Raw genomic sequence first — 576,716 nt, 5'->3', positions numbered from 1 at the left:
GACTCCCAAGCTGCTTTTGTGACCACACAATGGTCCAACCACCTTGTACACCCATGCGCATCACTAACAAAGGTATACGTGTTACATACGTGCGATTGCAGTTTTTCCATATCTGCAAAGACCCAGTTTTGATAATTGCAAAAGGTTACAAGTTCGTTCCAAAAAGGCTCGTTCGGATGTGCATTAAAATCCCCTAAAATATAGACTGATTCTACATCATAACTTTCTATTACGGCGTTAATTTCACCCAAACACTGTGTGAATTCCGTCAAATTGTCTGCGCAATCCGTAGGCATGTATACCGAAAACACTATGAACGCGCGCTCTGACGCAGTAACTTTAATTGCAGTAACACGCACACTGTTACAGTTCACTGTGATAACAGACTCGAATGCACTTTTTCTCCATAACAGTGCTACGCCGCCAAAAGGACGACCCCTAAGAAGCCCGGCCGCCGTGTCTATCGCCGATACACCCGTAGATCCAAAGTCCGTATTTATGGTACTTAAGAAAGGCAACTCTTCTGTCGTCAGCCAGGTCTCCTGTAGCGCAATGATATCACTACTCTGACACAAATCTCGTACGCAATTCACTGATCGCTTCACAGATTTACAATTGAAACTAACGAGTTTACACTGGTTACAACTAATCTTGTCGTTTTTATGCATTATTTTTCGTATTTTTTATCACGGTTTATCTCATCCGATTTCCTGTACTTAAATTCCACAAAACGCCTATAAGTGACACCCTCCGGCCACAGCGACTTACTCATAAATACATTTACCTATATATATATTTTATTTTTTTCAAAAAACTATGGTACATTTTACACTTATACTAGGTTCGCCAAACTTACGTTTAACGGCGAAATGATGCACTCATTTTCAACGTTAGTACCTTAATCTAAATTTAATGATTAACTTATATTAGTAAGGTTACATACTTTTACACATTAACACAGATTTTCAAGATTGGTTCCATTTTTGTCATAATCCAGTTCTGATGGTGGGTTCTATGAGCAGTTGAGGGAACTCCTCAAATCTTATATGCATACATATATTTTTGTATGTTCGATTTTAGTATTTTCATCAATAAACCAAGCATTTGCATTCAAAATAGTGCCATTTGATAAAGTGGCTATGGCTAAGTAATAATAAATTTCTTACAAATTGGTATAGTCTATCATTATAGACATTATAGTTTCTCTATTTCAGGCCCACTCTCTATAATAGCGAATGTATCCCACTTATACTTAGGTTTATCCAGTAATCCCCACTTGCTCAGATCGTAATTACCACTATTGTATCGGAGAAAAGTTACAGGATGTGCGGGAAGTTTTCTTTTCCTCGTTTATCTTTCTTAAACACTGAATTGACCTGGGATTCAGTAGATAATTACGCTGCCTATTTGGCACACTCGTATATTTTCTTATCTTTGCCCGTATAAGGCCGATATTATTGTCTTTTTAGGGTTCCGTACCCCAAAAGGAAAAAACGGAACCCTTATAGAATCACTCGTGCGTTTGTCTGTCTATCTGTCCGTCTGCCACAGCCTATTTTCTCCTAAACTACTGGACTATATAGTCAAGTTGAAATTTGGTACACATATGTAAGTTTGTGGCCCAAAGACGGACATGTAAAGTAAATAAAAGAATTTTAAACATGAAAGCCACTTTTGGGGGGTAAATCAGAAAATTAATTTATTATTTTTTTTATAATTTTAGGATACAGTTTTTAGAAGTTATTCAAGAAAAATATGCAAAAAATGACCATTCCCCCCCCTTCATCTCCGAAACTAATGGGTCTAAAATTTTGAAAAAAATACACAAAATAGATCTTTACCTATGGATCACAGGAAAACCTACTAGAAATGTGCAGTCAAGCGTGAGTCGCACTTAATTACTTAGTTTTTGATCCGACCCCTACAGGTTTTTTAAAGACATTTCACTCACGTTGAGAGATGGGCGGATTGGGCGGCGGGTAAATACCCGGGGTAGATATCGGGTATTTACCCAGTCTACCCGGTATTTACGTTTTCTACCCAAATGAGAAGGTATAAATAAAAGTTGGAAACGGAGTAATAAATTGAATTGAGATAATGTAAATAACAGTTTTTTTGAGTCATGTAGTTCTATAAAAAGTACAATATTCGTGTTGACTAAGGAATTCGTCAAATGTATAATATCTTAATATAATTCTTCTGTACGTATGTATGTCACCCTTCTCCTCCTAAACGGCTGGACCGATTGGGATGAAATTTTGTGTGTACATTTCAATGGTTCTGAATGGCTGGGAAAAATAATTGGACTCGGTAGGTGGCGCTGCTCTCGGTATATAACCAAATTCGATTTACTGAAATCCATTTGGATGAAATTTGTTTCTAAATAAATAAAATAAATATATGGGAACAAATCCTTATTTCTATGGGCGATATATTTGGCCACTGTAGCCGTATGTATCTGATGATGAACGACGCAGGCCAATAGCTAAACCGTCTATTTAAGTTACCAAATTGAACAACGTGATGAAACTATTGTTCAATTAAAAAATATCCGCACATGTGAACATATCGATACAGTCAGCGTCAAATAGATAGTGACGGCCAAAGCACAGAATAAGTAAGCGACAACAGATTGACGGCCGTTCGCAGGCCGCTCAGTACTATTTTTAAGCAACTTACTCACACTATGACGCATGCCGCGTGTACAGACGTGCCGTTCACACATAGAAACGCAAGTGATTTTTGATGTAGGTATAGCGTGTCCGCCCTGTGGCCAAAGTAACGAAATATCAGAACACATTATTTCTATGGCAACAAAGTTGTGTTATGATGTATTTGGCCACTGTGGCCGTCACTATCTATATGATGCCGCCTGTACTTTATATAGCGGTATCGACATTGAGATTAGTGTGCATAAGCCCTAATTGTCCTAGTTCGAGATCGCGCCACTAAATAGCGATTTGTGCGTAATCCGGCCGATACCACGGAATCCCATTCGGTTATGTTATACCTTCACACGAACGGCTGAATTAGCACTAACATTGTAATGGTTCTATACGTTGGTTTTCTGCTGTACTTCTATTAGGTATTTATATTCTGACAAAATGTAGGCCCGAAGGATCGATCTCCCATACAAATTTTAATTTCGCGCCTTTTCCTACTGACAAAGCTGGCTTGCTAGACTTCCCTGACTAATATGTAATAACCTCCAGGGGCCCGTTACTCAAAAGCTTGTAACTTGTAATACAAGTGGAAGTCCCTTTCTAACAAAAACTGTGAAAAAGTGACATCCGCTTGTATTACAAGTTACAAGCTTTTGAGAAACGGGCTCAAGAAATTAATATCATTAATAAAATATACCGACAATTCTTCAAAAATATTGTTTGTTGAAACGCGCGTAATATTGACCCACAATACCTTTAAACGGAATTGGAATTAGATGCAATCGCAGTCCGTGGCATCGCTTAAGGGGCAATTAAAGAACGTTTTTCACCAGTCCTCATACTCAAGGTGAATAAAGAAAATGTAACAAATGAAAAAAAAAACAACAGAATTCAATTTTCAATCGGTAATTAAATGAAAATAATGAACGAAGTATTCGAATAAGTGGAAAGATTACAACGCGCAGACTTGGGCAGGATGGGGCAACTTCCTAAGTAGGTAATATTGTTTTAGTTAGTAAAATAGTGCGCGGATGTCTGCCAACCAGTTTTGGCGGCTGCTCCGTGTATGATGTACGTTAATGTCACGTAGGAGATTATTTCTTGGCACTGAAACATGGCGCGCTTATACAATTGTTTCCTTAGCTATTTGCATCCGAGTCGTGTAAGTGTTGTAGACAAACTGCACCTTTGGCACTTTTAGGTTTGCTTAGGCAGTTCGTTTAGACAGTTAAGACGATAGTGGACGACTGGTTCTCCATACAAGTGTAGTCCTCATTTTCCTCCCTGTTGGGAGCTTTTAAAATTTTGTATAGTATTTGTTTTTCGCTCATATTATATTATATGTAATTAAAGAATCGAAAAAAATCAAACGAAGGGGCATAGCTATAGCTAATAAACATCTCATCATCTTCCTCTCGTTGTCACGGCTCATGGGAGCATGGGGTCCGCTTGGCAACTAGTTAAGTTAATAGCTATAGTTAATAAACATCTTATAATTTTTATTTTACATGAAGTCAATATCCAGAGATGATAATGGTGACTACGTTTGTGTTTAGAACCGATCGGGTCCTAACCTTTGGGTCCTAGATTTTTTTAGATCTCTAGGTAGTTTCTCTGTTCGTAAGAGTCCCTCGGGATGGAGAAAAGTCTGGCCCCGCTTTAGAATTGGCTGTTCAAAACCAAGCATTTTGCAATGCGGTGTCTGATTGTCCAAGTTAATCACTTCTGGGATGAACTAGTCCAAGGCGTATTGTGTATTGTATGATTACAATGGAATAAATGATATGATAGGATATATACGTATTGTATTCGGACAAGACCCCTAGGCAATCCTAGAAGTGCCTCAATTCGGGGTTTGCCTTCCACATATGTATTAGGCACTCGACTCGTGCCAGTGCAGGTTTTATCGACCAATACCCCAACAGTCGACACTTAAACACTAGTGAAGTTTTATTGACTGTAAAATTGGAAAATAACTGAAACAATGTGAGCCGCTACGTGCGGTTGCAAAAGAACGCTAGCCGAAATAAAATAAGTACAATGGAGGGAAAACTATTTTATTTACTCCGTAAAGTCAGGTAGATATTCTCCACGAACTCGTCTAAGTGCTACACTAAGAAAAAGAAAACAATTGTGTAAAGTTAAGTTCACGTCTTCCAGCGATTGAATCCGCTAACTTCAAAGTGTGTTATTTCTTTCAGGGGCAACTTTGTTGTTGCGAGGAACTGACACTTACGTAGACTTTATAAAGGACTCGTGCCGCGCGTGACGTTTGCCAGCTCCACCCACTAAAGGAAATCTGTTATTTGCTAAGATCTGAAGTTTACTTACAGACTGGATATCGTTGTTCGAAAACTGGTTTCAGAACAAAAGCAGGTAAGTTTAGCATTGACTGTAGGAGCATTTTCTTGAGATATTAGACATAAAGCCAGTTCGTTACGGTGAACAACGATCGTAAGGGTGAATCGAAAGTTCCTTCATTTAGGAAGTTTCTTCAGGCCGATCGGCGACCGCAGTCATAAACCAAAAACACAAAGGTTTTATGAGGTACATTAGGTTAATGGAAGCGATCAGACGCGCGGCAGCCATGTCTGACAAAGCTTTATTACTGATACACCTCGGAAGTCTAGGGACATGTAGGGAACGTGCATGGTTCAATAATTAATTATATTTTGTCTGACAAGTGGACTATCACTATGCAGTCGTTGTTTTATGTACATAGGGGAGACCGAGGTGAGTTGACATTAAGAAGAGTTGACATAGCGTTCAATATCTCGTCAACTATAGGCGCTAGAAGTATGACCACCAAGAAAAAAGTTGTTTCTAACCAACTCCATACCTATTACATGGCTTGTTAGGCTTCAGGTGAGTAGTTGAGGTATCACAGTGGTTAGGGTCAAAATATTGCTAAAAGTACATAAGTCTCTCGACATTTTTTTATTTCAATTAGCAACGTACTTAAATAAATTAAGAATGACTGGTCTACTATTTAAGATCAGTTTAATTGCTAATTGCTCGTCAAAACAGCTTATAGTATATTATTATATCTATTCTCTTATGTACTAGGCTAGGGTATCCAATATCGGAAGCTATTGAAATTCGATATAGTCCGTGGTGTGCACTTAATTATACGGCAAATGATGATAATAGAATTTCCTATTGCAGAGTTGCTCCTTTTGACTCACAGATTGATTTAACCTTTCGTATGCTTAGGAGCAGATTTGCTCCATATATATTTAGCTTAAACATGAAGTTGTCACGATTGCTATTTATATGCCAATGCCAATCGAATTTTTAATGTAAAGTTTTGACTTAAGCTTTCAACCGCCCTAGACTGATATAAGTATAAGACAAACAAAATCGGGCTCATTTCGCCGCGGTCTAATCAATAAGACGAAAGTTCGTGTAACTTCGTACCGCCGGCGACACAAGTACGCTCGATGAAAAATTCTATGGCGGTTAAAAAGGTTAAGGGGGCCCCCAACCCCGAAATTTGTAAAAAATAAAGTTTTGCTATGTGTTTCGTGTAACTCAAGGATGCTCTATTCATTTTTGATATTTAATTTATACGGTTTCATATAAATAATAAAAAAAAAAAAAAAATATAAATTTGCCATTTAATTTTTTCCGGATAAATGCCTATATTTTTCTTACTTTATTTACACACACAGAAAATAAAAATTTCGTGAAAAAGCCCTACTATTCCTTGTTATAAAAAGTATACACATGGCATATTTATGATATTTATTTTAAAAAACGTGTTAAAAAAATTAAATGTAAACCAACTTTCGGCCAGTAGCTCATTGAACAGGATACAACGATGTGAGCTACAGCTAAGCGATTTACAGCGTTTGATGATGATGAGACCCCTTTTTACATAGTGAGTCCTTAAAACCCTTGGATCCTTTTAGGAAGGGGAGCCACCTTGACTTTTGGTATGGTGGGGATGAAAGGGTTTGTCCCATACAATCATAAATCAATGCAAGCACCTGTTTAGGTTTTTGCATAATAAGTTATAAGTTTGGTGATATTTTTAGAGTAAATCAAAAGGAAGAAATCAATTAGGTAGGTAGTCAATATTTAAATCTTCAAAATACTAAATAATGTATTGCTACGTCCCTTAAATCGAATTACGTTGTACACCGAACATAAGCAATGTTAAAAAGTGTTAATAAATATATAGGTAATAAAATCTTAAAAATACTAAATAATGTAAATATTAGTCCATTTATGTTTTTTTTTCTTTTAATCTACTCGAAAATGATACCAAACTTAATGCTGAAACCTAAACAGGTGCTTTCATAAATTTATGATTGTATGGGACAAATCACTCCCCCTTTTATCCACACCGCACCACAAAACAATGTGGCTCCCCTTCCTAAAACGATCTAAGGAATCTAAGGACTTATTATGCTAAAGGAAATCTCATCATCATCAAACGCTGTAATTCTCTTAGCTGTAACTTACATCGTTGTATCCTATTCAGTGAGCTTGTGGTCGAAAGTAGATATACATTTTTTTGTCCACATTTTTTAAAATAAATATGCCATGTGTAAACTTTTTATAACGAGGAATAGTAGGGCTTTTATATGATTTTTTTGTGCGTATACTAAAATAACTTTAAATTTTTTAGCTTAGCTGTAGCTCACATCGTTGTATCCTGTTCAATGATGATTACCATCAGATGATCCGTCTGCTCGTTTGCCTCCTATTTCATAAAAAAAAGAGCTACTGGCCTGGTTTACATTTTTTTTAACACGTTTTTTAAAATAACAAATACTTTTTATAACAAAGAATAGTAGGGCTATTTCACGAAATTTTAATTTTTTGTGTGTGTAAATAAAGTAAGAAAAATATAGGCATTTATCCGGAAAAAATTAAATTGCAAATTTATATATTTTTTTTTCAAATTATTTATATGAGACCGTATAAATTAAATATCTGAAATACTTAAAACTTGATACTTAAAACAAAAAGCGCATCAGAAAACTCACCTGTACACGGAAACTTTGGCTATGGATCCCTTAATAACCAAGGAAACGATATTTTAAATATTGCTACCGTTTTTGACTTTCCAATTGAAAATACATATTTCCAAAAGAAAGAAGAACACCTTATAACCTACAAGAGTGGAAATTCTGCGACACAAATTGACTATTTTCTGTGCGACAGAGCAATCTTCCGTAGTTTCAAAGATTGCAAAGTCATCCCGGGGGATCCGCTCAGTGCTAACTACCCAACACAGGCTTCTGGTCGCCTGTCTAAATATGCCAAATTGGAACCAGACACAGAGGTATCAAAAAAGTGAACCGCGTATAAAATGGTACAATACAAATAAATCTACCAGCACCCATTTCTTGGAAGAGGTTAACACATACCTAAAGGAGACACTTCATGATAAAAAAAGAAAAAAAGTAACATTCTCTGGAACGATTTCCACACGTTCTGTCTAAAAAGCGCCGTTACTCACTTAGGAGTATCGAAAGGCAAACTGAAGACCAAAAAAGACCCTACATGGTGAAATGAAAATGTGAAGTCCACACTAAAAGAGAAGAAGGACTCTTTTCAGAAATGGCAGGAAACGAAACTGAAAAGCGACCGCCTAAATTATATCCTGCATAAAAAGAAAGCCAGAAAGTGCGTAGCAATATCGAGAGCGACTTCTTTAGACTACTTCTACCAACAGCTACATGCCCAATCTGACGCAGAGATATTTAAGCTGGCTAAACGCCGTAATAACAATACTTAGGATATCAAACGCAACAAGTACATCAAAGACTCTTCCGGAAAGCTGCTGACCACCAGCAAAGACATCAACAATAGGTGGAAAGAATATTAGCAAGTACTCCTCGATGAAGAGTTCCCGCAAGGGCCACTTTCGCCATTACCACCAGTTGAAGAGATTACACAACAAGAGGTCAAAGCAGCTATCTCTAAAATGAAGAATAGGAAAGCAGCAGGACCCGATGAAATCCCATCAGAGCTTTGGAAACACCTAGTGGAGGCCGGTTTAGAATGGTTGACAAATCTGTTTATCATAATCCTAGTGAGTGGTAAAATACCAGATATATGGAGATCGAGCAATCTGATACCTTTTTACAAAAACAAAGGAGATGTTGCCGACTGTGGAAATTACAGAGGTATTAAGTTGACTTCACACACCCTAAAAATTTGAGAGAGCGTCCTTGTTAAAAGGCTCACACGAATAACCCAAATCACCCCAAATCAGTGCGGATTCACTAGCAGAGTGGGTACAACAGACGCCATACACGCCGTAAAAATACTCCTGGAAAAGTACAAAATGTGCAAAAAGGACCTCCATATTGTATTTATAGACCTAGAGAAGGCCTTCGATCGCGTACCACGAAAGCTTACGAGTATCTGGCAGGCGCTTCGAGCTCAATGTATCCCAGAACTCTACACGGAAGTGCTAAAAGATCTGTACCACAACATTACAACCAGTGTCGTCAGCCCAGCAGGAAAAAATGAACGCTTTGAGGTCAAAGTGGGTATCAGTGATAATATTGAGTTATTATATTATGAGTCTATTATTTAGATAGTGATAATTTATCACTATCTTAATAATAAACTAAGTTTTATGACGGGTAAAGTCAACGTACAATATCAAGGGAGACATAGCAAAAAGTCACTCGAATTCAGTATCAGCCGCCGTCAAACCCTCGACGCGAACGGTAAGCATTTAACCGCTTTGTACCAAACACAGATGACCTATCTGTTAGATAGAGCAGAAAGGATGGCTTTAGATTCTGAACAAAGGGTAAAGGTAACTATCTAATTGCGACAGCATTGCAACGCAGCATTGGAAGTAAAACTAACATTCGAACGGCGACTGGAGCAGCGTTAGTGTTGCGGCGTTGCCGTGGACGACATCACTGTCAATTTCCTTGATAAATAGCAGCATTACTGTGGCAACGACCTCGACATAATTTTATTAAGGAAATTGTCAGTGATATCGCCCGCGCCAACGCTGCAGCAGTAAAGCTTAGGTCTCCGGTGGCTATATTATGCTATGCTGCGTACAGCGTAACTTGCATGAAAAAACCTCAACAGTTCTATAGGGCGCGCCGGTACCGATACCAGGCGTGTCACTCCGCGTCGCGCGGCCGTCACTGGATCTGGTGTCGCATAGAAATATGTCTAAAGCAAGTAAACACTGCATCGCAGCTGGTTGCAGGAACAATGACAAAAATGCTGACTACACATAAGTATATATAATATGTCCATGCGGCAACGTTTAAGCCCGTTTTCTATACCTAAACAGGGGTTTTGTTATACCGTGAGCCTTCTACGTAGTACTATTATTTATTCGGTGCCGATCCTCAGCGTACTTAACTGAAGACGATTTCCTGAAGTTATAACAAAAATGCTACTACAGTCGTCATCCGAACGACATCTTTATATGATGCGGAGTCTGTTGAAGGTAGTCTAGGTATAACACCAACAAACCCGTGTTGGATACGTATAGGCCAGGCGGGCCGTTTTATTGGCGTCACTAATGACTTGCTAATTCAATTCCATGGACGCAGGCCGTGACGGCCGCAGCCGCCGGGTGATCTAGCTGTCGGAGCTGAAGGCCTGCCGCGTACATCGAAATTTTGCCCTTGCAGATTCAATAGAGAGGCAAGTAGACGAACGAAACGAAGTAGTTCCCGGTAGGCCCTCTGAATACGTTGTATCACAAATAACGTACATACAAATAACGAATGCTTAGATAATTTAGGTACCTAATACTTATCGTAAATTAGGTAAAAACGCAACAATAAAATGTAAGTATGTAAACCGACAATAAAATTAATGTTTGTAAAATATTTAGATTCTTCTAGAAATCACAGCGGCCCGCTAAAATCCTTCCGCTCAACAAGGCAAAGAAGTTGTGATCCCAATTAAAACTAGATAAGGTGTGTCTCGTACTACCAGCACGAATAGCATCCATTGGAAAATCAGTTTGAATTTGGAATTTGTTGCTCGGGAATACGGTATACAATCGAATGAGTTTTCTAATGGATGTTACGTCAGGCGGGCAGATAGAAGTATGTACGGGAAATATTCGGCGCGGCCCCGAGGGGGTGCGAGGGTAAACTCCTGCGAATTATAGGCACTTAGTTTAAACGATAGCCCGAAACGGAATCGTGTTTCGTTACACCACGTTACACTCTACACTCGACAAATTACACTATTTTAATTAGGTACTATTCGGTTTTTTGTCTCTTGATACAAACTATTGAACCTAAGAGGAGGACGAGGTCGTTCGAGAAATCTAAAGGTGGACAGAAAACCAACGCAAAGGGCCTCGTGTTTATTAGGATGCACTTTCCAACATGCCGTCGAGGAACAAAAGTCGTTTTACATAACCCATTTTAGTACGTGTGCGAGCATAAACCGATTGTTTATTTATTTATATGCATAAATAGCGCTTGCACTAACAAACTTTAACCTTTTCGACGCCGTGTCAAGCACAAAAGCTGTCACTCGGACGCCACGTCACCGAAGTGTCAAAACTGAAATTGAATTTTATGCACATGCACGTAGGTCTATGTTGGCCTGTGGTCTTTGACCGATTAATCCGTCTTTGAAGTTGGACCTGCGTTGCCGATATATCCGTCATTGGCGTCCAAAAGGTTAAAAGAGAGAAAATATTGAACACCTAGGGTCCAATTCAAACTAAAATTTTGATATCTCACTTTGTTATCATTCGCCCCCGTGTGTCTCGATGGGTAAAAGTGTAAGATTTAGCCGTCACAGACCATATTACTGCGATAGATGCAAATGTTTGATATTGGCGTCACATTCCATATTACTGCGATAGATACCAATGTTTTATATTGGTGTCACATACCATACTGGTGAACAGAACAGAACAGAACCCGAGAACCCGAGTACCCGAGAACCCAAGAACCCGGGAACTCGAGAGCTAGAGAACCCGAGAATACGAGAACACTAGAACACTAAAACACAAGAGACAAGACAAGACAAAGTAAATATGTATTTCTTTTTCCTTTGTTTCCCGTTGTTATTTTAATTTGAATACATTATACGTTATGATTTTACCGAAACTAATAAAAATGCGAATATTTTTTCATGTTTAAATTATTTTCTGCGGTTGAATTGACACAACGCAGTGAATCGTCATTAACCCTACATAAAAATGTTCATGTTTCAGCGTATTAATCAAAATTCTTGCTCAGGTGTTGAACAAGTCCAATCAAGGAATATTTATATCCTCGCAAAGAACCGAGTCAAGCGTTAATTTTCTTAATGTATCTTGTTAAGGTCGAGCCGGGATCCCGTTCAGCTTCTGAATAAATTAAGACTACATTAACTGCAGGGACACAGGGCGATTCGGTTTAATAATTTGATATCGTTTTCACCTTATTTTGATACGACTGACCGTAAGCACCAACCAGCGTTAGCGGCTCACGCCGATTGGTGCTAACGTAATGCAGTCAGGAGTATATACCTAGTCTCATAGTATTTCGCTCGGGTCTCTATTGTTTCTCATAATGTTTTAAGTCATAATGTATTGTTTGTTCGAATTTTCGTTGGTCATAATTTGGTTTTCCTCAGAAACGCGTAACTTATACAACAAACTAAAACAAACCTGACCTATCTACAGGATAACCTCACGCAAGTCCTGAAGTGTTAACGGTTTCAGAATTATGATTAATGATAATCTAACAATCATTACATTATGATTTTCAATAATTATTTAAAACAACGGGATCCCATTACGCTCGCACTTATTGGTGCTCGTAACACGATTCCAGACTCGAATCATGGTCGTATCAAAATCAAATTAAAACCATATCATATTGTTGAAACAGAAATGGCCTAACGATTGCTCTCTTAGCTCCACTTAACGAATTTATCCGCACGCATGTACAGATATTACGTTTAACTTATCAAGTTAAGTCAGTAAAGATGCATAATATTCACTTAATTAAGCAGAGTTAAGGCAAATATAAGGTGCGTTTAGCGAAATTTGGAGATGTGAATATACCGGGTGTGGCTGTAACACGAGTAAAAACCTAAGCTGTATGCTGTACTCAAACTAACCAACATTTGTTCAGCAACTTTTTAAAATAACGTGTTGATTTTTAGAACACTTTAATGTTTATTCTAACACGCAATGTATTGCGGATTTTGTTATGTTTAAAGCGTGACAAGCAACGTCAATTACACTGATGATAGCGTATATTGAAGGTAATATTTAATTTGTATGAAAAAACCGGCCAAGTGCGAGTCGGACTCGCGCACCGAGGGTTCTGTACTTTTTAGTATTTGTTGTTATAGCGGCAACAGAAATACATCATCTGTGAAAATCGGGTAGCATGTAAGAACTTCTTGTAATATATAATACCTTTGGTACCTACTACATGTATGCAATTGTGAAAGAATAAAGAATAAATTTCAACTGTCTAGCTATCACGGTTCATGAGATACTGCCTGGTGACAGACAGACGGAAAGACGGACAGACGGACAGACGGACAGCGGAGTCGTAGTAATAGGGTCCCGTTTTTACCCTTTGGGTACGGAACCCTAAAAATAGGAAGTTTAAAGACTTCATAATTTTTAAGTCGCTGAACAAATGTTGGTTAGTTTGAGAAGTACAGCCTACAGTTTAATTTTTTGCTCGTGTTATAGGCCACACCCGGTATAGGTAATACTGAGTACTTAACTTTTACTATGGGACCAACCAACCCGAAAATCGCGAAAATAATTTTAGCTCTCCCATACTGTTGCGAACGCAACCTCTTATTTGTAATGCAGTAGCTAAACGCAGCCGTCGGGCTCGCTTACTATGCGGAGGCTTATTTAAATGCACCAATAGGAGCGCTCCACATAACCTGTATCGCGGCCAATTAGAGGCACCCAAATTTAGACTACCATTTTAACATTCAAAATTAGCTAAATCACTTTCGCATCAGCCTCCATACTATTACCACCACTTCTACACCTTTAACCGTTTTTGTCAACTGTACCTCGTAACCAGCACCTATGTGATTACACGTTTACTTCAAATCGAAGTCTTTTTATTTGTCGTCGAGACCTGCACGGCGGCTACACATACTAAATATATATATATATATATATATATTCCTGCCTAAATCAGGCAGACATTTTTTTTTCTTAGTTTGGCTAAGGATTGAAAAAACCCCGTATTTGATTCCTAGAAGGTTATAACTAACCTTTGGTTCAAAAGTGTAAAAAATACTGTTACTGTGTTGTTGTTCTTAATAGTGGTAAAGTTAGGCAGTTACTACGACTATCTTCTTCTTTAATTTTAGTATTAGAAATCATGTACGCCACCACACATTAAGTGTTATTGCAAATTATTGTATTTGTAGTTCTATGTACCTGTATTATATGTTCTTGCGTTTAAAAAACAAAGCTGCAATAATTCGAATTGAATGCAGCAGAAGGTTCAAATAATAAAATAACGATATATAACAAAAAAGTAATAAATCCTCAAAATGATCAATCACGTTTCGACTTCCACCGTAACGTCCTTATAATCATTAGTATTTGGTTGAGTTAGCAAAAGCAAACACTGACCAAGAAATCATGAATCATCTAAAGCCAGCAATCCGCCCGATGGCCAGTAAAAAGCGAAATGAACGAGATTATTTATGATCGGACGTTACTCAGCGATTCTGTGCAACTTCCGAGATTATGCTTGGAACTAGTGGAACTTGGTATATAGTTCCTAAATCGTTGCACGCATGCGTAGAGCAAACAGACGTGACAATTATTATGTTAACAGACAACTACTAGCAGTTACTAGCACCCAAAAGAAAAGGATGCGTATAGTTTTTTTTGTTCTTGTTTACTGACAATTAGGTTTGACAAACTATAGGTACAATTAGTAAGTAGGTATTTAGTTTATCAAAGAATAAGAGCGCATAAACGAAATATACACGCCTCAATTATTGAGGCATGTTTACTTATAATAAGTTGCCACATATCAATACGTGACTAGTCATGAAAATGTCAGCACATATTTAGAATTATGTATGTAATTATGTATGTAAAATATCATTTCTTCTATTATTCCGTTCCCCTTTTCGCCATTCGTCTAATTACGACACGTGTATAAAGTTTAGTTGGTAGTTTAAAAAAATTGCTAAAACTTAAAAAGCTTGCCTGTTTTACTGCTTGCTATAAAGGAAAATTTATGTCGGAAGTGGATATTAAAAACTATCTTCTAAGCAAATATGACAATGTTCCCAAGACATTTCTAGAAAAATAATGTTTCCGTGACATTGCTGCGACCCAAGTTAATGTTGCGTGTAAAGTTACGGCCCAGTTGCACAACTGCATCCGCTAACTTCGCGGTGGCGGTATGAGCTCCAGAAATTCATGACACGCGGCGTTAACCTACTCTAACACAGACCACTGACTTAGGTATATGTACTACGTACTAGACAGGCGATCGAGAACAAATTCTGTTCGCGAGGTGTCCGCCATTTTCTGCGTTTGACGGCTGTCACTAAGCTGAAGAATAAGCGCAGCTAGCCAGAGGCGAAATTGTTATGACAACTGTTCATATTCTGCCTACATATGCAATGTAAAGAATCGTGATCAATTCTTATTTATTTATTTTCAACTGTGACGGAAAACGTGTATAAAAAAACGTGTGTAAACGGGCGACATAAAAATTAAAAAAATTAAAAATAGTCACAAAACCCTTTCTTTGACTGTCGTAACGATTTTGATTTAATTGCGTTTAAAGAACAAAATACTCTTTAAGTAAAATAAAAAAGTTAAAACACTACAAAAACAAAGAGATAATAGTTATTTGTTATACAAGGGTGCAAAGTTGTATTTTATCCGCGAGTGTGGAATTGAAACACAAGCAAGCGAAAGGATTCTATAGTTGAACCACGAGCGAAGCGAGTGGTTCTAAAATAGAATTCTGAGCGTAGCAAGTCTTTCAACACACGAGAAGTAAAATACATTTGCACCCGTGTGTAACACAAAACTTTTCACCTCACTATAGCGAGGAAAGTGCAACATCCACAGGCGTTAGATCATCTTCACCACTGAAATCACTCATGTTTTACGATATTATAACAAAAAACTCTGGAAATTCTGTATTTTTACGTGAGAAGTTTTTAAGTAAAAATTTTGTTGACAATGTTGACATTTCTGACGTATGAAATGTCAATGATGCGTTTTGAAATTGCATCGACTCAACTTATATTTAACATCATTATTAAAAAACAAACGTTTCTTATGGAACTTTAAGGTTTATGACATAAAATCATTAAATAAAGCTACATTTGGTATTTTTTATTAGATTCTCAAACCATTTGTTTAATGATAATTAATATCAAACGAATCATTATTATGAGCGTTTTACGTTTTGTTATCTGTCAAGCTACTTAAACACGCTCCATCCAAGGTCAAATTACTTTCCCCACTAGTGGATAAAATGAGTTTTTCCCCGCTTGTTTTAAAGGATAAAAGACAACTTTCCGAGCTAGTGAGGGGAAAAGAATTATACTCTGTCAAGCCATTTCCGTCAGAAGAAAAGAGCGGCAAAATTAAAAAATGTAGGCGCGAAGTTATTGTCCCATAGAAAATTTGAATTTTGCACCTTTTTCTACTGACAAACTTGTTTGACCGGCTATATATGTCAATACTTTGACATCTAGAGCAGTTCAAAATCAACTGCATTGTGAAATTTTTGGATGTTTTCTTCTAATTTGTTAGACCAAGTAGTGAAAATTTTATAGTATGTTACATATTTGTAATCTATTCACAAAGCCCTTTCAGGTGGTACCCCAAATGATGTTCAAAAGAAAATAAATAAAAAACAAAGTATATACACAAAAAAATCTGGTCATATGCATATATTGTAAATTTTTTAAATGAATGAGGACTTTCAAGCAGCTCTTTTTTAATTATTTCTATATATCAAACAACATAATAAAAATACAATCATAATATGACGGCAAGTTGTTTGTGAGTTTCAGCATTTCACCGTACCTATATATTTTGTTGAACAGCGTATATATATCCGAGATGACATGAGAGAAAATCTATTTTAGACAAAATACCGACTCACTATAAGGAAGGAAAGAGGTAATGACTGGCTGTGGGAATGTTTCTTTAAGTTAGTTTCGGACTTCCGACAAAAAAGGCATTTGTGCCAACAAAACAATGGCGAACACATTACTCTTTCTTTTTCCGCCCTTTAAGGTTTATGAGTAGGTCTAACTTCACGCCTTGACCGTTAATTGCGGCATGAGAATACTCCCACCTTGCAACGCCCAGAACCCCAGAACTTGCAACGCCAAAAAGACTGAAATAATTAAATTCTATTCAACAAATACACTTAATGAGTTTATTTAATATTAAACTCATCTCATAAACAAAATTTAAGGGAATTGTGAAGCGAAATGTAATAGGCAAATATAAATAGATCCATAATTAGGTACATAAGATTGACCATTCATAAGTGCTTGTTGCTAGGCTTACCTGAATAAAGTATATTTGAACTTTGAAATCTAATGCCTCTACATATATATCAATTTTCGATACATTGAGGAATTTGATCGACTTTGCATTTACTTAGTCGGTAATGTAGCTATCGAAAGGAGCATAGAGTTAAACCAAGAAAAGTCTGCAGATATTTTGACAGCACACGCAGTGTAGGTGTTATTTTAAACGTCAAACTTCTATGAAATTATGACGTATAAATAACACTGGCATTGCGTGTGCTGTCAAAATCTGTGCAGACTTTTCTTGGTCTAACTCTGGGTACGATGACGAACTTGAAGCATTCTGACGCGGAAGAAACTCATCATTGAAATAGGTTTTAGTCGGAGTTACTTGGGACCACAATATAGCTGGAAGCCCGGAGTCGACATTTTTACGTGAACATTGTCACCGTTATAAATACTGGAGAAGGCACTTTCCCGTCCACCCGCTTTTTGTTGATTGCGAAATTTACAGCGCAAACCTCTTTTGGTCCACTTCATTTTGAAGAGAATAACTTTATTTCGTATTCGTATTCGTTTATTGCAGTCATGTACAATGAAATGTCTAGGACTTATTACTATGGTACATGAACCCGGATAGGGCGAAGCAATTTACTACTTATATCTAACACATAATTTACAGTAAGAATAATCAATCATAATACGTCACATAATTCCTAAGTTTTATATTCTATTTGAATCTGCTCTGCACTGCTCATTCAAAGTAAATCGGCCGACTAAACCATTTCGATAGCGGGATTTGAAAAATGCGAAACATTCAATCAAGAATTCATTGAACCATTCTTCCAGATTATCTCGGTTATCGTTCGGATATTTTTAATGCGGCCCGTGGGACGCATAAAGTGAAATATTTAAAGTGTATGACAATATTTTAGGAAGAATAGCTTTATTTTTAAAATGAGACCCGTCATAAATCGCACCCTGCAGCAATAACGCAGGGCGCCGGGATGCAGACTGAATTTAAAACGCGCTGTGTTACAGCGGTTCACTTACTGTTTTTTGGATAACTTATTAATACTGTCGAACCGTCCACTCAGTCTGCCGTGCCACATCATTCAAATTGACTAGTTTTAAACCTTTTCGCCGCCACGTCAATGAAGTAATAAAGTGTCATCAACGCCACGTCAGAAATTGCACGTATACCTACAAACCTGATCAAAACCACGACTTGATATGAAGTCGTGGCGTGTGGGGCACGAAATGTACTGACTTTATATCAAGTCAATGGCGGTGAAAAGGTTAATTACCAAGTTGTATTATAAAAAGCTGGCCAAGTCTCATACCATCACATATTTTTATTGGAACAATGTAGGTACATCCACAACCACCAGAAAATGCCCCATTACATTTACAAAAACGCTGCACCAGGGTGGTTGGCGAATTACTATAAAAATAATAATAATAGTTCAATATAGTTTTTTATCACCAAAATTTTGCTAAACTTCATAGTATTTTTCACCACACTAGCTGGTAAAGGCTCTCTTGATTGTTCAAAAATTGATGAGAAAGTTCCATTTTATCCTCATGTGGGCAAAGAAATCTCATGGAAATTTTGAGTTGTTTCCTTTCGTTGGCTGTTATAATTGACTTTTAAATGATGATTTTGATGAAAAATTTTTAATAACGTTCTTTTAAATTTGATTTGGTTTGATTTTGTATGATATTTTCCAGTTACGAATTTCCTCGTGTTGGTGTGGTGAAAATGTTTGAAAACCCGGTTTAACCCTCGGGCCTTGAAACCCTCGCAACCCTCAAGATTCCACTTTTCGAACCACCTAGTAACCTTTTGCTTGCCTTTACCTTGTAAAACAAATAAATACATATTAATTATCTCTAATGAGCAGCCTGTTTCATACAAAATAAAACTATTCCTTTAACATAAATCCAAGTTTATGAAGCTTGTCGTCACCCCTAACCTCTGTTTCGCCGTACGATAGGTTCGTTAACGCTGACCTTAAGGGGCACACCACAAATGTCACACGGCCTCCCAGCGGGCGGATATAATAATATCCTGTGAAATAGTCTAGACAGTCTATCAACAGGCTTAAGGCAATTAAAACCGGGCAGAGAATCCCATCGTAAAAAGCACAAGATTTGTGGCAGGTAGATATAAAGGCAGATTTATGTTCTAATTAGTCTTTTCTACGAGTGCAGACCCGCGTAAAACGAATTTATGCAACCGCGCTATTTGTCCAAATTGTTTCACATGATTTACACACGACAGGTAACTGCGGATTTCAAATGTAAATACCTATCTATTTGCAAATTAAGAATCGTCATATATTTTTTTGAGTTCCGTTCCCAAAAGGTAAAAACAGGACCCTATTACTAAGACTCCTCTGTCCGTCTGTCTGTCTGTCCGTCTGTCTGTCTGTTACCAGGCTGTTTATCATGAACCCTGATAGCTAGACAGTTGAAATTTTCACAGATGATGTATGTATTTCTATTGCCGCTATAACATCAAATACTAAAAACAGAATAAAATAAATATTTAAGTGGGGCTCCCATACAACAACCGTGATTTTTTTTGCCGTTTTTTTTGCGTAATAGTAAGGAACCCTTCGTGCGCGAGTCTGATTCGCACTTGGCCGGTTTTTTGTAATATAATTTCAATTTCCTTTGTCACCGTTTTTCGCTCGCTCTTTGTAACGCGTGATGCTAACATTTGTTTTCAGTGTACCATGAATAGGTATTGGGATGAATTTGAATGAACAATTACCCTAAATATAGAACTGGTATTTTGTAAAGTCGTATCCTCTCTCGAGATACACAATCGTTTTCAGACCGAGACCCAGGTGCGGGCTACGGACTGCCAGCGCACAAGCCTGCGAGGGCTAAAAAACGTAACAAATACATACAACCATTATCAATTCACACTCTGTGGCTTACAACAAAAGACGCAGTCATGGAAGCGTTTTTACTATCTCCTTTGCGAGCACCCAAACAATGCCCTTCTGTAGTCGCTGACAGCGGACCGTTAACTACACACGTACATAAGAAAATGAAACGATAATATATATTATAAAAATCGTACAAAGTCCTTTTGTCATAAGCATTCTTTTTAGTACTATGCCTTATGGGAAGCGGTCGAAGAGATAATTCAGATCCGGAAATCGCTAAATACCAAGTTTTAGTATGTTGTTGGGCATGGTACTGGGTCTCTAAAACTGCCGGGAGACAGCGGCGCCGGCCATCTACTTCAGCGGAATGACGTCACCAAAATGACTTCCGCTTCGTTGCGAATATTGCATATTGCACCCAAACTATGCATTGCACATACACGTGTAGGACATTAAATGAAAGCCAATTAAATATACTATATTAAATTTATACATTGTGTACCAAAATAAAAAGAGCCATTTACAAAGAAATCAAAATGATGTAAAAATATTCGATTAGTTGGGTTTTACAAGCAAACCATAAGTCGAACGTTAAAGTAATGTACCATAATATTAAAGATAGTGTCTCAAGCCTTTGGGTGCAATATGCAATATTCGCAACGAAGCGGGAGTCATTTTGGTGACGTCATTCCGCTGAAGTAGATGGTCGGCGCAGCTGTATCCCGGTAGTTTTGGAGACCCAATACCATTCCCAACAACATACTAAAAGTGGAAAGCGGTTTCCGGATCTGAACTATATTCCCATAAGGGAGTGGAATATTTAGAGTAAACCTGCGCACCTCTGGCCGTGGCAATTCTTCTGTCTAGGATGCAAATAGTTATAAACTATGGTTCCTCATTTCGCCTAAAATTGGCTAGCCTTGTTTATTAAATTGTGGTGTAAAGTGCGCGAGGTTAAAATGTTAAAAAAGAAAAGTAAGTAGGCAGAGCGCACACTGTTAATACACGTTGCTACATACGCATACGTTACTAACAATTTATTCCGATATGTGACAGTCGTATTATATATGCCCTATGAAAAACTAGCGTTACTGGTTACCTAGTTTGCGTCTGGACCAGCACTATCTTTCAGGAAATTTGGACAAAACACTCATTGTGATTAGTTTTATATATTTTTAGATTAAGGTTTTAAGTTTTGTGGGTTGATTATAAAATTTTGTTAAAAATTACAAGCTTCATTACCTATATTTTTAATTATTATACTTAAATAGTTCTCTTGTGTTATTCACAGCTGTTTATTTATGAGAACATTTCGAGAACATAGGTAACTAAGTTTATTCGAGTTTATCATTTACAAAAAGTTATCATTTTGTTGTCTTGCAATTTGTGGACTTTTGCATTAAATGATAATCTCGTCTGGTGGTCCCAAATCTCATAAAAAGTTATGGCCCCGCTTAGGTATATAAAATAAAGGGCAATTAAAAATAGATTCGGCTGGGTAAGGTCAGTCAGGCGTGTCAGCCCTTACGGTAAAACGACTTCAATATAAATTAACAAGCCGTTTTAGAGATAAAATGTTAATTATATATTTATTCATTCTTGCTTACTTTATTGCCCGTAATGTCAGTTACAGTACGTTAAAAATAAACGTGATGTTACCATAACAAATAGACCCCGGACTTGTCGCAATGATGTCACAATAGGGTAGTTTGGGGAGTAAAAGGAGCGGTGTTAATTAATACGGCTGTGTTAATTAAAATTTAATAATCAGGCATTCACGATATAACGAACGAGACGAAAGTCTTAAGATCTCATCCACATGGAACCCAGTTATCATTAAGTGTAAGCGAAAACACATATTGAAAGTTGAAAAATCGAATATTGTATGTTGTGTGTCGACCCGGTGACATCTCTAAAACGCAAAACGTTCAAGTTATTAAACAAGACCAAGTGCGGGTAGTTCGAGAAACTCGCGCGCCTAGAAGATGTTCATGTCAACTTTAGCCAGTCTTCTCCGAGACAACGGGGACAACGCCGTCCTCGAAACGTCGGAGGTAAATTTAAAACTTATTTTACGCGATTAAATCCCGTCGTTGTGAATGACAATGAGTAAAAATCGTGAAAGTTTAAATCAGTGTGATTCAAGATATAGATTACCTATAAGTCAATTGTCAATTGATTAATTCATTTATCGACGTCGTTCTTTCGTTAACTGACTCTCCGTAACAGATCCACGCTCATCCACCAGTTTAATGAGGTGTGTCCAAATTATATTCATACCTACATCGTTAAAAGCTTGCTATTACTATATTGAAAATTGTAGCTATATTAAAAATGTCCTTGCCGACCTGCTAGACTCGAATCAAACTATTGTAAGAGAATGCAACATTGAAAGATAATTAAATTTCATAAAAAATAATGCGTGTGCTTTTGGAAGGTATAACTAAATTGAAAACACAATCACTAGAGCTTTATTGTCACTGTGGATATAAATCAGAGCGAGCTATTAAAATTAATTCTGCACGAAAGTGGATGCAAAATAATATGAAAAGTTGAGATTTGTATTGAAAAAGGATGTTGGATTTGCCTTGTTGCGTAACATTAACAATTTTAATGCCGGTCAAGAAATACAAATAAATCCAAGCAACCGTTACAAATCCTGATTTGATAACCGCAAGCTTTTCAAATACGCACCAATAACATCTGGTCGAGGTGGAAAGAAAAAAGAATAAGCTTTTCGTAGCCTAACCGCAAGTCACTTAGAACAACTTTTGATTGAGAGTCAGTTAACGAAAGAACAACGTCGATAAATTAATCAATTGACAATTTACTTATAGGTATAATTTATATCATGAATGCCTGATTATTAAATTTTAATTAACACAACCGTATTAAAAACTGTAATAGATGTCATATATTAAAGAAAAAGTGACGAAGCCCTCCAGTGGTGAAGGCCGGATTCGAACCGGCGTCTTTAGCTATCGCGGCTAACGCCATGAACCCCTAGGCCACCCCGCCACGGCGGTGCCCGTCCGAATTTCTCGACTATATGCCATCTTAGTAAGACTAGGCGTCTTTGACCAGCTCTAAGGGCAAGCAGTGCGCACTTGCACCTCCTAAACGAACTCCTTACGGATTTACGTTGTAGCGAGAGAGACTGGTGCTGCCATCTATGAACAAGTTTGAGAACAAATCAAATTATTTTATTAAATATTTTGATTTGTGATTTTTTTTTTAAGTAGTCACACTACTATATATAAATTAAAAACTGTAATAGATGTCATATATTAAAGAAAAAGTGACAAAGCGATTTGTGTTGAAAAAAAAAACAAATCAAAATATTTAATAAAATAATTTGATTTGTTCTCAAACTTGTTCATAGATGGCAGCACCAGTCTCTCTCGCTACAACGTAAATCCGTAAGGAGTTCGTTTAGGAGGTGCAAGCGCGCACTGCTTGCCCTTAGAGCTGGTCAAAGACGCCTAGTCTTACTAAGATGGCATATAGTCGAGAAATTCGGACGGGCACCGCCGTGGCGGGGTGGCCTAGGGGTTCATGGCGTTAGCCGCGATAGCTAAAGACGCCGGTTCGAATCCGGCCTTCACCAGTGGAGGGCTTCGTCACTTTTTCTTTAATATATGACATCTATTACAGTTTTTAATTTATATATAGTAGTGTGACTACTTTAAAAAAAAAAACATCAAAATATTTAATAAAATAATTTGATTTGTTCTCAAACTTGTTCACAACCGTATTAATTAACACCGCTCCATTTACTCCCCAAATTACTATTGTGACGTCATTGCGACAAAAGTCCGGGGTATAATAATATATAAAACAAAAATATTTAACTCAGGAGCTTATACTAATTTGTACTTCTTTTATTATAATTTTACTGATTACTAAGTCAAATTCGCCGAATGTACTTAGGTACACCGAAAACCAGCATAGTACACCTTTGCTGGTAAGTCGTTAATCGCATTACTTATTAGTTTCGTCAACATAGTGCCATAGTATGTTTGTCACACGGGATCTAGATGTGGTTGAATAAATGTTCTCTAGTAGCCAGGAAGCTGTTTTGAAGTTAAATTAGGTACCAAAGTTTGACAAGCGGTCTGCTTCGAACTAGTACTTTCGCCACGTCAGCAATAATTCCGCGACGGGAAGACAATCAGCAGAGGCAAGCTAGTGCAAGCCTTTTTGTTCGACAGAGCATAGGTATGGCCGGGCCGGCAAAACGTCCGTGTTTTCAATTACCTGCGGCTGAAAACGATCTTTGATTGTAATTAATAGTTAAGTAAATACCTATTAACTTGTGCACTTATATGCTGCACTTGTTCATTTCACTCCGCACCACACTAGTCAAAATGCAAGTTATGAAAGTTATGAAATTTTTAGATTATACCTTTTTCACACTAATTAAATATTATTTTCAATGTACGTTGCCATCTGTGTGTTTGACGTTGCTTGTCACCCTTTAAACATTACAAATTTTGCAATACATTGCGTCTTAGAATAAATTTTAGTGTAATAAAAATCAAAAAACAAGTTATTTTTGAAAGTTGCTGAACAAATGCTGGTCAGTAGTCCCGTTCCGACTCATCTCATAAAAAAAAATCTGGTAAGAAAACTGTTTAAAGATACACAAAACAATGTATCACTATTCAGAAACGCAAATAATCATTCTTGAATATAGCGCAAGCCACATACCTACCTTATTTACACTGTTTTCATAGATTAATTTTGTATTTTATGAAAATCGACACGTTTGACCCCGCTCTCTCCTAATACGTGTTTAAGACGTGGTTTTGACATCGTTTTCAATTTTAAAATTATATAATAGCAGATTGTAAAATTGCCAGTGTTTGCAAGCCTGTCACGGCACACCGGACGCGGTGGGCGAGGTATTTGCGGCGAGTCGAGCCGCGCGTCGCCGCCTGCCGGGCACCGCCGCCGCGCCCCGCAGCCCGGCACAGGTGCTCGTCCGAGTCGTCGATTGCTTCCTTCCTCTAATGAAATACTTTTCCCAAGACACTCCACGTGGCTTCTCAAATTGATACTGGAGATTATCCTTAAAGCGGCGATTCGGCCAACCCTTAATTGAACTGCTCGTATTATCTCTAATACAAATCGTTTGAGACCGGTGGAGGCACTCGATTCCCGATTCGTGCCGAGACCCGTTTAGGAGTGTTGCGAATGTGTTACACCTACATCCCCGTCGCGGGACGCAGTATTAATTTCGACCCAAGTTCTCAGGACACCGACAGGCTTATAAGATTAGAATAATTTTCTCATTCCGAGGAGTCCCGCGAGCGCAACCAGCGGTTTAATTAAAACTAACAGTTGTCTCACGCAGTCTTATCCGGCAATTTGCGAGATATTACAGGCCGAACTTTGTCCACAAATTATCTTGACTCCATTTAACAGAACGGTTATGTTAATACGAGGTTGCCGAATATAGAAGAATGTTTCTGGCGCTACGTCAACGAGCTCAGGCAGCGTCAAGCTAGATTTCAAGGGGTTATTAATTTTAAGTTTTTAATAATTCAGTAACTGCTGTAGTAATTTGCAGTTTCATGACGTGCTGGAGAGGCCATCATTAAAACCTGAGCGCGAATGAGCTTTTTATGGCTATAATAACACTTATAAATGTTGGAACGAACTTACACTCGCTTTACAGCTGTTTATGATGGCGTCCCTAAAATTAATGCATCCATCAAATATTTAATTTGCTCCAATGACGGCGCACAACTGGAGCATCTACCGGAGCGTAACTCGAAAATATTTTGCTACATTTTACCTGCTAAATTTATAAACTGAATACCACCTTGATTGTATAAGGAGGTATTAGTTATATTAAAGTGACTGATACTCTACGTCTTTGACATTAATCTTATTACTCGCGAGCCCGCAGTTTGATAATTGAATATAACAACATTAGAGGAGTAAGTAAGAATGACATTTGTATTTTGTAGCTATATGGAAGCTAGTGTTAACTAATCTAAGATGTTCTCGATATACCTATTATTGACATATTTAGTTTTCCTTTTTTTTAATCTTAAACAGCCATATTATCAGCGAAATTATTCGTAGACTAATACATACTTCTGCACATTTTACTTAATTTTTAGTCACTTCGTTTAAAACCAAAGAAAATTACTGTTCCACCTAATCTATTCGCCTTAAACTCCGTCAACTGTGTCCGAATAAAATCTGGCTGTCTTCGTGCATATAAAATTCACTCGGCGCCGCGTGAAATATCATGTGACACAAATCGTAGCGAATGAATCCGGCGGGCTGATGGTAGCCGCTATCCCCCCTGTATCGGCGACGCCCTTTATCTTACTAGAGGTATGAAATAAAGGAAAAGTACCACTTTCTCTGCAATATCTTATGCGTATGAGTGCTTATGAAATATGAATTCTATCTCACAAAACATATTATTTCGTTATAACAGAAAATATTGCTTCACGTTTCAGAGTAATATGGGATATGACTTTCTTTATAAGCGAAAATAAAAACGTGAGGATCACGGCTGTTGTATAGATACGGTTACGAATTCATTGTGCAGTGAACGATGACGGGAGAAATTTGGGAAGAATATACATAATTAGGTATAGAAGATTATATGAGGTAAGAGAAATATAGTTTATTTTGCTCGGGGCAAGAGATACTGTATAAGAATACATACCCTATTACATATAAAACAAAATATGTTATGAAATAATTCATTTATTTAACGAACATATGTACCTATTAACATATATTTTTTTGTAAATGTAAAATGTGACCTGTAAAATTTGCTTTTACCAATAAAGATCTGTATTCTGTATTACAAGTCTTTCTCTTACTCCATCTAACCTTACCTATCTTCTTGGCTCAAACCCCTTCTATTTTGTATTACCAAATACTACGTACCTAAATACTACGTATGAAGTATTTTGTCGTCAGATGTTGAGCGATAACCATTTAGATAATTTAGTTATTGTAAATGAGGTTGTATCGTATTGGTAACTTTATTTAGTTATTTAAGTTATTAAAATGTTATAAGGTAAACGTGCTAAATTTGAGAGCTGATCCAATAGTTAAAAACACGTTTACAAAGTCACTTCTATTGCTCGAAATGTAGATTGAAGGTGGCAACTATTTATTGGGGCAGTGTCCGGCACTGGGACTTCGTATGCTTAGTTTATTTTTAGTTTCAAGTCTTTAACTTATTTTACAGAACTTGAATACAATAAAAGTAATGTTATAACTCAACTGTGTAGATCCGAGAGGATATTTACCTATTCAGAAATTTCTTACGAAAATTTTGATAAAAGCGCATACATTATTGTATAAACCAATTGCTCAGATGTTACTGCATCCTGCGATACCCCGTTAAGTTTGATTTAATGTTAAATATAATGACTGGTAAAATTTTACCACCTACGAGCTATGAAGTTACATTACGAGTATATCTTAAAGTAAACTATATACCTACATATTCTAATAAATGCTGCAATTTATTTGGCACAGTGAAATTTGTCTTTCGATTGAGTATTCTCTAGTTACAAATGTTACAATGTATGTAGTTCTCGGAAGTGCAATAGTCAGATTGGTTGTTCTTGCCAATCCTCGATCTGCTCCGGACCGGTGGCAAGCGTTCCGTGGCGGCGACGACGCGGCGCGACCCGACTCCCGACTCCAGCCGTCGGAACCGCAATAACTATTTACTTACTTACACTAAGTTGGGAGCTTAGGGCTGTTCGAGAAAACGATACTTGTATTGAAATTGTCAGTTTAACGTCCGCTTAACTTCAGTTTAGGGTAACTTGGTCCTTGCTTCTTAATACTGTTTATTGTTTTAAGTATGTAGATTATTTAAGGATAAACTATCTTTGCATTTATTTTGGATATCAAACTAAACGGGCTTAGATCATAATAATATCAAGTGGACTCTAAGGAAAAGTTACACTTTTAATGATGAATATGAATTTTACAGTTAAAGATTAATACTCGTGCTTAGGATGAAGAATGAAAAAATTATGATAGGTGTCTGCTCGTAAGACAATTACTCATCCAACGACACTGCGAAAAATATTCGTAACTATGAGTAATTGTCTAAAGTTTCACTCACGTATTTTTAGTCACTCGCTAAGCTAAGTTCGTATGTCTCACGATAGTTTAAATTCGACTATTGTTTAAAGCTGTTTGAAATACAGGTCACACTTATCTAAATTTTTCCAATTTGGTATATGATTAAATAATTAACGAGGTTATAAAAGTTAAAAGAATAAAAATCAATAAGACGCAATCAGCATTTAAGTTACATATGTTTTATGTCCCGTACCAAAATTGAAATGGCCGCGACGCTCCTCACCAATCTGTCGCGAACAATAAGTCGAGCCAACAAAAGCCGGCCATTTGAACCAGTCGGAAACTTTTGTAAGTTTAGCTCTTGCCGAGCTCTGCCAAGAGCCCGCCGACTCACAATGGGCGAAATAATCGTTAGGGCCAGTCATAAGAAAACCCATTACAAAAACAACGACGCACTTCTTACCCGTATTACTCAACATTGAGACGACGACGACTAATTTTCGGCTTGAGGTTTCAGCGCTACGTTATAATTACGAGATTTATACCATTGTTTACAATGTGCCTTATTGATGTAATCAGATGGCTGGCTCGAGAGCAGGGCTTGTATACATGTTATTATTCGTTTTAATCTCGTGTTTCGTAGCTAGCACGCTAGGGAAGGGTAGCAAACGCAATAACTTACTGAAATAACGCGCGTGGAAATAAATAAAATACGAAAATAATTCGCGTACTGAAATGATTTAACGGCAAAAAGGTAACGCCGGTATTGTTGAGAAGATTCTTGCTTTACTCTAATACACTACACTCCGAAGTCCGAAGGGTGATAGATAGTGAAGTGACTTAACGAAGGAACGCGATCCGGGCGTCAGATCCGGCGGCCGTCACGTAGGAACGACTTCCGGCGCGGCGCCCGCCAGCTAGCCCGCTCTTCCACTTACATTCACTTAGCTGACCTGACCGACCCCCGATAATACACTAAACACACCGAAACTTACTCCAATCGTGCGGAAAAATCAACACAACAAATCAGACTATGTCCATTAAAATAAAATAAGAATGTGTACATGTATACTTTTTGCTTTATCTTGTCCACGTGTAGCAATCAGAATGTAAATACCTAATCCATTTAATATTTTTTGGTTATAATTTAGCGAAAGGAGTATTGTCTATAGTCATATCCCGGTTATTTTCATATGTAGCTTTAATTTCCGCTACGGCAATGTTTTCAGAGGGAAATTCTATTGGAACAAGAGACGCGTCCATGTGAGCCTATGTAATTTCCTTTCATATTCATTTTAATTCTTTCAGGGACGTAAGTTAACCCCACATTTTACAACAGCGCCGTTTTCACAATTTCGTCATACAATGAAAAGGAAAATGTTTTGATTACGGGGAATGATATTTTTCAATTTGTTTGATTTCGCAACATTTTGTTACGTTAATTAACAGAGCGAATAATGAGTGTCAGTCGACTGTCTAAAATGTAGCCCTTAATGAAGTAACGAGTAGGCACCTTTGAGATTCGTTTTCAAGTTTTGCAGCAAAGACAAAGACTAATTGAAACTTAATATTTTTAAATAATGTAACATTATGAGAAATAAAACAATATTAAAATATAAAAGTATATCAGGTAGCAGACCTTGGGCAATGATTGGGTATGTACGAGTATGTTGTGTTATGATGTAAGTGATGTGATGTCTAAATCGGCGGGTGCGTGCCCGGGCGCGACCGGTGCGGCGGCCGCGTCACGCGACTTCGCCTGTCGCGCTATCAACTTACACCCTGTTAAATCTGGCCCAATATTTGTATAACCTATTCATTACCATCGTGCCGCTTTATTTTATCGTTTCTTCTTGTTACGACGTGCGTTCTTTGAGGGCCCATTAAAATTTGTTAGACCAAAATTGATTACAGCTCATGCAAATCTTAAATAGTTTGTATCGGTTAATTGGTGGCTGTATTATTTCCCTGTACTTAATATGAAAGCGGGAATTGTGGTGCAAGGTATTGCGTACTTTTTCAATTAGAGAGAGCTGTAGTATGGATTGAGGATGAGCCTGGATCGGCGTCGGGGCGCGTGGCGCGGCGCGAGGCGGAAACCCGTGAATAGTGGGAGGCACTGAAAGAAAATCTAATTTGGATTTAAGGGATTACATCGGGACTTGTTTCGGCCTACTGCAGAGAGACAAGTTGCCGCCGCCTTGCTGTTCAGAGGGAATTAGAGCCGGCTTCAACGCCGGGCTATTTTGTCGCACTGAATCCTTATGTTCGTGTTGAAGTTAATTTATCTGCGTCTAGACTGAATCGACACCTTTATTAAAGAGTTTAAAGGATTTTTAGGGAGTCAAATAAAGATTTATTAGGTAGGTACCAACGAAATTTTAACGTTAATCAGAAATTAAATAGGTATATTTTGTAAAATACATATATTAATCTAATTGATTTTTAAATAAAATCTTATTTGTGCCTATTAATAAAATTTCATGCATGCGTTTCTAAAATTAGTCTTGCAGTGATGACACTGGGGTCCACAATTACTTCAATAGCCTGCTATAAGTATTCCAAATCAAATGTCTTTTCCGTTAAGTCTGTTTACAGCATAGAGTAACTTATACTAGAGCGGTACTATCATAGTAAATTTTGTAACCCCAGTAAATTCACTGCCATCTGTCGACACTTTAAAACTAAAAATAAATATTTATAAAAATACGATAAAATGTATTTAAATATGGATAAATGATTTTTTTTATTTGCATTAATTATTTTTATGATTTTGACCCATGTTCTTTCACTGATATGCGTTAAAATTATAAATAACAAACGAAACCGTCAACGCCCTCTATACGAGTGTAGGCCAAAACTAGTGGCGCCCTCTGATCGAGAATCAAATTTTCGTGATTTTCGAGGCACGTTTTTTCCACTGTATCCATCTATTACGGAGTTATATCTATCTTTGGTTTATAGTTACTTTATCAAAATTCGTTTATATAAGATTTATGTTTTTTTAATTGCTAGGCGAATTTGCCTCCTGTACCTATATATTTTATGGATATTAGTTATCGAGCTCATCGGAGCCGGGGACGTGCAAGTAATTACAAACATGACTAGGAAAATTGAATGTTACATGTTGGACATTGTCTTCCGCACAATGGGGCCGCGTGGACCGGGACGTGAGGACGTGACTGGGCTACGTGTCCAGTCAAGCGGGTAAACATTTTTCAGTCTCAGTCTGTCAGTACTGTCAGTAGATCCTCCAAGAGGGAATAGACAATAGACAAGTGAAAATCGTTTACGCAAAACGCCAATCGATACTGTCATCATTGTATATTTTTATTTTTACTTTTCGATTGTCTTTTTTCGATCTATGTATGCCATCTTGGATACGGCCCCTAGTATCGTTGTAACAAATGCAACATTTATACATTATTATGTTATGTAAAACATTAGTCTATTTCACCCCGCATAAAAGCCGTAAACTGCAAGGACCGTTTGTTGATGAAAATACAAAAATATAATAGTTGACAGCTACATCAAGTGCGATGTAGCTGTCAACGATTAAATGTAATATAAATCAATAAATAATTCATATAAAAATAATAATGTACCTAATATAATTATTCCTGTGAAATGTGTAAGTAATGTTCTATGTATAAGATAATAATAATGTGTTGACATATAAAATACTTCTATTTTACCAATAAAAGTTTGATTGATTGATTGATTGATGTATAGCGGTATTGAATACTGGTATTTCATTATATAAATAGTGTACGCATAGCAATTAAGACACAATCGTAATGAACTAATGACTATAATACCTTATAATTCGAATATAGGGATTATATTAAAACTGCTATTTGTTTAACAGTTTAAATACAGACATTTATTTAAAACTGCTTGTACGGTCCCTGCCGTAAATGCCATTGCAAAGCCATTGTTCAGGCATCGCATTCTCGCGCACATTCCATGGTTAATCTTGTTTTCAAATCTAGACACAGAACAGTGTGTCAGCCAAGTCAGCAACGCAAAGAAGGAAGTAATATTAGACGAACTAATTCCGGCTACTTTTGATCCCCCATAAAACATCCATTTGACTTACGTACAAGTTGCAATTATAATCTTGTAAGATCAGGAATATCAGGATCACATAATAACCGACGAAACCTCTGACCTGACTAACGAGATTTTGACGTTTGAAAATCAGATAAATATTTTTTGAAGCTCACCAGCTTCTCTGAGCTTCAGCTTATCTGATTTAGTATAGATTTATACGCAATTAAGTATACAGGGTGGGCACAGGGATTCCGACACACTTTAACCATGAATTCTAGTGCCTATTTGGATAAAAAAAAAGTAATATAACAATGCCATAGAAAGCCTAATTTACGAGATATTCAATTATTTAAGTAATTTCGAAGTTAAAAAAACTCAAGGCTAACACGCCCTTATGTGACGTAATCATACATACCAAGACACAAACAATCACACATGCAAAGCAGAAGTGTTAAAAATAGTAAACTTACCTGTCACCTGCTATAAACTAGACTATAAAGTGTCATATTGGTGTCGCATGTTGTCTTTTTCACTCTTTCAAACTAAAGATACGTTCACAAGTTAGTACTATCGTTAATTGATTTATTTTGTTCCAGAAATTAAGTAAATTAATTAGGCAATTTTGGACCCATGTTGATATAACATTTTTCTTTCGTAACACTGCCAGGAATCCACGGTTAAAGTCTGTCGGAATCCCTGTGCCCATCCTGTATAGTACCGTTATAAAGTGACCTCTACCTTAGTTGGTTGGGACTAGAGATGGGTAACTACCCGGGTAAATACTCGAGAGCGGGTATTTTTCTTCTAAATGTAATGTGGTGGTGTGTGAGCTTAAATAAGATTAATTTAACAAGTTTGGGAACAAATCAAATTATTTTATTAAATATTTTGATTTGTGTTTTTTAAAGTAGTCACACTACTATATATAAATTAAAAACTGTAATAGATGTCATATATTAAAGAAAAAGTGACGAAGCCCTCCAGTGGTGAAGGCCGGATTCGAACCGGCGTCTTTAGCTATCGCGGCTAACGCCATGAACCCCTAGGCCACCCCGCCACGAAGACTAATTTAAGTTAATTAATTTAAGTTAATTTTTGTAATGTTACATGTATATTCAAATCAATAACGAAAAGTTTGCTATGAGGTGAAGTTTGATTTTAACATGTCAGTCCAATCGAATTTAAACTATCGTGAGACATATGCTATGCCGCTATGTTAGTTAAGTTACGTCAGTCCAATATATCAGTCCGAAACAGCGTGTGCCTATGTTGCACCAAACCTTAGTTCCACTAGGTACTGCCAGGATTCAGCATCATCTCTATCTTGGGTACTGCTCTCTCAAGTACTCATTAAGACGAGTCGGATGACAAAAACGACGTATATCTATGTTGTACCAAACCTTAGTTCCACTAGGTACTGCCAGGGTTCAGCATCAGCTCTATCATGGGTGCTGCTCTCCCAAGTGCTCATCAAGACGAGTCGGATGACCAAAACAGCGTGTGTCTATGTTGCACCAAACCTGAATTCCACTAGGTAGTAGGCACTGCCAGGGTTCAGGGTCATTTTGCTGTCACATTTTTAAATATAACGAATTTAATTTTATTAAACGTTAATGCAATTGAAAGTAATTTTAATTAATTGTTTGAAATTTTAATGGCCATTGAAGTTAATGGCCATTAACTTCAATAGAGCGCTCTTACAAGAAAAGTGGAAATAATGTAAAATTTATGATATTCTTCGACGAAATTCAGGACTTTACGCTCATTATTAGAAACAAAAAGTACTTGTTGCAGTAAACTCGTCTTCTTATCTTTAGGAATATCGTTTTAATTATTAGAAAAAGGATTAATTAAATTAGTTAAGATTTTTTTTGATGGTCGTTTACGAAAAACCGCGTGAATCACTGAATTGTGAGCTCTTATTTGGAAAATAATAGAAGTTTATTCTGCTAAAGTTAAATATTATGTATTACTAATACCCTGTACTTTAGAAATATCGTTTGATATTTTTCCTACATGCCTTTGAGAAAGAGAAAATCCAAGAATAACGAATTCAATTTTCTCTTCAAAACAAGTGTAAATTCCTACGAAAATCTACCTAATATCGAAGTCATTTTTTGCTCAAGCAATCTGCAACGTTTGCTTATACTGTTGGTATACATAAGTATTTATAAAATTCTACTATAATTTTTATATTTCCGATCCAAACACTTACAAAATACCTCTTCAGCTAATGTGGAAGATAGAGCGAGCGGGGCGTCCGGTTTCCGGGCCCGATTCAATTTGATCCTGCCCGTGAGTCCCGTGACACACTATACCTACATTGATTGTTTCGGTATTCCGATCACACAAACGAACGAACACTGCAGTGTTCACTTACATACAAGTGTGCTTTGTTAGCTAAATATATTTTGAAATTACATTACCTGGGCACTAAGCTGTTTTATGGTTAGCGGAACTACGTTTTTCTACTAAAGTAAACCATAAAAGATCATTAAGCCTCTCATAGTTGATTATTCTATTTCTAATGGTTTTGGAACTATAGATAGAAAATAGTACATTTCGATGCTAGTGCGGAAAGTATGTCATTACTTCACGAGTACCGAGATATCTTGCCACGAGCCGTAGGCGAGTGGCAAGACTAGGGACGAGTGAAGAATGACATTTCCGCACGCGTATCGAACGACGTTTTTTAATACAGTTGCGAAAAAATAAGAAAAGCAACAAGTAAGGAATGGAATTCGAAACTTTTATATTATTAATTCTGTGACATCATTGACATTGACATTATGAAGAAGTGTTTTTCTAGCTTTTATTCGACTAGAATAGATTTTGTTATTATTATTGAACCCACTTCAATGAAAGTTTTTTTTTCAAATGCATGTTCTATAAGACAGAATCAAATTATAAATATTAAAACATTGTACTATTATTACCTAAATATCGTTATTTATGATTATTTGTGTATCGTATATTTATAAAAAACAATATCGAATGTTGCCTTTGGAAACTTAAAACATTCTTGCAGTAAGAAAATACGCCTCTTCTTTGACAGGCGTTCCGTTCCATTCAGACAACTTATTAAGAACGGTTTTTCAACATAAAAAAATAAACGTGTTATAATACTTATAATGATGAAGAGGTAAGTAATAAAATATGAAATATGCATATTTTTCATATTCTTACATTAACAGTAGGTTTTTATGTTGATTACGACGTTTAAAGGAAACTAATATTAACACTCATCAATAAAGTAGTCATGAATTGGAACAAGTAAAAATTTAAAAAAATTGGAAAAGTAAAAAGCACTAGTTCGCGAAAACCAAATTTCCGCACGCAAAACAGCCACGAAAAGTAGCACTTTTTGAGCAACTGTATTAAAAAATATCTTAAGCGTTTTTTTTCAATAGGTAATAATAGTACATTTCGATGCTAGTGCGGAAAGTATGTCATTACTTCACGAGTACCGAGATATGCAAGACTGGACGAGTGAAGAATGACATTTCCGCACGTGTATCGAACGACGTTTTTTAATACAGTTGCGAAATAATAAGAAAAACAACAAGTAAGGAATAAAAACAATATCGAATGTTGCCTTTGGAAACTTAGCTTGCAGTAAGAAAAAACGCCTCTTCTTTGACAGGAGTTTCGGCAGCTATTCCTATTCCTACCTCTACCCATAGATTAGTATATGTTATTACTGTAATAGATAAGAAACTCTCGGACATTTCACGTTCACGTCTCTACTAGTGCTGCCCCTAGCGGTCCTGCTCTCAACTAATGAGACTGTATATGCAGTAAACACGCACACATGTACACACACACACACACACACACACACACACACGTACTTATGGGTTCTTTACCTACATGTAACAACTTTAATATTGGAAACTGATTTATGTAGTAATCTTTGTCGTACCAATTTCCATTTGCTTAGAAAACTACATAAATCAGTTTTTCAGAATAAATAAATGAAAACTTATGTTGAATCAAGTACAATATATTATTTATAAGTACCTACTTATTTACATACGTTCCATTCCAAGTAACTAAGACACATGCAAATACAGCGACGCTTTAAGCGCACTTCCGTGAAAATAACTTAACAGCAAGTATGTAACAATTTATTTCCTGACTATGTTTTAAACAATAATTAGAGGCAACCTAATTCATTTCTTCTTCTTGATCCCAAAATAACTTGGAAAGCTTCAATAGTTTGATCCAACTTTTTTTGATTTAATTTAGATCCATTTTTGTCGCATATTTCATAGTTTTGAGAACATTCAAGCTTTTTATCCACAATTTGTGGTGCGGTGATCTGGGTGTAACAGCGCATTAGATTAGGTAGATTTTCCTTTTTTAGGTTCACTGAAATTGCCATTGCTGACAACATCGAAAAACTTATCGAAGAAAAGCACGATACCTGCCGTGTCGCAACTTTATTCTGAAAGCTTTTTAATACCTGAAAATATATTAACAGTTAAGATGTTATCAAAAGTATAAAAAGGTTATTTTACAGCGAAACAGGACAAGTGTTGAGCATGCATTTTAAGGGTGTGCTATTGTCACATTTAATGTTAGGTAACAAGAAATCAGTGAATCGGGATATTATTCATGTAAAATGTCGACAAAGGTAACGTATTGTGGTTGGATTTTATCAGTAGATGTATGTCTTTCTAATTTTGAGGTTGTAGTTGATTTATCAGATTAAGACCTAGGCACGGAAAATAGTATCTTAATTATGATAATCAGAGCAACGTGTATGACGGGCCTTACGGGCACTAAGAATGGTGCTAGTTCAACGGCTGTTATTTGAAATGTTACAATGTTCCATGTTCCATCGCCAACATTTCATAAATATGCTTTACCCGAAGCCTCTATCAAAGCTTTTGATAAAGATGAAATAATAAATAAATGTTCAGGAGGTATATATATATTATAAACTCGAAAATTTACTTACCTTGCCCTTATACCGATGTACATACAAGAAGGTACACAGATTCGGCGCGGCCCGGCCGGCATTGCTTTTCATCTTGCCTGCGTTGGTTTGGTTGAATGAGTAAGAGCACAACTCAACACAACTTACAAGGTTGGTTGTGATATAAAAAAAACGCTGTTTGTTAATATCTTAACATAAATCTGACCAAAAATATGTTTAAACGGAATTTATATTAAAAAACAACTTAGAAATAATTTCAAAATTTCCCGTCAAACCAAACGTCATTTGGTTTTTTTATTCGTCTAAATACGTCAGTCTGTCATTGTACGGTGTTTGCACTACATATTAAAAAAAACACTTTTACGTTTCAAATTTATTTTGTTTCCTAGTTCATTTGCAACGTAAGGTTAGTAACACTATCAAAACATTTTTTATTAAAATATATTCTTCTAGATTTAATTAAATACGATTAAGTTACCTGCTTAAATATTTGTTTTGGTATATTTTGTTTTCTACTATCTACACACAAGAATGATATCTAGCCACACTCAGCCCTCCTTATGCTAAAGGCGGTATCTCAAAAACGAATGAACTGGAAATGGAACGTTATGATTCAAATTTAAGGTACTTATTTGCATGCAATCTTCAATTGAGATACCGCTTTTTAGCTCAGCAGGGCACCACGGCTGAGGAATATATGTCCAGCATAACCCAGAGATGGCATTATTATCAGCATTACATTACTCCTCTTCAGAGATACTATACCATCCTCTACCTTCCATAGCTATTCCGTTCCATTCAGACAACTTATTAAGAACGGTTTTTCAATCTTCAATATTAAAAAATAAACGTGTTATAATGATGAAGAGGTAAGTTATAAAATATGAAATATATATATTTTTAATAATTAATGGAACGTAGGAGTCATCTGTCCAGTACACAAGAAGGGGTGTAAGAAGAAGTGCTCTAACTACAGAGGAATAGCACTACTCCCAACGGCGTATAAAGTACTTTCGTATGTGCTGCTGGCCCGATTAGAGAAATACGCAGAGCAAATCCTTGGAGACTATCAGTGTGGATTTCGGCGTAATCGGAGCACAGTTGACCAAATCTTCCTCCTCAAACAGCTCATGGAAAAGAAATGGGAATATGCGATGGAAATACACTCTCTCTTCGTGGACTTTGCCAAAGCTTACGACAGTATAGACAGGCAGGCGCTCTTCTCCATACTCCGGAATTTTAAAATCCCAGACAAACTCGTAAGAATGATTGTTGTCGCCACGGGTACAAGTCGAATGCGAGTCAAAGTGGGAGGAGGGTTGACGGACGAGTTTGAAGTCATTACTGGTCTTAAACAAGGAGATGCGCTGTCACCCATACTGTTGAACCTAGTACTTGAATACGTCATCAGGAAGGTAGAAATACTGGACGGCGGAGTGGAGTTAAACGGCCTGCATAAGATCATTGGGTACGCAGATGATCTTGCTCTTCTGGGAGAGGACAGCGTAACCGTCACGGAGAAAGCAAGGGTATTGACGGAGGAAGGTTCGACGGTCGGTCTCAAAATTAGCCAAGAGAAGACGGAATATTTACACATGCGGAGGCGCAGGAACACTTTGGAGCAAAGAGAGAACTTAGTTGTCGATGGTGTCTCGTACAAAGGAGTGAAAAATTTCAAATACCTGGGCTGCATTATTAATGACACACACTGCAGAAAAGAGGACATTGAACTTCGCATCCAAAGTGCCCTCAGATGCGCGGCGGCCCTTCACAAAATATTGGTGTCCAAGATTATGCGACGGAAAACCAAGATTCGTGTCTACAAAACCATTATTAGACCGATCTTGATGTATGGTTGCGAATGTTGGACACTTACTATGAAGGAAGAAAATCAGCTCCTTGTCGCTGAAAGAAAAATATACCGAAAGATCTTGGGGCCAACACAAAGAGAAGATGGTAGCTGGAGAATCCGGAAAAATCAGGAGATAGAAAACCTGGTCTCTGAACCAAACATCATAGGCGAAACCAAGTCAGCAAGACTCCGCTGGCTTGGGCATCTCGAGAGAATGACAGGCGATAGGGCAGCAAAAAGGGCCTACGTTGGACGCCACATAGGTCGACGCCCAGCAGGTCGTCCTAAGTACCGCTGGAGAGACCATGTTGAGAAAGATCTACGCGCCCTGCAAGCAGAAAACTGGGAGGAGATCGCACAAAACAGGGCGTGTTGGCGCCAACTCGTATCGGAGGCCAAGACTCACTTCGGGTCGCTGAGCCAGCGGAGTTAGTTTTTTTTAGTTAGTTAGTTATATTTTTCGTATTCTTACATTAACAGTAGGTTTTTATGTTGATTACGACGTTTAAGGGAAACTAATATTAACACTCATCAATAACCTAGTCATGAATTGGAACAAGTATAAATTTAAAAAAATTGGAAAAGTAAAAAGCACTAGTTCGCGAATACCAACTTTCCGCACGCTAAACAGCTACGTAAAGTAGCATTTTTTGAGCAACTATTTTTAAAAGATATTTACAATGCTAGTGCTACTTTCTCGCACTAGTGCGTAAAAGAGCACTTTTCGTGCATATGTCGAAAGTTTAAAGGACATTATGTACTGTAAAACGTTGTACGATACACGTGTGAATAGGTAATTCTCGTGTCTCGCCACTTTATTCGCCAATTTATCGCCACTCGTTTCGAATTTCCTCTTTTCCGCACTTGTATCCTAAATAACTATTAATAGACACAAAACACACAATACAGAATACATTAAAAACTGACTTGAGTAACAAAATAAAGACATTATTTTATGGGTTTGCTACCACTTCAATATTAAAGTCTGCTCGTATAAATATTATTATGTTTGATAAACTAACTAATTACACCCTATCACTTTTGTCACTTAATCGCCATCAGGTGTAGTGTAGTGACCAAATTTCTTGGCTGTAGTTTGAAACTTGAAGAATTACCGTCCATATTGGACAGCTACAACCTCGAGAAGCCAATCTCTGGGATTGCTTTATTAAGTATAGGTACATATAAGAAATATATTATTGTTAACAGTGGAACAATCAAATCGAAGAGTCCATGTTGTTTTACTATCATTTATTATTGTCGATATATTTAGAACAGTCTCATTGACAGTGAACAGTTATCATGTATCGTTACATCCCCTAGGCTGTCTCAATATGAAGTGCAGCAGTATTTTAAGTTTGCAAAATATTATTTACTTTCTTAGCTAAATAAGAAATTTAATTAATCCTTATAATTAATGATGGTGAAGTGGAAAGTGTTATCCGTGTCAATTAATATGTTCAATGTGTCTTTAGGGTTCCGTACCCAAAGGGTAAAAATGGGACCCTATTACTAAGACTCCGCTGTCCATCCGTCTGGCCGTCTGTCACCAGGCTGTATCTCATGAACCGTGATAGCTAGACAATTGAAATTTTTACAGATGACGTATTTCTGTTGCCGCTATAACAACAAATACTAAAAACAGAATAAAATAAATATTTAAGTGGGCTCCTATACAACAAACGTGATTTTTTGCAGTTTATGCGTAATGGTACAGAACCCTTCGTGCGCGAGTCCGAATCTCACTTGGCCGGATTTTTGTTAAATATACACAGCTACATGTAAGAATATTAGGGTTTTTGAATATTCAATAACAGCAATACAAATAGAAGCATCAAATATGGAAGCATCAAAGATTTATTTTGCAAAATTTGAAAATTATTGCGGCATTTCCACGAAACCAAGTTAGTGTATTGGAGTGTGACAGTTGGAGATTCTCCCGGTCTTTTTATCGGCGCTAGCGATCGAGCTCGCCGCGGCTCACCGCCGCGCCGGCCCTCCTTGTACAAACAACTTGCTAGGATTACCTGAACATTTTACCGGGCACAGCTTAAAATTTGTGCTAACGGGGCAACCAACTTGAGGACGTGTTTTCGGAAATGTTTGTGACATAATACAAGACTGTCTGAAGCTATTGGTAGGTATGTTATATGTATAACACACTTTAAAATCGCGTTTTGTTTACATATTTAATGATGTTAATGGGTCTATTAATTTTTATAATAGGTAAGTACTTACTTATTCGTTTAAATAATAATTCCAAGATTCACGGAAGTTTTCTTTTCAAACTTGCGAATCTGTAGATCTAAATGTCAACCCTTTGCAGTAGCCTACATACTTTTGCTTGAGTTGCAAGTTTATTTTATTTCCGGTGTGAGCTGTTGTCCCCACACATGCTCGCCTTCCGCCGGCGCCGAAGATACAATAGCCAGGCCTCAGTGATATACTTTTATTGTCATGCACCCTCCATTCACTACTCCAAGATTATTCATGAAATTGCGAATAGAATTTGTAACGTAGCGTAGTTGGGTAGAATGAAGGTATTCGTGCTAAATTGGCATTCGTCTACAGGTATGTAAAATAATACGTGCCGATAAAGTTTATAGCTTTACAATATTATTGTAGCAGTGGGCCGAGCATAATAAAACCCTGTCAAATAAAGGGCATGTTTGTCGATATTGCCGCGCAGTATCCGCCAAGGTAATATATGAATTTCGATAACCTTTTAATGGTGCCTTTAAATGGCGGGCGTCCGTGACGTGGGATGGTAAAAGGGTCACAAGGTAACCTTCTCGTGAGTACCGGCGGTCTACCTTGCCCTGTAAAGTGGCCGTGTTGGCTAACTCCGAATACCTAGCAATTTCATAGACGCCACCCCCGTTATTAGGGGCAGTATAAGCCCGACGACCAGTCGGCGTCGGCGGGTTAAACAGGCGGTGAGAACTGTAATGTATGCCTCGCTACCACTGCAGTTGTTTATGTCCAAATAATTGCGGATTTTTTAAATTCTTTCTTCGCTTTCCTGGAACCTTCGAATATTAGTCGAGGAATACAATCTAACTGAACCCCACGGAATAATAAATGTAGTTTAATTAACTTAAGAAGAAAATAAAGTGGAATACCGTGAATTGGAGTAACTGGGGACAGAGGGTTTGGTAATATTAGACAAAGGAGATATTTCAAATTATATGAACGTGGCCAACAGTAGTGTAGTTTTTACAATCTTTGATTCAGAAGCTTGGGGGTAAATTTTTCAACTAGCTAGATTAATTCACAGTAAAAAAATGTCTAATGTTACCCCTGTCCGCAGTTGCTCCACTTGACGGTACTTAAAGAGCCTACTCAAATGGTACTCATGTATCGGACGCCAATAAAAATCGTTCGGTTGAAATCATAAAACGATCTGGTCCGGGATGAATGGTCGGTGTTAACCTAAATCGCGCGAAACGGCACATCGCCGGAGACGCGATCTCCACTGCGACGTGACCGAACGAGCCAATAAAATCTTTGCGAGCTTGCTACTGTCACTCGGTGAAAATTGTGGCACGTGACGAGGACGCCCGTGGACGCCGGACGCCTGTCACCGCAAATAGTTGTAGGCCATTTACTAAATTTATGTAGGAAAGGTACTTAGATGTTTTTTTTTTCTGAGGATCTCAGGTTTTTCTTACTCAAAATCGTAAACGATTACAAATGTATAAATAGCACGACTATGTGCGAATTCATATTTATGTCGCATCGCGATCTATTTCTTCTTGTGTAACATTTTAATCTGGCGACATTATAAGTAGGTACGTTTAATAAGTTTCTTAGAAAATACATACTTAAATCAAAATAATATAATGCTGTCAAAAAAATCTTAGATTTATAAATGAGACAGACGGACTAGAAACTTAAAGTATTGTTGACATTTGTTGAAACCGTATATTTTAATCTTTTGAATTTCTTTAGTACTTCACAGTTTGACTTAATTCACCGATAGATGGCGTTAGTAGTAGCGATTTTGGAAATTTAATATGGTTATTTTTGTTAGCAATTAACACTAAAATATTTGTACTATTATTTTGAATAACTTGTATGTATTATTTGGCATTTAAAGTCACAATTTAGCGATTTGTTGTTAAATAAAATTTATTACGAAATAAATCAAAAAATGGCACTTTGTTCCCAACATGTATGTTCTACAACGCAGTGTTAAGATTTTTCTGGTTTACATATAGGGTCCGAGGAACAATAGGTCGTCAGTTCAAAATCAAATTCAAGCAGTGAGTGTTGTATACAGTGTAGTAGTGTAAATAGTATTCAATTCGCTCGAGGTGCGTAGGAGCAATACACGGTTGATTACGTCCTGCAAGGTGCTCCGAAACTTAATTAACAGCATGGAACTGCACAACATCCTCAACCGCATCATTGTTCCGTCGAACAGATCTCGCCGGCGCCCCTACCTGCAGCTTTCAAACAGCGCAGGCCCGCGTGCTACCGCGGCTCGCCGCCACTCACCCTTGTGCGATATGATCAGCTCGTTGAACGGGTTTCTGAGTAACGATCTACAAGTAGATTTATTTACTGATTCCTGGTCTAAGCTAGCGTCCAGGTGCCTCGCATACTGTGAGAATATGAACGAGTGAATGATGAATAATTTCTGCACTGTTACTTTTGTATAATGGTTGGAGAGCCGGCAGTAAAGTTTCGAACCAACGTGATACCGCGATGAGATGCACAATGGTTTCCCATAAAAGTGATGCTGAGTCCGAATTTGATAGTCTGCCACGGCGGAACTGGCCGAAAGTACGAAAAAGATAGCCACTTCCGGTGCGAAAAAGGGGGGGTCATTTAACCCATCTGATACTGCAATAATAGTTATGGCATCAGTTAGAAATATACTGGTAGATACAGAAAAGCGAAATCTGCCAGTATGATTCCTGCCGGAAGTGCTTGGCATACGCTCTCAAAGGTGACCATCGGGACCCCTAAATTAACCCATCTGATACCAGCATGAAACCAATTCCAGTCGGTAGATATGAACCTTCTATTCAGGAATATATAAGTCTGCCAGGGCGTTTTCAGCCGAAACACCTTGACATACGAGATTTTGTGGCGCAACATCCGTGGTACCCGTATTTCGGAATTGTACATATTACGGACATTTCAAATACTGCAGGCTTATTAATTTATTACTCTATGCTTATATTTGTATATTATTACGTTATTAATAACATATATTTCAAATTTATTAATATACACAATATAATTTGGGCATTAATTTAATACCTGCTTACGGCTTTGTACTTCTTTGTTTGCCTTATAAAGGTGCTAACAAATTAGCTACCGATATCTTTACAGTTGATAGTACTCGGCTCCTGAAGTATATGTAAGTATGAAACATTATAGGTTTTATGATGTTATTTTGAGAAAATTGGAAAACAAATTTGCTTTGTAAAAAAACTCTGTTAATGAGATAATTAAATGAGACCTCATTGAACAGATTCTAAAACCTCTTTTAAATATAAAACGTAACTGGCCACTTCACGTTGATAAAATAAATCAAATGACACGTTGACAATGACATTTAAGACAAACAAGCAGTTAAATACATGATGATTATTTTTTAGATATAATTATAGTTTATTTATTTTGTTCGGTAAATAAAATAAAAATTATGAGAAAATTTCTTAATTTCTGTTAAAAGTTAATTGTTCTAGTGTAAAGTACCATCTCGTAAAATTTCTGTAGCTAATTTGTTAGCACCTTATATATAAATAATAAAATAATTTTAAATTACAATATCCTTTATTTACCAAAATGAACAAAATTATTATTATTACATACTTATTGTAAACGGGTGTGAAAAGACAGGATTTTCAACGTCAAGGACGATTTTTACCAATAATCCAAATATGACATGAAATGTGATATTTTACATTATTTTTAGGGTTCCGTACCCAAAGGGTAAAGACGGGACCCTATTACTAAGACTCCGCTGTCCGTCTGTCCGTCTGTTCCGTCTGTCACCAGGCTGTATCTCATGAACCGTGATAGCTAGACAGTTGAAATTTTCACAGATGATGTATTTCTGTTGTTATTTATAAATATTGGGAGTATTATGGGTACTAGGCGAGGATATACATACATACTTATATAGATAAATATATACTTAAATACATAGATAACAACCATGACTCAGGAATAAATATATGTTTTCATCACACAAATATATGCCCTTATCGGAATTCGAACCCAAGACCATCGGCTTTGCAGGCAGTAAGTAGGCCAGACCGGTCGTCAATAGATTAGTTATCTCAATTTGTAGTGTTATAAAACAACACCCTGAATGTTAAACTACGTCATTTTTGCGTCAACGTCAAGAAATGTAGGGGAGAGGTGGGAATGACGGTATACTTAATGTTTCAAGTCCAATAAAACTAAAAATGCTATTCTTTTTAAGTTTTTGTTATTTTTATTATTATCTTTGGTAATCAGTCTTTCATAATCAACACTTACTAGGAACTCTCTAGTTAGATAATTAAATTAAAAATAAATTAAAATGGCCAAAAGTGCCTACTCTCCATCTTGCCCCCCAGGTATGGTAAGATGGGGGAACCCCTACCGGACAAGATAAGAATGATTCATAGAAGTATTATATTTAGGGCCTAAACAAAACTTCAATTTTTGGATATTGGGTCCATCGTCTAATACCTTCTCACGAACTGTTTTACTTTTATTTCTTAAGTCATCTGAGAGACAGAAAATGTGTTTACAGCTAACATGTACCCCATCTTCCCTTTATAACAGCATCCACCGCTTTTTTCTTGGCCTCTAACCACTCTCCTCTATTTGACTTTCTTTTATACTTTTTCACCGTTCTACAAGAGAAGAATAAATAAATTCAAATCCGCAATTCTTCATCAGTTTATCACTTTAAAACTACGGCCGTCAACCCTATCTTGCCCCATGTGCCTAATGAAATTCGAAAGTAAAAAAAACCGTACTTGAAACCAAACAAGTCCTCAGCTGTTGGCGTGATTGCTGGGCCATATGAATAAATTAACAGTATATATGTGCTGGTGATAATAAGGAAACAAACGCAAACCAAATAAAACACAAAAACCGGTCAAGTGCGAGTCGCGTTCCGTACCATAATACCATTACGCAAAAAACGGCAAAAAGTCATGTTTGTTGTATGGGAACCCCACTTAAATATTTATTTTATTATGTTTTTAGAATCATTTATGCATCAATTGTGCATTACAGGTAATGAATACAGGTGTTATAAACAATTAGTTATAGTTTGTTGTTATAGCGGCAACAGAAATACAACATCTGTGAAAATGTCATCTGTCTAGCTATCACGGTTGATGAGATACAGGCTGGTGACAGACGGACAGACAGACAGACAGCGGAGTCTTAGTTATAGGGTCCCGTTTTTACCCTTTGGGTACGGAACCCTAGAAATAACAAGAAATATGGCAAAAACAGTTTTGTTGCAAATAAATAATTAACGACACCATTTGTCTAGCCGGTCACTGTGCGAACTGATTGCCATGGTGGCGACGCATCGTCATGCACTAACGGGATTCTGATGGTTGGTCAGTCGTGTCGCCATATAAAGCCGCTACCCCGTCTTACTCGTCTTGCTCCTCTCTCCCCTACATAAGAGTGATTAGACACACCAAATAGGTGAAAAAACGCCTCAAGCGTAAAAGAAACCACCAAAAATCATTTTATGTCGCATTTCAAGCCTGATTTAGTTATGAATACTAATACCCCCTTATTCGTAAAACTTTACGAGCCTTAATTAGTTAAATTATGTTTTATCCTTTTCTTACAAATACATAAGTCAAAATGACAGACAAAGACAAACGATTCATATAGCTAATTCAATGACTATCACACATAATAATCACATTATTTAATTTATTTTAACTTAATTTATTATAAATATATGTTATTAATAACGTAATAATATACAAATATAAGCATAGAGTAATAAATTAATAAGCCTGCAGTATTTGAAATGTCCGTAATATGTACAATTCCGAAATACGGGTACCACGGATGTTGCGCCACAAAATCTCGTATGTCAAGGTGTTTCGGCTGAAAACGCCCTGGCAGACTTATATATTCCTGAATAGAAGGTTCATATCTACCGACTGGAATTGGTTTCATGCTGGTATCAGATGGGTTAATTTAGGGGTCCCGATGGTCACCTTTGAGAGCGTATGCCAAGCACTTCCGGCAGGAATCATACTGGCAGATTTCGCTTTTCTGTATCTACCAGTAAATTTCTAACTGATGCCATAGCTATTATTGCAGTATCAGATGGGTTAAATGACCCCCCCTTTTTCGCACCGGAAGTGGCTATCTTTTTCGTACTTTCGGCCAGTTCCGCCGTGGCAGACTATCAAATTCGGACTCAGCATCACTTTTATGGGAAACCATTGTGCATCTCATCGCGGTATCACGTTGGTTCGAAACTTTACTGCCGGCTCTTCTACCATAAGTGTGTTAATATTACGTAAATTGCAAGTGTAATTGGTGTAAACCGTTCTTGTAAATAAATAAAATAATAAATAATAGTAGTAAATAAAGTATTGGTTTTATACAGTGTGGTGCTAATTTTTGGACCTCGTTCAGCAATGGTTATAAGGAAACTGAAAACTTTAAAAATTATATCAGAGAAAGTTTTTGTACAAAAAATTTACGTTCCGCTCATGTTACATTATTATTTATCTACTCGAAATGAATATAGGTTTTTAAAGTTCTAGTCTTTGCCATGACATTGTCGCGTAGTCAACTAAGAACCTTGTACCAACCAAAATGTTGTGCCTATTCAACTAGACAGGGATTATAATTGCAATATCGTCAACCATAAATATACGGAAAAATCAACTAACGAATTTATAATGAATAATATATCCGTAAATAATTTATTCCTCTAAAACTAAATAATTGATACAAAAACTAATAAACATGCCGTACAGTCAAATGCTCGAAACAATACGAACACTAGGGAAAGGCAAATCCGAAAGAAGCTGGCAATAATCGCAGAGCGGTGGATCGAGCGACAGTCGAATGCGGATAACAATAAAACTAAATCATCGGGAAGTTATCTATCTTCGTAGCCGAATGGGCCCGGAAGGCGAACATGTGGACGGGAATGTATTACACGGAAATAAAATGTTAAATGGTGCAATGCTGGGACTTTTGCTAGTACGCAACTACGCAGTGACTAGCGTTTTTTCCTAATATTTTTGTTAAATAATATTACGATTATTTTTTCCATTTAATCACAGATGGCTATAATATAAAAGCTTTTTTTATACTACGTCGGTGGCAAACAAACATATGGCCCGCCTGATGGTAAGCAGTCTTCGTAGCCTATGGACGCCTGCAACTCCAGAGGTGTTTCATGCGCGATACCGACCCTAACACTCCGCACCCTTGTTGAGCTCTGCCAACCTTACTCACAGGCAGGAACACAACTGTGTGCAACACTCAATGTTATTCGGGCAGGGTTAGCAATATGACCAAGGACCTTGCTACTTATCGGGAGCTCGAAAACAATACAAAAGATAATCACGGTCCATATTTCGGTCAATATAAGTCTAGTGAAACTAACCGTGAATCATTCAAAACCATCCTTGCTACTCATGTACTAATACTTTGCATCAAATACTCTTATTAGAATTATATATACTTATTAATTGATTTCACCGTCATAAGGCAATTATTATTATGAAATAAACCTATAAAAACGGATTATATCGATTTGATTCATTATTAGTCAACCTCAGAGAAAAATAGAAATATTAACGTTAATAATTTGTTACACATAAAATTTAAAGTGCTTTTGCCTATTCACAGTAAAATAAATCAAAAATCAAAGCGCGTCTAGACTTCGCGACTGCGAGTATTTATGGCCACTGACATTTCGCAAATTACCGCCCTCATTAATTCTCCATTAGGCAATAATTGGGGTTGGAGTTTTACTACAAAAAAAGCGCTTAATACCGTCTCTAACCCCTGTTACTCACTTAATATTATTCACTTTCATAGTTTATATGAATAGGGTTTTTCAAAGTGTATTTTAATAAATATATGGTGAAAAGTACTAAACATCATGCTCTAGCAAATCTAGCACCAGCTCTGCCCGCCGTAAAAAACATCGGAAAACAATTTGTTAACTTTATTAATATATAATATAGAAACCTTAACAGATTAATAAATCAGAATACCATTAGGATTACCGGACTAGCGTGCCTAACTGCCTACCTACACTAACTAACTAACTAACTTTATTTCATTTAATATAAATAGCGCGTAGTCAATATTGCCCGATTTATCGCGATCGTTTTTAGCAATTGAAAATTCATATTGAAAAATTAATAGTATTCTAAAGATTTTCGTATTTTAATCTCAGTGCGTTTAGCTCGTACGTATTTATTACCAACGCTAGGATTTCACATTCATGTCCTGCTTTTATAATTTGATATAGAAAATGCCTATGTAATGTATGAAAGTGGTGATGTGAGTTTGCATATCGGGTTATATTTATTTGAGAAACAAAATACATACGTTTATAACAATAACCTACATTGTGCAACGAGGGGGGTAAGTGAAATTATGCAGACGAGGTCTTTAGATGCACGACAGCCGCAGGCAGAGTGCATTAAAGACTCGAGTTTACAATATTTACCCCCGAAGTTACACACAATGTTTTTCATTACATTTGCGAAGAAAAGCCTAAATCTTAAACAAAATAATTCTTAAATACGGTGTCATTTCAAACATTCGTCCGCCATATTGTCATTTGTTGACAGGTTAGATATTTAAGGCACAATGGCACATACCAATCCGGCATTCAGCCATGATAGTGAAATATGATTTAAACGGCGAAATTAAACAATTAATTATTTTTAAAAATAAATTAATAATAAATGTATTAATATTGTTAATGTTTAAAAATTAACAAGACAATTAAATTCTAGACTTTAGTATTTTGAAAGTAAAACTCATTTTATACCTTGAATTTTAACAAGTATTTTACTTAGAAGCTACATGGTTCGTATGAGTTGGTGACACATAAAAAATAAGTTATAACTCCCGTGGGAGTAAAATGGACTTTACCTCCAACTGCACATGCGTGAAATAGCACGCTTACCGAGCAAGTGTCTGTCAATCTGTCTTTTATTTTCTGATTGTCGTTTATCAATAAACGATTGTCATCCTGGCTTAACCTGGCTACGGCGTAGGCGCAGCGAAAATGTTTTCTAAATAAATAGTCTATGTGCGCGGCTCTAATACCTTCCTTAGCTCCATACAATCGAAGTTACGCTCTCATTTTAAAACGACATGCTTCACACATTCACTGCCCCCAACGCACATGTGCGTTCACCGTCATACAATCCCTGCCGCTTCTTTTCGCCATCTCCCTACGCGACAACATTACCATCCTCACCACTTAGATGGTTGGCAGTCCTCAACTGTGCGTTTCTCTAGAAACTTCCTGCCTCGCACAGCTAAACTGTGGAATGAACTGTCGCCTGCGGTATTTCCGGACCGATATGACCTTCAAACCTTCAAGAAAAGAGCGTACTCCCATCTTAAAGGCCGGCAACGCACTTACAACCCCTCTGGTGTTGCGGGTGTCCATGGGCGGCGATAATCGCTTACCATCAGGTGATCCGTCTGCTCGTTTGCCTCCTATTTCATAAAAAAAAATACAAGTTTGTTCCTAGGCCACGCCCCCTGGCAGTGAATGCGTTAACACGTCACCGCAGAATAAATAATAGTACTAGATACAGAAGATTGCCTGTTGCTGCTTAGTTTTTTGTTAATTTGCTGTATTTAATCATGTTTCATTGTGCACAATAAAGAATATTATTATTATTATTTATCTGTCTTTCCAGGACCATGGGGTCCCGGACCTTTGGGAGGCGTGCATGGGGCCGAAGCCAACAGCGCAGAGGCCCTTTAAGACAAATTATTCTAAAAGCAAGGGATACACGTGGCGGATACCATCCCCGAACGTACAATATGATACATCCGGAGATGGTCCCCGCCAGATGCAAAGACTATTGCAGTGCAGCACTTTTGTGCTGCGATGGGAACTAAGGTCATAGGCTATTGATTTGTATGTTGGATGGACTGGATATTGGGCTATGGGAGGAGACTATCGGACACCTGCAGTGACAATCAGTCTCAAAATTGTGTAAGACAGACAGTGACTCGCCTACTCATTTAGTGGGCCCTACAACGGCCGCACGCACAGTGCGACAATAGGGCAACACTTAGGAGCGGCTGTGAGGTTGTCGAGAGGTGAGTCTGCGGTAGCCAGATCCCGGTAATCCGTTCAGCAGGCCGTCGGCGTTATGACATTTTACCCTTCCAACCTGGAGCATAGGTCCCGCTCTTGCGACTCCACTCTGGCCGGCCAGTCAAGGCAAGCACAGAGGCGAGGGCCAGATGACAGGGCCCTCTGGAATAGGGGTCCGCGGTGTCGCCACTCACCGTCAGGCTCGTCACAAGCTGCCCCCGCGGGGTTATTATTATTATTCACTCTCGAACAAAACGCGTCTATTACGACAGATATGACCCCTAGGTGGCGCAAGCAAGAACAGGCGTCCGTTCCGTAGCGGTGCGCGGCAATTACTATGGCTAGACCCCAGAATTGGGGGTGGCCGCATGTACTTGTAGCGGCGCGACGAAATCGCGGAGTGAGTCACGCCTGACGTCACTGCCAACGACTCGCTCGGCGGGTTCTCTGTTTGTAGGCGGTTCGCTTTATACGGGTTTTCCCACATCCGCTCGTAGCAAGCGCATAGCCGATAACATGGATACTTGAATGTTCTTGTCAAATTTCATATTATATCAGAATATCGTTTTAAAACGAAAGCGTAACTTTAATTGTATAGCGGCGGCTAGGTTCGCAAGACTGTACATAGGCTATATACAGTATATTTAGGACATTAGTTAGTTGGCAGTTGATAGATTTGTTTCAGTTCAAAAAGTTCCAAATAAATTTAATTAAATTTTAGCGACCATCACTTTTAGTTCCTCTACCACGCCCATCGCACATAGCCAATACGGGCTCCATATTTTAGCAGTTACTATGCACTAATTTATCAACCGATTGACATAAGAAAAAGGTAAGCCGAACTATTTCCACCATCGCGCTAATGGCAGATATAAATGAGCTAGTCAGGTTTAATTATTACCGAAATTAATAGTTAGAAGATAACGGCACGGATACTTTTCCCATAAATAACCTTTCCTTCCGTCGATAAGTTAATTCTATCTCGGCTCCCCTCATCATGTGTATCTACGCTTTGTGCGTTAAGTATTACAAAAAATCTAACTAGACTTTTACCGAAACAAGTAATGCCAGAATAATACTCCATTATTCGGTTTAATTAAGCAGTACGTAGTACTTCCGTGGATAGAATAATACATTCATCTTCGAAAGTAACTGATTCAATTACGCTTCATTATCAGAGATGATGGCAAGAGGCCCGATGGGATGTCCTTGGTTCCTTGGAGCTTGGGACGGATGTTGGTGTGGGATGCTACCTGCGTAGACACACTGGCACCGTCCCACCTCCAACGGACTAATGTAAAAGCGGGCGGAGCGGCGGAAAGCGCCGAAATTTTAAAACGTAATAAATATAAGAGCCTCGGTAGAGAGTATCATTTCGTTCCATTTGGAGTTGAAACTCTAGGTCCATGGGGTCCCAGCGCGCATAAGTTGTTTGCAGAAATCGCGAAGCGTCTGGTTGACGTAACTGGTGACCGAAGAGCTGGCGGCTTTCTCGCACAACGTATCAGCATTGCGATACAGCGGGGAAATGCCGCCAGCATCCTTGGTACAATGCCTTAAGGGCCTATTTTAGATTTAAGCTAGTTATTAATTTCGTTTACGTATTACCACTGTATATATCTTGTATGTAAATAAATGTTGAATGATTACGCTTCAAAATATTTAGGAATTAAAATACTTATGCCATGTAAGGTTGAGGGATGTAATGTTTATCAACTTATGTAATACTATGTTCTTGCAATAAGTTATTGATTGATTGATTGATTGAGGTTGAGGTCCCCTATCGAAACGAGCGAAGCGTTTCTAAACAGAAACAAGCTCAAGCAAGCTAGAGTTCAAGCTTAAACAAGCTTGGTCAAAATGCGTTCGTTTATCCGGCTGTTCTCCTCTACTAGTAGCATTTCTCAATCGATTCTCGTGAATTTGCACGATGATTATATTAAAAAAACACGATTTTTTTAAATGGCGGAGCCATGGCGGTTTGCGAAGTCTGCAGCTCAAAGTCATAGTCATTAGTATCCTAGTGCCAAGTAACACCAGTTCTATGTTTAGTATGTTTTTCAGCAAATTGTAATTTACCGTACAAACCACTAATACCATTTCGGTATCGTTTGACAGAACTGCTTGAATACGAGGAAGCAATTTCCATCGTCTTTGTTCGTCCGTACTTGTAACAGAATCTAGGAATCAAATGAATGCGTTAATGGCAATTGCGTCGGCTGCTTAAATATTCTGTTTTGTAGGAAGAGTGATTTAATTTATTTTATGTACATATATATACTATAGATCTATTTGATAACAAAAAAAACGTTTGGGAAACTATAATTCGACTAGAAAATCGGTTACAAATTAGCCTATGTCACCTGCGCCATAAATACCAATCGATTTTTTCACTACGGTGAAACTACGCATAAAAGCAGTTTTTGTTTAATTCGTTACTTAATAAATCTTTGCAAAGCTAGTTTAGACGCGCTCTACAATCATAATATTCAACAGAAACCTATGATTAATGTACATAATCAGAGCTCAGTTAAGCATCACTGCTGTAAATTTGCCCTTTGGGCTTGATCAACCATACAGTTCAGGTCAATTATCGGCGATCTTACGCCTTGCAAATGAATTTACCTAACCCCCGTGATGATAGTAGGCCGCCACCTTTGCTCCACTTTTTCGACCCGTCCCACCCATAAACTAAAACTGGTCAATTCATATTCTGGAGACCACACGAGGAACACATCCATGCCAGTTTTAGGTATTTAGAAGAGATGTCGACGACTTTTCTCCAAACAGGCCGGTTTCCTCCATTCTACATATTTTGCGGCCTTCGAAGAGTAACATATTATTTCAGGTGACTGTACTATGGGCCTTTGTTGCGTGACAACAAATGATGAAACACATCTTTGGTAACTAAATATTTTCCATAATACCGGTCGGTACACCTATAAAAAGAACTAATTAATTGCATTCAGCAATATCGAATTCCATCGTTTGATTAAGTTTATGGTAATTATTGTGTCTTAGAAGATATAACGAAACGGAGACGCCTTGTCTGTAATCTTCTGTACAAAAAAGTCTGCCGATTTTTGCGGGGGAGGGGAACGTCAAATGTATAGGAGGTAACGTAAAAATAGCCATGTCAGATAAACGGCAGTTCATGTATTGTGTATGACCGTTGGCCGACTATTTTCGACAGAGGGGAACGCCTGTTAATGGCTACCGTTTGGTTATATTCTCTAAGATTTAAGTAAATATTTACATATTATTATATATTTTTGGAATTTTGCCCATCCTGAAGCTCATCATGCTTTTTAAGAATACATGATAATATTCTAAAAGGTGCATTGCTAGATAATTGAATTTTCTTACATAATTACCAGTTTACGATATTTATATCTCCACGGACTCATTCTTCTCAATTTCAAATGTCTTCAAACCGCTTGTGAATGGTGCTTAAAGTGTTTTTTTATTACTCAATGAAAATGAAAACTCTAAGAGTTTGGATTAGGATCTCGTGGTCGGAGGCCGGGACCAAGTCGTAAAGCCCATTTTACACCTCTGTAAATTGACATTGGAATTAAGTCTTAATGCCAATGAATTTAGTACTACATAGTATAATGTTACTAGCTTTTGCCTTCGTTTACGTTGAATGATTTTCATTTTATTTACATGTTTCGCGTAAGTAAGTTCTAATCTGACCCGAGAAGATACCAGTGAAACGGCCGGACTTTTTTGGTTACATTTCAGAATACCGAAAATTGATTTACCTAATGTCGAATCCCCTATGCTCGATTCACCTCGGGCATCTTTCTCTTTTTTTTTTATACGTCGGTGGCAAACAAGCATACGGCCCGCCTGCTTTTACTCCAATTAAGGCGTAATTAGAGCAACAGAGAAAGATGCCCGCAATTTGCGAACTTCGGTGTTCGCGGTAGGCCCTTACTCATACTCATACTCATAATCTTTATTGCATATCACATTGTATCTTAACCTATACTTAACATAGAATTGTGTACAACATGACATCCTGTAGGGCACAGCAAACAGTTTATTCAAGAGGAGAACGAGGTTTTTGTACAAGGTTATATAATGGGTATTTTATTAATTATAATTATTGGTCGTGAAAAAATTCATTTAATGTATAATAGGCTTTTTTAATCAGGTGTTCTGCAAATTTTTTAAAGAATTTATTGTCGGACTTGGTGTTTTTTATTTCGTTACTAATTTTATTGAATATTTTTATTGCTATCGAGTTAGGACTTTTTGAATGTAGTTTTAGTTTCGAGGGTTCAAACCTGCTGGCGTAGCGTCGGGGTATGTCTGAATGTTTGGTATAAAATTGAGGGTATTTTTTTTAACCGACTAAAAATTCAAAAAAATAAACACTTGCTATCCTACTAGTCGATACAGTTAATGTTAATGATAACATTTCTCCAAGAAACATTAGGTCTTACACTCGTCTGTCGTACAAAATATCCATAAAATCAAATATTTAGTACTCACGAATATTTTTAAATAAGCGAAATTGAAGGAAAAAGAAAAATCTCTGAATCCAGTTCCTTTAAGTAAAATGAGCTAACTTAAGGATTTAAGGCACTTTCCCTCTATGGCCCATTAATTTTTTCCACCCTGTATATAACTATATACTTAGTCTTTGATTACATTGACAGAACAATTCCCAGCCAAGCGACGTTAGTTTCCTGCGTCTAAACGAATTAAGCAGGCTCGTGTCTCTATAGCGCATGTTAATAAGGTTTTGTACTTCTGCGCCACAATATATAATTTCCGATTTGGCGTCTTATCGTCTACTTTCCTTAATTGACACTGACGAAGGTGTGCGGTAAGAACAGCTAATAAAGCCTTGTTTTTTCCGCCAAGGAAGGGAAATCTAAAGGTGAAAGGCCGCCTCGAGGATTTCATGCGTAAAGGAAGGGGAATACGCTTTCGCTCTCAAGTATTACAATACGTAATAAAAGCTTTTAGTCTTTATTGCGAATACTAGACGAGCTCAAGCATTTCACAGATTACATTAAAGGCTGTGCTTTAATTTCAAATGGCATTTTGAAGGTAAGGTTTCTATGGCAAGTATTTAATTCGTGCATACCGCTTTCTAATTTTATTTAGGCTTTATACTATAAACGAGTTACGACCGACATCACGGGGTTACGACTTCGGATAGCCTTAATGACAAGCACCCGAAAATAAAACGAGTTTATCGCGCACGCATGCTTTTATGACATCCTTTAATTTTTTACAGAATTGAATTTTTTTCCTTTAGTTATTTGCGAATCGGGCCCAATTCGACTAGAGTAAGTGAAATGGTAACGTGCTTACCATACCGCTACATTTGTGGCGGCGTCATATTTATTTCGAGGCTGTCATATGTAGTATATCGACCCACAAGATACTACTTGTCACATACATAGCGATCATGCCACTTTATACCGCTTTCTCAAGTAAAATTACGCCCTATTTAAAGTGCTTAGTTACTATAACTAAAGTTCTCGTAGCAAAAGTTCACGTAATTAATACGTGGAATCCCGTGATTCATTGTGATTTAATTGTCGCTTCCCACCGTAACAGGCGGGCGGTAAGTATAAGTCACCCCGCTCGAATTTATTGCCTCAATTATAAGCGGTCTCTCGCAGACTACACCTGGAGCAGCCATCTTTTGCTCGCACAGATTACTGTACAACTATCAGATGTACTAATTAATCACAAGCAACAATCCAATAAAAGGACTCGGAACGTGTGCTTCAAATCGATTTTTATGGCTCAGAGAGTGCCCGCAGTAAGTGGACGGAGGATATTGCTCATAGGTTCTTAAGTTTTATTAAACGTACTGTTCAATACTGTTGGAGGATGCATTACTCCACTGCACTGCTGTAGGAAACTACAAAAAGGTCATTTTATCGAGACATTCATATTAAATTTGACGTTTCCTGACGTTTTTTCGTTAAGAAATTCAAAGGGTCGCCATTGTACTTCCTTTTTGGCAGTCGTGGATAATGTGGTAATTATAGCTGCTGCTCCACAGTGGCACTTTGGTGTATGCCACCAGCCATATCTAAACATCTACTTTTTATTTATTTGGCATGCCCATGGTCATCTTCGCTTAGCCATTCTTGCCAGTGTAGCTGCGTTATTCACGTTCGTCCATCTTCAAATGTTGTCAAGCCAGTCGATCCATCTGAACATGAATTTGCCTGATCGGTCGTGGTAAATGAGAAGTCAATTTAATTGGTACCACTCCCATCTCGGAGCCGAAAAGCGAGTTAATAAACCTGTCCTATCAGTCTCTCTCCCTGGTTCTTATGTAGGAAATGATTACCGGAAGTCGGAACGGGAGAAAGTCGACCGAAACCGTTGGATGCGAGCAGCGCAAGAAGATAAGATAAGATAAGATATATTTATTTGCAAAAATGTAGAGACGCTTTGGAGATCCTTATGTGGGGTTTTTTTATCAAGCAGAGGGCATCTTTCAGCTAATGTGATGATGGCGATGAACGCTTGTTGCGCGAAAGTTTTGTTTGAAAGATATAAAAGCCATAAAGTATTAAGGATAGCAAAGGATCTGAAACTTAATGCTTTATGTCTTGCGAAAAATTTAAAATAATAAATGGAGAATATATTTAAAAGAGTTCTTATAGTTATAACCTTCACAATCGACCTTAATTTATGCACTTCTCATATCTTAAAATAGTGTCAGCTTGTTAGAAAATATATACACTATTTAATACTGTCATGTTAAAATGGCTTTTTTGTCAGACGTTTGAGATTCACCCGTGAGACGAGGCACAGGATGCAGAACGTCTGAAGAAATGTTAAGCATTTCAATTATGAGGAAGGCTCGATCGATTATATACCGGCATCGAGAGTTAACTAGCTAATGTTAACGTGCGCAGGTAGAGTCAGGCGCTTGTCAATTTAATAATCTGAGTGGTTGGCGAGGTGTAATCCATTTAGGTATGAACGTGCCGCGAGCTCCCATTTAATGCAGTATACTTGATTTGATTGTCCGGATGGCAAGTGGCAATAAGTTGTGATTTGCTCTGCTCCCTAGGGATTTATCTGTTTAATTGCACACACGTAGAACTTTTCAACATATTAGTAGTTTAATGCAAGGTTCCTAGCCTTTTAAATACTGTTAAACTTTCATTTATTTGAGAAACTGATTTAAGTCCCGGACAGGTCCCGGTAAAACATTAGTCCAAGTAAACAATGACTGTGCAAGCTAAATAATACAATAGTACATTGTGCAACATGGGGCGTAAGTTAAATACCTATTGCAAACGAAAGTACTTATAGTTAAATCGCGACGGCTTGCCGGAGCGATTTATAGACTCGAGTTGGCAATATTATTACGCCCCGAGTTACACAATGTTTTTCATCACACGATACAAAAATGAAGTATAAAGACAAAAAACTGTTAGTGTACACTAGAAACTTCATAACTCCCTAGGAAAAACACTTTTTCTATAGTTCCCGCTAAGCCTGCGTGCAATTCCACATTTTGTACTGAGCGAGTGTGATGAAATATTTATTTGTTTTACGTGGGGGAAAAGTTGTTGTTCAACTCCTCGTACTAAGTTATCCGAGTAAGCGAAAGATTCCAAAAGTGAATCACAAAAGTAGCGAGTGGTCGAAAAGTGGAATCTGGAGCGTTGCGAGGATTGCAAGACTCAAAGCTTAAACAAACTTTGCTACCGAGTGAAACGCAACATTTTTCAGCACACCAACGCGAGGAAAATACTTGTTATACAAGAAATCCAAATGAACGTTATTAAATATTTATTATTTAAAATCATAAATTTAAGTAATTTTCTCCAGTCAACATAAGGAAACAACTCATCAAATTACTTTTCCACTGTTGTGAATAATGCAATTTTCTCATGTTTTTGAGGATATAGACAGCATTTACGAGCCGGTATGGTGAAAACACAGTTTTACTCTCAGAAATCTATCACAGTCAAATACTCAGCATTTATGAAAATTTTCAATAAATACAATATCTTGAACTTTCAATTTAAGTATAAGACTATTTTTACCACAATACAATACAAAGTATTTCTAATTAACATTTTTCACCTAGCAAAAAATACGAAACAACGTTTATTTTACGATGTTTTAAGCATCGCTACAAGTGATGTCGGCAATAAACGATAAAACACAATAGTTACTCGTCCACTGTCCTCGTATGAGTCGTAATATAACTGGATCCATCTGCAGTTAGAATGAAATGACATCGTGAAACACTCGAGGTCATCCGCCATGTAACCGGGATTGTGCTACTTTCGCAGCATCCTGAAATTCCAACCTTCAGCGAAAATGAAGAATAATAACGTCAGCAAAGTGGCGTTCAGCGGAAAAATTACTTCATCTAACAATCTAATGTTGGTCGCACTTGGGTATATAATTCTGTAGGAGTTCGGATATTTATAACAGCGTTGTATTATTTATACCTTATACCTAATTTGCCTTAGGTAGTTTTTTATTTATTTAATAATTGTAAATTATTCCTAATGCAAATGACACGGGAGATATTAAAGCAAAGCTAGAAACACTTGGCCGATAGAGAGAGTTATTTGTATCTGTTTTGTTAAAAACACGACAGTTCTTGTTCTTAATTAGTTTTAGAGCTTGTAATAGGTAAATTATATTTGATCAGTCAGCATCAAAAGTAGTGTATAAGACTATGCGTCAACAGTATCTGCCATTCTCTGATAGTTCTACAAAAAGAGATAAAAATAATATATCTGTATATAGAACAACTAGACTGTTGTACAATGTACATAACTTTAAATTCGAACTGTCGAAATATGTCTCTTTTACTCCTGAGAAATAAAGCTGGACATTATCAAATTAAGTCTCGTAATAAGCTCCTAGAAACTCCTTAGTTCGAGGGGCAGGGTACAACAAGTGAATTAAAAAAATCAGATATGAATGCAGAACTAAATATAACATGTTCCAGGAAGAAGTTGTAAATGTAAAGGTCTCGGGAAAGAGGTAATCCTTATTTTGATCCCACTCATATTGATGCAAACTGGAAAGCGTTTAGCATTCAATTCCAATATTTACTACAATACTACTTCTTCCTCATCATCATATCAGCTGAAAGACGTCCACTGCTGGACATAGGCCTCCCCCAGGGATTTCCACAACGACCAGTCTTGCGCCGCTCTCATCCATTGGCTCCCCACGACCTTAACCAGATCGTCGGACCATCTTGTTGTGGGTCTTTTCCTGCTGCGTTTTCCGGTTCGCGGTCGCCACTCATGAACCTGTCTGCAACATCGGCCATCGGTTCTGCGAGCAATGTGGCCCGCCCACTGCCACTTAAGTCTGGCAATTCTCTGAGCTATATCGGCAACTTTGGTTCTCCTGCGGATCTCCTCATTTCTGATTCGATCACGCAGGGAAACGCTGAGCATAGCTCGCTCCATTGCTCTTTGAGTGACCTTGAGCCTTCTTATGAGGCCCATTGTGAGCGACCACGTCTCTGTTCCGTAAGTCATCAATTTAGCACCTCTGGAGAGACTGTAGCACCGTCCAAATTTCAATCGAATCGAAAGCCTCCTCATAGTCCACAAACGCTAAGCACAGTTGCAGTTGTAAGCACTCTTCGGTCTTCTGTATAACCTGCCGCAGCGCAGTGCACTTTTTATGTGGTCTATGGTGCTGAAGGCCTTGCGGAAACCGGCTTGTCGACCGGCCGGCCGGAAGTCGTCAAACCTGCGTGCGAGACGATTCGTTATGACTCTCGAAAACAGCTTATAGACATGGCTCAAAAGTGAGATAGGCCTAATTCTTTAAAAGGGTCTTATCACCCTTATTAAAGAAGAGTACCACCACGCTTCCATTCATGCCTTTGGTGTTTTGCCTTCGTGTATAACGGAGTTGAATAGCTCCTGAAGAGCTTTCATGATCGGTTTGCCATCCGCTTTCAAAAGCTCTGACGTAACTCGGTCACCCCCAGCCGCTTAACCGTTTTTTAGCTGTTTGAGAGCCATACTAATCTCGTACAGACTGACGTCCGGGATATCTTCTGTATAGTGTCGGGTCAGCCTGGCTCTTGAGTCTCTGGGTACTACTTCTTAGATGGGGAAAAATAATATGAGGAAACCGGACCAATAATAAGATCAAGTTTCCCTTTTGGGTTGAATAGTCAGGAGGCAGCTTTCGGAAAAACAAGTGCTTACGCCCATTATCGGGATTATTTCGCCAAGCGAATCCCGGGACCTTTAATTTACAGGAAAATTGCTAAAGAAAATTTGCTTATGTATTTGTGGCTATAAATCAATTCTAGGCACGATTACAATTTCCTCAATTCATTTAATAAACTCGAATCGGCGTTTGTCTTCAACATCTAAATTTCATTTGAAGTCAGTTTGGAAAAAAGACTAGTTGCGGTTTTATATATAGTGTGTAAATAGAGCTCAACCCTGATACAAATAATGTGTCTCATACCTAAATGTAAATATTCTATTCTTTGTCGTACATACAATAGTCACGTAAAGTACATCTGCCCGTATTCTTTGAGGATGCCTTGAATCCTACAGCTCGCTTGGTGCCAAGATATAATCTGTTATGGTGACATTATCTGACGCGGGTCCCTATTGCCAACAGACGATCTGGCGAAATCTCAAGACAGCGGAATGGTTTCATTTCTTTAATTTTCAGCTTAATATAACTTAGTATAGATTATAAATATAAAACTTTGTTGTGATTTGGTTTAATTAAAATATCACAACACAGGTTTTGTACATATTAATTGGATGAGGACGATTCAAACTCATGGTCAAGTTTAATTACTGGATTACACCATTTACACAACTTAAAGTAATTTCAAAATTAGTAATTTTTTTTTTGCGTTCCTTTAAATTTGACCTCATGGTAGAGTGAGTTCTTTTTTCAACACCCACATTTTAAGTGCCATGCTATTGGTCATCACTTTTATAATATCGCCTGACCGTCTGTAAGACATTTAATCGATTTTTGCCCTTAAGGTGGTTTCCCGGGAATGTCCACGATTGTACCATAATGAATTAATTAAAATTAAATAAACATAGGATAATAAATAAGCTTGAAAATTAACTATACTACAAACTATAAATAAACTTAAAATAAAGGATAAATAAAACAAGTCCTCCAAGTCACTGTCGGATGTACCTATACTTATTACATGCACATGTCCAATATATTATTTAAAGTTCATAAAAGCAATGTTTGATTGAAAATAAAAAAAAGATACAGTTGCTCAGAGATATTTGCAGTTACTGGAACTATATTAAAACAAACCAAATATTAATTTATATGCAGTCTGATGTTGTTTTTGTCTGTTTATGAAGAGTGTGTTATTTTTACCAAATATTCCTGGAGCGCGCGCCCGGGAATAGATTATTTTTAGAATCCTGTCAATCTGTTTTCTTTCTTATTTTGAAGGTTTCATAAATCTTCTAATTGCTACCAATTAGAAGAATTATGAAAACCTACCACCGGGTGCTACCACCGGGGTAATTATTTCAAACACTTTAAAATTATATTTCCAGGTAAATAATACTTAGGGCCTATACTAACTACCCTTAAAACATGTAGTTGTATCAAAAATACACGCTCTATAAAAACAACAGCTGTAATACTTATTTAAATTTAAGATTTTTAGTATGTAATATTGTCTTCGGTTACCGCGACAGTGATACTGTTGCGGATTCCGCCCAACGCGCTGCCAACTCCGGCAATCTCAGGGAGATGTACAAGGCAACGAAGACCTTGGCCGGGAACCGGAACCGGAGGAAGAAGAAGCCCTTGAAGGACAAGAGAGGCCAGTTGATTGTGACATCAGAGGGGCAGCTTCACCGCTGGCGGGAGCACTTTGAGGAGATCTTCCGAGTCCCGAACGACCCCATTATTACAGACACACCTGCCGCCAGCTCGCCCGCACAAAGGCTGGACATTGATGTGTCTCCCCCTACAGGAGAGGAAGTAGTGAAGGCCATCCGATCACTGAAGAACGGGAAAGCCCCAGGAGTCGACCTCATCACAGCGGAAATGCTGAAAGCAGACGTCTCTACCGCTGCGAACGCGCTGACGCCCTACTACGGTACATCTGGTCAGCCGAGGAGTTACCCGACGACTGGAACAAAGGGCTTCTTATCACCGTGCCCAAAAAGGGAGACCTCAGTGAATGTGGCAATTGGAGAGGCATCACTTTGCTCTCCATTCCTTCTAAGGTGCTCTGCAAGATCATCCTGGACAGGTTGTCGAGGGCCGTCGAACCTCTTCTTCGCAAAGAGCAGGCTGGATTCCGACCCAACCGATCGTGTACGGACCAGATCAACACCTTGCGCATAATACTCGAACAAGCATCAGAATGGCAGAGGGAAATGTACTTGACCTTTGTGGATTTCGAAAAAGCCTTCGACACGCTGCGATGGAGCTGTATCTGGGACCGGCTGCGTGAAATTGGAGTCCCCGAGAAGATCACGAACATGATTAAGGCCATCTACAGGAAGTATTCTTGTAGGGTGACTCACGACGGCCTCGTCTCGGAGGACATACCGGTCCATGCGGGTGTTCGTCAGGGGTGTCTCCTTTCACCTCTCCTATTCCTTGTCGTCCTCGATGGCATCATGAATAACACCACCAACAGCAAGCGCCGCGGCATAGAATGGGGACTGTCCAACGTCTTGGAAGATTTGGACTATGCCGATGACCTATGCCTATTGAGCCAAACGCGCGCCGACATGCAAGCCAAACTGGACGACCTACGGCGAGACGCTTTGGAGGTGGGACTAAAGATTAACATCCGGAAGACCCAGGAAATGAGGTGCGGAGCGACGAGCTCGTTGCCGTTGCTCATCGGCACAGAGGGAGTGGAGAAGGTCCACAAGTTTACGTACCTCGGAAGTGTAGTGTCGGAAACAGGAGGGACCAAAGAGGACATCGCTTCGAGAATCGCCAAGGGGAAAGCAACCTTCGCACAGCTCCGTCCGGTATGGCAATCGCGGAAACTGACTAGGAGAGTTAAGCTCAAGATATTCCGGTTCAACGTGAGAACCGTATTGCTGTACGGATGTGAGACGTGGAAGGTCACTAACAACATCTCGCGTCAGCTCCAAGTCCTCATCAACCGCTGTCTTCGCCGTATCCTTGGTGTATACTGGCCCGAGAGAATATCCAACGTAGATCTGTGGGAACGTTGCGGTGAGACTCCGATCGACCAGCAGATCAAACGCCGCAAGTGGAACTGGATCGGCCACACGCTCCGAAGGGACCCGGATCACATCCCGAGGCAAGCCCTAGACTGGAATCCCCAAGGAAAGCGGAAACGTGGTCGCCCTAAGCAATCCTGGCGGCGGACTATCATCGCAGAGGCGGCGACCATTGGCAAGACGTGGAGCGAAATGAAGCGCGAAGCTCAATACCGAACGGGATGGCGGAGCACTGTGGATGCCCTCTGCCCCATCTAGGGGATATAGGACCATAAGTCAATTGTTCATTATTTTAGTATGTAGGTATTTTTGCACTTTGTAATTTTTCCTCAGTCACCCGTTGACCACGAACGCTGTAAAGGGTTCGAAACGTCGGGATGTATTATAAATTCAATATACGCGATATAATCCGTTTTCATAGTTTTATTTCATTTTTAGTATGTGTCAAAATGTTCTATATAATCACACGACCGTTTTCTATTCTACAGCAAAATCTGCATTTGACACTATTTAGTGAGAAATCTCAGGATAATTTCCCCATGGTTAGTGTAAGACTAACTAATAGTCTTTTAATCTTTCTCGTGCAAACTGCCTTTTGTTTGTTAGTTTCATTTTACTTGTGATCAATGGTCTGATCAACTGGAGGTCGATTATGACTTAAAAATTTGGTATGGTTTTCATATTATTTTGACACGACCTTGAGTCAGTCACCAATCAGTGCCAGCGGCACACGCTGATTGGTGCTGACAAAATGCAGTAGTTGTCTCATGATGTATTTTGCTCGCACATATTCCACGGCGCGAGATGATTAACGATACGACACGACTCAGGTCACATCAAAATAAGATGAAATGAAAACCATATCAAATTATTTAAACATAATCGGCATTCCCGTTTTTTTTAATACTTTTATGAAACCTCAATTTTGTAGGTATAAATGTAACCTAGCAACGTTTATCATTAATAATTCAGTTTTAAGTACACTGAACGACTGAATTAAAATTTAAAATTTGTTGTCCTACCCAAAATTTATGAACCGCTGCAGTATCAGCTAATGGATAGGTTGTCTCGGCAACGATGCGAAAGTATTTCCCTAGAGTAGCATTACGGGCCACTTAATGAAGATGTGTGGGTGGGGTCGCGTAGGTCTTGCACGTCTAAGCCATGACCCCAACAACTCAAAATGTGAATGAAGAACATTACGCTAATTTTACGGTTTAACTCACGTGTTTTTCAGTCACTCGCGTGACATGTTTCGAAGAGCCTAAGCCTCCATTATCAGTGCAGCAGAGTCATTCTTGAGTGCAGCTTAATGTTAGTATGTCTCACGACAGTTTAAATTCGGTGAATGAGGATGCTCAGGCATAAAACAGTAGTAGGTAATTTGGGTCCACAGAATTTCCAAATTATTTTATGATCTGAAGAAGAACAAAATCAGCTCATATATAAATAAACATACATATATAAATAAAATGCCCTTACCAGTATTTGAACCCGGGACCATCGGTTTCATAGGCAGGATCACTACCGACTAGGCCAGACAGATCATCGAAATACCTAACTTCCAGCATCTATTCAGGTTTCAGTTGCATTAAGTAAATAACAGACATTTTATTATTTTTTTATTTTTGACAGAGATTTTGGCAGACATTCAGACATACTCTATAAGTAACCACAGTTGAAATGAAACCATACAAAATGTCAACTTGGAAATAAACCCGGAAAAAACCCAAACCCCCGATTAAAGGTAAACTTCAAAGACGAAAAATTCCATCCAACGATAGAACAGGATCCTCATCATCTCCAAGATCAGAGGGTCTTCATTTATTTGAGACAGGATGTATTTCTAAAATAAAAATAACCACACAAAAAATACGCAAAGGGTTGACGGCGGGTTTTAAATAATTATCCAAAGCATATTTTTACAATTCCATCCATATCCGTACCTAAAAAGTTTGTTTAGTCGGTTGTCGGAGATACAATGGCGCGCGACCCGCGGTCGCGTGAGCCTGACAGCTTTGAGTTTACAGGCGTTGTCCGAGCCTCTCAAACTACGTACTCCCGACCCGACATTCAGACCCGCATGCGTCTCAATGGCCTCTCGTGCTTAAACCATAGACATAGCATTACATAGATGAGCTATACGCGTGCGCTCGTAAGGGACAAAACATACGCAATGCGACAATATGATTGGTCGACTAGATTTGTAGCCCACCATAAACCATGCTAAATTTACGGAAGGGAATAAAAAAAATGTGAGACTGTGACAAGGACAAACAATAACAGCGCTTTCTCTGCTACTCCTACTGAAAGATACATAAGACTATCCCGTTCGGTCATTTCCCCCCACCCCTCATGACCGATCCAGTTATACTAGATTCATGGCTTAAACCATTTCTGTGCAAATAATATACAGGATGGAAAAAATTAACGGACTCTTTAGGGAAAGTACCTTAAAACCATAATCATTTTACTTAAAGGAATCATTCTTTTATTTTTAAAAAGAAACAAAAGTGCACTCAAATATTTTTCGTTCTTGTCTAAAAATATTATTGAGTACTAAATATTCGATTTTATGGATATTTGATACGACAGACGAGTGTAAGACCTAATGTTTCTTGGAGAAATGTTATCATTAACATTAACTGTATCGACTAGTAGAATAAAATAGCGAGTTTTTATTTTTTGGAATATTTAGTCGGTTCGACTCCCGGGCGAGAAGCTAATTTAAAAAAATCTTTGAATGCAGTTCTGTTTCTTTTTAAAAATGATGCCTTTAAGTAAAATGAGCTAACTTATGGTTTTAAGGCACTTTCCCTCCAGGGCCCATTAATTTTTTCCACACTGTATACCGACATTTTGAAACCACTTCTTGTGATCGTAACATAGTTTTCTGTATCATCGTCTTCCTAACGATTGTCCCGGAATTTCTGTCGTGGTTCAGTAAGGGACTGCGTGACGTAAGAAGGGACTAAGAAGTAACGATTTAACAAAATATGTATATCAAAGAAATGCGTTTACAGTTCGTATTTTTTTCTGGCCGGAAAAAGCACAACAGCGGGGGTTGTGGAGATCAAGGGGAGAGGCCTTTGCCCAGCAGTGGGACACTTAAACGGGCTATTAAAAAAAACGTATGTATTTTTCTTTCATTTAATTACATACGAAAAGATCCAAGCCGGAGACATAATCGTATTTATTTCAAAACATTACTCGTTATTCATACGAGAAACATAATACGCGATACATTTGTAACAGTAATAACTTGTCGCGAAAATTACCTCTGTGATTTTTTTATTAAAGCACGCACGGTGGCGCCCTATAAATCTAGTGTTGGCGCTCCCACTTTACTGCCGTATCAATTGCTCGGAATTATTTGGGCTTTGCGCGTTTTATGTTTTTGTTTATAGGGGAATAGAGATATGGCTTAGGGTGGTTTTGGTTTAATTAAAATCAGTTTATCCCTTTTTTCTGTTTAACTTTCGTTTAGGCGGCAAAATGAAATATGCAGTGACTATTGAGTTTGGTTAAACTAAATTCAGAAATTTTGCTATTTTGTTTAATTTGGCCAGGGGCGTATTTTACGAATTGAGGTTAATTCAAATAGCGAGTTCTGCTTAAAAAAACCGGCCAAGTGCGAGTCGGACTCGCGCACGAAAGGTTCCGTACCATTACGCAAAAAATGACAAAAACATCACGTTTGCTGTATGAGAGTATTTAATTGTTGTATTTAATTGGGTTAAATATTTATTTTATTCTGCTTTTAGTATTTGTTGTTCTAGCGGCAACAGAAATATATCATCTGTGAAAATTTCAAGTGTATAGCTAGCTATCACGGTTCTTGAGATACAGCCTGGTGACAGACGGACAGACTGACAGACAGACAGACAGCGGAGTCTTAGTAATAGGGTCTTAGGGTCCCGTTTTACCCTTTGGGTACGGAACCCTAAAAATGCAAGATTTATTGCCACTTTATATTAGACGGGATATTATTTTATATAATCTGTGCTCTAAAAGTAATGGGTGATGTACAATTACCTACCTACATATTGTATAGTACGATTGCATATTTACAAAAATCAAATCATTAATTTTACACATACAACCTGTCAACAATTGTTTTACAATCTGTGTATGACCCAATGTTCGTACTGTTTACTCGGCCTACTGTTCATTTGGTTAAAATGTCAAAACTTCAGTAGTACCATTCTGACATTAGGTAGGGTGACTGCTACAGTTATTGGTCACTACATAGTAATTGGCTACTCCTAGCAAATCTAAAAGAAACAAGCCAAAAGAAGTCCTATTGTTAGTAGTGGCCAATAACAATAGCAGTCACCCTATATAAAATCCTAAGTTAGTTCTTCTTTCAACCACTTAACGTAATGCTCTTACTAAAACAACACAGAACGCACCGTTCGCATCGCATCCTTAATGGAAAGTTTTTCTCTTAGGCACTGGAACATGCCACGACATGTTCGCCGACACGCCCCCAGGGTCTCCGTGACATGTTTCAACTGTCTCATCTAAGACATGCGCCATCTATTACAAATTTCTACGTGATTATCCGTCATATGGTGAAGCCACTTTTCTTGGTGTTAGCTATTCATACTCGCTGGGGACGTGACGGACTACTTGTACTTAAACCGCCCTTGTGGCCATGAGAGAATATTATAAGGTAAACGTACCGTACCAGTACATAACATGATAAATAATGCCCGATATTTGAAACCCTGCTGTCACCTATATTGTTAATGACATAAGTTTAAAGATGAGGTATACTGGGACAGTCACGTCACGAGCACTTGGACCTCGGAGCACCGACTTAAAAATTTAAGGCCCAGTAGATTCTTGTTCTTCTCTCACTCTCACTGAGTGTAAGCGTGAGCGAGATGGATGTGCGTGTTCGGGACCGCGGTCTCATGTTTTTGAATTTAATTTTTTTGTGTTTTTATAATTTAAAAAAGTAGGTAATCGCGGAAGTCAAGCGTATTATTGCTCATTTTAAGAAATAATTTGCAAAATTTATTACAATTTTTTTAAGTGCATTTTAGACCTATTCGTGATTTTTTTTCTATTGAGCGAAAGTCAAAAACTCAGCATTCGAGTCCCTGAAGTCTAGAGAAAGGCCTCAAGATTGCTTATAACATTTTTGGCAACCTTATAGTAATCTAAAGCGCTACGCTGTAGAGGTCTTCGCTGATCCATTGAATACGACACGAAGAGCTGATGTGCTTGATTCTCTTAAAACGCAATGATGTGGTAATAAGCACTCACTCGTCTCACGTGCCTCACGTGCCTTATACCATTGTTTAGTCGGCGATATTGTCATATGACCCATTGATAGGTATTCGTGTTTAAATGACTTATTGACTAATTACGAAACTTTTATATAAACTAAATGCTGATGGGGCAAATTAACTATATGATCCATGTGCAATTTACTTGTATAGTTATGTTACACATAGCAACCCAACCGGTTATATGTATTTTATTATTTGCTTATATCCGAACCGAAGTTAAATCCGACTAGAAAGGGTTTATTTGCCCTCTACATAATCTGACCCTAATTTATGGAAAGATACAATTCTGCGCTAATCTGATTGTCAATATCGTAGTTTAAGGATCAGCTTATAATACACGGCTTACACACTCCAATTCTAGTAAGCCCCGGCTAGTGATGTACTGAGGCAACATTCCCGTACCCGGGAGCGTACCAGCGTATATTCCAGGAAATATTATAAAAACGCTTGGATACAATTGTCATTTTTTTATTTACTAGTTTCTGCTCGTGACTTTTTCTGCATAAAATGATGATTTCCAGGATAAATCTAAATCGGTTCAGCAGTTTAAGTGTAAAGATAACCAGATAGACAGATACGGTTTTTTTCGTATATAATATCGGTATTTGTAGGTATTCATTGTCTCCCTTTCGTGTGAAATATAAAATTGAATTGTTTATCTTATGTAGGTACCTACCTATTATTAATAGTTTTATATTTAATAAACTAAGAAGTCGTCACAACCGTTCGCGTACTAATTTCCAACCCACATTTTAATGAATATAACTTTTATTTTATGAAATAGGAGGCAAACGAGCAGACAGATCAAATGATGGTAAGCGATTACCGCCGCCCATGGACACCCACAACACCAGAGGGGTTGTAAGTGCGTTGCCGGCCTTTAAGATGGGAGTACGCTCTTTTCTTGAAGGTTTGAAGGTCATATCGGTCCGGAAATATCGCAGGCGACAGTTCATTCCACAGTGTATTGTTATTATCTTAACAAACAATACACTGTTATATTCATTAATTCAGAACTTGTCAGAAAATCATAATATTTAATTCTGTCTCGATAAAAGAGTAATAATTAATAGATCACAGCGCAGCCGCAGATCGAAATTCGTCAAATTATTGAGAATGGTAAATTACACTGGCTCCGTCCTGTTATCCGCGCGAGAAGAGTTTATCCTCTTAAATAAAGTCGCAAAACACGTATCAAATATTAAATTGGTTTAAACTTAGGGGTCTACTTTGTTGCCACAATTATTTTAATGGAAAATGTCAAGTAAATTAACTAGAAAACGTGATATAGTGTGCCAAGTCAAGTAAGTACATTGTTGGGCATTTATGTAAAGCATTGATGCATTTTAATTTATTAGTGTTTAAATTGACAAATATGTCAATTTATAATTTATATAAGACCTTTTAGTTGTTACTGAAAGAACAATGTAAGTAAAAAAAATGTCTACCTATAATTTAGAGGGGTTGAGGGAACGATAATTTCTGAAAATATTTACTTAATCAGACACGTTTAATCAAAAATAGTTTTTAAATTTGTTTTCAGATTACTCTTCCTAATTCTAGATATCAGTATGAACAGTCAGTTTAATTAAATCTCGCTTTATTTGAGATTTATGGATCTGTCTATGTTCGCAAACATACATACATATTCAATTAAGTAACACTTTTTCGAGGCGGAAGTTCTCAGGCTGCCGGAAATTAAAAACTCTTCCATAGACTCGCCTAGTGTATCTCATATTGGCAATGTGTATGTCGTTTTTGGATTTATGACGGGCTTTTGTTGAATATATTCATGGTTTTGTAGTTTGATACTTTTGGTGATAGGAATAAGAGTTTTTATATCGTTTTTTTTTGTTATAGTACATTAAATTGTGATACAAGTGTGCTACGTTGAGTACGTTGATCATTACACACGAAGCGATATTGTGCGAGCGAGCTGTAAGCGAGCGCGAAATAAGAAAGCCGATGTGTGTAATGACCTATGCACACGCGTTTCATACGACGTTTTTCAACACACTTGCGAGGAAAAAAAGGAAACTTTCATATTAATCAAATTTTAATTGTTGAAACAGTAAAAGTCTTGCATCTGTCATATTGCCTGCCGTGCCTTGACCCTGCCGCTGGCGGGCCGGCCGGGCCCCGGCAGGCGCTCGGCGGGGCGCCGGCGCCCGCCAGTCCATGTTGCCAGTCGGATTATTATTCATTGCCTAACAAGTTCTATAACATAATTAAAAAGCACGCGTGTTTAACATCATAAGGATTATGAGCCTAAAAGCGGTTCAATAACTTGCATGTTACGAGCAAGTGTGTTGAATGCCGAGGTAGTTTGGCGCTCGAACGCAGTGAGAGCGCCAATAGTCCGAGGCTGAAATGATGCCCTTCACCCGAGTTAAACACTATACTTTTCATTTCGAATACTAGGAAAGTAAAATGCATGTGTTTTTTTTAAACATAACTAAGTGTACATTTTTATAGTAGGTTTTTCTTGAGGGTACTTTCAATTAACAATTTAGGCAAAAGTATCGTTATTTATGGAATGGGGAGTTAAATATCAGAATGGAAATTATACAACAAATCCATTTAAACCCAAATTTCAATTGCTTATCTTAAACAATTTTAAAAAACCGTACTAAGAACGTAAAATGCTCTAGTGCAAAAACGTATCATTTTCTGCACACCTTTTAGAACAACAAGGACCCTTTTTCAGAGCATGAGAAATGAAAAATATATTTTATTCAGTTTCCTGTAGGTATATGTATAGAAAAATATCACTATTTGTAAAAGTATCACTGTCTGTAGGCTCAAGCTCAATAAAAAACAGGAGCATCCTGATTGTACCTTCAAATATGGACAATTTGTTTTACAAGGGGGCAAAGTTGTTGTTTAACCCGATACCCGAATACCCGAGCAACCGAAGGAATCCAAAATTGTTCGAAAAGTGGAATCTTGAGCATCGCGAGGATAATATCAAGGCACGGAGGTTAAACAAACTTTACTCAAAAGTTTGTGTTGTTCGCGAGCCAATAGGACGAAATAACTCAAAATTTGCATCACATTACTTTGGCACTCTTGTGGATAAAATACAATTTTCTTATCAGTTTTTGTAGTAGGTACAAAGACATTTCGAATTAACTCCAAAAATACGCACGAAGCGTTTCGCTTCCACATTTCTTATGCGAACTGCCAAGGAGTGAAACGCCCTGCCTGAGTGTGTTTCCGCATTAGTACAATCTGGGGCTCTTCAAGGCAAGAGTTAATAGGTATCTCATAGGTAAGTGTGCTCCACCGTAGACCGCATCATCACTTACCATCAGATGGGATCGTGGTCAAACGCCTGCCTATTCATCATAATAAAAAAAAACCGGCCAAGTGCGAGTCGGACTCGCGCATCGAGGGTTCCGTACATTACACAATTTAAACAATGTATTATTCGTCTCGTTCGTTCGTGTGAAAGGTAAATTGCGGTTTACGATTTATGACGTATTAAAAAAAACTACTTACTAGATCTGGTTCAAACTAACTTTGCATAGTAATGTACATCATATATTTTTTTTAGTTTTATCATTCTCTTATTTTAGAAGTTGCGGGGGGGACACATTTTACCACTTTGAAAGTGTCTCTCGCGCGCAAACTATTCAGTTTAGAAAAAAATTATATTAGAAACCTCAATATCAGTTTTGAAGACCTATCCATAGATACCCCACACGTATGGGTTTGTTGAAAAAAAATTTTTTGAGTTTCAGGTCTAAGTATGGGGAACCCCAAAAATTTATTGTTTTTTTCTATTTTTGTGTGAAAATCTTAATGCGGTTCACAGAATACATCTACTTACCAAGTTTCAACAGTATAGTTCTTATACTTTCGGAAAAAATTGGCCGTGACATACGGACGGACAGACAGACAGACATGACGAATCCATAAGGGTTCCGTTTTTTGCCATTTGGCTACGGAACCCTAAAAATAAACCTTTACGAGCTGGTGTGGTGAAAAAAAAACTCTAAATATGGACACATCACACAAAAATAATAAGGCCAGCAGCCAAAACAAAAGGAATGTGGCTAAGGGTATGCTACATTGTTATCATTACTTCACTAAGAAGGTAGTTAATGTGGTCCGCCGAGGATCCAATTCCGGTTACATTGTTACCCTTGAGATTAGATAGGCGTGATGATTGCCAAAGTTTGATTGAGCTTCGTCTGAACCCTTTCGCAAATTTCCTTGATTATGGATAGGTAATAGGCTGCGGGTCACAGCTCACGAATTCTTATCACACGCCCTTAACAATGAATAATGTTAACGCAGTTCACTTAACTGATTAACAGGCTACATTCGCTCGCAGAAAAGGAATAGTCTTTTGGGAAAGTATTGTTCGCTGGCGTGAATGAGCGCAAGCTGATAAAGTCGCGAGATATCTGCGGAATATACATAAGGTAAGGTAGCGCTCTGAATTCGATTTGAGTATATTACGTCATGATTTATCATACGAATTAAAGCTAGATTTTTCTCCAACATATTTGTACCTTCAAAAAGGTCTACATAGTATGTATATAAAGGTGACTGTCCATTTTCAACCGCAGCTGCGTTACTGCTCCGACACTACTGCAGCGGCCTGAACGCGTCGGTGTTATTGTCAATTTCCATAGTAAAATGAATGACGATATCGACTGCACGTAATATGGTGATTTTAACGTTTTCCCGACCGCAGCTGCACTACTGCTCCGACACGTCGGTGTTATTGTCAATTTCCATAGTAAAATGAATGACAAGACCGACTGCACGTAGCATGGCCATTTTTGCGTATTTGGTGTATTATTGCAACTGCGGCTACAGACCGCACGTCAAATCTGTCACCTGCACTGAATTGTCTTTGATCACAGATATTAGTAGTTTTAAGCAAAGAGGATATAACCACTACGTTCTAAGGAGTTATTACACCCACGGATAAACAACCCCGATGGTACCGTCGCCATATATCGCAGATATATCGGGGCGGCCAAGGAGCTCACAAATATCTGAACACGCCTTTATTGTCAAGGCGCTAGAGTGCATGTTCAGATATATTTAGCACCTCGGTCGCTCCGACATATCTGATGGCGACTGTAGTATTACTGTAAACTTTTTTGCTAATCTATATTGAGCCATACGAGTATCACAGAGCCAGTTAGGAAACTAGAATGATAGGTCCGAAAAAGAGAGTGTCAAATTCGGAAGTTAACTATAGTCTGGCAAACCCTTCGAGCAACACCGGCTTCCGACACGTCGGAAGGGAGGAGCCCAAGCGATATCTTACCGTACAAATCGTTCTGCCATTTTTTTGCGGGGGAAAACGTGCACACAGTCGCACTTCTCACTCACTACTTGCAAAATCCAATCTCTAATTAGGATTGTTCATTTTTTTTTAATGTTCTATTTCGAAAACCATTTCGAGATATTAGGTTTTTAAACAGTTTCCGACATTTGCTGCGATATAATAATCGAGGATTGAAGATATTTCAACAAATATACTGATGACCTTAGTTTGACCTTCTCGCGAGGCAGAATATAATAATGTCATCGTATAGTAAAAGTTATCGAACCATAGTAAATAAATCCGTCACTCACGTAATTGTCAAAGATGTCATTGTCATCAATTGTCATAATATAAAAATTCAGTTAAACCGCTAGTTTCTTACGATTTGATTTATAATTTTTAATACCTAAACAGTAGATTTTGATTGCTTAATATATCAAAAACCATGTTTCCACTTGTGGGAATGATTTACAAAAATTATAGTCCGCGAAGACCTACGTGAAAGACAGTGTTGTCATGAAAATGTGGAATGGAATACTTCAAGTGTTACACACAATATTGCTGTGAGGATCACGTCGATGTAAGTATAAAATTAATATTATTTTACTACGAATATTTAAAAGTCCATTTTGGTGGTCGGGTCACTATTACCTATTTATTTTCTGTGATGATGTGGCCAGAATATCTAAAGACAAACCGTTTAACACAGCTTGTCCGCTACTAGCTCCGTTTTACTGATTTGAAGTTAAATTCAACAAACAGACATACATATATGTAACTTATAACCATCTTGCAAGCAATAAATCATATACATACAAAAATACATAGTTATATTCAAAATACGACATGAAACTGAAAAGATAATTTCTAATTTCCAGGTACCTACAAGTTGCAGTTCAAGGCTCAAGCTGCTGATATCACGGTCATGGCGGACAAAACTAAAGTTAATAAAGAGTTGTGAAAAATAAAACATGTCTTATTTTTTACTTTTTTATTAATTTACGAAAAACCTGTTTCCCAAAAAAGTGTATACATTATATGTTCAACATGTTCTGCACGTAAGCATAGCAATTAAGCAAATATTGACATTGAATTTATTATTGTAATTATTTATACCCCATACATATACAAAAATGTCTCTAACCAATTATTAATAATAGCATGCATGGCCTGTAAATGAAATTTAAATGTAATTTAGTAATAAGCTAGATATAAGACAATTTGTGTGCCCTGACAGGGTGTCATGGAAGCTTCCTGTATAACTTCAATAACATCTCATGTACATGACTTTTACAAATAAACATCTTATCTTATCTAAGGTTGACATTGAGGGCTTTGTTTAGTAGCATTCAGTTGAAGTTGATTTAGGTTCTACTCTTGTTGATCCAGAAAATAATTGTATAGTTTATTATTAAATCTATGCCCACGCCCAGGCACTATTCTTGCTATAACTTTACATTCTCCGCCTTCTCTAGAAATTTGTACATTATATACATCCAATAAAACTAAGGTATATAACTTAAGGCAGATTTGTGGAATCAGCTTTCACAAATTTAGCGTATTTTGAGATTATTGATTTAGGGATTCAAATAATACGACGATATTATTTATAGATTCATTAAATAAACTGTTCTTTTATTTTTTCGTAGTTTTGCGAGGATAGCTATAAGCTCGACAGGGCACGAGCGATAGAGAGGCAAATAGAATACCGAATATCCGGCAAAGTGGCCAAATACCGAATAGTTGCCGAATATTCCTGGCAACTGTAATTGTATTGTAATATATCATATTATATAATGTCGTTTATGGTGACAATTTCTCATTTTGTCATTGCAAAGCCATTCCTGAGCTAAATAAAAGAAGCAATCATTTATTTTTATTACAAGGGGCAAATATGTTATTTAATACCTCATGGTAACATATTGATATCCAAACATACGAAACGATACAAAATTGAACCACGAGAGAAGCGAATGGTTTAAAATTTAGAATATTGACAGTTGCGGAGGTCTCAAGGCATGAGGGTTAAACAAACTGTGTTACAGTGCAACACGTAATTCTTCACACCAACACGAGGAAACCATTTATTATTCAAATTAATTTATTAAAAGTTCTTTCTATCGGCCAAGGCGAGGGAAATATCTTTCTTCATAAAGGATTTCTTGTCTCGCCCGTCAAGTTTTATATGGATGGTGCGGTCATATCATAGAGTGCCGTCGCCCATTCACACCTGCAACTGGACAATATGAAGTGTAAATTATAAATTATTTTATTCATCATACTTCACTGTTTGGTACCTAAGGAAAGTAAAATTGGCTTAATATGGTACTTAGAAAGATAAATCTGTAATATTTTGCTAACACCGAACGACTGCCTGCCCACCATTGGATAATTTTATTCTTACGTGTCGCATCGTCATCTCCAGAACCCACGAATCACTTTGCAGAAATCAATAAAAGGCCTGCTAAAAGAGCCTACCTGGCATGGTTTTGAGGGGACGTTTATTACAGACTTCTAAATCCAGCCGCACTTTTCTGACGGCCGAGTACCTATACGTGATGCAGGTGGATCAAGTGCGCACTCCCCCCGTATATATCACGAACTCCATGAGTCCCGTTTCCGTCGGATTGCTGTGTGCGGTGGTCACGCATTTAGGCAAGAGGATGGGGAAGAAAATTTCACATTGTGAACTTACCTTAATGTTAAGAATAATTTTTCCTCTGCATTAATTTTATTTGAGTAATTTGATTGTATTTCGTCAATTATTAAGTCTCATTCAATGTTGAATTATCTGAATAAAGGATCACCATTAAATATCAGATTTTTTATTAATATTGCGTAGCTGCCTTCGTCGGACTCTGACTATTGTAGAAAGGCAAACTGGTCTTCTTTTTCATGTAGCATGTAGCATTATCGTCACTCGCTTCTTCACGTAAAAATACAAAAGTAAATTAGTATTTTATTTGTACGTCTGACATTATATGACTTGACATTGACAAGCCATCAACGAACGCTGTCGCGACTGCACGCCGCAACAGCCGCAGTCGTGCTGCTACAGTAATGCGGCACCGCGTAACGTCGCAACTGCAGTGCAGCGGCAGTTACAAACGGACAGTCACCTTAACAGTCTAGTTTTCAAGCAGTTGTCAGTTTATCTAAAACAAAATACACTCGCGTCAAACCTCACGCGGTGGCAGGGCTGCAGAGCTGTTGCTTGTAGGCATCTTAAATTGTTAAACAAAACATAATTTCTATAAAAAGAGTCCTTTTACATAATTTAAGATAGGTATAATTACGAAAGGTACCTAAATACCTATTTCGTTACACACTTGGTAGATGTAACTAGTTTCTTAGTTTCGTAGTGTCGGAAATTTTAAAAAGCATTCGTAGATCTAAGGTGCTATGCTACCTCAGGTGCAAAGCGTGCCACTAAAATATCTTTGGTGCAAAACGTAGACGACATTGATAATAATTTGAATAAAATATAAAATGTCCTTATAACCGTGAAGTTTTAGGTCGCACATGCAAATCTGCAAGAATAGAAATCGTGGTTCACGTCATTGAGCACGACAAACGACGCGCGACGCCTGAGGTCTTAGGAAAATTGGCGTAGGGTTATTTAACTTATTTATATGGGGCTGTTTATTTTTCAGTCTAAACTTGAAAACTAATTTTCGATAATTTGCGTCGTGTGAGAAATGTTATTTTGGTCTCATCAGAAAGGACCAATTGGGTTGAGGTGCACTGAGGGTGTTCGTGATTATATGTGTTCATGTGGATTGTATTTTTACTAACAACTGAGGGTCTACCACAAATATCGAAAAATCGAAAATGATTTCTGACGCCTCTTTATCGATCCTGCATATTCGAACGGCAGCGAGGCAGATAAGATTTTTCGGTATTTTCGATGCCGTTACGTATATTAATAACTGTGTTATGTAGGTATATAATGATTATAATAATATTGATTATAAATTAAAGTATTCTTGTATAATGAATTATGGGATCGTAAAAACTTGTTTTATGTTAAAACGGTGCAACTCTATATTAAACAAATCTGAAGCTTTAATTACTTACAAATAATTGTTTCAAAGTTCTTTAGACTTGAATCTGGGTTAAATTGCAAAGTAAATTTCATTAAGTAGGTAGCTCATATATTGTTTGTCTTGTTAGACAAATGAAAGAAGCTGAATAACATGTTGGGGATAAACATCCGTGCTCCCTTACACATCATAATGTTATTCTTATGTTTGCTAGCGCCAACTCCCGGCTTCTTCTGTAGCGCGAGTAGGGTGAACAGCTTGTTTACTTTGTCCAGACGAAAAATAAATGTACAAGTGTTGAGTTTAGGTAGAGTCTGTTCGGAAAGAGAAGAGTCGTGGAATGTATTGGGCCCCATGCATTCCACGACTCTTCTCTTTCCGAGCAGACTAATAAGACTGATAAGTAATAGCTACATGTAGAGTCTGTTCGGAAAGAGAAGAGTCGTGGAATGTGTGTGTGTGAGGCGGTTATGTGTGTGTGGTTGCCTAAGAGCAATAAATAGTGAACAATCACAAATATGTTTAGGAATTTGGCCAGCGAGCTTGTCGAATAAGCTATCATTGCTATTAGTTTAAATCTGTTATTTCATTTCATAGTAATTTTATTGTCATGTAAGCCTGACACTTTGTATTTGGTCCTGAAATAGTGTCGCTACAAACAGCTTACATATTATATGGCAATAATGTGCACCGTACGTCATGAATAATCGGTACAGTATGGATTGGCTTCGTGTTGTTACTTGTATAATGTCCAAACAATGTTTTCATAAAATCGAATCCTTATAATATATTAATTTAATAGAGAGACCATCATCAATAAAGACATCAAAATCTGGTTTCAAATATTCAATTCGTCACATTCTGACTTCGGCGAATTTTGATTTTGATTAGTTTTTGTGTCGCTTTCAGGACCACAAACCTTGATTATACCTTTATTTTTATATGCATTCGTCTTTATTTTTAGGGTTCCGTACCTCAAAAGGAAAAAACGGAACCCTTATAGGATCACTCGTGCGTCTGTCTTTCTGTCTGTCTGTCCGTCTGTCACAGCCTATTTTCTCCGAAACTACTGGACCAATTAAGTTGAAATTTGGTACTCTTATGTAAGTTTGTGACCCAAAGATGGACATGTAACGTAAATAAATTAATTTTACACACGGGGGCCACTTTTGGGGGGTAAATGAGAAAATTAAAAAATAAAGTTTGTCAAACTATATCGTGTTATATATCAAATGAAAGAGCTCATTATTAGAATTTCAAATATATTTCTTTTATAATTTTAAGATAAATAGTTTAGAAGTTATTCAAGAAAATAGGCAAAAAATGACCATTCCCCCCTTTATCTCCGAAACTACTGGGTCAAAAATTTAAAAAAAAATACACAAAATAGATCTTTACCTATAGATCGCCGGAAAACCTATTACAAATGTGGAGTCAAGCGTGAGTCGGACTTAATTACTTAGTTTTTGATCCGATCCCTACGGGTTTTTTAAGAATAAGAATAAGAATGATTTATTGCAGTACTGTGTACATTTGTAGGTGGTAATCATGATACAATTACAATTTGTTTCAACAATAAAACTAAAGCACCAGTGTGTGTGTTTAACTAGTGTGTTTTAAAGACATTTCACATAAAAATACATTGTTTAAATTGTGTAATGTACGGAACCATTGGAACGCGAGTCCGACTCGCACTTGGCCGGTTTTTTTACATGGTCACAAGAAAATAACATCAATTAGGTTTGACCCAAACAACTAACCAGTTAAATACAACCGCACTATAAAATGTCAGTACCGGTTATGTCACTCATGTCAACGATCGATTTCAATACATTGTTTATTAAAATGTCAGTACCGGTCATGTCCCTCATGTTAATGACCAATTTCAATACATTGTTTATTAAAATGTCAGTACCGGTCATGTCCCTCATGTCAATGACTAATTTCAATACATTGTTTATTAAAATGTCAGTACCGGTCAATGTCACTCATGTCAACAATCAATTTCAAGTAAAACCCCCCAACTATAGTCCAATACTGCAACTATGGTCCACAAGTTCATAAGTAATTAAGTATCTATACTAATGTTCTTTTTGGTTATGTATGAGTGTTTATTTCCATTTTTAAAACAATTCTGCCGTACAACTTGCAGAATCAAATAAAAGTTACACCTGAACGAAGATATTCGTATTCGTATTCGTATGCGCGAGGCCATTGAGATTAAGAAATATCCGTAGTGTTGGATGATGCTGGACATTCTGATGTTTTGAAAAGATGTGTCCCGCCGAGTTTGTTGCCGGTCCCATATTGGGATACCCTCCTACAATTTAGGAGGGAATTAAATCTTCTCGGGTCCGTGGTGTAGGGTTGGAGCCGGCATAGTTTTTTTTTTTTTTTTTTTTTTTTTTTTTTTTTTTTTTTTTTTTTTTTTTTTTTTTTTTTTTTTATCGCGTATATATATATATCTTTACTTGAAAAATAATTATAGTGTATAACTAGCCTTATGAACCGATTTTGCATGTACAACCAGCCTTAAAGTTTGTAGTCTATGATTGTTCATTATTTTAGTATGTGGGTATTTTTGCATTTTGTAATTTTTCCTCAGTCACCCGTTGACCACAAACGCTGTAAAGAGTTCGAAACGTCGGGATGTATTATAAATTCAATATACGCGATATAATCCGTTTTCATAGTTTTATTTCAGAAGATATTCGAGTTAAATCTGGACCATAGTTGGGTTTTTGGACTATAGTTAGGAGGTTTTACGGTACATTGTTTATTAAAATGTCTGTACCGGTCATGTCACTCATGTCAACAATCAATTTCAATACATTGTTTATTAAAATGTCAGTACCGATACCGGTCATGTCACTCATGTCAACGATCAATTTCAATACATTGTTTGTTCAAATGTCAGTACCGGTCATGTCACTCATGTGAACAATCAATTTCAATGCATTGTTTGTTAAAATCCTACGCAATCCGTCGTCCTTTTATTGATGTAAATATTTAATTGTATTCAAAATATTTTTTCTTGCATCTTTAGGAATCTTTTTTGGCATTTTTGTTGTAAAATCGTTTAAGTATAATTGCGAAATATTTTATTTTTGTTTACATCGGTGACATTCGATGACATTCGATCAACGTCTGATGTCAAAGAGTACCCGTTGCCAGTTAAATAAATCAGTACCACTAAAAATCCGCAACGTGGCGAGGGCAAATAAAAAGTTGTTGGGCTGTAAGGCTTTTTTGTAATTCCTATTATTTTATGTTATACGACCCGCCTACTGCCCGGCGACCGGCATAGTCAAAAGGATGACTCACGCTAGACCGGCCCGTGTCCGGGCCGAGGCGTCCGACACGTCATTTTCTATGACGGCTGATCAGTGATCACTGGTGCTTTCTTCCGGCCCGGCCCCGGCCCGTTCTAGAGTGAGTCATCCTTAATTTAGTTGGTCTAGTTAATGATTTTACTTAAATAAAAGATTTGCAGTGACATAAAAAATTCGCGTTTAGCAGTGTTAGACACATTCAAAGATACGCTACGCTACGTTAAGTAAGCAACAATATAATCATTACGATCTGCTGTTAAGAGCCTAGGTACTCACAATGATTTTTCAGTACAGCTTAGTTACACTTATTATGGCAAAACGTTGAATACGTCGGTGGCTCAACAGTTTACCCTGCGGCGACCAATGAAAGTCGTTAAAAAAGTATGCATTCTGTGCTATCTGGGCCCGTTTCCGGCAATGAGTCGAAATTGCTTTGTTTTGTCGCCGACAACAGGGCGAGAGGTTACTTGTGTAAATAATATTCCTTAATGCTCTACTCTAGGTACGCTCCTCGTGTCATTGCACGTAGTAGGTACGATCATAATCGCCTTTTACTTTATACTAGCCTTTAGTAAAATAATGTAGGTAAGCATTGTTAGACCAGTGTCTGGCTAGCCAAATATTGTTGACAGATATTTCCTTGTTGTATCACCAGTTGTCAAGGGCCTGACTCTTTGATAGAGAATGACAGTCTTATGCGATTCCTATGAGAGGAAAGAGAAAATAGTGAATGACTATACCAAGTCGAGTGAGGTCCGCAAACTAGTATTTAAGCTCGTAAATAATGCCATTTTCAACCAAAAGGGTACTTATTGTCGCTTGTCAGTAAGGCGCTATTTCCATATAGCTTCAATTAGAAATCAACCTTATCGACAAGCGACAATGTGGTACCTTTTGATTGAAAACGTCACAATTACTTAGTTACGAAATTTACTTTTGATTGTATTCTGTTGTAGGTTCGTAACTATTGGTTATGGTAGTTGTCATATGCAAGCGAAATGGCATTAAGTCCGTCATTTGTACCTTCATGTATTGTCAATAAATAAATAAATGTGTGTTTTAGAGTACCTAGGTACGAGTAAAATCAAATTACTCGGCTGTTCATTGCAGTGCTGTCCCATTTCCACTTGCATTTCTTGCTGAGAATAAACGGAGGTACGGGGTAAGGTACTTATTTATTATAAGTGATAGCGAAATGTCACATAAAGCAGTTATCAATTCCAAGTCTCTTTATTCAAATAAAGATAAATTTATAAATAATACCTATGTATTTATACATGTAGGTTGTCGTTCATAGTTACAAGCAATATGCATTTATATAGCAGTAAACTATCGTGCTACCGTTAAGGTGACTGTCCATTTGTAACTACCGCTGCACTGCAGTTGCGACGTTACGCGGTGCCGCACTACTGTAGCAGCACGACTGCGGCTGTTGCGGCGTGCAGTCGCGACAGCGTTCGTTGATGGCTTGTCAATGTCGTCATATAATGTCAGACGTACAAATAAAATACTAATTTACTTTTGTATTTTTTACGTGAAGAAGCGAGTGACGATAATGCTACATGCTACATGAAAAAGAAGACCAGTTTGCCTTTCTACAATAGTCAGAGTCCGACGAAGGCAGCTACGCAATATTAATAAAAAATCTGATATTTAATGGTGATCCTTTATTCAGATAATATTGCCGATTAAATGAAAAGCAATTCAACATTGAATGAGACTTAATAATTGACGAAATACAATCAAATTACTCAAATAAAATTAATGCAGAGGAAAAATTATTCTTAACATTAAGGTAAGTTCACAATGTGAAATTTTCTTCCCCATCCTCTTGCCTAAATGCGTAACCACCGCACACAGCAATCCGACGGAAACGGGACTCATGGAGTTCGTGATATATACGGGGGGAGTGCGCACTTGATCCACCTGCATCACGTATAGGTACTCGGCCGTCAGAAACGTGCGGCTGGATTTAGAAGTCTGTAATAAACGTCCCCTCAAAACCATGCCAGGTAGGCTCTTTTAGCAGGCCTTTTATTGATTTCTGCAAAGTGATTCGTGGGTTCTGGAGATGACGATGCGACACGTAAGAATAAAATTATCCAATGGTGGGCAGGCAGTCGTTCGGTGTTAGCAAAATATTACAGATTTATCTTTCTAAGTATCCATATTAAGCCAATTTTACTTTCTTTAGGTACCAAACAGTGAAGTATGATGAATAAAATAATTTGTAATTTACACTTCATATTGTCCAGTTGCAGGTGTGAATGGGCGACGGCACTCTATGATATGACCGCACCATCCATATAAAACTTGACGGTCGAGACAAGAAATCCTTTATGAAGAAAGATATTTCCCTCACCTTGGCCGATAGAAAGAACTTTTAATAAATTAATTTGAATAATAAATGGTTTCCTCGTGTTGGTGTGAAGAATTACGTGTTGCACTGTAACACAGTTTGTTTAACCCTCATGCCTTGAGACCTCCGCAACTGTCAATATTCTAAATTTTAAACCATTCGCTTCTCTCGTGGTTCAATTTTGTATCGTTTCGTATGTTTGGATATCAATATGTTACCATGAGGTATTAAATAACATCTTTGCCCCTTGTAATAAAAATAAATAAATAAATCTGCCTTAAGTTATATACCTTAGTTTTATTGGATGTATATAATATACAAATTTCTAGAGAAGGCGGAGAATGTAAAGTTATAGCAAGAATAGTGCCTGGGCGTGAGCATAGATTTAATAATAAACTATACAATTATTTTCTGGATCAACAAGAGTAGAACCTAAATCAACTTCAACTGAATGCTACTAAACAAAGCCCTCAATGTCAACCTTACGTGCAGAACATGTTGAACATATAATGTATACACTTTTTTGGGAAACAGGTTTTTCGTAAATTAATAAAAAAGTAAAAAATAAGACATGTTTTATTTTTCACAACTCTTTATTAACTTTAGTTTTGTCCGCCATGGTCGTGATATCAGCAGCTTGAGCCTTGAACTGCAACTTGTAGGTACCTGGAAATTAGAAATTATCTTTTCTAACTATGTATTTTTGTATGTATATGATTTATTGCTTGCAAGATGGTTATAAGTTACATATATGTATGTCTGTTTGTTGAATTTAACTTCAAATCAGTAAAACGGAGCTAGTAGCGGACAAGCTGTGTTAAACGGTTTGTCTTTAGATATTCTGGCCACATCATCACAGAAAATAAATAGGTAATAGTGACCCGACCACCAAAATGGACTTTTAAATATTCGTAGTAAAATAATATTAATTTTATACTTACATCGACGTGATCCTCACAGCAATATTGTGTGTAACACTTGAAGTATTCCATTCCACATTTACTTCACGACAACACCGTCTTTCACGTAGGTCTTCGCGGACTATAATTTTTGTAAATCATTCCCACAAGTGGAAACAAGGTTTTTGATATATTAAGCAATCAAAATCTACTGTTTAGGTATTAAAAATTATAAATCAAATCGTAAGAAACTAGCGGTTTAACTGAATTTTTTTATTATGACAATTGATGACAATGACATCTTTGACAATTACGTGAGTGACGGATTTATTTACTATGGTTCGATAACTTTTACTATACGATGACATTATTATATTCAGCCTCGCGAGAAGGTCAAACTAAGGTCATCAGTATATTTGTTGAAATATCTTCAATCCTCGATTATTATATCGCAGCAAATGTCGGAAACTGTTTAAAAACCTAATATCTCGAAATGGTTTTCGAAATAGAACATTAAAAAAAAAATGAACAATCCTAATTAGAGATTGGATTTTGCAAGTAGTGAGTGAGAAGTGCGACTGTGTGCACGTTTTCCCCCGCAAAAAATGGCAGAACGATTTGTACGGTAAGATATCGCTTGGGCTCCTCCCTTCCGACGTGTCGGAAGCCGGTGTTGCTCGAAGGGTTTGCCAGACTATAGTTAACTTCCGAATTTGACACTCTCTTTTTCGGACCTATCATTCTAGTTTCCTAACTGGCTTTGTGATACTCGTATGGCTCAATATAGATTAGCAAAAAAGTTTACAGTAGTACTACAGTCGCCATCAGATATGTCGGAGCGACCGAGGTGCTAAATATATCTGAACATGCACTCTAGCGCCTTGACAATAAAGGCGTGTTCAGATATTTGTGAGCTCCTTGGCCGCCCCGATATATCTGCGATATATGGCGACGGTACCATCGGGGTTGTTTATCCGTGGGTGTAATAACTCCTTAGAACGTAGTGGTTATATCCTCTTTGCTTAGAACTACTCATATCTGTGACCCAAAGACATTTCAGTGCAGGTGACAGATTTGACGTGCGGTCTGCAGCCGCAGTTGCAATAATACACTAAATACGCAAAAATGGCCATGCTACGTGCAGTCGGCCTTGTCATTTATTTTACTATAGAAATTGACAATAACACCGACGTGTCGGAGCAGTAGTGCAGCTGCGGTTGGGAAAACGTTAAAATCACCATATTACGTGCAGTCGATATCGTCATTCATTTTACTATGGAAATTGACAATAACACCGACGCGTTCAGGCCGCTGCAGTAGTGTCGGAGCAGTAACGCAGCTGCGGTTGAAAATGGACAGTCACCTTTAAACACTAAAAGTGACTCAAGTGCTTGTAACTCGCAGTAACCGCGCCGCGTTTCCAACTGGTTGTTACCGCACTTGCGTTGTGTCTATAAGCTTCCGCTGTCGCCAAGCCGCAAGCGCACTTTTGATATTGACAGATCGGTATCGTACCTCTGTAACATCTTAAAAGCATTGTTTGAATTGGGCCATACATCTCCGAGGCGTTGCGTTGAGTCGTTTCCGGTTTGTGATTACGTATTGGCTGACGACTAGTTCACGGCGACCGGATGAGTTAGGGCGGCGCTGGTCTTGTGCACATAAATAAAAAAATATATATACGCACAATGTACTTTTTAGGGTTCCGTACCCAAAGGGTAAAAACGGGATCGTAGGTATAACTAAGACTCCACTGTCCGTCTGTTCGTCTGCCTGTCCGTCTGTCTGTCCGTCTATCTGTCCGTCTGTCTGTCTGTCTGTCTATCTGTCCGTCTGTCTGTCCATCTGACTGTCCGTCTGTCTGCCACCGGCTGTATCTCACGAGGCTGTATCTCATTAAGCGCTAGATAGTTGAAATTTCCACAGATGATATATTTCTGTTGCCGCAATGACAACAAATACTAAAAAGTACGGAACCCTCGGTGGGCGTATCCGACTCGCACTAGAGTCGCACTTCTCCGGTTTTTTTGATTAGGTATACGGTGGATTTCCTTGACTAACTACTCCATTACCAACTGCGCGACAATTGTTAAGTCTTAATACACTTGCCGATACCTATTCAACGTTTCAGCCGCAGACATGGCAAACATTAAATTACTCTTTCTGAATAGCAGTAGGTCCACAGTATATTCTGTTTTAATCTATCCTTATGCAAGCACCTTTAGGCCGAATAGAATGGACTGGTACATTTGCATGATGCCCCGCGGCCAACATCTACGCTCGTCAACGCTGCCGCAGCCGCGGGCGATGCAGTTGCACTGCGCTAATTATGCACGATTAAACTGATAGTTAAAAGGTCAGATGAACAGAACCGCGTCGGTAGGGGGGGTGTCGAACATTTAGCCATGGCTAGTCATATTAAAACGTAATATGAATGTCATTTTTGGTGAATAATAAGCTGCAATCATAGCAAAACATACATAAAAGTATGGAAACTAGTTACAACAAATAAACAGATGTTACTATCATGATAATTACTTAGTAATTCGACTTATCATATGTTAGAAACTTGCAATTTTTACGGTTAGAAAATGTTGATTTTTGAGGACAATGAGTAAACATATTTTCGATTTTTTTTTACTTTAAACTTTAACATTTATTCAGATAATGCCACAAGGGCAATTTTACACGTCAACATTGAATTTACATACAAGCAAAAAATATTATTTTTAATAATAATAATACATCAACAATTATAATATTACAACTAACTGCATCTAACAATTCAAACTAACGTATTACAATTACTTAGAGACGTATAAGGTCTCTTAATGTCGAATTACATAATAAAAACTATAATATAAAAAAACAGATACATAACGTTTAATAAATATTATGTACCTATCTTTGTAATTAATAAAATCTGCGTTCTTAAATTTGTGGGGCTTATTATGTTTTAATAATTAAAAACATTTATATTAGTGGTTAAATGTGTACAACTTGGTTACCACTAGAACACCCCCCTTGTTAATAATGTCTTATAGGATGGACACTATTAGCCAAATTCCATTTTTTTTTCTAAAAGCACAATAATGTCAAACCTAGAAGGAAAATGTCCAAATTTGTAGCGCAATAATTTATTTTAATTAAAAATTTGCGAGTAATGACCGCTCGAAAAAGGGGTGGTTAAGTGATGAACTCACCCTACGTTTTAAACTATTTTCTATTAAAACTGCAAACCGTGTTTTTAAAATGCAGATCCATTTTAATTCGAGCAATAATTTAGGCGCACATATAACTACATTTGGATTTATCATATTAATAGTACATACACATAAAAAAACGTATGTGTGTTAAACGTATTTTGTCTTGTCTAAACACTACTTGATTTTTTTCTTTACTGCATTTTTAATAGCAATATTAAAAAAACTGTATTTCATAAAGGGGTTCATAATTTCTCAACTAAGGTACAAGAAAAAAAATGAATATACTTACGTTCATGTCCTCAAAGACTTCAATTGACCTAAATATGAGCGATATTCAAGATGTCACTTTTTTCTCATGTCCGCTTGACGTGAAATACCCCTGGTCAAGGTTTCTTAACAACGGAGGGTCCTATTTACCGTAAATAAGTAGATAATAGAAAAAGTTATCACTGAATCTAAATTGGGTCTCTGGGACCCGATTCATGTGAAAATATGTGTGGGGAGCGGCAGGATTTAAATTGCACGGTCCTGTTACTGAAAATTACTTTCGCTGTAACGACGAAGTTTTCTAACCACGGAAATATACCGGTGACTTTCGCACTCGAACAAAGGCTTAGGAGTAGGACATATAAGATAAAAGTAGTAGTACATAGTAAGTACATATCACAAATTACAGAAAAGAGTTGGTGCATAACTGAATTGACATTCGGAGGTTCCAGGAGTCCCCGCACTAGGCTAGGCCTGTATCGCGGGAGACCAGATGTACATTTTTATGTCATGCGAGTTAACTAGAATAATATTTTTACAATTGAGGACAAAAATGAGATTCAGGTTTATATACCTGGATTAAGAATTTTTACAATTGAGGACAAAAATGAGATTAAGGTTTATATACCTGGAATAAGATAAATACAATTTCTTTTATTAGTTATTACATTATTGCTATTAAATTTGTTTCTAGGTACAACTTTAGTTTAGTTCAATTATATTCGAATTATATTTAGTCTAATCTAGCTAGTTTTATATCTATTACAGTTATGTGTTACACAGTTTTATAAAGTTACGGTATTTTAGTCTAATTTAGTTAGTTTTATATCTATTGCAGTTTTGTGTTAAACAATTTTATAAAGTTACAATATTTTAATCTAATTTAGTTAGTTTTATATCTATTACAGCTTTGTATTAAACAGTTTTATAAAGTTACAATATTTTAGTCTAATTTAGTTAGTTTTGTATTTATTACAGTTTTGTGTTTTGTATATATAATAACAGTGTTTGCCCGCGACTTCGTCTGCTTGCAATGATAATGATGATTAATAAAAACTAATCTATAGCATGAAGAGGTAACAGACAGACAGAGTCACTTTCTTGTACTGTACCCCTTACATTTCATTAAATATGGAAACATTTTCTGGATTAAATTAATTTCATTTATTAATTAATTCATAAGTAGTAATATTACCTATGTAATTGTAATGTATATCGATAAATACATTCATCTTGACGTTATAAATCCTCTTACCACGCGATTCACAGAAGTATTTCCATCTCCATAATGCACTGAAAGTGTTAAAAATACGACATGACATTATTACGTATTACGGCAGTCATACCGTACGTGTGCGCTGAAATATTCGCCGGGCGCAAAATAAGGTGTCACCCGCTAAAAAATGGCGGCAACACGAAGACAAAGATTAGCTATTTCGAGCACAGCGCAGCTCCTACAACCGTCTCACTGTGGCCTGTGGGCTGAAATTCGGCTCTCATTGACAAAGAAACTAAAATTGTTATTTTCAATTTTTTTGATTGAAATAAGTTTTGCCCAGCATTGTTATAGTAACTTTTGAATTTGGGACGATTTGGCATAAAGTGCCTAGTTATGATTTATGACCGCACCCGTTACGGAAATATGAAGCATGCCAAAAAATCACAAATAATTCGTGGTATAAGCATCTGCGAGGATATTACGGTTTGTTTTGCGGTTTTTGAAATAAATTGATTTTTTGTTCTTGTGCTCCATACCTACATTTAATTTAAAAAAAATCATAACTCGACTATTCTTATTTGGCTAGAGAATAGTCGAGTTGTGATTTTTTTAGAGAGATCGTTTCAAATTCATAGTTTAGCACAACAATGATAGGCAAACCCCATTTCAATTACTTAAATAAACTTTAAAATGTCAATTTCGGTTTTTACCACTTTTCCATAAAAACAATTAACGATTTAAAAAAACGCACCCGTGACGGAAATATAATATAATAAGTAGTATGCTAAATAATCACAAATTATTCGTAGTATTACCATCTGCGAGGATATTTCGGTTTGTTTTGCGGTTTATGAAATATGTAAATTGATTTTTTGTTCCTGCTCCATACATTTTTTTCGAGAAAAAAAATCATAACTCTACACTATTTCTGCCAAATCGTCCCAAATTTTAAAGTTCCCATAACAATACTGGGCAAAATCTATTTAAATAAAAAAAAAAGTTTGTTTCCATGTCAATGAGAGCCGAATTTCAGCCCACAGTGCGTCTGTAGTCTGTACGTTGACATGGATCTATACAGAGTGGTCCAGGAGGCGTCAGCAGGAAACTGATTTGTCTTGCAGGAAAAACTGATTTGTAAATATGTATGTATGTAATTAGGAATTATTGATGAGGATACAATTTTGGTTTATTTTATAAGCATCTGTCGTTGCCGCATCCGATATTGGGTATCACGTATCACGTATTGTGATTGAGACCATTTTATTGTTCTGTTAGACTATATGTACATACATGTAAGCAGTTAAATTAAATTTAAGAAAAACCTACGAATTTTTAGTGAGTTTTTAGCAATTGGACATTCTATTTTAACGCGCAAAGCGATAGCATTTTTACAGGTATCAGTGAAATATCAAAAATATTCCAAATTTTCTCTTAAATTTTTGATGATTGGTTTCCGTCGCTCCCCGCTCCCCTCCAGTTTCATCAAACTGTCCCAGTTTAAAAAAGAGAAGTCTAATAAGCTTTCGAGGCCTTTGTAATTATTAGCTTGTGTGTTTTGTGGATGTTTCTTAATTAGCGTTGTTTTTGGCAATTTTACACACCCTGAGATAAGATAAGATAATCTTTATTGGTACAATACAGGTACACGTCAAATACAATTTTGTACAATAAACATAGAGATGACACAATTACAGAGTATTTCGACAGAAATATACACAACTGGACTTATGTTGACCGGGATATAGACCGTGATTACCTTTTGTATTATTTGTGAGCTCCCGATATTTCGACCATGAACATGATGCATGTAACTGCGTCGAAATATCGGGAGCTCACAAATAATACAAAAGGTAATCACGGTCTATATCCCGGTCAATATAAGTCTAGTGAAACTAACCGTGAATCATTCAAAACTCTATATACACAACTGGTTACAATGTTGTCATTTTGAAAGAACTCTTTTTGTTAGGCGTCACGTGAATGATGGCAATTGTAATTAAAATAAGCCGTAATTTATTTGACGGGGGCCAAATGCACAATGCAGTGCTAGTGATTTATTAAATATCGACTAAAGTGTTATCGTTATCGATATAAAGTCTAAATCATATAAATATGACTCATTCTCGAACTAAAATGTATTAATTAAAAGCGTCAGCTCTTTAATTGCCTACTTGCAAACCTTATTCATTTATTTATATTATAACTATAAGTAAATAAATATCCAACATCTGACATTGATTTGAGTCACTCTAATAACAAAAGCTTAAAATTACACTAAATATTAATTCAGTTCACATATTATTGTAATCACGATTAAAACATTTTAGAGTAAGATAAGGTGAGATACTCACAGGCCGTCAGATATCTTTTTCTTTATTTGTATATAGCTACCTACCTATACAGGATGATTTTTTTAATAACCTGCAATATCTTACGACGTGAAACGTCACGATTTTTGACATTCATAAGTGTAGGTATCTTGAAGAATATTATATATTTATGTACTTTCAAAAGAAATGACATGAATCCTTATAATTATGTTTGACAACAAAAACAAGGTGTACACACCCTTCGGGCGTCTCCCGGGGTTCTGTTTCCGGGGTTTGAGAGTAAAGGTGTCTGATACCCGTGCAAACATTTTCCCTTAGATTTTTTTCTGTTGTTTATTTTTTCTCTCAATCCTCGTAATCAAGTTTGTAGTTTGTTTATACTCGTACGTATTAGGTGCGAGTTTAGATAGTGCTCTATAATGAAAGTTAAACATCTATCCTACTCGTTGTTTGAGTGCAGAATACGGCGGCAGCAAAACTTTTGCGGCTGCATTCCCATTGTTATGTATTGGGAAATACTTAATCTATCATCAATATACATCGGGGTTTTTGGTGCGGGAATGATTTCGTGTATATTATAGCTTTGTTTATTGTAAAATAATTACCAAACCATTAATTGAACGTAGGCATTAAGCTACAAATGTGATGATGTCGAAAAGCATTCCCATAATATGTCGAGCCTCGTAATAAGTGTGTCGAAAAGGTCTCCGTTTAGCGTGTCCTTTGCTCTAAACAATCAGTAGGGTGGGGATTCTCGCCTAGTTAGCCTGTCGCGGTCGCATCACACTGGGGTGAATAACAATAAGACCCTTTGTTCCGGCTCGCTTCGGGAGTATTCAATCTGCTCGAGACATAATCAAGACGTTGTATTGTAGGGTTGCCCGGCGACAAGACCGATCTGCCGCGGGAGAAATAGAAGCCATAATCGCGTGGCGTGGCAAAAGCGTGAACTTTCGGGCTGGCATTTTAATTCTGATATCTGTGAACTGTCAATAACTATTCCTATTGCTGAAATTGCGGCACACATCTTAATCTGCTTTAAACCTATTTTAAAGCCTACATTTAGAAAACTTTCGCACAGATAAACTGTGGAATGAACTATCGCCTGCGGTATTTCCGGATCGATACGACCTTCAAGAAAAGAGCTTACTCCCATCTTAATGGCCGGCTACTTACTTATAACACCTTTTGTTTTGCGGATGTCCATGGGCGACGGTAATCGCTTACCATCAGGCAATTCGTCTGCTCGTTTGCCTCCTATATCACAAAATAAAAAACTAAATATTCAAAATCGATCTTCTTAGTATCTCAACAAGCATTGATTGTTTTCATCTGTTAGGTAGTCATTGACAATTAAAGTATCTTAAGCGAATTCGGAGCAATAACGACCAATTTGAGTACCTACCTAGCTAAAAATCTAAATTAGGTGAGAGACAGAGAACCTGTAGGTACTTTAGAACTAGGCATTACTTGTTCCGTGATATTGGTAATGGAAGGAATTTACGACTAGGTGACAATGCTTATCGCAAGTATTGTGGGGGTCGTAAACTGTGCGTAGGGTTGCCAGACCAGAGGTCAGGTTTCCTTTTGTACGTTGTTGTATATATTTTGTGCAATAAATTTTAAATAAATAAAATTCGGAAAAAATAATAATATTGTATTTGCTTGAAGTCAACATACATATATCTATTCGATACAACTGAATTGTAACACTTGTATGTATTTGCTTGTTTGAGGAATTGGAAATCGAGATCAGAAATTAAATTATTATACCGGGTGTGGCCTCTGTAATACCAGCAAAAAATTTAACTGTAGGCTGTACTCATACTGACCAACATTTGTTCAGCGACCTTTAAAAATAACTTGTGTTTTAATTTTTAATACACTTTAAAGTTTATTCTAAAACGCAATGTGGGTATTGCGAATTTTGTTATGTTTAAGGCGTGACAAGCATTGAAGATAATATTTATTTTGTATGAAAAATAGGAAGTCTATTTTTAAAAGTTATATATATATATGTCGCATCCTAGTCATGATACGGATGTTAGAATTTACCTCAATAATACAATTATAAGCAGTGTTTTCTTGATATTGCTAGTTAATATTTCCGAATGCTTACTTCATGAACTGCTAGCGTACACTTAAACTGTGAAGTTAATACATCGAGGTACTGCGCCCTTCGCTTTTTGGCCATCCCGCCGTCATATATATATAGCCGTTTGACGAGTAGAATCTACTTTTCAATTAAGTATTTTCTCGTTTTACAGGCCACGGTATTTATCTTGCATTGCAAAATCTTACTACAGACTTACAAGAAAAAAATCGCTTAGTAATTATGGTGCTGGCGATGGTGGTGTAGGTTTTGATGCTTGGTGATCAAAAATCGGAAGAATGTTCTGTTCCCCAAATTTCGGAGCATGGCCAAAATCAGTACCGTTGGCAATCGAGATATCTCAAAAACTTCAGGACGTCTGGTCACCCTACATGTACATACATAAAGAGAGGCTAGGGCGGACAATGTTAATCACCACATTTACGACTCCTGCGTTGACTAGAAGATGATGTGGTTCATATCGGTTATGAAATAGGTTTTAATAATTGGGTACTTTCATGAATAAATATTGTATGTTATTTCTATGAATCGAAGTGATCCAAAATTCTCGTAAAAGGAGTTTATAATTGTATAATTTAAACTTATACGATTTTTCGCTTATTATTAAAAATGTATATACATATAAGAAGCCTAATCTTCCTTTCGAATTCCTATGATCCTTTTTTGCAGTTGTGCAAGAGCGGGAGCCAGATACCTAGAAACGGACCACGCTAAGTTTTCATGCCAAGTGCTACGTCAAGTATGGAGCTAAAAGGGATCCATGTATGCGTTCTTACTGCCAAGTTTAACTTCCAGCCTAGTTGGTAGTGGAACCTACGAAACAGGAGGAGGTCCCGGGTTCGAATCCTAGTAAGGGCATTTATTTGTGTGTTATCGCAGATATTTGTTCCTGAGTAAACTGGATGTTTTCTATTAAGTATGTATCTATCTATTATATATATCGCTATCTGGTACCCACAACACAAGCCTTATTGAGCTTACTATGGGGCTAGGTTAATTTGTGTAGGATTGTCCCATACCATAATAAACGTAAAAGTCCTGACTGACTGACTCACTTAAATCAACACCCAGCCCAAACCGTTGGACCTAGAGAGCTGAATTTTTCACAATAGGTAGCTTTTATGACGTTAGTATCCACTAAGAAGGGGTTTTTCAAAATTCATCCCCTAAGGTGGTGAAAAAGGGGTTGAAAGTTTGTATCGAGATCATAAATTTTTTTGAGTGCGGGACTTGAAACTTCGTAAAAAGGCATATTGTTAAAATACAAGAAAAGTGATTTCAACGTTCTTAAAAATTCAATCCCTAAAGGGGTTAAAAAGGTGATGTAAGTTTATATGTGGTACAAATTTTATTTTAAGCTAGGAACTTGAAACTTGGTAAAAAGCTAGGGCATTATATCAAAATAGACAAAAACTGATTACTTACACCGTTTTTGAAAAGTTTGTATTAATAGTTTCGGGAGCGATTTTTTTTTAAATAGTGGACTTGTAAATCTTCTAAGAGGGTCGAGGGATTATATCGGGAAATTATTTTTTCAGTTAGGGTCTTGAAACTTCGTAGTTTGTGAAAGACAAATTTCATGCGTTGTATAATTATTAACAAATGATTAACCGTCCTATCTATTATATCTTTTGCTGCATAATGTTCTATACCTATTATGCTCATGGAGAATATATAACCACCAACATACAAATCCACGCGTACGAAGTCGCGGGCAACAGCTAGTACAAAATAAATACAATACAATAGTAATCAATCGACAAAATGTTTGCTTCAAGATTCAATCACGAAATGTTTAGTTACCGAAATTATTGAAATTTGAATCATTTTATTCTAGCAGCCAATCATAAATAGTGCTTAAACCGCTGAGCTATCGACAAATTAATAGTCATCTGCCCAAGACCGCGGCCGTTTTGAAATGATTGGCATCGGCGAGAGTGATCCAAATGGGTGGCTTAAATACTCATTTCATATTCACATTGGCTTCGAACCGTAGGCAAATTGCTGCTCATTTGTCCATATTCAACGTTCTACGGAGCGTAGGGGTGGCCAACAAGTGCAAATGGATTATAGTATTAATTTGTCAAAAGTAACATTGCTACGGGCGTAGCTGATAACAGGGGGTTTCACCGTTTGTAGCGAGAAGCACCTATGAACAGACGGTGTTCATAGAAGCTTTTCGCTTGCGGGTCGAAAAGTGACGAATTTCGCACTTTTTCTTTTACTTTGTGCTACATGGCATATACCAAATTTCGTGATTCTAGGTCAACTGAAAGTCGGCTACAAGCTTTAATTCCATAAGCGGTCTTATCCATCTATAAATTGCGTTTAACTTAGAAGTTTTTTAGGGTTTTTTTAAGTCTCGACAGACGGAGAACAAAGTGATTAAAACGTTGCTAAAAATAGGGTTGGCAACTGTCAAAGGTTTGTTTAGATGGCACCAGCATACGTTTTACCTGTCTCTATAAAAAAAAGTTCGGTTCTATGAGATTTGGCTTAAAGGGCATCCAGGCCATAAAATTCCAAAAAACAAGAATTTAATACTTTTCATAGGACTGACTGGTAAAACCTATGCTGGCGCCATCTGTAAAATTCTTCTACCGGCCAAGCCCATTAAATCGTTGTATAAATTCGTTCTTTTCTGATATTTATATTTGCTAAGTTTGCTAACAAAATTTAGACCTACGTTGATGAAGCCGTGAGTTATCCAGCCAGTAACAACATTACGAGGTCAAACAGTTAGGTAGGGAAACTGTATTAATTTACCTTTAGATACCTGGAATTACATACCTCTTGAAGCAGTGACCTACTTATATTAAGGTCGTAAAGTTAACGTCCATCAAATAATACGAGATTGGCTCAATTTTGTTACCTATACCGACACAAAAACTGGCTTTTACTGGAATAATATCTTTAAAAAATGTATGTTTTGTATGTATAAAATGTAATGTTTTTTACATTAATTTATGTATTTTAGGTAATGAATTATTTTACACCTAGTCTAGTCATAAATTCTGCAACTATATTAATTGTAAATAACAACTACCTATGCAACACAAGCTAACAAGCCAAAACAATGAAGACGCTTCGTTCACGCTTCGCGCTCGCTCGGCTAAAAACGGTACATAAAGCGAATAAAATAGTAAAATCGGCAACATTGCTTTAACATCTTCGTACCCACTTACACGCGACCTTCCCAACTTGTTAATTAAAACTCGTTTAAAGCTTAATTTCAACATTGTTGGTAATTAAGAAGATTCACGATCTGCGAAACCTATTATCTTCGCAAATTAAGTACTTTTACGAATTATTAAGATAGAAAGCAGCGATATTAAAATTACTTTGTAGTCTTTTGTTTTCACTTTGAAATGCTTAATTATAGTGCATAAATTCGATTGAAAGTGAAAACTGTAGCTAGGGGAGGCCCGGGCAAAACGCATATGTTAAGGAAAAGTGATAAAATAAAATTCTATAACTCTTTTTACTTTTAATTTGTATTTTGGTTCATAAACTTTGCAAGCAGCTATAAAAAAACATACAATTTCTCCTATTAAAACGTCTAAAATCAAAAAGTATTACGTTTCTGGATTCAGATTCCATTTCGTTAAAGAGGTAAGGTAATTTTTGTGAGAAGAACAAGTAGGAAAGGTAGGTAGGAGGAATAGGCGCGTTTATCCAAAATTTACTTAGTATAATCTAGCCGACTGAAAGGTACAAAATGACAAATCGTTTGCCCCATTTCTCCGAAAGTTTAAAGCATTTTTTTTACAAAGCAGAATAATCGGGTAGTGAATTGGCCAATTGTAATTTTGAATTAATATTGCATTATAATAACTATATATTGTAATAAATATATCTGACAAAGATTTATGTGTCGGAAAGGTAGTGGGAGTAATTTTTAGGGTTCCGTACCTCAAAAGGAAAAAACGAAACCCTTATAGGATCACTCGTGCGTCTGTCTGTTTGTCTATTTGTACGTCTGCCACAGCCTATTTTCTCCAAAACTACTGGACCAATTAAGTTGAAATTTGGTACACATATGTAAGTTTGTCACCCAAAGATGGACATGTAACGTAAACAAATTAATTTTAAACACGGGGGCCACTTTTGGGGGGTAAATGAGAAAATAAAAAAATAAAGTTTGTCAAACTATATAGTGTTATATATCAAATGAAAGAGCTCATTGTGTGAATTTCAAACATATTTTTTATATAATTTTAGGACAAACTATTTAGAAGTTATTCAAGAAAGTAGGCAAATAATGACCATCCTCCCTTTATCTCCGAAACTACTGGGACAAAAATTTTGAAAAAAATACACAAATTAGATCTTTACCTATAGATCACCGGAAAACCTATTAGAAATGTGAGCCGGACTTAATTACTTAGTTTTTGATCCGACCCCTACGGGTATTTTAAAGACATTTCACTCATGTTTCACATAAAAAATACATTGTTTAAATTGTGTAATGTACGGAACCCTTGGAACGCGAGTCCGACTCGCACTTGGCTGGTTTTTTTATTTTAAGAGATCTATTATAATATCGTTCATCGGAATAAGAGCATGGCTCGTCTCGTACGCCTAATTACGTACATGTCACGCGCACACCCGTGATTGATCGCAACGCTAATATCTGAGACAATCTCCAACAATGGATGATGTGCGACATTGTACTCATTAGCTCTGGGGACCTTCCGGAATAGGATTATTTCTTTTTAAAATTGACTGGTGAAGTTTACTTTGTTTGTCAGAAAATTATAGAATGCTTAGTTTAGGTATGGTAATGAAAGTTATTTGCTAAAATGATTGTGTTGTTGTGTATGTAATGTTTTTTTTTTACCAATAATATGTTGAAGGTCCCATTTTTCGGTTTTTCACATATCTCGGAAACTATGCGTCCTAGCGACATGATAATTTTTTACACAAAACTACGTCGCATAGTGGCGACGTCGCCATCATAGAGGGGTTTTGCACTTAGTAACAATAAAAAAATGTTTTGTTTTTTTAATTAGTATTAACTCTGAAACTAGGCGATCTCCAGAAAAGCTTATAGGACATTTTAGTCTTTAAATATGATCAGTAATACACTGCTGAAATCTTTCGAGTTCATCGTGAGCACCGTGAATATTATTGAAGGAAATTTAATGCAAAATTACAGACTTTCAGAAACGTATATCTCGAAAACTATATAATATATCGAAAAACTTGATAGAATAATACTTGTAGCAAATTTTATCAGCTTTCATTTTGTATAAATAATCATGTAGCTAGGACGCGTAGTTTCCGAGATATAAGAGAAAACCCCAAAAATAGGACCTTCAAACCGGCTACGGCCGGGGTTTTTGATATGTTTACCTCCTAACTAGTCCAAACAGTTACGAAGTCAAAAATTGTGTTCCTAGCATTTCCCTCTAACTGTGTTTGAGCATTACATTTTATTGCCAGGCCTATAGACCGACTTCCCATTATATGTCAGTTGGGTGACAATGACAATGCAATATTATGGCACCATCGAGCTAAATTGAGCTAATCTCATGACGGACACCCGAGGTGGAGTTCTGGTTCAGCGCCCTATCTGCAGAATTAGAATAGAATAGAATAGAGAGCGTTTATTCGCGGAAAAATAAAAAAATAAAACAACACATAACACAACTCTACATATAAGCCAAGAAATGGTCCCGACACAGCATGGTGGTAGCCTGGCTGGGCTGGCGCTGATCTTCTGTTAGGCCATAATCTTGTGCAGCAGGAAGTGTAACACAATATATAAAACAAATAATAAAAGACACGTCCGTATTAGCAAACAAGTTGCAAAATAAATTAGTAACAGTTCGCAACGAATTTATAAAATATACATTAAAAGAATAGTGGCGATAAATCTAAAAATCGTGAACACGACCGACTACAACATAAGTGACAGCTGGCATAATCTGTTGCAGAAATTGAATCACATCATTAAAAACTGTAATAGATGTCATATATTAAAGAAAAAGTGACGAAGCCCTCCAGTGGTGAAGGCCGGATACCACTGGAGGGCTTCTTCACTTTTTCTTTAATATATGACATATATTACAGTTTTTAATTTATATATAGTAGTGTGACTACTTAAAAAAAACACATCAAAATATTTAATAAAATAATTTGATTTGTTCCGAAACTTGTTCACATCATTAAATTCAAAAAGTTAGTAGGTACATAATTTGGTATTAAGCAAAGAGAATATATAGGATAGAGGAGTATCTACTGTCATAGTTAAGCGAGGTTTAGACTAACAAGAACTTGCATGCAATTCTCATTACATTGCGGTTTCCGATAATCATTTTGAATGCAGTTTACCTTAGTAGACGGCAATGTAACGTAAATTGCATGCAAGTTCTTGCTAGTCTAAACCTCGCTTTAAGTTTGTAGCCACAGTAAATTCACTGCCATCTATCGACACACGACAAACTAAAAATGAAGATGGTTAAAAATACCATTATGTATTTTTAAATAATTGCATTTATTATTTTTATATGATTTTGACCCATGTTCTTTCACTGATATGCGTTTAAAATTGTTAAATAACAAACGAAACCGTCAACGCCATCTAGTCGAGAATAGGCCAAAGGTGGTAAAACGTGGTGGCGTCATCTGTTCGAGAATCAAATTTTCTTGATTTTTCCTTAGACTGTATCCATCTTATACGGAGTTATAAATCTAAAACAAAAAAAAATCTTCAAATCTAAATTAAATCTAAATGTTGTAAATCTTTGGTATTAAGCAACTTAATAATAAAGGCATTAAAAAGAATTAGAGACCGTATTACAACAATTTCAAACTTACACATTGAATCTCCTTGAAGTTTGAGTAACCTAATTTCATTTTAATTAAATAATTTGTTTCTCAAAACTGAGCACTGAAATACACCCCTTCATTTACTGGTTAATCTTAAGTCTGCGGATCGTTTTTCTAGTAATATAAATTATTCTCTGTCTGTCTGTTTTCAAATTGTCAGTTAAAATCGGTAGTAACTGCTCGTCGTTTACTGGGGGAGTTATGATTTTGGCAGTCAATTTACAGTCGCCATCAGATATATCGGAACGGTCAAGGTCGGGCATAAGACAGTCCTTTGACAAACTATATATTTTCTTCTTGTCTGTTACCTTCCGTGATACTTCTCACCTGATGATCTCATCGGAAGATCAGCGCTGGAAGTCACCAGCAACATGCTGAGATGAGGCCATTTCGTGGCACTTTAATCTTATGTTTTCTTTTATATTATGTAATGTCTTGTTTGTTTGTGCATATGAATAAAATCTTATTCTATTTTATTATATTCTACTAATATGGAAGAGTAATAGAGAGACACAAAAATATTCGATAGTGAAGCGCAAGCGATTGTCACCTTGGCTAGGCCGCCTGCGTCGAAACGTTAAATTATTAAAATAAAGGTAAACAAAATAAATTTACAAACATTTCTTAAACATTCAATCAAACGGGGAAAGTACGAACGCAGCACGGTTTACTCGTTCTACGTGACTATTGGCCCCTGGCGCGTTATCGACCTCCCTCGTGCATACCATATTCGCCACGTCCCGAAATACGAATGACCGATGCCGATGCACTGCCGACGAATAGCTTTCAGTTTATCACGGAGTTGCCGTTTAACCACATCGCTTTTATACTCTCTTGGTTATGTACCCAGAGCGGCGCAAAAGGAGAATAATGTGTTTAACAGTGTATGTACCTATGTATGCGTATGTTTGTTTCTTCTTTGTGGCACTCTAGAGACCAAACGTGCCAACTAAGTTGTCAGAGTATCATGATCGTAAAAACTAAATAATACTTATGGTTAAAGTCAGACGCTACATTATAAAAAAAGAAAAAAAAACAGCCAAGTGCGAGTCGGACTCGCGCACGAAGGGTTCCGTACCATTGAATTTATATCACTATTTTATCATAGAATAAGAATAAATTTATTGAGAATAATTTTGTATTTAAATTATTCTCAATAAATTTATTCTTATTCTTATTACGCAAAAAACGCCAAAAAAATCACGTTTGTTGTATGGGAGCCCTCTTAAATATTTATTTTATTCTGTTTTTAGTATTTGTTGTTACAGCTTCATCATCTGTGAAGATTTCAACTGTCTACATCTACATCACGGTTCACGAGGTACAGCCTGGTGACAGACGTCTGTCCGTCTGTCTGTCCGTCTGGACAGACAGACGGACAGACGGATAGACAGACGAACAGCGGAGTCTTAGTAATAGGGTCCCGTTTTTACCCTTTTGGGTACGAAACCCTAAAAATCAAATCGACGAAGTCTGTCAAGTGGGGTAGGGTATCATTTTATAGGGATTTAAAAATCTTTAGGTTTATTTGGTCATCTAGGATCTAAGGTGACAGTCCATTTCTGACTGCAGCTGCACGACTGCACCGACACTACTGCAGCGGCCTGAACGAATCGGTGTTATTGTTAATTTCCATAGTAAAATGAATGACGATATCGATTGCACGTAATATGGTGATTTTAACGTTTTCCCGACCGCAGCTGCACTACTGCTCCGACACGTCGGTGTTATTGTCAATTTCAAAGATTGAAATTTGGTTAGCAATCATGAAGGAATTTTGTCGATTTTTATTTATTTTAAAAACGTTACCTTACAATATCGAAATTCGGAAGCTATGAAATTACTATTTAAGTTAAGATTGTTTTTTCTTCTTTTTTGTTTATAGTATCACATAATAAATAACCGAGTAAAGTTTGATTAAAAGTCAGAGTTAGAGGTTACTTTAGGAATTAGTTGTATTGAGCGAAGTGTCATAATACTCATAATTCGTATATCGGGAGCTATGTCATTAAAGATAATATAGTCAAGAACTACATATATTTTTTCCACGTCTACGAATATCAACGCCTCTTAGAAAAACATGATCATATAGGGAGATTTTTCGACATCTGGCTCAGGGAACCGCCTTAAATTTTCCTAATCAATTTGTTATAAGCTGTCGGTTTTTGTTAATTATTAATAATTCAACGCTATATGACGACGATTGCGCATATGATTATTGTTTTTAAAGTAATGTATTAAAAGAATTGTGAGGATCATTATTTTAATGGGTGCACTTAAGCGCATTTTTGTCTGACACGGCACTTGATTAACGGCCTATGCAGAGTATTTCAGATAAATGGTGTCAATTTTGGCGGGGCGGGGGCGGTAACCGCAGACGGCGGTTTGACGTATTATCGTCGCTCCACTCAGGCCTTAGAGGCCTATTCAACAATTAAAATTGTCAAAGGTATGATACAAATGAATATGACGCACAGTGCCTCATGTTCGCGTCCTGTGCGTTTTAATAAAAAAAAAAGTTTTAATAAGATAGATTTTTAATTTTTCTTCGGCTTACTCTTCGGTTTCCAGTTAAATGCTACACGCAGCTTCCAACGTGTATCATGCAACGTCCAAATACACATACAAAAACAGTACAAAATATATAAAAATCATATAAAAACTTTATAGTCTGCATCTTCTCAAATGATTTTTTCGCCAAAGACCCTAATCTGTTCAACAAAAGCCTTTGTTCCTTTTGTGCATACGCGTGCCCATTGTTGGTAGGCTCGTGGCTATTGTTGGTGAGCGCATGCCACTCGCTGATACACAATGCTCACCAACAATGGGCACGCGCACGCACGAAAGTAACAAAGGCTTTTGTTTAACAGATTCTTTTGCGTTCGTCTTTGGCGAATAAATCATTTGAGAAGATGCAGACTATACCTATGCCGCCAGCAGCGGGGCAGAGGGCCTACCGCGAACCACGTTCGACGTGTTGCCTCCCTGTCACACTTTCGTACGAATTTACAGGTGCGACAGAGAGGCAACACGTCGAACGTGGTTCCCGGTAGGCCGTGAGAGCCCAGGCTGCCGTGGTCAGGACGCAGAGAGGAGTGTCCTAATCCTAACGTCTCCATAGATTTAGTGACCTGCTTAGTTGGTTGTGACCGTAGGTAATACCTCCGAAGTAGAAGGTCCTGCGACTCCTGGGTTCGAATTCTGGTTAGGACATAAATTTGTGCCATGAGCATAAATAATTGTTCCTGAGTTATACCTACATATATGTTTTTAATGTAACCTACATAAAAGTATCATGTAGGTATTTAGTTTGATAAATAACTACATAATGTTTATATATTACATATCAAGAACATATAATGTTGTATTTACCTATGCATGCGCCGCCTAGACCAACAATACATGTTTTTGTTTATTTCCGTATGTCATGTATTGTAAGCGTTGTGAGGTGTGCCTGTGCAATAAAGATAATTGCACAAGCATTGTACGCAGCGTACGGCGTTAATTACGATTGTTCTACTAAACAGTGCTAGAAGCCAATAGTTTTATCTTTACTACGTATTAATTACTTTAATTTCCATAAAAAAATTAATTCAAAATTAAAGCCCGTGGCTTCAGCTCGTCTTCAAACTTTGGAGTCCCATTTCAAAATAGCGCCTCCCACGTCACAGTAACCGCAAGTTTTTGTTCGTAAACAAAAAGCAAGACGATCGGGCTATATATCTCACAACTGGTATTCACCGTATACATAAAGCCCGGGATACAAGTATGGAATCTGGCGAATGCCGGCCGTGCGCTCGTACAATATTCATGAAGCTACGGACAGGAGCTCGGACACTATCTCACGTTCGGACGCGCTCCATCAATATAACGAGACTCTGACCTGAATTGTTTTACATCCACATTTATATTGGCTGCGTTTGTTTGTTACGATTGTTACGATTACGGAAAATATTAAGAGGAAAGGAGACGGCCGCTTCTCCATACAAACGTAGTCCCCATTTTCCTCTGGATATTGACATTTTGGAAAATATATTTATATAATCTAATTGTATGCATATAAACCATAGCTATGCCCCTAAGTTTGACTTTTCGTCGATTTTTTGATTATTGTAAAAAATAGAAGCAAAAAACAAATTTCATAGAATTATTTAAATGCACCTAACTCGTATAATAATTAAAAATTCGAAAAAAAAAACTAACGTAGGGTCATAGCTATCGTTATTATGCAACGAACTGTGTCAATATATTTTCCGTATAATGTTTATATGCAGAGAGGAAAATAAGGACTAGGTACGTTTGTATAATAAGGCGGTTTAGCGCTGATCTCTCCACTTTCGTCATAAGAAAATACATGGAGCAAAAATTGTTGTCATTAGAAAGTCTTGAACGAGTATGAATATTTATTGACCGAGCGAGGGCGAAGCGTCTCAGTTTCAGCTTGGCCAAAATCGCTATCGCTACGGCTGTCCGGATCTCCGCTATAGGTTGCGTTTTTCTGCCGATTCTCGTAAACTTGATCGTGAGACGTATTTTTTTTTGTCAAAAACATAAGAACAACTGGGTCGATTTCACCAAACGAGCATTTTTATCTAATTCCAACTGATTCCAATAGTCGAGTTGTTGTGGTTAGTAGTACGTTTGTCCATCTGCTTACGTATAGGTAATAAGGTAGTCACTATTAAGGCAATGTCATGTACTGGGACACTCTATTGCGCAAATGCGCAGTAAGACTGTATGCAAAAAATAATCAGTGTAATTATTTATTAGGTAATATTAATATTAAGAATTTAATGTAATTTTGCATTTCTACTACCTTTTAATTTAATACGGTACAACAGTTTAAACGGCGTAGCGATGTGACGACCCCATCGCCCGCTGGTTTTACCAATGCAGTCAATGCAGGGCTGCGTGTAGCGACCCAACGTACTCAAGGGCTGAACCGAATGGTAGGTGGGTAGCACGGGATCCTCTGCCTCTGGCAAGCCTTTACCAGTTGTACAGAGTGGAGTCGCAAGAGCTGAGTTCTCGAGGGTAGATGTGGAAACGTAAATGGCGAGTTGGCTATATGTTTAAAGTCCAGTGGCACCTCTCTACCGTCAGCCCTCACACCGGTGTTGCCCTTGAGCTATCCTAGATGTCGCTCTTTGTGGGGGCCCATCTTATGAGGTCGAGTGACCATCTGTCGAAAATTGCATACCGTTTTATTAGGCAGGCGTCCGGGTTTTTATCCCGTAGTATTAGTACATTGCTTTCACCCATTAGCCTTGTTCATTTTAGATACCATCAACTCTCAATAGTCCTTACACCCTGGTGACTGCTGCTAAATTTAAATTAAATTTTGACAGTAGTCTGAAGAAGTTTTATACATATAAACTCACAGAAAACGTGGTTTCAGCACAAAATGTGAACCAATTTAAAAATAAATTAGACAAGCATATTGTATCAACAACTCGTTCATGATAACTGTCAAGATGATTGGATTCAGCTATTTTCTCCGCTTAAGGGGAAAAGGGTACCATCCATATGTATGTTTATGTACTTAATTGTTATATTCCATATAATTGATATGGCAGCATATTGGAATAGCGTTGCTGGACGAGTGTAGCCCTGAGTGCGCCAACCCACAAATTTGAAAGTTGGCCAAGTTTCATCGACAGGGGGTGTTTGCGGCTTCCGCTTCCTCGCCACGAGCCGAACACTTAACTCTGCTAAATATACATGTAGCTAGGGAACTAATCAAATTATTTTACGAAATATTTTTTGAGATTTGTTTATAAGTAGACACACTACTATGTACATATATAACCACCACCACCGGAGGGCTTGGTCACTTTTTCTTTAGTACATTTATGACATCTATTACAGCAGATTATATGCTAAATATATCGGCGGTCCCAATTATTGTGAATCGGCCATTTTTGTGTTTTTAGCATCGAAGTTCATAAAATTCCCATTACATACGTTAAAACCACACATTTTCAAAATCAATTTTTTAACATGCAGATACGTCTGCGAGCGATATTCCAAATTTTTATATTAAAGGAAAAAATGGAAAAGAACGGAAGTGTAACTTTTTCCATTTTTTCCTTTAATATAAAAATTTGGAATATCACACATTTTTCAGATTTATTGTTTTGTTTTAGTTTAACAAAAATATTCTATTTATTAATTCAAGATATTCTTGTTGCTAATTCACTGATGTTTTATGTCAATTTGGAAAATAAATTGTGTATTTGTATTAACAGGCCTCTTTCTGTTTGGAAAACTTTGATGGTTTTTCCTGAAAAGAAGCAGTTTTACAGTTCCTACAACATCACTTGGGACCGTCGAATACGAGGAACAGAAAAAAGCGTGAATCCGATACTGTACATCAGGAAACAATAGGAAAATATAAAAAACATTACTCAGAAAAATATATTACAAATATCCATGGAGTAGCAATTGGACCGTGAGCAATGGACGATGAAATATTACAGTTTTTAGGTAGAGTTTACATTTTCCTCTCTGTATATACTCGTATTTCCTAGTTTTATTTGCAAGGAATTAATTCCAGTAGTCTAATTACCCGCTAGATGTCGCTGTACGGAGTGAAAAATCGTAGTCCGCGCTGTTATTTTTTACCGGGAATTTCTGGCCGGTACTCAGTATTGTCTAATTTTATGGTCAATAAGAGTTGTTTTATTTTTGGGCCTTTATAATAAAATAAATAATAAAATTCTTTATTTCAGGCCAGATTGCCCATAGATTGTTAGTTATATACAAACTTATAATATTAGAGTTAGTACATCTTAACCTAGGTATTACAGTTTTATTTTATTTATTTATTTGGGGTCCCGGTAAACAGGACGATGAGCCGACGCCCAGTGGCTAAAAAACGGACAATCCCACCTCTCGGCTATATCTACCAGCAAGCTGTTGGTGCTACCCCGCAGGCGATACATTTGAGAGGCGATTCTTTTTCTCATTATGGCATGAAAATCGTCCATTCGTGCTTGTGCAAACATGCCTGATGCACTGCAAAAGCGTGGTAGCCCCAACAGCATCCTGAAGCCGTTATTGAACTGGACACGCAGAGCACTGTAAGCACGCTTCGTATAATTGATCCACAGGCCGCACGTGTAGAATGATTGGCAATACGACATGAACAATGTTTTCTTGACCTCCACTGTACAACGCGCAAACCTGCGAATCAACATATTAGCTCTTACTGCCAGTGCCCTGCGTTCCCTCTCAACATCCGCATCGTCCTTTAGATCCTCGGTGATTACATGTCCCAGGTATTTAAAACTGGATACTCTGTTCAAGGCCACGCCGCCGAGTGTCACCGGCTCAACTATTGGTAGGGTCTTGTTACCAGCTCGGAAGATGAGTATCTCACTTTTTTTAATATTATAGATGAGCCCGTGAGACTCCGCATACGTGTCACACACCTTTAACAATTTGTTTATAGCACTGATCGACGGGCTCAAAAGCACCATGTCGTCAGCGTAACTTATGTTATTTACCATTTTACCACCGATCGAACAGCCAACCATGGTGCTGCTGAGCTCGACAATCAGCTGGTTAACATAAATGTTAAACAGTAGTGGAGATGTAAGTCCCCCTTGCCTTACTCCACACTGAGCTCTATAACCATCCGATACCGACATCCCCCACCTCACAAAATTATACTGATTGTTGTACCAATATTTTAACAGTCTTATCAGTTCTTGAGGAAGACCCGCCTTCTGCAGCTTCTCCCATAGTTTTTCATATGACACTAGGTCGAAGGCCTTCGAAAGATCGAGAAAAGCAGCGCACACGGGGGTTCTCCTGTCAGTGTGGTACCTGACGGTGTGCTTCAGAACCAGAATAGCACTCAGTAGACAGACCAGCACGAAAACTGAATTGTCTATCATCTAACACTGCGTATCTACTGAGGTGACGCTCAAGCACACCGTCAAGAACCTTCGCTGCAATTGTAGCCAAAGAGATTGGGCTATAATTATCAATGTCAGATACATCGCCGGTTCTATTTTTTACTATCGGTACAACAATCGTTTTCAGAAACTCGTCTGGTAAGTAGGAGTGTCTCAAGCCAAGGGTAAAAAGCATAGCCAACAGTACATGGTCCTGCGAGCCGGAATTTGGCTAGTGAATTCAGTACACTTCGGGTCGTCGAATACCGGTTTCGGCAGTGGATTGCTGCCAGTGGAGTTAAAGTGGAGGGAAAAGAGACTATGTTCCGGAGCAACGTGTGATGTAAGCGATCTATCGTGACATCCGCGATGAGAACTAAAGCAGCAGTATGACCTAAGTATATATTCTACCAAAAAGCACGGCTGCGCCTCAACCCGACCCACTCAGTAGGTATTCTTTGTAGGAAAGTAATGTAAAGGCTGTAAAATACACTTTTATCGGCATCGGAACAGCATCTACTTAACTAAGCACTGCGTTGACAACACGCAGTAACCTGGCCTGGTCGCTTCCAACTGGTTGTCGCAGCACTTGCGTCTCGCGCGGACCGTGGTACTGGTATCCCCTAGGTGCCGCTGTCACACTCGCTGTAAGCGCGCTATCACCTATCGTTGTTAACCAGCCGTAGCCGTAACTACATCTCAAAGGCGTCGTTGAGTCGCTTCCCTTACGTATGGTTAATAGTGCCTGATGAGTTGGGCGGCGTTGGTCTGCGGCAGTTTTTAGTGTGCGCCAACCTGTGCAAGCTGTGCAGGTACGAATATGTACTTCGACTAGAATTTGGAATTTCCAGCGATCATTTGAAAATTGCAAGCCACTTCTCTGCTACTGATAAATGCTGATAGTACTTAGTAGTAGGGACGAAAGCTTATTAATACACACACATACAGAAAATTCAACTTAACTCGAAAACCCGTTTAATTTATTTTAAAAAATCGATCACACCAAATTCCTTAAAGTCAGCTCAGTTTTGAAGCTACGGTGGAACATAATATGACACAAGGGTAGTCGATAAAAATAAATGTGTCAAAGTTAAGAAAATGGTATTCTTTTTACGAATTTAATATCCATCTCAAATATTCTAGCTATGTACAAAGGTGCCTTCATCAGGTAGACACACTTGGCGCCCCTTGCACCATCCCACTAACCCGGGGTTAAGCGGTTAAACCGTTAACCCAGTGTCAAATTGTACTGGTAACCATGGTAATTCCAGGTTTAACTGGTTAACCCCGGGTTAGTGAATGGTGCTTTAGTGTATATAGCCTAAAAATTCTTGAAGTAAATACCTACCTATCAAATCTTTAGCAATTGAATGTTCCCTAGGTATAAAAAGCAGTGTGCTTACGACCTGAGTTGAATTTAGCCGGCGTCTGCGCGCAAGCAAGCGAAGCGACTCCGAACATAGCCCGGGTAATTGAACTAATAAATCTAGCAGTGTAACTGCGAGCGAGCGCTAGGATCAAGGCGAAACCATTAAACCTTCCCTCTGATTTCCTCTGACTCCACTTGCATTTACTCGCACCTAGTAAGATCTCGGCAACAATTCGCCGAAAACGAACAAAGAGCACAGCGCTTTATATATTTCAACACCAAGTTAACATGAGTGGCATTCGACTCGTTCAATTGTTTGCTGTATCCTCTCGCTATAAATTCCCTGATTTTGCAAACGTCATATCTGTTTGTGGGGTACCTATTCAGCTAGCGCACAAAAAGGATGATTAAAAACATGAATGTGACGCTGTTACGTATCCAGTTCGTATTCAATGACGAAAAAGAAAAAAAAGGCAAGTGCTAACCTTATCAGATATAGTTCTTGTGGCAGGACGGATTTGATTTCTTTCATTGCACTGAATAATCGCAGTTTCCATGAATAGCCCGCGTCGACAAAACATCGTGTTAATAATTGTATTTACTTTAAGTTTCGACTTTCAGACCGCCGCGCCAAATGTAGTGCGTATTGAATATATGGTTTTTGATAAATTTCTTTATTCCGTAATAAAAAGTTGAAAATATTTCTAGGAAATCAATCCAGTGCAGTTTTCAGATGAGTTTGTAGATTTTCTACAAAATATGGGATCGCGCGTTTATAAATACCGACAAAAATTCGACGAACCCAGCACAACGGAAAGGGATTGCATATTTCCAAGAGTGGATTCAGTCCTTACGAAGTCAGTAAGTTAATATCCCCTATACCTCATATGCCTCATCTGATATTTAAATAGGTGGGACTTAATCCGCGGCTTCTTCGGCATTAAATTAAACTGATTTCTTAAGTCCTAAGCCAATGAACACCAGAATAAAATACTTTCTGCCTTATATTAGAGGGTCTGCCACGAAAATCGAAAATCGCTCAAATATGTAATATTAGACCGCGAGCCACGAACAGTTTTCCACGACCAATCACCTCCCGGGCGATACGTAGAGTGGTTAACGGCTACGTAAGATGAACCCTCGTGGACGTCAGCTGCCGCTCCGTTGGTGGGTTGAGGAATGGCAGCCACCGACACGTAAAAAAAAATTTAGGCCTCGCCTCCCGTTTGATACTTTGTCAAATGATAGTTTAGATGTTATTGTGAATTAAAAAAAATGTCAGCCGGTTGCATCGCGGTGAAAAGACCGTCAGCTCGTCGCATAAACATGTAAAAAATACGTGCCGTGTCTCGTTATAATAGTACTACCAAAATCATAAAACTGCATGTAGCGTTCCATCAGGCGTTTAAATAAACTCTTGCATTTCCACGTATACTTTGCGGACAGAAATGGCAAGGTATTTTATACATATTCATGCGACCAGCTGACGATCTTTCCTCCGCGATACAACCGGCTGACGGTTTTTTTTAATTCATAATATAGACCTGTACCAATAACTTCTGAGGTTATAAGAATATTAATGTTGCTTATTTTTTATATATAGTTTACAGACCATATACTAAACCTAAAAATAATATTTTGTGTCATCCTAGGTATTTGCTTAGGTAGAAATTTAGGTATTTCTTTTTTCAATCAGCATTCTGTAAAAAAAATATTCGAGACGAAATTCTTTGTTTCCCTGTAAAGGCAAAGTGGCTTCCGACGTACACACGCATTTTGTGTCATTTTCATCCACGGGTATAATGGCATTTAATAAATACCTAATATTGATCCTAAAACGCCTAAAAAAATATTAGAGTCAGTAAGTGAAGTGTTGTACTTTACAGAACATTGTTATATGTTATTCAAACAAATCTGTGTCAAATTCATCCACCGCTTTTATTAAAAAAAAATTTTTTTCTACTTAACACCCTGTATCTGCCACAAAAAAAAATTCATATTATTAAGTTTACGTCTATAATATTATAATACCACATTGAGACATCATTCATAATTTGGGTCATTTTGATCCACGGTTTTTTTACTATCTGGCAAAATAAAACTCAATTGAGCAAGAAGGGCGTGCGCGGGGAAGGGTACCTACGCGGGTGGGGTGCTTATTATACTTGCCGCAATATCAGCTGGCTCCTCCTCCTACCCCCTATCTCCTTTACCCTTGTTAAGTTAAGACCAACCAAGAGATGGCATTATGAGCTGTCTCGCCACTTAGTTTTGCGATACAGTGTATTTATTTCATTCGGAGGCATAATTACATTGTCTTATCAATCTTACCGTAGTAGGTATATAAATATAATTAAAAATAAACTGTAGGCTGCACTCCTCATACTGACCAACATTTGTGACGTTCCTAATCAAAAGGTACCACTTTCTCTGACAGGTTATTTGTATAAAGATATAATCAAATTTCGTCTTTATGGTAAACGACAAAGTGGTACCTACCTTTTGATTGAGAATGTCACATCAGCGACTTAAAAATTACTTTTGTTTCGATTTTTAGTAGACTTTTTAAGTTTATTTTAAGACGCAATTTATTGTGATTTTTGTTATGTTTAAGCGTGGCAAGCAACATTAATTACATTGATGATGATGTTCATTAAATACAATATTTTTTCATACTATACTGAACTGTCACCCTATACATGAGAATGAATAGCGCCCTCTTGACAATGATCATATATTACTGGTCAGGCTTTAATATGTGTCATAATTTAGTAAAGTCCCCTTTGTGGATTCTAAGTTTCCGAGTTACAGCAGTTTAGTGAAAGCGTTTTTTTTTTAAATATAAATTAAGGGTTGAATAAAGAGGAAAGAAAATTTGATTATTTTTGCGCTACGACGCACGGTTTAGGAGATACAGCCCTATAAAGTTTTTTTTATTGTTTTTTTCTTTTTTACATTGTGTTTTTTGTATATTACTTTGGGGTTTCATAAAGGGGAACGAAAATTTAATTATTTTTGCGCTACGACGCATGGTTTAGGAGATCAAGCCCTATAAAAAAAAAATTTTTTTTTTGTATAAATTAATGGTTACATAAAGGGGACCGAAAAGTTGATTATTTTTGCGCTACGACGCACGGTTTAGGAGATACAGCCCTATATAGATTTTTTTCTTTTTCTTTTTTACGTTTTTAAATCTTAATTAAGGGCTTCTTAAGGGGAACGAAAATTTGATTATTTTTCGCTACCATGCACGGTTTAGGAGATACATCCCTAAAGTTTTTTTTTTCTTTTTTTGTCATTGCGTTTATTGTTATTACTTTGGGGTTTCATAAAAGGGAACGAAAATTTTATTATTTTTGCGCTACGACGCACGGTTTAGGAGATACAGCCCTAAAATGATTTTTTTCTCTTTTTCTTTTTTGCGTTTTTAAATCATAATTAGGGGCTTCTTAAAGGGGAACGGATATTGATTATTTTTGCGCTACGATGTACGGTTTAGGAGATACAGCCCTATAAAGTTTATTTGTTATTATTTTTTTCTTTCTTTTTCTTGTGTTTTTGTATATTATTTTGGGGCTTTATAAAGGGGAACGAAAATTTTATTATTTTTGCGCTACGACGCATGGTTTAGGAGATACAGCCCTATAAAGATTTTTTTTTTAAATTTTGCGTTTTTTTAAATATAAATTATGGGTTGCATAAAGGGGAACGAAAATTTTATTGTTTTTGCGGTACCACGCACGGTTTAGGAGATACAGCTCTATAAAGTTTTTTTTCCTGTTTTTTTTTTGTTTTTTTTTAAGTATTAATTACGGGTTTCTTAAAGGGGTTTTTTAAATTATTTTTGCGCTACGACGCATGGTTTAAGAGATACAGCCCTATAATGATTTTTTTTTTAAATTTTGCGTTTTTTTTTTAATATAAATTATGGGTTGCATAAAGGGGAACGAAAATTTTATTATTTTTACGCTACGACGCATGGTTTAGGAGATACAGCCCTATAAAGATTTTTTTTTTAAATTTTGCGTTTTTTTTAAATATAAATTATGGGTTGCATAAAGGGGAACGAAAATTTTATTATTTTTGCGCTACGACGCATGGTTTAGGAGATACAGCCCTATAAAGATTTTTTTTTTTAAATTTTGCGTTTTTTTTAAATATAAATTATGGGTTGCATAAAGGGGAACGAAAATTTTATTGTTTTTGCGGTACCACGCACGGTTTAGGAGATACAGCTCTATAAAGTTTTTTTTCCTGTTTTTTTTTTTGTTTTTTTTAAGTATTAATTACGGGTTTCTTAAAGGGGTTTTTTAAATTATTTTTGCGCTACGACGCATGGTTTAAGAGATACAGCCCTATAATGATTTTTTTTTTTAAATTTTGCGTTTTTTTTTTAATATAAATTATGGGTTGCATAAAGGGGAACGAAAATTTTATTATTTTTGCGCTACGACGCATGGTTTAGGAGATACAGCCCTATAAAGATTTTTTTTTTAAATTTTGCGTTTTTTTTAATATAAATTATGGGTTGCATAAAGGGGAACGAACATTTTATTATTTTTGCGCTACGACGCATGGTTTAGGAGATACAGCCCTATAAAGATTTTATTTTTTAATTTTGCGTTTTTTTTTTCAATATAAATTATGGGTTGCATAAAGGGGAACGAAAATTTTATTATTTTTGCGCTACGACGCACGGTTTAGGAGATACAGCCCTAAAATGATTTTTTTCTCTTTTTCTTTTTTGCGTTTTTAAATCATAATTAGGGGCTTCTTAAAGGGGAACGGATATTGATTATTTTTGCGCTACGATGTACGGTTTAGGAGATACAGCCCTATAAAGTTTTTTTGTTATTATTTTTTTCTTTCTTTTTCTTGTGTTTTTGTATATTATTTTGGGGCTTTATAAAGGGGAACGAAAATTTTATTATTTTTGCGCTACGACGCATGGTTTAGGAGATACAGCCCTATAAAGATTTTTTTTTTTAAATTTTGCGTTTTTTTAAATATAAATTATGGGTTGCATAAAGGGGAACGAAAATTTTATTGTTTTTGCGGTACCACGCACGGTTTAGGAGATACAGCTCTATAAAGTTTTTTTTTCCTGTTTTTTTTTGTTTTTTTTTTAAGTATTAATTACGGGTTTCTTAAAGGGGTTTTTTAAATTATTTTTGCGCTACGACGCATGGTTTAAGAGATACAGCTCTATAATGATTTTTTTTTTAAATTTTGCGTTTTTTTTTAAATATAAATTATGGGTTGCATAAAGGGGAACGAAAATTTTATTATTTTTGCGCTACGCATGGTTTAGGAGATACAGCCCTATAAAGATTTTTTTTTAAATTTTGCGTTTTTTTTAAATATAAATTATGGGTTGCATAAAGGGGAACGAAAATTTTATTATTTTTGCGCTACGACGCATGGTTTAGGAGATACAGCCCTATAAAGATTTTTTTTTAAATTTTGCGTTTTTTTTTAAATATAAATTATGGGTTGCATAAAGGGGAACGAAAATTTTATTGTTTTTGCGGTACCACGCACGGTTTAGGAGATACAGCTCTATAAAGTTTTTTTTCCCTGGTTTTTTTTTGTTTTTTTTTAAAGTATTAATTACGGGTTTCTTAAAGGGGTTTTTTTAAATTATTTTTGCACTACGACGCATGGTTTAAGAGATAATGATGAGATGTTTTTGTTTAATTTTGCGTTTTTTTTTAAATATAAATTATGGGTTGCATAAAGGGGAACGAAAATTTTATTATTTTTGCGCCACCACGCACGGTTTAGGAGATATTATATCTATATATATAGCTGTAATAGTTCTATAAAGTTTTTTTTCCTGTTTTTTTTTAAGTTTTAATTAAGGGTTTCTTAAAGGGGAACGAAAATTTGATTATTTTTGTGCTACGATGCACGGTTTAGGAGATGCAGCCCTATAAAGATTTTTTTGTTGTTTTTTTTTTTCATTGTGTTTTTTGTATATTATTTTGGGGTTCCACAAAGGGGAACGAAAATTTGATTATTTTTGCGCTACGACGGTTTAGGAGATACAGCCCTATAAAGTTTTTTTTGTTTTTTTTTTTCATTGTGTTTTTGTATATTTCTTTGGGGTTCCGTAAAGGGGAACGAAAATTTTATTATTTTTGCGCTACGACGCACGGTTTAGGAGATACAGCCCTAAAATGATTTTTTTTCCTCTTTTTCTTTTTTGCGCTTTTCAATCTTAATTAGGGGTTTCTTAAAGGGATTTTTTTAATTATTTTTGCGCTACGATGCACGGTGTAGGAGATACAGCCCTATAAAGTTTTTTTGTTATTTTTTTTCTTTTTTTTCATTGTGTTTTTAGTATATTACTTTGGGGCTTCATAAAGGGGAACGAAATTTTTATTATTTTTGCGCCACCACGCACGGTTTAGGAGATATTATATCTATATATATAGCTATAATAGCTCTATAAAGTTTTTTCCTGGTTTTTTTTAAAGTTTTAATTAAGGGTTTCTTAAGGGGAGCGAAAATTTGATTATTTTTGCGCTACGATGCACGATATAGGAGATACAGCTAATACAGCCCTATAAAGATTTTGTTTCTTTTTTTTTCATTGTATTTTTCATGTATTACTTTTGGGTTACATAAAGGGGAACGAAAATTTTATTATTTTTGCGCTACGACGCATGGTTTAGGAGATACAGTCCTATATATTTTTTTACAATGCATGTGCTCGAAAAGTGCGTTTCCTACGGAGCCATATCGTGCGGAAAGTACTGCTTTTCCGCACTAGTGCTTTTTGTTTTCAATTTTTTTTTTACAGTACATATGGTGCTACTTTCTCGCACTAGTGCGGAAAAGAGCACTTACCGTGCATATGTCGAAAGTTTAAAGGGCCATATGTACTGTAAAACGTACGATACACGTGCGAATAAATAATTCGGAACTCGTGTCGATTTAAAACACTCCTTTTAATAATTAAACTTATTTGCCATGACATGTTTTTTTATTTACTCGCACAATGCATAGTAAAACATTGTATGATACACGTGCGTAAAGATGACTTCCGCACTTGTTGCATAAATAGCAATTTTGTTTATCAAAGAATGAAAGAAAGTCACGGTATTAATAACCAAATTTTACTTTAGTGGTACCTTTTCCCTATCACTGTCACAAATGTATGTGGCGTTCACGCAAACGCGATATTTTTAAGATTTCCCTGCGCAATGTTGCCAGCTCGCTCGCAAATCAAACATGTACTTACAGTTCTTTTGCATAATGGTGACATTGTACAATATCTATGAGTTTTAAATAGGTAAAAGATAATTCGACGCATTCTTTGCTTGCTTGTTGCTTGTTGTTGTGTTGTTTGCGTAACTTCTTTGAATAAGTTGCGTTAATTTGGCGCAAAGGCGAAGTAAACATGCGTTGCGTACGGCAAGGTCACGCCGCGGCCCCACCCTGCACGGCCTCCGTTGCCCATTCAGACCGACCGCTAGCTTCGTTTGAACGCAAATAATATTTTTGTAATATTTGTTTATGCAGTGGATGCAAGTGACACAAATTCATACATCTTATTTATCTTGCATTTCAAATTAATAAGATGTAAACTCTAATATCTTTAATATTCTTTTGTAACGGTGACAGCCTGTTACAACAAAATCATCAAATATCTTATGAAGCTATGCCTTAATAAGACACAAAATCATTTAATGGACCTATTTAAACGATTAAATTCGACCTGAGTAATTTTTTTTAACTCTAATTTTTTTTTGTGTCATTTAGAATATTATGACATAGTATCAGATTGCAGTGGACGTAATTGACACAAACTATGTTTTCACACTAAAAACACTATCCTAAATGCAACACAGTTACATGTGTTCTCTCGAATATTTTTTTCTCCAAGATAATTCAAAATAAAAAATAATTACCACAAAATAACAAATTACTAGAAAAGCAAATTATATATATGACACAAAACAAAATGTAAGATTTACATCTTAACAAAGTATTCATAAGCGAAAACAGAATTGACTTTAATATTTTTATAACCTAGGGGTCAAAATATAGCCAGCGGTACAGGTCTAATAGCTTCAAAACTATCGCCTGACAAAGTATCAATCGGGAGGCGATTACAAAAAAAAAAAACATTTTTTACATGTTCACGTGACCAGCTGACGGACTTTTCACCACGATACCACCGGCTGACTATTTTTTAAATTCATGATAGCAATGATAGCATCTAAACTATCATGTGACGAAGTATCAACCGGGAGGCGATGACTGACGAAATTTTCGCATGGCCCGCGGACCCTGCGATCTATAAGAGCGATAGAGAGACGGCGAAATTCAGATTTCCGTTTTTCGCGATACGACCTCTGGCGACATGTTAAAACTATAATGTTTTCCTACAGTATATAATGTGAATTTATTAAATTAAACAGTATATTCCAATATACCTACAATTAACCCTACCATGCATGACTTTTTTGTTTTGAGAAATAAAAAATAAATATATATATATATTAATAAATATATTATATGTATGTGATAAATTATATGTGTTTACTTTTAGGGGAAAAAAATATATAGGTATACAAGGCATATTTTGGAAATGAAAGGTTTTTTATTTGTTTTCCACATGTGGAGCTTCATTGCAAATTTGCAAAATGAAGACGAGCGGACCGGCTACAATATGGCAATAAAATTTATTTTTTTCAGTTTTTGCTGGTTGACACATTATTGCTTATCAGCATCCAGGTGTGAAATGGGGTGTGGGGGGAATTCAATTTCTTCGCCGAATCTGATTTCCTGAGGTTCATACTGTTTAAGTTTAGGCTTGAAGTCGTGTTTGGTATCATTTTCAACTAAATTATACCCCACCATCCCAAATTTCATTTAAATCGGTTCAGCGGTTATTGATTCCCCATACAAACTTCCATCCCACTTTTCACTCTCTTAAAAGATGATTTTGGTCATAAAAACTATCCTATGTAATGTCCCGGGACTCAAACTCTCTCTGTACCAAATTTCATGGATATCGGTTCAGCGGTTTAAGCGTGAGGAGGAGTTTAAAAAATGTTTTTTTTTTTTTTAATTTTGTTTTTACTTCGGAATGGTGTCAATGTGATAGCATAAATGAATTTAGCACCCCGGATTTATACAAAAACGATACCAAACACGATCTAGCAGCTTCACTGATGTAGATATCAACATGTATAATTCAAAGCACCGAATAAACTTTCAAGAGCGGATATCTCAAAAACTATACAACTAGAAATTTTGTAAAAAAAAAAAAAAACTCGGATGTATAATCACCACTATTTCTTAGTTATTAGTTATGGTACCATTGGTACCTCAAGCTTGTAAAAACTATAAAAAAAAAAAAAAATGTATTATTTATAAACCTAGGGAAAAGCGGTGCCTCCCAACACAAGCATTGTTTTGCTTACCGGGCGGCTCCATCCCCTGTATCACAAAAATGTAAATTATTATAAAATAAAGAATTTTGTATTTTGTATACAAGATATCGAAAAACTTGAAGAAATAAAACGTGTAACAAATGTATTCACCTTTCATTTTGTAAAAGTTGCCATGTCGCTAAAACGCATAGTTTTCGAGGTATAATCTTAAAACAGAAAAATGGCACCTTCAAACCCCCCTCTCCCTCCGGCTCGAGGGCTACGGCCGGGGACTTTTGATATGTTCACCTCCTAACTAGTCCAAACAAAGTTACGAAGTCAAAAATTGTGTTCCAAGGTTTTCTCTCTATAACTTTTTTGAGCATTCATTTCCTGGCCTAAAATACAAACAAACAGATAAACAACCAAACTAACGTGATCAAAACTAACCTTTGTAGGACATTTTAAAATATTTAGAACACAACGGTCAACCTGACCGGCCTGAAGAAGGACCCCCCACGGGCCCGTAACGTGTCACCAATAGCGACTAAAAATTCAAATGAGTGTAACCGTTGCGTTTTAAACATTTAAAACTAACGTGTTTTCAGACCGTTCGTAAGACACCAAACAGCCTGAACGACATCTTGATGATGAAGCTCGTAGCTTTCTACGAGAACAAGTACACCCTAAACCCCTACATCGGGCCGACGACGACTGAGGTCTCGACGAGCCGAGCCATCCCTACTCACAACGGTGTCGTCAAGCTCCGTGGTATGAAAACGGTAAAGGTAGCTTACCGTTTAATTGAGGTGGATGAAATAAAACAGAAAACGGATTATATCGCGTATATTGAATTTATAATCCTGACGTTTCGAACCCTTTACAGCGTTCGTGGTCAACGGGTGGTCACGCGATATAATCGGTTTTCATAGTTATATTTCATGAGTAACTATCGGGGTAACCGAAGACAATATTATGAGGTGAATGAAGTTCTTATAGAGATAAAAAACAAATAAGAATTGGTGAAAGAGTCCGAGCGAGAGAGAGTAAAGGGGTCCACCCATTACCAGTCCGCCGGACGATATCACCCTGTCAGTTAAAACCTCAGAATAATGACTAAAGCAAAGAAGCCGGGCAAAAATAAAAGCTTGGTAAAAGATATCGTATTCACAACACGTTATTACTTTTTGTCTATGAGTGAGTGAGACAACAATCCGCAAGTTCTTTCGTTTTTTTCAGTATTGTCATAAGATGAACTGAGGGAATGGTCAAATGGTCCTATGTGGTTCTATAATATAATCCAGCCAAATAAAATATATGTTCGTTATTTCACAGGTAGGTGTCAACTGTAACAACTTGACATAGTCGTATTATTTTAGTTGAAATATTTCGGGATGTTTCAGCGGTCATCTTGGTTTATTTTAATTATATTGTTACTATTCCTGAAAGATTGTTGGAAAACGTGTTGAGTTTTTATTTGTAATGGTTTGAAGTTCCCTTTGTGATAATGTCTTGTGTGATCGAGGGCTGTAAATCGCATACAGGAAGAAAAGAAAATACGCACGAACCGAAAACCTTTAATCGGTGAGTTTTGATCAATTTTGAACAAATTAATTTATAGGACCTGACCCTAAACATAGAAATCGATATATTGTTTATGTAATTATTACTTGCATTCAAGTCTATATAGATTTTTGCATAAATTTTCGAACTTTTCTGCTAAGTATGAAAGGTTATATTTTTGGCATAGTGATGTATCGACCTCAGATCAATAACCTATCGACATTTACAGCTTTCTTATAGTTTGGCCCAGGACTGTCTCATTTTAATTGATGAGTACAGTCAAGGGCATAAATATATATACATTCCCAGTCTCAAAAATATGTGTACGCTCAGACAATAAAATCGTGTTCACATATTTTTAAGCCATTTGTCTGGATCGATATTTTTGCCTTCGACTGTACCTATAGTTTGCTTTGTTCTTACTTACTGACAGATTGTGTTTGCCAGACTACAGTTTAATACTAAAAACCGGTCAAGTGCGGGTCGGACGCGCGCACCAAGGGGACCGTACTTTTTAGTATTTGTTGTTATAGCGGCAACAGAAATACATCATCTGTGAAAATTTCAACTGTCTAGCTATCACGGTTCATGAGATACAGCCTGGTGACAGACAGACGGACAGCGAAGTATTACTAATAGGGTCCCGTTTTTACCCTTTGGGTACGGAACCCTAATAAAAAAGATATTAATGATCATTGATGAATGTTCCTTTTATTAATATTGTTGGTCACAAAACTCAACTTTTTATTTCAGATTTCCAAAGGACGAGGAATAGGGGATATTACTGCAATGTTCTGCCACCAGAGTGCAGCACTAGCTTTTTTAGTGCACCGTAGAGTAACTTATTCATACTGTACCTTTAACAGGTTTTTGACAAGTTTTCAGGGGACCTACCGGAAAACTCGAATCCGAAATTTCGTTATCTAGCTGCCTCTTTATCGCTCGAATACGCAAGTGACAGAGATGTTAGATAACGAAAGTTCGATTTTCTTGTTTCGCGATAGACCCTCAGATTGTGATAGTGGCGCCACCTATGCCGAGTTTCGCGTAATATTCCCTATTATTAAATTAAAAAAATATATTAAACGAAAACGTTTTTTTTTCATTTCCTATTTGGTACAGTCAGCTGCAGAGAAAAGGTACCCCACGTCCATACTAATTTACAGAACTTTGTATGCAGGGGGGTGCCTTTTCTCTGCAGCTGACTGTACATGACTAGAAACTATCTAGTCTTTTAGCATTAGAAAAAACGGTAAACCATTTCCACGTGTCTTTTTATTGGCAAGTTTTTTTATAAATATAGCAATATTTTACTTATGAAAGCAAAAGTATGTAAATGATCGTATATTATATTTGTTGTGACTTATTTTCAAAGTGTTTTTCCATAAAACGACACGTTAAGATCGCTCGCCTTCTTTCTAATGATAAAAAAACGAGAGGTATAGTTAGACGGTTCTGAGTGGTAGACTGCAAATGAGATAAAAGCTATATTAGGTACATGCATTAATCCTTATATCAGGCGGCTCTTTGATTCCAAGGATTGCATAATTTTTATACTTTTTAATGATTTTTAGAATATGAAAATTATAAAAAGTATAAAAGTTATGCAATCCTTGTATTCCACGCATTTCATTTCAACGAGCCGCCTGCTACAGATTTCTTGAAATTGCCGCGTTTTTTCAGGTTCAACTTTCATTTTTATTTTATTTTATTTATTTGGGATCACCAACATTATTATCATTAACCAGACTATTATCAATTTGCCAATTTCGTGATTATTCTTTTACACGGCACATAAACTTATGCATAATTTATCGATATAAAAAGTCGACACAGTTACATCCCTAGCAAATTATCAAACTTATGACACCGTACGTAAATGAGAAATAACAAGCATATATGCATCTCTTTTCGGCACATTATCTAATTCGTAAGGAAGTAAAGTACGGGTATACATATTTGCGAAGCATTTTTGCCCGACTTCTATGCTTTAGTCATTATTCTGAGGTTAAAACAAAAATTTGACAGTTCGTTTGACAGAAAAAAATACGTACATATATTGCAAAATTATATTAGGAGTTGGGGTTGTAAAAACCAAATGTAACCAAGAAGCAAATGTCAAAAAACGAGGCACCAACATCGTTTTTTTTAGACTAAAATTAAAATAATAAAAAAATTGGGGATAATCTTACATATATCGACCTAGCCCCAATCTAGAAACAGGTTGCTGCTTGTACATGGGTACTAGACGACGGAATACACACAATAGGTCCATAACTCAGGAACAAATTGATACACAAATAAATTCCTTACCGGGATTCAAACACGGGACCTCCAGCCTCATAGCCAAGGTCATTACCGACTAGGCTGTCTAGGCTAGGACGCTGTATTTATATACATATAATTGATGTATTTTCTTATGCAATAATATTAAGCGTAAAATGTTTTATTTTTGTAAGTTAATACCATAATCTTTTCTTAATATTTCAGAGCCAAGAAAATGGTCCAGAACAATTTTCTGAAATTCAAGAGATAATAGTAATATGAGTTATAGTTTGTCAAGGGACTGTCTCATTTCAAACATAGACAGAGAGAATCATACTATCCTTGTCTGACACTAGTACTAGCACCCAAAAGCAAAGGATGAGTATAGTTTTTTTTGTTCTTATTTACTGCCAATTTGGTTTGACCAACTATATTTATTTATTTTTTACAATTAATATAAATGATATTTGTAAAAAGTTTGTATTTCTAATCATTTTTATCAGTAGAATAGAGAAACACAGGATGTTTTTGACAGGACATCTACATTCTAGATCTGTATATTAATGTACGCAGCCGTAGAGCGCCATCTACATCACCTGTCAAATTCGGATCTTAAATTTTAGACACGTGACAGAATCAATGACAACATAAAAGATATTTATTCATGACGATCACAACACATGTACGAAGATGTACAGACAACAACAGCAAGAAAAGAAGAAATCATTAAGTTTTCTTCACGAAATGGACCATCACCATCACCAACTCAGCATAATGCTGGCTATAAAGCCAGCGCTGGTCTTCCGTAGGGCCCATTCGGTGACGCCACGACATATAACACATAAAGATACATATTAAAACATTACAAAAATATATAACAGGAATAGTTAAAGAAAACAAACATAGCAAAAAAATATGCAGAGAAATCATACAAAAACACATACAAACACATACACAAACACATACAAAAACAAAAAACAAATATACAAGAAAAAAAAGCATTAAGAAAACAAACAAATCAGACAATTTATAATTATGAACGCGACCATACCATGCGTCAACACTAGCTTGCAGCTGCTAGCGCCAGCGGCTACTAGCGAAACTAATACTGCCGGTAAACAAGGTATAACCATGGTATAACCTTGGTATAGTCGCACCATAGGAAAACTTGAACTGTAATGTAAAAAAATGGCCAACACAATATTAAGTAGGAGTAACAATAGTAGATTGTTAACCAAGGTATGAAAGGCACTCATTCCTGCAGAGGTTGTTTGGCGCTCGAACATAGTGAGAGCGCCAAAAGTCCGAGGCTGAAATGATGCTTTTCACCCGAGTTAAACACTCTACTTTTCATTACGAATACGAGGGAAGTAAAATGCATGTTTTTTAAAAACATGACTACTTAAGTATAAATTCTTAGTGTTTCTTGAGCGTACTTTTTCAATTAACAATTTAGGCAAAAGTATCGTTATTTATGGAATGGGGAGTTAAATATCAGAATGGAAATTTTATAACAAATTAATTTAAATCCAAACTTCAATTGCCTATCGTAAAAAAGTAAAAAAAATACGTACTTGGAACGTAAAATGCTCTAGTGCAGATACGTATCATTTTCTGCACACCTTTTAGAACAACAATGACCCTCTTTCAGAGCATGAGAAATGAAAAACTCTTTACTGCGGGTGTCACTAATCCTGTTCAATTGATTTTTTTAATAACTAAAAGAGCAAGTCAAATAAAAGCCCGCAAAAATTTAGAATGCTAATGTGGTCATATGGGCAATAAATAATGGGCACCTAACAAAGTCGAAAGAGTTCGAAATTCAAACAATGTACAAGGTAATTGGACCTTACTGCATTTGTTAGTTATGCGGTATTGCACTATCCCCGACGATATAGCGCCCAACTCCCATAATTTCCGATTATGTGAGCTGTCATAAACAGTCGAACATGGCGAAGCATACAAAAGTACGTAAGTTTTCCGGTTTGGGAATTAAAACTTGTTTTCAGCTTCATTCGTTTTATAACAAATCTGGAGCCCGGCTTTCATTGGCACATGTTCAACGGGGCGCAGCGAAAGGCACTCTCGGGGACAACTCCATCTGCACTTAGTGCCATCTATCAGCGGTATGGCCATTTTTTACATGGATTCCTGCTCTAAATGCACCTCTCGGGATTAAGCATAACAAACATTAAAAGTTATGTATAAAAATGTCGGGCTCATTGGTCTCTCACTAAATAAATATTCGGAGAAAATCTTACAGAAATCGGCCTAGCCCCATCCTAAGCAACTCTTCTACTAATATAACAAAACAATGCAAATGATTGCAATGTCAACAACAAAATGATCTTTTCCGACAGCAAGATGTTCATATTATATCAGTATTATTATTTTATATAGAGACATCATGTCAAACAATGAGTGTCGCAATTTAAAAGTGGAAAAACCAATATGACTTGGAACTCCGGTGGCTATTTAAGAAGTATAACGCTCTTACGGTAGACGTCGCTAGGGTCCCCTAAACCCATATAGTGGGAAGATTTGCTGACTATGGCTGAGGTCTTGGTGGCTCAGTTGGCAGCTTAGAGCGCTGGAGTATCGATCATTCAAAATTTCAAGTCTCACCTAAGGCAGTATTTTTCCGCTTTTAAATTTATACTAAGCTTAACAACGAAGTGCAGAATAGAAAGACCTCAGCGAACTCGGTGCCGTCGACTGGACTGAAACGGCTTTGGACAGAGTAGCATGGCGGTCTTTGGTGTCGGAGGCAAAGATCCACTTCGAGTCGTCGCGCCACAGCAGTAAGTAAGTAATAACTATCCTTTCAGAAACCTTTCCTTTCTCTAGAAATGTTTCACCGTGTATATATTGGTTTGCAAAGTATGATAGATCGGCCACGAGCCACGACATCGAGTCAAAAAACTGTCGTGATACCACAGGTAAAAATATTCCACGGTTTCAAAAACCCGAAAACACTTATTAGTTTGAACCTCTACTCTAGTAGGTATCGTCTTAAGACGAAAGTGGAGGACCCGCGCGAAATCGCCTTTTCATTCAAACGTAGTCCTCATTTTCCTCTCTGGATAATATTTTGACATATTTGTTGTATATCAAACACAGCTAACCAAAGCAACGTTTGATTTTTTTCGAATTTTTAATTATTAAATATAAATAGATGATTATGATTATGATTAAGAGGAGCATTTCAAAATTTGCATGAAATCTGTTTAAATCGCTCCTAATTTTTACAATAATCAAAAATTCTAAAAAAATCTAACGCATAGCTATGGTTAATATACATCAAATTATGTACGAATATTTTCCATAATGTCAATATCCAGAGAGGAAAATGGGGACTACGTTTGTATGGAGAAACGGCCGTCCCCTTTCCTCTTAGCACAAACGACCGCGCTTCCCTGATTATGGTAATTGGCAAGAATAATTTTCCCATTTCTTGATGACGTAGGAGATCTGGCAACACCGACAGTTTAATTAAATCCAGCAGTTGTAGCAACACCCTCTAACCGTTACACGTACAACTTTGTCCACAAATTATGTTTACACCATTCAAATGGACGGTCTTGCGTAAATACTTTTGTAACTTAGTCCATTAAAGAAACTCTACGGGAATTATTACCATAACACAAGAATAAACCATTCCATTTAATGTTTGCTTTGTGTAAATCGAGAATTATTTGTTTAAACATGAGTATTGGAACTTAGCGATATTATCATGGAACTTATTCCTGTTATATACAGGTTGGATTGAGTAACGGTGTAATTTTGATCCTTACAAAAATACTTTACCAGTTCACTGTAACACTGTAAGTAGGTTACAAAATCATTACGTATTTATTAAATCATCATAAATATCGAAAAAAAAAACACAAATCGACACATGCTTAAACGCTTTGGGCATAACTTTAGCTGTATTTTATTTTATTTTATTTTCATAATATGGGAAACAAAATGCGCGCTACGTCAGTATTTTAAAGCAACAACTAATTTAGTATGAGATATTATGTTATTATGTTCCTTATTAAGAGGAAAGGAGACGTCCGCTTCTGCATACAAACGTAGTCCCCATTTTCCTCTCTGGATATTGACATTATGGAAAATATTTATTCATAATTTGATGTATATTAACCATAGCTATGCCCCTACGTTAGATTTTTTTAGAATTTTTGATTATTGGGCATGGCTGTAGTTGATATACAACAAATTGTATCAAAATATTTTCAATAATGTTAATATCCAGTGGAAAATGCGGACTACGTTTGTATGAAAAGGCGATTTCGCACGGGTCCTCCACTTTCGTCTTAACATACGATACCGATTATGCCCTTAAACGAATCCCCACTATTTTAAGAACTATTATATAATCTGTGGTTACGTGTTTTTTTTTCCTGTCTAGTTTAAATAATTGAATACATACAGTAAATAAGCATAAAATCCGTGGTTTCTCCAGCACGCTGTCTAACTTTTAGTACCAATTTAAAGTTTTCTTCTATGCCATATACCCTTTATTTCAGTCGGGGCAGTAAACCCTGCGTGAGCTCCATAAACGTAACAGTCGCGTGTTTGACCAAGAGGTCATCGTAAAATGCATCATAAACTTTACATATAAATTTGTAAAATCGACATTTAGAATTTGATTCTTTGCTGTGATAAATTTAAATGTTGGTTTTGTTTTCCTAAGAATAAGAATACTTAGTGCAAGACCGTGCTGGATGTTAATTGAGGACAATAGGATATAGGATAGTTTTTGTGACATAAATCTTCATTTTACGTAGACGAAGTTGCGGGCATTCCTAAATAGGTCCCAACAAAAAAGACAAAGGCGGGATATATGCGCGCAGCAATGGAGTAACTAGCAATGGCTTTTAAAAACCCTTTCACAGATAAATGGATATAAAATGTAATATCTGGATTCTGACCCTCCTGATACTTTGTCCCAATCGCATTTCCCTTTGGAACGATCTCACGGCGGAAATTGATCTATCCGGCAAATGAATGGACTGCGCTGCACTTGTGCGTGGGGCTGCATTTTGTTTTCGACGTATTTTTGATAAAATCAAATGGATGTCGCGTCTGCTTATTGTCACGTATATGCGCTTCGTTGAACGTTAAAACTATTATGTTTTTATAACATGTGACATGTGGAATAAAATTTGGACAAAGTTTTGAATATGAAAAAGGTTGAAAGGAATTGAAACTCAGATTATATCTGTAGTGTATGAAATGAAATGTATTTATTTGTCAGAATATGGTACATTGATGTGATCTTAAGTTGGAATTAATGCAAGTTCCATCATATTCTACCGTGAAGTCGGTGTACAAATATTTTTACTTATATAGTGTTGTTTATTAATGTTTATTATTGAAAAAAAAACATTATACCTACTCTGCCCTAGCGGGCAATTGTCAGTACTTATGTAAGAACATAAGTACTGACAATTCCTGCAACAAAGTTGCAGCAGCATCTAACACTGGTGCAGTGTCATTTCGAATATTAAAATTTCGAATACATGTGCACACAACACATTTATCGTTCTACCAGATCAATCGTTCTTTCTAGCATAGCAAAATTACTGCATAGCAAAAACTTTCGCAAAATGTTTGAATTTGCAGTGGAACTTGCAATATTTGTACGCTGCATTAGTGAGATTACCAATCTCGTCCGTGGAGCTAATGCTGCTAGTCCGGTAGCCGAAAATTAATCAGTCAGACAAGGGGCGCCTCAATGCCAATTCGCACTATGGAAATCTAAATTTAATATGTTATTGATATCTCTGCATTTCGTACAGACAGACCGTCCTGGCGCCTTAAAACGAGGAGAGCCGATCCCAAATAATGGGAAGTGGCAAAGAAAAAGAAGAAGGCGTATGATGGATGTAGGTGAAAGTGACCGCTTTGTCACGTCACTAACAAATCGAGCGCCACTGTTTAACTCGGATGTTGTCGCGCCGATAAGCCTGACAATTCTACCCATGCTTTTGAAAGTCTAGGTCTCGGAACAGCTAACTCTGCACTGACATAGCGATAACAGAGTGTGAAAGTGCCACCATGAACATCAAATTCCTTCCCTTCCTTCCCACACTTTCAGGGCCAAACCGGTTCACATCTATTCCAGTATCATTTCAGTCCAATGATCAAAACTCAAAACCAGTGGCTGGACTAGATCATATCGTTTACATTATTCGAGATATTTAAGAGCTATTATCAAACCGTATACGTGTACGTACGATACGTATACGTGTTCACTATGTAACGTACTGGATTGGCTGTCTACACTATTTCAGTGGCGCTGGATTGGGCGAGCTGGAATAAAAAAGTAGACCGTCAATCCAGTCACCAGACTGGGATGCTCACTGCAATGAGTATATTTATTCCAGTGCCGGTTCACATTATTCCAGTGGCATTTCAGTGCTGGTTTCGATGACTGGACTGAACCGGGCATTACACGAATTCTATTTGTGTATTCACTTATATTAAAGGAAGGAAGGAGAATCGGACTGGTGTTGCGATTTGGTCGCGAGTTCATTTTTCACTTGTACTTACACGTATTTCCGATTATTGCGGTTTGTAGCTAAATAGATAAGTTTTACTGAGCAGTTTTTACTATGGAAGCAACATCAAAATCGCTAAAAAACTAGGCCTTCGTATATTTCGGCGGATTCCAACCACTCCATTAATTTTTAAGATCTGAGTATGAGCACGTTAGTAAAGTTATAAAACCACAGGGCAAAGCAAAAGTTAGAAATACCTATTTTAATATTCTGTGTAGACTAGTCGATCAAATATTCATACCTCAAATGGAATCTAACAACATGGAAGCTAATAGGACAACAGATAACAACGACAGCCGTGATTAAAGCATATTATTTCACACAAACAATCCGGAATGAAATGATAGCTCACAGTAGTTACTGATGCGTAAGTTAAACAGAAGCTGTGCGATTCGATGCGGTATCAATACCCCGGTGAAAGAAGATATTTCATAATATTGATTTGAAGTTTCATACATTGAAACCAGAGGCTAGTGGGTATAGAAAAAAAACCGGCCAAGTGCGAGTCGGACTCGCGCACCGATGGTTCCGTACTTTTTAGTATTTGTTGTTATAGCGGCAACAGAAATATGTCATCTGTGAAAATTTCAACTATCACGGTTCATGAGATACAGCCTGGTGACAGACGGACGGACAGACGGACAGCGGAGTCTTAGTAATGGGGTCCCGTTTTTACCCTTTGGGTACGGAACCCTAAAAACCAACAATTCCTAAGAACATATCAAATCACATTTATAATCGGGTCTATCGCGAATTTATTTTGTTAACTTTATTTACCGACGTTTCGACACAGGTTTCACTGGTCGTGTGGTCGACCACTGCCAACACCGCGTTCGTACTGTTGCTAAAAAAAAGTAAGTTAGGTAAGTTTAAATAAATAACATAATATTTAATGTCACGTTTATAGGTCTTTTTGAGTATATTTTAAACTATATTTGCATGTATTTATACGTGAAAAGCAAATAAATGTTCTGATTCTGATAAGAATATTCATCATCTTCATCTTCGTCGCGTTATCCCGGCATTTTGCCACGGCTCATGCGAGCCTGGGGTCCGCTTGACAACTAGTCATAGGTAGAAATAAACAAAAAGCATCCTCGAACAAGTTTGAGAACAAATCAAATTATTTTATTAAATATTTTGATTTGTGTTTTTTAAGTAGTCACACTACTATATATAAATTAAAAACTGTAATAGATGTCTTATATTAAAGAAAAAGTGACGAAGCCCTCCAGTGGGCGTTGGCGGGGTGTTAGCCTAGGGGTTCATGGCGTTAGCCGCGATAGCTAAAGACGCCGGTTCGAATCCGGCCTTCACCACTGGAGGACTTCGTCACTTTTTCTTTGATATATGATATCTATTACAGTTTTTAAAAAGCATCCTCATCGATCGGGGTACTGCATCGCTACTAAATCATGGACTCATTTGTTCCCATTCAGTTAACGAGCAATCCTCATGATGTCCCATTGCATGAGCGATGGATACAAACTGCTAACTGGAATTTTAATCCACATTATTGCCGGTTTAACGCCCACATTTGACTGGTGTAGGAAAATTTAGCTTACCGAATCACGATAATGGTGCAGTACTAAAAATATATTTAACTAATGGATGAGTTTAATTTATCAACAGCGCAGGTAAATGGATAGTCATAATAAGTAGGAACAGACAGATCGCTTGATAGTATAGTCCATGGTAGTAGACGTGGGCGGCAATCCTTGATGTTTGTTTAAGTTCACTTTATTAAATAATTATGATTAGATTTATCATTTAAAATTGGGAGTGGAATAAACATAAAATCATTTTAATTAAATTGAGCTTTTATTATAATTGTTATATAGGTAATTCATAGAATGTTTCAATTCAAGTAATTACGAGATTACTAATTTCAATTTCGAGGAAAAATCACAAATCGGGGGTTATGTATGACTAGACTAATTCTCCGAAGCATGTCGCGCGATTGCCTAAAATACAACAACAAACAATCTTCATTTATTAAAATTAAACCATGAGTGAATAAGCGCTACCAATAGCACCATGAGTTTTATTTCGAACCCTTTCGTTATTTACAATCTTGTTAGTCGTCAGTCAATACTTTACTGGCCGAAAGGGGTCGTGTTTCGGCGGTTCCGGGGCAAACTGCCGAAACTGTCCCCGTCAGCAGACTAACTATTCAAATCGGCCACGTCGCTTCATCACCTAAATAGAGTTTGACCGGTCAATTCGAACACCGTGATAATTACTGGATACGAGAACAATACGAGATCTAATAGATACGTTATAGTTTAGTTCTTAACTAGTTATCTTTTGCAGTTAGATTCGAGAAACCAGTTGTCATTTCACGCTACAATTAGACAAAACGCCACAAAACGTCACAAGACGTTTTGGAATATCCATTAGATATCCATTGGATGTCAAAGTAATATCTTAAGCTAACCTTAAAGAGATCGTTCCAGAGGACATTCGGAATCGCGGAAATGTCAAATTTGACATGATTTTCTTAAATATCTCGTTATCGTTTCTGTTTCATATCTAGTGGATATCTAGTGGATATCTAGATCATTGTTCGAATTGGTCCGTGAGTCCTCGGCAAGCTCGGTTCTCCATACAAACGTGGTTATTCTCTCATTTTAAAACGACTAGCTAGATTACTCTGAAACTTTGTACTTACAATAAGATAAGGTCTAGTCTGTATAATTAGTTTATGTAGCTTCAGATACCATGGTAAAAAAAATACAGCGAATTTAATTTTTTCATACAAAACTTGTTTTTGCTCTTTTTCGTTTGTTTTAAAAACTAGAGCTATATAAACTAATTACAGACCTAAATAAAATAAGGTATCATTTCATTGTATATGCAATGTTTCGTTACAATCCAACACGTACTTTTAAAATGAGAACGACACTCCGTTTGTATGGGAAGGTGAAATTCGGCCGAGCTTGCCGGGGACTTAATTATTTATAATTTTATAATTGTATAGGAAGGTATGTTAGTTTATAAGATAATTGTAGAATGGGCCCTGTTTCTTTAATCATAACTTATTTTTTATTCTCAATAATTTTTGTATCTCATTGCGTTGAATTATCACCTGTACAGGATGTCATGATCAAACAAAGGCCAATGGTTGGAGGATCTTCTCCGAAATCTTTCATTTTCGCTTTACAAACAACATTGTCCTCTGTCTTTGGGTTTCATTTGATCCATACTAGTCGTGTATATTGGTGCAATAGGGACAGAATTATATTAATATGAGATCAATATAATCTTTCTCAAATTCGAATAAGTTTCGGGCCGTATGAAGACGTCAGTCCCTAGTTTTTAATTACCACGTAATCCTTCACAACTCGGCAATAAAGTCCGGTCATAATCCAAGTCCCCAATTATTTCTGTCGCAGTAATTAAACAGCATAAAGTGCCCGTCCGTAATCCGACCACTTCTGTGATATTTAAACGAGTTCTATTACGCTTCGCTTATAAAAGCGCTATTAGGAGAAATGGACTGGAAGCAACGCGCTTGACTTGCAATGACCGTAATGTTAAAAATAAATATCACCTGCGAGCCTATACTAAACAAAGATTAGATTAGATTAGATATATTTATTTCACAACATATGATTACAGTACAAATTACATTAATGTCAATTTATAAGAATCTACATTGTGATCGTCAGAAATAAATTTAAATAATAGCAAAACAATCCAATATTAATTTCATTAATTATACATTATATGGAAAATTTGCCCTGAGAAGGATCGTCAAATAGTAACAATAATAAACAAGGAAAATGTCAAAAATGGTATGCGATTATAAATTATACAGTTATGTCAAAAAAATTCACTTATTGAATATAATGGGTTGTCTAGTAAAAAGTTTCTCAATCGACGCTTGAATGTTGTATCGGATGGTTCCGTCCTTATTTTTTGCAAATGCAGACATAATGCTAGTGGCCGCTATGTGCACGCTGCTGATGCTACTCTTGCAACCCCTCCAAAAACCTCAGTCGTAGGAAGCTTACCAAAACGAGTATCAAAATCTACCTGCACGTATTTTTCGTATAATCGCTAATATTGTAGTTGGCATATGCTTTAACGAGCGATGTCTTTTTTATGTGTCGATTACCAGATTCCACAGAGACGACATCCCCTATTCTGGTTTACACTCGAATTTCTTTTCTGTTATAGAAAAGCACATTTAGGCACATTTTACGATACCTTGGTAATAAAATACACTTCATTTCTCATGCTCTGAAAGGGGGTCGTTGTTGTTCTAAAAAGTGTGGTGAAAATGATACGTTTCTGCACCAAAGCATTTTACTTTCCAAGTACGTTTTTTACGATAAACAATTAAAACTTAGTTTTAAATGAATATTTATTTTACAATTGTCAATCAGATATTTAACTCCCCATTCCATAAATAACGATACTTTTACCTAAATTGTTAATTAAAAGGTCCCTCAAAAAATACTATAAAAGTTTATATTTAGGTAGTCATGTTTCTTTAATACACGTGTGTACTTTCCTTGTATTCGAAATGAAAAGTAGTGTTAAACGGGTGATAGGTACCATTTGAGTCTCGGACTATTGGCGCTCGAACGCAACCTCGACAGAAATGGGTGCCTCTCATCCCTCGGTTAACAATCTACTATTTAAATAATTTTAGACGGTCAATATAGAAGTTATATCTATCGTATCTGTGGGTCACCCCGATAAGTCCACACGCGGTTTCATGATGGGGCATTAGCTCGACAATAATCATAAATATTTTTGCGTCGCTCGTTGGCCTGCTCACCGAGTAATTAAATTCCATAGAGGCGCACAAATCTTCGCCCTACGCCCCTACCGGTGGAAATTCAAAACAATACAAATGCACAGTGGGGGCCAAATTTATATAATGATTTGATTTGATTATTACCTAATTTTGTGAGCATTTAACTTTGAATTTTATTTAGGGAATGGGTATACAAGAAAAAAATACATATTAATTTGAATACAGGTTCAAATTTCACTTGCGATAGCAAAGCATTGCTACCGACCGTATCGCTGCAGGAAATTTGAAAATCAATGTCGATGTACTATCCAGGATAACTTACATTTCCTCCAAAAACGCAGTCAGCACCAATGCTGACGCAATTAAAATATGCTTGTAACCTTTATACATAAAGAAAAGGTAGGTAATGTTGACGAAATATGAAGTGAGCCGATCTTTCAAACAAGTTTGAACAAGTTCGGCTCACTTTATATTTCGTCAACTTTACTTTACCAAGAGCAAGGGGATGAGACTTATAAAGTCAGACAATGCTAACTGCATGGCATTTGCAATGACAAAGTGTGGCAATGTCATCACTAATGCCAAATTTCTATGAAAATATGACGTACTTATAAATGACACTCCCTCAATTTGTTATGGCTCCTCTACACGATGGCCCAGCGTAGACCAGTCCAAGAGACGCATTTATGCGTTAGAAGGAGCAAGTGATATTGCTATCTCATTCCACCGCATAGCTGCGTCCCTTGAACTGGCCTACGCTGGGCCATCGTGTAAAGAAGTCATTATATTCAAGTCGGTGCAAAATTAGCTTAGACGGACTCTACCGACTATAAAAAAAACCGGACAAGTGCGAGTCGGACTCGCCTACCGAGGGTTCCGTACTTTGAATGATTTATTTGCATATGAATATTGGGTTACATTAGTAGATGTTGGGTACAATATTTTGAATTTGTTTCACCAAGATTTCTTTTTAGTATTTGTTGTTATAGCTATAGCGGCAACAGAAATACATCATCTGTGAATATTTCAACTGTCTAGCTATCACGGTTCATGAGATACAGCCTGCGGTGTCAGCATGGTTGCATTTTTATCACCTGTCACTATGCCTGTCACTTTCTCACTTACCTACTTGTTAGAACGTGACAGGCATGGTGACAGGCGATAAAAATGCTACCGTGCTAAGCCCGCTGGTGATAGACAGACAGACAGACGGACAGACATGTCTTAGTAATAGCATAGAGTAACTTATACTAGAGCGGTACTGTCATAGTAAATTTTGTAACCCCAGTAAATTCACTGCCATCTGTCGACACACTTTAAAACTAAAAATAAATATTTATAAAAATACGATAAAATGTATTTAAATATGGATAAATGATTTTTTTATTTGCATTAATTATTTTTATATGATTTTGACCCATGTTCTTTCACTGGTATGCGTTAAAATTATAAATAACAAACGAAACAGTCAACGCCCTCTATACGAGTGTAGGCCAAAACTAGTGGCGCCATCTGATCGAGAATCAAATTTTCGTGATTTTCGAGGCACGTTTTTTCCTTAGACTGTATCCATCTATTACGGAGTTATATCTATCTTTGGTAATAGGGTCCCGTTTTTACCCTTTGGGTACGGAACCCTAAAAATTAAATTAAATTACGTTTAGGGGCCCCTTTCCCCCACACGGATCTTTTCTAAAAGTTACCATCCCCATCTCGTTAGCGCGGTCCTTCTTATTACTTCCTCGGCGACTGTAATCAGGCCTTCAGCTACTTGAAACGACTTGTTCTTTTTCTTATGTGTAATTGAAATATATTGCCGTAATATCCGTCCGACGGGCGCTGTACCTCTCGAGCGCATCAGCCTGAGTTTTCATTACTTGGCGAAGTGATTTTTTCATGGGACAGAATAATAACTCATTTTGGTGCCCTCCGCGACGAAAACGCTTGGGAAATTGTAAGCTAAGAATGAGTTGAGGACGTGATTAGTTAAAAGTTCAAGTGCGCTTGGTACGTGATGCCGCCGTTCAATGGGCCTCCCCATTTTCGCGTGTTTTATGGCGAACGATGTTTGAGCGTATTTCGCGGGATGTTATTTATTTAAATGTATAAGTCGTGGGCAAGCGTATCGCCGAGGCCCAGTCGCGGACCGCATCTCCGTTTTAACTCTTTTCCCACTCGGACTGATTTATTGCGGAAAGCGGTACCAATGACTAACATTTGCCTTTACCACTGGAAATGCTGGCTTCTTTACGACCAACCCTATATTTTATTGCAGATCGATATCGTTAACTTGCCAAGTTTTGTATAGATTGCCACATAATTTCGGGTTGAATTATCGTGTGTAAATTAAACATTACCACATTTTTAAGGTTCCGTACCCAAAGGGTAAAACGGGACCCTATTACTAAGACTCCGCTGTCCGTCCGTCTGTCTGTCTGTCTGTCCGTCTGTCACCAGGCTGTATCTCTTGAACCGTGATAGTTAGACAGTTGAAATTTTCACAGATGTGTTAGATCCGGGCGTAAAGGAAACTATGAGATCACACGAATATATATATTGTCAAGAAAATAAGCACTGATACAAATTTACAGTATTCAGCAGCAAAGTCGAAAATAATGTGACGGCATCACGCACGCGAACAAAAGCTGTAGGTATATTATTCAAACTTGTTCCACGCGCGTTTATGCAGTTACCTATTAAACAAGATTCTTTCAGTTTACGAAGACACATTCTAACAGTATTTCTGTTGCAGCTATAACAACAAATACTAACAAAATAAGATAAATATTTAAGGGGGCTCCCATACAACAAACGTGATTTTTATGCCGTTTTTATAGATAATGGCACGGAACCCTTCGTGCGCGAGTCCAACTCACACTTGGCCGATTTTTATTTTTAGTGGGCTTTAGCTTAGACAAAAATCGGGTAATTTTAAATAACAGCTTCATTTTTATTGCTCAGGTTACATGCTACATTTTTGCCAGAACTTTAAAAATTCGGACGGATATACGAAAAAAATCCGTAGTCAAAATAATTGTTTCTATTGTCTGCGAAACAAAAACCTACTGTACTCTACTACTCACTTTCACTCGCAATATCATTTATGACAATAAAAGATAAATGTTACAGTTTTAAAATAAAATCCAATAGAACAAAAAGCTCCGTGTACCTATTTCTTATTTCGTGAGTCCGTATGTTGCATTAGGTAAGTAATTACAGTAAAAACCATTTTAAATAAAAGCAATTTCAGTGATTGTGTGCTGTTATAATAGGTAGTATAGTAGTAAAGGTAATGGCAGGGTAGAACACAGTGTAGCCGGCTGGTTATTGGCAGTTATCCACAGCACGGAACATCACGTGACCATGTCGCTGTGCTGACCGCTCCGCATTACTTATTTTATGGTACTTCCCAACCACCGGGCAAATTAAAATACTCATTTGAGAGCAGAACGTATTCAGAATCCATTGGCTAGTTGTCTAGTGTTCGTTTAGCACAAGAATCCGTAGCCACCGAAATCACGCTCTTATTGTAAAACGAAATTCTGAAATTACAGGAGATTTATACATGAACATTCAAGTAATATAATTATTTATTACTTATATTTATATCAGGTAGGTACTACTTTTCTTTGCTAAGAAATTGTAATACAAATAAATTAGATTCCTCTAGGTAATACCACGTTCTTACACTTGTCATATAAATATTTGTATGCCTAGAGCTTTAAAAACAGGACATACAATCATTTATAACTAACTCCTACATCTATCACATTTCAAATTTTCTTTATATAGGAAGAGATGGGGAGGCAAAATTAATCATTAAGCTAAAAATTTAAAAGAGAGTTTCTGTTTTTGAACCAACAAACAATGATAAAGCAACTATTTCCTGCGATTAATCCATTAGATGCCATTTCCTAACAAATAAAAAAAAAAGGCTGAAATATCGATCCACTAGGCGAAAACCCACAAACCGGCAAACGTATTTTAGGGTAAACATTTTGGTGAACTTGCAAATTTGCAAGTCTGTTTATTGTTCAATAAATTCCCGCATTGGATTCGCAGACGACGGCTCGTCAGCAGCGGGGCCAAAGTGCTGCGTCAAAACACTATTCGAGCCAAATATTTGACGGATTCTGTTTCTGTAGATCTGTTGCAATAAACACGAAGGTATTGGTGTCATGAAACGTGAACTTTGAAATTGGACTTAAGGTGACGTTCTGATGCCAACTGTAGTTGTATTATTGCTGAGGCGGGCGCTGTCATTGTCTGTTTCCTTAATAAAATGAGTTAGACCAGACATCTCTAGAACTGTGTCGTACCTATTGCATAATTATTAGATCGCAATTTGACTCCTGATCCTTGTTGTGGTGGTCCTAGTCATCAGATGTGGCTAGGATAAATTGGTGCCGTTATCCTCACCAGACGCTGCATTTCCCCCCTTACAATTCTCATATATTTGCCGTTGAAAACTTTACCCCTATTTCACAAATCGGACTTAAGTGATTCTAGCTCTTAGCGTAATTAATATTGGTATTATGTAATATTAATTACATAACTTTAAATTTGTTCTATTTTGTATTCATACAAACTATTACTTTTTTTTCAAGTAGTTTGAAAAAGTTACGAAAGTAATTGTTTGGGTCGCGTGTCATGCTCATTTGCCGTAATAGTAGTGCAATTGCAGTTGCCGTCGAAATTAGGCGTGGCTCACTCCACGATTTCGCCGTGCCGCTACAAGTACATGCGGCCCACACCAATTTTGGTGTCTGGCAGTGGGTGCCGCGCACCGCTACGGTACGGATAATTTTTGATACATTTTTATATAGCCAAATTTGATACAATTTGTATTAGGTAAATAACCTATATATTTGAGTTTCCTGCAGTAATGCAGTCTACTGCAGCAGTATTGCAGCACCACAATACTGTCGACTGCATAACTTTCGCAAATGTCAAAAATCTGGGCAGCGATATCGATTTTGATCTCGCGGCAGTAATGCAGTCGGCACTATTGTCGTGCTGCAATACTGCTGCAGTCGAATGCATTATTACTGCAGAAAACTTCAAAATCTGTTAAACTAGTACGTTAAACATAACATAAAAATAGGTGACGGTACTCGGTTCGGACGGTGCCAACCCTAGTGGTAGCCACGCCCATGCCTTTCGATAGAGCTCGGTCCAATTAGCAACGTTTAGGCACGTTCGGTATACCTAAACAGGGGTTTTGTTATACAGTGAACCTTCTGTACGTAGTACTATTATATATTTATTTTGTGTCGAAATTCCCAAAATCGGCGTCGAAATACATACTTGTAAAGAAGTGACTTTTACGAGAAAATGGTACATGTACCTTTTTACCTCGGGTTATTATAAACAAAAGTTGTCTATTCAGTTGCCTACAGAATATAGATAGTTGGAGTACTTGGAGTCTTATTTCTGTTTATGTCTGTTTATCGCTTATATTTTCTAAAATCGGTCTCGAAATAGTTTTAGTCTGTACCAAAATAGAAAACGTTTGTTTTTAGGGTTCCGCACCCAAAGGGTAAAAACGGGAACCTATTACTAAGACTCCGCTGTTCAATCGTCTGTCCGTCTGTCTGTCTGTCACTGTGATAGCTAGACAGCTGAAATTTTCACAGATGATCACACATGAAATTTTGACAGATATATTTCTGTTGCCGCTATAACAACAAATACTAAAAAGTACGGAACTCTCGGTGGGCGAGTCCAACTCGCACTTATCCGGGTTTTTTTAATTTAAAAGTGTTCCTATTGTACACCAGAGGTCCAAAACGTGAAACGTGTCGACCGTTAATATAAATTTTAGACTGTAGCGGACAAACAATGGGTCATTTAACAAAACAAAAAACCCACTCTCCGGAGCTATTGTCTTAATTCTGAAAACATTTTATTTCTTTTAGGTATTTTATTATTAGAACACCTCTGTTGTATAATGGACCTTCAAAAAGTTGAGCACCGAGTTAATAAGAAAGTGTGGTTTTTTTCGATGTTCAGGCTTCTCAACTTCAATGGGGTTATGCGTGCGTGCTTATTTATCTAAATACAGTTCCATTTCGATTAAATACCGACAGACATCGCACAGCCTAAACCGTTAAAATTATAAAGTATTCTTTAAGTCATCAAAAGAGCTTCGAAAAAAGTTAAAAAGTTAAAAAAACAATTACAAACCTATCTTTGCCACCCATTCGCAACTTCGCCTTCGCCAAATCCTAATTGTTGAATCCCATGATACAAATTGATTGTGGAGTTATGATTTAATGCTAGTTACGGCGGAGTTGTGTACTAAAGGCGAATCTTGGGTGTATATTTTTTATTTTTTTTTATTTAACTGTAACATTGATAATGGGGTTTGAATATAAGCAAATCGTTCCTATTCCTAAACTGTAAGTTTTGTACAATAGTAAAACGATGACTTAAAGTAAAAGTATACCCATTCCGATTTTTTTGTATGTTAGATTTCTATTGAGACAAACGAACTTTGTACAAACGTGTAATTATTTAATAATGTCTAGGGCAGAAGTATCAGAACCTCGTTACAAATTAATTCAAAATAAACGTTACAAAATGATTATTATAATAGGCAAAGGGTATTTCAGTTCACTCGATTAAAACAACCCGATTGAACCGAAAATACCAAGTGACAAACGTTTTGTAGAAAAAGCCAAATAAAACTTACATAATTAATGGAAATGATCACGTCATACATTGTCATCATGATGAGTGAGTGTGAGAGTGTTATAAAGAAGTATAAATGTAATTTAGCTAGTCGCTAGGTCCAGTTTAAGTAAGTTATTTTAAATTTGAGTTTTGAATTAATATAGGTAACGATTTGTTTTTTATAACATTTAAAACTTTCGCGTTTTGATATATATATAAAATAAATAAATAATAAATAAAATTTATAGGAGACATTCTTACACAGATTGACTAAGTCCCACGGTAAGCCCAAGGAGGCTTGTGTTATGGGTACTCAGACAACGATATATATAATATATAAATACTTAAATACATAAAAAACACCCATGACTTAGGAACAAACATTTGTGCTCATCACACAAATAAATGCCCTTACCGGGATTCGAACCCAGGACCATCGGCTTCACAGGCAGGGTCACTACCCACTAGGCCAGACCGGTCGTCCTACCCACTAGGCCAGACCAGGATATACATATATATACATTCGCGTTATACGAGTATTTTCTGGGATGTCAGTTAGCCGCGACCACGACCAGTGATACCTGTGTCGAAACGTCGGTAAATAAAGGTAACAAAATAAATTCGATCGCGATAGACCCGATTGTAAATGTGATTTGATTTTTTTATTGTCATGTTACATCTCATTATTATTTACTCTAATAGGACCATATCGCGTAGGTATACCACGTATTAAAACCACGGGGACAATGTCTTTCTCGAAACGTCGGAGGTAATTTTAAAGCTAGGTATCTATCTATGCATCTATTATGATGTCCTGTAAATTATCGGTCGCCAATCGAAAAAAAAATGTATCGGGATATCAATCAGGATGGCAAATACGGACGAAGGGTCAAGCTAGGTCTTCAGCTTGGGTGGCAACAATTTTTTTTTATTTTATTTTTAGCATTGTACGCAACATGACAAGCCAAAAAAAACGTTATCAGTGAAGTCTGAGATGTTTTTACACGTTGGTCGAAAGGGTTGATGGATGGGGTTGGTGACAGCCCCAAACTGGCCGTGACACGCATCCTTAATGCTGACGGAGACATATAGTTCGGCGCGAACCCGATCTCTCTGTCTCAATCTCGATGTTGTACTTATCCAATTTCTGTTGATTGTGTCTTGGGTAGTGAGGTGTATCTGTATGAGTTTAATTAAATTAAACACCAATCCATGATCATCATTCAAGCGTTTTTTTTTTTAAGTCAAATTCAAAATTATTCTTTATTTAAGTAGTCCTAGCAACAAATGCTTTCAAATCGTCATTTAAAAATATTATCTTAATCTAATTATCAGAGCAAGTCATTGATGCAAATATTATTGTTCTTAAAACATATTGGATTGTTATAGAGATGTATACCTACCTACCAAACCAATCCAACCACCACCAATTTGTTAACCTGTGGTACCTACTTAATAATAAGAATTTCACAATAAAGATACCTACAATAGTATGAATTTTCTCAAATGACTTATAGGCCTCAGACCCTAATCCGTTAAACAAAGTCGCGTGTCAAAGCAACCATGTCGTTAAACAGCAGCTATCGTGATAGGATTAAGGTTCAAATTTATGTAACAGCTTATTCTGAGATAACGAGTTTGGGTAATGAAGGACTGTTTTTTTTTGTACAATAAAGTGATTTACTACTACTACTACTACTGTTACATAAATTTGAACCATATGAATAGGACGGTAAAATTTCTTTTTTAACGAGTTTGTTCCCGTTGAGTCAGTAGCGGTAGCATTGGTAATCGCTGAACAAAAGAAACAAAGGCTTTTGCTTAACAGATTAGGGTGTGAGGCGTAAAAATCATTTCAGAAAATTCATATTATATTCTTTTATTACGTTCTATCGTAGTACACTAATAAAGTCTAAATTCTAAATAGTATAATTAACTACTCATTTATTTTTGGATTCCTTACTGTCAAAAAAATATACTTAAAAATAATAATTAATAAATTAATCATCTACAAATGCCAACCTACAAATTACTGGTGTGCGTAGGTACTCCGCCATCTTCTATTGTTAGACTAACTGCGACTATAACTGCTCGGGAGCAGGATTCTGATTTTACAATTTGTTAAAGTTATGAATGTTATGATACAGTGCAACCTCGATAACTCGAAAAAAAATAGAGGTACTGTTTTTTAATACCTCTATATTTATAAATTATATACTTACTAACAAACCTCTGTAACTAAGAAAATAATAAGACTATGCCTACGTGTATGTACAAATAAGTACCTCTTTAATACGAAGTTTTCAGTTAAGTTATTTCTATAATCCGAAACCTTTTATGAAACGAGCAATTAACTATAGGTATGTAGAACCTCTCAAAGTACATACCTAACCTCTATAAGACGAAAACTCTTTAACACGAACATTTTGGTGTATCCCTTAAGATGTGCTATCGAGGTTTTACTGTATCATCATTATTATTATTATTTATTTATTTCCAAAAAATGTCCGGCTCACAGCGGAGGCCAAACGCCATGACATGGAAAGATCATTTTATACACGACACAAGACAAGTAAACAAACACATGACTCGATCATATCAATCATATGACTTTGACATCACTTGCAATCTCGCGGGCATATCGCGCTCACCAATATCAGTATTAAATATCATATCAATGTCAAAACCTTAACAAATTTTAAAATCAGAATACCGTTTTGCTCCGGGTTCAGAAACAATTCATGTCTGACGTGCAGGTATTTAATTAGTTATGATTTACACGCTACCTTAGACTTGGTTTATTCCACTATGGAGTGCATCCTGTAACGCGAGCATTATCAGCTATATCGTCATCTTCCTCGCATTGTCCCGGCATTTTTGCCACAGCTCATGGGAGCCTGGGGTCCGCTTGGCATTACCAGCTATTGTGATTTTGCAAGTAATTGAGGGGTATTCCAGAATATTGCCAGGTAAGGGACGCATATTTTTAACACTTCCGATATAAGACGTTAATGGTATGATAACGTTTGATAACATCGATACCTTTGGGTTCAATTGGCGTAAAGAACAAAATGCTAGTTTTCAAGAGACGCGAAAAACAGCGTTTTTTTTAAATGTTATATTTTTGTTGTTTATCGAGCTATATTTTTGATGTGTATTAGAAAAGTACTCAAAATGTTAGTCTCTTTAACCTGAATTAGCAATAATAAAAATAATATTATAAATTAAATACTAAAGAAGTTCATGTCCTTTACAATTGGCCATAAACACTATGAATGTCTTTTACGCCCATAAAATTTTTGATAATTTAGTGTATATTAGTAGGGTGTTGTAAGTGACGTACTCAGACTATTTTGTTCCAAATTCGGGGTGTATTAGTTACCAGCCACGGTACATATGTTAACTGTTTTCAGCATGAAATAAAACTATGAAAACGGATTATATCGTGTATATTGTATTTGTAATTTTTCCTCAGTCACCCGTTGACCACGAACGCTGTAAAGAGTTCGAAACGTCGGGATGTATTATAAATTCAATATACGTGATATAATCCGTTTTCATAGTTTTATTTCATGAGTAACTATCGCGGTAACCGAATACAATATTATGTTTTCAGCATATTTTACGGTTACGAAGCTTAAAAGTTTACAAACATTACATTTTAGTAATAAAGGACCCATCAAACTATTTATTTATTTGGCATTATATAAATACTTAAATACATAGAAAACAACCATGACTCAGGAACAAATATCTGTGTCATCGCACAAATAAATGCCCTTACCGGGATTCGAACCCGGGACCATCGGCTTCATAGGCAGGGTCACTACCAGAAGTTTGACATTTGAAAAAATCGCTGCAGAGTTAACTTGGCCTGACTCTACCATGATGATTTTAATCATTTACCAAACTTGTAATTTTTAGATACATTACTTTTTGATCATTATTTTAAATAATAATGATAAAATTATTACACAATTTCAATAAATCGGTGCATTTAGAATCATCTTTGGATCTGGATATGGTCGAAGGCACCCGAATATGAATATTTGCTAAGCGCCATCTGATATAATAAAACACATATTTTAGAGGGTTTACTAATGTATTGCCAAAAATCGTTTCCCAAAGTATTACTTGCCAAACTATTTTACGCAAATTATCATTTGGCAAAAATTTCATTTCGCAAATTTTCATAATCCAACCTAACCTAACCCAACCTAGTACGTCATTTTGGGGTTGGGAAATGAAATGGTTGCGAAGTAAAAAACATGCTAAAATTTCATTTGGGAAATGAAACTGATGCCATAAGTTTGTTGGGAAGTGAAATTTGGCGAAAAATATTTCGGCTAAACGGCGGTATCCCATTTTACGGCATAGGTACGGCACTTCCAAAATTAGTTCTGTAAAAGTCGTTTCTTAAACTGACTCTAGGTGCTTGTAATTATTTTAGAGCTCCTCAACAGTTCATCTTTTATTTGTTGCAATTTCACAAACGAAAAAACAAAACGGAATCAGCAACTAAATAAAAAGTACAATTCGGAGTTCTCTCAACTTGAAAAGTAAATTTCCCGAACAAATTCAACACTAAATCTGGGGCTTATCAGGGGGCTCGACAGAGATCCTTAAATTGAGAAGAAGCTATCTAGATGCGGCGGGAGTGATGGCGTCGACCCCTTGTTCTTGGGGCCTAGCTAAGATGCCAATCGTTTGCGCCGTAGCGAACGAAACGCTAATCTCTCTCTGTCGCACTAATATGGAAGAGTGATAGAGAGACATTACGGTTTCGTCCGCTACAAACGATTGGCATCTTGGCTAGGCCCTCTAAAGGCTGACCACTGACGCACCTACCACCGGGATTTCGTCGCGTCGCTACAAGTACCTGCGGCCGCCTCAATTTTGAGGTTTTGCCATAGTAATTGCCGCACACCGGGGTGCGTACGCGTCAGGCCCAGGCCAGTAATGCTCCCACCAATCGGGCACTCTCACTCCTAAACGAGTTGTCAATAGAAAGACCTGATGTCGATGTTTTTTATGACTCACCAGGCTCGTTTTCCACAGCTCTATATATGTTTTTAAGTGATGTACAGTCGCCATCAGATATGTCAAGGCGTTAGAGTGCGTGTTCAGATATTGTGAACACCTCGGGCGCTCCGATATATCTGATGGTGACTGTACCTCGTTTGTAATGTTTAGTTTTTTGTGTATATTGTAAATACTTGTTGAATCTTATTGTGTAGCATGTGAGCGCTTTGGTATGTAAACTGTAAGCTTGTGTGTTGTATTAATAAACAATAAACACCGCTATGGAACGGACGCCTGCACGCTGCGCTTGCGCCGCCTTGCGCGTAGTAGTCGCGTTTTGTTAGGGAGTGAATCTTCTGTACCTAGTACTATTATATATTCTGTGCCGCTGTAGAAACATTAATGTGACGTTCGGATAATATATCAACTATAGCTGCATTAATTACCGTTACAGGTTGCGATCTCGTTGTTGTTGCCGCTGGATATAAAAAATCCTTGATAAAATAAGTTTTTGGCAAATATTTCATTTTTGGTACAAACTTTTATCGCTGACTGCACTTTTTTTCCACAGGCAACTAATATTCATCGAGACAATTCTAAATACCCCAAACACAGGTTGCGTTGTTTTATCACAGAGTACCTATGACCGCCTCCTGTCTTCATCATCAGATCAGCTCGATGGTACCATAATATTGCATTGTCACCCAACTTACACGCGTATGCAAATTTTCAGCTTCATCGGAAACCGGGAAGATGGTTAAATTAGTTTCCTTAAATTCCATTACATAGTTACATACTGTTCGACCTAATAAAAGCGTGTTAATGAGTGATGGTCGCTGCCCCATAATTGCCGCGATTATATGTATATAACACTCGTTTTATAATATATACGATAAGTTCTACGTCTATACCTACCTAGTACCTATGTACTTATGATTAAAAAGCCAGCCAAGTGCTATATTACCTACCGCTCGCGCTCGCAGGATTACGAATGTTCCACATTTCTATTGCAATCTGATTTATGGAGTTAGAACACTAGCTGTAACTCACTTAATTGATTTTTGTGAAAAGGATTAAAGTTATACTGGAAGCTTTCGAGTAGGTGTCTCGAAAGCTTCCAGTATAACGCAAAAAGTCGGGTGTTACAAGTTTTACCGCTATGTGTGTGTGTATGTCTATCTGTGGCACAGTAGCTCTTGAACGGCTGAATCAATTTGGTAGAGGTTTTTGAAAAGAAAAACAAACGCACATATTTTGTCAAGCTTACGAAGAATATTATTAATTAATGACGTGGTTGGATATATTTATGTTTACTCCTTTAATTTTAAAGGGATGTGAAATGATAACATGATTTAAGATAGAAAGAGAAAGGGGCACAGTAGGTTAGGCTGAGCATTTCCCCAGAATCCGATTATTAACAGTTATTGAGCTTAGCGGCTTAATACCGGATTAAATCTGTGCTAATTTGCATTTTATTATGATGACAGCCCTTGAGCGCTACAATTAGAGCGAGCGGGGTGGTTTGTGATTCCGTTCCGTTGTAGTTTGATGGCCGCTTCTCTATTAGGTACATTAGTACACAACATTCTATAGTTTCCTATCTGGATATTGACATTATAGAATTTTTTTTTTACTTACAATTTAATGTCTATTAACTGTCTATTGTTTGACTTTTTTTATTTATAGAGTTCCGTAATCAACTAAACCCTTATAGTTTCGCCATGTCCGTCTGCCTGTCCGTCTGTCCGTCCACGGCTTTACTCCGTTATCGTTAGTGCTAGAAATTGCGTGAAATTTAGCATGGATTATATAAATCAGTCACGCCGATAAAGAAGTTAAATAATAACTAGAAAAAAGGTACCCCCTTTAGCTTGTTAGGTAGGGTAATGTACAGGATACCCATCAATATCCCCTGTTCAAGGCAGCCTATTGTGACGGACGGCTATCTACGAAACCTATCCTAACTTTGTAAAAAAAACCGGAAAAGAGTATGTCGGATTATGCTCAGTGTAGGAGCATAATCCGACATACTCTTTTCCGGTTTTTTACGAAGTTATAGGAGCTTCCAATTTATAGGTACGTTGTTCGCAATTTTTTTGCTTATAACACAGTAATTAAAATATCGAATATATAAATCAAAGGAAAGGGCGTTCCTAAGTATAGTTAATATAACAAATAGTTTAGAACCATTTTCCATAATGTCAAAATCTCGTATGGAGAAGCGGTCCACTTCTCTAAACGGGATGTTGACATTTTCGCTCAAAATAACCTGAAATAGCTGCAAAGGAATCTACTTTTACATTTCACTGCCATAAATTAAGGCAGTCTCAGCATAAAAAAGAAAACAAAACTTTCAACGAATGTAATCGGTAATTTACGCGGCTCGTTGGACAGCGAACAAGGCAAAATAAGAACATTTAAATGGAAACACATGTGCCGATGATTCAGTATTCTAGTTCTGCACGATTTGAGCTGTATTTGAGATTCCGGCGCTTACTTTTCTATGACATGACAGGTGATCACGTGATGCTTTCCATAGAAAACGAAGCGCCGGAAGCTCCGGCCCGGTCTAACGTGAGTCATCCTTTATGTTATTGTAGGTTAATAATGTCTAGCCAGGCCAGTATATTTGGAATTTTTGCACCGGGTATTACGTGTCGTCTCTGGGATTAACGTGAAGGCGTATTAGGTAGTGTTAGGTTTTTGGACAAAGCTTGTTGCGGATTTTATCTTGTACATTATTGACGAAGCCTGTGGCGGTAATCCGAACTGATGTAGATTGGACGAAGTTTGTTGCGGATGCCGTTTAGTACCTACGCTTTTGACGAAACCTGCGATGTGGATTCAGATGATTATGACTTAAGACTTAGTATAATATGATTTAGACTTGTTTATTATATACGTTTAATAAAGGAGATTGTTCTATATATAAATATAATGTCTATAGTAAAAAAAAAACAAGCTTTATTATAATGTAGTTGTAGTGCCTAATGCATTACTATAACTTGGCAAGTTTTTCAGTGAAGCATAGAATTATAGGTACTTTTTTTATCTAGTATCATAACCCCAAAAGGGATGAGAATTGTTAGGGCTCCGTACCTCAAAAGGAAAAAAACGGAACCCTTATAGGATCACAAAAAAAAAAAAAAAAAAAAAAAAAAAAAAAAAAAAAAAAAAAAAAAAAAAAAAAAAAAAAAAAAAAAGTAGTTAAATATACTTTATATACTTCTAAGATAACTGTTAACTAACCGCGTGGAAGAGCGGTGCACTCTTAGCACAAGTGTTTTCTCACTTAAAAAGAGGCACCAGCGCAGATATTGTAATTTGTGTTTTTTAAGCTACCGAATAAAAATATTTTGATTTTTTTGATCACTCGTGCGTCTGTCTGTCCGTCCGTCTGTCACAGCTTATTTTCTCCGAAACTACTGGACCAATTAAGTTGAATCTTGGTATTCATATGTCACTTTATGACCCACAGACGGACGGACGGCGGAAAATAAATTTTCAACATGGGGGCCACTTTTGGGGGGTAAATGAGAAAATTAAAAAACAAAGTTTTTCTAACTATATCGCATACGTGTTACATATCAAATAAAAGAGCTCATTGTGAAAATCTCAATTTTTTTTTTTTTATAATTTTATTATATACAGTAGAAGTTATTCAAGAAAATAGGCAAAAAATTACCGTTCCCCCCCTTTATTTCCGGAACTACTGGGTCTAAAATAGATCTTTACCTATAGATCACAGGAAAACCTATTAGTAATATGCAGTCAAGCGGGAGTCGGACTTAATTACTTAGTTTTTGATCCGACCCCTACGGGTTTTTTTAAAGACATTTCACATAAAAAATACATTGTTTAAATTGTGTAATGTACGGAACCCTTGGAACGCGAGTCCGACTCGCACTTGTCCGGTTTTTTTTATACTAATCTTACTGACAATTCTCTCATCTACTCAAAGGTTAACTGGAAGAGATCCCACAAAGGGATAAGTTCGCCTTACCTTTTCCTAAGTTACAGTTACTTTTAATGTGTTTTTGTATAATAAAAAGATTACTACTGCTACAATAACAACACTCGACTTAAAACACGTGAGTGACCCGTCATTGATATATTTAATACTGCTACAATGTTGGATTATATACATATTTTATTATTTTTGAAGCATTTCATTGTTTTTCGGTAGCTCGATAATTATTGTTTCAAATGTAGGTAAGCGTAACATGCGTTAACATAGCGCTTGTGATCGATCGTGCGCTCCGTGTGCCCGATCCGTGTACCCGCGCCGTTAAAGAGACCCTTCGCTCGCTCCATCGCTCAACTAACTCGTACTCTATTGGCCCATTCCTTAATTCGATTACTCGCAACGAAATCGGGAGCTCGCGGGTGTATCCGAGTACTAAGAACGGAGCTCGAGTGGAAAATCAAAGGATAATTGAAACGTCTCCGAGTCAAATGAAATTATATGCTTTCATCTTTCATATTACTGATCCATAACTAAAAATGTAGGTACTTGCCTAACTTACGCTACTTGTGGCGATAAGTGTGTAATTTAACTACGTAGGTATAATAAACAAGATGGCGTATAGAATATTTACCATCATAAGCATCGCCATAAACAATTGAATGAATATAAATTAGATATCTATTCGTTTTGACGAGAGTTGTAATCTGTTTGCAATGAAGAGCGCAATAGTTAGCATGTCCAAATCATTATGAGGCTCGAACTAGTCTCTACATCTTTTGGGAACTCATTAACTGGCTTTGGCATTGATTTGAAAAAGGCTTAATGGTTTCTCTACACGATGGGACATCATACTGACCCACTAAGATGGGCCAATGTGTATAGAGAGGGTAGTGGTGTCGGATGGCTTATGACGCGGCGGGATGGCGATGGGATGGCCACGGGGTCGGTTTTTCGTCCGCACATCAAAGGTGCGTAATACGCATCTACACATGGCCTATTCCATAGTGCGTGTGTTCTCAATCTCGCCATCTCGCTGATCTAACGCTGGGCCATTGTGTAGCAGAGACGTTAGAGTCGCACCATAATAGGACTTCGGTGTATCCACACCAAAACATATACTCACAACACCGACAGTGCTTAATAAATACGAAATCTATTTAATTGAAACCATTCCCGTTGGTGCTGAATAGCTTTAGGGTTGTGAGAGGGCTTATAGTTAGGCTAGTATAGCTACCATAGGCAGCACTTAGGTAAGTAACACTTAGGCAAGTTAATAGTCCAATCCTCTCTCTATTCGTCCTTGGTGTAGAAATTGTAGAAGTTACGCAACTACTTATAGTCTGTGCCAAACCTGTTCTACATATTTAATAGAATTTATGTTCTTACTTAAGCCCTTATCAACAATAAAGTCTGGCGTTTCAACAATAAACCTATCTTCAATATAAGGTAAGGTAATATACACTAAATTTTTGCAAATAAATGTATCTTATCTTATCTTAATATAAGGTAACCAATGTGAAAGCAATAAATATTATAAAAATGACGTTGGTGAAAATGAAATTTAGGCATATCAACAACTACCAACGATTCTAGGTTGTTTAAATACGATGTAGGTACTACTGAGAGAGCAAATTGCAAAATGGCAACTGCAATTTGCGTGACGTGACGATAGTGACGAGCACTTGCACTACCTTACGGGCAACGCCTATCTCTTATAGCATCTCTACTAATGCGTCAGAAAGTAGCATAATATATGATGCATCACGTGAAGACAACCGCGATAAGCGATCGTAATACTCGTACGCCTGGCGCCTGTCAGTTCCCAAGAGAATTATCGACACGCCCATTCGGACTCTCTGACTCGCCGGCTTACGCAGCTTTCGCTCGATTTTCGAAATGAAATCAGCTGCTATCCGCTTTTGGCATTTAATTGATGAGCGATAGCCGAGCGTCTGCCATTGACGGCACTAGCTAGCCAGGATTTGTATTTTCGAATTTAAACTATCGTGAGACATACTAACTTAGCTAACTTAGCGGTTTCACTCAAGTATTTTTAGTCAATCGCGCGACATGTCTCCATTTTTAAGCACTAACAGTGCCTGAGTGAGTAGCGGTCACGACGAGCGGGCGCACGTACTGCAGCGCGCCGCGTCGGATGAGATAACCGGTTGATAGTAGCTTGTAGCGATGAACAACACGAACTCACTATGTCCACTACTCGTGAAAGAGGTGGTACTAAAGGTGGTGGCCGTAGTATAAATATGATATCTCTCGGGCTAGGCAGTATTGTATAATTGCATGAATAGGTCCATAATATACACATATAGACCGATTAGTTTAATCACACACATATTTACAAGTGTAACATTTCAACAGCCCCTGAAGAGAGACACTCTCGTTGCTAATGTAACTAAAATGCTGCCAAAGCAGTGCGTTATATACCTGACATTAATATTTAATACACATTTCAAATATATTGCTATCTTTCTTCCTTAGAAAATTATTGCCGTCGGAACATCTTACCCCGGTAACTTCTAGCTCCGCTCTTCCCTACTCGTAAATGTATGAGATTTTATGCAGTCCCTTTGCATATGCATAGTTGACATAATATTCACGTGAGACATCCCTAAGAAACAGAACTAATCCCAATACGGCGTAGTTTCCCCCTTTGAAAGGTCAGATGGCAGTTTGTAAAAGCCGGGGCAACAACAGGAAGACGATGATGAGATTTTGAAAGAGAATTTGATTTGATTCCCCAATTAATAAGAAAACTGGTCCCGCGTTGCGTCGAGCATCTATTAATTTAGCCGTAAAGTGTGGCCATTACCGGCTAGCCGCCAATTACTCCGCTCGCCTGGTAATTAAAATCCATGATGCTCGCCAATCTAAGACAGGCGCCGTTTACGATACAACAGCTTCATAGCCCTTTGTTCGTAAAGCGGTTAATATAAAGATGCTTGTAATTTTTTTTATATTACTAAAGGGCGCGTACAGTCAGCTTTAAAAACAGCGGACCACATGGTAGGCGTCAAAAGTATTTAGATATTCTCCATTCTGCGATAGATTAACAAACAACGCATGGCTCATATGTAGAACAGTTAGATTGTGACAGATATATACTTTTGAACGCGCACTATATATATACTATGTATATACGTATATCTCTATTTAGAGCAGTATTCTAGGGTGACAGATACTTTTGGCAAATTGGGTCATCCGCTACTATTGATTGATTAACCCTCGCAACGCTCAAGAATCCACTTTTTAAACCACTCGATACGCTCGTAGTTAAGTTTTCAAATAGCTCGAGGTTAAAAGAACAACTGCCTGCAAGTGGCAGTTGTTCTTTTAACCTCTCGTCGTATTTAATATGTCTGTCTCACGGAAGTTTTGTTATTAAAACATAATACAGTACAAAAAACAAACAAAAGTTAAACATTGGATCAAACAATCTTACGAGCAAATGCGAACGAACAGCTACCGTGCTTAATCGTAAATGGAATTTAGATACCTTAATGAGTTTGTTCACTTTAGTTATTATTTATTTATTTATTATGGTCATATAATATTGATTATTCAGTTTTTGTAAACTGCAATTTGGCGGCAGAGAAGTTGGTGATCGCGTTGTGTCCCGTCTTTGGAGATCAAAAGGTATAAAGGTTCCGTTTTCATCACTTTTCATCCCAATTGCGACTGCGAATCTTAGTGCTGCAGCGTTGCGGATACAGTGTCGCAGCATTGGAAAATAAGAAATGCACTGTTGATTTCCTTGAAATGAGTTGCTGACATCGCCTGTTACGTATCCTTAGCTGGATTGCTGCAATAACAACGCTGCAGCAGTCGCAATCCGAATGTCAAAATTATTCCAGTCATATTGTGGCGGTTAAGTGCCACAGTACAAGCCAGTGTAAGCTCAGTTTACTCCAAACTCAGTCTCTCCGTGGACATTGTTTGCAATCAGTTATTGAAATGACTTTTGAATGGAACTGAAATAATGCCAGGAAACTTACTGTTAGTGCAATGAAACGAGAATTAACAGCAGTTAGGTTCACCTCTGTCCGGAACATACCCAAAGTAAATAATAAACATTTGTACATTTTTCTTTGCTTTTGCATTTAAGTTTAAATAAATAAATACACCTAAAACGTAATTTTCTGATTGGACCTTCATCGGCAATACTTTATGCATATACTCCAATATTAGACTCATTTACTATGAGCCTGTGTGTGATAAAATCATTATAGGTATAGTTAAAGCTATCTCTACTGAGCTCGTTCACTTACGTACTAACAATGGCATTATGTTAAACAAAAGCCATTATGAAATAAAACTATGAAAACGGATTATATCGCGTATATTGAATGTATAATACAACCCGACATTTCGAACCCTTTACAGCGTTCGTGGTCAACGGGTGACACCCGTTGACCACCAGTAACTATCGCGGTAACCGAAGACAATATTAAAAGCCATTATGTCTTTTGTGCCTGAGCGCGTGGCCTTTGTGCCTGAGGCTCCCACACAATAGCCACGTGATCAGGCACAAAGGCCACGCGCTCAGGCACAAAAGAAATAATGGCTTTTGTTTAACAGAATGCCATTGTCAGTACAGGTAAGTGAACGAGCTCAGTAGATAGACCGCATACTATAGTTTAATAGATACTTAAAACAATCTATATACAACTTTTAAACTTATAACGTTGTGTATGACCTACGTACCTAGATGATAAAATATCTGTTTTCTGATTTAACTAAGCATTCACATGAACTTTTAAAGGGTACTAAACATCACAATGAATGAAAAACACATTAGCTCTAAAATAATTTATTTTTCCTTTTGTAAAACAATTGCTTATAATTTACACTCAATTATTTTTTGTAATAACCACATGCCATTACAGCGTTTTTCTACTGAATTTCACAGTTTATATACAACGCAGATACATACATTTATAAAGACAAAACTATTTCATTAGTTCTGTAGGAGCATTTATGGCAAACATCTGCATCAAATCTGTAGTTATACTTGTGCTATAAACTAGTATGCTTATAATTTACATTTTTACCCTTTTATTTTAAGTACGATCAATAATTACAATAACACCGCAAATGATATTTAATAAATGAACGAGTAATACTGACAAATCTTATATCATACTTTTTTTTAATATTGCTTTATTTTGAGAACAAACGAACTACCTAACTTGAACAATAATTGTTAATAAATTCTATTCCTTCTTTCCATAAACCTTACACAAAAATATTAATAAATAGTTTTTTAGGTACTTATAACTTTATTCTGTAGGTAAGCATGCGTCAGAAGGCACTATTCTAGCGAGATTATTTTTATGATGAAACGGAATTAACCAAAAAATCTATTAAATTTAATTCAACCTTTAAATTAGAGCCTAAAATAACTTTAATAACTAAGCCAACCCTGGGCCGCGAACTCGCCGAACGGGGAAGTAAACAAAATGTTCGTAACGTAAGAGCGTTTTCAAATTGTCCGATCCGATATCGGATGTCGGAATGAAGTAAAATTAAATTTATGCATTTAATAAATCATTATAACTAAAAAACGATAAATTACGCAAAAAGCCGGACTTAATGCCAATGGCACCCTCCTGCAGCTGTTTTTGTCATAGGCTCCTTCCGATATCGGATATCGGAAAGGCGCTTCCGATAAAATCACCCATTTTGGAACCCTCCGTCAGCTGTCGGACCGATAATATTTGTTTGTGTGCGTATGTGTAGGCGTAATGCTTGTTGTAGTATGCGTGACCGCTAAAGACGGTGCCCGGGCGCGCCCCCGCGGCCGTACTACGGGGATGTAGGATCCTACATCCGATATCGGATCGGACAACGTGAAAACGCTCTAATTCATATTTAGTTTACTCAACAAGTTCAAAACAGTGAAAAATAGAGATACTACTCCTAAAAACATGTGTGATACCTCATTGGATTCGGAATAACAAAGCGTTTATTTAGCACGCAATAAATTTCAGAATTAATAGACAAAAAAGGCAAAAAAAAAGGTATTTTTTTGGCAATATCTCACAAAGTATTAATATTTAAGAAATCACAATAAAATATTATTAAGGAGGAGGAAATTTCCGGTAAAAAAGTCCCACTTGCAGAACTATAATATCTCCATTATTTATATTTTTTACTCAACGCTGAACACTGCCCTCCGCCAGGCCTGGCTCACTGCGATTTCGCCGTGCCGCTACACGTACATGCGGCCCGCACCAATTGCCGCGCACCGCTACGGAATGGATAATTTTTGATACATTTTTATATAGCCACTTTTTGTATTAGGTAAACAACCTATATATTTGACATTTCCTGCAGTAAATGCAGGGGGATACCGCCGTTTAGCCAAAATATTTTTCGCCAAATTTCACTTCCCAACAAACTTATGGCATCAGTTTCATTTTCAATTTTAGCAAGTTTACTTCGCAACCATTTCATTTCCCAACCCCATATTGTGAAATGAAAATGACGTTGGGTTAGGTTAGGTTGGATTATGAAAATTTGCGAAATGAAATTTTGCCAAATGATAATTTGCGTAAAATAGTTTGGGAAGTAATACTTTGGGAAACGATTTTTGGCAATACATTAGTAAACCAAATGCAGGCGACTGCAGCAGTATTGCAGCACGATAATACTGTCGACTGCATTACTTACGCAAATGTCAAAAATCTGGGCAGCGACATCGATTTTGAGCTCGGTCCAATCAGCAACGTTTAGGCACGTTCGGTATACCCAAACAGGGGTTTTGTTATACGGTGAACCTTCTGTACGTAGTACTATTATTTATTCTGTGCCTGCGCGCCTCATTTCCGCGATACGCGCGCGGCGTGAAAAAGCGAGTACGTAACATTAAATATTATTTTTCACCACACCAGCTGGTAAAGGCTCTCTTGATTGTCAAAAACTGATAAGAAAGTTGCATTTTATTCACATGTGAGCCAAAGGGAATCAAATGAAAATTTTGAGTTGTTTTCTTATGTTTACGGGTAGAATTGACTTTTAAATTATTATTTTGAATGATTCATATTTAATAACATTTATTTCGAATCGATTTGCTGTGATTTTGTTTCACATTTTACAGTCAGTATTTTCCTTGTGTGTTTGTTTAACCCTCGTGCCTTGAAACCCTCGCAACGCTCAAGATTACATTTTTCGAATCACTCGCTACGCTCGTGGTTCAATTTTGAAATCTTTCGCTTCCTCACGTATCAATATTAGCACGAGATGTTAAACAATAACTTTGCCCCTTCATAAAACAAACAACTATTTAACGGTTTTAAATATTCATTTAAAAATTTGAAAAAAATATGGGGTAATTTAAACATGTCAAAGAGTGTACAGTAGTAGTAGTAGTAGTAGTAGTAGTAGTAGTAGTAGTAGTAGTAGTAGTAGTAGTAGTTAACAGTAGTTAAAAAATAATAATTTTACAACGCCAATATACGCGATATAATCCGTTTTCATAGTTTTATTTCATGAGTAACTATCGCGGTAACCGAAGACAATTTTATTTTAATTTCTTAAATATTAATATTTTTTTAGATATTGCCAAAAAAATATCTTCTTTTTACCGCTTTTTTTGTATATTACTTCTGATTTTTTTTTGTGTGCAACAAACGCTGCAAATACATTTTTACATACATCATACAGAATCCAATGAGGTATCGTACGTATTTTTCCGTTTTGAACTTGTCGAGTTGACTAACGACCTGTCATCGACGCGCAACCTCACTATCGCCATTTTAACAAAAACAGTTTTGAATTAAATACTTTAACAACTATATCCAATAACATCTGCATTCAAAAGCTTTTACTGTATATCTTTTACTTACAATTTTTAATTTATTTATATCTATGCTTATAAGCTATGTTGGCGTTCGTAATGCTAGTTTTTTATGAAACTTGCTGTAATGTAAGTAGTTTTATTTATTCTCTTATATTTAGGTAAAGTTACCTATGTTAATTCAACTATAATTATGTAAGAATTACAGATTGAAAAATAAAATACTAAATGCAATAGGAAGTGAATTAACGTTTTATAATTATCTCGCATCCTAAAACCGAAGAAAATGGGGCTTACGAAGTAAATATCAAATATATAAAACTAACTAGTTTTGAGACGCACGAACCAAATACTCTCCTTTTAAGATAAAGCTGATGACCTGCTGTAATCGCTTGTTATCTAAGCCTTTTAAACTGACTTCCACATCATTAAATAGCAATAAAATAGACAACGGGATAGGTGGTTTGAGGATGCCAGATAGACGTCAAGATAAATGAAAGAGAGCGATGTTTATCAGCAGTTTTAGACTCGAGACCACCCAGTCACTTGTTGGGTGTTACTCACATACGGAAACGTAGTTAAACTCTTCCAACTGACCGCACAATAATACAGAACTGATATCACAGCATTTTGTATTGTTGGAACCCTCATTTTTGTGTTAAACATTATTTAACTTACACACTAGATTTATGTTTCAGCAGACTTGGTATAACTGATTGTTGTAGTTAATAAAAATAACTAACCGATGTGTAACCAGTTGCAAAAGTGCATGGCCACTTTATGAATGGATTCCACTGATAATGTGGCCATGTAATTTTCCAGCGGCGGTATCATGGGTGCATTTTTATCACTTGTCATGTCATGCGTCACTTTCGCTCTTACATATTTCCTAGAACGTGACATACATAATGACAGATGATAAAAAACCGACCATCTTAGCCCTACCGCTCGCTATACATATGTAAAAAAAAACAGCTGTTTAAAACTGCTAATTTGAGTCGACTGAACATTAGTACAATTCAACTTTTGTGCGATATAGTTCCTCCATAGCATTGTGCGAAATAAATATACTAGACAAATTAGATATTTACTAGACTGTAATATAACGCATAGTTTTGTGTTAAGGTCGAACCACAGCAGATATCACTTTGATTGCGTTGCTCGTAACTTAGGTAATACTCGTAATTCAAATTTATACGCACGATTAAAGGTACGCAGAGATCAGTTGTTTAACGCACGTTGTGTGGTTCAGCTTAAAATTCTAGCTCAATCACAAAACCTCACAGTTCAATACAATAAATGCTTTCATTTATTAATTCTGTAATATTATTACATAGGCTACATACATAGGTTCTAACAACAAACAATACTTTAACTGTTGCTGAATTGCACATAAACTTTTCGGCATTCGCCCAAAAAGATACCAACAAAGAGAAGGAAAAACCGACATTAACTTTGTTAAACAAGTCAGTCATCCATCAAAGACGCGAAGGGAACAAGCGAGGGAGCTATTTAAACAGACATCATCCCTCTTAGGTTGAATTACATGTTTATTCCGCACTATAACAGCAGAAGTTTTCGCCTTATTTGTGATGTTGTTGAAACTGTAATGACCATTGCTAAAAAAGTTTATTCGAAATTAACTCATCATCATAACATATCATTTTTTTAATGATTCACAGTATCACTAGACTTATATTGACCGGGATATAGACCGTGATTACCTTTTGTATTGTTTTTGAGCTCCCGATATCCGTGTATCCGTGATTAAAGGTAATCACGGTCTATATCCCGGTCAATATAAGTCTAGTGAAACTATCCGTGAGTCATTCAAAACTCTGATTCACAGTATTGTTGTATATTAAATTTGACTGATTTGTAATAATTTATGCACAAATGTTAAAAATATAAAAATTGCTTCTAAAAACGCGCAATTTCATTTTTGAGGGAACTCATTCATCGTCAAGGTGTGATTCGTATGTCAACTGCAGCTGCATTACTGCGATTATGACGTCACAGCTACAGCAGTAGCATCATCATCGCAGCAGTAATGTCGCAACAGTAATGCAGCTGCACTTGAGACTAGAATCTAACCTTAAGTCGTTACTACCTATAAAAAATGCATTTCGAGATCGCCCTTATTGTCAACCTTCATGGTCCAAACAAAGTAATTTAGCTCATACATTTTTAAGCTTCCGTTAACAAGGAGGGTAAATAAAACTTAAATATTTGGAACTAATTGTATTAATCGGAAATAGATCAGATCAGGAACATAATCAAATAAAAAGACGGGAGATTGCTGAGTGAATATCGAATAGAATCCGTCTCAGCTCATTCCACGCCGACATAAACTAATAAATTGTGAAAAAATAATATATTTTATTATAAAAATATTTAGATCAGTACGGTTTCACTCACTATTATTTTTAGTCGCTTTTGGCGACATGTTTCGGATTCTTCGGATAATAGTGAGTGAAACCGTACTGATCTAAATATTTTGAAATATGTCTCACGATAGTTTAATTTCGAAAATTTTTATTTTTTTCATTAGTAAATAATTTCAGAAAATTTAATCCTTAAAATCTATTATTACGATACACGTGCTGGCGTTTAGGACACGTGTTTCTGAGGGCGTTTATTGTAAAGGTTACACTGACTGCGACTGCGACATATGATTTTGATGTTTACCGGGACACTTCCACATTTTCGGCGTTATTCATAAACGCGCTACATGCCTCGTTAATCGTTTGCCTTATTCTGTCATAATGACTTGTGTATTTGTAGGAAAGGATAAAATATTAAATTAACTAATTGAGGCTTGTAAAGCTTTATGAATGACTGGGTTAGTCTACAAAGTCTGTGCAGTAAGCTTATTCCAATTGTAGTTTATGTGAGGCACTGTACGTCATTGGCTAATGCTCTATCACCGCAGCGATGCCACGATCTCGTTGACCAGGCTGTTCTGGCTCGATGACCCGTTCACGTTTTTGGAACATTGCTGGAAATTTAACACATTTTAGACGCTTGGCTTTCCCTTTTGACAACGTTATAGTTTACAAGCATTTTTTTAATCTATGCATACATCTAGAAGTTGATAAGTAATAATTGATTTATCAAAACAAGCGTTTAAAACCTAACAAGCATGCATACAATGAGTTTCTCGAAGCGAAGAAGTTGCACAGAAGTATCTGGACACAACTTTCGTCAACGGGTCAAGGGTGTATAATATGTTTGTATTTTATGTATAGTCGCTCCCTTGTTCCATATTTTTAAGAGGATAGTGGACGATCCCTTCTCTATACAAAGTATCCCACTTTTCTACTACCCCATTTTCCTCTCTGGATTATTTATAACTGTTTTATGTTTCTTATGGGTTACCCTCACCTTGCAGAATATTATTTGTCAGAAATACACTCAACACGTATCGCATAAATTTTTTTAGTCGAATGATACTTTCGCATAAATATATACTTGCCATAATAGTCATTTCGCATAATATTCATTTGGCAGAATTTTCTAAGTTACGTTAGGGTTTTCTGCCAAATAAATAATATTATGAGAAAAGAAATTCTGCAAAAGTATTTCTGCCAAGTAACATTATGCAATACAAAATTCTAATAATAACTTTCTGCAACACAATAAGGAACCGTTTGTTATTCTTACCATGTGCCGAGATTCCCAGGTCTTCATCGCATTTTTATATTTTTCGAACTCGTGGCACCAGTCTGAGTACACTTGCTTGTAGTCTGTAGTCTTGCTTGGTTGAGTACACCTACAATACACACGTCATTGTTACTTACACAAGTTACACATCAGTGATACGCCTACCTAATTTTATTAATTAATTATGTTAATAATTAAGAATTAGGTACCTATTCAGTAATTATAACTAATGATTTGCCTATTAAAAGTAGAAGCTATGTTAAATATTACTATCCACTTGTGATGTACCGACTATCCGATTAGTCGGCCGACTAGTCGGCTAGTCGGCCAAATCCATGAATCATAATTTCTCTTTAAAGTTTACATTCGGGTGGTCACTGCAGTAGTTTTGTCTAAGTTCGGATGCATTTGAAAAATAATTATTTTGCTCCTTGCGTCGCTTTAGCTTTCCGTGCACAATTTTTGTATATATATATATATATATATATATATATATATATATATATATATATTTTTTTATGAAATAGGAGGCAAACGAGCAGACGGATCACCTGATGGTAAGCGATTACCGCCGCCCATGGACACCCGCAACACCAGAGGGGTTGTAAGTGCGTTGCCGGCCTTTAAGATGGGAATACGCTCTTTTCTTGAAGGTTTGAAGGTCATATCGGTCCGGAAATACCGCAGGCGGCAGTTCATTATGTAATATTTAAGCAACTTAATGACAATTTAATAAAGGAAATGCATATGTAACATGATACATATTACAGCAACAAATATCCGAATAAAAAAAATCCGTTCAAAAGCCAATTGCCATTTAAGCATTTCGAGCAAAATATATTTTACAGTATATATGTTACTTTCTCGCACTTTAAGAGCACTTTTCGTACATATGTCGAAAGTTTAAAGGGCCATATGTACTGTAAAACGTTGTACGATACACGTGCGAATAGGTAATTCGCAACTCGTGTCGATATAAAACACTCCCTGCGGTCGTGTTTTAATTTATCGCCACTCGTTTCGAATTTCCTCTTTTCCGCACTTGTATCGTAAATAACTATTCCTTAAGAGACCCGCGTTTTGTGAGGTTGACATCTTAGTGGCTTCTAGGAATTTAATTGAAGACGCCTCAATTAATATAAATAAAAATAAAAATTACCTAGGTACTGTAATACTATAGTTTGTCAAAGGTCTGTCTCATTTCAATCATAGACAGTGAGAATCATACTATCTTCACTAGTACTAGCACCCAAAATAAAAGGATGAGTATAGTTTTTTTTGTTCTTATTTACAGACAAATTGGTTTGACCAACTATATTAATATTGTACAACTGCATAATAGTATTGTACTGTCTGCGACGACATACATACTTTATTGATATTTCGACAATACCTAGCTTGTCATCTCTTTTTTGTGTGTATTGTTCATTTATTTATTCATTATATATTTTTCTTCATAAATTGTTTTTTTTGTTGTTTCAATTTTAAGTTGACGATCTGTTAGTAAAAACATTTTGTTGCTGGTATCCTTTTGTGTAAAGAACTGTGTTTTTCTTTAAGAAAATAAATTAATCTATCTTTATCTACTCCCTACACATAAGTTGAATATAATAATAGGAACAAAAATATTCGTATGAAATAGAAATATAGTATAATATCAGTGCAGTATCGGCAGAATATCAGTGCTCCGCTCAATAGAGTGGAGCGTATAGCTGAGTCGGAACCCTTTTGTTGTTGCTGCAATGCACACAGCGTGCAGCTAACCACTAAAAACTAATATTTCGTGTTTAAGTAAAAAATTTTTTGTTAATTTAATTTAGTACTTAAGTTTTGTTCTGACTGCAATGTACCTACTTATAATTTACACTAAAATTGTGTGTTTTGCAGCATCCAAGTAAACGTTTTATCTATCTATCTATCTATCTATAATTTTATTAATTTGAGTAAAATGGGTAACCATTTGAATAATTATTGCTTTTTATTTGGTTTATAAAAAAAAATTTTTTTTTTTTTGATAATTACAGTCCATACTTATGTCTGGTATGGTTTTCTGTACCTAATAATAGGCCGACTAATCGCCGACTACAAATGTGGCCGGATAGTCGGCTTTCCCGACTAGTCGGTACATCCCTACATCCACTTAAAACGCCTAAGTAGATAGTAATTATACTAATTATCGTTTAAATACCGTTCGTTCCTAAAATATGTGACAATTTGGAAATTACTAATGCCGATTCATAAGTGTCCTAGCGACCTTCAGAATAGATTACACTGATTTTCATAAAATTGGCTACTTTCTTAGCGAGACAAATCTGCATCAACTGATTCTCTGTGAAAGTCAAACCATTAATTTGGTATCGTCATGAGGATCTTAGGGGCGCGAATAACACCGTCGTCACGATACATATAGAGAATGGAAAAATTAATTGGCCCTGGAGGGCCTTAAAATCTTAAGTTAACTCCTTTTACTTAAAGGAAACGTTCTTTTATTTTTAAGCGTTGGCCGAAACGTTAATATGAAACAAAAGTGCATTCATAGATTTTTCATTTTATTAGGGTTCCGTAGCTCAAAAGGAAAAAACGGAACCCTGTCTGTCTGTTTGTCACAGCCCATTTCTCCAAAACTACTGGACCAATTAAGTTGAAATTTGGTATACATATGTAACGTAAACAAATTAATTTTAAACATGGGGGCCATTTTTGGAGGGTAAATAATAAAATTAAAAAATAAAAATTGGTTAAAAGGTTAAAAAATGTTTTTACTAATTTTAAATTTACAAAAGCACAAAATATATGTTAACCTAATTTCTCTTGCAAATTTCAAGCCTGCTATAAATCAATTTAATTTATTAAAACGTTGAAAGCAACGAATTAAAACACAAATTTTACCTTTATCGCGTGGTCTGTTTAAACCATATCTATTTATTATGACTTAAAGTTGCATATGTTTTCATGGAAACTCTCTCAGTTTACTCTTCTTGCGAAAGTAGTTAACTATGTATAATAAACCCTTACCTATGCATATCGATGTCCAAGTTATAAGAAGCAACGAGTGTGGGCCCGTAGTAGCACTCGTACCGGCCCCGATCCGACTCCGTCACGGTCAGCAGCACCAAGCCTCGCTCCGACGTCTGCAACACTCGCTCCCAACTGAGGGAATATCCCACATTACACAAACATTAACCTTCCGTGTATGTGTGTGGTGGTCAAGAATCGTGGGATCAAACCAAGGTTCTGCTGTATAGAGCAGAAAAAAACGTTCTTGAACAAAATGCAAAAAGATAACTCATATTTCGATGTGTCGGGCATTCTTCTTCAGTTTTTGACCACACACCACCACATTCATTTGTGTAATAAAGTATATAAATTCCCTCAATAGAAGTTTTTAGTACTGTGAAGACCATCCATCCAACGTGTTACAAATTTTGTGGCAAACATAAATATGGGCATACTTAAAGTTTAAATATGATGGGTATGCTGGGCGTGAAGTAGTTACTAGACACAAATAGTACACGGTATTCTACCTACCTTTTGGCGATATTTAAGATCAACTTACTTGAAACTTATCCTGTATCTCCCCTTCTCTCTTGAGTGATGGAACCACACGACATGCTGGTCCTTCAAAGCCTCAGGAGTCTTGGCGAAAGCCGCCAGATGGACGCTCTGGCCGTAGCCGGCTCTGACGGTCTTCAGAGGAGCGCTGGCTTCGCATATGGATGGCGTAGAGTTTGTGGCATCGTGTAGAAGACCAGGAGTATACGGACGGCACGCCCCAACCTCTTTGTCCCAGCCGCAGTAGGGATCGAGGACACATCTCGTGCAGCTGTCATACCTAAGAAGAAAATTGTGATTATTATGCATGTTTGGAAAGTGTTTTTATATATGGATATGGACAAAGTAAGGAAGTTTGATCGCGCGCCATAGCTTTGTCTAGTTAATGTACTTACCAACTATGTAGTGTACCAACACGTTAAGCACACCCTCGCAGCGGCAGCTGACGTAGCAGGCTAGGCTTATCGGTGGCGAGGTACAATAAGTACAGAAATGACGAGAGGCTCGTCGCTAGCCACGCGCCACACGCTAGCCACACGACACGAGATACACTAGCACAGCTCTCTTATAAATAATTGGTAGGTACCAACCGATGTGCACACATCCGCAGCGGTAGCTGACGCAGCCTGTTGTCGGTGGCGAGGTACAGCGAGTGGAGCCGCGATGAAAGCGCCAACGCGCGCACCGGCTCGTCACCAGCCGCGCGCCACACGTCCGCCACGCGCGAGTAACCGCCTGCCCACTTCAGTATCTTGTACACGGAGCCCTCACCTGGGCAAACAGTTTATCAGTAATATCAGTCACCAAACAACTATCCCCTCATGAGCAGCTCGCGCCATTAAAACATAATAAAAGTGACAAAATTAAGGAACACTGACTTGCAATCAATCTTACCAACTTACTAAACAACACGTTTAAATTACCTACGTTTTTAAGAAAAGTTTTATTTTTCTGCCGCTTCATAGGTATTTGTCTGTCTTGAAAATGTGTCATCATTTAGTTAGTACACGAAACGAACTTTACATATTTGGTCATGAAGCATTTACAAATTGCTTTGCACATTTCATATAGAAATTAAAGAGAATTGAGTAATAATAAAAACCCGGCCAAGTGCGAGTCGGACTCGCGCACCGAGGGTTCCGTACTTTTTAGTATTTGTTGTTATAGCGGCAACAGAAATACATCATCTGTGAAAATTTAAACTGTCTAGCTATCACGGTTCATGAGATACAGCCTGGGGACAGACAGACAGACGGAAAAAAACCAAACAAAATACCAAAAGCTGAATCTAAATCTACCTGAGATTTAGATTCAGATTTGAAAATAAATTATCCAATATTAATTTATATGGTTGACAATATATTATTTAGATAAGGTGCATTATTTAATAAAGTTATAAAAATAAGGATATAAAATGTCGACCGTCATGTTCTAAAATAGTACACACAAGTAACCACAACAAGTGACTTACTGGTCCCAGCATAGAACACCGTGTAAGTAATATCATCTCCCAGCATATCCACGAACTGAGTGTCCACCACCAGCGTCGTCAGCACCAAGTCGCGTTTGTAGAAGGCGGGCGCGTCGCCCTCGTGTCGGACCGCGGAGTCCATGAGTGGGTGCGACCTGAAAAGTGAATACTGGTCAAATAGATGCAAAAGAAACAGGCCAAGTGCGTGCATCTTACCGTAAACTAGTAGTTCGCCCCGAAATAGTGTAGACTTATAGACAACTATTTAATTTTCGACACAATTGAATAAAAAGAATAAAAATCATTTAAAAACCCATATTTTTCACATTACAAAATATAAAATAAAAATAACAGTGAATAAAAAAGTGGTATTTTTTTTATACTACGTCGGTGGCAAACAAGCATACGGCCCGCCTGATGTTAAGCAGTCTCCGTAGCCTATGTACGCCTGCAACTCCAGAGGAGTTACATGCGCGTTGTCGACCCTAACACTCCTCTCCCTCGAGCTCTGGCAACCTTACTCACCGGCAGGAACACAACACTATTAGTAGGGTCTAGTGTTATTTGGCTGCGGTTTTCTGTAAGGTGGAGGTACCTCCCCAGTTGGCCTCTGCTCTAGATCTGGAATGACATCCGCTGTCCTGTGACCTACCACACAAAGCGAGATGTCATTCACAGTGCCCAGGGTATGTACCCGGGTCCAAGTCAAGATGGTTGCCGTTTTTTTATAATTTCGACTACGAATTTATGTTAAAAGGCCTTTCAGATTCTCAATATTTACATCAATTTTCATTATGATCGGGACAAACTTGTTCTGTCCCGCGCCTTCGAGATGATTGACCACTAGCTTCTTCCAATTATCTAAAATGTCACAGTATGGTATTACTGGTACATTTCACGAAACTATATCATCGTTTTTAAAAAACCGAAAACAGAGCACCTATGTACTTAACTCTAAGGGTCGGTTGCACCAAACGGTCTGTCAACGTTTTACCGTTCGCTAAACTTTATTGTATTCAAAGTGTCACAGTTCTCTGCTGCTCGATGCAACTGGCCCTAAGTCTAATTTGGAATCTACTGGAAATTGTGCGGTCCCTTTGACAGTGACAGTTGTTTGTTTACATTAATTCCGTGAGAATAAATAAGGTAAACTATCCAATGGTCTCTTAATCTCTTTAAAGATTAAAGGAGTCAATCATTATTTTACATTAGTACAAAATTTTTTACTCTAAAGGATTTGCCACACTGGATGCGTTCTGCGGGCAGCGGTCAGGTCAAACCCGCATTATGTATGAACAACATTGACAGCAACCTTTAAAGTTGAAGTTTGACCTGACCGCTGCCCGCAGAACGCATCCAGTGTGGCAAATACCTAATACAATTTTTTGTTATCTAAGAGCTCGTTCCCACTATGTCGGATGTCGGTCCGATTTTTAATCGGGTGTCGTAGCGGCAGAACATTTTATATGAAGCTGTTCACACACGAACGACAACGATTTTGTGTCGGTTCCGACATAAATTATCGTGCGTTTTGTCAGCCCTCCGTCCGGAAAAAAATCGTGTCGGCGGCGCTGTTCACATGATGTCGGATGTCGGACTGCCCGCGCCGCACCCCCTGCGCCTCCCGCGCGTCAAATGAGAACCTCAAATGGCACCAGCTGCGGTCGTGGCCGACAGCCGACTAGTGTGAACAGAGGCACCGACACCCGATTAAAAATCGTCCAGACAGCCGACTAGTGTGAACAGAGGCGCCGACACCCGATTCAAAATCGTCCCGACATCCGACATAGTGGGAACGAGCTCTTATGGAATAGATAAAATGTTGTTAATTTAAATGTTTCCATACGAAGATCTACAATAAAATGAAATCAATTAACGATCTCCGTATTAACCACGTAACATTATCGAGGAGTGCAGCCCTTCATCTTGTCTAGAGGGTAATCCCGAGCCTCCCCGCATTAGTTTCGCGTTCTAATTGGGTCACGTGCTTTAATTGATGGCGCGGTGTGAAATCACACTGATTGTTGGCCTGCGCAGTGTGTGTAGCCTAGCGTATAGCAGGCTATATTAGTTCCAGGAAGGACTCATTAAGATGTTGAATACAACACGCTTTACGCTGACACATGTCTGTTCAGTTATGTAGTTGGGTCGATTCTAGACGTAAAATATAACTTTAAACTGAATCTCACACAAGTTATTTGTCAGCTACTTTCAAGGTATCTTAAAATTATAATATACTTTATTGCCTAATTTCGAGTCACCTGCAGAAAAAAAAAACAAACATAGCCAATTAACCATCGTTCTTTGTTACATACCAATAATCATTGACATATATCTAAGGACGGGCCTTACGGGCAATAATGATGGTGCTTACTAGTTCTGCGGTGTCACAGTCACGAGTTCGAGCCAATAGTGCAGTCTAACGCAACTAGTTACGACCAATCGCGCGCGTGATGCGAACTCATCAACCAATCGCGTTGTGGCGTTAGACTGTACGATTGGCTCAAATTCGTGTACGTGACACCGCTGTAGGTATTGCCCCCATTCTTATTGCCCGTAAGGCGCCTGCTTAGATATATGTCAATGTACACAATTCCATTTTAGAATTCTTTTGAAAACTACATTCATACAATTTTTAGATGATGCCAGTTCAAAATTAATCTATGCAATGCTCGATTTACGGATATTTATTACTTGTACAAGCTTGTATCACACCTGAGTGAAAGACCTGTCCGAGCATGGGGTGGGGTTACCTTATAAAGTTGAGCACGTTGTCGGGTAGGGCCTCGGTGTTGTTGACGCAGGTGCCGGGCCGCGGCTCGGGCACGCGCGCGCGCAGCACGGGCAGCCACGCCGAGCTGGAGGTCGCCTGCAACACACAACTCGTTAAACAAAGTGAAAAGGTTACTTACAGGTTACATTTAACATTTTTGATGGGTTTAATATTGTTATGATAAGATCTTGACGTTCGCTCACGATCAAAACCCTAATATATTTTTAAATCACAATTGGCCTCCAGCAGCGTCACTGTTGCAACGTTGACGCGGGCGATTTTACTGGCAAACTCCTCCGAAAGAGAACCCCAGCCTTTTCTAGTAATACTTGATTACGGGCATGCATAAATGAATTTATTTAAAATATTTCACAATATAGACTGCAGCAAGCAATAATGTACCTACAGAATCATATATGTCACAGTTTAATAGAGCTTGTAGAATATTAAAAGCAATGAGAATTGTTAGGTTAACGATGCGTTCAGGAACGAACGAACGAACGGTTGCATGTTTCCTGAACAATAAGTAATAATTGATACGTTGTTTCGTCCACTAACTAAATAAAAGCCAAATAAAGTAGTTTTAACTTTTTTTAATTTTCACATCAAGTTTTGGCTTTCAAAGGTCTTTGACAAACAGCACCTAGAAAACCTCAAGTCCTCAAGTAGAATTAATTTAATTACATCAGGCGTTTATTTGCAAAACCACTTGAATTCTAGATATTGCTTTGCTATTTCGCTTAATGTGCACGTACAGTTAACTACAAAAAGATGTATCCACTTTGGGACCTCATTCCAAAGCAATAAGTTGAAAATATGGACACATTTTTTTGTAGTTGACTGTACCTAAATAAACGCTTTTGCTTTACATCCAAGTATCACGTGTTTGCTATAGCATAAGTAATGAGAATAAGTAAATTATAGTTATTGACATTAATTGTTCGTTGCTAATCATAAGATTTCAGTTTTTTGCTAAGTTATCCGTTGGTTTAGAGAATATTTCAGAACTCTGGGAGCTAGCTAGTACCTATTTTGAGCATCTCTATTAGACAAGGTGCGATCTACGATCTGAGAATATTTGCTTGTATCTTTCTGTCAAAGCTTCCTTATGACAAGCGACAAAGTGGGACTCTTTGCTTGGAAACGTGTCATAGGTATTTTTGTAGATTTAAGTGACTGGGTCGTTGTTCAGTGTACAGAAGCAGGGAGAGATTGCAGTAATAAAAACAATTATTTATATTAAATGATTACGTTAATATGAATACAAGAATAACCCGTAGGTATAAATGTCTCACGGGAGTTTTACTGTTAAAATACCTACTATTTATTCCTAGTGAAAAAATGTTTACGTCAAATAACGAAACAGTCAACTTCAAGTACCTAAATATACGTCCGAATATCCAATCCCTGTAAATATAATTCAGCAAGAGCATACAAAGATTGACCCCCTTATTCATGAAACTTTACGGACCTGATTTAGTTAAATTATGTTTTATACCTTTCTTACAAATACATAAGTCAAAATGACAGGTAAAGACAAACGATTCATAGCTAAGTCAGGCCAGTAACGCGTTTATATATAACGCCATAGGTGAAGCGCTTAATTGGCTGTCAGTACATTAACAGTTGCTGAGTAACTTATGATTTCTGTTCTGAGTAATTCAATAAGTAATCACTTAGTACCTATTTGCTGAAGTATGGCAGGTAATTAGTTATTTCTGGGCTAATAAAGATTAGAAAGGCAATATTAGAAGTTATAAGAAAAGAGTCCGTATAAGAAAATGTATTTTGGCTTAGTATACAATACAATACAGTGTGCCCTCTCCTCTTAATCTCGGCGTGGAGGCGAGATAGCCAAAAACCTCGGCAAACTCTTACTCAAAATTAGTTTGTGTCTATACATATTTGTATGCCTACTGAATATCATCCATTTTGTAGGTGGAAATAACGAGCAAAATTTCGCTGTGGATACGCGTACCTACGTACATGCTAACCTTGAACCGGCCCGCGGAGGTCTCCATGTCGTCCATATTGTAGGTGCAGATATCTAGCCCCCGAGCCCGCTGTCAATAAACACAACTGACCTGTTCCTTGAACCGGCCCACGACGGCGTCCTCTATGTTGTCCATGTTCTACATGCAGATGGCCGAGCCAAAGAGCCCACTGTAAACAAGCGTATATTGGACACAGCTCACTTTTTTAGTGAACTGGCCCGCGAAAGCCTGCATACCGTCCATGTTGTACGTACAGGTGAGCCCACTCGCCAATTGTGAACACGAACACAACTGACCTGCTCCTTAAACCGGCCCGCGAAGGCCTCCTGTATGTCGTCCATGTTGTACGTGCAGATAGCCGAGCCAACGAGCCCGTCGCTAGCGCCTGTCGTGAACACGGCGTGGAACCGGGGCACCTCGCCCGGCATCATGTATACGCTTTCTGTACACATCAGTATTATATTAATTTTGCATTTGGTGAGTACTAAACTGAGGGTCAGAACTTAATTTGCCAGAATTTGTAATGAAAGTAGGTAGTTCATGTTCATTTTCTATATGCTTTAATAATATTTTCGCTGATTTATTTTTACCTTCATAAAAATACTTAAATTCGAAATCCACCCTTGAAATTAACCTATATCAAATTAATATATTATATTGGAATTGCTATAGGTTTGAAAACCGAATTTTGGTAAAAAAACAAACTAGTTCTTTATTTCTGAAATAGAAAAATAAGTGTTACATTTATGCTGACTCCCACACTAGGCATAAATAAGTATATTCTGATGGCCAGATCGCATATTGTTACTGCTCTCAGGCTGCGTTCCAGACTCGGATTCATGATGGGTACGCACCAGTCACCAATTGAACTGTATCTAATGTGAAGTAAATAAAGAAGTGTTCCATATCTTGGTGGTATGTCCGAAACGAGGCTGAGAGAATAAACTTCATGCAAAAATACAATTGTAATTTATATGACATAGGTGAAGTTAACTTAATTTTAGCCTTCCCGCAAACAAAAAAGGCGATGGAAATGTATGAAATTGTTAACCTAGGTATTAAGCGTAGATAATAAGAGTTGATTTGTCTTGCTATGTCACAATAAAGGATGACTCACGTTAGACCGGGCCGTGACCGGGCCGGAGCTTCCGGCGCTTCGTTTTCTATGGAAAGCATCACGTGATCACCTGTCATGTCATAGAAAAGTAAGCGCCGGAAGCTCCGTGACGGACAAGGCCCGGTCTAACGTGAGTCATCCTTTAGGGTGACATTTTTCAATTGTGAAAAAACCCTTTTTCTAATAAAATTAAAAAAAAATATATTCCGATATAAGGATGTTTCAAGGGTGGGTTAAATTTTTGCAATCATGACACGAAGAGTAAAAGGTTCCTATCATCTGAAGTAATCAGTAAATATCGTCTGAAACAGTAAGCACACGCAAACCAAAATACTCACGTATTTCATCAAAATAGAAAGGAAACTCTCCAGGTATGCTACAGTTGAGCCTGGCCTTCAAATACGTGACCCAGTTCTGGTTGAGTATGTGTTTGCCCCCGGTGTCCTGTTTGCACACCCTGGCCACCCGCGAGTACACCGCTTTGCCGCAGTTCATGAACTCCACAGCCGTTTCTCGAAAAAAGAAAAGCACATACTCGCCCACGTCGAACGATCCCACAAAGTTGGTTTCTGAAACAAGGCAAAACGGGAAATAGGTCAAATTGTAAGTGTTTTATACAAAAGTTTAAATTTTGCTGACATAACTTTCATATTGGGTAGCACACTCGACGAAATTAGCTAGGTAGTTGTTTGCAGTCAAAGATAAAGTAGATAATAATGCCTACTGATTATTTAAGTGGATACCTAACTATACCTTTATTACTGAGACGTGACTGAGACCCATTGATATACTGTCTCATAATTATTTGATTGCATAGGGTTATCTACTAGTCAAATCAGTTTCTTGTTTAGAACTGTCAAAACGATTTGCTAATATGGAATTTAGATTTATAAAAATAACTGCTTTCTATGTTTTCCTAATAATTATTTGGTGCTTTATTTCATGCATTGTGTGAAATAATTTTTAAATACAATGGGGTTGGCAACTGTCAATGATTTGCAGAGATGGCGCCATCATAGCTTGCCCCTTTTTTTATGAGATTTGGCTTAAAGGGCTGGCATCCAGGGCATTAAAAAAACAAAAATTTGACACAATTCTAGGGATTGACAGGGCAAGCTATGCTGGCGCCATCTGCTAATTATTTCGACCGGCCAACCCCATTGTATAACAATAGTGAAAAAATATTAAATTGACTAAGGCCTAATTTTCTTCTGAACCCTAGGCATTTTCAAATCTTGTATAAGTACCTATGTACAATCGAACAAACTGATTTGTGACCCACCTTAGAACATTTTCACAGTGTGTCATAATAATTTTACTTTTTAAATCAACGTAATGCCAGCGACGTAGTAAATCCGAAAAGGTTTAACAGTGGGTCAGGAATCGAGTTGTTTGACTGCACATATCGGAGCGGCGGTCCCATATTGGGATACCCTCCTCCAATTGAGGGGGGATTTAAATCTTCTCGAGGCAGAGGTGTAGTGTTAGAGCCGGCGTAGCTTTATTTGACGTTCATAAGCGCATTGTAATATGCCTACTTGAATAATAAACTATCTTTATCTTTATCAAGGTGCTCCAAAATATCTGAACATACACTCGTCCTTAAAATAGGGATTCAGATAGGTATTTGTGACCACCTTGGCCTCTCCTATATATTTGAGGGCAACTGTACTTCCTAAAACCTGTATGTCCACCGGAAAGTTGCACGAATTTTCCGAATCTAAACATGGATTGATTGAAAACAACACTTACTATCGAGCCATTTGGAGTCATACTTCAGCGTTCTCTTAAAACTGTACTTCTTTTGTCCCGTTCGAAAATCGAACAGGTCGTTCCGGAATATGACGGGGTCGGCCTTGGTGAACTCGGCGTTGGTGCCGGCGTAGAGCGTGGGCAAGCCGCCGGGGTTGCCGCGGCTCACCCACACGGCCGTGCTGTTATCCGCCGGGTCGTAGGGGCACTTGGCCACTCCGAAACCTACGCCCGGCACGTACTCGTGCCGAGGGAGGTGCGTTAAATTTAACTGAAACAACAAGTTCGTTTAGAAGGGACTTTATTGTTGCATTACCGCTTTCCTTCGGTAAATTTACTTTTATTTTCATAGCACATTCTATTCGGTCAAATAATATGAATAGTACTGAGGGCCTACCGTGAACCACGTAAAATGTCAAAACTAGCAATAGCTTGATGAGCACGTTTCAAACAACCTAAAAACTCAAGTCTTAAACATCCCAGCCTGCCATAAGATTTTTAAACTAAGGTCGAAGTGCCAAAAAAAGTTGTCGCGAATATCGCGAATCGTTTAATAGTTGCCAACAGGGTGAGGCCCAGTGTTTACATATCGCTTTCCAGTATCAGTAAAGGCATCAGCCCATTCAATAGGTTCATAAGTATAGTGAGCTTGATGACGAAAGTAGTATATATACTAGTAAAGTTTAGTATATAAGTATACTTACATAGACTACCCAGTCTTTAGGACTGTGTGCGTTGGTACCGCACACATAAAGTCTCTCGCCGTCTCCCAGTGGCTGCAGCACGCGAATGTGGTTGCGGCACTCAAAGGGCTCTGTCTTGCCCTTGCTGACACAGCGGGCCACGTTGTTGGCCTCCAGGATCATTGTGTCGCGCTAAAACAGGACAGCTTTAAGAATCGAGATGACATTGTAAGTATATAAAAACCGGCCAAGTGCGAGTTGGACTCGCGCACTAAGGGTGATTTTTTTGCCGTTTTTTGCGTAATGGTACGGAACCATTACGAAAACAATATGGATGCATACAAAAAACATTTGCGCAGTATTTAAGTTTAAAAAAATTACATTTACTTTTAGAAAAAATGGCAATTGGGAAAATTTGGATTGGAAAAGTTGATGATTTTTAGTAAGTATGTAATTTAGGGGGTTTTTTCAGGCTTTAGAATTATTTATATTTAAAATGTTTATTACAGGTATATTACAAATAGTATAAATTTCTAATGGTAGTAAGATTTTTTATATACCGTTTAACAATAATTATATAAATTTACATAAATTATTATTTATCCTATGTAAATTCTAACACTGGTTTAGTAGTGAAAATCGATGTTTTAATTTTTGTGATTATTTTTCCCAGAATCATTGGGAATCAATCAAATCAATCATTTATTCAATTCAATCATAAACAAGATATATTAATTTCAGGCAAAAAGAAAAACTCATGCATCGATCATGGGTTAAGGATGACTTACTCACACTCACGCTAGAACGGTTCGGGTCCGGGTCGACACCTGTCCACATTTCGTTTTCTATAAAAAACGAAGTGTCGGACGCCTCGGCCCGGACCCGGACCGTTTTAGTGTGAGTCATTCTTTATCCTTAGCTTAGCTAGAACTTGTGGATGTGATAGGTATTTAAAGTCTAAAAGTGACATTCGTTTGGCAACTGCATCTACATTACTGTTGTTGCGACTGACGCCGGTGCTGTTGATAAAATGAGTGATGGGTTGAACGTTCTAATCGAGGCAGTGCGGCCAATACCAATCACTCGTTTGAAATTGACAGTGACAGCGCCCTCGTCAAGGCCGTAGTATAGCCGTAGTAATGCAGCTGCTGGGGACTTCATCAAAGGTGATGTTCCGTCGTTCTTGCAAGTTTTGAGTCTCAGCGCAAAACTTTAAATAGGTACACATGAAATTATTCACCCGTAATAATAATGAAAACGATACTTATTTGCACAAGACGACCCAAGATCTAGTGTTACTAATAATTTTACGAGTACCTAGTACGAAATACCATTACTGAGTTTTTAGTCATTACAATTTAACCTTTTACAACTCACCCTTAATTACTTTTCTGGCGTTTACAAAAAGCAATTAAGCGCTATAAACGCTCATTAACTAAGTAAAGGGCCATTTAATAAAGTGCTTCATCCATATGTGAAGACGGAACACGCTTTGCAGCTAAAGTGTTAATGTAATTATAAAAACAGAAGCGTTTTGAAAGGCTTCGCCTTTCAAAGTGATGATACTTGAGTGTTGTGAATGTAGAAAAATCTTAGTTTAAAATCTGGCAGGCGCCAAAGGGACTGAAGGGCCAGGCTAGTTACTGTGGGTCTCTGAGCTACATTTATCCGACGAATTTTCTTTCTTACTTGTGACGGTTTAAAATTTGTTGATACTCATAATAACATAATATGTATCTATATATTTCATATTTCATTTATTGCACAGTCATGATACATAAAATAAGGTGTTACAAATAAAGTAAGTAAATTCATGACACCCTGTTAGGGCACAACAATGTTTAACTTACTATCTAATACCTATTAAAACATTTCATTATAATATATCTACCGTAATTTGTGTAAAGAAATAAAATAAGATAATAATAATAATAATCATCAAATAATAACATTGTAAAAGTGATAAAATTTAAAAAAAAAAAGATAAAAAAAGATAAAAAGATAAAAAAGATAAAAAAGATAAAAAAGATAGAAAAAAAGATTTAAAAAAATATATAATATAAATAACGGGTCACTGACGTATTTTAAGTCGGAAACGTCGTTTAGGTCGAGTAAGTGTTTTTAAGTTTTATGTAATGTTAAATATGCCTTAATTGGAATGTTATGTGTAAGTTTGCTTTTCGTTCCTCTTGCATTGTTAACCTGTATATTAGTGTGCCACGAATAAACTATTTCTATTTCTATTTCTAAAAACGCTCGACATGTTTCACTCCGTACCGAGGAGTTATTTATATATTTAATATGTCTGTGTCGACTGTGTCTCACGGAAGTTTTGTTATTAATAATATATGTATATCATTTGTGTTTATTGATATTATAATACGACTTAAGGGTGAATAAAAGTTAATGATGATTCAATATTAAATCAAAAAGGGCTTACCTCACAATGTGATTGACTAATATCAGTCATATTTAATTTAAATACTCGATCCCTGAAACAAAAACAGACTATTATTTTTGCATTTAAATGAGTAAAAACCATGGACGAACCAAAACTAGAAGACTGACAACGTCTATACAAAATCGCGTTTCTTCAATCAGGTTATTGCCAGATGGTGTCACTAGCGCAGAAGGTCTCAGTTCCTTAGAGCTTAGACCTCTGATTACGGGTTCAGGTTCCGCAGCGCCATCTATTCAACGGAATGTAGGGTTTTTGGTATTTAACATAGTTTAACTTAATTTGTTTTATAAAAAGAAATGACACTTGGCCAACGGCTCTCAATTGATTTGGAGATCATTGTGATTGTGAATACTGTTATAAGTTGGAACAAGACAAGAAAATAAATGGATAAATATATTTAAGGGTGTTATTTTACAGGAACTTGAGTTATTCTGACCAGAGGTTTAGTTCCACTATTTTGTTCATTGCCCAGACGCCTGGTCCAAATAACTCAACCTCCATTCAATAGAGAACGCGGCTTGGTTTGAAGGGACGTTTTATTTGTTTGTGTGTCAGTCTTCTCGCTGTATTCGTCGATGGTGAAAACAAAACATTGAAATTAAGTACCTACACTATAAGCAACGGAGCAGAGCGGAGCGAAAAGTTTTTGTCGCTAGCATATGTGCAGAATGCGGGCATTTTATTTGTTTTGTCCGCTTTATGGGATTGTTCAACGAGCCGCATAAATTACCACTGAACAGATATTTTCTTTCCCTCTGAGTAAGTCAGTATATATTTCCACTCACACACATACACATCAGCGATATGCTTTTGTCTATTCCATGTCAATAAAACGGATGCATTTTGCTGCAAATAATTTAGTAAGTACGGAAAAATATTTTTTATTAATGTTTTTACTTCTTATGCTTACGCTATGCTTATGCTAGCATGCTGTGTATATAAAAATATATATATATTATATATATAAAAAAACGGAACCCTTATAGGATCACTCGTGCGTCTGTCTGTCTGTCTGTCACAGCCTATTTTCTCCGAGACTACTGGATCAATTAAGTTGAAATTTGGTATACATATGTAAGTTTGTGACCCAAAGACGGACATGTAACGTAAACAAATTAATTTTAAACATGGGGCCACTTTTTGGGGGTAAATGAGAAAATTAAAAAATAAAGTTTTTCAAACTATATCGTGTTACATATCAAATGAAAGAGCTCATTGTGAGAATCTCAAATATATTTTTTTATAATTTTATGTTAAATACTTTAGAAGTTATTCAAGAAAATATGCAAAATATGAGCATTCCCCCTTTATCTCCGAAACTACTGGCTATAAAATTTTGAAAAAAATACACAAAATAGATCTTTACCTATAGATCACAGGAAAACCTATTAGAAAGGTGCAGTCAAGTGTGAGTCGGACTTAATTATTTAGTCTTTGATCCAAACCCTACGGGTTTATTAAGAGCCAACAGGAGCCGAGACCAAACTCAATTTTGAGATTTGAAAGAGAATATCGTCGTCGCGCTGACGGGGGCGGTACCGCGTACCGAGGGACTATCCCAGTGTGTGTGGTGCACGCACACCGACGCGCACGTTATTTGCGCTCCTCGCCGGCCTCACGCCGCTCGCGTTTTTAGTAACTAAATTCAATATCCTTCTACAACCTGCAATCTAATTAACATTTCGAGTTACAGAATAGTAAAAAAACATAACAAAACATGGACATACAAGAAAACATTGTTGTATAAAAACATACAAGATAACGGCTGTTAAATTAATCCAATTAAATATTTTTAAATATGATAAACAAAAATATTAAATTATAGTCGTGAGTATTTTAAAAGTAAAACTCCCTTATACCTTGATTTTAAACAAAGTATTTTACTTATAACTTACTTGGTTCGTATGAATTAGTGACATACCTAATTAAAAAAGAAAGCTATAACTCCCGCGGGAACAATATAGGCCTTTTCCCTTCAGTACACCTGCATGAAATAAGATCTTTTCGAGCAAGCGTCTTGAAAAACAAATTTGCCGCTCTCCGGCTCCGTTGAATAGAAAAAAAGAAAGCCTCAGGTTAGATAAAATTATCATAATAAAGAAACATGTGACATGTGATATTTCTTACTTTGATGTAATTATACAGTTTTATTGATGGTCCGTTTTTTTATTTATGTGTCAGATTTTGATAAAAATAGGTATAAATTGAAGAGCTCCTAATTCTGATCGGAATAAATATGAAACCCAATAAATAAATAAATAATAATAAATATTAAATCAATATTATAGGACATTCTTACACAGATTGACTAAGTCCCACGGTAAGCCCAAGGAGGCTTGTGTTATGGGTACTCAGACAACGATATACATAATATATAAATACTTAAATACAAATAGAAAACACCCATGACTCAGGAACAAATATCTGTGCTCATCATATCATATCATCGAACCCAGGACCATCGGCTTCACAGGCAGGGTCACTACCTCCTAGGCCAGACGACCGGTCGTCGCCCAATATTTTGGGACAATAGTCTAGTCTACAAAAGGTTCAAGGTGGTGAAAAAAATAGTGTAAGCTGTTCGCATAAAAAAACCGCAAATCGATGTACAGGTTAGCCGTTTGGTACACGTATATACTAGTCAAAACAAAAATTTTGACCCGCAGTTCCTAAAAAAAATTCCCTTAGGAGGGGAGTGCTGAAACCTTTTTTTGTATAAAAAAAAACTTTTTTTTTAAACCTATCGTATACTTCTCATCTATCATACGAAAGGGCTTTTTGAAGCGATTCTGAAAATATACCACATCATTGCATTTTAGCCATTTTTAGGGTTCCGTAGCCAAATGGCAAAAAACGGAACCCTTATGGATTCGTCATGTCTGTCTGTCTGTCGTCCGTCCGTATGTCACAGCCACTTCTTTCCGAAACTATAAGAACTGTTGAAACTTGGTAAGTAGATGTATTCTGTGAACCGCATTAAGATTTTCACTCAAAAATAGGAAAAAAAAAATTTTAGGGGTTCCCCATACTTAGAACTGAAACCCAAAAAATTTTTTTTTTCATCAAACCCATACGTGTGTGGTTGGTCTATGGATAGGTCTTCAAAAATGATATTGAGGTTTCTCATATATTTTTTTTCTAAACTGAATAGTTTGCGCGAGACCGAGAGACACTTCCAAAGTGGTAAAATGTGTAACCCCCCCTCTAACTTCTAAAATAAGAGAATGATAAAACTGAAAAAATATATGATGTACATTACCTTGCCAACTTTTACCGAGAACTGGTTTGAACGAGATCTAGTTAGTAGTTTTTTTTTAATACGTTATAAATCGTAAACCGCAATTTACCTTTCACTCACGTTTCACATAAAAATACATTGTTTAAATTGTGTAATGTACGGAACCCTCGGCGCCCGATTCCGATTCGCACTTGGCCGGTTTTTTCTTAAATTGAAAGAAAAATAATTTTCAAAACATACCAAGTTTGGGCTCCTCCAGATACGATATGGCTGATTTTTTTTGTACAAATGATACGTGATATCCTCATATGTAACCCCAAAAAAGCAATAAAAAATTTATTTAGTTTTTTTTTTTCAATACAAAGTGACACAGTTCTACTTAACCCTTTAACTTGACCCCAAACTTGGTGTGTTTTGAAAATTCTATTTGTTTTAATTTACAAAAAAATGGCTAAAATGTAATGATGTGGTATAATTTTAGAATCGCCTCAAAAAGCCCTTTCGTATGATACCACACACGATAGGTTTTTGGAAAAAAAATATGTTTTTTTTTTTCATACAAAAAAAATGTTTCAGCATACCCCTCCTAAGGGATTTTTTTTAGAAACTGCGGGTCAAAAATTTTGTTTTGACCTCTTAGTATGCGTGTGCCAAACGGCTAACCTGTACATCGATTTGCGGTTTTTCTTTGAAATTGGGCTTGTACGGCTGCCACTAATAGAGATACTAACTCCTAAAAATACGTATGATACCTCATTGGATTCAGAATGATGTCTAGAAAAATGTATTCGAAGCGTTTATTCCCACATAAAAAAAGTTCAAAGCTATTAACAAAAAACGGCCAAGTGCGAGTCGGTTCCGTACCATTACGCAAAAAACGGCAAAAAATCCCGTTTGTTGTTTGGGAGCCCCACTTAAAAAAATATTTTATTCTGTTTTTAGTATTTGTTGTTATAGCGGCAACAGAAATACATCATCCGTAAATATTGCAACTTTTTAGCTATCACGGTTCACGAGATACAGCCTGGTGACAGACGGACAGGCAGATTGGCAGACAGACAGACAGATATTATTTTAAAGGTATTAAATATTCTTTTAAAAATTAGGAAATAATATGGTGTATTTAAAACATATCATGGAATATACTACGGTTATAAATTGATATTATGTAAAGTAATTTTTTCAACAAGTTAGGCAATTATTAAGTAACCACATTTTTTTCGAACTTTCGTCTGTTGTAAATTTAAAAAAAAAGAAAATAATTGGCGTAAAAAGTATTTCGCCTCGTGGAGCCCCTTTCATGAGATCACGTCACAAAAGTTTTAATAAAATTAATACTTTGTTGTAAAATATAAAGCAATATATACTTAGAACAATACGTACTTAGAACTGATACTTTTCTAAATAAAGAATGAATAAACTAAATTGTGTAATTAATTTTTAGTGCAAATCACCACAATTTGCTTCTAAAGAGCAAATCTGTGACCAAAAATTATATATAGTTTTAATTTTTCGTTCGTATATTCAGATTTGTGTATGAAAATGTGAAACTATTATTTCTAAAATAAATTATTCGTCCCTAATTTACACAAAATTTATACCAAATTTGATCTCATATCAAGAGATAGGTAGAAATAGAGGCAAACTGGACCGCAGAAGCCGACTTTTCCCCTCCCTTTTTGGGGGGTAGCCAGGACTTAATCTCGTAGCTAGTGCGTCAGCTCAGCTTTGTATGAACCAAGGAATAATAAATAGTGTTAAACGATATCCCCTGAGGCCAAAGTGCATACTCACTTTACTTACTTCGCCTACTAAGAGGCAAATCGCGACTTTGTTATGGTTTATCGATAACTTATCACATCACTAGATTATCGACTTTCAATGTCGACTATTGCCCATCACTTTTCTGTCCGTGTACGTATTTAGAAACTTGACCCCGCCCCTAAAATTAGTGCGATAAGGACAACTGCAGCTTAGGCGAAAAATCCTGCGTAAAAATCTCAAAAATCGAGGTTTCGTACTCGACTGTTTCCTCCTCCAAAACTTAAGCAATCGTAACCAAATTTGGAAATCTAAATGATTATGAAATTGTCTGTGTCGGACTGTTTTGATTTTTTGGCTAATTGATACCAGTTTTGAATACCACGCCTCTTATTGCGGCATAGTCAGTGAGGCCATTTTTGGCCATGTTTGAAGGGCTCTAGCGCCTTAAAAAACAAAAATATCAAAAAAAGCAAAACACACCGACACAGATATTGACAATATTAATCTGTGTTGAAAAAATCATTCCTCTAGCTTCAAAAACCACGGAGGAAACAGTCGAGTACGTTTGTATGGAGAAATGACCACTCCTGTTGGCTCTTAAAGACATTTCACGCACGTTTCACATAAAAAATACATTGTTTAAATTGTGTAATGTACGGAACCCTTGGAACGCGAGTCCGACTCGCACTTGGCCGGTTTGATTTAAATATTAAATCTTGATATTAACGTACCAATTTAATTAATTAATTTAAATGTTTATTTCATTTACATTACTGTATTATTTGTCAAATAGAGTTTGGTTGTAATATTTCTCTAGATATATTTAATTAAAAAATAACAGACTTTTTATTTACCATAAAAGCGAAATAAATAAAAATGCTGACTCCAATGGAATGCTCCCACAATCTTTGAATCTAAGTTAAAGGCAAGTCAAGTCATAGATTATTAAAATACTATTTAAGATTCATTTATAAGGTCTTTATATTGTGTTGTTCAAATGTATGGGTAAGTATATTGTTTCGAGCTGTACCTAACTACGAAGTGGTGATAGCAAAGTAAAGTAAATTGTGTTTTCATGTACTGGTTAAAGTTAGTCGGAGGGTTCTATAGCAGTTCAGTGAACAAAGCGTTTTATTGACGCTTCCGTGTATATTGTAGAACTAGCACTAGTCGTACCTACTCAAAATTATTTTAGTCAATTGAAAGTAGATACAAGCAGAGCATTTAAATATGCTCAAAAATTTGCTGGGGGTTTTACTCTAAGAAGTAAAAATACTTACGAAATACATTTCTTTTTTCACACCAATGCCAATTTTTATTATTTTAAGACAATGTCGTAATCGTACACCTAAAAATCTTCAGAATATTTGCGTTTTCACGGAAAAATCATCCAAAATTTCGTGGAATGCTCCATTTACTTCTGGTTATTATGCATTATTACAACTAGTTAGAGAAAACTTTATTATTAACTTTGCGGTCATCTAAACTATTCTCCAACAATAATAAACGTTGACAGGAGTTGACGGAAATAACGGATAATTCGCTTTTCATGTCTCGACTCCATTTCCTCGCTTAGCTCATTATGTATACCGTAAGCTGACTTGTTCCAGAACTGACTAATAACTAACATTTTACATTTGAATGGGACGCATAGAATACTATTTGTAGCATAGACCGTTATTGGCCAAACGAAGTGGCACGGGACACCTCAAACCAGCCTAATGTGTATTTTATACTGCAATATTAAAAACCAGCCAAGAAGATGTTGGGAAAATCTCTATGTTGGGCTCAGTAGTTGGTCGTTCGTCAAAACAGGAGGGGGCTAGGAGATACTATGGGCGTAACAAGCCGAAGAGAGTAATCGCGATACGTCCTTTTATTGATAAAGGATGAAATTTTACGAAAACTCAAAAACTGCTCAGCCGGTCATGTTCAGAAAAGCTTTAGACTTGAATACAGAACCCGAAAAATGATTGTTATGGACTGTGTTATGATGTTAAATTTATGCTATAGATTTAAAATAAAATTAAAGCTCTGAGTTGAGTCGGAAAGAACTAAAATAATATCATTGCAAAAGCTTTTCCTCCGTTTTTCTGCCTGGGAAAGTTTTCTTGTGTAAACTTTGTTTTACCTGATTTTAGTTTTTATCTACTTTCTTAACAACGGCGGCGGCAGTGTTCAACAAATGACTAAATATTTTAATTTAATTTAAATTTGTGTAATATTATGATAGGTATACTTACATAGCTCCTACGTAAAGCGTATTTATATCTTCATTCATATACATGGTGCGGTAAAATAGAGTCCCGCAGCTGAACTCCCGTATGTGATCTGTGGACAAAAGCAATGTGAATTAGTTTACATGTGTATTTGTTTATTTAACTCCTTCTCTTTAGTTTAGTGAACATTCGATAAGACTGGTTCTTTTTTTCTTCTTTTTTATTATTATAAACTTATAGGCGATCTTCCTCAATTTTGAGACATTTAGCAATTCATTTTTAAAGGATACATTAGAGATGAAGTCAGTTATGTGCGTCTTACACTTTTACGTTTTTAAAGCCTATAAATTTATGAGGGGTTACATAACGGTCAGGATATGTATTAGCGGTTTGAGTAATTTGCGTGACATGGACCGGACGGAGGGGCCGTTGCAATTTAAGACAGAGTAAGGCTAGATAATTACAACAGTCTACAATAGCCATGATTATTGGCAGGTGGTCCCCAGGGAACTACGCACGCAATATGGCGTGACGACGATCGGAACAGGCTTATTTTTAAAACCCTTTTTTTAGTTGACTCCGTTATCAACAGGTTGTCTGGCAGAAATCGCTTTTTATCGATAAGATTGTCTGTCGGCTACAGTTCTTTAGGTTTTTAAACTTTTTATTTGGTTTTCATTTGTATGCACATCATATTTTGTAAATCAACACCCGCGTAGGCGCAATATGTTTACATGTGGTTAAATGCACTAGTCTAGTCTAGACAGATCGATTTCCAAAACTTTGTTCTAACAAAACTTTTTGATAGATGTTACTTTAGTGTTAGTAATATCAAGTAACATGTCTATTTAAGTTATTGAAGACAAGTACAATCTCAAACTGGCAGCGAGAGTAAAGGCTGTTTAACCTAACCTATCCAGCAGAAACCGGGGAGAAAGCTTGATGAAAATTCCTAACTTGTGGATGTACTAGGTATGAGCCGTTATTAATGCCCCTAAGCTGAGTTGATTGTTAGGTATTAAGCGTAGATAATAAGAGTTGATTTGTCTTGCTATGTCACAATAAGGGTGACATTTTCATTTGTGAAAAAACCCTTTTTCTAATAAAGATAAAAAAAAAAAGCCGAGTTGAGTTTACATCTCAGCTAGGTTCCGTGATGTTCAACATGGTTTTGATGGTAGATTTATGAATAGATTATCATAAAGACAACAGAAATCAACCTAAATCAATAAGGCGTGTGTTAAACTAACATTGAATTGTATTACTATGTCTTACAATTAGTTTTCCTTATTTACAAATTGTCATGTTCATTACACAAATAATTTATTTCATTCCCCTACTAGCTTTGCAAAAAAAGGCTGCAGGCTTCATAGGCAGAACCCACTAAACCCTAATAAACCCTACTTGCATGTCCGCAAATCAAAAAGCTGCCTCATACAGTAATAATACAATTAAGTAGGAATTACACAAACATTAAAAGAATTACAACCGTCAGGTTCCATGCACGCAGGGCAAGTAGTATTTTGCCGGCGTTGCCCGCACTCGGCGGTTGAATACCACAGCGATTACCGCGCTAATGAATCCACTGTTTGGATATCTAACGAACTGTTTACAGCGATTTGTCCATAACGTACATAACGTACACGTGTTCCATCATTTCGTATTAAAAACCAAACTTGTATATTCATATTTTAAATGCCTTGTTATTGTACGTACGTACCCGGTATGTAATTAGTTCATCAGCGATGCCAAATAGCGCATGAAATTTATACTAAATAGGCAATATGGGTAAGTGTGGTTAAAATGTAAATCCGTAATAACGTGGAAGTATCGCCGAGCGACGACCGCATTATGCAGATACCATCGCCGGTTAAACATGGCAACAAGTAACCTGCTGAAGCCCACTGTTTGCGTAAAAACGCGGTGTTTGCTTTAAGATTATTTTAATGGCATTGCAGTTTTTTTTAATTGTGCTTTTTGATAGCTGTTTTTTTGGCTTATATAAAATTATGTAAAAAAACTTCTGATAAAGATTTATACCTGATTATTAAATTGAAACATTTCTATACATCAGTTATATGCACCACGTGTTTAAATTTCTCACTGAACAAGAAGGTTATTATTTTAGTCCTTACGGTCGGGGGATCAAAAAATCTGCAAAACACCTCTGTACGCGGCCCCGTAAGGTTTCAACGTCTAAATTTAAAAATAACCAAAACATTTTTTTTGCATAAGTTTATTTCACTATGCAATACAATTACTTAGGTATGTATATATTTACATATCAACCACCGCCCGCCTCTGTCAGACCTAGACTTGTTGGCAAAAAAATTATACACACAGAAGTCAAGCCATAACAGGTTTGGATTAGGAAAATACCATTGTTTTGTGTAAAGCTAAACCCATAATTTCCATTGTCGTATTAAATACTTGAAAGTTGAATAAGTCCTGTGCTAGTTAACAATAGTAGCGAGTAGCAGGCGAGCCCGTCAGTTGGTTTGGTATAACTGAACATTCCAAAGAGACGAGTGCGGCCCAACGTTTTACTCGGTGTGTGCACAAGCTGCAGCTGTTTTTTTTTATTTTATTGCTACGCAACCGGTGCCTTTTTAGTTTCCTTCGTATCCTTTCTAATACCTCCGTATTTGGTTCACTATCGGTTGTTATACTTAAGCGGCTACTTGATATAGACGTGCACAATCGAGATAATGCTGTAATATGCCTACTATAAGATTTCCTCATTATAACCATTATTGAATATCATTTGATATTCACTAGTCGCTTTTCGGTGAAGGAAAACATCGTGAGGAAACCGGACTAATCCCAATAAGGCCTAGTTTACTTAGTTTAGTCAGATGGCAGTCGCTTTCGTAAAAACTAGTGCCTACGCCAACTCTTGGGATTAGTTGTCAAGCGGGCCCCACCAGGCTCCCATGAGCCCTGGCAAAATGCCAGGACAACGCGAGGAAGATAAACCATTGTTGAAAACGGGAGATGTTAGGTGTTGAATCATCACTTCTGACATTACCTTCCCAGTGTTGGGCAGACCTAGATGTATACGGGTAAACGCCGAATACAAGTTAAAGTTGATTTAATTTTCGGGCTTTACCCAAAAGCCAAAAGTCTTGGGTAATACTAGTTATACCAGGTTAAACTTGAATTTAATTAACCTTCTAACATTCACAACATTACAATTTGTATAAGAAAATAATCACGTCATCGTAATTCACTTATTACAATTTGTATATGAAAGGTTCATAGAAACTGTCTATTTCGTTACAGCTACTCTCGCCATGTTTAATACGTTTTTTTTAAATAAATAAATACATTGAATAATGACTTATCAACAACAGCACAAATAAACAAACAAAAGTTAATATGTAGTCCAAATCAAGGTTTGAAAATCTCATCCATTCCATTCAGTTGTCACAGCTATCTTCATCTGTGTGAAGCAATAAGGAATTGGCGGTTAGTGATGTAAATCAACTGTTTACTTACTGCACCTCCTATATTTATTTATAGTTACATCGAAATATGAACACTATTTTCAATAATGCAAGGTTGCTTTCACAATAGCAAAATAGGGCCATGGCGCGCTTACTCGTAAAAGAGTAGTTATTGGGAATCCTTATTCTATTTCCTAGTGAAGCCGAGATAGGGATGGTGCACGCGTAAATCTGTCCGCGGGTCTGTGGTTCCGATATCGGCCAACGAAATCGGTGCTCGAATACACTTGCTTTCTTTTTAACCACTCGACTTTAGACATTGATATATCGCGGTATCTTAAAATTCCTTGTTTTAGAACATTTTGGGAATTACAGGGTATCTGAACAACGCATTTTACGGTTAACGTCTAGACAGTATCTCATTCACATAACACTTGACTGTACTTTCTTGTTTCTTCGTTTCAAATTTAAAAAAAAGAATTAAGAAGCATCGCTAGAGGGTTTTACGGTGTTGCAAAACTGCTCCAATAACCATGTACATAGTCAGGAACGGTTTTTTAGCGCCTTCCCTAGAAGCTTCGCATGTTACTCGTAATATGAATTAACTTAACCCCTTTTCCCGCGCAAAAATGAAGGCTTCATGCGAGGCAACTAACGCCGCGCACTTTATCTATAAGATGTCTGTGCCTTTCAACTAATAGAATTTTTAATCAAGTTGCTTGCGGCGGCGCCACGGCACGAGTGCGCCAGATTAATGTAATTGGACGCCGCAGTCACAAAGGCAAATTGTAATCCCCTCGTTCATTATGTGTGTAGATATGCCCGTAACATGGCACACAGACGTAGGTATTCTACTTAAACCACTATGCGACATTCTATTTATGCCGCCTAAAATGGTTTTCGGTAACCTGACAAAGCTTTATTTGCATAACTTTATCTCGACTGCGGTGGATATCGGGCTGGCCGGCGAGTTGCCTCAAAACTCGCAAAGAGTGTCGAACGCTTTAATCGGTCGATTGCAGCACAGTCGTTAGGAAGCTCCGAGTGTCGTGACAATTAAGTTGAAGCGGTGATTGTGAGCGGTGCCAAGCGGATGTAGGTCAGTGGAGTGGACCTGCCTCTGCGGTGCCGGGTTCGGTGCCCATTGTGCCGCGGCCTCTGCCCTCCTGCCGACTTGGCACCGCCCGTCACCGCACGCGCCCATTCCTAATCATTGTAATCTTTAATTTGGTATTGGCTTCCGAAAATTGCACACGTCACATATGTAGTTATATGTATATTAAAATAAGTTTTACTTTAAAGGAAATTTCGAGCCTAAAGGCGGTCTAAAACGCTATAAAATAGATAAGTATGTGAGTATATCCTATTACTGACAAAATGAACAGATCTGAAAAACAGACTGAAAATTAATACTCTGTTTTATTATTCGCTATGAAGCATATCAGCTTACCGGGCCCTCAGTGTCGTTTTAGTATATTTATTTTCAAACAGTGAAATATTCATTACATATAAATATGTATACCTACACCAAACTCTGTAGGTTGATAATATTCAAAATTAAAATATACCAATCGGCACCGAAACTGTTAGGCTGGAGTCTTCCATTAAGTATAACAATACTTGTGACGGGAGAGCCCGCTCTTCCATTAGGAAATAGGGTAAGAACCAACAAACTGTACTTAACCTAATTAATATAAAATTTACAAATTATTATACAATTTACAATTAATGATCAGTTCCAATTGTGTAATTTCAATGTGGCCATGTTTTAAAATTATTATTTTGTTTTTAAAAATCAAACACAACGTAAAGCAAAAGATAAACAATTGAATTTAATTGATATTCGAGAAGTTCTAAATGAGAATGAATCCATCAAAAGTTAATCACTTTCATTTGAACAACAATCTAATTTCGTTAAAGTTATTTTAAGCATTTTGACTCATGCGTCCAATGCTCATCAAAAATAATACAGGAGTACTTTAATTCAACGGGTTAAAATTATTTGATTGGATTTTAATGTAGGTACATTGTTAATTTTTTTATGACATACATTTGAATTTGAATTTGAATGATTACATTTTCCAGTGTTGCAACAAGACAAACATAATAAAAAATGTTTTCCAAACTTTAGGCACTTTAGACGAATAATTTGGCCGAATAAGAACATTGGAAAACTTGTCGAATATACCGAATACCGACTCTATTGTAAATATATGGTATAATATATTTAATTAATTATACTTAATTTTGATTTATGAAATCTATTCAGAAACTATCTAATATATTTATCTATATCCATTTACCGTCCTTTTTCCACGATATAAAGTACAGAAACTATATTTTAAAATTTTCTTAGGCTATTTAATAAATTAACAGTAAGTAATTACACCTTACTTTTATTTTGATCTTTGACTTCGAATTGTACATCCCCACTGTGCACAGCTACGACTACAATTTAATTCTAGTATTTACCCTACAAAAACTTAAGTATAGTGTGCAGAATATTGTAAGCCCCTCATTATTGACCCACGCAGCATTATTTAGAACATAAAATCTTATCATCGAACTCCTTAAAGATGCATTCTCCGGAAGATGTCGCCATCTATCTTAAAGGAATAGGGTAGATAAGGCGGTTTAGTGCACTCTATAGGATGGTGCACGACTTTCAAAGCTTAAATCCGCCGTTATGTCGGAAGGCACTCCAGCGCGGGTTGTTTAGCTGTTTACCCATATTTGGTGTAAGTGGCTACGGGGAGATCGCATTTACAATTTATTCCTATTAAAGGCACTTATAACTAAGAGGATAGTAAATAGATTATTCCAATTTTGCATTGAAAATTACGGAACCGATGACCAACCTTTTATCAACAGGTATCTTTTATATTTTTTATGCATTTTTTTTTTTGTGTTTTCAAAAAGTTTTAGGTCAAACTTTATAGGATAGGATACCTATCTATACTCATGGTCAAATTTAGAGGAACGTAAAAAAAATGTCCATGACATATTGAAATGAATAAAAAAATGTACATATTGAAATCGCCATAAATAAATAAAATTTATTTTTAATAAATTTAAGGTATTAATTAAGTATTTAATACCTTTTATCAGCGCTTCCAAGAAAACTGCTTTTCTAAGAAAACGAAGTTTATTATCAAGCAATTGTGCAGATATAAGAGGCTATTTTGTAGTATAAAAAATAATACATAATAAACAATTCGCTTTTCTGTTGGAGAGTTATTCTTTACCAAATGAACAAAATATAAATCATTGTTTTCTTTGTTTTCCTGCACAAACAAAGAGAACGTTGATATATATTTGAAGAAATTATGTTCTGTAATATACCCTTTTGCTTTAAAATAAAGCTCGAGTAAATCTGCAGCCCAGTCAGCATATTTCGGGTATAAAATGGGAAGGCGACCGGCGTGAAATGAGCATGAGTTTCCCGTCAGGCTGTAGCTATGCGTTCTAGAGTTTTTCTAGCAATATTCATTGTAAAGACTATTTTAAGATGAAATGGTTTGTTTGGCTGGAATTCCAGAAGCATTATCTTATACCTTTAAACGAGCAATTCTTGTATATATATGTATATATATATTTCGGGGATCTCGGAAACGGCTTTAACGATTGCCATGAAATTTCTTATATGGGGGTTTTCGGGGGCGTAAAATCGATCTAGCTAGGTCTTATCTCTGGGCAAACACACATTTTTGAGTTTTTATATGTTTTCCGAGCAAAGGTCTCCCAGATATTTTTATTTAGCATGCCTTTTACGAGCAAGTTTTTTTTTTATTCATCTTTATTATTTGAAAACAGTGGGCAAAGATATATTTACTTCTATTTTCTTTTTTAATATCACAAATACTTCCTTGTCCGGTCCAGCCTCGGCCACTGGACAACTTCGTCACTATTTCTATAGGTAGTATAAGTATATGACAACAATTTCGAATTATACCGTTTTAATTTGTTACTAAAAGTGGTGTGCATTCTGAAATTATAACATAAAACATAAAGCAACGCAGGCCAGGACAGGTGCGCAACGAACCGTGACGACGATAGCCCGCGAGCGGTGTCAGTGCGCCGCCGCGCTCTGCCAAGCCGCATACATTGCACCCGCCAGCACACGTACCTCTACAATCGGGGACATTCGCGGTGAACCACCTTAAGGGCAAAAATCGTTTAAATGTCTTGCAGGCGGTCAGGCGATAGCATAAAAGTGATGACCGATAGCATGGCACTTAAAATGTGGCTGTTGAACAAAAGGTTAGCTCTGGTAAAGTTTATTGCCTTTGGACGGCCGGCATTTGCAAACTAAGATAAGGAATCCAAAATGCATCCTCATTGGTTATCTTTATGGGGAGGCGAAGCTTAGCCTAAACAAAAACTAACAAACTGTCCTTACTAACTCTACCTATTGTGTGTTTACCTGGTTAAGATAAAGAATCCTAAATGCATCGTAATTGATGGTTATCTCTATGGGAGGCGGAGTTTAGCTCGCTCGTAAGGTTTAAGGTAATTTTTTTCTGAACTGCATGGTTCACCGCCAATGTCCCCAGTACGCTCACCTTTATACTACACCGTGTTTACTGTACCGTCTGTACCCCTAGTGTAAATTTTATTCGATAGCGTGACTTGACGTACGCGTTTGTGTTAAGTGTCATTTTGTATGGGATTTTGAGTTTCCAGAACGTCCCGCTTGGTGCGCTGTTTAAAATCCCATACAAAAACAGACATAACGCAAACGCGAACGCACGTGACGCTATCGAATGAAATTTACACTAGGGGTTCTGTAAGATTTGAGGCAGTCACATTGCATCATGCGCACATATAAAAGGTGGTTTTGTTATGGAAGGTAAATATGTAGGGTCTTCTTAGGTACCTAAGTAGGTAAGTAAGTGCAGTGGGTATGCACTTTTGTCTCAGGCGATGCCGCTTGTAACGATTGTTCCTTAGGTCAAACAAAGCTGATTTAGCCCGGTAGCCACGAGATTGTGCCGTGGCTACCCCCCAAAAAGAGGAGGGGAAAGGGTCGGCTCCCCAAATCCAATCCACACTTTTCTGCCTGCTCTTGACAACTAGGGCAAGTTAAATATCATTTTCGTATAATTTAGGTATGAGGAATTCAGTTTTGGAATTAACTTTTTACTATTCATACAAAAAAATCAATTTTCGCACAAAAAATGAATAGCATGTAATTTTTTGTGACAATTTTGGCCTTCACAATCACAATACCTACTCCTCCATCCATACATTTCTGCACTTAATAACTCTAGTACTATGGGGCCAACCCATAGAAATATGAATATAAGGTGAGACTGGAGATAACCCATTATACATAATTATTATGATAATACTATGTACCTATTACTAATTCTGTGCTAATACTATTTAAGGTATACTAGGTAAGGTACCTACTTCTTTTGTTTCCATTTTGAAGTGCTTATTTTTTACTACATAATTACATATATACCTACCGTTAATATAATTGTTGCTTCTACGATAAAATAAACATCAAATTATTTATTTTCAAACCCAAAAAGCTAAACAGGACAAACTCTGATTTTCTATACGTAATTTAGCTGTATTTATTTGTAAATTACTATCGGGAAGGTCGAGCAAACCCCAGAGGCACAATTTATTAAGGCCTAGCTGTCTATATGTTGTAAAGACGGCAAACTGAAAAATTCTCCTGAGAATCCGCTTAATAATTTACGACGTCGCAAAAACCTTCGAATTTTCGTTTTATTTTATAAAATCGAGTCAATTATGTTTTAGATTTTAGAAGATTAAGAGCGCAGCTTAATTTTGTTTATAGGTATTTATTTGCAAGTATTAGAGAGCAATTCTATTGAATTGATTGGTCGACACAAATTATTATTACGGTCAAGGAATTTGATTTCGTAATTCATACCTTGTCACAATGACGGTAATATTATTATGTATTTTAATTATGTTTTTACCCATCACGGAACGATGGCGTTCCGGACGTTTTAGTACAGGAGAAACAGCATATTTTGGCGGCAAAATATGTACATCCATGAAACTTTGTATTTTATCTTTATCTTGTAACTAAAATGAGGATCTGAAGACCTATCTAACTTTAGGGGTCTGACCCCCTTTTCGGGGGGTATGGCCAGGGGGTTCGTTTTAAAAAATGCACAGTTTACAAACTGGGCGGGTGAGGTATCATTTTCGTGTATTTTTAGATATACGCTGAATCGAATGAGGTCATACTCATGCTTATTAGGTCAATATTTAGACAGTGTTGACTGATTGCACTAGTAAACCAGCGGGCGATGCGGTCGCCATTTCTCGTCATCGTTTTTATTATTATTTAAAAAAAATCGTTCTTTTTTGACCCCTATTGTGGGAGCAAGAGCTCCAATTGAAAAGCAATTGACAAATTACAGTCCGTCCCATAGACACAGATTCGCACAAATTACCTCCATAAAGACGCATGATGGAAGATGTACCGCGAATCGGCGAAATACCACCCGCCGCCTGAATGCGCTTCTGAATACAAATTCACATGTACCTACTCCAATTATAGGAAAACGATTTTGTACGAATATTCTTGGCAGACTTGCAAATTTCCTCTCGAATCAGCAAAATATATTTATTTTGTTGGGACTAGGCAATGGTCCCGCGATGAGTTCGTGACTTTCCTTTTCTGGAAGAGCCCAACTGCCCTCTAGAGGGCCGCTTCCTCTCAAATATTGTTTAGCGGCGCGTAACGTTGTCAATGAACAGTATCATTTAAACTTCATGACTAACTTCAACTAGATTAGGGACGGTATTTTATAGTTAAATACATTTTTTCTTTCATTTAGGCAAGTCGCTCCTTTTCTTTTGATAACTGTTATGATTATTTTTTCATTTATCTTTATACGCAATATACGCACATCAACACCCGAATTCTTGCAATCAGCGAGTTAACAATGGTGACAATAGAGTGCAGGCCGGCAGTATATAAACCAATCCAGTTGCTTATAAGAGTCGTACGGGACCCAGGATTGTAGTACACCTTTTACAGTAGGTACATAGCATTAATACTGCCGTTTATCCTCACTGTGTTTTCTAATTGCTTCCCCTACAGAAGCGAGGCGAACGAAGAAAAAAAGGGTACCTATATATAGATTGGTTGTTAAAGGCCTTAAATTTTCATCGCGATTTGTTGAACTGCAAAACACGTCTTAACTAATTTGTATGCATTGAGTTATTATTACTATAGAGACAAGAGACAACATACCAAACAATGGTACAGGTTGTACAGGTTGTGATTGCGACAACCAAATTGTAGCAATCACAACCTGTACCACACGACCAAAACGTCGTAAGCGCTGTAAAATTCATGGCGCTTACGCGTTTAGGTCGCAAGATTCACGCTCCGCTTCTATGGTTTGATGCCAAAACGGCAGCAGTTTATGGCGCAAAATACTGGTTCACTGTGCCGATTCTATACGTTAGTAATAATAGTTCAATGTTTGTATGTGAAATTTGCAACATAATACTTCAAAAATAATATTGTCTTCGGTTACCGCGATAGTTACTCATGAAATAAAACTATGAAAACGGATTATATCGCGTATATTGAATTTATAATACATCCCGACGTTTCGAACTCTTTACTGCGTTCGTGGTCAACGGGTGACTGAGGAAAAATTACAAAGTGCAAAAATACCCACATACTAAAATAATGAACAATCATAGACTACAAACTTTAAGGCTGGTTGTACATGCAAAATCGGTTCATAAGGCTAGTTATACACTATAATTATTTTTCAAGTAAATATATATATATATATACGCGATAAAAACTATGCCGGCTCCAACCCTACACCACGGACCCGAGAAGATTTAATTCCCTCCTAAATTGTAGGAGGGTATCCCAATATGGGACCGGCAACAAACTCGGCGGGACACATCTTTTCAAAACATCAGAATGTCCAGCATCATCCAACACTAAGGTCTCACAGTCTATGTCTCGCTTGCTCCTTTACCAGAGGCTTATAAACTGGTTCTTGCCAAGGAGAAGCGTTACATACCCAGAATGCTGCGCGAGGCCATTGAGATTAAGAAATATCCAAACTTTAATAGGGAAGATGGCTTTTCTCTACCACCAGCTTGGGATCCTGTAGTCCATCTGATAAAGGAGCAAGCGAGACATAGACTGTGAGACCTTAGTGTTGGATGATGCTGGACATTCTGATGTTTTGAAAAGATGTGTCCCGCCGAGTTTGTTGCCGGTCCCATATTGGGATACCCTCCTACAATTTAGGAGGGAATTAAATCTTCTCGGGTCCGTGGTGTAGGGTTGGAGCCGGCATAGTTTTTATCGCGTATATATATATATATATTTACTTGAAAAATAATTATAGTGTATAACTAGCCTTATGAACCGATTTTGCATGTACAACCAGCCTTAAAGTTTGTAGTCTATGATTGTTCATTATTTTAGTATGTGGGTATTTTTGCACTTTGTAATTTTTCCTCAGTCACCCGTTGACCACGAACGCTGTAAAGAGTTCGAAACGTCGAAATGTATTATAAATTCAATATACGCGATATAATCCGTTTTCATAGTTTTATTTCACTTCAAAAATACTTCAATTGGTCACTATGTCACAATTAAAGCTATTATTAGTCTTACTTAAGCTTGTATTTCGCTTTCTGTATATTTTTTTTAGTTTATGGTGTTAAAAAAGAATATTAACTTATGAAATAAAACTATGAAAACGGATTATATCGCGTATATTGAATTTATAATACATCCCAGGAATTTAGTGGTATTGACAACTCGTTTTCAATTCTATTAGTTCAATTTAAATGCCTAGTAGTGGACATAGCAGCGATCGAAATTCAAAATTCCAAAATCGGCCCCGGGCTTGTGAGCTATTAGTCGTTTCGGATGTTCATAACGTATTTTTTTCTAATTTACGCCCCGCCCCATGGATGTAGTGGAGTAATGTAGTGGAGCGATGTGGTTGTATTAATACACGTTACAAAGTTTCGCTCCAGGTCACTTCACTATACCGTTCGACTGTTCTGAGCTCGGTACTCGGTAGTACATTTTTACATTACGGTAAATTTTTGCAGCAGTGCGCCAGCGCATTAATTACCTGCCGGACGCATCCGCTAAAAGCTACCGGCTATAACCCCACTTGAATAATGCCCCATTGCACGCTTATCGTACGTAAAAGTTTAAATAAAATGTTTATTAACATTTTACTTTTTTCCAGACTACTTCAGCGGAGCGCCAAGTGATGTGATTGTAATATTAGTGTACGTATTAATTTGGTTTTTAACCGACTTTAAGAAAAAGGAAATTCTCAACGCATCACGATCTTTATTTGATTTTTAGCTTTTTATTATTTAAGTTCTGGAAACCTTTTTTCACAGTTATTATCCATGATGTGAGATGGGATCCTGCAGAAATCGAGAGAATGCTTTAAAGATTTTTTTAAATACAGTTGCTCAATAAGTGCTACTTTACGTAGCTGTTTAGCGTGCGGAAAGTTGGTTTTCGCGAACTAGTCCTTTTCTCTTCCAATTTTTTTAAATTTATAATTGTTCCAATTTATGACTACTTATTGATGAGTGTTAATATTAGTTTCCTTTAAACGTCGTAAGCCACATAAAAACATACTGTTAATGTAAGAATACGAAAAATATACATATTTCATATTTTATTACTTGCCTCCTAATCTTTATAACACGTTTATTTTTTAATATTGAAAAATCTTTTTTAATAAGTTGTCTGAATGGAATGGAATAGTTATGGAAGGTAGAGGTAGGAATAGCTGCCGAAACGCCTGTCCTGTCAAAGAAGAGGCGTTTTTTCTTACTGAAAGCATGTTTAAGTTTCTAAAGTTTTTATTCCTTACTTGTTGTTTTTATAATTTTTTCGCAACTGTATTAAAAAACGTCGTTCAATACACGTGCGGAAATGTCATTCTTAATGTAATTCAAAAGTAATGACATACTTTCCGCACTAGCATCGAAATGTACTATTGCTCACCTGTAGTCTCCATCTGAGTGCCTTATTTTATTATACACTAACTCATTAGTTAGTGTCATTACATAAAATATCATCTGTTTTATAAAACAAGTTATATAAAGTTAGCTACAATATTACAATGCGCGTCACGTGCAGAGTCATAAGGCACGTACGACGTACGACGAGCCAACACTCTAACAAGTTGTAATTTTAATTAAACCGTCACAACTGTCACAAGTTTTGAATCCATATTAGGTACCATTTGAGTTTGCTGAAGTTTTGTTATCAAAAAATAATTTAAATATTCATTGTTGAATCTATATTAAGCGCTGGTGGCCTAGCGGTAAGAGCGTGCGACTTGCAATCCGGAGGTCGCGGGTTCAAACCCCGGCTCACACCAATTTCCACCAATTTCGGAACTTATGTACGAAATATCATTTGATAGGGTACCTAATAATTCTTCGAGAATTTTTTAGCAGATTATCGATTCGCAGACAACGATTCTCCGAACATCGGTTCGCAGAGTGATTTATTTGTAGATGTAACTTTTGGTCGACTAACGTTACGCAGACTCTTGGTTCACATACAATTCAGTTTGCTTCTGTCTTTTGTGTAAATTAGCAGAATTATTATTGAAGATTTTCATTTGGCAGAGTAATCTTTTCATTTAAGCAACGTTTAGTCAAATAACGTTTCACATTTTGTACATAGTTATTATCGAAATAAAAACTTTTTACGAAAAAAAAGAAAACCGACCTCAAGAAGGATGAAATAAAATATTATCATTTTAAGTATATGCGTTAAGTATACGTATAAAAAGTATAAGTTACGAAGACGTTAGCAAATATGTAGTCGCGAGTAGCTGGTATGTAGCGAAGATGTAGCGAATATGCTCCACCGACAAGAGTATATAACTGTTAAATATATGATGATGATGACAGGCCACACCCGGTATACATTAGAAACTTAACTTATGCTTAACGATACATTTGACTAAATAATACCTGGTAAAATAAAACTTGATCATGTAATTATTTGTTAATCAATAACTTGGCAAAAAAGAGTTTTGCTAACTGTAAAATTGCGATAAGTTGTTTTGCCAAATATGTTTTTAGGAAATAATAATTTGGGTAAAATTGGTTGGGGTATGATACTTTGGGAAAAGGTTTTGGCCCATTCATTAGTAAACCAAATACAACAATATCCGCATGGCCACCCTGGCGTGATGTCACAGGTCCCGCGGTGCATCGCGCCAATTTTTTAATTAGCCCGCGCGTGCACCGAGCGTTTTTTTATTTTCCAAGATGCACAAAAAACTACAGTTTAGTTACTCACCTTCAACAATTTTCCCTACTTATTCCCAGTTACCAATAACTTGAAAAACTTTCACGTATTTTCGTGATGGTATTAAGTAGGTAATATAGGTATATACTTCATTTATGTTAATTCTGAGAAATAAAACTTACTTGCTTACGCTTACTAGGTACTCATATTCCAATGTAGGTATATTTCTATTCTATGCTAGTAAGGTGGTCAATTAATAGTAATTAAATAAATAAAATAATTTGGCAAGAATATACCTACCACAGGATATTCTATCAAGTTGGTTATGGTAAAAATAAGAATAAGAAACGTGAAATCTAATGAATACCTACCTAATTGAATAAGTTTACTAAATGAATATATATAATTATGTGTTGCCTAAGAATCTATCTAACTTTAAATTATAATTTTGCACACACAAAGGAACACGAATTTTCACCTCGTTTATTTTGTAACTGAACAGGATTTGAGATCTAAAGTGCGTTCTAAACGGGGTAAGGGTTAGGTCCCGAAGGGCGGCATTGATACCCATGGCACGTTCCGACCACTTGGCACGGGCCACATCCCACCGCTGCAGTCAGAAAACTTTCAAATTTTAATTACATCTTTGAAATATCTGTACTCAACATTTTTAAGTGTTTTTAGAATCGCTTGCAGATTTTAATAAATATCCTTCATAAGCGCAATTACAAATTTGGTCAGCTTTTGAATTCCCCCAAACTCCGCTTACTTTTTCGTCTTTATTATTCTGTGAGTAAGAGAGAGAGAGCAAAACCGACATAACAAATAAAACCGAGCCCAGGTCCAACTCGAGCGAGTCCTCCTATAAAACGAGAAAGGAGCGATATTTAAATTGAATACGCTATAAATAAATGCTAAATGAGACGAAGGACTGCTAGTAAAATTGCAATGTAAACAGGAATAAAAGGAGTACGGGAATAAAAGGTATCTTCAATGAAACTGACTAAGCTCCGGAGGGGACTGCCACACGTCAGCCGAACAAAAGTTCAACGAGGAAAACATTATCTTATTAGAGCTTTTCTGACACATCTAGCTACCTATACCGGATGTGGCTGTAATACGAGCAAAAAACCGAACAAGTGCGAGTCGGACTTGTCCACCGAGGGTTCCGTACTTTTTAGTATTTGTTGTTATAGCGGCAACAGAAATACATCATCTGTAAAAATGACTAGCTATCACGGTTCATGAGATACAGCCTGGGGACAGACAGACGGACAGACAGGCGAACAGATAGACGGACAGTGGAGTCTTAGTAATAGGGTCCCGTTTTTACCCTTTGGGTCCGTACTAGGGTTCCGTAAACCTAAACATTAAACTGTAGGCGGTACTCCTCATACTGACCAACATTTGTTTAGCGACTTTTAAAAATAACGTGTTTTGATTTTTATTACACTTTAAAGTTTATTCTAAGACGCAATGTATTGCCAATTTTGTTGTTTAAGGTGTGACAAGCAACGTCAATCACAATGATAAAGGCGTATGTACATTGAAAATATTTATTTTGTATAAAAAAAGGATGTCTAGACTTCATAATTTTTATTTTAAAAGTTATTGAACAAAAGTGTGACGGTTTGAGGAGTACAATCTATGTTTTAATTATTTGCTCGTGTTACTGTTAGTGTTTTCAGGTCTCTTTTATCGGCATAGGGATTATACACAGATTTAATGTTCTCATTTGTTTGTTCTGTTTCCGAAAGTTAAGAAGTTTTGTGATTCAAACACTCAATTTAAACGAACGCAAATGTATGAGATTTGTAAGAGGTAAAATTCAAGGAGCTGGTTGAGGGAACGACACCACTTTTTAGCACGACAACGTCAGGTTTCTTGAAGCCTGGTATTAGCCCTACTACAACTATGTATAAAAATAAAAAATAAAAAACGTACTTATATAAAAAACAGCGCTACCAAAATTAAAATTATTCCGGTTTTGTTTTATTTTCAGGCATAATTATTCTTAATTAAGTTTGGGTGTCTTATTAATTCCCAAATCTACCCTAACAAGTTGACAGCGCGACGAGATTGCGGACTGCAGATTTTTCATGTAGGTAAAAGTTCCTACACACATTCCTGGCTTCATAAGCCCCTACCCCCAGGTATTATACATTTTACTGTTTTCGTTTGTTTAATTTTAATGTTTTATAAAAGCGGACATGAATACTCTTCATTATTTGCGCTATTTCGAAAGGTTGTTGCCATAAAACCAACTCCGCCACGTTCTGAATACCAGTTCAATGCCAATTTAATATGAACAGAGAAATTGTATATAAATATCAGTGAATCAGTCTACATAATTAATGCCATGTCGGATTTAACGCGATTAAATTTCATTATTATTTTTACCATTCCGACGTTTCAGCCAGGTTAAATATTAAATCAATATCAATAATATCATAATATCGGCACAGGGCGGACACGCCATACTTGCGTTTTTATGTGTGAACGGCACGTCTGTAAACGCCACATGCGTCATTGTGTGAGAAAGCTGCTTAAATCTTAAAAACAGTACTGAGCGGTCGGCAAAAGGTCATCAATCTGCTGTCGCGGGGCGAGGTAATTCGAATCGGGGCGGGGCGGTGAGTGGCCGTTCTGTATGATAATAATACTATTATTTATTCTGTGATATCGGTCTGTCATATAATATTGCCTATTCTATAGGGAACGAGAGCGCGTGCATGTTAAACAAACCTGTTTTGATAACATTTTAATACGTGTAATAAAAATAAAAACTAGAGAATAATTGGTTCAAGGGGCAGACATCGATAATCGAAATTTCGTTATCTGCATCTCTGTCGCTCTTGCATGTTTAAACGATAGAAAGGTAGATAGGTACTGTAGATAGAGAATCCAAGAAAAGTCTGCAACTATTTTAATGCAAGTGTTATTTATACGTCATAATTTTATAGAAGTTTGACGTTTGGAATAACACTTGCACTGCGTGTGCTGTCAAAATCGTTTCAGACTTGTCTTGGTTTAACTCTACCGATATTCCGATATTCGTTATTCGTGGTACGAGCTCAGTCGGCCTAGCCGAGGTAACAATCGCTATCGCTACGACAACGAAACGCTTTGTGTCTCTCTATCACTCTTCCATATTAGTGCGACAGTGACAGTTGCGTTTCGATCATCATAGGTAGGAGGCGATAGCAAAATACCGAAAATTAGTTCTTCGAATAAACGTTAAAAAAAACGACAAAATTCGATCAAAATTGACACTTGGAGCGCATGGTCTTTCGCGTTCTTTCTTGCATCACTCTTCTCCACTGGTGCGACAGTGAGAGTTAAGTTTCGTTCGCTACGAAGCGTAAGCGATTGCACGTTGGCTATATACGCACCCAGTTAGTTTCCGGCCGATAGAGACAAGATCCTTTATTATTCAATGTAATCTGGTACGTTATCTCGTATTCGACTCGACATCCGTCAGCAAACACAAGTCGATTGTGAGAAGGTATTAACAAGGAGTCGATAGTCTATGGTTCTGTTCACTGTTATAGTCGTTAGTAGCTTTCAAGCTGGACCTTTAAGGATAACTCTGTCTATTGTAAGTAAAAATTACACGTGCTACTACCTGCAAAAAAAGGGTACACTACATAATTCCGAAAAAATTTATTCCGAATGTTAGAATCTCGAATTTTACTATTCCGATTTTTAAATGCTCGACCCATTTAAATTCCGACTGTCGTAATTACAAATAATGAAAATCACGAAAATTTAATTTCCAAAAACCCGTAAAGCCGAATTTTGTTAATTCCGAACCACATAATTCCGATTATAATAATTCCGATGGTGACAAACACCGAATTTAACAATTACGATTTTTGAAATAACGAATTCCGAATTGCCATTATTCCGAAATTTTAAATTCCGAACCACATAATTCCGATTATAGCAATTCCGACAGTGACAAACGCCAAATTTAACATTTACGATTTTTAAAATCACGAATTCTGAATTGCCCTTATTCCTAATTTTATAATACCGAATTGACGTGATTCCGTAATATTCCAAAATTTAAATTTCCGAATAACGATATTCCGAATATATTACTAAAGTTCGTTTTCTGAGGGTCTCAGTTTTAACCTAACCTAATCCACTTTTCTGGCAACAGTTCGTTTTTTTGGGGGTCGCAGTTCTAACCTAACCTAATCCAGTTTTCTGGCAACAGTTTGTCTACTTCGGGGTCGCAGTTATAACCTAACCTAACACTTTTCTGGCAACAGTTTGTTTTCTTGGAGGTCGCAGTTCTAACCTAACGTAACCCACTTTTCTGGTTGGTTATCTTGAGGGTCGCAGTTCTACCGAATTTATTTATGTCGAATTATTATGCCAAAAATATTTAATGCCGAATTTAACGTGATGCGGTCTGAATTAATAAACATGAGTCTTCATTTGAATATCACGAATTTCATTTTTCCGACCTTACAAAAGACCGAATTTGTAAATACCGAATTATTATATTTCCGATCGGATAATAATTTTTCGGAATTTAAGAATTCGGAAGAAAATATATTCGGAATAGTGTAAAATCGGAACTTTAAGCTTTCGGTCAAATGACAATCGGATTTTAAGTTTTCGGAAATAGCACATTCGTGATTTTATTCCATCGTGTTTTTAAAAATCGTAATTTTGATATTTCGGACTTATAAAAATCGGGATTATGAAAATCGTGCTTATGAAATTCGGAAAAACATATTAAGGAATTATTGGGTGTTCCCCTTTGGAAGGGATACATTGAACGGCGAAAAATTTATAATTCCTATAAGATATCAAGTATCAACCCTTCGCGCCTACTATTAACAAAAGAAAAGCTTTTAAAACAGTTTGTTATGTTGTTCTGTGAATAAAGTCGGATGCCAGACGATTGTTTGTTTGCTTTGCATTAGGTTCCTTTTATCTCTGTTTACTTGCGCGGTCTTGTGAACAGGTTATAGATTTTTACTTATTTTCATATACCGTGTGGAAATAAAATTATGGGCCCTGGAGGGAAAGTGACTTAAAACCTTAAGTTAGTTCATTTTACTTAAAGGAAACATTTAAACATTTATTTTTAAAAAGAAAAAAAAACTACATTCAAAGATTTTTTTTAAATTCGCTTGTCTCGCCCGGTAATCGAACCGACTAAAAATTCCAAAAAATAAACACTCGTTATTTTACTCTACTAGTCGATACAGTTAATGTTAATGATAACATTTCTCCAAGAAACAGTAGATCTTACAAAATAGCTCTGTCGTACAAAATATCCATAAAATCCAATATTTAGGATTCAAGAATACTTTTAGACAAGCTAAATTGAAAAAAAAATAATAATCTTAGAATGCAGTTTTGACTTTTTTTTTTATAAAAGAATGTTTCCTTTAAGTAAAATTAGCTAACTTAAGGTTTTAAGGCACTTTCCCTCAAGAGCCCATGATTTTTTTTCCATCCTGTATAATGTATGGGTAATGAGGTCTGAATCAAAACTGTACCTATATTTACAAAGTATACAGAATCGATATCGAGATCCACAACCACTTTTTCTGACTGTAAATGATCCACATTATCATATGGTAGTATTTGATTAAAAGATAATTAGTTTAATTTTTCTTATTTTTCAAGTAAAATCAATCTTATACTAAGTAATCGTGGTCACTGGTCACCCTATGACTTTTAATCATAGAGTAACTTATACTAGAGCGGTACTGTCATTGTAAATTTTGTAACCCCAGTAAATTCACTGCCATCTGTCGACACACTTTAAAACTAAAAATGAAGATTTATAAAAATACGATAGAATGTATTTAAATATAGATAAATGATTTTTTTTATTTGCATTAATTATTTTTATGATTTTGACCCATGTTCTTTCACTGATATGCGTTAAAATTGTTAAATAACAAACGAAACCGTCAACGCCATCTATACGACTGTAGGCCAAAACTAGTAGCGCCCTCTGAACGAGAATCAAATTTTCTTGATTTTCGAGGCACGTTTTTTCCTTAGACTGTATCCATCTATTACGGAGTTATATGAGAAAGAATAAATTCATATAAAATTTGGGCAGCATAGGATTTTTTCTCTTTCAGTTATAAATTTCGGTATTTCGCCATCGCCTCCTACCTATGATGCCTCCCGGTCGGTAATAAGGATAAAGCATGGCACTATTTTCTCTTTCCTCTTATAGGAATCGCAATAAGACTATCTTTCTCTATTAAAGAGTGTCGTCAGGCCCTTGCGCTGTATGGAAAGCGACAAGACGTCACATTGAGTAGAGTGACCAAATTGTATGCAAAAATGTTTTTTTCTACTCATCTGAAAAACAATCATCATTATTGGTGATAAACAATAATTAACAACATCATTAGACTCATCTTTGAATTCTGTATGATGCCTTGTATTCTTGCTCCACGCTGTATATCTAGATAGTTCTATTTGACTGTCACTGATTAGTATCTAACTTTTTTAAACTATGCTACTCGTAAATCTTTTTAAATAGCGGGGATACTGGCCGCGCATTAAAACTGACAGTTGCAGTGTCATCACGTCCTTTAGACGAAACTACGTTTAATAAAAGCAAATGCAAATTATCCAAATAAACCTACATGATTCATTGTATTTAGTGTGGTATGAAAGAAGACAGTATGTTAACGAAAGGCCTCTGCACGTCAGCAGCAAAACGCCGAAACGGTAAGCCAATATCTTATTTGGGTTAGCATAGTGAGTCCGTAGTAATAATCCGATCCGGTTATATTTTCATGAAACACTATCACGGTAACTGAAGACAATATTAAGCGAGAAGAGGTTGAAAGGTTAAGCGGTAAAGTTTATTTTATTTAGGTACCTACGAACTTGTCGCAATAATAAGATATGTACCTACTTACCTATTCCTAGAAGTATTTTTTACAGCATTCCCATTCGGAATCTTTCACTCTCACCGGCAGCTGCCCTCAAGTTTACTCCCATTTTCATCTCTGGAACAGATCAGTAATATCGAAGCTTATCGCTACCCTGACATTATGATGGGTATTCAATTACATTTTATGGAACTCTAATTTATTACTTTGATATATCAAATTCAATTTAGAGCAGCATATTTTAGTGTCTTGTTTAAAATATCCGATGCGTCCAGTAAGTATTATGGCATCTGGTTAAGATATGGTCATCAATCACCGAGGGGCGAACTGTTCGAAGTAGATTCGTTCGTAAGACGGCGCTTAAAGTGGCTGCTATTAGAGCACAAGCTACGTATTTACGAGTAGTATTCCGGGTGCTAAATTTATAGCCCGTCTCATCATGACACTGACCGGCGCCTCTCCCGCGAGGAATCCCTGGAACCCGGACCGGAACTACTCTGCATTTGTTGGAAACTTTTGACAAGCTTCCAAGCCTGTCATTGTTTAGACTACCTACGGCTAACTTACGAACGTTGCGTTCAGGAAATAACAACTCTATGGCATGTTTATGTTCAGCTGTTTTGAATACTCCACGCGGTCAGATGAAGCGGCATGAAAGTTCTGATTTGTACCATTTTGAAGCCTATAATTTAGCGCGCATTGTGCCTATAAAATTAAATAAAACGTGGAGTTACTACAAAATTGCATGGCTTTTACGACTCGAGTGTAATCCATCCGTCCTGCAAACACAATTTTCTTCGTATTAGGTATTGAGAAATATAAACAAAACTAATATAAGAAATAGTTCACTGCAAGGGTTAGTTAAATCACTGTAACAATAAAAACTGTCTTTGGTACACTTCAAATGATTTGAACAATGGTATCCGAAATGGTTACGTAAACAACACACGGAGCATAAAGTATGTTAGAAAAATACTTTGATTGCTAATGTTGTGTGCTAATCAAAGTAACTATTACAAACACAGATTACAAACTAACGTAAATATGAAGACAGATAAAACTACTAGCTATCTAGAAGTGCATTCGTTTTAATCCCGACATATGCTTAAACACTATTTCAGCATAAAACGCAAAACAAAGTGCAGCCGGAGTTTAGAAGGCTTTCAGTAAAGCTGGTCGTTTAGTAAAGTTTAAGTAGGAACGCTGTCAGCCTGCTACTTGCACTATCCTCGCTTCATGCTTAATCCTTCCAAATAAATAAACGTTGGCCAACCGCCTCGCATATCACCGCAAATCCTTAGTGTTAACTCTCCCTCGAAAACATTTCAATATTAGTGTGCATTTTTACATCATTTTATGAACAAAATTGAGTCAATGACAATGTATTTCCTCTAACTTTTGAACCATAAGTCCAAAAAGTATGAAATAAAATCGTAGAAATAGAGCTTAAGAAAGACATTAAATGAAAACTATAGCGAACATGATCAGTTAGGCCGTTTTTGAGTTATCGCAAACAGTCTCCCCTTCATAGTAAAAAGACGTACAGTTACAGTTATTACGACATTAAAAGGGTTTTCAAAGTTATTTGGCATTTTTCATGTAAATAAAGTAAAATGTAAGATATAAATTGATTATTTTACTCATTAAATTATTATTTAATTTATATAATTTAATTTCTCTTAAACTGCTTCATTGGCTGAATTAGTAACGCCGTTGACCATTGGCAGTTTTAGAACGAAAAAGTAAGAAATTAGAAAAGTAAGAGGCAATCCTGCTGATTTTCATACTTTAATTAACAAATCGTTTTAAAATTACTGCAGTTTCCTAAAATATGTGTCTTTTCATAAATATTGCAATTAAATATTTTTCGCTGTGGATTATTATGACCAGACATGCCAAGTCTTCGATTGAAAGTAAGTTCTAAGGAAAAAATCTTATCCATACGTATATTACTTTTATTAAGTACTGATTATGCAAATTTGCCTTGTCTTTTTGGTTTCCTCGTATTCGATGTGAAAGTAGATTGTTTAACTCGGGTGAAGGGCACCAAGTGTCATTTGTTTATTATTTATTGTATTGCAGTCATGCTTTGTTAACAATCTTCTATACCTACTACTAGCTCCAGTTAGCCTATTGTGACGGAAGGGTAACTACGTAACTACGGAACCGTACATTGAGCATGGCCCGATATGCTTTAATTGTATAGAAAAGTGGATACTTATGTTAGGGATTTACATACATAAAGGTTTCCTTTACATACACGTCATTCTTATTTGAGTCTACTAAACTACCCAGCCAGGTAAACTTTTTAAAGCTTCAGCGGCGTCTTAATTCGCCAGGGCCCTAGGTGCTCGAGTTCTAAGAATCCGTCGCTCTGATTGCATGTTTCGATTTCCGGAACCTATTAAACTAAGATCGGTATTGATTGCAAGCCAATAAACGGTGCTCTTGCATTTCAATGAAGTCCAAAGACGCACGTACCATAGAAACCCGACGTCACGTAAATAATCTCCGAGCCCTCGCGGCATCCACAGAATTCGCCGTAAATACTTGATTCGAGGTCTCATTTGGCTGAGTGCCCTTTTTGTGAATAAAACCCGAAGAATAAGTAAAGGTGAAGTAAAGTCTTGATTTTTTCTAGAGCAAAGATTTTTTTACTAACAGGGTGACATTAAATTGGTGATACAAAACACTTGATTGTGGCTCAGTTAATGCCCAATAGTATATTACAGTAACTACGTTGTTAAAATTAGCTGTATTTAATTATCGCTAATTTTCTAATAAAACAAATAATTAAAGTCCCGAAGTGTGGTTACCCCACGTTAAATACCTAACTGTCATACCTGTCACTCGATGTTTTATTATGTTATATAAAGAGGTTTTTTTTAACTTATTTGGTGAATAATTTGACTCCCATATTAAATATATTGAGTATTAGAGTTATAAGAGTAAAAGTAATGACATAGTTACAAGGTTTTGAAAATTCAATTAATTTATATACCTACTACACGGATGATGATCGCATCGGTAAACTGTTTAGCGTATTATTATGATAATACTATTACTTATTCTGTAGTATTATTAAACCTTCCATAACGCAAAAGAGTACTACCTACCTATAAGAAAGTACGGTTGTAATTAAGCTAAAATGTTCACACGTTTTTTTGTAAAACTAAACAGAGAAAAATTGCTTGGTATTCAAATGTTATTTAATATGATAAATACTAATGATACTCTCGGACCTCTGATGCTCGCGCGGGTTCGTACCTGGTGCAAAGGTTGGCCATCGCTATCCAACGTGGTAACGCGGCAAGTGTGATGGGCACCTTTGCACCCGGTACAGCTCGCGGAGGTCTTTTTGAATAAAATATTTTAGTTAGTTTTGTAGTTTATTGTTTAATTCCATTAATTATACTTAATTTTAATATGATTGTACATATAGTAATAAAATGAAATGGCTTGTAATTCTTCATTTCTATTTCGTGCGGTCTTGGTACTTATTCTAGCGTTTCTCGACGCTACGCATCAACCTTGCATTCAATACTAAAATCTGCCATGCATTCACGTTGCGTTTGAATTTATTTATGTCGCAGGCAAATTGTAAGAATCCGCCGTTTACAAACGGCGTCGTCGATTTTCAAACGTTTTCACGTTTGCAAAATGCCGAAGGCAAGTTGTTAGTGCGCTCAATAGTGTCAACGTAAACGTGATGGTTGTCTGAGGGTGACCATGGTTTGCTGTTTTATCAATTTATATTAACTTTTATTACACACAAGGTCACCCAAAACCGAATCGGAGCACCCCACTATGCACGTGGTCTTGTCTGTCCTACCCCTAGAGAGCAATTGCGAAATCGGAGACGCGGAGGGAGAGCAGCCTCTCGAGGCCGCCGAGGGCGACCAGCAAGCCGAAGCTGCGGGGCCGAGTGTAAGTGACCATGCTTCGTCACGCGAGGGCGGAAGGGCGGCTCTTCCGCAGAGCCGGAGCCAACCAGGTCCAAAAGCCTCCCCCGCCCCCTACGCCCCTAATACGTCCGACGAACTCCAGATTTGATGGACACCCCTGCGTTTTTCATAGGTTTGATGTTCAGACAGACAGTTCACGCGTGGTAAATCAAAGAACTAATTCGACCACAATGCCGCGGCAAATTACAAACGGCGCTGTTAATGTCATAACATAAGGTATTTTACAAAATGCGGACTTTTTTACAATTTGCCTTTCGGCATTTTACAAACGGCGACGCATGTTTGTAAACGGCGGATTCTTACAATTTGCCTGCGACATATACATATGTACCTAGAATCGTGTACTCGAACTACTCGATAACTTAAAAAAAATTGAATGCTCTTGCACAAAAAAACCATGTTTTAATGAAAATTAAATAATTGTTATTTCTCATTGACATTAACTTATTTAAGTAACTTATTTTTATTAATACATTAGACATTCCTAACTCTGCCCTATTCAAATTCAAATTAAAGAAAAAAAAACACCGAGTTAAAAGTTTTAATGAACTAATGTAATATTAGGTACAAACCTAATAAAGACTGCAGCCGCCTGGTGCGCGGTGCCCGGGCCCCGCGGCGCCGTTTTAATGCAATGAAATTTACATTACTCTTGGGCATATTGACTGTCGTATAAGCTCTTATATCTTGTGCTGCTATGAAATGTGAAATTTATGGATCATATATTAAGGTGGATTTCCCTGTTAAAGTAACTGGAGAAAGCTAATTAAGCCGTGAATAGCTTAATTAATTTGAGAATAGGTAGACATACTCGTAGACATATTATTATTATTGCCGTATTATTTCGATATGACGTCGCCACCTATCTTATAAGTATAAAAACAATATAGAGCTTATGTCTACCATCTGGTAGAGATTTACTATCCCTTTTTGAAGTCGAATGGGCTTCTGGACAATAATTTACTCGACTATTAAATATAGAAGTTTGTCGCCCGGAGAATAATTTGACATAATTTTTATTCATCTTGCAACATGCTTTGTATCCATGTCAACACTAATGAAATAGTGATATATCTTTGTAGACTCATATTTAATGAGTTGTTATTCTTATTATACCTGTTGGTGAACGTTTTGTATTTTAGGATGGGTCTTATGGGAGATGAAACAAGTCAAGAGTAGGGCACCAGGATTTTATTTTTAATTTACAACTGTTGTAAACTATAAAGCTTTTCATTGTTACATAAACAAGAAATATAGTAAAGTACTCATTACTTTAATGATTAATGATAATGTTATTCAATAGCGTGTGGTTTTGTATACTTACTAAAATGCATGTTAATTTGTATAAACATATTAAGATTATGTTAGCTTGCGGCTGTCTGCATAGTAATAATTAAAGGAAATTTTATAATAGATTGAGCATTCAGCTATAAATAAAATTCTCCGTTAGCTTTTAATTAATGTGTTTACTTATTACCTGAAGCTACAAAGTTAATATAATTAGTAGGTAAATGTTCTTCCTCCCACGTTTTTCGATAAAAGGTAGAGTTTATTTTGGGCTTCTGGCCTCGATTATATTTATAGCTGCTATTTGGTATTTTGTGACGACAGGAAAGAGTTATTTTATTACTATAATATACTCGTATTTACATGCATTGTTTTCCAATTACTCTGTGTTAATAGGCATCTCCCTAAAGTAGCTAATCATGTATTTAACATAGTTAAATTCGCATGGTGCCTGCATATCACTGGTCCACTAGATTTGGATCAAATAGGCTGTGACAGATGGACAGACAGATAGATAAACGCACGAGTGATGCTGTGAGGGTTCCGTTTTTGTGAGGTACGGAACCCTAAAAAAGGGCTGTCAAGTACATTTATTGCTATGACTTTTGAAATAAGGTCGGAAATTTAACGACTCTGCCTAAATATTCAATTAAGGTGGGGTAAGACTAACATAGTTTATTTTGCTTGGGGCAAGACTAACAGTGTGAGGATTCCATGCAACTGATGGTCTTACAGTTTTGGATTATTCACAGTTAGTTTCACTAGACTTATACGTCGAAATATCAGGAGCTCGAAAACAATACAAAAGGTAATCACGGTCCATACCCCGGTCGATATAAGTCAAGTGATAGTCTTATAACCCGGTGATAGCCTTACCTTACCTATTTTTAATAACAATAGTTCTACACACCTATTCCTGAAAACACAGCAAACAATTGTCATTCTCGGGTTCATATAACATATAACACTATAAACTCTCGCGTTTTGTACACATAATTAATGTCATTACCGGGTCTAACGCGATTAAATTTCATTATTTTACTTTTTTTTTCGACGTTTCAACTAGGTTGCACTAGCTCTTGGTTGTGGTCTTCCGTGACCGCAGCTAGGGCAACCTAGTTAAAAACGTCGGAAAAAAGGTAAAATAATGAAATTTGGAAAAAATGTCTTTCTTTTTTCTTCTTCTTCTTAAATTTAATCGCGTTAGACCCAGTAATGACATTAATCATATAACATACTTGTCATTTCAAGAGCATTTACCTACTTATTGATATGTTTAATATGTCTGTGTCTCACGGAAGTTTTGTCGTGTACCTACTTATTTGCAAAAATATTTTTGTAGCTTTATTTAAAACTCCAACCCCGCAAAATTTACGAGTAAAGTAGATTTGAAAACGGAAACTTTTCAATTGACCCCGTATCTCATTGAGATTCTTCCAAATACTCTTGTAGAGTGCTTGCAACCCCGTGTTTATCTACTTAACACAGGTGAGCAAAAGCCCCCATCTAAATGAAATCTTGGTTGACAGATAGGGTAACTTGCAGAATGTTAATTGTTAAGGGGCCCACTGATTATCAGTCCGCCGGACGATATCAGCCTGTCAGTTAGAACAAAAAGTTGACAGTTCCGAACAACTAACGGGCTGATGTCGTCCGGCGGACTGGTAATCAGTGGGCCCCTTTAGAGTTAGACCAAGATAAGTCTGCAACGATTTTGATAACACACGCAGTGCAAGACTGCAAGTGTTATTTATACGTCCTAATTTCATAGAAGTTTGACGTTTAAAATATTAAAATAACACTTGCACTGAGTGTGTTATTAAAATCGATGCAGACTTATCTTGGTCTATCTCTAACATACATACTTATAACTTGTAACTGACTAACTAATGACTCATCATCATCATCATCATCATGTTAGCCGATAGACGTCCACTGCTGGACAATAGGCCTCCCCCAAGGCTCGCCACTCCGACCGATCCGGTGCCGCTCGCAACCACCGAATTCCCGCGACCTTCACCAGGTCGTCGCTAACTACTGATGAATTAATGACTGATATAAAGTTATTATGGTCAGATACGGATTAATGAAGCTAGTTTGTATTATATGAAGTTTGATATATAATCCGTTTTCATAGTTTTATTTCATGAGTAATATCGTCCTGTATAGGTATAAGCTAGTTGTAGTGCTAAAACTCAGCTACTAAAATCACCGCGCAACTTCTTCTTCTTTACCAACCGCCGCAAATAAGAGATAGATCTATACCGCTGTGTCCGAACACTCGCGGTCGCAAAGCGGCGCGGCGCGGCGCGGTCTAGCCCAAGGCGTTCGCGTTCGCAACGAGATCGCGCACGTAGGACACTTCTAGGTATCAAAGGATTCACCCCGCGCCGCGCCGCGCTGCGCCGCTTCGCGTTCGCGTGTTGTTCGCCACGTAACTACGTAATAAGATCTTGAACGTGGATTTTAACTAATTATTTGAGAGAGAGAATTTTTATTTAACACCACAAACATTATTGGTAGGTGGTGGTACATTCGAGGTCAATTTTAAAATCTACTTTAAAGTTTACATACTAAGTAGGTACCTAGTTAAGTTGACATTGACATTAAAAACAGTGTGATGTTAAAAAGGGTCTCGACTCAACATAATGTTGCCAAACCGCAACGCTGGTTTTCAATCGGAACCTATAAAAAGAAAAAAAATGGTATTAAGTAATAAAAAGAAAAAAAGAAATATTAAATATTATATAATAAAGAACATTAAATAAATGAGTATTTCTAACAGCCGTATCGATTTGCAATTTTACAAGTAGGTATGTAATGCAGATGACAATACAATAATCAGTTATTATCGAGCTGATCCGATGCTGAAGCGAGACACTGGTTACTGGAACTCTTCGGAGGCTAACTAGTAGACCGTGACCCTTCGAGATTGGGCTAATATGATTCGGTTTGATGAGTTCAGTTATTTGGAGGTACCTAAAAAGAAAAGTTTTCAATATGTGTATATTGCCTATACTAACATATGGATGCCAAACCTGGGCCGCAACAGAAAAAATGGCACAGAAACTAATAACGTGCCATAGAGGAATGGAGAGAAGCATTTTAGGGTACACAAAAAGAGACAGAAAACGAGCGACGGAAATAAGAGAGGTCACAAAATTAGAAGATGTTACTCTAAAATTAAAAACTCTTAAATGGAAGTGGACGGGCCACATGCTCAGGGAAAAGCAGAAGTGGTCAAACATACTGACTGAGTGGACCCCACGCTACAACACAAAAAGAAAAAGAGGCAGACAATACAAAAGATGGTCAGATGATTTAAGGAAAACTGCTGGTCCACTATGGACACGACTAGCCAGAGACAAAGAGGTATGGAAGGCAATGGAGGCCTTTGTGTCAAAAGGACACGTCGAGCCGACGGTTGTTGCAAGCACATAAATAAATAAATAGATATTGTATTAAATATTATTAACTGTATGTTCGATAACAAAAGGCTTTGAAATTGAATTAAGTATCCATACATGCGACTTATGCGGCAAGAAGTGCCGTGCAGAGATCGGCTTGTATAGCCATAAGCGAAAATGCATTGGCCGTCTCAACCGCTCTTGACACAGCGTTGCAACAATCATCCGTCAGGGATGCAGTGGCCATTGATGATGATTAAGTATGTACAGTACCTAGGTAATAATGAAGTATGTTTAAAAAAAATATTGTCACAAGCGTTCGCGTTTGCGTTATGTCTATTTTGTATGGGATTTTGAACAGCGCGACAAGCGGGACCTTTTGGAAACTTAAAATCCCATACAAAATGACACTTAACGCGCACGTCACGTCACGCTATCTAATGAAATTTTAGAAATTTACACTAGGGGTATAACCTAAATCCGTTCTCGCTTCGAGTTATTCGTACCTTTTAAACCAGATCGTCGTCATGTTTCTTGACAACGGACGCGTTAATGCATCCGTGGAGGATCGATTACAGAATAAAGGTCCGGTTACTTTAAATGGTGGCTTCGGCACAGGATGGATCATACTCGCTTTGTTATACATACCTACCTACAGCAACGTACAGGTAGGTATTCAGTAAAAAAGTGTAGGTTTTACTTTTTTTCAACCGAGTCGAAATAAGCAAAAGATTTTGGGTGACGATGGCGGCGATTGGGTCGACGACGACGACGACAAAAATATCCATAGGTACCCCTTAAATGATTGGATCGGGCGCGCTTGTCTCGCGACTGCTCCGAGCAATAATTAAGATAATGTGGGTACAGTCCGACAAGAAATTGTAGAATATAAAAAGTGGCTGTTGTGTCGTCCCGTTTTCTGTGATTGATTTGAAAGGGACTATACTTTTGACGCATAGTACTTTTTAGGGTTCCGTACCCAAAGGGTAAAAACGGGACAATATTACTAAGACTCCGCTGTCCGTCTGTCCATCTGTCTGTCTGTCACCAGGCTGTATCTCATGAACCGTGATAGCTAGACAGTTGAAATGTTCACAGATGATGTATTTCTGTTGCCGCTATAACAACAAATACTAAAAACAGAATAATATAAATATTTAAATGGGGCTCCCATACAACAAACGTGATTTTTTTGCTGTTTTTTCCGTAATGGTACGGAACCCTTCGTGCGCGAGTCCGACTCGCACTTGGCCGGGTTTTTTTTATAGTTTAATCCGTTACTTTTGATGCTGACTGTACTGAATTTAAAAAAAAAATAGATACTATCAAATCTTTTTTGGTCGAACAACGAAAAAATAACGCTTATCGTGTCGGAGTGTATATTTAAATATCCTGAAAACGTAAATAATGAAAATTTATTTTTTGGTACGTTTTGAATCTTAACCGATTCAGCGCTAATCATTACACATCTACATGACGCCTTACCTACATAAACTGGTTAAAATACAGTGAATGAATTTAACGCCATTATAATTGATGAATTTCAACGTGTAAGTACCATAAACATCCTCCAAGAATATTGCAATATACGCACGAACATTCATTACATATCAAATATGCCATTGCCTTTTTTACAAATATAGACGAATATAAATATTATATTATGCTTCTGGAACAAGGATCACCGATTATATCAAAGGTTTCCGCAAACAACCCTTGAACTTTTCCAAGTGAACAGGCTTCTCCGATTATGTGAATAGTAAATATGAATAATAAAATAACATAATCCGACCTCTCTCCTCCTACTGTTGAATGTAGGTCTTCGCTCGGTGAGCGTATGTATAAGGAACTTAGATTTCTCATTCCGAGAGTTAGACAGACACACGTTCTGTGGGTATCACATTCTATACGAGTATCATATAAAAACTAGCTTTTATTTGTGACTTCGTTCACGTAGAAGTCGTAAAATTCCAGTCACAAATATTAAGACAACAAAGAACTTTCAGAATAAGCCTTTCCAAACTTCAAGGCGATTTGAATTCTAAATTGGCAAATTGCGATTTCTAAATATAATGCAAATAAAACAGTGCAACCTTTTCTGTCCATATTTTCCTTCATTGAACAGGCTTCTCCGATTATGTGAATAATAAATATAAATAATATAATAATAATGATGCCTACTTAAAAATTTAGATTTATTTCATAAACGCAACCAGAAAAGAATACAAAATAAATTGAACACAATTCAAATCACTAGACCGAAATAAGCCCAGAAAACATTGCGCGGCTGACAATAAATAAATTGAATAACATACACTTCACTGCTCACTGGGTATGATATGACATGCTTTCGATAATTGGGGACTTTTATTCATTTTTCACATAGTTTAACACAGGCCGATTAAATAGTAGATTGTTTACCAAGGTATAAAAGGCACTCATTTCTGCCGAGGTTGTTTGGCGCTCGAACGCAGTGAGAGCGCCAATAGTCTGAGGCTGGAATGATGCCTTTCACCCGAGTTAAACACTCTACTTTTAATTTCGAATACGAGGAAAGTAAAATGCATGTGTTTTTTAAAAACATGACTACATTTGTATAGTATTTCTTGAGGGTACTTTCAATTAACAATTTAGGAAAAAGTATCGTTATTTATGGAATGGGGAGTTAAATATCAGAATGGAAATTTTATAACAAATTCATTTAAACCCAAATTTCAATTGCTTATTGTAAAAAAAATCGTACTTGGAACGTAAAATGCTCTAGTGTAGAGACGTATCATTTTCTGCACATCTTTTAAAATAACAATCACCCTCTTTCAGAGCATGAGAAATGAAAAATTAATTATAGCAGAGTGCACCGATGTCCAATTGTCCATGTCGGCCCCACCTCGCATAACAGCCATTGGAATACCAGTATGAATTTGGAATTTGTTGCGCGAGAGTACGGTAAGGAAATGAATGAGTTTTCCAATGCTGTTACGCGTGGCAAGTAAAAATTGTTGAAAAAAGGCGTATACGAACATTGCGAGATGTACGTTATTACGTAGTCTTGTCAGACGTAGTCATTCTTTATTAGTTTTACCTTAGCGCTTCAAAATAAAACTAGTGGCTCTGTGACCTGTAGACTTCGCGAATCTGTCTTTGCATAGCTCAAAACTGAAACAAATATATAATCATTTTTTTAAAACTGAATCGAAAGAAAATTCATTTAATTATCGAAAATTCTCACAAAATTTTGTTAAAATAATGCGACCTGTATTAGGGACGAACAGCCGTACAAACTACAAACATAAGAAAGCATTTATTGCCAAGCTGCAATGGAGACGCTTCGCGCTCGGTCGGTCAATTAAAAACAAATATCATTGTGTAAGTTTTGCTGAGTTTAGAAGCACATATAAAAATAGGCACAGCATTAATTTTCACAGATCAAGTTTGCCTATTAAGCGAGGTTTAGACTAGCAAGAATTTGCATGCAATTTACGTTACATAGCCGACTACTAAGGTAATCTGCATTCAAAAGTTTGATCAGATACCGCAATGTAACGTAAATTGCATGCAAGTTCTTGCTAGTCTAAACCTTGTTTTAGAGGAAATGAGTCAAAATGTAGAGCAACCCATAGGTACGAGATGTGCATTCTTGTTCTACTTCTGTTTCCACATGACTGAGGCTCGCGACTACATGAGGTCGTTATTTTGTGCACCAATAGCAGACCTTTGAGCCAAAAAAAGTGGTCGGAATTGCAACATATATTCGTTTCGGCTTGCCTTAAGCTTAATTTAATTTTGTGCTGTGATCAGCCAAGCGTGAGCCTCGCGATAATAATTCGGAGATGGGCCTTGCCTCCGCTTCCTCGGCCAACAAATAATGCCATTATTAATCATAGATGTTACGGGCTGCTGCAAATATTACAATCCAACCATGCCACACATTAATCGTTGTTAATATTAATATTAATTAATATGTAACATTATAAACTAATAAATATTTGGGGACATCTTACACAAATCAACCTATTCGACCTAGCCCCAAACTATGAGTACTAGGCGACGATATACATACTTAAATAGATGCATACATACTAATATACTTAGTCCGGTCATAAGTTCTGTCACAAAGGTTTTTATTGATAAAAAAGTTATGGGCACAGATTTATTATTAGAATGAAGTTCTTTATCGGACGGTTCGTACTTGGCGGTTCGTAGTAGGCGAAAAAAGTGTAAAAGTTATCCGTCACGAGTTTCAGTCACGACCCTTTCTTATTTTCTTAACTTCGTTCCAAGTATTCCATGAACATTAACGTCATGAACATGAAAATGATTTCCTCATAGGTATGTGATGTGAAAAGCAGTGTGTGAAAAGAGTGTATAAGAGTTTTCCGTCACGACGATTTCTTAACTTCGCTCCAACCTAGTGTTCCACGACACTCACGCATTATTTTTGGAACGAAGATCCTTAGTGGACGGTAATACGGACTTGGCGGTAAGTAAGCGGAGTGTAAGATTTTTCCGTCACGAAAACCCGTCACGAGTCACGACCCGTTCTTTACTTCGTTCCAACGATTGAATGAGGATGAGGCCTCTTTCAAATAACCAGAAATCAGAATTTTTTATTTTAGATTTATTTTTTATTTTTAATGGTATATTTTATTATTAAAAGCTTTGCATTACATTTTATCAGTCAAAACCTTTGCGACAGAACTTATGACCTGACTAAGTACATAGAAAACACCCATGAGCCCATGACTCAGGAACAAAATTATATATCCGTGCTCATCAGACAAATAAATGCCATCACCGGGATTCGAACCCGGGACCATCGGCTTCGTAGGCAGGGTCACTACAAACTAGGCCAGATAGGTCGTCATTAGGACGTTATTATGAAGTTCTTATTAATTTATTTTTATTTTTACACACATAGTCAATCCTAATGTTAATGTGGTCATTCTCTGAGAATATGTCTGCGGTTGTGTCTAATTGCCACGATTATTTTCATACATTTTGTATATGGGTCGAGGCAATTAGACCGCAGACATATTTTTTGAGAATGACCGAATGATCATAATGATTGTTTCTTTATGATTCGCATGGAAGGTTAACTCGTATAAATAGGTACTTAAATTGGGCAGAGAAGCTAAACTGAATTTTTCATATTTCGTCTTCACCGAGAAAATATAAATGGTTTCAACTTTTTATTTTATTTTACCTTTGGATTAAAGACTTCTACAGTAGTAAACACCTATCATTTTCTAGATTTTTTTAATACGATTTCTTAAATAGAAGTCGCTTGGAAGTACAATTATTTAGACATTCTTACTATTAATTGATATTTCAATACAAGTGACCCGTTTCTGCTCTCGTCGTGTATATTGAACAGCTTCCGCACCTTTGCGAGATTTACGATCGCAATCAAACCGGTGGGCGTCATTTTTCAACATCAAATCAATATAGCGATACAGATTGTGACACGTTAATTTGGAGCCGGCGGCGACGCTTGGCGCCGGTGATCGCTTTTCCATAACCGCTCAGAACTCCGGTCCCCATCGTTTAAGAGACTACAGTGGGGTGGACAGACATATGAACGTTGCCCAAATATATGTTTTATTAATTTATTCAATCTCAGGTCTTTCAATCCGAGGGTCGCGGATTCAAACTCCGAGACGTACCAATGAGTTTTTTCGGAACTTGTATACGAAACAAATAATATAATATACTAATTCGATATGTATGTACCTACTAGTCGCTTTTCCGTGAAGGAGAACATTGTGAGCAAACCGGACTGATCCCAATAAGGCTTAGTTTCTAGTGTTGTTAAAAGACTAGTCTTTAAGACTTTTGAACCTTAACGACTCACGAACCTTTAAGGCTCAAGCTTTGAAAGCAAGAGCGTTAAAGGTTTGCTCACAAAGCGGTTTAGAACCTTAACGACTCAAACTTTTTATGACTTGTCAAAATGAAGTCTTTAAGACTCGGGCCTCATAGGGAACTCTAGCTTTTTAACTTAAGCTCAAGCCCCCGAACCTTAAAAGCTTGTGTCAAGCTTAGAGCTCATACGTTGAGCTCTCTTTGCAGAAATTATTTTTGTGTAGGAAATTTACGAATATTATAATATACCTATCTATATCGGAAGAGTAACTTAACATCAGTTAACGCATTTACTGCCTGCAACGTATACAGGTTGGACCATTTAGAACCGTGATTCCGTTGCGTATGTACATCCAGATACATTTTCTATGGAACTATATTTTAAAATTTTCCCGTTCCGTTCCGTCCTATATGAGTGAGTCATAAGAAATAAAAATAAAAGTATTTAAAAAAAGCACTCTTTGTCAGCGTGTTCACATTTCACAACACATACCTATTACCTATTCATACCAAGTTTCAACTTTCTAGTACTAGTCACTGAGCCAACCCGCGGACTGACAGACAGACGAACGGACAGACATGGCGAAACTATAAGGGTTCCTAGTTGACTATACGGAACTCTAAAAACGCGATAAGTCATAATTATCTTTTTCTGTTTTTCCCTATTTCACTAAAACGTATTAAATTTCACCCTACCCTATAGCATATAGCATCTTATTTGTTAAAAGCTTTTACTTTTTGCTCCAATCCTTTACTGCTAAAAACCTTACAGACTTAAACCTTCAAAGCTTAGGAGGCTTTAAAGCTTGAGGCCAAAAGACTCGAGGTTTCTTTGCTCGTAAGCAGCAACACGAACTCTTAGTTCGAGTCATTAAGGTTCCGATGCTTTAAGGTTCGAGGCTTCAAGGCTCAGCAGTCGCGACTCAAGTCTTGTAGTTTACGCCTCAAAGCTTAAATCCACAACACTATTAGTTTCCCTTCTGGGTCGAAAGGTCGAATGGCAGTCGCTTTCGTAAAAACTAGTACCTACGCCAATTCTTGGGATTTGTTGCCAAAGCAGACCCCAGGCTCCCATAAGCCTTGACTTTGACAAAAAGCCGGGCCAACGCTAGGAAGATAATGATGAATTGCCATAGCTAATATTTTATATTAAATACCTACCGGCAACGCGATAAAGATGATGATGACACCAAACGCAAGGAAAATACTAACTGTAAATAAAATATCAAGCAAAATCAAAACAAATCCATTCAAAATTAATATATGTTATTAAATATTTATCATTCAGAATCGTCATTGGAGTCAATTCTACCAAGCCTATCAGCCCACATAATGAAACTCCTCAAAATTTGCATTTGATTAACTTTGCCCCACATGTGGATAAAAAGCAACTTTCTTATCAGTTTTTGAACAATCAAGAGCGGCTCTCTCTGAAAGCCTTTACCAGCTGGTGTGGTGAAAAATATAAATTTGGTTCCTACGTGCCTTCAGAATGAAAAGCCGCCCCGCCTCTGCTATAAACACGTAGAGTAGGATCCTATGTCAAACTAAGTCTTATTAAGTTTGTCATAGTTCCCTCCAACCCATATCAACAAGGCCAATCTCTTTTGCCAACAATTTCTGCGAATTTATAGTAAAATGTAGAAAAAGGAGCGTTAATATTATCTTATCTAGATGCAATATTTACCTTTACGCAAAGTAGCTCACAATCACTCACAACTAACAACGTTCCTACGACTTTGTCACTTTTTAAGAACGTTATAATCTGAGGACGTCAATTTCGAGGTATTCAATCAATCAATCAATAATTTTATTGCAAGAATTTGAAATAAATTTAAATTACATAAGGTGATAACATTAAAAACACAGTCCGATTAAACTGTAAAGTCGGAGAAACGGATACCAGGAACAAGATTAGCTCCTTAGCATGGTCGGTTGTTGTCTGACATTCAACATTCGTGTTTGCCCTTTTTTTGTGATTGTCGTTATGCTCGCAACTTTTCCCCGAACTCCCCGAAGCTTAATATATATTTGTATTTATTTATGTATCCCTTAACTATTTTGTTGCAGAACACCAATCTCCAAAGCCATAATGCCTGAATTATGTTATATATATTGCGTAAGGAAACCTGGTATAGTATAATCCCCAGAAATGATTAACGATATGCCCTAATCATTTGTCTTTGTTTGTTTTATCAAAAACAATCTAAAATAAACTGTATGTTCCGGCGGTCGCGCGGTTGCCGGGTACTATTTGTTAAAGAGTTTGAGCCGAACGGTCAAGTGAACCATTATAATGGTCATTTTACACGAGAATTAGGCTTAGGCCTTTAAAATTATATTTTGTACTAACATTATACTATACTAACACTATACGTACTCAATTTTATTAATAATAATTTCGCCCCAACACTATATGGGACATACGAGTATGTGCCTAAAATAAATAATTTCAATTTATAATTTAAATGTCTCTTTTTAAATGGACTGGCTTATCAATAGGATGGTATTTATTGACGATGCCAATAATGGATGAGCTTATTAGTGGATCGTTTCGGTAATTGGCCTCGTCAAATCCTGAACTTGAATTACATCCCAAGTGAAATAAATACATATTGTGTAAATAATTGCCTAATAAAATGTAAGAACCAGCTAGGGTGGCGCCACGGTCATGCAGTTGTCTGACGCAGTGCATCAGACAACTGTGAACGCAACCATATTAAATGTATGAAACCGATATGCGTCACGACACAACACAATACGACACGTCAGACAAATGTGAACCGGGCTTAAGGCTAAGAAAAGAGATCGACTCGTTGTCTTAGGGCTTGGAAGAGGCTTGGAACAAAACGACCCTGGCCGGCCGCGCGACGGAAACGAGCGCGGTGATTAACGACCGAGCCTCACCAACTTGAAAACGAACCCTATTACTTAACCGACTCAACACCCGGCCAGGGCTAAGAAAAAACCTCCAATTCCCACTTCCCGAGTTAAACAACGATTCGATCTTTCAAGCCCTTTTGGATATGTCAGCGGAGTTCAAGTTTTTGAGTGTTGCTTGTTGCACAAAATGTGAATATATTTACAGTTAATCAAGCATTTAAAAAAGGAACGATATACTAAGCTCGTAATTTCTAGGCTGAAACAATTTATTTCAAGTCTTTTACGTAGCTAAATGGATACATCGCCTTCACTAGTTGCTTCATAGATGGTCAGGAGATCGTCGTAACATGTTTCTTGGAACAGTTGGAACCAGTAAACTAAATATAATTTCAGTAATTTGATATTTACATCCTGGTTTTCTGTGAAGAAAGCCTGCATGCGTCTGGGAACGAAAGCTTCTTGTAACAGTAAGAGAAGACCTGTGCCCAGCAGTGGAATGTTGCCCGTTTTATAGTAGGTACACATATACCTACTCGTACTATACTAAAATTTAATTTGACTTATAATAGTTAATTGCACCGCTTGTATTCTTTGAATGAAACTAACACTGGCTTTTGGTATTTTAAACGTTGTAATGCTTTTGTTTTGTTTGTCGCACGAAACGATCATGGGTTCACGGAATTATATTAATAGTATCCGGAGTGGACGGTCTCACATGCAAAATAAGGAGCGGGCCGGGCGCAGATGGGTATCGAAGAGAGGCCGCAGATTCATTATACAACCCAAGCTGCTAGGTTTCCGACATCATAATATAATGTCTTTATTTCGATATGAATGCGCATGAATAGCAGCTTGGGTCACAATGCCTTTATTGCATAAGATAAATCTTTGTTACAATCGAATTTGTATAATGTGAATATCGAATGAACAAGGTTTGGTGATTCAGCTCATATTCATTGTAGTCAGCAGTTTGATGAGATTCCGGCGCGCGATTGTACGGTTCTATATTATTTATGTCAATGAGGTTAAACCTTTATCTTATTGCTGCTTTATGATTTAAGCAAATGTAGCCACTTTAATTTCAAGAATTAAATTTATCATCGCTACCAGCGGACTATCGTATCTCAATTATTTACATAAGTTTACTTCACTCCAGAAATCACAGTGATTTTAGCTTGAAGCATAAAAATATTTAAGTACGAAAGTTTATTTACAATTACAGCTTAAGGTATAGGTAACAATTTCATACGTGGTTTATAATTACATCCAGCTTGTCTATTACATTACTATACACTAATAGGTATATTGTATTAACTTGGTTTTAAACATTTTTAATGATTTGCAATCTTTCACTTCACTGGGTTAGTTATGGGTGCTCTCTCGGACATGATTTTTTTTTCCCTTAGTATTCTATTTTGTGCTTTAAAAGTTTAATTCTGTCTGTATTTCTCAGGCAGTGTCTTAATTTGCGTTAATTTGCGTTTTATTATAGTAACTGTCCATACTATTTAAATACACTTGAAACTCTATGACCTTAAAGCTCTTTCAAAGCGACTTCCTCTCACCTACACGATAGGGACTACGGATCGCGATTTGATTTACACAATAAACCGTAGCACGGCGCGCCGTACTTGGCTGCTCACCAAAATGTATCAAAGCTAGATTTATGTGCCGCGGCGACGAAGGTAGCGATGGTATCGCCCCGTTGTTGTGCTGTGGGAATTGGATTTCGCGCTCCGCCCTGTCAAACTATGATGGCGACATTGTTGCGGAAAATTTAATAAGCGTACGTACACTTACTAGCTCCATGATAGTGTTAGTCATTCTCGACTTGCAATTTTATACATACTTAAAGCACGTTTTAAGAGCCAATCAACGTGCTCACTAGCGCCACTGCTAAATACTTGTGATTATTTAAATTTAACGATAAATATTTAAAAAAAGAGGGCCGCTATGTACTGTATTTTGTATTTGCTAGTGGCGCTAGTGAGCACATTAATGGACTCTTAGTGGCTGTCAGTTAGAGCAAAAATTTGACAGTTCCGAACAACTGACAGTCCGATATCGTCCGGCGGACTGGTTATCAGTGGACTCCTTTAAACTCGTCACAGACGGAGCGATAATATATCGGCAGATACCGTAAGATACGGCCAAGCCCACCCACTCGGTAAATGTTAATGGATCATTCACCATCATATGCAAGTAAAACAATTTAACTTTTTGATAAGGACAAATTTAATTATCTACAATCATGGACACCCTACAACACTTAATTGATAAAGATAAAACCTCTTTGATTATGAAGAAAATAAAATGTCACACTTGAGTGAGATACGATTTTTCAAAAGTAACCAGACTTCGATGACATTCAATTTGACACTTGTCGTGGATAAAACAGAGTATCGGTATTTAACGGAAGTATTGTAGGGTGACCATGAATGTCGTAAATAAATTAAAACTTTTTATTTGTCAGTGAAAAATAAATTAACGTTAATCTCACTAACACTGGTACGAAACAGTTGCTTATATATAACTTACTGAATGCGCATGCTTGATCCTGCTCACGTCTCCTGAATCACTCTGTATTACTATTAGGTAAATTAACAAAAGCTACATATTTCCTGAACAGCCTAATTGGTCTTTATATAAAAAGTATTGATTCAAATCATATTCACCCTTGCTAGTCCAGTTAATTAAGTAATTCATGTACCTAACCTTTAAAAAATCAACACAAAACCGTCTCCAGATTTAGTAGGTACCGTAAAATGGGGTGAGTAGGGTTCGCGGGGAGAGTTGGGTTTTGAATGGGGAGAGAAAGTATGAAAGGGGGGTGAGATGGAATTTTAAGGCTACTGCTACAAAAATAATGTATTCCAATTGAATATGGAGCTATAAACAAGTTTGAGAACAAATCAAATTATTTTATTAAATATTTTGATTTGTGTTTTTTAAAGTAGTCACACTACTATATATAAATTAAAAACTGTAATAGATGTCATATATTAAAGAAAAAGTGACGAAGCCCTCCAGTGGTGAAGGCCGGATTCGAACCGGCGTCTTTATGGAGCTATACTCATAATTAAAAAAAAACGATCCAACAATCTTCCTAAATCACCTTTGTATGAAAACCCATCTCATCCCAATTACGAGGGACTACGGGGTGAGGTAGTATTTCCTGTTTATCGTCAAAGTTATGAAATGGAACTACACAAAATAAAATAAAGACTTAAATACAAACGCCCGGAACACTTATAATATACACCATTCAGTTTGCATATGTAAAAATAAAATGTTATCGAGGTTTGAATGTCAGTTCTGTTCCTACTCACCCCATTTTACGGTACCTATACACCAAGTACATCGTACACGAAAAACGTCTGTGTAAAAGGCGACCTCTTACATGAACTCATAAATTTCTACAACGAATGTCTTCCCGCTCGTATGGCCGACCAAATAAATGGATGCACAATTTTTCCAGTTCTGTTGAAGCGTTAAATTATCCGTTTATCATTTAGGGATGTTTACAGAGAGTCCCGCAGGAAAATTGAAACGACTGGAGCTCTGCCAACGAGACGCAACAGCAGCGCCAGGCGCCTAGCCTATAATATCCCTGTAAACACATACGCCAACATGGACGAATAAAACAAGAAGGCTGATAACGTAGCAGCTCTCAATTCCATCAATTTTGTTTGGCGCTTAGACCTCTTTCTGCTTCGGATTCCCGGAACGCAGTCAGTGCTGGTACAGATTACGCGTATCTCCCCTTATCTGAAGTGACAATGACAATAGAGCCCGTATGGTTAGATTTGACCTAAATCCACCATTGATTTAGTACCCATCGACATGACAGTCACACTATTCGGAATCTCGAGTGTGCGACTAAAAAAAACTGCCTGCATGTTGTTTTTTCAACCCTTACCCGTGGCGCTGTAAGGTAAATGACTGAACAACATTCAAAATGAATCTCAACCCCGCTATCACGAAAAATGTTCTCTGTCTCTATGAGCAATTAAATGTATGAAACAAATTAATCTATTTTTTGCGATTTCGAGCTTATTCCAATAGTAAAAGTTGTTCAATATGACCTAAATATTCACCTGACGAAGTGTGGCTAAGGGTTAAAAAAACGGCCAAGTGCGAGTAGGTCTCGCCCACCGAGGGTTCCGTACAAATTAAACTTTTTTTAATTTTTAACAAATTTGTAGTTTTCAGATATTTCCCTGTACTTGTAGTGTAAGGCGATATTACTTGCCAAATTTCATAGTTCTAGGTCAACAATTTTAACGATATAAATTTGGGTTCCCTTGAGAGGGTCGAAATGTACATTTTATGCGGTATAAACGGCCATATTTTTTTTACGTTATTAGAAGTTTGATTTTTTCACAGCTTCAAGGGGCTTTCGACCTGAGTATGTATATTAGTTTTTTATTTAATTTCAACTCGATACCTCCACGCGTTTCCGAGATAAAGGGTCTTGACAGACGGACGGACGGACGGATAGACGGGCGGACGCATATATGGGCGTCGCCAAGGGGGGCAGAATATATAGAACAAAATTTCTAACTAAACGTATGCCCCTCCCCCTCCCCTTGGCCATTGGCCATATAAACTCCCCCCTAGCCCATCAGCTGGCGACGCCCTCGGACAACAAAGTGATCCTATAAACAAATAAATAAGGGTTCCGTTTGTTCCTTTTGAGGTACGGAACCCTAAAAATCGCCCTTTATAATAAAAAAGTAGCTTTTAGCTAGCTAAAACTATAGACTATCTATTTTAACGGCAATTTGACCTTTAGGCGGGAAAACTATCGCATTCCTCGGCGTTCTTATCACTTCCGTTAGATTACGGATCACGCCTGTGAAGGAATGAAGGCCTGTAAGGTATAGCGTCGATATGAACAACAACCCAAAGAGATTGGATTATTGACCAAGAATTTCTCGGAAGATAAGAGTCCCGCCCAGAAGTCATTTGCGATAAGCATCCGCGGACTCGAGGGGAATCCGAGATTTATATTTAAAAATTATTTGTTTTTAAACACAGTAGCAGCTTCTAATATTTTAGAGCCTGTTTATATTAGGCTGCAATAAATAATTAGGCTGCAATTCTATTAGGCAAAATAACCAAACAACCCCACTTAAATATTTATTTTATTCTGTTTTTAGTATTTGACAGAAATACATCATCTGTGAAAATTTCGACTGTCTAGCTATCACGGTTCATGAGATACAGCCTGAAGACAGACGGACAGACAGGCAGACAGACAGACGGACGGACATCAGAGTCTTAGTAATAGGGTCACGTTTTACCCTTTGGGTACGGAACCCTAAAATAGTCGCGCAAAGCAATTTTCTTTGAATCTTTGACAACATACTCATCAAGTCGGTGTTGGTAGGCGTATTTCCAAAGTTCATAAACCAGTATATTTACCTCTGTGCTCAGCCCTGTAGCGGGAGTCAGCCAGGTTCACTTATTTGACTTTATTTGTGTCGTTTGTTTCTCGCGCCGCGCCCGTTGGAGTCCGTCCAACAGTTTTACACAATCATTCCACTCAACTAAGCGTTGCCATAAACACAACCCGGCGGGTATGAATTGCACAAAAATTGGAAAACAATTGCCAATTTATATTTCAACGGGGTTTCACTCGTATATTGAATTTAATAAAACACGTTTCGACAACCTACCTTTTTACTTTTTTTAAATATTTAATTAAACAAACTCGCCAAATCACAACAATATAAACGGCAATCTAGCTTCACTGTAAAGTTTATCTAGTCGACATTGTTTGTTAACCGGCGCGTTGTTTCCTTTAGTACCCAATTAAATTCTCTTCACACTAAATTTTCGTCTGTAGAAACTAACACGTGTATCTTCATGTCTGACCATAAAACGGGCCGTATTTTACCACGTTTACAACCTGTCAACATCGAAGTAAGACGGCGATGCAACCCAAACTTAGATAAACTAGAACCAGGCAAGTTTACCCGAAGCTTACGAGCTGTTTACGAGTTCACGCACTGATAGTGATGACAAACAATAACTTTGTTATCGCTACCACAAATTATATATGTCGCTACTATCCCTACTAAAATACTAAGAATACTACTAAACATATTTACTGATCTATTAATTTAATAAAACTAACAAGAAAAGTAATGCAAGTCTCGCAGCCCATAAGTGAGATTTAATGTTTCCGCCTCAATATATTTTGACTGCATTCACGCCTCAGCTCGCAATCAACCGTCTGATATATACAGATTGTACAGACAGTTCAAATTACTCCATGCATGTGCGGGGTATTTACTCGATAGATAAAGTGGTACGAGGTACGGTACGAGGCAGTCGGCGTCAATCGTATCAAGACTGTCAGTTCGATTTGCAGAGGCTGACTCGAGTCACACAGCGACGGTACACGGCCAATAAAGCTCGGTTAACACCACAAGGAAATCCCTACAAGACGCCATGCAATATTACCGTGTCTTGGAAACTTAATAGATATACGATACGGATGGAAACAAGATACTTACATTTCACACTGGTATTTTTATTGAAAATTATATTCATTAGTTTTGCTGAGATTTATTGAAAAATGTATTTAGAGAATTTCTGTTTCTTCTTTGTGTTCGTTATTTGGATGACTTGCCACTTCGTTTTTTTAGCATTAGAAAAAAGGTATACAATCTTGACATCTTTTTACTGAAAAACGCTTTTTAAAAACCGGCCAAGTGCGAGTCGGACTCGTGCACGAAGGGTTCCGTGCCATTACGGAAAAAAACCGCAAAAAAATCACGTTTGTTGTATGGGAGCTCCATTCAAATATTTATATTATTCTGTTTTTAGTATTTGTTGTTATAACGGCAACAGAAATACATCATCTGTGAAAATTTCAACTGTCTAGATATCACGGTTCATGAGATCCAGCCTGGTGACAGACGGACAGACGGACGGACAGACGGACAGCGGAGTCTTAGTAATAGGGTCCCGTTTTTACCCTTTGGGTACGGAACCCTAAAAATCAGTAACCATTACTTATGAAAGCAAAAGAATAATTGGTCGTATATGATTTATAATTATTACATATTTGCCGTGACTTAACATTCAAGCGTTTTTCATTAAAAAAACACGTCAAGATCGCTTACCTTCTTTCTAATGCTAAAAAAACGAAGTATGTATAGGTATTTATTAGGTACCTATTAACCAAGACCGGGTCACGGCCGATGCAACTACCTTTTGCACAACTGGGGGTGGAGGGACTCAGCTCTGTGTGATTGCGGTGAACCATATTATCCAGCGCTGCCCCCTTCATTCATACCAAGGACCTCCAGAATATCTGCTGCATCTCACACCCGACGCAGCTGCTTGGCTCAGCACCCTGAATGTTGACGTTTAAGTTACTAGACTTAACAGTGCTAATATGATTAATTGCCTATTTTTGTATTTTATGCCATACGATTAATTAATTAATTAAGACCACTCAAATCAACCAACCCCTGAACTAATCTAAAAATCGAAAATTCTCGTGATACTAAATTTAATAGGACTTAAAAAATGTTTTTGTGTAAAACTTGTTTTAACAGCACTGAAAATCACATCCGAATCAACTGGCTCAAAGTTAATAGGTTATATGATAGCGATAGCGATAAGATCGTTGCTGTCAGAGCGATTTCGCGGCCTCTCGTCGGACCACACGCCAGGCCGACGGACATTGTTGGCGGCCCTTGTGGTCTTGTGGTCACACGATGCCACATTACCTACGCCCACAGAGCAACTTATACTAGAGCGGTACTGTCTTAGTAAATTTTGTAACCCCAGTAAATTCACTGCCATCTGTCGACACACTTTAAAACTAAAAATGAAGATTTATAAAAATACGATAGAATGTATTTAAATGATTTTTTTTATTTGCATTAACTATTTTTATGATTTTGACCCATGTTCTTTCACTGATATGCGTTAAAATTGTTAAATAACAAACGAAACCGTCAACGCCCTCTATACGAGTGTAGGCCAAAACTAGTGGCGCCATCTGATCGAGAATCAAATTTTCGTGATTTTCGAGGCACGTTTTTTCCTTAGACTGTATCCATCTATTACGGAGTTATATCTATCTTTGCCTACGCCGAACAACTAAAATAATAGAGGTTAGGATTCCGTAATAGCCGAAATAGAAAAACGTAAGCTCGCAATGAAAAAAGCACGTTATTGTACATTATTGTCCAGTGTCGTTGGTCCCGTCAAGATTAATGTTCTATTGTTGACTACCCGCAGAAGCTTTTAAATTGAGCGCAACTTATTTCGAAGATAAATTAAGGAAGCTGACATTTAAAAATAGCAAAGAATAAGTTATTGCCGCGGGTCTTTTTACTAGATACCTACGGTATAACTCGTTTCAAAGGTGTATCCAAAAGTTTGATTTAAATTTAATGTTGAAATTAATTGAATCAAGGATTTATTTGTGGAAATAATGTGGAATTCTATATCTAATTTCAAATATGCGCACTCGATTTCATAGCATAATTATAGCATAAACATGTTATCAAGTAGAGCATCCTATTATTGATATAGGTATGATCTGACTGTCTCCAATGTAATGGGCCCTTCGTATTTAGAATAAATAAAACTAGGTATGTCTTCATTTGAATACTAAAATACCAGGGGCCCGTTTCTCAAAAGCTTGTAACTTGTAAGTTGTAATACAAGCGGATGTCACTTTTTGACAACTTTTGTTAGAAAGAGACTTCCACTTGTATTACAAGCTACAAGCTTTTGAGAAACGGGCCCCAGTACGCAGTGTGGAATTTACAAAAACATACATATTTACGTTGAATAGCAATTTAAATATTTTAGTCATAATATGTAGACTAATTTATTTTATTAAGAAATGACATTCTGTCATTTAGGCGGGAGTATGTTCGAGCCGATATAGAGTATGTTTACTTTGTTGTTCAAATTACTTCATAGATGTCGCTGTTCCCGACGCAAACTAGATAACGCTAGTATTTCATAAAACCTATATAAGGAACTGCCACATATCGGTATTTTATATAAACAAAGTTATCTAGTTTGCGTCGGGTACAGCGACATCTTTGAGGTAATTTGGACAACAAACTAAAGCTTGTAAACTAAATATGTACTACATATCGGCTTGAACAGTACCTACGATACAATAGTTATTTGTGCAGCAAGAGAGGAAAGTTGGTTTTTCTTGCGAGTGTTGATTTTGAGGCCCGAGTAAGCGAAAGATTCTATAATTGAATCTCGAGCGAAACGAGTGATACTAAGTAAGAATCTTGAGCGTAGCGAGGGACTCAAAAACACGAGATGTAAAATAACTTTGCACTCGTGTTGCACATATTATTTTTCACCTCAGTAGTGAGAACATATTAAAGGTTAAAAATTCGAATTTGTAATAGAAGTATGAAGTGGCAGTTCATGGCCTTCACTAAATTAAAAACTACTTTGTTTTACTCCCTGGAGTGACGAAAGTAGGCTTGTTCGATCTGCTGAGGTGAAAAGTTCTTAGTATCTACTCTTGCTGATTGAATCATTTTAGTCTGTCTATGTGTCTGACGTCACAATTCAATTTCAATTGTAGCTAAGAACAATGGCATCGTTCGTATCGGTATTAGCTATCAGAATTGTGATCAAAGACTTCAAAGGAACAGGCATCTAAACCTCCCAGTTCTCGACATACGATGCTAATGCCCTAGTTGGGACTCCGCTGTCACCTCTATTGCTAATGAGTCTAATGATTTCATAGCTACAAAATCGCAAGATCAAATTATAAATGGATTCATTTGTAGTGTCCATTCAATGTATTTAACACCATGAACACCATCGGCAGGGTGTTTATCCTCAGCCTCACACCCTAGAACCTAAATGGTCGCGTAATACTGTGTACTGTGCGGTTTAAGAGGAATTTCCTCCCGCGTACGCTTCGGCTGTGGAATGAGCTCCTTGCCGAGGTTTTCCCGAGGGGCTACAGTATGGGGTTCTTCAAAAAACGAGTGTACAGGTTTTTAAAGGGTCGGCAACGCGCGTGTAATATCTCTGGTGTTGCAGGTGTCCATAGGCTACGGTAACTGCTTACCATCAGGCGGGCCGTATGCTTGATTGCCATCGACATGGTATAAAAAAAGAAATATTGCGGTTTCGTGCCACTGGGGCAGTGACGAGCACTCAGACGTTTTAACTGTTCGACTTACGACCATTTGGTTTTCCCTATGATTCTGGTTTGGTTTATAACTCAATTTAGCCAAGTTGGCAGACGGAGTCAATTACCTGCGCCGGCGCGGCCGGTTTGCGCCCCACGCCCCGCGCCCCGGCACCCGTGCGTTGTATCCTCGTGTTTTTTGCTCCACTCCGCTCCGCATGCAAACCTCAACGATTCCTTGTTAGTTGTAATAAAGATAGGCAGCAATTCCAAACGGTTGCGTAGGCTCCAAATTCCAAAAGATATGTATTATTACTAAATATTCTTAGGCAGGTATACCCACTTTGTTTAATTAAAAGCCAATTATCAATGATCAATCAAGTAAGATTCTTGAACGTTCAAAAACCCGATTGAAGCGATTGTTAGTCATCGCAGTTAGTTTGTTGACACAATGGGCTTGAATTTCTATCAATAGATCAATACGCCTCACCAATCCCTTTACCAATCAAGGGCTGCGGCTGCAAACGTCTATGAGTTCAAACGGATGCACTTAAGATTTCGGCTTAGCTTTCAGACTAACTATTTCTGTTAATGTTGGTTGACTTTTTTGAAACTGAATAATAATAAAAAAGCTTAGAGGATTAGGAGGAATTTTCTGTACAAAACAGTCTGCCGATTTTTGCGAGGGAGGGGCACGTCGCACGTCAAATGTATACGTAACGTAAAAATAGCCATATCAGATAAACGTCAGTCCTTACCCTTACATTGTATATGAACATTGTCCGCCTATTTTCGACAGAGGGGAACGCCTGTTAATGGCTACTCATAAAGTTGATATTAGACGGTTCATTTTCTCTGAACACAAAGTAAATCAAAAGTGCAAAATTACTTCGTTAGTGAAACGATCCAATAGTGTTGGATATTTTTATTAGGCTTCATTCACTCTCACTTAGCAATGTACAAGTCAAAAACGCAGGAACGTTCTCGTAGAATTTAATGCAAGTTTCCACTCAGAAATAATTTGTTTTTTTTTGTCATTTGGATATAGAGTAAACAAGAAATGTTGTGACGAAATGAAAGCATTTTTAATAACTTAACCAGCAATGTACGGGGAAACTTATAAACGCCATTCTGAGCAAGCATTAATATCTAGCGCATTTTTATTGCTTGGCGCCACTGAAGAATGCTTATTACTTGCTAATGACGGAGACTTTGCCCGTCGCGCCCCAAAAGAATTCCCCTAGACCACTCGGCCCAAAATTTTAATGTCCATCTCGCTCGACACGAAAATGCGCTCAGAACTTCAAATACTTATATCGCTTAGAAATGCCAAGTAACTGAAATATTCATAAAAAATTATAATACTGAACTAAAATGCGCATAAAACGGCTAGATTAGTGTAACTCTTGTAATAATTGTGTTCTTGTTTAATAAATATTAATTTAATATTTAATTTAATCATAAAATGGACCGAAGTACACTAGACTCAATCCATTCATCTAATATAGGTATTCAATTAACATAATACTGACATGCGTAGATAATTAGAAATGCCTAGCTATCATTTTAATATGGAGCAACATAACTTTATTACTAATTAATTAATTCATTAAGTACAGAAATCTAGTTACGTTTATTATTAATTATATATATGCTTTATGCTGGTGAAGGTCGCGGGAATTCGGTGGATGTGAGCGGCACAGGATCGGTCGGAGTGGCGAGCCTTGGGGGAGGCCTATGTCCAGCAGTGGACGTCTATCGGCTGACATGATGATGATGATATGCTTTAATTACCTACGTTTCCCTCGCAAGCACAAACTATTATGATCTTTTTACGCCGGTTCTTGTGAAAACTTTCTTTTCGTTCTTATGCAAAATCCCGTCCTACAAAGGTACATACTTACATAGGTACTTACGTTGCCTCTCCCTGAGTGTTTATTTTAGTTTATAGTTCCGTGCGTCGGCTGCAAGACGCGGACATCTGTTAGCATGCAATTTGCCGCTAACTATAGATAAAGAGAATTTAGAGAATAGATAGTATACGATTTAAATTAAAATGTATAAAAATATCACATAATGTATATGTATATGGATAAATGTTTTTTTTTAACGCCATATGACTTACCCATGTTCTTTCACTGATATGTGTTAAAATTGTTAAATAGGTGAATCAACTATTTTTTGTTGTTATTGTGTCCCGTCAGCCAGGGGACAATATTAGCACAGTTTGTTAGACGGAATGTTGTATAACAATCCACAAACGTGCTTATTAGTGGTAGCTCAGTGGAAAGGCCTTATATTTATCTATCACAAAAATGCATGTTTGGTTATTTTAATTACCATAAAATCGGGGTTTTAAGAGTGACCCAGGAGAACGTAACCATGGCAACGAGTGACAAGAAAAAGTTGATTCACCCAAATATCAACCGGTGTCGTCAACGCCGAGTATAGGCCAAAGACTTTACTTATCTTATACGGAGTTACTTACATATATCTTTGTTATAGTCATACTTTCATTTCTATTATTAAATTACCTGTTTTGCTTCTCAGTTTATTTGTGTAGGTAGGTTACCTATTAATCGAATTAAAACTGTCGTGAGTCATGCTAAGATTTAGGTAATTTTCCATAATGCCAATATCCAGAGTGGTAAATTAAATAGGGACTACGTTTGAATGGAGAAGCGGTCATAAACTATGCTCTTAAGCAGTTTTTATCAGTACAGTCACCTGCACAAATGCCGTATAAATATCTGACACGAACACGATCTTATCTGTAGAGCCATAAGAGTGTATCACATAACTATTTTTGCGGCCTTCGAAGAGTAACAATTATTATTGCAGGCGGCTGTACCTATTTTTCATTTTTGATAACGGCTAAGTAGATTGTACCTACCTATTGTAGATTGTTGATTGTGGGATGGAGCAAGGAAGAAGGCTAAGTAGATTGTACCTACCTAGTTACTTTATTATTTTATTGATTTCTTAGCATACACAATATAGTAGCGTACGGAAAAGTTCACCTGATAGTTCGGTATATGTGGGTATCAGTAAATTATACTGAGCAACTTTTACTATGGGACCAACCCCGAAATCGCGAAAAAAATTTTTACCCCCCCATAGAAAATGGACCAGCCAAAATGTATGAAACAGCCAAATTTTTTTCGCGATTTCGGGGTTTGTCCCATAGTAAAAGTTGCTCAGTGATGTAATCCTAAAATCTCCCTGGCAACGGGAATGCACATATTTTTGGGCCATCCTGTATACATTTTTTCTGTATATATTTTTATTTTTAGTTTTAACCATGTGTGGTAAATGTGTGGTAGATGGTAGTAAATTTACTGTGACTTAAAAATTTACAATGACAGTACCCCTCTATCCTATGTATTCTCTTTGGTTGCTAGATACATTTTTCAAGTTATTTTACTGTTAAAATATAATATAGGTACTTACTTATCCTTCATAGTTGGTAGATAGATAGATAGACGAGACAGTCGACAATTCTCCAGTGGGCAAAGAATATTTAATAGACCGCGAGCCAGGCGCAAATTTTGTCAGTCATCGCCTCCCGAGCGAAAATTCATATAGCGATTAACGGCCATGTATTATGAACCCTCGTGCTGCCGCTACGTTGGTGGGTTGAGGAATGGCAGCCACCGAAACGCGTAACACGGTTTTTCCACCGCGATACAACAGGCTGACGATTTGTTTTATTAACAATAGCATCTAAACTATCATCTGACAAAGTATCAAGCGGGAGGCGATGAGTAAATTTTTTTAAAGAATTTATTTGCTGCCATTCCTCAACCAACCAACGGAGCGGCAGCTGACGTTCACGAGGGTTCATCATACATATCCGTTAACCACTATACGAGTTTTCGTCCGGGAGGCGATTGGTTGTGGAAATCTTTCCCTGGCCCGAGATCTATAAGAGTATTGGGTACGCCTACCTATTGCGTGTTTCTGATTAGTCACAACTCGAGAACAAAGGTAAGTAAACCTAGTTATCTGTACTGTATTCATACACTTACTTGTTTATCAGTCAATGTATTGAATTTGACCACTTTCTTAAAATTTTATATTACATGGTTTAGTTTTTAACATTTTAAGGATATATGAAAAATTAAAGATGCAATCTCAGTTTTGCTTATCTCAATGTTGCTGAGTAGAGTAGATAGGTGATAGAATACTCTATATTGGCTACCTCAGTAAAATGATTAAAGGTAGATATAAAAAACAGGCGGTCTAATCGCTGAAGCGCGATCTCTTCCAGATAACCTTTGGGTAGCGGAAATAAATAATTTAATCTAAGTATAGAATGTAAATTACATAGAACGATGACGTTGTCCTGGGTCAGAGATCGTGTGCTCTAGAGAGGAAGGGTGACTCACCTCGATGATGCCGGACGCGGTGGTGCGAGACGGGCCGGCAACACGGCTGCTCCTGGTAGGCGGTCCAAGAGTCCCCCAGCACGACCGCCAGCAACGTCCACAGCGCGCCAAAAGTCCACTGTCCACCCATCCTGAAGTTCGTCTATCACATCCAACACATTCACTAACGTACACCGTCTGACCCCACCAAACTGCCTACATTATCGCTAACAATCCTTCAAACAATGCATCCAGTTCCAGAAGTATTGTTAGTAAAGTCAACAGCTTATTCCGGAAAACTTCAACCGTGTGTGTTTACATTACCCGTAAATCGAAACGCGGATTACGGTTGATTTCGAATAGAGTTGAATGTACTTTAGCGATTAATCACTATCATGCAGCGCTCGTTATCTCACATCAAGTTATAATCTGTTCGTGAGCGCTTACTTTGTTGGGTTGGCTTGATTTATTAGTTGGGGAAGAAGTATCGTCGCGATCGTCACTGCGAGAAGTCGGCGAGCGACCGGCCCGGCGTGCGCCCCCAACATCGCAGCGGCGGCAACTGAGTTCAACTGACTGAGAACTCGCCGCCGGAATGGAACCGGTAAACTCGCCACATGAGACAACGGATCTAACCGAAACGCGTCTCTGCGTTGCTGCACCCTCCGTTTGTGGCAAACAAGGACGGCACGAACCTGAAACGGTTCGACCTTTGAAAGCTCCACGCGAAGGAAGCGCGCTCCGCTCCACTCGTAAGGACAAGACTACGAAAACTTGTAAGTTAAAAAGTTTTGATAATTTCGCCGATCCGGAGCCGCTTCGGAATCGTGGGGGAGATTTGACTGCGCGTTGACCCTCAGTTGTTACGAACATATTGTAACGAAGGGGATGGATGCTCTCTATAAAACGCAGTAAATTTACCTAATTTATGTTTTCGTTAGGATACGCACGAAAAACTTTTATGTTCGTAAGCACGCGAAAGGAAGTTAGTAGTTTATTTTTTCTTTTGTGTATGTTTATTAGCGAGCTAGTGCGTATGAGTCACGGGAGACACGTGGTCGTAAATAACGGAGGAATTTAAACAAGTCGTCGCCTCGTCGCTGTAAATAGTTAATACCAACCAGTCACACGAAACTAACTCTCCGATCGGCCTACTTACATTTAAATACGTTGCGTAATTAACCATAAATTGGTTTATTTTCGAGTCTGGTTATTTAATGAGAAAATTTATGGCGCGTTTTAATATACACTCATCACTTTGTTTCAGAACTTTCAGACATCAGTTGTAAATAAGTTTTGTTGCTGAGCGACGACCTGGTGACTGGTGAAGGTCGCGGGAATTCGGTGGATGCGAGCGGCACAGGATCGGTCGGAGTGGCGAGCCTTGGGGGAGGCCTATGTCCAGCAGTGGACGTCTATCGACTGACATGATGATGATGATGATGAAGTTTTGTTGGAGATTTTGATTAGAAATTATTAGAATTAACAGATCGATTAAGTTCTTCTAATGGAATATAAGTTGTTCTCTATCATTCTGTCTCTTAATCGAACATTCTGATTTCTGTTCGACCACTAAATATACTTCTATAATAATTGAAACTAATTGAAACACAATATCATTATATTTTCACTTTGTAACATGGCAAACCTGCATGGTGATGGTGCAGACTGCAGTCGGTGCAGTTACCGCGCGCACTCTGGCTGGTGATAAGAAAAAAATGTACCTTGCGCGCTCGGCTTTTTTTTTGTGGTGAAAATTTAAATTTCTCTGTCATTTCGCTGCCCCTACAGAATTTAATTTTGTAACTAAAAAGTCGTTATTATTTATTCGGGTAAAAAAAAGTATTGTTAAATAAATGCCGGTAAATATTGTATATACCTATGTTACAGTTACCGTTTTTGTCTGTATCAAAATGAGCCATGGATAGAGTAGCAAACCAAATAATATACGACGATTGTTCCAGCCTTTATTTTGCATGTAATTCTGTGAGCTGCTGTACGTATTTATTTAATTACATCTATATCCCCTTGGGCGGCAAAGCAATATTTTAAATTTTCGCGCCGTGCGCCGCGAAGCCGCGGGGCGGTAAGTTTTCCATATTAAAAATGGTGGAAAGTATCCACGCACATCAATGCGCTATCAAACTGAAACTGAACCTGTAGCTTAACGAATACGTCACGCAAAGGCACCAGAGCCCACTCCAATCACTACGCGCTCTACTTAGCTACGCAATATAAGGTCAGTGGCTATTATATTAATTACTAACGACTCCCTATTGACTGAAACCTACGTAGGTAATTAGATTAAGTATATAAGTACTTAGCTTAGTTTATATTCGATCTTAAAACTATTTAATAATCTAGTAATATTGTGCCACAATTTCCACAACCGACACAAAAATACCTACGTCCTACCTCTTTTCTTTTTAAGTCACATTTCATGTTACACTAAAATACCCATATCTAAGTCAATCACTACAAAAAAACAACTTTACCTATTTGACGTTGTCTTACTATTTAACAAAGTTGATTGCAAATTAAACAAACCATGATTACAAGTACTATACTTAATACTTAATTACGTACACACATATTTACTTACGCCCACTTGCACCATCCCACTAACACCACACTGGGTTAACGGTTTACCGGTAAACCGTTAACCCAGTGTCAAATTGTACTGGTAACCATGGTAACTCCAGGTTTAACCGGTTAACCCCGGGTTAACACGCGACCGATGCGGCGCGGAGTGAATCAATCCTTGGGCGATCTCGTTGCGAACGCGAACGCCGCCGTGGGCCCGCCGCGCCGCGCCGATCCGCTTCGCTTCGTGTTCGCGAGTTGTTCGCTTACGTAAGACGCAGCGAATGGTGCAAGTGGCCCTTAATGTTAAAGTGGGTAAGCGTGAGGCGGGTAAATGTGTACAATACAAGACAAGGGCACTCATAACAACTAATCTATTTATTAAGTTGTCTGCGAACTTGTCGATAAGCCCCGCTTTGAGCTGACCGTGATTAAGGCAGCGGGGTTAGCTTTATCAATTACTTAACCTCTGCGGCTGCCTGTCCAAGAGTGCTCCACCGGTCTTTAATCTTAATAACTTAATTATAACATCCTCTCGCCATAACATCGTGTAAAGCTATATTAACCCTTTGACGGCCAATCTGCGGTATGTGTATGGATGTCAGGAAAGTAACAAACAATTTTTGTTATGAATAAATGACAGTGACATTTGAATGACGACTGCAGCAACGTTACTGTTACAGCGTTGACTCGGGCCATGTCACAGTATATTTCCTTGATAAGTAAAATAGGTGACATAAGTATTAGCTAAACATTCTGATTGCGTCAGCAATAATTAATAATTTTTATAGGACATTCTTACACAGATTGACAATTTAAGTCCCACGGTAAGCCCATGGAGGCTTGTGTTATGGGTACTCAGACAACGATATATATAATATATAAATATTTAAATACATAGAAAAACACCCATGACTCAGGAACAAATATCTGTGCTCATCACACAAATAAATGCCCTTACCGGGATTCGAACCCAGGACCGGCTTCACAGGCAGGGTCACTACTCACTACCCACTAGGCCAGACCGGTCGTCAATGCGACAACGTGAAAGTCACTTTTTAGGGTTCCGTACCCAAAGGGTAAAAACGGGACCCTATTACTAAGACTCCGCTGTCCGTCTGTCTGTCGGTCTGTCCGTCTGTCTGTCTGTCACCAGGCTGTATCTCATAAACCGTGATAGCTAGACAGTTAAAATTTTCACAGATGTTGTATTTCTGTTGCCGCTATAACAACAAATACTAAAAATAGAATAATATAAATATTTAAATGGGGCTCCCATACAACAAACGTGATTTTTTTGCTGTTTTATTCCGTAATGGTCTGGAACCCTTCGTGCGCGAGTCTGACTCGCACTTGACGGGTTTTTTAATGTTAATAACAAACTCGACTAAAAACTTAACCAGAGTACAAAATTGTAAGAATAGGTAGATCTCAGTAAATATTTCATGAGGGGCACGAGGAGATCTTTAACGTCGCGGCCCCATTTTCATCAGTTCAAGTTTTTCAATAAAAACTTTCGGCGGCTTCCCATTTACATACGGTATGGATTCATTCATTTTCCAAAAGATTTTTCGCGTAAAAGCGGGAAGGTTTCGGTATCCATTAAAGGAGAAAGGTCGCACTTCAGTTCGCGATCGCGACCCGCTGCGCTATCCATATCTCCAATCACAATATCTCAGTCAATACCAGCGCTCGTCGTTATAATCGATACCAGTTCTACTATTATTTAAAACATGTTATGAGTTATATCGACCGGGATATTGTCATAATAAGTATATTGGGACCGTTGCATCGAAATATCGGGAGCTCGAAAACAATACTAAGGTAATCACGGTCCATATCCCGGTCCATATAAGTCTAAGTCAAATTAAATATTTTATAGCATTAAACAAAAATAATAATTTGTAAACGTCAGTATTTTCAAAGTAAAACTCATTTATACCTACTTGGTTCGTATGAATTAGTGACGTAATTTAAAAAAAAAAGTTTTTTTTTTTCAGAATCCATAAGTCACGCGGGAACAATATAAGCCTTTGTCCTTCAGTACACCTGCATGAAATAAGAGCAACTGTGATGAAAAAGAAAAGATGTACCGGCATGACACATGCTACGAAAAGTCACGTGACTATTTCCATACATCATTCAAGTTTCTATTGCCGTTTTCTACAGAATCGTTTTGTCATCTTGGCTAAGCCCCCAGGTTAATACCGTTTACTTAAGGGCTTATTACACTGCTAAATTTAGTGACTAACAAGAGGGACGCCGCTATACGTGAGACGCGATAAGAGATACATCCTATCGTTTCTCACGTATAGCGGCGTCCCTCTTGTTAGTCACTAAATTAGAATAGTGTAATAAGCTCTTTAATAAGAAGGCGTCCGTTAATATAAAACGCCTAGGTACTCCTCTGGGGTAGCTAGTCCGATGAGACCCTTATGTAAAACTAAAAACCAATGCCTGCACCAATTCTCGGGAGTAGAAGAAAAATAACCTTACCTACAGCCAGAGCCGTCCTCATTTCAAGTATTACAGCTTTTTCAAGGACATAATCTAGCGCACTCTTGCTAAAATAAAAGTAGTACAAAATAACGTTTTGCTACAGTAATGTTGCTTTTTAGGGTTCCGTACCCAAAGGGGAAAAACCTATTACTAAGACTCCGCTGTCCGTCTGTCCGTCCGTCTGTCCGTCTGTCACCAGGCTGTATCTCATGAACCGTGATAGCTAGACAGTTGAAATTTTCACAGATGATGTATTTCTGTTGCCGCTATAACAACAAATACTAAAAACAGAATAATATAAATATTTTAATGGGGCTCCCATACAACAAACGTGATTTTTTTGCTGTTTTATTCCGTAATGGTACGGAACCCTTCGTGCGCGAGTTTTTGTAATTTTCACATAAGGTTCGTTACACATGGCCGTAGCCGTAGCTTTCACATGAAACTGCTTTGTTGTAATACTTGTAATGGCACCGTGCGAAGTGCATGGTGGGGGTAAGTAAAGCGATCGCAGCGCATAAGGTGGTAAAAATAGGCACTAGCGGAAGTTAGCTTTTATAACATTTCATACAAGTTATATGGCTCGAAATGGAATTTTAATTTACGATGACGCCTGAGATATTCCTTTTAAATTGCATGGTGTATGGACCATTGTAATCTGCATGAAATGCTTAATATAACTATCACGTATTTAATTTGATAATTATTAAAACTGTATCCGTGTAAATAGCTTTTAAAATACCACATATATTATTATTAAATATTTTTGTAGAAGATAAGAATGGGTAGGTATAGTAAGTTATAGACATAAGGTAGAATAAGGGTATTTTCGGAAAGAAAAAAAATCGGATTCGCGTTTCCCGGTAGGTTCTCTGTAAACAAACCGCATTGGTGCATCGATGTCCTATTTTATTATCTCTGAAAACTTGTCAAAAACCTGTTAAAGGCACAGTATGTATAAGTTACTCTATGCATGGTTTACTGTACGGGCTAGTGCTGCACTCTGGTGAACATTGCAGTAATACCCCCTATAGCCCCCGTTTAGCCTGGCTCCTACGGAACCCTAATGGTAACTACGGAACCCTACACTGAACATGGCCCGACATGCTCTTGGCCATTTTTTTTTAACTATAGATCTACCACATCTCAGGCGGTTGGTAAACAAATGAGCTTCATGCAGCCGAGCCTTCACCAACACCGTAGTTTAGTATAATAACTTCTTGCCAACCGTCACAGTTACACAGTAGATCTATACTTCAATTTCAAGAACTACATTACTTTTACCTACGAATTGAATCGTATATGTAGGTTTGTGATCAATCATTGGAGAGGAATAAAACGTTTTCATCTGAAAGCAGATGTTCGGAGGCGTGTCGCTGCGCACTGGAAGAGTCAGCAGTGCTGTTCCAACTACCTCCCGAACGCACGCAAAATTCTTCCGACTCTAACCAGTACAAAGAAGCAGCTTTTACACTCAGGCAAGCGCCGACGATCTGGATCGGGCTGTCGCCGATTTGAATGTAGATCTTAACCATATATCTACCTGGTCACGTTGTTTTGGCATTGCCGTGAACCCTAGTAAATGTCAGGCCATCATACTTGGTAGTGCGCGCTTGCTTTTTTTGACTAACACGACATATCCAGTATGAGCAAGTAACTATACCTTTTCTGCCGCAATTGAAGAACCTGGGGTTGACTATGGGAGCTTCAGGTGTCTGACGTTTGCCGTAGAGTGACCATACTCTATTAAGAGCACTCTATCGGTTTAAATATTATCTCCGTATCTCCCGTAGTCTTCAACTAATTGTCCCCCGATATCGAACAGGTTTCAGAATGTCCAATTCCGTCACCGTTGCATTTTGCTCGATAGATGTATAAGTACAGTCAACAAATTTCTTATACAATTCTCTTGTGGCCAATTGCGAATGTTCAAGAAGCATTAAAAGTAGCTTCAGCTAGTTTCGGCGCCTATGACAAAAACGGTTATAGGAGAGTGCCATTGGCATAAAGCCCGTCTTTTTGCGTTATTTATTGTTTTTTAGTAATACCTATAATGATAAATAAATACAGGGAAACACATACCTATATATATCTTACATTTTATTTCCTTCCGACATACGATATCGGATCGGACAATGTGAAAACGCTCTTACACTGGTTAACACACATCACCAAGTCGCTCTCGGTAACCGACTGCAATACCTACGGACGGATCCTGGGCCAGGGCGGCAAAAGGGACGCGGGCGCGGGGGGCGGTAATTGATGAAGTGGGAACCTCGCGTTAATCGCCTTCCTTTCGGCCACCTTCGGTAACGCTAACTTTATCTAGATATAAGATGCACGGAGGTCACCTTTTCATTTTTCTCTGAAATTACGAAGTTTTAACTCCCACTAATTAATAACATCTTACCATTTAATACTGCGCTCTGAGCCCAAATAGTACTCGAGGGATAAATGTTACTTGGAATTAAACTTTTCTTTAATTTCACGCTTAATCTTCTTAAAGTATGGAATTAAAAGGTTCTTGTTATATTGCTTAATATATAAGTACATAACCAACTAGTCTTTTATGTGCCCTCGTAATCGTTTGTAGAATTCATTAAAAATTTCAACTCCATTTTCCATCTTTGTTGCTCAATTTCCATAAATCCTTAATTAGTGGAGCTCTACAACATTTGAAGAATGTTAAGGGGCCCACTGACTATCAGTCCGCCGGACGATATCGGCCTGTCAGTTAGAACAAAAATTTGACAGTTCCGAACAACTGACAGGCCGATATCGTCCAGCGGACTGATAGTTAGTGGGCCTCTTAAGTGAGTAAGTAAGTATGTACCTACATACTTTTCAAATTTCAATGGTCCTACTAAGTAAAGCTGTGTTTGTGCTTTTACTTTCAGCATCTATGTAATGTTATATGCTATTCCCATAATCGAACGGCATTTTATGAGGAATTGTGACTCTACTGTAACCAGTGGCCCCTTTATGTCACATAATGGGTGCCAAAGTTTATAATAAAATACCTGAGCCAATAAGAACCGTTGACTCAGATTGTGCTTTTGTTCGTAAACTTAAGAATTATTGCATAACGAAGGCTTACTATTCGGTAAATAAGTTCCTGGATGAATGAAATGTGTCCTAATCCCCGTTATTATATCGAACATGTGAATGTAAATGTAATTGTGATCTTAATTCTCGTCTATCTAATGTAATTGTGATATTTGTGATTATTCTATTGTACCTAATTGTAAGTAGCTAATTTGGTTTTTTTATTTTATTGTTTTCCTAATACATTATAATTTTAAAATCGTTGACATTAATCATTATGTGAATTGGAATAATTTATTGAAATGTGTATTTTAATTTATGATAATTTTGTAATTAATTATTATTATGTAACTTAATGTAACGGATCGGCAGTGTATGATTAATACCAAATAAAAACATATCTATCTATCTATCATAATATACCGGGTTTATATAATTATAACCTAAAATCTCTAAAAATAGAAATTCGGTAGGTAAAGTATGATATCCGTGGGATAATTTAGAAGCTCATTAGGTAGTATTGCTCCGAATGGCCGCCATTCATCGCACATCCACGACAGCCGACGATCCGCAGTCATTAAACTTCTATTGTGCCATTCAACACCAACAATGAAATGTATTTTTTACCATGTCACGCCAATTAAAAGTCCTTACAAATAGATGAATATTCATTAAACTCAAAGTCCTAATTGTATCTTCGGCGTACATAAACAGGTTTTGTGGCGGCGAGCACGTTTAATAATATTTACATGAGTAATGGCCCTCAATTTTACATAAAAGTGCAAAAGCGAGCGAACTTAGGCACACCAGCGAAGTGGTCCAATTTGCATGTTTTATGCAGGAGTGATGCGGCGGCGCGCGGACACCGCACGCGCACCGGCTCTGAAATTTTTATATACTATTCCCACAATCGAAGGGTATTTTATGAGGAATTGTGACTACTGTAACCAGTGGCCGCTTTACGTCACATAATATTGGTGGGTCTTTCAGATTCATTTCCACGACCGACGCAGACGTTTCATCATTAGCGATTGTCATAATCCACAACACTGTTTTGATTAGCATAGGTCAAAATGTTTTAATCAAGTTTAATAATGAATAACCAAGTTAAAGGTAGATGATGTAAATTAAAAGATAATGTATAGATATTAAATTATTTCAGTCAAATGTAATAATTGTGATCAAGTTTATTCCGATAGTTGATAATTATTATATGTATTCGCCTATTATACACGGTGGCTAAAATTAATAATACGAGTAAGTGCATTCCCGTTGCCAGGGTGCTCTTGGGATTATACTGAGCAACTTTTACTATGGGATCAACCCCGAAATCGCGAAAAAAAATTTGGCTGTTTCATACATTTAGACTGGTCCATTTTTTCTATGGGAGTCAATTTTTTTTTTTCGAGATTTTTGGTTGGTCCCATAGTAAAAGTTGCTCAGTATAATCCCAAAACCTCCCTGGCAACGGGAGTGCTTATTTTTTTACCAACCTGTATAACACTACTAAATTCTGATGAATAAAAATTTATTACCGATAAGTATACATCATTAATTAATGAAAATGCATATTATGTTCAATGATTGTAAGTTGACTCTTAATAGAGAAGGTACATTTTAATGGCAACATACCTAGCTTTATACTTAGGAGAAGTCTGAACACTTGTAGCCAAATTGTGTATGACTCCTTATGCATGCGGTTTCTAAATGCAGCGCCAGAGTGATAGAGTTGGCCCACAGGTTTTCATACCAAGTACTTCGTCAAGTATGGAGCTTATAGGGATAAGTATGCATTCTTACTGAGAAGTTTATGCAAAGATAGCGTGGTCAGAGTCTAACAGCACTATAAAACGAATGTTCCATTAGCTTTTTGCACGATGGAACTGAACTAGTATATCGTTCAATATAATCACGATTTGTTAACTGCGCTTTTATTTCGTTGTGCTCTATATAATATTTCACGCATTCATACGCATAAAACACTGGACGGGTGTCTAAAAAGAGTAAGCACCTATCGCTGGAACATGTGTTCTCCGCGCAGATGTTTTGTTTTTCAATACATTCGGTTATAACGGCACCTGACTGTATGATATGTTGCTGTATTGTGATTTGGTTAGCCCATTTTTGTTTCATATCTCTCGGTAATTGACGGGCCGAATCGAGTGCGGTTAACTACCAGTTTTTACAGGGAAGCCATCGCGTGAATGCAGCACTAGCTAAATTGCATTGTTCGTTTTATTGCAAGTGCGGATGCCGGGACTCCCGCCAGAATTATTTACTATGTAACAGCACATGCACTTTATTCTGCCCGCCAATTTTAATATTGAAGCCTTTCGCTTTATTCATTGTTCAGTTGCACTTCTATGGGCATGCACTTAAAGGGCGATATTGAAATATTCATGATGAGATAACGAGCTGCTTAAAGCGGCTGGATAAATTGAGATGTGAAGATGAAAATGTATGTTTGAGTATATCCAACGTGATAAAACCGCTCTACATATTTGGTTATTTCTAACCTACGCTTCATGCATGGATATTGCATGGTAACTTCAATTAATAATGCACACGAGATGTCAGTAGTTGCATTGTACATTATATTAAACAAGTAAAAAGTTAAATAAATAAAACCACTACTTTTTTTGGTATGTAAACAGATAGTGCATAAACATTTACAATCACTTTAAAAAAAACCGGCCAAGTGCGAGGGACTCGGGCACTGAGGGTTCCGTACAGGCGTACATTACACAATTTAAACAATGTATTTTTTATGTGAAATGTGAGTGAAAGGTAAATTGCGGTTTACGATTTATGACGTATTAAAAAAACTACTTACTAGATCTCGTTCAAACTAATTTTCGGTGGAAATTTGCATTTTGCATTAATGTACATCATATTTTTTTTTTTATCATTCTCTTATTTTAGAAGTTACAGAGGGGGGGGGGGGGTGACGCACATTTTACCACTTTGGAAGTGTCTCGCGCAAACTATTCAGTTAAGAAAAAAATGATACTAGAAACCTCAATATCATTTTTGAAGTCCTATCCATAGATACCCCACACGTATGGGTTTAATGAAAAAAAAAATTTTGAGTCAGTTCTAAGTATGGGGAACCCCTAAAATTTATTGTTTTTTTTTTCTATTTTTGTGTGAAAATCTTAATGCGATTTACAGAATACATCTACTTACCAAGTTACCAAGTTTCAGCAGTATAGTTCTTATAGTTTCGAAAACAAGTGGCTGTGACATACGGACGGACAGACAGACAGACAGACAGACATGACGAATCCATAAGGGTTCCGTTTTTTGCCATTTGGCTACGGAACCCTAAAAATCCGTCATTTAGATTTTTAAATTTTTCATAAAAGAATACTACTAACCTTCTGATGAAAAAAAAACTACAAGGAATTTCGTACATTTACCTACCTGTTCCTATCTTTATCGCACGCTATCCAGATCGCACAGTGTCATTGACAGCTGTCATCATGGGCAGGACAGCAAAATAAAGGCGCGAGCGATAGAGATAGCAGGCGGGTCAACGTACTAAATTCCACTCTATTATGCTTACTTATTTCTCTATATCCCAGGATCCCAGGAACATAATTATTATAGGGACATACATTTATTCAGGTCAAACACATAACCCTCTTTTTTCCGCCGCAGTCAGGTAAAACAAGAACGATTCCACGTAATCGTATTTGGTATAATGCAATTCCACTAGTGTACACTGTCTTCAAGGAAGCTTTGTAATACAATCGAATTTCTTTTGTATCGCATTTAGGTGAGGAGACAATGGTGCAGTGATTGCAGCAGGTCCTGGTTTATTTTTAGCCATTACGCCATCGCTGAATCATTGAATCGATACAATACGACGTGAGGAACATCACGACCTACCACACACTGTGTTGCCACTGTTGCCAGATTCGATTTTTGAAAATCTGTAGATGTATAACAACAAATACTAAAAAGTACGGAACCCTCGGTGCGCTAATCCGACTCGCACTTGGCCTGTTTTTTTTAACTCTTTTTGACTGTTCTGAAACTTGAAAGGTATTCCAAGCAATATTGCAAAATAATAACGACAGTACGTAAATGAAAGTTTAACTTATTATGTCTTAAATTTTTACTCCGTGTATCTGTCATCCGCCTTTTTTTTAATTATTTAACCTTTATTGTACAATACAAGAAACCTTTATTGTACAATGCAAATGCAAATGACGGACTTAATGCCATAAGGCATTCTCTACCCGTCAACCATTGTGCATTGGGCCAATCAGAAACTTACAATTGGTACGGAAAAGTAAAGCGCCTGCGCCTTTTGTACCTACTTACTGTATGATTTTTGTGCAATAAACGTTAACGAATAAAATAAGAACTAAATTCCGAAGATCTACACATTTTTCCGTAAAAATTGCAACATCGTGAAACAGAACAATGTAAGCAACCGCTTTATAAAATGCAGTACACGGTAAATTCTCGCGCTTGCATTGTACCGGCTTTGTACGGATTAAACATTTGGAATTTGGGCTTCTGAGGTAGCGTTATTGTTTCGGTATGAAAGAAGTTTAATCCCATTGTGACTGCATGTGAAGTTAAAGACTTTAAAAAAAAACAGATAATTCATGAAGACCGAGAGCGACTTGCGGCGACATATTGACGCTCTTTAGCATTTCAGTTCTTTATCTCTTCAAAATGTTATCGAAGGAAAAACCTATAGGTACTTAAAAATCTCACTAACCTTTTCGGTTTACAAATAAAATGGTCGTTTTTTTGTTACAGTTTATGGGTACTAAGACTGCTTAGACACATGAAAGCACAGCACACAAAAAAAAAGTATGTTTTTTTTAGTTATATTTTATTGAATTTTTACTATTTTATGTCGCACTATAAGTCAGCCACCAACGTCTTAAAGAAGTGCATACATACAGGCCGCCAGGCAAAGAAAATGACGAAGAGGACATTTTCGAGGAACTAAGTTAAACCAAGCTTTCAGTTTATTTAAATTTTATTTCGTTATAACTAGTTATTAAAATGTACCTATATTTCTGAATTCCTTTTAACTTTAGGTGTGTTTAAAACAAAATTTTAGATCAATTGTAATTTTTATCTTCTTCTAGATTAGATTAACAATAATTTACTAAGGTCGTCTCAGATAATATATGCCTTATGCCCAATATATGACAGCCCTTTTGTTTTCTGGTGCAGTAACGAGCACTTATACGTTTACCTTACTTGGTATTCATCTATCATCAGAACTTAATCTATTTGCAAGTCCCTGAAAGTGTCCTCCATACCGCTGAATATTTTACTCATTGATAACGACTCTTCAGGCCTCTTAGCTTCATTCACTCGTTTTTTAGATTCATCTTCAAAAAACTTTTCATTTTCTTTTAGTTTGTTCCACGTTTGATCTGAAATATTGCATAATTAAATTCAATTCAATTATTTATTTCGAATCATTTACACGCAATAAATAATAATACACGTTATAAGAACATTTCAATGCAAATTGCTATTACGAGTATACGACAATGTTACACAAATCGACGTACAGTCGCCATCAAATATATCGGAGCGGCCAAGGTGCTCATAAATATCTGAACACGCCTCTATTGTCAAGGCGTTAGAGTGCGTGTTTAGATATTGTTGAGCACCTCGTTACCCCTTAGAAAATGATTACAACGATATACGTGTATAACAGATAAACATATGTATGCTACCGTAAAAACCCGTTTTAAATGAAAACGCATTTTCCCCAGTTTCAGTGAAAAAGCGTTTCCATTTTCACTAGTTAAAACTAGTTTTCAACAACGCGTTTCGGAACATATACATATCAATACTTAAATACATATTTAGAAAACATCCGTAATCCAAGAACAAATATTTGAGACACGAAAAAATGCCCTGATCGCAGTTCGCACCCACTGGACCTTTAGCTTGGTAGGCAGCTTGGGTCACCACAAATCAGATTCATTCAATCAGAAGAAAAGTTGTGTTATAAGTATACCTAAAGTTTGCCAGCTATACTCTGATTTGTAATTAAATTCCAAAAAACTTACCTCACTCAGATCCTTTTTCTTTCGTAATAATGGAAAATATGTAAAGAAGTAAACTCAAATTTCCCTTTTGCATACTCTAGCATTTAAAATAAATATAGATGTATCCTTTTAGCTTTGTTTAGTTTCTTAAAACATACGGAAAAGAGAAAAAGTGAGGTTAGATTATTGGAATATAATTATAAATCAGATTTTAAAATAGACTGTCAAAAGTTGATGATTTTAAATTTAGTTAATAGGAAAACATACGTACAGTCAAAGGCAAAATATCGATCCAGACAAATAGCTCAAAAATATGTGAACACGACCTTATTGTTTAAGGTGTAAGAGCGTACACATATTTTTGACTATACAAGCAACATGTACGGTCAACTTCATAAACATCTTTACAGGCCAACGTTCCAAAAATATAGTTACACGACCTTGACCGACATTGATCAGCATCTACTTCCGCTGTCAAACTCAGGGCACGATTTTTCTTAGACCTTACCTTACACAACTTTATAATTAATGAATCTTTGTTTTGTGATGGCCCTGTCTGCCAAGCTACTTAGACTTTACAATCGCCGAATTTTTGCTACCAACTAAGTCAAAGTCAAAAGCTTTTATTGCAAACATATTACATGAAGCTAGCTTAGCTTGAAGCTTGTTAACCTTGCTTAGTATTTGGGTCAAAATTCTTTTCGTTGTCTTGTCTTGTTTTTTGTCTCCAAAAATTTGACAGAGTGGAGCTTTTTGTATGGAGTGAAATTTAGTTTTTATTTTTTCTCAAGAGAATTATAATCTACAGTTAGAATGAATACCACTCAACTTTTTATATTTATTTAAAAAAATACGAAAACAGAAGCGTGACAGAGTGGTCAGAAACAAGACAACGAAAATAATTTTAACCCATTTATGCCAAATAACCGGTTTTGATATGGTATTACCGGTCTACTACCGTTTAAAGCGGCTCTTCTCATGTAGCCATGGCTGATCAGATAATGACACGTTTAATGATGACTCAATTGGTTACAAGTGCTCGTGGACGTCATGACAACCAATGATCCTTTCAATCAGACGTGTTTGATTCGGGCACTTAAGAGTCCGCAGTAAGCTCGGTTCTCCATACAAACGTAGTTACGCTCTCATTTTAAAACGACTAGCCAGATTGGTCTGAAACTTTGTACTTACAATAGGATAAGGTGTATTTATGCCTGCAGTTAGTTTATGTAGCTTTAAATACTTAAATTAAAATTCGTGTCTGAATCGTTTTATTGTAGAATTTCCATTCTGATATTTCATTCTGGATTCCATTAATAACGATCCTTTTAGGAATTTTTAATTGAAAGTACCCTCAAGATATACCATAAATATAAACATTATGCAAATGCTGCAAACGTGTGTCATATGCGAAAAAACATGGACTTATTTACAATACCACTAAAAATGAATATATGGTTTTCAGGTCACACAGGATGAATCCCAATGTATATCATAAAATACAACTGTACGGTAAATCACTAGAAAGAGTTACACAATTTAAATACTTGGGGCACATCCTGTGTGAAAATTTGAAAGATGACCTGGATATCGAATGGGAAAGGAGGGCGTTGGCGGTGCGGAGTAACATGTTGGCCCGTAGATTTGTTCGCTGTTCCAAACAAGTCAAAATTATCCTTTTCAAGGCGTACTGTCAAGTATTTAACACGAGCAGTCTATGGGTCAACTATACTCAAAAGGCATACAACGCCCTTCGAATCCAATATAACGACGCCTTCAGGATGCTGTTGGGACTGCCTCGTTACTGCAGCGCTTCAGGGATGTTCGCCGCGGAACGAACTGACGACTTCTATGCCGTCAGGCGTAAGCGAATAGCGTCTCTGCAGTTGTGTCGGGTTCGGGGCAGTCACAACAGTATACTCAAGGTCATAGCAGACAGGGTGGATTATGTACCTTCCTGAAATTTTGGATTGAACTAAGTGTAAATAATTAAATAATGTAGTAGTAGTTAAGTAACTAACATAGTCATAAGCCAAACTAACAATTCTATGGATAAAATAATTATCTGAAATAAAGAATTAATAATAATTATCTTAATAGTTAGCCATGTTTTGTGAAATGCACATTCGTATGTGAAATGAAAAGTAGAGTGTTTAAATCGGATGAAACTTTCATCATGAAAGGCACCTATTCTAACTATTGGCGCTCTCACATATCTCGTCAGATATGAGTGCCTTTCATCCCTTTGAGAATGAGAATCAACATTAAAATGCTTACTACTTATTTCTGCGCCATTGATTTCCAGTATTTCTTTCGAGAGCTCCACGCTACAGAAGTGTTCGTCCAAAGACATGGAACCCACGGTGTGTATTCGTAGCGTATGTAGCAATTCCTTCTTCATGAACGGTTTCAACATGGCTAACAGCCGGTCCACAAAATTCGGTGCGTTGATAATATGGAACTCTTTTAGTCGAACGAGCATTGCTTCCTGAAATGAAAGGTAAATACTGTAGGAAAATCCTTCGTAAATATAGTTCATGTTGCGTTGAAAATGAGTGCCTACAAGTAGTAAATTATAAAACAAATACAGCGATTTACCGCTTTATAGGCAATACGGATGGGTAACTACAAGTACATTTTAGGGTTCCGTAGCCAAAGGGTAAAAACGGGACCCTATTAGGTAGTAAGACTCCGCTGTCCGTCCTTCTATCTGTCTGTCCGTCTGTCACCAAGCTGTATCTCATGAACCGTGATAGCTAGACACTTGAATTTTTTACAGATAATGTATTTCTGTTGCCGCTATAACAACAAATACTAAAAACAGAATAAAATAAATATTTAAGTGAGCTCCCATACAACAAACGTGATTTTTTTGCCGTTTTTCGCGTAATGGTACGGCAGCCTTCGTGCGCGAGTTACTTGCACTTGGCCGGTTTTAATTTATTTTTATTGTGTGTCATTCAGAACATTTTTGCTGTATGTACCTTATATTTCTTTTTTACATCACCTATCCGAAAAAGGGACTTAGCCGACCGAAATAGCGGATGCCGGTTTTACTTTTTCATTATTTCTGTTAACATTAAAACCAACGTGGCAATGATAGCATTCAGCTAAATAATAATAAAAAATTAGTGAAATATCGTATTAAATTTTTTTTTGTGAAATATATATATATATATATATATATATATATATATATATATATATACATAACGTTTCATTTATATAATAAGAAATAAATATTTACTTTATATCGTGTAACAATACTTTTTGTACGTAATAAATGTCTATTGGCAAAATAAAAATATATAAAATTTTGAATGTGGACGTATCGATTACGGTCAGAATTAAATTTAAAAAGCTGGAAAAGCAAGCAGCACTAGTTCGCAAAAACCAATATTGCGAACGCTTAACAGCTTCGTAAAGTAGCACTGTTTGAGCAACTGTATTAAAAGTGTAGGTTAAATCGAATATGAGACAGACATACATTTAAAATCAAGACAAAGAATGATTTTGGCAAATTATAAATCAATATTATTTACATTTAAAAACAAACATCGTGAATTCTACAATACTTAAATAAAAATGTGTTATTTAAATGAAAAACCTGTAAAAAATAGAAAAATTGTTGGGCCACAGTGAGGTCTATTTGGTACAAATGGCACATCAACACCTGGTCCATGTTAAGGATCACGACGAGGCCTGCTGCAGTGCCCTCCTCCAGTTGCCAGAGGTCCATTATCATTACAAAGGCTCTGAAGAAAAAGCAATGGTTATTTGTGATACAAGTAAAGAAAATAACAAATCCCAAAAGAGAGTCGAGATCCCACTCGGCCAAGGAGATTTTTTATACAAGGGCAGCGATTACTGTCGCAGTCGGCACATATTTTGGAGGCGAGTGCGCTGTTTTGTGTTATTTAAATAATAATATTTAATTTTAGTCTAATATGCTTTTAGCTCGACAACGACACAAGTTTAGAATTGTCTTTCTGCACGTTTATCAATCACACTGCGTATTACAATGTTTATGTTACCGCAAAAACCCGTATGTAGTGAAAACCCGTTTTCCTTAGTTAAAACTAGTTTTCCGTATCGCCTCAGTTTTCACTAGTTAAAAGTTGTTTTCCGTGAAGCATCGGTGAAAACTAGTTTTAACTGGGATTTGAAGTCCCTTTTTTTTATGTGATATTCAGCAAACGAGCAGACGAGCCGCCTGATGGGAAGCAGTCATCGTCGCCCATGGACGTAAGCAACATCACAGGAGCCACTTAAGCATTGCCGACCCTTGAGAACCCTAAATACCCGCTTCTTGAAGAATCCCATGTCGTAGCACAAAGGAAATACCTCAGGAGGCAACTCATTCCACATTCTGCACGTTCTGGGAAGAAACGAGCGGGATGCCCGCTTATTCATGGTGTGCCATGTGTCTAAGAAGTGAGGATGAGCTTTGCTCCTTTGGCGGGAGGTGCGGTGATAGAAACGAGACGATGGCACCAGATCAAAAAGTTCTTCGGAACATTCCCCATTGTGCAGACGGTAGAACATGCAAAGAGAGCCAACGTCTCTCGAAAAAAAACGTTCAAAAACCAACGTTCCCTTGGTCGAAACTAGTTTTAACCATAGAGTAACTTATACTAGAGCGGTACTGTCATAGTAAATTTTGTAACCCCAGTAAATTCACTGCCATCTGTCGACACACTTTAAAACTAAAAATAAATATTTATAAAAATACGATAAAATGTATTTAAATATGGATAAATGATTTTTTTTATTTGCATTAATTATTTTTATGATTTTGACCCATGTTCTTTCACTGATATGCGGTAAAATTATAAATAACAAACGAAACCGTCAACGCCCTCTATACGAGTGTAGGCCAAAACTAGTGGCGCCCTCTGATCGAGAATCAAATTTTCGTGATTTTCGAGGCACGTTTTTTCCTTAGACTGTATCCATCTATTACGAAGTTATATCTATCTTTGTTTTAACTAATTACCTATTCAAAATTAATTTTAGTTAAAACCAGTTTTGACTAGGGAAAACGCGTTTTCACTAGTTAAAACTAGTTTTCACCGTATTCTGCTAGAGTCGAAAGATAGGCGCGTGAGGAGGAGCGTGTTAAGTTAACCGTGACCAACTTTAAGTATTTTATAATGTTAACTTATAAAAAATAGTTACTACGATACAAGTGCGGAAAGTAGGAAATCGCAACGAGCGGTGATAAATTAAAGCACGACGGAAGGGAGTGTTTTAAATCGACACGAGTTGCGAATTACCTATTCGCATGTATTGTTGGTGTGTTTACGAATAAATTATTCTATTCTAAGTATTTATTATTCTATTGTACAACGTTTTACAGTAGGTACATATAGCCGCACTATATGTACTGTAAAAACTATTTTTGTGTTACGTGCATTGTCTACTACGAAATTGTTTTTTAATGAAAACATTTTTTGAACAATCAATCAAAACCAGTTTTCACCAAGGCACTTTGCGAAAACTAGTTTAGACTGAAAAATCTCAGTTTTCCGTATCGCCTCTATGAAAATGCTTTCACTAGTTTAACCCAGTTTTCCGTTAAGTTTCGGTGAAAACTAGTTTTAACTAGTGAAAACACGTTTTCACTGAGGCGATATGGAAAACTAGTTTTAACTAGGGAAAACGCGTTTTCGTAAAAATATTTATTCAGTTTCAAATGCCATTAAAATTATGTATAACATAGTGCATCATATCTCATACAAATTACCTACAATTAGCCTGAAGATGTAAAATACTTATCGCGCAGGAGTTCCATTATGATCTGCCGACTGCATTACTGCAGGAAACGTAAAAGTTAATACAAGTGTCTCGATAATATGACCTTTTGTCGTTTCCTGCAGCAATGCAGTCGACTACATTACTGCATATAAATGTCAAAATAGATCTTGCTACCCGGACTTATGACATTATTGGCATCTGCGGCAGCAACGCAGTCGGCAGTAATGTCACGCTGCGATACTCAACAACGTAACAGTAGTCTATATCCGAACAGTACCTTAACTTTCGCGTGCCACAAGTAGTGCTGCTGCTGACTGTACATTTGTCTTACCTGACTACATCGCTGTATACAAATTTGCCCGGGTCAGTGTTTAATATTTGGCAATAAACAGCCCGATATCCCTTTGTCGTGCGAGTTTTCAATGGAGTAATCAACCTTAAATAAATAGTTACGAGTATGAAAGTGTTATTATACATATTTAATATTGTCTTCGGTTACCGCGATAGTTACTCATGAAATAAAACTATGAAAATGGATTATATCGCGTATATTGAATTAATAATACATCACGATGTTTCGAACCCTTTACAGCGTTCGTGGTCAACGGGTGACTGAGGAAAAGCTACAAAGTGCAAAAATACCCACATACAAAAAATAATGAACCATCATAAACACACTATAAGGCTAGTTATATGTACATGCAAGATCGGTTCATAAGGCTAGTTATACAATACAAGTATTTTCAAGTAAAGATATACATTATTATTTACAACGACGAGACTTAATCGCGTAAAATTGTTTTAAATTTACCTCCGACGTTTCGAGGACGGCGTTGTCCCCGTGGTCTCGGAGAAGACTCTCGAAAGTTGAAAAATCGAATATTGTGAGTGTTGTGTGTCGACCCGGTAGCATCCCTAGTGCGCAAAACGTTCAAGTTAATAAACAAGACCAAGTGCGGGTAGTTCGAAAAACTCGCGCGCCTAGAAGATGTTGATGTCAACTTTAGCCAGTCTTCTCCGAGACCACGGGGACAACGCCGTCCTCGAAACGTCGGAGGTAAATTTAAAACAATTTTACGCGATTAAGTCCCGTCGTTGTAAATAATAATGAGTAAAAATCGTGAAAGTTTAAATCAAAGATATACATATTTACGCGATAAAGCTACGCCGGCTCCAACCCTACACCTCTGACCCGAGAAGATTTAATACACACATAAAATGTTATTATACACATAAGATGTCATGAATCGTGAATTATTATAAATAATTATTTTGCTCGTGTATTTACTAACTCACCAAGTTTTCAAGGCATTCTCCAATGATTTGTTTATTTTCCTGTTTTGATAAAACGAAAACAGATTCCGTAATGAAAAGTTAAGATCGATTAACTTTTTCGTATTTTGTATATTTTGGTCACATCTATGATATGCCAATATTATGTCAAGATCTGGAAAAATTGATTTATTGGTGAAAATATATATACTTAATTCTGTTTTTTATACGTTGAGGCAGCCAATAACGTCGAATACATCCTTAGAGGATATAACCAAACGGAGTAGCCATTAACATGCGTTCCCCTCTGTCGAAAATAGGCGGCCAATGGTCATACACAATGTATGGACTGAAGTTTATCTGACATGGCTATTTTTACGTTACATATACATTTGACGCGCCCCTCCCCCGCAAAAATCGGCAGACTGTTTTGTACAGAAAATTACAGACAAGGCGTCTCCGTTGGGTTATATCCTCTCAGAATACATCAATAAGTACAGCCGGGCTAGCACATGATTGGCGCGAGAGTCTCTCGCCGCGACATAGATCACCCGTCCCCCTTTAATTCATACAGTTAGTAAAAGACGGGTAGTCTATCTCGCGGCAAGATACTGTCGCGCCAATCATGTGCTCGGCCTACTGTAATACGCCCGTGGCAAATCCGTTCAACGACAAATTTAAAAATAGCCATACCTACTTATTGATTACAAACACTTTGTTTAATTATTTTATTTAAACTAGGTATGTAACGTCGCCATCAGATATATCGGAGCGGCCGAGGCGCTCACAAATATCTGAACAGGCCTCTATTGTCAAGGCGTTAGAGCGCGTGTTCAGATATTGTGACCACCTTGGCCGCTCCGATATATCTGATGGCGACTGTACAATACAAACAGCAACACTCGTAACTGTTTATCGGTAGGCCTTATGCCTTTGGTAATAAGGTTTACGAAATGTCAGTTAACAGTGCGGGTGATACATAGGCGAACAGGCCAATTCGAGTTTGAGTTATTCGATCTGTTTACGATATGCAGTAATCTGCCAGTATCAAAAGTAAAACCGACTTCAAAAAGGGTAAAATAAAATATTATCCCGTTTTATATGCGCTATCAACTGAAACGAAAAACTTTTGACTTACGAATGTAATTATTTTTCTACTTACCAGTAATATGTTCATGTGGTAAATGCGGTTGATTCAGCATCCACTCTCTTATGTTTTTGACGTCTTCCGAACTTATCTCGGGATTTTTTTCATATTCTCTTTCCACGGAAATATTTATCACTGCCGGCATCTCGTACGTTCACTTTACAATAGCACCTCGTTGCGTGGATGGAATGAATCGAATTTAACTATAATTGGACACAGACATGCGTGTCTCGGAAACTCACAGTCACGTCTGCTGGCATGAATAGCGTGCAAGGTCAGACAGTATCTTAAATGTACAATAAAACTTCAGGCATCAATTTAGCATTTATTCAGTAAGGAAATTGTCAATAACGCACCTAAATAGATCTGAACTCGTCCTTCACTGTCCCAATATATTTACAACCTTTCATTTTAATCCTTAACAATAAAGACCCATCAGGCATTCAATGAACTTTACCGTTGATACTGGAATTTATAAGCATTAAATATTGTTTCTTTGTTTCCGAAGTGCAAAGAGATTAAAATCGATACTGCAATATTTCATCAACATTGAAATACTTTTCACGAATCGCAAATATTAAAAGCTTTCATAACTTAAAATGTTTTTCCACATCACCTACGAGTATTCGAAAATAGGCTTTTTCTTCCGTTAGGAGGGATCAAAGTGGCACTTTTCTTCCCTGCTAGGAGGGATCAAAGTAGCACTTTTCTATTCTAGGCCAAGATATTTTTCTTTTTTGCATTATATTTTTTAGGCTAAATAATATTTTGGATGGTAATAATTTCCTCATACTCGTAGGTGATGTGAAAATCGGTATGTGTCACATGGTAGCACAGTGACAGTAATGTGGAAGGGAAGAAAAGTGCCACTTTGATCCCTCCTAGCGGAGAAGAAAAAGCCCTTTTTCAAATAGGTGATGAGAAAAATGTATTTCAATTCAGAATACCCTTGCAAACCGAAACTTCTGCAGGTTTTACCAGGACAATATTTAATGCTTAAGGGGCCGTAGGTTTAGAGAGCGGAGTTTTTTGCAAAATCGTAGCGCTTTTTTAGATCACAATATGGTTGCCAAAAATTTTATTAGCAATCTTGAGGCCGTTTTCTATATAGGGACTTCATTGATTTGAATCCTGGTTTTTTGACTTTCGCTCGATAGAAAAAAATCACGAAAATAAGTCTAAAATCACAAATTTATGATAAATTTTGCACAAAAACTGAAAATATAAAATTATTTCTAGAAATGAGCAATATTATGCTTGAGGGAACTCATCAATTACTTTTTAATTATTAAAACTCACAAAAAATTTAAATTCAAAACATGATATCCGCGACTGCAGTTGCATCACTGTTGCGACGTCAGCGGTGTCACTGTCAAATTTCTTGACAAAATTAGTAACGGAATGGATGTTCCAACTGCGGTCGTAGAGCGGCAACAAACGTTACTCATTTGTCAAGACCGCAGCAGTAATGCCGCTGCAGTAATTAACCTGTAGTTGGAATTCGAACGCCACCTTGACTGTTTCATCGTTACTGCTGCAGCGTCACGTGTGTGGCATTACGCGACTAGATCGCATACGTAACGAACACATCCGTGGCAGCCTCGGAATCCGTGACGAAGCGGATAAGCTGCAGGAAAGTCGTCTCCGATGGTATGGCCATATAAGCCGCAGACTGATAGACTACGTCGGAAACAGATGCCTCAACCTAGGCCCTAGATCACGCGGCCGCGGTAGGCCTAAGAAGCGCTGGCTGGACGTCGTGATAGCAGACATGCAAGAGAACAATCTCACACCTGAGGATGCCGAAGACCGGGCAAAGTGGAGAAGATTGTGTAGGAAAGCGGACCCTGGCGCTTGGCCGGGGAAACGCTAGGTCAGAAGAAGATGTTATATGGGTTAGGTAAGCTAAAGCAAGTAGAAAATAAGGGTAAAAGGACCCAACTTTGATTTTATTCTAAAGAGAAAATGTTTACTAATTGTGTTTCGGATTCTGACAGATACTTTTTAGGGTTCCGTAACCAAAGGGTAAAAACGGGACCCTATTACTAAGACTCCACTGTCCGTCTGTCCGTCTGTCCGTCTGTCTGTCTGTCCGTCTGTCTGTCTGTCCGTCTGTCTGTCACCAGGCTGTATCTCATGAATCGTGATAGCTAGGCAGTTGAAAATTTTACAGATGATGTATTTCTGTTGCCGCTATAACAACAAATACTAAAAAGTACGGAACCCTCGGTGGGCGAGTCTGACTCGCACTTGTCCGGTTTTTTTTTTTAATTAATTATTTCCTTTGTAGTCATTCACGCATTATTTTTCAATGTATCCCTTCCAAACATATTTCCAGCGGCACGGCACTAACTGCAACAGCCCCGAGGCGACGCGTTCCGCGGCCGTGGTCACTGAACAGAACACGCAGTCGATACCACAGGCCAGTGGGTCCACTTAACTCAAAGCGCAGCTGAAGTTTGACTACACAGTTTACTGCTTCGTGTAAACAAATGAATTGTGGACTGATATGTTATTTAATTAGGAAGAGTAAACTTATATGACCGGAATATGGACCGTGATTACCTTTTGTATTGTATAACAAACCGTGAATCATTCAAAACTGTTAGGAAGAGTAAAGACTGTACCGTTAATTATGGCTACAACTTTACTTAGCCGTTTAAATATTCGCCCGTATTGGATTTACACACTTGACTGTATATAAAACCGTAAATTACGGGTTATTATTCTTTCTACATTCCGTTGATCGCATGCGCTCAACGCTGCGTTTATCGCATAACACAACCGCGCGCTTAAATTTTGTGTCTTGCAATAAATGCTTTCTTATTCTTATTTAACAGCCGCAACCAAAAATAACCTCAATACAAGCTTTAAATGAAGTATACTAAACCGTGTCAGGTTCACATATCACTAATGCCAGTGTCATTTCCGAAGTCCGAGGATGGAAAATTATCGTGCAATTACCCTGTCTGCCGGCCGTCAATAGAAATTCTTGATTCTTATGACCTTACGAGTCCAATTCCTACTACACCGCTATTTACGGCGATACCATTGAATACATTATTTAGACATATGGAATTAATACATGAATAACTGAGATCGTTAATAGATTATAACGAACCTGCTTATTTTTCATACCACCCTTTAGGGTACTTACTAAAATTTCAACAGGGAGTTTTATCCCTACTATATAATACCTAATAATATTTGTCATGCATTTTTTTCTCGTTATAATAAAAGGAATCAGAAGGGCCCTCCACACTCATGCGCGAATCACGGCGCGAAGCCGCGAACGCGAGTCTAGAGTCTAGTTCGCTAATCAGCGAAATCGACTCCACACTCGCGTTCGCGGCTCACGCCGCGTAGTGGGCTTAATAATAGTGTATGATATTCAATAGAAATGTAAGAATTTTAAACTCAAACATTGAGAACTTCACATTTTTTCATTAACTTGGTGTTGTTTACTTAACATTTCAAATGAACAATCATTAATGTACAATATTTTTCATCTCTCCTATTCGGAAAGTTCACCTTTCATTTGCTGATATTAGCTGGGTGGAAAATTGCATCTACCACCCTAGGGTGGAAAGTTTTTTTTTTATTTGTACTTCGAGCAACGGCTTGTAACCCTATATGCTATATGATTTAGTTATGCAATGCATTAAAATAAAATAATAATAATTCAGCCTATATACGTCCCACTGCTGGGCATAGGCCGCCTCTCATGCACGAGAGGGCTTGGGCTATAGTCCCCACGCTAGCCCAATGCAGATTGGGGACTTCACATACACCTTTGAATTTCTTCGCAGATGTAGGTATGCAGGTTTCCTAACGATGTTTTCCTTCATCGAAAAGCTATCATTGCATTTTTAAAAAATAATTTGTTAATAAACCGATATAAATGACGATGAATTTTTAAAATATTATCATTACATTACATTACATTCATTCAGTTTCACTTTTTTTTAAGTAAGTACGCGCGTACATTAAGGCTGTTTCAGACACACCCCAATTTAAGATCCGATTGTCTATAGTTAAAAAAAAATCCGATCAAAATGTAAATGACGCCAATTACAAAAACATTACACTCTCTTTTTTGGGCAGTCGTGTAAAAAGCCTAGTTATAATTAAGTAAGAAAGACAAACATTGTTTAGATATTTCTATTTTTTCTTTATTATAGGTATAATTTATTATAATGAATTTACGCGCGTTTTCCGGCGGAGGCCCTCTGCCCGCGCCGCAGCCTGTGGAGACGCTTGAGCCAGCGCCGGCGCTGCGTGTCGTTGCACGACGTCGGCGGCTCGGGCTCGCTCGGGAACGAAGATGGGAACGGGTCGCTGCAACACGTCAACAATGCAACTGATAAAATAGTTATTTACGATACAAGTGCGGAAAAGTGGAAATTTGAAACGAGTGGCAAATTACCTATTCGCACGTGTATCGTACAAAGTTTTACAGTACATATGGCCCTTTAAACTTTCGACATATTCACGAAAAGTGTTCTTTACGCACTAGTGCGAGAAAGTAGCACCATATGTACTGTAGCTATTTATGCAACAAGTGCGGAAAGTGTATTATTTCCGACGAGTGTATAAAGGAATACGAGTCGGAAATCATCTTTACGCACGTGTATGATACAATGTTTTACTATGCATTGTGCGAGTAAATAAAAAAACATATCATGGCAAATAAGTTTAATTATTAAAAAATTGAAAACAAAAAGCACTAGTGCGGAAAAGTGCTCTTCTCCGCACTAGTGCGAGAAAGTAGCACCATATGTACTGTAAAAAAAATTGAAAACAAAAAGCACTAGTGCGGAAAAGTGGTACTTTCCGCATGATATGGCTCCGTAGGAAACGCACTTTTCGAGCACATGCATTGTAAATGTATTTAAGAAACATCGGTAATTTAACGGTAAAATTCAAACATTTTTTACCAGTTTCTATTCTCAAAACGTCAAATTATAAACTGAATCGACCTGGGCCGTGTTGCATAATAAACTACAGCTAATATTACAAGCGGAACTCCTTTCCTAATTCCACTAGAAAAAGAGTTCCGCTTGTAATATTAGCTGTAGTTTATTATGCAACACGGCCCTGATAGGTATAAATAAATAAAATCTCTATAGACCCTATATCAGTTAGTATGTGTAAAATACGAAAGTTTTTCTTTCTGACAAATTTTTGCTATTTTGCTGTTAAGAGGGAGAGTGAGAAAATATGTCGTTATCAAGCAAAAGGCACCACATTGTCGCTTGCCATAAGGACGCTCTAACAGGTTTCTCGTATAAATTTTCTTCCTTATGGTAAGCGACAATGTGGTACCTTTTGATTGAAAACGTCACATATACCTTTTTCTGTTCCTCTTAGCAGAAAGTCCTGAAGAAGGATATGAATATAATAACAGTAATAACCCCTTTTACTTACCCGCGCTCTGATCTTAATGGCAAATGAATGTCGGCATATAATTTTCGTTGGCCGCACGCCATTCCGCTTTTCTTGATGCTGCCGCTGCTCTTTGCACTGGCACTGCTCATAGACCCTCTGAAACAAAAATAATGTATATAATCCGTAAGTGGAGGATTCCTTACCATCATAGGTACAGTAGTGCTATATATTCTTAATTGCGGAAAATTTCCAAAATGTTGGAAAATTCATAGCTGGATAATTTTAACGGAACCATAACGGAATTATCTTGAAAATTGAATGATTCAATTACTCCTGTCTCTCGATACAAATATATGAGTTTCATGATTTTTTTATTTGTTTAAATTCCGCAATTCTGAAAAATTTCCAGTGGCACATCAGTGTTTAATTGTTCATAGGACACGAAACAACAGCAAACAATTAATAGTGCAAGCAAAATAGCTTTATTTGGCGAAAATTAAAATATCCATATAATTTTTTCAAGAACTGGCCTGCATAATGTATTCCCTCGAGAAAATCTCGGTTTATTCCGAACGTTAAAAAGTTTATTCGGAAGGCAACGTTCGGGGTAGGAATGCCTTTAAAAGGAACAAAAATAAATATAAAAGGGTTTAAGGATGAACGGCGTGGTGGCTGGCAGAACTTCAAAACTTGTATCACCGAATTAGGTGTGTCACCAAATAATGCGAGTTTACCCTACCTACACTTACAAAGATTTCTTTGATTTCTGATCTTCCGCCGTAGGCAGCGGTTTGAGCATGGTGTCGAAGTTAGAGCGAGATAGCCCCACGATGCCGAGCGAGACGCCTAGCGCCGCGTAATTCTCCTCTGGCCCGGCCACAATATTATGTATATACTTGAGACGTATCGGCAATCTGAAAAAGAAAACAGAATTTTTGCGTCATAAAATTACACACAAAACAGACAAAAAAATCATAATAAATGTTTACCGAAACCGGCTAAGTGCGCGTCGGACTACGCATAATGGAGGGTTTCGTACCTTCATAAAACAGAGAAAGCCAGACAAGCAAAAGGGCGTATCTTCGCAGTACTTACGTTTTAATAAGATGTAATTTGTTGAAAAAGAAAAGCTCATGACATGAATGGCTCAACCGATCATATCTATTCATCTTACAAAACAAGTCCCCCCTCCGCGTCTGTCTGTTTGTATATTCGCGATAAACTCAAAAACTACTAAACGGATTTTCGTGCGGTTTACACCTATCAATAGAGTGATTCTTGAGGAAGGTTTAGGTGTATAATTTGTTAAGTTTTGAATGTGAATGAACTTAGTTTTGCGAGTACAAACAAAACGCAAAAATAAGAAAACAAAGTTAGACTACACCGACATTATGAAAAAGTAAACATTTGTAACACAAGAATAATTAATCTTACTGGTGCATTTTGATAACTCCAATTCCCATCATACGATAGTCAATGTCCCTGTGACAGAACACTTCGTTCATCATGGGAGACTTGGTAGTGAGCTTCTTGTCAGTTCGCACGCATTCGCCCAGGAGGACGTTCCGCTCCTCCTTCGTCATTTTCTCTACGTAGTTGGTTTTTAGAGTGTGCTCTACGGCGTTGAAGATTTCCGATTTGAACAATCGATTCACCTCCAGCTCTGGTGACAGGTAAATATCTATTATAGTTAGGATAGTCACCCATGATCACTCGCGCCTATCCTATAGATACAATAGTAGGGGCACTGGGGTCATTTGAAACGTGGATCATTTTGTGGGAGATTAATTTATATTATGAATAAATATACATTTATAAAAAGGCTCCTAACCCCAGATGTTTCAATCGCCCGTCTTTATTTCGCATAACCCTCAACATTGATCAGTTAAAACATTCTCCAGGGTTTTGTAAAACGCTTATAATTATGAAACTATTACTTTGTAGCCAAACTGTTTCGTATTATGTAGCCAGATAACTATCTGGCTACATAATATCTAAGTATAGGTATAAAGAGGAGTTTGTTAAGAACCATAGATAATAGAAGAGGAAAGATCGAAAGATGCTTGGGCACCTGATACGACACGACGAATTTATCAAAAACATAGTCGTAGTATATATATACAAGTAGTTATAGACGCGCCACCGAGCGACCAGGGGTATGAGAAACAATATTCATATAAAATTTGGGCAGCATAGGTTTTTTTTTTCAGTATTTCGCCATCGCCTCCTACCTATGATGCCACCCAGTCGGTGATAAGGACAAAGCATGGCACTATTTTTTTAGGGTTCCGTACCCAAAGGGTAAAAACGGGACCCTATTACTAAGACTCCGCTGTCCGTCTGTCCGTCTGTCACCAGGCTGTATCTCATGAACCGTGATAGCTAGACAGTTGAAATTTTCACAGACGATGTATTTCTGTTGCCGCTATAACAACAAATACTATGAAGTACGGAACCCTCGGTGCGCGAGTCCGACTCGCACTTGGCCGGTTTTTCTTTCCTCTTATAGGAATCGCAATAAGACTATCTTTCTCTATAAAAGAGTGTCAGGCCCTTGGTCAAAAACACAATAGAAGGGAAAGTTGAAGCAAAAAGGAAGAAGGGAAAACCAAGGAGAGCGTACATGCACCAAATTAAGGAAAAACTCAACGTCGTGTCGTATCAGGCTGTCAAAGAGAAGGCAGAGGACTAGTGGCTTGGCGAAACAGGCTTTTAGGTTACTTTTCGGCTTGCCGACTTTTTGACGTCACAGCAACTACCCCCACCACTTTCGCGCTTGTCATCTCATATATTTTGTGTTCAGGACATCACACTGAATGCACTGATACCAAATATGTCCATATGTGCGACGACATGAGCGAAAATAGATTTCCAGAAGACTTCTAGACCAAAGACCACCGTACTAGACCGCCGAACATGGAAATTGCTTACTAAACAAATTAGCGGAGTAGTGACTTAAAAAATGTTAAAAACGTTCCAATTGACCACCGTGACCACATTTTTTGCAGTGGGGTAAGTAAGGGTTTCAAAGCCGGGAGAATGCAATTTTTTTTTTTAAGAAAATTATGGTTGTTATGTTGGTCAAGCAAATCTTGCCAGTAAATAAGAACAAAAAAAACTATACGCATCCATTTCTTTCGGGTGCTACTACTAGTGTAAGACAAAGATAGTATGATTCTCTCTGTCTATGTTTGAAATGAGACAGTCCTTTGACAAACTATAGTTACCTATCTGATTGAACGCCCTACGTCCTAAAGCGAGCCAGACGATCTGCACGCACATCCGCAGCAGCGTCTCGAAAAGCCGCGCGTCCTTGTCGGAGAGCGACCGCCGCTTCTTCGCCGGGCCCATGTGGTGGTATTTCTTAGTGTCCGCCCCACCTGTCACCACAAATGCCCCAGTCATTTTAGAACGGCCTACTAGCTTAGTCGGTAGTGACCCTGCCTACAAAGCAAGAGGTCCCGGGTTCGAATCCCAGTACGGACATTTATTTGTGTGTTTATCACGAATATTTACGTTCCTGAGGTATGGATGTTATCTATGTATTTAAGTATAGGTATATTTCATCTATAGTTCAGTCAGCTGCAGAGAAAAGGTAACTTCCCCCCCTCCTCACTAGTATTTTATTAGTATAACGGATATATGTGATATTTTCTATAAAAAGGGACCTTATTGTCGATGGCGCTTACGCCATTATGAACGATGCTCCGATAAAATATATAAATATATCATATATGAATACAATGCCGCGCGACGCTGTGCGGCGTAAGCGCCATCGACAATAAGAACCCTTTTCATAGAAAATGCCCCATATCACGACTTCACGAATTTAGTTACGAACTAGAATCCAACTCAATATTGTTAAGGTGCATTGCGATCAGCCAACAGAGTTTTTGAATAATCGTACCGCTTTTTCAGATCAAAATACGGTTTCCAAAACCTGAATAGTAATTTTAAGGCGTTTCTCGACAATCGAAACCTGATTTAACAACTTTCACTCGATATAAAAAACATAGGTCTTAAACGCACCATTAAAATTTTGTAACTAAAAGCTCATACCTACTTTATGAATGGAATTAATTCATATAATGGGGATGCACATTTGCAGCTCGCTGTACCTATAAGCATAGTGCAATACTCCTTAGCGACTAGCACACGCAAATCGTTGAGATTGGTGCCGAACTCTTGCTCCACCACGTCGCAGTACGGTGTGCGCACGCGCGTCTCCAAGTCCAGCATGCGGTGCGCCATCTCGTCCGACACCTACCACCAGAGCTAACTCAAGTTTCAACTTTACTAACTATACCTAGAACTTATTCTAGCTAAAACAAGGGGTTGACAAAACGAAACATCGACCCAGGGCCAGATCTAGGGTAGAGCGAGTGGAGCGGCCACTCTAGGCGCCGGATGGCAAGGGGGGCGCCAAAATGGCAAATTAAAAAAAAGTTTTAAAAGACGCGTGTGACGCGGGCCCAAAATATGATGTGTTTTGCTTTTGGGTAAAAAGCTTCAACGAAGGGCGCCAAAACCCGATTTCGCTCTACCCTGATCAAGGACTCGGGCCGGCACTGCATCGACCAACCTTATCGATGAGCAAATCAAGTAAAGATAAATATATGTACATATATAAAAGAAAATTATATAACCCCACTGTTTATCAGTCCACCGGACGATATCAGCCTGTCAGTTAGAACAAAAATTTGACAGTTCCGAACAACTGACAGGCCGATATCGTACGGCGGACGGGTAATAGTAGTAATCAGTAAGCCCCTTTATAAGTATAGTAACTTACCGAAATGTTACAAGAATCAAATGCATAAAGACATTTACTTTGACTCTATATATAGTACCTGAATTTAAAAATGAAAACTATTGTTTATAAATAGTTGACACCCTATATTTAATTTAATACGTTAGGCCTTACACTCGTCTGTCGTACAAAATATCCATAAAATCGAACATTTAGTATTCAAGAATCTAAACAAACAAAATTGAAAAAAAAATTAAAAATCATTGATTGCAGTTTTGGTTATTTTCAAAAATATAAGCAAAATGAACTAACTTAAGGTTTTGAGGTACTTTCCCTCTAGGGCCCATTCATTCTTTCCACACTGTAGATCCACTAATTTTCAAGCCAGGCATTGTTGAGTAACTTAAGTATGTTAAAGAAATAATATACAAAACCTATATATTTTTATATTACCTGTAGATAATATTGGCAGCATAAAATTAATCCCTTAATAAATCTTTCAGTAGTCGGTATATGCAGCATGTTTACCAGGGCGGGGCTCAGTATGGACACCGGAGCCGTGTACACCGCAATGTCTTTGCAATCCTGCACATATCAAACAAGTGTTATTCGACACTCATTGGCTTAGTTTCAGTTTATAATTTAAAGGTAGTGTGACTAATAAGCTCAAATCAAAATATTGATTAAAAATAATTTGATTTATTTCCTAGTTGTATTGTCAGTCGTGACTGTCTTACACTGACTTTAAAACAATGCATTAATATTGGAATTATATCAGTTAGCTGTCATTCACGCAGGCGTCTCGCTCGCACTAATAAAAGTACGGACAAGTCCGAGTAAAATGAAGGCGCCATTTCAAAGCTACGTTCGTAGCGCTACGGCGTAGCTCCACAAACAAACGGCAATCGGTACAAAATGGTAGAAAAATTCCGCCATAGAAACTTATCGACGTAGGATGTTCGTATATTGGCCTCTAGGACTCATTAGGATTATTTTGGTGTCGTCGCGATGTTTTCCTTATAAACAAAGCCTCGTGTATGTACCAAGCATGAATCTAGTATAACTGGATCGGTCATGAGGGGTGGGGGAAAATGACCAAACGGGATAGTCTTATGTATCTTTCAGTAGGAGTAGCAGAGAAAGCGCTGTTATTGTTTGTCCTTGTCACAGTTTCACTTTTCCACCGCTGCCACAACCGAGGTTGTGGCAAACAAATAAGTACGTGACATGTCATGTTTGTTCGTTGCTTGTTTAATTATCGTTGTTTTGTATGAAATTGTGCTTTCTCTTATGAAATATAGTGATGGTTAGCGTTTTGAATGCTTGAACTTTGATAAAATACTGGTGAATTGTTCTGTAATCGGCTGTAATAGCCGCTCTGAGCAAAAATATGAGATCATAACCTTTCACACGTAAGTACGGTATTTTACACCTTCCTCTTAACGCAATATGTGAGAATAACATCGTAAAATTACGTTACACTCAAAGCAATGTAGAATCAAACGATTTCAATAAAAATATCACAATTATTTACGCAAATTAACAAAACATTATTTGTAAAATTATCCACCCAAATTACGTAGGTAGGTAGGAGTCTGAGTTCAGCCATTTTTAAACTTAGAGTTTTGAATGATTCACGGTTAGTTTCACTAGACTTATATTGACCGGGATATAGACCGTGATTACCTTTTCAGTCACCCGTGAACATGATGCATGTAACTGCGTCGAAATATCGGGAGCTCACAAATAATACAAAAGGTAATCACGGTCTATATCCCGGTCAATATGTCTATTTTTAAACTTCTTCTTAATTTAGCTGCATAACAATCATGTTAGGGATACCAGATGAAAATATCATAATTTTATGGGTAATTTTGACCTCGAAGTTTTTTCGTACTTCTAATTCCAAAAAATAAATAAACAAATGTTGTGAAGATTAAATGTGGTGTACATTAATTGGTGTGATTGCGATTTGTGATTTCTTAAAATTAAAACCCATAATACATTTTATTTTACGTTTTATTTACCAAACATGTTTAGTTTTGTACCACCTGCGCGAATTATAGGAGGTATTCCATTGTTCATACGCCTAAAAAGAACGGCCCATTGACATTTTATTTAACAATTTTTTAATACCGTCAAACAAGCTAACTTTGCCTCCAGGGTAATCGCCCCAACGTGATATCAAATATTGGGGTAATTTTTACCAATATGGTATCCCCACGTTTATAACGTCATCTATGTCTATCCATTACGGGCGCACGCGTATAGCTGGTCTATGTAATGCTAGGTCTATGGTACCAAGGTACCTTATACTACCTACCTAACTATACCTAAAGCTAAACCGCGGTCCGAATCGCACTTACTTGCACTGTAACTATATCCGGCTGTTCAGGTTTCAGTTTCCGTTGGTAACGTCTCCGATATCGTAACTGAAATATTAATTGGCATTAGCTACAGACCATACTATATTTATTTTATAACGGCCAATTACCATTTGTACATTTTGTTTTTGGGAATTCACGTAATTTCGGCATAGCTGTACGCAAACTCGCTTGTGAACTCGCAAAAGCAAATATAAATGGTAAATAATCTGTATACTCTGTTTTAAACAGTAGGTAGTTATGTATAATGTAAATCACCATGTTAGCTTGACATATTATATTGGACTAAAGCTGCGACGCTTTTCATATAAATTTTCGTACGTTGACCCGCCTGTTGTACGCGTATAATTATATTGCTGTCCTAATACAATTATGCGCGTACATACATACATACATACATATAATCACGCCTATTACCCGGATGGGGTAGGCAGAGACCACGGATATCCACTTGCTACTATCCGACATACCTTCTTCGCTTCTTTGACTTTCATAACATTCCTCATACACGCGCGCCGGTTATGCGCGTACAACAGCAATATAATTATGCGCGTGCAACAGGCGGGTCAACGTACGAAAATCTATATGAAAAGCGTCTGTGCTTTAGTTGTACCAAGGCTTGGAACCGGTTTAACTATACCAGTAAACCAGTAAGTTTCGGTTTGTTAGCTACTATAAAAATAAATAAGTTTGGTAATCTATATAATTGACAGGAAAGAAAAAAAACAAACAGTTACCTGCTCTATTAAATCCACGTCGTCTCTGAACTCTATGGCTCCCGTCGGCATCTTTGTTGGCATTTGAATAGCTTCGTCTACAACTACCGGCCGGTCACTGCAAAATACAATTAATTTACTTCTCGTTACATATTAGCAAAAAATTTCTAAGATATAATAGAAAATCATTTATTTATCGTCATATCCTCACCTATACACGGTGGCTAAAAAATAAGTGCAATTAAGGAAGTGCCAGGGAACTTTTGGGATTATACTGAGCAACTTTTACTATGGGACCAACCCCGAAACCGCGAAAAAAATTTGATTGTTTCATACATTTTGGCTGGTCCGTTTTCTATGGAAGGGTAAAAAAAATTTCCACTACCCTAAGGTTGTCTGGAACAGATCGCTCTTTAGCGATAAGACCGCCTGTTGTCTACCATAGTTTAAGTGCTTAACTTGTATGTCGTTCTTTTTCATATTGCTGAGCAATAAATAATATTTGTATTTGTATCCTCCAATATTCAATAGCTAAACCATAATTATAACCCGCGACCCTTGAAACACCAGTTAATCAATCTCACATGTAAAGAATAGTTACGATACAAGTGCGAAAAATAGGAAATTCGCAACGAGTGGCGATAAATTAAACACGACCGAAGTGAGTGTTTTAAGTCGACACGAGTTGCGAATTACCTATTCGCACATGTATCGTACAAGGTTTTACAGTACATAATTATGGCCCTTTAAGTTTTCGACATAGTTGAGTAATAAGCTTATTATCGCACTAGTGCGGTAAAGTAGCACCAGATGTACTGTAAAAGTAATTTCTAATACAGTTGCTCAAAAAGTGCTACTTTTCGTGGCTGTTTAGCGTGCGGAAAGTTGGTTTTCGCAAACTAGTGCTTTTTACTTTTCCAATTTGTTTAAAATTTTTACTTGTTCCAATTCATGACTACTTATTGATGAGTGTTAATATTAGTTTCGTTTAAACGTCGTAATCAACATAAAAACCTACTGTTAATGTAAGAATACGAAAAATATGCATATTTCATATTTTATTACTTACCTCTTCATCATTATAAGTATTAACACGTTTATTTTTTATTGTTGAAAAACCGTTCTTAATAAGTTGTCTGAATGGAACGGAACGCCTGTCAAAGAAGAGGCGTATTTTCTTACTGCAAGAATGTTTTAAGTTTCCAAAGGCAACATTCGATATGGTTTTTATAAATATACGATACACAAATAATCGTAAATAACGATATTTAGGTAATAATAGTACAATGTTTTAATATTAACAATTGTTTCTGTCTTATAGAACATGCATTTGAAAAAAAAACTTTCATTTAAGTGGGTTCAATAATAATAACAAAATCGTCGAATAAAAGCTAGAAAAACACCTCTTCATAATGTCAATGATGTCACAGAATTAATAATATAAAAGTTTCGAATTCCATTCCTTACTTGTTGCTTTTCTTATTTTTACGCAACTGTATTAAAAAACACGTCGTTCGATACACGTGCGGATATGTCATTCTTCAATCGTCCCGAGTATATCTCGGTACTCGTGGAGTAATGACATACTTTCCGCACTAGCATCGAAATGTACTATTACAGTACATATGGTGTTACTTTACCGCACTAGTGCGATAATTAGCACATTACGTAACTATGTTGAAAATGTAAACTGTAAAACGTTGTACGATACATCTGCGAATAGGTAATTCGCAACTCGTGTCGATTAAAACACTCCCTTCGGTCGTGTTTTAATTTATCGCCACGCGTTGACAATTTCCTAATTTTCGCACTTGTATCGTAATGTACCAATAATTAGCCAATAATTTAGCCTTTTTACTTACCTTACAAATGTAATTTGATTAGCATTTTCATCCCAAATCCAGTGTCCCTCTTCGTATAACCCCCCTTCTCCTTCATCTTCGTCATCAGCCATGTATTATTTTATTATTATTACGAAAAAACCCTAAATACAATTTATTTACAAATACGTGAGAAACGTCAACCTGACTGCAGTTTGACGTTTTTAGTTTTCTGTGGCTAACGCTAGTACCTATTATAAATTAAGCACGCTCTGAGGTTTTATACTATTTTTTAGTTAAAGTAATAAATTGCGCGTGATGATCTGATGATCCCTATGATATGGAATTATTATTACTTTTAAGATATTATATACATATAAGTAAAAGAACTAAATAAGAACATAGTGAAAAGTCGATTACCCTAGCTAGTCAAAAGTAGTTTTAACTGAAATTAATTTTGAATAGATAAAAACCAAAACTTCGCGAAAACTAGTTTTGACTGAAAAATCCTAGTTCAAATTAGTTTTCAACAAGGCACTTTGCAAAGATTAGTTTTAACTAGGGAAAACGTGTTTTCACTTAAGATCCCATTGCTAAAAACGTGCTCACTAGCGCCACTGCTTAATAATTGTGATTATTTAAATTAAACGATAGATATTTAAAAAAGGAGGCCGCTACGTACTGTATTTTAAAACCATATTAGTAGTATATGTTATTACTGTGACTTAAAACGAGTTTTACGGTATCAGACGAACAGATAGAGACCCACAAATATGAATTTATTCAATTTGTATTCATAATAGCAGTTCATGGATAGCTATAACTTACGAATCTCTGAGTGCATCCTGCGTGTTTGTAAGTTTTGTAAAATTTACGACGTTACCAGTAAGTTAGGTACTCGTGCGACGCCACTGAATATAAAGTTATGCTAATACTAGTGCAACTCCAAACCTTAAAACTTATAAAATGAAATGCTCCAAGTTATTCTATGCATGCCGCCACCGCGGTTGCGATTGCGCGAATACAAATTGATTCCGCTAAGCTTAAATAATAATGTGCGCTGCAATTTTTCTTTCATACTAGAACAGTTTAGCTGATCTAAAACTAGATTTAGCTAGGAAACTGGGCCAATTTGCACTAGCTCGTCATATTAAGATACCCAGGCAGATTCTATTATATCTAGAACTTCGCAAATAGTTGAACACTTTAGCTTCTGGTTACCACTGACTATCCTGTGTAGTTTAGCGATGATGCGTGAGGATCACAGACCTAAAATTTATGCTTGGTGAGGATAGTCGTCATAACGGATGAATATCATTATATGCTTCGACAGCGACACAAGGAAGGACGCATATATCTAATGTTTTGTAACTAATTTCTAAACTCTGCATTATTACGATGGTAATGCAATGTCATCATGATGAGCCTGATGAGGAAATAAATAATTAATTGGTGCCTCGCTACTACTGTACTGACCAAGTTAGTTATATGTTTATATAGGAGTGTTTCCTGGTCACTACCCTGAAACCTTTTACGGCTACCCTCTCCTAAACTCTTTACAATAATACTGGGACCAGCGACGTTACACAATAAGTACTCAACTGTGCCTCAACCTGTGCCTTTACGAAAACATGTTTAGATATGAACGATTATGATCATAACCTGTGAACTAGAAGGCAATTTGAACAAGTGTGTCATATGAGTTAATTCATTGAATTAGAGCACACAGTCGATCGCACAGAAGGGGACGAGCGGCTTTGATCGTGTGCGCTGTGCCATGTGATCAGATGAGCCCAGGTAGGGTTAGCGACTCACATCTATTCACAAGGACCCGCTTGAGAAATAAACATTTTTTGACGACACTCGTACCTGTGCAGGGGCTGTTTGTGAAATTCATGGTACTAGAAATAAAATGTGCACAAAGACAGAACGCATCTCGACCTTTTTAATTTAGTGCAAGCACCTGTATTAAGAGTTATCTTCAAAGCAATGTGATTCAGTGTCTGGTTTTTCAAAGAACTGCACTTTTAAGGCTTTAGCTGTTATAACCGAAGATTACCATTTCCCTGTACCTTGCTTCTAGACAGATACAAAAAAAGATTATAGTTGGTCAAACCAAATTGTCAGTAAATGAGAACAAAAAAGAACTATACTCATCCTTTTCTTTTGGGTGCTAGTACTAGTGTAAGACAAAGATAGTATGATTCTCCCTGTATTTCTGTATGTTTGAAATGTCAAACATCAAGATTCATCATCAAACATTTGACTTCTAGATAGACCACCTCGAGCACCGGAGTCAGAAAGTCCCTGAAGGTTGCGCAAGTTCGTATAAAGTAAACTCATCACAGGGCATTTATAATTAAAGCATTAACACGTAATTAGTCGCTTCGGAGGTCCACTGGGTCACTGGCTTTATGACCCCTGTGTAGACTATAGGTACCTACCTAGTGATTAATTTGTGTTGGTTTATGGGAAGGTTAAGTTATGCCACACCACAGATCATATTGTGCCACACGAAGAACACAGAAGAGATTGAGAAAAATATGTAAATCTATAAATATAAATATGTCAGCATTTTACAAAAATATAAGCCCTTCAAGTAGGAAAGTAGGATAAATAGATAAGTATATGTAACTTAACGCGCTGTTTTAATAGGTGTTTTATAAAAGCAAAGAGAATAGAGTGTATAGAGGCTTAATTGCCATAGTAAATTTTGTATTAGTAGTAAATATTTATTATTCGTATATTTGTTACCGTTATATCATGTTACAAATGCATTTCCGTTATTGAATTATCATTAAATTACTTAAAATAATAAATAATAATTTTTAAGAAAAAAAAACCGACTTCAATGGGGGATGCCGCTGAAAGTTTACTTATTGTTGATGGTGCACTCTTAGATTCCAGACAATGAAATGAAATAGACAGCATATTTTGCGTAATTATCCTAATCCATTTTTTGACTAATTTTGCCTAATTGCCTAATTATTATAATATTGCCTAATAATGTAGAAAAGGAGGTAAAACCACCCACTTTTCTAGTAGCATTTCGTTTTTGTAAGGGTCGCAGTTCTAACCTAACCTAACCTAACCTACTTTTCTGACAGCATTTCGTTTCTGTAAGGGTCACAGTTCTAACCTAACCTAACCCTCTTTTCTAGTAGCATTTCCGGGTCCGGGTCTGGGTCCGGATCCGAGTCCGGGTCCGTGTCCAGCTGTCCGGGTCCAAGTTTGGGTCAGAGTTCGGTCCGGATCCGGATCCAAGTTGGGGTCCATGTCCAGACCCGGGTCCGGGTCCCAGTCCGGGTCCAAGTTTGGGTCTGGGTCCATAAGGAAGAGGACAAATCGCCAAACGTGAACTATGCGTCATTGAAGAGTTCCGTTCTGATCATCATCAGCAGTTCCACTTCATCAAATGTCACTTTTTTAAATGTAAGTGCTTGATTTGTTGATGAAAACACTAAAATCACTATATGTAAGCCTTTAACATTTGATGAGTTCCCTCGATTCCTCATGGATCCCATCATCAGAACTGCGTTTTGACAACAACGGGACCAATCTGTATGTATATACTTACAATCAAAAAAAGAATTTTCAAAATCGGTCCAGAAATGACGGAGTTATGGAGTAACAAACATTAAAACAAAAAAAAAACAAAAAAACGCAACCGAATTGATAACCTCCTCCTTTTGAAATCTTGAAGTCGGTTAAAAAGTACAAAAGTTTGCCTGCTAAAAGCTAGTGAGCGAAACGCGCGAAACGTCACGTGACGTCACGCGTTCGACAGATTATCAATTAGTTGACACAAGTGGCATTAGGACTTCCGGTTCGAACGCCATCTTGATAGTAGCCTCGTGATTAATTCCTTTGTTTTTTGCTCATTAATATTGTTTAAAGTGTAATATCGATAGCTTTATTATACAATAATCTAATGTGGTAGTGTGCAGTGAATGGAGAATTAATCTCAAAGCGTGTTTAACCACCATTTTGGAGTCAACGGCCGGTAGTTCACGTGCTTCTCGTAAAATCCAGCTATCGGTTTTACGACACAACTACAACAACCACCGAACAGCGTCGCATTTATTTTGTTCCTACCCTTTTACGTGACATTGGCTACGGGCAACACCGCCCTCAAGTCCATCAAGAAAAGAAGTGGCATTAGTAGCAAACGTCAGTTGGACCGTCCAACGTGTGACGTCATCACGCTCTGTCGAATTCGCGCCAAAAATTATGAGCGTTTCAACCGCTCAAAAATTTTCAACATTTTAAATATTTTTTAATAAAATAATGTGAAGGTTTACAAAAGTATTTTTATTTTTTCCGGTGTTCAAACGATATAAATTTGATTACAAAAATTTAAAAAAAATGCATGGAGCTAATTACAAGGGGGGAATTCTAGGGGCCGGTGGGCTGGCAACATTTTTCAGCCTGGTAACATCGGATTTCTTGAAGCCTAGGAACACCAATTCAAGGATCGGTAGATCCTGGTCATAGTAGCCCATGAATCTAGTATAACTGGATCGGTCATGAGGAGTGGGGGAAAATGACCGAACGGGATAGTCTTATGTATCTTTCAGTAGGAGTAGCAGAGAAAGCGCTGTTATTGTTTGTCCTTGTCATAGTTTCACTTTTCCACCGCTGCCACAACCGAGGTTGTGGCAAACAAATAAGTACGTGACATGTCATGTTTGTTCGTTGCTTGTTTAATTATCGTTGTTTTGTATGAAATTGTGCTTTCTCTTATGAAATATAGTGATGGTTTGCGTTTTGAATGCTTGAACTTTGATAAAATAATGGTGAATTGTTCTGTAATCGGCTGTAATAGCCGCTCTGAGCAAAAATATGAGATCATAACCTTTCACACGTAAGTACGGTATTTTACACCTTCCCCTTAACGCAATATGTGAGAATAACATCGTAAAATTACGTTACACTCAAAGCAATGTAGAATCAAACGATTTCAATTAAAATATCACAATTATTTACGCAAATGAACAAAACATTATTTGTAAAATTATCCGCCCAAATTACGTAGGTAGGTAGGAGTCTGAGGTCAGCCATTTTTAAACTTCTTCTTAATTTAGCTGCATAACAATCATGTTAGGGATACCAGATGAAAATATCATAATTTTATGGGTAATTTTGACCTCGAAGTTTTTTCGTACTTCTAATTCCAAAAAATAAATAAACAAATGTTGTGAAGATTAAATGTGGTGTACATTAATTGGTGTGATTGCGATTTGTGATTTCTTTAAATTAAAACCCATAATACATTTTATTTTACGTTTTATTTACTAAACATGTTTAGTTTTGTACCACCTGCGCGAATTATAGGAGGTATTTCATTGTTTATATGCCTAAAAAGAACGGCCCATTGACATTTTATTTAACAATTTTTTAATACCGTCAAACAAGCTAACTTTGCCTCCAGGGTAATCGCCCCAACGTGATATCAAATATTGGGGTAATTTTTACCAATATGGTATCCCCACGTTTATGACGTCATCTATGTCTATCCCTTACGGGCGCACGCGTATAGCTGGTCTATATAATGCTAGGTCTATGTAGTAGCCATGTTACTTTGCATCACTATCTACTGTCCGCGCGCGAATTCCTTGCACGGCTGAGGAATTTTAGGAATGTTGGGCGACTTGGGCGTTATGACAGAGTGGTGTCATTTTGTACGTACGGGCGCGGCGCACACCCTCCTACTTCGTCGACCTCCGAATGCACGGAATTGGCGCGGGGACAGTAGCATAGCATAGCTATCTAGAATAAAATAACCCCTGCTTTAGCCGAACACTGCTTTCTTGCTGCTAAGAGCGACAGGGAAATAACATATGCACATAGACATAGTATATACAAGTAGTTATAGACGCGCCACCGAGCGACCGGGCGTAAGAGAAAGAATATTCATATAAAGTAGTAGTAGTAGTAGTAAACACTTTATTGCACAAAACAAGTACATAACACAGAAAGGATACAGTAAATATGTACAAAGGCGAACTTATCCCCTTAGGGGATAAAGTTTGGGCAGCATAGGATTTTTTCTCTTTCACTCTTATAAATTTCGGTATTTTCCTACCTATGATGCCACCCGTTCGGTGATAAGGATAAAGCATGGCACTATTTTCTCTTTCCTCTTATAGGAATCGCAATAAGACTATCTTTCTCTATCAAAGAGTGTCAGGCCCTTGCATATGGATTTCTATGTCCCTCTCAGCAGCCGGACTATCACAGGTGTGGCCGTCTTTTTCTAACTGTATTAAGTAATTAAAGAGGGATGGGAGTCTGTCGCGCTCCTCCTGTGCTAGCCCGGCTGCAGAATGTTTCTGGCGACTACCGCCCCAGTCAGGCAGGTCGCTTTGCCACGTCGCGTCGCGAGTAAAATGTGCGCAAAATCATCCCGCACGGCCTGATGAATATTCATGCCGCGATCGACACGCCTTGCCTACAATCTGTTTAAACACCTATACGTGCCCTTTGAAGCCTTTCTTGTCTTACCGAGCAGATATCACGGTTATTGTCATAATAACACTGCGTTTTTCATCATATGGGGTAAATATCACGGGAAAATAAAGCGATCAATAAAAGGGAATTGAACATATTACAACTTTACTTCAACCTTCAACGAAATCAACTATGATACTAATATTTTTTGTACAAAAAGTAACTATATCCCATCAAAAACATAAGTGTAAAATGAGAGCCAACTTCAATATTAAGAAGCCAAGTTTTTACGTACAGGCTATATTATGTGTCTAAGTATGTTACTTTAAAAATAATAAAATTTTGTTTGTTGGTAGAAAAACTAGCCAAGACAAATCCTGAACATCAATTACATACATTCCAAGTGAACTAAAACTTGGCACCCATATAGATCTCAATTATTTTACCGGCGAAGTCAACATCTCAACAACGACGCATATTCTTAATATTGAACTTGGCTCTCATTTCACATTTATGTTTTTGATGGGATACCTAATTACCTACAGTCCGTTAACTCTCAGAATGACCTTCGAATTTTAGAAAGATTCATTGGGTATCGGCGATAACACGCGAAGGTGATACTCATGGAGACTATATACCATCCATAGTGATACTGCTGTTCTGCTTTCTTATTAACTCACAAAAAGTTTTAAACTTACCGCAAAAAGTTAAGGATACGTATTGTCTCAATGTAAAATAAGCCCTAATTTAATGACATTATGCTTAATATTCGGTTGATGACTATATTGCGATTGGACTTTTTGTCATAATCTAAATAAAATAGACTCAGAATTTGATATTCGAAAACAAATTTGAAATTATATAGTTAATAATACCAGTCACATATTTCAATTCATATGGTAAAATTGTGATATTATTGTTATGGTGGTATTAACTACTCTTATATAGTTGAAAAGACGACTGCACTCTTTGGGTGTTGGATTGCAACTAAATCAGTAAGAGACTGTCATTTTCTATTACGTCCGATTTTACCCGAAAAACGAATGTCGTTCTGAGAGTTAACGGACTTGTATCATTACTTTTTGTACAAAAAATCATATAGTACGGCGGTTTTTGGTCTAGAAGTCTTCTGGAAATCGATTTTCGCTCATACCGTCGCAATTTCGCAAACATGGACATATTTGATATCAGTGCATTTATATTATTGTGATGTCTGAACACAAATATATAAATGAGATGACAAGCGCGAAAGTGGTGGGGGTAGTTGCTGTGACGTCAAAAAGTCGGCAGTACAAAGTTTTTTAACTTTTTCAGGGTTCCGTACCTCAAAAGGAAAAAAACGGAACCCTTATAGGATCACTCGTGCGTCTGTCTGTCTGTCTGTCTGTCCGTCTGTCTGTCCGTCTGTCACAGCCTATTTTCTCCGAAACTACTGGACCAATCAAGTTGAAATTTAGTATACATATGTGATTTTGTGACCCAAAGACGGACATGTAACATAAACAAATGAATTTTAAACATGGGGGACACTTTTGGGGGGCAAATGAGAAAATTAAAAAATAAAGTTTTTCAAACCATATGGTGTTATATATCGAATGAAAGAGCTCATTGTGAGAATCTCAAATATATTTTTTTTATAATTTTAGGATAAACAATTTAGAAGTTATTCAAGAAAATAGGCAAAAAAATGACCATTCCCCCTTTATCTCCGAAACTACTGGGTCTAAAATATTGAAAAAAATACACAAAATAGATCTTTACCTATAGATTACAGGAAAACTAGATTAGAAATTGCAGTCAAGCGTGAGTCGGACTTAATTACTTAGTTTTTGATCCGACCGTTACGGGTTTTTTAAAGACATTTCACTCACGTTTCACATAAAAAATACATTGTCTAAATTGTGTAATGTACGGAACACGGAACCCTTGGAACGCGAGTCCGACTCGCACTTGGCCGGTTTTTTAATAATCATACCGTATGGGGTATTAAATGAAAGGGCTTAGTGAGTAGATCACAAATATATAACGTACCATAATATTTTCACTACTTCGTTTAACAAATTATTAGAAAACGTTCAAAAATTTCTCAATTCACAGTTGACTTTGAACTGCTCTAAATTAAAAATGACTAAATGGATCATTCCGAAATACATACCAATATATACCATACTTGTAGGTACAATTCTACGTATATGTATAATTATTATTACAATATAGTGTAGCTCAAAACAATTGTCATCTACAAATTTGTACATTTTCCGGAAAATATATGTATCGTATGTAAAGTTTTGTGACACAATTAATTGTAGACTTGTCGATACAATTTACATATATGTAAGAATTTTCCACTACAAATTTGTTACTTGTATATTTTGTGGTACGCACACTTGTATTATTACAAACTTGTAACTTGACACTTGTAAAATTGTAATTGTAAGTTTTGTGGGATAGGCCACATTATACAGTCTCCATGGCCACAGGTATTCGTGAATAAAGGCGCGTTTAGATTTGGCACGAGTGTCGATTTACTAAACTGGAAATGAAGTCTTTCGCGTGATAAAAAAAACTGCGTTCTCTGTGATAATTTTACTTTATTTGAGCTTGGTATAAACTAATATAATATTAATTATACACTTAATTATAATCAATAAGGAAAACGAAGGGTTTCTTTGCAAATATTATATTTTGTTTGTATGCTGGGCGCATGCATATGTAGTCTGGCCAAAAAAGAGTAGAAATTAAAAAGTGGCAACACTGTAGTGTCGTCCCGTTTTTCTTAGATTGATTTGAAAGGGACGACACTACAGTGTTGCCACTTTTTAATTTGTACTATTTTTTGCCAGACTGTAACAAGCACATTAGCACAGGTACTTGCGCGGCTAGCTCGCGTTGATACGTGCTCAAGCAATGCTCAAGTCACCGAATTCACAGTCACAATTAGACTTATTTTTAACTTTAACCGACTTCATGATTTCAAAAGGAGGAGGTTATCAATTCGGTTGTATGTTTTTTTTTAAATGTTTGTTACTCCATAACTCCGTCATTTGAGAAAGCTGATCGTCTGGCCGTAGATGCTGTTGCTTCTGGTGATATATTTCCATATAAAAACTATTGTCATGATCTTCTGTTGCTCCCCAAAAGATATCTCAGGTTAGCCTGGGAGTTCTTTTGGTTTTGGAGCAGCTTGGAATCCGGAAGCTATTATCTTAAGATTCAAAACGACATCCCTTTAAAGCCATGGTTTTACAATAAAAAAATTAATAGACGCGAAATATCATGTTTAACCTTTAAATGCATGATTTTTTGTATAACTTTTTAATAAATTGAAATAGATGTGTCATGTTGTATAGATTGAGGGAATAATATTTTGGATAGCTGCATATTGAGCTACATCATTATGCATTTAAGGGTTAACACGAATGAGACTGGGCCATACAAGTGCTCCTTCTCATCTTGCGAGGTTTGAATTTATAGATAATCCTAAATGTGACTGTGGTGCTGAGGTGGCTGATATCAATCATATATTTTTCTCTTGTCCTTTAAACGATCGAACTGTTTTTATGGAAGCTTTACAATCCAAACATATTCCCTTTCCAACAGACATCCCTTCCTTACTTATTGATCCTGATCTTTATAATATCTTAACTTGCTTCATTTTGCGTAATAATATAAAAGTATAGTTTATTTTATTTTTTACCACATTGTATTTATTTATTTATTGTGTACCTGACCACTTTTTTTTTGTTATTCCAAATTCCGAATTTCCCTTATTCCTTTCCGCGTTATTTCCTACCCTTTTACATGACGTTGGCTACGGGCAACACCGCCCTCAAGTCCACCAAGAAGAAAAAAAAAACTCCTTCATTTCTGGACCGATTTTGAAAATTCTTTTTTGATTGTAAGTATATACAGTGCCGGCCCGAGTCCTTGATCAGGGCACGATCAGGGTAGAGCGAAATCGGGTTTTGGCACCCTTCGTTGAAGCTTTTTACCCAAAAGCAAAACTAACCGTATTTTGGGCCCGCGTCACACTCGCGTCTTTTAAAACTTATTATTTTTTTCTCATTCGCCATTTTGGCGCCCCCTTGCCATCCGGCGCCTAGAGCGGCCGCTCCACTCGCTCTACCCTAGATCCTGTATATACATACAGATTGGTCCAGTTTTTGTCAAAACGCAGCTCTGATGATGGGATCCATGAGGAATCGAGGGAACTCCTCAAATGTTAAAGGCATACATATAGGTATAGTGACTTTAGTATTTTCATCAACAAATCAAGCATTTACATTTAAAAAAGTGACATTTGATGAAGTGGAACTGCTGATGATGATCAGAAGTCGTTATGATTGGTAAGCAGGTTAGGTTTTCAAGACACATTTTTGTCAAGCTCGAGTTCTGATGATGGGATCCATGAGGAATCGAGGGAACTCCTCAAATGTGAAAGGCATACATATAGTGATTTTTGTATTTTCATCAACAAATCCAGCATTTCCATTTAAAAAAGTGACATTTGATGAAGTGCAACTGCTGATGATGATCAGAAATATCAGAATGGAACTCTTTAACGACGCATAGTTCACGTTTGGCGATTTGTCTTCTTTTTTATATTTGTTAAGCAAGTTACGTTTTTAAGACACATTTTTGTCAAGCTCGAGGTCTGATGATGGGATCCATAAGGAACCGAGGGAACTCCTCAAATGTGAAAGGCATACATATAGTGATTTTTGTATTTTCATCAACAAATCCAGCATTTACATAAAAAAGTGACATTTGATGAAGTGGAACTGCTGATGATGATCAGAATGGAACTCTTCAACGACACATAGTTCACGTTTGGCGATTTATTCTCTTCGTTATGGACCCAGACCCAAACTTGGACTTGCACTTTGAACTGCGATCCTCACAGAACCGAACTGCTATCAGAAAAGTGGGTTAAGTTAGGTTAGAACTGTGACCCTTACAGAAACGAAATGCTATCAGAACATTTGGTTAGGTTAGGTTAGAACAATGACCCTTACAGAAACGAAATGCTACTAGAAACGGGTGGTTTTACCTCCTTGTAGTTAGGCAAAAGATGCTGTCTTTTTCATTTCATTGTCTGGAGTGCACCATCAACAATAAGTAACCTTTCAACGGCATCCCCCATTAAAGTCGGTTTTTTTTTCTTAAAAATTACTTTATTTATTTTCTTGTTTATAAAATTGTGAATGCATCATAACCTAACTTTAAACTGTCACTGTCAAGTAGTTGTCATATTCAATTTATATCACATTCGCATTATGTAGCACGGTTTCCCCGAGATCCTCAAGCTCACGCGGTCTACGACTCAAACACACTGTTTTATTGATTAGAGATTCGTAAACAGTTTATTCTCTCCAAATGTTCCGCTTACCTTTTGGTGAAAGGGTCGACCCCATGGAGGAGAAACGACAAGCTAGAGAAAACACCATCAATAGTGTTATTACATTTTGTATACTCTGCGCTGCCATAAGAGTCGGTTAGTAAAAATTTTAGCTCTAAATATATGTACTAATTCATTAATTTTGAACATATACACCTCTTTCTGTCTTACATTTTTGTAGTATAAAGATTTTTGGCCAGATCATTAAATCCAACGAGTTAAACAAAGTCATGTACTGTGTCTGTACTCTGTACACAAAGATTGCCGTTTTGAAAAAGAGGATGATTTGTGTGTGCAAATTATAATTTAAACTACTACCAAACTAATACTAACAAACTTACCTATTTTCAGTTTTCTGACATTTTAGATTAGAAATTGCTTATTTTGGTGTATACTTTACAATAAGATCATATAAATAAAATAGGTAAAAATTATGATGTCTATCAAAAAATTGGTGTCAGGTACTTACCTTCTTTACCTCAGTCCAGGGGGTCATCACAATTTTTTAACCCAAGGGTTGCTGCAGTGTTGGCCTAAATGTTAATGCAATTAACCATTAACCAGTACAAATTGAACTGTAACCGTTTACGGTTAAATTTGTACTGGTTAATGGTTAATTGCAATTAAAGTTTGGCCAACACTGGGTTGCTGTGCCGTGTTTGTCTATCCTGTCTCCTATCATGGCCAAAAGTAAGGGCCGTAGTTTGGAGACCCCTGCTATATTCATACCAATACAAAATTTAGATGTTACTTTGTTAAACTTAAGGATATTTTAAGATCTGGCTGGACATAAAGACTAAATTGAAACTATGCCTTCAGTGAGATTGGTTGTGAGCACTCTGGCCGGCATAGAGGAAACATGCTGTTCTTAAACATATCTCAAGTTTTGTAATACCAAAGGTAATTTCTACAAACAATTTTATATCAAAATACTATATACTAATGGTCATACATCGGACAGGATGAGTCGAACGCCACCACAAGAAATAATAGGGACGCTGAGAATAATACACAACCGGTCTGGCCTAGTGGGTAGTGAGGTAGTAACACTGCCTATGAAGCAGATGGTCCCGGGTTCGAATCCCGGTAACGGCATTCATTTGAGTGATAAACACAGATATTTGTTCTTGAGTCATGGGTGTTTTCTATGTATACAGTGTGTATTTATCTATATACGTATGTATATTGTCGCCTAGTACCCATAGTACAAGCTGTACTTATTTACAGGCTAGGTCGATCTGTGTAAGATTGTCCCCAAATACTTGTTTATTTATTTAATACATTTAGTTCCTAAAAGAAATCTGGTACATCAATAAAAAACTACACAACAGTTAGACACTAAACCCGTAATGATTAAATGATTACAAACAATAGAAAGGGACAATTAGTGTCTGCATCTAGAGGATGTGACATTCAGGTCCCATGGACATCTGGTAACTGACAATATTGTACAACCACTCATTGCCTAATCTAGGTGTAATCTAGAAGAAAATAGCATCACTGGATAGTATAAAACAGTAGCTTTTCGCTGTCTGTCTGTCCCTATGTATGAAAAGATCTTTTTTTTATATTATTATTTAGCTTTATCCCACATTAGTGGTCCCCAAGGGTATAAGCCTCCTCCATCTGTCTCCACCTCTCTTTGTCGGTGGCAACATCCATCCATTTTTTTCCCGCAGCCTGTACAATGTCATCTGCCCATCTTTTTCTTTGCCTTCCCGCTCTTCTCTTTCCAGCTGGGCCTGGCCATTTTGTTACAAGATTTGATTTGATGAAAAGATCTTTAAAACTACGTAACGGATTCTGATGCGGTTTTCACCTATCTATAGAGTAATTCTTGAGGAAGGTTTTAGTGTATAATTTAAAAAGGTTTTGTGTAACCCGTGCGAAGCCGGGGCGGGTCGCTAGTATGAGATACAGAATTAGTGCTGATACACAAGCTTTGTTACTTGTAGTATTTTAGCCCAAAAATTGGTAGTAAGCACTCAGAAATAATAAATGATAACCTTCTTGATTAGTCAAAATAAAGATTCAAAATACAATGGTATGGAAGGCCTTTTCATAGGCCTAAAATTAATATGATGATATAATGAATGATAACATTGTACCGTGTTTGTTGCAGCCCCACTGATCCTGGAGCACAGCGGCATATAAACAACCCCAGCAGCCGTCATTATATTACTCCGGCATTCTGATTTAGACTACCATGGCAGCGATCATTCATTCACTCCTCCATGGGCTGTTCCAGTCCAAATATTATGAAATAAAATTATTGTAATTATTTTAAGCACTTGGTTTTAATACCACCATAGAGTAACTTATACTAGAGCGGTACTGTCATAGTAAATTTTGTAACCACTGTAAATTCACTGCCATCTATCGACATACTTTAAAACTAAAAATGAAGATTTATAAAAATACGATAAAATATATTTAAATATGGATAAATGATTTTTTTTATTTGCATTAATTATTTTTATGATTTTGACCCATGTTCTTTCACTGATATGCGTTAAAATTGTTAAATAACAAACGAAACCGTCAACGCCATCTATAGGACAGTAGGCCAAAGCTAGTAGCGCCCTCTGAACGAGAATCAAATTTTCTTGATTTTCGAGGCACGTTTTTTCTTTAGACTGTATCCATCTATTACGGAGTTATATCTATCTTTGATACCACCCTGTTGGTGGCAGTCAAGCATAATCCTTAAGAGTCCCCGGCAAGCTCGGTTCTCCATATAAACGTAGTTACTCTCTCATTTTAAAACGACTTGCTTAATCAAGCAAGCTCTGAAACTTTGTACTTACAATAGGGTAAGGTATATCTAGGTCTGAAATTAGTTTATGTAGCTTTAGATACTTACTTCAGATAGCTAGACTTTGACTTTATACGTATAAACTAATTTCAGACCTAGATACACCTTATATCATTGTATGTGCAAAGTTTTATTACAACCCAACAAGTAGTTTTAAAATGGGAACGGAACTCCGTTTGTATGGGAAGGTGATTTCGGCCGAGCTTGCCGGCAGCATAGGATTTTTTCTCTTTCACTCTTATAAATTTCGGTATTTCGCCATCGCCTCCTACCTATGATGCCACCCGGTCGGTGATAAGGACAAAGCATGGCACTATATATTTTCTCTTTCCTCTTATAGGAATCGCAATAAGACTATCTTTCTCTATCAGAAAGTGTCAGGCCCTTGCTTGAAATAGTGATTACCTAAGCTAGTATTCAAGATGTGTATGGCTCCTCTACACCATTGGCCATGATTGGCAATTGCAGATGATCCTGATCGTGTAGAGAGCTTAATGGCCTAACGGCGATGATGGAGCGTAATCGCCATTCTGTCGGTTTTAGGGCAAACAAGGAAGTGGCGGCCATGATTGTTCGCATGCCCACACAATGGAATCGTCGCCCATTCTGTAATGGACCATCATTGCCTATGGTGTAGAGGAGCCATTAGACGAACCTGGACGACGGCACGTGACAGCTTCTCCATACAAACATGGTCCTCGTTTTTCTCTCTGTATATAACCCCTAGGCTACCCCGCCACAATTTTTCTTTAATATATGACATCTATTACAGTTTTGACTTGATATTTATATTATAATAAGGCAAAGTATTATCATGTAAAAAAAATAAACAACATTTACCTACTACGAGTTACAAGGTACAACATGAAGCACCACGCGACGTTAACACCCGAGCGACGTTGCCGCACGCGCCGCATGCGGCACGAGCAACTAGGGCCTACCACATCTTCATCTACAGTCTGGCAAAAAAAGAGTAGAAATTAAAAAGTGGCAACACTGTAGTGTCGTCCCGTTTTTCTTAGATTGATTTGAAAGGGACAACACTACAGTGTTGCCACTTTTTAATTTCTACTCTTTTTTTCGGTATTTATGTATGGATAAATATTTTTTTAATTTGCATTAATTATTTTTATATTTTAATGCGTTAAAATTGTTAAATAACAAACGAAACTGTCAACGCCTTCTATCCGAGAGTAGGCCAAAGGTAGTGGCGCCATCTGATCGAGAATCAAATTTTCTTGATTTTCGAGGCACGTTTTTTCCTTAGACTCTATCCATCTATTACGGAGTTATATCTATCTTTGCTATAACCATTGACACGCCTAAGGACGGGACTTACGGGCAATAAGAATGGGGCCAGTCCGCACCAGTTTTCGTGAATCCGGGTATATTACAACAAGGTATTTTAGTCTATTAGTAGGACTTGGAAAATTCTTAATCCATTCTCCAATCTAGATTGGCCTAAAAAAAAGTGCGTATCGGACTTGCGCACGAAGGGTTCCGTACCATTAAGCAAAAAAATCACGTTTGTTGTATGGGAGTCCCACTTAAATATTTATTTCATTCTGTTTTTAGTATTTGTTGTTATAGCGGCAACAGAAATACATCATCTGTGAAAATTTCAACTGTCTTGCTATCACGGTTCATGAGATACAGCCTGGTGACAGACGGACAGACAGACAGCGGAGACTAGGTAATAGGGTCCCGTTTTTACCCTTTGGGTACCCTATTACCAGCTGGATACGAATAGTAATTAATAAGACGGTCTCGACTTTACGGCATACCTTTTGCCATGTTTCCATTTTTAACTTGTAGATTTATAGGTACAATGCACCCCAGGTGACCTAATAGGCACAGAATAAGTAATACAAGTTTGACAGCGATTCAGGGACGAAACATGGTGTCCCTTTCTAATGTATGGCACTATCCCTTTCGGCTATTTAGGGTTATCAAAATTCAAGTCATTATCTTATCTGTGGTCGTACACGCAAAGCATAGACCTAGCATTATATAGACCAGCTATACGCGTGCGCCCGTAAGGGATAGACATAGATGACGTCATAAACGTGGGGATACCATATTGGTAAAAATTACCCCAATATTTGATATCACGTTGGGGCGATTACCCTGGAGGCAAAGTTAGCTTGTTTGACGGTATTAAAAAATTGTTAAATAAAATGTCAATGGGCCGTTCTTTTTAGGCGTATAAACAATGAAATACCTCCTATAATTCGCGCAGGTGGTACAAAACTAAACATTTTTAGTAAATAAAACGTAAAATAAAATGTATTATGGGTTTTAATTTAAAGAAATCACAAATCGCAATCACACCAATTAATGTACACCACATTTAATCTTCACAACATTTGTTTATTTATTTTTTGGAATTAGAAGTACGAAAAAACTTCGAGGTCAAAATTACCCATAAAGTTATGATATTTTCATCTGGTATCCCTAACATGATTGTTATGCAGCTAAATTAAGAAGAAGTTTAAAAATGGCTGACCTCAGACTCCTACCTACCTACGTAATTTGGGCGGATAATTTTACAAATAATGTTTTGTTAATTTGCGTAAATAATTGTGATATTTTAATTGAAATCGTTTGATTCTACATTGCTTTGAGTGTAACGTAATTTTACGATGTTATTCTCACATATTGCGTTAAGAGAAAGGTGTAAAATACCGTACTTACGTGTGAAAGGTTATGATCTCATATTTTTGCTCAGAGCGGCTATTACAGCCGATTACAGAACAATTCACCATTATTTTATCAAAGTTCAAGCATTCAAAACGCAAACCATCACTATATTTCATAAGAGAAAGCACAATTTCATATAAAACAACGATAATTAAACAAGCAACGAACAAACATGACATGTCACGTACTTATTTGTTTGCCACAACCTCGGTTGTGGCAGCGGTGGAAAAGTGAAACTATGACAAGGACAAACAATAACAGCGCTTTCTCTGCTACTCCTACTGAAAGATACATAAGACTATCCCGTTCGGTCATTTTCCCCCACTCCTCATGACCGATCCAGTTATACTAGATTCATGACGCAAAGGGACGTCAAGTTGTGCCAACCCTAATAATTGCTCGGAGCAATGCTGAGCCGAACGGAGCCGAGAATACCCGAAAGGATCAGTTTCGCCCCCCTGCCTAAAGCCCCTAAAGGATAAAAATAACAAGATTTTTTTTCTAATAAATAAATTTCATCTGTTACATTTATTTTTTCTTTCATTAGTTAGAAATAATAACAAAAATTAGTAAAAGTGTCGATTTAAATATTAAAGCTAAAAGCTTAGTCGTGCGTCGCAGCGCGTTTCAGAACACCGCGGTAGCTTGAAAGGAAAGTGGACGACCGCTTCTCCAAACAAATGTAGCCTCCATTTTCCTCTCTGGATATCAACATTATAGAAAATATGTTTAAAGTACACAATTTGATGTAAAATCAAAAAGAGTCAAACGAAAGGGCATACCTATGGTTAATATACATCTAATCGTGTATTTTCTTTCCATAAAGACAATAAATTTAAAAGTGAAAAAGATACTGCCTTGGTTGAGACCACAACCAAGGCAGTAATTTTTAAATTTATTCTAAGTATAATAGCATCGTTCGCAGACGTTTCTGCTCGTTAAAAATTAATATACAGACAATATCCAGATAGTAAAATGGTGACTAAGTTGGTATGCAGAAGCGTTTGTCCACTATTGTCTTAAATATATAATACAGATAGTTTGTGGAATAGAGCTCTCTTAACTACCGGAACGACTAATTATTACGGAGAAAGAGGAATCAAAAAACTTCACGCTCAGAAATGGCGAGTCCGTTACAAAAATAGTTGGATCGCAAGTGTTTGATATGAGTATAACAGTACATTATAAGATTAGAAGGAAGCTTCGTTTCTTAAAGTACATAGGTGCAACGGGCATTACACCTTCCTGATTTTAACGTCTGACATTTGGACGACGATACATGTTCGCCATTTCTTGCTGGCTGAACGTAGGTATACATCATTCAGGATCATAATAGGGATAACCTACAACATCAGATTTATCTAAGTGTAGTGAAAGAATACTGATTATTTAAATGGTCTATCACAGGGCTGTTGTATAACATTTTAAAACTCATAAGTTTTGAGAAAAAGTAATGGAATCAGAGTTGCAAAATTCAGCAACAATTGACAATGTGAAGACCGGGACGCTAAATTCAGGAATGTGTAGAATGTCTATAATAACTATTCCCAACAGCAACTTTTGGTCAATTGTGACATCTGTCATATTAATCTATTTTACAAACTATTTTTTTTTACACAAAACTATGGATGGTATAGAAAGGATGCCAATCTCTTAAGGCAGAATTGTTGCAAAAGTGACCGCTTTCAGCTTTAAATAATAGTTCCTAATCTCTCCGGTGGCGCTAGTTAGGCTCTGGGACATGAGTATGACATGTACCATATAAGGCAACAAATAACCCGGCCAAATTACGTAGGTTGTTTTTGGTAGTATTTCGGTGTATGGTGGCGCCGCCTAATTACTGTTTTTTGATGGACACTTTTCATACATAGAGAGTTGGCTCCTTTATATAGTCTCCATGCACAAAACGTACCGTAGGAATTTGACAGCTGTCAAGATTGATTTTCGATCGGGCGTTACACACACTCGCCCAAGCCTCACACACAATAACATACCTACATAATTACAATTTGTTCGCTCGGAATAACTTTAATAAAACCTATTAAACATTAATTCCATATTGTTCAATAATTATAAAAATTACAAGGTCAGCGCGACCGCGCGAAGCGACGAACATTTTTGGTAAACATTACTATAATAATATAGTTTAGAATAGCGGCGTACACAATACACGTGTACATAACCTAAGTTGTACTACAAAAAATATAGTCCATTTGCGGAGATCGATGTGGGTACGCGAGCGGGAATCGCGCGCGTGTAGTCCGGACCGGACCGTGTCGGAACCGGTACGGACGGCGTCGGGACCGGTACGGATCGCATCGTAACCGGACCGGACTAGACCGGCGCACTGCTGACGGCGACGCGCGCCCCGGACACCTGACTACGAGCGACGCTACATTTATAAGTTTCACTCAACTGTAGTAAGAAAGTAACATCGAGGGTTACATTTTGTATACTAGGTGTTTCGAACTAGATTGTACGTTGGAGGTTTTTGACAGATTTTAACTAAGAGGCAGATACAATTTTATTTTAATTGTAAGTGTAATTTAGATACATTATAGTATTTTTAGTAGCGAACTATTTCGAGGCCGTACCTATTTTGCAGTGGCGGGGCGTTCACAGAACTCAATTCACACTGGCTTTGGTACTATATTCTATTGCCGGATTACTATAAAGCTCAGAGAAAGAAAAAAGCTTTGCTTTGTCCTACTGATATATTCAACGCACCACCACTGGTCCACTGATGATTTGTTATTTTCACTTACCGGCCCAGAAAGAGAACGTCTGACAGACAACATTATTTACATAAATATACATTCTACATGTATATATGTATTTGCAAACAAGTATTGTTTTTATTTTAAATAGGCCAATCTTAAGCTACCCAGCAGGGGTCCCTTTGTTTGATGTAATTATTGAAAGTCATAATGTAATGATTGTCATATTATCATTAGTCATAATTCTGAAACCGTTAACTTTTCAGGATTTTCCTCGGCAATCCTGAAAAGTTACGCGTTTTTGAGAAAAACCAAATTATGACTAATGATAATATGACAATCATTACATTATGACTTTCAATAATTATGTCAAACAATAGAGACCCTAGTTAGCATCTCACCAATGTCGCATATGAAAATTATTTTATATTTTTAAAAATGCTAGGAGGCAGATTTTTGATTTCACGATAGTCCATGGTTTGATTTGAAAATTTAACAAGTAAAATTGAACCAAAACCAGTGGTACATAATTGAGGTACTTATAGTTTAGAGAGCGAAAATATCTGTGGAACATCGGTTCTGTTAGAGAGTGAACATTACACATACATATATTATAAATTATATTGTACATACGTATTATGTGTCAAAACCCAACTTCGGAGCATTTTTAGAATAATCAATAGTTCCTTTCGTAAGCGACAATCTGGCGGAACGCTCGTATTTTATAGCCTACCAAAACAATTTGTCAATAGAATAAGGTGTAAAATTCAAATTTTTTGCAGCAGATCGACCGTTCTGCGTGCATTTTTCATATTCGCCGTCTGTATCTACTGACAAATTCGTTTGCCGCACTACACTCAGCAAATATGACTTGTGTTAAAATCTGTCGCGTATATCCTCGCACATAAAACTTAGAAACGCAGCGGCGGGTGGAGGCGGACGTGGACGCGGCGGCGGGGGCGGCTACACGGGCTCGCCGTCGGCAGCGCGCGCCGTGCCTCACACCACGTGCTGCAGCATGGGCGCCGAGTCGGCGTCGGCGTCGGCGTCGGCGTCGGCGTCGGCGGCGGCGTCGGCGCGGCGCGGCGTGACGAGGCCGCAGAGGCGCAGGTTGAAGAAGTCCACGCAGTTGAGCAGCGGCCCGCGCGAGAAGGGCGAGCGCCCGCCGTGGGCCGCGAAGTGCCGGTAGCGGCCGCGGTTCAGCTGCTCGTTCGTCGTCATGCCGAGGCACACCACCTGCGGAGAACACCGGTAATCGAGCGAGATTTTCACATACAGGGTGGCTAAAAAATAAGTGCATTCCCGTTGCCAGGGAGGATTTGGGATTATACTGAGCAACTTTTACTATGGAACCGAGAACCAACCACGAAATCACGAAAAAAAATTTACCCTCCCATGGAAAACGGACCAGCCGAAATGTATGAAACATGCAAATTTTTTTTTGCGATTTCGGGGTCGATCCCATAGTAAAAATTGACCAGTATAATCCCAAAACCTCCCTGGCAACGGGAGTTTATTGTCGGAAACGAAATTTATTGGTTCTAAAACAAATATTCTGCAAAACCTTCTCAAAATTCAATTTAAAGAAACTTATTTTTGAAACGAATCCGAAATAAAAGGAGTCTAGTAGAGTCGAGTCGAAGAGTTGAAAATTTCACTTCAGACAGATGTCATATCAAACGCGATAACGATAACTGAATGCAAAGTATAGAAGTACCCATTCTGACTGTATTTAATAAGTTAAAATTAATAAAAATGTAACAAAACTTCCTGTAATATCTAATAAATATGTAATTATTTTCCACCGTAATCGGCTTCATGCATTAAAATAAGGTGAATAATCGTACACACATAAATGAGAAGACCAACCACAAAAGCGAGCGAGAAATCCATACTAATATTATAAATGCGAAAGTGTGTCTGTCTGTTACCTCTTCGCGCTTAAACCGCTGAACGGATTTGGATGAAATTTGGTATAGATAGTTTGAGACCCAGGGAAGGACATAGGATAGTTTTTATCCCAGGAATCATCATTTACGGGTGTGAAAAGGGGGGTGGTAGTTTGTATGCAGGTTCGATATAAACGAGCTCCACGCGGACGAAGTCGCGGGCAAAAGCTAGTTGTTTATAAACAAGTAGACGTACCAGGTACATCTGGCAGCACGTGAGCACCGTGACCCAGAACATGTGGAAGGCGGCATGCACCAGCACCCACATGAGCCAGGCGTTGCACTGCGCCCACCGCACCAGCGTCTCCAGGCCGCTGTCGGCCTCCGCCCCCGCCCCCGCCCCCGCCCCCGCCACCGCCTGTGCCGGACACTCGGCGCGGTAGTACTGCGCGCCGCCCCACAACATCCAGCCGCACATCACGATCAGACTCACGAGGAAACCGATGAAGTGCTGGTGATTGTTGGCTCCTGGAAGTTAACAGTTAACCATAAATAGGGTAGTTGACTGACACCTGTTCAATTTTATAACTAAATCTAGTTAAATAGATAGAAAATGAGCAATTTATCATAATAAATTTGTAAACTTAATAAATATATGGGAATAATAAAAAAATTCCTGTTTCGAAAAAAAACTTTTTTTTTTACTTTCAAATAGGCAAAAATAAAGGTACCATTCGATTTATTAAATATATTAATAACGGGTCACTCACTATTTTATGTCGAAAAACGCTCGACATGTTTCACTCCGTACCGAGGAGTGTCATCAGGAGCTTGCGTTGACGGTGACAGACCGGCGCAGACCATTCGATTCCTTACATTTTATTATGTAATATACGTAAACGCAACATTTTCACCGACAAAATTGCAATTTCCTTGTTTTCCATACATAGAAACGGCTTCTAAGCAAAGTGACACAGTGACGTCACGATGTGTTGCCATTTTGTTAGAGCGTTTCGTCAGTAAAATGCGGGTTCCAGACTTTGACCACCAGGGTTCATCCATTAATTACGTCACACGAATTTAGAGGTATTTTGTCCCCTCCCCCCCTGGTGTGACGTCACATTTTTTCAATGAAATCGGCAAATAGAATTAAGTATTAATAATATTCTATCAAAATATTTTTGACGAAGGAAATATTAGTAATTTTATAACCCAAAACAGATTAGGAAAGATAAATAAACGGTTAAAAACGATTGTCGTTCCAAAAACTTTTTATTTAACTGTACAGCGAATCAAATAATTTAAATGTTAATGTGACGTCACAACGTTTGTGACTCCCCCCTCCCCCTTGTCACATTTTCTTGACCCCCCCCCCGCCCCTAAACGTGTGATGTAATTAATGGATGACCCCTCATTTGTTACAGAATAGTATTTTATACAATCTTGATATAATGGAGAGCTGTTCAGTCGAGTACCGTGTTAAGGCTCCGAAGCTTGCTGAGTGGCCGTAATTGGGTACGAGATTGAAAAGCTTGATTATATCACTATTGTATACAATACTTTTTCTACGAGTCAACAAAAATAATACTTGGAACAAACAAAAAGTATATAGCTTAAGATACGCGAGCTGCCGCAGCCCGCGATACCTTCACAGGGGTTGGTCTACGACACCTCGTAACTCATGAGGCCCTGGTACCTGCTCCGCGCTAAATTCAATTTTTAGACACTTTTTTTCTTGATTTTGGCCACCGTAGCCTATGGAGACTAACAAGTAAGGGTCGGTTGCACCAAACTGTTTGTCATCGTTAAAGAGGTCGCAAAATTTTATTGTATGGAAAGTTTCATAGTAAACCGCCGCGGCGCGCCGGGTGACGTTGATCACGATCAGTCTGTCAAGTGCGGATGGTGCAACTGTCACATGCGCGTTTCTATGAAACAATTGTTTCTACTATACAACATACAATCTAAAATAAGTAATTCATTTGAGCTATCGTTTTGTTTCATCCTCTTGACTGCGGCGAGATGTGATTGGTCAATTTAATTATAGTCGACTAAACCGTTTCGAAATGAATATTATAGTTGAGTTGGGAATCCATACATGAAAAAATATAGCGGGCGGATAATCTTATTTAACCTCCGACGGAAAAGGGATGGTACCATCATTCATAATTTAATTACAATTTTAACGTGTGTCTGTTTGTCTGTCTATGGCATCGTGGGTCCCCAATGGATAAACAAAATTGAGTGCGTTTTTTTTTTTTCAATTGAAAGTGTTGTGTGTCACGATGGTTCAACTAACTAAGTATAGCCCTTTGGATGTTGGTGGTCGAAGCGTAGCTGCAGATTGCACATGCACTAACCAATGCAGTTGCCGACCCACGGGCAGTGGTGGTCGAAGCGGGCCACGCAGCGGTTGCACACGGAGCAGTGCTTGGAGCGCAGTGGGCGGCGCACCAGGCACGCCGAGCAGAAGGACGCCGGGTCGAAGCCGGCGCCGGCGCCGCCTGAACTGTCCTCCGACAGCTCGATTATCGTCTGCAGACGTAACGAACATATTTAGATTTAAAATAAAAACGGACAAGTGCGAGTCGGACTCGCCCACCGAGGGTTCCGTACTTTTTAGTATTTTTTGTTATAGCGGCAACAGAAATACATCATCTGTGAAAATTTCAACTGTCTAGCTATCACGGTTCATGACATACAGCCCGGTGACTGGTGACAGACAGACGGACAGAGGAGTTAGTATTAGGGTTCTTTTTTTATCCTTTAGGTACGGAACCCTAAAAAAGCTAATTGAAATGTCAGAAACCTTTTAGTAAAATAAGCCCAATACATTCAAAGTTACACTCTCATTTTACATTCAAGTAACATATATTCTGATCTATTGATTCTAGTAACTATTAGATTTTGTTGATTCAAATTATAATCTATCTATCTATCCCTTTTATTCTGAGCTAGAGAATGTCCCGTAGCTCAGTGTGCCGCTTGGCAAAGGCCTCCTCTAGCTCTTTCCATTGAGGTCTGTCGTCCAGAAAATAACTTGGGGGACATTGGGTCTCCCTGTCTCACGCCTCTTTTCACTCTAAACTCTGGGCCAATTTTTTCCAGTTGAACTCTTGCTTTGCTGTTTTTATATATGGTTTTGATGACGTTAGTATATATCTCCGGCCGGAATACCTTGACTTGACAAACTTTCCTCCATGGCTTTGTGGCTTATGCTATCGAATGCCTTATTGTAGTCTATGAATGCCATGTATAGAATTTTATTGTATTCATTATATTTCTCCACTACCTGTTTCACTGTGTTTCAAATTATAATACAAAAGAAAATAGAGACAGTATAAGTTTTGCATGCTACATTTTTAGGAAGTACAAGTTTTAGAACACAGCGCGGCCGAGCACAGCAGGAACACGGCTCACGTGATGTAGAACATACCCGGAACTTGTCCCGCGTGGAGGCGCGGATGACGCCGGGGTCGGAGCGCCAGGACTTGAGGAAGAAGTGCCACAGCGCGGCCGAGCACAGCAGGAACAGGAGCGTCGCGCGCCAGCCCGCCGCACCCACCAGGAACACGGCCCACGTGATGTAGAACCACGCCTGCAAAACAGATACTTATTTTATTTCTATGCCTACAACTTAATAAGTCGATACTATAAAAGGCACTAATTCATATTTTATTACAAATTAACCAGCTTAAAATTTAAAATCGGGATCATTTATGTCAGCAAATAAAAATGGAAGTGGTAACGTCAACCTCTCGTGTGCCGCAATTCTTTTTTCTAAATAGTTTTCACGTACGCGGATCAGTGTTCCGATGCGAGCGCTTAAGCCAAATTTATGCGTCATTTTAGCCCTGCCCTGCTAACGACAGAATCTTTAATCACCGCGCGCAAGACTCCAGTACTATCTCCAACATTTACAAAGTCACGCACGACACGCCCACCCTCGTTATACCTTAGTAGCCAGGTACACGCTGAGCGGGAAGATGTTCTTCAAGTCGTCGTCGAGCAGCGCCGAGCCCAGCGCGTGCAGCGCCGCCGACAGCGCCAGCAGCAGAAGCGCTTTCACCGCGTAGCGCGCGCGGGACTCCAACACCAACCCCGAGAGGTAGAAGGCGACGAACGGCGCCAACACCACCACCCACCAACGCAGCTTCTGTCAAAGTTTTTGCAAAATGCTGATTTAGCCAACAAGTAGGTAAGTATAATTTGTATATAACTACCATTAGGTAATCGCACTTTATGAGCATGCATGCTTTATTTTTAGTTTAGTATTAATTTCGAAGTGGCAATGTATCCTTATTTTGTGATTTTTTTTCTGACATTCCTTTCTATTTTATTGACTCCTTTTAATTCATTATTTACTGTAATTATGCATGTTTAAGATAAAATGTAGATTTTTGACGATGCAAAAGCGATCCAACAGATCCTACTTGAATAAATTGGTTTTTAACTTTATCTTCAAAATGACCAGTTTGTTTCTTAAAATTTGATGTGTCACAGGTCACAATCTTAGTCTACCTTCTCATAGTTCAAATCCAATGCTATTTCAGCGTGCTGAATAGTTGAGACGCAGTCCAAAACTTATAGAATTACATAACGAGCTAAATATTTAGTAACTTTATTTTTTGAGTATATGTAATTACATTGAGACACCTCATTCGGTTCTCGTGTGTTTTTAGGGTTCCGTACCCAAAGGGTAAAAACGGGACCTTATTACTAAGACTCCGCTGTCCGTCTGTCTGTCTGTCACCAGGCTGTATCTCATGAACCGTGATAGCTACACAGCTGAAATTTTCACAGATGATGTATTTCTGTTGCCGCTATAACAACAAATACTAAAAAGTACGGAACCCTCGGTGCGCGAGCCGACTCGCACTTGGCCGGTTTTTTTTCTCTTAATGAAAGTTTTAATTATACAGGATTTAACTCTTGGAGAGTCTACACATCTCTAAGGATAATTTCATTAACTATAATATAGACTAACTATATGGGGCATTTTCTATGAAAGGGGGTATTGTCGATGGCGCTTACGCCGCACAGCGTCGCGCGGCATTGTATTTATTTCGGAGCATCGTTTAAAATGGCGTAAGCGCCATCGACAATAAGGTCCCTTTTTATAGAAAATACCACATATTAAATTTTAATCTTTTAGTTCTGACACTTAGACATTTTCTAAATCATTTTAGATTTAAATTTTTTGGATGTGTTTTTTTTAATGCCAATAATTATAGTTTTTTTTTTGTAATACGACATTAATAATATAATATAATAATATAAGCCTTTTATTCGGACATATTTTGTTTTTACAAATTTTACATAAGTTTATTTTAAGTTTATATTGTACATAACTTATCTAAACATAGTATATAATTTACCGTTTCAAACATCGGTTTGGTTTTGGTCTGTGTGCCGTTTGGCAAAGGCCTCTTCCACCCCTCTCTATTTTCCTCTATCTCTCGCCAGTCTGGTCCAGTGTCTCGTGTCTCCCTGCGTATTTTACGATTTCGTCCTCCCACCTCATTTTTGGTGGTCCTTGTTTCCTTTTTCTATCTTTTAGGAACCACCATATAATTCTCTTACTCCATTTCTCTTAATACAACGTACGATCGTAATACGACATTAAGATACTTTATACATCTCGAAGTAATTGAAGTAGTTTGATTTTATATTTGCAGTTAGATGTATTTTATAATTATTGATGTGTTTTTTTTTGCTTGTATGTTAATTCTATGTGGTCGTGTAATGTAAAAGCTAATTTGCTGAATAAATGTTGGAGATTGAACACGGTGTTGTACGGAGATCGTCCGTCTTGAACTAGTCTACTCTCTCTACTCTACTCTTAACTTAATCGATTTCTGTTCTCTTTTTTGTGTGCAATCAATGCAATCACCCATCACAGATTTGTTATGTCTTATCTTGTCTATCTTATCTATACGTATTGATATTGACATTATGACAATACGAGCCTAAACGCGCGTAGGTACAGATGGTTTGAGCCTGATGTATAGTGATCGAATTTCCTGGTGCAACATGAACTCAACATTATTCAAATATGAATATGCCCCGGGATTCCGGGACTTATGTTATTGAATATATTTTCTGATTTTATTAAATCTAATAATTTTAATGGTCAAAAGACATCACAACATGGTACCCAAGAGACGGAAAAAGGGATGATGGAAGACAAAAAATGAGATGGGAAGACGAGTTCAGGCAGGTGGCTGGAGCCTTCTGGAGAAGACAGGCTCTGGACAGGGACTCGTGGAGGAATATGGGAGAGGCCTATGCCAAGGGCAACCAGACAAGACGTCTGCGGAGAAAGGCTAGCAGTAAGCAGTAAGTAATAATTTTCATTAACATTGTCCAACTTGTGCAGACACCTTCGCATTTCAGGATGTCGTGGGGCTGTTTAATCACCTTGTCATACAGTAGCCGCCGCAGCAGATGCGGCCTGGAGTGCTTGAGCTCGTGCTCGCGCACCTTCTCTAGCACCTTGCTGCCGATCCAGGAGTCCCGGCCGCTGCCGGCGGCGGCCTGCAGCATCGCCAGCGGCGTGGCGCCGCGAAGGTTCGGCACGTCCAGCGGCGCGTTGCCCTGCAACACAAACAAACATTACACCGGGATACCTTATTATACCTCGGGCTTGTGGAGAATTTGAGAGTACATGTTGTGCTTAAGTTTGCAGTATTTACTGTGAGGTACACTGTTTTGCATAAAAATTGTAGACAAAGCATTTTCTAGCAGTCCACTACAGAGTTGTATTATACACCATTTTATACTACGAGTATAATAGCCCATGTTCACCCTAGAACTCAACACCGCGGTGTGAACAACACCGTGTTCCGTTTCTTCACCCTAAACAACCCCTGTATACCATAAATTTAACCCTTTTCCAGGTTGTACCAATCCAACAAATCCTTATAGTTACGTTGTGCTGATTCATTTGAAGACGTCACATTCCCCAGAAAGACCAATCTAATTAAATTGACACGTATGTGGTCGATAAATCGTACTATGCCTGGATGAGGTTAAGCATATACATATTAAAAGGGAATAGCAGGCTAAGCGAACAAGACTGGCCCCTACGAGGGATTTGGTAATTTTTTGAGGTGGTGTACTGGCAGGCCCTAACAACAATAATATCAGTCCTTCTTTTATATAGTTTGAACTCATGCTTCGCTTAACTTGTTAGACCCTTTTACATGAGTACAAGATATTTTTAAAGGTTGACTCTTGCAACTCAATTAAATCTGGTAACCATGAGTAGTTTTATATGATCCATCCTGCAGGTAAGGTGATCTGTAAATCATAGTTTGAACTAATGTTTTTATCACAGACTGTGATAGAAACAATTAATAGAATCAGGCGTCACTTTGCGGACATCCATATTCATTTAACTAGGGATGCGCCGAATATTCGGTAATTATTCGGTATTCGGCAAGTTTTCCAATGTTCATATTCAACCGCACTATTCGGTTAAAAGTGCCGAATATTCAACAAATACTTTTTATTACGTTTGTCTTGTTACAACACAGTAAAATGTACTCCTCCAGAACTTTTCAAGTACTTTGTTCCATCAGGTAACGTTTTCGCGTTGTCATTAAAACACAATATGATGAGACATGTCGAATCCATAGAATGTTTTGATTATTTGGAGGGTGTTAAAACTTATTTCGCTTGTACCAGTTTAGTTCTAGGAAATTACTTACCCAGGAAGCAATTTATCTTTAGCTGCTAATGTAATTAATGCATTTTTAAATAGTTTTTAGAATAACTGACTATTCTGTTTGGTAAGATCTGAGCCGAACATTTGGCCCAATATTTGTATTCGGCAAACTCCATATTCGGTTGATCTCTAATTAAAACAAAAATATTACTTTGCTGTTTCGCGAATCGAATAGGATATAGTAATAAGGGGGCTTCTTTTGACCCTTCGGGTGGGGTTGGGACCCTTATTACTATTTGCTTATAGCAACTTAGGACATCCATCAACTCCATCATAACTTATTTTTATTTTGTGGCCCTGCATGAAGATTTTTGTATGATTTCATTACACATTAGCAAAATATTTTAAATATCGGGAGTCGTGGAATGTGGAGTGTGGAAGACAAGGGGAGAGGCCTTTGCCCAGCAGTGGGACACCATAATGGGCTAGTAAATCGATATTTTTGACATCAACTTACAATCGTTTTAAGCATGTATATTATTATTGTATATTTAATTTTAATTTTATAAATTTTGGTAAAATAAAATCAGTTATGGACTTTAGAAATAACTATATATTATATAATACAACTATGAAATTATTAAAAGTTAAATAAGACACTGTCAAATATATTGTACATATATAAATTAATCTTTAGATTTAAGATAATTGCCTTGCCCTACCAGGGCCCATGTGAAACTATTATATGTGTAACACCTGTGTACCATGGATGCAATAAATAAATATGAATATGAATATGAAATAAAATAAATAATTTAGATATATTCTAAAACCCTGTGGAAATTTTTGTAGGATTCTGGCATATATTATCTAAAAATATCAAATTAGAACTGCCCTTTGTCAATTTGCGTTAACATCCTACAATTTTTATTATCTTCCTTCTTCATCCTTGGTGGTTAATTTGATTTTGTCTAATTACTTGGATTTGCATTAACAAATAATATAATGAATTAATACATCATATTTAAAATGTCCTCATAGCCGGATTAGTTTTAGTACTAGATAGGCAGTTAAATTATTGTAATCTGTTCTATTTTATTTTGCTGATAGTAAATGGATGATAGATAGATAGGTGGTACCTTATCATGGAAAAGTCCTTACGAAAATACTTGAAACAGATCATGATATAAAACTGTAAGCAGCATAAATGGTTTTTAATTAGTGATTATAATGCAGCCTTGCAATTATTAACATCAGTTGATAGTCAAGATTTTGATGATATATTATTGAGAAAATGAAAGGGTCTAGTTGAAAGGTACCTTGGATAAGTGAGACTCACATAAAGCACAAGTGTGGACACAGCAGTAGAGTTGCGGGCCAAAATGGCCCAGTGCAGTGCAGTGTTGCCGTGCGCCTGGTCGGCCGGGCGCGGTGACGCGCCCAGGGACAGCAGAAGCCGCGCCGGATCCACGGCTGCCACACGCCAGGCCGCCCACATCAGCGGCGTCATGCCGCCCGCGTCCCCAGCGTCGGCCGCGCCCGCACCTCCCGCCGCCACCAGGTACGCCGCCACCGCCGTGTGCCCGAACTGAGCCGCCAGGTGGAGCGACGCGCAACCTTCCGCGTCGCGGCACGTCAGGTCCGCGCCCGCCCGCACCAGGATGACGGCCGCCTCCAGGTGCCCCTGGCGCGCCGCCCAGTGCAATGGCGTAGAGCGCAGCTCGCCGCCAACCGCGTCTACGTGTGCACCGCGCGTCAGCAGGTACTGGCAGATCTCGCGCCTGTTGTTGATCGCCGCCCAGTGAAGCAGCGTCACCGTCTCATGGTCCGGCTGGTTCACGTCCCAGCCGGCCTCCACGAGCTCGCGCACGCGGTCGAAGGCACCATACTGCGTGGCCTTCACGATGTCGAAGCCGCTATAGTCGCGCGCGGCGGGCTCGGGGCGGGCGGTCGCCGCGACGGCCCCATCGCCGTCGTGCTGCGCCGCGCCGCACTGACCGCTGGCCGCCGCTCCGCACGTGCTCTCATACATGCCGCTCAGTCTGCTCGACCGTGGCGCGAACGCATTCTCGTCCTCTCTTTCAGAATTAGATAATGGCGAGCGAATCGCCGACAACGACGCGCAATATAACTTTCTGCTATGATCACAGCAGAAAAGAAACTTCAATTATTGACATATCAATATATGCCACAGATACAGAAAAAGTATAATTATCGTATGAGCCAGAGCCACATGAACTCAGTACGAAGTAAGATGTTACGAAATGGTTCATGTTTTCAGCATGACCAACACTACAGTTCAAAACATGTAAAAAAAAAAGCATACTGGCAACTTAGAGAAACGTCAAACCTCGGAAATTAAAGGGCTCCACAGATGTTGTCATAGATCGCATGCGATTTTTGATACAATGCGGTATTTAATCGATCAATTGCATTCATTGCTACAACTTAGTCAACAATGTATCGATCAATAGTCACATGCGGTATCTTGCAAGGTTGGTGGAGCCCTTTAGAAGCGGTTATTATGTATATTTGCATTGTCGCCGGGCCGGCTGCCCACTTAGTCTGGAACTGCCAAAAATATTTAAGGTTTCATATTTTTAATTACACTTAAACTAGAAATGTCAATTCGAAGTAAATTTATTTTAATTTTTTAGAATATTAGTATTTGGTGTCCTTATATTACATGGAACGGAAAACTGCTCTGAGGATGCTAATAATATTCTTGGTAATATTGGTGGTAACACCGGCCGGCCTTCTTTCGCGGCTTTTGTAAGTAGGTACCGGGCACCGTGTATATCTAATAACCGCTAAAGCTCAAGGGCTTTGGACGATTTCGCTGATTAGCGAACTTAAGAGGGAGCTTAAGATTGTGGCATTTGATCAATCGATTGAATTCGTTGCTCCTATTTAGCCAGCAATTTGTTGCAACGTTTGTAGAAGGAAAGGATTACATTACAATTAAAGTATACAGGGTGAAGACGATTTCGCTGATTAGCGAACTACACTCCACACTCGCTTCGCGCCGTGTAGTCTGGTGCGACCTTTAGAGCATACATTTTATATGCGATTTGCAACACATTGCATACAGGCTATAGTTGGCCAACCTTTTTCTACGCCTTTTTCTACTGACAAGGATTGCCTTGTCAGTAGAAAAAGGCGGCAAATTTAAAAAATGTAGGCGCGAAGGGTTATCGCCCCATAGACAATTTGAATTTCGCGCCTTTTTCTACTGACAAGATTTGCTTGACCAACTATATAGCATGTATGCAGTGTTGCAAATCGCATGCGATTATCGATGACGTTTGTCAAGCCCATTAACTCGATATGATGTGATGTCATGATGTGACAGTCCTGACACTCCTGACAGTCAGTATTGGTGTTGCCTGTATGTATTTGAGTTAGCAAAAATTTTTGTCAGCTTTGAGCTTAGCTCTTTCGAGGAAACAAAAATGTACAATGCTCGTAAACTTCTGTTTCTGAATGTAAAGGTTTAATTTTATACGTCGGTGTTAAGCCTTCCGTTCTTATAAAGAACGTCGAGGAGCTCGTTTTATCTATAAATAATCGGTTGAGTTGCGCAACATGGCGAATTGAGCTCAGCTGCTGTAATGAAACTCTCAATAATAACTTTGTGACTGTGACACGCTCTAGTTAGCTTTGAAGATTTTTAACGCGCACGGTTGGCGCGGTGCGGCAGCGGCGGCTTGTTACAGTTAGCTGCGCGCGCTCGGGCTCCGTGAAGTGTGATGCTGGCGGCGAGCTAGGCGCGGATCGGAGCTCGTCGAGCTCAGGGTATACTGCAGCAGAGCGCCGGGCGCTGTGTTTCTGGTCAGGAGCAAGTGTCAGCCGTCAAGCTGGAGCGGCTACCCGAGTACCTGCGCGACACCGTCGACTGGTTCATGGGGTGAGTGGCCGCGCACGACCGAACATTTTGCCCGATAATATCACTGCTTTGTTGTCAATTTACAAAACATCATGCCTGTCCTTTACACATGGGTACATCACACTCTAATCTTATATTTTATTATTGAATGCATGACTCATAAACTAAATTAACAAAACCTATTTTATCACATCAGCTGTTCTGTAATGAACATATTTTGATTAGGTACTTAATTTGTTTTTTGCTGACTGTACAATATGACTAAATCCTTTTCCAAGTACTCTTTTATCAGCTTGAAATAACACTCATATAATATTGTCTTCGGTTACCGCGATAGTTACTCATGAAATAAAACTATGAAAACGGATTATATCGCGTATATTGAATTTATAATACATCCCGACGTTTCGAACTCTTTACAGCGTTCGTGGTCAACGGGTGACTGAGGAAAAATTACAAAATGCAAAAATACCCACATACTAAAATAATGAACAATCATAGACTACAAACTTTAAGGCTGGTTGTACATGCAAAATCGGTTCATAAGGCTAGTTATACACTATAATTATTTTTCAAGTAAACACTCATATACATTATACAAAGTGGTAAACATACAACAAACGAAAAATAGCACTGGTGGCCTAGCGGTAAGAGTGTGCGACTTTCAATCCGGAGGCCGTGGGTTCGTACGGGTCACGTACGAAATATTATTTGATATTTACCAGTTGCTTTTAGGTGAAGGAAAACATTGTGAGGAAACCAGATTAATCCCAAATGGCAGTTGCTTTTGTAAAACTGGTGCTTACGCCAATTCTTAGGGTTAGTTGTCAAGGGGACCACAGGTTCCCATGAGCCGTGGCAAAATGCCATGATGATGATAAAGCAAGTGGTAAACATGGAAATGTCAGCATTTTTGTGTGATTTTTAATTAGATTGGGTTCTGTTTCTCAAATTTATTCATTTAGCAGTTCAGTGTATGAAAGTATGAATTCTTAACAATAAATTAACATGGATAAAACAGAAATTGTTGACTATACTAGACTTTAACCTTAAACTCAGATAAAAAAAATTACTTGACTAGCTTTTGCCACAGAATCTAATAAATAATTTAATGGAGTTTGTTTTTAATAAACAGAGAGCGAAACTTTGGTGCCGATGACAGACGTATGACATTAAGTCACATATAGGATGTTTATTTATAAAAATGCTTGGTAATTTACACAAAAATAAGTAAACATAAATTGGTTGTCATTTCCAACAATCTTGTTTTTAACATGACAAAGACAGTTAGTTATGTTTTTATACGTGGCCAGTACATATAAAAACTCTCAACTCAAGGTTCAATATCAGTAAACTAAAAAGGCTAATAAGTTGTTATTTGATTAAGTATCTAGATAACAACACACTGTATTTAGCTTGACGTCATATGTCTGTCATCGGCACCAAAGTTTTGCTCTCTGTTAATAAAATACCACTTGGTACAAGGTTTGATACACAATGTTGGGCCTTTTCATGCTTTAAAAGTGTATGTATAGTAGAGTTCAATAGAAATGGCAATAATTGTAAACATATTTTGTTAGCATGTGACTCATGTGAGATTACAAAGTAATAAAAGTAAATTAATTTATTAACTACAAGTGGCTCATTCTGTGTGGATCTGTCTATTCACAATTTCTATTGACCATCACTTTGGGGTCATCCATTATTTAACGTCACACGTTTAGGGGAGGGAGGGGGTCAAGAAAATGTGACATGTTGTGACAAGGGGGAGGAGGGTGTCACAAATTTTGTGACATCACCATCTGTAACTGTAACCGAAAATGGTTTTGATTTTTTTATTCGCTGTTAACAGTTAAATTTAAACATGCTTTTGTCGAAAAAAAATTTTTTTTTCATAATACAAACTAATTGTATTTGTTGATTTCGTTAAAAACAATATTATCAAATATGTGACGGCACACCAGGGGGGAGGGTTTAGCCAAATGTGACCAGGTGTGACAAGGAGGGGGGAGGTGTCAAAAAATCTTCAAATTCGTGTGATGGAATTAATGGATGACCCTTTAAAACACTTATGTGCCACCCCATGAAGTGCCCTAGTTTCACAGTAGTATGATACTCCTATACTAACACACATGTGACAGTATGGCGCTCCACGGGTTAATTAAATTTTATTTCCCAGATGTAAATTTCACCAAGTTTTTCTCAGCACAGAACCATTACAATATTGATTGGTGAGCTTATTAAGCGTAAAACAATGTTAAAACCTAGTCTAACGTCAAGTTTATAATATAACATATATCTTTCACTCAAACATTCATATTCTTCATTGTTATTTTTAGATAAATTTGCAAAACTTGATACAAGTTTCCAATATTCATTAAAAAAAAACAAGCACATTTTGGGGGCCATACACAAGAAATTGATTAGCCTTTGTTTTCTTAATTCTCTCAAACATACAGAAATATGATTGCTTTGCATATTTTTTTTTATTGTTAATATCAATAATAATTAAATTAATTGTATATCAGTATATGTGCAATGGTTTCCTGCTTAGTAGAATTAGCTTTTTTCAATCTTTGCTTATGCAATTAATAAACATTTGTGCCATTTACAACCAAAAGGGTACTTATTGTCGGTTGTTAATAAGGCGCTATTTTCATATAGCTTCAATTCGAAATCAACCTTATCGACAAGCGACAATGTGGTACCTTTTGGTTGAAAACGTCACATTTTATCTATATTTTATTGTATATATAGTAGACCTTGTGTATAGTAGGCCTTTGTGTCTATAAGTCAACTGTTAGGCCTAACAGATACTTGCTCTTGAAAATAATAATATTCCCAGGCCAGGGCAGCTTGTGGCGAGCTGAATGGGAACTTGGGGAGTGACGTCCCTTGGTTGGGTCCCATGGCCCCGAGAGTTGGTCAGGCCCCTCTCTCCGGCTTGCCTTCCTTGGCCGGCTGGAGTGGACACTGAGCAGGAGCCGCAGGACTCTCACCTCTAGCTTGTCTTTACTGGCCGTCCAGAATGAGGTGTCAGAGCTATATGCTCGCAGGGTGAAAGTGAAATATGCATGACGGGAATGGACAATGGCTGCTTACAGCCACTGGGTAAAAAGCGGCGCACACCTCTCCACACCCTGAGCCGCTCACGCAGTGTTGTCCCCGTGTCGCTCCGTGCGAGCCAGCCACAGGGTAAAGAGCGGCGTAAACCTCTCCACACCCTGAGCCGCTCACGCAGTGTTGTCCCCGTGTCGCTCCATGCGAGCCAGCCACAGGGTAAAGAGCGGCGCACACCTCTCCACACCCTGAGCCGCTCACGCAATGTTGTCTCCGTGTCGCTCCGTGCGAGCCAGCCACAGGGTAAAAAGCGGCGCACACCTCTCCACACCCTGAGCCGCTCACGCAATGTTGTCCTCGTGTCGCTCCGTGCGAGCCAGCCACAGGGTAAAAAGCGGCGCACACCTCTCCACAACCTGAGCCGCTCACGCAATGTTGTCCTCGTGTCGCTCCGTGCGAGCCAGCCACAGGGTAAAAAGCGGCGCACACCTCTCCACACCCTGAGCCGCTCACGCAATGTTGTCCCCGAGTCGCTCCGTGCGAGCGGCCGTTTTCGGGGGCAAATCTTGTACTAAAATGACAGATCGGATTCAACTGTATCTGACTTGAACTACATATTTTACCATACATCCTGACTACCTTGAAATTACCTATTTTTATCATACATCACCTAATTTACATAAATTCGTATGTAAATGGTTTGTTTCTTTATATACCTTACATTACCTTGGAAACTTGACTAAGTTTTGCATATAACCTACCTACATTATGTTTTTGTTGTTTTATAGACTGCAATTTATATACAATAATGAAACTCCAGGTCTTAATTTTAAGAAATATTTGTAAACTTGTTTGTAAACGACTGTTTGTTTCTTAAATAAATAAATATGAAAAGTAAGGTGACTTAGGGTTATTGTACTGGAAGTGGTGTTTGCTGTTTGCATAAATAAATGTGGACAGTGTTGCCAGGCGGACGATAATTATCGTACATGTACTATAAATTGGGCTCCGGTACGATGTACGTACCAAAGAGCATTATCGTACGCAAAAGTACGATAATTTTAGAGTACGATTTCAGCCGTTGGACAACGCCACCAAAAACTAGTATTATCCACAGAAATAGGCTAAAATTAATACCTTTTGGGTTTGGCTTGGTTAAATGTTAAATTATTAAATTTAACATTTAACCAAGAAATGTTAGTTGTTAATGTTAAAATTTCCTGTAAAGCGTTTAAAACTATCTAAAAAAAAAACAAATATAAAACGGAATTTTGCCCAATTTAGACGAAAATTGTGCTTTCTTTGATTATATCAATATATAATAAAAATAAAATTCCAATAAAATAAAAATCCAATCCAATTCCAATGAAATTTAAGCTTATTTTGCAAGAAATATTTTGGGGTACTGCTTCTTTGATAGGCGTAAGATAATATTGACACTCGAATACGATAATTCTCTTCCACTCACCTAGGACCTAGGACCACCGATGTGGAAATAAGTAAGAACCCACAAAAAATAAAAATAACGTGGATAGATGCCAAACTGATGTGAATTGTATAAATACATACATTTTTCATATTAAGTTGGTTTTTTAAGCTACAAAATGTTGTGAAGCATTAATTGTTACAAGGTTATAACAATAATGAAAAAAAAATTCTCAATACAATAATAATGAAAACTAGACAGTGAGCTGCGAAATCGCATGGAGAAATTATTAATGAATTCATTGATACATTTTCCATGCAGTTTTGTGTAATCATGTACCATCAGCCGATGGTTACAAATGATAGGTTTTTTTTTTAATTTTCTAAATACCAAATTTATGGCGCTACCTATTTGAAAGGGTTCTTAAAAGGGTCGGCCAAATCTTAAACCGATGCCGATCGTCAAACTTTACAGATATGGGGTGGTCAACTTCACCGGGGTTACCGTTACCGGCTTACCGGCTAGGGTTGGCATAAGTGTCGGGAGTAGGGACGGCGACGAGACAATTCTTTTCAAATTTTTGCTTCAGTATTACCGGGACACCCAGCTTCAAACGAGAACATTGTACGGTGTACGAGGACGTATGGCAACCCTTGCAAAATTCTGAGCATTGACGGGGACTTTTGCTTAATGACGGGGACTATTTGCTTAATGACGGGGACACCGGGACGCCAAGCTTCAAACGGGGATATGTCCCGGTCTACGGGGAAGTATTGCATTAGGCAGACCGTCTCACATACAAACGTTTACCAACATGAACAAACAGTAATTTCAAGCCCCATTTAACTGCATTATACGCGCGGGTAATGCGTCAAGCCAATGGAAACCACGGGGAATCCTGATAAGAGCGACAATCTAGGGAGAGACGCTATCGCGGCCTCAGGTGTGCTGATAACGCGTGACGTCACTGCGCGCGCGCGGCCTCGTCAGTCGTGTTGCGCGCGCACGAGTGAACGTGCGTTTTTGTGTTTTTTGCGCGGCGTTGCCGCCGGCGCGATGAGCTCGGGCAGTGATGAGAGTGTGGAAAAACCTCGGTGGCCCGGCGGCATCTTGCGCAGGAGCGGCGCGCGCGTAGCGCGACGCGTCCTCCACGTCAAGTACCGCAGCGTTTCGCCGGTCCCGAGCGCCTTACCGCTGGACTTGGACGACACCGTCTCATGCTTCTGCAGGTACTATGTGACACCTGTGTTACGTCACGCCAGATAATGATAAGCATTGTTCTGTCCCATTGTTATCGCTGTGTCCTTTGTGTTTTGCAATTGCCGGTACATACACAGTTTTACAGCTATGTTTAAGTTGACTGGTGTTTCGCGTGCAAGCATGACTCGGAGTAGCAACTAGAAATGCAACGAATAGTGCTTTTGGCCGAATACCAAATACTCGGCCAGTCGGCCGCCCTCTCGGCCGAAGCGAATATTCAGTAAACAACATGTGTACATTTTGAGTCACACATTTATAATGAAAACTGGTCACCTACAAAGGACAATGTTAAGATTTAAGTTTTGTTGCTCATTTAGTAGTGTATGTAGTTAGTCAGCAAATGTAGCCTATGATAAAAGTAAAATAATTTTAGATTAAGGTACGATGGGACTGGCGTAATCTTAAGATTAAAAGTCCCTAAATAAATACATGAATAAAAAATAAAAAAAAAGTAAAATAATTTGCAAGCAACGCTAAAAAAAATCTTTTTTGATAACAACGTCCCAAGAATACATTTAAAATATTATACCTATATCGTGGGATGTGGTACACTTTAGTTGTGCAATTTTTCTTCATAAGTAGGTGCAGTAAATAGGAATTCTTTATTCGGCCGAATACCGAAAATTCGGCAAAGTATATCAGATAGTTGCCGAAAAGTCGAGGCAGCTCTACTATCTCTAGTAGCAACTAAATAATAGTTGAAATGTACTTATCGTAAAATATCTGTAAAGCCAAAACGAAATCACTGTAATTCTTATTTATTACTGACTTGCAATGAAGTTGAATTGAAAATTAAGCGTCAACGAAACGTTTCTTTATCTCTAACTAAAGAGAGCATCTAAAATCTTCGTAAAATTATGAAAAAAGATACATAAAGAACCTCAGTTTGTTCTAATGTTCCATATCACTGATCAGGTCAAGATCTGATATTTGAAGAGTTCCTTGATAAAACATAGACACTATATAGACACCCCTCTATGAAGCGATTTGAATATTTTTCATGGTGCATTTTGTTATCTAAACGACTGAAACAAAACGACGTTCTGTGGAACGATTAATGTATTATAGTGTAGATCATATCGTACGTAAAATAAAGTCCATAATGCAACACTATCCTAACTTTGTTTGTGTTTTTCGTTGTAGTGAATTTAGATGTAACAAATACTTAACAGAACCGGTTAGTCCGTTTTGCCATAATAAGATATGAGACAAGAATAGATTTATATATTTATTTGTATACCTAGTGTGCAGCTTAGAGCTTGTTGTAGTTATGGCTATACCTATTGCGGTAGATATCTAGTGCCTTTCGATTGTGTTAGTTTTCTGTTGTAGGGCAGACGTGCACACTCAGCGTCAAGGTCGCTGTTGTTAGCATTCACTTAGTCTAGTGTTGCGGCTACAACACCCACGGCTTTTAAGATTAACTCGGACAGAGCCTTGCCTTTACGGACGTGAGCCTTCAAGGATTCATTGAACACTATATACAATTTCAGACACTATAATTTATATTCTTGTTTAATATCTGAATAGTATTTTCCATGTATTTTAAGCCTAAAAAAGGATATCAAAAATGCACATTTTGAACTAACCAGCGCAAAATCAAAGCAAGTCAAACGTTACAGATGTATATAATTATCCTAACGATAACCGGAACTGAGTAATTCTTTCTCGCCCTCATGAAATACAATAGGTACAAGCTGTGTCCGCAGCTCTGTCCACTTGGGCATCAGTCTGCATAATTTACTCTGCCCCTGAGGGTAGATTCCAAAAATAAATTAGGCTATATCCATCCCCAAGAGCCCAGCCATACAGGCTAAATTTCATTAAAACCGTTTCAGTAGGCATTTTATTTTTGCATTAATAACATAAAGTATGGATGACCAAAATACAAACCGAATTTAGGAGTCCTGTCCTTAAAGTACCGGAAAATCCCGCTGCTATTTTCGTTACCGGGAACCCCCATTCATAATAATTGCAGGACTGGTTTTAATGGTTTTGCGTACCCTAACGTCCCTAACTTGGCTAGCTTTTGCTATCTGGGCAGTATTGTCGACCAGAGTGGAGGAACGGAAGCAGACATTGAAGCACGGATAAACAAAGCCCGAGCCGCATTCGGCCAGCTTAAACCTGTGTGGAACTCCTCTACCCTGACGAGAAGAACCAAAGTAAGGATCTTCAATTCCAATGTAAAAGTCGTGCTGCTGTACGGGTGCGAAACCTGGTTTGTCCGCAAAGATCTAATGACGAAGCTCCGAGTGTTTGTGAACGAATGCTTAAGGCAAATCCTTCGCATCTTTTGGCCTAATTGGATCACAAACGCTTACTTATGGAGAATAACCGGACAAACACCCGTACACAAGGAGATACAGACGCAGAAATGGCATTGGATTGGGCATGTCCTCAGGAAACCTGACATCCACCTATCCAAAGTGGCCCTGACCTGGAAGATGCCCGGCAAGCGGAAACATGGTCGCCCTAAATCTACTTGGCGTCGTTCTGTGGAGCAAGAGCTGGGTGTATTGGAGATGGGGTGGGAGGAGGTTACCCAAGCTGCCCAAGACCGAAGTCAATGGAAGAACAAGATTCGAGCCCTACACCCCAGCAGGGGGTAACAGGAAATAAAGAAGAAGAAGAAGGTCCCTAACACATACCACAAGGTGTCGCTCGTTTACCAACATTCCAAATTTTTTTTCTCTGTATGAAATTGCGCGCTGAATAAAAGTTTGAGAAGCGGAATAAGTTTTTTTGTTTATGACTTCCTTCAGGGTAACTTTCATGAAAGCTGCTTGCTAGCAGTTTTCTATGAAATATACCATAATTTCATTGCACATTTCACACTGCAGAAAGAGAGAGCATATGGGAATCTCCTCCAACATTATATTAATACAAAAATCCTCTCTCCAGTCTGTTTATAAGCTGGAGCCGAGTGGAGGCAGGCCATGGGCGAGTCAAGTGGAGGCAATCGCCGCGACCTTCAGTCGATCAGTCGCCTATTCAATTACCACCGTCCTCGCGCCGACATCTCCAACTTTACAAGTTGTTACGTCACGCCAGGTCCAAATTTCTCGTTTGTTATTGTCAATACGATCGAACCACCAGAAATTTAGAAATCCAAGATGGCGGCCGTTTTTTTACATTTTGACTAAGACTTCATATATATATTCTCATTACTGGACTGAATATCGCCATTATCACGCAAAGGGCACAAAAGACTTCCTTAATGGGAAATGTTATAATATAACATCGTGTGACAGGAACAACATGGTATTGATAGTGTTTTATTAATTGAAACTTAATAAAACACTTTCAATGCTATCATGAAGTTTAATAATAATAGAGTAATCAATGTACTAATCATTATTAAACTTCACATATTGGGACCAAAGATAGATATAACTCCGTAATAGATGGATACAGTCTAAGGAAAAAACGTGCCTCGAAAATCAAGAAAATTTGATTTTCGATCAGATGGCGCCACTACCTTTGGCCTACTCTCGTAGAGATGGCGTTGACGGTTTCGTTTGTTATTTAACAATTTTAACGCATATCAGTGTAAGAACATGGGTGAAAATCATATAAAAATAATTAATATAATAAATGCAAATAAAAAAAAACATTTATCCGTATATAAATAATTTTTTTGATATTTTTAGTTTTAATCGTGTGTCGATAGATGGCAGTGAACTTACTGTGGTTACAAAATTTACTATGACCAAAGAGGATATAATAAGGAGTTATATCTATCTTTGCTATGACAGTACTGCTCTATCTTATCATATCCTCTTTGTTGGGACATATTGTTCGCGCTCGAAGATTATAATGGCGTTATTCATAAATACGCTACAAGTGTCAATTAGGTTAATCTTTCATTTTGGCTTCCTTTGTAAAGTTTTTTGAATAAGGGGGTTAGAATATCCTAGCTAAGGAAGTGGGAGGATGCTGCGCTGTCCCCCCAAAAATTTTCAGGTTTTGTGCTGTAACTTTATGCAGCATTTTGTGCAGTAGGATATTGGCTATGTGCGAACTGCTTGGTGGGAGAAATACAAGGACAACGCACGACGAATGAATATTCTTTACTACAAGCAAAGATAGATATAACTCCGTAATAGATAGATACAGTCTAAGGAAAAAACGTGCCTCGAAAATCACGAAAATTTGATTCTCGATCAGATGGCACCACTAGTTTTGGCCTACTCTCGTATAGAGGGCGTTGACGGTTTCGTTTGTTATTTATAATTTTAACGCATATCGGTGAAAGAACATGGGTCAAAATCATATAAAAATAATTAATGCAAATAAAAAAAATCCATATTTAAATACATTTTCACGTATTTTTATAAATCTTCATTTTTAGTTTTAAAGTATGTCGATAGATGGCAGTGAATTTACAGTGGTTACAAAATTTACTATAACTGAAATTTATTATATCCTCTTTGCTACAAGCTACAAGGATGTATTTTATTTGTTATTACGATTTAGAAATGGCTTGCTATCGATATCGATAACAATAGAGTCGATATTTAATTAACTTTTACGTTTTTGCTCCCGGAAAACCAGGCTATGGTAATATTTTTTTTTATACCACGGTGGCAATCAAGCATACGGCCCGCCTGATGGTAAGCAGTTACCGTAGCCTATGGACGCCTGCAACACCGGAGATATTACACGCGCGTTGCCGACCCTAACACTCCTCTCCCTCGTTGAGCTCTGGCAACCTTACCGGCAGGAACACAACACTATAAGTAGGGTCTAGTGTTATTTGGCTGCGGTTTTCTGTAAGGTGGAGGTACTTCCCCAGTTGGGCTCTGCTCTAGATCTGGAATGGCATCCGCTGTCCAGTGCCCTACCACACAAAGCGAGATGTCATTCACAGTGCCCATACCTCTCTTTTGGACGTAGTTTAAGGACATATCCGGGTCCGGACGCAGTGTAAGGACATACCCGGGTCCAAAATAGTAATAATGTGTCACATAGTCACTCACAGAGCAATACTACATTGTGCAACGAGGGGTTAAGTGATATATCGTACGAGAGTGTATATATTCACGACAGCCGCAGGCTAGACTCGAGTAAAAATATTCTTACCCCCAAAGTTACACAGAATGTTTTGCATCACTCACACATGCAAAGAAAAAACAAAATTTTAGGCGAAATAATTCTGAATAGCGACCGTGCGCGTTGGAGGTTCTGCCATCTTGTGTCCTGAATCGGAACCATAAACATGTACATCACATGTACATTGACACTTCACGCCAAAGCAAATGCTGCCATCTTGTGGGCTACTTTGGAAGCATAAACTACACATTTACGCCTCGCGCCAAAAATCTGACGTCTGTGCTGCCCCCTATAGTTTATGCACGCTCCCTACACGGTGAAATTTCAAACATTCGTCCGCCATACTGTCATTTTTTGACTGCATCGAAGGCACGGACCCGTCCGCATTCAGCCACGAATGCCACGATTGAAAATTGTGTTAAAATATTTTAAACGGCTATTAAATTAATCAAATTAAATATTTTAAAATATAAACAAAACAGTTAAATTATAAACGTTTTACAGTAAAACTCTTTTTATACCTTGACTTTTAAGAAGTATTTTTCTTAGAAGTAGGTTCGTATTCATTCTGATGTGATGAAAATATCTTTACCATGTTTTCGAAATATTATATACATGGGAGACTATACTGAATGACACTGTGAATTCTTTGAAAGAAATTGAATCCTAAATTTGTTACATCGCGTATAAAGATAACCACATCCCACAATCAGATAACATACAGGCATATTATGAAATTTCCCGTGTAAGCGGTGAGTCAAGAGTCCTTGACGTTCATTCGTCGATCGTCGCACACCGCTCGTATTTATTGAACTGTTTATATTATGTTTTTAATTTAGATATTAATTTACCGTTGCCAATAAAATATACCTTATTTTTTATTAACTGCAAATGCGAGCATCAAAGTATTCAGATGGACAATAATAAAATGGTAATCGAGATCATTTTTTGCTATTTTTCGCAGCTCGTGAATTTAATCTTCCTATGTACACGAACAAGATTCATACATATTAATTCAGACGTTTTTGTTAAAGAGAGTAAACAAACATCTTCACGAGAATTTATTAGTATGTACGTCTACAATTATACGTATTTGGCCTTTGTATAATTTCGTGACAATCGTTCAAAGATGCTTGCATTCCTTGTTAGCCTGTCCTTCTCTCAATTAGTACCTAACATAGGTACTTACTTATGTTAGGTATTCATTGAGAGAAGGACAAAATACTTTCGGTCGGAGATAACCACATTCGTACTACCGGGTTTGAGTGATAAATACAATACCGTGTAATTGTAATCGTTATATACCTCTTCACGCCCTCTATCGTGAAATTCGTGAATATTGTGATGATGCACTTTGATTAGCATTTGGCACTGTTCGCGAGCCTAACGCCACCTAGCGGGCTTCCCAAGAAGAGGCGGAGTTCCAACCACGGCCGCGCGGGAGCGCGGCGATAGCCCCACACTTTACCATCTACACGGCACGACACACAAGCCGCTCACGCGATTATTTTTGCATTTTATATAAAATCGCTACAAGTTCAAACTTTTTGTCAAATTCATTTAATATAATTTAAAATAAAAACAATTTTGTAAAATCAAAATAAGAAGCCGTCATTGAAGAGCCCCGCCTGCTGTTCCTGAGACCTCCTGAATCGCTAATCTCCCAAACATTGGACCTTCGAGCCGGAAGCTATCAACCAGCGCCAGGATCAGCAAGAAACGGTCAGGCCATCCATCCTTCACCTTCTTCCTTCAATCGGCATTGTGCTAATATCGTGTCTATTTTGTAACCTTCCAGTGTCGAGCACGTGTCGCGTGGTGCACGCGGCCGCCATTACGTGCCGACAACGAGTTTCGGGAATAAACTGTAAGTGCTTTACATTTTCTCTCACACACCATGGCTACTCCTAAAACATCAGTGACTATTGATTTAAACGATCCGCATATCTTGACGCAAAGACGAGGCACACTCAAGGGTAAACTCGCGTTGTTCGCTAAATATGTCGTTACGCTTAATAAGGCTAATTTAACGAATATTCGAAAAGTCGAGTTGCAATTACGCATAAATAATGCCGCGAGTTATTATCAAGATTTCGATGTCGTTCAAACTAGAATCGAGGAGTTAGCAGAGTCGAGTGACCTCCCTAACCATTTAGAATACCGCGAAGAGTTTGAAGGGAAATATTATCAGACAGTGGCCGCAGCGTCCGAATTAGCTAACGTTGGCAACAGTCCCGCTGTTGCTAACGGCAGCGCCGCTGCCCCTGCCAGCGCAGATTCCGTAGGTTATAAGGTTAAATTACCTACGATATCACTCCCCACCTTCGACGGTTCGTACGAGCATTGGTTAGGGTTTAGGGACACGTATACTTCTCTGATACACGATTCTAAGGACCTGGGTGCCATACAAAAGTTCCATTACCTACGCGCAGCCCTAACCGGTACCGCTTTGGAAGTAATCAAGTCCTTGGAATTTTCAGCAGAGAACTATACGATCGCATGGGAGATTCTCGAAAACCGTTTCAATAATCATAGGTTACTAACACACAATTACGTAAAGTCACTTTTCAACACGCAATCATTAAACAAAGAATCTGCTACACAGATTAGAAAGCTGATTGACTCGGTGTTCCGTTCCCTTCGTGCCCTGAAGACCCTAGGAGAACCTACGGACTCCTGGGACACGCTAGTCATTTATTTAATTGTCACGAAACTAGACGCGGCTACGGAGCGCGAGTGGGAGGAACACAAGGGCTCGATCAACTCTAATCGGCAGGATTCTACCTCTCGTATTAAGCTAACTGATTTGATTACTTTTTTACAAAACCGTGCAGATATGTTGGAATCTATTGCGGCTAATCATTCCAAAAATACGCACTCAAATACGCATGAAAATAAAAAGTCATCAAATCAGTCGCAATCACACAATTTACACGCAACGCATAGTTATGCTTCTAGCTCCACGGTTTCACAATCACACACAAACAAATCCAGTTCCAAACGCACTTCGCCTCGCATTTGTCAAATGTGTAGCGCTAATCATCCGCTTTATTCGTGTAATAGTTTCCTTGATTTAACTGTTCCCGATCGAGTAAAATTAATTGAAGATAAGAAACTATGTCACAATTGTCTTCGCGCTGGTCACACAGTTGACAACTGCTTTTTTGGCCCGTGTAGGATCTGCCAGAAAAAACATAATAGCTTGATCCATAGCCTGAGTAGTGACAGTGACGGTGCATCCGCTACGGCTGGCAATGTAAACAATAAGCCACCGGCGAGTGCCGTCCCCGCCACCTCGACTTATCACACTCTCACACTTAATTCGCACACACTCTCACCGCCTTTAAAACCGGTATTAATGAGTACTGCAATAGCAGAAGTTGCCGATAGCAACAATAAATTACATAGGGCTAGAGTTTTTCTCGATAATGGCTCAGAACACAGTTATGTCACGCAATCTTTCATAGATAAATTAAATACGCCTTTGGTACAGTCCACTTGCAATATTTCAGGGTTAGGTAAATTAGTCACGCAAACCACACACTCGTGTCAGCTTAACCTACATTCTATTAAAGGTGACTACCATACACGCATCAATTGCATGGTACTCCCTGTCTTAACGGAACCACTGCCGTCAGCAGTGATAAGCGCGCATTCCATTCGCATTCCAGACAATATTCAACTCGCGGACCCTAATTATTTCAAATCATCAGATATTGATATATTGTTAGGCGGTGATTATTTCTGGGGCTTGTTAAATAAGGATAGATTTCCTCTCGCAGAAGGGCCTTATTTACAAGATACTAAACTTGGTTGGATCGTCGTGGGTCCGATAAATAATAAACGCATTAAATTAAATAAGACTACTTGTCATTTCACGCAAACTTTAGACACGCAATTAAAACAGTTTTGGGAGCTCGAGGAGGTTTCGAAGATAGGAGATGGACTGACAGACGACGAACGCGCATGTGAACAGCTGTTCGTTTCGACTACGCAACGCGATAAAGATGGTCGTTTTTTAGTACGTTTACCCCTAAAGGAATCAGCTGATGCGCTCGGCGATACCTACGATGTAGCTAGGAGTAGGTTCTTATCTTTAGAACGCAAACTCGAGCGGTTCCCCGAGCACAAAAAGATGTACTCCGATTTTATGCGTGAATACATTGAGCTAGGGCACATGTCACTTATACACACATACACAAAGCCTTACTGCTTTCTTGTACACCACTCTGTATTAAAAGATAGTCTCACTACACGCTTAAGGGTTGTATTTAATGGATCAATGCCCACTAGTTCTGGGAAATCCCTGAACGATTTGCAATTAGTCGGGCCGACCATACAAAACGATATTTTTTCTATATTGTTACGTTTTCGCGAACATAAATACGTCGCCTGCGCAGACGTGGCGAAAATGTATAGACAAGTCCTTATTCAACCCGACCAACGGAACCTTCAACTAATATTGTGGCGAGAGAACCCTTCGGCGCCGCTAAATGTTTACCAACTTAATACGGTAACTTTCGGTACTTCTTCTGGGGCCTTTTTAGCCATCCGCTGTCTCAATCAGCTGGCAAAGGAATGTGCAGACGAAGCGGTCTCTCGTACTATATTGGAAGACTGTTACGTGGATGACCTAATTACAGGAAATAATGATAAACACGCTTTAATTGATATCTGTGAAAAGGTCACCGACGTACTGCAGTCAGGTTGTTTCCCACTCCGAAAATGGGTGTTTAACTTTGACGTTTCGGAATTTTCCTCGTCAAAAATTACGTCACGCGAATTATGTTTAGGCGACAACTGTCAAAGTAAAACACTCGGCTTAGGATGGACTAACAACACTGACGAATTTTATTACACGGCAAAAATACAAATGGATAATAATAACGAACCGATAACAAAACGCAAAATATTATCTGTAATTTCACAAATGTATGATCCTCTCGGGCTACTTTCGCCGGCCATAATTATTGCCAAAATTTTACTTCAAAAACTATGGCTTTACCGTTTAGATTGGGACTCGGAAGTACCTGAGGATGTCGCATCAGCCTGGCGTAGATACATACTCATACATACACAACACATACATAGCCTCCGCATTCCTCGTTATGTAATGAATGCGTCTGCGCATTGCACACAGCTGCACTTTTTTTGTGATGCTAGTCAAGCGGCCTATGGAGCCTGTGCATATGTACGTACGCTTTCGGGAAATAATAATGAGGTCATAACAGTGCATCTGTTGTGTTCTAAGAGTAAGGTCGCTCCCTTGAAATCAGTCAGTATCGCGAAACTTGAATTATTAGGCGCGCTGTTAGCTGCTAGGCTGTACTCGAAAGTAATTAAATCGCTTAAAGTGAAGTTCGATTCTGTGTATTTTTGGTGTGATAGCACAATCGTTCTTGGGTGGGTCCGAATGTCACCCCACACGCTTAAAACTTTTGTTCAAAACAGAGTGTCGGAGATAAACGAGTTAACCGGGAGCGCGCAGTGGTTACATGTAAGTAGCAAAAATAACGCAGCTGATTTAGTTAGCCGCGGTCTTGAACTTGACGCGCTTATTGATAATTCGTTCTGGTTCAATGGACCGCCCTTTTTGCATGAACCGGAATCCGACTGGTTACCTAGTACTTTATCTCGCACTTCGCAAATAATACCGGACGATTTACCTGAAATAAAAACAAATACAATTAGTATGACAAGCCAAATTAACACCGATGTATTCGAATTCGACAGGTTTTCGTCTTTTAACCGCTTACGGCGCGCGGGTGCTTATGTTTTGCGATTTATAAACAACACACGCATTACAAACAAAATAAATCGTAAAACTGGCCCGCTGACTGTTGACGAATTGAATGCATCGATGCAACATCTGGCGCGTCTTTCGCAAATGAAATCTTTTCCTGTTGAGTATGATAAGATGATAAATAACTTACCTGTTAAACACACGCGCGGTATTAATAAATTAAATGTCTTTTTAGACACAGATAAACTAATAAGGGTCGGTGGTCGTATTAGTAATGCGACTAGTTTTTCATACGACAAAAAACATCCGATTTTGCTTTGTTCGAAACATCGTTTCACACAGCTATTGTTTCAAAGTGAGCACATACGATTACTGCATGCGCCTCCTAGTCTCCTGCTTGCTACTATCAAAGACTGCTGGTGGCCTCTCGGAGGCACTAATTTAGCAAAGCGAGTGGTACGCACCTGTGTAACCTGCATTCGCATGAAGGCGAAGACGTTCGCGCCTATTATGGGTAACTTACCTTCACTACGGTTGGAACCCGGGTTCGCCTTTATGAGCTGCGGGGTAGACTACGCGGGGCCAGTATATGTACTTAACCGTAGGGGTAGGGGAGCGAAGCCTCAAAAGGCTTACATCTGTCTGATAGTATGCTTCACGACGCGCGCGGTTTATCTTGATTTGGTCACAAGTCTTAGTACCGAAGGATACCTACTCGCACTTAAACGCTTTATTTCGCGCCGTGGTAAGCCTAACGTCATATATTCGGACAATGGCCGGTGTTTTGTAGGGGCAATGAAAGAACTTTCATCGTTCCTACAAGGCAACGCGGATAATATTATTGAGTGTGCCGCTAATGATAACATTAATTTGCATTTTAACCCCCCTTATGCTCCACATATGTCAGGTTTGTGTGAGAGAGCTGTACAGTCTTGCAAATATCACCTGAAGCGCGTTATTGGCAACGCGAATTTAACTTTTGAGGAATTTAGCACGATTTTGGCTCAGTCCGAGGCCCTACTGAATTCCAGACCCATGCATCCTCTTTCCACAGACCCAAACGACCTTTCCGCATTAACCCCAGCTCATTTCCTTATTGGCCGACCGCTGACAGCGCCGCCCTGCAAGGACTTGACGGCAGAGACGGGCCGGCTCCCACGCTACGAGATGCTGGAGAAAATGCGACAACACTTTTGGCAGCGATGGTCGAAACAATACATTTCTGAGCTGCAGACCAGAACGAAATGGCAGACGCACGGCCAGGATATCGTTCACAACTCCTTAGTTCTGGTCAAAGAAGATAATCTACCACCCCTCAAATGGCGTTTGGGACGGGTGGTAGCTCTGTTCACAGGCCACGACAGAGTTTCCCGCGTCGCTGACGTAAAAACAGCGAGTGGGGTCATACGCAGGGCTTTTACCAAGCTTTGCCCTCTCTTGATGCCGCCAGAGAGTGAAGCTGCGCCAGCCCCATCCACATCACCACAATCACTTTGAAAGCGGGTGCTTTCAAGGCCGGGGGCATGTTCGCGAGCCTAACGCCACCTAGCGGGCTTCCCAAGAAGAGGCGGAGTTCCAACCACGGCCGCGCGGGAGCGCGGCGATAGCCCCACACTTTACCATCTACACGGCACGACACACAAGCCGCTCACGCGATTATTTTTGCATTTTATATAAAATCGCTACAAGTTCAAACTTTTTGTCAAATTCATTTAATATAATTTAAAATAAAAACAATTTTGTAAAATCAAAATAAGAAGCCGTCATTGAAGAGCCCCGCCTGCTGTTCCTGAGACCTCCTGAATCGCTAATCTCCCAAACAGGCACATAATTAAATACATAAACATGTATTTAATTCAATTCGTTTATTTCAGATTCTTAACTCTTAACACCCAAAAATGTCACAAACAACAAAAATAAAAATTAACTAAAATTAAAAATAGTCAAAAAAAACGTTATATGTAATTTAAAAATACTAATAATAAAATTCAAATAACTTCATAAATTATAAAAATAAAATTAGCATGTAGCCTTATTGAGTGCCAGAGTATAGGTCAGTCCAGACAGTATAGGACAGTATTTAAAATGCTAATTAAATTATTTTGTTCTATTTTTTGATTCGTTGTATTATTTGTTGTACTTATTATAGCGGCAACAGAAATACATCATCTGTGGAAATTTCAACTGTCTAGCTATCACGGTTCATGAGATACAGCCTGGTGACAGACAGACGGACAGAGGAATCTTAGTAAAAAGTAGGTATGTGCATGATGTGCAAATTGTGCAATGTGCATGCTATTTGGATATCAATTAACAACAAAAGAACAGATTTTACAGAACAGTCTAACGCTACTTAACAAGCTATCATTTATAATAATCTTCATTAGCAGTTCTACTTCACTAAATAATTATTTCCATGAGCAAATGTACCTACGTGTCATCATCATCATATAGGCTTTATATCGCCCACTGCTGAGCATAAGGCCTCATTTCGAGTACGCCACATCCCGGTCCTCAGCCAAACAAGTTGTGATTGGTAAATAAAAGTTTTGGTTGGCTAAAATAAAATTCTATGTATGTATATGTCGAAACTCTTGCAGCATAACAATACGTTGTCATTGTTATCAACGCGCGCGCTGTACACTTGTACAGTTGAGTTGCTCACGGCACAATTACCGTGGTTTAATTATTGAGCTCTAGACAGACTTCTATAGTTTATTCTAGTTAGTTGTGTAAAAACAAAAAGCGCTGGTGGCCTAGCGGTAAGAGCGTGCGACTTGCAATCCGAAGGTCGCAGGTTCAAACCCTGGCTCGTACCAATGAGTTTTTCGGAACTTATGTACGAAATATCATTTGATTTTTACCAGTCGCTTTTCGGTGAAGGAAAGCATCGTGAGGAAACCGGACTAATCCCAACAAGGCCTAGTTTCCCCTCTGGGTTGGAAGGTCAGATGGCAGTCGCTTTCGTAAAAACTAGTGCCTACGCCAATTCTTGGATTACTTGCCAAGCGGACCCCAGGCTTCCATGAGCCGTGGAAGATGATGAGTTGTATAAAAACAAAAAAAAACTATCAAATTAAATCAGCTGTCTTCGAGAAATCCGGGATACAAATATCGGGACGAATTGAAATCCTCCCATTTTTTACGTCGATCAAAAAGAACCATCTTCACTAAACAGTTTTAAATGCCATTTTATGGTTTTCATTAGCAGTCTCACCTGCGCTTGGTGATCTCCAAAAGCAAATGCACAAGTTACTATAAAAAATTCCTTGTATATGTATATATAACATAAATTATATCTGACGATTGCTGTGGCTGTGACACCATTGAATTTATCGATAGGAAACTATCTGCGTTGACTGCGGTAGCTTCCGCTCCGAATCAAAAATGGCACTTTCCTCACAGCTGCAGAAATTGAAGCAAAAATTTGTGCAATATCCTCGTTCGCGCCTCGCTGCAGGATGTTGGTAATATGCTTTTAAATTTCCCGGAGAACCGGGAATCTCATTTACACCAGTATGGAGAGTGTAAGCCTCAATTGATAGGGAATGATGCCAGGTATATACGTCACCAGTCCCTATCAATTAACACTTGCTTGTCACTGATATGTTTTAAAAAATCTGACTGAGGTACCTATAGCAGACCGCACACAAAAAAATGTGATTATCTACTTATATATAAGTACTGCAGATAGACATCATAACTATTTGTTTTAAATGGAACGATCGCTCTTATAAAAAAAGTTTGATTCACATCGTTCAAAATAAATGACCACTTCTTGTTATCAATTGGTTATTTCAAATATTTAACAGGAAGTGGAGTAAGTCATAAGGAACCTCATGGTCATGGGACCATACTCATGAGTCTTTGACAGTTAGATTGTCAATACTCGCCAGGTGATCTGATAGAGATCTGGTCGGGTGTTCGGGTGTGGCTAAACTGAGGTTGATGTTTTGGTGGTGCGGTGGTGGGTGGTGGGGGTTGTGGCCTAATGGTAGATTGCAGCTTAATAGTGTAGGACTGTGCTGTTGGGCTGAAATGGTTTAGTGATATGGTGTGGGCTAAAATTTTAAATTGTTTAAAACTTGTTAACTGGCAGGTAGCACCGATGCGATTAACAGTCACACGAAACCCGCCGCTAAAAAGCAGCTCCCATACAATCGAAGTTACGCTCTCATTTTAATAGGTACGACATGCTTAAATTACACTAAGATTGTATGGCGGCAGCTAGGTTCGTGTACTTCGTGTGACTCTTAACCACAGTCAAATAACCTAGTGACCAGTGTTGCAACATCATCATCATCATTTTAGCCTTCAGTCGAGTCGCCCACTGCTGAGCATAGGCGTCTCTTCGTGTACGCCACTTACCCCGGTCCTGGGCTAGTCTCATCCAAAACAGTAAACGTAAAACAGTAATTTGTAGCTTTATAAAATAGAATCCAGCAGCTTGTTGTATCAAAAATTCAACTTGTTTCACAAATGCAAGTCTATTTCCAAGAAAAGGTATTGGGCGTCCGCTTTGTGCAGGTAAGTTGTAAAACTTGTAAAATGTTATGCAAAAAATCCCTGGTGGGTGTAGACTGTAGACTGAACTGATGGTGGTTTGTCCTGGTGATAGTTTAGCTGCTGGCTGGTTTGAGCTGGTGGTGGTGTCCGTGACCGTCCACCAATGAACGTTCGTGTTATTTGTTGCAGGTGAGTCGCTTGCTGGCTCGCCGCCGTATGTAAGTCCACCTCATCTTGTCTCAGCCAAGTGTGGCATCCACAGAGATCCCTTTAGGCTCACCTAAGCGAGAACTCGCATGCGATTTTCGTTACACTGCGGTATTTGATCGATTTGTTGAATTGGTAGTACTTTAGTAGCCAGCAATGTAATCCAATTTGCATGCGGGTTCTCGCGCCATCTGAGTCTTTAAGAAGACCACATATCTTAGAGAAAATCGCGGCAGGGTTACATTTGGATTAAAATTGAGCGGTCTTTCTTATTTTACAATATCAATAGTTTTTCAGTACTCAGGCATCACATAACAAATTTCAATTTTGGGAATTCTAAAAGAAATACAGAAAAATCACGATACATTTTTCAACACAAATGTTAAAGAAAAAGCTAACTAACTTATTATCGGTTGACGATAAGTCGGTACATCCTGATCTAATTAGAAACCGTCTTTATTATTAACCAACAATTTGATTCCCTTATTACAGTATCACGAATGGTTTTCTTTATAAAAAGAAATTTAAATTATAGGCGATATACGGAATGCTACTACTATGCTATGTGTCAAGGTTGTGATTACTGTAGCTGACGTTGGACCTTATTCTGTTAAGTTTACCCCGGATCTTTCGCGGCTCATCAAGGCCGGGTGATTATTTTGTTGGATCCATGTCGGTATTTTTTTGATACTTTCCATCCATGCTAAGTTAACGCTGAAGCGTTCTAATACGCCTTAGATTTGGGAGTCTGACTTAGATAGGTCAACGAGATCTGTGGCGCGTATTGGGGAGACTTCTCAGTGTTTTACTTATGGAATCTGTGCCTTCCCTATTTCCTGGGCATCACATTTATTTGTTTCTTCAAATGAAAATTTCCTTGTTCCAATGTTTGAATTAACCTGCCTTTAAAACAATAGTCAGTTTTGCAATAAACCTACCTATGGTCAGTTTATCAGTTCCATGACGCACACGCGGTATGACTAAGCTCAAAAACGTCTAGCTTTCTCGAAGAACCCTCCTTCGTTATTCAGTCCACGTGGATACTGTCGACGCAGAATTGTAGGCAATGCCTTGTGTTGTGTTGTCGAAATGTCCTTCAGGTTTTACAAATACGTCGGCTCGGCTGTCGGTGGCGTCTGCAGGCGTATAGTGTTGGCGCATTTTAATTTCTGGGAACTTAATTTTAAGAATCGAACGTCGAACAGACCAAAAATGCTGTTATATTCATCTGACTTTTATGCCGTATTAAGTTTTTTGTAAATTGTTTTTTATTACGTACCTATAATAAAATATTCTAGTGATGTTTTTTTAGGTCTTAGGTACGAGTACCTAATTTTTTAAGTAGGTATTTTAAATTGTCGCGACACTTGTGAAGAATAATATCGCTGCCGGCCTGCCGCCGTGTTAAATTATTTTAATTAGTGTATATATCTCCTTAACACACGAATTAAACAAGACCTGACTAACCTGCCTGTCTTTAAGCAGCAGAATCAGAACTACAGACAGTAACTCAACATATTAAGTATCTTGCTCTTAAATTTCATGTCAAATTAAACCTTAGATTGGGTGAAACGGCAGAGCCCTAAAATTCGCTTTGCTCTTAATTTGCTTTGTTCCGTTAGGTGTGCTGTAAAGTTCAAATGGACTCTGTTGTTGACCGATTAATATAGCTTTGTTAAGGCTTTAATATCTGGGAGACCGAGCTTTGCTCGAAAAACATAAAAACTCAAAAATGCGCGTTTTCCCAGAGATAAGACCTAGCTAGATCGATTTTTCACCCCCGAAAACCCCCATATAGCCAATTTCATCGAAATTGTTAGAGCCGTTTCCGAGATCCCCAAAATATATATACATATATACAAAAATTGCTCGTGTAAAGGTATAAGATACGAGTATACATACGTGCTTTTGAAACACAACTGGTTTCTGTGGCCACAATCATAATGCATAAGGCCCGTTCATAAAACGTTGTTGTTTCGAGCTTTGAGACCTTTGGAAGTACCTGTAACTGACGTAAGCAAAGCGGTTTCAAACGTTATACACATTGCCACTGCTAGAACTGCTATTATCCAAAGCAAGTAGCAAATAATTTGTCTTTGCCAGTCCTTGAAAATGCCACCACTTGAGCTTTTTTATAGCACCCTCCTGCCAGAAGCCCTTAAGCTCGGTTTCCAATGCGACTGCTGCGAACTTCCACTTCAATGACACCGTTTAACTTTAATAATAAAAGTATCTAAATTTCCATTAAATTACCCTTCCCCAGTGGAAACCCAGCTTTGTAAATTACCACTATAAACAAGCGTATGCTCACGCACTCTGCAAACCTGTGCACTACTTTTTTGAACCCAACCTGTAGACTGAGAAAGCCTAGGCTGTGAGTTCATTCCACAGCCGGAACGTTAGCGGTAGGAAACGTGAAAATAATATTCACACACATGTAGACTAGTAAAGACTGTTTTGTAACATGTAGTTGATATAGCGTGCGCATTGTCCCTGCAGTGGCGGACCGTTATCGCGGAGCAACCGTTGCGCTGCGGTCGGCGCGGCGCCATACTAAAACACTACCTACACAGTGTGTACCCGACCGCTGCTCAGATGTGCTCACGTAAACACTTTGTGAAGAAAGCTTTCGACGTGTATAATAAACAATTTAGAGTACTAGTGCCGGATTAAGAAACCCCACGGGGTTTACCTTCAGGTTTCGGTCGATTCCTGAAATGTGGCAGGGTCCTAGGGGTGCCTTAAGCAAATTGTTACTTTGTTTATTGGTCTATCCGGCAAAGCAGACTAGCGTCCTTTATCTGTACCAAGAACTCTGCTGAACTATTCAAATTTCAAGCGCTTAGAGCAGCTTAGACTATAAGTATTATGACGACAGCATTAATCTATGCCATCTATGGGTTATGGGTTAGTAATGTTAGTATCTCTGGATTTTAAGAACTTTCGAGTTAATTTTGAGAACTGTGCAATGTGCAAATGTGTGCTAGATTTGTTTCAGTCATTATGATAAATATAAACGTTAAATGCAAGTAAGGGTCATTTGCACCTGTCACAATTCACAGACAACATTCATTACTCAGCAAAATACTATGAAACTTCCCATACAGTTATATGGTCGAAATTTTAACGGGGACAGACGGTTTGAATAAGTTGTACACAGAAATTTTATTTTTTAAATAAATATATTATTAGGAGACAAACAATAATTGATACAATAAATAAGAAATAACACATGAGAAGACGGCAATCTTTCGAGGTTAGGATAAGGGTGAATTGCAAAAATATTGTACGCGGTTAAGCGTAGTTAGTAGTTACCTAATTGATTCCATTGTGTTACGAAAATTAAGCATGTACCTAAATTGTATTTATTGAGGTGAGATTGATTGTGAGGTGAGGCGAGTAGTTCCTGCAAAACAAATGTATCGACTGTTACTTTGTATGATTTTATAGGCTATCAATAGTGTATATTTAATAGCAATAGCATAGATTAGCCTTGTATTCGTGATTGTCTTGGTTCGATTTGTGACTTGTGCTTGTGCGTATGCGATTGCAAATGGCGATGACTAATCTGCGGTCAGATGCTTGCAATGTCACCGAATGTACGTGCCGTATCGACTCGCGCGGGAGGTGGGTGAAGTCATCGGGCCAACTTGTGTGCATCGAAGTATGGTAGAGCAATTTAGAGTAATTAAGAGTGAGCATACCCTAGGCTATAGCTAAGCGAGGAAAAGAATAAAGACAATAGAAATGCGACTTGGCATCCAGTAGTGGGTGGATGTGCTAGGCTAGGTTATCGTTACGTGTCACTGGACTCACTGGCTTGATAGATGAGAAGCGTACCCTCGTCCGCACTGATGACAGTGATTTCTGATTATGCGTAACCCTCATTGGAAAGGATTAGAGTCCACAGACGGTCAGTTAAAAGTGTTACTGTCAATACATTATAGAGATCCACAACTGCGAATTTACACCCGATACAAATGCCGGGATAACGCTAGGAAGATGATGATAATGATTTTCGGCAGTTATCCTATACAGAGATGAGCTCACTACGAAAAAAAAATGTAATTTCGGTAGCTGAAGGCCGAATTAAATCATCTACTAAGACACTGTTTGTGGCTTTAGTATCAAAACGTTACCACATTGCCGACTGTAAGGTGCCACTCGCATATTTAGTATACATGTAGGTGTTACATTGACTGTAGGTTGGTAAAATGCGCTTTGTTAATAAGCAAAAATAATTATTGACATTTATTTGTAGTTGTCTGTGACAAATTGTATTCACTCCATGTTGCCGGAGCCACCAGGGACTGAATATTTTAAAGGGCAGTCCATATCACATATTTGTTCATGATTTTCCTTTTTTTTTAGCCTACTTTGGTGTCCCACTGCTGGGCAAAGGCCTCCCCTCGTTTTCTCCACTCGACCCTGTCATCGGCATTTTCCCACCATTTGGGGTAGAATGCGTCCAAGTCGTCCCGCCATCTCCTTTTTGGTCTGCCTGAACCCCGGCCTGCACCGTCTATGGTGCTCCGTGGGTCCCACTCAGTGACCATTTTGGCCCACCTTTCCAGGTGCATGCGACAGACATGTCCCGCCCAGTCCCACTTAAGCTTAGCGGTCTTGACGCCTACATCTGCAACTCTAGTTCTGGAGCGTAGTTCCGTGTTTCTGATTCGATCAGTTCTACGAAACCTAATATACTACGCTCCATAGCTCGCTGGCAAACCTTGAGTTTCGATTTTAGGGCCTCAGTTAATGACCAAGTTTGTGCACCGTAAGTTAGGATGGGCAGGATGCACATGTCAAGGAGTTTGCGCTTAAGACACAAGGGAAGGTCACCCTTCATTAGCGCTTTCATGGACCAGAAGCTCTTCCAGGCGTTCTCGATACTTCTATCGATTTCGATAGACCGCCTGTTCTCGAAGGATGCTATCTGGCCCAAGTAAATGTACTCGTCGACATATTGTATATCCTGCCCATCTACTACTATGCTATGTTTTGCTTAATTGGTCATCAACTGAGTTTTCGCTCTATTCATTGTAAGTCCAACCTCAAGGCTCGCCGTGCTGAGGTCTTGCAGCATTTGTTGCAGATGTGATGACGTGTGGGAGAAGAGGACTATGTCGTCAGCAAAGCGCAGGTTTGTTAACCTCTTGCCGCCAACTTCAATGCCCATCGTCTCCCATGAGACCGCCAGCTTTTGAAATATCTCTTGGAGACAACTGGTGAACAATTTTGGAGATAGCGGGTCGCCCTGTTTGACGCCTTTCGCTATGCTGAATACGGGAGCGGGTGCGTGTAATTTAATGCTAGCTGTGCTATTATTGTAAATAGTTCCAACGAGTTCAACATATTTACCTTTATGATTTACCTTAAGTATGAAAATAGAAATGATGCTTACAACTAACAAGGATTTTAGTCTCAAATCGTCACATTAGCGTCGAAACGAAATACATATATTATTATATATTAAAAACAGTAACACGTTACGTTTCAACACAACGTGTAAAACTTTTACATAACACGACATCAAACAAAAAATACCTACCGATATGCCCCGGGGTTTAGGGTTCCGGGTTACGTTGTTGAATACCATGAATCTGATTTTATTACATCAAATAAATTTCAATAACATTTACCTGGTAAACATACCTTTTACTGAATGGACTCCATACCATAGGTAGCTACATAAATTTATTTCCTGACGATACCTCGTTCAAAATAAGGAAAATTCACTAATTATGTTTTCCTGGATACCCTTTGGAGTTATGTATAAGGTAGAAATAAGGCAATGGATCTAATACGAATAGGTACCTAATTAGGGTATTTACTGGTTTTGAATGGCTCGGTGCCACGGACTTTAAGAAATCAGATACATAAAAGCAGAATACTCTGTATCAAAGATCGGCTCTTATAATCAGTTCCTTTTATCATCAGATTATTCAAATTTTGCCCCTTCTCGATGAAAACAAAACTTAGTCAGCAATGATCTGATTAAGTTGTGAGAGCCAACTTTCAAGACTTTCCCATAAACTTCTGATGATTTTAACCGCGGGTGGCTTTTTTGGAAGCTGTTATTTGCAATAATAATTAACATGTAACTGATAAATTTAGCCACACGACAAACGCCGACAATAATGAGCTACTGTTTATCGTAAAAAAGCACATCCGACATGTTTCGTAATGTTCTAAAATAATGTTGAAACATTGGCATCGGCACCTACTACGTCAACACTGCACTGTCGATGTTTAGTATTATATTCCTTTACGACTCAATATAGTTTTCTTTCTTGTACTAGTTTTGAGAACAATGAACACTTACGTAACAGATGAGCTGAACCAGAGTAAGTGCTTCATACGATCGATCGGATCGAGCTGTGACTCATGAGAGTATTAATTATTCAACAGTCAAAAGAAAATTCGTGTTAAAACAAATACAGGTGAGTATATAACTGAGGGCTTAAATACCGCGAAAATCGAAATTTCGTTGTTTGTCTCTCTATCGGTCTTAGATATTCGAGTGATATGCATATTAGTTAGTTTTTGTTAGCTTTAGAAAGAACTGCGCAGAAGTAAGGATGGATGGATGGATGGAAGTATTTATCGGGTACTTTATGCGATACCTATCTTAAGTATCGTGATTATTAATTGATTACTCACTTTATCGCACAAAATTAAGTGTCTTTTCCAAAATACCAAAAAGGTCCACCTCATGCTTACTTTTACGAAGTTTAAAAAAAAGTGTAATTTCGAGGATTCGGGGGCTAGGGCAGCGGGAAGGGTGCAACAAGTGTGTTGTGTCACTTGTGTTGTGTCTATTGCATGGAGCTTGCCTATTGTACGACGCTGTTATATTTGTTTAGTTCGGTTTTCAGTCCTCTGCGCTTACGTGTGTGAATGAGTCATCAAGCAAGCCACTCCCGGTGCCTTAATGGTTATTTGTTTACATTTAAGCGCGACCTCAAACGTGTTTTTTTGTAAAATATGAGGATCGTGCGAGAGCCGAACGTGTGTAGAGGCACGTGGCAAGAATATTACGAAAAACTGGAACCTTGAACCGCATGCGTTGCTTTCAAAGCACGACGAAATTAAATCTGTAAAGGCAGACTAGCTAAAGTACCTACTACCTATTCACAGAATAAGTAATATGATACAGAACGGCCACGCACCGCCCCGCCCCGACTCGAATTACCTCGTCCCGCGACAGCAGATTGACGGCCGTTTGCTTTCCGCTCAGTACTAGGTATTTTTAAGACACTTACTCACACTATGACGCATGACGCGTGTGCAGACGGGCCGTTCACACATAGAAAGGCAAGTGATTTTTTATGTATAGCGTGTCCGCCCTGTGACCTATAGAGTAGGCTGTTAATAATCTCCTAGCCGTTTTCGGCCACAGCGACTGCGTTCTACCGCTGAGAGCGTCGCTGGCGCGCTCTCAGGTGACTGACAGCCAATTTTTGGTCAAATCAGTCGCACGCTCGTCGCGCTTGGCATCGAGTTCTGTGCGCCGCCCGGCTTCAAACTGACGCACCTGCGTCTGCACAATATGCCTCTAACGTGGACGGTCACTGGCTAGATTCTCCCATATCGTTGGCTCTATATGAGCTCTCTTCATATGCCGCTTGTTGTATGTCACGATTGGCACGACCGAGGTTTGAACTCTTCTTCCTTGTCGCATCCGGCTATGGCGACTCCATTAACAATTCTTGTCCAGATTATGAAATGCCCTAATGTGGCTCGCAAAGCCAAACTTTGTCTTGAAGATGCGGTGACAGGATGCGCAATGGAGTTGTCCAGTCGAGTTGCGGGTGTACGTGTAGAAGGGCTTAGGTCGTGTCTTGCGGATAAGACGCTTATCATCTAGGTTTTCCAGTCGCTGCTGCTCAAATTGGTCTACATTCCTATAAACACTAGAACGCCATTCCGATCTTTGTAATGCAATGTCCTCCCAGCAGTCAGTCGGTATACCGCAAGCGACGAGGTTGCGTTTGAGGACATCTTTATGTCGCAGGTACTGGCCACCCTGCTTTCGCTTTCCACAAGAGAGCTCCGAGTAGAAAATTGCTTCGAGCAATCTCTCATTCCCCATACGCACGATATGGCCACAACACCTTAGCTGATGCTTCATGATCACAGTGCTTCAATACCAGGCATCTTGACGCGACGTAAAACTTCCGTCAGACAAGATGGCGTTTGATCCCCGTGGTCCCCGAAGCTCCAATTTTATGACACGCAAACAGGGATCCCTGAAATTGTAGGTGCCAAATTTCATTACTGTCACTATTGTTTAAACCCCATTTAAGACCGAAAATCTGTTTTTGCAGTCACATTTTTAAGTCCTAAATATTTTTCCTCCATTTATTTTAGTAAATTTGTATTGTATAGCACTCGTGTACCAATTATGGATCTACTGATGTCTATTTCATTGAAATCCACTCAATAGTTTAGGCGCTAGAAGTTAAAATATGATTTACTATTCGGCATCCTCTCAAGGCGGCTGTATTGATTTTTCTTTAATAAAACAAGTGTAAACAGGTTGTAAAGGGCAAGAGGAATCTACCGATACGTCATTTAAAAAAATCCGCCCAGTATCCTGAGCTACAGGATGTACTGATTATCTGTATTTAAAATTTAAACCCATAACCCTACTTTCTGTTTAAGTCGCAGTCGAGTAAAATGTTGATATTGGGGTATAACGTATACAAATGTATAGACAAAAGTGGAATTCATATTCCTACAAGTTTCCTATTAAGAGAATATCCCCTGAAGGGGTATAAGCGCTAAATCTGGATTCAGCTATTATTTTCTATAACAAGATGTATTTTTTCCGCAAAGATATCTAGGACTTTTTTGTGTAGAATTTAATAAGCTTTAATGTTGCCTTACACCATATTTTCACAGAGAACGTAGATTTAGAGTAAAACGCAAATTTCTCCAGGATGATACACATTTTCCAAGATGGCTGCGATTCCTCGAGGTACCCAAATGTGAAATAGTGTGGACATGAAAAAGAGACCTTTAATTAACATACATACCAAATTTCATAACTTTGGAAGGATTTCGAGGTTAGACTTAATCCGATTGTACTATAATGTAGGGTAAGTTTTCTGTCATAAACTTATAACTCAATCGCAGTAAAAGAGAATACCTGCAAAACATTTTTCGAAAAGTATTTCTTAGCATTGTATCTTTGATTTTTCATATGGATGCTTACTTTCGGTCCAGAGGTAAGATTTGTGCGTCCGATAATCCAGTGCTCGGTGCTCACACCGATACCGATATACGGTTGTCTGTATACGGTTAGATTTGCACCGTAACTAACAGTTTAATACAAACTCCAGTTTACAGCACAGCAATACATACTATGTAAGTAGATGGCCAGCAGTGGCTAGTAAATTTAGAAGACTAATAACCGACTTTTTACGCTTCATGCCATATGCCATATCTTTGTAGAAGCCGCTAATAATTATGTTGGGCGTTAATTGTGCTTATACCTACTGTATACTTATATCTCGCTGCTGTTTATAGCTTGTACATAAAATTAAATTGACTTGAAGAAAACATAATAAACATGGAAATGGTATTTTAACCATGGAGTACAGTGCCATCTAGTGAGCTCTCTGAGATAAAAATAGATAGTGCTGTATTTCTATTTACATTCATTGTAGTTTTATAAGTTACTACTACTAGAGACCCGCCCCGGCTTCGCACGGGTGCAATGCTGATGTATTATACATATAAACCTTCCTCTTGAATCACTATCTATTAAAAATAACCGCATCAAAATTCGTTGCGTAGTTTTAAAAATCTAAGCATACATAGGGACAGACAGACACCAGGAAGCGACTTTGTTTAATACTATGTAGTGATAAGTATGTCTTTCATAGCGGACAAACAACTCTAATTTTACGCTTTGAATTCATAACAAGCAGTGAGACCGTCACACAAACATAATAAATAGTGTCATCTACAACAATGACGAGGCACGACGTCGTATGGTTCTCAGTCTTCTATACTATTGTATATTAAAATATGAAGTAAAAGCCTAGAGGGCTAGATACAGATATATGTTGCCGATGTTGGATATGCCTGCAATTCCTGCAAACAACCCCTCGATTATCATGCACCCTTAAAATGTTGCTAATGTTAGCTCGAGCCGTCTGATGCCGGCGTGTATTCAACTATGCACAGCCTGCCCCCTCCGAGCTCCGACCTTGACCCACAGACCCGCCGTCCACCAGTTTCACCCACGCTGCCTAATAACGATCTATACTCTGCCGCCTTCTACATATTTAAAGATGTTAAATGTGTCGTTTTCAAACATAATTGTACATATACGTTGATTGAATTGTCAATGTGGCGATATGGCATTGTTTTAACTGAAACGGTATAGCTGCGTTGTTTAATGATAAAAAACCGGACAAGTGCGAGTCGGACTCGCCCACCGAGGGTTTCGTACTTTAAGTATTTGTTGTTATAGCGGCAACAGAAATACATCATCTGTGAAAATTTCAACTGTCTAGCTATCACGGTTCATGAGATACAGCCTGGTGACAGACAGACGGACAGACAGACACAGAAGGACAGTAGAGTCTTAGGAATAGGGTACCGTTTTTACCCTTTGGGTACGGAACCCTAAAAAACATAAATAAAATAAATATTTGGGGACATCTTACACAGATCAACCAAGCCCCCAACTAAGCAAAGCTTGTACTATGGGTACTAGGCGTAAGGCGACGATATACATACTTATATAGATAAATAAATACATACATACTGTACATAGAAAACACCCATGACTCAGGAACAAATATTTGTGTTCATCACACAAATAAATGCCCTTACCGGGATTCGAACCATCGGCTTCACAGGCAGGGTCACTACCCACTAGGCCAGACCGGTCGTCAACAGATCGATCGATCGAATCGCTTGACAAAAGGGCTTGGTAGGTCCGAAATTCCGAAACGGTGTACGTTGGAAGACTTCATGATACACGCATACCCAAATATCATTACACTTTATTTTGGCTTTACCGTAGTCGGATGAAAATCGGGGTATCTCCTGGACTTTTAGACTTCAGTCAATGTCAGAAGGGTGCTAACAAGTGTACTTTTAGAACATTGTTACATCTCAAGACTTTGCATATAAGATTATATATATATGTCATATTTGTTTTTTTTTTAACAATGGTAAGTTATGCCCCTGACCTTTCTTTTCTGACACTCGTGCACGTATGAAATAGACCTGTACCAATAACTTCTGAGGTTATAAGAATATTAATGTTGCTTATTTTTTATATATAGTTTCCAGACCATATACTAAACCTAAAAATAATATTTTGTGTCATCCTAGGTATTTGCTTAGGTAGAAATTTAGGTATTTCTTTTTTCAATCAGCATTCTGTAAAAAAAATATTCGAGACGAAATTCTTTGTTTCCCTGTAAAGGCAAAGTGGCTTCCGACGTACACACGCATTTTGTGTCATTTTCATCCACGGGTATAATGGCATTTAATAAATACCTAATATTGATCCTAAAACGCCTAAAAAAATATTAGAGTCGGTAAGTGAAGTGTTGTACTTTACAGAACATTGTTATATGTTATTCAAACAAATCTGTGTCAAATTCATCCACCGCTTTTATTTAAAAAAAATTTTTTTCTAATTAACACCCTGTATCTGCCACAAAAAAAAATTCATATTATTAAGTTTACGTCTACAATATTATAATACCACATTGAGACATCATTCATAATTTGGGTCACTTTGATCCACGGTTTTTTTACTATCTGGCAAAATAAAACTCAATTGAGCAAGAAGGGCGTGCACGGGGAAGGGTACCTACGCGGGTGGGGTGCTTATTATACTTGCCGCAATATCAGCTGGCGACTGAGATCTTAATACTATCTCCTTTACCCTTGTTAAGACCAACCAAGAGATGGCATTATGAGCTGTCTCGCCACTTAGTTTTGCGATACAGTGTATTTATTTCATTCGGAGGCATAATTACATTGTCTTATCAATCTTACCGTAGTAGGTATATAAATATAATTAAAAATAAACTGTAGGCTGCACTCCTCATACTGACCAACATTTGTGACGTTCCTAATCAAAAGGTACCACTTTCTCTGACAGGTTATTTGTATAAAGATATAATCAAATTTCGTCTTTATGGTAAACGACAAAGTGGTACCTACCTTTTGATTGAGAATGTCACAACAGCGACTTAAAAATTACTTTTGTTTCGATTTTTAGTAGACTTTTTAAGTTTATTTTAAGACGCAATTTATTGTGATTTTTGTTATGTTTAAGCGTGGCAAGCAACATTAATTACATTGATGATGATGTTCATTAAATACAATATTTTTTCATACTATACTGAACTGTCACCCTATACATGAGAATGAACAGCGCCCTCTTGACAATGATCATATATTACTGGTCAGGCTTTAATATGTGTCATAATTTAGTAAAGTCCCCTTTGTGGATTCTAAGTTTCCGAGTTACAGCAGTTTAGTGAAAGCGTTTTTTTTTTTATATAAATTAAGGGTTGAATAAAGAGGAAAGAAAATTTGATTATTTTTGCGCTACGACGCACGGTTTAGGAGATACAGCCCTATAAAGTTTTTTTTATTGTTTTTTTCTTTTTTTCTTTTTTACATTGTGTTTTTTGTATATTACTTTGGGGTTTCATAAAGGGGACCGAAAAGTTGATTATTTTTGCGCTACGACGCACGGTTTAGGAGATACAGCCCTATATAGATTTTTTTCTTTTTCTTTTTTACGTTTCTAAATCTTAATTAAGGGCTTCTTAAGGGGAACGAAAATTTGATTATTTTTCGCTACCATGCACGGTTTAGGAGATACATCCCTAAAGTTTTTTTTGTTTTTTTTTTTTCTTTTTTTTTGTCATTGCGTTTTTTGTTATTACTTTGGGGTTTCATAAAAGGGAACGAAAATTTTATTATTTTTGCGCTACGACGCACGGTTTAGGAGATACAGCCCTAAAATGATTTTTTTCTCTTTTTCTTTTTTGCGTTTTTAAATCTTAATTAGGGGCTTCTTAAAGGGGAACGGATATTGATTATTTTTGCGCTACGATGCACGGTTTAGGAGATACAGCCCTATAAAGTTTTTTGTTATTATTTTTTTCTTTCTTTTTCTTGTGTTTTTGTATATTATTTTGGGGCTTCATAAAGGGGAACGAAAATTTTATTATTTTTGCGCTACGACGCATGGTTTAGGAGATACAGCCCTATAAAGATTTTTTTTTTAAATTTTGCGTTTTTTTAAATATAAATTATGGGTTGCATAAAGGGGAACGAAAATTTTATTGTTTTTGCGGGTACCACGCACGGTTTAGGAGATACAGCTCTGTAAAGTTTTTTTTCCTGGTTTTTTTTTGTTTTTTTTTTAAGTATTAATTACGGGTTTCTTAAAGGGGTTTTTAAATTATTTTTGCGCTACGACGCATGGTTTAAGAGATACAGCCCTATAATGATTTTTTTTTTTAATTTTGCGTTTTTTTTTTAAATATAAATTATGGGTTGCATAAAGGGGAACGAAAATTTTATTATTTTTGCGCTACGACGCATGGTTTAGGAGATACAGCCCTATAAAGATTTTTTTATTGTTTTTTTTTCTTTTTTTCTTTTTTACATTGTGTTTTTTGTATATTACTTTGGGGTTTCATAAAGGGGAACGAAAATTTTATTATTTTTGCGCTACGACACATGGTTTAGGAGATACAGCCCTATAAAGATTTTTTTTTTAAATTTTGCGTTTTTTTAAATATAAATTATGTGTTGCATAAAGGGGAACGAAAATTTTATTGTTTTTGCGGTACCACGCACGGTTTAGGAGATACAGCTCTATAAAGTTTTTTTTCCTGGTTTTTTTTTGTTTTTTTTTTTAAGTATTAATTACGGGTTTCTTAAAGGGGTTTTTTAAATTATTTTTGCGCTACGACGCATGGTTTAAGAGATACAGCCCTATAATGTTTTTTTTTTTAATTTTGCGTTTTTTTTTAAATATAAATTATGGGTTGCATAAAGGGGAACGAAAATTTTATTGTTTTTGCGGTACCACGCACGGTTTAGGAGATACAGCTCTATAAAGTTTTTTTTCCTGGTTTTTTTTTAAAGTATTAATTACGGGTTTCTTAAAGGGGTTTTTTTTTATTATTTTTGCGCTACGACGCATGGTTTAAGAGATACAGCCCTATAATGTTTTTTTTTTTTAAATTTTGCGTTTTTTTTTTTAAATATAAATTATGGGTTGCATAAAGGGGAACGAAAATTTTATTATTTTTGCGCCACCACGCACGGTTTAGGAGATATTATATCTATATATATATAGCTATAATAGCTCTATAAAGTTTTTTTTCCTGGTTTTTTTTAAAGTTTTAATTAAGGGTTTCTTAAAGGGGAACGAAAATTTGATTATTTTTGTGCTACGATGCACGGTTTAGGAGATGCAGCCCTATAAAGATTTCTTTTGTTGTTTTTTTTTTCATTGTGTTTTTTGTATATTATTTTGGGGTTCCACAAAGGGGAACGAAATTTTGATTATTTTTGCGCTACGACGGTTTAGGAGATACAGCCCTATAAAGTTTTTTTTGTTTTTTTTTTTCATTGTGTTTTTTGTATATTACTTTGGGGTTCCGTAAAGGGGAACGAAAATTTTATTATTTTTGCGCTACGACGCACGGTTTAGGAGATACAGCCCTAAAATGATTTTTTTTCCACTTTCTTTTTTGCGTTTTTCAATCTTAATTAGGGGTTTCTTAAAGGGATTTTTTTAATTATTTTTGCGCTACGATGCACGGTGTAGGAGATACAGCCCTATAAAGTTTTTTGTTATTTTTTTCTTTTTTTTCATTGTGTTTTTAGTATATTACTTTGGGGCTTCATAAAGGGGAACGAAATTTTTATTATTTTTGCGCCACCACGCACGGTTTAGGAGATATTATATCTATATATATATAGCTATAATAGCTCTATAAAGTTTTTTTCCTGGTTTTTTTAAAAGTTTTAATTAAGGGTTTCTTAAGGGGAACGAAAATTTGATTATTTTTGTGCTACGATGCACGGTTTAGGAGATGCAGCCCTATAAAGATTATTTCCTCTTTTTTTTCTTTTTTGCGTTTTTAAATCTTAATTAGGGGCTTCTTAAAGGGGAGCGAAAATTTGATTATTTTTGCGCTACGATGCACGATATAGGAGATACAGCTAATACAGCCCTATAAAGATTTTGTTTCTTTTTTTTCATTGTATTTTTCATGTATTACTTTTGGGTTACATAAAGGGGAACGAAAATTTTATTATTTTTGCGCTACGACGCATGGTTTAGGAGATACAGTCCTATATACTTTTTTACAATGCATGTGCTCGAAAAGTGCGTTTCCTACGGAGCCATATCGTGCGGAAAGTACTGCTTTTCCGCACAAGTGCTTTTTGTTTTCAATTTTTTTTACCGTACATATGGTGCTACTTTCTTGCACTAGTGCGGAAAAGTGCACTTACCGTGCATATGTAGAAAGTTTAAAGGGCCATATGTACTGTAAAACGTACGATACACGTGCGAATAGGTAATTCGCAACTCGTGTCGATTTAAAACACTCCTTTTAATAATTAAACTTATTTGCCATGACATGTTTTTTTATTTACTCGCACAATGCATAGTAAAACATTGTATGATACACGTGCGTAAAGATGATGCATAAATAGCAATTTTTTTTTATCAAAGAATGAAAGAAAGTCACGGTATTAATAACCAAATTTTACTTTATTGGTACCTTTTCCCTATCACTGTCACAAATGTATGTGGCGTTCACGTAAACGCGATATTTTTAAGATTTCCCTGCGCAATGTTGCCAGCTCGCTCGCAAATCAAACATGTACTTACAGTTCTTTTGCATAATGGTGACATTGTACAATATCTATGAGTTTTAAATAGGTAAAAGATAATTCGACGCATTCTTTGCTTGCTTGTTGCTTGTTGTTGTGTTGTTTGCGTAACTTCTTTGAATAAGTTGCGTTAATTTGGCGCACAGGCGAAGTAAACATGCGTTGCGTACGGCAAGGTCACGCCGCGGCCCCACCCTGCACGGCCTCCGTTGCCCATTCAGACCGCCCGCTAGCTTCGTTTGAACGCAAATAATATTTTTGTAATATTTGTTTATGCAGTGGATGCAAGTGACACAAATTCATACATCTTATTTATCCCGCATTTCAAATTAATAAGATGTAAACTCTAATATCTTTAATATTTTTTTGTAACGGTGACAGCCTGTTACAACAAAATCATCAAATATCTTATGAAGCTATGCCTTAATAAGACACAAAATCATTTAATGGACCTATTTAAACGATTAAATTCGACCTAAGTAATTTTTTTTAACTCTAATTTTTTTTTGTGTCATTTAGAATATTATGACATAGTATCAGATTGCAGTGGACGTAATTGACACAAACTATGTTTTCACACTAAAAACACTATCCTAAATGCAACAGTTACATGTTTTCTCTCGAATATTTTTTTCTCCAAGATAATTCAAAATAAAAAATAATTACCACAAAATAACAAATTACTAGAAAAGCAAATTATATATATCACACAAAACAAAATGTAAGATTTACATCTTAACAAAGTATTCATAAGCGAAAACAGAATTGACTTTAATATTTTTATAACCTAGGGGTCAAAATATAGCCAGCGGTACAGGTCTAAAAGGCTGATGAGCATATCACACTGCACTGGTTGCATAAGTTCTTGCGACGAGACGACCACTTGAGTCAGACAAATCGCGAATAGCACCAAACTTGTTTTCAAGATATACACAGTTAACAAAAACAAATTATACGAGCCTTTTCTGTATTGACCAACGTAATCCGTTTAAATGTCAATGCTAAACAAATAAGCATTAGCATGTGTAAAGTAACGAATAAATAATAAACGTTACAGTGGAGTTCCATAATTCTAGTCATAAACGGATTTAGATTTTAATTTGTTTTTCTTTGATCTGTGTCGTACGCGTAGAATACATACATTGCTGTGCTATACGAACTTCAGATCCGACTTACTTACAAGCTTACAACTTTGCGGGATGAATTCCAGGATATGAACTATTCTGTTCTTCATAATCATATAATTATATTATCTGTGAGTGTTTAGGTTTACCTCTGTGCACCTGCCAAAATGCGGTCAGTTCACCGAGAAAGCTTTCGCGTCAAGTACAATTTTAGATCAGGGGAATTTACTTCATCGCTATAAGCGGATATACTTCAATTCACAAGCCAAAAACGTACACTCCAGTGTCCTTAATCGTAACAAAAGGACATTTTTTTGTTGAACTGCCTTATGTTTGAGAGCAAGAAATGTTGAGAAAATATTTCGGTCATTTTTGAGACGATCTAGTAAATATTGCGGTGACAAAACTACCAAACCGTTAGAGCGTGACAAATATTTTTGAGTTACTTTATGTAAAACAGGTAGGTAGGTAGGTAAATATGTAGGATGTTTTCCTCCATCGCGTGTGGTATGTTTCGCGCTGCAGCAGTAGGGTTACTGCATACTTAAGTATAAATAAATAAAGGGACATTTTCACACGAATCCACCTAATACTGGCTCCTCTTATCTGTCACACTATTATTAAGGGGTAATTACAGTAAATTTTCAATGGTTTTAAATATTCCAAATAAAATTGTCAATATCTCAAATACCGCAAAGTATAGTATGTACCTAATATATAAAGACAGCGGAGCATCTTTCCATCCCTTAAGTCTAGTCCTATCTACTATACGCTCGTAATGGTTTTCCAAAAGTTATCACTTCCCGTTTGGCAACAAAATAATACCTCGTTTCACCTGGTCAGTTTAAAACCATGAGTGTCGTGTCCTATATTCAGTTACTAACCAGAAATCCCGACATTACTATGACCTACCGCGTTGATCGCGATAATTTCTGCGAAAATCACCCTTATTTGACCACCATTTTGGTAGACATCAATGGTGGGCAAAACTAGGTACGTACGTAATCGCTTTTAGTACCTCCGTTTATAATGGAATTCCATTGATAAGGCGTATGATCATCAGACTTCCGAGATCTCCGTGGGATGTGGCAGCCCTAGGTGCGCACACGCCGCTCGCGAGGTGACAAGGGTTCATTGTTTCGCGGGTGCCTGTCTAACTGTACATATGTGACACCACGTACATTTGTAATTACGTGCTCCAACGGCGCGAGTACGCGTTTTGTGTTTTTCCTCGATGATGTCTTCTTTTTGTGTCGTTGAGACCATAAAAAAAAAATAGAGAGACGAACCTTACTTAGTGTCAGTGTCAGACCGCGTTGTCAAACAGCTCTCTAAATAAAATTAGATGGTAGTGGCTACATAGCACATAATTTCTTACAAAATTATACATCTTCGTACTAATTCCAATACTGGGTCCTCTTTGGGTGTTGGTTTGGGACCCCTGGTTTTGGATCATCCATAAATTACGTCACTTGAATTTTAAGATTTTTTAACCCTGGTCATCTGGTCACATTTGGCAAACCCCTCCATCCTGGTGATGTGACATGACGTCACATTTTATCCATACTAATATTATAAATGCGAAAGTCTGTCTGTCTGTCTGTCTTTCTGTCTGTGTGTTTTCCCTCTTCACGCTTAAACCGCTGAACCGATTTAGATGAAATTTGGCATAGAGATAGGTTGAGTCCCTGAGAAGGACATAGGATAGTTTTTATCCCGAAAATCATCCCCTAAGAAAGTAAAATCCTTGCGAGAAGAGAAGACGATGACGCAGTACAATTAGCGTTGCATTTAGATGCACGCGTCCAAGCGCTAACTGATCATCATTAGATGTGCTCTGTGGAAAATTCCAGCAAATACATCCGGCTTGGACTTCCTTTGTCGCCTTAATAAGGTGTATCCAGCCATCGCAAAAATAAGGAAATTATTGATATCTGCCACGGGGAAAATTATAAAGATAATAATTGAGTACATCTACGATAAGTCGCCTGCCATGTTTTACCTCAAATATTGCGCGGACATACATTGTAACTGTAAACTGACTCGCACCTTATTTGCGAGCGCTACTTATGTATACCTCGTGAAAATGTTTAGTTTTGAAAAAGTATCATTTCGCAATTCGCGTAACCAGGCGGTATTAGTTATCGGGAGTCGTATTCGATACTTTTGGACTTCAGACAATTTTGGGGTCCGGGTACAGTCAGCATGAAGTAGCGGATGAAACAATGCTCCAAAAGTGCTCCAAAAATATCTGCTATCCTGGAATTATTTTCTAATTTTTATGCTGACTATACCATGGTCATCCGGAATCCAGCATCGACATATTACACACTAAAAGTATTAGGTGCCGTTTTCCGGATCTAAACGTGCTCTTGCATCATTTCCCATAACGGAGGTGCAGTATATCGCTAGATCGCTTAAAGATTCAAGGCCATCCCAAAGTTAACATCTGCGACACGAAGCCTCTATTACTAAAGTACCTGTATTTTAAACAAGAGAGGGCTGCGGGCGATTGATTGTGTTTCCAATCCACCCCCAGCGGAAACCACCGTTTCCTTCCGCCGCCAGCTGCTCGACCATCAAAGGTGTTATTAAAATAAACGGTGTTAATTCAGTGATATAATTAATTTGCATTTATTAAATGTTGAAAACAAATTATTATTTAACAAACTTGTTGCATCTACACGAAACGCAATATTATGTGGACTTATTTTGCATGATTATTATTTAAATTTGTCCAACAGTTGTTTGTAAACGTGAAAAGGTCTGAACTTTTAAATATTCTATACGAACACATACATATATATTTCGCAAATCGATAATTTTAGACTAACAGCGTTTTGCTTCTTAACGGAAACGCAGCTGTGTCGTGCCGCGTGCGCTCGCGCCGCTCCGTTCTCCGTTTTCTCATTTCTTTTATATTTTTTATGATATCGATCACGCGGCAAATAAATCGTGTTGAAGTAGACCCGGCGTTGTTTTTGGCAAGGGGCCTGCTATCGTAAAAATATTGACGGAAGTATATTTACTTGATGCAGGTACAGACGTTCCTGGATCATTCTAAAAGAAACACCGAGGTCAGGCGTTGGACTACGCTGCTGCATGCGTATTATAATAGGGACGATGACACGTGTTGGATTTTATAACAAAAACAGTTTCATACGTCCCTACGTAAGAAAATATCTAAATCGAGCAAATATTAAATACTTAGCATGATATTAAATGTCGTTGCATAATTTTACAGGGTGACCCTAGGCCATTGGACAAACCCTGAAATCCCAGGTAGTGTTACTTCTCAGGAATGCTCTAAAGTTAATATGTTTTTAATTATAACAAAAGATAAAAATAATAATTTTCAAACAAAAGTTATTTCCAATAATCAACAACAAAAAGAAACACACTGTATTAATCATTGGCAGTGCTTTTGACAATTTGTTCGAAAATGTGCGGCAATGATGACATTTTTCAAAAGTCAGAATCGCATTAGTGTCATATCATAAATAAAAAAGATAATCAAAAAGGTCGAAGAAGGTTTTATACTATTTATTACCTCAGGAGCTACTAACACATACAGGCTGCTCTAAAGTAAAAATTCGTAATTTGCCAATTTCATCGTAACCTCTACACCGGTAACACCGGTTATTATGATACTTTGTATACTGGTTCTAAATACCCTAATGCATATGTCCATTTCGGCTATGTCCAATGGCTAGGGACACCCTGTATAGTAAATTTATTATTATAAACGATGCTCCGATATAAATACAATGCCGCGCGACGCTGTGCGGCGTAAGTGCCATCGACAATAAGGTCCCTTTTCACAGAAAATGCCCCATTTGAGGTTCCACTGAACACCATTTAACGTTGTTATCTTGTGTTGTTACAGGTAAGTGCGCGGGCCGACCGCGGGCCGCCATGCTGGATTGTCTGTGGTGAGTGCTCAGTTGAAGCTGAATCAGTTCGGGCGTTTTCGGCTCCGTTCGGCTCAGCGTTGCTACGAGCAATTATAAGGGTAGGCCACACATAACTTTCCTTTGCGTGCACAACCACAGATAAGATAATTTCTTAAATTTTGACAACCCTAAATACCCGAAAGAGATAGTGCCATATATTAGAAAGGAACAACATGATTCGTCCCTGACCTGAATCGCTGTCAAACTTCGGTTTCATAGAAAGTTTCCTTTCTGTACGGTAGTACTATTATGTGGCTGAATATTGTCATATTTCGTTCTTCTTGTTCTCTCACTTCAAACTTCTATGTCTGCATGTCTGCATGTTTTCTTGCTTATACTTTTCTACCTTAAGTAAATCTAATTTTTAAGTTGATTTATTCTTAATAAGTTATTTTAGTTGTTTATATACTCTCTTTGAAATATACATGTGTGAGCTGTGGTCACCTATAAGTGGCTAAACATCTGTAATGTTAATTATCCTTGTTCTAATGTATTTTTGTAGATGTATTATCCGTTGATCCTTAAAAAAAAAAACTTGCGTGGAACTTAGTTGGTTAATAAATTGATTATGTAGATCAATAATATCGGCTATAACTCTTTAGGTTATGTTTGTTTCGTTAGATTGAGGGAATATTAGCATTAAGATTCACACGAACCCCTTTCGCCGGCCGAAAAGCCGCTTCGATATAATCGAAATTACGTTCTCATATTAAAACGACAAGGACGTTTCCCTCTTGTTTTCCGTCTGGGTTGTCTGTGTCTAGACAACCGGCATTTTTAACACGCTTTTATTAGGTCGACCTGTATGTAACTAACTATGTAATGGAATCTAAGGTAACTAATATAACCATCTTCCCGGTTTCCGATGAAGCATGTAAGTCGGGTGACATATGGTACCATTGAGATGATCTGATGATGAAGACAGGAGGTGGTCATAGGAACTCTGTAATAAAACAACGCAACCTAATCTAATGTGTTTGGGGTTTTTAGAATTGTCTCGATGAGTATTAGTTGCCTGTGGAAAAAAAAGTAGCGATAAAAGCTTGTACCAAAAATGAAATTTTTGCCAATTACTTATTGTCTTACAAAAGGCGTAACGGATAAAGTTGGCACAGCACTCGGCAAGTACTCTATAAAGACGGTGTATACACCTTTATCCAAAATCACTAAGGTGACCGGAGGACGTTATTCCGTTCCATTCCAAAAATATTATTGGCTTTTACAAAATTGATTTCAATTGTGGACTAGTAGTTCCCATATAGAAGAAACAAAGCGCATCATAGCAGGAAGAATTAAGAAAGAAACATGTCGAAGCTGTCAAAAATAAAATCGGAGGGACAAATAATTATCAACGGCATCGGCATACGAAAACGCCAAAGTACGATCAAAGATATCTTTTCCTAGATAACGCTGTCATAAAGCCCGTCAATCGATATAAAACCGGGGTTGGTTGAGTATCCGTTCAGGATTTTTAGACGCCGTCACAAAATAAAGTCTTAAAGATATTCATGGTTCAGTTTACGTTATAAAGTAGGTATCGTATTGTAACGCAAATTGTACCTTCGCCGTTCGTAAATTTCCTCGGTTTATTCGTGTATTCATTCATATTATGCAAATGGGTTATTAAGCAGTATAGGTATTGGCGTATGAATGGACATCAATTTTAGCAGACCTTGTGAGTAATTGCGCAGTGAGCTGGTGTTGCCGTCGCCATTTTACTTTGTTGTTTTTTTAAATGTTAGAATCCGGCTATTCAACCGTGTCGGTCAAACGTTCCTGAAACATCCCTGACATCTCTTTTTACATCAGCGCCATCATTCCACAGACGGGTATCAGTATCAGGTATGCTGCTAGCGGACCGCTCCTGGAAGGAGGTGTATTCAGAAAGAGGGAGTGGTGGAGAGTGTGGCGATGAAATGCTACTGTGGCCAGCCTCTCGAGTAAAGCTCTTTAATGTCCACCTTAGAAAACATATAAAAATGTATTATGTATAACGAAATAAGGCCAATTTGTTAACGAAAACAATAAGTACATTGACTCAATGCTGTAATATCTCATTATTCTTCTTTTCGAATCCTACGTTCAAACTCTTCCCAACCCTTTTTTAACTTTTTAAAGTTTTAAAGATATCATCTTTCCTTGGAAGATGTACCTCCACCTACTGACTTAAAAGCAGGATCGCTTTTACTCTGTTTTATTTTCGTTACTTTTCGCCATTTTTTATTAATTATTTACCTATTTAAAAAGAAGGATTTGTTATATATATGTGACTTTAGGAAAATAATAAAGCCGCTTTGCAAAACCTTTTTCTGCTGGTCACGATGCTCAACTCGTTCTATTTTTTATTGTACTCGCCTTCACGGTTTACGCCTCCTACACATAAAAACTAACAAACGTTGAAAAGGATGGAAACGAACATTTCCTTATTGTTACTTAAAGCAAAGAGGATATAATAGGATAGAGCGGTACTGTCCTAGTGTGTCCTAGTAAATTTTGTAGACACAATAAATTCACTGCCATCTATCGACACACGATTAACACTAAAAATGAAAATGTATAAAACGCCACAAAATGTATTTTTATATGGATAAATGATTTTATTTTATTGGATTAGTTATTTTTATATGATTTTGACCCATGTTATTTCACTGATATGCGTTAAAATTGTTAAATAACAAACGAAACCGTCAACACCATCTATTCGAGAGTAGGCCAGGCCAAAGGTAGCGGCGCCATCTGATCGAGAATCAAATTTTCTTGATTTTTCGAGGCACGTTTTTACCTTAGAATGTATCCATCTATTACTGAGTTATATCTATGCTTAAAGCCTATTTAATTGCTACATTCCATCTCACGTTAAATAAGGGTCGGCTGGGTTTTTTTTATTAGGGTTCCGTACCGAAAGCGTAAAAACCGGCCAAGTGCGAGTCGGACTCGCGCACGAAGGGTTCCGTACCATTACGCAAAAAACGGCAAAAAAATCACGTTTATTGTATGGAAGCCCCACTGAAATATTTATTTTATTCTGTTTTTAGTATTTGTTGTTAAAGTAGCGGCATCAGAAATACATCATCTGTCAAAATTTCAACTGTCACGGTTCATAAGGTACAGCCTGGTGAGAGACGGACAGACAGACAGATTCTATTACTAGAATTGAAAACGAGTGGTCAATACGATATATGATTCCCAATTTCTATTGCTTGTATTTCAAAAAAATCAATTCGCCGATTTCCAAACATTTTTGGAACGCTTTAAATGGGTTATTATAAATTATGCAACTGTACTGACTGTACGTAGCTCTAGCTAGAAGAGCAAAAAGATGTAAGATGTGTAAAAAAATTGTGACGAGAGATAGAGACAATAATACAAGTAGCTAGAGTTAGACCAAGAAAGTCTGCAACGATTTTGATAGCACACGCAGCGCAAGTGTTATTTTAAACGTCAAACTTCTATGAAATTATGACGTATAAATAACACTTTCACCGCGTGTGCTACCAAAATCGTTGCAGACTTTTCTTGGTCTAACTCTAGCTACTTGTATTATTGTCTCTATCTCTTTCACCGAAACTAGATTAGCTTTAATATCCGCGGTGTTTTTTTTTTGCCTTTTTTATTTTCGCTAACTTCTTGTGATCTTCGAGATCCTCTTTTGTAAGACCATGGGCACGCGTGTCATTCCTGTTGACAGCAGAGGATCTACCGCGAACACCGAAGTTCGCAAATTGCGGGCATTTTTCTCTGTCAGTCTAACTACGCCTTCATTGGAGTAAAAGAGAAAGATGCCCGCAACGTGCGAACTTCGGTGTTCGCGGTAGGCCCTCTGTCAGAACTATTATATAATCTGTGCCCCTGTTATTATCTGTATATGGTTTTAGAATCCTCTTTTGTATAACATTATTAGAATGATCGTTTAAAGTAAATGTTCTTTCGGGGTTTCACATGGAACCTATCTTCCTATTTGTAGCTCCACATAATAATTTGATTCTGAGAAACAGATAATAAAATAAAATATTATTTATCGCTTCAATCGTTCCTGCCTTTGACTGGTAGCCAACAACAATTTAATTATTTGTTCCTGTAGGGCGCTTAGCATGTAATCACAGGGCGGAGTCCGCCCGGCGGACTCACTATACATCAAAAATCACTTTTGCGTTTCTATGTGTGAACGGCACGTCTGTACACGCGTCATGCGTCATGCGTCATAGTACTGACTACTGAGCGGCAGGCGAACGGCCGTCAATCTGCTGTCGCGGGGCGAGGTAATTCAAGTCGGGGCGGGGCGGTGCGTGGCCGTTCTGTATGATAATATTGATAATACTATTACTTATTCTGTGATGTACACCCCAGGCCAAAAGTATGGAAACAACGTTATTTTCTTTAATAATTCATGTTTCTATCTTTGTTGTATATATTTGTAAACTAAGACTTACATTACGCAAACCCAAAAGATTAAAAATACACGCTTAATATCAAAACATCCTAAAATATTGTCAGAAAGCTAAAAAAATAAAGTAGGAAAAAGTTACATAATTATACCTACCCTTTAATTACATGACAAAATGTTGAATTGGCAACTATCACAGCCAGAGTATTAATTTACCTTTAAAATGTTCTATTAAGTTATTTTTTTACCAAATTGTCAATGAGTAGTATAAAATCCATCGCTTAAAAGATCACACTTTTCTATTGAAATACAAGCTTGTTTCCATACTTTTGGCCTAGGGTGTAATGTAAAGTTTTTTATCTCGATTCTCTCTCATAGCTACTGTACGGCGCGGGCTCGCCTATTGCACAAATGCACCTAAAGATGTATGACGCAACACAACCGTAACCGTTGTTATTGTTACTAAATCTATCGGCTTCTCAGGCGTCAGTACTGATGTGCCGACAAGAAGTTTTAGACCTGTACCAATAACTTCTGAGGTTATAAGAATATTAATGTTGCTTATTTTTTATATATAGTTTCCAGACCATATACTAAACCTAAAAATAATATTTTGTGTCATCCTAGGTATTTGCTTAGGTAGAAATTTAGGTATTTCTTTTTTCAATCAGCATTCTGTAAAAAAAATATTCGAGACGAAATTCTTTGTTTCCCTGTAAAGGCAAAGTGGCTTCCGACGTACACACGCATTTTGTGTCATTTTCATCCACGGGTATAATGGCATTTAATAAATACCTAATATTGATCCTAAAACGCCTAAAAAAATATTAGAGTCGGTAAGTGAAGTGTTGTACTTTACAGAACATTGTTATATGTTATTCAAACAAATCTGTGTCAAATTCATCCACCGCTTTTATTTAAAAAAAATTGTTTTCTAATAAACACCCTGTATCTGCCACAAAAAAAAATTCATATTATTAAGTTTACGTCTACAATATTATAATACCACATTGAGACATCATTCATAATTTGGGTCATTTTGATCCACGGTTTTTTTACTATCTGGCAAAATAAAACTCAATTGAGCAAGAAGGGCGTGCGCGGGGAAGGGTACCTACGCGGGTGGGGTGCTTATTATACTTGCCGCAATATCAGCTGGCGACTGAGATCTTAATACTATCTCCTTTACCCTTGTTAAGACCAACCAAGAGATGGCATTATGAGCTGTCTCGCCACTTAGTTTTGCGATACAGTGGATTTATTTCATTCGGAGGCATAATTACATTGTCTTATCAATCTTACCGTAGTAGGTATATAAATATAATTAAAAATAAACTGTAGGCTGCACTCCTCATACTGACCAACATTTGTGACGTTCCTAATCAAAAGGTACCACTTTCTCTGACAGGTTATTTGTATAAAGATATAATCAAATTTCGTCTTTATGGTAAACGACAAAGTGGTACCTACCTTTTGATTGAGAATGTCACATCAGCGACTTAAAAATTACTTTTGTTTCGATTTTTAGTAGACTTTTAAGTTTATTTTAAGACGCAATTTATTGTGATTTTTGTTATGTTTAAGCGTGGCAAGCAACATTAATTACATTGATGATGATGTTCATTAAATACAATATTTTTTCATACTATACTGAACTGTCACCCTATACATGAGAATGAACAGCGCCCTCTTGACAATGATCATATATTACTGGTCAGGCTTTAATATGTGTCATAATTTAGTAAAGTCCCCTTTGTGGATTCTAAGTTTCCGAGTTACAGCAGTTTAGTGAAAGCGTTTTTTTTTAAATATAAATTAAGGGTTGAATAAAGAGGAAAGAAAATTTGATTATTTTTGCGCTACGACGCACGGTTTAGGAGATACAGCCCTATAAAGTTTTTTTTATTGTTTTTTTCTTTTTTTCTTTTTTACATTGTGTTTTTTGTATAATACTTTGGGGTTTCATAAAGGGGAACGAAAATTTAATTATTTTTGCGCTACGACGCATGGTTTAGGAGATCAAGCCCTACAAAAAAAGACTCTTTTTTTTGCGTTTTTTTTTTGTATAAATTAATGGTTACATAAAGGGGACCGAAAAGTTGATTATTTTTGCGCTACGACGCACGGTTTAGGAGATACAGCCCTATATAGATTTTTTTCTTTTTCTTTTTTACGTTTTTAAATCTTAATTAAGGGCTTCTTAAGGGGAACGAAAATTTGATTATTTTTCGCTACCATGCACGGTTTAGGAGATACATCCCTAAAGTTTTTTTTCTTTTTTTTGTCATTGCGTTTTTTGTTATTACTTTGGGGTTTCATAAAAGGGAACGAAAATTTTATTATTTTTGCGCTACGACGCACGGTTTAGGAGATACAGCCCTAAAATGATTTTTTTCTCTTTTCTTTTTTTCGTTTTTAAATCTTAATTAAAGGCTTCTTAAAGGGGAACAGATGTTGATTATTTTTGCGCTACGATGCACGGTTTAGGATATACAGCCCTATAAAGTTTTTTTGTTATTATTTTTTTCTTTCTTTTTCTTGTGTTTTTGTATATTATTTTGGGGCTTCATAAAGGGGAACGAAAATTTTATTATTTTTTCGCTACGACGCATGGTTTAGGAGATACAGCCCTATAAAGATTTTTTTTTTTTAATTTTGCGTTTTTTTTAATATAAATTATGGGTTGCATAAAGGGGAACGAAAATTTTATTGTTTATGCGGTACCACGCACGGTTTAGGAGATACAGCTCTATAAAGTTTTTTTCCTGGTTTTTTTTTTGTTTCTTTTTAAGTATTAATTACGGGTTTCTTAAAGGGGTTTTTTAAATTATTTTTGCGCTACGAAGCATGGTTTAAGAGATACAGCCCTACAATGGTTTTTTTTTTAATTTTGCGTTTTTTTTAAATATAAATTATGGGTTGCATAAAGGGGAACGAAAATTTTATTATTTTTGCGCTACGACGCATGGTTTAGGATACAGCCCTATAAAGATTTTTTAATTGTTTTTTTTTCTTTTTTTCTTTTTTACATTGTGTTTTTTGTATATTACTTTGGGGTTTCATAAACGGAAACGAAAATTTTATTATTTTTGCGCTACGACACATGGTTTAGGAGATACAGCCCTATAAAGATTTTTTTTTTTAAATTTTGCGTTTTTTTAAATATAAATTATGGGTTGCATAAAGGGGAACGAAAATTTTATTGTTTTTGCGGTACCACACACGGTTTAGGAGATACAGCTCTATAAAGTTTTTTTTCCTGGTTTTTTTTTGTTTCTTTTTAAGTATTAATTACGGGTTTCTTAAAGGGGTTTTTTAAATTATTTTTGCGCTACGACGCATGGTTTAAGAGATACAGCTCTATAAAGTTTTTTTTCCTGGTTTTTTTTGTTTTTTTTTAAGTATTAATTACGGGTTTCTTAAAGGGGTTTTTTTTTGATCATTTTTGCGCTACGACGCATGGTTTAAGAGATCCAGCCCTATAATGTTTTTTTTTTTTTAAATTTTGCGTTTTTTTAAATATAAATTATGGGTTGCATAAAGGGGAACGAAAATTTTATTGTTTTTGCGGTACCACGCACGGTTTAGGAGATACAGCTCTATAAAGTTTTTTTTTCCTGTTTTTTTTTTTGTTTCTTTTTAAGTATTAATTACGGGTTTCTTAAAGGGGTTTTTTAAATTATTTTTGCGCTACGACGCATGGTTTAAGAGATACAGCCCTATAATGTTTTTTTTTTTTAAATTTTGCGTTTTTTTTAAATATAAATTATGGGTTGCATAAAGGGGAACGAAAATTTTATTATTTTTGCGCTACGACGCATGGTTTAGGAGATACAGCCCTATAAAGATTTTTTTTTTAAATTTTGCGTTTTTTTTAAATATAAATTATGGGTTGCATACAGGGGAACGAAAATTTTATTGTTTTTGCTGTACCACGCACGGTTTAGGAGATACAGCTCTATAAAGTTTTTTTTCCTGGTTTTTTTTGTTTTTTTTTTTTAAGTATTAATTACGGGTTTCTTAAAGTGGTTTTTTTTTATTATTTTTGCGCTACGACGACGCATGGTTTAGGAGATACAGCCCTATAATGATTTTTTTTTTAAATTTTGCTTTTTTTTTTTAAATATAAATTATGGGTTGCATAAAGGGGAACGAAAATTTTATTATTTTTGCGCCACCACGCACGGTTTTGGAGATATTATATCTATATATATATATATATATATAGCTATAATAGCTCTATAAAGTTTTTTTTCCTGGTTTTTTTTTTAAGTTTTAATTAAGGGTTTCTTAAAGGGGAACGAAAATTTGATTATTTTTGTGCTACGATGCACGGTTTAGGAGATGCAGCCCTATAAAGATTTTTTGTTGTTTTTTTTTTCATTGTGTTTTTTGTATATTATTTTGGGGTTCCGTAAAGGGGAACGAAAATTTTGTTCTTTTTGCGCTACCACGCACGGTTTAGGAGATATAGCTCTATAAAGATTTTTTCCTGTTTTTTTTTTGTTTTTTTTTTTAAGTATTAATTAAGGGATCCTTAAAGGGGAACGAAAAATTGATTATTTTTGCGCTACGATGCACGATTTAGGAGATGCAGCCCTATAAAGATTTTTTTTTTGTTTTTTTTTTCATTGTGTTTTTTGTATATTAGTTTGGGGTTCCACAAAGGGGAACGAAAATTTGATTATTTTTGCGCTACGACGGTTTAGGAGATACAGCCCTATAAAGTTTTTTTTGTTTTTTTTTTCATTGTGTTTTTTGTATATTACTTTGGGGTTCCGTAAGGGGGAACGAAAATTTTAATATTTTTGCGCTACGACGCACGGTTTAGGAGATACAGCCCTAAAATGATTTTTTTTTCCTCTTTTTCTTTTTTGCGTTTTTCAATCTTAATTAGGGGTTTCTTAAAGGGATTTTTTTAATTATTTTTGCGCTACGATGCACGGTGTAGGAGATACAGCCCTATAAATTTTTTTGTTATTTTTTTTCTTTTTTTTCATTGTGTTTTTAGTATATTACTTTGGGGCTTCATAAAGGGGAACGAAATTTTTATTATTTTTGCGCCACCACGCACGGTTTAGGAGATATTATATCTATATATATAGCTATAATAGCTCTATAAAGTTTTTTTCCTGGTTTTTTTTAAAGTTTTAATTAAGGGTTTCTTAAGGGGAACGAAAATTTGATTATTTTTGTGCTACGATGCACGGTTTAGGAGATGCAGCCCTATAAAGATTTTTTCCTCTTTTTTTTCTTTTTTGCGTTTTTAAATCTTAATTAGGGGCTTCTTAAAGGGGAGCGAAAATTTGATTATTTTTGCGCTACGATGCACGATATAGGAGATACAGCTAATACAGCCCTATAAAGATTTTGTTTCTTTTTTTTTTCATTTTATTTTTCATGTATTACTTTTGGGTTACATAAAGGGGAACGAAAATTTTATTATTTTTGCGCTACGACGCATGGTTTAGGAGATACAGTCCTATATATTTTTTTACAATGCATGTGCTCGAAAAGTGCGTTTCCTACGGAGCCATATCGTACGGAAAGTACTGCTTTTCCGCACTAGTGCTTTTTGTTTTCAATTTTTTTTTACAGTACATATGGTGCTACTTTCTCGCACTAGTGCGGAAAAGAGCACTTACCGTGCATATGTCGAAAGTTTAAAGGGCCATATGTACTGTAAAACGTACGATACACGTGCGAATAGGTAATTCGCAACTCGTGTCGATTTAAAACACTCCTTTTAATAATTAAACTTATTTGCCATGACATGTTTTTTTATTTACTCGCACAATGCATAGTAAAACATTGTATGATACACGTGCGTAAAGATGATTTCCGCACTTGTTGCATAAATAGCAATTTTTTTTATCAAAGAATAAAAGAAAGTCACGGTATTAATAACCAAATTTTACTTTAGTGGTACCTTTTCCCTATCACTGTCACAAATGTATGTGGCGTTCACGTAAACGCGATATTTTTAAGATTTCCCTGCGCAATGTTGCCAGCTCGCTCGCAAATCAAACATGTACTTACAGTTCTTTTGCATAATGGTGACATTGTACAATATCTATGAGTTTTAAATAGGTAAAAGATAATTCGACGCATTCCTTGCTTGCTTGTTGCTTGTTGTTGTGTTGTTTGCGTAACTTCTTTGAATAAGTTGCGTTAATTTGGCGCACAGGCGAAGTAAACATGCGTTGCGTACGGCAAGGTCACGCCGCGGCCCCACCCTGCACGGCCTCCGTTGCCCATTCAGACCGCCCGCTAGCTTCGTTTGAACGCAAATAATATTTTTGTAATATTTGTTTATGCAGTGGATGCAAGTGACACAAATTCATACATCTTATTTATCCCGCATTTCAAATTAATAAGATGTAAACTCTAATATCTTTAATATTCTTTTGTAACGGTGACAGCCTGTTACAACAAAATCATCAAATATCTTATGAAGCTATGCCTTAATAAGACACAAAATCATTTAATAGACCTATTTAAACGATTAAATTCGACCTAAGTAATTTTTTTTAACTCTAATTTTTTTTTTGTGTCATTTAGAATATTATGACATAGTATCAGATTGCAGTGGACGTAATTGACACAAACTATGTTTTCACACTAAAAACACTATCCTAAATGCAACACAGTTACATGTTTTCTCTCGAATATTTTTTTCTCCAAGATAATTCAAAATAAAAAATAATTACCACAAAATAACAAATTACTAGAAAAGCAAATTATATATATGACACAAAACAAAATGTAAGATTTACATCTTAACAAAGTATTCATAAGCGAAAACAGAATTGACTTTAATATTTTTATAACCTAGGGGTCAAAATATAGCCAGCGGTACAGGTCTATTTACAAAATTGTGAAATTATTCGCATGGAATAATCGGGGATTTATCATACTTTTGTATGAAAATAGTTATTTGTTATACAAGGGTGCAAAGTTGTACTTTACCCGCGAGTGTTTCAACACACGAGAAGTAAAATACATTTGCACCCGTGTGTAACACAGAACTTTTCGCCTCACTATAGCGAGGAAAGTGCAACATTCACAGGCGTTAGATCATCTTCATCACTGGGATCACTCATTTTTTTACGATATTATTATTAGAGAAAACTGGAAGTTGTGTATTTTTACGTGAGTCGGAGTCGGTGAGAACTTTTAAAGTAAATTTTTTGTTGACACTTGACAATGTTGACATTTCTGACGATGCGTTTTAAAATTGCATCGACTAAACTTGTGCGTTCAGTTATATGCAACATCATTATAAAATAAAACCGGCCAAGTGCGAGTCGGACTCGCGCACGAAGGGTTCCGTACCATTACGGAAAAAACAGCAAAAAAATCACGTTTGTTGTATGGGAGCCCCATTTAAATATTTATATTATCCTGTTTTTAGTATTTGTTGTTATAGCGGCAACAGAAATACATCATCTGTGAAAATTTCAACTGTCTAGCTATCACGGTTCATGAGATACAGCCTGGTGACAGACAGACGGACAGCGGAGTCTTAGTAATAGGGTCCCGTTTTTACCATTTGGGTACGGAACCCTAAAAACAAATATTTCTTATGTAATTTTAAGGTTTATGACTTAAAATCATTAAATAAAGCTACATTTGGTATTTTTTATTAAATTCTTAAACCATTTATTTAATCATTATTAATATCGAACGGACCATTATTATGAACGTTTTACGGTTTGTTATCTGTCAAAAGCTACTTAAACACGCCATCCAAGGTCAAATTACTTTCCCCACTAGTGGATAAAATGCGTTTTCCCCCGCTTGTTTTAAAGGATAAAAGACGGCTTTCCGAGCTAGTGAGGGGAAAAAGAAGTTTTTATTTTCAAAATGGACACCTGAATGGATATCTGAAATGTTTGAAAATTTTCCAACTATATACATTATATATAATTATTTGTAAGAAATGTAATATTTTATTGTATTGTAAATAAATTTTGACATATATTTATTTATATATATCCTGTCCAATTTCGGCCGCAGCGACTGTGTGCTCTGCAGTAGGCAATTTTAATTCGCGTTATTAGAGTGTCTCTGGTGCGCCCTTAGGTGGCTCAGCACGTATCCCATCTTCTTGCTAAATACTCGAGCGCATTTTGGGCACGTCAGCGCACCACCTATACGAGTACATAGTTGTAGGGAATTGAGGTTGGCGGCCGAGCCTTAAGCTCATCTCGTTTTCTGTCGAGTCCAACTATTTTGAAACTATCACTACTAAAGCGTCACTAGAACTACCATAGCAGGAACATGATTGTCCGTAATAAGCGATTTTAGAAAAACAAATTAGTGACAAGACAAATTACAGATGTTCAGTAAATTTATGTTATAAAATAATAAATCAATGTTAGTTGACCATCAAACAATACTTCAACGGTTATGTTGTCCTGTGTATGGTGACATTATGCGCGGCTCGGTGAGCAATGCGTAGGCAGGCGTGACCCCCTTCCCCCCTCCAGCCCCTCTCGGCCCACGCATCAGCTGATCACGTCACGGCCCGCGCCCGTGCCCTACCGTATTGTAACTTGTATGCTGTGTATATACACCGCTTTTGTACCTTTTTAGGGTTCCGTCGCAAAGGGTAAAAACGGGACACTATTACTAAGACTCCGCTGTCCGTCCGTCTGTCCGTCTGTCACCAGTAGGGTTTGCAATATCCGTCCGATTTTCTTATTCGGATAATTCGAATAATACAATTTGTATTATCCGAATATTTCGTATAATTTCGGATAATTATAAATGAAACCAAAATATTTCTCTATTCAGGATTTATCTCATGAACAGTGATAGCTAGACAGTTGAAATTTTCACAGATGATGGATTTCTCTTTCCGCTATAACAACAAACACTAAAAACAGAATAAAATAAATATTTTAGTGGGGCTCCCATACAACAAACGTAATTTTTTGCCGCTTTTTGCGTAATGGCACGGAACCCTTCGTGCGCGAGTCCGACTCGCAGTTAGCCGGTTTTCTTTTTCAATTGATCATCGTTTTTTGATACGAAATTCGCCGGCATTTTTAAGCCGAAAAGTGCACCTGATATTATCTCTCTCTACGACACGGGATAGTGAAATGCAATTTATAATTAGTACTATGTAGAGTCATAATGGTTCGCTTTCACTCGAATTATAGTTTTTGATGATATTGTCGCCAAGTCATCGCATCACGAAGGCAGTAAATCAAGACTGGTCACGGAAGTGTCCTGGAATTTTCCCAGATTATCTTCTAAGCACACACACACACACACACACACACACCGCCCTTTGCTCTACCATTGCAATAGTAATTTATGTGACTGCTACATAATGAAAGGCATTAAAATACGTGTGAGTTGAAGAATTAAACGACGGTAGTAGTGAGTTTCTTAAAAGGATCACACGAGTGCAAGCCTAATTATGTACAGTTACTATTTTATCTACACACATATTTTAAAGTCTGTATGATATATTCACTAACCAGTCTAAAACCACGTGTTACAGCCGGCATTTTGGCATTTGGGGGGGCATCGTTGCTCTCTGATGGCACTCGCGGATATGAGGTGGCTGTCCGAAATATTTTTATCGCTCATTTTATACGAAAGTTTTGCTGTAGTTAGTTTAAAAACAACAAAAGAAATTGTACTTACAAACTAATGATAAACTGTACGTCGAATCGCAGTTAATAAAGACTTTTTTCAGTCATGTCACGGATCCGTAGTTTTATTTTTAATTCTTTGAATTACACTGGAGACGGGGGCCGATTATTATTCGATACCAATGTGATACCAACGATTCCAACGAACAGTATGCGAGATTTGTCAAAATTGTTTGCAATTGACATTTTATTTCGAATAAAACGCCATCCCGACTGATATTAGAATAGAGGTCAAATCAAATTACTTTTTTTTTAGATGTTTGAAATTTGAATGTCATTACCAAATCGATTTTGATATAATAATGAAGCAATAACAACATTTTCACAGATTGTTGAAACAGATTTTCACTTTGTTGTAACAAAACTGTTTTATCTTAATGCTGGCCATTATTTGTGGATTTTGAAAGCATCATAGAGGTTTATGATATGTGTTTAGATAAAAGTAGGTACTTATACAGCATGAGGTTCTAAGTCGGACACTTCAGGTTTTTATTATGAATTAAAAATAGCGTAATAAATTGTGCAATTTGACACTATTTCATTAATTATTACACCTCATTAAGTGCCCGATCGATCGTTGGATCGTTGTTCTTTTTAATGCTAAAAGAACGAATTTCATTTTGCAACGTGATAGTAATTTATGAAATTGCTTGTTAGAACTTTTCATAGCTACTTATACGTACGTAGGTATACTATAATGGCAGACTGTGTTGAAAGTTAACCAAACACAAACCGACAAAGTTATATTTTCAGTATTTTTAATGCAATAACGTTTTAATCAAACCACACGTACCGCAGTTACACTTACAATTTTAGTTACGGTTTAGTCTTGTCATATATATGCAATTTTCAATCTTATATCTTCTGAAATAAAACTATGAAAACGGATTTAAATAAACATTTATTTACATACAAGATATATACAGTGTAAGCGTAAACGAAATTAATACTAGCTTAAATCTAAAATAGGCCCTTGAGGCATTGTACCAAGGATGCTGGCGGCATTTCCCCGCTGTATCGCAATGCTGATACGTTTTGCGAGAAAGCCGCCAGCTCTTCGGTCACCAGTTACGTCAACCAGACGCTTCGCGATTTCTGCAAACAACTTATGCGCGCTGGGACCCCATGGACCTAGAGTTTCAACTCCAAATGGAACGGAATGATACTCTCGGATTTTATTTCATGAGTAACTATCGCGGTAACCGAAGACAATATTTCTTATATCTTCTGTGAAAGTGCCATACCATAATACATAAAACGCTGAAAAATGTACGCGATGCGATTGCTAAACGAGAGAGTTCTCTTTAAAATAAATTGTATGTGCGCCACGTCTGATGTTTATTAGGTATGTTAGTATTAAATTACCGGTCAATATGATACTGGAGCCACGGGTACCGAGTTTAAATTACAATTTCCCTAGCCGTATGGCGTTTTATACATATACATAAACCTAACCTACCCCCGCCATAGCCAGAGCAGAAAAATGGATCATTATAGAAAATCCGAAACGATGAGAGATGGATAAAACTATTCAAAATGCTGTATGTACCTATATGTAGGGGATTTAGGTAGGTACAGTCGCGATCAGATATATCGGAGCAGCTAAAGCGCTCACAAATATCTGAATACGCCTCTATTGTCTGGGCGTTAGAGTGCGTGTTCAATGAACACCTTGGCTGCTCCAATATATCTGATGGCGACTGTACTACATAAGACGCAGGTTTCTAGACTTTATGAGACATGTTGTAGAACAGAAAGAACTAAGACAATTTCTAGAATTTTTCTGATTTAAACGTTTGCATAAAGAAATACCACAATTTTATGTTTATTGCTTTGACTATTTTTGCCATTGTAGCTGGTTCCTTACCTTGCAAGACTTTTGTCGATTTGAAGAACCTAAAAAACTGACGGTTTGATGTGTCTGGAATCGATAGGACGCCAGTTCAAAGTCACATCTGATGCAAGGAGAGAGGGGAAGGCGCGGGCGGCGGGCCAGTCCCACGCTCACCGCGGCCGTAGTCACACGTGCGGCGATGCTCCGCGGCGCGCCGTCAGCTGTTGTCTGTGCACGCGCGAGTCTCGCGCCCGGGTAGTTGTTGTGTAAGTGCTGTGACCAGTAGTGACAGTGAGTGCATGTGATGCTGCGAGGCGCGGGCGGCGCGGCGGCCAGCGCCGCGAGCACCCTGGGGCTGCCGCCGCCGCACGCGCGCACCTCGCTCTTCGACTCCTGCCACCGCAAGATCAGGATGATCGGCGGTGGGCCTGTCGCCTTCTTAGGAGGACTTGTTGCGTGAGTGCCCGTTACAGTTGTTATAGCACCTCTTACGAGCGTCCATAATCTGCAATGCAAGACTTCGGAAAACATGGACGAACTGATATGCCATGGCAGGCTACTTGTCAATTAATGCCCTGCCAAGCGAGAAGCTAACGCTCAAGGATTTATTTGAAAAACAAAACACGTCCCACATGGCCTGTCCCCAATTTTTTGCATTCCAAAAGACTTTCAAGTGTCTTTCGCTGATAGCGCATAGCGGACGTGAGGTAATCTTGGTGATCAAGTTTGTGGGCATAGTGGGTATTATTGACCGAGGAAAGTTAAATTTGTTGTTAATTTTTAATTCCAGGAGTTTCAACAGCTATAATCGATACATTGAAAAAAATTAAGTCCAGAACGTTATTTGTTTATAGATGCATTATAATTCATAAACCAAAACATCATATATTGTGATGTGCATTTGACAATAGATGTATTGTTAATCAAGACTGGACTTGTCACATGCTGTCAGCTTATCACCAAGCAGATATAGATTTAGCTCTTTCCAGGTGGGTTTTAGTTTTGTATGGTACTTTACCTGGAGAGCAAAGTTCTATAGCAGTCGGCCGGGAGAAGGCAAGGCTAAATGTATTTCACTATTTACACAACTTTTAACCTTTAGGTACTCTAACTTAGAACATTTTCTGGTGATCACGCAGCCGAGATATGAACTGCGTAAGTTGCGGAAAGTTTCCCAAAAGTTTGAAAAGTTCGCGATATTTTTCAACAATTTTACAAGTAATAAAGGAAGTTTTTATTTTTGCAATATATTCCTCTATGAATGCTTTATCACACAAAAATGTGAAACTTCCGAATTTTTTCACTAGGAAATTTCTTAACATCCGACCGACGGTATGCACGTCAGTAGTCACAGCTTCAAACTTGTTACTCCCCCAAAAGTCAAGATTTAAACACGGCAATCATTAAAAACATTGGTAGGCGGTGAAATATACGACATATCCTCTCTTCGCGGTTGCTTTTTCTTTGCAAGGTGAAAGGTGAGGTGTTCAGTTGTCATTGAACAAGCATACCGCATATCGAGTTGTATGACTGCCCATCAGACTGGGGAACTGATCCATATCTGATACGGATGGTCATATTTTAGAACGAAGTGCAAAGCTTTGCAAATCGCCCATTCGCTAAAATCTACTTCTTCCCATCCACCAGAAGATTAACCTGGATAAGTGCATACAAATGTGTTTGCAAAAGGGGGTCAGACTCGGACCTCTGCAACTGAATTTAATATTTACCTCCGCTAAAATTATGTGACTCTTGAAGCGATTTAGGGTCTCCCCAAATATATCGCCGCAGAATCGGCTAAAGCCGATAGAAAAAACCTTTCTAACTACGCAATAAGAGCGAAAAAGGCGCCGGTGCGTCGGCACACGCCGGCCTATGCGAGCCGAGCCGAATGACGACTTTTTCGCTTTTATTGCGCAGACATAAAGGTTTTTTCTATCGGCTTTAGCCGATTCCGCGTCGATATATGTAGGGAGACCTTAAGTTTTCTTTGGATTTCTCGCTTGCACTCGTGCCATCGTCTTAATGTAAATACGTCATGTTATTTCGCTAATTTAGTCCTACCGGACAGATTATTATGACCCAGGTAAGGTTACTTACCTATACAGAGGACCGACAACTAGTGTTATTCCGAATACTGTATTGGTTCTACTATTATTTTATGCCACCATAAAGTATCATATTTAAAACTTGATTAAAATTGTTTATAAATTTACATACACGAGATTTGTACAGAAAATTGGAATACTTTTTTGATGTCAGTGTATGTTGTAATCGAGCAATCGACATTTATCATTAGTTTTTTTTTATAGTTTTAGGTCAGTATGGGAGACGTCATTTGAAATGTCATTAGTTGCGCAATATTCGATCGTTTTAGAAATTGTGGTTATTTTAATTGTTTCAGAACTGGTGACTATTTCCCTGAATCAATAGAATATATAACTAATATATAATTGTCAGGTGTTCTACACGTGCAGCCTCTGGACTAGTTATACGCAGAAGACTATCAGTTCCCTGCGCGTCCAATATAATAATGGTTTCAGGATGTTGTTGGGGCTGTCCCGTTTCTGCAGCGCATCGGGCATGTTTGCGCAAGCTCACACGGATGACTACCATGTCATAATACGCAAGAGAATTGCCTCGTTGCTCTGCAGAGTGCGGGCCAGATCCAACCCCATCCTGGCTACTGTTGCGGGCCGATACGACTCGCCTATAATGCGGCATTTTGAGTGTGTCATAACCGCTATTAGGTGATAGTTGTAGAATGTTATTGCTGTCTGTTCTTGTTTTGTCGCTTTCTGTTCTTTGTTACACTTAAGGTGACTGTCCATTTTCAACCGCAGCTGCGTTACTGCTCCGACACTACTGCAGCGGCCTGAACGCGTCGGTGTTATTGTCAATTTCCATAGTAAAATGAATGACGATATCGACTGCACGTAATATGGTGATTTTAACGTTTTCCCAACCGCAGCTGCACTACTGCTCCGACACGTCGGTGTTATTGTCAATTTCTATAGTAAAATAAATGACAAAGCCGACTGCACGTAGCATGGCCATTTTTGCGTATTTAGTGTATTATTGCAACTGCGGCTGCAGACCGCACGTCAAATCTGTCACCTGCACTGAAATGTCTTTGGGTCACAGATATGAGTAGTTCTAAGCAAAGAGGATATAACCACTACGTTCTAAGGAGTTATTACACCCACGGATAAACAACCCCGATGGTACCGTCGCCATATATCGCAGATATATCGGGGCGGCCAAGGAGCTCACAAATATCTGAACACGCCTTTATTGTCAAGGCGCTAGAGTGCATGTTCAGATATATTTAGCACCTCGGTCGCTCCGACATATCTGATGGCGACTGTAGTACTACTGTAAACTTTTTTGCTAATCTATATTGAGCCATACGAGTATCACAAAGCCAGTTAGGAAACTAGAATGATAGGTCCGAAAAAGAGAGTGTCAAATTCGGAAGTTAACTATAGTCTGGCAAACCCTTCGAGCAACACCGGCTTCCGACACGTCGGAAGGGAGGAGCCCAAGCGATATCTTACCGTACAAATCGTTCTGCCATTTTTTGCGGGGGAAAACGTGCACACAGTCGCACTTCTCACTCACTACTTGCAAAATCCAATCTCTAATTAGGATTGTTCATTTTTTTTTTAATGTTCTATTTCGAAAACCATTTCGAAATATTAGGTTTTTAAACAGTTTCCGACATTTGCTGCGATATAATAATCGAGGATTGAAGATATTTCAACAAATATACTGATGACCTTAGTTTGACCTTCTCGCGAGGCTGAATATAATAATGTCATCGTATAGTAAAAGTTATCGAACCATAGTAAATAAATCCGTCACTCACGTAATTGTCAAAGATGTCATTGTCATCAATTGTCATAATAAAAAAATTCAGTTAAACCGCTAGTTTCTTACGATTTGATTTATAATTTTTAATACCTAAACAGTAGATTTTGATTGCTTAATATATCAAAAACCTTGTTTCCACTTGTGGGAATGATTTACAAAAATTATAGTCCGCGAAGACCTACGTGAAAGACGGTGTTGTCGTGAAGTAAATGTGGAATGGAATACTTCAAGTGTTACACACAATATTGCTGTGAGGATCACGTCGATGTAAGTATAAAATTAATATTATTTTACTACGAATATTTAAAAGTCCATTTTGGTGGTCGGGTCACTATTACCTATTTATTTTCTGTGATGATGTGGCCAGAATATCTAAAGACAAACCGTTTAACACAGCTTGTCCGCTACTAGCTCCGTTTTACTGAGTTGAAGTTAAATTCAACAAACAGACATACATATATGTAACTTATAACCACCTTGCAAGCAATAAATCATATACATACAAAAATACATAGTTATATTCAAAATACAACATGAAACTGAAAAGATAATTTCTAATTTCCAGGTACCTACAAGTTGCAGTTCAAGGCTCAAGCTGCTGATATCACGACCATGGCGGACAAAACTAAAGTTAATAAAGAGTTGTGAAAAATAAAACATGTCTTATTTTTTACTTTTTTATTAATTTACGAAAAACCTGTTTCCCAAAAAAGTGTATACATTATATGTTCAACATGTTCTGCACGTAAGGTTGACATTGAGGGCTTTGTTTAGTAGCATTCAGTTGAAGTTGATTTAGGTTCTACTCTTGTTGATCCAGAAAATAATTGTATAGTTTATTATTAAATCTATGCTCACGCCCAGGCACTATTCTTGCTATAACTTTACATTCTCCGCCTTCTCTAGAAATTTGTACATTATATACATCCAATAAAACTAAGGTATATAACTTAAGGCAGATTTATTTATTTATTTTTATTACAAGGGGCAAAGATGTTATTTAATACCTCATGGTAACATATTGATATCCAAACATACGAAACGATACAAAATTGAACCACGAGAGAAGCGAATGGTTTAAAATTTAGAATATTGACAGTTGCGGAGGTCTCAAGGCATGAGGGTTAAACAAACTGTGTTACAGTGCAACACGTAATTCTTCACACCAACACGAGGAAACCATTTATTATTCAAATTAATTTATTAAAATTTCTTTCTATCGGCCAAGGTGAGGGAAATATCTTTCTTCATAAAGGATTTCTTGTCTCGCCCGTCAAGTTTTATATGGATGGTGCGGTCATATCATAGAGTGCCGTCGCCCATTCACACCTGCAACTGGACAATATGAAGTGTAAATTACAAATTATTTTATTCATCATACTTCACTGTTTGGTACCTAAAGTATAAGATACTTAGAAAGATAAATCTGTAATATTTTGCTAACACCGAACGACTGCCTGCCCACCATTGGATAATTTTATTCTTACGTGTCGCATCGTCATCTCCAGAACCCACGAATCACTTTGCAGAAATCAATAAAAGGCCTGCTAAAAGAGCCTACCTGGCATGGTTTTGAGGGGACGTTTATTACAGACTTCTAAATCCAGCCGCACGTTTCTGACGGCCGAGTACCTATACGTAATGCAGGTGGATCAAGTGCGCACTCCCCCCGTATATATCACGAACTCCATGAGTCCCGTTTCCGTCGGATTGCTGTGTGCGGTGGTTACGCATTTAGGCAAGAGGATGGGGAAGAAAATTTCACATTGTGAACTTACCTTAATGTTAAGAATAATTTTTCCTCTGCATTAATTTTATTTGAGTAATTTGATTGTATTTCGTCAATTATTAAGTCTCATTCAATGTTGAATTGCTTTTCATTTAATCGGCAATATTATCTGAATAAAGGATCACCATTAAATATCAGATTTTTTATTAATATTGCGTAGCTGCCTTCGTCGGACTCTGACTATTGTAGAAAGGCAAACTGGTCTTCTTTTTCATGTAGCATGTAGCATTATCGTCACTCGCTTCTTCACGTAAAAAATACAAAAGTAAATTAGTATTTTATTTGTACGGCTGACATTATATGACTTGACATTGACAAGCCATCAACGAACGCTGTCGCGACTGCACGCCGCAACAGCCGCAGTCGTGCTGCTACAGTAGTGCGGCACCGCGTAACGTCGCAACTGCAGTGCAGCGGTAGTTACAAATGGACAGTCACCTTAACACTTAGTTTTTAATCTTAATTGTTACTAACCATTATGGGCCAGTGTTGTCTTAAATAAATAAATTGAAATAACATATTATACGGCGCCTATCTCGTCGCATAATAACCGATTGTCCTAATGTAATGTTACTCATAAAACTCTTGTCGCATAATTGTTATTGTGTTGAAACAGAAAGTATTTTCGAAAATATTTTGCATAGGTTGTGTAGAGCAGGGTAGGTTAGGTTATATTGGGTAAAGTAGGTTAGGTTAGGTTTGTTTTATAATTTTTTTCAGAAATGTTAATAGTTTCAGCACAATAACAATTATGCGAAATGAGTTTTATGCGTAACATTACATTAGAACAATCAATTATTATGCGACCCAATACAGACCCCATATTATAATAAAGCAAGAGACATTTTTCAGATAGATTTTTGATCATTGACCTGTTTGTTGCTATCTCTATTGCACTCGCATAATTATATAGCTGTCCCGCCCATGATGCCAGTTGTCAATGTCGCTGTGCGAACGTGATAGCAATATAATTCATGCGCGTGCAATAGAGATAGCAACAGGCGGGTCAATGTATTTGAAAAGCGTCTCTTCTTTATAGAGGTTGTGCTATAGAGAAGCCTCCTAGGAACCCTCCTTTTTTTACAGTCTGGTAAAAAGAAATAAATGTTCCTTTCTAAGAATTTCCGGTTATTTAACCGAGTTAACGTCCTAAATTGCAAGTTAATGTAATAGAGCCTTCTTTGATACAACTCAACTATCCAAGTTCTTTTGAGGCAATGTAATCCCGTTCCTTAAATACTAACTTGAAGCAAACAAGACTTGAGCAGATTGTAATTTTACAAAGAGCTTTCGACTTGAACGTTTTCGAGAAATAACGTTAAATGCAACAAAGCGCTCTTGCAATTAGCAAAGGATAGATAAATCAGGATAACTAATAGATAGGTAATAATTGGCTATTTCGTCGCCTTTAATAGACATCAAAGAACATAATTCGATGTCACTGGAAATACTAGAATGCAGTTCACTCTAACAATACTATACGCTCGTGCATGCACTAATGAACAAATACATAATTATTGTTGTGAGCGAACAACGGTGCGCAGCTGCCACGATGTGATGATTCTTGCAATTCAATCCTTAGGCGGTTATCACACTGGATGCGACTCGCACGTTGCTCTGATGTTTGAGCGAGACAACCGCTATGCGCGTATTATAGAGACATCCCGCTCGCAAATCGGAACGACGTGCAAATCGCATCCAGTGTGATAACCGCCTAGTGGCTCCCTATACAGCTCCGCATCCGCAAAAATTTAAGCCCGGGGAAATTTAAAATAAATAACATGGTTCTTACCGATAGGTAGGAACAAGCTATATAAGCTTCTACAGCTATATAAGACAAAGCCTAACATCAAAGGTTTCAGTCCCTCCGTCATTACGCGACGAGAGCGCAAACGTTAATAACTTATATATATATATAATTTAGTTAAGTACCTAATTTGACATTGATACATATTAACATTTGATTCGTTATTTTTACATTATTCTGTCATGCTTTTTTTTACCTGTAATTTATTTTTGTGCTTAATAGAATGCTGAAGCCAGACATGTGAAGAACTGTATACAGTTTACTGTTGGAAAATTGTTTTATGACATTAATAATTTAATATAACTATTTAAAATTAATAATTTTTAGATAATTTGGTTTAGTAATTTGACATTGACACACATTGACATTTTTTCAACATTTTTCGGTACTTCTTATTTAATATTTGTAATTATTTTTGTGATAAATATTTGAATGCTGAAATTCCGGCCAGACATGTCAAGATCTGAATTTATGTATATTACTCTTATATGTAACTCGTGTTTTATCAGATAAACGATTATCTTATCTATCGTATCTTAGAAGAAATTGAATTCACCCCTGCGGTGGTGGGAAAAGTGATAAACACCTTTAAAGACGAAACAGCTATGGGGCCAGACGGTATACCGGCAATATTTTTGAAATGTAGTCATGCATTAGGTGAACAGCTGTCACATATAATGTCATTGTCTTTTACGTCGGGTACATTGCCTAATGATTGGAAGGAAGCCACAGTTACCCCCATATACAAAAAGGCGACAAACTGACTGCAGCGAATTACAGACCAATAAGTCTGACGTGCATTGCCTGTAAAGTAATGGAAAAAAATATCGCTAAATGTATTAGACAATTTTTATCTGAAGAGCAAATCATAATTGAAGAACAACACGGTTTTATTCCTAGACGGTCAACGGTTACTAATCTACTGATTTGTCTCGATTACTGGAGTAAGAACTGGAACGAACACCTCCCAACCCATGTGGTCTACTTAGATTACGAGAAAGCCTTCGACCGGGTACCTATAAAAAGGCTCATTAGTAAGCTGGAGCATTACGGGATTCTTGGAAGACTTCTGAACTGGATTCAAGACTTCCTAAGTGCAAGAAAAATGAAAATCAGAGTAGGGGAGGAGCTGTCTGAACCCATTGAGGTTCTTAGTGGTGTCCCACAAGGATCTGTCCTCGGTCCAATCCTTTTTGGGATTTTTGTCACCGATCTTAAGTCCATTGTCAAATCTAAACTGTCACCGTTCGCTGATGACACGAAAATAATGGGAAACCCTCTCATCTCGCATAATATCATTTAGGAAGACTTAGATCGAATTAGCGGTTGGACACAGGACTGGCTCATGTCACTTAATTCGGATAAATGTACCATTCTTCATATTTATTTATTTGTGTTATACAATATTGGGCCCACAAATCCTCCTAGAAGAAGTAAACTCGCAAAGAGACCTTGGAGTGGTGTTTGGCGACGTCATTTTACAAACGTGAAAACGTTTGTAAATTGACGACGTCGTTTGTAAACGACGGATTCTTACAAAATGCCTGCGACATGTATAAAAGGTGCTTAAAGGAAAAGTGGAAAACTTTCAATCTTCATACCATAGATCCAGTCTAATCTATAGATCCAAAGTACAAGACAAGTAAGTAATGAGATGAGACATTATTTTCTTATTAGTCTACATTTTATATTGACAGTTAAAACTGGTCTATACTTAATATTATTAGATCTATTGAATTGTACTCTGATGAAAATGCGGGCCACATTGTTAGTAACAAATTAATTTAATAGTGTATTTAAGTAATTATTGGAATGAAACGAAGGAATTACTATGTTAGTCATGCCATTCCTAATTAGTTTCTGGACCACAAATAAGCGTATTCATAGGAATTTCTTTCTACGTGCAAACGATTTTTTTCAACGGCAACACCTTTTTCACTTGCAATATTTTAGACGCTCGGCTAATAGTGGTTTCTGCTAGAGTCTGTTCGGAAAGAGAAGAGTCGTGGCATAGAATAAGTAATAGTACTACCGTACAGAGAGGACATTTCGTACAAACCCGAAGTTTGACAGCGATTCAGGATCGAATCATGCTGTCCCTTTCTAATGTATGGCACTATCCCTTTCGGCTATTTAGGGTTTTCAAAATTCAAGTCATTATCTTATCTGTGGTCGTGCACGCAAAGGGACGTCAACGTCAAGTTGTGCCAATCCTAATAATTGCTCTAAACAATGCTGAGCCGAGCGGAGCCGAGTTTGCCCGAAAGGATGAGTGTCCCCCCACTGGTCGTGGAATGTATTGGGCCCCATACATTCCACGAATCTTCTCTTTTCGCACAGACTAAGCTGGCCATACACACTAGCGTATGCCTGCGCAGTTTTGCCAACTGCACAGGTAAAACGTAGAGTATGTGGTATTCGACTGCGCAGTATTCTAACCAGCTTTACCTGTGCAGTTGTACTGTACAGGTAAAATTGCGCAGGGTACGCCCAGCCCAGTGGGTATAGGTATGGCCAGCTTTAAGTACATATTTGTATGTATTGTGGTTGCCTTTGAACGTGCGATTCGTGCGCCAACGGCGCGGGCGAAACACCGCTGCCATACAATAGGGATTTAACCTACACACAGCGTACTACTTCCTAGTCAAGTGTTATCGATAACGGCTTCTGGGTTTTTCTGCAACGTAAGGCAGTAACTATTATGGAAGGCCCATTGTAAATTAATCAAAAATACTGCGTCTAATAAAAACAATGTACATGTTTTTGAACAGTGGCGTGACGTCATTTATTGACGGACGGATGGATGGTGGACAGATCTTTCCGTGCCTTTTTATCATCATTTCATTTTCCTGAATATTTGCATGTATATATAGAAAGATTACACGGGCCTGATCCGTAAAAACGTATAGTTTTCCGTCAGTTATAGTTTCTGCGTTTTTATAAATTCATGTACTGAGATATTCTTGAAGTTACCTACGTTTGACACAGAAACTACTATAAATTTTTTTTTTAAACCGCCTTTGTATCAAAGGACAATACAGCAGAATATACGTGTTTCAATTTCCTTGGCCGTAGTTAGCTTCAATGTGGAAATCCTCGCTATTGTATTTTACAGTAGAAACTTTATAAAGAGGTATATAATGACATAAGGGAAAATACGGTCAATAGCAAAGACAACCTTGAGTCAGGTGTAATACATGTTGGAAACTTGCTCGGGCTTCCCACGGTTCATTCTTTTGTCCCTTTGTACCACATATTACGTTGTAGGGCTTAAGAAAACGTAGAAACAACAGTACGTGTAAATCTAACATTAAGTATCTTTAAATTCTCTATGTCAGAGATGGTAGCTGAGAGGTAAATTGTTTGGAAAATTGTTTTATGACATTAATAATTAAATATAACTATTTAAAATTAGTAATTTTTAGATAATTTAGTTTAGTAGTTTGACATTGACACACATTGACATTTTTTCAACATTTTTCTGTACTTCTTATTTAATATTTGTAATTATTTTTGTGATAAATATTTGAATGCTGAAATTCCGGCCAGACATGTAAAGAACTGAATTTGTACATATTTACATCCTATATGTAACTCGTGTTTTATCAAATAAACGATTATCTTATCTTACCGTAGGGTTCAAACCGCGGTTCCGCTAAGGAAATTTATTCCGAACTCTATTATTTGACATCATTTTGACATTTAGAAGTCAGTTGCTCGGTATTTGAAAACATCGCGATCCGTATTAAAGTAGACACTACTAAAGCCCGGTCCCCCTTTCTTCGAAATGCAATCGGATATCGGCGGCAATAGAATCGCTCGAACATTCACCCGACGTAAATTGCGGGCATTCGACCGTATAAAATATAAGTTCCCGATCGCGAATTAGAATATAAACAGTGGGACATAATGGCGTGATGATTGCGCGGCCCGAATCCGTGACCCGTATCGCGCGGTACTGTTGCAGTAACGGGACACGCGGCCCCGATACGCCGCCGCCGCAAAGCAGAGGGCCTACCGCGCGAACCACGTTCGACGTGTTGCCTCCCTGTCACGCTTACGTACAAATTTACAAGTGCGACAAAGAGGCAACACGTCGAACGTGGTTCGCGGTAGGCCCTCTGGCGTCCGTACCGCACGCCGCCGCCGCCGTGTCGCTTACTTTGCGTTGTCAACGACTTTTATGTACCTACTTAGTAAAGGGGTTTATTTATGTGTCCTTTAGTCGGACACTTTCTGCTATCTTGCTGCTAAGAAGAATAGGAAAATATAATATACCTTTTCTCTGTCCTTCTCAGCAGAAAGTGTCCTGATAAAGGATAGATGTTCAACCCTATAAGACAAAAGTGGAGATTTGGCGAAGCGTTATAGAACTTGATAATCAATGGCATGATTTTGAGACTCTTTAGCACCACATTGATAAATTTTAGAATGCAGTTATAAAGCAAATTTAATTATGACACTTTGTAGTGTACTGATTTGATCTTACATCATTTTCCGATACAGCTATTCGTTGGGATTTTTTAATATTTATGTGTATTGTAATTTGTCGATCGCTATTCTTTGACAAAGAAATAATATTTGATTTATTACTTTGCTCCAAACGTATAGGTACTTAGGTAGAACATTGTATGTTTTTTAGAATTATTTATGCATAAGTACCCATCATGATACAGAATCTTAAAATCTAACAGCGTTTTCAGTTTTCATAGATAGCTACTAGATAATTAATTAGGAAAAGCCATCGATGGACATAACTTTAATGTTTCGAGCACATGATAAGTTTCTTTTAATTACCCTCGAAGAAAATACACAGAACAAACAAAACAAGTGGTTTATACAAGTACTTACTCCTGGTGAAAGCATTGTTTACTTGAATTTTCCAAGTGTTATTTGTACAACAAGAGAGCAAAGTTGATATTACTTCGAGTGCTTATTTTGAGTCCCGTAGCAATATTGAGCGTAGCAAGAGCAAGGGACTCAAAAGCATACGAAGTGTAATAACTTTAATCTCTCGAGTAGTACACAAGACTTCACCTCAGCAGTGAAAACATATTTAAGAAGGAAATCACAACCTGAAAAAATGTAATCCTTCTTCATCACTTTTTCGCTCATCTTTTCTTAAGATATTCTAACAATTAAGTTTAATTACCGCAACAACAAAACGAAATAAATTTCAGTGAATTGATATGGATCAACGAACATCAATTGACAGTTCAATCGACAACTTCTTTGTTAAAGAAAAAACTTGTATTAGGCCATTTAGGCCCCGCTCGTCGAAATGACATTCGAATATAAAGATCACTTGAATGTCGATTTTGCTCACTATTTTCAAGTAGCAAAGTACTCTTGTACGTGCTGCTGAGGTGAAAAATAAATTAACGTATCAGGTGCATTCATCATTTAGCGCCACTTGCACCATTCCACTAACCCGGGGTTAACCGGTTAAACCTGGAGTTACCATTGTTACCAGTACAATTTGACACTGGGTTAACGGTTTAACAGCTAAACCCCGGGTTAGTGGGATGGTGCAAGTGGCCCTAAGTCGTAACATCGGATAGGTAATTAATTATAATTATGGAACGGGAATCAATTTGAGCAAAAGTACCTACCTAATTAGGTAGCGCGTGGAAAACTTTGCGAATAAAGAAACTGGTTTTACTACAAGCGCTTAAAAGATTGAGAACCCTACAGGTAAATATATACTTTTTACTAGCTCCTGAGAATGATTTGTGCCATTAAAAATATCTTAACAAGCTTCTGCTTGTTTATTTATTCTAATGACATTTAAGTAATATAGTGTGTGGAACTTAAGGTTTTGAGGTAATTTCCCTCCAGGGCCCATTCATTCTTTCCACACTGCATGAGAAGCCCATGCAAGCTGATTTAGCTGAAGTACGAATGGGCTGGTCTGTGTTATTAAATTTAATAATATTCTATCTATTTTGTCGGTCTTCAGTCAGACAGCATTCTTTATTGCGGCACTCTTTATTCCCGTCTCAGCAGTGCTCTCTACCGACACTGATGTTAATCTGATGCATGCTCTGATGACCAAATGCTATAAGAAATGATAATTGCGCGCTCATTACCCGGACGTCCGCGTTCTTCCGGTTTAGCAAACGTGTCGGGTGTCGGCCCAGGGTTCCAATTTGCCGGTTATACCGTCAGATGGTATTTTGGCGCATTTTCGGCTTATAACAACTAGGCTTGTGTAGTACATGTACTAAAATCAAAATCCATTCCCTCCACTGTACTAGACCGAACTATTCCCTAATGATTCTGCTCTTAGTACGTTTTAGTACACTACACGCGAACGAAACAGAATGGGAGCAAGGACCGAGGAGTGATAATGACAGCAAAGCGATCCGAGTGATCCGACTCATCTAACTAAAACTAAACGTCGACTTATGAGATTGTACTAGTTGGGAGCGATCTTTTTAGTGAACGAGCATGCACAACTCTAATTACAACAAACTTTACTATTCCGCGTACTCCATGTCCAGAGCATTTCCACATTCAACGTGGATGGTCATTTTCATTTAATTAATCCCGGAGTTTCGGCCTGCGTTGGCAATATGCGTCTTTATTCATAGGATTTTCCTTTATTGAAGCTGAATACGATCCTATTTTCAAGTGAAATGCTTTAACGACTAAAGAACTTTTAAAATAAGATTTGCCTTTTTTGAATAAATGTGATGGGAAAAGCTTTTACTGGTACTCCTATCTGAGAAATCTGGGGTTTGTTATTCATCTTTAAGTTATTAACCAAAGTTACTGAATTTCCCACGGGTGGTCTCAACTGTCACCAAATATGCAAGAATTTATAGACTCCTTAAATTGAGACGAGAATTAATTACCTTCATCCCTCCTTTATCCGATAATAATAATCAATACCTACCATGCATCGTCAAACTCATCCATGCTGTTAAATGGCTGTCTCGTTTATTGCAAAGTTGTAACAGTTATAAGTATGTTGGTGTTATACAGTTATTATTTCACAAACTAAGAAAATTTCCCTAGCTCTACCAGTCAACCATTGGGTCAAACGATTAGTTAATTTAGTAGCTTTTGGTTTTATTTGTCTGAATCTTCTCGCCCCACTGGCAGAAGGTCGCCACTTAACAAGCTAATTGGCGCAAATTGGCCTAGATTCGGCAACACTTACCCAACACCTGACAACAACACGCCATGTTTTGGTCGATCTCCATTACTGGCGCAATGTTGGCATGGCTACCGCTCGCGCTCGACGCGTGGCATCAAGGATTATAAAGACGAAAAATCAGAGTGAATTTGACTAAATTTAGAAGCTTATTCACATACCGCCCGATTCGAAGTTTAAGATACGTTAAATATATGTATATGTTTGTCGTTAGGATATAATACATTTGGACAAAGAAATTATTACGGCACATGAGCGTTATGACAAAATGATCATTATGGCTAAAAATATTAGGGAATGCGAAAATAGGAGAAAAATCTTTCGGAATCCCGATATAGATCCGTATGACTTCTATATTCACGTTGCAAAATTTCGCTAAGGGCTGAATAAACAACGCGTAGACGGAAACTCCGATAACGAACGTACTCTGCATTAGAAACATTACCAGTGGGCTGTTGAAGACGCAGTGCAGTGTCGTGACCTGCCCTCCCGCGCCGCGAGTGAAAGTGCCCGCGCCATCGAACTACTCGTATATAATTGTACCGTTTATCAGCTGCGTTCCAGTTCACGAAGCTTCTACAGCTCTACACGCAGTACGCATACTATATGTCTGACATCTAGTCACGTATACTTGCTAAAGATCTAGAGGTCAAAATGTACTAGAAGAGCTGAAAAGACGACAAATAGGACTTACAGACATTTCTCTCGCAAAAGGTTATTTACGCAATTACCCTTTTGACTGTCACGTCGAAAAATTGCCACTTGGACACCATACCCGTAGATCACTGTCAGGTCTTCGTTGGCATATGTCAAAGAAGGAAGATCTGACACTACCCTACGTTTTCGTATATCACTTACTAAGTACTTACTTGGTTGTATAAGTGAATATATTATAAGACAAGAAGTTACAAATATCAAGAAATTCTCAACAGTCGCATGCTTGCTACTCTATTATTGTACACCTGAGCTTTTAACGCTAAAAATAATAACGAAACAGAATCTCCAATCTTCGATAATGGCTAATATCTTCATATTCATCTTCAAAATTATCTTATTTATATGAGCAGTTCTTTCTCAGTTTAGTAACTAAGTTCCCTTACTTCTGTAATATAAGTAATTACAATTTTCTTCTAGCTCGCTCGCCGCATCGTTCAAAGGCACACTGATTAAGCAACTAGGTCAACATTCGTTTCAAGAATATAAATATAGCTCATAAAATAATCTCTCATTATCATTAAGATTATCCGTAGTCTGAAGCACTGAGGAGTTTCTCAACGAATGCTCATAATTTAGTGGCTATGCTAGACTGAATTACTATAGCAATAAGGTTGGTCGTTTAACTGTGTCGTCGGACGTGCCGCGAGCCGGTTGCGTGCGGATCACGAGCATTGCGACACGCCGCAGCTTTATTCAAAAACGTTTTGTACGAGTTTGTGTAGATACTTGTCTCTAGTGTAAACTGATCTCTAGCTTCATAGGTAGTTGGGATATCTCTTTTTATTTATTACGAAAACAGAAAATACGCAGCATAAGTAACTATCTCATGTCCTGCTACATACAGGATTTACGCATACGGTTATTAGCTTTTAAATATGTGTGCTTTCAAATAAGCTTATCTTTTAAAAACATCCGGCAGAACATGAAACTCTTTCATTGACTTAATTTTTTTTATCAGCTACACGCATCCCATCCCAACTTCATTTTTTTTCGATCGGTAATACCTACACGTAAAACGACTAAGTGTCAGATATCCCAACTGGTCCGATATCCATAATAATATAGTGAGAGATATACTTGGTGAACCACAGAGCGCACTCGTATCGTGGTTCACGTAGGTATGGGTCAATGGTTATTGTCAGTTTCTCTTACATTACAGTCATACATACGACAATCCACGCCGGTTACGGTGAATGTATATTACCTTAGTTGACGACCGGTCTGGCCTAGTGGGTAGTGACCCTGCCTGTGAAGCCGATGGTCCTGGGTTCGAATCCCGGTAAGGGCATTTGTGTGATGAACACAGATATTTGCTCCTGAGTCATGGATGTTTTCTATGTATTTAAGTATTTGTATAAGTATTATATATATCGTTGTCTGAGTAACCCACAACACAAGCCTTCTTGAGCTTACCGTGGGTCTTAGCCAATTTGTGTAAGAATGTCCCTATAATATTTATTTATTTATTATTTACTAGCTTTTGCCCGCGACTTCGTCTGCGTGGACTTAGTAACCCCCGCTAGAGTAAGAATAGCGCCTGGAAAAAATCTTATAGCAATTATTCAATTTGAGCATATTATGCACACAAATTAGCAGACACTTCATTAATTATCTCAATTCCACCCCGCTTTTTACTTTCTTAAGGGATGATTTTCGGGATAAAAACTATCCTATGTCCTTCTCAGGGACTCAACCTATCTCTATGCCAAATTTCATCTAAATCGATTCAGCGGTTTAAGCGTGAAGAGGGAACACACAGACAGACAGACAGACAGACAGACTTTCGCATTTATAATATTAGTATGGATTAGTTAATTATTCCTTAGCTATTATTTGTTGATTAAGTAGGTATATGAGTTATATGACTAATGTGACTGTTTTATCGGTTGCGTCGATCTTCAATTTCCGTTACGTTAAATATGGCACGGATAGCTCTGGTTTCTTAGAGAACTCTCATACACGCATATTCACCATACAATACCATACAATCATACAATGTAACCCGTTTACATTGCTCTCGAGTATACTTTTGTTTATTGTGCAGTTATTTGTTTTGAAATAATGTTTCATGTGTGTGCCGTTACGTGATTGAGCGGTCCACAGAGCTAATTCAATTGAGCGGTCCGGTTGGTGTAGGTTCACACCGCCGTGAAGCCACCGGCGGCTTTGGCGCGCTCGGTGAGAAATAACGTGCTGTACGTGTACGGTGGGGAGGGACAACATGATTCGTGATCTGTCTAACATTATGTTTGATAGACTAGACGGTGATAATTAATTCTGTACCTACGTAATCTACATCTCTACTTTGTGGCCAATGCCTTAAATTATCTACGGTGTGGAGTCGCGTTTTGTCGGCTGGAGTGACGAATGGAAAATACCTAATCTGATGATCACACTCGTTATATACATCCGGAGTAGATTATACTTACTATTCTTTAAAAGTTGTGGTATCAGCAGCTGACAAACAAGCATGGCTTACAATAGGCTAGCCGGTGGATATGAGGTTAATGGTGATTTAGCTGCTGATGCTGGGCAAAAAAGTAGTAAGATTTAGTTGCCTACCTGTAACCGACCGGAGAAGGCATAAATTAAATTAAGGCATTACTCGTATTTATTTCCAAATATGCAAGTTTACAGTTCTAAACCAAAGCACTTACATACTACAATAAATCATATTATTAAATTACATTATATTAATTCACGCATGTCAAACTATAATTAAACACATCAAGGGGGCTCTTGCCAAGTGGTTTTACACATGCTAGCAAATAAAATTAGGATATCAACACATCTTGCTCGCAAAGAATCCCATTTAGCCGGTGCTTCGTGAACAATAACCGGTCTACTCTGCACTCGTTGTGAGTTCGCCTCTGCCACTATAATCTAGTTCCCGCGTTGCGATCCAAACTGGTTCCATTGTTAAGATAGGCCCGTTTGTGTTCGTTCACCTTTTAAAAGTATTGTTTTTGAAAACAACGACAATATTGCCTCGCTCCACACATCACGGTCCGTAGTTCTAGCCTTGCTTTCACGACAATCACGACAGTTAGGTTTAGTGAGCATGCGATCTCTGCGATAATTGCATTCTTTAGTTATGCTACTATTAGCGTCGATGTACACTTACTATTTCAAGAACAATTTGTTTCATCCGATTATTTTTACTGATTACATTTGAATCTGAATATATCTCTAACAGAGCAGTTATACATAGTTAATGGGTAGGTAAAATAACTAGTAGGCCAACCACAAGATCAAGTAAGCGTGTGGAGTTACGGAGGTTAAGACTGTTAACTTAACAGCTGAACAACGCTATAATCCAATGTCTTTCCCGCACCACACTCATCGGGAAAGAGATATATCACCCAAAACATGGATAACAAAAATAGCCACAATAAGGCCCAAATATTAGCGACCCTGAAGAGGTATTAAGCTGTAAAGTTTGTGACTAGGTATAACAGTCGACACGTCGACAGTGAAACCAATTTGTTAAGTAAATTAGGTTAGCATTTATGATATTGACGCACCACACTCATCGGGTAAAAGATATATCACCCAAAACATGGATGACAAAATAGCCACAATAAGGCACAAATATTAGCGAACCTGAAGAGGTATTAATAAGCTGTCAAGTTTGTGACTAGGTTTAACAGTCGACACGTCGACAGTGAAACCAATTTGTTAAGTAAATTAGGGTAGGATTTTTGATTTCGACCTCAGAATACTCATAACTTGTTACGAATAGAGGTCAAACTATACTAAGGACGATCGCAAAGCGTGTGAATAAACATGCTGTTGTATGGAACAGCGTCGCAAGAGACGGTAAAAGTGCTCCGACCGGCCGGTCACTTCACTACCTGCGCCGCCTACATCCTACATACCCACATCTGCGCACCCGTCTTCTAAATAGACACGTTTAGAAACCTCACTCATAACTCACGTCTCGGGCGGAGTCGATGGCGACGTCATTGCCACCAGGTTCGACATGTCAAAAGAAATATTGAAGACGCTATGCGACTTACTTCCGAGGCCTCCTTTTTACGATGCAGTGTTATTTGCATGCCAAGTTCTAGTTCTTTGGAAAATGACAGCATCAACTTTTGTACACCAACAATAAAAATAATATTGTAAAATTTAATTACCTTTTGACTGAAAACTGCTCGATTATTAGGTAGTCATCATGTCAGATTCAATTTTGTTGACAATGAGCTGGAGTGCGATTGTAGGGTAGATAATTTTGCACTTCCTCCAAGCTAGTGTTAACTGTTCATCTTTTCAATGTTAATTTTTACAAACGATTTTGCAATCGACTGCAAGCTAGTATAACCTGTCTGCGATATTCGTTGTCATTATGCAAAATTTAGAGGTCAGGTCAGAGTCGGTTAAACAAGTCCGTCTATCAATAGCTAAGCTTTTAAAATTAAACCACAATTTACTAGTAATCCGCTAAAACATCCAGTGTCGCTTCCCATAAATCGATTTGTATTTTAATAGAGTTAACTGGTTGTGCCAGATCCCATAAAATACCTGTTCGAACATTACAGTACTTGGTTTTCGCTCGTAAGTCGGAGCCTTGTCGCATTGGTGGGGTATCGGAGTGGCCTACCGCCCTAAACAAATGTCAACCGATCAAGCTGCGCAATTCTTTATAAGTACTATTAAAGTAGGAAAAACTATCAATATCTTCATATGATAAACCCATGGTTTCTAACTCCCTGTATTAACGACAATTTTAACCAAAAATGATGATGAGAGATAATGTAACTTGCCCTAAGGGTCGAAAACGGGCTCGGTAATTCAAATTACTGGCTACACTGAACACTGAACAGCGCTTGCAAGCTTAAAAAAAGCGTAAACCTCTAGGCTGCGATGTCCACTTTGCATTTGCCCCGCGTAAAAATGTAAGTAATAAAAAAGCTATGCTATGTTACGTCCCCGACGTGCTCGATGAGCAAGGCTAACCTCCTTTTTTGAAGTCGATTAAAAAGAAAGAAGTATCTATCACGTGCAGGCTTGGATGTTTTTACTTTTTCCGAAAAAGTTTGTATGTGGAGCATTTTACTTGTAATTGGCAGATATGCTCAATTTAGAATTGCAATTTAGACTGCGTAAAGGGACTAAACTTCTCCAAGAAGCTAGGCGGTCGACGCGCTAATGAATATTAAGGGACCGGGTAATTAGTATGGTCGGCGCGTATCAGTGTCGCTGACACCAGGGTCAGTCCACTTTGTGCGTCACGAGAGATGCACAGTTATCAATCGTCTCTATAACTTACCGGTTTTGTTACCCGCTTAGGGAAACCCACAGGCCCAGGTGTAGCGGACCGTTTGCAATGGCAAAATAATTGTATAAGGTTTAGAGGAACAATGTCGCGATCACAATAAGCTTATTACACTGAATTACACAAATTGATAAGAAATCCCTATCTAGATAAAATCAATCATCTATTGATTAGGACAAGTAAGAACTTCGCATAATTTAAATATGTACTGTAACAATACAGTATTGTATATAGTAGCTATCCCTCCCTTGGCGATAGGTTCACAGACTGTCCCTTGGTTTTTTTACATTGTGAGTTGACAACTTGACACGCTCAACAATGACAACTACCCGCTCTTGGAAAGAAGAAGTTGCATCTACCCTACATTTTCTACATACAAATGGGATGTAAACGAGATAAATAAGGAGGTAAACAACGAATCATGTATAAAGAAGGTAATAACAACACAACTAGAAGACAAAGTAGCAACAGAAGAATCCATCAGTAACACCAATCCAGTTGATGTATGCTGACAGACCAGCTTCACTCCAGGGGTAGGTTTCTGATGACGAACACCCGCTCAAGCAGTACTGTAAGATAGTGCCAACTTGTCTACTTGGTGAAACTGAAGGAGACATCGTTCTACACAAGTCCTGGTACTCTCTCTTGAGATAGTCTGATTTCATGCAGGCTTTACACACTTGTCGAGAGACCCCGAGACTGGCCGAGAACGAGTGTGTACATGCTGCTCCCTTCTCGTCTCGTCTCGCGCTTCTCCGATTGGATCGGAGCGGTGCCGAGACCCTCGGCGACAGGCTCCCGACGCGTGTGTACAGCCGACATTATATCGTTTTGGCGAGACCACTAAGTACCGTGGCCTGAAATGAAACATTGTTTACAATCACGTTGTACACATGGCGCAATGTATGGATGGTGTGGGAGCACGAACAGCTTTTCTGCCCGCCGCGCGCCGCGCCGCGCCGGACACAATACCCGTGTCGCACACAAAGCAAACACATAGAGCCTTTGTCTACGCAACAATGATAAACCTTGACAAGCGCTCACTGCGGCCAGACCTTCACAAAGCGTGGCGACCAGTATTAGTCTGATCACATTATGAACAGTCGCTATAAATCTTCAGGTCAAATTTAACTGGGGGCGAAAGCAGACGACCAATAAGAACTTTTGCGTGAATAAATACCGACGGAACCCACGACCTCGAGGTCGAGGCGATGAAGCGATTTGTGTCCGCTATTCCATTCCAAATTATGGTAAAAGGTTTAAGGAAAGTCAATGATTGGAACATCGCTTGCCACATCCCAACTCCAACAATGTTAAAAACATTTGGCTCTAGGTTAAAAGGTCAAATCATAACCGCATCCAATGCCAACGGTAATAAATTATGGCACCCGGGCCAATTGAGAAAAATCTAATACAGTCGGTTATTAAGTTTACTTAAAGATGAATTACACTTATAGCGCTTTCCCTTCAAGCATTTAGCTCGCTTATTATATACGTAATAGGATATCAATATCTCGACGTGGGATCGTGGTTCCACCAGGCTAGGTAATCTTAAATGAGTGCAACGGTTGCGCCACCGACTGGCCCGGTTAACACAACACAACACGTGTGGCTGGTAGCCGTTCTTGCACTGCAACAGGCAGCAAGTGTATTTTACAATCGAGACTGGTATTTTATTTGCTGAACCTTGTGCTCTTTTATTCACAAGATGTCTTACTAACGGGGTCCCTTTGTTTGACATAATTATTGAAAGTATAATGTAATGATTGTCATATTATCATTAGTCATAATTCTGAAACCGTTAACTATTCAGGATTTTCCTCGGGTTATCCTATAGATAGGTTAGATTAGATTAGGTTTAGAGTTTTGAATGATTCACGGTTAGTTTCAATAGACTTATATTCTATACTAACACTTACTTATAGTCTATTGAAACTAACCGTGAATCCCGGTCAATATAAGTCTAGGTTAGGTTTGTTTTATGGCAATGCTGAAAAGTTACGCGTTTCTGAGAATAACCAAATTATGACTAATGTTACATTATGACTTTCAATAATTATGTCAAACAATAGAGACCCCTTACTAACATTATGAGCAAGTAACTATAGTATTCCCATTTAGAGCAGTGCAATAGCAGAAACAGCAACAGTTTTTTCAGAGCTTTCAGAATTCAAGTTTCATTAGTTAAAACACTAATTGGTAAAGGCTTTAAGTTGTGTAACATTGAAATGAGGTTCGAAAATCATCGTCGTCAAACGTTTTCGCTCCAAACTCCATCGAACCTAATTAAAAACTACCACCTCGATTCATATTTTCTAATCATATCTTATACTCCAAATTTTATATTAAAGGAAATAATGGAAAAAGTTACGCTCGCAAACGTATCTGCATGTTAAAAAATTGGCATATCTTATACTAGCGACCCGCTCCGGCTTCGCACGGGTAGTTTAACTAATTTACACAAAACCTTTACAAATTATACATATAATTATTCCTCTTGAATCACTCTATCTATTAAAAAAAACGCATCAAAATCCGTTGCGTAGTTTTAAAGATCTAAGCATACATAGGGAGAGACATACATACAGAGCGAAAAGCGACTTTGTTTTATACTATGTAGTAATAAAAACAGGTACTGATATCCAATTCTAGAACAAAACTACCTAATAATTTACCGGAATTGTAATTGAAGATAATGATGTGTATTCGTGACGACATGGATATTTCATTAAGCGGAGTGACAAAGCATTCAGTGAATGCTTGTCGAGTTCGCACCACCTCAAACAACCGTTTCGGCAATCCGTCCCGACTGCCCTCACGAAAATAACCGACCACTTCGCTACGGTCGGACCAGTTTAAGTCTGACCCCTATTACTCATAGTTATTACAAATATCACGATAACCCTGACAATCAAGACAAAAACGTTTTGTGAAGAGGCAGGTAAGGTTAGTCCCGACCCCATTGCCGCGACGATGACGAGAGCCTGTGACGTCACCGCCCGTCTCGCAACAGGTGTCAGCCCCCGGGGGCGGGCGGGGGTGCGTGATGCGTGACGTCACCGCTCCATATCTGCGCCCTCGGTGACCTCGACTGTACGACTCGTTTGACTTTCGGCCTGGTACACCCTTTCAGCTTAATATGTTCGCTGAATCATCGATGTTGAAGTTCAGCTGTTCCGAATTAGAACTGGATATAATAAAAATAATTGTTTGTGTAGTGAAATTAGAGTTTAGTATTAGTAATGCGACAAAGATTCTTGTTACTAATTGTATTAAGTTTTTAGCAAATACCACACTTAGTACTTACCTATTAGTCCTATTACTGCCAATTTTTGTTTTAGAAAGGGGTGTAACATGTAAATTCGTTGGCTATGTGGCTAAGCTGTTGTCCGCCCACAACATCTCTGATAGAATCCATGTCGGTAAAATTGACGTTTAAAAAAATTATAACCCCACATTCAGCCATTAGGCGTCAGAAAAAAAAGTAATTTTCAGTCTACCTCCACAACCTTTGATGAATATGTATTTCAGAATTCAACGATCCTTCAACGGTGAGGATATAACTTTTCTGCGAATAAGTAACGGAGTTGTTTCATATATATTCTAAACTATATTGAACCGAGAAACGATAATTTATACACAGAAACCTTCCAATGTTTCTCGAAGTCGTCGTGAGTCGGCCACTAGTCACCGGTTGGTAATATCGATCGGTTCGCTGCGCCACCGAGCGTTGCGAATGAACTATCCCACCTAACTTACCATTTATATCTTGGCTATTTCACTCTTGGAAGAATAGACTTGGTCATTTGAGTTGGTGGCAAACTTAATAACGCACTGCCTTTCTTTCTTGAATCGTGTATGCAGGCCATATATCGTGGATTTCACTCTATTTGCCCAACACAGCCTATCTTTTTCATGACCTGTAGTGCCTTCAACTAGAACAATACGTCCATCTCTTACGAGTAGGTACTACAGTATTGGCAGTTGGCAAGCACACTTGAATACGTCGTTCGAACGGATTATGCCTCCGTTCACGCTGCAATGCGGCGAAAGCAGCTGGCAGTGCCGTTCTCGACGTATCCGCACCCCACGGCGCTCGCAAAATGACACTTGTGACAATGACTCTCATCCTCATAGCCTCACAAAACAACAATAAAGTAATGTAATGTTATGTTGTATAATTATGTATACGACTGATGGACATTTGACACCATCAAGAGATTATGGAACAATATTTTTTAAATCATTGTTGCTAAATTTCCGGTAACACGAAGGGACAATAGAGTGTAATGTTTATAAAAGTATTTAATACGCACGTCGGCGGCGGCAGCCCTGACCTTCGGCTTCGCCTCCCCGCGAGGGAGGGCCGTTCTCACGTTTATTTTTATTACACGCCGCTCCACTTGCTCAAGGATGCGATTGCCTCGCGAATGGCCATACAGCGCAGTGTATATTTATGGCTCGCATTCTCTTCGATGGACGCACATAGACAGTCTCTATTCTCAATTGTAATTTATGCTAGAATACATTACGCTGTTTACAGTTTATGCTGTGAGGTAAATAGGAAAATGATTGTTTCTATGCTATTGTTTCTGCGTCGCGCTCATGAGTTATTGCGTAAATTATCGTATATTTACGCAATAACTCATGAGCGCGACGCAAACGAACAAATCTTTTTCCCGATGTACGAAATATGTATGTTAATATTTACAATTTTACACCCTTTGCCTTTGTATGTCGTGTTAATGTCGCGGTCGCATCATCATCCGCTACCTCTACTGCCAAAGATAGATATAACTCCGTAATAGATGGATACAGTCTAAGGATAAAACGTGCCTCGAAAATCACGAAAATTTGATTCTCGATCAGATGGCGCCACTAGCTTTAGCCTACTCTCGTATAGAGGGCGTTGACGGTTTCGTTTGTTATTTATAATTTTAACGCATATCAGTGAAAGAACATGGGTCAAAATCATATAAAAATAATTAATGCAAATAAAAAAATCATTTATCCATATTTATTTACATTTTAACGTATTTTTATAAATCTTCATTTTTAGTTTTAAAGTATGTCGATAGATGGCAGTGAATTTACAGTGGTTACAAAATTTACTATGACAGTACCGCTCTATCTTAATATATCCTCTTTGCTACTGCTTTGGACTCTTCTATACTACTGCCTATGGTTCACCTTTTCCGTCCTTTCACATATATATCACCTATCCACAATGAAATAAGGCGAAAAAATTAAACATACATACCTACCTGACATGTATTGTAACTTACAATACTTACAATTTGTAAGTATGTATAGTAATGAAACTAATGAATAAATGTTACAGGACAATCTTGCAAAATTATTATGTATATAATATATAAATACATAGTTATATAGGTACCTACGAGTTTTGTATGGTTAGGTATAGTATACAGGGTGTTTATTTAGTCACCTGCAATTATTTACGGGCTGAATATATAGGTCATACAGCAACTTTCTATGGGCACAACCCCGAAATCGCGAGAATAGTACATTTCGATGCTAGTGCGGAAAGTATGTCATTACTTCACGAGTACCGAGATATCGAGTACCAAGACTCGGGACAAGTGAAGAATGACATTTCCGCACGTGTATCGAACGACGTTTTTTAATACAGTTGCGAAAAAATAATAAAAACAACAAGTAAGGAATAAAAATTGGAAACTTAAAACTCCTCTTAGTAAGTAGTAAAAGTAAGAAAAAACGCCTCTTCTTTGACAGGCGTTTTGGCAGCTATTCCTACCTCTACCTTCCATAGCTATTCCGTTCCATTCAGACAACTTGTATAGAACGGTTTTTCAATATTCAATATTAAAAAATAAACGTGTTATAATGATGATGAGGTAAGTAATTAAATTATGAAATATGTATATTTTTCGTGTTCTTACATTAACAGTAGATTTTTATGTTGATTACATTTAAAGGAAACTAATATTAACACTCATCAATAAGTAGTCATGAATAAATTTAAAAAAATTGGAAAAGTAAAAAGCACTAGTTCGCGAAAACCAACTTTCCGCACGCTAAACAGCTACATAAAGTAGCACTTTTTTAACAACTGTATTAAAAAAATATTTACTCTCCCATAGAAAATGTCAGCCAAAATGTAAGAAAAAGACAATTTTTTTTTCGCTATTTCGGAGTTGGTCCCATAGTAAAAGTTGCTCAGTTATACTGTATATATATTCACCCCGTAAATTATTGCATGTCACCTGCACAAAACATCCTGTACATATGTCTTGACTCTTGAAGAGCTAATGAAGTCGTGATTGAGTACAATGGATATTTATATTTGCAGCTGTACCTATACATAATTATGATGTAGAACTGTTCTGCCGTGGCTCCAAATAGTAAACCGTAAACACAGATTATCATCAGATCGGCATGAAAATAACAGCTATATAGAATAGGTACTTATTGACGCGCCAGAAATATCGCTACACTATTTCGCACAACGCACAACACAGGGAGCTTGAAATAGGTTCCGAGTAACAAATTGTTGTCTGTAGTCTATGGTTTTTATTTCTGCGACTACGATTTTTAATGTATCAGCTAAAAATTCTTAACTCCTGACGAGAAATTATGATTACTAACTTACGGAAGTTGATCACTCAGTTGGGACACTTGGAATCTTATCGCCATCTGCGTTTGGGCTTTGCGCGTTTATCATTATGTTGACGTTTCTTTGAAAATTATCTATCACTTAAATTATAGATAGTTTTAGACGGCTTAAACAGTGGGAACAAGCGCGCTAACGTCACGCGCACTTTTAGAAAGTGCACTTTTTGTGGACCGCGCACCATTCAACTATAACTACGTTTATTTTGTACGATCAACGCACGTCAACACAAATAACATGGTTTCTAGTTAAAGAAACACTGTTTCACACGAATTCTATTCAGTGTATGACGGTAATGTTATAATACAATGACTGAATCATGTATTACTTTCACAAAGCTATCTTCTGATTTAAAATAAAAGCGAGGTCGGCGTGGGCGGCGCGCGGCACGAGCCAACTGAGGAGTCGCTGCTGCACTGTCGCCGGCCGAATTCAACAAACAAGAAGCCACCATCACCCGGCACTTAGCATCGCATGCTTCTTTAGAAGAAGACATTAGAATATTAGATTTGAACACACTGCAGGCACGACCCTAAATGAAAGATAATATGAACAAAACGTCCCTTAATAATTATTGAAAGTAACTTGTCTACATTATGTATCATAACAATGCGAATTTTTCCTTACAAATATTTTTATTGACATTGAATTTGTCAACTTTATCGCAGAATGTTCCTATTAAAAAAAATGTTTTTTTCGGTATGAAGTTCTTTACAAAGTAGACCACCAGAGAAGCACATATATAGTAAATGCAGAGACCCCAGGATTATTTACTGTGTTTAGATTTCACTAACTCTCCATACCTATGTAGTCCTTTGACGCTGGCGCCTGGCGGGTGTTGCTGTTGCCTCTACGTGCGTGATGCGTCCCATGACACGGGCAGGAGCCGCGCCCGCTCGGCGTATTATGTACCTAATTGGGGCATATTCTACGAAAAGGGACCTTATTGTCGATGGCGCTTACGCCGCACAGCGTCGCGCGGCATTGTTATTATATCGGAGCATCGTTAATAATGGCGTAAGCGCCATCGACAATAAGGTCCCTTTTTATAGAAAATACCACAATTACTTTTCTTTAACCTATCCAAAGGGACTCTACGTGTCTGCTTCAGCTCTGCACACACCTCGCACTTATTTCCGGAATACCATTGTTCCGTGTAGGGGCAAGGAAGGCTAAGAATGAAAACTAGTGTGGTACCTACAACTAGATTTTCTTCAGTCTAAATTATGGGGTTCCAAAAATAACACTAACATCGAAAATACTTTATATCTCTATATGTCCATAACGCCAATATTTGGAATTAGTAATTGTGTTATTTGTCATTTTGCGTAGTCAATTCAGATTCACAATCTCATGACATATTAAGACCATTTATTTTGACCGCTGACGTTGACGGATGGATGCTGTGGCCTTGAACTTATTGGTGGGGTCAGCATAGCTTCCTTGCGACTTTTCTCCATGTAAAACTTTCCTGACGACCCTCAGTAGCAACTCTACTTACACGCAACGCACAAGGAAACATCAGCCTATGGCCCTCAAAGGTGCCTGCGGCGTCAAGTCTTGTGACGTTCCGTCGAAATCGCGCAATGTCACTAATGATAACATATAAACCCAATGGCTGGCGAAGCCTTGAAATATGACAGTACGGACGCTGACCACCGATTGCGTAGGCGATACATATAATTGCGCACACGCCGGAGTGTGCGACAGGGACGGCGCGCGGGGCGCGGCGCGCCGGGTCCGGGCCTCAGTCGTCGCCGAGATGTGCCATGCGGTGGTGCTCGGCGTGCTGTTCTCGCTGCCTTCCTACTTGTACGCGGCCGTGCCCTTCAGGTGAGAACGGCAAACCGGAACGAACGCAGTGTCTTAAAAATAGTGTACATACACACTGGCTTACATTACATCAAAAAATATCCAGGGCCTGTCATGATAGGCTGTAGCATGAATACCCTTGTGAACCGGAAGTCGAACGGGCTCTATAGGGAACCGCTAACTATACGCTTTCTCGTCGTAAATGGCCGGCCAATGAATCACGAAATGAGTGTGCGTTAGTGAGTGACGGATGGACTGCCTGGAGCTGGTCGCGCGATGGCTCGCCGCGCTGCTCGACTCACTACTCGGCAAGTTAGTACCCCTCCAGAGCTTCACAAAGCTTCCCGACCGTTACCTCATCTACAGGCCATAAGCCTAGCTGATTTCGAAAAAAACCTTGGCTGCGTAAAATAAAAATAGTTCTAAATACTTGCTTTTAAAGTTTTGTTTGGCCATCCAAGCCAAGCGATGAACCATTGAAATGCAGTTGTACCTTGGACGCACAGAAACAGATGCATGCTGTTGACCTACAATTAAATAATATATATATATATATATATTTATTTATTTGACGACTGGACTGGCCTAGTGGGTAGTGACCCTGCCTGTGAAGCCGATGGTCCTGGGTTCGAATCCCGGTAAGGGCATTTATATGTGTGATGAGCACAGATATTTGTTTCCGAGTCTTGGGTGTTTTCTATGTATTTATGTATTTGTATACTATATATATATCGTTGTCTGAGTACCCGAAACACAAGCCTTCTTGAGCCTACTGTGGGACTTAGTCAATCTGTGTAAGAATGTCCTATAATATTTATTTATTTATTTAATATAAGCATTCAGTTATTCAGGATTTCCAGGTTATGTTATACTAATTGACACTAGGCTAGGATAGAAACGTTCAACGGATGAAATCACCATATACTACTCACACACAGACTAGTCAAAAAAATCCAAAAGGAAAACACGGATGGCTTACATATGTAGTGCAATTTTCTAATCTAATCTGATATTGCTCTAGCTTTCGCAACCAAACTAAAACGTGAAATGTAACGAAGAAAAACCATCGGTAAGCACGTGCCGTTATTACTGCCAATATCAAGGTTCCAAGGGAGGCGCTCATAACTTCAGCCAATCTAATGCCATATGACATCGGTGCATTTATACACATTCTTGGTAACCCAACATCGGACACGGCACAAACGGTGTATAGACTGGCTGAAGTGAGGCTTAATAAATAGATTATAGTTGTTCTGAAATTATAAGAAGTGGACTTAATAGGGCCGATATGTACAACAGTATAAAGGTCCTGTAAAATAATAAATTAACAAAAAAAAAAACAAGGTTCCTTTATCCTTAGGAAATCCCAGAAGCAGAGGAAGACCCTTCATTGGCAATGTACATTATTATTTACCGTCCTATCCCATCGTCCCATCCAACTAGTCCAAAGACTGTCAGAAACGAAACGATACATTTAAAGAACAAAGGTTCACCGGTAAGCCTACATTATTCCATGGAATCATTATATATAATTTAAATACCACATTATAAACATAATTTAGACGACAGACAGCATAGTCCTATTGAATCGACCCCTGCGTTGGTATCGCTAACTAGCGTTTCCGTGACTACATAACTATGTAGTCACGGAAACGCCGGAACACTATCCCTTCACTATCCTCCCTTGTTTGACCCCTGACCCCTGACCAGCCAGTGGCAGTGGTTGCCACAATCCTAAACAGTTATTCAATTCAAAATACTTGAGCGCGAAGACTTGGAACAGCGAACATCAAGAAAGTCAGTACAAAGGAATTCGATTGGTTTCCCAGTATCTAGGCAGGTAGGTAATGCAATCAAACTTCAAACGCTGATGTCAAGTAGTGTTTGAGAGCCCTTGTCGAGAACACAAAAGGTTCTTTCCCTAGCCCCGTGCCTCTAACACTGAGGTCTGAGTAACTTGCGCGCGCGTTTTTGTCTGACGTGAAGCAATTTCCTTTCCTTTATTAAAATATATTTACTAGTAAGAAACAAGTCGAGATGATACATAATGTTTTATGTCGGAACAGCCATGCCAACGGAGCAAATTGCGACTTGGGAAGCGATATTGAGTATCACTGATTCTTTTTGACCTAAGTCATAAATATCAGTATGATAACTACATTCAAGGGATTAAATGAAAAGACCGCCCAGAAGTAAACACTACACTACTGAATCTAAGCCTTTATAAGATATCAGAAACGAGATTAACTAAAAAAATGCAACGAAATTCTACATTTCTCTTTATCGGAAAGCAATAGAAAACTAAGACATTAATTTATAACAACAGAAGGCCAGGGACGATATGTACAATAGTATAAAGGTCCTGTAAAATAATAAATAAAAAAATAAAAAATAAATAGATGGCCTACCGGCAACATCGAAAAGTCGAAAACCGTCCAAGTGCGAGTCGTAGTCGCGCACTACACTAAGGGTTCCGACTTCCGTACCATTACGCAAAAAAAACGCCAAAAAAAACACGTTTGTTGTATGGGAGCCCCACTTAAATATATATTTTATTCTGTTTTTAGTATTTGTTGTTATAGCGGCAACAGAAATACATCATCTGTGAAAATTTCAACTGTCTAGGTATCACGGTTCATGCGATACAGCCTGGTGGCAGACCGACAAACAGCGGAGTCTTAGTAATAGGGTCCCGTTTTTACCCTTTGGGTACGGAACCCTAAAAACAAATAAACAAATACTTATTCTTATTCTAAACGATCTACTTCTCTATCGCTCTTGCATATTCGAGCGACAGAGAGGAAGATGCAGAAATTTCGTTTTTCGCGGTAGAACCTCTGGTACGTACCTAGTGTGTCGAAGAGTCGACGATTGGCGAGGGCGTTTCGGACCGTGACGTCAACTCGCGCGATCTTGTTTAACATCGGGCTCCTACGCGGCAGGCGCCATCAACAATTGACCATTAGTTCACCTTATTGCCACGACGTATAAGGTGCACTACAACTGTTTCTTGTTTTGATACGCCTTTGTTTGATATTAGCGCTACAGTTATCGATTACCGAGCACTCCCTCCATGCCTACTGTGTCTACTGATAAGTGATAAAGCATTTTTATTGTGGGATTTACACTGTAACAGGGATATAAGTACTATTATTTTCCTCTTTTTTTCCGAACTGTCATTTATTACAATTACCACGATGATACAAAAAGGTACGGGCATAAACACTCCCAGTCTAAGCTCTTAATAATTATTAGTGTAACCCGTTCTAATTAAAAAACCGCAAATCGATGTACAGGTTAGCCGTTCGGCACACGCATACTAGAGGTCAAAACAAAATTTTTGTTCCTAAAAAAAATTCCCCGGGGGGGGAGTGGTAAAACATTATTTTTTTGTATGGAAAAAAAAATATTTTTTTCCAAAAACTATCGTGTGTGGTATCATACGAAAGGGCTTTTTGAGGCGATTCTAAAAATATATCACATCATTACATTTCAGCCATTTTTTTTTAATTAAAACAAAAATAATTTTTGAAACATACCAAGTTTGGGCTCCTCCAGATACGACATGGCTGATTTTTTTTTGTACAATATACCCAAATGTATTTTTTGTACAAATGATGCGTGATATCCTCATATTCAACCCCAAGAAAGCAATTTTGAAAATAATATTTTGACACAAAATATCAAGATTGCATCCTTCAGATACGATATATGTACCTTACTGATTTTTTTTGTACAATGTACCATAAATAATACGTAATATCTTGATATCTAACCCCAAGACAGCAATTTTAATAATAATTTAATTACGATTTTTTTTTAATATTTTTCATGTGTATAATTTTTCAATATTACAATATTGTAATAAGTATTAATTTTTTTAGGAACTGCGGGGCAAAAATTTTGTTTTGATCTCTAGTGTGCGTGTGCCAAACGGCTAACCTGTACATCGATTTGCGGTATTTCTTTGTAATTGGGGTCGAGCGGCTTCCGCTATTATCTGTGCCAAGTCGAGCAAAAAAAAGAGGCACGGCCGTACCATCCTTTTCTCGGAGCCATTTAGGCCATTTTCGACGTCCTGAAATTTTGTTCTGGCTAAAGCTAGAACCCTGAATTTTGAGTGACATATAGGGCATATAGGGGACTTCGAAAAATACCTCAAATAAAGACCAAAGACAAAACCCGATAATTTTAAATAATAGCACCATAGAACAGGTCAAATCATTTAAATATTTAGGCAGCATAATTACTAGTGACTCCAGATGTACACAAGATCTTACTACCAGAATAGCGATGGCTAAAAAAGCTTTAACACAAAAAAGTGCCTATTTAAAGCCCGGACATCAGGCAATATACGCAAGAGGCTCATAAAAGTGTACATCTGGAGTATAGCACTATACGGAAGCGAAACGTGGACAATGAGGCAACGTGATAGGGAAAGGCTGGAGGCTTTTGAGATGTGGTGCTGGCGTCGAATGGCAAAGGTCAGTTGGACGGAGAAGAAAACAAATGAAGAGGTTTTACGCATGGTAGGAGAGAAGAGTAGTTTGTTGAGAACCATAGAAAATAGAAGAGGAAAGATGCTTGGACACCTGCTACGACACGACGAATTTATCAAGAACATAATTGAAGGGAGAGTTGAGGCAAGGAGGCGGAGGGGCAGACCAAGGAGAACATACATAGATCAAGTAAAGGAAAAACTCAACGTCGTGTCGTATCAGGCTGTCAAGGAGAAGGCAGAGGACCGACACTTATGGAAATCGCTCCACCGACAAGAGTATAACTCTTAAATATATGATGATGATGATGATAGGGCATAATATGGCTTAGATAAATTCCCAAGAACATTCAATTTGAACTTGTAGTTTAAGAATTATTGCACGTCAAAGTTCCTTAGTTTTGTCACTGACACTCACTCACCGATCATCATAGTTCTAAGGTACTTCTATTCTAGCAGACCCCCAAGCTTCAAATTTTAAACATGAGTTTTTAGCTTATCAAATCATAAAAAACCTAAAAATAATGCTATATTAGTCACGTTTTAAAGATTTAAAAACTGCATAATTAAGTTTGTAGTCCCATATAAATATATGCTTTTACAAAGTTTTTTTTGCAGTTTCTGCAAATAGTAGGTAAAGGTCTAAGATGTACGATGTGAGTATGAAGATATATATAGTATGAGTATGGTAAAAGGATATGAAAATGGTATGAGTATTGTATGAATACAAGTATTGTTTCGTATGGCCATGAGTATTGTATAGGTTTGGGTACGAATATAATGTGAGATGGGTATGAGCTTTGAGAAAAGTGGCAGCTGACGTACAGTACAAGAAGTAGCACCCGAAAAGAGGGACTACTTACCTACAAAAAGAGATGAGATCCCATCAAAAACATTACATGTAATAAAAAAAGATGCAAGTCTAGCAACGCTATTCTTCTACAAAAAAAAAGTTTTGAAATGTACTGTGAAACAAAGTCAGTTATTTTAGTCAGTGCCAGGGGATGTTAAAAGAAAACCGTTTCAATATTAGATATCTTTAATTTTTAATACATATATTTTTTTTACTCTTATAGTATTTTGTTTTTTTGTCAAACTAAACTAATCTGATACATCTATAAATACTCATAAGTTATATTGTTGGTTGCAGGAAGGCGCGGCGCAAAGACCGCGAGGGCGAGGCGGCAGGCGACCCTAAGCTGTACCTCCAGGAGGCGCTGCTGGAGCGCAAGCTGCCCGAGCTGGACATGCGGCAGCTGGTCGACCTGCCGCGCCACCTCGACTACAACGAGTGGCTCGCCTCGCACAGTGAGTACCACCACCTCACATACAAGCTGTACCTCCACGAGGCGCTGCTGGAGCGCAAGCTGCCCGAGCTGGACATGCGGCAGCTGGTCGACCTGCCGCGCCACCTCGACTACAACGAGTGGCTCGCCTCGCACAGTGAGTACCACTACCTCACATACAAGCTGTACCTCCAGGAGGCGCTGCTGGAGCGCAAGCTGCCCGGCGGCAGCTGGTCGACCTGCCGCGCCACCTCGACTACAACGAGTGGCTCGCCTCGCACAGTGAGTACCACTACCTCGCATACAAGCTATACCTCCAGGAGGCGCTGCTGGAGCGCAAGCTGCCCGAGCTGGATATGCGGCAACCCGGAGTTACACACAATGTATTTCATCACACTTGCGAACAAGAAAACTAAATTTGAAACAGAATAATTCTTAAATACGGTGACATTTCAAACATTCGTCCGCCATATTGACAGCTGTTATCTCCATACAATTTATAACCTTAAAACGCAAAATTGTATTGAGGTGACAGCTGTCACCGTACCCAAGCTATTTGAAAAATACTATAGTCTGTGATGGTTTTTGTGTTTGATTTTATACCTTATGTTAATAAACAACATGCTTTAATAATGACTTAATTTTGTTTGTGTTACTGGTTACTGTAGAAAGGCAAAAGGATTAAAATAAAACCATCTGTCAATAACAAACTAGCTTTGTAATATCTGTTATTAAATTGAACTCGCCGCCAGCATTATACTGAAATCAAGAGAATAGAGCTTCATTTATATTGTTTCATAGCACGATTGCAGAAAAAGATATGCCTCCGGGATGACTGGTAAAATCTATTTATTTAGATTTACATTCCACCATTCGTTGTTGACAGTGGTAGTATATTACGATACAAGTGCGAAAAAGAACTCTTGTCGATTTAAAACACCTATCGGTCGTGTTTTAATTTATCGCCACTCGTTGTGAATTTCCTGTTCACAATTTCGCACGTGTATCGTACAACGTTTTACAGTACATATGACCCTTAAAAATGTTCGGCATAGTTACGTAATGTGCTAATTATCGCACTAGTGCGGTAAAGTAGCACCATATATACTGTAATAGTACATTTCGATGCTAGTGCGGAAAGTATGTCATTACTTCACGAGTAACGAGAAGACTTGGGACGAGTGAAGAATGACATATCCGCACGTGTATCGAATGACGTTTTTTAATACAGTTGCGAAAAAATAAGAAAAGCAACAAGTATTAAGGAATGGAATTCGAAACTTTTTATATTATTAATTCTGTGACATCATTGACATTGACGTTATGAAGAGGTGTTTTTCTAGCTTTTATTCGACTAGAATAGATTTTGTTATTATTATTGAACCCACTTCAATGAAAGTTTTTTTTTTTAAATGCATGTTCTATAAGACAGAAAAAATTGTAAATATTAAAACATTGTACTATTATTTCCTAAATATCGTTATTTACGATTATTTGTGTATCGTATATTTATAAAAACAATATCGAATGTTGCTTTTGGAAACTTAAAACATTCTTGCAGTAAGAAAATACGCCTCTTCTTTGACAGGCGTTCCGTTCCATTCAGACAATTTATTAAGAACGGTTTTTCAACATTAAAAATAAACGTGTTATAATACTTATAATGATGAAGAGATAAGTAATAAAATATGAAATATGCATATTTTTCGTATTCTTACATTAACAGTAGGTTTTTATGTTGATTACGACGTTTAAAGGAAACTAATATAAACACTCATCAATAAGTAGTCATGAATTGGAACAAGTATAAATTTTAAAAAATTGGAAAAGTAAAAAGTACTAGTTCGCGAAAACCAACTTTCCGCACGCTAAACAGCCACGAAAAGTAGCACTTTTTGAGCAACTGTATTAAAAAGTATATTTTCATCACACTTGCTCGAAAAAGATCTTATTTCATGCAGGTGTACTGAAGGACAAACAGCCCTATATTCTACCCGCGTGTTATCGATTGTGAAAAAAATTTTTTTTTAATTATGTTACTTCTTCATATTAATTAACTAGGTATAAATGAGTTTTACTTATAAAATACTTACGTTTATAACTAAATATTTTTGTTCATGTATGTATGTGGAAACCTTCCTTAACAACTCTTAAACTTACTTACGATATAGATATAGAGTTTTTAGAAGTAAGTTCGGCTTTGCCAGCCATATCAGAGCACACGCTCGTAATTAGCCAGGGTCGCCGCGCGCCGGTGCCGATTACGGCATGGATAGCTAATAGCTATCCTGTATAATTGTATATGATGACATCTGATGATGGAGACAAGAGATGGCCATAGGAATTCTGTTATAAAACAACGCAACATAATTGTTTGGGGTTTTTAGATTTGTCTCGATGAGTAGTAGTCGCCGGTGGTAAGAAAAGTACAGTCAGCGATAAAAGCTTGTACCAAAAATGAAATGATAGCCCTAGACGGTGCAAGTGTTATTTAAACGTCATAATCTCATAGAAGTTTGACGTTTAAAATAACACTATCACCGCCTGGGCTATCAAAGCCGCTGCCAACTAAGCTTGCTCTAACTATGATTTATAAAACAGTTAACATCAGTCATGTTAAATAATTAAAATGTATAACATAACGTTAACATTTATGTAGCACGGACATTTATGTTTTAGGTACTTTTAATGTTTTGTTTGGTAATGGATTGTAATGTATTTTATCCAGTTTTTGTAGTAGAGTACATCGGTGGTTGTAGGATATGCAGAAATTGCGGAATATTTTTGCTTTAATATGGTATTATGTAATCTATAATATGGTATTTACCTAAAAACTAAGTAGCTCTCGTACCTGACAGTCGCATTGAATTTATAGCCAAGACTCGCATTCCTAGGTGTCAGCAGTCCCTGCATAAAATAGCTGAGTATAGCCACGGCACCTGCATCGTTTGGCACTTTTGGCAGCGTTCGGCTTTTGTGCCGGTGCGGCAGCAAGCCCGCAATAGCGCCGCTCTGCGGTCTCGGCTGGCGCACTGCGTATCGCTTTTCACTAATTTCCGATCGTTAAATTACACGTGCAGTATTCAAAATTGAAATAGGCAGCTAATACTATCAAGTTAATTATAAAAAACCTGTTAAACCAAGACCGGTTCCGTCCCGGGCCGAACCGTCCTTCTTAATTGCATCTGCGATCACGAGCGCCCTCGACTCTCGCTATCGCCCACCGCCAGTCTTTATTTACCAAACGTCTTGTGCTCACTAAACTCATACTTACTGGAGGTAGTAGTACTTAACTAGCGTCCTACCGAAGCCGGATTTTTTGCCGAAACCGTAACTTCGGCCGAAACATGGTTTTTTATGTCGAATCCTAACGAATCTGAAACCGAAACTTCGGTCAGAGGTCCGGAGGAAGTATTGTATATGGATATGGCATGCGTGAGTTACGTAATCGGAGGTCAAAGTTCTTTTTGAACAGTTGTGATGAAGGAAATGTGTAAACGTTAGACCAGGGGTCATTAAATGGCGGACCGCGATCCGGCTCCGGACCGCCGACCTATTTCTGTTGTGGACATTGCATTTGCTTATTTAATAAACTCAATTAGAAACAGACAGCGATAATAATTTTATTTTCAAAACAGTGTTATCGACACACTTTAAAACTAAAAATGAAGATTTATAAAAATACGATAAAATGTATTTAAATATGGATAAATGATTTTTTTTATTTGCATTAATTATTTTTATGATTTTGACCCATGTTCTTTCACTGATATGCGTTAAAATTGTTAAATAACAAACGAAACCGTCAACGCCATCTATACGAGAGTAGGCCAAAGGTAGTGGCGCCATCTGATCGAGAATCAAATTTTCGTGATTTTCGTGGCACGTTTTTTCCTTAGACTGTATCCATCTATTACGGTGTTATATCTTTTTTTGATATCATCTCTCACACAGTCCATCCACCTTTTCCTCGGTTTTCCTCTCCCGATACATTCATTCGTAATACCTTTCTCGTCACATGACTTTCATCCCTCCGCATTACATGTCCGTACCACGCTAGGCGATTCGCTCTTACTTTTTCTACTATAGGTGCAACTTTCAGGCTTACTCTTATATACTCATTCCTTCTCACACCACACATCCATCTTAACATTCTCATTTCCGCTACATGCAATCTCTTTTCATCCGTCACCTTTAAGGCCCAACACTCTGACCCATACATGACGACAGGTCTTATGATGGTTTTGTTTATTTTACCCTTCAAGAAGAGGCATTTGAGCGTCGCAAATGGTTCCCATGACCTGTCGCCATTTCATTTGTCTACTTAGGACATGGACATGGATAGGACATGGTATACTAAAAATTTCAGCTCTCTAGCATTATCCAAGCCGAAACTACGAGGGTTCGAAAATACTACAAATAAATACATTTCATTTCATTACGACGAAACGTGCCGAGAAAAGATAGGTCCTGCCTTTTGCCCTTTGTCTCGTCTTGGCGGGGCACGACCGTGCCCACAGATTAAAGATGATTTCTAAAACGGACGTTCCTGTCTAAGACCTAAATTCTACTAACAGCGTTATATACTCGTAATTACATTTACTAAACGAAAGCGATATATTACTCTGCGAGTCAGGAGTGGAGTTTTGACTTCACATTCTTTCAATCTCTCAATCCGATTAGTTGCGTTCGGTGAATTGAACGGTCCCAGGTGAATTGACCTGTACATGATGAGCACAAAACAACTACATTTCCGCCGGCGCACCTGTCTCGTGTGCTTCCCGAATCACCGAGGCGGTCGGTCGCCGTCGTCACGGCAACGCAACGTAACGGCTATTCGGCGGCATTCCCGCGGTAGCACCTGCGCGGTCGATGCTCCCGGCTAACGACACTGTAGAATAGTAGACCTTATCTCATTCCAATACGAGTAAAAACCAATGATCAGAACATATCTGTCATTTAGTCTGGCTTGACTCACAGGTCCTTACCTACTACAAGTTCGATAATCATGTTCCGGTCGCCTTTGCATGATGTATTCACACTAAGTACCATGCAGTTTTGTAATGTTGGTCTTGACGTGTGAGTAACAGCAAGTTTTCAAGGGACCTCCTCAGCCTGTCTGTTATTGCCGTGTTGTTACAACTGATAAGCCAACACAGCGATACTTACGAGACAAATCGACGACGAATCAGTTTACATATTAGTGTAGGTACACACTGAGTGAAAGTTCGAGCGAGGTGTGCAACGTTCATGTTCAACAAATTCAAACGCATGTGAGCGGTCTGAGTGCATGTACTTTGCTGCTTGCGACCACGCTGCCCGCTGCCACTCGCCACGGCGCACAGTCACACTACAGCTAATGACGATATTAATGGAATTGTTGTGATGTTTCAGCATTGGCGCTATTCGAGCACGTGAACCTGGTGTACGGCGCGGTGTCGGAGTTCTGCACGGCGAGCAGCTGTCCCGACATGTCGGGCCCCGGCGGGCGCGTGTACGCCTGGGTGGATGAGCGCGGCAAAAAGGCGCGCGTCGCCGCCCCGCAGTATGTGGACTACGTGATGACGCTCACGCAGAACACCGTCAACGATGAGACGCTTTTCCCCACCAAATACGGTGAGTGCTCTGCTACAAACCCCGCCTCGGTCGTGAAAAGCGCACCTAGCGCATTTGCTGACGCTGGCAGCGTCGACTACCATACATCTCTTCTTTACTAAATTTTGACGGGCGGCGCGCCGGCGACAGTGTCGAGCGAAGTCGTTCGGAACGTTTAGCGGATCAGACTAAAAGTAACCTCGCAAAACGTTTATTATACACATTATCTGCATATATAAACTCATTAATTACAAAGGCTGCTATCTAGCAGGACGATTTTTTCAGCGTTTTGAAAGCTGGCATAATCGTCTCAGAAGAGTTCGGTAATCAAAATGGGAAAGAAAACAGAAGAATGTGTTACCTGATCTACCAGTTTCACAATTTGGTTTTCACAAACATGAACGACATCAAAAACAATTATAATAATAGTTCAGCCTCTATGTATATATACGTATACTCATGGACAAATTTTGAGGAACGCAAAAAAAAGGTTTATGTACTGGATTACAGCACCTAAAGTAATTTTAAATTTACTAATTAAACTTTTTTTTTGCGTTCCTCTAAATTTGTCCATGAGTGTAGTTACGCCCCACTGCTGGCACAGGCTTCCTCTCATGCGCGAGAGGGCTTGGGCTATAGTCCCCGCGTTGGCCAAATGCAGGTTAGCAAAGACAACTTCTGTAAGAAGTACCTATTTCCAAAAATGATGATAGTCAAGGTTCGCAGGACAGCGCATAGAATCATAGTTCTTCCCATGCGGCGAGCAATGAAAATGCGACTTTAGTTGAGTTTGCTCGGCAGCTCAACTAAAAGCATACTGCGACGCTCCTAGTTTCATCCTTTACACAGAGTTAACGATATTTTGCATTAGGTCCTACTGTACTGTACAGAAAACTATCAAGGTACTTACTGGTTTAAAACAGAATTAAGTATTGAAAAATCGTGTTTGTATCAATACAGGCTCATATTTGGCGACATTTGAACAGTTCCACCTTCGGAGATATATTAAACGCCATTTCCTCAGACAATAGGTTCAACACAAGTCTAATACACGATGACGCATTGCGCCATGTTTGGACACGACAATAAATCCTTAAATCACGGCGCAGTGACATAATCGCCAATAACGCCAACAGTTAAATTTAGACGTGATACACCAGTACGGATACTATGACACGTTGACTGGTGATCAAAGATCGTACCTTCGAGGTCAAGGTTTAAAAGGTACCTCGGGCCTGGGCCTACCGTGAACAAGTTTCTGTATTTGTTTGACGTCCGATCTGGCCTAGTGGGTAGTGACCCTGCCTATGAAGCCGATGGTCCTGGATTCGACGGCCGTTTTATCCTATATTCCATTTATAGGTCGCGGGAGACTTAAAATATTGTAATCCTTTTGTGGTTCTGTATTGTCGCTAATAAGATTTAGGAGCGAGAAAAATTGCGAACATAATATGTTGGAAGTTCTTATACACCGTGTTTTTGTTGAATTCCGTTAACTTCGGGGTATGATGGTTACGTTAATTTAAAATAAAAATAAAAATGTTTTGTATTAATTTTTTTTTATTAAATACTGCATATAGCGTTGTTGTAACAGGTGCATTACAAACTGAAATAGACATCATACACTAAAGGAAAAGTGACCAAGTCCACCGGTGGCCGAGGCGGGAAAATATTTCATAAAATAATTTGATTAGTTTCCTAGTTGAACGGGCATTACCACAGATTTAATATATACGCTAGACGACGCAAATACCACGATTTGTATTGAAACCAAGCGTGCCGACTTTTTCATACAAAATTTACGAATAATATAATTTTAAAATTATTTATTGATAGAAAATATGTTCTTGCCTTTGGATGCTCGCAATTTTTGGGCTGTTGCAGTTAATTGTTAATTATCATGCAACGAAGCATTTTGTAAGTTTTCAAGGACGTCCGCCTGCAACAACCGGCAACTGCAACTGTAAAGAGCGACGGTCAACCTCGACGCTTGGTCGGGGTTCGGACACGCGAAGTATATGCATTTGCGTCTTCTATGGTATATTTATTTCTGTGGGCATTACATTTAACTCAACCAAAAAATTGAAAACTGTGACATATCAATGACATGTAGTGCATAATTGTTTGCCATCGTATTTTCACGGAAACGCACGAACGTGTCTTGCTATCTCGGTCAGTCTCAGTAAAATAACGGAGTTATATCTATCTTTGGTACTACTGAGGTTGACTGAAGTAGCATGACAAATACGAACGTTTCCGAGAAAATACGATGGCAAACAATTATTATGCACTACATCTGTACCTACTTACGTTTAGTAGAATATACATCAAATATAATTTATATAAATGTTGATATCCATGATATATAAATGGGGACTAAGTTTATACCAGCCAGTGCTGCCAAACTGGTTTAACTTGGCAGATATTCTGAATCATATTTGTATGTGTTTACTTCAACACAATGTCTTCGGACTATATCGAGACGAAAAGCGGTTGTTCACTTTCGTCTTAGGCTTAGGACTACTCGTATTTTAATGGGGTCCCCAACTGTCAAAGGTTTTTATAGTTGGCGCCAGCATAGGTTTCCCCTGTTTCTTTCTAGGTTTGTTCTATGGGATATGGCTTAAAAGAAAAAAAAAACAAGAATAGTTAGTACTATTAGTATGATTGACAGGGTAAACCTATACTGGCGGCATCTGTAAATATCTTCGACCGGCTAACCCCATTCCATCATTTGCGTACGCGTATAGTCGCAGACTTGTGACGTGACGTGTCGGTGCGACATTCCAGCGAACGAGTTCCCGGCGATGTTCGAGTCGGTGGTGCGGCGCGTGGTGCGGCTGCTGTTCCACGTGGTGGCGCACCTGTACGCCGCGCACTTCCGCGAGCTGGCGCTGCTGCGCCTGCACGCGCACCTGCACCTCACCTTCGCGCACCTCACCGCGCTCGACGCGCGCTTCCAGCTGCTCGACCACAAGGAGACCGAGGTACTCTACCCTTCCTTATTCAGAGATTACAAGAATAGGGCAACTTTTTTCTCCTTGTCCACTTCCTGTGATATGATGCTGTCCGACCGGCGGTTGCAAAACGATTAGCGAGCGACTGTACTGCGGCATTAACCATAAGTGCGATAACTAATTTCGAACTGTCTTTCAATTGTATGAAATAAATAATGTAAACAGTAGCATGCAATTGATAATTAGGAACAGTCGCTTGTGAAAGAAATTCACAGACCGCCGGGTAGATCTGCCAAACGGAGCTAATAAAGGATGTCCCAAAAAGGACGCAAGATTTCAATTTGCCGCCATTTTTGTATTTTAGTGCTGGCAACCGTAAAAAAAACAATTTGACAGCTGAATGTTTAGGGTTTGTAAAAATGGCGGGTTATACGAAAGATCAACGCGTTTTTACTATTGAACAATATTTCAAAAGTAATGAGTTTGGCGGGTACGGTTCGAAAATTTTCCTAGTCTTGTGATCTCTCGATTCGGTGATCAGAATGGGCCCCCTAGATCTTGCGATTTAACGCCTTTAGACTTCTTTTTATGGGGTTATTTAAAGTCTAAAGTCAATGCCAATAAGCCCACAACCACTCGTGCTTTAAAAGAGGAAATTCGACGCTGCATCGGAGAAATTCAGCCGCATCTATGCAAAATGGTCATAGAAAATTTTGACAAAAGTGCGTATGTGCCAGCAAAGCCTAAGAGGTTGGCCTGACGTATTATTCAACAAATAATCCTATTTTATGTATTTTAAGATTTTATATATACAAATATACGAAAAAAAAGTGTTTTTCATCAATTTCAAATCTTGCGTCCTTTTTGCGACATCCTTTACATCTCACTTACGACTGATTCACAGGCTGATATATTTGTCCCGAGAATCCTGTCAAAATACACCGCGGGCTTAAAATATAATAATTTCAGGTGCTGCGCGACCTGGAAGTGGCGCTCCGACTGTCGGAGCCGGCCTCGTCGCCGCGGCGCTCGCCCGTCGTCACGCAGCCGCTCGGCGCCGCGTGACCGGCGGCGCCCTCTAGCAGTGACTACGCCGTGTGACCGGCGGCGCCCTTTAGCAGTGACTGCGCTATGTGACCGGCGGCGCCCTCTAGCAGTGACTGCGCCGTGTGACCGGTAGAGCGGGCGGTCAGCCGCCCCACGTCGCCGAGTGACGGCGGAGTCGCTAGGACGCCCGTCCGCCCCGGTGCGGCGTCTACCAGCCTCTAAACCTAAGTTAAAACGATTGTTAATTCTATTGTAAATATTTCAATCTGTTAAGTAGTTTTAGGTGATTACGATTAGTTAATACTATTATTTGTGATTGCTTTGGTTGTAAATAAAAGTGATATTTGTTTAACTAATAAACTGAAAGCCTTAATTTTGGTGTATTTATTTCACTCCTTTTTCTGTTGCCAGTGCCACTCACGTATTAGACTAGGAGCTTATTCCGGAAAATGAGAGCGACGAAATTTGACAATTATATGTATATCTGCCACTTATCTCCGGCCGTTGGTAGGTCAGGCAGGTGGTTGGTTGCGCGGTGATTTACTAGTAGAAGGTAGTTTTGAGACAAACTAGTTTGTATATTACATATTTGAGCCACCCGACACTAGTGTGTCCCGACACGTCGGCGTCTAGTCAACTATGGCTGCTGCTGCTACTCGACGCAACGTTGCGCAGTGACGCTGACGCCATTTTCAATAGCGCTGACTGGACGCCGACGCTCAAAAGAGAGTGGGGTGACCCTTTACTTATTACCAATCAGCTTCATGCAACATGCTCTGGGTTTGAATGCTGTAGCAATGCACATATCATGTTTTTGTATTGTGTACCTGCAAAAATGTTACACAACGAAGGCCGCAAAAATATCTGACCATATTTTATTTGTAGAGCCATTAGTGTGTCATATTTATGAGACCTTCGAAGAGTAAATTATTATTGCAGGTGACTGTACCTACAATTAGGATGTAAAAGGAAACAAAGTTTGGTTTTTGTAATAAATTACACTGAAGTTTATTTCTCACCATGAATACATATTGAGTTGACCAATATTACTGATCTTCGCATCTCGATCTGACTTTATTACAACTCACGCAACATACATTTCTTACGCTCGAAGAAACTGAACATTTCTTTTTTTTTTTGCTTTTTAAATATTTTATTTATTTATTTAGCTACTAGTTATAAAATCCTAAAGTTTGATAATACAATGAAATTTAAGCATTCTTACTGTTTAACACTAAGTCCATTTAGCATTCAAATAAACGTTCATGATGTTAAAAAATGATTTAAGGTTTAATACGGGGTGGCCAAAAAATACGTGCATTCCCGTTGCCAGGGTGGTTTTCGGGATTATACTGAACAACTTTTACTATGGGACCAACCACGAAATCGCAAAAAAAATTTTACCCTCCCATAGAAAATGGACCAGCCAAAATGTATGAAACAGCCAATTTTTTTTTCGCGATTTCGGGGTTGGTCCCTTAGTAAAAGTTGTTCAGTATAATCCCAACCTCCGTGGAACGGGAATGCACTTATTTTTTTGCCACCGTGTATATGCATGCGTATACTATATATACATAGATAGGGTGATACATATATACGGATAAATAGATATAGATATATATGTAACAATGTGAAGGAGGAGGTCGCGAGAGCGCCGACGGGTGCAGCCATACGTCCATACGAACACTATACATTGTATACATTTGTAAAAAGTATCAAAATTGAGTAAAAGGCCTACAAAAAATTATCTCGAGATACTAATATTCCTTTACGTCGTACAACCTAACCAATTGACCTAAGTGACGCGGGACCCGGCGGTCGCGTCGCGTCGCGCGTCACCGGTAACGAACGTAGCTATTTAACTATTTGGCTTAATCATATTCATATAATGAGATGAGCGCGAAACAGAAGCGGTGCGGGGCCGTGGAGGTCCGTGAGGGAGTCCCGAGGCGGCTAGTCCTCCGCCTCCTCCTCCTCAGACTCCTGCTGCTGCAGCCAAGTCAGCCACGTGTTCACCTGCGGGGGAGGGGAGACACCGTTATTGATAGCTCCAGTGGGCACGACAACACGATGGACGGACTGCTATGCACAGTTAGATACAATTGTATACAAAAACTATTTTAAAAATTATACTGTTCGATCGCAGGCAAATGACTCTCTTACATGTTGGATTTAATTTTTATTTAGGTAAATATATTGAGCCTCAAATTGTTGCCAAGACATCCTTTAAAATTTCGAGTATATAGGTACTTTATGCAACGATTTAAAAAACCCTTATATACTAGTTCATACAAAATAAAACGATTTTGTACTGGAAAAAGATTTATGGATTTTTTTATGAATGTTCGGTTCGGGGAGCAGTAGAGACTAGTGTGTGGGGTGTAGGTGTAGACGGTAGGGGGTCGCACCTGGAAGAGCGCCTCGCCCTTGCCAGGGTAGGCGTCGGTGACGTCCTCGCGCCAGCGCAGGAAGGCGTCCTCCTCGCACACTTCCAGGTTGTACAGGTACATGAACCAGCGGAGCAGCATGCCTAAGGGTGCAAAAACATATACGTGTTATCTTGCCTTTCTCTTACAAATTATCTTATTGATTAATAAAATTATTTAGTCATCGCATAACCAAGTGACACTTTCTTCTAGGAAGGAGTTTTAAAAGCTCGTCCGGATTTTGTGCAGGAATGCCAGCTAGAATCGCTTCGCCCGGTAGCTCGGATATGAGCGTGTACATTGCGCTCGAGTGTTATCGCTCGTAGTTTGGATGGCTCGGTGTCAATGTGATGACGGTAGGTTGATTTTAAACAAAATAGTTTTGATAGGTGGTCATCATAGGTTAACAACAGTCTTTTTATTATTATTATTTTATCATTTAAGCCTTTATAAAGCAGAGGGAGTATATACTCCTACGATGATTACGAACTTTATTCCAGAGTAATAGGATATAGTTTTGCCTAACTTCTGATACTTTTATGCTCGTTAAAGGGTTGCGTTGGAAGTTTTCTTTAGTTAATGTCACACAAATTATAATGTATACACTGGCAAGCCAGCTTTGTCAGTAGAAAAAGACGGCAAATTTTCAAAATCCAGGCGCCCATACAATTTTGCAGGAGGCGATATCCCATACAATTTTGAATTCCACGCCTTTTTACTGACAAAATTGGCTCGCCACAGTATACAATATGAGCATAATTTGACACCACTTTCTACTGTCATAATGAGTCACCTGTCGCCCCGTGAAGCTATCGTTCCATTCCGGACGGATAATACGTCCGGTGATTGAAAAAAAAAAAGGTATGACCGAAATCGAGGCGGCCGGAGCGCGCGGCGGGATCGTTAATTTCCTATATCGGATCACATAACATAAAAACCATCTGATCTAGGACTGGACTCGATTCGTATTAAACAAATCGGTGTAGGATGCGGTAAGCGGGCGTGGCGGTGTGTGTAGTCACCCTTAGGATAGCGGTGGTGGTGCGCGTGCAGCTGCACGGCGTAGACGGCGGCCAGCTGCAGGTCGGCGCGGCCCTGCAGCAGCGCGGTCAGCAGCGGCGCGTAGGCCTCCGCCAGCGCCTTCTCGCGCTCCAGCGCCGCCTTGTCCTGCGCCGCCTCGCAGCCCGCCGCCGCCGTCACGTGGCCCGCGATCAGCGCCACCAGCGTCGACACGAACGCCGCGTTCTGGAATTACGTAACACTAATTATACCTACCTTTCCTAATTTTTCAACAACTGATGATCCGCGTTCAAAAATGTTGAAAAAATTTATCAGGGACCCAAATTGTCAATTTTGATTTTATTTAATTTCTGTCCAGGATCAAGTGCGTGGATATCGGACCTAGGGTAGGGCACACTAAAAAAGCTACAAATAAAATAAAAAATTCTTTACACATTTATTAGGATAAACACTTAGGCCGCGGACAGCACGCGCGCTTGAATCTGTTTTGAACGAATCTGAAACTTGAATGAATATGTTTTGGAGCGTGCGCCCAGTTCGCGGCCTTATGGAGATATTGCAATTAGAGAAAAGCAAAACAGATCAGACTGGATGAAATATGTAAAGTTAGTTCCATTATTGACATTTCTCCTGATTTATTTGTAATGTGTCTAACCACTGTTACGACCCTTTATCGTAAATCGGCTGGCTGGCGTGAAAAAAGGAGCATAATTATATATTTGTGGTAAAGTTTAAATCTAGTGGTATTTTTAAATAGGGTTGAATTTAATTTGAAATTCCAGTAAAACAAAGTGTACATAGTACATTGGGCTACACGAGGTTAACAAACCGAAATAAATGTCATATACGAAGAAAAAGAGACCAAGGCCTCCAGTGCCCAGGGCTGGAATCGAAACGGCGTCCCTCTGCTATTGCGGTGGGTGCCTAATAAGCCCCTCGGCCACCCGGATCACGGCGGCATCGGACGAATTTGACGAGGTCAACGGTCATAAATTAAATCAAATGGTAGATTTTGCTATTTGTAAAAAAATACTCTAATTAATTATTATACTGAATGCGTTGTTTAAGCTACGTCGATTTTTTAAATAATATAATATTATTTACATAGGAATAAAAAGTACATATCAGGAGAATTAACATTGACGGTGGCGCGCTCCGTTTCGTCAAACGCGAGGCGGAAGAGTTTCTGACGCGGGCAAAGAATATGTACTCGTAGTGGTCGAGAATGTCGAATAGGTTAGGTACCTGTCGCACGTTGGGCTCCACGTTGCCCTTGATCCAGCGGTAGAGCATGGCGGGCGCGGGCTCGGCCTGCAGCTGCCGCGCGAGCTGCGCCTGCACTTGCAGCGCCGGCACCAGGTGCGCCAGCCCGCGCGCCTCCAGCGCCGCCAGCACGCCCACCGCGTCCGCGCCGCCCCCGGCCAGCCCGCCCGCCACCACCGCGGCCAGGTTCAGCTTGCTCTCCGCGTACAGCTCCGCCGCCTGCCCCGCGCCCACCAGCTCCTGCAGCCGCTGCAGCACGTCGAGCAGCAGCGGGTAGGGCGCGCCGGCCTCGCCCCACGCGCCCAGCTCGGCCAGCGTGACCAGCTTGTGCCGCACGGCGTGCGCCAGCAGCGCCGCCAGCCTGTCCGTGGCCGGCAGCGCGCGCAGGGTCTCGCCCACGCTGCTGCGCTTCACGCCGCGCACCAGCGCCATGGTGGCCGAGCACAGCCGCGCCCAGGCAGCGTCCGACTCCGCCTGCGGATTCATTGTTCATTATCACAATAATGTGCGAACCTCATGTATAGTCAATTCTAATTTCAGTATCGAAGACCGATGTCAAAAAATTGTTTATGTAAAAGCTACACAATGCTACGTCTTTTTTTATTCAAAACCTGGTAAGGGCATTTATTTGTATAATGAACACGGATATTAAATTTGTTCCTGAATCTTGGAGGTGTCGTGATAAATACATACGTAGAAAACACCCAAGACTCAGGAACGAATGTCCGTGCTCATCACACAAATAAATGCCCCGTCGCGTCTGTCTGTATGTGGGTACCTAATGATTCTCCGAGAAATTTTTAGCAGATTATCGATTCGCAGACAACGATTCGCCGAACATCGGTTCGCAGTGATTTATTTGTAGATGTAACTTTTGGTCGACTAACGTTACGCAGACTCTTGGTTCACATACAGTTCAGTTCGCTTTTGTGTAAATTAGCAGAACTATTATTGGAAGATTCTCATTTGGCAGAGTAAGTAAGTTATGAAGACGTTAGCGAATATGTAGGCTCAAACTCGTGGTATGGCTACAGTTGCACTACATCAAATTGGTGGTGTTGCACGAGCACATACCTCGTGCGCGAGCGTGTGTTCCAGCAGCGCCTGGATGGCGCGGCGCAGCAGCTTGTCGGGCAGCGCGGCGTCGCGGATCTTCTGCACGTGTTGCTGCAGTGCGGCGTCGTCGTCGCCGGCGCCGGCCTCCCCGGCCTCTCCTACCGCCGCCCCCGCCGCCCCCGCCGCCGTGGCCGCGTCGATCAGCAGGCGGCACGCTTCCTCTTTGTTCAGACTCTGTACGGGGAATAACAATATTAATGGAACTATTGGCTGACGTTGCCGAAGTAACATTGCGACAGGGGGAGTTAAAAGGTTAATTAACAATCATGGTTCCTGAATATATCACTACATAGTATGAAACAAAGTCGCTTTCCGCTGTCTGTCCGTCTGTCCCTATGTATGCTTAGATCTTTAAAACTACGCAACGGATTTTGATGCGGTTTTTTTTAAATAGATAGAGTGATTCAAGAGGAAGGTTTGTATGTATAATTTTTAAAGGTTTATGTATAATTTCTAAAGGTTTGGGGCGGGTCGCTAGTTGTTCAATAAAAAGTATAAAACGGTCAGAGCGATTGTCAGTCTAATAAAAGTTTTACGGGGTTATGGCGGCATATCTTCAGCTTATTACGGGTAGGTACTAAAAACGGCACTGGAATGACTTACCTTGTCCTTTTTGGGCTTATCTTTCTTGTCGGGCGCCGGCTTGATGGTGATGGCCGGCTCTTTGATCAGCGCTCCACCCGCGAGCGTCTCTGTCAATCAATACAAGACACATTAACACTATTTCATATTCGGTTACATTTAATGGGTACGCGAATTACTTACGAATATCAAATCAGTTAATATCCCGCGACAAAGAGATCGCGAACATTACTATTACCCGTGAACCACGGAAAGCACGCTCGACGCTGACACCACCATACATTTGTGTTAATCTATGTATAGCGGTCTGCGTCGGCGTCAAGTGGTTACGGAACGATTTCACGTTCGCATTGGCGTAGCTATGCGTGAGGGACGAGCCCGCGGGAGCCAACCCTTTTATTAACTTGGATTTGAAATACATATATTTTTTTAATTTAATTTATTTAGAAAAAAACAGTCTTATAAAACATGTAGGTAAATAAGCTCCAATTTCTTATATTGTAGACCTATAGTTTCCTGTATGTATTTTTTTTTATAAACTTAAAACTATGAAATCTATCTGAGTATAATAACGGTGAAATTAACAACTAATAAATATAGCTTAAACTAACTTTTATACTAATTTAATAAAGAATAAACTTTCTTCTTGATGATATTGAAAGAAAAGGGCCGCGCAGATGCGACTTCTACGCTATTGTGCGTTCGCGGTCGTCATCAGGCGCCGTTTATCTCGGGCGTGAGGCTGTGTGCGATGTGTGGCCAGGTGTACTGCTAGGCAGTATCAGGCAGGCACACATAACACTGCTGCTGCCTGCTACTGCTCGGGCAGGCGGTTGGCGGACGCGGTGAACATGAGGCTGTAGGGCGGGCAGGCTGCTGTACTCACTCTGCGGGGCAGGCGGCAGCAGCAGCGGCGGCGGCGCGGGCTGCTTGGGCAGGCGGTTGGCGGACGCGGTGAACATGAGGCTGTAGGGCGGGCAGGCTGCTGTACTCACTCTGCGGGGCAGGCGGCAGCAGCAGCGGCGGCGGCGCGGGCTGCTTGGGCAGGCGGTTGGCGGACGCGGTGAACATGAGGCTGTAGGGCGGGCAGGCTGCTGTACTCACTCTGCGGGGCAGGCGGCAGCAGCAGCGGCGGCGGCGCGGGCTGCTTGGGCAGGCGGTTGGCGGACGCGGTGAACATGAGGCTGTAGGGCGGGCAGGCTGCTGTACTCACTCTGCGGGGCAGGCGGCAGCAGCAGCGGCGGCGGCGCGGGCTGCTTGGGCAGGCGGTTGGCGGACGCGGTGAACATGAGGCTGTAGGGCGGGCAGGCTGCTGTACTCACTCTGCGGGGCAGGCGGCAGCAGCAGCGGCGGCGGCGCGGGCTGCTTGGGCAGGCGGTTGGCGGACGCGGTGAACATGAGGCTGTAGGGCGGGCAGGCTGCTGTACTCACTCTGCGGGGCAGGCGGCAGCAGCAGCGGCGGCGGCGCGGGCTGCTTGGGCAGGCGGTTGGCGGACGCGGTGAACATGAGGCTGTAGGGCGGGCAGGCTGCTGTACTCACTCTGCGGGGCAGGCGGCAGCAGCAGCGGCGGCGGCGCGGGCTGCTTGGGCAGGCGGTTGGCGGACGCGGTGAACATGAGGCTGTAGGGCGGGCAGGCTGCTGTACTCACTCTGCGGGGCAGGCGGCAGCAGCAGCGGCGGCGGCGCGGGCTGCTTGGGCAGGCGGTTGGCGGACGCGGTGAACATGAGGCTGTAGGGCGGGCAGGCTGCTGTACTCACTCTGCGGGGCAGGCGGCAGCAGCAGCGGCGGCGGCGCGGGCTGCTTGGGCAGGCGGTTGGCGGACGCGGTGAACATGAGGCTGTAGGGCGGGCAGGCTGCTGTACTCACTCTGCGGGGCAGGCGGCAGCAGCAGCGGCGGCGGCGCGGGCTGCTTGGGCAGGCGGTTGGCGGACGCGGTGAACATGAGGCTGTAGGGCGGGCAGGCTGCTGTACTCACTCTGCGGGGCAGGCGGCAGCAGCAGCGGCGGCGGCGCGGGCTGCTTGGGCAGGCGGTTGGCGGACGCGGTGAACATGAGGCTGTAGGCGGCGGGTCGCATCTGCACGTCCTCCAGCGCGCCGCCGGCCGTCAGCCGCGCCTTGTGCAGCCGCGGGGCCTCCTGCTGTATTACAAAAATCTAAAATTAACTCTTGCCCTGCCATATCATATCAGGCCCTGGATCATCATGATTCATACCCCAAGTGTTAGCCCCTATAGCACCTGGGTTATGAAAATTATGTGCTGCCCGCTGACGTCGAGTCCGCGGCCTAAAAGGTCCTGCGCCAGTGCGCCTCCGGTGTACATGGTACGAAGCGTCAACTTCCCCTTTTTATATTATTAACGTTGTATAGTCGGCATCAATAGAAGCGTATGAAACTATATGCACCTAACTACACGCACGATACGCTAACTATATGCACTATGAGTAACTATCGCGGTAACCGAAGACAATATTATATATATATCTGTACAATTCGCGTTCAGAAGTATATATCTGTCACGATCTATTATTCAACATAAAGAAAAATGTATCTTTTCGTTAAGCTATTAGAAATTAGAGATACTTATGACGCGTAGTCCGATACGCTACTTTTGATGCTGTTACGTTGTTAATTAAAAATGATGTTATGAGAATAACAATGTTATAAAAAATTACACCCGAACAGGGATTCGTGGAAACTTCTCTTATTAAAACGATCAACTTACTGGCAAAGCTTTTACTTAAAAAAAAATTTCTTCAAGTTGTTCTGAATAATTGAAGCGATTTTTTTTCCTATTTAAATTTTTTTTTTATCACCTTTTATTTTAATCTTGCTGTTTTTTTTTTTTTTTTTTTTTTTTCGGATCTCGGGTAATGTGCAAACTGCTGATATAAGTTGTTCTAAAGCGGTGACAAGAATTAAGCGTACTGTCAGACGGAGAACAGACAGAAGCTCAGACAGAAGAGGGCAGACTAGCACACTCCATGCGTATTTAGATCGCGATTATGCATTCGGTGGATGTTAAGGAACACCGGGCTCACCTTGCCGTTGCCCTGCTGGTCGCGGCCCTGCTTGTAGTGTTGGCGGTTGTGGTGGTAGTAGCCCTGCGGCGCGGAGGGCGCGGAGCGCTGCCGGAACCCGTCGCGCGGCGGGAACCCGTTGCCGAACAGCTTGTCTGGCGGCGGCACCAATGAGCCTGGGTCATTGAAAATTATATACATACATTTTTATCTCTAATTATGGGCTAATCTTACTCGTTTAAAATTCCATAATAAGCTCAATATGGCAAGCGTTATGTAGGTAAATATATAGTATTCGAGCGGGAGGGAGCCGCATCAGTGTGAAGTCCGGGTATAGTAGAGGCGGGGTGGGGGGGCTGCTGTATAGAGGCGGGGGGAGGTAGTTACCCGGCTGCAGCGCCAGGCCGGCCAGCACGTCGTCGAGCGGGCGGGACCGCATGCCGCCGCGGAAGAGCGAGTCGCGCGGCTCGCGGTCCTGGCGGGGTGGGGGGGGCTGCTGTATAGAGGCGGGGGGAGGTAGTTACCCGGCTGCAGCGCCAGGCCGGCCAGCACGTCGTCGAGCGGGCGGGACCGCATGCCGCCGCGGAAGAGCGAGTCGCGCGGCTCGCGGTCCTGGCGGGGTGGGGGGGCTGCTGTATAGAGGCGGGGGGAGGTAGTTACCCGGCTGCAGCGCCAGGCCGGCCAGCACGTCGTCGAGCGGGCGGGACCGCATGCCGCCGCGGAAGAGCGAGTCGCGCGGCTCGCGGTCCTGGCGGGGTGGGGGGGCTGCTGTATAGAGGCGGGGGGAGGTAGTTACCCGGCTGCAGCGCCAGGCCGGCCAGCACGTCGTCGAGCGGGCGGGACCGCATGCCGCCGCGGAAGAGCGAGTCGCGCGGCTCGCGGTCCTGGCGGGGTGGGGGGGCTGCTGTATAGAGGCGGGGGGAGGTAGTTACCCGGCTGCAGCGCCAGGCCGGCCAGCACGTCGTCGAGCGGGCGGGACCGCATGCCGCCGCGGAAGAGCGAGTCGCGCGGCTCGCGGTCCTGGCGGGGTGGGGGGGCTGCTGTATAGAGGCGGGGGGAGGTAGTTACCCGGCTGCAGCGCCAGGCCGGCCAGCACGTCGTCGAGCGGGCGGGACCGCATGCCGCCGCGGAAGAGCGAGTCGCGCGGCTCGCGGTCCTGGCGGGGTGGGGGGGCTGCTGTATAGAGGCGGGGGGAGGTAGTTACCCGGCTGCAGCGCCAGGCCGGCCAGCACGTCGTCGAGCGGGCGGGACCGCATGCCGCCGCGGAAGAGCGAGTCGCGCGGCTCGCGGTCCTGGCGGGGTGGGGGGGCTGCTGTATAGAGGCGGGGGGAGGTAGTTACCCGGCTGCAGCGCCAGGCCGGCCAGCACGTCGTCGAGCGGGCGGGACCGCATGCCGCCGCGGAAGAGCGAGTCGCGCGGCTCGCGGTCCTGGCGGGGTGGGGGGGCTGCTGTATAGAGGCGGGGGGAGGTAGTTACCCGGCTGCAGCGCCAGGCCGGCCAGCACGTCGTCGAGCGGGCGGGACCGCATGCCGCCGCGGAAGAGCGAGTCGCGCGGCTCGCGGTCCTGGCGGGGTGGGGGGGCTGCTGTATAGAGGCGGGGGGAGGTAGTTACCCGGCTGCAGCGCCAGGCCGGCCAGCACGTCGTCGAGCGGGCGGGACCGCATGCCGCCGCGGAAGAGCGAGTCGCGCGGCTCGCGGTCCTGGCGGCGCGGCGGGCTGGCGTCGGGCCGCAGCTGCTGGATCGGCACGGGGCCCTCGTGGCTGGAGGCGGCGCGCGGCACCCAGCCTGTACACATGTCATCTTAATTATCCTATTCATATTTATAATAAAACCAGGAGTGACATTTACGTGATAATTTCTTAAAAACTACTCACATGAATTGTGTTATGCGAAATCTACTATTATTTTCGATCGCATGATACAATTTGTGTGGGTAGTTTTTAAGAAATTATCAGGTACATGTCATTCTCGGTTTTTACCGGTATATAACATTTTTTCTATGCTACAAACTTTCTAGACAAGTATTTTTTTTATATATGACGATTTTATTGTGAAATTCTTGTCATTAAGTTTGACATCTCTATAATAATTCAATAATTTACGGGTATTTATTAATGTCCCCTGAAAGAGTTCCAACAGGTGTTTCACATCGCAACAAAGCTCTCCAAATGGTCTCTACGTGTCGGATCTATATGTACATATATGGTCAGATAATTAGACTAAGACGATATTAGTCTATGTTTGTTCGTGTCGTGTTGAGTCGAGTCGACTCACCTCCCCTGCGGAGCTCGACCACGTCGCGCAGCATGAAGCGGATGCGGGGCTGCAGCTCCTGCGAGTGCGAGAGGGTCTCGATGCGCGCGAAGTACTGGTCCATGAGGCCGCGGCCGCGCTCGGAGTCCAGCACGCGGCCGCACGTGCGCACCAGCTGGGCCAGGCACTCCAGGTCCTCGTGGTGGTCGGCGGCCGCGCGCCGCGCCAGCAGGTTCTGGATGCAGCGGTGCAGGATCGACTCCGCCAGGATCTCCAGCTTGCCGAGCTCGCCGATGAACTACGATTATATCGCATTATATTTATTTATCCCGTCTATATTTCATAATTATATTGAACATCATTTTTTATCCGTTCGCTCTGATTTTAACTATATATTAACTTTTAATATAATTTTACTACACTTAAGGTGAAGTACCGAGCGAAACCGACCACACCGTGTAACCGTTTAGCGACATAACTAATTCGGAGCTTCAAATACGAACATTACAAATACAAAATACTACTAGTTCATTACTTAAAATTATTATTCTACTCGTCGACTCATTCAACTGGTTGAATTAAGATTTCGTATATATACCAAAATGTAATTGGGTACTTTTCATGTATGGGCTCCCAACTAAACTATAATATTCATTTCGAAACGGTTTAGTCAACTATAATGAAATTTACCAATTTGCCGCGGTCAAGAGAACGAAACAAAACGATAGTTCAAACTAATTATTTATTTTAGGTTGAATAGTAGAAACAATTGCTTCATAAGTCAGAAACGTGCATGTGACACCTTTAATTTAGCAACATCCATAGACTACGGAAACCGCTTAGCTTTGCTTGTTAGTCTCCATAGGGTACGATGGCCAAAATCGAAAAAAAAACTGAGAAAAAAGAAAAAAAATAATTTAGCAAGAAGCAAGTACCAGGGCCTCATGCGTTACGAGAAGGTGTCGTTGACCAACCCGCCGGGCCCCGGCGGCCGGGGCGTGTACGAGTATGAAGATGAAGGTATCGCGGCTGCTCGTGTATCTTAGCTGTATACTTTTGGTTTGTTTACCTATGTGATTCTACTAGTTTAAAGTATTATTTTTGTTGACCCGTAGAAAAACTATTGTATACAATAGTGATATAATTAAGCTTTTCAATCTTGTACCCAATAAAGCCACTCAGCATTATATCACGATTGTATATAAAATACTATTCTATAGGATACATATTTCGCATTAACATTACATTTGCAAAAAAAAACTTTAGGTGTTTGCAAAAAAAAGTTTTAGGTGAATTAAGTGCTAAATACCGTAAAATTACAGATATCGTCCGCCATTTTGTTTTTAATAAAGGCATGAAAGGCAGACCCATTTGGCATACAGCCATATTTAAAAATTGTGTAGCAAACTATTTAATATCTTATTAAATTCAAATTTGGCTTTTTATTATTACATAACTCAACTAAAATAAGCGATCGTGTTCCCATATTAAATTAGTCGGAAGCGCGTACATGTGATAACCGTTGTCTTATAAGCTTCATGTCGTAGTGGAGTTAATCTATGAGCGCCACCTAATAATATACATTGCATCTTATGTGAAGGATCGGTTAGCTCCTGGCAGGCTACGGAGGTTACCTCGGGTCGGGCTACCCCGAGCTTGGTCCTCGTACCTTGATGTTGCCGAGCATCTTGCACTTGGCGAGATGGCGGCGCTCCTCCTCCTCGGGCGCGAGCGCGCGCTCCTCGAAGGCGGCGAAGGCCTGCGCGCGGTTTTCGAACTCGGTGCGGCATTTGTTCAGCAGCAGCAGACGGAAGGTGCACGGCTGCCCGGGCGGCTCCAAGTTGGGCGCCTCCTCGGACAGCCGCTTGCACAGCTGCGCGTACATCGACGAGTACTTCGGCTCGTCTAGGGCCTTCTCGAAGATCAGCAGGATCACGCCCTTCAGGACCTGCACACACGTCATTCTTTATTATACAGAAATTAATTGAAACTTCACATTGTATGCGGATCAACACGCTGCTCCGGTGTGCGAGCGGAACATCGCAATATACGTGCATATCGTTGTAACACACACCCGAGGCCGATATACACACACTGACGTGTCGCGCAGATTCGTATCAATATAATGATTCGTCGCGTTGTGCGGATCGTGCTGTCTGTCTGGGAGCAATGAGGGCTATCGTTTTTTTGCTCACCAGTTGGCGCCTCTGTTGATGGTGGTCCAAAAGACTATAGAAAAGCTGTCAGTCATTGAAGTGACAAGTGACATTTGACATTTCGAACTATGGAAAAGACCACCATCTACACTAGCTCCACTAGCGGCGAATTCATACGCGTTAGCCCTCATTCGTGAGCAGCGACACTACTTCACCAACCGTGCTATGTAATGTACAATTGGTATATCAAACATTTCTAGTCACGCTATAGTTCATTAAACAAGCGGTAGTTGTTATAATATAAGCCTTTAAGTTAATTTAACCATGGAAAAATTGCGCGAATGCTGGAGACACTTGTTTCCTGTCTTCGGCACTCGGCATTTCTTTCCAATATGACAAACATTTCAGTTTATAAGTCTTACAATAATCTTAACGAAAGAGAGAGCTGTGTGACATACCTTGTCCGAGTCGAGCTCCAAGCCGAGCAGGTCATCGCTCAGCTTTTGGAACTTTTCCGGTGTGAGCTTGTTGAGGATACCGCGGACCTGCAAGCGGTCGCAATTGTTTCAATAACTGACCCAAAACATAAATGTCATAAATTATTATTAAATTAAAATTAGAGAGAATCCCGTGGCAAAAATCCGTGAGAGACTATGATGATGATGAGAGTAGTCCATGTTCTAAGGTTACGTACACAGTTGCGGTGGCAAACCGTTCCATACTGCAAGTTGGCGTTTAAGTGCTTACGAACACGTGCGGTTGCATACTAAAATCTAAAGCACCGCCCCGATTGCAACCGCGATTGCAAAGCCCCATTTAGACTGTTCAAGAACTTGCATGCAATATTCCATAGAGTACAATGAATTCAGTCGATCCACTAAATACCGCAATGTAACTAAAATCGCATTCAAGTTCTTGATCCGCCTAATGCAGCTGTATTCGGAACTCTAAGGCCTAGTAGTGACAAAGCTATTTGTTAGAATGAGACAATGATATTCATCTCTCATTATGTAGTATATAGCTGTGTATACCCCTTACGTAAGTAAAACTTACAAGTGTATCTTGGGCCTAATGGGCTCTGCACCGATATCGCTTGCGATTTTTGATACCCTCAGTCTCAATCTGTAGCACCACATAAGGTGTTCATATTCATATCATTTATTGCATACATTAGTTTACAGTAGGCCTTGTGTTATTAAAATGATATTATATGTATGTAATCCTGTTTTTTTATATATACATATAAATCGCAAGACAGATAAAGCAGTTTTAATAATCTTAAAAAAAATATACTTCATTCAACTTAGATTACCTACAAAATAAATAAATAGTTTTTAAGCGTTTAGGGATAGTTGATGTCGTGTGCCTGGGGGCTTAGCCAAGATGAACTCGGAAACAACTGAAGCGGCCAATTGTTTATAGCGAAGTTTACAAACAATCCGCGAAAAGCAGTGAGGCTTATCGGTGACCGATTGCGATGACCCCGCGCGGATATTGAACGATAACAAACACATTGGCTTAATAGGTATATTATAATAATCGTAGCTTAGTACGAGTATACCAATTGTAACAGTCCAAGAAACTTTAATTTGACATTAAGAGGGTCCTATCGCAAAATTGGTAGTAAAAAACCGGACAAGTGCAAGTCGGACTTGACCTAGGGCTCCGTTCAAATTTAACTTATTTCTTATTTTATTTATATTTATTTTTTACAACTGTATAGTTCTGACTTTTCCCTGTACTTGTAGTGTAAGACGATATTACTTGCCAAATTTCATAGTTCTAGGTCAACGGGAAGTACCCTATAAATTATAATTCCCTTGAGAGTGTCGAAATATACATTTTTTGCAACATAAACGGCCGTATCTTTTTTTAACGTTAACTTAGATTTTTTAAATATATGACATCTATTTCAGTTTATAATTTTTATAATTATAGTAGTGTGACTACTAAAACTACTTAAAAAAAACAAAACAAAATATTTAATAAAATAATTTGATTTGTTCCCAAAAGTGTTAACTTAGAAGTTTGAATTTTTCACAGCTTCGAGAAACCGTAGACCTGAGTATATGGTTTAAACTTCAACTCGATACCTCCACGCGTTCCCAAGATAAAGGGTATTGACAGACAGACCGACAGACGGACGGACGGACTGACAACAAAGTGATCCTATATCAGGTTTAGGAATCTTTATTTCTCAAGAAGATATAACAAAACTTCACTTAAATGAGAAAGATTTACATAAAAAAAAGTTATTAATAAATTATGCATGCATAAATTAACATGTTGGCTTATAGTATAGGTTTTTTAAAAGAAAGAATGGCAACGCGCATGCGACACCTCTGGAGTTTCAGGCGCCCACAAAATACAGCAGCCAATTACTAACAGGGGGGTCGCAAGTTGGCGTGTTATTATCCTAAGGAAAATAATATTTTATATTAATAGAGTGTTGCAAATAAGGATACCACATTTTTCTTTTGATTGACAAAACAAGATAAGAGTATTTCTTAAAGTAGTGCCGATATATGTATTGTTTTTATTTCAAAATGTCTGTGCCATGGGGCTTCGTGAGCTGTACAGCTCACAGAGCCATTCCATCAGTAGGTAAGAGTAACAGCACTAACAGGCCAACCCTTACCTTTCGGAATATGGTGTCGTGCTTGGCATCTCCGTCGGACACATCGTGTTCCCTGACAGTGGAGGGCGGGACCCAGCGGCGCCTGTTCAGGGGGACGGGCGTCCTCCCCGAGGCTCGCAGCACGGGCCCCGGCTGCCGCGCGCTGTCCGTCTTGTCGGCGTTGAGTCCGCGCGCTCCGCCGCCGCACCCCTCGCTCTGCCGCTCCGGTCCGCTGCGTACGGCTATTACCACCACGCCTCCGCGAACTGCCTGGAAGGGAAAACTACTTTTGATGTTTGCACCAATATCGCGCCAGCTGTCAACCTATACACAACTGGACTGGAGTGTCATATACAGTACTAATAGCAAAAAGGAAAGAGAATGAACTAATGAGTATGAATGAGAATAAAATTAAAGGATTCAACTAATAGGGCGGCAAATCAGGATTTAGGTTACTTTCCGTTTACGTCAACTCGAATATATCTACTCACAAAGCCCTTTCATTTGACACCCCACATGGTATCTTTAAATGAAAAAACTAATTTTCTTTACACCGCCGACTTTATGACGTCACAGATAATACTCCCACCATTTTCGCGCTTGTCATCTCATATATGTATCTGTGTTCAGGATATCATACTGAATGGATTGATACCAAATATACCCATATCCGAGAGGACATGAGCGAAAATCGATTTCTAGAAGACTTCTAGACAAAATACCGACTCACTTAGGTACGTAAGACAGTCCCATAATCGAAGTATTCTAAGTTATGTAGGGCATGTTAGGGCATTACGACTTATAAAGTAAACTTTAGGTCTTCTTTTTTGTTATTCGCTTCTATTAGGTAAGCATATAGATTAGCCCACTGCAGATTAACCTATTGAAGCAATAAAACAATCTACTTATGTATATTTTAATTCATATTTTCGTCCAGCTAAGTCATCACGAGTTTAATCATCAACTGAAAAAAGTGTTTAATGCTGCCAATTGTAAAACATTAAAGTACCGCAGAGTTATCAGAAATATTATTGTAAAAAGATTTGTTGCTTTATTCAAACTAGTAATTTTCATATAGAAATAGCAGAAAACAATTAAGCGTACCTATTCACGCCGAAAAAAAAATTCGACAAAAACGTTAAATTTTTAACAACTAGAACTGTCTACAACATTACTATACAGTACACGTAAACTACAATAAAATTATGTTCTTATACTTAATTAAAATGTTCAAAAGACTTCTTTTCTCAATTCTCAATCAACCGCTGGCCAATATGCTTTGTGATCAAATGCTTATAGAATAATTTCTAGATATCATAATAATAATATTATTGTATCGATTGATGTATTTTATTAATAAGTTTTGTTTTTCTTAGCTCAGTATATTAAGAGTATTGAATTGTGGATATTTAATAAGTAGGTATTCACATTTTCAAATTAGTATTAGTTGAATACGTTGTAAAATTTTAGTGCTAACCACCAATTATGTGTTAACTTGTTGCTATTGGTGGGAACCTATAATTGGCTTTTTGTTATTTACTTATATAACTATTGTATCATTGATAGCTGTTGGTTCTCCGAAAATAAATAAATAAATAAGATTAAGCTTTTAAGCATGACGCAGCAAGCAAACACTAGTGTTTATTTTGCAAGTGCAAGTATTTACCATTTTAGTTATCAATGTTCCACATTATGTACAATAATTAAAATAAACAATAAAAACAAACACGCAACTGTATTCTGAATCACTTGTCCTTTGAAACTTCCCAAAATGTAGTGATTAAATAGAGCTGATTAACCTTTTGGACGCCAATGGCCGATAATAAGCACCGTAGGTTCAACGCCAAACACCGATTATTAGGTCATAGACCACAGAGCAAAATAGACCCACGTGAATATGCATAAAGTTCAATTTCAGTTTTGACACTTCGGTGACTTTGCGTCAGGACAGGCCTCCTTCACTCGCTCAAAGCCACGCGCTATATGCCTACCGCTCGGCGTATCGTCGACGATATAATCGACAGAGGGCCGCCGAACGCCCGCCTGAGCGCTCGCACCACACGTTTCCCGCGCTTACGCTTCGAAATGCCGAAACCACGTAATTATTGTGCAGTAGATGGGTGTAAAAGTCAAAAAACAAAAGAAAATTTGTCGTTTTTTTAGGGTTCCTTACCCAAAGGGTAAAAACGGCACCCTATTACCAAAGATAGATATAACTCCGTAATAGATGGATACAGTCTAAGGAAAAAACGTGCCTCGAAAATCAAGAAAATTTGATTCTCGTTCAGAGGGCGCTACTAGTTTTGGCCTACAGTCGTATAGATGGCGTTGACGGTTTCGTTTGTTGTTATTTAACAATTTTAACGCATATCAGTGAAAGAACATGGGTCAAAATAATAAAAATAATTAATGCAAATAAAAAAGATCATTTATCTATATTTAAATACATTCTATCGTATTTTTATAAATCTTCATTTTTAGTTTTAAAGTGTGTCGACAGATGGCAGTGAATTTACTGGGGTTACAAAATTTACTATGACAATACCGCTCTAGTATAAGTTACTCTATGCTATTACTAAGACTCCGCTGCCGCTGTCCGTCTGTCACCAGGCTGTATCTCATGAACCGTGATAGCTAGACAGTTGAAATTTTCACAGATGATGTATTTCTGTTGCCGCTATAACAACAAATACTAAAAAGTACGGAACCCTCGGTGGGCGAGTCCGACTCGCACTTGGCCGGTTTTTTCATTTCCGAGAGACGAAGAAAGGTGAGTAGTATTTTAAATCTATTTTTATGAATTTTGTCACTATTTATTTCTTTGAACATAAGTAGATAAATCGTAAATTAAGGAGTTTTTTGAGTCAGGTATTATGAGTGTTGTTTTTAAATATTTGATTGACTAATATAAAATATGGTTGATTCGCAACATTCGTTTTATTACAATAATAACATAAGTAACAGTACAACCCTAGCGCATTCTTACGATGACGCGTTGGCACGTGGCTCGCACGGCGAGCAAGGCAGTCTCGACTCTTTGTGCGCATACTTATGGTACATTTCTTCTCGTCCTGAGCAGCAGGTATTATTATTAAGATTTTGTAGGCTATTATAGAGTAGGTATTTTCGCTTTTGTATGGGAATGATGTATCTGTTACGTAGTAACTATTTTTTAATCTGTGGTCAGGATGACATCTTTTGTGTTTGACACGGCGTCGAAAAGGTTAATAGGCTTTGAGTAAACTAACACTGCTAAAATCATAACCATAGAAATATGTTCCCTTTAAGTAAAATGAGCTAACTTAAGGTTTTAAGGTACTTTCCCACCTGCCGGGCTAGCACATGATTGGCGTGAGAGTATCTCGCCGCGACATAGACTACCCGTCCCCCTTTAATTCATACAGTTAGTAAAAGACGGGTAGTCCATCTCGCGGCGAGATACTGTCGCGTCAATCATGTGCTCGGCCTAGGGCCCATTAAATTTTTTTTCCACACTGTATATATTTAGCTAAAGAAGAGACACGATCCAGATATATTTTCGTACATCGACCCGCCTGTTGCTATCTCTATTGCACGCGCATAACTATACCTATCGCTGTCCCGACCATGATGCCGCTTGTCAATGTCACTGTGCGAGTTTGACGGTCTCTTCTTTACTTTCAGTCACAGAACTGGATGACAAAGAACAACTGTCAAGCTTAAAAAATGCGACCAAAAATGAAATGCAAGGGTGTGCGTAAATTGTCTATGTGAGATCAAAACTAGTGATGTCATGTTACAACATATTAACCTTTTGGACGCCAATGACCGATATATACGCACCGTAGTTGCAACGCCAAAGACCGATTAATCGGTCATAAACCACAGAGCAACATAGACCTACATGCATATGCAGTAAAGTTCAATTTCAGTTTTAACACTTGGGTGACGTGGCGTCTGAATGACTGCTTATGTGTTTGACACGGCGTCGAAAAGGTTAATAATCTGCCGGTGTTTGACTGCTTCATCAACATTTTTTGTCGTTATTTTATCTAAATAAAAATTATGTATTACAATGTCGTTATTTTATCTAAATAAAAATTATGTATTATTGGACTATATTAGCGCCTTTTATATCGTTAAATTTCCTTTAGAGCGGACGGAAATAAGTAAATAACGAAACTACATACTGACAACATACTGTAATACACCTATGTTACCATGAAACTATCTTATTCGATGCTGACTATACGACGCGCGATGGGTCCTTCATTACTTCTTAGGAAATGAATGAAGCACCGTAGTTCTTTACCGCTAAACACGTGCATCTTTAAAAAAAGTACAACAATCGTTATTTTCGAGTGTGAATACATCAAGAAAATTTGATTCTCGTTCAGAGGGCGCTACTAGCTTTAGCCTACTGTCGTATAGATGGCGTTGACGGTTTTGTTTGTTATTTAACAATTTTAACGCATATCAGTGAAAGAACATGGGTCAAAATCATTAAAAAAATTAATGCAAATAAAAAAAATCATTTATCCATATTTAAATACATTTTATCGTATTTTTATAAATCTTCATTTTTAGTTTTAAAGTGTGTCGACCGATGGCAGTGAATTTACTGGGGTTACAAAATTTACTATGACAGTACCGCACCGCTCTAATATAAGTTACTCTTTGGCAAAGATAGATATAACTCCGTAATAGATGGATACAGTCTAAGGAAAAAACGTGCCTCGAAAATCAAGAAAATTTGATTCTCGGTCAGAGGGCGCTACTAGCTTTGGCCTGCTGTCGTATAGATGGCGTTGACGGTTTCGTTTGTTATTTAACAATTTTAACGCATATCAGTGAAAGAACATGGGTCAAAATCATAAAAATAATTAATGCAAATAAAAAAAATCCTTTATCCATATTTAAATACATTTTATCGTATTTTATAAATCTTCATTTTTAGTTTTAAAGTGTGTCGACAGATGGCAGTGAATTTACTGGGGTTACAAAATTTACTATGACAGTACCGCACCGCTCTAATATAAGTTACTCTATGGTGAATATAATATTTCTTGCGAGGAAATAATTTTATATCGATATATCGACTAGTCATATGATCATTTTGTTAAGCCTTAGCGTAAAGTAACAATTTAGGTTTTTACACAAAATAATCTTGAATATTGACTTAAATGATAAAATATTAACAAATTAAGGAAGAAAAACTTATAATTGACCGTGTCAGCCGGGCTTTCAACACTATTTATGCTATTAATTTAGAAAAATATTCTTTGGAAAATTTCGCCCGGATTATCATAATAATCATAATTCCTTGTAAAATTAGTAATTGCTTGTATTATTTGGCCCTGTTACACTGCATTCCAGCATTTCCAGCACAGAACATTACACCATCTTGACTGCAATACTTTTTTAGCAGATTTCTTCCCGATTGATTAATATTTTTCAAATTCAAATTGACGGTGATTTGCTCTTACCCGACAGCGGTCCTGCCGACCTGTAACTCAAAAATGGTTACGTTTTCTCATTTGTAGTGTTAGCCATTTATATTTAATTTTATTAGTAGCTCGATTGATTTCCGAATTACTAATTTGGAAGGTATTGATATTTTTATATAAGAGGTAGTTTGACATTTGTGTTGATTATTACGTTGTTGGATTTTGTAAAGTGAAGTTGGTGGAATAAAACTGTGATTTGTATAAATTTGAGTGTTATAATTCCAAGATATCAGTAGTGTGACTCTTTCGCACTCATGGGATGTTCATATACATGATGGCTTCCCTTTCCTACACTTTATGCGTAAGCATAAAAATTAAAGGTCTGCTTTCACTCGACATCGCCTTTCAGTGCAAACAATGTCATACATTGTCGAGAGATAACTACATCTAAGAACTACACGTGTCGCTCGTCGCCTACATGTCATTAGGATTCAATGTATTTCCTTTGTGTTGGATACCTACTGGAATGCCCGCTCCACCTGATCAGTGGACCGACGACCCCTGCCGGTCGATAAATAACGCAATACACACACTTTACGTAAAGCTTAAACACACACTAAATATAACGCCGTAACGTCATGCTGGATGATAGTTTTGGCACTGAACACTAAACTGAGTTTAATTCTTTAGACGTCTATAACTTGGCATTAACCAAACGCAAAACCTTTCGCTCGCGACTCCGGCGCTACACTCGATTGCGTCCTAGTGTGCAGAAACAAGCGTCGGACCTGCCCAATCAGAATACGTTTCCAGTTCACTAATCGTCCAGAGTATACACACTCCGATTCGTAATAACTATACTTTATTTGTATCTCTTTCTCTCGAGGCCAGGCTTACACTGGTTCGCGTGTCGAGATGCGGACGATGCGGTCGGTAAGTGTTGTGAATGAGCCCTGATCGGCGCGATTACCGTTCGCAAACTAGTTTAGGGTCGGCGCATGTATCGAGCAGCGGCCGGGAGCAGACGGGCGGCGGGAGCAGGTGAGACGCGGTCGACGCCCGCGCCGGCCCAGCTGACGCCCGTCGTCTAGCCCTAGTACTCCGCGACCTGCTGCATTTTCAAAATCATAATTGGCCGGTGTCGCCACGCAGATGGATTTGGAAGCGCGCGGGCGCGGCCGACGTGCGGCGGGGTCGGCGCCCGCGGGGACCTTGACGCGGCCGCCGCAAGGTCGCCGCCTCCGTCGGCCGTCATGGCTCGCCGAAATGATTCTTTACGAGGCCCGCTCGCCGTAGAGTATTGACATATCGGTGCAAAAGCGGTGTCGGCGACTCCACGGAGCATCCCCAGAGGGTCAGGTCCCGGGCGGAGCCGCCGGGCGCGCCGCTGCGGGCAGGGCATCGACCCCGCCGCACACAGATATTCGTTAATCGCTCGTCGCCCAGTCGCGACTGCTTTTTTTATTCAATGCTATACTAGCGTTTGCCGATTTTATAACGATTTTCGCGACAAAAAAAAACAATTCAACTGGTAAAGTCTAGTTTATATAGAATTGGCACATAATTTGTTGTATATTTATTTTATTTTTTTCATGACGGGAAAAAAATTGACAATTACAGTTCAATCACCAACCTTCAAAGTATTCATGGTGAAAATATTATTTTGCTAGATTTATGCTCGACCATGGAAATTGAGAAAAAGAGATTGATCGTGCACAAATACCGTGCAAATACCTCACAAATTCTTATCGGTCAGGGACGAAGACATTATTTTTCTCAGTTGTTACCACCAAATTTTAATGTATTGATACTAACAAAAATACATAAATATAGAGTGGGTAATTTTTTTATCGACAGACGATTCAGTAAACTGTTCTACAAGTGAACAAACATTTTTATAGGTATAAGTAAGTTTATCCGTACAAGTATGAAATAATGTTCCTATAATTGGCTTCCTGTATCTACTATATTTTTTATGTTAATGTCACAGCTCACAGCTGTGCAATGTGAATTTTTTCAATTGACATCGGTTCAAACCCTGGTAACACAGCAGGGTACCTTGTACTGAATTTATACGGGTACAGAATGCATTTTCTTCTTGGGTGTACGAAATAACCTAAACATAAATAAACATATAAAACGGACTGATCTCTGCCTCTTCCGCTCGACTCGAACGATCGAAACAATCAAATAGGTTTCTGTTTTTAGCCGTGATGACTGTAGGGATACGTGCAAGCAACCACGGCACGGCGGGACAATGGGCGGAATGCGAGGGCAATCGCCCTTCACCACTCTCCCTATCGGCTCGGGAGTCTCGGGACACCCGCTAGACGCCTCTCCGTCAAGTCTAGCCTAATTTTGTTGCCACCATTGATCTTCTTTCATCTAATTGACTTTGCACTTAATCAATGTCAAAACATCGTGACTAATGAAATTACATCTCCGGTTTATAAAATCATCCGGAAAACGTCCAGAGAAACATTTCTGACAAAGATTTGTTAGAAAAAGGAATAAGTTTATTTTATTTTATTAACATAATTGCCAAACGGACCCAGTGTTCTTAAATTCCTCCTAATAAGTATTATAAATGTGATTGTAACATTTGTAACTCTGTTTGTCTCTCTGTCTATCTGTTCACACTTAAACCGCTTTAGATTTTGTTATGGAGATAGTTTGAGGCCCAATAAAGGTCACAGGATAAGTTTTTATCAATCATCATCTACGCAGATTAAGTCGCGGGCAGAAGCTAGTAATCACTGGTCTGTGCTAGTAATACATAAATATAACATGTATTCAATTTTACACAAGTCGACCTACTCCCGCAGTAATCTCAATGGCTCTTTAAACTAGGAACAATAGAAAACCAACGACAAAACAATCCCTAACATGATCTACACAAACCTAAATCAAACAATACAGTCCCCGGTGCGGTGCAGTGCAGGTAATTTTGAACCTGTCATCCGCATCCGCATAGCTTCGTTCTGGCGTGTAATAATTCCAGGTAGCAATCGATCGCCGTACAATTGTTTCTATACTTTCTAGTGATTGATACATATTCGTCCGAATTCATGCAGAGACCTTTTTGTGACGCACTAAATAATGACACACTACTCATTATATTTATTCAAAATTATTATGTATGTTAGTAACTTAGCTTTGAAACGCGTTGAGGTATCAGGCATAATCATTAGAACTACAGGTCGATTACGAACAGTTCCACGTCGCATGGCACTTGCAGCAAAGAACCCGCGTGTCATCGGTCCGACTTATTATGATAACAATGGGGTGTCCCAGAAGAAAAGGGACCCTATTGTCGATGGCGCTTAAGCCGCACAGCGTCGCGCGGCATTGTATTTATATAGGAGCATCGTAAATAATGGCGTAAGCGCCATCGACAATAAGGTCCCTTTTTATAGAAAATACCACATTTATTTTCAAAATATGTAATTTAGGATAAACATTAAAAGTAATGATTTTGGTTGAAAGTAGTCACAAAGTATATCAAATTATTAGATACCGAAATGCTCCTACGACAACTTAATTTTTTTTTTCTTAGATTGTACGGCTGTTCAGGATTTTGCAGCCACTCCTTTGGCCATACAAAGGATTTCGTAAAAAAATTGGCTTTTGGTATAATTTTTAATGTTCCGTGCAAAACTTTGTTTTGACAAACGGAACACTTATGGGATCACTTCGGTCTTGCAAATCAGTTAAATGCGTTTTTCTCAGACCGTTTGAGGTAGATACCTAAAATTTGAAACAGTTATAGCAATTACAACCACTAATATCGTAAATAAGTCCAAACCGCTTATTTCTTATTTTAGGGGGAAACTTAGGGGGTTGAGAGGGGTAACCAATTTTTTTTTATTTGTAAGAAACGTGTGGGGTACCATTAGAAAGCTTGCAAAAAATTGGAGTCTATGGACTGATTTTGACTTCATTTTAGACTGCAGTAGTTTGGATAAAAAATGCATTTTAAATTGCAAGTTTTCATACAAAAAGATTCGCCTCTGTCCTGGGAATTTTCGGAAAAACTATAGCTAAAGGGGCCCACTGACTATCAGTCCGCCGGACGATATCGGCCTGTCAGTTAGAACAAAAATTTGACAGTTCCGAACAACTGACAGGCCGATATCGTCCGGCGGACTGATAGTCAGTGGGCCCCTTAACAGACAGCTAACCAGACAATAACCAACTAAAACGAGCATGAAGACGCGGGGAAAATTATCAAAATAACCTTACCTATATACTAGTTTTTTGACTGCAGCCTGATCTTAGGTTACTTAGGGAATCAGTACTTGGTAATCCTGTACTTTACAATGGTTGACCTTAAAAAAACAACCTTATTCGCATAGAAATAAGTTCAAATTTGGAACGGGATTTTTTACATATTTAAGTAATTTAGTAAATTTGTTCGTGGAATCTATGCACATAGAGTTACTAAACCGTAAATAGCTAGATAAATTAATTTAATATTTATTTAATAGTGTTGATGAATTAATTTCTAATTTTGACTATGACTGACAGTTCACTATCTGATTGGTCAAATTACTGTCAAGTAAACCTGGATAAGGGTTATGTGATGGACAGATAGGAACCTTATACATATTACAAATGAATGGCCATTTATACAATAGGGTACACCACAGTTTCATGGCAATAATGTATGTGCTACTATAAAAGGCGTTTTACCTAGTTAAAACGAATTTTATGTATAACACCCCAGTGAAAACCCATTTTCACGAGTAAAACTAGTTTTCTTAAACGCATTTTCACTAGTTGTAACTCGGATTTTTCAAAACTGGCAAAAAAAAATTCGCGATTTAGTTCCATAGTAAAAGTTGCTCAGTATAGTTCCAAAACCTCCCTTACTTACTTTTTCAAACTTATTTTATAGCCACCGTGTATAAATACAAAACGGCGAAGAATTCAAACGCGCGTACAAAATGTTGTAAGGAATCTGTGCTGCATGGAATGGTGTAATTATAACTACCCCGTTGGAGTAAACAGCCATTCCGTAACACAACACCACAAAACAATAACAATAATTTATTTGTATTTACTAACAGTATTGATTGCTTCAAGCAATTGCTTGCTTGCATTTGTTTGATATAATTTATAATTTTAAATTGGGGCTAAAATCAGTATAATAATTGGTCACAGTCACAGTGCCTCTGGGTCGTAGCCGAGCGGTGTATTTGGTGTAGTTTCATAAAGTCGCCCGAGACCTCATCCCCTTTTTCTCGATAATTTTCCGCTCAATAATGTATTTTAATTTGAATCACGATTCGAATGATTAAACCGTGTAGCCTTAGCACAGGAGCGCCACAACAGTATCTCGTGCGCGAGATGGACAAGCTGCCCCTCTCTAATACAGTTAGAATAAGACGGGTAGTCTATCTCGCGCGCGAGGCTTGCGCTCCTGTGCTAAGCCTACAGTTCGTTTCATTCACTTGCGACAAATGAAGGCTAAGGGTAAAGCGACCAATAAACAGACAAGTTATAAATAGAACAAACAGGAGAGAAGTGTGTATGTTTATCTAATTGACAATAAACGAATTGAATAGTTAAGGCCAAGTTCATGTCGTAAGCGGCGTATGGCGTCAGCACGTCTTATACCTACGCGGCGTCTGAATGTTTAGTATGAAGATGTAGGTACTGAATGTCTAAACGAATACAAAGACGAACGACGAACGAATGTCTAGTATAAAGATGTATTGGAACGGTCACTAACTGCGTCCTTTGAACGCTGTACCATGGCTGTACCTACTCGACACACAACGTCTTTATTAGATGTTTTCGAACATTGCAGCGTAAACGTACACGTTCGATCGAACGTCAGTCGGAGCATATTGAAAAAATAAGAGTAATACAAAGCGGATTTTTGAGGCGGCATGCCGTACTATATGCTGTACTATAGCCATGACGCCCATGACCAATAAGTATGTTATATTGGTAAGTTATGACTGGGGTCCAGAAGCCGATTTGGTCAGCTGTCGCTGCATGCTTCGTATGGCGTAGGAACCAATGCCCGTCTAATCAGTGTACTAGTGAAAACATTCGTGAATGTCGTCAGCTGAGCTAACATACATAACATAAATAATTAGACGAACCGGTATGTCTGACCTCTCTAAACATATAGCAGTTACGGATACATATCTCAAGTTACAATAGATGAGTAACTAAGTAAAAAAAAAATAGAAGCTGAGAGTCGCAGCGACAGATGAAAGAAAAACTTGTCACTGAAGAAAACTTTTCTCGTTGCAAGATTTCACATGGAACTCTCTTTGGTAAAACATCTAGGTCAATAACCAGGTACTTCTTTATCAAAAGCTAGCTACGCCCGCGTGGGAATTGGTCTGTCTATTGGCCATTTGCCCTCCCTCCCCGAAGGGGTGGATTTCCAAAAATGACGAGGCTTTATTAAGGCGGTTCCCTGAGCCAGAAGGCGAAAAAACTCCTTATATGATCATGTTTTTCTAAGAGGCGTTGATATTCGTAGACGTGGAAAAAATATATGTAATTCTTGACTATATTATCTTTAACAACATAGCTTCCGATACACGAATTATGACACTTCGCTCGATACAATTAATTCCCAAAGTAACCTCTAACTCGGACTTTTAATCCTACTTTACTCGGTTATTTATTATGTGATACTTTAAACAAAAAAAGAAGAAAAAACAATCTTAACATAAATAGTAATTTCATAGCTTTAGAATTTCGATGTTGTAAGGTAACGTTTTTAAAATAAAAACCGACAAAATTCGAACAAAATTGACACTTGGCGCGTATGTTCTTTCCCGTTCTTTCTTGCGAAATGTGACAAAGACAGCGGAAAACCGATGGAACGGCCTTAAGCTTCTATACAGCCAATTTCAAAAAATTCACGGTTTAGACTTACTTGTAAAAACAAGTGAGTGAACTAAAAAGTCACTCGCGCGACATGTTTCGGAGAGCCTAGGTCTCGTTCTCAAGCACTAACAGTGCGAGCAGCGTTCACGATTCACGACGGCCATGCATGTATCACGCGTACTGCACTTTGTATACGTGTGGGATCTATAGGTTCGATACAATACTTCGACACAGTATTTCATAAATTTGCCACTTAAAAATACACATTTTAATCAAAGCAGGAAAATATAAGTGAAATGAAACAGTTTCTGCTCGTAAATTAACAAGCTTGTGCTAATGTAAAATAAATACACCTAACATTACTTCGTGCAAAAGACAGCATTGAAGCAAGATTTGCGCATTGCTTGATTGTGTTAAAATATATTGTCATCTAGGTGCAAATAAAACGACTAGGTACCATTTGGCGTTCCAATTCCAACCTACAAGGGAAACAAGGCATTATTGGGATCAGTCCGGTTTCCTCACGATATTTTCCTTCCCCGAAACGTATCAAATGATATATCGTATAGTACATAAGTTTCCAAAACCTCATTGGTATACGACGAGCCGGGTTAAAAAAAAAAATTGTTTGAATTTGAACTCGCGACCTCCGGATTGAAAGTCGCACGCTTTTACCGCTAACTAACCTAAAGGTAACATTCGGATCACAGCAGTCGCGACCCGGCATCCGCGACCGTGGTCGCGGCGCACCGCTTTGTTGTGCAGTGCGGCCGGGGGGCGTGGCTTGCGCGCGACCTCGGCAGCGCCGCCGAGCCGCTCCGGGAGCAGTCTGGCAGCGCTGCCCGTGTCCGCTCGAAATGGCGAAGGCGACGTTTACCGATGACAATGACGAGTTTTAAGTACTTAGAGTTAATTGCTTAAAATCCACCGCTTTACGATTCTCGACTCAAAACCTACAAGGATAATGTTGTTCGAAAGAGTAGGTAAGAGCTACATTATTTCAGCATCCTCTTCTTCTCCTTCTTCGTCCACTAGCAATCTCTTCACGAGTTCCCGCTTTCGTTTGCCAAAAATGTATGCCCACGTTTTGGCGTGTTCAAGCTTTACATACAATGCTATAAATAAACTATGTTACCTCAGGGATTGCACTAGAGATGGGTAGGGGTGAGTAAATACTGAGTATTTACTCGGTATTTACTCAAAGCATACAGTAAATACTCGTATTTACTCATTTTGGTGAGTAAAAACGATTATTAACAAAATCTCAATATTTTGGTGAGATTTAAGTACTAAATTGGTTTTTATTTAATTGTGTTAACGTGTATTCATGATATGCATGTTATAAGAAGCTTATTACGCTTAGTTTTTGGCAAAAAGGTGATTATCAGTGAGAGGTCATTTGAGATTTAGCGGATATAGACGTGAAAAGTATAGTTAACAATTTTGTTTTAAATAAGAAGGTACTTAATTAGTAATTACTTTCAGTTACTTAATTACTTGCGTTCTAGATAAGTGCATGTTGCAAGCTGATTCACATATTATACAGTTTTTTACCAGTTGTTTAATTAAAATAAAACTGCGACGAAAATACTTTACAATATTATAGCTCTTACCAGATAGCGCGGCGATTGTTACATAGTATGTATAGTAGTTCTTACGGCTAACTCTTTGTCTATTGTAAGTAAAACCGCACGTGCTACTACCTGCAAAAAGGTTCGGTCATTGGCATATAATTCTAATAGGGTATTTGACTACTAGTCAAATCAGTTTCTTTTTTCGAACTGTCAAAACGATTTTGCTACTATGGAATTTATATGAAACACTAACATGTGACGTCACAATCAAACTACCTACTCTTTATAGTTTTATACGGGCTTTAAAATAGAAATTTTGTCTAAAAATAACTGCTGTTTACGTTTCTCTATTAATCTTCTGGTGCTTTATTTCATGCATGGTGTAAAATAATTAATTTTAAATACAGTCAAATACGCTATTGGCTTATCAATATTCGGGAATCTAAAATATTAAACACGAACTTTCATTGGGCATATAATAATATAATTTGGCTGTGTATTAATATTTTAGCGCCAATTATTTATATGAGCCTCAAATATATAGCCGTTTTCTTTTTAAAATGTGGTCTTCTCCTCCTCCTTGCATCGGTTTCCTCATCACTGAGGATCGTGGTCACTTCTAGGTAACTTCTAGCTTCTCTTGGACAATTTGCCGCCACTTCTTTCTGTCTTTCGCCGAGTGTAGGGCACCGTGGAGCGTTACATCAAGGGCTGAGCGAATTTAATCTGTCCACCGCATTGGGCTCCTGCGTCTCGGCTTATCGCCTTCGATTTTACCAGTGATTACCAGCTTTTCCAGGTTATCACTGTCTTTCCTGGCAATGTGGCCAAAATTCATAAAAATACAACCCATATTGATTAATTGAAGGCTCCGTTTTTATTGCCAATTTATTAATTTTGGTACCCATGGCCAAAATGGTTACTGAGTGGGACCCACGGAACACCATAGACGGTGCAGGCCGGGGTTCAGGCAGACCGAAAAGGAGATGGCGGGACGAATTGGACGCATTCTACCCCAAATGGTGGGAAAATGCCAATGACAGGGCCGAATGACAAAACGAGGGGAGACCTTTGCCCAGCAGTGGGACACCAAAGTAGGCTAATAAAAAAGTACCCGTTTCTATTTTTTTAAACTACCCAAATTCGATTAATTAGTTGACCGGTTAAATACGTGCCAATAACAATGGAAAACTATTAATTACGCCCCACGTTTAGGGGGAGGGAGGGGGTCTAGAAAATGTGACATGTTGTGACACGGGGAGAGGTGTTACAAACTTTGTGACGTCACTTTAACTTCACTTGTAGTCGAAAATTGTTTTGATTGTTTGATTCGCGATACAACTAAATAAGCTAGTTTTTGAAACGATATATCGTATCGGTTTCGTGTCATAAAATTTCTAATATTCCTATTATTTAAAATATTTTTATTAACATAACTATAATTTGTTCAATTTGCTAATTTCGTTAAAAACAAAATTGTCAAATATGAGAAGTCACACGAGGGGGAACGGGATTGCCAAATGTGAAATCACTAAATTCGTGTGATGTAATTTATGGATGACCCCCTAGCTAGGCCAACGCTCAAAAACCAGTGTAAGTGCGCTCTCCGATATATATACATTTTATAAAAAGAAAAAAAAAGAAAAAAGAAAAAGTAGGGGTCGTGTCTTATCAAAAAGTCAAAGAGCTGGCGCGGGATAGGGAAAGCTGGAAGATACTCCACCGACAAGAGAATAACTCTTAAGTTAATGATGATGATGATATCGGATAACGCGCCTTTGTTATGCATCTCGTTGACATATTTTAGACTGGAACTGTAGCGTTTACTCGCCGAAACTCAGTACCCGTAGAGGGAACCCACACAGCCTCGCAATTTTTCCGTAGTTCATTTTGAATCTTATTGCAAGTTCCATAGAAATTGTAATTCAATAACCGGTTAAATTGACCGAACCGTTTTTTATTGAGTTGGTAGCACGTGCGGTTTTACTTACAATAGACAATGAGTTAGCTGCAAGGGCCAGCTTGAAAATTAACGACTATACATAGTATAGCCGTATAGTATACGCGGTCAAAGTTAGCGATTCTTTTTTTTTTGCAGGTAGTAGCACGTGCGGTTTTACTTACAATAGACAAAGAGTTAACCGAAAGGGTCAGACTGAAAACTAACGACTATAATAAAATCATATTTTAACCACACTAAATACATAGTTACGGTATACGGCAAATACAGGTATTTTAGGTAAATATTTGGTGGGTTTTTACTAACCCATCTAATTGCGGTCAACTACTGCTTAGAAAGCGTCGTTTCACGCTGGGTTCAACTCTCCCATTAAAATAAGTGACTGAGGACTGGAATAGAATCCACAGGTCCGCCTTTTGGAATCCTGAATCCCCGTACACGCCAAATTACGTGTTTACGCGGCACTTACGTCCTTTTATGAAGAGTTTTTTAATGAAAACTCAAAAATGACCCGACCGATCATGTTTAAAGTATTTTTTTCTCAAAGTGTTTTCGAGGGTCTATTTTCCTGATATTTTTTCATATTTTATTAAACTTTGTTCCAAAAGTTATAGAGGGATGAACAATATTTTGGCCTTTGGAAACGGTTTTTTCCCAAAAGTATTAAATTTATCAAAAAAAGTGCATATTAACATTGAAGTTATTTTTAAAGACCAATTTAATGATGGGCCACATGTTGGTGGTTTCAGATTTTTTTATTGTGACACTTAGTTACATGTATGGAACGTCCCTCTTAAAATATATTTTTTACTAATTGGGCTACTAAATCCAGTACAAAATACACCTTTATTTCAGATTTCTATACCCTGTCAGCACTGTCAGCACTCTAAATAGTTTATACCCACCAAATTGGGTATAAACGAGTAAATACGGGTAAATTGAGTAAATACTGAGTATTTACTCGGTATTTACTCTTGAGTATTTACTCACTACCCATCTCTAGATTGCACTCAAATTGAAGCGAAAAAAACTGCTTTTCAAACTGCTGCACTCACAAAATTATGTCGAGACAGAAGCCATATTTAACAAAATTTTGTTTCAATATTGTGTCTAGATTTAGCCTTAGTTTGTAGTTAGGCTAGTACTCACCGTAAGTAGTTTCTTACTAAATGATATTTTTTAATTGTAACAGCTCTGATATTTAAATTTTAATTGGTTCCCCGCGATACCCCTGGTATGTCTGTAACCTTTAGCTGAAATAAATTATTTTTATTCTTATTCTTATCCTAAGAGTGGAGAGCGTATTGATTAGGTTACGTTACGCAGGTTAAACCCGCGCAGGAAGAAGCCTGTTAACCTGGGCGAAAATAGCGATGGCGAGTACAAAATGAATATGGCAAGTTATTGGAAAATGATTAATCCATTCAATGCCGATGACGCAGAGCTGTACACTCTATGCCAAAACAAGCGCTTTCAAACAAACATCTTGAGGCAAGTTAAGTAAGCAAGTCGATGAAATGCCAACGCGACAACGGTTAAGAGCCCGTCAACGTGCTCACAAGCGCCACTGCAAAATAATTGTGATTATTTAAATTTAACGATAGATATAAAAAAAAACCGGCCAAGTGTCGGGCTCGCGCACCGAGGGTTCCGTACTTTTTAGTATTTGTTGTTATAGCGGCAACAGAAATACATCATCTGTGAAAATTTCCACTGTCTAGCTATCACGGTTCTTGAGATACAGCCTGGTGACAGACAGACAGACGGACAGCGGAGTCTTAGTAATAGGGTCTCGTTTTTACCCTTTGGGTACGGAACCCTAAAAAGGGGGCCGCTATGTACTATATTTTGTATTTAAGTACCTTTTGAGTACATCAAACTAGTTTTTATGTTGCTGGATTCGTCGATTCAAGGCCAAATATTAAAAAAATACATAATTACAAACATCTCTTTATAAATAATGAACCTAAAAATTAAGTTAATAACACACTAACTGTATATTAAGAATGTAATTATGCTTACTGGTAAAAACCACTATGTCCATATTCTAAGTTCTCGTTAAGTGAAATGTAAAATTTCTTACGAGAAAAATTAAATTCTTTAATCCGAAATAGTTCGAGTCCCGGGGAAGGACATAGAACAATAGTTTTGATCACGGAAATCATCCAACGCAGACGAAGGCGCAAGCAGAAACAAGTTTTATTAAAATGTTATTAGTCAGAAACTTCTTGAATTTCGAGTAATTTACTCGTGTTAAAGTTGTATGTGTAAAACACAGGGGTGTGCTGCAGGGCGCCCACCCCCCCGCGACCCAGTTGGCGGGGCCGCGCGCTCGATGGAGGGCTACCATTGACCCACATCCACAGCCCCGCCGCACCGCGGCGCAGCCTCTGCACCGCTGCACAGCTACACATGATTCATACTAGATTATTTGCTACAATTAGGTACCTATTTAAACGTGTGAGGATGATACTGACTGCACCTTGGCAGTTATCTAATTTTTATTTTACCGCCGACTCGAATTTAGTGCGGGCGATTTGTGCGATGTTTCATTTGCCAAAACATTTGATTGAATGTTTGTTTAACAGTCGGATTTTCAAAGGGGTCAGTTTTTAAACCAATGGCTTCTACAGGATGTCTTATGTTAGAAAACACACTTTTATCGCGTTTGGTCAAAATAGAATTTGGCGAATGAAACATCAAACAAATTTTTTTGGAGGTGTCGATCGGATACCGTGTGCGATGTGTCGAGACTAGTCGAGAGTAGATTTATTATTTATTTATTTATTATTATTATTTATTTAATAAAATACAGAGTATTCCTACAATAATCATAGCCCCGCAAAACTCAACAAAGAGTTTGACTGTGGGGTCATCAGTCTCTAGTTACATATGTACTTAACTTAATTTTATAGTAGTGCAATTACTACAAAATATTGAGGTAGTGTATTTTTAATATAGATTTAAATTTAGACTTATAATGTGTCTATATATCACATGATTCAGGCTAATACTATAAATACAAAAGTAACTGTTATCTATGTCGCTAAAACTGCTAAGTAAGTACATATTGTAGATTTTTATAGGTGATCCAGAAAACTCGATGCTGACTTATTTTATATGTACCTAGTATTAATATTTACAAGTAAAGAAGAACAGCGGATTTAGCGCGTTTTGCATCTGTTTGCAGAATCACTACATATTATAAAACAAAGTCGCTTTCCGCTGTCTGTCCGTCCGTCTGTCCCTATGTATGCTTAGATCTTTAAAACTACGCAACGGATTTTGATGCGGTTTTTTTAATAGATAGAGTGAATCAAGAGGAAGGTTTATATGTATATGTAAATTAGTTGAACTACCCGTGCGAAGCCGGGGCGGGTTCTGTATAAGCCTTTGACCAATTTTTGTTGGAAGTTTTCACTGAAGTACAACAATTTAAGATATATTTTTTTTACTTTCATCTGCCATCGGCTTTCTTAGCCATAATCAGATTGTATGTACTATAAAAAAAAATTCCCAGGTGGTGGTCCATTAACCACCATTCCTTTTATGTGGGTTATTCTCACTGGTCTAGTTCCAAGATCTGCCACCTCTTGAGTCTTGTGATGTTATTGGTGTTGTTTAGTAGGTCTCTGGCGAGTTCATTCTCATGATTTGCTAGTCTTTCTTTGTATTTCTTTGAGAAGCTATTTACTTCCTCTTTGATTGTTGGTATATGTAGGTAGTCATGTATTTCCGTATTTCGGGCAAACCAGGGTGCGCAGGATATTGTTCTGAGAACAATATTCTGGAATCTTTGAAGGATCTCAAGGTTAGAATTGCTGGCTGATCCCCAGAGTTGTATACCATACGTCCATATAGGTTTTATAATGCATTTGTATACCAAAAGTTTGTTGCTTAGTGTCAGAGGGGACGGTCTTCCTATTAGCCATAGTAAGCGCTTATATTGTATGTTGGCTTCATTTTTCTTTGCTTTAATGTGATTGGCCCATGTGAGCCTCCTATCTAGGTGGAGAGTGGAGACCTAGGTATTTAACACAGCATTCACTGGGTAGTGTCTCTCCTCCGGAGTTACAGGCGGGCAGTCTCCTTTTCGTAAGGTAAATGTTATTTGGAGTGACTTTGATGTACTAGCCTTGATTCTCCATTTTTCGAGCCACTGGTCGATTTTTTGCAGCTGTATTTGCAGTTTTTGTGATGCTACAACGGGATCTTTGTCAGTGGCAAGGCACGCTGTGTCGTCAGCATATGTTGCTGTAACTACGTCTTTTGTACATGGAAGGTCTGCGGTGCAAATTGAGTACAACACTGGGCCAAGAACAGAGCCCTGGGGAACTGAGGCCTTGATGTCATAGAGCAGAGTATTCATCAATTTTAGATATGACTTAAGACATTTAAGTACACCGCATCGCATCATCTCTGCCCGTTCGCGAAGCACTCGGGCACTACTGGACCGGTTTTGGTGTGGTTTGCTAATGCGACGTTTATTTGTTTAATATTCTCAATTTATTTATTAAAATAAATAAATAATAATATTCTCAATAGTCTTTAGTATATAACACTGACATATATGTATAGACAAGCTGTCGAGAACAAATTGTGTCCGCGAGGTGTCCCCCCATTTTTTGCGTTTGACGTCTGTCACTAAGCTAAAGAATAAGCGCAGCTAGCCAGTAGAAATGAAGTGCATGCACTTCATGAGGTGCAGAAACATTTTCTTCGAGAGGCCGCTCTAGTGTATATTACCTCAATGGTATATAAGACAAATTTCATGTCTGTGTATTGTGCGCAAGATGGTTAGACTAAAAATACATATGCCTTAATTAGGAGAGGAGTTAGACAACTTCATTCCAAAGTCCAAAAGAGAGGTATGGGCACTGTGAATGACATCTCGCTTTGTGTGGTAGGGCACAGGACAGCGGATGTCATTCCAGATCTAGAGCAGAGCCCAACTGGGGAGGTACCTCCACCTTACAGAAAACCGCAGCCAAATAACACTAGACCCTACTAATAGTGTTGTGTTCCTGCCGGTGAGTAAGGTTGCCAGAGCTCGAGGGAGAGGAGTGTTAGGGTCGGCAACGCGCATGTAACTCCTCTGGAGTAGCAGGCGTACATAGGCTACGGAGACTGCTTAACATCAGGCGGGCCGTATGCTTGTTTGCCACCGACGTAGTATAAAAAAAAAAGTAAAGTTACGTCAGGGGGGTGTCACTTCGCAGTTTAGGTACATTTGGCCTGCGCGCCTCCCGGGCAGGCGTAAGGCAATGGGCTGTCACTCGACTCGCGCAAAATTTAAAATACATATAATGCCTTCGAAACCTAAATCTATAGATATTGTTCTGTTTACGGATGTCTGAATAAACGGACGAACAAGGAAGCAGAAATTTTTTTTTTTTAATTCCGGACTATATTGACCGACATATTTTCAAAGGAATAAGTACTTGTGTGGCATACCTACTTCCGTGAGAATCAGACATACTATCTCCGGATTAAAAAAAATATGTTTACAGAATCAACGTTTGTAATTCCTACATATTTATCTTAACAATAATAAATCAGTAGGTAATAGGTACAAAAACTTGTCAAGTGACAACCCCGTGCCGACACTCGCAGCTCGGTCATAAAACTGCGGCGTGCAAAGAAGATTGACGGTTCGTGCGCGGTTATAAGTTTCAATTTTGCTTGCAGGCGGCGAGTATAGGTATAATTTTATACCTAAATCGGACTTTTGTGAAGGAGTGAATTTTCTGTACGGTAGTACTATTAGTTATTCTGTGGTTACGTCTTTCATAAGAGAGAGCAAATCAGGAAGTTGTAATAAGTCCCAGTCCTAAGCACTGCTAAGCTCTAACTAGTACACCTGTGTACTGTCTTTACGTCGCTTAGTCGCGACTGTCACGAGGTAACCTCACAAAGGCATTAACATAATATGTATGATCAGGAAATGTTTGACTAATGTAGGCAACATACAGTACACAATACCTACTCTACTTGTCATTTAGCAAAATGAAACATTTGCACAAAATGAACATCAAGTGCTAATACAACTAGCTAACGAAATTTGTATTCGTTTTAAGTCCAGTTGATTATATTTGTATATCTAGAGCACTCTCAGGCCATTAGGGAAGATCCATATCGAAAAGCTAGATTTCAGGACGCGGGCTGGCCAGCCGCCGCCGTCGTCTAGAACAGGATCATTGAATTCACATTTTGATCAAGTCGCTCAAGCGACGCGAGCGGTACGTTGAAGTTCGAACGACTTATCAAAATGTATGGACTTGAACCTATTCTGGATGACAGCGGCGGCGGCGAGCGGCAACGCTCGCACCGCTGCTCACCGCCCGTCGCGTGCATCCAATCCGCGGCCTTATGATGGATAAACTTGGCCTACAAACACATTTGTGGCTAAGACTTGGCCTAGTAAGCAGATTCTACTTATTAAAGGATTGTTTTAAATTTATGTGATGAATACAATTATAATTAACCCTTATATAAGTTTTAATTTGGCATGCATCTGGTAACAACTTTTACACAAACACTTGGTGCAGGTTTAAGATGTTACTTTTTTGTGAACAGATAATTTCCAACCGCTTGATAAAGTTAATTAATAACCCTTTAAATTTACCAAAAATCAAAGGTTCATCGTTAAAACCTTGGTGGGATTCAGTAGCCCGCTTCATTATAGATTCCAACAAAAAATGCAAAATGGTGATCTCACTATGTGCCCAACCCAGGCCTACTTGCTTTTCACCCATAAAAAAAAATTGATTTAAAATTCATAAAATGGGTGCCCTGTAATGTAAATAATGGGTAGCTTACCCATTTTACCTCAGACAGGGCACTTTAGGTTGGTTCAGAATATGGACTTATTAATTTAGGTTTAGTGGCAAACCCTATTATCAATGTAGCAATTCATTGAAAATTTGGGTCAGCAAAACTATCTACCATAGGGAACCCTAACTTCTCCGTTGTTGCCCAACTTTGCCTAAGTAGAATATTAAAACGACAATTTTACCAAGAAATATATATCCATTGAATTCACAATGAATAAAAGCCGCATAAAAATAGTTTAAAGAAATACTAAAACAACCTTACTTCACCACCCGTCCCCTAGTTATTTTTATTATGAAAATTATAATAAAACTCAATAAGAGTCCCCGGCAAGCTCGGTTCTCCATAACAACGTAGTTATGCTCTCATGTTAAAACGACTAGATAGATTGCTCTATAACTTTGTACTTACAATAGGATAAGGTATATCTAGGTCTGTAATTAGTTTATGTAGCTTCAGACACCATAGTAAAAAAAATACAGCGAATTCAAGTTTTTTGTACAAAACTTATTTTTGATCTATTTCGTTTGTTTTAATACAGCTCATGTCATTGTATGTGCAGTTTCATTACAATTTAAAGTTGTCCATGACACAATTTACAGCGGAATTATGATGTACTGCTAGTTAAGGCAAACTTATGTATGTACTTGAATTTAGGGTATGTAGTTTTGCCGTCCCTTATAAACTGCTACTTTCCGAACCACTACACAGGTCAACAAACTCCAAAACCATATGTATAATAGTGTGATGTATGTGGTTTTAAAAATATTATAATATTAAATTTATTCACATAGTGAAGCTTGTCAGAAGTGTAACATCTGCGAGGCCAGTGGCCTATCCCACAAAACTTTACAAGTGTACAATTTGACAAAATTGTCAAATTGTAAAAAAAAAATGTACCAATAATTCCAAATATGTATTTGTTACAAGTTTGCAGTGTACACATATGTCACTTTTGTGAAAGAGTATCACAAAGAACAAAGGTATGTTACAACAGCTACATAATTGTAGGATTGTAGATTTGTGAATATACAAGCGATAAATTGTAATGTTACACCTACAAATATGTAACAATTTATTTAGCTCCTTTGATGTTGAAAGTAGTTTCTGAAGGTAGTTTCACTTTATACGCAATACGCAAGAATTACATTTATTATAATTATATAGTCTATTAATCTAGCTACAAGCATTAATTACCTACTTCCCTACATACCAACTGGCATTACAATGGACTTGCAAGCTAAACTGACCATTTTAGACCTCATAAACAAACAAAAACATTATTTTTGGTAAATTTTGTGATAAATTAACACACACTGTGAAAATAAACAAATGGAAGGAGAATGCAAAATTTAAATGATTTGGGAATAATGGAGAAAGTTTGGAAATACTTAAGGGATACTATGTCGCAAAATTGGAAAAGGCGTACGAAATGGTAAGTATCTACCTACCTTTTTTTACCGGATTTTCAATTTGAGTGCATGCATTTTTTTCTTATCCAGTATTTCGTATCCAATTTTAAGTTTTGTGGGATAGGCCACAGGCATCAGCTGGCCATGCAAATGCTTGATTATAGTAATATTCCGAGCATTAGTCTCACGGAATGTCACCAGACAAGGCTCACCAAAAGGTAAAATTAGGAATACCTAGTGTACAACTACGTATTCCGTTAAATTCATTAGGTCGTTAGGAAATCAGGAAACATTACAAATAGGTGTCAAGGAAGTTCGCGATTAGCACAAAGAATAACGGCGTATACAATACGAGGAACTCCCGCGACCAATCATGGGAGCCGCCACCGTCGGCCGTCGACGCCGAGCGCTCACTTCCTCTACGGGCCCAACGAGGTTAGAATGCATACAGCACTCCCTCAGGGCTTCTTTTCTTCTCCACAACACACAGACCCTCATCTTTGCCTACAACATGTATTTATCCAAATTCTAGAATAATATACGGAACTCGCGAAATGGCATACAAAGGTGACGCATCGACACGATCCGATCGAATGATCACGGTGGATCCGGCCATCCCTCTTCACATTACTCGCCAGGATTTCATTGCATAGTGTTGCTTGATCCTTGGGGACACTACATACACAATAATAAATGAAATTCACAAACTTACGAGGCGTTGAAAGTCAATTGTAGAAAGCACACGCACCGCAACGCGACAAGCGAGTTCTGCTTCACGCACACTACTGAAATGTGAAATATTTGACACCTACACATAGACAAAAGCTTGACTTCGTCTAACAATGCTCCAGTCAAGTAACTTATAATGAGATTAAATCTGTCGCCCACTGTTTCGTATTGAGACTATGTGAAATAAAAATATAACAAGATTTATAAAATTTTCACAAACACGTAATTGAATTTATCTGGCAATTTTGTATTAAACAAGTACAATATATCCGGTCGAAAACTATCAAAAGCGGCCTCTGCAGCCTAGCAATGACAACTGGAAACTGGATTGTTATCGTTTTAAATACAAGAAGACTATCGACTAAGGTATGAATATATTCAGCCACTTCGTTCAGAAACGTGTAGTTCGACTAAGCTATAGTTGGTCAAGCAAATCTTGTCAGTAAATAAGAACAAAAAAAACCGGCCAAGTGCGAGTCGGACTCGCGCACGAAGGGTGCCGTACGCAAAAAACGCCAAAATAAGGTTTATGTTTATGAAATTAAATGTTATTTTTTATATTTGAGTTGATTGAATGAAAGGTAAATTGCGGTTTACGATTTATGACGTATTAAAAAAACTACTTACTATAGTTTGTCAAAGGACTGTCACATTTCAGACGTAGACAGAGCATAGACAGAGAGAGTCATACCGTCTTTGTCTTACACTAGTACTAGCGCCCGAAAGAAAGGGATGAATGTGATTTTCCTGGTTGTTACTGACTGACAGATTGGTTTGACCAACTACAGATCTCGTTCAAACAATTTTCGGTGGAAGATTGCATAGTATGTACATCATATATTTTTTTTAGTTTTATCACACTTATTTTAGAAGTTACAGGGGGGGGGGGGGCGACGACGACGACGACACACATTTTACCACTTTGGAAGTGGAAGTGTCTTTTGCCATTTGGCTACGGAACCCTAATACTCATCCTTTTCTTTTGGGTGCTAGTACTAGTGTAAGACAAAGATAGTATGATTCTCTTTGTCCATGATTAAAATGAGACAGTCCTTTGACAAACTATAATTATGTTTGCACCGACTTGAACACAACAAAGTGAAAGTGTGAAGACTGGTGAAGACACTTTAAGGGTTCTCCACACTCGTGCGCGAATCGCGGCGCGAAGCCGCGAACGCGAGTGTGAAGTCTAGTTAGCTAGTCAGCGAAATCGACTCCACACTCGCGTTCGCGTCTTCGCGCCGCGTAGTCTGGAGCGGCCTTAATGAAGATAAACGGCATTTTTTCATAGTTAGACCAAGCTAAGTTAGCAGCGATTTTGATAGCCCAGACTACCTATTATACTTACTTTACTGGCCCAGACGGTGCAATGCAACTGGTGCAATGCAAGTGTTATGTTAAACGTCAAACGTCTATGAGATTAATAAGGGTCCTCCACACTCGTGCGCGAATCGCAGCTTCGCGCCGTGATTCGCGCATGAGTGTGGAGGGCCCTTGACGTTTAAATAACACTATCACCCATGGAGACTGTATAAAGGAGCTAAATCTCTATGTATGAAAAGTGTCCATCAAAAAACAGTAATTAGGCGGCGCCACCATGCACCGAAATACTACCAAAATCAGCCTACGTAATTTGGTAGGGTTATTTGTTGCCTTATATGGTTCATGTTATACTCATGTCCCAGAGCCTAACTAGCGCCACCGGAGAGATTAGGAACTATTATTTAAAGCTTAACGCGGTCACTTTTACAACAATTCTGCCATAAGAGATTGCGATCCTTTCTATACCATCCATACTATCACCGTCTGGTCTATCAAAATCGCAGGCAACTTAGCTTGATCCATAGACATAGTATATACAAGTAGTTATAGACGCGCTACCGAGCGACCGGGGGTAAGAGAAAGAATATTCAGATAAATTTTGGGCAGCATAGGATTTTTTCTCTTTCACTCTTATAAATTTCGGTATTTCGCCATCGCCTCCTACCTATGATGCCACCCGGTCGGTGACAAGGACAAAGCATGGCACTATTTTCTCTTTCCTCTTATAGGAATCGCAATAAGACTATCTTTCTCTATCAAATAGTGTCAGGCCCTTGATGCCACCCGGTCGGTGATAAGGACAAATCATGCCACTATTTTCTCTTTCCTCTTACGCGCCATCCACACTCTCCACGAGGCTACAGGCCTACAGGAGGGAACGGGAGTACGAGAGTGTGGACGGTGCGCTCGTGTCCCCTCGTCTCGCCTCGCTGTCGCTCCGCTTGTTGTCGGTTTTTCGGACGCGAGTCAAAGGACGCGAGGGGTGAGGCGAGGGAACCATCCACTCTCGCATTCGCTCACTTTGTGTTTGCTGCTGCCACGCTGCTGCAGAGTAACGAGCTAACCTACGTGTTATTTTTTTTTATAGTGACGTAGTGGAGTAACGAGATGTGTTCCACTTTCCACTTTTATGGAGTTCTACCAAATGGAACCAGTAATTTGGGATCCCAAAAACCGCCAAGACTCGCGCCGAGCGCCTCTAGGAGGCGCCTCGCGAGAGTGTGGATGCGGCATTATAGGAATCGCAATAAGACTTATCCATGGAGACTATATAAAGGAGCCAAATCTCTATGTATGAAAAGTGTCCATCAAAAAACAGTAATTAGGAGGCGCCACCATACACTGAAATACTACCAAAAACAACCTACGTAATTTGGTCGGGTTATTTGTTGCCTTATATGGTTCATGTTATACTTATGTCCCAGAGCCTAACTAGCGCCACCGTAGAGATTAGGAACTATTATTTAAACTGAAAGCGGTCACTTTTGCAACAATTCTGCCATAAGAGATTGGCATCCTTTCTATACCATCCATAGTCAGGCCCTAGTTGTGACAGACTGACAGACAGACAGATGCACGAGTAATCCTATAAGGGTTCCGTTTTTTCCTTTTGAGGTACGGAACCCTAAAAATGGTCCAAAACGCGAATACTAGCGTCACAAATTGGTATTATTGCGTCCGCGCCCCATTTTATCGGCAATATCGGTCATAATCGGCCTGATTTGATCGGACAATTTAATCAGATTGGCGAAAAAGTGTCCTCGTCTGGACAGTCCTTTAAGCCATCACATCACTAGCTCTATCTTTGTCATATCATATGTGTTTGGGCGATTTTCTATAAAAAATATACTTTTTCTACTCGTCGACTGTAATTGTTGAATTAAGATATACCTACCAAACCTTAATTGGGTAGTTTTCATGTATCGCGGTCAAGAGAATGAAACAAAACAATAGGTTGTATAGTAGAAACAGTTGCTTCATAAGTCAGAAACGCGCATGTGACACCCTTAATCCATAGACTACGAAACCCGCTTAGCGTTGCTTGTTATTGTCCATAGGCTACGGTGGCCAAAATCGAGAAAAAACTGTCTAAAAATTGAATTTAGCGCGGAGCTGCTACCAGGGCCTCATGCGTTACGAGGCGGTGTCGTTGACCAACCCGCCGGGGGCGCCGGGCCCGGCGGCCGGGGCGCGTACGAGTATGAAGGTATCGCGGGCCGCGGCAGCTCGCGTATCTTAGATGTATACTTTTGGTTTGTTTACCTATATGATTCTACTAGTTTAAAGTATAATTTTTGTTGACTCGTGGAAAAAGTATTGTATACAATAGTGATATAATCAAGCTTTTCAATCTCGTACACAATTAAGGCTACTCAGCAACTGAAAATCTCTCCATTATGTCACGACTGTATAAAATACTATTGGAGTAGCATAATAAAACACAAAATAGGTACAAAAATACGTGTATTTATTACACAAGTGCTTATTGTAAGTTAATTGTACCTAAATCAACGTTAGTCAGAACCATGTTAGACACAGAACTGAGCGTTCCCAACGCTCCGAAGGATTAGTAGTTATTTCAATAATGTTACAATATAATATAATGGACGGTCTCCACGTGTGAGCTGCTGCTGCACATGCTGCATAACATAATAGGTCTACCGTTTAACTGAGGCGGTTGGTAAGAATTATTGTGGTCAGCTCAGCTATGGACTGGTTGAAGACTTTGCTGCATGAAGCCGATTTGTATTTGAGGTAACAACTTATAAACTAGTGGCTCTGTGCGCTGTAGACCTCGCGAGCATAGTTAAAAACAGAACAAATATATGCCATTTCGAAAAAAATTAAAAAACTATCGACAAAAAATATATATTAATATATTAATATAAAAAAAAATGTCATTGTTCTATAGTCTTATGTAACGTATGTATGTTTGTAAGCATGATTGATACTTAGGTACTTTATTAGTTTTGTATCCAATTGTTACTTTTGTGTATCTTCCTATTTATAGGCAGTGCCGAACAAGCCCTGTTTCTACTTGTTATCAATATCAGTATGTTATAATTAATGGAACTTATAGGTCTTATTCTATATCTGCAAGTATAAACTTATCTGTATGTGACTGTTTGTTTCCTAAATAAAAAAAAAAAAAAAAAATATCGAACCTGTTTACAAATATCACGAGAATCGGTTGAGATTTGCGTCATGTATCCGGACATATGAACACATTTTTGCCCGAGCTGAAACGGAGACCTTCGCTAACTCTCGGTCAACTCGTTTTAGTCCCAAAACTCAGGTAACTTCAACTAGAAAATTACCGCGCAACTTCTTTACCAACCGCCTGAGTTAGTGGTAAACCTATAGTTGCACACACGTTCCTTAGGCCCCATAAAACACGAGCGCTTTTTCAACGCGCGTTAAAAAAGCGCTTGAATCCGTCCGCACGCTAAATTCGATTTTACCACAACGGTTAGACCCCAACCCCATTCGCACGAGAGCTTAAAAAGCGTTGCGTGTGTGACGCACCCATAAGTAAGAGCGAAAAAGAGATATCGCTTTCTCGCTCTTACTTATATGGGTGCGTCGCACACGCAACGCTTTTAAGCTCTCGTGCGAATGGGGCCTTAAAGTCTAAAATCCAACAAAGATTGATAAAAAGCGCCACCGCTATCGTGTGAGTAAATTAAATACACATGTATCCATTTGTGTCAATCAAACGCTTTTTTAAAGCGCGTTGTAAAAGCGCTCGTGCGTATGAGGCCTTAACTATGCAACTAGACAAACAACTACGAATATTCCTTTGAGAAACATCGCTGAGCAGACGACTAAATTTATATTTAAGTACACATTTGAGATGCCGTTGTCGTTATAATATAAAATAAATAACATCTAAAAGTCAATATTTTAAATTAATCTAGATTCAACATGATTTTATCAAGGTACATGGACACAATGCGGATTAAGCAGTAGCTAAGTGGACCAGGTGTTCAAGATTATCTGTACACGACAATTTGTTAAGAGAAAGTAAGGGAGAGAGAGAGAGAGAGAGAGAGATATTAGTTTTGCATAATATTTTGAACACCCGGCTCGCTTATTAGCTTCTGCTACTGACTATACACTCCTAGCTACTTATATACAAATCATTTAAAAATTGGTCCTTTTCATTCCGTCAACGACGCATATAAAAATATATGAATACAAAAGTTTTTAACTTATATATAACTATAACGAGAGAATGTATACAGGGTGACCTTAGCCATTGGACAAACCCTGAAATCCCACGTAGGGGAATGCTCTAACGTTAGTTCCAATGATCGACATCAAAAAGAAACGTACTGTATTAATCATTGGCAGTGTTTTTGACAACCTGTTCGAAAATGTGCGGCAATGGTGACATTTGTCAAAAACTGTATTCTTCTTCTTCTTCTTCTTTTAAAATTATGACTTCAGCCCAGTGGGACTATTTCGCCAGTATCAAGGTATTAAGAGGTTTAAAAACGACAAAAATTGTACGGTTGTACAAGACAGTGTACGGTGATTTGTTAGCTCATGTAAATCGATAGCTAGACTTTACAAGAAGCACGTGGACTACCGGCCGTTGACTCCAAGATGGTGGTTAAACGTGCTTCAAAATTAATTCTCCATTCACTGCACACTACCACATTAGTTTACTGTATAATAAGCTATCGATATTACACTTTAAACAATATTAATGAGCAAAAAACAAAGTAATTAATCACGATGCTAACTATCAAGATGGCGCTCGAACCGGAAGACCAAAATAAAACTGTATTAATCATTGGCAGTGTTTTTGACAACCTGTTTGAAAATGTGCGGCAATGATGACAAAAATGTTGTCAAAAGTCAGAATCTAATTAATGTCATAAATAAAAAAGAGAATCAATAAGGTCGACGAAGGTTTCATACTATTTATTACCTCAGGAGCTATTAAAACATACAGGCTGCTCCAAAGTAAAAAAATCGTAATTTGTTAAATTTCTTCGTAACCGCTACACCGGTTGTTATGATACTTGTTATACTGATTCTAAATACCCTAATGCATATGTACATTTCGGCTTTGTCCAATGGCTAAGGACACCTGTACATATAAGTTAAGTGCGACGTCTCACATGCCGGACTCTGCGATGCCCTCGTCGTCTGAAAAATAAAAATAAATCTCACAATATACCTATATTTAAAGTAATACAAAATAATCATTTTGAAAAATTGTAAATGCAGTTCTGGAGTATAGTTTGAAAAGTGGCGTCAGTTTTAAATTACGCCCTTTTAAAATGAACTATTTAAAATGGTTCTTTCCTCTGAACAAAGAGATATAACTCCGTAATAGATGGATACAGTCTAAGGAAAAAACGTGCCTCGAAAATCACGAAAATTTGATTCTCAATCAGATGGCGCTACTACCTTTGGCCTTCTCTCGTATAGAGGGCGTTGACGGTTTCGTTTGTTATTTAACAATTTTAACGCATATCAGTGAAAGAACATGGGTCAAAATAATAAAAATAATTAATGCAAATAAAAAAAAAGATCCATATTTAAATACATTTTATCGTATTTTTATACATCTTCATTTTTAGTTTTAAAGTGTGTCGATAGATGGCAGTGAATTTACTGTGGTTACAAAATTTACTATGACAGTACCACTCTATAATATTATATCCTCTTTGGTCTGAATAATTGGGCTATCACGAAAAAAAAAATTGGGTCGCTTAAAACTTCATCTTCTTTCTAAGTTTCTAACCAGGCGGCCTAGCCAAGGTGACGATCGCTTGCGCTTCGCTATCGAATCGCTTTGTGTCTCTATCACTCTTCCATATTAGTGTGACAGTGACAGTTGCGTTTCGTTCGCTACGTAGCGTTAGCGATTGGCATGTTGTCTACGGAGGCAGCTTATACAAAAATAGTTGAAAATATGAAATATTGTAAATTTCAGCCCTTGTGGGCCTTGGGGTTCTGTTCAGAGACCGATCTCTTATTTTATTGTCACTGGGTGGTCACTGGCATGTAAAACCGGTTTAAACAAGCGATGCCGTCAGTGACCGCTTCCATGCATCAAGCAACATCCCAAGTAGCAGATAAAATGTATTCGACCCATTTGCTTTAAAATCCTGTTGCTTGCTTGCCTCAGTTTGGTCATTGGTCATATTCGCTGTTTATTTTTTCGTTTTTGCTAGAATATACAGTCAATGAATTCTCCACTAAAACAGTAGGCTTAGCACGAATGCGCCGCGACAGTATCTCGCGTCTTTTTCTAACTGTATTAATAAGAAAGGGATCGGTAGTCTATCTTGCGCGCGAGATACTGTTGCGGCCCACTCGTTCTAAACCTACAAATCTAATAAGACTTGTTACAAACAGATACCTAATGAAATTTAAATAAAAGAGATAAGAATAAATGTGACATATATCGACAGTAGACAATATCAAATGCAGATAATGTAGATGCAGTGGGTAAATGAAAACGAATTGGATAAAAAAACTAACTAAAATAAGTGATCAACGGTCAGGTGTTATGATCCATTCAATAGCGATATGCACTCGCATGCTCTGCTACGTCCTTAATAGAACACTTCGAAATGTCGTCTTCAAGCTGTTAGTCGATCAATGTTTCAAAACATCAATGCGTAATAATTATAAGGATCTAAATTAATGTCTATTGCATATCCATCGTTAAAATAAATCACAAATCACGTGATTCGTTCAAGAATACACTTTAAAATGCAAAATGCAGGTATTTTTTATAATATAATCAAGTTCATACGTAGACTGAACCTTACGGTGTTAACTGGTATTCAAAATAGTTAATACGGGAGCACATGCGATCACCGGTAGGCAAGGGGACACACAACATTCAGGGGACAAGCTATTTACTAGATCCCGCCGCCGTTTGTGAGTTGCCGACTGTGTGTCAGCTGCCGCCACCTACGCACGGGTTTTCTCTTCAAAACACTTTCGAGTATCTGCTTCCGGTACTATTTCGTGAGGTAGTGTGCCTAAAGTCGAAGATTCATTAACTGTAGACAAATACGTGCTTCGATTATGATAGCATAGATGGTATGTACGGCTCCGAACATTAAGCGGTAACTGATTGTTAAATTATCGATAGATCTCACGATTCTGAGTAGAAAAAAAACATAAGAATACCAAAATCTAAAACATGGAAGGTGACCTTCATTTTGTTCAGTGCCCGATTACTTTAAACCTTACGGAGCAATGAATAAGGCACCGAATAGAGCAAAGTAAAAAGTAGCTGATGTAAGTAGTACTCGTATGTGCAGTGGAACCTCGGTGTGGTGGCTTACCTTCGAAGGCCTGGTTGTGGTGCATGTGATGGTTGAGGCCGAGCGGCGGCTGCAGGTCCGCGCCCTCCAGCGCTGCCACCACGCACTGGAACACACGAACCATATTATTGCATTATACGAGCTATGCTATTTATGGATGAATTAACTTTTTCTTTCGTCAACTTTTTCTTGTTGACATGGTTATGTTGTGTAAAAATATTTTCCATAATGTCAATATTTGGAGGAAAACGGGGCACACGTTTGTACGGAGAAGCGGTCCTCCAATATCCTACCTCGGGTATCATACCTGGTGGATGCAGATGTACTGCTGCTCCGTCTGCACTATCCACACGCGCTCGCGGCGCATGGCGTACACCATGCCGAAGATGTCGAGCGTGTCGGCGCGGGCCGCGAGCTGCTGCAGCGCGCGGTCCAGCGTGATGAAGGTGCCGGAGCGGCCCACTCCGGCCGAGCAGTGCGCCACCACTGTATCATACCTGGTGGATGCAGATGTACTGCTGCTCCGTCTGCACCATCCACACGCGCTCGCGGCGCATGGCGTACACCATGCCGAAGATGTCGAGCGTGTCGGCGCGGGCCGCGAGCTGCTGCAGCGCGCGGTCCAGCGTGATGAAGGTGCCGGAGCGGCCCACTCCGGCCGAGCAGTGCGCCACCACTGTATCATACCTGGTGGATGCAGATGTACTGCTGCTCCGTCTGCACCATCCACACGCGCTCGCGGCGCATGGCGTACACCATGCCGAAGATGTCGAGCGTGTCGGCGCGGGCCGCGAGCTGCTGCAGCGCGCGGTCCAGCGTGATGAAGGTGCCGGAGCGGCCCACTCCGGCCGAGCAGTGCGCCACCACTGTATCATACCTGGTGGATGCAGATGTACTGCTGCTCCGTCTGCACCATCCACACGCGCTCGCGGCGCATGGCGTACACCATGCCGAAGATGTCGAGCGTGTCGGCGCGGGCCGCGAGCTGCTGCAGCGCGCGGTCCAGCGTGATGAAGGTGCCGGAGCGGCCCACTCCGGCCGAGCAGTGCGCCACCACTGTATCATACCTGGTGGATGCAGATGTACTGCTGCTCCGTCTGCACCATCCACACGCGCTCGCGGCGCATGGCGTACACCATGCCGAAGATGTCGAGCGTGTCGGCGCGGGCCGCGAGCTGCTGCAGCGCGCGGTCCAGCGTGATGAAGGTGCCGGAGCGGCCCACTCCGGCCGAGCAGTGCGCCACCACTGTATCATACCTGGTGGATGCAGATGTACTGCTGCTCCGTCTGCACCATCCACACGCGCTCGCGGCGCATGGCGTACACCATGCCGAAGATGTCGAGCGTGTCGGCGCGGGCCGCGAGCTGCTGCAGCGCGCGGTCCAGCGTGATGAAGGTGCCGGAGCGGCCCACTCCGGCCGAGCAGTGCGCCACCACTGTATCATACCTGGTGGATGCAGATGTACTGCTGCTCCGTCTGCACCATCCACACGCGCTCGCGGCGCATGGCGTACACCATGCCGAAGATGTCGAGCGTGTCGGCGCGGGCCGCGAGCTGCTGCAGCGCGCGGTCCAGCGTGATGAAGGTGCCGGAGCGGCCCACTCCGGCCGAGCAGTGCGCCACCACTGTATCATACCTGGTGGATGCAGATGTACTGCTGCTCCGTCTGCACCATCCACACGCGCTCGCGGCGCATGGCGTACACCATGCCGAAGATGTCGAGCGTGTCGGCGCGGGCCGCGAGCTGCTGCAGCGCGCGGTCCAGCGTGATGAAGGTGCCGGAGCGGCCCACTCCGGCCGAGCAGTGCGCCACCACTGTATCATACCTGGTGGATGCAGATGTACTGCTGCTCCGTCTGCACCATCCACACGCGCTCGCGGCGCATGGCGTACACCATGCCGAAGATGTCGAGCGTGTCGGCGCGGGCCGCGAGCTGCTGCAGCGCGCGGTCCAGCGTGATGAAGGTGCCGGAGCGGCCCACTCCGGCCGAGCAGTGCGCCACCACTGTATCATACCTGGTGGATGCAGATGTACTGCTGCTCCGTCTGCACCATCCACACGCGCTCGCGGCGCATGGCGTACACCATGCCGAAGATGTCAAGCGTGTCGGCGCGGGCCGCGAGCTGCTGCAGCGCGCGGTCCAGCGTGATGAAGGTGCCGGAGCGGCCCACTCCGGCCGAGCAGTGCGCCACCACTGTATCATACCTGGTGGATGCAGATGTACTGCTGCTCCGTCTGCACCATCCACACGCGCTCGCGGCGCATGGCGTACACCATGCCGAAGATGTCGAGCGTGTCGGCGCGGGCCGCGAGCTGCTGCAGCGCGCGGTCCAGCGTGATGAAGGTGCCGGAGCGGCCCACTCCGGCCGAGCAGTGCGCCACCACTGTATCATACCTGGTGGATGCAGATGTACTGCTGCTCCGTCTGCACCATCCACACGCGCTCGCGGCGCATGGCGTACACCATGCCGAAGATGTCGAGCGTGTCGGCGCGGGCCGCGAGCTGCTGCAGCGCGCGGTCCAGCGTGATGAAGGTGCCGGAGCGGCCCACTCCGGCCGAGCAGTGCGCCACCACTGTATCATACCTGGTGGATGCAGATGTACTGCTGCTCCGTCTGCACCATCCACACGCGCTCGCGGCGCATGGCGTACACCATGCCGAAGATGTCGAGCGTGTCGGCGCGGGCCGCGAGCTGCTGCAGCGCGCGGTCCAGCGTGATGAAGGTGCCGGAGCGGCCCACTCCGGCCGAGCAGTGCACCACCACTGGCCGCGCGTCCGGCGGACAGCGCTCGCGGAACGAGCGCACGAACCTGCACATATACACATACAGGGCGTTTTTTCAACCTTTAGGCATATCTTGCGAGATGAATACATAAGTCATACTGAACAACTTTTTACTAAAGGACTACGATAAACGATGTCGATGTTTTCTACGAGAGACAATTTTTCGCCCTAGTAAATTATGACCTATACATTCACCTCGCGAAATTTGGATTTAAAAACAGCCTACATAATCTGAATTTGGCATTAAAGACAATGTGGAACTGGAACGTGATATTCCAGAGGAATGATATCTGTCGTTTTCGACGACACAAATTTGAAATTGAGATTTCGCACGTGTATTATCGCAAAATTTTATAATGTGAGCAATAAATGTTTTAGATAAATATAAAATACAACCGTCAAAAAGTTTAAGACCAAACACAATTTTTAATTTCATTTTAAGGAACGTTTGATCCCCCCATTTGTTTTGCAAGAACACAACGATGCCAAACATTTGGCAAAGATCTGTAGAGGCTACACACTACATGGTGCACCTAATAATAGGAGTGTCATTGTGGACGTGTTGACATGAACATTTTTTTGCGTTGTCCGATGCCTGGATACATGCCTGGCCAGCGTGGTGGGCGGGTCGGGCACGCCGAAGTCGGGCCACGTGGTGAAGTGGAAGTGCTTGACCACGCGCTGCTCGGCGCCGCGCGAGGCCAGCAGCTCAGTGATCGTCCAGTCGGGGAAGCGCGACTCGTTGAGCGCGGTGACGGCGATGTCGCCGTAGTACACCGGCCGAGTGTCGTATGGCCAGTAGCGGTCGCATTTCTCGCGGCCCTGCGGGTGCGGATGAAGCACGTCAACGACTCAAGATAAAGAGTAAGCATTAGGGTTCATCCATTCATTACGTCACACGAATTTTGAGGTTTTTTGACCCCTCCCCCCTTCCTTCTCACACTTGGTCACATTTGGCAAACCCTGGTGTGACTTCACATTTTTTCAATGAAATCGGCAAATCGAATTATTATTAATATTTTATAAAAATATTTTTGACAAAAGAAATATTAGTAATTTTATAATCCAAAACTGATTAGGAAAGAAAATTAAGCGATTAAAAACGAATATTTTTCCAAAAACTTGTTATTTAACTGTACAGCGCATAAAATAATTTAAATAAGTTAATGTGACGTCACAACATGTCACATTTTCTTGACCCCCTGCGTCACTATGAACTCGCGTAGTGGGACTAGTGTTTACCTTCTCTACACATCTTGTCAGCATGACAATGGCACGCGAGCCGGACTCCCACACCATGCGCCAGAAGTCGTCGCGCGTGCAGTGCAGCGGGCCCTGTGTCACTATGAACTCGCGCGGGCTTGAATGACCTGTGGATAACATAAACTTTATTAGGTTTTTTCCACTGTTAAACAAAAATAAAATGCGGGCTAGAATAGAAACGAAGGTCACAATGTCACGGCAAATAAAATACATACCCTTTTGAAACCGGGTATACATGTACACTAGGTCTCTATTGTTTCCCATAAATTCATCCATTTTCGTTAGTCATAATTTGGTTTTTCGCAGAAACGCTTAACTTTTCGGGATTGCCATTAAACAACCTAACCTAAAACCTAACCTATCTATAGACCTTACGAAAATCCTAAAAAGTTAACGGTTTCAGAATTATGACTAATAATAATCTGACAATTATTACATTGACTATGGATGGTATATATATATATATATAGTCCTCCACATCGATTTCGATGACGGCGACCTCAACAATCAAGGTTTCTCCCTCTCATGAGCTCTTATGTGGCTGGCCAGGCCAAACTTGCTCTTAAAAACTCTTTTACACTCACGACAGTAGTTGACCGGCCGCATTGTACGTATACACGTAGGAGGGCTTAGGTCTTTCCTTGCGTAATTGCCGTTTTACATCTAACGTCGTGAGGCGGTTTTCCTCAAACGACTTGATGGATTCGAAGATGGTATAAAAAGGATGTCAATCTCTATATATGAAAAGTGTCCATCAAAAAACAGTAAATAGGCGGCGCCACCATACACTGAAGTACCTAGCTAGACCTAGTATTTTATATAGATGTGCACCCATGCGACCGTGAGGGACGGAACATACGCAATGCGTCAAAATTAAAAACACGTTTTAACATTCCTGACAACGTACCAGAAACAACCTACGTAATTTGGTCGGGTTATTTGCTGCCCCTTGTAACGTTATTAATTCATTAAGAACGTTGTTGTTATAATATATGATGATCAATTTAAGTAATGGCATCCAATTCCGTCACGAGTAATGACGCGAGGACCGAAGAGAACCTTAGCAACCGGGATTAGTCGGACTCGCACACCATATATGGTAATATTGTAGGCAATCGTTCATGATTCGCCATTGCCGGATGCGGCAAGGAAGAATATATAAAAGCAAATACCCGGCACGTAGTTGGCGTTGATGTAATCGGAGCCCTCCTCGTCGTCCACGGGCTGCAGCTTGTAGCGCGAGTGGTCAAAGGGCAGGATGTTGGTGAACCGGTTCTTGGGGCGGTTGACGGGCAGGTCGGCCGCCGTGCACGGCTGCTCGCGCCCCACGTGCTTCAGCTCCTCGAACTCCTCGCTAAACCTGCACGTGCATAAGTTATGTTGAGATCACGCTACCGCATAATGAAACGGTCATCAAAACCACACATTCAGTGTATTTTTTTGTTGTAGAATGATGCCAATTAATTAATTATTAGCGAGTTATATTCTAAACGACCGACGAAGTGAAATATGATTGGTGACTTTTTCTTGTCTTGTATGACCCATCTCGTAGTCGAGGTGATGCGATGGACGGATTATGTTGAAATAGCAGGGGGTGGCTTAGAAAAGAGGACAGGAGGAGCGAGTCTCGAAATAGCAAAAATATTCTTCAAAATTTCTATAGACTAAAAACTCAAAATAATTTAATTTGAAATCGTAGATCGTTTCAAGTTTCAAATATAATCCAAATTGAAGAAAAAAATATAAAGGTCCACCTAAAGTCTGAATCGGCAGACATGAGCCGGTAATGGTCGAGGAAGTCGGCGACGGGCACGGGGCGGGCGGTGCGCGGCGCGGGCGCGGCGGCGGCGGGCGCGGCGCGCGGACGGCGTCGGCGCAGCGCCGCCCACGCCGCGCCCGCCGCCGCCAGGCACGCCGCCCCCGCGCACACGCCGATTATCCACGCCGTGTTGTCCACCTCTGCAACACCACGTAACACACTCTACTTTATATTTCCATCAACTAATTTAGGGATACCCAGTATGTACCTTACACGCCGACATTTTTCTACCTCTGCAATATCTAAATGGTACTAAATGGACTAGGTGTGTTTAATAAAGTATTTACGCGAGGCCCCTTACTGTGAAACATTGGCAGCGTTTAATAATAGTTTATGTGACTGCTACACAATGCCTAATTATGTACAGTTACATACACTGCATTATCTACGATTCTACACATATCATGACGTGTATTATAAGCTCTCTACGATGTGTTCGAGGACCACGCTGAAATTGCTCCCGTTAGATTGGTGGAGGTGGTTGAAATGTATTGAATCAGTGAATTATCTTAGTTATTGGCCTCGTGTAAAACCAAATAATGTAAGGACCAACTCAAACATACTGTATACAGAAAATGACGAATGATTCAACTCTCGATAACATTTTTTAGTTAACAATAATAATAGTGGTTAATACAATACAATTCGTCTGTGTAGACACTGTAGATAACTAAGGAACAGATTCGATTCTCGTGATTTTTAAACGTTTTTGGAAAATAACATACTGGATCCCAAATATCCCAATCCATTTTAAAATGAAATGTGCCGACTGTCGGTGTCCCTTTATTTCTTGATTTTTAATTTGCGAAATTAATAACGCATGTCCTCTAGGTAAATAGGTTTATATTACCCCAAAACACTAAAAAGAAATTTCAGGTCATTCCTGTAACGGTAACCCTTGGTGTCGACTTTCATGTGATTCCCATACAATGAAAAACCCACAAAAAAGTTTTTGTTGTAATTTTTTTTCATATCAACAACGTACCTATAGGTAAAAGATCTCAATGCTAAAACCAATAAAAAAACCGGACAAGTGCGAGTCGGACTCGCCCACCGAGGGTTCCGTACTTTTTAATATTTGTTGTTATAGCGGCAATAGACATACATCATCTTTAAAATGTCAACTGTCTAGCTATCACGGTTAATGAGATACAGCCTTGTGACAGACAGACGGACAGTGGAGTCTTAGTAATAGGGTCCCGTTTTTACCCTTTGGGTACGGAACCCTAAAAATATCAACTTACTATCTGACCAAATTCCAACTTAGTAACTAATTTGTATGGGAATTTCAGATGCAGTCGACACGGGTTCTTGTTACAGGGATGTCTTGAAATATTTTTCAGGGTATTTTAGGGTATTAATACTTACGATCATATTTAGAGGGTTAATTTTTAAAATAGCAAAATAACGGAGTTATGGGACACCCTAATACCGACACTCGAGAATCGACTTGTTGTTAACGTAAACGACATTTTTTCTATAATATAAATAACACGTACTGATCTATACATATCTAAAACATACAAACAATGAAGTGTTGAAAACAATGGACTTTATGCGACGTTAACAAATACATACACACATAATAATAGTATTATATACCTCTAACTCACTTCAATTTAATAAGACAACAGTAGGGTTTAATCAACGAACAAAATACTTAAGTCCAAGCCCCAACGATGCGCCTTAGAAGAATTACGTTTTCACACGAGCAAATGTAGTGGTTTGTAACACGAAACGTGTTAGGACTTACAATGGCTTCCCGATGGGGCGGCGGCTTAATACAAACCTTTATTTATTTTCCTCTAAGGCGGTTCCCTGAGCCAGAAGGCGAAAAATCTCCTTATATGATCATGTTTTTCTAAGAGGCGTTGATATTCGTAGACGTGGAAAAAAATATATGTAGTTCTTGACTATATTATTTTTAATTTCATAGCTTCCGATACACGAATTATGACACTTCGCTCGATACAATTAATTCCCAAAGTAACCTCTAACTCGGACTTTTAATCCAACTTTACTCGGTTATTTATTATGTGATACTATAAGCAAAAAAAGAATAAAAAACAATCTTAACTTTAATAGTAATTTCATAGCTTTCGAATTTCGATATTGTAGGGTAACGTTTTTAAAATAAATAAAAATCTACAAAATTCGATCAAAATGGACACTTGGCACGCATGCTCTTTCCCGTTCTTTCTTGCGAAATGTGACAGAGACAGCGGCAAACCGATGGAACGGCCTTAAAAGTTACATTTTAAATTAGCTATTAAGGTACTCATTATTTTAAAAAGGAAACAAATAGTTTAAAATTATAAAGTAAACTAATATGTCAAACATATGAGCCTAAGCAGTTTCCACAACCTACAAAACAGTATTTTATGACTGCATGAAATCTGTGCATTTGTATTAAGATATAGTACATTATGTATAAGAAATCTGCATGCGTCAGGTACGGTGTATGCGGTGATTACTTATACAAAATCTGATGGTGAGCTTCATAATTAATATGACATTTGTAAAGAAAGTTTCGATTGAATTGAATTAGTTTATTTACTTTATTTCAATTACATACAATGCAACTAAAATGACGCAAATCTTACGATGTCTGTTTGACACAAAATGAGAATTATACGAGACTACAAAAAGAAAAATAATAATTTTACATACCCGTCATTACGTACTCGAAGCTCACTAGTAAAATTAGTTTTATCAGGTAGATAAACTATTAATTTGTATTATTTATCATCTTCGCTTCCGCGCCGAGAGAAATGTTTTTGTTTTGAACATATTTCTTTAACATTATTATTTAGCACCGCAAAGGAACGTTTTATACTTTGGCCGCGTGTTTATTTGGCTTCAAGTGTTCGCTCTCAGTATAATTATCGCATTATCTAGAATAATCTAGATAACGTATCGGCTCGCGGCCGCGACTATTAATGTACTCTTGTTCAACACTCGGCACGTGCAGGTTGATTCGCTGATAACTATGGACAATAGTATTTCCACACATAATGGCTGCGACCCACCCCGCCCCGAATGGATTTACCTCACCCTGCGGCGGCAGAACAACTTCACATTGACATTATTTCAGTTCGATTAGTTAATTGCTGTTGCACACGTTGTTGATGGAAAATTCAAATTACCGCTGTATTTTTCCAAGTATGTTGTTATTTTCAATTGACTGCCATGCGGATCTTACACACATGAAAACGTTTCCCCTACGTGTGTGCTATGGGCCAGCGTAAACATATCAGTTGCTAGCGCATTTAAAATGATCATATTTTATTTTATCCTTTTTGAAGGCGGTTGTTTTTTTTAAAGGATTTATGGATGGTATGTTTCTGGATATGCCGTATTTAAAGGTACATAATGGTATTCTGAACACCGTTCCTGGCGTTCCTAATACTCAGAACCACATATCAGGTTGTTTTCTAATCTCTGTAGCAACAGTTTAAAAGCTAAAATGTCGCATTTACACTGTGAGTTAGAGGAATACGACAGCTAAACACTTTAATGTAAATTATCAATATTATCATGCAAAACAACAGTAATTCAATCAATAATTTAAAGAAAACTTTCCATTTTAATTATTTATTTACTAAACATAAATATAAAGCTGGCTCAATATAAGCGCCAATTGCAAAGCTAGGACTTAATCACATAAATATATTAGCTGACATTGAAGACGTATAATTTTATGTGTAATAAGTCCGAGAAGTAAGTGGACGAATAAAACAAGAACACGGACAATTTCTGTACAAAATCGCGATCCTCTAATATTAAGCACCATCTATTAAACTATAGTCGATTTATATCACTGCCCTACTAAGCCAAATAGCGCTATCTCAAAAGAAAAGTCATTGCTAACTTATACTTTAATTTCTATAGCTGACAATTCCATTTTTAAAATAATTTGTTATTGAGATAGTACTATTTAATTGGCTTAGGAGGGCAGCCAGAGGTCTACGCACCAAACCAAATGGCAACCTACTGACGCCATCTGGCAACAACCTAAAAATTGGAGCAACGCGATTTTGTATAGACATTGTCAGTCTACTGATTGCATGCTGATTGTGTTTAGGCGACGTCATGCAGAGACTGACATGCAGTAAGTTAGGAAACACACCGAGCCGCCATGTTGGAGAGCCCGTCGACTTCACGAAGACCATCACCGCCGGTTAGTAGTAGATCCGGGAAGAGTAACCGATGCCGCTACTGGTTTATATCAACTTGTTAATTCTAGCGAAGATGTTATAAATAGTACTGCACTGTAATGTACTCATGGGTAATTAGAATTAAAAAAAAACTACGCGACTCTATCAACGTCCAATGACATAACTCCATAGATAGATAATGTTACTTGGTAAAATCTATGGCACTCGTTTTAATGATTAGCAGAATGTCCGAGTCACGTGGTTTTTGTTTGCTAACAACATCAAAAAAAAAACCGGCAGTGTAATTTTTTATTTACCCTAAAACATATGTGACAAAACCGAACACAAGTTTTATTAAGCTTTACTTTCAAGATTTATTCATGTGTTTTAAACCTTTAGTTCGAAAGTAGGGCGGGGCACACAAAATTTTTTACTTTCGGAATTTATTATAAACTGAACTCTTGGGTGCGTTTTCCACAAAGTACAAACAATTTGAGATTTGAGTATTCAAAGTTGGTCGTTGATATTGTTGTTAGGGTACCTTGTTAGTTCATGTGCAAAGGTAAGAATATAGCTGGTGCCAATATAGTTAGCTTGGGATGAACTAAACTACAATTGTTAGCCTCAAATATAACAAACATTAGTTTAACCACTTTACAGTCTAGTGACGATGTGTGCATAAATTATCCCACCAAGAAGTATTGATTATTTCGGGAAGGCCCAAGCTCTTACAATAGGTTAGTTTTTCAGAGATAAAATATATGAAAATAAACAAGATTACACGTGTTTTTTACGCTTTCAATGATTTTAAACCAGCAATAAACTCATGTAAAGGAGGTGGATTAATTGTGACGAGACTTGTTAGGCAACAACAATTCATACTAAATTGACTAGCTGAATTGACTCGTTAGGAAACTAGCCTATTGCATTGCAAGCATATTACCATCACCTTGTATTTGTTATCTAATACTTAAACCAGATGGTTGGAGAGATGGTTAAGCGGTGGTTTTTAGTAGAAGGTATTTTGGAACTAAATCTCGTTTAAATATACGAGTACAATTTTTACACAGCTTAACCTAACCACTCGTCTCTGTTAAGGGCGAGATCTACACGGCCTCCGGCCCTGCAGGAGTGCAGACAAGCAGGCAATACTGACCAGTGTAGACGACGGCGTAGGCGGTGTCGGTGAACTTGTCGGGCGCGGTGTAGGCGCGCAGCTTCACGTAGTAGGCGGCGCCGGGCCGCAGCGGCCCGTTGCAGTAGGCGCGCCCGCTGGACTCGCACCGCTCGGACCCGATCGTGTACTCCTCCACCGAGCTGTGGTGGAACGGGAAGTAGGGCTCCGTCACCTGCAAACACAAGCATATTAAAATACCTAATGAACTAAATGAAGAAAATTAATTTAATGGCGTCGCTGTCAGGTGAACAAAATTATAGGCATCGCTTGGACCTGCATATTGTCAATTTATGTAAAAACATACCTAATATTAATGTATTAGTAATACGAAACGTACGCATTGTACGTAATGACCGGAAATGAATTCAATCTCTAAGAAGCTTTTGGAATGGAATCGATCGGCGTCAAAAATATATTTTTTTTACAAAAATTATGATTTTGTCGTTGACTGTATTTTTTTCCAAAATTTGTAAGTAATTGGCAATGATTTTTCTTTGTTGGGGAAGGTCTTCAGAGACCATTTTTACGTAGCAGCGCGGGATCTGGGAGCTGCCCTTCGCGCCCCATAAAATAAACCCCTGGTATATATCACCTGGTACGGCGGCCACACGGGCAGACCGTGCACGTCGCGCCACGACGGCAGGCGGTCGCTGGAGTCGTTCCTCGTCTCCTGCGCGACCACCAGCGCGTACGCCGTCACGTTGCCGTTGGCCGAGCTGAAGAAGTCGTTCCTGAACCGCACGGAGACCGTGGTGGGCGTGGCGCGCACGGCGGAGGGCAGCGCGTGCGACGCGGGGCGGGGCGGCGCCGCAATGGCGAGGTGCTGCGTCCAGCGCGCCGCCGGGCCCGGGCCCGCGCCAGTCCACGCCCACAGACGGAAGCTGTACGTGCCGCCCGGCGTCAGCCCCGCCACCACGCCCGACCGGGCTGAGGGACACGTACGTACAATTCCGATTTATTTGGTGATCGAGGAAGAAAAGTGTTTAAGAAACGTTCCTATTGCACATATTGAATGATACGAACTGGTCTACCGCGATCTATAATTTCATAAATTTGTCAGTCCTCCGTAACCACAGCTGAGCTGGTGCAACCCAGTTGAAACGTTGGATTTAAGGTAAAAATAAAAATAGTGCTCGAACGGCATCTGAGGACTATCAAATCGAGAAAAAATTTGATCACGCGTGAAACTCTAGGTTAGACTTGTTATCATTTCCTACACGTGGTCATTTCGGTATGCGTAAGATAGATGAAATGAATGTAAACCTAAAATCAAAAATTAAGAAATATTCACTAGTATGTCGCCTAGTTCTCGGTGGGGTCTCTAAGTATTTGCAGATATGGTATGAAACAGTGTGCACTTTTGTCTCTGAATCGGCACGATCGTTTCTCCAGCGTATAAGAAAGTATTTGTTTGAAAAGTGTGTGCGATTCACAAAAAGAGGATGGAAAGACTCAATTAAGACGCGGCTTAAACTAATACATAGTAACATTGTTCAACTCTCGATGGTGATTATAATGTATAATTGGTGATGATTACCTTCAGGCGGGAACGTAATAGTAGTGTTCTTCTCCGGCTGGTTCTGCGGAGCGTACTCGATGACGAACTTGTCGAGTATGCCATTGGCCTGGTTGGCGGGCAGGTCCCAGGCGAAGGTGAGCTGGCTGGGCTTGGCGTCGGTGGGGTGGAAGGCGCGCGGCGCGGGCGGCGGCGCCTGGCGCGTGGCCAGCTGCACCGACAGCCCGGCCGAGCGCGTCTGCAGCGTGGCCGGCGTGCCCGACCGCACCTGCCACACACACACACACACACACCAAATATATCCCATTCTTACTTCAATCCTCTCTCATTTTCTTAAATGTTTGCTTAAGAGGCCGGTGTCGGTTTTAGTCGCAAAAATGTAAAATTGATAGATTTCGTCGATGAAATTGAACACCTTTTGTTACCAAATTGAAATAACAAGTACTGGTTTCTATTAGCACGTCTTCTTATCTAGCCTTTTATCAGATCAATTTTTTGAAAACACTCACTAAATTAGTAATGGTTTTTTTTCTGAAGGACGTTTAGGTAAACGCGCGTAAAGCACTGAATTTGCCGCTCTTATTTGTAAATTTCGAAAAGTTTGGACTGCTAAAAATGGTAAATTTGTATTACACATATTCTGTACTTGACCTTTATCAGATTACATTTTTGTTATATGACTTATGAGTTCGAGGAAATGAAAGTTAATCGAATTGAAATTTTCTCCAGAAATTACTTCAAAACAAGTTACAATTTCTCTGAAAATCGACTTAATTTCAACATAATTTGGATACTTGAACAATCTACAACATTTGCTGAAACTATTCTTATACATCAATTTGTATAATTTAGCACCATAATTTTTTGATGAATTTTTAAAAACTGCCCCTTCTCTTCATATATTACCGGTGACGCACGCTCGCGACCTCATTATTAAAAGGCAAGATGAGAAAACGTGCTAATAGAAACGAATACTTGTTATTTAGATATTACGTAACAAAATGTGTATAATTTCAACGACTAAATCTATCAATTTAAAATTTTTGTTCCAAAATCGACTACGGCCTCTTAAAGCTTTTTAGGGAAACTTATACTTTTCTTATGAGCTACATAGTAACATATACTCTGGCAAGTCAGCTATGTCAGTTGCGAAAAAGCGATAAATTTTAAATATAATAGGCGCGAAGGAGCCCCGTATAAATTTTAAATTTCGCGCCTTTTTGTAGAAAAGTTGGCTTGCCCGAGTATACACACATACAAACCTGGTCTTCCCTTCACGCCGTCCAATGCTTACAACGTCACTTCATATTATATAGGGCTCGTATTACACATTATAAATGACTACTTGCGTTTTATTAGCAAATGTATGTGCTCGCACTAAACTAATCAATGAGTAAAGAGGCACTTATGTGGCCCCGTAAGACGAGGTGTTTACCCAATTGTTGTAAGGAGTCGTTACATGTATTTTTAGATAAATATTCAGATTTCAGATGATTTATTGATAAATGTACATCTCATTTACATGTCAAACAAAAATACAAAATATTCAAAGATAATATTGAATATTGTAAAAGCTATCGTATCGTACCTCGATGGTGAATACGTAGTTGGTGTGCGGCTGTAGGTCCTGCACGGTGTACTCGGTGCCGGTGGTGGAGCGCGCCTCGAGCGTGTCCTCGGCGGTGAGGTACTGCAGCTCGAAGTCGGTGTAGTCGCCGGCCGGCTCGGGCCACGTCAGCGTCACGTTGCGCGCGCCCACCGCGAGCTGCTTCAGATAAGCCACCGGGCGCGGGTACAGACGCGTCTGGAAACAAGGACAAAATTGGCTTTAATTTATTTAAATAAATATAGAACTGAAGAACTTTTTGCGTCGGGGGTTAAAACGTAAATTCAGCACGGGGTGTGACGTCACGTTGCCGGACACGGTCCACATGGTGACGTTGTACAGCCGGCCGGGCACCAGGCGCGCGCGGTCTGCTCCTGTATGTAACGTACCGGGCGCTGCACGGGGTGTGACGTCACGTTGCCGGACACGGTCCACATGGTGACGTTGTACAGCCGGCCGGGCACCAGGCGCGCGCGGTCTGCTCCTGTATGTAACGTACCGGGCGCTGCACGGGGTGTGACGTCACGTTGCCGGACACGGTCCACATGGTGACGTTGTACAGCCGGCCGGGCACCAGGCGCGCGCGGTCTGCTCCTGTATGTAACGTACCGGGCGCTGCACGGGGTGTGACGTCACGTTGCCGGACACGGTCCACATGGTGACGTTGTACAGCCGGCCGGGCACCAGGCGCGCGCGGTCTGCTCCTGTATGTAACGTACCGGGCGCTGCACGGGGTGTGACGTCACGTTGCCGGACACGGTCCACATGGTGACGTTGTACAGCCGGCCGGGCACCAGGCGCGCGCGGTCTGCTCCTGTATGTAACGTACCGGGCGCTGCACGGGGTGTGACGTCACGTTGCCGGACACGGTCCACATGGTGACGTTGTACAGCCGGCCGGGCACCAGGCGCGCGCGGTCTGCTCCTGTATGTAACGTACCGGGCGCTGCACGGGGTGTGACGTCACGTTGCCGGACACGGTCCACATGGTGACGTTGTACAGCCGGCCGGGCACCAGGCGCGCGCGGTCTGCTCCTGTATGTAACGTACCGGGCGCTGCACGGGGTGTGACGTCACGTTGCCGGACACGGTCCACATGGTGACGTTGTACAGCCGGCCGGGCACCAGGCGCGCGCGGTCTGCTCCTGTATGTAACGTACCGGGCGCTGCACGGGGTGTGACGTCACGTTGCCGGACACGGTCCACATGGTGACGTTGTACAGCCGGCCGGGCACCAGGCGCGCGAACTCGACGCGCGCGGCGGGCGCGGTGGCGGAGCGCGTCTGCTCCTGTATGTAACGTACCGGGCGCTGCACGGGGTGTGACGTCACGTTGCCGGACACGGTCCACATGGTGACGTTGTACAGCCGGCCGGGCACCAGGCGCGCGAACTCGACGCGCGCGGCGGGCGCGGTGGCGGAGCGCGTCTGCTCCTGTATGTAACGTACCGGGCGCTGCACGGGGTGTGACGTCACGTTGCCGGACACGGTCCACATGGTGACGTTGTACAGCCGGCCGGGCACCAGGCGCGCGAACTCGACGCGCGCGGCGGGCGCGGTGGCGGAGCGCGTCTGCTCCTGTATGTAACGTACCGGGCGCTGCACGGGGTGTGACGTCACGTTGCCGGACACGGTCCACATGGTGACGTTGTACAGCCGGCCGGGCACCAGGCGCGCGCGGTCTGCTCCTGTATGTAACGTACCGGGCGCTGCACGGGGTGTGACGTCACGTTGCCGGACACGGTCCACATGGTGACGTTGTACAGCCGGCCGGGCACCAGGCGCGCGCGGTCTGCTCCTGTATGTAACGTACCGGGCGCTGCACGGGGTGTGACGTCACGTTGCCGGACACGGTCCACATGGTGACGTTGTACAGCCGGCCGGGCACCAGGCGCGCGCGGTCTGCTCCTGTATGTAACGTACCGGGCGCTGCACGGGGTGTGACGTCACGTTGCCGGACACGGTCCACATGGTGACGTTGTACAGCCGGCCGGGCACCAGGCGCGCGCGGTCTGCTCCTGTATGTAACGTACCGGGCGCTGCACGGGGTGTGACGTCACGTTGCCGGACACGGTCCACATGGTGACGTTGTACAGCCGGCCGGGCACCAGGCGCGCGCGGTCTGCTCCTGTATGTAACGTACCGGGCGCTGCACGGGGTGTGACGTCACGTTGCCGGACACGGTCCACATGGTGACGTTGTACAGCCGGCCGGGCACCAGGCGCGCGCGGTCTGCTCCTGTATGTAACGTACCGGGCGCTGCACGGGGTGTGACGTCACGTTGCCGGACACGGTCCACATGGTGACGTTGTACAGCCGGCCGGGCACCAGGCGCGCGAACTCGACGCGCGCGGCGGGCGCGGTGGCGGAGCGCGTCTGCTCCTGTATGTAACGTACCGGGCGCTGCACGGGGTGTGACGTCACGTTGCCGGACACGGTCCACATGGTGACGTTGTACAGCCGGCCGGGCACCAGGCGCGCGAACTCGACGCGCGCGGCGGGCGCGGTGGCGGAGCGCGTCTGCTCCTGTATGTAACGTACCGGGCGCTGCACGGGGTGTGACGTCACGTTGCCGGACACGGTCCACATGGTGACGTTGTACAGCCGGCCGGGCACCAGGCGCGCGAACTCGACGCGCGCGGTGGCGGAGCGCGTCTGCTCCTGTATGTAACGTACGGGGCGCTGCACGGGGTGTGACGTCACGTTGCCGGACACGGTCCACATGGTGACGTTGTACAGCCGGCCGGGCACCAGGCGCGCGAACTCGACGCGCGCGGCGGGCGCGGTGGCGGAGCGCGTCTGCTCCTGTATGTAACGTACCGGGCGCTGCACGGGGTGTGACGTCACGTTGCCGGACACGGTCCACATGGTGACGTTGTACAGCCGGCCGGGCACCAGGCGCGCGCGGTCTGCTCCTGTATGTAACGTACCGGGCGCTGCACGGGGTGTGACGTCACGTTGCCGGACACGGTCCACATGGTGACGTTGTACAGCCGGCCGGGCACCAGGCGCGCGAACTCGACGCGCGCGGCGGGCGCGGTGGCGGAGCGCGTCTGCTCCTGTATGTAACGTACCGGGCGCTGCACGGGGTGTGACGTCACGTTGCCGGACACGGTCCACATGGTGACGTTGTACAGCCGGCCGGGCACCAGGCGCGCGCGGTCTGCTCCTGTATGTAACGTACCGGGCGCTGCACGGGGTGTGACGTCACGTTGCCGGACACGGTCCACATGGTGACGTTGTACAGCCGGCCGGGCACCAGGCGCGCGCGGTCTGCTCCTGTATGTAACGTACCGGGCGCTGCACGGGGTGTGACGTCACGTTGCCGGACACGGTCCACATGGTGACGTTGTACAGCCGGCCGGGCACCAGGCGCGCGAACTCGACGCGCGCGGCGGGCGCGGTGGCGGAGCGCGTCTGCTCCTGTATGTAACGTACCGGGCGCTGCACGGGGTGTGACGTCACGTTGCCGGACACGGTCCACATGGTGACGTTGTACAGCCGGCCGGGCACCAGGCGCGCGAACTCGACGCGCGCGGCGGGCGCGGTGGCGGAGCGCGTCTGCTCCTGTATGTAACGTACCGGGCGCTGCACGGGGTGTGACGTCACGTTGCCGGACACGGTCCACATGGTGACGTTGTACAGCCGGCCGGGCACCAGGCGCGCGAACTCGACGCGCGCGGCGGGCGCGGTGGCGGAGCGCGTCTGCTCCTGTATGTAACGTACCGGGCGCTGCACGGGGTGTGACGTCACGTTGCCGGACACGGTCCACATGGTGACGTTGTACAGCCGGCCGGGCACCAGGCGCGCGAACTCGACGCGCGCGGCGGGCGCGGTGGCGGAGCGCGTCTGCTCCTGTATGTAACGTACCGGGCGCTGCACGGGGTGTGACGTCACGTTGCCGGACACGGTCCACATGGTGACGTTGTACAGCCGGCCGGGCACCAGGCGCGCGAACTCGACGCGCGCGGCGGGCGCGGTGGCGGAGCGCGTCTGCTCCTGTATGTAACGTACCGGGCGCTGCACGGGGTGTGACGTCACGTTGCCGGACACGGTCCACATGGTGACGTTGTACAGCCGGCCGGGCACCAGGCGCGCGAACTCGACGCGCGCGGCGGGCGCGGTGGCGGAGCGCGTCTGCTCCTGCGCCTCGCCGGGGCCGCCCTCCAGCCGGAACCGGTACGAGTCGAAGCGGGAAGCCGTCGCCGGCGTCAGTGTGTATAAAACCTGTGCAAAAATAAGTGTGAAGAAATGTATGAGCACAAATCATCTGTTAACTTTAAACCAAATCACTAAAATCAAACCACTCAGGTGTTTGACTGATAAGTCACATCAGCTTCTTTTTACGAACTTTCAAAAAGTTTAGCCACAATGGAGTATATAAATGACATCACGGTCAAATTAAGTACAATGAGGTAACATACATACAAAAAAAATACGGTCGAATTGATAACCTCCTTTTTTGAAGTCGGTTAAAAATGACTGTGATCTCATACATCACTTGTCGGGAAATGCATACATTCCACCCTTATTGTTTACCATATATGAATTGCTTAATACGCTTCAACATATTTGATGGCAAGGAATTAGACCGGCTCCCTGCCGACACCGGCTCACTGAGTAGCTACAGACCTCCCAAAATATCAAAGAGGATATAATAAGATAGAGCGGTACTGTTATAGTAAATTTTGTAACCACTGTAAATTCACTGCCATCTATCGACATACTTTAAAACTAAAAATGAAGATTTATAAAAATACGATAAAATGTATTTAAATATAGATAAATGATTTTTTTATTTGCATTAATTATTTTTATATGATTATGACCAAGATTATGACCCATGTTCTTTCACTGATATGCGTTAAAATTATATTTAACAAACGAAACCGTCAGCGCCCTGAGAGTAGGCCAAAACTAGTGGCGCCATCTGATCGAGAATCAAATTTTCGTGATTTTTGAGGCACGTGTTTTCCTTAGACTGTATCCATCTATTACGGAGTTATATCTATCTTTGCTTATATTGAATCGTACTCACTCTAATGGCAGGCAGCGTGTCGTTGCGGACGTCGGCCTCCGGCTCGTTCACAATCGTCATCTCCGACTGGATCAATGGGCCTGCCAACATTTTACAATTATATATCTAAAATAGACCTTACGACATATTGCTGTGTGTGGTCTCTTCTTACCTACTAGTGCAATATTAGGTATCAAGGTGTAATAATTAAAAGAATATGGTTTTCAAAAAAAAATTTGGTCAAATGAAAACTTGGCAAACCAGGACCGAATTATGGTAAATTAAATGTAAATTATTTAATTTCCATCCTTGAACGTTTCAGATTAAAAATATTTTAACTTTATCTGAATTTGTATATATCTTTAAATAATATTTTTATTTTTATTAAATTTCAAAGCTATAATACATGCTAATAAAATAAATAATCTTACAGACTTTAGTGGGAATTCCAAAATCCTCCTATGGTGCGTGTGGGAGAATAAAACGTTTAGTTTTATCATAATAAGCAGTTACTAAGTTTTCAATTTTATTTTACTTAAATATGAGTGGAAAAAACAATTAAATCATCATTACGTTCGTGAAAATTGACTACGAAGTCTGCAAAACAACATGTTTAAGGCGCTTTAAACCAGCTCTTTTTTTTATTTCCGCGCAACTTATACTTCCATTACTGTAATTTATTATTGTAAACCTGTGTTGTGTACAATAAAGTGATTACTACTATTACTTATTTACCGACCGCCTGAGATAAGTGGTAGACCTAAACGAAGCTATTAATTTCGGTGCTCATATCGCGATCGAGTGATACATTGTAAACAGGTTACTACTCCAAAAAGTTATTGTTTGTAGAGAAGGTGTAGTCTAAAAAAAAATTTAATAGCTGGAGTAGATGGCGCCGTACAGCATACATTATGTAGATACATTGGTTGTCTAATTGGAAAAACGATTTTTTTTTACTTTAGAGCCTCTCCAGATAGCACGACTTACGCGCGAGTCCTTTTGCGCGTTCCCGAGATACTATAAAGTATAGACCGAGATATAACACAATCAATTTTTACTGCATACACACATTTGACCGCACGGAGCGGCGGTACGGTACGAGGTGTGGCATCGCGTATTCTATATCTAAATGTGTTGAAGGGTTCATGCTGTTACAATTAAAATGTTTATAACACCTATTATGTACCATTACAGTAAATAAATAAAATGAAATGAATCGATTTGAACTTTGAGCGCTGCCATCATGAGAAAGTACCTATTTTGCGGTCGTTGTACATCATAGCCATAACAATATATATAAGGGTCAATTCATACGAGTAACTGATAAATATTGGTTCTTACGTTATAGGCTAGATATTATTGTTACTCACGGGTCCTCGTCTCCATAGTGAAGAGATCACTGGTCAGGTTGTAAGACACGGCGTGTACGGTCAACGTGTAGCCCACGCCCGGTTCCAGTGCGTCGAGCAGGGCTCTGACAGTCTTCACGCCCGGCTCGGCCGTCAAGTTCCGCGCGGCTGGCACCGCGTCGGGGACCTAAAGATTAAAAAAGAGTCAAACTACCTTGTGACTTAGCTGTATAGGTGTACATTACATGTTGAATTTCATAACATTATCTAGTTGTATGAACAGACATTGAGGGTTATGTACTTAAAAAAAAAAGAAATAAAACTTTACTATTAAATTTCAGTAAATTAAAAATAAGTTGTGCAACAACAATAATACTTCTACTGATATTTCATGGCTAAAATGGCAATTTTAATTTACTATTTGGCGTTTCGAGTGCGCTGTATAAAATTTACGCCTTTGAGTCTCATTTTTAGGGTTCCGTACCCAAAGGGTAAAAAACGGGACCCTATTACTAAGACTCCGCTGTCCGTCTGTCTGTCTGTCACCAGGCTGTATCTCATGAACCGTGATAGCTAGATAGTTGAAATTTTCACAGATGATGTATTTCTGTTGCCGCTATAACAACAAATACTAAAAACAGAATAATATAAATATTTAAATAGGGCTCCCATACAACAAACGTGATTTTTTTTGCTGTTTTTTCCGTAATGGTACGGAACCCTTCGTGCGCGAGTCCGACTCGCACTTGGCCGGTTTTTGGTCTCCGTGTGCCAAGTGGGACACGAAACCTGTCACTGTGTCTGTCGTAGACTCCACGCGGCCCGCGTGCACTGGCTACTACAGCGTCTTGTTCTCGTGTCCCCTGGGACAGGACACCTTCCTCGTCGGGTCGCGGCCATCAGCGGAGCCCGTAGCGCTCCACGCGGCCCGCGGGCACCGGCCACTTCAGCGTCTTGTTCTCGTGTCCCCCGGGACAGGACACCTAAATCGTCGGGGCGCGGCCACCAGCAGAGCCCGTAGCGCTCCACGCGGCCCGCGGGCACCGGCCACTTCAGCGTCTTGTTCTCGTGTCCCCCGGGACAGGACACCTACCTCGTCGGGGCGCGGCCACCAGCGGAGCCCGTAGCGCTCCACGCGGCCCGCGGGCACCGGCCACTCCAGCGTCATGTTGCGCGTGTCCACTAGGGCGGCCACGTTCGAAACTGGATTGGGTCCTGAGGGTAATAACAATTTGTCAATATATGTCTACAATAATGTACATGGGGGTAAATAAGCGTGCATTGCGTATAAGTATTAAAAGCTAATACTAATACTAGTAATTGTACGAAAAAAATACTGAAGACATTTTGTTCGATGGTATCCTACTGACTGCGCCAATAACATTGAATACTAACTACTCGATTAGCAGTCTAGTAATAGAAAGAAACAGCAGCGGTTATACGGTTATTATTACTAGCAGTACAGCGAAGCAGGTTATAGCGACGGGGCAATGAATACAGAAAAGACACATCTGGACGGGTCTGAAGTTTTTTTTTTATTATCATTCTTTTATACTTCTACCCTTTAGAGTACACAGTGTGTCGAGCTGGATCGTGTAACGTTCGTGCGTCATGTTCCGCTGTCATACATGACTCGGTACTCACGGACGGTGTGGTCGGCCTCCCGCGGCTCGCCGCTGTCCACACTGTCGCCCGCCACCGCCTCGCTCAGCGTGTCCAGTTGGATCGTGTAACGTTCGCCGTGAGTCATGTCCACAACCTGAGTCCACATATAAAAACGTCACATAAGCATGAAAAACAAATACATTGCAACAAACATAACACATAGGTATAAAAAAACGTAAAGGTACTATTTTGGATTTGTGCTATGTTCAAAACGTCATCTACATCACAATACATATAACACATAAATGAATTATCCCTTTTCGAAGCGATCGTGTAGCGCGCGTCTTATCTCTTAGACGTGATGTCAGCAACATAAGGCGTAAAGTACCTCAGCCTCGTTGATGTCGGGCTGCAGTGGCGGCAGCTTGGTCCACTTCTGCTCGGAGTGCGTGCGGTACTGCAGCAGGAAAGCGCCGAGCTTCGACCCTGGCCCGGGGCCGCGCCAGCGGACCACCACGGAGTTGGACGTGGCTCGCTCCACGCCCATCCACGTTGGAGGCAGAGGACCTGAGATAATCAAACAAATATCAAGTGATACATAAAGTAATACAATTTTTTATAACAAAGACGTACCTCCCGATTACAGATTCACAAGGCTCGAGATATGATCACGCCCTTGATCAAAAACGGACAGCGGAAAAGTCGTGTGGATTTTCCCGCAGTGACGATCTTCACAAAGGGCCGCGTAGTTGCATAATCATATTCATATAAGGTAACATCCCAGTGCACGACATGCTAATGGCCAATATATATTTGGAGAAGCTCAAGTCTAGGACCATACCAGAATAAACAGATTTATGATTACGTGTGAGGGCTAGATGCATCAACTACATTTGACAGACTGATCAATGCTACTCTGCAGCAAAACATGAAATTTCTCATGCAATAAAATTGAGCGAAATTACAAACGGTTTGGTGCAGTCGATCCTAAGTTATACTCACGAACAGGTTTGAAGACGGTGTGCCGCTCGCTGCGCAGCCCGTGGCTCACGGCCGCCACCGTCACCTCGTACACGGCGCCCGGGAACAGTCCGGACAACGTTGCGTTAGTGTCCGTTGTCGTAATCTGCAATTAAAACTAATATAAGTGAAAGAGGTTAAAGGTAGGTCTTAAACGTGTATTTCGGGTTGTCTAAATACGCGCCAAGGCCGGCCGCAATGCTTTAGGGGGCCTAGCCAAATGAAAATCGTTAATAGAAAACGCGAGAAGAAACTTAAATAATGTATGGAAATCATCAAGTGACTTTTCGTCGCATCTGGCATTGTGATATAATGGTGGTACATTTCCACTAAGAAAGATTTTCAGCTTTTGCCTTCTACTGCCAGCGGACTTTAAAGACGCATTTAACTCGTTTAGTTCTCGTCACTCACTCTTATTCAGTGGAAGCACGTGTATGCATCTTACCATTGCGATTTAAGCGGACTCCAAACGAAGCAAGTTCCGCTCGCAGTGGAAGGCGGGGATAAGGAGCGATCCTTGCGTGGTGCGAACCACGGGTGCCAAGATTCGCGTGGTGCCCACTTCTACTCGGCCATTCTGGTATTGAGTATAGAGTATATAGTCACCGTAACGCCTCCAGAGTAGTTCCTACAGGGTAAAGTTCGGCCACCGACCGGCTTACCGTCTTAAAGGTGTACTCGGGGTCGTCCAAGTCCGCGCCGGGCTCGGGCCGGCGGCGGTGCCGCAGCTCGTAGTGGTCCTGCCGCGAGTTGACGTCGGAGCTCCACGCGAGCGACAGCTGCCGCGCCGCGCCGCCCCAGGTGCGCACCACGGGCGCCAGCGGTCGCGTGGCGGCGCTGTGTAACATAAATATTTAAATTTATACTTTGACAAGCCTATTTTTCAGTAAAGAATACCAAAGTAGGCGCGAAGGGTCGTGTTTTCGCGCCCTTTTCTCTTGGTTTTTTGGTTTGGACTGTAGTTTGTTTATTCTATAACAACGTAAAACGTAATTGTCTTCGGTTACCGCGATAATTATTCATGAAATAAAACAACGGATTACATCGCGTATAATGAGTTTCAAATACATCCGGACGTTTCGAGCTCTTTACAGCGTTCGTGGCCAATGCCAATGTCACACTTAATCTCTGAATTCTGCTTTCCGTGTTTTCTGTGTCTTATTAGATAATCTTACATTTTGTTTTATTAAAGTAGGCTGAGGCTGAGGAGTTGAAGTATAAGTTCAAAAGCATTTGCAGTCAAGAAACGGTATTTATTGTATTGGAGGGTTATAAATATAATTGTAATGTTAGAGTTACAATACAATTATATTTATAAACCAGAGGGCGCCAGCATAGCTTGCCCTGTCAATCCCTAGAATTGTGTAAATTTTTTGTTTTTTTAATGCCCTGGATGCCAGCCCTTTAAGCCAAATCTCATAGAAAAAGGGGCAAGCAATGATGGCGCCATCTCTGCAAACCTTTGACAGTTGCCAAACCCCATTGTTAACGTCGTGCAACATATTGTCATGTCCGAGATTGGACGCAGCTCGCTGAACACTTGAACAGCAGCTCGCCGTGCGTGCATGAGATCGCGGATATCATTGATATTGATTTTTATTTTTAACGCAAAAAGTAATCCATGTTTTTTTTAAAGATTTTTTCGAAGAAATTTTCACGTTCATAGCTCTTGTGCAAATAGTTTTAAACCTATGTTCGTGATTTTTTTTTCTATCAAGCAAAAGTAATCAGGTTTCGAATCGATGAAGTTTCTAGAGAGTCCTCAAGATTCTATTCATATTTTTTGACAACCGTATTATGGTCTAAAAAAGCGCTACAATTTTTCAACATTCTCCTGCAACTTAAGTTCAGTATATATTAACTGACAGACAGTGCAGTGCAGACACTAGCCTATCTAAGTGTCCCACTGCTGGGCAAAGGCCTCTCCCTTTGATTTCCACGACTCCCAATTTGATGTTTCCACCGGCCAGTTGTTCAGGAAGCTGTCCAGGTCATCCCGTTATCTTGTCCCTCTCTTCCACGTCCCTCTACCGAACCTGTTATTGTTGAAGTAAAAGACATCCTATTTCTGATGCATTCATCATTGTATCATTACTCATTGCCCAATAATTAGTGTTATTATCAGCGATAAAAAGCACACCTGTGTTTGATAAGCGATAATAAAACCCGACTTGATTTTGGATAAAGACAATTAAATTTTTGATGTCAATTGAAGTTGTAGTCATGTTGTTTTTGGTTGTGTTCGCGGCGCTAGCGGCGTTTGCCAGCGGGCAGACCACACAGGTCAGCCAATGTGAGTATTTACAGCTCCACTCTCAATCTAACCGTCGTTGGACCTTAAGTAATATTTATTACAGCGCATCACCATCAAATTGCCTTACAGCTTGGGGAAAATTTAAATTAAGGTACCCAGAATAAGTATAGTATTATACGATTATTATAATACCACATACCTAGTCTAGCCCTAAATTTTGTTACAAAGTTAACTGTCTCTAGAGACTATAACTTTAAAGTTATTTAATAAAGTTTTATATACCTAATAAAGGGACCTAATAACGCATAAAATGCCTAATAATTATTCCATGTTGCCAGCCCTCACCTTAATACATGCCTTTTAAGAAGCAAGCAAAGAGGGAAGAGGGCCTAATTTACTGACCATTTGTTGCGGAAATATGATATTCTTGTTCTGAAAAAAATTACATTAAAAGACGTAACTCCTACTTCCCATACCTGAATATGGATTAATTTACAATGGTTTTTTTTTGGAAATTTAACCTCAAAAAGAGTGGAGTTTTGAACGATTTGTACGCGTACGAAGTGTCGGGCGGAGACTCGTGCAGTAATAATAAAATATCTTTTTCACCACGTCATCGTCAGCTCCGAAAGGAATTTGGAAAATGAGATACGATTTGTAGTTTTACAGCTAATGTTTTCCTCGCATTGGTGAGGTTAAAAGTTTGTTTCACTTGGTAGCAAAGTTTGTTTAAATTTCGTGCCTTGAATTGAAACCCTCGAAATGTTCAAATTCCACTTTTTATAATCATCTGCTTGTTCGGGTATCAATATTGGCAAGAGGGATTAAACAACAACTTTGCCCCTTTGTGTACTAAGTGACTATTGTACATTATTTGGTTGCAGGCACGCAAAATCGCGGCGATGTTCCCATAAACACGTATATTGCTGGGTGCGAGGTCCCGCCCTGCGGCCTCCCGCAGCTGGAGGATGCCGTCATCAACATCGTCTTCAGGGCTCGTGAGTGACCCCTGCTCTTATTACAATATAGCTTTTTATATACAGGCTGCTTTTTTAACCCTTGGCCAATATTGTGAGCTGAATTTATGCGAGTATGTAGGTCATACAGGCCATACTAAGTAACTTCTACTGTGGGACCGCCGAGCCCGAAATAGCAAAAAAAAAAATTGACTCGCATAGAAAACATCGACATTCAATCAGCCTAAATATATGAAACAGACATTTTTTTCTCATAGTAAAAGTTGCTCAGTATGACCTACATATACTTATATATTCACCTCACACTCTGTATACTTGACTGTACTGTACATAACCCCTTTACATAGCTCCGGTGCGTGTTGAAAATGTTTTTAGGTATTCATTCTCTTAGCGCCACCGCCACTTGCACCATCCCGCTAACCCGGGGTTAACCGGTTAAACCTGGAGTTACCATGATTACCAGTACAATTCGACACTGGGTTAACGGTTTAACCAGTTAACCCCGGGTTAGTGGGATGGTGCAACTGGCCCTTAGAATGATAGAATTCCCACTCCCACCACGGAATGGGCATATATATTGCATACATACATATAATCACGCCTATTTCCTGGAGGGGTAGGCAAAGACCACGGATTTCCACTTGTTACGATCCTGGCATACCTCTTTCGCTTCTTGCACTTTCATAACATTCCTCATACACGCTCGCCGGTTTAGGGTGCTCTCGACCTGGCCTTTCTTCAGGACTTCCAACTCCCGCTTGTACTTCTCCCTTATACACTCTCTTTGTTAGCCTCCTTTCACTCATTCTTTCCACGTGTCCAATCCATCTCAACATACCTTTCTTAATTTTTGTCACTACATCTTCGTTCAGTCCACAATTTTCCCTTATATATTGAGCACAGTGAGCATAAACTAACGTTTGAGAAATTTAAATCCTACAAAACCCTGGTTGACATAACCAATAGGTAAAACTAAATAACTATCCTACGGGTGAACGGGTGTCAAGACAAACTTAATCTATACATTTTTCATATATTAAAATATCCTATTGTATTTCGGTGCCTATTAAAGTGACATTTTTATTTATTTACTGATTGTTAGATACCGTTACAAGTGAAGTCATTTCAACTCATTTACATTAAAAATACTGTTAAAAACGGAGTATTTACAATGTATATTTGTTTTGGCGAGTTACGATTATTATTTCGATGATTATTTCGGCGCAGTCAGTTACTCCGCGAAGATGGCATGTACATGGGTACAAGAACACGTTGCGCAGTAAGCGACTGCCTGCTTTTGCCCAAGCGCGTTTGCATTCTAAGACAAATAATCCTAAGAAATGTGTCCTAATTTGTTATCGTTGCAAGGATCAAGGTATTTTTTTAAAGTGGAACACCGCGAACGCCTTCGACTGTACAACTGTACAACGAAACAAATATGTGTATTTTCAGCTCACACCATACACAGCATGACAACACTGGCAACAGCCTACTTGCCGGGTCTATTCGGGATCGAAGTGCCCATACCCTACAGCCTGCGAGAAAAAGCAGTCACCTGTAATTTCCTAGACAACTCCTACTGCCCTGTGCTGGAGGGCGAAGTCCTGCAATATACACTGCTCATGTATATAGAGTCCACTTTTGTTGCGGTAAGTGGCTGATACCCGTACTGCGTATCTTTGGTACAGTTAATTGATCAATCGTAAGTCGAGATGTGGTTAAATGACGAGTGTCTCGCTGGCATTAATCAAATATGATCGATATCGATAAAAAAAAATCGAGCGCTAAGATGATTACGATCCCTGATCAGTACATTATTGCAGAGGCTGGGAAATAGCAATTCGTGGGTAAAATTCGATATTACGATTTATGATGTAAAGCTGAGTCTGACAAAGAAGACGAATCCACGAATTGCTATTCCTGCCGAAGCACATACAGTGATTTTAAGCGCTGAGACCCGAATGAAATATACTGCTTATATTGTACAATTATTTTGAATGAACATGGCAGTATGAGTTGTGGCGTAAACTTGTAAAAAAATAAGTAACGGGGAAATTGTTTTTAACGTTTCTAATGTGAAGGTAATAATTGATTATTTTACCTTATTTCCCCTGGTTTAGGTTAGGTTCGAGTTCCGCAGCGCTGTCTATTGAACGGAAGCGGAGTTCATTTGAAGCAGGTCTCAGTTCCATCCATTGTGTTCGGCGCTTAGACCTCGAGTTAAAATAATTCAACTTCTTTTCAATAACTAGATGGTCCTGAATATTGTAGGAACGCGACATTGTATAGACAGTGACCGTCTTATTGTTTTATTCGAAGTACCTATTTTTTGTACAGGGCATCTCTCCCACGATCGAGTTCCGCATCACGGATGACAACAACGTGCCCTTCATGTGCATCCGCGTGCCCGTTGTCATCCTGCAGCCCAACTCGAGGCTCGCAGCCTCCAACAGTACACAACTCGACAATAACTAACTATATAATCAAGCCGCGATCAGGATGCGGCAAATATTACATTTTTAAATGAATGCGTGAAAAGACATAGTCAACTGTAGTGTACGTAGATAAATAAAATTACTCATTTCATTACAATGTTTCAAAAGAAGAAAAATAAAACGTAGAAATTATAATAATAAAGTAAAATACAAATACTTGTTGTTGTGTTGCGGTTCGCAAACATTGAACCACAAATCAATTACTCATTACACAAATACATGCAAACATTCGTATCCGCTGAACGCGCCGCTGCCGCTGAATGCTTACCACTGAGGCTGTACACTTAATATTATATTAACCTAGAATGTATGTGTGCTATAGTTGGGCCTACTGTCACAAGTATGACCATACTTACTGGGAGGTTAATGTAAACTGTATCATCACGAAAAAATATTAAACCAAATAATAGTTATTTGTTTTACAAGGGGGCAAAGTTGTTAACCTCTCGATACCCGATTGATACCCGAGCAAGCGAAATAGTCCAAAATTGAATTACGAGCGTATCGAGTGGTTCGAAAAGTGGAATCTTAAGCGTTGCGAGGGTGTCAAAGCACGAGGGTTAAACAAATGTTGCCCCCGATTGAACCACAATTTTTTTTACCACACCAATCATGAATCTAGTATAAAACGTCTTATGTATCTTTCAGTAGGAGTAGCAGAGAAAGCGTTATTATTGTTTGTCCTTGTTACAGTCTCACATTTTTTTTTATTCCCCACCGTAAATTTGTATGGTTTATGGTGGACTACAAATCTACTCGACCAATCATATTGTCGCATTGCGTATGTTCTGTCCCTCTCGGGCGCACGCAGTAAGCCACTTCTATACGATTCTATCTTCTATGACACCAATGCAAGGAAAATACTAACTACTATACTAAGTTATCTCTGCAGCTTACTGTACTCACACACTTTTTTATATGACATGTAACCATAACAACTGTGTATGTTCAAGCGAAATAAATAAATTGAATTGAATTAAATTTTATGTAGGATTTTTATATTTTGTATTGGCTGAATCAATCAATCAATCAATCAATAATTTATTTCGAGAATAAATTATTGATATCAAACTTGGAAACTAAAATAAGGAATTATATGTATAAAAGGGCGAAGATTAGCTCGTTGCAAGGATCGAGGCATTTTTTTTGTAAGTGGAATACAGTGAACGCACTCGACTGTACATGAAAATGCAATACGAGTGTGAATACTAAATGACTAAATATTGGGCTGTTTTACAACACTTAGCCACGATATGCATTATCTAGTAGGCCATACAGAACGAATCCATACTAATATTATAAATCCGAAAGTGTGTCTGTCTGTCTGTTATGTCTTCACGCTTAAACCGCTGAACCGATTAAGTTGAAATTTGGTATAGAGATAGTTTGAGTCCCGGGCAAGGACATAGGGTAGTTTTTATCCCACAAATCATCCTTTAGTGTGAAAAGGCGGGTGGAAGTTTGTAAAAAACAGATTGGGTAAAAAATAAGCGAAGTCGCGGGCAAAAGCTAGGATCAACTCTAAAATTGCAAGAAAAGTGTTTGTGATGGTAACCCCCCCCCCCCCCCCCTCCGGGTTACATCGGTGGGTGGGTGTCGTGACATACCTAAAGGTGGTCTCGGCGCTGTCGACGCCGCGCGACACGGCGGTGACGGCGACGGTGTAGTTGCGGCCCGGCAGCAGCTGCGCCGTGTCTAATGTTATGTTCGTGGCCGGCGTCGTCTGCGTGCTGCTGTCGCCGGACCCGTGGGCCTCGTGGTACGACACCTGACGGTTACAGGACAATGGTGTTGAAGACCGACAAGTGTTCACTACATAGGGCACTGGAAACATGTCGAGGTATTGAGAATTACCCCTCTCTTTTAGAAATCATATACTGACGTTCCCTAACCTAATTCAGTGGTTAGAACTGGTGATCAATTAAACCAATGAGGATATAATAAGATAGAGCGGTACTGTCATAGTAAATTTTGTAACCACTGTAAATTCACTGCCATCTATCGACATACTTTAAAACTAAAAATGAAGATTTATAAAAATACGTTAAAATGTATTTAAATATAGATAAATTATTTTTTTATTTGCATTAATTATTTTTATATGATTTTGACCCATGTTCTTTCATTGGTATGCGTTAAAATTATAAATAACAAACGAAACAGTCAACGCCCTCTATACGAGTGTAGGCAAAAACTAGTGGCGCCATCTGATTTTTTACCAAATTTTCGTGATTTTCGAGGCACGTTTTTTCCTTAGACTGTATCCATCTATTACGGAGTTATATCTATCTTTGATTAAACTAACATCTATATATAAAACAAAATCAGGCAAGTCACACCATTTATAACTCGAGAACGGCTGGATCGATTTTAATGATTTTAGATTTGCCGGCTTCGTCTCTGCCCCGATAAGGTGAATAGCTATTGACACATTCCGCCATCATAACATCATTGCCGAAAACCCGACTATTACCCGATGGTATTTTATGATTTCGTTCTCAGACCGGAGGACCCGAGCTGGCCTGGCGCGGTCTTGTTTGGCTGAGTGTGAGTGACTATGAATATGTCAAAATATCGGAAAGGTAGGTGGTGTACAGGTAAAGTATTTCGTAAAAATCATTATGGATATCGTTATCCAGGTTCTCGGGGGTGCGGATTTCGAAAATTATTACTATTTCAGAATTCAAGACATAAAACTTTTTCGTAAAATTGTAATAGAAATCGTTTTCTAGGATATAGGGGGTACGGATTTTGATAATAATGACATTCATTGACTGGGGCCGTAAGAAGTTCGCCGTTACTGCTATTTAGGAAATAAATACAGTCAATTACAACGCCTTTAGACAAATGGCTAGCCTAAGATAAGTGCTCTATTATAAAATACATTTTGGAGTAGGCACAATGTAAAGCTTGGTAGGTTATACCGCGTACCACCGCCGGACAACCAAGCGTCGAGGGCAACTTTATTCTAAACGATGTCAAATTCACACAAAGCAATTTGCCTAGACTTTCTTATTGTAAACTGCTAAAGTGAAGAAGGAATTCGTCCCTAGTCTGCATTCTCTGATATTATACAGCTTAGGTCTCTTTAAACCAAGAGCAGATTTTTGACTTTCTATCAGATGGAACTAGGCTCGGTTTGTATTTGTAATACCAACCTTATATTCGTCTTGTGTGCTGCCTTCGGCGGGCGTCCACCACACGAGGATGCCGCCACCATCGGTCTCGTTTTGGTAGCGCCACTGCAAATCTTGAACCGGCAGAGGTTCTGCAAATGAATAAAAAAAAAAAATGTTAATACATCTTTATACAATTTGACTTAGCCCCGAAGTAAACTTGAGGAGGCTTGTGTTGTGGGTAATCAGATAATGATATATACAATTTAATATATTAAAAAAAACCGGCCAAGTGCGAGTCGGACTCGCGTTCTAAGGGTTCCGTACATTACACAATTTAAACAATGTATTTTTTATGTGAAACGTGAGTGAAATGTCTAAAAAACCGGCCAAGTGCGAGTCGGACTCGCGCACGAAGGGTTCCGTACCATTACGGAAAAAAAAACAGCAAAAAAATCACGTTTGTTGTATGGGAGCCCCACTTAAATATTTATTTTATTCTGTTATTAGTATTTGTTGTTATAGCGGCAACGGAAATACATCATCTGTGAAAATTTCAACTGTCTAGCTATCACGGTTCATGAGATACAGCCTGGTGACAGACGGACAGACAGACGGATAGCTGAGTCTTAGTAATAGGGTTCCGTTTTTACCCTTTGGGTACGGAACCCTAAAAACCCGTAGGGGTTGGATCAAAAACTAAGTAATTGAGTCCGACTCACGCTCGACGTGATCTCTATGGGCGCGGGCCAGGAGGTGACATTGCCGGACATGGTGTTGAGGGTGACGGTGTAGTGACCCTCGGGATGGGATGTGTAGTAGTACTCACTGAGCGTGATCTCTATGGGCGCGGGCCAGGAGGTGACATTGCCGGACATGGTGTTGAGGGTGACGGTGTAGTGACCCTCGGGATGGGATGTGTAGTAGTACTCACTGAGCGTGATCTCTATGGGCGCGGGCCAGGAGGTGACCTTGCCGGACATGGTCTTGAGGGTGACGGTGTAGTGCGCGCCGGGCTCGAGCCCCTCGAAGCTGACGGCGGGCGTGTCGTCGCGCGCGCGCAGCACGGGCGCCAGGCGCCGCGCCGCGCCGCCGCCGCCCGACACCGACACTTGGTACTTCTCGAACTCGCTGTTAACATAAGTATATTAGAGGTAGTGATATAGTATAGGTAGTAGGTGCGCTCGCGGCAACACGTGCATTGATATCCCGAGCGAACGTCTCAGTTAAAACAAAGATAGATATAACTCCGTAATAGATGGATACAGTCTAAGGAAAAAACGTGCCTCAAAAATCACGAAAATTTGATTCTCGATCAGATGGCGCCACTAGTTTCGGCCTACTCTCGTATAGAGGGCGTTGACTGTTTCGTTTGTTATTTATAATTTTAACGCATACCAGTGAAAGAACCTGGGTCAAAATCATATAAAAATAATTAATGCAAATAAAAAAATCATTTATCCATATTTAAATACATTTTAACGTATTTTTATAAATCTTAATTTTTAGTTTTAAAGTATGTCGATAGATGGCAGTGAATTTACAGTGGTTACAAAATTTACTATGACAGTACCGCTCTATCTTATTATATCCTCATTGGTTAAAAGTTTGGCCTATAGTAGGTACATGAGCGGCGGAACTTGAATGTGTGGATACCTCTCCTCCTTGGGCGGCAGCCAGGTGACCCTAAACTTGGTGGGCGTGACGTATCGCGCGGGTATCTGCACGTCGCGCGGCCGCAGCGGCACGGTGCGGTACTGCGCGGTGGTGGGCGCGCTGATCTCCGGCTCGGACACGGTCTGCACGGAGATGTTGTACGGCCGGCCCGGCACCAGGCCCTTGAAGGCGGCCTGCGCCGGCCCTGGCGGCTCGCCTTCTTTCTCTACGTAGAGTTCCGATTCCCGCGCGTCGGGTGGTACGATTGACACCTGTAGTTAGGAAGGAAACAGTATAGTATCGGCGCGAAATTAAATAATTGGGTAATTCACCCTTGTGTAAGTAGTGTAACTCGTTCGTTGCCATGAATACTGTTGGTTGTACATGGGAAAAATAACTTAAATAATTAGATTTCCCAAACATGCATTTTGTGGCCCATCTACTAAGCATGTTAGTAGAACGTTATACAACATTTCTTCTAACCAACTGGTACAGTACTATCGTCACTTATCGTCACTTGGACTACGACCAAAAATAAGATCACAATAAAGTTGATCCACCAAATTGCAGATACCTTATCGATATATATATATAAGAAAGTTATGTAACTTCATTCCAAACGAAAGCAGCGATTAAAGAACAAAATCCCTGACTACTGAAATGAGTATATATATGCGTACCTTATAGTGTGTGTAGGCGCCGGGCGGGTACGGTGGCTGCCACAGCACCAGCAGCGTCGTCTCATTACGGAACCAAACGATGAACTTGCCCGGCGTGTTGGGCTCTGCAACAAAAAAAATATAACACAATGAATAAAAAAATGTTATAGGTTCCGTCGTCTAGTAATAATTATTATGGAAAATAAGTAAGAAGTACTTGGTCACCTAATTGTATAATGAAATACCGTATGATGTAATTGTAAATCACGTAGGATGTTTAAGTTTAAAATTAAAATGTTTCTATTAAACAAAATTAAATTGAAGTTACCACCGTAAGCAATAAGATGTACCTATGTAGGCTATGTAGGTACCTAATAATTAACTAGGCAACTAATTAGCTAAGACAGAAGTGGTACTGTATCGTCCGATATACACCTACTTCTCAATTTCGTTAAAATTTCGTCAAAATTTTTAATAAGGGCGAAAAAAACTGTTGATTTTGGAGTGTACATAGTTTTATTTAGCGGTACCAAATTGTAAAATATTTTATCTGGACTACAGTCCTTTAGCGTACCCATCTGTCAACCTTACTTCAAGATCCGCCTCCAGGGGAGAGGGAGAGAAATTAGGGGTGAATTAGCCGCTTACTGACACAGACCGAATTCCACGCGGGCGGAGCCGCGGGCACAGCTAGTGTAATATAATTATGTTTGTATAAGATAGCGCAATAAATGAATATTGTTGAAGCGATCGATATTTTGGAATGGTTAGGGAATAATTTTGCACGAATTACTTTAATTATCAGTATAAAAGTACTATCATTTATGTACTAAAATACAATATTCAAGTTTTCACTCCTGCCGGCACTCCCGGAGTGCAACCCGGTGTTTTTAGGGTTCCGTACCCAAAGGGTAAAAACGGGACCCTATTACTAAGACTCCGCTGTCCGTCTATCCGTTTATCTGTCACCAGGCTGTATCTCACTAAACGTGATAGCTAGACAGTTGAAATTTTTACAGATAATGTATTTCTGTTGCCGCTATAACAACAAATACTAAAAAGTACGGAACCCTCGGTGCGCAAGTCCGACTCGCACTTGGCCGGTTTTTTTTTACATATGACACGTTGCAGTATATAAGGGTATCCACCAGAGATCGCAAGGCTTGCGGAGCGTTTCTATCGATAAGATTCAAAACAATTTCGTTCAATACTGTCAGGCCTTGGTTTTCTCCGTAGGCTATGTACAGCGTCACGTAGTATGGGGAGACATCAATATTTTTATAAAACCTGAATCTGTACACTAACGTTTAGGCTCAGCAGTAAGCACAAAGGTCATTTGCCGTTAATAAAAGGAGTATTAGGACTAGCAAAAAATACAACACTATCTACATTACACACATCAGCGATAAATTAGCATTGCAATTAGTCACGGAAGCATATTAGCATACATTGTTTCATTTAATAAAGAATACAGTTATTAAACGTAAGTTGCAAAACTATCACCATTTGACTACTGCGACCATTAATTATGTTTCGATTGTTCTTAATTTGTAATTTTTTTTATCTTTTTTTTAATGGCATCGCGCTCCTGGCGCATTCAGCCAAACGAGTAAAACGGGGAAACGGAATTAAAGGATTACAGTATAACGGATAAGACGGAATTTTGGATGGATCAGGGAAAGGTAAAGTATAATAAATTAAAGTTTTATATTATGACGTGATAGGAATGAATATAATACTTTAAATATACCTGGAGAGGAATCATTAATATGCAGAAGTGATGTAATTCTTAAAATGGGGCGTGACGCTATAAAAAAAAAAAACAATCAGTAACTATGACAAAATAATTCAATCATGTACTTATAGTTATATAAAAACTATCATCATTCGCTTGCCCTTGTCCCATTCACTTGGGGTCGGCGCAGCATGTCTTTTTTTACATACCTCTCTGTCACCCGTCATCTCATCATTCACTTGCGTTCGTTTCATATCATCTCTCACACAGTCCATCCACCTTTTCCTCGTTTTTCCTCTCCTCGTACCTCCCTCCACATTCTTTCTTAATGGGTGTTATTTAATCGATCTGCAAAATATTCCTATTTTGATGAACAAAAATATATATTTGGTCAGCCATGTGAATGTGACTGCTAATAATCATCGATCTTGCTGACCAAATAATAATTTTGCAGCTCAACTATTTATTAAGCAGATGGATATTGGTTATAATGTTGACCGTTTGTGAATTATTTGCTGAACAATAGTTGCAGCTCGATTTTTATTTATTGCCGGCAACATATTTGTATGCTGCCCAAATGATTTAATGGCTATTTTTTTTGCAGATCAGTTTTAAAAATGGCTAATGATCAGCCACACACACACAGCACACATTACTTCCCATTCTGAATACCATTCTCGTCACATGATTTGATAATATAAATGATTATAAATGCTATCCTATGACGGCTATGACCATATGACAAACAATAAAAATGCAAGGAATCTCGCGATCGAACGTTCCCACGCCGTGTTATGATGGGACAAAAAAGGAGTTACATTTCCTATGACGTAGTTCCCTTAGTTCCGAGTGCACATCTGTTTAGGGAAAATAAACGAAATAATGCCTGTTATGTAGCGCACGTATGCGCGTCTCTCTTAATAACAACCTATTCTATAAAGTATAAAGGAAAAAGACTGTGAAGGACCATTTTTTTGATCAGTACATTGCATCAATGTTTATAATTCTAATCACAATCTGGCGTTCAATCGATATAATCGTAGAACGTATATATTAATAAACATTAAAAGTAGCACTGTAATAAAAATTAGCCTAGTTCTAAGTATATTCATATTTATTTAAACGTATTGCCAAACAATAGATTCGAATCGCATGAAATATTAGTAATAAAGAATTAAAAAACAAAACTTCACAGCCCTGATCCCAGACCCAGACTACTGAAATTTTTTATATTCATATTGTTCTAGAATAGGCCCCTGTGGAATCCCCTCGCTGTATCGCAATGCTTATGCTTTGATCACAAAAGCTACGTACCTAATAAGCAGCCCAAAAATGTGCCTAATGCGGTTTTGTTACTTTTTAGGGTTCCGTACCCAAAGGGTAAAAACGGGACCCTATTACTAAGACTCCGCTGTCCGTCTGTCCGTCTGTCACCAGGCTGTATCTCATGAACCGTGATAGCTAGACAGTAGAAATTTTTACAGATGATGTATTCTGTTGCCGCTATAACAACAAATACTAAAGACAGAATAATATAATTATTTAAATGGGGCTCCCGTACAACAAACGTGATTTTTTTTTGCGGTTTTTTTTTTTGTAATGGTACGGAACCCTTAGTGCGCGAGTCCGAGTCGCACTTGGCCGGTTTTTCTACATTCATTTTCTGTTGGAACCTAACAAGTTCTGAAAATATTGAGATATATGTCCTTTTTGAATCGGTAGTATTTTTTAGTTAGGCCATTGCCATCGTATTTTACTATATATTCTTATTAAAAGAAACATTATTTACTCTCATAATGATATCTTAACAAAGCATGTCGTTGTCGCTCTCACATCTCACATAATAAAGTCAAGCACGCGTCGCGAATCCGCCGCGGAACGAAAATTAACATAGTAAGGCTACTGCTACCAACGAACTATTTAAAAGTAAACTATTTATTCTATTCTATTCTATTCTAAAACAGTGAAATAAATATGAAGGTAGGTGTTGAAATTTCTCATATAGGATATTATTGGTGGCAAGCAGCGCCGTAAGTAGGTACCTACTTTTATGGGATTTATTTTCTTATACCTACCTAAGTACCTAAAAACTTGTTTTGTGATCGTTAATAAAAACTGAGTCGATAGGCATTGAAAAAAAGTGAAAAACGATAAAATACCTAAGAGTAGGTACGTTTTTTTGCTGAATGTAGTTCCCCTATGCGGACAATAGATTATTTAGTGTAACAGACCAGTTCTGGAAAACTCCTAAAAAAAGTTTGATCATATTTACAATATGTATATTGTAAATTTAATTTACCAAGAAGAGGAATCAATCACTTTGCCTGTAAGTTTTACTACAAGTGACCGGTTTTCTTTGCTCTAAATGTCTAGGTTTCATCTCTTGGATAATTGAAATTTATAAGCTAAATGTAATTAATAACGTGCTGTTAAAACTAGTCTACGCTACGCAAATATTAACGAGGTCTGTATGCTCCTTAGTGTACTCAATAAGTTTTTGGCAAAAATTTCATTTTTGGTACAAACTTTTGTCGCTGACATGCACATCTTCCCACAGGCAACTAAAAGTCATCGAGACAATTCTAACAACCCTAAACACAATTAGTTTGCGTTGTTTTTAAGAAAATAGCCAAAAAGCGACCATTTCAACCCCCCCCCCCTTTTTATCTCCGAAACTACGGGGTCTAAAATTTTGAAAAATTCCTACCGTTAACCATTTCGTTGAACTTGACTAAATGCACGCAGCTGCATCTTTAAATCATTAAAAATAGTATAAAGCCACCTTTCGGTGTGTTAGAATTTAAAATCAGTTTCAACTAGTTCCAATTACATTGTGCGTGTGGAGGAGTAACAGGCTACGCGTACGCGGTGAGGTAGTTCCGGGTCCAAGGTGACGGTAAGCCGAGCTCGCACGTTCTCCGCTGGCTAGGAATCCTCGGGGAGAGAGCCTAAAGGATTTGCCACACTGGATGCATTCTGCGGTCAGCGGTCAGGTCAAACCCGCATTATGTATGAACAACATTCACAGCAACCTTTGAAGTTGAAGTTTGACCTGACCGCTGCCCGCAAAAGATATGTGATTATTCTGTTTGTCTGATTGTGCACTATCTTCGAGTAGGAAAACCTTGTTTGAAATGATTTAGATTTTTTGCATTTAATTTATAGTTTTGAATTTGATATAAAGATATTTTTATTGTAAACCATACCAGTCCACTTAAATTAGTACATTCAAAAACATTTGGTATCATTCTCTAATGCGGTATTCCTTCCGACCCCTACGGATTTTTAAGACATTTCACTCACGTTTCACATAAAAAAAATACATTGTTAAAAATTGTGTAATGTACGGAATCCTTGGAACGCAAGTTCGACTCGCACTTGGCCGGATTTTTAAGAAACTTCAGGTAAATCACATTTTAAGTTTTGGTCCTATTCACCCCGGTTGACGGTATATGTATGATATTTATGTATGTATTTATTACACATTTTTGTTTTTCTGTTCTTGTTCTCCATTTACTTTTGCTATACCCTTATATTTCTTCCATACGGTAATTTCTACTACCTGAGGGTGGTCTAAAAGAGATTACTTTTTAGCGATAAGACCGCCTGTTGTTGCTTAGTTTTTTATGTTAATTTGCCGTATCTAATCTCGTTTTCATTGTGCACAATAGATTTAAATTTAAACTGCCAAATACAAATACAGGAACGAATAAATGCTCCATATAGCGTCACATAAAGTCATATTGTATTGAAATATTGCAATTTGACGCTTTACGCACTTTACGCAGCGTAAAAGCTCTTACACACTAGCGTGTGGACCGGAGTCCAAGAGTACCTATAGAGCTACTGGCGTGGTATCCGTCGGCATTTGATTTGGAAACATATTGCGCGATTTGCGCGTTATTCTAGCAGGTGATGTCAAAAGCGAAGCGCGCGGGCGCCCTGGTTCTGTCACATTTGCAAATAAACGCATACCAGCTATGAAGTAATTTTAACTGTCTATCGTATATTTTAGTTTTTTTTTTTACAGTCAGCATCAATAATAGATTAGACTACGCGTCAAAACTATCTACCATTTTCTAATAGCTTTACAAAAAGAGATACTCGTACGTGTCTTGACAAAAACCTGGAAGTTTATAAGTCTGATTGTAGTAACAGGTTATGTATTTGGTCTGGGTGCGTTATAGATATGATCTATCGTGTCAAAAGTGACATTTCAGGTTGAAGAAATGTCACTTTTGACACTGACGTCATATCCATACCAAATCCAGATCAAATTCATAACCTGTTATTACAATTAGAATATACTTCCATGTCTAGCATGAGTTGCGTTCTCGCGCGCGAGTCCATACTTGAAGTCGCGCTAGAATCGCTAGATGTATGGAGTCAAACCCTCTGGTGTTGCGGGTGTCCAAGGGCGGCGGTGATCGCTTACCATCAGGTGATCCGTCTGCTCATTTGCCTCCTATATCATAAAAAAAAGTCGCGCGCGAGTACGCAACTCATGCTAGCAGGTCAGGTCAAATTTATAACCTGTTATAACAATTATTAGAATACCTAAGCCTCCATGTTTTAGGATTGTTAGAATCGTTCACTAGATAGTTGATCGTTGAAATACAATCAGTCGGCAATAAAAGTTTGTATCAAAAAATAACATTTTAACAAAAAACTTGTTATAGGTACATGTAGTGCATAATTAATTTTTTCCATCCTTTCACGGAAACGTAGGACCGTATTTTGTTATGTCAGTCAGTCTCGGTACAAAAAGTACTGAGGTTGACTGAAGTAGCATAACAAATACAAACGTATCCGTGCAAATACGATGGACAACAATTATGCACTACATCTTAATTAGTCCAAATATTCGAAAGATACACGAAATATTAATTGAGACAAGTGGTATGGATGGCATTGCGTGGTTGTTATGACAAGTGATGTCACCGAGCGACCAATGTCGCCCTAACGAACCATGAAGGAGACAATAGGCTTTGACGCGCCGCTAAATTTAGTTAAATTTTAATTTTACAAACAACAACGGAACGTGTAATTTTGTATCGAACGAAAAGACCGAACTACGGAGTCAAAATGTACAAAAATATGTTTTCTTAGTTATCGTTATCAATTTTATAACAGAACCTCATTTTTCTCTTTTCCTCTCATGTGAAAGGGGCTAAGGGGCCTATCAGTCTGCCGGACGATATCGGCCTGTCAGTTAGAACAAAAATTTGACAGTTCCGAACAACTGACAGGCCGATATCGTCCGACGGACAGATAGTCTGAGGGCCGGGCCGGTGAAGGAACGATGATGCAATATCTGTTTTAATTCATGTTGTATGTAAACATACTTATATATAATTTATTCACGTGCAGCGTGCTCACTGCCCTCACTGGCCATACTCGTCCTACCATAAATGCTGGTTTTAGTGGTTTTACTATAATATTGTCTTCGGTTACCGCGATAGTTACTCATGAAATAAAACTATGAAAACGGATTATATCGCGTATATTGAATTTATAATACATCCCGACGTTTCGAACTTTTTACAGCGTTCGTGGTCAACGGGTGACTGAGGAAAAATTACAAAGTGCAAAAATACCCACATACTAAAATAATGAACAATCATAGACTACAAACTTTAAGGCTGGTTGTACATGCAAAATCGGTTCATAAGGCTAGTTATACACTACAATTATTTCCAAGTAAAGATATATATATATACGCGATAAAAACTACGCCGGCTCCAACCCTACACCACGGACCCGAGAAGATTTAATTCCCTCCTAAATTGTAGGAGGGTATCCCAATATGGGACCGGCAACAAACTCGGCGGGACACATCTTTTCAAAACATCAGAATGTCCAGCATCATCCAACACTAAGGTCTCACAGTCTATGTCTCGCTTGCTCCTTTATCAGATGGACTACAGGATCCCAAGCTGGTAGTAGAGAAAAGTCATCTTTCCTATTAAAGTTTGGATATTTCTTAATCTCAATGGCCTCGCGCAGCATTCTGGTTTTACTATAAGTAAATAAAAAATATTTTCTTGAATTTTTTTCGATCCATATTCCGTTGACTTTTATCAAACTATATTGTTTTCACCTCAGCAGCTCGAACAAGCCTACTTTCCTCACTCTAGGGAGTGAAACAAAGTAGCTTTTTACTTTAGTGAAGGCCATGAACTGCCACTTCATACTTCTATTACAAATTCGTTTTTTTTGTTTCTCTGTATTATGTGTAATTCGAAATACATTTTAACCTTTAATATGTTCTCACTACTGAGGTGAAAAATTATATGTGTCACACGAGAGCAAAGTTATTTTACATCTCGTGTTTTTGAGTCCCTCGCTACGCTCAAGATTCTAACTTAGAATCACTCGCTTCGCTCGTGATTCAATTATAGAATCTTTCACTTTCTCGGGACTCAAAATCAACAGCACAAATAACTAATTAGCGCTCGAACGGAGTGAGAATAAAGAGTAAGTTAAATAATGTCGTCAAAACGAGGTACCTTCCATCCCTTGCGTAACAAATTTAACAATCTACTATTCAATCGTTTTAAAAGGTTTGAAAGAATGAGTCCTACTTAAGGCGTTCAAAAATTGAGAATTTTTGAATGCTAGTATATTGAAAGCCAACAATCCACAAGGACGCGCAACACAACACAACTGAACAACGCTAACGTCACTAACACGGGCGGAAAGGAAGGAAGTGGCGGTAACGTCATCGTCATTATTCATGGTCAGCACACTGACCTACAAGCTAATTTTAACGCAATATCCAATCCGCAAATATTACTCGACTGTTTTCAATGAATTCCCTATGTATGCGTTAATCGCCGTGGATGGTACTGATAGTAGGTGCAATCGACATCAAGATAATTGAATCTAAATCTACCCATTCACTTTGGCCTGGTTCGATTATCCGCGAGTGACGCAACCGACGTCACCGCGGCGGCGCGTGGTGAGGCGGTAAACTCGAAGGCATATGTCATACTCGAGCGAAGCGTGTTCCGCTTTCTTGACGGACAGCATTCGCGGTGAAAATCGACGGTCGCGGTGCAACGCGTGTTGTGCATATCCATGCGGGACCATGCTCCTGTTTACTGACTATTTGCGAAATTTGTTATAAATCTATATATATATTACGCGAGGCCGATTTTTGTTCATCCCATCAGATCTACAGTTATGGTCCGATTTTGATAAATGATATGTCATTAGATTCGTCTCATGCTACAGATTTGCAATAAGCTCTTAGTTTTTTGATTTTTTCCCGAAAAAGTACTAAAAAGTTAATTTGAAAAAATGTACCACGTGACCTTTGTTCTGACTTGAGATTGAATTGAACTCAAACCTATATCCAATGTATGTAAGGTATCCAATCCATTCAAATATTTGTTTTGAGAGTGTAACATGCTCAGAATAATGACTAAAGCATAGAAGTCGGGCAAAAATGCTTCGCAAATAGGTATACCCGTACTTTACTTCCTTACGAATTAGATAATGTGCCGAAAAGAGATGCATATATGCTTGTAATTACATATTAGGAGACAATCTTACACAGATCGACCTAGCCCCAAACTAAGCAAAGCTTGTCCACACCATTGCAAAGGAACAAGGGCCACCAATGGCCAATGTGCTGTTAGTTCACGGTGACAGCGCATCACACACGTCGGTTATTAGCGACACGCGTAATTATCACTCAATTTGCAATAGTTTCCGGAGGAGAGAAATAGTTTAATAGCATACAATTTGCGTCTCAGACAGAAAATGTAATTCTATAGTAAAAGTCTCCTTATCATAAAAAAAAAACCGGAAATTGCATTGTTAAATTGTAAATTTTTAATTAGGCTCAAATGTTTGAACATCAGCTAACAACCAAAATTACCGATAAAAATACGAGTTTTATTTCAAACAAGCCTCATCCCGCGACTTCTTTCCGCTCCCCGTTTTTCTTAATTTGATTTGAAAGAGACGTCACTACAGTGTTGCCACTTTTTAATTTTCTTATAAAAAACCCTTTTAATGGGTTGTTTACATTTTTTTAAATTCCTAAAAGTACAGACTATAAGTATTAAGTATAGAACCGACACAGAGAACCAGTATTTTGCGCCATGAGTTGTTGCCGGCCGACAACAAACTATGGAAGCGGAGCGTGAGCGTAAATTTCACGGCGTTTACGATGTTTTGGACGCGTGATTCACGCCCAACTTCCCTCGCCTACAGGTTGCGATTGCGACAATTTCATTAATTGGTATGGCTTCTCTATACGTAAGCAATAATAACTCTAATAGGACCGAGTCGCGAAACGCATCTTCTACTGCGAACTACAAATGGAAAGCGATAAGCAAGGCGGCCAGTTCTTGCGGTTCAAAGATATGTGTTCAAGCGGCATATGAAGAGAGCTCATATAGAGCCAACAACATGGAAGAGTCTAGCCAGTAACCGTCCACGTTGGAGGCATATTGTGCAGACGCAGGTGCGTCAGTTTGAAGCTAGGCGGCGCACAAACTCGACGAGCAGAAGGCCAGGCCACCTGTGGCCTTACTTTACAATTATGTCGGAGGGGTGCAGAACTCCAGCGAGTGTGGTCGCACATTCGGAATTGGCTATGTCAGTCACCTGAGAGCGCACCAGCGACGCTCTCAGCGGTAGAACGCAGTCGCTGTGGCCGAAATCGGCTAGATGATGATGATGATGATGATAATAAATTGAGAATACAGCACTCGATACTCGAGAATACTACTCACTGGTTGTAAAGTTCCGACTGGCGTAAGCCGCGCTCTCCTTGTCATGCAGCAGCGTGAAGGCGTGCAGCTGGTAGGTGGCGCCGGGAGACAGCTCCTTCAGCGTGTGCGTCCAGCCGGCGCCCGGTGTCTCCGGCGCCTCCACGGTGATGTTGCGGGCTCCGCCCTCCGCCCGCTCCGTCAGCGGGATCACCTGCAAGCGTAAGAGTCTTACAGTCTGAACTATCTCTTTCGATATAAAACTGGAGATTCTGATACTTACTATATTTAAATCCCTATTCATGAAATTTAGCAAATTGTCGTTTTTTAACAAACATAAATGTATTTTTTCATGTATAACGCTATTATTCCTTACTTTATAAAGAGTACCCACTCGCCTTTCAGTGATGGAACACACCACGAGGAAAGTGAATTCTAATGACGCCTAGTTTCCCCTCTTGAGTAGGAAGGTCAAATGGCAATCGCTTTTGTAAGTCCCTGTGTGAATACTTGGAATTACTTAGTTGACGAGCAGACATTAGTATTCTTAAGTAAGACGTGGCAAAATGTCGGGACAACGTTTAGAAAATGATATGCTTAAGAATAACTACTGTAAAAGAAAAACTTTCTTGGGTAACAGTTCCCACGTTCCCTTAAATTATATATATAACGAATAACCCGAAAATTGCCTATGTATTTTATCAGTAAGTAGAATCTTCAAATACCTGATGATTGATTGATCACCTAGTTTAGGTAGTAATTATTTTTTTTTTTGATCACCTAGTTTAGGTAGTAATTATATTTTTTTTCATTAACACTGCTATTGGCATAAAATTATTCCTAAAAGTCCAACAAAAGATATCTGGGAATTTCCAGCTGATTGGAAAATACCACCAATCAATACTTGTTTTGTACGCTATTCATTATGTAGATGTAGATAAAAACATTTGTGCCGGTGTAATGTGTCTGTGCTTTGAATGCCAATGGCAGTTTGTTGCCTTGGGCGACACAAAAGATAAATCCGGCACTCGGTAAACAGTCTAGATGCCGCCGGATAATGAATCTCGCTGCGAGGATAAAGGAATAATACTTTACAGACAGGTTTTCGCCAGTGTGCTAGCATAATGGCGAAAATGTGACTTGGATTATATACTGCAGGGCATCCTCGCGATAAGACCACACGTGCAATTGTAATCATAGTCTAACGTAATGGCTAATACAAAACAATAAACAATACGTACTAAAACATATTTGGTGTAAATAATGGCAGGTTTAGTTTATACTTGACAACTTGTGCATTTTAGAAATTAACGGAGTTATTTATCAAACTGAATATGTAGTTGATTATCGTTTCTCTATAAAAGGAAAGGACAAAATTTAACAGACATTTGCCAAGTTTTGTGAGTACGAGTAAGCATGTAATGGAAGGTTCCTAAAAGAGTTGTTTATGTACAAAAGAAAGATCCAATAAGTTCGCTTAAGCCTTGTTCACCAGTTTATTAATAACCCTAAAGTCCACGGTGGCAAACGCGTACCCTCTTTCCCCAATTTCAGGACTAGAGGAGGCCCCTAAACTCAAGTGGGAGTAGATATGCCCTGTGTGTTGAATGCATTTACTTATAGCGACAACTACTTATCAAACACCATCTTAGAAAAAAAGTCGCTACCATATCCATGCAATATTAAACCCGATGAGCTGGTAACATATGCTTTCTCACGTTTTTCTCATTTTACATATACATTATAAACACATGTCTGTCTGGGCCTTATGGCGGAAATGATTTTACGTCATACTACATGTGTAGACTGTCTGTTACTTCATAAAATAAACGAGTAAATTAAAAATGAATTAAAAATCAGGGTGAATGTTCAATTTCCGGATTAGTACAAGACTTTTAAGACTTTCAAAAATCCTTATTCTCTACTAATACTGTAAACGCTAAAGTAACACTGTCTACCTCTTTTGTTACGGAAATCATTCTACCTACGCAGACGAAACTTCAGGCAGTAGGTATATACAAACCCTAAAAAAACGATATGTATATATATACATATTTTTTTAGGATTCCGTACCTCAATACGAAAAATAAAACCCATTATAGGATCACTCGTGCGTCTGTCTGTCTGTCTGTCCGTCTGTCACAGCCCATTTTCTCCAAAACGACTAGACCAATTATGTTGAAATTTGGTACACATATGTATGTAAGTTTGTAACCCAAAGACGGACATGTAACGTAAACAAATTAATTTTAAACATGGGGGCCACTTTTGGGGGGTGGGGTGGGGTGGCCACTTGTGGGGGTCACAAATGAGAAAATTAAAAATATAAAGTTTTTCAAACTATATCGTATTACATATTAATTGAAAGAGCTCATTTTGGGAATCTCAAATATTGTAGTGTAGTCAAGCGTGAGTCCGACTTAATTACTTAGTTTTTGATCCAACCCTACGGGTTTTTAAACTCGTTTTACATAAAAAAATACATTGTTAAAAATTGTGTAATGAACGGAACCCTTGAAATACGAGTCCGACTCGCACTTGGCCGGTGTGTCCCACTACTGGGCTTGATTTCCACGACTCCCGTTGTTGAGCTTTTACGGGCAGTTACTAATGAGGCGTCTTGTCGTCCCGCCATCTCCGTCTGGGCCTGCCACGCCCGCGCTTATTTTGCGCCATCCACTTGGTGGCTATACTAGCCCACCTATGCATGCATGCGGCAGACGTGACCCGTATATAGATACCTAATTAATAATTATACTGCACCATGCACTGCATGTGATATTTAAGTTGTTAGGGTTCCGTACCTCAAAAGGAAAAAAACTACGAAACTACTGGACCAATTAAGTTGAAATTTGGTGCACATATGTAAGTTTGTGACCCAAAGATGGACATGTAACGTAAACAAATTAATTTTAAACATGGGGGCCACTTCTGGGGGGTAAATGAGAAAATTATAAATAAAGTTTTTTCAACTATATCGTGTTACATATCAAATGAAAGAGCTCGTTGTGAGCATCTAAAATATACACGGTGTTTCATGACCCACTGAAAACCTAAAAACAGTTTGTTCAGAATCGATAGGAGAAATCTAGGGTTACTTTATACTAAGATTAATATGTAGGTACACACCTGACAACTGACAAAATCAAAAACTTAAAAGTTGACGTACTCCTATTTTCCCGTCTTTTTATAGTGGCCAGGCCAGAGAAAGGCAGCTTGACTTATATTGACCGGGATATAGACCGTGATTACCTTTTGTATTATTCTAGTCTAGTGAAACTAACCGTGAATCATTCAAAACTCTAAAGGCAGCTTGATCTGAAGGAATTCTTCCAGTACGAAAACCAAATTTGTCCACCTTCGTTGTCAGTCAATAGGGGCCACTTTTGGGGGGTAAATGAGAATTTAAAAATATAAAGTTTTTCAAACTATATCGTGTTACATATTAAACAAAGCAATAATAGTACATTTCGATGCTAGTGCGGAAAGTATGTCATTACTTCACGAGTACCGAGACTCGGGACGAGTGAAGAATGACATATCCGCACGTGTATCGAACGACGTTTTTTAATACAGTTGCGAAAAAATAAGAAAAGCAACAAGTAAGGAATGGAATTAGAAACTTTTATATTATTAATTCTGTGACACTGACATCATTGACATTATGAAGAGGTGTTTTTCTAGCTTTTATTCGACTAGAATAGATTTTGTTATTATTATTGGACCCACTTGAATGAAAGTTTTTTTTCCAAATGCATGTTCTATAAGACAGAAACAATTGTAAATATTAAAACATTGTACTATTATTACCTAAATATCGTTATTTACGATTATTTGTGTATCGTATATTTATAAAAACAATATCGAATGTTGCCTTTGGAAACTTAAAACATTCTTGCAGTAAGAAAATACGCCTCTTCTATGAAGAGGTAAGTAATAAAATATGAAATATGCACATTTTTCGTATTCTTACATTAACAGTAGGTTTTTATGTTGATTACGACGTTTAAAGGAAACTAATATTAACACTCATCAATAAGTAGTCATGAATTGGAACAAGTTAGTTTAAAAAAATTGGAAAAGTAAAAAGCACTAGTTCGCGAAAACCAACTTTCCGCACGCTAAACAGCCACGAAAAGTAGCACTTTTTGAGCAACTGTATTAAAAAGCATTTTTCATTTCATTTCATTTTATTTCAAATGACAGAGCTCATTTTGGGAATCTCAATTTTTTTTTTGTAATTTTAAAATAAATAGTTTAGAAGTTTGTTAAAACTACACTTTAAAACCCAAAAATTTATTAAAAGAAAACAGCGAGAGAACAATTTTGCTTAATCACTAACTTCAAATCGGATTTTTCTCATCCACCCTCATTTGACTTTTATTAACAAAAAGGGTAGTATATGTAAATGTTACTAGGGGAATGAATGGAACCAGATTTGGATATTTTTTCATTAAACATGCCGCGGCCCAAGGACTATATGGGTCCTTTAAACCGTGGAGAACACAAACATCTTAACTTTAACTTAAATAGAGTGAGGATCTACAAAACAAGACTATAAACTATAACTTAACTAAGGGTCTGAAGCAGCTAGAGGCAGAGGGCACAGTTTAGTAACTGGTCTCTTAAACACACGATCCTTAAATTGTAAGGAGACTACACGCGTTACGCCGTCTGCTCCCGGGTGCTTCGCCACAATTCGTCCCAAAAGCCATTTACCCGGAGGTAAACGATCATCTTTCACTAAGACAACCGTACCAACATTTATGTCGGGGTGATTCTGGGACCATTTGTATCGATGTTGCAACATAGTAAGGTACTCAGATTGCCAACGTCGCCACAGACTTTGTACCATACGTTGCACCTTTTGCCATCGGTTTAAATAGTCAGGTCGAGTATCCACGATACATTCTTCAGGGATAGTAACCGGGGCCTCGCCGATCAAAAAATGACCAGGAGTCAACGGGAGTTCATCAACGGTAGAACTAATTAACGTAAGAGGCCGAGAGTTGACACAAGCCTCGACCTGTGTGGTCAGAGTGCAAAACTCTTCGAATGTTAAGCAGGATTCACCTACGACGCGTTTCAAATGTCCTTTTACGGACTTAACTCCTGCCTCCCACAATCCTCCAAAGTGAGGAGCACCAGGGGGGATGAAATGCCATGTTGTGCTGTCGTTAGCCAGCAGTTGGGCAATTTCTTCAACGACATTAGATTTGCTGTTTTTGAACGCAAGGTCTAATTCTTTTGACGCGCCTACGAAATTAGTCCCACAATCACTCCAGATGTCTTTACAATGCCCACGTCGAGCAGTAAAACGTTTGAAGGCTGCTAAAAACGCAGCACTGGATAGAGAACTAACCAGCTCGAGGTGAATAGCCTTTGTAACCATACACAAAAATACACTTATGTAAGCTTTACAAGTTTTGGTGCATCTACCAGAGTACAGTTTCAGCGTAAAGGGACCACAAAAGTCTACGCCGCTGGTTAAAAACGGGCGTGACGGATTGACTCTGCACTGTGGTAAATTACCCATCAACGGAGTCATAGTTTGGGCAGTTTGGATAAAACAAGGTTTACATAATCCTAAAATCTTTTTTACCAAGTTTTTCGCTCTTAGAATCCAATATTTTTGGTGAACAAGATTCAATGTTAGTGAATTTCTACCATGTAGTGTTCTCAAATGAGCATCGATTACAATCAGCTTTGCTAAGTTACACTTGTGATGTAAAATTGTAGGAGACTTCATATCAGGTGGTATTTGAGCATTTACAAGACGTCCACCAACTCTAATAATTTTATCATTGTCTAGGATTGGATTCAAAGAGCGAATGTTACTATTTTTTGGGATAGGTTTGCTCTGTGAGAGCAATCCTATTTCACTTTCAAAGTGAACAGACTGTGACATTCTAATACAGGTTTTTAATGCATTTTTTATTTCATAAGTAGTCAGGTATGTCGGTTGCATGTTATCGTTCGTTTTAAGAACCTTATCTTTGCATAGCCGAATAAATCGAAAGCAATAGGCTGTCACACGTATAAGCCTAAGTAGACTTGAGTATCTATTGAGGTACATGGTACATTCATTGGGTTCAGAGGTGCATAAGTAACTAACTTTTGCTTTCGGTTTTGCTTCGAGTGTTGTTTCGGGTATAGTAAAATTAGGATAACAAATCTCAACAGACTCGCGAAGAAAGGCTGGACCTTCCCACCATAGTTGTGACTGCATCAGTTCGTCAGGACTGATACCGCGTGAGGCGCAGTCCGCGGCGTTATCCGCAGACTTAACATGATGCCATTGACTACTATTCGTAACATTCAAGATTTCGGTAGTGCGATTACCAACGAATGGCTTCCAAGTATTTGGAGTTTTACGCAACCAAGCCAAAACTATTGTGGAGTCTGTCCAAGCAAACACACAATTATCATCAATATTTAGACTAGATTTCACAGTTGGGATCAATTTAGACAATAGGACTGCCCCGCAAAGTTCAAGACGTGGCAATGAGACCTGTTTCACGGGAGCGACCTTTGTTTTGGCTGCGACCAGGCTTACTTTTATCTCATTGTCCGTGATGACTCTGATGTAAATAACCGCAGCGTAGGCGGCGCAAGAGGCGTCACAAAAGCCGTGCAATTCAATTTTCACATTAGTTGTAATCCCTAACCAACGTGGAAGCTGAATGGCCTGCATGTGTTCGAAATTAGTCAGGTAAGTCTGCCATTCAGCTTTCAGGTCTCCGGGGAGTTCACAGTCCCAGTCCAGGCCGGCTAGCCACAACTTCTGCATAAACATTTTTAACACAATCACGCAAGGTGCTAGCCAACCCAGAGGGTCGAATGTTTTTGCTATCGCAGATAGCACACTTCGTTTTGTAACAACGTCGTTGTCATGAGGTAAGTTAACTACCATTTCAAATATATCGCTTTGTGGTTTCCAGGCTATGCCTAGAGCTTTCACCGAATCATCCATTTTAATATTCACTGAACTTTGTAATGCTTTTTGCGAATCGGGAATTTCACTTAAAACTTTTTCACTATTAGACGACCACTTATGTAGAAGAAAACCGCCACGTTTAAATAGTTTAGTTAAGCGACATTGAAGCCGTTGAGTGTCTTCTTCTGTAGATGAGCCCGTCATCAAGTCGTCCATATAGAGATCAGTTTTTAAAAGTTCAGCTTCAGGAAACTCTCCACGTTCATCCTCTGCAAGTTGATGAACAGTCCTTATGGCAAGATATGGAGCAGATGAACTGCCATATGTGACGGTAAGTAACCGATATTCTCTAATCGGCTCTTCCGATGACTCGCGCCACAAGATTCTCTGGTAATCAGTGTCTTGCCTTGAGATAAGTATCTGTCGGTACATTTGTTGTATATCGGCGACTAGACAATACTTATGTTGTCTCCACCGTGTTACTAAATCTCGTATATCTTGTTGCAGCGGTGGGCCGATAAGTAGCTCATCGTTCAGTGAGTTTCCGTCTACAGGTTTAGCGCTTCCGTCGAAGACTACGCGCAGCTTTGTAGTGAGGCTCGAGGCACGAAGAACAGCATGATGTGGTAGGTAATAAGCTCTATTCCTCTTTTCTGTTTCAGGGACGACCTCCATGTGACCGAGTGACTCATATTGCTTCATGAACTTGCAATATTCTTCGTGAAATTCGGGTCTGCGCTTAAACTTATTCTCCATCTGATGTAAGCGCTTCAAGGCAAGTTGTCTGGAGTTACCTAACTTTGGAGCGTCTTCGTCCTTGAAGGGTAGGCGAACCTCATATCGACCGTCAGTGTTTCGAGTGTGAGTTTTCTTAAAATGCTCTTCACACTGCATCTCCGGTTGTGACAAAGGCTTTACGTTTTGTGAATATTCATTGATCTCCCAAAACTGACGTAGTAACTGATCAACTTCGACTTGTGTGTGCATAACAATAACATTGTGTGACTGATGGCCAGACAGCGCAACCTCGCCGCTTACCAACCAGCCCAATCGTGAGTTCAAAGCGACCAGAGACTCATTATGTTTTACAACTCCATCCAGAATAATATGTACGTATACAACTGCACCTAATAGCACGTCGATAGATCCTGGCTTGTGAAAGTGTGGATCCGCAAGATCTGAAATCTCAGAAGAAGGCCAGGTATCTGATGGGAGCTCTTGTGATGGTAATCTCGAATTGATTCGTCTAAGGACGTACGCCTTAGCTGTAATTATGTGTGATTCATTTCTCATGGCATGAAAGTTCAACTCAACTTGTGACTTTGTTGTCATTGGTACAGGTGATATGCCAGTAATTTTTCCGTTGACTGAAGTGCGCTCGAGATTAAGCAGTTGAGCTGCCGCTTCAGTAACAAAGTTTGACTGCGAGCACGGATCAATCAGTGCTCTCAATACTATCGTATCGCCGTTCCTCGACTTTACTGCAATTCGCGCGGTTGCCAAAATAACTTCTTCACTGTCGCTGTCAACCTCAGCCTTGTACACTACGGTTGATGTGGTTTGGCTTGTGTCAGGTGTACTGGGTGTTGTTGCATCGCTTTCAGGCACTGATGGTGTGTTCTTGTTAGGGTTTGTGAAGTGCAACAGAGTGTGGTGTCGTCGACTACATTTTCTACAGGAGGTGCTCTGCCTACACGCATTAACGGAGTGACCCTTTACAAGGCAATTAAAGCAAATGCCATTCTTCTTAATAAAATCCTGACGTTGAGGAACATCTAATGCGGCGAATTCCTTACAGTGACAAATATAGTGGTTTTGTGAGCAATAAGTGCATTCGCTGTTTACTTCTGTGACAAATGACTTCATAGTTGTGGGTTTCTGGGTTGTAGTATTTTTAACTAAGTCTTTTTTCTGCGGTTGGTCTTTTTTGTGGGTGACATTTACCATCTCCATAGACCGGAAACGGTTTTCTAAAAATGATGACAAAACGGTAAATGTGGGTACATCTTGAGATGATCCAAGTGACTGTTCCCATTGTTTGTGTGTTTCTAAGTCCAACTTGGATACAACTAAATGAACGATAATTGCGTCCCAAGTGGAGGTATCAACGCCGAGGTTGTCGAGAGAATTCAAACATTCCATCGTAGTATCTAAAATTTCCTTTAAGCTTTTAAAACATTCTGTGTTCATCTTCTTTTGATTTAAAAGGCGGCTAATTATTGTAGTGACAATCATACGTTTGTTATTGTATCTACTCTCAAGTGTGCTCCAAGCCTTATCGTAATTAGCCTCCGTGAGTGCAAAATGTTTTAGAAGTTGTTCAGCCTCTCCCGACAAACTAGTTTTTAAATAATGATGTTTTTCAATTGTTGTTAGATGCACGTTGTCATGCACGAGAGCCTTAAATAAATCTTTATAACTTGTCCAATCGTTATAATTACCGGCGAACTTAGGAATCGATAAAGGTGGTAATTTAGTTCTAATCGGAGTGGTCTCGTTATCATTTGTTGTGCAACTATACATACTATTTGATTGTGGTTGACCTTGACCTTTCGTAAATTCTAACAAATGATCCTTTAATAATCCCTTAAATTCCAGGTATATGTCTTCAGTTGTCTCGTACAGACTTTCGGCATTAAATTCTAATTGCTCCAGTTCAGTTTTCGTAACCGATGATTTAATCATTTCATATTGATTTTGATACTTAGACCAATAATTTTCTAATGTTTCTAAGCGTGCTTGTAAATAACCATGTGTATATCTTGATTTAGACGTCTTTTTAGTATTACTTTGTAACTTAGAAATACGTTCCGATAATGTTTTTTGTGATTCACAAAGTTGAGCCATTGTTTACGTTTATATTACGAATTCACAACAAAATATGTCCAAAGTCCACTTTCCCGTATATCCTCGAATACAATTTACGTAAAGTTAAATCACTTGTTATCTATACCGGGCGAAATAGTCAATAAATATGCAGTTTAAAATGACCAAAGTTTATAATCACAAATGTTCACGTAATGAAATTGTATTAGTCCAAATCACTTTATAAATATTATTCGCAAGTAATATTGTCCACGTATCGGAAGTCCAAAACTCATTTAGCACTGCTTAAATGTCTTAATAATTAGTGAAATAGTTCATAAAGGTTTTTAACCTCACTGGCGCACGAAATCAAAGTTAATCTTTACAGTCTAATCTTACCGACTCGCAGTAATTAGCACTTAGCCTTTTACACTATTGTTTTTTGCACTTATTACACTTTCACAATCCAGTTCTAGAAGGACCAAACATGTTAAAACTACACTTTAAAACCCAAAAATTTATTAAAAGAAAACAGCGAGAGAACAATTTTGCTTAATCACTAACTTCAAATCGGATTTTTCTCATCCACCCTCATTTGACTTTTATTAACAAAAAGGGTAGTATATGTAAATGTTACTAGGGGAATGAATGGAACCAGATTTGGATATTTTTTCATTAAACAAAGTTATTTAAGAAAATAGCCAAAAAATGACTGTCCCCCCCCTCCTTTCACTCCGAAACTACTAGGTCTAAAATTTTGAAAAATACACAAACTAGTTCTTTTTCATGTCTCATGCTCTGAAAGTGGGTCGTTGTTGTTCTAAAAAGTGCGCAGAAAGTGATACGTTTCTGCTCTAGTGCAGAAAAGTGTTGTACTCCTCTTCGTCCCCGTCCCACGAGCAACACGAGAAACAAAATTGAAAAATAGTGTCTTTTTTTCCCCGCCTGGAACAATTGGAAATTGTTCTAATTTTACGGTCCCGCATTGAAAAAATTGAAAAATGATGTATAAATATGTAAAATGATGTAAAAAAATGATGTATGTTATATAAATTGTTGAAATAAATTATTCTTGATTTATTTTGTTGAATTGTATTTACTCGATATCATAAGGCGGGAACCAAAAGGAATACACCAAAAATATTTTTTTAAACCATACACTTGCGTAAATGAGCAAAGGCAGTATCTTATACAGCCACAGTTAAACGTTTGTACGATATTAAATGGGTTTTTAAAGTCATTATCACTATATTCGTGAAAATAAAATTAAATATAAGATAAAATTTGCTTATTTTATTCATTAAATTGTTATTTAATATTTAAATTTCTTTATATACTTTTATTATGTTGGCTAAATGAGTGGGATGCCATTGACTATTAGGAGTTTTACAACGAAAAAGTAAAAAATAAAAAAGTAAGAGGCAATCCCGCTGATTTTGATACTAAATTAACCAAATCATTTTAAAATTACTGCAGTTTGATAAGATATGTGTGTTTCCGTAAATATTGCAATCTAAATATTTTTCGCTAGGGGTTATTTATCTTCACACGTGAAAAGTCTCCGATTGCAAGTAAGTCCTTAGGAAAAAAATAATGGCCGCAGGTCTATTAGGTACTTTAGTTACTGATTTTGCAAAATTGTCTTGTTTTGTTTTGTTTCCTCGCATTCGATATGAAAAGTAGAGTGTTTAACTCGAGTGAAAGGCACTATTTCCATCTCGGACTATTGGCGCTCTCACTGCGTTCGAGCGCCAAACTACCTCGACAGAAATGGGTGCCTTTCAACTCTTGGTTAACAATCTACTATAATCGCTTGCAGTCCTTTCCGCCCGGCGCTTTAATATTTGACGCGCGGTAGTTCTACCCGACCACTCAACGAAGACACTTATTATTTAAATTCTTAAATATATGTGTTTTCGTCACAAATCACTTGTATCTGCATATACCACTGTCTGTTTTATAATGTTTAACGTAAATTTTACATGGTTACTACTGCAAATAAGTACGTTATTAAGTACAATTTTGAAGAGAAGTGACGCACCAATGTTTACTTTTCGACCAACCGGTCAAAGATGAGCCTGTCTGTCCATCCGTATGTCACAGCCACTTTTTTCAGACTATAAGAACTATACTGTTGAAACTTGGTAAGTAGATGTATTCTGTGAACCGCATTAAGATTTTAACACAAAAATAGAAAAAAAAAACATTAAATTTTGAGGGGTCCCCCATACTTAGAACTGAAACTCAAAAAAAATTTTTTTCATCAAACCCATACGTATGGGGTATCTATGGATAGGTCTTCAAAAGTGATATTGAGGTTTCTAATATCATTTTTTTCTAAACTGAATACTTTGCACGAGAGACACTTCCAAAGTGGTAAAATGTGTGTCCCCCCCCTGTAACTTCTAAAATAAGAAAATGATAAAACTAAAAAAACTACATGATGTAAACTTCTACCGAAAATTGGTTTGAACGAGATTTAGTTTAATAACATTTCACTCACGTTTCACATAACAAATACATTGTTAAAAATTGTGTAATGTACGGTTTTTTTTCTCTTCTCCTCTACCCAACGGTTCAATCAATATATGAAAGCCGCTAGTGATCTCATAGGTATTATTGTCAGTATTGTCACTGTGACAATGACAAAGTACGAAGTGGTAACGGAATCAAATTCCTTGACCGTACTCGTATATAAGTCAAATACCATCTACCGTTTGGCTACATTTTTGTCCAGCTTTGTAACATTTTAAGAATGAACAAAATCTATGGTATTGACCGACCGAACAAAACATCTCCGATTCAGTGGCTCGGACACTTAGAGAGAATGATGAGGATCGTGCCGTGAATAAAGCGTACTAGGGACAACCAAATGGGAGACGCCCGATTGGACGCCCTAGGTACTGCTGAAACGACGGAGTTGCTCAAGACTTGTCAACCTCGGCCATGGCGACTGGCGAGAGCTATCGCAAGACCGAGAGGCATGGCGTGATCTGGTGTCGGAGGCCAGGACTCACTTTGGGTTGCGTCACCGTAGTAAGTTAGTATGAAACTGTGGCAGTGAGTGGGGTCAGTTTCGCAACGCTAATGGCGATCATTTTGGTGACGCCGACTGTCTGACTCAACCACTGCGCAACTTGCGGGAAAACCTCTTACTCAAACTTATACTTTTGACACTATCTAGAATATCTGGGTGATGGCATCTTCGTAAATAGCTTCTTAGGCAGGCATTTACATAGCTCAATGATAAATATTTTCTCTTTTTTATTCGTAGCCTCGTAGGCCAATCATGTAGAGTATTGTCACTAACCATGAACAGTTTAAAAACAAATTAGGAGTTTTTTTTAGGGTTCCGTACCCAAAGGGTACGGGACCCTATTACTAAGACCGCTGTCTGTCTGTCTGTCCGTCTGTCACCAGGATGTATCTCATGAACCGTGATAGCTAGACAGTTGAAATTTTCACAGATGTTGTATTTCTGTAATTTCTGTTGCCGCTATAAAAACAAATATGTACTAAAAAGAATAAAATTAATATTTAAGTGAGGCTCCCATACAACGAACTTAATTTTTTTGTCGTTTTTTGCGTAATGGTACGGAACCCTTCGTGCGCGAGTCCGACTCGCACTTGGCCGGTTTTTTTTATTAGTTTTATACTACCTGTACGTAAAAAGTTGAACGACCTGTTTTTGTTTTTATATTCCTGATGTGCTTGCTCATTGTAAAGCGAGGTTTAGACTAGCAAGAACTTGCATGCAATTTACGTTACAATGCTGACTACTAAGGTAAACTGCAGTCAAAATGTTTATCAGATACCGCAATGTAATGAAAATTGCATGCAAGTTCTTGCTAGTCTAAACCTCGCTTAAGAAACTATAAATGACAAATGAAAACTGTTTTATTTAGCAAATTAAGAGAGCAACTAACTTCTCTGGAGTAACAAAAGTGTTGTCATCCTCGAGGTTAATGAAACCAAAAACACACAATAAGTACCTCGCAAACTAATGGCTAAGGATTGAAAAAACACCCCGAAGAAAGTTAATTTAGTTACTATATGTATGTTTTACCTTGAAGCGGAAGCCCGTGTATTCTCCGTGCGACGGCGGCGCCCAGGCGATGGTAGCCTGCTTGTTGCGCGACAACGACACCGTCAGGTTCGTCGGCGGCTCCGGCGCTGCGGGGAACAATCAGATGCTAAATGACACAGTCAAATGGTCATTCATATACTTAAAGTAAGGAGTGTAAGGACACTATAGTCCTTCTAAACACGAACAATTAGCTCCATGCATGAATTTATTTTTATTTTTGGATTCATAATTTATATCGTTGGAACACCGGAAATGATAAAAATACTTTTGTAAACCTTAACATTACTTTATTAAAAAATATTTAAACTGTTGAAAATTTTTGAGCGGTTGAAACGCTCATAATTTTTGGCGCGAATTCGACAGAGCGTGATGACGTCACACGTTGGGCGGCCTAACTGACGTTTGCTACTAATGACACTAATCTGTCGAACGCGTGACGTCACGTGGCGTTTCGAGCGTTTCGCTCACTAGCTTTTCGCGGGCAAATTTTTGTACTTTTTATTTATAATTTTAAGTAATTAAATGGTAATTTAAAAACGGAAATGCATTTGTAACATGATATAACGGTAACAAACATCCGAATAAAACATATTTCGTTCAAATATAAACTTCATGCATGAGGCTAATTTCGTACATTTCGTACCCGCCTCTTCCTAACCGCCGGTATTATACCGAACTCGCTTAAGAGCCCATCAACGTGCTCACTAGCGCCACTGTTAAATAATTGCCTTGGCGCTAGTGAGAACGCTGATGGGCTCTTAATTATATTGTTGTGCCGCCCATGATGGCGGCGGTCAATGACACTGTGCGAGCGGTACAGCAATACAATTACGCGAGTGCGATAGAGATAGGAGCAGGCGGGTCAGTGCACGAAATTTCTCGCGCTTAGCTTCCTCAGTTTTCAATTAAAGTCTAACAGGCAGCTTAAGAGCCCGGTAACGATTTTAGAGCAAAAATGTTAAATTGATAGATTTAGTCATTGAAATTCTATTTACACCTTTTATTACGTAATATCTAAATAACAAGTATTGGTTTCTATTGGCACGTCTTCTCATCCTGCCTTTCAATAATGAGGTCGCGAGCGTGCGTCACCAGTAATATTTGACAAGGGGCAGTTTTTAAAAATTCATCAAAAAATTATGGTGGTAATTATACAAAATGACGTATAAGAACAGTTTCAGCTAATGCTGTAGATTGTTTAAGTATCAAAATTACGTTGAAACAAGGTCGATTTTCAGAGAAGTTGATTTCGTCTAACTTTCATTTACACTACTTCAAAGAAGTCATAATAACAAAAATTTAGTCTATTAAAGGTGAGTACAGGATATGTGTTTGTGTAATACAAAATTACCATTTTAGTAGCCCAAATTTTACGAACTTTACAAATAAGACCGACCGGGTAAATCAGTGCTTTACGCGCGTTTACCTAAACGTCGAACAGAAAAAAAAAACATTACTAATTTAGTGAGTCTGTTTTCAAGTAAAAATTACCTTTTAAACGGCAGGATGAGAAGACATGCTAATAGAAATCAGTACTTGTTATTGCTATTACGTAGCAAAAGGTGTACGATTTCACCGACTAAATGTATCAAATTTTACATTTTTGCGACTAAAATCGATACCGGGCTCTTAAGATTTTTAGCCCAACGCTAAAAGTAATAGAATTTCGTTTCTAAAACCCACCAGTAATGATAGTCTGATTCCAAGTAAGCAGATCAGCGAAGGTAGCATTGGAGTAGTACAGCATGAAGTGGTATTTGGTGCCCGGGAGCCCCTGAAAGTTGATGGTGGAGGCCCGGGCCGGGACGGTGAAGTTTGGTGCCGGTGACCCATGCGGTGGCCGGTAATCCAGCCGGTACTCCCCGCCCGGGTCGGCCACGCCGGCGCCAGAGCCCGGGATCTCGATCACCAGGTCCGCGCCCCATGCGCCGCCCTGAAGGAAACATATCACTATGAAGGTTTTTTTTTTAATTGAATAGTAGCAAAGATAGATATAACTCCGTAATAGATGGATACAGTCTAAGGAAAAAACGTGCCTCGAAAATCACGAAAATTTGATTCTCGTTCAGAGGGCGCTACTAGTTTTGGCCTACAGTCGTATAGATGGCGTTGACGGTTTCGTTTGTTATTTAACAATTTTAACGCATATCAGTGAAAGAATATGGGTCAAAATCATAAAAATAATTAATGCAAATAAAAAAAATTATTTATCTATATTTAAATACATTCTATCGTATTTTTATAAATCTTCATTTTTAGTTTTAAAGTGTGTCGACAGATGGCAGTGAATTTACTGGGGTTACAAAATTTACTATGACAGTACCGCTCTAGTATAAGTTACTATATGATAGTAGTACTAGTACCTAAGACTAAGACAACGACAATTGGCGACATAGTTGTTTGGCTATTTTCGTAGTAGTTGTAAGTACGAGTATATAAATAATAGACCACTAGACTATTGCGCTGCTAGAGCAAGAAGGTGAAAAACGCCAACTTTGAAGTTGGCGACAACAGACCGGGCTGTCGCTACAGCCCGCGACAGACGCAGCCAAAACGGGCCTCGCCCTGAAATGGCCTCCTCACACCCCATAGTCTTTTTTGTAGTAAATTTTGTGTAGATTATTTACGTTTAACAACATTTTTTGCTATTAGCCACTGTTTGTTATTTACGAAAAAAAAAATTGATTTTAATTAACTTTCTCGTTTAATATCTTTTCAAATGCTGATCCTAGCGGAAAAGTGTATGAAGTCTTTCTTGTAGGCAATTTTATGTAGATTATTTATGTACAATTACATTTTTTGCTATGGGCCACCGTTTACGAGTTATTTACGAAAAACTAAAAAAAGGGACCTTTACACCCCCTTCTACCCTTTAAGGTCACCCCCATCCATCAGTACTTTTAATATATTGTTTCAGGCACCTTTATCTATAACTATGTCAAATTACGCGTACACACGAATTATTTCCCCTGAAGCGAAATTTTTGGGCTTCGTTTGGTGGCCTAAGAAGACTATGCTGACTATAGCACTGGCCAATAAGAAATTTCCGAGTGTGCCTGATTACTCGTATAGTCTAAGATCACGCTACAAATTTCTGCACCTGTCAGTTTTGTCAATCAGTCAATACATCTCTGTCTTTTTTGTGGTAATTTTACTGGGAAATGGAATGAATTTGTAAATATTTTAATAGAAAAAAACACGAGAAATGTAAGAATATGCGGTTATAGTCTTAATCTATATAACATATGTATATTCAACTAAAAAATTTCGTTCTCGCTTCTTACCCGTAAGAACAGGGAACATAATTTTATGATTCGCAGAGAGAACAATATTATTATTCTCTTTATTTATTCATTTTCTTATGTTAGGTTTTTTATAATATGGATATAAAAGTAAAATATAAAAACACTTACAAAACAATACAAAATACATATAAACAAATTATAAAAAACCTAACCTAGGGTGCCGCCAGCAGCGGGGCAGGGCCCAAGCTGCCGGTGGTCAGGGCCGCAGAGAGAGGAACCGGCGGACTATCCGCGCCGTGTCCAAGATCACCGCCTTCTGCATCTGACCCTTGATCCAACCACCTAGCGAGAGTCTCTCAAGGTGTTGGTCGAGACTCTTCGCTATGAGACCGTTCGCTGAAACGACTATCGGGACAATGATCGTCGAATCAACATCCCACATGGCGGTTATCTCGTGAGCCAAGTCTAGGTACTTACTGGACTTGTCCTTCTCGGCTTTCACGAGATTCTCATCATGGGGGATGGTGATGTCGACGAGCACGGCTCGGCGCTGCGATCGATCTATTATCACAATGTTATTATTATTATTAAAACCGTTTGTTTTCCCATCTCAGGTTATTTGCTTTACTATTTAATTGTTTCATCATTTTCTTGGATAGGAACCCCTGTCTGAGTATAGGCCTCCTCCAGTTTTATCCAGTTTTCTCTGTCTTTTGCTTGATTTATCCACTCTTTTCCAGCTGTAGCTATCATGTCATCGCTCCATCGCTTAGTAGGTCATGCTTGTCGTCTTTTTCCACTGGGACCTTTCCATCTAGTTATTGCTGCTGTCCATCGCTTATCATTGTAGCGTGCTACATGGCCAACCCATCGCCATTTTAATCGTAGACAGTAGTGTAGGGCGTCAATTAATTTTGTCTTCTTCCGTATGGATTCGCTTCTTATTTTGTGAATTTTCCTTATTTTTAAAAGGCTTCTCTCCATCGCTTTCTGGCAGTTCTCTAGTTTGTTTTTATTTGGTCGTTGTAGGTCAACGTTTGACAGCCATACGTAAGGGTCGGTAGAATGCATGTATCCATTACTGTTTTTTTTTAGGTGGAGCGGATAGTCGCCTTTTGTTATTCCTTTCAGGGACCAGTATTTTTTCCAGCTCATCTTTATTTGGCGGTCTACCTCTTCTTTTTCGTTATCTTTTTTGAAGGAAATTTCTTTTCCTAAATATATGTAGTGTGAGAGAACAATATACCCAATACTATGTATACTTGAAAAAGCAAAAGAAAAAAAATGTCTTACTATCTTAGACTATAGATGTCCAACCCGACATGACATTGACATGACATAATTTTATATTATTTGGCAGAGTTAATTTTAATGCCTGTTCTACAATAGCGGAAGATAGTTAGTTAAATTATTTAGTATGAAAAATAAAATAAAAAATTCAATTTCAGAAATTACGAAAACCATGTAATTTAGTTTCCTTAACACTTTCATTGCCCAAAATGAACCCACCTAGCGGGTTCTTGGCAGTGAATGTGTTAAATAATCTTCGGGAAACTGCAACAAAAACATTGTATAAGGCCAAGGGATGGTATAAAGGGTTCTTGGGGTCAAATAGAAGACAATGCATTCAGTACACACTTACATAGTTTTATTACCAGACTGGGAATATGTTACAACATTGCCAGCATCAGAGGGTGAAGAAACATAACGCGCTACCCTCCACCAATATACATACTTCATACATTAAAAAATCACTAAGAATTCACAAACAATATTTTAATGAATCGCAATGTTTGTCTACCTTAGTGTGACAAAATATTCACGGGTATCATGGTGCACTGGTGTCTTGACACAACGCCATCTGGCATGACAATGGAGTGCCACCATGACTAATGCCAAACAAGTACCTGCTGAGGCATTATACCTACTCTATTTATGTTTTAATCATCTAGTTTGCGGTTTACATATTGATTGGAGTTTTAATAAACTGAAGTGACTGAAATAAATGTCATATGTACAGTCACGGGGATAAATATATATACATTCCCAGTTTCAAAAATATGTGTACGCTCTTACACCTTAGACAATAAAGTCGTGTTCACATATTATGTGTACGCTCTTACACCTTAGACAATAAAGTCGTGTTCACATATTTTTGAGCCATTTGTCTGGATCAATATTTTTGCCTTCAACTGTACTAAGAAAAAGTAACCAAGGCCTCCAGTGGCGCCAAGGCTGGAATCGAACCAGCATCCTCTGCTATCACAGCAGGTGCCGGAGGTGTTTATAATTTATAGAGTAGTATCTACTTGAAATAAAAACAACTCAAATAAGCTCAACGAGGGAGAGGAGTGTTAGAGTCGGCAACGCGCGTGTAATATCTCCGGTGTTGCAGGCGTCCATAGGCTACGGTAACTGCTTACCATCAGGCGGGCCGTATGCTTGATTGCCACTGACGTGGTATAAAAAAAAAAAAACAAATTAAAATATTTTCTATGAATAATTTAATTAGTTAAATAAATAAATAAAATAAATAAATAAAGCCTTTATTACTGACTTATTTTTAACAATAAAAAAACATCTTTATATATATATTTCACTTATTCTAATTTGTGTTTCTGACATCCGGGACGTTTTCATTATGGCAAATTCTAGGGGAGGCCTTTGCCAAAGGGCAGACTGACAATTTAATTAGTTAAAATACTTCTAATAGTGCAGTTTTTAAGTAGAAAAGCATTTGTATTTTAGTTAAAGTTACCCACAAGAACTACATATATCTAGAAATTGTTAATAATTATAATAATAAAAATGTGAGGATCTAACTTTTCCCTTTTTACCACTTTACATCTTTCTTGTCCTATGGTTGATTGGTAGAAAATACTATTTATACATTTTAGTGTATTATGCTATACGCTGAAGTCGCTTTTCGGTGAAGGAAAACATCGTGAGGAAACCGGACTAATCCCGACAAGGCCTAGTTTCCCCTCTGGGTTGGACGGTCAGATGGCAGTCGCTTTCGTAAAAACTAGTGCCTACGCCAATTCTTGGGATTAGTTGCCAAGCGGACCCCAGGCTCCCATGGAGCCGTGGCAAAATGCCGAGACAACGCGAGGAAGACGCATATCAGTGAAAGAGTGTATTATGCTATACTGTTTAAGTAAACAAATAAATAAGAGATAATAGTCAAATTTCTGACGTCTGACTTACAACTTGGAAGGCGCTCCACTAACGGCTGTAAAAACACAAACTGACCTAGGTGTTAAGATCTCGGAAGATCTAAAGTGGGAAGAGCACATATCTACAATGGTTAAGAAAGCCAGAAGCATGATTTACCTCATTAGGAAAGCTTTCAAGACCTTAACACCAGATATGATGCTAAAAATATACAAGACATACGTCAGACCCATACTGGAGTATGCGTTTCAAGTCTGGAGTCCTTACTTTGCCAAGGACATTGAGATGCTGGAGAAGGTCCAACGGAGTTTCACGAAACTGCCAAGGCAACTTAAAAACAAGCCATATGAGGAGAGACTAAAGGAACTGAAACTCACTACCCTAAAGCACCGCAGAGAACGCGGAGACCTAATAGAGAGTTACAAAATACTATCTGGGCACTATGACCTCAAGGATTTTCAAGAGATGTTCAAGCGCAACAACAGCGATCGTCTGAGAGGTCATCACTTAAAGCTAGAAAGGCATAGGTCTCACAGTAACCCTTACAAACACTTTCTGAGCAACCAAGTAGTAAGGGCTTGGAACAAACTCCCGGAAGACATAGTATCAGCACAAAATGTGAACCAGTTTAAAAATAAATTAGACAAGCATAACACTACATCTAATACTCGTTCATGATATATATCTTTATGATTACTGGATACAGGCCATATCAGTTGCCATAACTGCCTGCCTGCTTATTAAATAATAAAAATAATAAAATTTACATTGTAGAATTCAGTTTAACTGTAACACCCCTGGAGTTGCAAGCTGCTTCCACATGCTATGGTAACCACTTTCTATCAGACCCTGTTGTATGTATACTTGTTGTTAATGGTATAAACAAAAACAAAACTAATTGTATTTGTTTACAATTTGCTGTGTCAATTATGAGCTTTGTTTACATTCGTAATATAAGCGAATGTGGGAAAAATCCACGAGGCATATGAGCTGGTTATAAGGTACCAGCCTCTAGGACAATAGACCTTGGAAGACGTTAGATAAGATGTTGTAATATTGGAATGAGTGGTAGACGTGTACTGACCACAAGGAGTAGCAGCGCTAGCAGCAGCAGCGGCGGTGGGAGCGCTCGCAGCAGGCGCGCCTGCGCCGGGACCGCCCGCCCGCGCTCCGCCGTCGCTTGCGCAAACGACCTCATCCACATCATTAGAGGCTCAAACGTTTCACGCGACACTTTCTCTTCCTCACACCCGACACATCCACATGATAATCGCATTGTAATTCATCTGAGTACGTGCACACTGATGTCATATCATCGCGCAGTAGCCGTTTGCACGACAAATCCGTTTCGAAAACACTAAAATACGATTCTATTGTCGTACGCCATTTCACGGGAAGGTAAACTGTCTTCTGTCTTGCCTTGTCTACCTGACAGTGCCTGACAGATTGTTATTGTGGGCTGCGCGTGCGATCCAATCGTCGATATGATAAATACATCGACTATCGATATCTTAGTGTATCGTTATAAGATTACTTTTACTAATTTACTAACCACAATCAAATATGTTGGCACAATCTACAATAATTAAATAATAAATTATCTCACTATTCGGATTTGCTTTTCATAGCTTTAATTAAGATACAAAGGTATTTTTTGTGCTATAATATTTATATTAGCACAACAGGTATACCGTGTTCAAGTACTTATATGCAAAGGATTTTTTATCATCGAAACAAATTTAATACGTTATCCCGATGCATTGCAACAAATCAAAACGTCCGCATGACGCACCGGGGCAACGTTAACTACGCAAATGATTAGAGAAGAGCATTCAACCCTGTAAATGTAAGGGGTACACCGAGCGGATGCTGCCCTTGCCCGTGTCACAGGACGCACGCAGATGCAGCACCCGCCAGGGTGTAAGGACTATTGGAGTTGATGGAATCTAAAATGAACTGGGTGAAAGCGATGGACTAAGTCAGGGGGGGGGGGGGCACTAGGAATATAGTTAACATCGGCAGCTAGCGATGAAAAGACTAGCTATGAAAAAGACCGATGACATTCTGCAAAAAAACATGCGATTTGATTCCGCTAAAGACACGTGGAAAGAACTAGAGCGCATCTATGGAGAATAGTACCGTTTTTCCCCCGAAGGGTAAAAAATGGATATTTAGGTTCCTGCTGAAGCTTGAACCACATATGAGATAACACCCTTGTAACTCAGCCCTAATTAAGGGAATTTATCAACTAGCAGCGCCATCTATCGTGCCACTCATGTACTAATGTCGGTGATCCCTTGTTTCGGAGACAGAAATTTCATATAATTTTGTTTCACAGAAAATGTTTCGTATAATACTTGGTCCTTGTATTTTTAGTTCGAATATTTTTGTTTCAAAGACTATTTACTTGAATGAAACATATGTCACAGAAACACATTTCAATTAATTTTATAATCTAATTTTTTTTATTTAGCAAACTTATCAAACAGTAGAATTATGTTTGGGGTATTCTTGTTTCCCAGACAAAAATTTCACAGAATTTCGTTTCACAAGAAACTGTTTCATATAATATTTGGTTCTTGTATTTTTATTTCGAATATTCTTGTTTCAACCCCTATTTACTACAATGCAACATATTTCATAGAAACGAATGAATTTTAAAATCTTATTATTTTATTCAATAAAATTATCAAAGAGTAGGATTATGAAATGTTACTAAGAAAAGTGGGTTAGGTTAGGTCAGAACTGCGAGCAAAACAGCGCCAGAACCGACTTATTTTATTGTACGATAGTGATTTACAAACAGAGGTTATATTTTAATTAGTGTCTCGTATATTATAATAAAAATACATATCTAAATCTATCTAATAATAATCTAAATTGTATAATATGAATATCCAAACATTAGAATTTCTTAGCAACCAAAATCTATACTTAAAAATTTCTACAAAATAAGTATTCTGCGAATGGATTTTTCTATGAAATGATAATATGCGATTTTGTTTATGAGAAACATAATTCTATAAAACATATGTCTTGGTAAAAAGTTTACATGAACTAAATAATATAAGGATAAAGAATATATGATTAGAAATTCTATGAAATGAATATCGAAACTTTAAATTTTCTTTGCAACAAAAATGTACGTTAAAAAGTTCTACAAAGTAAGTATTCTGCGAAGTGATTATTCAATGAACTAATAATATTTGAATCATTTTATATGAAGCGAAATTCTATAAAAATGTAGTCTATGAAACAACGTACAACCACTAATGTCGCCCGGTTGCTAGCGCTCGGCTGCTTTCTCGTCAGAATAGAATAGAATAGAAAGGTGTTTATTTCTCTAGTTTATATGTTACATTATGTCCATCAGGTCGGTGGTGTGTTCGGCCTGTGGGTGTGTCAGCTACTTACAATCTACCTATGTGTGTCTAAAAGATCTGTATAGGTGTCATGTTGTTTGTGCTGTGTGCTTGTTAGTGTGTGCGTACAGAATAAATTTATATAAATTTAAAAGTTGTTTCATATTGTCCTATCTTATAACTATTCTTACAACTAATATCCTATAATCTATGGGGACGTGGAGCGGTTGCTCGCTTGCTGAGCTGCCGACTCCTGTCTTTTTTTGGTACATAGTAATCTCCTAATCTAGTGTTAGTTAGAAGTGGGTTGTGCTGCCTGTGTCCGATGTAGGCGTTACCAGGGGTATCTAGGTCCGCAATGTGCATTTCCCTGAATCGGCGCAGCATGTCTTCATTTAAGTCTTGTGCGCGGAGGTGCCATGGATCCCAGTCGAGCATCTCCCAGAGTAGTGAAGTTTCTAGGCGTTTTGGGAACTGTCCACTAGTCTTGAGAGCCTTCGATATTGACCTTCAATTCTGAGTAGGTTGCTCTTACTGTAACGTGAGAGTAATTGTACCACGCCATAATCCAATATTGGAAGTAGACAGGCCTGAATGACAGCCAGTTTCACCGTCAGATCCGTCTTAGCGTGCCAGCCTATAATGGGGGCTAAAGCACCGCGCGCCCTTCGTACTTTCTGCACTGCGTAGTCCGTCTGTTTACCCATAGTCATGGTCTTGTCTAGGTGTACACCCAAATATTTTATGCTGTTTTTATATTCAATTACCTCGTTTTTGATGCGAATGGTTCTGCGGTACTTTCTCTTGTGAGTGAACATAGCGCACTCGGTTTTCTCTACGTTGCACTTCAGTCCCCAGCGATGGTAGTAATCGATGACAGTTTCGGCGGCCCAGCCCGCACGGCTCGTCGCGCTGTTCGGTTCGGGAGATCTGTTGAGTATGCACAAGTCATCGGCGTACTGAGAAAGCTTTAGTCCGCGGATCCGGTTCCGTTGGTCCCAAACGTCATGTACATACATGTTGAAGATGATTGGGCCCAGGATAGAACCCTGTGGGACTCCGTGTGGCACCGCTTTCTCTTCCCCGTTGGTGGTTCTGAAACGTCCATAGGTTTTTCGACCGCTTAGGTAATTTTCTATTATTTTGATAATGTTATTTGGAACGTCGGCTGTTTGAAGTTTCTTTGCCAGACCCTCGTGATTTATGGAGTCGAAGGCTTTCGAAAGATCAGTCGATACTAAGGCCACGCTCTCCTTTGCTTCTAAGGCATCCGTTATGAACTTTCCGGTACGAAGTGTTTGCGTGCCTGTTCCTCTATTCTTAGTAAAGCCATGCTGGAATGGCGGTTGGAGTCTGTCGGTCGTCTGTCGCAGGCGCGAAAGAAGCAAGCGCTCGTGTAATTTACCCATGATGTTTAGAAGGGTAATGGGTCGATACGATTTGGCGTCGCGGTGATTCTTCCCTGCTTTATGTAAGAAGATGCATTCTCCGATTTTCCACCTATTGGGATAGTAGCCTGTCAGTAATAGGTAGTCGGCTATAACTTTGTACCGGATGAGAAAGGGGTTGCCTCCGAGTTTGAGAGCATCTTCTCGTCAGTACCATATGTATAGCCGGCAAGGCCCTTAGGCGTGGTTCAAGCTTCGGCAGGAACCTAAATATCCGTTTTAAGGGTTCCGTACCCAAAGGGTAAAAACGGGACCCTATTACTAAGACTCCGCTGTCCGTCTGTCCGTCTGTCCGTTTGTCCGTCTGTCCGTCTGTCTTTCTGTCACCAGGCTGTATCTCATGAACCTGAAGCTAGACAGTTTAAATTTTCTCAGATGAAGTTTTTCTGTTGCCGCTATAACAACAAATACTAAAAACAGAATAATATAAATAATTAAACGGGTCTCCCATGATTTTTTTGCTGTTTTTTTCTGTAATGGTACGGAACCCTTCGTGCGCGAATCCGACTCGCACTTGGCCGGTTTTTTTTTTACCCTTCGGGGGAAAAACGGTTCTATTTAGGTGTCCTTGCCGTCCCGCTTGAACCACATATGAGACGTGTTTAAACCTCTGCCGGCGCTGGCCCGGGCGTACTATCACTAATATTTATTCAAAAATCACATAATAAGAATTTGGGCTTGAAAAATATTCCGTATTGATATACTACGTCAACAATCCCAGGATTTGAGCGTTAAGCTCGTTTGGAATAATAACGACGTAACGACGACCAATAGAGTAGTTAAACCTCAACAGTCGGCAAGAAAATCTTCTGTTTTAGGACTATTACATTACATACTTTCTCTGGTTTAAGGATTTTATTATGACTATCGATAGTTATTCAATATCGATACTCATTCAACCATCATTCAACTAATCACAACCCTACGTCAAGTCAAATGTCAAATTCGGTGTGACAGATAAATGACAGCTGACTTTCAAGCTGTTTGAGTTAAATTTTATAAATTTTTGTTAAAATAAAATACTAACGTGCTTACTAACTAAAGTACTATAGTTTGTCAAAGGATTGTCTCATTTCAAACATAGACAGAGAGAATCATACTATCTTTGTCTTACACTAGTACTAGCACCCAAAAGAAAGGGATGAGTATAATTTTCCTGGTTGGTACTGACTGACAAATTGGTTTGACCAACTATACCTATTATAATGCTATTATCATGCTTAAAATTCAAATTCAGGAAACAACTATCATTTTCAAAGATTATTTTTTATATTACAGATGACTTAGGCCTCATACGCACGAGCGCTCTTTCAACGCCCGGTAAAAAAGAGCTTGAATCCGTCCGCACGCTAAATTCGATTTAACGACCAACGCTAAAAGTCGAAAATCTAACAACGCTTGATAAAAAGCGCCACCGCCATCATGTGAACAAATACGCGCGTTGTATAAGCGCTCGTGCGTATGAAACCTTAAGGGCTCTCCACACCCATGCGCGAATCGCGGCGCGAAGCCGCGAACGTGAGTGTGGAGTCAATTTCGATGATTAGCGAACTAGACTCCACACGTAACTAGTTAATAACTCTCACGGTCGCGGCTTCGCGCCGCGTTTCGCGCCGCGTTTCGCGCATGGGTGTGGAGGGCCCTTTAGACTGACGAATAACAATATGGTCCAAATTCTACTTGGGAATTTTCAAAGTAATACCTTGGTAATTCCTAGTGAGTATTGTATTCTTTGCTTGGTATGCTTAGTATAGTCGTTTAGACAAGAATATTTACATAATTAAATGTGTGAATTGTGTTTATAATCTTTGGATATTTTGTTAGCTCCATGAAGAAAAGCTATTCATTGTTAGGTATCATCGTCTTGACCTCTTGCTCTTCTTGGGCCACAATCCGGACCAAAGCAAGTAAAGCAACGAGTATGCAACGAGTGGACGAGACGCCATCAAATCAAATCAACATTATCAACAAGCAACTTGTGACATTTGGCGTTGGCGGGTCGGCTTGATAAATAATTTACATTTACTTTGAGTATCAAGTGAAATAACTTACCGAGATGCTAAATACCGACACGTGGAACCCTGAGAATACATTAAAAATCTTAATAGCTTCGGACATTCACCTGGGCCATGTAGAAAGCGACCCGGTGCGCGGTGACGACAGCTTCCTCGCGTTCGAGGAGGTGCTGGCCGAGGCGGCGGCGCGCGACGTCGACCTCGTGCTGCTGGGCGGCGACTTGTTCGACCACGCCAAGCCCTCGCCCGCCTGCATGTTTAAGTGCACGCAGCTCATCCGCCAGCACTGCTTCGGTGACAAGCCGGTTCGCATCGAGCTGCTGTCAGATCAGCTCGAGAACTTCTCACGCAACATAAACTACGAGGATCCCAATCTCAATGTGTCGTTTCCCATTCTGTCCATCCACGGCAACCACGATGACCCCGTGGGACAGGGCAGCGTGAGCTCGCTGGACATCCTGTCGATAACCGGGCTCGTCAACTACTTTGGCAAGTGGAGCGACTACACGCGCGTGCGCATCTCGCCCGTGCTGCTGCGCAAGGGCTCCACGCAGCTCGCGCTCTACGGCCTCAGCCATCTTAAGGACCAGCGTCTTTCACGCCTTTTTGCAGAGAAGAAAGTTGAAATGGAGATGGTGGATGACAGCAACAATTGGTTCAATATGCTTGTTCTGCACCAGAACCGTGCGGACCGGGGCCCAGGTAACTTTATACCAGAAAAAGTGCTACCAAAATTCCTGGATCTGGTGGTCTGGGGTCATGAGCATGACAGTCTAGTGTTCCCAATCAAGGGAGAAAAGAATGATGATTTTATGGTGGTGCAGCCAGGTAGCACAGTGGCAACATCTCTAGCTGCAGGAGAGGCACTGCAGAAACACTGTGCTCTATTAGAAATCCATGGAATAAACTACAAAGTTACCCCAATTGCGCTTAAAACTGTTAGACCATTCATCTTTAAAACCATAGTTCTCTCTGAAGAAGATCTCGGGGAGGAGGAGGTCAACGAGCATGAGAAGGTGCAGGAATTTCTGAAGAATAAAGTCAATGAGGCCATTGAAGAGGCAAACAATCTCCGCAGCGGGCATCCCAAACAACCCACCCTACCACTTGTAAGACTGAGCGTGTTTTATGAGCGGCCAAGCCAGGATTTTAACAGGATGCGTTTTGGTCAGAATTTTACTGGACAGGTTGCTAATCCAAATGATCTTTTAATAATGAAGCGAGAGAAAAAGTACAGGGAGCGCAAGGAGACAGAGGAAATGGCAGAGGTAGACGTGGCGCGCGCGGCGCATGAAGCAGCCGATGTTGAGGCGTTACTGGCCGCGTATTACGCTGCGCTGCCGCCGGCGCGCCAGCCCGTCGTGATGAGCGCGCGCGCCGCCACCGAGGCCGTGCGCGACTTCACACTCAAACACGACGATGGCGTGTTCCGCCGCGTGTTCGACGCGCACCGGCGCCGCGCCGTCGAGGCGCTGCTCGATTCCACTGCCGAGACTGACGAGGAGATCATGGAGCGCATGCGGCTGGCCAAGGATGTGCTCGATTCTACTGATCTTGATCAGCTGAAGATGCTCGTAGACCTGAACATCGTGGCGGATCCTGCGCCTAAAACTAAACCGCGCGCAACCAGCAAAGCGGCTACGAAGACTTTAGTGGTACTTTCGAGCGAAGATGAGGCACTGGAGGCGTCGAACACGCCACGCGGGGGCAAAGCGACGCGCTCGCGCGGACGTGGACCACGTGCGACACGGGGCCGACCGACGCGCTCGGTGCCGTCACCCGCTCCGACGCCAGAGCCGGAGCGCCGCGCGCCGCGTCGCGCCGCCACCAAGGCCGCGTGGCTGACGGGCGCCGCGGCCGGCCGCACGCGTAACTCCTCCAGTATCGAGGACTCCGACTGAGCTGTACCGTCGTCGACATAAATAACCGACTATTGACCTTTACTTTTTCCAACAAGAGGTCCAGTTAATTCGTTTTTATTATCACAAATAATTTTGATTATATCGCAAAGTTGTCTAAGACCCGTTTGCACCAACTCTCTTTAAAAAACAATGTACAGATGTAGTGTAGTGCATAATTTTCACAGAAACTTACGAACGTGTCTTGCTATTTCAGTCAGTCTCGGTACTACTAACTAGCATGACAAATACGAGCGTTTCCGAGAAAATACGATGGAAAACTATAGGAGGATAAAACCAAACGGAGACTCCACGTCTGTAATCTGGGGGCACGGCAGTGCCCCCGCCAAGTCAAGCAAAACAAAGAGGCACGGCCGTACCATCCTTTTTTTTTATGTATTGAGAAACAAACAGTCTTAAAATAAACATAAGGAACTTAGCTAATAGCTACAAATTGATTTTTTATAGACCTATAGTTTCCTAGCTCACATATCGAGGTACAATTAAAAAGTAATGATAAATAGTGCAAACTTGCCACTTTGCTTGCTTGCTTTTTTTCGAAGCCATTCAGAATTTTCAACGTCCTGTAATTTTGTGCTGGCTAAAGCTAGAGCCCTGAGATTTTCAGTGACATATAGGGCATGATATGGCAATCGCACATAATGCTTTACTCGTACCGTACTCCTAAATATGTGTAATGCTCAAGCTGCATGTGATTAGCGCTAGCGTTATGTTCAATTAGAAATATATTTAATAGTTGACGATGATCCTTATGTCATTATGCAGCCGTGCGATGGCCTAGTCATTATACGTATTAAAAATTAAAGATTTTTAATATTGATGCGGTTTTAACACCCCCTGGCACTGACTAAAATAACCGACTTGGTCTCACATTACATCTCAAAACTTTTTTGTAGTAGAAGTATTGCGTTGCGAGACTGGCATCTTTTTACATATGTGTTTGATGGGATTTTCTGTACAAAAAAGTCTGCCGATTTTTGCCGGGGCATCAAATGTATGCGTAACGTCAAAATCATACATTGTGTATGACCATTGGCCGGTTATTTTCGACAGAGCGGAACGCATGTTAATGGTTGCTCCGTTTGGTTATATCCTCCTAGGTGGAAAACAATTATGCACTACATCTGTACCATGCTATTTTACAGTCAACATATGTTAAAATTAACGATTTCTATTCCTATATGTTATTATTTTATTATTGTCAAATTCATATTATTTTTATATTGGTTATGATAATTTCATTGCAAAAAATAGCACTAGTTTTGTACAAACAATCGTCACCAACTTATTCACTACTCTCCAATATAAAATGTACAAAGAGCTCAGTCATAGTGTTATTTGTGCAACTGGACTCTAATATGTGACTGACTGTAGGGTCGACAGTGGTAATATGTGTAATTAAGCTTAATTTTTAAGTGAAATGTCAGCTTTCTTTTAATTCAAATTTAAAGAGAAAAGTAACTTATCTAAGTACTAACTATTAATAGAGGCCAAGTATAATAACGGTTATCACACTGATGCGGGTCCGTACGCCGCTCCGGTATGTGAGCGAGACAGCACTTCTGCTCATATAGCGATGACCCATTCACACCAGAGCGGTGGATGCGCCAACCTTGTCGAGCATACAGCTGTAAGCTGTAAGTGTAAGTGAACAAAACAACCTGGCTTGCTGCCTCTAATGTATAAATTCGTCCTGTAGTCCTGTACTCGTCTTGTATTTGAGGATTCAGTTGTATGTTGTAAGAAGTGATATCTTTTTTGTTTAAGTCAAAATGTTTTTCCAAAACCGGTCGGCGGTTGTATTCGATTATGGATTGCTATTTTGCAAAACTTTGTTGGGTGTCGTATAATGTCTATTATTTCTAAGTTCAAATACATACAAGTTTTTATTTCCATTATCTTAGATATCTTTTATTTCTTATTCGTAGTTCTTAATACTGCTCATTAACACCTTCAATCAGAATTAATTAATTCAAAGTGAGTGTAAGTACTTTTAGAGTTCCGTATCCAAAGGGTAAAAACGGGACCCTATTACTAAGACTCCTCTGTCCGTCTGTCTGTCGCCAGGCTGTATCTTTATCAACCGTAATAGACAGTTGAAATTTTCACAGATGATGTATTTCTGTTGCCGCTACAACAACAAATACTATAAAGTACGGAACCCTCGGTGCGCGAGTCCAACACGCACTTTGTCCGGTTTTTTATTCCTAGCAATCGAGGCGCTAGAAGTGACAAGAAATGGAAGTCTGCTGTTAAAATAAACTGACACATAAATTGACTTTTAGGATGCTTTTAGGGATACGAGTAGTACAAGTAAAAGAAACAATAGGATGTATGAACATTACTTATATTTCTTATTAGATTTTCTTAACATCCAGATTTAGTTCCACACATACATAATGTCTAATAGTTAGTTACTTACTTTTACTAGAAAATCACCACGTAGTTTTACCAACGGCGTAAGCTACGTGGTAGATCGACGATATTTTCACAAAATTATACCTTATTAATAACATAACGATTTTTATGACTACACAATATAAAAATAGTAGTATATACAGGGTGGGCACAGGGATTCCGACAGACTTTAACCGTGGATTCCTGGCAGTGTTACGAAAGAAAAATGTTATATCAACATGGGTCCAAAATTGCCTAATTAATTTACTTAATTTCTGGAACAAAATAAATCAATTAACGATAGTACTAACTTGTGAACGTATCTTTAGTTTGAAAGAGTGAAAAAGACAACATGCGACACCAATATGACACTTTATAGTCTAGTTTATAGCAGGTGACAGGTAAGTTTACTATTTTTAACACTTCTGCTTTGCATGTGTGATTGTTTGTGTCTTGGTATGTATGATTACGTCACATAAGGGCGTGTTAGCCTTGAGTTTTTTTAACTTCGAAATTACTTAAATAATTGAATATCTCGTAAATTAGGCTTTCTATGGCATTGTTATATTACTTTTTTTTTATCCAAATAGGCACTAGAATTCATGGTTAAAGTGTGTCGGAATCCCTGTGCCCACCCTGTATAGTAGTAGATATATAGTGCCACAAACTAAGTATATAATAGTAAAAATAGTAATATGTTATATATGTATATACAGGGTGGCAAAAAAATTAGTGTATTCCCGTTGCCAGGGAGGTTTTGGGATTATACTGAGCATCTTTTACTATGGGACCAACCGCGAAATCGCGAAAAAAATATCGGCCGTTTCATACATTTTGGCTGGTCCATTTTCTATGGGAGGGTAATTTTTTTTTCGCGGTTCCGTGGTTGGTCCCATAGTAAAAGTTGCTCAGTATAATCCCAAAACCTCCCTGGCAACGGGAATGCACTAATTTTTTTGCCACCCTGTATATACATATATAACATATTACTATTATATACTTAGTATGTGGCACTATATATCATATACCAAGTGCACAACGTGCCTCCATAATTTAAGTTAATATAACAATTGCTACGATATTTACCAAAAAAAAAAACAACATTTACAATTGCTCTGGAATCACCTATACGCAGAGAAAGATAGGTATTTGCACGCTGGAGATAATCTCACAATAGTTGTGTATACATGACAGATTGACAGCGCCATTTTTACAAGCTTTTATTTTACTTGCAATTTACCTATGTAATATGTATGTAACATGTTTGTAAGGGTCAAATCTTGCAAGTTAAATTTTTAATTTAGATTTCTATGTTATTACCATAATACTATTACAGGGGCCCATTTCTCGAAAGGAATCATTATGGATCATTAGTCCACGAACTGTCAAATCGTATGAGTTTCCATAGCAACACACTAATAATATTAGTCTAATATCGTTCGAGAAATGGGCCCCAGATGTAGTGCATAAGTTTTCCATCGTATTTTCTCTGAAACGTTCGTATTTGTCATGCTGCTTCGGTCAATGTCAGTACTTTTTGTACCGAGGCAGACTGAAATAGCAAGACACGGTCGTATGTTTCCGTGAAAATACGATTAAAAGTAATTATGTACTAGATCTGTGCCTATGTGATTCCATACCTTCATCATTAATTTCATTTTCACCTCAGCAGCTCGAACAAGCCTACTTTCGTCACTCCCTGGAGTAAGGAAAGTGCGACTTTCCTCACTCCAGGGAGTGAAACAATGTAGCTTTTTAATTTAGTGAAGGCCATGAACTTCATACTTTTATTACATTTTTTTTATGTATGGTACGGTACGGTACGGTACGGTCCGGTCCGGTCCGGTCCGGTCTCGTCTCGTATCGTAGTGTACATATTATAATACTTTTTTTTTCTGTATTATTCTGTGTAATTCGAAATACATTTTAACCTTTAATATGTTCTCACTACTGAGGTGAAAAATTATATGTGTCACACGAGAGCAAAGTTATTTTACATCTCGTGTTTTTAAGTCCCTCGCTACGCTCAAGATTCTAACTTAGAATCACTCGCTTCGCTCGTGGTTCAATTATAGAATCTTTCGCTTTCTCGGGACTCAAAATAAACACTCGCAAGAAAAACCAACTTTCCTCTCTTGTTGCACAAATAACTATTGCCTCTCTCCAAATTTCGAGACAAGAGCCTGATAAGAAAGAACTTCAGATACGCACCCTCACTGAAAGTATGTGGCTTTCCATTAGAGAAGGGTTCATATGCTTCAAGCGCAAAAAGGACCTTTCTATCAGAATTTCAGATAAAAAGGACACTTGCACTTGAAGCATAAGGACTTAGGGACCGTTTTGCCACATATGGCAACTCAGTCGGATAATATTTTCAAATAATGCACTGGTTAAATTCAACATAATCAACATTACATTGTAAACAAATTTGTTTACAATATTATATAAATTTATATAGTTAATATGTTACTGATAATGATTGCTTACCAACATATTGGTACGAAGGCTGCTACTTATGTATCCGGTAAAGCAAAAAAAATAACAAAAATCTTAGTTATTTATGCCTTTATTGTTTTTATATTTGTTCGCCAAGATGAACGATGTACTTTTTCATACGTTGAAACCACTTTAAATAGCACTTTCCATTCTGATTTTGGTATACAAAACGTGCATTATGTTCGCAAAAATGGCTTGTTCGCGATGTTTTCTTTTTTTAACAGCTGAATGTTCATGTAATATCTTACAAATGCTCGTCATACTATTGCCCAGAGACGCCTCTATCTCGCGATATGTACTATGACGATCTTGCATTATGAGTTCGCGCACAGCGTCTATATTTTGTGGGATAACAGCCGATTTGGAGCGTTTTTTTTTAATCGCCCGTAAGTATACTACAACCATATCTGCGATGGAACTACCTTCCCAAAAGTCGAAAAAAGTCGATCTATGCATAATTTTTGAGTTAATCAACACCGAAAATCGTAAAAAATCATGACACAAAAGTTTTCACAAGTAAAACCACGTTGAAGATGCAACAAGCAATTTTTAGAATGGCGCTACAATGTAAAACCAATTGATAGACATATGACACAAACTGTATTCTACTTCCAAAAAGTAAAATTTTTATATGTTGTATATATATTTTTTATATTGTTCCAGTAAGTGGCCCATTCCGGATACATAAGTAGCAGTCCTCGTATTTAGTATAAAATATGAATCATTTTTGTACGTAATTACATACAATATTTAGTTTAAAGCATCGCCAATCAGTAACCGTCTCTCAGTCTTTTGCCAGAGGATGAGGCCACGAAGTATAACAATTTGCAAAGTTCACGATGCTACTACGGAGTCCAATGTCAAAATGACGACGTCGACGTTTGGCGACTCCGAGACCTTTACCTAAACGATTAAACGAGCGTCGTACAGGTATAAGTTCACTTCTGACCCCTGAATTTCATGGTGAGGCGCAGGTAAGAGACCGCCTCGGCCGCCGCGCCCTCCCTCGTGCGCGCGCAGAACACCAGCGGCGGCGACGTCGGCACCAGCCGCACCAGCGTCAGCGGCCCGCCCTGATACACGGATCACTAGAGTCATTGCGCTAGTAGTACTCCAGCTCTAGTTATCCTCCACTTGACGAACTTTCAATATAAACGTACATTGCTGCACAAATTTGGACTTATTGCAATCCTTAATGTTAAACAATATATCTGTCTACATAAAAATGATATTTGGAAAGTAGCTAATTAAAAATGAAATATATTATTTGCTAATCCGTGAAGTGGACGAAAACTAGAGCATGGACGGAAACTAGCAAAATGACCCTATTAGAAGACTTTCTAAAGACGTGACGTGTGCAGCGCACGGCGACCACTATTAGACACACCGTGGCACCAGATCGGCACCGCCCTTAGCCGACCCCTTTCTTTGTAGCAAACTATGCTGTAATGTCTAGGCCACACTAACGGGAAACGCCGTTGATTATCGCGATAATGCCAGTGTGGACGTATGAAAAACGTCCATTATCGCGACAATCAAGGGGTTTAACGTTAGTGTGGCCCCGGCATATCACAATTAACGGCAACGGAACAGCATCGCCTTGCCCCGGCACAAGCTTTTAGCGGTGAGTTGACAACTCGCAGTAACCGCGCGTATAGTCGTTGTTTTCAAGCTGGCCCTTAAAGCTAACTCATTGTCTATTGTAAGTAAAACCGCACATGCTACTTACCTGTATAAGAAGAGGTTCGGTCACATTAATCGGTTATTGAATTACAACTCCTATGGGAATTGCAATAAGATTTAAAATAAACTAATGAAAAAATATCTCGCGAGGCTGTGTGGTCCGTCTACGGTTACTGAGTGCCGACGAGCCGAACGCTACATAACCAGTCTAAAATGTGTCATCGAGACGCGTAACAAAGGCGCGTTATCGGAAAGCGCACTTAGGGCCAGTTGCACCAACCACAATTAACAGATTGATCAACGTCACGCAACAGAGATCTATGAAACTTCCCATACAATAAAATTTAGCGAACGCTTTAACGGTGACAGACGGTTTGGTGCAACAGACCCTTACACTGGTTTTATGAGCGTTGAACTAGCCTGCGCTCAGGTACGCCAATGACCGAACCTTTTTTTGCAGGTGCGGTTTTGAAGCACGTGCGGTTTTACTCACAATAGACTAAGAGTTAGCCGTAAGGGCCAGCTTGAAAACTAACGACTGGCTATTACCGGGCTTGCGCCTCGCCGCTGCCACACGGGCACTATAAACGCGCTGTCGCTCAGTCGCAAGCGCGATATTAACCAGCCGTGCCTGTGCCTACATCTCCGAGGCGTTGAGTAGCTTCCATGACGTGCTTACGTAGGCGAGCGAATGAGTTGGGGCGACGCTGGTCTGGTACCGAGTTTTTAGGTGTGCGCCAACCTTTACGGTTTGGTTTAATTGCACCTAAATATCATAATGTCATTACCCCGTTCCCAAAAACACTGTATAAATTTTTATTCCTTAAACCTATATGTATTTTAAATAATTATCGTCAACCGTTTAGTACGGGGCGTTTCGTGCGTAGAGTACGAACATCTGACTGACTGGAACTTCTGACTTTTGTATTGTTAAGTGCAATGGATCGCATATAGACTTTTGAAGCTGTCATTGGCTACCTCGGCCGGGAGAGAGTGCCACTCGTCGCGCAGGCCTAGCGCTCCGGCGACTACCTGCAGCTCTGTCTCGGGCTCCGCGTGCGGCGACGCGGCCTCCAGCGCGTCCGCGCCCAGGTTCACTTGCTCTTCCTCTGCGAAATATATATAGTATATGTAGGTAAAAAACTGCCACTATCTAACCAATGACGTAGGTATATAGTAAAGCTTAGGAAAAAGTGTGCCCCCGAGTTTGACAGAGTAATTAGATGGCGCTATAGTACATATAGGTATGTATTTTTTGGAAACTGAATTGTCAAACGTTGACTTTTGATAACTAGAGTACCCTAGAGTTAACAGACCTACAATGTAAAAGATTACCTGTCAAATATCAAACGTGTGAACAAAATCGGGATGATTTCAAATGTCATTAGAAGTATTGATTGAGTTTATTTCTCCGCGCGGACCGGGGTGAATCAATCCTTTGATACCTATAGAAGTGTCCTACGTGGGCGGTCTCGTTGCGAACGCGAACGCGTGGGCCGCCGCGCCGCGTCGCGTTCGCAACTTGTTCGCTTACGTAAGACGCAGCGTAATCTCTTTGAATATAGCTTTTCGTAGTTTCCAGTCCGCATGTTCATACACGTGATGGCTTCTCTTCCTACTTGAATTGATAACATTTCTAAATTTATAAAGTTGGCTAAATCGAAAATCATTTTAGTAAATATGCTTCCTGTAATAAGTTTTTTTTTTCATACATTTCTTAGAAAATCGCGAAAAATAAAGTATTGTATCCGGTTGTCATAGACTGTCATCAATTTCAAATGTCATTCTCTTTCTTTCAGTAAAATATTCTTTTAGCTTTTGGAATTCGCTACTTTTAGATTTGATATATTTAAATGAAAATTTGGTTTTCAACTGAAATAAAAAACACGTATACCTTAGAATTTAATTTTCTTTCGATAGGTATATAATATAACATACAATAGCTTACTTGAAAATGTTGTCAATTGTCTTAGATCTGCGGAGTAACCGCATTTGTAAGGGGCTGTACAGCGCCATATACATCAACTGCCAAATTCCAAGCACGAATTCCTCTTAGACCGTATCTTACCCAATGAATGAATCTTTGCTAACGCATAAATCTTTGGGATTACTGACACTAAAATGCAATTTAAAATTATGTTCTGTTTTGCAAAAAGTATAATCTTATTTTCTGGCCTTGGTCGGAAGAATGTAGGGTAGGACTCACTTTATCTTAATGAACGCGTGACATATCACTAACTAATTTATCTGGATTTCGGTACAATAGGGAGCATTACGCAAAACTCTGCGTAGACGGAGTCACTAGCACAATCACGGGGCCTACCGCGAAACACGAAAATCGAAAGTTCGGTTTCTGCCTCAATCACTTGCCTATTCGATCGATAGAGAGGCAGATAACGAATATCGATTTTCGCGTTTCGCGGTAGGCCACCTGTAAACAAACCGCCTTGATGCATCAATGTCATAGTGAAAACTTGTCAAAAAACTGTTAAAGGCCTAGTATGTTACTCTATGGTTTAGTATGTGCACTAGTGCTGCACTTTGGTGGCAGAACATTGCAGTAATACTCCCTATTGCATATATGTATGTATGTGCCATTTTCAACCAAAAGGGTACTTATTGTCGGTTGTCAATAAGGCGATATTTCCATATAGCTTCAATTCGAAATCAACCTTATTGACAAGCGACAATGTGGTACCTTTTGATTGAAAATGCCACATATCTTAAAATCTTGACAAAATCTTTATAACTAGTATTTTAAGCATGCTTTACAGGCCTGAACCTGTAGGACACATTAACAAGCAGGGATTATTAGTCAGCCCACACAGAACCCCTCGATTAAAATGAAACATGCAAACCCGCAGTATTGCTCAATACAATGACGAAACACTATTAAAATGAAAGCACCCTCGTTCAAATCTAAGGCTGTGGCCTAGCTACGCCCCACCGGGGTCCATGACAAACTTTCCATATTTGTTACATAGGTATATGACCTATGTATAGCGAGCTGCATAAGTGCATGGACATATATTTAATTATGAATGGAATTCATTGTGCTGTATGAACTTGTACATGTGTAATTAAGTTGGGCATTAAGCTTGTTATATTTTATTCCGTTTCTATAAGTGAAAAACCTATAATTGGCTTTCTAATTCTATTATAGTTTTTTGATATGTATAGCGCTGTTGGTTTTCCATGTAACAAAAAAAAATTTTTTTTAAATAAAATAAAGTGACCAAGCACTTTTGCAGCTGGGTGTACTGTATAGTATGAATTTTCCGAGATGTTTTTATCGGCTCGGACTCTAATCTGTTAGCCGCGCGGTGTCTCAGGTGTCTGGCTTCATTACGGTCGCCAAGTGACAATACCAATTCACCGTTCATCTCTACTTATCGACATAATCTACATTGGCATAGGATGGATAGGATGTAGGAGGTGTCAATTTTCAGTGTGGTTAAACAGGCCCCTGGCGATCGCAGAGAAGCCATTGCCAGTGACAGATGATGTAGATGAAGAAGTGTGTTATTTCCCATCCCCAGTATCGTTCCGAAACAGTACTGTTAAACGAAACGGGTCACGAAACACAAATTAGGCTGCTTTTCAACCAGAGAGTGCAGTTCAGGGACGTTGGGGATGCCGATTTTTTGACATCCGCGGACGCGGATGCGGATTTTTAAAGGCTCACATCCGCGGATGCGGATGTCGAGATTAGGCACATAAAAAACGTCAAATATTACACTTTAGTAATTTTTATTTCAAAAAAACGAAACTTAGTATTTGAACAAGAATATAGGTGCCCCACAATCGGATTACTATACTAAAGTCCAAATAAAACAAATTATTCACTTCTTGTCGCTGTCCGTCATAGGCTAAAGTGCTCGATCGACGAATCACAAAAACCAAACGAGATTCCTATTGGCCAATGACGAAATTACCTAGCACTTACGGCGCCGCTAAGACGTTCCTGTACCTACCTGTTCTACATCCACATCCGCATTAAGCTCCGCATCGATTTTATGCGGATGCGGATGTTGAAAATAATGCGAAAGTTCCGCGGTTGCGGATGCGAATATTCGCAACTTCCCTGGTGCAGTTCACAGATAAGGGATTTTTTTTATGTAATTGTTTTGCAAAGTGCAACCAACAAGCATGCAAGTTAGTGGGACAGTGGGACAGTACCGAGGTGGTGCAACAGACCGAGGTGGTAGTCGGCAACGCGCTGCGCCAGGTCGGGCCGGTGCGGCGCGTTGGCGCGCGCCTCCACGTAGCGCTCCATGGCGCGCTCGTGCGCGCGCGCCAGCGCGTCCTCCTGCGGGACCATACATTCAACTAAGAGCAAGATCAACGAAACGAGATAAAGAATGTATAGTTTGGTGAAGCAAATCTTGTCAGTAAAAAAAGGCGGCAAATTTAAAAAATGTAGGCGCGAAGGAATATCGTCCCAAATTTTAATTTTAATTTTGCGCCTTTTTCTAGTGAAAAGATTTGCTTGACCAACTATATATAAACAATCTGACTCTTATCGAGTTACATTGCAAGCGCCAGCGTTTACTACTCTATTCTTGTCGTAAGACATCGATCATCGTGTATAAACTCCTTAGTGCCGTTGCATGTTGCCGTCAGACGAGTTTTAAGGTAGTCGGTTGCCTTTTTGGTGGTGGCGGAGGCTTAGCGCGCCGCGCGCACTGAAGGCAGGATGTCCTCACCCGATCGAAGCCCTCAGTGAGCCGGGGGCTCTCCCCGAGGTACTGGCAGAGCTGCCGAGTAGCGAGTTGAGTCACGGTGAAGGCAGAACGTCCTCACCTCAACAAAGTCCTCAGTGAGCCTGGCCAGGTTTTCCCTCAAGTACTGATACAACTGCTGTGCCGCGAGCTGCTGCGCCGCCTTCTTCGTGGTGGCGGAGGCGATGCGCGCATGCGCGCCCACGGCCCCGCGCGCCGTGAAGCACCGCGCATGCGCCGGGCCCGTGTCGCCCTCCAGCGTGTACTCGGGCCCCGGCAGGTTGTACTCCTGGCACAGCTCCTGCACAAACATATCACAACTATTATTTCATACAGAATAAATGGTTTACTGATGTTTCGGCGAAAATTACTTGACAAACTTTCAGTTCCCAAACTATTTATCCCATATTGGGATTGGGATTTGTTGGGCGAAATTTCATTTCGCAAATTTGCATAATCCAACCTAACCTAACCCAACCTAGTACGTCATTTTCATTTCGCAAGTATGGGGTTGGGAAATGAAATGGTTGCGAAGTAAGGTTATGCCAACGATTGGTTTGCCAAATGAAACTTTGGCGAAAAGTTGGTTGCCAAGTGAAATTTGGCGAAATAAATTTCGCCAAAAAGGAAGTACACCCTGGGTGCCATTAACTACTTATACATTTTCGCCGAAACATCAGTAAACCGGCACCCAGAACACAAACATACATATAAAAATATACAAGTAATGATTTTTTATAGAATACGCCACGTCATGTGACTTGGCATTTGTCATTCCAACTTTTCGATTGGTGTTTATCATCTTTGCTACGGCCCTTGGTACCTTAAGAAGCGCTTTGTAGCTCTTGGCGCCGCAGCCAGCGGCTACCGCGTCACCGTCGCCGACGACGGGCGGGCACGGCGAGCAGGGCGCGGCGTAGGGCGCGGGCACGTCGAGCCCGGCGGCCGCGAGCCGCGCCAACATGAGCCGCGCGGCCTCCTGCTTGGCCTCCTTCTTGCTGCGCGCCTTGGCCGACACCACGTGCCCGCGCGCCGCACAGCGGTACTCGAACACGGCTAAGTGCTGCGGCCCTGACTGTGAACGTCAAGCCGAGATTAGTTGCCAGCATCACGCTGAGATGAGGCCATTAGGGTGTATTTTGTAAAAAAATTATTTTTATTTTCTTTGTGTTGGTGTTTATAAATGAAGTAATTATTTTATCTTATTACATTAGTGGTAGCAAAGAGTTAATAATTGTAAAATACTTATATATAGGCAAGCAGCTTATAGCTGATACGTGCACATCAATGTGCTGCTTTTTAAAAGAGTTCACTGGAGGTACACTGATTACGGATTCCGGAAAACTGTTCCACTTCCACACTTTCACTACGTGGTTAGACAGGAAGTGTCGTCTTGGGTTGCTACTGCGGTGATCCATTAATTACATCACACAAAATTTCGATTTTTTTTGACCTTTTGATATCGTTTCGAAAATATGGATTGCAAATTTGGAAGGCATATTCCAATAAGGGTCTTACCGCTTACGTATGTTTTATAGAGTTTAATGAAAATATTCTTGTCCATATAACCGAAAGCTTTCCTAATCATATATAAAACAGAGTTAGCCCACCCAACCCAGAATGTGATTATTAATTTATTAGCTATAACAACACCAAGATCTCGCTGGGAAGCAACACTTTGTAAACTTTTGTAGCCAATATTATATGTCTGCTTAGGGTTTTTTTTTGCCTATATGAAATACAGTGCACTTGTCTGCATTGAGCGTTATAAGCAATTTTCTCGCGCACAAAACGGCCATTGTAGACGTGCCTCGGCCGAGGCAGCGCACGCGAGGCACGTCTAAAATGTCGATACAACACGCACGCCGCGGCCGAGGCACGTCTACACTGGCCGTTTTGTGCGCGAAGAAATTGCCTCGCGCGTATGCTCGCTATGTGTGGACCCGGCTATATACTAAAGAGAAAGTGACCAAGCCCTCTGGTGGCCGAGGTCAGAATTGAACTAGACTAGACAAGACAAAAGTTATGACCAACAGATGTCAAGGTGAATATCACAGTTAACCATACCGCCATCGAAATTGTCGATAAATATGTATTTGGGACAAGGGATAGTGACTGGGAAAAAGAACCAAACCAATGAGATCAACAGACGCGTACGACTAGCCTGGGCAGCCTATTTCAACCTCGAGATTGCCTTCAAAATGAATCTTAAGGCCAAACAAAAAGCACGCATATTTATTTGACCAATGTATCCTGCCTGTTCTCACTTATGGAGCTGAAACCTGGGTTTTCACCAAAGACATATTACGTAAATTGAGCATTGTCATAGCGTTAGAGAGAAAACTGGTGGGGATCACATTAAGAGATCGTAAAACGAATGAGTGGCTGAGACAACACAGCAAGGTCACTTATGTTGTAAAACGCGTAGCCTGTGTAAAGTGGGAATGGGCTGGTCATATAGCACGAAATACCAATTCGTCCAGTAAACGACTACCCCAGATGCGTTGGGACGACCACATCAAAAGGACTGTGGAGAAGAAGTGGCTCCTGGTCGCACAGAACCGTGACGAATGGCGCAAAATGAAGGAGGCCTACACCTGATCTACCCTTCGGGTGTAGGCCTCCTTCATTTTGCTAGGGCTTCAAGGGCTAAAGAGAGATTGAAAAAAAAAAAACCGAGTGTAAAACCGATTCCTATTCATTCCTGGCTCTTAACACGTTCAACAACCGAACTGTACCAAACCAAATAGTATGTTTAACCAATTGACCGAGAGTGGAGTGCTCTCTGTAGCAAACGAGCAGGCACAAGCCTAGTTATTATGGCTCTCGGGCATGAGAAATGAAAGAATAATTTGAATGTAACATCTTGTTCTCATTACTTATTTCTGCTCCTACGAAATTATGACATTAGTTAGTTCTGAAGATTTAAGTAGAATTTTTTTATCACAATAAAGTTTCAAAAACATACCTGAGCAACACACTCATAGTTTGGAGACTGCGAGAACTTCACCATCAGCTCTTGCAGTACAGTTATTGGTGTTTTCATCATCTTGAGTTGTTACTGCAAAACAATATTTTTTTATACAGGTGGCCATTTAGATTGGTCAGTATGGGAAAGTCTGAAATTATAAGACATACAAAGATCTGTTCTTAGGAACCATGTCATTGATTTTAATAACAAGAAAAACTGCATTCATAGATAGTTTTATATTTCAAAACATCCGGGTTCGATTCCCAAGCCAGGTTTTTTTTAAATGTATGAATACAGTTTTTCTCGTATTAAAATCGATGACATGGTTTCTAAAAACAGATCTTCGTATGACACTGATTTAAACTTTCACGATTTTTACTCATTATATTATTATTATTCTCTTTATTTAATATTTTTCTTACGTTAGGTTTTTTATAATATGCATATAAAAGTAAAATATAAAAACACTTACAAACAATACAAAATACATATAAACAAATTATAAAAAACCTAACCTAGGGTGCCGCCAGCAGCGGGGCAGGGCCCAAGCTGCCGGTGGTCAGGGCCGCAGAGAGAGGAACCGGCGGACTATCCGCGCCGTGTCTAAGATCACCGCCTTCTGCATCTGACCCTTGATCCAACCACCTAGCGAGAGTCTGTCAAGGTGTTGGTCAAGACTCTTCCCTATGAGACCGTTCGCTGAAACGACTATCGGGACAATGATCGTCGAATTAACATCCCACATGGCGGTTATCTCGTGAGCCAAGTCTAGGTACTTACTGGACTTGTCCTTCTCGGCTTTCACGAGGTTCTCATCATGGGGGATGGTGATGTCGACGAGCACGGCCCGGCGCTGCGATCGATTTATTATGACAATGTCAGGCTTATTGGCTACAATAGTCCTGTCAGTGATGATAGATCGATCCCAATAGAGCGTGGCACGACCATTCTCGAGAACTGGCACAGGTAAATATACAAGATACAAGACACGGTACGGTACTTCGCGGTCCACAAGGCCGTATAGAAGAGCAAGCTGCTGGTGAATAATCCTGGCTACGAGATTATGTCTGTGCAAGTACTCGCCGTTAGCAAGATGAGAACAACCGGAAATGATATGCCTGAGTGACTCTCCGGGACGGCGGCATGCCCGACAAATATCGACCGTACCGTCCTTCAGGATATATTTCCGATAGTTGTTCGTCATCATAACTTCGTCCGCAATTGCACAGGCAAAACCCTCGGTTTCTCCGAAGAGGTCCCCGAATCGTAACCAGTTCACCGACGAGAGCAGGTCTACATCGGGTCCCATGAGGGCCTTGTAGAACCGCCCGTGTAGCACCTTACTCTCCCATACCGCCCTGCGGCCCGCAGTACTTTGTACCACAGGTTTGTGCCAGTTCTCATTTGCCAAGGCGAGCGGCGTGAAGTTCCTGTCCACTGCCACCACATCACGATGCATACCACACTCGTTGTTAAGGAAATAATTCCTGAGATTGCACACCTCGCGGTTGTGGAGATCTTTGGCGTTAAGGAAGCCTCGACCTCCACACTTCCGTGAGATGTACAATCTCATAACTGACGAGCGTGGGTGTAGCATACGGTGTGTGGTGAGCATTAGACGGACCCTCCGATCCAGGGCGTCCAGCTCGGTCTGAGTCCACCTTAGTATGCCAAAGGAGTATATGAGTATGGGCATTACCCAGGCGTTGAAGGCGCGCACTTTGTTGCCTCCTGACAAAAGACTGTTAAGGACTTTTGTGAGCCGACTGAAAAAGCGCTCCATCACCGACCGTCTAATACCCTCGCCCTCAATACCCAACGACTGTGACATACCAAGGTATTTATAGGTTTCTGATTCAGAGATAGATCTGAGAGACATTGTCTCAGAAAGTTGTAAAATTTTTTAATTTACAACCCCCCAGCTGTACATGCATAACCGCACACTTATCGACACCAAACTCCATTCTGATGGCAGTCCTGAAAACTTCTGTGGTTTTCAATAGCACCATCAAGTCTTGGTTATTTGGCGCAAATAGCTTGAGGTCATCCATGTACAGAAGGTGAGAAATGACTTCACCCTCTCTCCGAAGCTGGCAACCTAACCCTGAATCCTTCAGCAGGGTGCTGAGGGGATTCAGAGCTAGGCAGAACCACAGGGGACTCAGACTGTCACCCTGAAATATTCCTCGCTCGATCCTTATAAAGTCCTGCGGGCCACCCCACCTCCTCCATATTATTATTATTTGTATCTCCTTGGATATCACGGGCCTATAAATCCCGGTCTTTTAATAGGCTTGCGTGGGGATATAGATCCAACAAGTAGAGGCCCCTTGGAGAGCTTTAATGTCATGTAGAACGCCTGCTGGAATCCGTTCACAGGCGCAACAATAGACACCCATGAACCGTTCGCAGCAGGCATTGGGACTATTGCAGAAAAAGTGAACAGTATACCGGTCTATGGATTGAAGTTTGGGTGGACAATGAGACTGAGCTATTGTAAAGAACTCCGGACACCTGCCATAACAATGTTAAAACACGTTATCGAGGCAGGTGGTGACTTGCCGCTGACTAGATGGGCCCCTAAAACTGCCGTCGTGAAGACAACCAGGAGCAACACCGGTGTGAGCGGCTCAGGGGTGTCAAGAGGTGTGCGCCGCTTTCTACCCAGTGACTGTTAACAGCCACTGTGCCAACTCGTGTCTTATGCATCTTTCACTTCCACCCCTGGAGCATATAGCTCTTACGGCTACCCTCTGGACGGCCAATGAAGGCAAGCCAGAGCTGAGAGTCCTGCGGGTCCCCTTGGGGTCCACTCCGACCGACGAAGACACGCCGGAGACGGAGACCCTGACCGACTCTCTAGAGCACTCGGGTGCGTGGGGTCGTCGCTCCCCAACAGCTCGCCACAAGCTATTATTTATTTATTTAGCGAAAACAAATATCGAAAGTTGAAAAATCGAATAATGTGAGTGTTGTGTGTCGACCCGGTGACATCCCTAGTGCGCAAAACGTTCAAGTTAATAAACAAGACCAAGTGCGGGTAGTTCGAAAAACTCGCGCGCCTAGAAGATGTTGATGTCAACTTAAGCCAGTCTTCTCCGAGAACACGGGGACAACGCCGTCCTCGAAACGTCGGAGGTAAATTTAAAACTCATTTTACGCGATTTCTAATTCAAAATCGGTTATGCTGATTAACGTTTATCAAATGAGATTATTGTTTGTGTAAAGACAACCTGTGGTAGGCGGCTTGACTGCCTTTACTTCTCGATTGCAATGAATTTCATAACATACGTTTTCTGGAATAACATTAGTTGTAAGTACTTACTACGTAGAACCAATATAAGTCACATCAATAGATTTTCACGGCATAAATGCTTGTAAAAAGCAACTCCGGTTAAATAAATGAAAATTGCAAAATGATAACAAGTCAACGACTGAAACGTATTGACTTGACATCTCAGAGGCGTTTTCAGAGGCCTCTACCATAGACCTAGCATTACAATAGATGCGGCCTACCGCGTGCGCCCGTAAGGGATAGACATAGATGACGTCACACGTCATAAACGTGGGGATACCATATTGGTAAAAATTACCCCAATATTTGATATCACGTTGGGGCGATTACCCTGGAGGCAAAGTTTGACGGTATTAAAATTGTTGAACAAAATGTCAATGGGCCGTTCTTTTTAGGCGTATGAACAATGAAATACCTCCTATAATTCGCGCAGGTGGTACAAAACTAAACATGTTTAGTAAATAAAACGTAAAATAAAATGTATTATGAGTTTTAATTTTATGAAATCACAAATCACAATCACATTATTCACACCAATTAATGTACACCACATTTAATCTTCACAACATTTGTTTTTTTTTTTTGGAATTAGAAATACGAAAAAACTTCGAGGTCAAAATTACCCATAAAATTATGATATTTTCATCTGGTATCCCTAACATGATTGTTATGCAGCTAAATTAAGAAGAAGATTAAAAACGGCTGACCTCAGACTCGTCTGAGTAGCTGACAGATTACCACAAACAACCTACGTAATTTGGGCGGATAATTTTACAAATAATGTTTTGTTAATTTGCGTAAATAATTGTGATATTTTTATTGAAATCGTTTGATTCTACATTGCTTTGAGTGTGACGTAATTTTACGATGTTATTCTCACATATTGCGTTAAGAGGAAGGTGTAAAATACCGTACTTACGTGTGAAAAGTTATGTTCTCATATTTTTGCTCAGAACGGCTATTACAGAATAACTCCATTATTTTATCAATTCAAAACGCTAACCATCACTATGTTTTAAAAGAGAAAGCACAATTTCATAGAAAACAACAATAATTAAACAAGCAACGAACAAGCATGACATGTCACGTACTTATTTGTTTGCCACAATTTCGGTTGTGGCAGCGGTGGAAAAGTGAAACTATGACAAAGACAAAATAGTTATTTGTTATACAAGGGTGCAAAGTTGTATTTTATCCGCGAGTGTGGAATTGAAACACGAGCAAGCGAAAGGATTATATAGTTGAACCACGAGCGAAGCGAGTGGTTCTAAAATAGAATCCTGAGCGTAGCAAGTGTTTCAACACACGAGAAGTAAAATACATTTGCACCCGTGTGTAACACAAAACTTTTCACCTCACTATAGCGAGGAAAGTGCAACATCCACAGGCGTTAGATCATCTTCATCACTGAAATCACTCATTTTTTACGATATTATAACAAAAAACTGGAAATTCTGTATTTTTACGTGAGAAGTTTTTAAGTAAAAATTTTGTTGACAATGTTGACATTTCTGACGTATGAAATGTCAATGATGCGTTTTGAAATTGCATCGACTCAACTTGTGCGTTCAGAATTATATTAAACATCATTATTAAAAAACAAACGTTTCTTATGGAACTTTAAGGTTTATGACATAAAATCATGAAATAAAGCTAAATTTGGTATTTTTTATTAGATTCTTAAACCATTTGTTTAATGATAATTAATATCAAACGAATCATTATTATAAGCGTTTTACGTTTTGTTATCTGTCAAGCTACTTAAAAACGCTCCATTCAAGGTCAAATTACTTTCCCCACTAGTGGATAAAATGCGTTTTTCCCCGCTTGTTTTAAAGGATAAAAGACAACTTTCCGAGCTAGTGAGGGGAAAAGTAATATATTGCTCTCTGTCACTACTACTGAAAGATACATAAGACTATCCCGTTCGGTCATTTCGCCCCACCCCTCATGACCGATCCAGAGTTAATACTAGTGTAGGGATGAATTTATATTTTGTTTAGTCAATAATCCGAGTATAGCTGTAAGCGCTGCGCGCCGTACAGGACGGTCTTATGAGCGGCCCTCGGTTGCAGCGCTGACAGCGATGCATTGCGCCCGCCGCCCGCAGGCGCAGTGAGCCCTTGGAGACGCATGTGTTATTCTTGCTTTCACGTAAAATTATTATTTAATAAGCAGGCAGGCAGTTATGGCAACTGATATGGCCTGTATCCAGTAATCATAAAGATATATATCATGAACGAGTATTAGATGTAGTGTTATGCTTGTCTAATTTATTTTTAAACTGGTTCACATTTTGTGCTGAAACTACGTCTTCCGGGAGTTTGTTCCAAGCCCTTACTACTCGGTTGCTCAGAAAGTGTTTGTAAGGGTTACTGTGAGACCTATGCCTTTCTAGCTTTAAGTGATGACCTCTCAGACGATCGCTGTTGTTGCGCTTGAACATCTCTTGAAAATCCTTGAGGTCATAGTGCCCAGATAGTATTTTGTAACTCTCTATTAGGTCTCCGCGTTCTCTGCGGTGCTTTAGGGTAGTAAGTTTCAGTTCCTCTAGTCTCTCCTCATATGGCTAGTTTTTAAGTTGCCTTGGCAGTTTCGTGAAACTCCGTTGGACCTTCTCCAGCATCTCAATGTCCTTGGCAAAGTAAGGACTCCAGACTTGAAACGCATACTCCAGTATGGGTCTGACGTATGTCTTGTATATTTTTAGCATCATATCCGGTGTTAAGGTCTTGAAAGCTTTCCTAATGAGGTAAATCATGCTTCTGGCTTTCTTAACCATTGTAGATATGTGCTCTTCCCACTTTAGATCTTCCGAGATCTTAACACCTAGGTCAGTTTGTGTTTTTACAGCCGTTAGTGGAGCGCCTTCCAAGTTGTAAGTCAGACGGGGGTTCCGATTTCCTATGTGAAGTATTGTACATTTGGCAGTATTCAGATTTATTAACCATTCTTTTGACCAGCTTGCTATTGCATCTAGATCATCTTGTAGTTGGCTGTAATCTACGAGTGGGTTAGCAAATAACTTGGTATCATCCGCAAAAGTACTAATACTGCATTTGAGGCGGCATGGAAGGTCAACCGTGTTCAGTATGTAGAGCACCGGGCCCAAAACTGAACCCTGTGGTACTCCACTCTGTATCTCTCTTTGCTGTGACTTGGTCTCAACAACTCTAACTTTAAAGGTTCTATGTTGTAGGAAGGCCCTTATCCATATTAATAGTTTCCCACGGATTCCTAAGTGTTCCAGTTTATGAAGTAGCCTCTCTGTGGGAACTTTGTCGAAGGCCTTTCATAGTCAAGATAAATAACATCTGTAGGGTCATCAGGAAGAGAGGCAAGACAGCAAGTTGGACACTGTAGAGCGATGCGGACAAAACCCATGCTGCTGGTCACCTATCACACTGTGCAGGGCAAGAAAACCTCTTATATGTTTAACCAGAATTTTCTCCATGGCCTTGCATGCTACACTAGTGAGACTTGCATTTCAAATAATTTGTATGTTAAATAATTGTTTTGCATGCGCTTTCGCTTTTCTCCTTCTATTTTATATAGATGTGTATGGTGCCTAAACTGTTACTCTAATAAATCGGTGTGTACAAAGTTTGGTGCCTAATTATTACCACATCTACACTAGATTCATGGATCGCTACCATCTTTACTAACTTAAACTATATTTCTAGTGTCCGCCCCCCCTGGGCTAAAGAAACCGGTATAAGTAAGCTCTCCGATTACGCATATTATTATAAGTGGGTCAAGCAAATCTTGTCAGTAGCAATGTAAAGCAAACTAAAGTAGAGCAACACTCAAAGAGCAGTATTCATGCAGTATTGCGCTAAGAAAAGCAGCAATGTACATTGAAACATTTTGAAATGGTTATTATTATGGAGTAAAAACGATGATAATATTGTTAATCAATAGGTAATTAACAAGTTTGACAAGAAATAAAACTATGAAAACGGATTATATCGCGTATATTGAATTTATAATACATCCCGACGTTTCGAACCCTTTACAGCGTTCGTGGTCAACGGGTGACTGAGGAAAAATTACAAAGTGCAAAAATACCCACATACTAAAAATAATGAACAATCTAACCGAAGACAATATTAAGTTTGACAAGATCAAAAAATATTTAGAAACGGATTATGTTGGAAAAAAGAATGTGGAACAAATCATTGTTTCCGCAGGTACATACATATCCTACTGGATTTTAATATTTTAGCTTACTGGGCGGTTCCATCCCCTTAGATCATTTTGTAAAACTAATTTATTAAATAAAGAATTTTGTATTTGTATAAACCACTGAGCAGTCACTGGTAGGGTATCACTGTAACTATTCCTCTCACAATTACAGGACTTATTAATATCAAATATATGGACTATTTACATTTTCATATGATTTTGTTTTAGTAAACTTAGAAAACATAGATATCCCTATCTATGCTCCCGCAAACAGAATATCAGCACTGCGATAGGGGGCTGTTTTGGACGCCAGTTCAGAAACTGAAGGAGCTCGAAGATAATAAATAAAGATAAAAGATAAAGATATTTTATTGTGTAAATAAAGGTGCTAAACTACTTACATTGTTTTAAATATGCCACTTGTTTATGTAAATAATTGTACTTTTCCTAAAGAATGTCACATACCCGTGTAAATTTTTTATCATCATTGGCCACAGCATCTTTACAGATGATAGTTGCAGCGACTTAGAGGTATTTGAGGAGATGTCTACAGTCTACATCGACTGCGGTGACTGTAAAGACCAATGGCTGATCGGCATTTCTTGCCGCACCGATCACAGATGTGTCTTGACTCCTGGGGTGGTCCAGCAGCTCTGCGAATTCGTTTCTGGTTAAGGTGATCCAACCAGAGCTCGTCGTGCTTTGCCATGCCTTCCCGCAGGTTACGACGCCACTCGGGTCTCATCTCCGCGCGTTCCTCCCAACGGTTAGTTGGAATGCTGAAGCCATTCATGTCGCGCTTACATGAATCCTTGAAGCGGAGAACGGGGCGACCAACCGGTCTCTTAGCTTCGGCAATCTGTCCGAGCATGATTTCACGTGGCAATCTGTCAGGGTCCATTCTATGAACGTGTCCCAGCCAACGGAGTCGTCTCTGTTTCAGCATAGCCGTTATGCTGTAGCAATTGGTTTTAGAAAGAACAGCTTTGTTTGTTACTCGATCCCTCCAAGTTACTCCTAATATGATTCGGAGACAACGCATGTGAAATGCGTTTAGGCGACGCTCTTGCTTGGAGTAGGTGGTCCACGTTTCTGAAGCGTACAGCAGGATGCTAAGGACACAGGCTTGATAAACGTGAACCTTAGTGGACATGGTGAGTCGGTTGTTAGTCCAAACTCGTTTAGAGAGTTTGCCGAAAGTTGTTGCAGCCCTTCCAATGCGAGTATCTATCTCCCTGTTGTTGCAGAGATTTGATGTCGTGGTGGATCCGAGGTAACAGAAATGATCGACAGACTGAAGCGGTACTTGATCGAGGGCGATTGCTGTTGGTATATTGGTGCCCTGAACCATTATTACAGTTTTCTTGGTGTTCACGCTCATTGAAAAAGATCGGCATGCATGGCTAAACCTGTTAATCAGCTCTTGCAGTTCTTCTTCTGAGTTGGCGACAAGTGCAGCATCATCAGCACACAGCAGTTCCCGGGCTAACACATCATACCGCTTCCTAGTTGATTTCAGGAGGTTAATGTTGAATAGCTTCCCATCCTTCCTTGTATGGAGATGCACTCCGACATCGCATTTATCAAAAGCTGCTCTAAAGCCGAAAAGAAAATTCCATATATATCCATAATAAACACCAATATATTAAGACATGTGGGCCTACGGACGGTTTTCAGAACTCCATTTGTGGTCTTATTGGATAGATTTAGGCATACTTTTTCATTTTATTTATGCCTTTTAACCCTAAAACAAAAAACTGAACATAATCTTAAAAGTTCAAATTTTAGAAATGTTTACCATCAATGAGCACGATTATACATTGTAGGCACCTTAAATTCATGCACATTTGCACAATCTTATTTAATATATTGGTATTTAATGGTGACAACAGAAATTCTCTTATAAAATAGAGACGATTCAGAATATAAACAAACAAGATGGCGATCCACATTCCACAGATAGATAGATAGATAGAGAGATTTATTATTCCAAAATTATACATACAATTTATACAGTTTCCAAGATATCGACACGGCCTACACGCCTACGAGATACTTACATTACTCTTTGCCTATGAGCCAGTTGTTGAGAAGTCTGATACACCACCACCAGTGACGACAGTTACGTCCGAAAAATATTCGCCATGCTCCGTAGGCTCCGTAGCCCGTAGCATTTAAAAAATAGTAATAAAAAAAAAAACATTTATTTCGGACAATACGGAATCCATATATCACAATTTACATATCAAATATAAAATATTAAAATTAAAATTAAAATTAGAATTTTTTGGTACTATATATAAGTATCTTTACTATCATGATATAATGTAATTATCAGTATAATCTATTAATGAATAAATATAGCTATATATCTACTTAAAAATTAAATGAATGTTAAATAAAACTATATTAAAACTAAATTAAAGCTAAATATAAAAAGAAAAACTATATAAAAAGAAAAAAATATACTGAAGTTATAAAAAGAACACCCCGTCCAAAATCTCCGCCTGCGGCATTGACCCCATAACGCTGGCTGTGTTACCTCTCTGTATTGTCAGCGATATACGCTGGGAGAGGTAAGCGCCAGCCCTGTGGTCTCCTGAAGAGTCGACCAGCCGTGCCGACAGTGCTCTCATAAAGGCTTTCATGTCCGCCGACCAAGGTCCCATTGTCTCCACTGCAAGCGCCGCAAACTCATAATCTCGCAGTAAAGATGAGTATTTGCGGCGCTTGAGTAGTTGGGCCTGGTCGGCAGCAGCGCCGGCCTGTGCACGGGTAGCTTGGATGTGGGACTGTGCAAAGGTGTCCACGCATGTGGCGTCCCACACCAGTGGCCTACCTAGTTTCCACGGCACCATTGTTGCTCCGTCGGGTCGCTTGCCATCGTCTCTCACCATACCTGCGGGGTCAAGAATGGCAGGCACGGAGACGGTGGCAAGCGAGCGGTTGATCAAATCATTAATGGTGCCGTGGCGGTAAAGTCGGCCGGCGCTTTCGATACATGAGAGGCCATGTCGACCCAGCTGATCCACACTTTTGCCGCATGCGCAGGTATGGGGCAGGCATATTTTGGAGCCGGTTCTTAGACAGACGGCTATTCTCAGTGTATTCTTATCTAAAACTGTACCGATGTTATGTGATGGCAGGGCGTTCAGCCAGTGACCTGACTCGCTGGCGGAGACAGCCAGTAGGCGGGCGCGCTCCGAGTCGTCCGCACTGTTTTCGATGAGGGATGCGTGAGTTGCCTTAAGGCCGGGAGTATCCCATGCTTTCTGAATGTGTTTCATGACCGGGACGGTCGCTCCCGGACATGTACTGCACCAAGCACTCCGCCTCCGCCAGGCTCGCTATCTCAGCGCCGGATATCTGAGGGAGATTTAAGATTTTACCGGCTAGAGACAGCGAGCTGTAAGCGGAGGACAAAAAGGCGGGCAAGGCCACGCTGGCCGAGGAGCGGACACCCAGGCCACCGAAACGCACAGGGAGAACCACCTGGGACCAAGATCTGGTGTCAAAGTTGATATTTAAAATTTTAGATAGTGATTTGAAGGGTGCTGTCAATTGACGAAAGTATGGCGGGGAATTTCCATATCGGACAGCTACGAAGTAAATACATGAATTTGGGAGTGAAAAGACAAAAACGGATGATAAAAAGGGCCATGTGGGGATTTATTTCGAAAAGCTGGTCAGAGGTGCAGTTAAATAAGTTTAATTTGCAATTAATAACTGGATTGATGGCTTGATTAAAAATCGGCGAACCTAAAAGTGTAAGAGACGAATTGGAATGAACGGACATGTTGGGCAAAATGGTGTTAAAATTTGTGAGAATCTCGATTTTTTTTCCGAAGAAAGGTGGTTGGGTATGAATATTTCGCATTTGGTAAAATTTAGGGTAAGGCCTATGCCTGAGAATTTGTCAATTATTAATTTCAAATCCTGTAAAACTGAGGCGGCATCACCGCCGAGGGAGCCATCATCCAGATACCATAAGTTAAATTTAGAATTTAGGTTCGAGATTATGGGTTGATTAGCCAAACTAAAAATTGCGGGTCCAAGCGGGTCTCCCTGTTGGCAACCGGTGCTTGACAAAATGGTTTTGTTGCCAAAGAGTAGTTTTGTAGGTGCCCCGTAACACTGCCATAGGTATGGGTATGTATCTGGAAATTAGAATTAGAATTGTAACTAGAATTAGAATTAGAATTAGAATAAAATTAAAATTCAATCAACTTTAAAAAATTAAAATTAAAATTACAGCATGTTTAAATTATAAAATTACAATTATAACGACATGGTGCTGTTGAGTCCCTCGCCGGGAGGACTTGAAATACTGCTGAAGGTGTGTGAGAAGTATGCATGTAAACATGGCCTCAAATATAACGCTCTGAAAAGTGAACTTATGGTTTTTAAGTCTGGGACGAAATGTCCATCTGTTGTACCGCCGTTATATCTAAATGGCACACCCCTTAAACGAGTGACATGTGTCAAATATTTAGGCCACTTAGTCGATGAAAATCTGCGTGACGACGCAGATATAGATAGGGAACGTAGGGCGCTGGCGATAAGAGCGAATATGATAGCACATAGGTTCAGAGGTTGTACAGCTCAGGTCAAAATAACTCTCTTTAGAGCCTACTGTACCTCTCTTTATACCTGCAGCTTGTGGGCTAATTATTCGCAAAGATCGATCAGCGCCCTTCGGGTACAGTTCAACAACGCCTTCAGGGTGCTGTTGCGTCTGCCTCGCTTCTGCAGCGCGTCAGGCATGTTCGCGGACGCGCAGGTAGACGGTTTCTTTGCCACAATAAGAAAGCGCGCCGCCGCGACGCGTCGCAGAGTGCTTGGCAGTAGCAACAGTATCCTGAGTGTGATAGCGGGTAGGCTCGATAGTCGCTATATGCAGCACTGGTCGAGCCTGCATCGTTCCCTAGCTAAGTATGTATTGTAGTTGTAGATATTTAGTAAGTTAAGTAATAATTAATTGTATCTAACATAGTTTTAAGTTCCTGCATGTTCGACTAACCTGTTATGGATTTCTGTGGTCCGAAATAAATGATTTTTATTTTTATTTTTATTTTATTTATAATAGAATTAAAAAAAATAATTAAATTAAAATTTTAAAAATTGATTGAATTTTTATTCAACCAATTAAATTTTAAATTTATTTGATTAGCGTAAGTTATTTGACATTTAGGATATCGAATATTCTAGGCAAATGTAAAGAATAATGACAAAAGAGACTAGTCGGGCTAATAAAAATTGAACCTGAAAAAACGCGGCAATTTCAAAAAATCTGTAGTAGGCGGCTCTTTGCTTACAAAGATTTTTAAATTGACGCGTTTTTTCAGGTTCAGCTTTCATTAGTCACTCTCACTCTAAGTTCTTAGAAATAAAATATAATTTTATTAACGTATTACGTAAATAATGCCAAACAAACTGTATTTTTGTGTTTATCAGGTTATATTCTAATAGTACATTGTGATACAAGTGTGCTAAGTTGGTCATTACACACGAGGCGATATTGTGCGCATAAGCAAGCCGATCTGTGTAATGCGAAACCACACGCGTTTCATACGACGTTTTTCATCACACTTGCGAGGAAAAAAAGAAACTTTCATATTAATCAAATTTTAATTGTTAAAACAGTAAAAGTCTAAAATGTGTCATACTGCCGGCCGCCCCTCACCCCGGCCGCGGCAGCTATGCGGTCGAGGGGGCGCCGCATATTATTAGCAATCAGTTACCTTCTTAACTCAGTAGGATAATTTAATATAATGAAAAAGCACGAGTCTTATAATATACTGAAAAAGCACGCGTGTTTAATATCTAGGAAAAAAAAGAAAAATAATAAAAAATAATATTTTGAAAGATAAGTAACATAAGATAAGTTAAAAGATTATGTAGGTACGTTTTTTTAAAAATAAGGTACCTACTTTAAGTTTTAATAAAACGTTGTTTCTAGTAAGTAGCCTTGCTTTTTAAAGTAAACGGTGAGAAAAGTAGAGTATTATTTCTCCTTTGGGATAAAGCTGTTTTCGTCTTGCGCGAGCTTGAATCCCTCGTCGCACTCAGGACTCCGTTTTAATTCCGTAGCTTCGCTCAGGAATTAACTCGTAACGTAACACATAGATCAGCGTTGAAGCAAAAAATGCTGAAATGTTGGAGAGAGAATGTTCATATATAAACAACAACCAACATAAAAATTCAGGCGTACTAAGTAGCGGGCAACAGCTAGGGGCATGGTACAAATGGTACAATCCTTTTTTGAAAAACCCCATACTGTAATAGACTCTCAGGAAAACCTTTGCAGGGAGCCGGAGCGTGGAATGGAGCCGAAGAAGTGGAGCGTGATGTTCAGTTTATCTTTATTAGTTTATATAAAACTCACGATGAAATTAGTCAAAATAGTTTGTTGTATGCTATAGCAAAGCTTTCGTGTAAAATGAGCGATCAAGATATTTCGGAGACGCCACTCCCATCCGCGACTCCGCGAGTTCTCTGACTTATGAATCAAGAATTGGAAGTCGGTCAAAAAGTCGGTGCATAGCTTTAGCTGAGCAAGTGTAATTGTGTTGGAATTGATTCAAGGAGGTGAACGGCCGCGGCACGCCATGACACGTGATTAGCGCAAGTGGGTCAGCGGAACTAGGCCGCGGCGAACCTGCCTTACCTTCATGGCACGTTCGGGCCCATGCCGATAGACCACGATACCACATAAGCAGGTAATCGCTTCTTTTGCATTGCACTCTTGACGATCGTGGTCATCATTTTTGTGTGGTAACGCGCTTCACGATTTTCCGCAATTCCCCTTTGACAGCGGATCTTCATATGCCATCCACGGCGACCTTAAGGCTAGGTTCACACGGCGTTCATTTTTCCCCTGTACCGTTTACGGGATTTTATCGAATACCGTAGTGACAGCAAAATTTGTATGGCAACGTTCAAAATCGTTGACACGGCTAGATGGCTTTCCCATATAGACGCCGCGCCGCGAAAATAAGCAAACCTAATATTTCATAGCTGTTGGAATTCCTTGTATAAATAAATAAGTAATACGGTATACGGGAAAAATTAATTCCGTGTGTACCTAGCCTAACTGGGCCTGTCCATCTCATGGATCTTCCGCGCGCTCGGGTTTCGGCAAGTAATACTTAGTTTTACAGAATCCACCCGCCCCGAATGGAACTGCCGGAACTGGTGGCTGTTTAAGCTACCACGCGAAGCCATGGGGCTCCGCCATTTTAAAATTCCCAAAAACTGAAACGATTCAATAAATTTTTTAGGTTTCCGTTGCCAACTAAGAACAGGAAATTCAAATATATATTGCTTTACTACTTAATCCGCTCATTAATAACGTGCTAATCATCAGCGCCGTTGTACTTACTTGCGTGGGTAAAGACCTTTTTTTTAACCGACTTCAATTTCATAGAAGGAGTAATTTCTGTATTCGGTTGTGGCTATTTTTTTTTTGTATTGTATGTATGGTGATTGGGTGGTTTCATAAACAACTTGAGCATTTTCTCTCGAAAACGACCAATTTGATGAAGTGGACCTGATGATGATGATTGTTTTGAAGATAGTGATGATGATTTTTTTAATGTAGGATGTTCAGCGATTACTCCGTGACCCGTGGTCCGACTTGAACAATTCTTTTTTTGTTTGAAAGGAACTACCTCCAAGGTGGTCCCACATTAATCTGGTGCTGTTCTGATGATGGGATCCATGAGGAATTGAGGGAACTCCTCAATTTTTAAAGGCACATGTATGGTGATTTGGTCGTTTTCTTAAGCAACTTGAGCATTTTTTCTCGAAAACCACCAATTTGATGAAGTGGAGCTGATGATGATGATTGTTTTGATGATAATGATTTCAGCGATTATTTCGGCACCCATGATCCGATTTAAGTTATTCTTTTTCTGTTTGAAAGAAGTTACCTCTCCAAGGTGTTTTCGTAATATTTTTGGTTTTGATCTGATGATGGAATCCGTGAGGAATTGAGGGAACTCCTCAATTTTTAAAGGCACGTGTATGGTAATTTCGGTGTTTTCTAAAGTAACTCAAGCATTTCCTCCCCAAAACCACCAATTTGATGTAGTGCAACTGTAGCCTAACCACGAGTTTGACACTAAATATTCTTCATAACTTACTTTGTACACTAATATGCAAGTACGAGCGAGATGCATAAACAGTAAGTTACGCACACAATAGCGAATATATCAATGTCAAACTCGTGGTAAGGCTACTGATAACTTCCCTCGTATGTGTATTATGATTTTTGATGTAGGTAGTGTTGGAAACAACCAAAGAGACTGAGAGGTGAAGGTAGAGGGTATTAGTGTTTGGGGGGTTTGAGGTTGGGGGTTGAGGGGAGGTGAGTTGATGGGTCGGGGACTGAGGGGTTGGGAGTTAAGGGATTGGGGGTTAGGGTTAGGAGTTAAGGGGTCTGGGGTCGGGATCGGGGAATCGCGGTTGAAGGGTTGGTGGTTTAGGGTCGAGGGGTTCAGTGATCAGGGGTTGATGTGCTGTGAGGTTGAGTGATCGGGGGGTTTGAGGGATTGGGTCAGTGGCGGGGCGGAGAATGGATTTAGTGACAGGAATGATTTCCCAGGCGGACTCGAGGAAAATTCTGATTATTTAATAAAGTTTACGAATTTACAGTTAAACATGATTATGTTTTTCATTCATGCGTCACGCTCTTAACAATGTCTTAAAACTAAAAATGGAAAAATAAAAACTTTTATAAAAAAAAGATAAACCGACTTCAAAAAGGATAAAATAAAATATTATCCTTTTTAGGGTTCCGTGTTTAAGTATATGCGTTACCAACTGATATGTTTGAAGTCGGTGCCAAGCCAAGTACTCCAAGTAGTAACAATACCAGTCAAAAATAATCAGCTTTATGTCTATAAATCCCATTACAACTGTACAAATATTATAAACGTGAAAGCAATTATGTCTGCCTCTTTGTTACCTTTTCATGGCTAAACAACTGAACCGCTTTAGCTGAAATTTTGCATGAAGGTTCCTTGAATTGTTTTATATTTTGAAATGTAGTAATTAAATTATAAAAATTAAGGACTTGAAGTATAAAATGGTGTAGAATAAGTCTGTCCATAAGCTAATACTAATAAGCATTACACTCCCCTAAATATCTCTAATGTCTTCTCTACACGATGGCCCAGCGCTGGACCAGCGAGATGGCCATGCTATGGTTGAAAACACAACAGTATTTTTAAGCAAAAAAAAATTGTTAATTGGTACAAAGCACGAACGTCCACTCTCAACCGAGTTCGAGCACGCCTTCCGAATGGGCCATGTGTACCCTACTACCTTTGATGTGCGGATGAAAAACCGTTATAAACGGCATATTTTCATAGAAATTTGTCATTAATGATGACATCCCCACACTTTGTCATTGCAAATGCCATGCAGAGTTAGCTTGGTCCGACTGTATGGTCATTATCAGAACGTGATGTTCTAAGAATGTGACCTACTACGAAAGTGACGTCCTAAGCAAATTACTTCGACAGTGACGTTCTAAGAAAGTCAAGAAAGTGACTTTCTTCGCCAATGACGTCAATTAAAATAATATTGAACAGCCTAAAAAAGCGTAATCGAAGAGACCTCTTAGACGCACCACTGGCACCACGGATGGGATGAAATTATCTGAAATTCAGCATCGAGCAATTCGCCCCCTCATCATCATGTTTATTCGGCCGCTGTAGGCAAAATGTCATTTTTATTGGAACCGACTAGATAAAACGAAATTAAGTGTGAATAATGCTCCACTTTCGTTCACTTACTCGCCCCCTACATCCACAGCCCCTAGCGTTGGCGGGACGCCATAGCTAGTCATACTTAATTGTTATGTAACTAAAAGTCAAGTAACAAGTCACTTTACCTCGCCTTTTACTTCAAAATATTGGATCAAAAGGGGGTTAGTTGGATTACTCACAAATCTCACAATGACCAGCAATCAGCAATTCATCGAGGCTTTTTGTAAAGTCGAGCTATCACTTATTGTCTTGATATTGGCGAAATCTGGAGGCACGGTAGTGCCCGCCAAGACGAGCAAAATGAAATTCACCGAGGGTCGGGTACGAGTATACCTAAGCAAATTCGAATCTTGCTCGACGTGAATATTTCCATTTTTCCATGTCGAGATAAATATGTAAATTAACCTCCATCTCGGGCGTGGAACTCGAATCTTGAACGTAGCGATATACTTATTCTACGTTAGAATCCCCTAAGGCCTCCCCCCTCTCATGATGTTAAATTTCCATATTTATATTGAGATTAAGTTTATGTTACTTAATATTATTAGTTAAATAAATTGTAGGTTAAGTGCTTAATTTGCAGTGCCCTTACAGGGTTCATGGCTTGTTTACCATTTTAATGTAAGACCTTATTTTACCTATGAAAGCAATAAATTACTACTGATTACTGATGATGATTACCTTACAAGACTCCCTCAACGAAATATTGCTTATTACTCAATCCATTATGACTATTTCATTAAAATAATGGCATCTATCCCGCTCTTGCAAGTCTACATCTCCCTAAAACTGAAAAGGACAATTACTACGTCGTGTCGATAACAACAGCTATCACGGTGTTTATCTTATCTCGGCTGACCCGAATAAGGCGTGGGCGGGGGCGGGCGGCGGGGTTAATAATAGCCTCTCGACGATCTAATAAAACGCTTCTCTACGCGCCGAAAGTTTAACCGTTAAACCTATTCGTTAAACTTTAACGAATAGGTACGAATTTGGTAAAGTCGGTAGCGGAAGTTGCTAAGCGGGCGAATTGTTCAACATTTTCGGCATGTGCTCTTATTTTAGCACGTTTTGTCGCGACCCTGTTAATGAAGTAACCCAGTTGATACGATACGACATACGACAGAGAAAATCCCTTATTTGATCTAGATCCCAATTACACGAGCACTGCATACCTCTTTAATAATCTTGCAAATGTGGGATGGTCAAACACGAACATTATTATACAGAAATCAATAAAATTATATTATTTTCCAAATGTTCGGCACGGTCAACCTTCGCAATAGCTTGATCCCGTGATCCCGTGATTGAGGCGCTCCTAAGCCGCGATCTCGGAAATGAGACTTGTACCTCAACCGGATTAGCACCACTCATGATGGGGATTCCGACAAAACTCCAAATAAAGCTCGGGTCACGCCGTCATGTAGGGTCCGGAAGGACTAAGCGAATAAAATACATTAAAGGTCGTTATTTTTAGCGATAAAGAAAAGCGCTGGTGGCCTAGCGGTAAGAGCGTGCGACTCGATCCGGAGATCGCGGGTTCAAGCCCCGGCTCGTACCAATGAGTTTTCGAAACTTATGTAGGTACCTACGAAATATCATTTGATATTTACCAGTCGCTTTTCGGTGAAGGAAAACATCGTGAGGAAACCGGACTAATCCTATTAAGGCCTAGTGTTTCCCTCTGGGTTGGAAAGTCAGATGGCAGTCGCTTTCGTAAAAACTAGTGCCTACGTCAATTCTTGGGATTAGTTGGCAAGCGGACCCCAGGCTCCCATGAGCCGTGGTAAAATGCCGGGATAACGCGAGGAAGATGATGATGATTTTTTAGCGATAAAGTTTTTATCTTCGTATAACTATCTTAAGTAAGCAACTAAATACCTATACCAAAATGAATTGAAATGAATTATCTGAATGTTCGGCGCACTCAACTCACACAATATCGTGATCCGTGATTGAGACTCTCCTATGCTAGGCACCGATCCCGGAAATGAGACTCGCACCTGATCCGCATTAACAGCGCTCATGGGGAGGGGGAAACTCCAAATAAAGCTCGGATGACGATGTACGTGTAGGATATAAGGAGAGCTAAGCGAGCAAAAGAGATAATGGGTCGTTATTTTTAAGCGACAATGCTTTTTTCCGCCGCATAAAATTATCCTAAAATAACCTTATATCACAGATTAATAGTTACTACCTTATATCCTGATTTAAACACGGGACTTAATGAAATTGCGTACAAACTTACGTTTATTAAATTTATGACCTGACGTTTCGAACGTGACGTTACGTTCGTGGTTACAGGCAGACTGGCGAGGAATTGTATCAACAACTTCTTGCCGCGCGGGTTTTGCGAACTACCCCCACTTGATCTTGATTATTAACTTGTACGCTAGGGTGGTGATGGTAATGAAGAATCAAAACGCAGTACAAAATCGCATAGAAACACCCTTGAACGTTTTGCACACTAAGGTTTTATACTCGAGGGCCAGGGAACACACGCTGCGAGCGTACCACGAGCGTGCATGCTCGTGCGTGTGCGTGCGACACGTGGCCGAGGCGCGTGAAAATGTTCAAAGAAAGTTCAAATCCGTGTTTATACTGCGTTTATAAGCTTTTTGGATCTGTGGATCGGGCGATGATCGCACAGCGGATGCGGAAATAATAGCAGTTGTGATTTATTAAGGTTGTAGCCCGAGCGGCTGTTACACTGCCTATTTACATAATAAGGCGCGCTGGGAATTTTATTGGCAAAGATTTCATAAATATTCTGTTGGAAGAGCGATATACATAATGAAGTTACATGTTGATGATGGTTATTGTGTCGACTGCCCAGAAATGTCTATCTTACAAAGAAAAACTAACAAAATATGTTTACCGCCAATCAGAGACGTTAGCGGTGTTCTTTGGTTTTCGCTATAGTGCGACGTGATCGGACTGTAATCGACTTTTATCTCTCTTCATTTGGACTTTAGGTACTTACTTACTTAAAGATGAAAAGTAAACTATACTCCTTCTTATAGGATCTATACCTATATAGAGTTCTTTCGATGTCTCCATTATGTATCCCTATCATCTGACAATCACCTTTCTAATGAAAATATTTTAATTTGTGTTTTTTACAAGAAATTTAATGTAATACACGTACGGTAAAAAAGTCTAGAGTATCAAAAATACCAAACGACTATTTTTATTTCAGGGCTTATTGAAATTGTTATTATTTGTTTCCGGCACAAATCCCATATATAAATTTTTACAAGTAGTCACACTATTATTTAAACATTTTAAACGAAATAGCCTAAAAGGCCTTGGTCATTTTTTTCCTTCGCATTTATTTCGTTTGTGTAGTAAAAAAAAACCGGATCTTACAAATAGGCCCAGATGTCTTAGGAAAATTGTTAAACATAAAAAAAAACTCCGACAAATTGAGAACCTCTTTATTTTGAAGTCGGTTATACAGGATGCTTTCGTTATCACTGACCAAAATCTGAGGGTTGAATATGTAGGTCATACTTACTGAACAACTTTTACCATGAGACCAACCCCGAAATCGCGGAAAAAACTTCTGCCTTTTCACACATTTCGGTGAATTAGTCAAGTTTTCTATAGAACAGCTGAACTGCTGATTTTTTGTTCGCGATATCGGGGTTGGCCCCATACCACAGATTAATAAATAGTTTGCCCATACTACGAGTAAAAGTTGTTCAGTATGACCTACATATTCACCCCACAAAGTTTGGTCAGTGATAACAAAAGCACCCTGTTAGATGGAATATAGATGTTCAGTTGTATTTTTTCCTCCGTTTCCAATGTTTAGCCGGATGCTTCAACTTCTTTAATGTACCTATCTATAGAACGGAAATAGTACATTTCGATGCTAGTGCGGAAAGTATGTCGAGAGTGAAGACGTGACGTGACGTGAAGTGAGACGAGTGAAGAATGACATTTCCGCACGTGTATCGAACGACGTTTTTTTAATACAGTTGCGAAAATATAAGAAAAACAACAAGTAAAAGGAATTCGAAACTTATATTATTAATTCTGTGACATCATTGACATTGACGGTGACGGATTGAATTATGAAGAGGTGTTTTTTAGCTGGGTGTTATTATTATTGAACCCGCTTCAATGAGTTTTTTTTTAAATGCATGTTCTATAAGACATACACAATTGTAAATATAAAACATTGTACTATTATTACCTAAATATCGTTAATTACGATTATTTGTGTACCGTACATTTATAAAAACAATATCGAATGTTGCCTTTGGAAACTTAAAGCAGAAAGAAAAAACGCCTCTTCTTTGACAGGAGCTCCGTTCCATTCAGACAACTTATTAAGAACGGTTTTTCAATATTCAATATAAAAAAAATAGACGTGTTATAATGATGAAGAGGTAAGTAATAAAATATAAAATATGTATATTTTTCGTATTCTTACATTAATAGTAGGTTTTTATGTTGAATACGACGTTGAAAGGAAACTAATATAAACACTCATCAATAAGTAGTCATGAATTGGAACAGGAATAAATTTAAAAAAATTGGAAAAGTAAAACGCACGCTAAACAGCTACGTAAAGTAGCACTTTTTGAGCAACTGTATTAAAAAAACACTTAAACGGCTCTTCCGCCCTTGTAAAATGAAGGGTTTCGTTAAAAAAAATGCTGCAGAAAAATATAGATAGATAGATAAAATACTCTTTATTGGCACACCTCAGTAAAATATACAGCTCACAGAAACAATTGATTAAGGATAGAGGTAGACAGTAGACAACAGGCGGATATTATATAGACAGGGGGATATATATGGTAAGTACCTACTTACCTATAAAAAAATGATATTTGTGACTGTTTATAAGTATACTTAATTGTTAACATCGTGTCTTTGAATTAGGTAACCTATATATAGGTATATATAGGTACAACCTTCAAATTAGTTGAGTTAATTAGCCCGGCCTAATAATACCTACTATCATTGTAGGTAAGTACCTACCAAATACGATCGAAATCCGTTCAGCCGTTAATGCGTAAAGGAGGACCACACATTCAAACAACTAAACATTCAAACTTCCACAATTATAGTATAACAACAACAACAACAACAACAACAACAACAACAACCTACCTAATGAATTGACGCAAGGTTGTGGGCATAACTTGGTGTCAGATACGATCAAACTTCAGAAAGAAAACGCTAGAGGAGTGTGCCAAAATTGTCCAGATTTACGAGCTTTACATCTTTGATGCCCTCTTTTATTAAAAGTTATAATTTTATAATGTAAACCCGGCTTTATTGAATTATCGGCACGGGCGCGTCGTTATTACGCGCTTCCTGTAACTTTATTACTTTCTAACTTTGAAAAGTGATTAACCGAGGTATCTAAGTTCCATTGCATATCTCCAATTTAACTATGTCATTCTGTTTACACAACAGCGGTTTATTTCAAAGTTGCGAAATAATCGATGAAACGATCAAAGTAGTAATCGCATGGAATACAATTGATTTTCGTGAGCCGGTTTGGGCGGGCGGCGGCGCGGAGGCGGGACGAGGGCGGGCGGGGTGCGGCAGTGCGCGGCGCGCGCGGGCACCGGTCGCTCGTCCCGCGCCGCCCAGCAGCCTGCACCGATAGCTTTACGAGCGGAGCCCTCGTCGGCGGCGCCCCGCAGTCGCTAATCGCCTGCACTCACGCGCCGACAAACCGACACTAATCTTTACCACGTTTCACGCACGCCGTGCTTTAAAACTAATTGGACGAAGGAACGCACTCGAAACAAGTTCCTAAAGGTTTTTAACAAGTTTTTTACTTGGAAGTCTGATTTTAGTATTCAAGTGCTAAAGAACTTTTATTACCGGAAGAGGATTTATATACGACGACGCCACTAACAAGTGGTCTAATACCTCCCTGCGCGCGGAGAGGGAGACTGCACTCGCTGGTCGCGACAGGTGGGTGCAATTATGAACATGTTACAAATAGCCGTTAATGATCAGCACTTGCTTTAAGAAATAAATAAAAAGATTTCCGTCCGGTATTACGTGGGAGCTATTCGTTGTAAAAGCTTCCTATATTTGTCATTGATGGATGAGTAACGACGGCGAGTGTCGCGACAGCCTTCGCCCGGCCTTTCCACTTCCAGTCGCGCCCGCTTAATGTGTTAGTGTTATCATTATGTATTCATTCCTCACTCGGAGCTGGACTCTGGAGTATTGCCCAATCGTTCATTGATCGACGATCGAAGTGCCTCGTAAAGTGCTAGTTATCCTATAGTTACTTATTTAAGAATGACGATCAAAAGAAATGGATTGCTAGTTGCTAGTGCCTAGTTTGTTTTAGTTTTATTTATCAATATTGAAGACTGATTCACGTATGTGGTGTGGACTAACCCCCTTATTCATAAACACACTTCATACAAGGTAGGCCACTAGGCCAGGAAATGAATGCCCAAAAAAAGTTATAGAGGGAAATGCTTGGAACTGCTTGGAAAGGTGTCAATGTTGATACCATAAGTGAATTCAGCACCCCCGATTTATACGAAAACGTTACCAAACCCGGCCTAGCAGCTTCACTGATGTAGATAATCAAGATAAAACTGAGAGCCCTAAATAAACCTTCAAGAGCGGATATCTCAAAAACTAAACAAGATTTAAAAAAACTTGACCTAATAAAACTTGTAACAAATTAAATCACTTCATTTTGTATAAGTGGCTATGTTGCTCAGACGCATGGTTTCCGAGATATAATCGAAAAACCGAAAAATTGAACCTTCAAACCCCCCTCCTCCCAGCACCAAGGTTACGGTCGGGGACTTTTGATATGTTCATCTCCTTCTCCTAACTAGTCCAAACAAAGCTACGAAGTCAAAAATTTTGATTTCCCTCTATACCTTCTTATTGCTTGGCCTAAGCCTTAATTAGTTAATTTACGTTTTATACCTTTCCATTTCCCTCTATACCTTCTTATTGCTTGGCCTAAGCCTTAATTAGTTAATTTACGTTTTATACCTTTCCATTTCCCTCTATACCTTCTTATTGCTTGGCCTAAGCCTTAATTACTTAGTTAATTTACGTTTTATACCTTTCCATTTCCCTCTATACCTTCTTATTGCTTGGCCTAAGCCTTAATTAGTTAATTTATGTTTTATACCGTTCCATTTCCCTCTATACCTTCTTATTGCTTGGCCTAAGCCTTAATTACTTAGTTAATTTACGTTTTATACCTTTCCATTTCCCTCTATACCTTCTTATTGCTTGGCCTAAGCCTTAATTAGTTAATTTACGTTTTATACCTTTCCATTTCCCTCTATACCTTCTTATTGCTTGGCCTAAGCCTTAATTACTTAGTTAATTTACGTTTTATACCTTTCCATTTCCCTCTATACCTTCTTATTGCTTGGCCTAAGCCTTAATTAGTTAATTTACGTTTTATACCTTTCTTACAAAAGCTCAAAATGACAGATTAAGACAAACTATTATTAGCTTGTAGGCAACTTGTAAAAAAATGCATACTTTCGGTTCCGTACCTGATGAGTGACAAATCGGAATTCGTTATATCTCTATAAACATTAAATTAAAATTAAAATAACATAATATATGTTTCTTATTACGTAACTGCATAAATACAAATAAGTAGATAATAATATTAATAATAAATAAACGATTAGTTTAATTAATTTAACCCGACCGCAGATTTTCGCAAAAAAAAAACTTAGGTACACACTTGAAAATGAACAGATTGACACCCCACTCAACAAAATCAGCTGACAAAACCTATGTATGACGGTACGTTGAAACACACGACACAATTAAATACCCATACACATTCATACATACTCGTACCTGCAGACTGCTAAAATCATAACCCTTCCCGTTGTTGCCGGTGAAAAATAAGTTTTAATTTAAAAAAAGATTACGGGACACTCGGAGCGTGTATTCGTCTCGCACTTGGCCGATTTCACACGAGTAAACTAGTGAATAGTGATGTACCGACCATTGATTTAGCCCACTAATCGGCGCTATCGACATACCGTTAGTTTCGTCTAACTAAAGTATGATTTCGTCTGAGTTCGGATGCACTTGAAAACAATCGTTTTTCTCCTTCCGTCGCGTTATTTATCTCGTTAAAGTTAAAATAAATTGCAATTGCAACAAATTAGGTAAAATTGGAAGGCCTATCACAAGGGCGTGAATCGGCCCGGTTGAGTAATGCGACCTAGAGGAAAACAACAAACAACCGGAATAGGAAAGCGGTCAGAAGGGTCAATATGGGGCATTTTCTATGAAAAGGGACCTTATTGTCGATGGCGCTTACGCCGCGCAGCGTCGCGCGGAAATGTATTTATATCGGAGCATCGTTTATAATGGCGTAAGCGCCATCGACAATAAGGTCCCTTTTTATAGAAAATACCACATATCATATGAACAAGTTTCATATGGTAAATATTGGCTGACCTGTTTTTCTGTCACTAACAAAATGCCGACTAATCGCGGACTACTAATAAGGCCGATTGTCTGCTCTCTCGACTAGTCGATACATCTCTAGATTCTCTAGTAAAAACACATAATATGGCAACGTCAACAGTGCACCGTGCACCGGGCGCGCCCAGTGTGCCCCGGCGGGCGCCGCCCGTACCAAATCAAAATGTAATTTTTATGGGACTCGTCTCGGAACTCGTATACAAAGAGTTTTACGACGCTGTAACTG

General features: G+C 38.8%; 11 protein-coding genes and 2 long non-coding RNA genes across 20 annotated transcripts; 5 read left to right on the top strand and 8 right to left on the bottom strand.

Moving 5' to 3' along the window:
- The first annotated feature begins 111,441 nt into the window (after window positions 1–111,441).
- Window positions 111,442–124,437, top strand: LOC134741791 (uncharacterized). Its single transcript, XM_063674686.1, has 4 exons — window positions 111,442–111,580; window positions 111,650–111,802; window positions 120,936–121,109; window positions 124,381–124,437. Exons 1-4 carry the CDS (start codon window positions 111,497–111,499, stop codon window positions 124,435–124,437), a joined length of 468 nt encoding a protein of 155 aa, XP_063530756.1. The 5' UTR covers window positions 111,442–111,496.
- A 37,363-nt stretch (window positions 124,438–161,800) lies between these two features.
- LOC134741505 (semaphorin-2A-like) lies at window positions 161,801–239,825 on the bottom strand. The gene is made up of 14 exons (XM_063674307.1): window positions 239,210–239,825; window positions 185,681–185,768; window positions 178,415–178,466; window positions 175,996–176,166; window positions 175,292–175,562; window positions 173,878–174,108; window positions 172,719–172,864; window positions 170,409–170,524; window positions 167,656–167,810; window positions 166,775–166,955; window positions 166,189–166,464; window positions 165,648–165,782; window positions 162,633–162,741; window positions 161,801–161,967 (listed from the first exon to the last, which is right to left on the bottom strand). The coding sequence occupies exons 1-14, from the start codon at window positions 239,337–239,339 to the stop codon at window positions 161,893–161,895; spliced, it is 2,136 nt and encodes a 711-aa protein (XP_063530377.1). The 5' UTR covers window positions 239,340–239,825; the 3' UTR covers window positions 161,801–161,892.
- Window positions 239,826–252,556: 12,731 nt separating this feature from the next.
- LOC134741875 (alpha-tocopherol transfer protein-like) lies at window positions 252,557–261,781 on the bottom strand. The gene is made up of 6 exons (XM_063674767.1): window positions 261,542–261,781; window positions 260,404–260,554; window positions 259,439–259,543; window positions 256,958–257,105; window positions 255,628–255,838; window positions 252,557–252,723 (listed from the first exon to the last, which is right to left on the bottom strand). The coding sequence occupies exons 1-6, from the start codon at window positions 261,669–261,671 to the stop codon at window positions 252,569–252,571; spliced, it is 900 nt and encodes a 299-aa protein (XP_063530837.1). The 5' UTR covers window positions 261,672–261,781; the 3' UTR covers window positions 252,557–252,568.
- A 3,941-nt stretch (window positions 261,782–265,722) lies between these two features.
- LOC134741520 (protein phosphatase 1 regulatory subunit 36-like) lies at window positions 265,723–276,800 on the bottom strand. Its single transcript, XM_063674325.1, has 10 exons — window positions 276,627–276,800; window positions 274,786–274,882; window positions 274,031–274,096; window positions 272,118–272,249; window positions 271,033–271,177; window positions 270,142–270,294; window positions 268,349–268,577; window positions 267,664–267,828; window positions 266,954–267,070; window positions 265,723–265,864 (listed from the first exon to the last, which is right to left on the bottom strand). The coding sequence occupies exons 1-10, from the start codon at window positions 276,716–276,718 to the stop codon at window positions 265,729–265,731; spliced, it is 1,332 nt and encodes a 443-aa protein (XP_063530395.1). The 5' UTR covers window positions 276,719–276,800; the 3' UTR covers window positions 265,723–265,728.
- Window positions 276,801–288,268: 11,468 nt separating this feature from the next.
- Window positions 288,269–290,719, top strand: LOC134741874 (uncharacterized). Its single transcript, XR_010127908.1, has 2 exons — window positions 288,269–288,528; window positions 290,555–290,719. It is a non-coding gene; the product is annotated as an uncharacterized LOC134741874 (long non-coding RNA).
- A 5,130-nt stretch (window positions 290,720–295,849) lies between these two features.
- Window positions 295,850–308,442, bottom strand: LOC134741481 (palmitoyltransferase Hip14). Its single transcript, XM_063674267.1, has 8 exons — window positions 307,562–308,442; window positions 304,974–305,150; window positions 302,509–302,709; window positions 301,990–302,151; window positions 300,914–301,088; window positions 298,969–299,081; window positions 298,810–298,935; window positions 295,850–297,900 (listed from the first exon to the last, which is right to left on the bottom strand). Exons 1-8 carry the CDS (start codon window positions 308,252–308,254, stop codon window positions 297,664–297,666), a joined length of 1,884 nt encoding a protein of 627 aa, XP_063530337.1. The 5' UTR covers window positions 308,255–308,442; the 3' UTR covers window positions 295,850–297,663.
- Window positions 308,443–309,631: 1,189 nt separating this feature from the next.
- LOC134741532 (MOB kinase activator-like 2) lies at window positions 309,632–413,086 on the top strand. Of its 6 annotated transcripts, XM_063674351.1 has the most exons (7): window positions 309,632–310,129; window positions 331,348–331,376; window positions 352,288–352,333; window positions 402,979–403,271; window positions 408,509–408,730; window positions 411,500–411,696; window positions 412,636–413,086. In XM_063674351.1, exons 3-7 carry the CDS (start codon window positions 352,317–352,319, stop codon window positions 412,729–412,731), a joined length of 825 nt encoding a protein of 274 aa, XP_063530421.1. In that variant the 5' UTR covers window positions 309,632–310,129; window positions 331,348–331,376; window positions 352,288–352,316; the 3' UTR covers window positions 412,732–413,086. The 6 variants fall into 6 exon arrangements, with proteins under 6 accessions (XP_063530421.1, XP_063530422.1, XP_063530417.1 ...); XM_063674352.1 differs by lacking the exons at window positions 331,348–331,376; window positions 352,288–352,333 and having other exon boundaries at window positions 309,633–310,129; XM_063674347.1 differs by lacking the exons at window positions 309,632–310,129; window positions 331,348–331,376; window positions 352,288–352,333 and adding an exon at window positions 315,459–315,823.
- Window positions 322,400–328,329, top strand: LOC134741480 (uncharacterized). Of its 2 annotated transcripts, none has more exons than XR_010127885.1 (2): window positions 322,400–322,776; window positions 327,707–328,329. XR_010127885.1 is itself a non-coding variant. In XM_063674266.1 (2 exons), the coding sequence occupies exons 1-2, from the start codon at window positions 326,602–326,604 to the stop codon at window positions 328,147–328,149; spliced, it is 1,008 nt and encodes a 335-aa protein (XP_063530336.1). In that variant the 5' UTR covers window positions 326,433–326,601; the 3' UTR covers window positions 328,150–328,302. The 2 variants fall into 2 exon arrangements, 1 of the variants encoding a protein (XP_063530336.1); XM_063674266.1 differs by lacking the exon at window positions 322,400–322,776 and adding an exon at window positions 326,433–327,166 and having other exon boundaries at window positions 327,707–328,302.
- Window positions 413,087–413,691: 605 nt separating the features above from the next.
- Window positions 413,692–427,087, bottom strand: LOC134741478 (eukaryotic translation initiation factor 4 gamma 2). The gene is made up of 12 exons (XM_063674265.1): window positions 427,007–427,087; window positions 426,062–426,340; window positions 424,414–424,690; window positions 423,724–423,924; window positions 422,160–422,293; window positions 421,097–421,256; window positions 419,142–419,212; window positions 418,497–418,712; window positions 417,405–417,896; window positions 416,162–416,384; window positions 415,122–415,243; window positions 413,692–414,729 (listed from the first exon to the last, which is right to left on the bottom strand). The coding sequence occupies exons 2-12, from the start codon at window positions 426,275–426,277 to the stop codon at window positions 414,667–414,669; spliced, it is 2,175 nt and encodes a 724-aa protein (XP_063530335.1). The 5' UTR covers window positions 426,278–426,340; window positions 427,007–427,087; the 3' UTR covers window positions 413,692–414,666.
- A 2,266-nt stretch (window positions 427,088–429,353) lies between these two features.
- On the bottom strand, window positions 429,354–454,281 carry LOC134741479 (uncharacterized). The gene is made up of 2 exons (XR_010127884.1): window positions 453,936–454,281; window positions 429,354–429,435 (listed from the first exon to the last, which is right to left on the bottom strand). It is a non-coding gene; the product is annotated as an uncharacterized LOC134741479 (long non-coding RNA).
- Window positions 454,282–457,721: 3,440 nt separating this feature from the next.
- Window positions 457,722–529,175, bottom strand: LOC134741557 (tyrosine-protein phosphatase 10D-like). Its single transcript, XM_063674383.1, has 28 exons — window positions 528,835–529,175; window positions 523,015–523,264; window positions 521,311–521,417; window positions 507,527–507,716; window positions 497,066–497,169; window positions 496,386–496,657; window positions 495,664–495,860; window positions 494,772–494,881; window positions 493,221–493,381; window positions 486,550–486,724; window positions 485,870–485,993; window positions 485,256–485,434; window positions 484,907–485,021; window positions 484,356–484,477; window positions 483,284–483,449; window positions 481,935–482,014; window positions 480,911–481,123; window positions 476,881–477,096; window positions 475,314–475,560; window positions 474,369–474,703; window positions 473,756–473,948; window positions 468,378–468,582; window positions 467,796–467,983; window positions 466,603–466,730; window positions 465,968–466,182; window positions 465,161–465,386; window positions 462,595–462,679; window positions 457,722–460,432 (listed from the first exon to the last, which is right to left on the bottom strand). Exons 1-28 carry the CDS (start codon window positions 529,024–529,026, stop codon window positions 460,401–460,403), a joined length of 4,827 nt encoding a protein of 1,608 aa, XP_063530453.1. The 5' UTR covers window positions 529,027–529,175; the 3' UTR covers window positions 457,722–460,400.
- A 5,343-nt stretch (window positions 529,176–534,518) lies between these two features.
- On the top strand, window positions 534,519–538,138 carry LOC134741508 (double-strand break repair protein MRE11). The gene has a single exon (XM_063674311.1). It carries the CDS (start codon window positions 534,617–534,619, stop codon window positions 536,474–536,476), a length of 1,860 nt encoding a protein of 619 aa, XP_063530381.1. The 5' UTR covers window positions 534,519–534,616; the 3' UTR covers window positions 536,477–538,138.
- A 697-nt stretch (window positions 538,139–538,835) lies between these two features.
- LOC134741477 (RISC-loading complex subunit tarbp2-like) lies at window positions 538,836–554,217 on the bottom strand. Of its 2 annotated transcripts, none has more exons than XM_063674262.1 (7): window positions 554,088–554,217; window positions 550,760–550,852; window positions 548,615–548,866; window positions 547,874–548,092; window positions 547,250–547,379; window positions 544,049–544,179; window positions 538,836–542,460 (listed from the first exon to the last, which is right to left on the bottom strand). In XM_063674262.1, the coding sequence occupies exons 2-7, from the start codon at window positions 550,838–550,840 to the stop codon at window positions 542,326–542,328; spliced, it is 948 nt and encodes a 315-aa protein (XP_063530332.1). In that variant the 5' UTR covers window positions 550,841–550,852; window positions 554,088–554,217; the 3' UTR covers window positions 538,836–542,325. The 2 variants fall into 2 exon arrangements, with proteins under 2 accessions (XP_063530332.1, XP_063530334.1); XM_063674264.1 differs by having other exon boundaries at window positions 547,268–547,379.
- Window positions 554,218–576,716: the final 22,499 nt, after the last annotated feature.

This window comes from Cydia strobilella, chromosome 5 (genome assembly GCF_947568885.1).
Source record: "Cydia strobilella chromosome 5, ilCydStro3.1, whole genome shotgun sequence".
In the NCBI taxonomy this organism is placed as follows: Eukaryota; Metazoa; Arthropoda; class Insecta; order Lepidoptera; family Tortricidae; genus Cydia; species Cydia strobilella.
The sequence above is the reverse complement of the archived record's forward strand: the minus strand, read 5'-3'. Positions and strand labels throughout refer to the sequence as shown.

What these genes read in the sequence shown, in the direction of transcription:
- LOC134741532 (XM_063674347.1), top strand. Translation starts at nt 315,474, where the DNA reads ATGGAAACCACGGGGAATCCTGATAAGAGCGACAATCTAGGGAGAGAC. An exon ending in ACCGTCTCATGCTTCTGCAG is followed by an intron (nt 315,824 to 402,978) that starts GTACTATGTGAC and finishes TGTTGGTTGCAG; the next exon opens with GAAGGCGCGGCGCAAAGACC. An exon ending in TCGACCACAAGGAGACCGAG is followed by an intron (nt 411,697 to 412,635) that starts GTACTCTACCCT and finishes TAATAATTTCAG; the next exon opens with GTGCTGCGCGACCTGGAAGT.
- LOC134741791 (XM_063674686.1), top strand. Translation starts at nt 111,497, where the DNA reads ATGAATAGCCCGCGTCGACAAAACATCGTGTTAATAATTGTATTTACT. An exon ending in AGACCGCCGCGCCAAATGTA is followed by an intron (nt 111,581 to 111,649) that starts GTGCGTATTGAA and finishes AAATATTTCTAG; the next exon opens with GAAATCAATCCAGTGCAGTT. An exon ending in ATTCAGTCCTTACGAAGTCA is followed by an intron (nt 111,803 to 120,935) that starts GTAAGTTAATAT and finishes ACGTGTTTTCAG; the next exon opens with ACCGTTCGTAAGACACCAAA.
- LOC134741557 (XM_063674383.1), bottom strand. Translation starts at nt 529,026, where the DNA reads ATGCGATTATCATGTGGATGTGTCGGGTGTGAGGAAGAGAAAGTGTCG. An exon ending in TAGCGCTGCTACTCCTTGTG is followed by an intron (nt 523,265 to 528,834) that starts GTCAGTACACGT and finishes TGTTTCCTTCAG; the next exon opens with GGCGGCGCATGGGGCGCGGA. An exon ending in GGTGGCCGCGCCCCGACGAG is followed by an intron (nt 483,450 to 484,355) that starts GTAGGTGTCCTG and finishes TTTAATCTTTAG; the next exon opens with GTCCCCGACGCGGTGCCAGC.
- LOC134741481 (XM_063674267.1), bottom strand. Translation starts at nt 308,254, where the DNA reads ATGTATGAGAGCACGTGCGGAGCGGCGGCCAGCGGTCAGTGCGGCGCG. An exon ending in GGCGGCTACTGTATGACAAG is followed by an intron (nt 302,710 to 304,973) that starts GTGATTAAACAG and finishes AAACTTTGACAG; the next exon opens with AAGCTGCGTTGGTGGGTGGT. An exon ending in CGTGCTGCCAGATGTACCTG is followed by an intron (nt 297,901 to 298,809) that starts GTACGTCTACTT and finishes TGTTCTCCGCAG; the next exon opens with GTGGTGTGCCTCGGCATGAC.
- LOC134741520 (XM_063674325.1), bottom strand. Translation starts at nt 276,718, where the DNA reads ATGGCTGATGACGAAGATGAAGGAGAAGGGGGGTTATACGAAGAGGGA. An exon ending in CGGATATAGTTACAGTGCAA is followed by an intron (nt 272,250 to 274,030) that starts GTAAGTGCGATT and finishes TGATATGTGCAG; the next exon opens with GATTGCAAAGACATTGCGGT. An exon ending in CAGAAATCAAAGAAATCTTT is followed by an intron (nt 267,071 to 267,663) that starts GTAAGTGTAGGT and finishes TTTTTGTTTCAG; the next exon opens with AGGGTCTATGAGCAGTGCCA.
- LOC134741478 (XM_063674265.1), bottom strand. Translation starts at nt 426,277, where the DNA reads ATGTACGCGCAGCTGTGCAAGCGGCTGTCCGAGGAGGCGCCCAACTTG. An exon ending in AACACACGCTCGCGCACGAG is followed by an intron (nt 417,897 to 418,496) that starts GTATGTGCTCGT and finishes ATGAATCCGCAG; the next exon opens with GCGGAGTCGGACGCTGCCTG. An exon ending in CCACCACCGCTATCCTAAGG is followed by an intron (nt 415,244 to 416,161) that starts GTGACTACACAC and finishes TTGCACCCTTAG; the next exon opens with GCATGCTGCTCCGCTGGTTC.
- LOC134741505 (XM_063674307.1), bottom strand. Translation starts at nt 239,339, where the DNA reads ATGGGTGGACAGTGGACTTTTGGCGCGCTGTGGACGTTGCTGGCGGTC. An exon ending in GGTGTTCTATGCTGGGACCA is followed by an intron (nt 166,956 to 167,655) that starts GTAAGTCACTTG and finishes CTGTTTGCCCAG; the next exon opens with GTGAGGGCTCCGTGTACAAG. An exon ending in AGATACAGGATAAGTTTCAA is followed by an intron (nt 165,783 to 166,188) that starts GTAAGTTGATCT and finishes ATATTCCCTCAG; the next exon opens with TTGGGAGCGAGTGTTGCAGA.
- LOC134741875 (XM_063674767.1), bottom strand. Translation starts at nt 261,671, where the DNA reads ATGCCGGCAGTGATAAATATTTCCGTGGAAAGAGAATATGAAAAAAAT. An exon ending in GAGAATGCCTTGAAAACTTG is followed by an intron (nt 259,544 to 260,403) that starts GTGAGTTAGTAA and finishes TATTTATTTAAG; the next exon opens with GTTGATTACTCCATTGAAAA. An exon ending in GTATACAGCGATGTAGTCAG is followed by an intron (nt 257,106 to 259,438) that starts GTAAGACAAATG and finishes CTTTTTCTTCAG; the next exon opens with AGCCTTTGTAATGATAATGG.
- LOC134741508 (XM_063674311.1), top strand. Translation starts at nt 534,617, where the DNA reads ATGCTAAATACCGACACGTGGAACCCTGAGAATACATTAAAAATCTTA.
- LOC134741477 (XM_063674262.1), bottom strand. Translation starts at nt 550,840, where the DNA reads ATGATGAAAACACCAATAACTGTACTGCAAGAGCTGATGGTGAAGTTC. An exon ending in CGGTCTGTTGCACCACCTCG is followed by an intron (nt 544,180 to 547,249) that starts GTACTGTCCCAC and finishes TATATTTCGCAG; the next exon opens with AGGAAGAGCAAGTGAACCTG. An exon ending in GGCACTCTCTCCCGGCCGAG is followed by an intron (nt 542,461 to 544,048) that starts GTAGCCAATGAC and finishes TCCGTGTATCAG; the next exon opens with GGCGGGCCGCTGACGCTGGT.
- LOC134741480 (XM_063674266.1), top strand. Translation starts at nt 326,602, where the DNA reads ATGACAAGCCAAATTAACACCGATGTATTCGAATTCGACAGGTTTTCG. An exon ending in GACGTTCGCGCCTATTATGG is followed by an intron (nt 327,167 to 327,706) that starts GTAACTTACCTT and finishes CTCTTTCCACAG; the next exon opens with ACCCAAACGACCTTTCCGCA.